The 515,885-nt window shown below is 46.8% G+C and overlaps 1 protein-coding gene across 1 annotated transcript; it reads left to right on the top strand.

Annotated features, from left to right (window-relative positions):
- Nucleotides 1-120,010: 120,010 nt before the first annotated feature.
- Nucleotides 120,011-494,129, top strand: PLXNA4 (plexin A4; the record flags this gene model as incomplete). The annotated part of the gene is made up of 31 exons (XM_082765856.1): nucleotides 120,011-121,189; nucleotides 140,535-140,717; nucleotides 291,662-291,793; nucleotides 353,657-353,757; nucleotides 390,352-390,475; nucleotides 393,790-393,943; nucleotides 396,562-396,661; nucleotides 398,802-398,916; nucleotides 413,698-413,898; nucleotides 421,884-421,980; nucleotides 424,449-424,639; nucleotides 430,138-430,289; nucleotides 430,889-431,006; nucleotides 436,037-436,173; nucleotides 437,855-438,022; nucleotides 443,731-443,824; nucleotides 445,606-445,845; nucleotides 446,667-446,813; nucleotides 451,955-452,189; nucleotides 452,593-452,735; nucleotides 455,709-455,977; nucleotides 458,474-458,540; nucleotides 460,113-460,259; nucleotides 465,369-465,528; nucleotides 471,735-471,838; nucleotides 474,511-474,610; nucleotides 476,249-476,439; nucleotides 480,016-480,185; nucleotides 483,160-483,372; nucleotides 493,399-493,549; nucleotides 494,018-494,129. 31 exons carry the CDS (start codon nucleotides 120,011-120,013, stop codon nucleotides 494,111-494,113), a joined length of 5,679 nt encoding a protein of 1,892 aa, XP_082621982.1. The 3' UTR covers nucleotides 494,114-494,129.
- Between the last annotated feature and the right edge of the window lie 21,756 nt (nucleotides 494,130-515,885).

Here is a 515,885-nt window from a genome sequence, read left to right as displayed (position 1 = left end):
AGTGCCTTGAGATGGAAAGCCCAGCTCAGCTTTCCATCACAGGAGGTGCCAGCAAGAGATGGAGCAGGGCAAGCCTCGCATCCCACATGGCAGGACACAAAGGAGGGAGCCCGAATTCATTTGCCCCGTGAGCCAAATCTCATTTTCAGGACCCAGGGAGCAAAAGGCATTCGTCCCGTGCCAGCTGGTGACGAATCTCCCTTAAAAGAGCCGGGGGCTGGTTTTAGGGCTCAGCACCCCGTGCCACGCTGCAGTTCGGCAGAGCCCTGACGCAACCAGACCTGGGCTCTTGAGACCTGAGAGGATCCAAGGGGGTGCTGAGCCCACAGCACGGTGCTGAGGGCATTCCCCCAGGGAAAATCATGCACAGCAAAGGTGCTGCGATGCAAACCTACAGGAGCCAGCATCCGACCCTCCCTGAGGACGGGGAGAGGTCCTGAGCGTGGGGTGGGGGGGACCCAGACCTCCAGGCGCTGTGCCAGGGCTCCTCCGCAGGAACGGCAGCTCCCCGCGAACAAAGACGCTGGGTAATTAGAGAGGTAATTAGTTGGGTAATTACTAAGGTAATTAGTTTGATTCTCTCTCAAGCCAGTAGCTGCTGGGAAGAGGAGCGCGCGCAGCCCCTGTGCTGCAGGGAGCACCTTGGATGGCCGTGCTGCAGCAAGTCCTGGGGGCAGCCCAGCTCTGTCTGATGTAGGAACTGGATGGTCTGGAGGAAAAATAACCCTAAATGCTTTTGGGATTCCTTTCAATGAAATCCACAAGTCTTTGGGCCACGGTCAGGAGAGGACCCAGGGCAGCAGATGTAAGTGCAGGAGCGATGGGACATTGACTGCAGGGATTTCGCGCACTGCCGAGCTGCTGGAGGCACCTTTGGGGTAACTTTTTGCTGCTCCTGGGAAATGAGGATTGTTCCACCCCTCGTATAAGATCCTACACATCCCATTGCCCGTGGGCTGCCTTACTGGAGGCACTTCTACCGGCTTAGGGTGCAAGTCAGTGGCAGGAGCTGAGTCTTTTCTGCTCAGCTGTCACCTGAAACCTCAATAATTTTTTGAGCACCCTATACAGGAAGATCCCTCCCTCCTTGGCAGGTCCCGAGGGCGGCTGGGGGCAGAGCAGCTGTCCCCATGACCCCCTGCCCACCTCCGACTGCCAGTGCTCATTTGGGAGGTGGGCTCGGTTTTGGGATCAAATTCCCCAAAACGCTGCAAGCTCAGCAGGCTCAACTCCGTGCTAATCTGGTGCTTGCATAAAAATAGCAGAGCTGGAAGGGGACTTGGAAAATGTTAGAGCCCACTGCTCCGCTATTCTGTAAAACCTGATCTCGAGGAGTTGGTCTCACGTTCCCCCAAAACCAGGTCCTTTTCCCTTTGCAGAGCTGTTCGGAGGTTTGTTCGGGTGGTTGCAGCAGAGGGATTTAGCTCTGCAGGGGGATTAGTGGGAGAAATGTGGTGGGGGGTCAAGGAGATGAGCTGCTGAAGACCCGTTAATGGACAGGAACCTTTTTTGCCAGGCTGCCCCTGAAAATTTACTGGATCTCCCCCCCATTTCTCATGTCAAACGGGGAGGATTTTTTTTCCCCTCTCAGTTTTAATATTATTAACACTTGGGCTGTTTTGTAAAGGTCAAAGCCAGCTTGAATGTCTTCTAATGTCTCTTCTTAAAAACAAGCAAACAAGAAATCTATATTCCACCGTAGCCTCCTGTAAATAGCAGGGCCTGATGCTTTGTAAAAGGGGTGAGGAGCCGGGGAGTGGGGTCTGGCTGATAACGAGGGAGGTGGGAAGGGTCTCCAGAGCTTAAGGTTCCCGGAATCAAGCAAACAAATAGAAATCTCTGCATTTGCCTGAAAAATGCAGGATCCACATCCAGCTCTAGGAGCACAGAAAAGGCAAAAGGAGCAGGGTGTGCACAGATTTTGTGGTTTTGCACCTTACACACCGATCCCTTCTGTGCAAAAGGCTGCAGAAGTGCTGGGCACAGGGCACGGGAGCTGTGGCCAGAGCAGATAGGTGGAAATACATCAACTCGGTGGGCAATGTCCTTCATCCTTTAGCACACCGTGGGAGGGAAATCTCCCAGCAGCTGCTCCTTGGTCCCAGTTTGCCATCCCAGAGGAGCAGCGAGGGAGCAATGCAGCAAATGTGTACACATTATTTGTTCTTCCAGGTTTGGGGAGAAAGCAGCAGAAGAGAGGAGGCGGGGGGAGAAGGCAGGGTGTCAACAGCGAGAGAATATTAAATAGCCTCCAGTAAAACGAGAGGTGGTTGAGGACCCACTCCAGGCTCTCCGAATGGGTAATGTGCGGCTGCTGCTAACGTTACGGTAAGCAGAGAGTGTTCTGGGATCTGCCTATCGACCCGGGCACGCTGCCTTCGTGGCACGGAGTCTAGCGAAATCATTCACTCCCTGCACGGCGCCTTTTCCTTCAATGGAGAGTGCGCCCATTAGGGAGCCTGGAGAGCAGCGGCGTTATGAATCACTACCGAGTCTCGCCTTGTAATTTTTTTTTTAATTTTATTTTTTTTTCCTCTTTAAATGGAAGCTTTTTAGTCTGACGTCGTGGCACTTTTGGGGGTTTAGAACGAAGCTGATTGCTGCTGCTGCTGCAGCTTGGTCTGCTGTTACCAAGAAACCAAATATCACAATAAAGCTGCGAGTATCAGCCCGCGGTGACTCAGGGCTCCCCGGAGAGGCAGTGCCTCTTGCTGTGCCGTGTTTCCTCCTACCTGGTGTCAGCTAGTGGTCTTGCATGTCCTCTTCCTCATGCTTTTAGCTAGGTTTGAGGCTCCTCTGGGTCCGATAAGACCCAGTGTACAAGGTGAGGTGGTGGGCATCAAGGCAAGGAGGCCAGAAAATGTTCTCACTCACCTTGCTTCCCAAGGACACCATGGGCTGAACCAACCTGAGCATTATTTTTGGGCCATGCACGAGATGCCAAGAGCTCCACGTCAGGGTCTGTGGTTTCTATTTTGAGTATTACTGGGTGTATTGTTTAGCCTTTCCTTGCCTTTATTTCCCCTGTCCGGCCAAAATAACTACGTTAGGCTGGGAAATGCTCTGTAGACAGGGGGGCAGAGAATGTGTGGGCACACAGTTTTTTATCTGTCCACCAGTAACGGTCTCTGTGTGCATTACTCTCCTTCCTTTATTGAGTTTTGCTTTGGACAAGCAGAACTAAGGGACTGTGTCAAATGTGGCCCATGGACATGAGATGTGTGGTCCCCATCTCCTCCCCAGGACATCGTGCTTTCCAACCTGTGGTGTCCTGGGCAGGAGATGGGGACCACACACCTCTTGCCCACAAGCTTGGCAGGTGTGAAACAGTGCCTGAATAGCCACTTTCTCCCACGTGATTTAAAAATATCAAAATAGGAAAAAAAATCAGTTCTCAAAAAAAAAAAAAAAATCACTGCTTAAAAAAAAATCAGTTCTCAAAAAAAAATCAGTTCTCAAAAAAAAAATCAGTTCACCATCCCTGATACCCTGTGGCACCAGGTGCTACTCATTTTGTTTCCCAGACCTCAGCCTGTACAAGGCTTGCTCAATACTGTGAGGTGTTGAGGGCAGGCAAGCCACCCTCCCAGGAAAGACCCAAAAAATGTCTATGGGAAATTCATGTCTGTCAAGCGGAGCCAACCATTTATTAAATGTTTAATGCAGTGGATATTTTTCATAGTTTTTCTTTTTTTGGAGGGTGATGCCCAGCATCTTAAAATGCCGATCACGACTTCCTGACACGGTGCCCTCGGGGTATCTCCAGCCCCTCCATGCTCTTCCCCCAATGCTCACTCCTTGCCTCTGCCTCCGGTCCCTGAGTGATCCCTTCCCCCAGACAGGAGTTACTCGCCACTGATTTACGGGATTACCCAGACATTCGTTTTGCCCAGGTCTATCTCAGCTCTCTCTGGGGAAGGCTCATTTCCTCCTGCTCGCAGGAGAGGAGGGGGAAGGAGAGGGCTCTGGGCTCCCAGGCAGCCTCAAAGCGGGCTCCTTCATTTTTTAAATTGGGTTTGTGCTTGGAGGTTAATAATTTTGGCTCTGATCCTCCTTAAAAGGGGTGATTAATCCCCTGCACACACAGGAGGCGCACGAACGGAAAATGCCAACATGGTACCGGGCATTTTTCCCCCCAGTAATGAGAGCTATTCATAACCCAGCTTCCTCTAAAGATCCCAGTTACCGTGCAGAAGACAGCATTGTTCATAAAAAACAATTCAAAGGTATTTTGTTCCCCCCGGTTCCTGGTGGGGAAAAAGTCTTCAGAGAAAAGTAATTGTTGGCTTAAAACTTCAGCCTGCATTCAGCAGCAATCCATCACCTCCACGTGTGTTTTGAAGCTCCGGTTACTCAATATTCAGGCTGGGAATACTCGGTAGGAAAGAACAGAGTAGGGGCAGCATGAAATATTGCCAGCAAAATTCTCTGTAACCTGCTTTCATTTCATGCCCTTCTCCTTACTGAAACTCAGTGGAGGGGAAAGCAACAAGTCCAAATCCTTTTTTTTTTTTTTTTATGTTCCTGTCCTAGGAAAAGCAATAGGAATGTGGTGATGTGGGAAGCCTCTGCCTGGCTTCCCAGTGCCTCCCCTGATGCCAAAATATCTCACATCCCTGCAGTGTTTGTGATTTCGCAGCAAGGACCAAAATGGCCTTGATGTTACCACAGGAAACACGGAGGAGCTGTTTTGGAGGGGAAAGAGTTCTTCGTTCCCAGCCTTTGGGGATAATCCCATTTCTGTGCACTGCCTTTGGGGCCATTGCTAAGGGGCAGCACTAAGACGTTTATACAAAACTTATTAGTTAAGTATGTAATTACCAGTGCTGCTGGTCCCAGCTGGCCTGTCCCAGGGCTATCCCAGTCCTGTGTCCTGGTCACCCAGGACCCGTTAGGGTGAAGATTTCTGATGCTCCTGGAGGCATCTGCCAAAGTTTGGTGCAGGGTGTGTGATGCAGAGAGCGCGATGCCTGCTTGGGAAGAGGGCTATGGAAAGGAGGAGGAGAGTTGGTTCCCTAACCTTGACCATTATTTTTGCTCCATAACTTAAAAAATAATAATAATATTAAAAAAATGCTGTAAACCATGATGATTTCCCATCTTGCAACTTACAGTAGGAGCTGGTCAGGATCCTTCTAGGAACTCAAGGGCAACCAACCCCTGCAGCTCTCCTCTTCACCAAAGGGAAAGCATCATGGTTCTTACCCACAAAACATTTCTCTTTCTTTCTTTTTTTTTTTTTTCCTTTTTTTTTTCTTTCTTTACCTCCATTACTCAAATTAGAGGAGACCTGTGACCCATCTGCTCTGGACCTTTTTTCCAGACAGGGCTCATTTTGGCAGTGTTGAGTATCTGGGAGTCCAACACCCACCAGCTTCCAGTCCATGGGAGTTTGTGTCTCTCTCTTCTTGATGGAAGAGGAGGTTTTATCCAGAGGGTGCTCCAGCCCACCTGCTGTGGGCACCCATTTCAGATAGGTACAAACTGCCTGTGACTGTTCTCCCTCTTCCTATTGATTTTGGGGGGAGCCTGAATGATCTCTTACGCAGGTTAGGGGAATCCCACCCCACTACAGTTGCCAAAACCCTTTCAGAAGCAGCAGTAACACAATCCCAGGAGGGCCAGAAGTGACTGCAGCAGTATTCAAGGTAAGAGGTCCTGTGCTGGACCATTCCTGGGCCATTCAATTTGCAGCAGGCTGGCAAAAAAAGTGCTGCACTCCCCCTGCCAAGGCAGGGTTACTCCTCGGACCTCTGCTACTGGCACCTTGGTCCAGGATAAATTAAGGTCTGTGTGATACTTGGCTAATCCTGCACTGTGGTTAGGACTGATCCAAATCCTGCTTAAAGTGGTGGGCACCTGCAGGGTTTCCTCTACCTGACTGTTGCAAGGAGCTGCTGGAGATGCAGGGAAGCAATGCTCAACATGGGAATAGCAGCAAAAGGGATGGAGCAAGGCTGGGAGCTTAGAGTTTAGAGTTTTGTGCTTTCTCTGTCCCCACAGCATCTCTCTGATGGATTTTTTGTTTTTTCAAGTCCATACAAAGCAGCCAATCAGGAGAGCAGAGGTCCATCAGACCTCACCTGGGCCACTTATAACAGGGACCATAGTCCCCAGCCCAGGCAGTGGGAGCAGAGAGATTTCCAGCCCAAGCCCTGAGCACACTCACAGCTCTTAAACAAGCCCAGTCTGTAGTTTCAGCTGACCATCAACGTCCTCGGAAAGTGTAAATAGAAAAGTGACTGACAGCGTCTTTGTCCCCGTGTCTAAGAAATCTCCCACTAAAATAGGCTCGGAAAGGAGCCAACTGAAAGTGAAATGCTAAAGAAGGAAGCACAAAGATTGCTGGTACTTAATATAAATTTACATCATAAAGGCCATTTCAGGCTCCAGTGTCTCAGAGACATGCCTTCATTTGGGACTGACTTCAGTTTCATGTTAATTTGCTGTAGTTAAAGCTACCTAAGTGGATGTGCAATGCCAAGCCTTTCATTTCTCGATGATAATTTCTAAAAGCTATTATTGATCCATTTGGTTTGAAAGCTTGCTGCAGCTCGAGGAAGCCAGGGAGATGTCTGCTCTGCAGCACAGATGAGACATAAGTGGTTTCTAAAACAATTTTGACCTTTCTTAGCCACGGCGGGTGTGAGGATAACAAGGGCAAATCTTCAGATTTCAGACCCATTTTGGGTTGGAGGCTTCACATTGCCTAAAAGTTGAGGAAGGCTGCTTGGTCCTGGAGTTACCGCTGCTGTTCAGTGAGAGAAAGCACATATGTGGGCACACACACGTGCACAGAGCACTCCTTAAACTATGCCTCACTCCTGCTTGCTGCTTTCCATCCCACGGGGAAAAAACATACCAGGTCCTCACTAAGCAGAAAAGGCTTTTTTATTTATTTACCTATTTTTCTGTGTCTGGAGAAAGTTTGAAATCTGTTTCTCTGCTTCCTTACCTATATATATATATATTATATATTTTTTTTCTGGGTCTGGAGAGACATGGAGATAAATGACTTGCTGCCTGAAAGCAAAGGAGAACTCAAAGTCCTTGGAAGAGGGTGATGGGGTGGAGGGGGAATGAGTTGGAGGAAGGTAATGAGTTGGAGAGGGTGATGAGTTGGAGGAAGAAGCAGCATTGACCCCAGGGCTCCCAGCTATCAGTGTTAAGAGGGGGTGTCACATCCATAAAACAAAGTTATCTTGATGTTTTCCTTTCCTGGGCAGTCTCTGTATTTGTGTCTGTGTCTCTGCTGTCTCAGTAGCCAGGTGTGAGCACAATAGCTGGTGGTGATGGTACTTGGGGGTTTCTGGGCAACCTGCCCTCAAAACAAGCAGGTTTGTAATAATCTTTACAAGAAAAAATACCAAATGAGAGGCCTTCTTCTGGGTAAGGTTGTTCTCTGAGCCCTCTGTTAACAGCAGCACAAGGGCTGGGTTCAATGGCTCTTGAAGCAACAACCATGGGTAGATGGAGCAGAGATGGGCAGTGGCTGGGCAGTGACCTCTCTCGTCTCCATCTCACATTTTTGTCTGGGTTGGCCATGTTTTGTGGAAAAAAAAAAAAAAAAAAAAAAGGGAGAAAAAGAGAATTTGGTGGTCTTGTAAGTGTTTTCCAGTCACAGCCTTGTATTGCCACCTCCAGATAACCTCCTCTCACCTCTGCCAGGAGGCTGTGGTGCAGCCTCCACCAGCTCATCACTTGGTGGCCCATTGGGTTGGGGATATTTGGTTGGGGGAAGATGCTGGGGAGGTAAAAGCTATGCGAGCCAAAGGGCTGTATGACTTCAGAGGTGGCCAACAGAAGCCTTGAGGGGTTGATCCCATCTCTGGCTGCCACGTGTGGCAATTCACACCCCTTCGAGCCGAATCTCAGCATCCCATGAGAGCCACCCCCAAAACACAGCTGCTGGGACAGGCACTGAGGTGCCCAAGTACGGCCAGAGTAAGCTGGAACCATTCTTCTCCACTCTTGGTTTCAAATGTAGAAATGACATTGGATCCATATAACTGGAAAAATCCAAATTCATTGGATCCAGACTTCCAGAATAATAACCTCTTTGTTTAGATCCCCAGGGAATGGCATGCATGGGGGTGCAGGACCACTTACACCCACGTAAGGTGTCCAGCTCTGCTTTTCCTGCTGGCTGAGCAGGGGTTGGCATCGCCGGCTCTGCTGCAACCTGAGCCAGGTAATTGATCGATCATCTGTGGCATAAAGCTGGCCCGTAAATCTGAGTTATAGGGTGGATCACAGCGCGGCGTGATTGAGCAGGCTGTCACTTGGGGCATTATAGCGGTTTATGTCTAGTAATATCTTGTAGAATAAAGATAAAATCCGACATAACATCCTGAATTATCATCTGATCGAGAGCCGGAGTCTTGGCTGGATGCAGGCTGGCCTGTGATGATGTCCGCACCGTTACTATTGGCCATAATTAGCTCCCTTGCTGGCAGTCTGAGGAACGAGGCTGAGCATAGAATTTGCTTTAGATACTCGACTGCTCTTCCGCCTCCAGCAGCAGGAGCAAGGCAAGCAGACAGGGACGTTTCCAGCCTTGTGGTGCTGGTAACTACAAGCCCTCTCACCAGGATTAAATAGCAACAACAAAAGTTTTGCTCGGCTCTTTGTGATGGAAAGGAAGGAACAAAGCAGTGCTTCTTACACCCCCACAAATTGTTTATTGGATTAGATTGATGCTTCTGGGAACAACCTGTTTGCATATGAGCTAAATTCTAGTCTTGCTAAACATCTTCATTAATTAACTCCATCTGGCTCGCCTGCGTTTAGATATAAAAGATATATTGCTTTGATCATTTGCTGTTTACATATTTCTTGCAGTTTGGTAAAACACAGCAGCAAACACACAATAAATACTGCGCAGAACAAAACAAACACAAAAAATGAAACATGTTGAGGAGACTGCCAAACACCTACAAAGCACGAATCCTGCTCAAGTCTGGGTTCAGGTTCCCTCGAGGACTCCTGGTTATTATTCTAAACCCATGTGCATATTTTAAGGTGGGTTTTGCCATCTCCAGACATTTCTGAAACACCTCCAAGAGCCGATGGGGTTGCCCCAGGAATCCTTTCCCTGCAGACCCCATCCTGCAAGGACTTTTATTAGTGGGGTGAAGTGCTGGAGGGGAGAATGTGAATGTGGGATCTGAACCCTGCATCCATTCTTCCTGCACCACCTTCCTGGGATACAGAAAAGGGGGATTTGGGCTGCTGCCTCTGATGGACCTTGGGGTTTGGGGTCTTTTTTATGGCCATGTTGGCGGTGGCATGAGCATGGGGTGGGCAGAAGGGACCGACGGCCCTCAGACGGGCACCGTGATGGGAAAATGCACGAGGACAGATGACATGGATTTACATGATGCCGTGTAAAGAAAGACATTTTTATCTGAGTATTTTATCAGTATTTTAGGGGTACTGCTTGCCTTGCTGTCACCCATGCTCTGGCTGACCTGAGCCACCTGTCTCCAGGAGCAGGTACGCCCTGCTGGGTGACTCCAGACTAAATGACCAAAGGGAGGTTTATTATGAATTTTCATCATTTGGAAGCATCCCTACCTGGTGCCCTGCCACCTCCTGCCTCCCAGGATGGCCTCGCAGGCTCTCAGCAGGCTGCTGGGATGGGAGATGGGAGAGGTAGGACACGGCCTCAGCCCCTTCTGCGCACTCCCCTATCACCCCATCTACCCTGCTGGGGGCTGCTGGACAGCTCTCTCACCCCACAGATGTCCCCTGGTCCTCGATCATCCTGCTTCCTTGGCAATTCCTGCACCCCAGTCCTCCCTGGGCACACTTGCTGAATTTTTTTCCATGTGCTGGCTTGGTCCCTGAGCCACTCTCAGCCCTGCAGGTGGACAGAGCCATCTCCTCCACCCACAGCCATGGGCAAAATGCCCACAGGACATCTTGCTTTCCCTCCACCCATCTTCTCCCCAGTGCCCTTCCTCTCATCTGTGTGTGTTGTGCATGTTCTGCAGGAAAACATGGCTCATAGGGGATTTCTGAGTTTGGCAGTGGGCAAAGATTTAATGAATGTACCTCTCAGAGGCAGGTATTTTCTTCCCAGTATTGCTAAGAGACTAAATGGACTGTACAAATGCATCAAGCACTAAAGATGGGAAGGTTTTGGCTTGGTTGGGTGTGCAGAAGGGACAGGCAAGGAGGATTTATTCTAGCTCTTCCCAAGCAGTACTGAGGGTGAGCAAGGCTTTGCCATCAGCTGGGAGCTGTGCAGCCTCCACCCAACCTCTGCTCAGAGCAGTAGGATGGCTCTCAAGGACCATGCACTCAACAGCTGCTAGAGTCCACGGTGCACAGCCTGGGGGTCTGTTTTCAATGCAGAAGGCAGCATTCATCCTTTGACTTCCTCTTCTCCCTTCTCTATTTGTTACAAATGCAGTTGGACATCTTCCACCCTTGGTGCAAGGAGACTTACGGCAAGGTGGCATTTTCAAAGGATGGGTTGCAGAAGAGAGCAGTCCCTGCTCTGGGCCGTCTGGCTGTGTCATTGTCATATGTGGCATGGGACAGAGGCAATTCACCAGCCCCGAGACACGGCATCGTTGTGTCCACATGCCTAAATTTTCTTGTTCTCCAAAATGTGGTGACCAAACTCAGTCCTTGGCCAACCTAGACCTCCAAGGTCTCACCAGTCTGGGAGGCTGCTAGCTGCAGTCTGAGCTGTGACAGATAGCCCGCCAGCAGCTTAAAAGTATGCGTAATTGTGTGCTGGAGTTTGATTCTGTGCCCTGACCTTGTCTCATTTACTATAACAGATGTAGGTTTGTATATCTGCTCCTGTCAGGGCAGCGGCGGGTCGCGGTGGTGAATGACAATAGGGTTTGCATTGACCTAGGGACACATCTGCTCTCAGCCCCTGGGCTCTCCCCAGCGGTGATTCCTCAGGTGTGCTCTTATGGAAAAGGCCAGAATTTATTCTACTTATTCTAGGGCGAGAAGGATTGAAGATTTTAAGATGTGTATTTAAAATCTGGCACTGGGGGTCTCCCGTAATGAAGGTGCAGGTTAGGGACACCCTTGGGGTTATAGACATCAGAGGATCAGAACTCAGGTTTTGGGGTAAGGCTGACAGCACAGGGTGCTCTGGGGAAGTTCTGAGGTGCATTCGGGCCCACCTCCTTCTTAATCAGCTATTATCAAACAGATGTTTGGCCTCTGGTCAGGCTCTAATTTTGCCCAATAAAAGTGAATTATTTGTTATTATCAAATCGTTTCTGGGCTTTGTGAGCTTGGGGAATGATCCGAAGGAACTGTAGGATTAGAAATGATCTGAAGGAACTGTAGGATTAGAAATCACTTTGTCATTTAGATCTGAGTTTGATTCTGAGCTCCTCTCGGTCTCCTCATCTGGAGAGCCTGAGGGATGCTCAGGAGCTTGCTTCGTACCGATTTTAGTGATCTCTGGCCAAGATTCAAAGCAGCTAAACGAGGAGTGTGAAGCTGGCCCAGGTGCTCTGCTCTCCAGCATCACCGAAATCTGAATGCCTACTTCTGCATTATTCCAGGTGAAGATGGTTGAAATCATGCCAAGAACGATTTAAGAGTATCCACCGGGAGCCTGAAACAAGTGCTCTTCCATTTGATTTTTTTTTTTTCCACAGTTAAGTACCTTTTTTTTTTTTTTTTTTTTTTCACAGTTAAGTATTTTTTCCTCCTTAAATCTGTTTATTTATTTATTTTTTAAGAAATTCCTTCCTTGTATTTAGGCTTTTAGAAATGCTTAGAACTCTCTGATAGCCAAGGTCTTAATAAACTTGCTAAACTGGTGCAACAGCTGCTTCTTAGGATGGATGATTTGTGCATTTTCAATTAGAAGGGGATGGATAAGCTTGGATGTACTAGCAGGCTGTAAAACACCCTTGCATTTCAGATGCTGAGGCTGGGGAGAAAACAACTGCCTCCTTCAGTATTGCAGAATTGCCCGGTGTCTGGTAAAAATGAGCAGCTGACCCTGCTGAATCCAGGTAATGCTTAATTTTTACGCTCACCAAAAGAAAAAAAAAAATTTGCTAATCACAGAATCGAATGATTCAATCAAGATTCAATACTACCTGCTCTCCATCCCCATCTGTAAGAGAATATTTGGAGACTGGGGGTGCCTGGATGATCACAGTCCCAAGGACCCATCTCCTTCTCCAGCAAGACCAGTTTGCCAGAACTGAATCTCAGCAAGCGTGCCGGGACAAGACACTACACAGTAGCCAAGAACAGAGCTTGTGCAACCTTTTGCTGTTTTCTCTCTTCTGTAGCTTTGCTTCCATAGTTTTTTAACATTATTTTTATTTTTTCTTATCAAGTGCTCATCTTATTTCTTCACTAGTGTAACATGGACTTTGTCTTCCACCTCAAACCTTAGCCATTGGGGGCTGGTTATCCCCCCCACACACACACTTTCCCTTTAGTAAATTTGAAATAAATCCTTTCATTTAAGGTACATTGAAAGAATTCATGTGTCCCAGATGGAGAGCTGCTCAGTGATGAAGCTGGGGGGTATTTTTGTCTCTTAGGGAAGGGACCTCGTGTCCTGATGCATGTACAGCCCAGCCTGTGTTAATCCAGCTGCTACCATTGATAAAAAGTGCTGCCAGCATTCGGACTCAAACAGACGGGTGTCTGAGTGTGATAGATGTGTTGATTTTTTCTTTCTTTCTGGAGTTCAAATGCTTTGCATTGATTTGTGTCTTCGTTTGTATATTGTATGAGAGGCTCAGACTGGAGGCAGCGCTGCCTGTCATCCATCAAAACCTCCGAGAGCTTTGTCTTCATTTCAACTTGGCTGCTCCTTTGTGGGCTTGTGGCCGGGCTTCTGCCAGACGGTGGTGGGTCTAAATCTGTTGCTGGGAACACTTCACCACAGGCTTGCAAAACAGGGATAAAAAACATGATGTTAAAGGAAACCCTCTGCTTACCTGGGGACCTGGGGCTGCTCGTCTCCCACGGAGGGTGGTGGGTGAGCTCCCTGGGGTGAGCTCCCCTTGGATCAGCCCTTTGCAGCCTGAACACAAGGAGATTCATCTCTTCCCTCTTCAGTTCTCAAGTGTTACTGCAGCTCGCGATCTCTGGTTATCCCCTTCCTCACTATAATAAATGCAGTAAAGGCATGTTGATCATTGATGCTCGTTCTAATGGTACCCCTAATAACTAATAATGAGATGCTGGGGTTGGAATTTGTTGGAGCAAACGAGTCCATCCTTATCTTCTTTGCTGATGCTTGGCCTTCCATGAAGGCAAAGATTTTATTCCATGGGCTAGATTACAGTTTCTTTTCTTTCTCTTCTGGACAGGGAGAACCTGGAGCACATGGCACTCATTGAATGTTGTACCACTTGCTGTCCCAGCAGCTATCTTGGGTTAGGTGGAAATTTCAACCTAAAAAAAATACCCCATTGTTCCAGAAACCAAAGATGTTGTCAAATTCCCCTCCTTTGGAAGAAGGCGCGTGGTGTCCATCACCACATGCTCTGCAGAGCCTGTGGCCAGATTAGGAGATTGGTACCCAACACTGCCTTTGTGTGGGCTCAGGACACGGTCACTTTCTGCACCAGTGCACAGAAATGAGATTCATGTTCAGCCCTGACATGTTTCTCTGTACTGAAAAACCGAGCTGAGAAACAAAGCTGACTGCAGCCAGAGTGGTGTCCGTGTGAGTGTGCTCGGGCATCTTTCCTCCACCCAGCACCAGTCCTCATCAAACACAGTAAGTGCCATCGAAATGCCACCACTCCTCTGTGTACCACGGCCAGCAGACCTCTTGCTGGTGTTATTCATTCTGGATCCAGCGGAGAGCAGTTTGCACAGTGGCACTAATTGCTCCCAGGGTTGGTGGCTGTGGCAGAAGAAGCAGGAGCCCAATTCTCCTTCCCCTGCCGTGATGCACCGAGGCTCTGTGTGATCCGTGCTAATGTAGCTGTGTTGCTCTGGAGACGGAAGACACTTGCTGTAAATCCCTGTGAGATGAAAATGATCTCCAGTGAGAAATACCCCCAGATCCCCTGCGTGGAGGCCCTACAATAAGCCTTCCACAGTGAGGCCAGTATGAAATTTCTTCCTTGGTCTTCCAAGCCCCGGTTTTGGAAGCACCTACCAAGAGATGGTGTGGGTTTATTTAAGATTAACAATGCCAGCTTCAAGGGAAGATTATGTAGGGCACCAGAATGATGGAGGACTTTTTCAGGCTGCAGCTGGTGAGGTTTTGGGGCTGTCTGCCTTGGTTTGTGCTCTGCCTATACCTGGATGGTGTCTGCGGGATGGGGGGCTGTGAGCTGGCAGGGCATTTGTCCATGCTGGCATGGCCACGACCAGCCCGAGCCAAAAAAAAAGGTCAGATTTGTGAGCTGAAGACCAAAGCTCTCAGAGCTGAGTTACTGGAGGGAGAATCAATCCTCCCATTATGATAATTTTGAGCTGCCTCTTTCCCTCCTACTGCCTAAGAAGCTTTATTCCGAGTATTGATTAAGCTTTATTCATTAAGTACCAGTGGTGGGAAAAGCAAAAGTCAGGAAATGGCCCTCACTGCGAGGAAGTTGCAGGCAAAGCACCCATGGGTCTGTCCCAGTTTTGAGGGGCTCTGACCTGTGACTTTTGGGGAGGTACCAGTGAGGAGTGGGAGGTGAAGGGTCTCAGCTTTGCTCAGCTCTGGTACCCACTGCTTCCATTCAGGGTGTGTTTTCTATTTGCTTTGCTTGAATTTCTCTTTTGTTTGTTTGTTTTAAAGTGAATTAATTTGATGGTTGAGGGGTTTTCCAGATTAAAATGTTTTTTCGTTTTTTTTTTTTTTTTTTTTTTCTTAATTTCAAGGGATAGGTCTGAAGCTTTAGACGGGTTTGGAGTTACATAACAGTATTGCATGCTGTTTTTACAGCGGGAGGATAAGCTCTTTAAAGACCTTGCCCCCTTAAAAGACACATCTTGCAGCATCCTCGCTTGCTTTTTCATGTTGCCCATCCCTGGGATAACTCTGGCTTTTAAACCCAGCAGCATGGTGCAGCTATCAGTGTTTGCAACCTCATCCATGATGCGAGCAACGTGTCCTGGGGCTGGTCTGCTGCCAGACAGCCACAGGTACAGGACTTGAGCTTGCACAGCCCCATGTTTGACATTGCTTTGACCAGCCCCGTGTAGCTCAGCAACAGGCAAATCCTCCTTTGCCAACACTTATATGGAGGAGATGAAGCTGGCTTGGTGTCCTGCTATGAAGCTCCAGCAACTGCATGGGCAATGAAATGCCCTGGACATGGCCTCCACCCTGCACATTTCAGGTTTTGCAGGTTGGGCTGAATCCTGCAGAGCAAATTCCAGCCTGTCCAAGTGATAAAATTTTGGATAAGCCGCCGGCTAAGCTGGCAGCCCCACAAAGTGTGCAGGTGGATGCTCTACCCCCAGGGAAGCCCCCAGTTCATTTTTCCAGCATAAGGAGCAATTTGTCCCCAAACCTTAGGGGGGAACAAGGTCTGACCTATTTTTATCTCAGTAACCGAATAGAGGTGAATACTTGATTCCCCAGAGAAAAGCAAAATTTCCAGGCCAAATGTAACGTGTCACGTGGGGGAGGATGTGATTTTCCACCCTGAAGTGTAAAACTTGTGCGTCTCTGACAGCATGAAGCTGACTTGGTGGTCAGAAAAAAAAAAAAAAAATTGTAAAGATATTTAGCTTTGAAATTCAGACCCAGGGCCAAACGGAGCAGACACGGAGCAGCTTAACCTGGGCTCAAATTGTCCTGAGCTTGCCAATGTGACAAATGTCTGGGTGGGTGAGCTCAGCGCGTGGTGCCTGCATGAAGCCTTGGGCAGTGAGCTGATGGCCACAAATGAATACAAAATGAGACTGGATATTTTTGTTAGGTGACAGCCGTGGTGCAGAATAAGAAAGCAGAAAGTTAAAAGCATGCAGCTCATATTCTGCTACAATTTGCAATCAGTAATCATTGCAATGAGTAAATGTTGGGGTAATCAACGCTCCCGTGTTGGGGTCTCATTGTAACCACGGGGACCAGGAGGAAATCATCCATTCAGCCCATGCATCTCAAACCAGATGATATTTTTTTATTCTTTCAAAGCACTGATAGCCATTGCCTTGTCTGGGAGAGTGCTGCAGCTGGAGGTGTCGGTGCTTGGCTCTGTAAAATCACAGAATCCTGGAATGCTGCCCATAACTCACCTTGGTGATGGTGAACCTCCATCAAGCCCTTGGAGAGAACTTGATCGGGTCCATCCTCATCAGTTGGTCCAGGATCCTGATAAGGAGATGCAGGATCAGAGTAGATCTCTTATTTTCAGAGTAAGCTCATCTTCTTGAGGTCTGGAAGGAGATCTGATTACCATAACCCTTGGCTATGCATCTTCCCAGCCCCATTTTAGCCAGTGATGCTCCTCCTGGCCATGAGGACATTTCAGGTGTCTCTTCCCCTGTGTCAGCTGTGAGCGAGTGGGTGCTGCTCGGTGATGGATGGGCGAGCACTGCTGATGCAGTATTTCCCATTATTATGTCAATACGCTGCATTATGAACTGCATTCACACCGCTGTGACAACAGCCATGATTATCTCTCATGGCTCTGCCTGCAGACTGGGCCTTGCTTTTACCTTGGTTGCCTTTGGCTTTGCAGGGACCTGACATGGTGCCAGCTTGGGGGTCCACACTCTGGTGGCCTCCGTCTGCCAACACGGGGCCTCTGTCAACCCTCTCAGAAGATTTTGGTCCACACCACCCCCTTGCTCCCATTTCAAAGAAGGGATCTGCTCAGCAGCCAGCCTGGGATTGTTTTGCTAAGGGACTTTCAATCAAAAATTTCCCTGGGTTTACTTTACCCAGGTAGGAAAGGAAAAGCAGCAAAAACAGCACGGAGGCCAGAGCTCATTTCAACAACTGCCCAGCAGCTCAGCCTCTCCTCTTCCTCTCCCAGGCACCTTTAACTCCACCCAGATGACTGCTGCAACCCCACACCTTCGATGCTTCAGTGCTGCTGGGCATTTAAAAGGTCTGAGTGATGGGCTAACTCAGGGCTGTGCTTGCCCACAGGCTTATGTCTTTGTGAGCTGTTTTATCCTCACAAGGACTCTACTCTGACCTCTAATGCTCTTCCTAATGATAAGGGAGAAAAGGAAGGACAACGAGCTGCAGATGCTTAGTCCACGTTTTGGAGTTATTTTGGATTTCTGGGAAGTAAGACAGTGAATAAAGGGGAATGCAGTTTTCCTTTGTTTTCTGCTATGTCTATTTATTAAACCTTTTCTCAGCCTTTTTTCTTTAAAACAGAACAAACAAGGGAGAGGTACAAGCATGCATCTTGAGTACTGAAGTGCTCTGTGCCAGGAAATGACCAAGATATTTATTATTTGCCTGGGTACTGAAGCTTTCTAAGCACACAGAGATTTCCTGGGCACATATCAAAGCAAAATAACACAAAGGAGTAGTAGGAAGGGCAGAGATGAAGAGGGGAGGCAGGGAGGAGGGTATGGATTCCTTTCATGCCTTTCATCTGGGTCTCACAAGGGTTTTGTGGTCAACCAAAAGCTACCCCACATAGCTTGAACGTGTGCCTTCCTTTAGAAACCAAGTCCCTTAGTCAAGATGATTAATTTTGGAAGTTCTTTCCTATGAGGGTGGTGAGGATGTGGAACAGGCTGCCCAGAGGAGCTGTGGCTGCCCCATCCCTGACAGTGCCCAAGGCCAGGTTGGATGGGGCTGGGGGCAGCCTGGGGTGGTGGGAGGTGTCCCTGCCATTGCAGGGGGTGGGATTAGATGGGCTTTGAGGTCCCTGCCAACCCAAAACCAGGCTGTGATTCTATGATATGGCTTTTGGGAGTGTTTGTTGATACAGCTCCTCTGCCTTGCAACCCACAGCACTCCAGTTGGCCGTCGACTTTAATGTGCCTCTCACCACCATCTGATGGATGCAACATAATCCAAACCACTTCAGACCTCTGCGACTGTGTTTTGCTACCAGAGCAATTTGCTTGGAATAAAAGGGCACAGCCAAAGCATGTGCACAAACACAGCTCTCCAGTGGCTGCTCCTTTAGTAACCATCGCTTGGGGTAGGAGGGCCCACAGCTTTAATTTTGTGTAGGTTGGTGTACTTTAATATTGTTCTTTCTGTTGTTCCATAAGACATGGCCAAAGGTCCAAGGACATTTCTTTAATTGCTTTATTCCACAGTGGGCAAGGTATTTACTATTAATTCTTTATCCCATTTATGCTTCATTACGCTCAGATTAACTCTTTGGTGGGTCATTAGGAAATCACACAGCAAAGCAGACAATCTGGGAAAATGTTAAAGCACTATGAAATGGGAGAGATTCTGACTGTGTTTCCTGGCTAAACACTGGAGTCAGGAGAGGAAGGGTTTGAATGCTCATTTATTGGCAGCACTTCCTAATGTGTATTGCAGTTTGGCAGATGTAAATGCTAGGATTTGTAATCGCTGGATATATAAAAACTGTATCACATTTCATCTGTTTTTCTTCTCACATACATCCATTCCCAGACCGAGGCCTGGGATTCCCATGAATGGAGAAGTCTGGATTTTGGGCTGGCAAAATAAATGGACTGAGATGAGACAGCTTGGAAGATACTGGAGATTAGGCCATCTGGGAACTACCTGTATCCTACACCTAAAAATGAGTATAGGTAGAAAAATACTACTATTACAGTTGTTTCCTGAACCTTATCCAATCTTATAAGCATCTTATGTCTTTTACCCATCCCATGGCTTTAGTTACTGTAATGTTTTTTTTTGCTGCCTTCTCAGGTTTGGAAATGTAAACTCCAGTAGTTCATTTGACAAATTAAGCTTCTCACGGGAGATACCTGGCATTCCTTGTCCACCACCATTTGCATTTCATAATTAATTTAGAAAACTAGATCTGAGTATCTTGGGGCATGCAGCAAACATTTGCAAGATCCTTTTCATTAGACCAAAACCAAAGCCGTTAATCATCTACTTTTTTTTTTTTCTCCTTTTTTTTTTTTTCCTTTTTCTTTTTTTTTTTTTCTTTTTTTCTTTTTATAAATGAAATATTATACTGTGACCATGACCAAGATGAAAGGCAGAGAGCAAGAAGATGGGACCGGAAATAACTAATTGCCCTCTAGTTAAAAGTATTCAAGGGGAATGTGCCCAGCCATGGAAAATTGGCTATTCTTGGGTGAATATAGCTTTGGAGGCTGAACACAAAGATAGGAAAGTTGTTGTTGAAAGTTTCATTGAAACCTTCCTGTGAAAACTCCTTGTTTTGAAATAGTGGCATGAATAACAATGTCACTGGAAAAGCCCTACTGTAATATTTGCAGTGAAGTCCCCAGAGCCTGTGTATTAATCCAGGTAGCATGTTCATTTTTATCAGGTTTATTCTTCCCTAGAGGCTGAGCCAAAGAGCTTCCAATTTACCCAGGTCATTAGTGATTTATATGATAATTGGATCTAAGTTGATTTTAACTATTTGCTTTAAATCTCTGGGGATTTGTATTCTTAGACATTTTAATGCCATTGGAAATTTCACTGATTAAGCAAAGCCGAGTATATGTACTTAATTAGTCCTGAAACCAATTAGTCCTTTGTCGGTCAAATTAATCTTGTATCTGGACCTTTAAATGAGTTCTAATAATCTGGGCATTGACCTTTGTGGGCTGGAGAGTGGAGGCAGAGCACTGCCTATATCCAGCCTGGGGGACAACCCCCCCCCCCCCTCCACTCCCAGGTTGGGCGCATGCTCAGCTTTGTCTTCGCTTGTTCTTTCTGCCACTGAATGCAGTCGTCTGAAATGATATTGTGGGTGATTGCCTCAAAAGGAAGGTAGTTATGGGGCTGGTGGTGAAGCAACTGGCAAGCCCTGGTGTCTCCTGGAGGCAGGAAGGCAATAATCCTGGTAGACACCACCAAAGACTTTTCCAGCTTTAATGTTAGTGCCTCCAAGGCTCTTTCTAGCACTAGGACAGACTGGATTCATGGGCTGTTGCCTGCGGTTGTCTGCCTGAAGCTTAGATGTAGAAAATGTGACTCCCTTTTCACACATAATTGAACTAAATGCTCTTTACCGGTCTGGTACAACAGGGTTTGGATGCATGTCCTTCCCATCCCTGCAGCACCTTAGGGTGGTGATGACTCACAGTGACAGCCCTCCCTTTCTGCTGGAGGTGACTGATGCCTTCAACAGTAGGGCCCAGGAGGATTCTGGCAGGGTGAGCATCACTCATGCACTAATAATGCACTATTGTGAAGTCTCTCTGCCAGCATCGGAGTGTCAGCCTCCAGGTGGGGGAAATGGACATTGGCCTTCTTGTCATCTGAAGACGGCTGCAGGTAATTAGGAGGTGGTTTGCAAATTCTGTTCATTGATAAAATGTTGAAAAAGCACTTTCTATCTTTGTGTAAGTGAAAAACTTTGCAGGGAGTAGTACATTAGTACATCTCTACAGCTAGTGCACTTGGTGCTGGCATCTGGGCTGATATTATTTGTGTGTTGCCTGAAGACCTGCACAGACCTTTTGAGTGGAGATTTCACACCAGAGTATTGCCTGATACTCACTGTCACAAATCCAGCCCAAGATGGGATCATTTTGTGATTCGGGAAACTGGACAGTTCAGGCTCTAGGGAATGGAAATGTTCCCATCCAGCCCTGTTCCAGCATGGGTCAGCTGTACAAGTTTCCCATCACACGCTTATGTCAGCTTTTTGTTTTAAGTAGATTGAATTCCGCACCCTCACCCCTCATTTTAATGGATTATTTAACTTGTCCCTATTCCAGGAGACACAATTAACAGTACTGGAAACACTGACTGTAATGGTAAAGCAATACTTTGGCTTTCTGTAAGAGAGGGCTCCTGCAGGGACTGGAACAAGGGAAGGACTCCAGGTTTTGGGGAGAGCTGAGATTTAGAGAGAGCAAGAGTTTGAGAGGTTGTGGGACTTGGTAGCTCTTTAGAAATGAAGTAAGTCTGCTTCTTAATCCACTGTTAAAAAAAGGGGCAGAGAAGGAAGGGAACCTGGTGGAGAGTGGGAGGTGGACAGGAGATGGACAGAGATGGTGGCAGGAGGGCGTGCAGGAGCAATAAGCTGAGGGACAATAAGATTGATGTCCCCAGGGATGAGGAGGGAGGTGCAGATGTGGAGTCTGAATTTACCCTGTGAGAAGGAAGCTGTGCTGAAGAGTGTTATGCTGCAATGATGAAGAAGGTATAGCAGTAAAACTTCAGAGTTTCCTTCCCATTTCCTTCCAGTCCCGGGGATCTGAGATGCTGGAAAGCCCCAAATTGGATTTTAGGCTCAGTGCAGCAACACAGGCTCCAGCCAAATTGCATCGTCCACCCTTTGATCCTCCTACTGCTATGAGCACTTCCAGTGGATATTCATCACAGCAGGGTATGACCCCACACAACCCAGGAATAGACAGAGTAACTCATTTTGCTAGGGTTGGGGAGGAAGTCTGCGAGGGAGCCAAGAATAGAGCCCTGCTCCCGGTCGCGTGCCTTCTCCCCTCTCCTATTCTTCCTCCCGGCGAGCGGCAAGACAAATAGCCGGACACATCAAATCCACTGAGATCAGGAGCTGAGTCAAAGGTCAGCGCTTGGGCACAAAGATGCTTCTATCTACAAGGCACTAATCTGGGCCGCCGCTGAGCATCAAAGCTGGTTTCGCCATACAGATGAGGCCCAGGGCAGGGGGTCATGGCAGCACAATGATTAGCTGCTTTGGGGAAAAGAAACTTAGTGAGACGGGAGCATGCAGAGCTGTATGGGTGGAAATCAGCCAAGTTAGGTGTTCATTCATGGGGCAGGGTGTCCCACTGGCTAGCTTTCTGAGAAAAGTGACAAACAGTTCAAGTCTCCCTTCTAATTCTGCCTCTTGCCTTGCACCACCTGAGCACTACAGGCATCCTGCTGCCCATCACCCAGGGGAGGCATGCACCTCCACAACCTGAGCTTCCATCCTTGGAGATGTGTACAACATAATTCTCATTATTTTCAGGAGAGGGTTGGCAGGATTTTGCCAGGTTGCAGCCATATGGAGGAATCCTTTGTTTCCTTGTCAGCTCTAGGACTGCAACCTACCCTTGCCCTTCCTCTATGCCCGGAGGCCTTTGTCACTGAGGAGATGCATGGGGTTGTTCTTCTGACCAGAAGAGGTTTTAGAGGGTCCCCAGTCATTAGTATAATCACTTTCGATTTTGATTTATCAGCAGCCCAGTGTAGAGCTGACAGAGGGAGAGGAAGGGAGGGCAGATAGAGGAAGGACACAGGGTTAAATCTACAGCAACACACTGCAATAACTCTGTTGGCCTTGAGGTTTAACTTGGGGTCTTTCTCTGCATCTCTTTAGTTAGTCCATTCACTGATGAAATATTTCTTGCTGGCCTTCATGCAGCTTTTTCATCTCTGTCATATGTTACCTCCACAGAGGGCGTTTTGAGGGTCCGTAGAGGCCAGATTTACAGGCCAGAGCCAAAGGATGGCCTACAGCAGTGTGGCTTTTTGAGGCCCTCTGCACTGTTTGAATCTCTTCAGTCATGGTAGAGAAAACAGAATCACAGGATGGTTGAGATTGGGATTTCTGGAGGCCCTGCTCAAGCAAGACCACATACAGCAGGTTGCCCAGGCCCACATCCAGGGGCTCTTAAAGATCATCAAGGAGGAGACACTACATCTGGACAATACCCCGGAGCTTCAAATCTTGCACTCAGACTTTAGTATTTGTTGCCTGCATAGGCTTAGCTACCTTTAAACTGCTGAAGGCCCTTAAAACGTGTGTGTAAAAATGTACGACACCTTTTATTCTTCCCCTGATAACTATCCTCACTGTGCAGGTTAGGAGAACAAGGAACCCTTCCAGAAACCTTCATTCCTGCAGCCTCAACCTCTTCCCAGACCTAATCTCATATCACAGCCCATCATTGTCTCATCCTGTGTGATGCTTTGAACTCCACATTACAGGACAGAATTTGGCAGGACTGGCCAGAGGCTTCTGTAACCAGACAGTGACCACCTCTTAGGACAAGCCCTCCATGGGCTTGGCACCAGCACAGAGGCACTTGAGCTTGTTTTCAGATGCAGTGATGGAGGAACAGAGCCCGGCTGGCCCAAGAACCAGCTGCACTGTCTATGAAAGCTACAGGTGGAAACGTGTTGGATTTATGCTCGCAGACTGTGCGGGTAGTCGGTCAGTGTGGAAGGAGCCAAATTACGAAATGCTGCCCGTGAATACATTATCCAGCACGCAGCCTCTTGTCCTGTGTCCAGCTGGACAGAAGCTGCCTGCAAAGTGCTCGGCTTTAGCTCACTCCCAAGTCTGGATGTGCTGCCTGCTCCCACGTGTTGGTTGCCATTAGAAGGCCTGTTCTAGGATGTCTGAGAGCTGTCATTTATTATACATAGGAAGCTATAAGATGAAATCTATATTTGCAGCTTCAGTAAACGATAATTCACAGGGGCTTGCCTGGTGGAGCAGGGAGTTAATGTTGTTAAAACACGACTCTTCCTGCAAAAAGCAACCCTTTAATGACTCACATGCAGCTTATATGACTACCACACCACTTGCCTCCTGTCCAAAGATCCGGACTCTGCTAAAGGGATTAACTTCTTAGTGAGCTCTCCCAGCGTGGTGGCCAAGCTCCGACCTCATAATGGACCAGTTAAAAGGTCATCCTTACTTATGGCTGCAGCTTCCTTACACGAGAGCTTCCACACTCCCATCTGGCACTGCAGGGCACCGAAGGCAAATATTGGAATTTTAATGTGTTATTAATGCAGTGATAAATGAATCTTTCTGATGCCTGTCTGCTTTCCGGAAGACACTGAAGAGTTAATAAGAGAGATGCTTGCAAAGCCAGGAAATGAAGGCAGTAATAAAATTTTGTTGTCAATGGCTTTTAACTAACCAAAAGCTCCTTGCAGGAGGATACCCAGGGAGATACCTTGTAACTTGGTCCAGTGCTGAGCAGAGACAGGCTGGATTCCCACTGGGTAGCTCCTGCACCCACCAAGCTGATGCCTCCCTTCAACTTGCCAGCTAGTAAAGGTAATTCATGTGGTATCTGAGCAGCATGAAGCAAAAATGTCATGTCAGGCCTCCTCTGTGGAGGCTGCTACACCCTGGCCCTGACCCAACGGGAAGGTTCACAAAGACTCGCGTGCATGGTATTCCTCAGTCAGTGGTTAGATCTTGATGTCGACTGGCAGGGGAGCCCAAGGCATTTTGCTGTGTTACAGCTCTTTACAACAAGCCACCCAGATGGCTGATTTCAGGGATGCCTGTTGTCCTCCAGGCTGCTTAAAGAAACCCTGCTGAGCACGAGAGATGAAACCTTTCCTATCTCTATGGGACTCTCCCATCCTCTTTTCTTTTCTCATTTGACAAGCCATGGGAAGGTTAATTCCTAGCAGAAATATTGCAATCCTTCTGATGTCCCCTGCCTGTCTGGTCCCTAACCTTGAATGATGCACCCTTGGCGTCCCAAGGGGCCTCCTCTGATTGATTGATCCCTATCTAAGTTGGTGGATGAGGGAGAATATTTACTACACAGCAGAGAGCCCTTCAGAAAGATGTTTTATTAAGGCTGCTCAGAAAACAGGAAATGCAATAAACCACTGAGAGACAAACGAAGAGAGGTAAATATACCATCCCGCCTATCAGGCCTGCCTAACAGCTATAATATACCGGCCTGCATGCTCACATAGGTCACTCTTTGGCCATCACCTGAAGAAAGGAATAGCTTCTGTTTTCCAGCTGATGTATTGACCCAATAAAAGGTATTATTACATTGCCTATCACCGCTGACTACAGGAGAGTGTTTTGAAGAGAGTGATGGCTCCCTTTGGAGAGTCACGGAGCAGGAATAAGTGTGTATGTATGCGAGCATGTCAGCAAGAACGAGAGACATTCCTCCTTCTGGAGAGAGCAGGGCTCTCTGAAGACCTTTGGCTGGTTTGGCTGCAGTGTAACCAGAGCAGCTCCTCTTTCCTGGGGCGGATTTTGGGGCTGAGGTGGTTGGGGAAAGGGGAATGAGGCCCTTTGCCCTTTTTAATTGAGGTGCAATCTGATACCAGCGGAGCAAGTTTAGATCCCAAGAAGGGATGCTCACGGCTCCTGAGAGCTTGGTTCAGCCAGGCAGCTCTGAGCCTGTTTTTATCTACAAATTTACTCTGTAGATGATGTGGGATGAGCCACTGGGACAGAAACATGTTTGTTGCCAGCCACAGGCATGCATGTGTGCACACACACGTGCTCATATGCTCCTGCTCACCTTGCCCAGTGCTCCTTCCATAGCAATGAGGGGTTAGGGAGTTGTGAGTTTCTGAGATTATCCCAGGTTTTGCTGTTTGTTTGATACAGTGATTCCCTATATGAAATTCATGAGCAGCCCAGAGCCCTGTAGTGCTCCTCTCCCTCCCAGCTGATACTCTGAGAGCCAGGCTACAGCCTCAGCTGTGTCTTTTCTTTTCCTCTTGTCCTACAGCTCTTGGCATAGGGACCTGGTGTTCCCTATGGGCTGGAAAGTGACTTCACCTCTTGGCCAGATTATAAAATGATGGATAAGACCTTTTTTCAAGGAGGAGATGGCAGTCTTGTGGATGACACAGAGCAACCACATTGTCCCACCTGCAGGGCACAGGACTCTGGTGCACGGGGCTATGGATGCTTTCCCTCATCATTGCTGTTGCCACCAGTGTAGGGACCCAAAATATGCCAAATATCTCACTGCCACACAGCCTTGCTCCCTGCATTCATTACCTGGAATTATGCATATCAAGGTCCTGGCTGATGTAAGAGCACAGAGGTAGGTCTGCTCTCCACAGCGTAATCCTCCCCACCTCCTCTCCTGCCACCCAGCCTGTGACACACTTCAAGGCATGACCCTCAGGGATTAGCTGGACGTGGCTTTGTTCCCTCTGCTCTGGAGGTGTATGGATTACACCGAGGGGCACAGGGGACGATTAGTCGATTAGTCGCTGATTATTGTATTCACCAAAAATGGTCCTTTTGAAACTTCAAATGGTGCTTCTGAGCTTTGTGATGCAAGGAGGAGTGCAGGGAGACAGAGAGGGATGCTAAGCAATTCAATTCAGAGCTTTTGTGGCCAAACGCACTGGAAATGCTACGGTAATTATAAGCTTGCTGCACATTTCCAGTGCTTTGTGCCTGCAAGGCTAGAAAACAACCCTCCCCCCCCCCCCCCCCTTTATTATGTTTTATTTTTTTTTATAAGGGTTTAGATTCTATATATATTTTATATACATGCAGACACATGCACACTGAAAGGAGCTAATAGCAGCTTTAAATTCCAAATGGATTTTCCCTTCCTGTAAATCACGGAGTAAATTTGCTATAACAGCCTGAAGCAACCCTCCTACCCCCCTTCCCTAGCCCACTGGCTGCAGGGAGATGTGGGCCGAGGTGTGTGGCTCCCACTCATCAGCCAGGGCTCTCCAGTCATCCCCTGTGCCCCAAAACTATTTGCAGCAGAGGTCAGAGCTGGTTCAGCAGCAGCCCCGGGTAATTCCAGTCGAGATGCTGGCCGTAACCTAGAAGTGAAATAGAGAAGGAAAGGAGAAGAGTTGGGAGGGAGGGAGTGCTAATGGAAGAGCTTCCAATGTTTGTATTCTGGATGAAAACTCCTGGTGGTCTTTAGTTACTTCTAAGTCCCCCTGTGGCTGTGTGTAAAAGTGAGTGCCAAGTGTATTACAAATAAATGCATGGCCTGATGCTTGGGGCCTGATGCCTTTCCAGTTCATGTGGTCATGCTGAGTCCTCTTTCCCCCCTAATTTTCCATTTTCATCCATTTTCACTGCACCCTGTCTCTCCAGCTCTGTCCCTTCTCCCACAGGTACTGGGAAGGAGCAGAACAGGAGCCACCCACTGCTGGACTGGGGCATGGACTCAGGTTGCACCAGGAGAGGTTTAAATTGGAAATTAGGAAGAATTTCTGCATGGAGAAGGTGGTCAAGCACCAGAATAGGCTGCTCAGGGAGGTGGTGGAGGCCACATCCCTGGAGGTATTTAAGAGACATGTGGACGCACCACCAGGGGATGTGGTTTAGTGATGGGACTCGGTAGGTCAGGTTGACTGTTGGAGTTGAAGTTATTGAAGGTCTTTTCCAAACTAAATTATTCCATGATTCTGTGGTTTGACCAGAGCTGGGGCACTGGACAAACCAGAGAAGTGCCATCCCATGCATACCATGCAAAAGTCTTATGGTGAAACCAGCCCCTTTGCTTCTCATGTCTTCAGCCTCCAGGAGCCAAGCTCTGCTTCACCAGTCTCCATCTGGGCTTCTCACTGCCTGGAGACCCTCCAGAATTTTTCTCTTAGGATGTGACACAAAATTAACTTCTGGGGAGTTTTTGCATTGGGATTCTTCTCTATTCTATGCATCTCATGTGGAAGTTTCATCTAATGGAAACTGTAGCTAGAAAATCATGCTATTTTCTGAGCATGTTGGGTTATGCAGCTGAAGACCACGGCCACATGATGAGTGCTGGGATATCTAAACTAACTTTCAGGGATCCTTGGAGGTGCAGGGTTGTGTATATTTGCCAGATGGGCTGAGGACAGCCAAGCAGTGTGTGCACCATGGTTTCAACACTATGGGCCGTAGGAAGGGAGTCTCTTTTTGTTCAAGCAGTGACTCTCCACAAGAGCAAAAAGATCTGAGGTCTGTTTCCATGCCCACAGAATCATGAGTATTCATGAGGGCAGCTGGGCTCTTCTGGATAGCTATGAGTTATGAACTAGAAATGAAGGATTCATATCCTCTGCCCAGACCCCTGGAACTAGTTAGGGCTTGAAGGTCTTTCTCTCTGTTTTGCTTTTCTCCTCTCCTCTTTGCATCTGAACTGGTTCACATAGCTTTGTCCTTTGCTCACTGGTCTGAATTTCCTATCCATGCAGAACTCTCTCTGACCCAGGCCAGCTGGCCAGAGCCCACAGCCCCAGCAAAAAGTAGTGGAAGTAGCTGGATGCCAAGATAAAAACTGCTGCTGGGTCACTCCGAGCCAATGCAGCCTGCAGGTGTCAGGAAAATGTGGACAGGGAGAACCAAGACGAGTCTTGCACTCTGCTCAGCTCATCTTTAGCCACCTCTTTCCTCTGCAAAAACCTCGCTCACCTCATTTCCCCCGCAGACAGAGAGGGCAAGGATGATATAAAAGACAGAGCCATGAGCTAGAAAACTATGAGAACAGTCTGAAATTAATTCAACCATTCAAGGGATAGCATTGAGAATCAACCAGGACATCTTTGAAATTGCTGCTGGTGACTTCATGTTTGTTCTGCAGACCAGCAGTGACTGTAAAAGAGATGCAGAATGAGTCAGGGTTTGTCCTGGTGAGGAAACAAGGTGAAAATGGCAGGGAAAAGCTGTGAGGGTGCACTTGGGTGGAAATGAGTCACAAGTTATGCTTGGGAGGATTTTTCAGGTCCCAGCAAAAGGGAAGGTGTGGAGCATTAGGAACTCAGAGCTACCTCTGGACTTCTCTTGCTCAACTAGCTAGAAGAAAAAGCCATGCCCTTGTGTAGACATTGTCCTACGGAAAAGACTGGGAGAAACAGGGAGGACTCAAGAAACTGCAGGTCAATGTTCGATTCAGCTTGTTTTTATTTATCATTTTGAGGATGGGCTGTAGAGTTGGGGGCTAGAATTAAGATGGAAAGCTCATAGATAATATTTTGATGGCTATGTGTAGGAGAAATTGGTTGAAACCAAACCAAAACACAGAGCACTGGAACATCTTAATGTAGAAATGGGATGACCGTGCCACTAGTTTCAGCCTGTCTTGCCAGCACTGGGGTTTATTGGAGGGCCACCCACAAGACCTTCTGGGGTGATGTATAATGAGCAGTGCTGGCCACAGATGAAAGAGTCTGCATGTAGGGGTTGGGTGCTATGGAAACTCCCCAAGCTTTGTTGTCCAAGTCATCCTGTGAAGGCAGCATTTTCAGCTCTGCTCTTGGAAAGCACAAAGCCAACGCGCCATCGTGGTGCTGCTGGAGCAGGATCTTTCCAGCAGCGCCAGGTCCCAACAATGTGTGGTTATTAAAGATCCCATGCCAGTTTCAAAAGGTAACTTCCAGCTTTGATCTTGGCTCACTTCCCTTTTACTGGATTTTATTTTTTTCTTAGAGGAATCCCTGCCATCTCTTCTAAAGTATCATTTGGACGTGGCATTTACTCTCAAACTTCTCCCACATTGTACCATCAAGGAAGCCATTTCAGTAATGACATATCAGTGTCCATAAGTGCTCTAAAGTGTTTTAAAAACCAACCCTAAGTGCTTGGTTTACCTTAACACGCCCCATGCCTCCCCCCAACAGATTAGAGATCCTTGTCTTTCTTCTAGTTCCCCAACAATCAGAATTGTCCTGTACATTTTGCCCAAAATGCCCAGCATGATTAAAAGCCTTTTTTTTTTTTTTTTTGTCTTTTTCTTTCTCTCTTTTTTTTTTTTTTTTTTTTTTTCAGTGGCTTGATGATTTATAGACAATGAGATTTTATCAGTAGAGCACCACATTAAGAAAATGCTTGTTAATTATCTGCTGGTTAATATGATAATTTAGCAAAAAAAAACAACACCTATTAAGAGCTTCTCATTAGGTGAAATGCTTCTCATTTTTAACACACAAAGTGTCCAAGTTAATGAGGTTCACCTTCGATTTGTAGTTTGCTCGGAGATTAAAAGCTCCCTCCATTTATAACTCTTCGCATTGCTCCATTTGTAAAAACCGACACAAGCCAAGCTTGAATACCTGACTGCTGCACTGTCTCTTCAAAAGCGCGATGACAAAAACCCGTCTCCCTTCATGAAAGCCTTCCCAACCCAACGCACCTCTCCGTCAGTCCCCTGCTGTTTCTATTTTTACAGAGCTGGCTCTACTGTGGTGGAAGTTAGACAGAACCAGAAGCAAACCATATGCCCACAGCGTTAGGGACAATTTGAGGACTGCTCTGCCAGCTCTGTGTCACCGAGCCCAACCTCTGATCTCACTGACATCAGTGCAAACCTGACTAAATCCACTGAGTTCATCACTTCCAGAAAATTCAGACTTTGGCTGCATGGATGGGAAAGAATTCCTTCCTTTCATTCTCCATTAAAAAACCAACCAACCAACCAACCCAAACCAAACCAACCATAAAAACAAACCCACAAACAACTATTTTGGTGGGTAAATCTGGAATACGCAACACTTTGGGGAAGCTTTGCTCTAGGCATTGTGGTGGGTTGAGGGTTATTTAGAAGGAAACATCTTGCTTTCTGGAAAAATGACCCCTTCATGAGGTGCCCCCAATGAGCATTGCGTTTGCAAATCTCAAGCCTTGCAGGACATGTTCAGATGTAGTTTTATCCTTTTCTCGCCTTTCTGGGCATTTTGTCCTGGGTAATGGCTTGTGGCTGTGCTGATGTTTTTTTTTTCCTGCAGGACCACAGAGTTTTCACAAAGTGTATTTGAGAGCCTGACCTTTACAGGTGGGGGTAGGAAACAGTTACTGCTCTTCAGGAGTCATTTTGCAATTCAGAAGTACACCTTATCTGTGCTGTCCAACTGGGAAATGCTCTTAAGTCCCAGCAAATACTCTTAAATTTCACCTCTGTTTCTTCCTTTCTCATTTTGGAACAGATAGCAAATTCCTGTGGGGGCAAAAAAAATCTGCATGCTAAAAGCAAGTACTGCCCAGGGCATGCTTGTAAACAAACATTGGAAAGGTTTAGGGAAAATATTCACAATCAGACTCCTCTTCCCCAAATTAAGACTTCCTATTGCTGTATTTTTTTCCCCTCACCACTCCTACCACCCACAATGAATATTCAGGCTGACTTTATACAAACCCAGCAATGAAAAGAAATTCCTTCATCTTTCCCCTTTACATCCTTCCTTTTCATCCTCTAGCTATTCAACCCTTGCCTCTATCTGAACAGATCAGCCAGTTTAATTTCATAGTGGCCTGCGGATTAAAGATTGTATCAAGCCTAAGAAATGACTGTGATAATCAGATTGTGAGGGCCCACGTTTATCTCACTTGGCAAGTTGCAGCTCAGATAAGCTCCACGCGCAAGTGAAGAGCTCTTTTTGTTTTGGTTTGTGTTTTTTTTTCTATCAGTCTTGCAAACTCATCCTGAAATCTGAGATGCAAGTTGGGTCCTCTCCGTCTTACAACACGTCACTAGTAATAAAGGCTCAGCAGCCCAAATGAAGAACTTCTTGACAGCTCTGTAAAAAATACTGTCTTCAAATTATGCCTTTGGGGACCCGTCTCCCACCACGCTGCTGTCAAGAGGCTGGTGAAGGTGTAGCTGCCTGGAAATGAGTCAACAATTTGAGCGGGCCACTGGAAGGAGTAAAATCCAGAGCATGCTGAATGTGATTACTGCCAAGCCGATGAGAAGAAAAAGAAAGAAGAACTTCCTTTTGTCATTGTAGTTAACAAATCTGTCTGTGAACACAGACAGCAGCTGCAGCTTGCAGGAAGAGGGCACTTAACGCGTTGCCCTTTTTTAGGACAGATCGCTTTAAACACTTTAGTCACGCTGCTTTAATCATCTTCTGCAAAGCCTGAGTAATCACAGTTGTCTCACACAACCCTTGTAAGTGAGCCCCTCTAGGCTGCACGGTCATGTAAATAAATAATTACATCCAAAATTCTACATTAAAAGGACATTAGGGCTACAAAGACGAGCTCTCAAAAGTTGGGAAAGGGCAGGATGTTGGTTGCCGGTGCCCACGTGGGTGCACGCATTATGATAAAGACTCTAATTGCACAATGGTAGGGGACAGGAGGCTATCATGTAGGCTGCATCTCATGAGATGCTCCCATGGCCTGCTGGATCACCTTTCTAACATATCTGGCTGGTTACGCTCTCGGTAGTTGTTTCTCTGGCATCACATTATATTGAGCGCACTAATGAATGCACTAATGAAATTTAACATTTGTGTTTTAGGCAGAGAGCGTGCAAAGTTCTTTAAAGGCAGAAGGAAAAGTGGTTTACCATTATCCCACTTGCAAAGTAAAGCAGATTTGGTAATAGTTCATAAAGCTGAGACATTTTTAAAATAGGGCAATGGATGGAGAGATGCCTACCTTACAGATGAGGCATGGACAAGGCAAATTATCGCGCTGTTGCAGCTCAGGAACCTCCTGAGAAGAAACAGCAGAGCCTGTGGCGACATGTGTGTGCCCATGGCTGGTAAACCCTTACAAGGAAACACCTGGATTACTTCTCTGCTAATGCCACAGCTCCAGATGATCTTGAGCAACCTCATCTAAATCCAGCACTGGATCTGGTTTTGTAGTTGCCCATGAGTGGGGAGCTGGACCAGAGACCTCCAGAGATCCCTACCAAGGTCTGTTATTGAGGTTGTGTACTTTCTCCTGTTTACAATATTATATTTTCTCCAAAAACTTGGAGGTTTACCAAATCTTGAATGTCTTCTATTCCTAAGGGAAGCAAAACTCCCAGAAAGACCCCATTTTCTCAAATGAGTGTTCTCTCCTTTGTTGCAGAGATGTGAAGGGTGTGGTTGGCAGCAGGGGGGTGGAAGTGATGAAGTGGGTGAGATACCAAAGGGGAGAAAAGCTGTTACTAAGGTTTAGACAGGGAAATGTAGAGCTAGTTTGAAATTTTGTTATAAAATCTTTTCCTAATAGAAAGGCATGATGAAGGAGGAAGGCTTTTAAGACTAGGATAGAGTTTTAAATGACAGAGGGCTACATTTGGATGTTCATTTGAAGATGGCAAAACCCAGAATTTCAGAGGTGTGGACAGCCTCATGCCTTTGAGTTGTTTGCCATTTTCTAACAATCATACAAGTTTAGTTAATCCCATTCATCTGCTTCTTACCCTGTGAATATTTCACTTATTTCATTTTTGCTAAATCTAGGAACAACTGCAGGAGAGCTTGATGCTGCTTGGTTCAGAGCAGTGACTAAAACTTGGCCTAAGCTCATCCCAAAATTCAACCTAACCACAGCTCTGCTCCTTTTTGCCATCTCATCTGTTGAAGAGCCTAGATTCATTACAAAAGATCATCGTAGTTGTTTTTAATTGAAGCCTTGATTATTCATTTATCCTCTTTCAAAAAAAAAAAAATTAAAAAATTGTTTTGTGGCAGCCCTGACTCCACCAGAAAAGTCCTTTACCTATGCACACAAATGAAGTAATTTTAGAGTAAAACCTTTGTTGACCATTCATTGAGACTGAGCATTCTGCTTTGTAGAAATGTTGAATAGTTAAAACTGTAACTAAAATGAATGGTACCTAAGAGATCTAACAATGAAAGCTCTAAAAAAAGGCTAACCTCTTGGAAAAAAATGGGTCACAGCAAGCTCAAATCAAACAGTACTAATGGATAATTTATTTATTTATTTAATTTTTAAATCTCTGTGTCTCATCTCCCGGCATTTACTGTGAGGATCATACCGGAGCTTCATCTCACAGGAGTGTTTTGAAAATAAATTCATTCACACTAAAAGAACTTCTGGCATGGAGGATCAGCAGAGAAAAGCATTTGTAATTTATAAGAATGTCTTTGGAGCAAGGCTCATATAGTGCGGAGAAAAATTAGGGATGGGGTTGTCCACTGAATGACAGGGAGAAACCTAGTGCCTGATTCAATAAGCATGTTGTATCCTGGGAGGCATGTTCTGTAGGCAAAACTGAGGCAACCACATAATTAAGATTATGATATAATGAGTATATACAGAAAGGGTTGAGTTAAAGTATGTACACTAGCAATTTTGGAATTTCCTATCTTTAATTTTAAAACTCCAACATTCTTTTGTCTTGTCTTCCCCAGCTATCAGAATGACTCTGTCTCTCTTTCTCATGTCAAATCCTTATTCCAAAGCAGGGAAGATGCAGTGCTTCTCCCTCCCCAAACTGTAAGATTCTTTCCTAATGCTTTGTTTGATGCATTTCTGCCTTGGAACAAGTCACACTCATTTCTTATTAAAACCAGAGTTTCCTCCCCTCCTCCCTGTTTCTACCTCCTCTGGCAAATAATAACACAAATAACTAACTAACCCGTCTGCAGCAGACACCCAGCTTGGGAAGCATCAGCTGGGCCAATTAAACTTTGGCAAAGTAATAAAGATCAGAAAAGAGGGTGTGAGCAGACAGCTTTAAGCAGCAGCTGAGAATGATGCTTGGCATCAGGGAAAGCTAGAGCAAATGAGTCTCCCCCTAACTATCTAATGGTCATTAGCTGGACCTGCTGTTGCCCTCACCTGCTTCTCCCGTTGACCTCCAGAGGAGGTCTGACCCTGAGACATTACGTTACTTCACTGTACAACGGCAAAAGACAGTAAATGTTGATTTTTGTCAGTGCATCTAGATCATATTCCTTTGTGTTACTGACTCAGTGCCATTTCAAATACACTTTTACTTGGAGCCTGCTCTTACCCCCATGCATCACTTCACGCTTAGCCACATTAAATTTCATATCCTACCTCTGTGCCCACTCACCTCCTCTATTATGATCAGCCTGCAAAATGGTTATGTCCTTCTGAGTTTTAACCACTGCCTTTATTTCATTGTCTCCAGCAAATTCAATGATCTCTCATGTCTAAATCATTAGTAAAAAGCATTACAGGGTACCAGCCCAAACAAAGATCCTCATATGATCAGATTCTTTGCTAGCTTTGCAGAGCACACCTGCTTCAAAACCACCTTTGTACAAGACCAGATACAAAAAATATATACATAAAAAAAAGGAAAAAAAAATAATACAGTCACGTTTGCATTTAGGTTCTGTCTGTATAAGCAGACAATGCTACATGGAAGCTTCATCTTTTGCTGGCCAAAGGAAGTCTTCTCATCACAGCATGTTGCAGTCATGGAGGGTTGTATGAACTGTAAGCTTTTATCCAGTGATGACGTAAAACTTTGGCTAAAAATGTTGGCAGTGTTGGGCTGGAATCAGGTGTTTATGGGTCCCAAATGAGGGCAGAGGGATTTTTTTAACCCTTATAAATCCAGAGTGAGAGATGGTCTGTATCTCAAAGGGAGACACAGCTGATCCCATTGTATCTAATGAGAAGAAGCCCTCAGTCTGGTGCCTTGCTTTAAATTGACCCAGCTTTGCCCACGTTTCTGTCACTTTCTAAGTGATCTGCAAAGTGTCTGTATTACCAGTGAAGTGGTGGCATAGATTTTGGGGGAAAAGCACTGTTCTCTATAGTGATCCTCAAATAAAAGATGTTCTCCCTTGTGCAACTACCTCTAAAGGGCTGCTGTGCCAGTGCTGGTAATCTGGTGTGGTAGCAACCTGTACGTCTTTGACAAATCAGAGTGAGTTCAGGGAAGAGTGGCAGGAGGGCCAGACTTGCAGTTGGGGACAGGTGGGGACATAACCTAAACAACTAAAGATCTCTAAAGTGTGTAAAAAACAGTGGACAGAAAACTACGTTGTTCAGTAAAATTAATTATACCTAGGAAAGAATAGTACTTGAGGCTAAATATTAAAGATATTTATTCCTAATTGTCAGGGTGCAGGACAGTGTACAAGATAAATGATAGACACTTAGCATTTATATTATTTAAACTTATTACTGAAGAGACAATCCCACCATGCTGTAGGGTTTCTGCCTCTGGCTGGAGACCGTGGTGGTATTCTCAGCTCTGAAAGTAATTTCCACTATGGTCTTGGAGTCAGCTCACCTCCCTCTGTCTCTTCTTCCCTTAACACCTTGTCTCAACTACTTAAATTTTAAGCTCTGCAGAGCAGAGATGATCTACTTAATCTTTGTTGTCTCTAGCATAAGATGGTCTTGATTTTTGGTACCATTGAAGTGAAAACTGTATCTTTAAAGAAGCTATGTGGGGCAAACCCAACATGGGGATACAGCCTGGTTGAGAGGAGAGATGACTTTATGAATACAATATAAAATTTGCACTTGGGAATCCTTCTGTATCTTGTTACTAATGATCAGTGATTTTCCTGTTCGTCTATAGTGAGAGTAACAGCGAAGAAGAAGTGAATGGCCTGGCTGAATTATGAATGAAATGGGTAGAGAGGGGTATGAAATGGGTAGATCGAGGCAGGATTCCCCATGTATCCACCGTGTTCATCCCTCTGCTCACCCACCTCTGGGGAGCTGGAGCAGTTACTGGCCCCCAGCAGCCATCCCTTCTTGTTAATTGTCCCAGTCCTAGCTGTTTTCTGGCCTGAATACCAAATATACAGACCAGGGGTCCTCTTCTGAATGGGCCCCTCTGGGAAGGGTGTTGGAGCAGGGCTGGAAGGAAGGCTGTCCATCATCAGGAGCAAAGCCAGCCTCCAGGCTTGGTTTGACTTCAGGGAAAGGCGTATTTGCAGAGGTATGAAGCTTTACTATTGATCAGCACCTTAAAGGGTCTGAGAAACAAAGGCTTCCTCCCTTTTAAAGTTCACTTGCAGCAAAGGGCATCGCTTGTTCCTTGGGAGGCTGCTTCCCAGGGAGAGGTTGATGTGCCTCCTGTTCCCACTTTGTACAGGCTTTGCAAGACTGAGAACACCACTTTGTAGCGTGGAGGAGGAAGTATTTTAAAAGGAGAAAGATTTCTCTCTACAGCCCCTTTCTCCACCTGATTTGAGAGGGAGGGCCAGGGCTGGTCTGGGAGTGAGAGATCATTTCTGTCTAATCAACCTCACTGAGCATCTGTCACAGAAATCCCCCATAGTGGTGGTGGCTTCCTTTGCAGAAGCTCCTTATGGGCAAGTCACCTGGGCAAATTGCATTTAATTTCTTCATCAATAAACTATTATTTTTGCAATGTTGCTTCCAAATTCTGCATGTGATCTAGAAGTCAGGTTGCAAATACAAATACTATGATGTAAACAGGCCACTTAAATTTTCTCTCTGTTACAATGTGGGCTGTTGAAATCCAAGCTAGCTCTCCTGAACAGGAGACGGTGCTGGAGACCCCCAAATGATGAATGTTGTTGCTCACAACTTTCTCAGACCCCTTTCTGAGCAAGGTAACTTTGGTGCATGGTACCTCCATGGCATTGTCACCGTCCAGTTAACTCTAACCACATCTCTGCTTGCCCTCTGAGCAATGCTGAACCATGTTGGAGTCTGTTTTGGGCTTAGCTGGCAAGCGATGGCTGTCTGTTTGTGGAAGGACTCATCCCCATTCTGCAGCATCTCATTTTATTATTTAAACACCAAACAAGTAGCCAATGTGCTATGAGGCGGATCTTGCCCTGGAAAGCCTTCAGTGCATTTGTTTCTCTGCTTCTCTTGGCAGAGGGAAAATTCCTGACCCTTCCACCCCAAAAGCTCTGCTACTAGAGCTATAGGAAATCTTGTTTACTGACTGCTGTATGGACTGTGATAAAGTTGTATCGTTACACAGTTTGGATTCCATCTCCTAGTGGGGTTTCAGTGCGTATTTTTTTAGAGCTGGTTTGTTACAGTGCTGTGGTCATTTCCTTTTTAGAAACCATTGGTAATTTTTCATAATTCACCATGCCTCAGCTGAGCCTCTCTTCGAGATTTCTGTCTGGTTTAAGAGAGGATTTTTCTCCATAACAACCCCTTCTCCCCTTCTGCCACTGATCCTGGGGTTTCCCTCAATGGATTTAATAAAAATGCTCTTCAGGCTTTTTATCAGCTGAGAAAAATGAGCCTGCCTTGCTGCGGCTCTGCAAACTTTCCAGCTGATTTCGCGACACTGCGACCAATTCTCTCCTAACACCCTGTGATGTTGGGGGCACAGCTTTGAATTCACAGCATGCCGAGAGCAACCAGGGGATGGAGGGAAAATTCCCATGTAGATCCTCATCACCATGCCGAGGACACGCAAATAAATTGGAAGCGTGGCATTGTGATGAGCTGGCTGAAGCAGATGGAGTCCCCACTGGCTTTCTGCTGGACAGAGCTGAAACTGCTCCAAAGTGCACCGCGTGCCCTGCACCAATGACTTCTGATAGATTTTTTCCTTTAGCCCAGATAATAGGTCTATAATTCTGTGCCTGAGCTCTGGCTCAAGGGAACAGCACAGGGCAAGCTCTGGATTTGCAGGCTGTTTCTCTAAATGGACCGTGTTCCAGAATTTGCCCTTGTGATGCACGGGTTGCCTGATAGTCATGTTTTCTGATTTGGTGGGTTTTAGGAGGGGATTTAGTGATGTGGCTGCACTAGCTGAAGTCCAGTCAATGATTTAGTCCCAGAAAGGATACTTAAGAAGCCAGTTCACTATTGGACCTTGTCCATCATCTCAGGGAGATGTGCCCTAAGGGGACAGAGGTGCTCAAGCTGCACGGCTGCTGGCAGCCTTGGCCTTTTTGGTGGGGTGGCTGCCTGGAGATAGGGTGGTTGATGTGCTTCTTACCCCTACCTTGTTCCCTACAAGATTTGAGTTGTCTGTCAGTGTCCTGTAACTCCAAATCAAAACTGGTTGACAACATCCAGCATGTTGTCTCTGCCATGGTGTGCCAGTGATGTGTGGGGTCTCTGCCCCATTTTCCACCAGGAGTCTGCAGGATCTCAGGGAAGGCAGCAATACTAAAAATTCTGGAGGTTGTAGTGTTAGGATCAGCACAAGGGGAAGGACTTGAGGCTAATTCAGGCAATGTTCAACCCTCTAGAAATAATTGGGGCTGTAACAGACTTGTATGCACGTAGGGAAGGAACGTGAGACACCCACCAAACAGCAGGTCACACCAACATGCGGAACGGGAGTGCTGATGGAGCAAGGGCTGCAAGACCTGGTTGAGAGCCAACCCCATTTCCTCCTACCAGGTCTCTGATCCCGTGCAGCTCTGGCTGTGACAGTGACACGCAGTCACGACCACTGAATCCTCCCTGCTAATGACAGCCGCGCGGCAGCGCATCTCACCCCGAGCTGAACCGCGTTAACAATCTGTTCCCAGCGAGCCAAGATGTGCCTGCTTATTTACCAGACTTCAAGCCTCTGGCAAGCTGCCTGCTCAACATGTAGATGGGAGCTGTATTAACTCCATCATTGCCACCAACGGGGTGCACAAGTAGTGCTTGGCAATGCCTTGAGTCCTCCTGTCACGCACCACGGCTACGGTGCATCCTAAGAGCCAGAGGCTGGCTCTGGAGAGTTGAAAGTACTTCATGGCTGTGGGGTGGGGATAGGGAATTTAGTTTGTCTAGAATTTCATGAAATGAATGTTATATTTACACTGAGATTCTCATGAAGGACTTAGGCACCAGTTGTGGTATGCAACAGGTTTCCTCATAGAGCTGGGCAGCTCAGATCATGTTGTGTAGGGTCACTGCATCCTGGTTCCCCATAGTCAAAGGAGAGACATAGGCTTTGTGTCCAGTGTACGTGCAGTAAGGTGGATGCTCCAATAGCCTGCTCTCTGTACTGACAGCAGGAAAGGAGACTGTTACAGCCTTAGAAAGTGGAAAGCCAGAATCACTTCTCTCTTGAACTAAAACACCATGGTATGGCCCTAAATTAAACACACTCACTGCAATAGGCAGCTTAATTATGTTTTGGCATGTCCATCACCTTTTTGCGTGTACTTGTAGCTGAATGGTCTCTACAGGCAGAGGGTTGTGTCCAGATCTACCAAGGTAACAAGTGGCAGGACCTCTGCAGTTCCTGGGCTTAGAGCACCAAAGTCTTTCCATACCTTGTTTGTCTGACCTTCTGAGGTGACTCCATACCTCCAGCCCTCCTCATTTGTGATTTCCTCTCTCCAGGTTAGTTATCCTACAATGCAAAGAAAAAATATTGTTACATCTGAATTTCAGTCAGTATCTCTTTGAATTTTTCTCCTTGAATTTATGATACTTTCTGTGCACACCTAAAATGGAAAACATTGTAGCTCCATCCAAACCGTCTGCTGGAGATAGCCTCTGGATTGAAGAGTCCTCTGGACTGAACTTGAGTGTTCTCACACAAAGGGCATCTTTTATTTTCTTGAAACTTGAGTCTAATATCTGAGCTTGAGGTTTCTGAAAGTACTGAACCAATGCTGAAGGGCAGAGTCCTGGATTTCTGTTCTGTGCTGTTTGGAGGGGGAGATTAACAAGGATTTGAATTGCCTGCTCATGCTTTGCTCCCGGGAAAGTCACTCAGGGAAATGCTCAGTGCTGTCCCTGTTTCATAGCAGCAGTGAGCTGAACTGCTTGCAAACAGCACTTCTCCTGCCCCTCTGAGCTGGGAACTCAGGAGCAGCAGCAGCAGGGTGTTAAACCACTTGCAAATAGCAATTCATCCCTGAGAGCCCAAGCCTGGGACAAACACTGAGTAAAATTGTAATTAATGCAGTTCCACATCACTTGACTCTGTGCTCTGCAACAGCGTGTTAGAAACACTGATTCTTCTCCCCAGTAGGGTGTTGCTTATTTGAAAATATTTCATATGCATTTGTATGTGTGTGCTTATACATATATTTTTCTATAATATCTCTTCTGCTCTTTAAGGATGCAAACCAAAGTTTGAGTATCTTGTGCCCTTGGCCATATGATGATTTTGGTACAAGCTTGTAAGATTTTATATTTTACTTTTAAGGTACACAGGCAATGTCTTTTGCATATGCTTTAGCATTCCCCTGGTATAAAAAGGAATATAGCAATTCTAATGTACAGGTAAAGCCAAAAGTGGGTTTCCTTTGCTCATCCCAGAAAAATCAAAAGGAAGTAGTACACTTGACACTCCCATTCTGTGCAAATCTTTCCCCATTTTTCTGTCTGTTTCTAAGAAGTGTACATGTATTATTATGTAAAACCCACTTGAGACTCACAGCAGACCCTCCCATGGTTTGGCTGATTACTTTCCAGAGGGGAGCAGTATTTTGTATGTGTATATCCACCAGAAGAAGCTGGTTACTGCCCTCCTTCATTACAGGTTCAAACCTGCTGTTCTCTGGCATGAGCTTCTCATTCCTCTGAGTGCGCTTTGTCTTTCATCTTATCTGTGCTTTCAAGAGCTAAGACTGATACTATTTGTAGGCTTATGCAGCTCTGTTCATACAGCAGAGTACCAGCTAACAGAGCATGGATTTTCAGTACAACACACAGGTGAAACCCATGCCTAAGACAATGACTCTCAAAAATGCTCCACTGAATTGTAGCCACTCCACCACAGGGGAAGGAGAAATATATGAAGAATATCCAGGTAAGGCTGTGATACGAGTTTGGACAGCAACAGTCGTAGTGATTGCTTGGATAGGAGTCTGTCCAGCCTCGTACCCATACTTTACCACCCCCTTTAGTGCTGGAAGTGCTGTCCAGATGAAGGATGACCATGGAGCACATGGATGGGGCAGCTCCTGATGTCATCTGGATGTTGGTCTGGACAGACAAACCTGCAGAGTTGAGTGTCAGCAGGACTGAGCACCTCTGGCTTCACCCTGTGGTAGCTGGATTTGTGCCAGCTCCCAGAAACTGGTGGCTTTCAGGGCATTTCAGGGCATCCTATGCTGAGCTGGTACAACCAGCCTTCCTTGTGATGCTGGGGCTTTGCATTTGGCCCATAGAGGGGAGGGCTGGTGGACCTCAGGTTTTTCTGCATCCATCTGTGCCCATTTCCTGAGTGCTGCCTATGGAAAGTCACTGAGGAGAAAAAAAAAAAAAAAAAAAAAAAAAAAAGAAAAAAGAAAGGGGAATGCTTCTTATAATGGAAGCTCTTCTCCCCTCCCCCTGGAAGAGCAACTATTTCCAGTAAGCGAGAAGGAAGACTAGTCCCTGCCACCAGAGAGTGTTTAAAAGTAATTGAATCACTGGATTAGCTAATGCAGCATCCATTAGGAGTCCATACCATTCCCAGAGGACTCTGCAGCCATAAAGGAAAGCAAGGAAGCCCTGAGTATTTCATGAATGCACATAAACCTCCTGCTTCCAGGCTATAAATTGCTTCCCGCGTGACATCACGGAGGTGCTGCTGGCGCTCCTCCATTTCCCTTAGCATGAGGTCTGAGGTTCTCCAGATGGGCCCAAAAGGTAAGAGAAGCCAAAGCAGTTGCTCACTCCTGTTACAGCTGATGTGGGGGTAGGGGAAATGACAGCAGAGCTCCCAACTTGGCTCTTTTCAGGGTTGAGAAGAGCAGTTGGAGCGTGCGGAAGCACTTGGGCATATCTGGGCTGGGGAGGCTGGTGCAGGGAGAAGCAGCCGGCACCAGACTTGGCCCGGGGCACGGTGTGCCTGGCAGATGGCAGGAAGGAGTGGGTGTGCAATGCGATGAAAGATTTAAACACAGAAGGCCAAGTCCTCAGCCAGTGGAAATGCCGCTTGCCGAGGATCCACTGACAGCTATTTCCACTCGGTGGCCGAAGCCTGTGCTAGCCACAGTGTTGTTTCAGCTGGTTTCTGGCACAATACCCGCAGTGGATATTGTATTCTGTGTTTTGTAGCTGGTTCTCTTCTCTAAGGAGCAGCACCGTCCTCCACATGCTACAGGCTTAGCCTGTGCCTTGAATCCTGGTGGAGGCTAAAGGAGGAGTGGGCTCAGACGATGGGGCAGAAATCCGGGCACCATAGGTAGGTCTGAAGCTTCACCTGCTTCCAAATGGATTCTCTGTGTTCAAGGTGTGTAAAATTGCTTTCAGCAGCATTGCCTTCCTGCTGAGGCCATGCTTTCCAGAAAGAGCAACGCAAGGCCAGCTATGTAAGAGGCTTAAACCTCAGCTAAAGAATCCGTGGGACCACTAATCCTAATTCAATTACTCAAACCACTCTATGCTTTCTTCCGCTTTTAAGTGTTCTTATTTAATAAGCGGAATAACTGAAAGTTTGCATCACTGAGTCTTTCACCAAAGGGGGAGATGGTGAACCACTCCTCTGTCTCTCCCTCTCCCATGGTGACCTATTCACATGTGCAGTGATGGTTGGTTGGTGTTGTTGTGGGATGTGGAGGCCCACCGGCAATCTAAATATAGATGCACATAAGGAAACAAATGCTACCCTTGTAAATTTTGCCATCAGCAGCTGTGGTGGGACATACTATTGCTTAGCAGGAGATTAGTTTTGTAGGCTTTGTGTGTCTAAAGGGAGAATCATCTATTGTTTCCCATTTAAGATTTATTGCATCTCTGTTTAGACTGAATAATTTATCCTGAATGAGCCCTGAAACCCGTCGCCAGTTAAAGGGAGAAAAACAGTCCCCAGAAAAGAGCTTCACCCTAATAGGAAAAAATCAGCAGGCGGCAGACAGAGCAGAGGGGGTAGGTGATGGGTGGCGGCTGGTTGCACTGCTGGAGACCTCGATGGTTATGTATCTTTTGTCATTACTTTATAATGATGAACTCCGTCGTTAGGAGCCATTCATTACCGCTTAGCCTGTGTGATCTGATGCTGATTTGATAGGATCCAATTTAGCATTTCACTCTGGGCTCCATTCCATAGCCATTTGGGTTTGGATGTAAAAGGCAGTTTGATGCCGCCTTGATAGTGTTTTAAACTGCCGTAAAAAATGCTGGCGCGGCAGTTCAGTAGTCATCTGACTAGGGGCAACATTGCGGGCTTGCACGTTGAGGCAGCTGCTTTTCTTTGTCCAAAAACACAGGCACAAAGTGATAGGGGCTTGTGTCTGGTTATGGAGCATCCACATGGTGAAGTACTTGCAGGAAACTCTTCTCTCACATTGAGGTGTGTGTGTGGGTATGGCTTCTAGCTTCATCCCAGTTCAAAAAAGAAAAAAAAAAAAAAAAAAGAAAGAAATTTCCTTTTTTATTTTTATTTTTTATTTTTTTTTTGAAAGAACATGAGAGGTTCAAGGCCTGTCTCAATTGTTTCCCATTTCTTGGTGACTCTTGAGATCAAGCTGTTTTTACTGCTGAATCACATTCAGTGTGTGGATTTTTAAAAGAGCAAGACCTGCCCTAAACCCCATCATCAAAATGATTTCATTTCCCATCTCCCCCCACTTTTTTTTTTCCACTCTTGTTATCTGACTTTAATGAGGCTTTTGAACTTTCTTGTTCTTGAATCAAATGCATCAAAACACTCTTGTTCACATTCAAGTGGAAGCAAGGATAGGCATAATTCTAGGTACTCAGAGTTACCAGACATATGGACTCAAGTGTTTGAGGGCAACATTTCTCTAGATCACCCCTTGAACCTCCCCTGGGTTACCTCAGTCCAAAAGCATAATCTAGATTCAACTAGTATTTCTAAACAATGAGCCTCACTCTGTACGACTACATTTTACATATTTTAAAGACACTTAACTTCATTAAGCCAATGGCTTCAGAATTCAAGTGTCCTCCAGATTTTCTAGGATAATGTGAATCAGAGATAGAATAAGATATTTGAACATATGTCTTCACTGAAGCTACCTACCCACCATGTGTGCCATCCCATTGAAGAGGCACAGTTACGATGTAAAGAAGACAAGGCCTTGGGTGGATAAATTGGAGAATGAATCATTTTATAATTGCCTGGTTCTGTATACTTTCTCTTTAGGTATTTGCACATGTCCATTATTGGAAACAGGCAAGTAGGCAGGTGGGAGGATATCCAGCCTGGCCTAATGCAGCCTGGTTTATTTTATATTATTATCTGGGATGATATGAGGAACTGTGGATGAGGAAGGCTCTGCAAAGGGGTGTGAGTTTGCCTTTCCATCTCCTGTCAAACGCAGCCTGCAGGTACCATGAAAGGTGTGATGGGTCTACCAGCAGTATCTAGAGTAGATTGAAAATGAAGCTAGTAGTGTGCTCTCTTCTTTCCTGGTAACCATAGTAAGCATCAGCTCTGTAATGAAAGGCCAAGCAGTTAGAATGAAAACTAATCGTAGCATCATTGTTCTGCAGATTAGAAAAGGAAGTCAGCCTCAGAGCAGCAACTAAAGCAATTGCATTGAATAAAATGGATGGCTCAAGGGACCAAGGGCTAGAAAGGAGAGAGAGAAAGACCTATTAGATCATCTCGTGGCCTGTACAAGATTGTTTCTGTACTCACTGAGGCCAATGCGCTTTCAAATAATTCTAGTGAACATGGTATTTACTCACCCTTTGGGGATAGTAGCCCAGAGTGCCTCCCAAAATATATGTCAGTATAAAGCTTACACTTTCCTTTCCTTAGCTGATTCAAAACACATAATCTTCAGATTTATTCTCAATAGACATAGAAGCTCCTTGGTGTTCAGGACTCAAAATACTTGTTAAAGCGCTTTGCTATCCACTAGTATTCTGTAATCATGTTCTGCAAATTCCTTTGGCTTGACCACAACTAGTATGGGAATACCAAAGGCTTTCACCTTGAGATAACTGTCAATCCAAGCTAGACCAATGGCCAACTGAAGGATATCAATATTTGACAGCTGTGGGATGAGTTATATGACAGGCACTGCTGTCTGGGTCAGACGGTCACTTGTCCAAAGCTGTTTGGATCTCTTTTCAACTGTTTTGGCAGAGAAAAGCAGAAATGACAGAGCAAGAAGAGGATAAATTGCATCACTCAATTGATCCAGTATCTTTTCTGTCATTCAGAGGTGGGATCCCAAGTTAGTAGGCTTCATAAGAGCTGACTCTAAAGAAACTACAAAAGACAGTAGGATTTATTTTTATTTTTTATTTTTAGAGGAACGCCATTATTTTTATGAAGAACTTTTTGTCTCTATCTTTAAACATTTTTGGAAGGAGTTCAGTTAAAATACTAGCTTAGGGAAAGAAAAGATGGGAAATAATAAACATTGGTTCCAATGTACTACTCTGGTGCCTAGAGATTTGCTCAGTTTTTCTACATGTTTTAGTTAGTCTGTATTTTTCTTTATCACCATAGTCTTCCTGTAAAAGTTAGTGGTATATTGTTAGGGATGTATTCCAGTCAGGGAGTCTCACACTGTGGGAAAATGGGCCTAAAGGCAACTGAGCTGTACTCACATCCAAAAATTTCAGGTTTGAGGCACTAAGCTGTTGGTTTTGGCATTGAAGACACTGCTGGAAAAGCAATATATTTTGGAAAAGAATATGATTTATTTGAGAAATAATTTGTAATGGAATATTTGCTTTTATTCCTAGATGCATTGCTGAAAAAGGAACATGATGTATGTAACAATTAAATACTCAACAGCCTCATCAGAACCACAAGACACAAAGGCACTGGCAGGACTCAGAAGATGGTAGCCATAGGTCCCTAGGGCACTTTGAATAAGTTATGGTACAAGATTTCCAAAAATTTTCAGATTTTCATTATCTGTCCCTTGAAAGCTCCTGGATTTTCAGATGATCTCAGTACCCAGCCTGCTGAGCTGTCCTGAAAATGTCTTTGCAAAACCTCTTTGAAAATCTAGCAGGTCTCTACTCAGATAGTGTGATATTGTCTCATGTCAACAGGTTACCTGGAAAAAGTGGCAGCACAAACTTAATCTGAAGTCAAGCACAAGAGGAAGTGGTGGGAAGAACATGGTCCATGCAGTCGAACGTTTTGCAGGTACAAAGGGGATAGAGACATTGGGGTGACTTCAACTTCCAGTTGATAAATTTAAAACCAATGGTTACCTTTGTTTCCATATATTGTCTTCTTTTTTGACTTTATAAATGATTTGGACATGTACAGCACCATGCGCTGGAATCTACATCAAAACTGAAAGCAGTGGGGTGTCTTGCAATGCAAATAATATGTGTTAAGGCACAGACTCCAGTTATGGGGTAACATCCCTGGAGATGGAAAGAATGCTTGTGTCCTCTTGGAGGTAAAATCACAACTATTTTGGTGTTGGGATGGTAACTTTCTGGAGTGTTTCAGAGTTGTAACAGCACTGCTCTAAGCTGGAGAAAAGCAAAGCATTTTGAAGGGCTAAGATGATTATTTGTGGACAAAATTGGCTATCACCAGTGAAGGTTGTTTTACAAGCAAAGGTGTTTGGGACAGAAATCAAACCCTGCAGAGACTGAGAGGGCACTAATGATTATGTGGCACTCTCTCAATCAATTTTATCAAGGGTCAGTTTAACCATTTGAGGAAGAATGTTTCCCTCATTGACAAGATGATCTCCCAGGGAACATCAATGCAGGTATTCGCCAAAGCAGTGCTGCTAGAATTTGGTGAAGAGGGATTTGTCCAGCAAAATGTAGTTTTGTTCCACCCCAGGCATATAATTGGATGGGCAAAGATGGGGGAGAAAAGATTCTTTCTGTTTGTTCGGCAGGGGATTTCTGTTTAATCAGCAGTTGTTTTCAAAACCAAACATTGGCTGCCATGAGCCAAGGTCCAGGAACGTAAATATCTGGGCCCTCTTCCAGGGCATGGCTGAGCTCCAAACTGTTCATGAAGAGGGAGGAGGTGGGAAAGTGTCTCCTGATGCTCTGCAGTTGGCAAGACTGGTGTTTGCATCAGCACGGTGACAATATTCAGCTTGCCTGAACCATCGTGTAGGATTGGGGTTGCTTTATAAAGCTCTTCAGCTATTGCCATGTGATGCAGACTCTATACTGGCCACCCAAAATCTAACCACAGCATCTTACATCCCAAGGAGAGGATGAAATAGAAAGACTCCGGTGAGTTTTGGTTGAGTCCCTACAAAAATCCAGCAGTAGCTTCTGATGACTTTAGATTTTGTGATACAAATCAGGGATCCCACAGGCTGGACATTCTGGGAAATCTGACCTCATACAGATGCTTAATCAGGAGCCTCTTAGAGCTTTTTCACAAAGGGTTCTTGGATTTATTTGCTTGATTTCTATTGCTGACATTATTAAAAAAAAATAAATAAAAATTTCTGGAAGTGCAAATTTTTTTAATTACAAATAATTTGCAGCAAAAAGGAAGTGAGAATTTTCCTTAAAAATTGAAAAACACTCAGTTTCCAATTTTTTTTTTTAATTTTTTTATTTATTTTTTTTTTTCAAGAAAGCCCCAACATCTTCTACAGGAGAGACAGATAAACAAATAAAATTGTTTTGCAGCTAGCTCAGAAGCTTTTTTTTTTTTTTTTTTTTTTTTTAAGAGAAATCTAGCTGTAAGCAAGTGGTCAGGTTCAGAAAAAAAAAAAAGAGTGGAGCCACGATTGACATCTATAGTTGCTGAGCTGCTGACAAGAGTTGCAACCAAAAGACCGTCTTGCCGCTCATAGGTTTTCAGCTTCTGTCATGCTCTACATGCTTTTCTAACAGCAGAAACAGAACAACTCCATGAAGTATTAGAAAGTTTCTGCAACTTTTGTTATCTTTAGGGTTGCACTTCATTGCACTTCAAGTCCTACTGTCTCTTCTCCTATCTGTGCTTATTGTAATAGTCCAGGCATCTGCTTTCTCCCTGCCTTCATCCAAGTTTAGCACAAGTGGCTTGAGCATTTACCGATTCTGGATATCTGGTGTACTGCTTCCTTTGCCAGGTCTTTTCATGCAAAACCCCACAACGTTCCCCAATGTTTTAAGCTCTGTTCTTGGCCTTGTTGCTGTCTCATACAGTACTTTTATGCCTTTCCCTATGCAGATGTTGTTGCTGTTCTCTGCATCTGGTTTGAGGCACCAGCTGAAGTCAAAAGCTGGTTGAAGTGGGAACTGTTGGGCACCTCAGTGGGACACATCACTGCTTGGAAGGCACTGGACATGTAAAGACCAGAAGAGGTTACAGTGGAGAACTAGATTGCCTGAGATGCTACATAAGAGCTGAATAAAGCTGAGAGTGACCTGGGCCTCCAAATTGCACCTTGACCTGTGTATATGCCTATTCGTATTTATCCCTGGAAAAATACATGATACTACTAGCATGGAAGGTCCCACACATCTAAATCTGTACTGTATTTTTGCCTTTGTAAAATCCGTGTTCTAAAAAGCCCATCACAATGAAATTGAAAAACAAACAAACAAAAAAAAAAAGGGCACAAATAGTAGCACATATAGCAGGTAGGACCAACCTAAGCTTCACCATCAGCAGTGAGAATTCCGCCTGATCATCCGGGAGGATTTTTTTTCCTTTCTTCTATCTGATGAAAACTTCAAGGCTTCAACAGCTGTTGCTCTAAGTGTGTGTAGCTCTTTTTTTTTTTTTTTTTTCTTTTCCCAGTCTGTTCTTTTTGTTTTGTAATTTCTCTGAAAGACTTGAAAAATGTCAATTTTCCATCATTTCACAAAGGAGGAGACGATGTGGCGGATTCAGATTCGGATGCCATGGTAGCCATTGTCCCAGGAGACTTGAAAACATGATTCTAAGAGATGTAGGTTGACAAGTACATTTTAAATCTTACTGTATCTTTTCCCTATTAATAAATAAACAAACCGAAATCTCAAGAGTAACACAGATGAGAAAATTGAGTTTAAGAATACAAAGATTTTTTTTCTTCTTTGTAGGACAGAGGCAAAACTACTGGGTAATAAGCACCCCAGCCACTGACATTTCAGGTGACTTGGGTGATTCTCTTTCATTTTCTCCCTTTTTTTCTTCTTAGCTCATGTATTCTTCAAAGACAAGGATGAATCTTTCTGCCTGGCGTGGACCCTTGTTGCAGCCCAGCTTTATGTTGGAAGAAGCTCCAAATTTCCACCTTTCCTTCTCCAGCACCTCACCCTGGTCTCACCTTCCCCATGGGAAGAATTTCTGGCTGCACTGGCCACTGGACAGCAGTGGTGAGGACTGAGAGGTCCTTTGGTGTTAGTCATAAGGACGCAAGGCTGAGAATTTTTTTAATTATTATTATTTTTTCTCCCAGCAAAGTAACTGAAGCATTGAGTGTTTTGGCCTGACTTTTCCAGTCCAGCTGTCTGCAGATTTCAGCATTGCTAAAGGCAATGCAGGGAGTGGGAATTTGTTGGGGAAAAATATAATAATTTTCTCGTAGCTTATCCAAGCTCACTCAGAAAATCAGTAGCAGAAGCAGGCATGCTCATCTTGTCCACTCTTTGGAGCTGAGTTTGTTCAACCAGGCTGATTGCAAATAAGTGAAGAAGAAGCCAAGGAACCAGCACGGATAATGCTCACAAGGAGGCGGCTGGGCAAACAGCCTTGTTGCAAACTATTTGTAGGGCAAACGGAGGTGGGAGAAAGGGCAGGGAAGTTGCACTTGTGTATTCTCTGTTTTCTCCACCCCCGTTTCTGTGCATCTCAGCTAGAAGGAGAGGATAGAAGCCAGAGAAATTTGCTTTGAATTGACTGACGCTTTATTTAAAATAAAATAAAAAATCTGTTCTGTTTTGTTTTTCCTCCAGATGAATATTAGAAGGTGGCATAACTGACAATCCAGCCCACTACAACTTCGCCTCCTGTTTGGAGCTAAAATGGAACAAATTTAAGTCATTTTCTTTTTGTGGGCATAAAAGGGACTGTGGGCCTCTAATCGCTGCCTGGGGGGTTGACTCAGCCACCCATAAACTGCAATATCCACTCATTTATTCCTTTTCTTTCAGTTGCCTCCAAATTGCTTCAAACAAGCTCCATGGCTGCTGGGGAAGGAGAAGCTCTTCCTGCTCCTCATTAGAAATGAGAAGAGCGAGGAGGGGAGAAACAGGAGCTTGGTGCCATCCATCCGCCTTCTTCCTCCCTTTCTTTCCTTTGCTCTGAGGAGTGAGGGTGAGTGAGGACATTTTCAGACAGCATGCAAAGCTGGTGATAACCCACTGTTTGCTGCTCTGGGTCCTGTACAACCAATTAAATACATTGCTGGGCACATCTGAATGTTGCATGGGTTATAAAATTTGTTTTCTGTGCTTTTGGACTGGAAGCAGAGTAGGAGCAGGGTACTGCTGCTATGGGACCAAGCTCTGCAGGTTTGGCTGGAAGGTGGATGCGATACATGGGATGGAGACAGGTTTCTAAGTAAAGGCAGGAAACCACAGCTCAGTTCATGCACTTTCCTAATTCCTGTGTGCACACAAAAAGCAGAGAGGATGAGTTTCTGCCAGAAGTCATTGCAGCAACAATCTGTTTATTTTATTTTTTTCCAGAGGCTACCCTTGCATTTGGGGTTGCAGCTTCTGCCTAGAAAGCCAATGAGGTGCATAGAACCATACGACAGAATCACAGAATCATTTGGGTTGGAAAAGACCTTCAAGATCACCAAGTGTGCCTTTGAGACAAAGCCCAAACACCTTTTTGGGGCTAGCTTTTACATTTCAAGCATTCTGGATAGTAAAATCCACCTAAACTTGTTTATTATGTCTAAGGGCCATGGATAAGCCATGGGTCCAGCGCTCTGCAGTGTGGAAATGGCCAACACACCTAAAGAAACTAGCCCTAAGCTGGTGTGCACAGGTCTTTCCTTATTACTGGCCAGCAAAAATCTGAATTTATCATGCTGTTTTTTCCTCGTCCTGGACATGAGAAGCTGTGTCCTGTTGGTGTCTTCCTGAATCCCTCCCTACATCAGCCAACACAAGGAGAGACATCTCGAGATGTGCTCTGGACTGCAAGCTGCTGCCTCTCTGGATGCAAATTTCCCAGAAAACACGTTCCTCCACTGGATATCTTCAACGATCCTCCCATCCCAGCCATCGCTTTGCAGAGGGCAGGTCACAGAACCAGGGCTTAAAATGTTCCCTTCGTGCCCCTGCCTGATGGCTGGGCTGAGCGTGGCCCCACCAAAGGCAGGAACTGTGGCTGTGTGCAGGGGAGGCTCCACAAAGCAGCCCCCTCATTTTCTCCAGCACTCACAGGGCTCCAGTGAGTGAAGCAGCTCGAGCAGAAAATACTGCATTGCACCAAAGGCACAGAGACACGGAGAGAGAGAGAGAGAGAGAGAGAGAGAAATCCCACAGTCTGACAGGCAAAGGCTGTGACTGTCCCACTCCTGACAGGCTGCTGCGCGGCGGCGGAAGGCAGGAAGCATGCGCGATGCTCAGAAAAGCACTGCTTCAACCCCAAGAGCATTTTACTGCGGTGCTTTTCGTTATGAGCCACCCCGAAAGCTTCTGTCTCGGCTCAGGCACCTTTGGCATCTGTAGACGAAGAAGGAAACGTTTCCAGCTTGCTGCCTGGAAATGAAAACGGCGATGTTGGCTCAGCCGAGGGAAGGGGTCAGCAAAGACAATGACAGCCCATTTTCTGCAAACATTTCTCTGGCGAGCTTTCCTGTTGCTGTCTGCTTGGCTCTGCTGTGGCTGTGAGACCCTTTTGCTCTCTGCAATGAGCTGGGGCAGCCTCCCCTTTTTCCATCCACTACAGCAAGAAGTCTCTTTAGAAATTAGCAGCTAACCCAACGGAGGGGCATGGTGGTAGTGGCAAAGACCTGCTGCTCGCCAGCTGCCTTCCTCTCAGCTCCTTCTTCCTCAGCAACCTCAGGCTGGCTCTGGTTTTATACTCACATCATCCTCATTGAACCTGGGATGGGCTCCTGGCACCGCAACAGCCAAATGCCAGATGAGGAGGAGGAGAACAGGATGCTGCCCACCCTAACAGCCTTAGCCATGAACCCAGCCTCCAGGACTGACCCTAGGAAGCCTGCAAAGCCAGGAGTGCTTCCTAGGTGCAAGCCCAGGGCGGGGAAAACAAAAAAAAAGGAATAAAAAAGCATAATGCTCTTAATAATGCTCTTATAATATCAGTGTTCAATCACTGTTTATTTCCTTTCCATCTCACACCTGGCTTTTCTATGTTGTGACGTGTTGACAGCACGTAGGCAGCTCTACATTTCTCCATGAGAGGCTGCCATGATCCCGTTCCTTCGCAGCTAGCAGAGTGAGGGAAGAAATCCTGTTTCCATTTGCATGTGTGGAAAAACAACAAAGGCCCACAGGTGCCCCTGGAAATGAAGGTCCCATGGAAATTAACCCACTCAGGTCTTCTGTCCAGTGACCAGGCCATTACCTCCCTGCTGGAAGACCATTCTCATACCAAAATGAATCACTGCCATCACTGGAAGACAAATCAAGTCTCATATTCAGACCGGTGATTCAAATTGCAGGTGGTTAAATTTGGGGTTACACTTTTTTTCTCCTATTGATTCTATGGGATACAGTGGCCTGGATAACACTGAACAGCCCTTGAGTGTCAATGAACCCTCATTGTGCTACCAAAGCAACGCACCCAAGGTAGGCTATCTGGTCTTGAACTCATGATTAATTTCCTTGCATAAGAAGGATAAGTAATAAGGTTTTATCTCAAAAGTAGTTTGAATATCCAGGCAGCCTCCAACTAGGAAATGGAGACAAGAAGGAAGGCTGGAACTGGAAACAAACAAGCAAACAGAGAAAAAAAAATCATGAATTTAAGCTGTGAGAGGCAATAACATCTCCTGCAGAGACAGTAAACACAGAGGAGCTGTTTCCAATGAGCACCCAGTAACAGATCCTTGAATCAGTGAAAGCTCAGAGGAAGGGGAGGGGGAGGCAGGCATGCAAACAGGTATCTTATTAACAGAGAAAATAAAGTAAATCTTTCTCTTCTTATCTTCCTCGCTGTCATTTTTCATCTCACAATCAAAATGACACAATATTGGAGGTCTCAGGAAAGAGAAATCAAAGCATCAACAGAAAATGGGGTGGGGGGAGCATTCATAACTTGTTTTGGGGTTGTTTCCCCAGCAAAGCAGTGCTGCACACACATGGGATGACACCAGCTTTGGGGTACTCCACAGGCAGTTGGATGGGTGCTGTGTGCATGGGAAACTTTCAGGTATTTCCAAAGAGCTCAGCACCCCAAGAGGGGTAGGAGTAGAGGGTTAACCCATGAGTATTGATGTCAGTGTCTTAAGGAGAAGTCAAAACCTGCCAGAAAGACCTACCAGCTGCTGGCTGCCTGTTGGCTTTGGAGAAATGGTGGAGGAACCCAGATCAAGGACAGGAGTGCTGCCTGGTGTAACATCTATGGCTCTGATGCAGGGGACCCTTTTTATCTGTGCAAACTCTTTTGAGATATTCTCAGACATTCTTTGGACCTTTCTCCAGCTTTTACTTTGGAAACCAGGGAGTTAATTCTAGCCCACATCATGTAGGGCTCCCAAAAAAACCTCCCAAAATCTCCACTTGAGACACAGCAGACAAATCTTGGAAAGGATCAGGCCCTATAGGAAGAACCAGGTAGAGGATCAACCATGGAGACTGCAGTTTCACTGATAGGGAAATTTGGAGGATTTAATATTTGAGTGGCTAGTAGGAAAAAACTCAGAGAGATCTGACATCCCAAAGGCCAGGTTGTCCTTCCTTCAAGGTACCTGAAAGTGGTCCTGAGAAGAGGAAGCACACAAAAATCTCTAGTTACTTTTGCTAATTTGAGAGCTCTTTTTCCATAAAAGGGCCTAAACCCAAAGAAAGGAGGCATTATATTGTCCTGCTATGCAGGATAATGCATTTCTCAGTGCTCTCCATCCACTTGGGCAGGACTTCACATGACAATCAGTAGTGGACTTCTCTTTCAGCACCATCTGTATTTGTTGTCTTTTTCAATCATCTTATCACCATCTCATGGCTTCTGGTCCATATCTTTTTTTTTCTAGAGTATGATTTTCTGAGCTATCTAAATGGCTTCAGACTCCTTTTTCATGAGACATAACTCCAACTTTACTTCAGCTTCTTTAGGGCTTTATGGTGGGATGATACAGATACTTGTAGTTAATTGCCATCATTAGAGAATGACAAGCATTTCCAGGGTTCAAGTTGAATGATTTGTTTACCATGTGAATTCAAACAAGCTGCACTTACTCATGCTTATTTGTCTCGAGGAAAGACCAGATGGTCAGTTGAGATACGTCTGGTGGGTTGGAAACTCACCCTTAGCATCTATGGGTTGAAGCACAGCAATAACCGAGCGTCTGTGCCAAGGGTGACTTGAAACCATCCCAGATTTTGAGGGGGTGGGTGCTGTTTGGGGAAACTCTCACGTGTTCTTAGGCTCGTGGAAAGGCAGACAATGCTAACAGGTTAATGTGGAGTTGCTCTTGTGCGTGCATGCCGTTAGTCATGAAGGTCTGGCTGGAGACTCAGGGTTCAGACTTCTCTGTTAGCAGAAGGGACGGGTCAGACGTGCAGGTGACATCCTTGTTCTCTCATGCAGACCACGGAGATTTGTGCTTCCAGCGTTGGAAATGCCAGGTTCAGATCCCTCTATCAACCAGCTCAGGGGCAATTAGATTTGAAAAGCGAGCACTAGGTACCAAGAGCTTCCTCCCTTTTTCTGCTGCCTTCCCTTACGGCCCATTAACATCTGCGCCGTGTTATCCATCTTCCACGAACTTCCCTGAGCTGGGACCTTGCTCGCCTGTGTCAGTGCCTGCGGATAAATCAGCCAGAGGTGCCCAACCTTTCCAGCCCGAGGGCTGAGCATACTTTTTCACAAAGGCCACAGGGTCATCATCGATGCTGTAACTAAGCCAAGGCTCAGCCAGCTGAGCTCTGGCCCTTCTCTCCCTGAGGTCTGTGTTCCCAACGGGAGAGATGACATCTGAAGCTGTCCCCTCCCTGCCATGTCACAGCAGGCCACCTGCAGAAGCACAGCCTAGACTCCTTCCCAGTGTAGGATATAAAGATTCAAGCCTCTGCTTTGAAACTTGCACTGCCCTGAGGTTAGATCAATCCCATTAAGTGTGGGAGCTGTGACGCCCTGCTTCCAGGACCACCTCTCCTTCCTCAGCAGCTGAGCTGGGGGAGAGGGCAGGAGAAGTTTGGGCTCAGATTTGAGAAGTAGCACGCCTGCCAGCAGCAGCAGGGCTGTTCTCTGAAGCCGTGCACATCCAGCAACCCTCCGTCAGCATCTGACACACCAGGCACAGCGCAGGTGGACACGGCGCTGTGTGTTCAGTGGGTTGCTCTGTGTGCACCCAGGGTCAGTGGTGGTGAGTTTCTAGATGCCAAGGAGTTTTCTCTGTATCTTCTGGACTGCTCAGCACTTGGCTTGGCTCAGCATCTAAAAGCACGGCTCTGCTGTGCTCGCTGCTGTTTACAACCACTCTGTGTGAGCTCGCCCTGTTTTCCTGCAGGAATTAGTTGCCTTGGTAGTGAGTAAAGAAAACTCGAAATGTTTTAAAGAAAGATGAATGTGAATATGTGATGCAGTTACCATAAACCAGCCTCTAACTTACTCCCACTCAAATACATTCATTGTACAGGCACTGTTTTCAGCTCCTTTTTTTGCGCCTCTCTCCCTACCCCCAGCTCACCACCACCCCTTAAATCCCACGCCTGCACTTTTCCACACAGCCAGAGGACAGATGTGTTTATTTGCACAGTACCAGGCTGTGATTCCTGACTCTGTTGCTGACTTTTTGAAGCACCGGGCAAGTTTTTTTGCCCGACACCCTGTTCATCAAGTCCTGCTCCTGTAAAACAAGCAGGGGATGATGCTGGGAAAATAAATACGGCACTGGCTGGCTGTACATAAAAATAGTGGTGATGCTGGGGAAATTTAAGTGCCAAGCTGTGTGCTTGCTTTGTTAAGGACTTGCAATGAATTGTGCTCATTTCATTCAGATTCTGTGAAGCTTTGTGGGAAATCATCCTGGGGCTATCGTCATCCATCCTGGCCTTTAGAAAGGCATCAAGTGTGTGCTGGTTTATGTCAGCTGAGGAAATACTCCCCTGTTAAAACAGATATCCTCTCTTCCACACGCTACCCAGAGCTAGGACAGCACAGGATATCCCCATCCTACGGGTGGAGACTGCTGTTACCTGGAGTCTTTGCACACAATTAGTTCAAGAGCTCTAATTGCAGTCAGGGCTCCCCTCTCACCATACAGAAGGAACCCAGGTTTCACATTTCTCTCCCAGCACAGTGAAAGATGAAGGGAGAAGGGGCTGAGGGTGCAAAGGATTTGTTATAGAAGCTGAAATGGTCTTGAAAGATGGGCAAGAAAAATGAGAGCCAGGCCTACGGGGGAAGGAGGGAGATGGCTGCTGCCTGCTGTCACCCCAATGCCTCTTGACATGATTTAGGAGGCAACCAAGAAAAAGCCTCAGATGTGGAGGCTTTGTGTGCTTCTGGGTATGAATGTGCTCCCCATGGTTTTGCTTCTGACCATCAGTATAAATAACATTTTCTCCCCATTTCTCCCTCCTGTTCCTTTGATTTTTTCTCAAGCAAAGCTCTCTCGGGATGCTTAGGGGGATGTGGGTGCTTTCTCAGTGGGATGGGGATGGCAGTGATGCTCTCCTGAGGGCTCTTCCTGCCCTCATCAGCAGCACTTCAGGCATTGCCCACAGGTTTTGGAGGGGAATTGCATAGTCAGGGCAGATTTCTTTTTCTTGCTGTCACTATTAATTTTTATAGCCTTTTGGGGACTGCAGGGACTGATCTGGGAGTAAAGGAATAAGAGTGAATAGACGGGTTTTGATATTGTCCCATCACAAGCTTGATTTTTGGAGTGGGAGTGATTCTGAAAAACTGTGAAGTGACCTCAGCTGAAAATAACTCTCACACATCTCCTTCCCCCCTAAAAAAAAAAAAACAAAAAACAAAAAACAAAAAACAAAACACAAAACCAAGGAACAACAAGCCACCAAAACACCTGAACACCCACAATCTCTGAAAAGTCCTCTTTTACCCAGATGTTTCAGTGCCACGGTTTTCATTGTGGTCTCACAAGCAACAATCCTGGACCACACTGTGGAGGTGAGAAGAAGAAGCTGGCAGTGAAATACCCAAATTTTGGTGTGGCTTTTGGAGGAAGAGGTGGCTGGTGCTGCCGAGAAGCTGCGCTCATGGGACTGTCCCCTTCAGGGAGCCAGGCCCATCTGCGGAGCTGCCATCATCTGGGATGCTACCATTAGAGATCATAAATAAAATGGGACACGTGGACCTCTGGGGAAATAAGCCTTGGTTCCAAGCACAATGCAAGAAGACAGACGCTTTCTTTTTATTTATAACAACGCTGCGTGCCCATCTGACCCCTGCTCACATATGCATACGCACGCTGATGCATGTGCGCTGTTTCGGGGCAGATTTTCACCTCAAGCAATGGAAAATAAACATCAAGTTCAAAGCAGCAAGAACCAAGTACATCCTTTTTTCCTTGGGAAACACTGACCTCGAGCCATTTCAGACCTCATAATGTACATGGAGAGTTGTGAATCCACTCCTTTCTCCAAAACTGGAGGTGTAGGTACTATATCCAGGTCTCATTTGTGAGTAAAGGAGGATAACCATAATGACTTGGATATTTCCTCTAAGCAATTCCTTCAGAAAACCCAGGAAATCTGTTTTGCAGTCTACCAAGATCTGCAGGCAGCACAAGAGCAAATTCATCTCCTTTTATGTTTTCTCACAGTGAAATGTAGACTTTCATTCCCAGCACTGCCGAGAGTCATTGCAGTAACATCACTGTCTGTCTGTCTGTCTTAATCATCGCAGTGCCATTATTTCACATCCTCTCTCTGCTCTGCTTTTTTATGCCTTTAACATTTCAGTATTGATATTTCCCTTCCACTTTTAGGTGGGATGATACTATAGCTGATAACTGCCACCTTAGCCAAGCTTACAGTCAATAGCAATAGATCCAGCAGGCTCCAGCTGTCATTCTCTCTGCTGTCTGCTCTATTTCATTTTCCATATTTTGCATCCCCCAAGGAAGATTTCTTTCCTCTTCCTCCCCCACTACAAACCCCAGTCCCAGGCCAGGCAGAATGGGCAGCGTTTCTGTTTTCCATTTCACTGAAGCAGCTACTAGCTCAGCACCAAGATGCTGCCCCATGGTACAAACCATTTTCTAGTGCCAATGTCCCATAATTGCAAGAGCTGAGGTCCAAATTTAGATTCATCTCACCACCAGACTGAGCTTGTGCCCTTGTTCATGCACCACTGACATGAACCATCTCATCCCAAAACAAACATCAATGTTGTACTGATTAACTTCAGGCTGTGAGTGCCTACTTCTGGTCCTTGACCATGAAGGCAGCCAGGGAGGATTTGCTCAGCTAGAAATGCCTCTGTAGCTGATTCCTGATTGTACATGGGATAGATCCCAGGTTGCTTTCGGCTGTGTGTGGATGTGCATTTTTCTGCCAGAAAACTACCCCTGGGTAAGGTATGGACCATGAATAACTGCTTACTGTGGTGTTTACCATAGCTATCAGCCCTAGCTCTTTCCTCTGTCTGTGGAGCCAGTCTCTCCTGTCCCTCATCTTCCTTAGAGGATCTTCATGAATATTCTTCTTGTTGTCCCACAGGGACTGTTGTTAGTGACAGTGGGTACCTGTCTGTAGTCACGGGCTTGTAGTGCCCAGGAGCTTGGGGCTGCATGGATGGACAGAGCCACTGAGCTTGGAGTCTGCCAAAAACCAGGTACAGAATAATTTCAACAAGAGACTTGGAACAATTTATTTGGTCAAAGCACCCACTTCAGGAACCAACAAAATACATTTTCACACTCATCCCTTTGAGGGATAACCTTCACTTATGGGAACCTCTTTAGAGTTTGTCATTCCCCCCCTTTTCCTTAGTTTAATATATTTTCCCCATCACTCTCTTTACTCTGGAAAAGCTCTCCACAATAACCTCACATTTGGTTTTTGACCAGCTGAGCATCCACTTTGTTTTTTTATTCTCTTATTCCTAAAGGAAGATCTGTTCATTCAGATTAGACAGAGAGTGCAGAAGACTGACTGCTTCCATTTAGATATAAAAGTACTGAAACCCGAGGTATCAGGAACATAAAATTGCTGCTGTCACCAAATAAATAAATAATCAAACAAACAAACAAATAAACAGCCCTTCCCTTCTGTTTGGGCTTGGGCTGCTTGTGAGAAAGCAGAAGAAAAATCCCAGACATGTAACTCATCTCATCAGATGTTTTCTATCTACCTGTTGGGTGTCCAGGCTGAGCAAACCTTGGGTCTCTCTCCAAAAAAAAAAGAGATTCATCCCAACCTCAGGTTAACATCTGGGATGAAACATTCACTGAAGACATCCCTCTCTTTCCATTGTCTATCTGGGAAATCAATCTGAGATTTTATTCAAATAAAACTGGGGGTTTCTGAGTTTAAAATCCTTTCCATTTTTTCTTGGGAGCTCCCTGTGAAAGTTGACTCAAAGCTGTGGTTGATTTAGAGTCTCATGATAACTGCCCGTGGCAGGCAATATACAACAGCTTAGATATCAGCATAACCCCTGAGGACCTACCCAGAACCCAAGGAAGGTTCACACAGCCCGAGCAGGTTGAGACACCAAGAGCAGTTAGATTAAAACTCAGTATTCCTTCCAGCACATTCATGCTAGTGGGGAAAAGCATCACACAGGCTGAAGAAGCAGCATGCAGAAAAGCTTGATGAAAGAATTTCTCAGGACTCCTTGCTGAGAGAGGGTTTGTGTTCAGATCAAGGAAAGCCCCTCTAGTAGTTTGATTACTTTTATAATCAGCAAAATAGGTTGAAGGAATTGTATTTTTTAGCCAAGAAAAAAGAAGCCAAGTGGAGATAGAATAATAGCCGTCCAGGAGACAAAAGATACTTGAAAAAGTGATGAGAGCAATTCTTCTGGTCTACGGGGAGAAAAATAAGAAGAAATGAGCTTAATTTTCAGCAAAGTAGATTCAGTTTGGATACGAGGGGAGAACAGAAGTCGTGTTCTCAACAAAATGCTAAAACAGGTTAGAAATAGGTTAGCAAGGGAGGATGTAAGAACTCCTTAATTAGGGTTTTTATTGTTGCTGTTTTGATTTTTTTTTTTTTTTTTTTTGACAGACTTCTGTTGAGCATGATTTAGGTGCTCCTGGTTCAGCTTTCATCCAAGGGATTCAAATATATTTCTCTCATTCTTTGGCTTCATACATTCCTTGCAAAAACAGAGATGATGACCACAAAGAAATTCTGATTCCACCATTAATTTCTCCTCTTAGTAGGAACCGTGGGGTTTTAGCTGGCTGCTCTGTTGGGGTAACAGTAACACACTCCATTTCCCTTCAGGGAAAGTAGGGATTTATCATCCCTACACATCTAGGCTGCAGGATGATAAGGCTGACTTTAGGCTGAAACTCCCCAATTTAGGGCTACACTCCAATTCTATGTCTCTTTACTTGTTACCTCTTATGGGCAAATGTGCGGTTATTCTCTGCACTTCTCCTAACCAGAGCTCTCTGAGGTGCTCTCCAAAGGCACTACCCATTTCTGCTGGGAAAGAGTGACAGATTTAGAAGCAATTTAGTCCACCTTAATGTGCCCTTAAGTGCAAATAGTCTCCAAAGGGTAAAACTGGACTAGTACAGGAAAAGCAGACCTGAGGGCAAAAGGTTCCGGTGTCTGCTCCCAAACTTGTGGTTCTTGCCTCCATAATCATGTGTCTTTTTAATGACTTGGCTACAGATGTTGCCTGCAAGGCAGTCTTGGGAATTCTTCCCATTTTGAAAGGCTGGGTTAGGAAGATAAAGATGTACAATGATCACTACGTGCTAATGCTAACCTATCTTGTTACTGACAATTGTCAGGTTACTTCCCTTCAGACTGGTTGTATCTGATGTTTCTCTACAGTGTATTATAGGCTAATTAATGCTGTTAATGATAATGGTTCTACTGCAAGAAGCCTGGAGTATTATCTCTATCTATCTTCTTGTCACCTTCCTTTTATCAAACCATTAAAGGAAAGCAGGCTATCTAATGGGGCTATCAGCCCCTACCACACTAATTCACTTACATCCATATGGAAATAGAAAGCACTCTACAGATGTAGGATGGATGCTTATGCTAATTGTGGAGACTACGTATTGGTCTTCTGGCTTTCATTTCAGGCCTTCCCCGTGCACTTTGAGCCATGATCCAACTCTTCTCAAAGTTGGAGGGCAATTTGTCATCTGCAGCGCACATCTTCGGCTGCTCAGATTTCAATCTGTCATCTTTAATATCAGTCGGAGACACATATATTGTACATTCTTCTAAACCACAAATCAGCAAAGCTGCTCCTTTTTTTTTTTTTTTCAATCTACCGCGAAGCAATTATAGTGGTTGGAGACCATTCGTATTACTGGCACTGCAAAGAAGAGGGTAAGTGATATTTCATTTGGGGAAACTATATACTCAATTGAGATATTCTTTCCAGGTCAGTCACTACCCCCAGGTGAGAGAGCAGGAAATTCTCGACATCGGCTTCTTGACAAAAGGAGCTGGGGTCTTTTGTGTTTCTGTGGTGGTGGAAAGAGCCACAGACACCTTTCCCAGGGGAGAAAGGATCACAGAAGCAGGAATCCATTGGACAGATAAAAGCAAACTATCCTTATGCTCAAAAGCAGCATAAATAGAAGCTAGGGAGGCCTGAGACACATGCTACAGAAAGAGCCCCTTTCTGATATGTGCCTCTTCTCTGACAAAACAGCTTAATATTGTTCTCAAATGCTGGGTTGAAAGCTGACTTTGTAAAGGCAATGATGTTTAAATAGAAAGATTTTGAAGAAAGTGTAGGGATAATCTTCAGGGATCAGACATTATCGCAAGAAACTTTGGAGAACACAGACACGATCCAGCCATTAATCTCACCATTGCCAATCCTAAGTGCAAAAAGAAAACAGTTTAGGATTTGAAAAGCAGTGACATCTGGGGTCCTTCTACAGCCCTCTGGTTTCACACCCTCGAGGGCTCACTTGTCCTAGCTTTGCTCCATAGTGACAATTACAGGCTGTTTGCTTTTTAAGAGTCCTTTCACTAGTTTAAGACACTACTAAACATCATGAGGCTGTCTGTAAAATCACAAATGCTGGCAGAGCAGCACTAGTGTCTTCCACCAGTTCTCTGCAAACCGAGCCTGTTATTTTTTATTTTTTTTTTCATACTTTTACACCTGGAGAGCTGTGATTCCCGTGGCTTTCCTTCTGGCTGCCACACAAGCAAGAGCCAAGTCTCATCTGTATGCAACATAGAGGACTTGCTTCATGCAACAGCCGTGAAAGACAGATGCACAACCCCAGTTCTCATCAGCTGAGGACAGGGAGTTAGGAGCAGCAAAGTGCTGTGAGATGTGAACCGACACTATAAAATAATAATAATAAAAAACTAATTAAAATTATTCAGTGTGAAGCAGTGCACGGAGGCACCCTCTTTGGATGTGGTTTCACCATATATATGCTGAGGAGATATCTGGGACTTTTACAGCTACTCCACCTCACCTTGTGGAGTAGCTGTAAAAGTCCCAGAGTTTCCCCATGGCTTTGTGCAGGGGTTGCAATGTTACAGCAAATGAAGGAGATGCTTCTCCTTTGGTAGCATAACTCCTTGAGCTTGTCTCTTTTCTGCACCACCTGATTGTGCAGCAAGAAAAATATCTTACGCTTCCACCAGGAGACATCAAATCCATAAGAAATTCATAATGTTTTATACCCCTTATCTAGCTATCAGTTTGTGTACCATGGGAAAAAAAAGAATTTTCCTAAGAAATTTCACAGATCTGATCAAGAAAAATGCCTCTGGAGGTGAATGGACCAAGGAGTGTGCACAAACCCTGTTCCTGCTCTCTCTAAAATACCCAGCACTCATGGTGACCCTGTCTACAGTGTGCCCCTGGCACAAAGCAACCAACAATCTATTATTTTGGGGAAACTCTGAGCAGAATGTGATGGAACCCATCAGATTCCAAAGTAATGTTCCTTCTGAACAACAAAACCCTGCTGTAACTCAGAGGCAGTAGAAAAAAATATGTTAAAATCTATGGATAGCCTGAAAAACTTGATTTGAGAGAAAAGTTTTCAAAGGTTGGCTGTGTTAGGGTATGATTCATAGAATCATTGAATGGTTTGGGTTGGAAGGGACCTTAAAACACACCTAATTCCAACCCCCCTGCCATGGACAGGGGACACCTCCCACCAGACTAGGTTGCCCAAACCTGGATTCAAGCATGGATAATGCTGAACAGGACAGGGCTGAGAGGTGATTCTGTAGAACCAAAGCTGTGGGTCTGATTCAGACTCTGCCTTCTTCATCCACTACCCTGGATGTGCACAGATACAACTGTGCTCGTATCTAGCCCTGTGGATGAAGGGCTGTGACGCTGGTGTCCTACGTACACTGAGGATGTGAGAAATTGTTCTCATTAGTGAGCAGTTGTAAGACTATAGAAATAGAAAATATAAATCTGCACAGAACTTCCTACCCCTGAGGCTGAGAGAGCGCCAGACAAATGGTTCAGCTTCCTTCTAGATCTAGTTTTGGACGGCTGTAAATCATCTTGAGTAACATTTAATCTTCATTTCAGTCAAAACACCCCTGGTCTGGCCACGAGTTTTGATGCAATCTGATTGAAGTGTGCCTATGAAATGATATGAAACATAAACACCAGGGATAGCAAAAATCATCTGAACATGCCTAGTCATCTATTTACATCTGAAAACATCCCTGGAGATAATGCCTGATTTTGTTCCACAAATGAGGAATAATGAGAACTAGAACATTGACCAATGGCTGCCATTTTTGCCAACACCATCCGCGGACTCAACATTTGTCCCCATTTATTTCATAGAAGTGTTTGTGTTTTTTTTTTCAGACCTCACACATTAGATCACTCTATTAACTCTCTGCTTTTTCCTTGCTGGCATTCTTGTTCCAGCTCTGAAATGCAAAAAGTTTTTCAGAGAGGTGAAATAGTTTGGTCCGTAGGTTGCTGTAAACAACAGAGGCCTCTGATTTGGGATCTCCAGCAGACTTTGAGGCCATGCTGGCAGGAAAGGGATTGATGACAGTACTCTACATTTAATTAATACTTATAATAATAATAACAATAGATGAGGTCATGATTATAGCTCCTTGCTGGGTTATTACATATACCCTGATGTGCTCCTAGATAACCCATGCAAACTTCCCTCAATGCCTGTCACATGTTTGTCACCTCATTCTCTCCTCCACTTTCCTGATGATTTGTTTTCCCTGCTGAGTATATCTGAGATACATTTGCATTGCAAACAAAAGTCATTATTACAGCATGTGTGGAAATACCAGAGCTGGCCTTGCACTAGATTTCTTGGTGCAGCATCCCTATCCTGGGCCTGGATGCAAGGAATAGAAGGGGTCCTGTGAGCTAACAGCACTTGTCACTCCTTTTTTTCTATCTATCCAGAGCATTTAGTCCATTAGACCCTACACAATGTGCTGTCTCTGCTTTTAATAGCTGCGATGTTGTAAATTGGTACCAGCTTGCTTTCTGACAAGTTGGGAGGTATCACAGTGCCCAAGCAAGTACACAAAACCCCATGAAATGTAACCTACAACACACATGTAGTCCTTTCTCACAATACCATCCAACAGCAGGGTGATGGACCTTTTGTGTGTCTCTAATAAAGTGGATATGCAGCAAATGGATGAGAACTGCCTAGCACAATGGTGTTGTAACTCAATGTTGTATCTGAATACATCCCCCATAAAAGTCAGAAAAATTAATAATAATTGTCCATTCTTGTCCAGTGTTCTACGAAACAGTAGAAATATGTTTTCTTTATCAAAGATCTTTAGATGAAAATCTTTAGACTTCTCAGACAGATCCTTACAGTTTTCATGGACTGGAGAAGTGGAACAAACACATGATGTACGACCAGAGAAGAGCAGAAGATGTCACAGAAAGATGTCACAGTGGGAGGAGAAGGAAGAAAGGCTCTGAGGAGGGGTGGGATTAGAGAAAGAGCAGAGAGGTAGAAAAGTCCTCTTTAGTAAAGACACAAAACATTGTTTTTTTTTTTTTTTTTTAATATTTTGAAATATATCGTTGCATGAAAAAAATAAAGAATGTTTTTCAGTAGATTTATTTCCTTGCCTTTATGAACACACTGGACCTGATTCTCATTTGTACAAAAGGTCTCGTTACATCTTGCATCCCTAACAAAGCAGTTTTGTTGTGTGTTTACCTTCACTTAGGTACCCCCAAAAAGGCTTTCATACAAGAATCGAGTCAATCTTTCCATTTTCTCCACACTTTTAATTTCCCCTTTCACTCTCAAAACCCTCTCCAAATTAATTTATTGGGAAGAAAAATAAAAGAGAAGAACTGTCTTAATGGAACACTGAATTATGATTCAAACCCACAAGAGCCAGAAAATGTGGAGTTAAAGCTCTCAAAGCCTCATGTTATATTCTCAAGTAATGAAAGCCCCTGTGTCCTAAGAGAATGATTTGGAGAAGGGGTCAAAATTACAGTGGTTCAGGAAGCTTTAAGTCTTCTGCCTTGAATCACAACCTGATCCTTCTGCTAATGCACTTCTTGCTTTCAAATGCACTTTAAGCATTTTGAAGAGAAAACAATCCCAATCTCTAACATTCTAAATAAATTTTATGTGTTAAATACTACTCGGTTTAATACCGCACACTTTGCTAATGTCATTCATGGTCCATTTTTTGAAAAAGTATCCCAGAAAAACACACTCGGTGGGTCTTGTCCATTCACCTGAAACTGATAGAAGCATGAGCATACACAGATATATAAAGAAAGAAAGCAGACAGACTTTAATAGATGGGGCAGGTCATTTTTGAACAGATAGCATCCAGAAGGTTTGAGAAATTTGTTTTTAAAAGGAAAGAGGGATGGGTGCAGAGAGAACAAGTAATGGGAGATGGAAGAATAGACCCATATCTGTGGATATTTCACTCTGTAGGATATTTGGGATGTTTTAGAGATGTGAGGCCCTTCCTCCCCTCACCTGATTTGTATTTCTTCCTTTCTTGTTCTAAATGGAGCAGGGTTCAGATCAGACCTTCTCCAGGCTTTCATCTCTACCATTTTCCAGGGTCTCATCAGTCTTTGGAAATCTCTAGTGATTCCCTGCTGCTGGATGCTGTGAACTGGTGCAGGCACAGAGGGCTCAGGTCAAATGAAAGAACCATCAGAACTCTTTGGTCTCCAGGGCTATACAGTAATTATATGAAGGATATTTGTGCAAGTCACAGTTGGGTTGAACTGCTGGATGAAACCTTGGCTCTGGAGAAGTTGCTGGAGGTTCTGCCTGTGCCTTTGGTGGGACCAGTTCCCTCCCACCCCTGTATGCACATACATGCTCACACATGCACCATCGTTTTCCTAGATCTAGTCCCAAATCCAGAACTAATTCCACATGGTCTGAGACAACGTCATGTCTCTGCTGCCCTCATATGTCTCTCCGTGCTTCAAACAGAGCAAATGCTATTCCTCCACCCTCCCTGGTGTGTTTTGAGAACCACCCCAACACCAAACTGTTGGTCATGATTTCAGAGAGGGCCTGACTTGTGTGGGCACTGAAGGCCACAAATGGCGCATCCCATTGAACAGAGTTTCCAAGGGGCCCCCAAATCCTGGTGTTTCTCCTTAGCACCAGCAAATTATCACCTGCAGTGTTTGCTGTGATGAGCTGCTTGTGGCCCTCATGCTTTAGATGCTGGACTGACACAGGGGATTTTAGACCCTCAGTAAATACGGAGCTTGTCCTCTGTGTTGCATGAGGGGACGTGCAGGACATACTGCATGGTCAGGAGCTGGAGAGAATGAAGGTCTCCTGTTTTCCAAATGAAGGTGGAAGGCAACGTTCACTTTGCTGGAGGCATCATTGACTGTGGTGGGCCCTCTCACTGATGGACCCACAGCACAACCCTCGTGAAGGTGCAGTAACATAGGTTGAAGGGATGCTGGTTGTGGGGAAACCCACACTGCTTCTGCCACAGATCCCAGTCTGCTAGACCTCAGCTTTCTCATCAAAGTAAAGGGGGGTGAAAATATATTTGGGACTGAAGCTACCATTAAACATCCCTACACAAGGGTGAAGATTTTCCTGGTTTTCAATTTAGTGGAAAGGACTCCACAGGCACAAGAATAGAGGTATCTGTTTTGGGGAGGCCTTCTAGGGGCAGCACTGGTGTTACCTGGCCAGGGATAAAGGGATTTGGGGTGGTGTTGGCCAGGGACACCAGAAAGGAACAGTGACAACCTGCAGCTTCCCTAAGGCACAGAAGAAAACAGCATCATACAAACGCAAAGAGCAGAAGGGCATGAGGTAGGATCAGAGTCTTAGTGGATTGTTGCCTCCTAACATCTTGACCCACAAAGCCAGTACTATTTGTTGATGTAGGCTGGTCTACATCTACCCAGAATGAATAAATAAATAAATAACAATCCCTATATGGGCAACACATACATACAGTCTTTGGAGCTGCTGGAATGCTTTTGACCTATCAATGCCTGCGAAATCAGAATTAACCTATCTTTAACCTACCTGGGCTGTTCATTTAAAACCTTTGACCAATCCCATGAGGCATGATAATAGTCGTATTGACCTTCGGCCAAGCGCAGTCTTGCATGCTGCTTCTGCATCTCACCGTGACACTTGTTGGCTGGCCCCATGATGTGAAAATATCCATGTGCCTGCCTCTCTCCCCTGCAAGAAAAGAGCTTGAATTACAGTACTGAGAAGGCAATGATCTTCGTGAATTAATCCACCAACACATCACACAAATTTAGCCGTGTCCATAAAATTGGATTTCCTGATAGCTGGGGGGATTTGCACTGTGCTCAGCCCTGACTCAGGTATTACAGGCATTCAGCTGTGCAAACAGCAGAGATGACGGCACGCAGCTGCCTGCAGAAAAAGCTCAAAGAAGTCATAAGTACTGTGTGCGTTCAGCACTGGTTGCTGATGCCGATCGGGCTTGCAGCAAGGGAAAGGGCTGTGGGGCAAAAACACAGCCAAAAATGCATTGGAGGGAAGTTTGCACCTCCCTGACGTGACTCAAAAAGCATCACTAACAGAGTTAATGTTCCTTTACACTTCTTTATGATATTAAAACAAACAAACAAACAAACAAAAAATAAGAAGATCTTATTCAGGTATTTTTTGTTTTATTTTCTGCTTGATTTTTACCTTAAAATGGTAAAAACATGAAGGAGTAGCAATGTGAAGACAGAGCAGGGTCTCGATTGTGCTCTTGAGGGTTTCTTGCCCATCATCAGAGAGGTGAGTAGGTCTGTAACAAACCTCCTTCCTCCCATCTTGTTCTTGAGCTTACAAGCTGAAAGTGGAGCTAAAAATGAAACAAATGTCAAGTGGAAGATGAATTATAATTCCTGTCCCCTTCTCAGTTATTCACCGTCCATCTCTTTTGACATCCTGGCCTTTCCAGCCACAGATTTGTCATTTGGTTTTCTTTTCTTTTTTTTTTTTTTTCTTTTTCTTTTTCATTTTTTTTTTAACAGTGGAAGTACTTCCTGAGAACAGTGTTTCTATAGCGCTATCCATCTTTCCAGCGCTTTGCAGCCATTAACTAATTGAGCTTCTAAATAATGCCACGAAGTGGGGAAGCTGCCTGTGTTTGTACAGAGGGGCCAGAGGAGGCAGGCAGGGGGGAGGCTGAATTTACCACCCCTAACCCATGGGTGGGATTCAGCCAGCTATGATATTGGTGTCTCTGTGAGAGCTGAGGTCTGAAGTCCTATGGGAGGTCTCAGAAGGTTTTCTCCCCTCCCCCAAAGCAGGTATCTAGGGTTGGTTGGTAAAATACCTCAATTTTACAGAGTTAGGAGAGGTGAATCCAGCTTCAAGGGGTCATATGGGGCTGCAAAGTGAATTACTGCTGGAGGAAAAGGTGGGTGTAGCAAGCTAGGACATTGCAAATATGATTTGATTGTTTCTCTCTTCTTTCCTTGCAAATCTTGCTCAGCTCTTGGCTGAAATGAGGTCCTGTTAATGAGATGTAACTATTTTCAAGAAGAGATGGCTGAGAGTGGGTGCAGTAGATGGCTGTAAAACCACAAAGAATGAAGCTTGTTCGCCACTTCTGATACAGGAGCAAGTAGGCATCAGCTCTGGCAGGGGACAGCATTTTGCAGGGCAGGAACTGAAAACAAACACAAGGACATCCTTCAGACAGCGCATTGTTGTTCTGGCGGCTGGCTTCTCACAGCAGACATTTACACAAGTTCAAAAAGCCAGTGGACAAATTCCTGAAAGGAAAAAAAACAACAAATCTGAAGGCTCCCTAAATATACAAAGGTTCTCTTCCCATGCTTCTGTGCTGGGGCCCTGCTGGTTAGGACATTGACACGTCCTGGAGTTTAAGGCTATGGTGACTGCTGGGCAACATCTCCATCCACAGAACCATAGAGTCATGGAGTGGTTTGGGTTGGAAAGGACCTTTAAACACAATTTAGTTCCAATCCCCTACTGTGAGCAGGGATATCATGCATGGACGTTATCCATTCATGCATCTATCCATGTACCCTTTAACATATTCAGGACTTGTGGTGCTTCCAGGTCACACATGAGGCTGGTGACCAGGTCTCAAACCCACTATGAGAGACTCCAACAGCACCAGGAGACATCTGAGCTTCATGCCTCTGGCACAAGGACACCCCCAATAGATGCTCTGCTGACTAGCAGAGGGGGAAAGGACTGGTTTGCACACTCCTGGTCCTGTGAGGATGGTTAACCTCACCAGCAGGCTGTGGACAAAGGTGTATGAAAGAAGACTGCAGAAAAAAAAAAAAAAAGCAAAAACACTTTCCCAAATGCACTTTCTATGTGACTAAATAAAGCTGCAATGACCTGGCAGCTTTAGCAGCCAACAAAGCTGCTTGCTGTTTAAGTTTAATAGCAGGGGCCAAGCTGGGTACTGAGCCACAGAGAATGGCTTTGGGCTCCGTCCCATCCACGAACCACTGAGTGTGACGATCTGCTGGTGAGCCAAGCTCTGAGACATAAACATGTTGGCTGGGGATAGCTGTTGTGAAAGGAGGGCACAGGAGCCACCTCTGCCATCCATCTGCAGGCCAAGGCCCCCTTAAAATGCCTCATTGATGCAGAGGCAGGAATATACCAGGATTTCTCTCCTTTGCTGTTGCAGGCTGTCCATTAGCAGGCACAAGTCGGCAGCACGCTCTGATCTCCACGGCATGGCTTTACTGGATGCTGTCACACTCTGCCACACTTCAACCAAACACTGCCTTTAATTCCCAGTGCACACTTCTGTGCAGTGTCAGGCGCAGATTTGCCAAATGCACTGAGGCTGCTTCAGCATCTAGCCTGCATTAACAGCTTCTCCTGTGCCCCTGCCTTGCACTCCCCCATCACGATGCTGGCAGCAGGCCTTGAGCTCCAGTTGCTGCTTGTTGCTGTCACGTCCCTGCAAAGCTGCAGAGAGAAGCAGCAGCACAGCCTGGTCCCTGGGCATGTGTGTTTGCTCCGCTGTCTCTCCTCTCCTCTTGTCTTTGCAGCCCCTTGCAAGAGGGCAGCCTGCACTGTGTGACCGGGATGGGAGGAGAGAGAGGATGGGGCAGCCCCAAGCTGATTTTTCTTTCTTTCTTTCTTGCTTTCTTGCTTTCTTGCTTTCTTGCTTTCTTGCTTTCTTGCTTTCTTTCTTTTTATTTTATTTTATTTTTTTAATTGTTGGAAGTATTTCTGAAAAGCCTGTTCCTTGGGTAATTACTCTGCACCCTGTTCATTCCTACTGCAGCTTCCCTTTGCTTTTTCCTGGGTATGTGGGCATCAGAGGGGAGGAGAGGAGCCCAACAACCCTCCAAAGAGATAAAATTGTGCCATTTGTGCTCCATTTCCCAGCAATGCAAACTCCACTGCAGCAGCTCCCCGACGGTTTATTTGTTTTTGAGTTCACCTCGACCCAGCACCCTTCTTTTTGAAGCCACAGCCCAGGACAGGCAGGGGCAGCAAAGGTGCCATGTTGTGACCACTGCTGGGGTTAAGGAAGCTTCCCACCTCCCACATCAGGGCTGGACCCTTGGCTCCATGGCATCTCTGATAGCACGAGAGCCTTCCTTCTCCCCAGGCTGCTCAGGACACAGGAGGAGCTGTCTGCCTACAAAATGCCACCCCTGAGCCGAGCTGAAAACGGGGCTGCAGAATATGCTCTTAGCCATGCCTGCCTCCAACTATTTCAGGCTCCGAAGAAAAAAAAAAACAAAAAAAAACACACAGCTGTGACATGACTAGAGAGCTAGAGCACTACATGAAATAAATAATAATAATAGCAGCGTTACTCCTGTGTGACACGTGCCCTTTGGTATCTGATTAATGCTTACCCAGGACACACAGCTCGGGGAAGCTGCGTGTGAGGTTGTGCAGCGCTCCCCGCGCTCTCGGAGCAGAGAATCCACTCCGGCATCGCTCTCACGGTTACCATGATACTGTTATTGTTGCCTGCCTCTTCCCTCCCTGTCCCCATTGACTTTAGGCAGATTAGAGCAGAGAGATGATGGATGGCTGGATTAGATGCTGCACACCTACTTCAGTTTTATAAAGCAATATTTTTCTGTCCTATTTGGATGCGTCTCTCTCCCATTGTGAGCACGAAATAGAGAATAACAAGGAACTATTGTTGCAGGGCAGACTCTGGTTTACACATACGTGCAGCATGAGTCCATTCATGGTATTTATTAAAAAAAAAAAAAAAAAAAAAAAAGCTGACAAATAGAATCAATTACGGCAAGCTAGCTGCAAGGTGGAATGGAATAACCACGTGTTTTGCCATTCAAGGTTCAGTGAAGGTCCTAGGCAGGAAAAAAGGAAAGATTGCTGTTGGTCTTTAAGGAGAGCTACTTCTTCTCAGAAGCTGAGTCCCACCTAATACAGTTTCACTTTCTGCCTTTAAAATGTTGTTGGATCTTCCTGGAACTGATAAAAGTTGGAACTGCTGGAGAGGGAAGGATGTGAACTAGCCAGAAACCCAGGCCTCCAAATCTGTATTTGCAGGGATAGGATAGCACAGGTGAGCAAGACATGCAATTAAAACTCTTCTCCATGAGGCTTGATCTGTTATCATGGGGCTATACTGGACCACTGAGTTTCAGAGAAAACTCTATTTCAGCATGGAAATCTCCAGGAATGGCTAGTTTTCTCTATGACCCCAATGGCTGGAGAAACCTCTATGGACTCCATGTAGGGTGGCTCTTCTGCCTACGTGGTCTCCTTGTTCTTTGCACACCTTCAGCCTCCACAGACAAGCCCTCCCCCTGCTTCTACAGGCACCACTGGCCATGGACTGTCCTGGGAGCAAAATCAGTGTGAATGCTCAAAGGCACAAAGTGGTGGGATCCTGATGCCATGCTCAGAGTGGGTTTCAAGACTGGATGTTCACCCAAGTGATGATGAAATGTGGTGAGGTGGCTCTGAGGCTCTCTTTCTTCTAGAGGACTTCATTGGACATATGGAAATATTATCAAGTAATGTTGCTAACACTGTCCATAAACTGTATTCACAGCCTCCTCCCACACCACCAAGACAGCTGCCTCGGGGGAAATGCTTCTTCCAGGGCAAGACCTGGGTGATACTTCTCATGCAGAAAGGGGGAAGATCATATATACAGTGTAAGAAATTGCAGGCAATGTTTAAGATGGTGTGAACGACAGAGCAGTAATATCTAGCATCCTTGCAAGTGCTGAGGATGGCATTACCACAAAAAGAGGAGGGTAGTTGGGTGATACATCGGAGTCATTTCATGCTACTTTTCTCATATTCAATGCAGGAGCTTAGCTGCTGTTCAAAGTCCATGTTGGAGCTGGGTCCTAACATCATCCTGGCACACAGAGCCCAAGAGAGACAAACAAAACACAAGGAAAATATCAACTGGCACAGGCATGGGAGAGCTGGAGGGTGAGGAACATCAGGGCTGTCCCCAAACCCTGCCCACATAATGCCAAGAATGAGTATAGACAACACAAGCCCAATTTAGGAAGAATGTACTCAGATATTTTGGATACCCAGGATTTTGCATGGAACCGTCAGCTTTAGAAAACTCTTGGTGCCTAAAGCTGCAGGCAAGCAGCTGTGCCTCTTGGCTCACTGCACCGTGGCGTGCCCACCCTTCTGTCCAGCATGAGTTACGGCACCCATAAACTGCTTATTTTATTGCTGAGGCTAATGAGCTCTGGGCCCTCTAGGTAAAGCCTCTTAATTACATGCCTTCTCAGGATGCTGATTTAGGGGTTGCACTGAGCTTCTCCTCTCACCAGCCGCTGCCTAAGTGCCTTCGCTGATGAAGGCTCAAACCACCCATGTGAGCCATCAGCACCATCATTTTCACCAATCCTTTCCCTCGATCCAAACCCCAAAAAATCACAAACAACCCAAAAGATCCATGTGAACCATCAGAGACATGCTGGGTACCCGATGGAGTGGCTGATCCTTCCAGCCCCATTGCCACAGCAAGCAGAGGAAAGGGGATGAGTATTTCTGACTGTTGTAGCAGCAGGATTTTGGAGGTGAGCACTTCTTTGGAAATCCTTTAGTGGATTCTTTTAAAAAATATAGGGCCAGGTTTTAAAAAGAGAGAGCCGTATTAGAAAGAATTAGCACATCTTAAATAATAATCATTATTAGTAGTATAAAAATACTAATTACTGTAATTACAAAGAGGGCACGACACCGCAGGAGTCATGGATGCGGAGGGTGCTGTATAGATGTGTTACTGGGTTTTCCCTTCCTCCCTGCAGTCTAAAGGCAGCTGCATTGCTTGCACAGCAGGAGGAAAGCACTGCAGATGCACACACATACACACGCACGCCTCTCCTGTGCGTGTGTGTCAAGATCAGAGTGTCAGGTAGAAAATGCTGCCAGAGCCTGGTAGGCAAGAATTGACAAGGGAATCCAGTGTTATCTGGTACTGCTCTCTCCAGAGAGGCTGAAAATCTTTGATAGGTTCACTCCAGGGGAAATAACTTCGGAGGATAAGAGGCATTGATGTGCACCGAGCAAAAGGCAACCCGTGTGCATGCTGGCGCAGCAGTGGGGTTGAGCTGACATGCATTCCTTTCTTTCTCTTTTTTTCCTTTTCTCCCTTTCCCCATTTTTTCCCCCTATAGATATATATTTTCTTTTTAAAACAGCCCTGGGTCTCCTGGTGATGGGGAATGTTAAAAGGAATGGAGTGGAACCAGCGCCTCGATGGCATGCGAGTAGGGGAAAAGAGGAGCAGGAGAGGGAGAAAGGAGGGAAGGAGGGGGAATGTCAATAGGCAATCTGAAAAGCAAACCTGGGGAACTGTGTGTCTAGTGTGTGAGTGTGTATGTGCTGGTGGAGCCTCCAATGGAGTAAGGGAAATATTTTCATAAATTTCCCCATGCTTGGAAAAAATAGGGCTGCTCATTTGGAAAATCCGCAGCAATAGCCTGGCCCTTTTGTAATTCAGCGGCCCATCCTTGCATCCCCAGGAGTCTGATGCTGTTGGTGGCATGGCACAGCCCACACCCTCTTGGGAGGCTTTTCAGCCTCTTTTATGCCACCCAACCTCTCTGCTGCTGCAAAACCCAAGCCCAAGTGCGTGCAGCTCATTGGACTCCTCTCCCACAATGCAGCCCCAAATACATGTCCCCAGTTCTGTATTTAGGGTCTGAAGCAGGTCTTCTCCTGGGTTAGATAACAAAATCGTGTTTGGGGGCTTATGCTGGCTTGGTGGGGAGTGTGCTGCCGATATGCGGTTCTCCTCTGGCTGCTTTTATTCTGCTACACTGTGGGAGCTGTTTAGGAAAGCTGGCAGTTGTTTGTGGGTTATTTTGAGTGGGACTTTTCTCAGCTAACTGCAGCTTGCTGAGAGGTAGGCGGTTATGTCTGAGCTGCTTTATCGCCGCGACTTTGCTTTACGGTCGGGAAAGAGGGATGGTTCCTCCTAGAGCACAATTCATCTCTCCCAGCTGGGCTGAATTGTGCCTGGGAAGTTCTTCTTTCTCTCCATTGACTATAAAAGTCGTCTAGACAACTCACTCAGATTTACGCATCCGAACTGACGACACATAATATTAGACAGATGAAACCCGGCTAGGCATCATTCTCTCCCTTTCGTGCCACAAGGGTTTTTTTTCATCCTGCTCCATCTTTTTCCTCTCCTGTTTGGTAGAAGGCATTGGAGAAAATAATGCCAGTGGGATCCAAATGCCGCATCTCAACTGGGGAAATAACAAAACCTTGGGATGGAGAGGTGGCTCAGTGTGCCATGGTCCTTAAAAGCTGTCATAGACATCCAAAGGAGACCCAGGAAACACCTACAAACCTTTCATTTTCCTGTTCTCTAGCACCCACACAACTTTCAGCCTGAAAATGGACAAACAAATAGAATAGAGAAAGCAAAGGTAACACTTAGATGTTCAAAGTAGTGAACTCAAAGCAATGTGTGGTCATTTCAGCTGCTCCTCACATTGGCCAAGACTCTAATTTCTCTCAGCTGAAGACATTGCGTTCCCCAAGGCCGTATCTTCTTTTTCTCTGTAGACCTGCCCTGAAAGGCAAGATAGCCTTGTTTAAATCCCTTCAAATCAAATTAAGATGGTCTGTGGATGTCCAGGTATGATCACTTCCCACAGCCAAGGTGAGCAGCCTTGTGTGGCTGGGCATGTGTGAGTGCAAAGAGGAGAGAGAACAACCTTCCTTTGTCAACCTTTTCATTTCTTTAGGATGATCAGAAATGAAAGGTAGAAATTTGTTGAGATCAACCCTCACCAAACTGGTTTTGGTTGTTTCCACTTCATGGGGAGCCTAGGAAGGGTGAGTATTGGTGAAATGTACTTCAAACAATATTTGTGTTGTATTTATTTCATCCACGGAGCTTTAAGATGTCATTTCTTCCCAGGGTCAGTCCCGAGAGCATATCTGCAAATCTATCCGGTATGCACCCATAGCATGCCACCCTATGCACCCATAGGTGGGAATCGCCCCTGTCGAAGAGGACTCTGAGATGGTTAACATTGTGAGGCTCAGGAGACCCAGCCCCGGGGCACAAAGGTGCAGTCAGAGCAGAAACCTATGGCCTGGCTGAAATAATGAATAGGTCATGACTGTCAAAAGTCTGTAAGACACCACTGGGATGGGTGGGCATAATAGGAGATGGCATGCAGTAAGCTGTACCGAGGCAAAGCATCCTCCTTGCAGGGACGGGGAAAAGCATATTCCAGAACAAAGTGGTCTGAGATTTTTTAATTAATACTTTATTTTTATTTTTAATGTATATATATATATATATTTGTTATTAAATGTTTGCATAGCATTATTAACATATTAAGTGACATTCTTCAATATGCATTTGTAACCTATTGGCTTTGTTAGACCACCAGCTTTGCACAGGCAGCCAGTACATGCAGAGAGGGGAAAAGAGAATGAGATAAAAGGAGGTGCAGACTTCCCTTGGGTATAGAGAGATGTCTCTCCTCTTAGGGGGATCATGGGGATCTGTCCTGACCATTTTGACCTCCCAAGGGAAGCTGAGAGAGACTCAGCCTGGGAAAAGACCTGATTGCCACGGGGACTTTCTGGTGTAGTACAAAGCAGGTATTTACAATGCAGGGAAAAACCATTTTCAGATCTAAAGGGTTCTGCTTTCTTTTTTTTTTTTTTTTTTTTTTTTTAATTTCTTTCTTGTGTGCTCCTTCCTTCTTCCTTCCTTCCTTCCTTCCTTCCTTCCTTCCTTCCTTCCTTCCTTCCTTCCTTCCTTCCTTCCTTCCTTCCTTCCTTCCTTCCTTCCTTCCTTCCTTCCTTCCTTCCTTCCTTCCTTCTTCTTTCTTTCTTTCTTTCTTTCTTTCTTTCTTTCTTTCTTTCTTTCTTTCTTTCTTTCTTTCTTTCTTTCTTTCTTTCTTTCTTTCTTTCTTTCTTTCTTTCTTTCTTTCACCCCCAGGCACCAATTCCAATACAGACTAAAGGGGCCATATCTTCATCTCTGTCTTACCTGCTTCCAAGTCTAGGCAGCATCCTCGTCCAGAGCCTGGCAAAATCAGTCCCCAGTGATATTCACATGTCAAACTCCAGTTCTGCCAAAGCACTGCTGTTTTTCTCAATCCCCAAAGGCTGAAGAAGGCAAATTGTTATTATTATTCAGTGCATTGCAGTAACTCTTAGGAGTGCCAAGCAGAATTACAATCCCAACCTGCTGGGAAGTGTGCAAACATATCTGCCCTCCACACTCCCTTGCAGTTCACAGTCCAAATGGACAAAACCTGTAATTTGATCTACAGAGGGACTTCATTGGAAGAAGTGTCAGGAATTGCTCTTCCAGTTGACATAATCCAGTGTTTTAAACACAAAGCCGTCTATCTTTTCTGTGCCTCTTCCAGTCTCCTAGAATCTAGCATGATTACTCTGAGTCAGTGTGGTTGATTTATCCCTGTGGAACTCTCATAAAGAAAATGACTGCTCTTCTTAAGGCCAACTGAATGGCCACAGAAAAACTACTAGACATCCCATCAACATTTTTCCTTCTTGTATAAGTACAGAGACATCTTCACTGGGATTATAAAGGGAATTATGACTATTAACAGCTGGGATGAGCATCCAAAAAAGCTGTCTGTTGTTGGAAATTGCCATGGATTTCAGTTCTAATGTAGCCTTGACTTCACCTAGTGATGTTGAGCCCCGAGGACTGTAAGGAAGAATTTAATCATATGGTTTATACAGTGAATTATTTCACTGTCTTTTAAAATGCAGCTGCCTCTGGGCTGGAGCGTGTCAGCTCTGGGTATGCACAAAGCTGCAAGAACAGCTCTACAATGGGAGGTGAAAAACAGTATAGGATTCAAGGGGAAAAACAGAGGCAGGACCAAAATACAGGGCTTAAAATGTTAATTCATCATCCAGCAGCTGGAGCAGGATCCCCTGGCCCTCTGAGTCTGTTCATGAGGTCTCTGCAAGGTAGAAACCTTATCACAAGAACCTGTTAATTTGGCCAATCTGTCAGCAGTATCTCTCAGGGGATGGAGGTATTCTCATGTCAGAGCAGTGGAGCTCCCCAGCAGGAGATAAGGAGTATTTGCTGTGTGGAGGAGCAGTGGTGCCAGCCCTGCATTGCATGCAAGTGTGTCTCGATTTCCTCTGCATGGCTAAATTGCTGGGATGTGAGTCTCCTGCTGTGGGATATCAGGAGCTGAGACCTGTTGGTTACAGGTAATGCAGCTCCTTTCAGCAAAGCACCTACAGCCTCATAATTTGCAGGGAAGTCATCTGAAAGTGAATGAAGCACAACTGGGCCAGCTTGGAAGTCATGTTCCTGTCCCAGGAGATGTCTTCCAGATTTAGAAAAAAAAAATTAGTAAAAAAGAAATCCTGCCTTGCCTTTGGAAAATTATCAAAACCTCAAATATCTTCCTGGATTGACTTCTTAAAACAGTGTGGGTTGAGTTATGTGAAACATTTCCTTCTAGCTATTGCAGAACGAGGCAGGCTGGAGCTGGAGATGCCTTTCCCAATGTCACCCAGCAAAGCTGAAGCTTCTGACTTCTTCCAGTGCCCAGGAATATCAGAGGTACTGGATTCTTGTTGCATGTTCAGGAGGCCACATTTCCTCTTTGTATGAGGAAAATCAGGCAATTTGCTGAAAAGCTTTTAGCCTGATGTCAGTTGCCATGTAGAAGATGCAGGATTTGATGCAGCAAAATAGTCAGGCTGTGGTTATTTACAAGCAAACAAGTCCCGGGGAGGGATTTCTCTGACCTTATAAAGTGTGTGGGTGAACTTGCTGGCTCCTTCTCTTTTGGTGGAATTAGCCCCATGCAGTGCTTTGCAGTCCATTTCTTGTGGTCTGCATTTATACATATTTTATTACATAAACATACATTTAAGGTCCCCTTTGAAATTATTTCCTGCCCATATTTAAAACTCCACATCATACTAGGGCAGCAACTGGATAAAAAAATAATTGAAACCATTAAGATCAGCTTTTCTTTCAAAGGAAAAACCCATCATTGCTGGAATGTGTCTTTTTCGAATTACACCATCCCTGGGATGCCTCCACCACTGGTGTGTTTTAATGCCGTAACAAAATTACAACCCATCGAGGTTTTCCAATGAGATGTAATATTACATTTCTGACCACACAGGGCCACAGAGACCCTGCGACACCTGACTTGCTGGCTTCGGCTCAAAGCAGGGCTTACATCCACAGACTGCTTTTGGACATCAATTATGCTCCTACATTTTCCCTAGAATTGCAATTGGATCTGGGACTCTCTGTCTCTGGTTTTCATCTTAGCCAACAGCAGCAGTTATAACCCCTTGCTGCTCCTGATTTGATATGGAAAAGGTAACTTCAAGTTGTTGCTGGATGGAGTGAGGGCTGCATACTGACACCGAGTAAATTTTGGCTGTTAGGTGATTTCTTCTCTCTTTTTTATTTTTTTTCTATTTTTTCTCCTAATTCTTTAAAAAAAAACCCACACACACACGCAAAACAAACAAACAAACAACCACCACCAACAACAAAAAAAAAAAAAAAAAAAAAAAGAAAACAAAACAATTCTGCAGATCATCTGCCTGATCTCAAGCAAGTCAGCATGAGATTTAACATATTTGTGTCTGCATATCCTATGGGTTTAACTGTTGTGATTAAAGATGGGATATAAATAAGTAAATAAATTGTCCAGGCTGATCTTAGACGTGCATATTCCCAAATACAATTTTGAAATGACTAATTATCTTCTGCTGATGCGCAAGCTCCCTGTGCAGATATGGAGTGCATTTATATGGGGCTAAATATCTCCTTTATAGATGGGTTTAATTTTGGTCCGAGCATGGCTTTTCCTTCCTTTTCTAGTTTCCCCCCTGAAAAATGGTAAAATAACATTGCAAAACTATGGACATAGCTTAGTGCAGGTCTGCAGCTTGATTGTGCCCACACATGCCCTACAGAAATCCCTGCCATGCCATTGCAGGCAATGCTGGGACACCTACTCCAGGCCCATCCCATGGGCAGCACTTTGGAAAGGAGTGCATGTCCCTGTTGACGTGCATTTCTAGGACTCCTGACAGCTCTTTGTCCACTGCAGGAGCCTTGGTGGTGTTTTCCCACTGAAGTCCCAGCCTCCAGCCACGCCAAAAATTGCCGCATTCAGCAGCATGAGAGAACTCTTCCCCACTGCTCGCTCCCGGCGCTGCAGTTTGGTTTAATTACAGATGCTTCTGCTCCTTCTAAGCACGGATCCTAATTAGATGTAAGTGGCAAAGAAAGAAACTGTAAGAGCTGCTGCAAGCCACTGCTCGAGAAATATAGCCTGGAATAAAAGAAATTGGGGTCATCACCTGACTACACTTTTTTAATGCTGGTTGTTGATTAGCTTGTGTTTACATGAGCGGCCACAGCTCCTGCCTCCATGGGAGGTTTTCAGCTCCTCATCAACAGCAGGAGGCAGTGAGTGCTGGGCAGCAGGCATCTCTTGATGTATTTATCAATTCATATGTTTTAATTGTCTGAAGGAACTTTGGGGCTCTTGATAGAGATTAAAAAAATATTGATTATAACACACTCACATGTTATTACAATGATATGGGAGGAAACTGAGGCAAAGCCAGGTGAAGCTATAGTGAGAGCAGAGCTCACATTAAGAAGATGTCTGCTTCAGGTATTGTGTATCGTCCTCAGAATAATGGAGAGACGGTTTTGATGTTCAGCTCAGCCTATTTCCTAGTATGACAATAGGAAAATAATATTGTCTCACCAAGACATGCTCCCCTTCTATAAAACCTGCTTTTTGTGCACATAGGAGCTGTCTCTTCTCTGATCCACTTTCTCAGCACCATGCATGCTAGGACTGATGAACACTTTTCAGGTAGTACCATTCACTGCCAGCTGCATAAGACAAGCAACAGATCTTTTTCTACCTATGGCCCCAAGTACTGCCCCAAAAGTCCTAATAAAGAACCCTCTTTTCCCAGGACAGGGTATACAGCAATGTCTTTACCTCCCACAGTCACATAACTTGGTAGATTTAGAGTTGTGTCCTGGCACCTATGTGCAGAATATGCTCATGAACTTGCTGCCTCCTGAGCATTGAACTAGAGTGAAACATGAGGCCATGCCTAAGCTCCCTTGGTTCAGAAGACCATGGATGTAGAATGTCATGTGAGAAAAATTGCCCTTAGTGACCCAAGTAGGAGTTATTTTCTCTCTTCGCTTGCATGGACTACAAGCAAATGCAGCTCCTTTTCTCGAAGTGCATAATCCGAGGTATGTCATTGCAGGACATGCTTTAATGTCATGCTTTGGTTACCACCCCCAGCATAACCAAAACAAACAAATAAAAACCAAACAAACACATAGAAGCCATCTGTGATGTTATACTGCTTGAAAACAAGGCTGTGGAAATCATTGCCAAGGACAGTGGGGATGCAAGAAATCTGTAGGGGCTTGAGGCCTAGTTAAGACATTGTAGGCTGGATGAGCAGTTGTCTGGATGGTTAAATATCTTGCTGACTGTCTGGGCTCAAAGGGTTGCACCCTGCTTGGAAGCTGGTGAAAAGCAGAGCACCAGGGCCCATGCTGTTTAATGCCTTTATCATCAAGGAGATGACGTGCACCAAGATGGAGGGACTGGAGCTAGGAGATGTGCCTGCACCACACAGTGGGGCCTGGTGCACGAAGGCCTCAGCTGGCTCCACCTGAGCTCTCAGGTCTTCCAGCAGGGTCAGAGGAGCGTAGAAAAGGACCTCTCCAGGCTTCCAGCCCATCCCCTGGTCAAAGCAGGGACAGCTCTGGAGTTAGATCAGGTTGCTGAGGCCCTTGTCTAGTGAAGTGCTGAAAATCTCCAGTGACAGAGATTCAACAGCCTTGGGGCAACTGTCCTGTGCTTTGCCACTCGGTGAAGAATATTTTCTTTACAAATAACAGGAGTTTTCCTTGTTGTAGCTGTCACCATTATCACTTCATTCATTCTAGATCTGTGAGAAGAGTCTGGGGACAGCGACAGGACCCTAGGGAACGGCATGGAGCTGGGACAGGGGAGGGTCAGGCTGGGGATTAGGGAAAGGTTCTGCACCCAGAGGTGGTCGGGCACTGGGACAGGCTGCCCAGAGATGTGATCATGGCACTGAGTTCAAGAAGCATTTGGACAATGCTCTCAGACATAGGGTGGTCCTGGGTAGAGCCAGGATTTGGACTCCATGATCCTTGTAGGTGCCTTCCAACTCGGGGTATTCTGTGGTTCTGTGATCCTATTTCCCCTGTAACCTCCTTTTGGGTAGGGGGAGGCAGAAATCAGAAAAGCCAACACATCTATAATGGTGCTGCTCTGTGGTGTGGATGTATCTCAGGTGACTTGACCAATGTCAGGCAGGACCCCGTGGCAGAACTGAGGGCCGAGGCCTCTTCTCCAAGCCATGGCTAAACAGGCACCATCGCCCAGTGACTTTAACTGAAGTCAACAAGCCTCCGGGGAGGTGGGAGTCCGCCCGACAAGAACAGCTTGCAAGAGGACGGTCTTGATGAGAAACAGAGAATGAGCCAAGCTAACAAAGAATTAATTGCTACTAGCACAAAAAAAAAAAAAAAAAAAAAAAAGTCTGCTGATTCCTGTAGCTGAGATATTATACTGCCACAGGCACAGGATAAGAATCATTGTTGCATACAGACATGGATGCTGTGTGGGTTTCTATCTATGCGATAGTCATAAGTTTAAAAAATTTATTGATTTTATAATTAAGGAACTCTGCAATACATAAAGTTAAAAGCCATGCAAACATACACAGAGACCACATAAAGATAAACAAACATTTAGATTTAACACAGCATAAGTGCAATAATCACCCATAAATGTAGTAATCACCAACTGTTTAATATAGATCAGTAGCAAACAAAAGAATAGATGGAATGGAAATTATTATTTGTACTAGAGGAGCTGGAGAGGCCACAACCAGAATCCCTACTCTGTTCTGCCAGGCAGCACCCACACACGTAATGAGAGGCAGTCCTTGGTGCAAAGAGCTCCCAAACTAAAACCAGACTTGAGAGGAGCAGGAGTGGAGATAGAAACATGCTCCCATCTCAAGGTCACCAGCCTGCCAGGGCAAAGCTAAGCCCTCCTGATCCATCTCCACTGCACAGCGTGTGAATGAGATTAAAATGGCAGATGGTTTTATTTCAGGCATATAATAAAATTGTCAGAAAAAAAAATGGAATTTCTTCCTGGGCTGTTTCGGCAATGGTAAAAGTCCTTTTTCAGCCTGTGACCATGGGAGACCTGAGTTTATGAACCACCCAGCAGCAGGTACACTGGTGTGTGTCTCCATCTCTCCTTCGGTGCTTTTCTGCTCTTTAGAAATCATGAAATGTTCACTGAACAGGAACAGTGAACAAGGTGTCCCAGCAAGAAGCCCACATGGTCATTTTTCTCCTGCTACTTCAGTCACAGGGTAGGATTCATCTCATTTAACCAGTGATGTTTACATTTAAAAGACACATCTCAGCCTCCTTTGCTGCTCAGTAGAAAAAAAAAAAAAAAAAAAAGTGAAAACTTTTTAGCCTTTTGGGCAATATTCAGACATTTTTTGACAGTCGCTGGGTGTTAGCAAGGGGGACATCTGGAGCAGGGTGCTGCCCAAGGTGGGTGCCAGGAATGATCACCTTGTAGGTGAATGACCCCCACACAAATCTTCTCTCTTCCCAAAGCCAGCAGAAATTTGGAGGGAGCTTTCCCTCCTGACAGGGCAGCAACATGCAGGGCTGCAGGAGGGATGAGGAGTGAGACAGACTCAGCCTTGGCCACCACATTTTTTTTGACCCTTCTTGCTGCTGCATGGTGCATTTTCTTTGCAAGACACTGCCTATTGCATCTTTAGCATGATCTTCTGATGAGCCTTTCATGGTTTCTCAAGATCCTTGACAATTAAGTCAGTTAATTTATCACCTTAAATTGCTTCAGAATCTTAAAGCCATAAGAAAAAATAGTATTTTATTTCTCCTGCTGCCCATCCTCCCTGCCTCTGCTCTAGAGAAGGCTGCAATCCTAGGACATGTGGAATATATCGAGCTTCATGTTGTCCAATTACCCCAACCATAGGCAGATTTTTCAGAAATAAAGACAACTCCTGTAACTTTTTAATTAAATGTTAAAAGCCCTTGATTAAAGAGCCATAAATCAGTGAGCAGCCTTTAAATTTCTATAATGTCTTCTGTCCTGGCATGTACCATTTGCAATCACAACCTCATTTGGCTGAAGTGGTAAGAGACATGTACCTCCGAATATTGGCCATCAGCTGCTGGTCCCCTGCTAGGTAAAGGGTAATAGGGAAAGGATGAAGGCAAATCTTAAATCAGGCTAATAAAGATGTACTGGCAGTACATCCCCTGGGTACTAGGGCTTGTGTCCAGAAGGAAACGGTATTTTTAAGGCTGTCCTGGAAAATGCTTACAAATATAACCCTGTTCTGGAAAACCCCCAAAATCTCATGCTTGGTCTATCAGAGCACACAACAATGTTATTTGGGCTGGAGTAATGGATGAAGCAGGGATCACCTCTTTCACTGATCCCCTGCTACAGGTGAATTTAATACAATGCCTCAAATTGCAGCAAGGAATTTAATTATTTGGAAATGATGTGAAGGAAGGGAGGGTCAAACCTACTGGATAATTTATTCATTACTAATATTTCCAGTGGCTGTAATTGAGGTGCTCTTTTAATTGTCCAAGCCAATCCAAAAAACAGCTTTTCTAATAATGGCTTCGAAAGTAAGTGTCATTCAGCTGTATAAACCTCTATCAAAGCTGGCTTTTGACTGGCTGATGGTATCACCCACTGCCTTGACTTTATTTTAGCTTATTAAAATTGATCCTAAATAAACCTGATATGCCCCAAATTATTTCCCTTAAATTAATTTGAATGCAATTTGTTCTCTGCTAGATATGCTGCCATGTTGAATCTTGCAGTGCAAACACAAGTTTGTTGGGTCACTCTAATTAATTTGATTTTGTATCTCAGCCCTCCTACCCGTCACCAGCACTAAATGGAATTATTTAGAAATAACAGAGATAATGCTGGCAAAATAATATGCCATGACAGGACCAAGGTTTGCTTCTTTGGGAGAAAAAAAAATACGCGACACATTGAGGTGGTTTATTTTTGATTAAATGTTTCTGCTTTGTCTTGGCATTTATCTTTCAGAGACAGCTCCAGATCAGACAAAACGCATCACTCCATTAACATTATCTCTCTGTACATTTGAGTGGGGCTCCCAAGATAACAAAGGGTTACAACATGTGTGGCCAGCTTACACTTCCAGCGGCTTTTATTTCTTCGGTGGGGATTTGCACAAAAGGTGTTAGGAGGTGGGGAGGGACGATGCCAAGTCGCTTGGGTGAGAAGTCAAATGGTTTCAAAGAGATGGAGCTGAGCTATTTAATTCAAGGGCCCTAAAGCAGACATTGGTGCCAGGAGCTGTACAAAACAACTGGGGTTTAAAGGGAGAACATGGGGTCATCTTATTCAAAGGCCCTGGCTGAAGTGCTGAGCAACTTCATGAGGCAAAGACAGCTCTTGCATCCGGAGAGTTGCATCTGGATGGAAAGAGGAATGGGAAAGAAGTAACTGCTGATGATTGGAGACTCGGGAGGAGTTTGGGATGAAAAGCCCCCTTAAAAGAGCACATGATGGTTTGGGAGAGTTGTGGAAGATAACCAAAATAATCAGTCATGCCCCTTTTTTTTGCTTCAGATGAATGAGAGAGATCTTCCCAAGAAGCTGTGAGGGAGCAAACCTGAAAGGTGTTTTCTTCCATCTGATGTCCATGGAGCCTCGTTAGCCTGCAGAGCTCATTGTCAGAGAGAGCAGGGAGGTGGAAATCTCAGCATGACTCTGAAAGGAAAGAAACATTGGTGATGGGAAGATCCATAGGAGTGTCATGGAAAGTACGGAGGTGTTCCTTTACAGAGGGAAAACCTCTTGTGTGATGGCCCTCAGTGGCCATGGCTGAAGGCTGAATCTCAGTCTTCACAGACCGTTATCCTGAGCTGCTTGGCAATTTTTGTACACTCAGAGGTGAAAGGAGGGCAAGAAAAATAGTTTTTTAGAAGAAAGGAAGTTATAATTTGCACTCTTGAGATGTTACACCATCAAGTTATGGAACTGCAAAGGTGTCACAGCTCTTTGAAGCTGCCTTCCAGCAAGGTCCATCTTCACTACAGATAAATTCACTGGGCACAGGATGGCAACAAAGATGATTTTGTATAGGTCCTACCAGTAAATAAAGAGGGGAAGGCAGCTGTCCTGTTTTTAACAATAGAACTTAGAATGGATATATGCTTATATATATTTATTGGAAGCTTTAGGGAAGGACTGGTTGAATGAACCCCACTTCAGCATTAAGATGTGAATGTAGGAGCATTTTACAGGGTGCTGTATGAAGGAACTAATGACATCATTGTGCCTGTAAATTCAGGGTACCAGGGTGACCACACGCCGGTGATTTAACAGGTGATATCATTCATGGAGGAAATGGCTTTTGCGTCCCCTTCCTGTTTCTCTTTCTTCAGTTGTCTTGCTCCACTCCCCCCCATTTTCTGTCATTTCTCCTTCTGTTCTTCCTTTCTGATACCATGGTGATGAAGCTGACATATAAGAATAGCTATTCTTCACTGGGGTTCCCACAACATCCCTATATCAGCTTATGCTTCTCCCCCTCCCTGTCTCCCACGTTCACTAAGTGGGTATCTCTACGTGTGCTGCCAACCCCACATGCTAAAAAATATGGGCTAATCTCCCTCCTTCTCCTTCCCTCCCGTTTCCATGCAATTGTATAAAAAGTCATGAGTTGAAACAAAAAAAAATCATAAATGCTGGGCTTGCTTTGCTGTCTCTTGTGTATATGTTTTTTTTTTTTTCTTATTTATTTATTTATTTATTTTTTCTTTTAGCCTGGTGTGCAAAAACACAAACCTTTCGCAACCGCGCTGTCCATCCACGCCTACCTCTGGTTTTGGGGCAGTTTCAGCCACATTTGACAGCCAGCCAGATGATCTTCTTCCGAAAAGTTTTGTGGAAGTAGGTGTCTGGGTAGCTATTCTTTGAGCGAGGAAAATGCCAAAGCTACGTAGGAAAGCAGCTTTATAAATACCCCTAGTTCAGAAGTAGCTTCGATTGACATCAGCAATTAGCAGCGAGGTTCGGGAGGCTGGAAAGTAGGTGTCACACTTCCTTTCCCCGCTCTCTGTCTGAAATGCCCTTCCAGATTTATCACCACCTGCAAGACGTGGGCAGTTCTGGGTCTTCCTGGGGCAATCTTTGTGCATCTGACCCAGCTCCTGTCCCTTCTCCCGTGTTCGTGGTACCCACGGGAGCATCTCCTCCCTGACCCCCTGAGAACCCAGCGACCAACATCACAGAGAAGCAGCATCAGAGCAGCCAGCCCAACCCGGGTTCTCAGATCTGAAATTAAAGCCCTAATCTCTGGATTTGGCCCTTCCCCTCATTAGCCTGTCCTGTTTTCCTTTGGATTTCCTCTGATCTGAGTGCTGCATCTCCCTGGCTGGATCCAGCAGCCCCTCTCACATCGTGTGCCACACATGTTGGCATCCAGCCTTCTGCTCTCTCCTTCCAGGTACTCTCCAGCTCCTCTTACATTGCTCGCTTTCCTCCACCTCTTTTATCCATTTCTTCACCTCATCCCTCCACCTCCAACACCTTCTCACTCCTTATCCCTCCCCGATTCTCTCCAGCCCTCTGGAACAGGCATTGATTGCTCTTCTCTCTTGCATTGTCCTCCAAAATAAAGAAAAAAACCATGATTTTGTCTGACTGCTTCTTGTAGCACTCCACCTGCCTGCTCCCATAGCATTCCTTTCACTCGTCTCCTGCAGCTTGAAGTAGCCCTTCTCATGTGCCCCCCTCATTTAATTCGACAGCCCCAGCCTGTGTTTTATATTCTCCTTATCATTATGGCCTGACTGCTCCCCTGGCTCTCATTTCACCCTGCCTCTGTCCATCTGCCCCTCTTCTGTGGCCATCCCCCTTCTGTTTTCTTTGGACAAATGACAGCCTGGGTGTGACCGGCGGCGATAATGGTCGACAAATATTTGAAGGGAGAGGAAGAAAAATTGTTCCTAAGGGAGTTTTGAGGGGGAGAGCAGGGGGAGGGTGGAGGGATGGCTCCTGAGTCAGTGGGGGGAGGCTGGGACAGGGAGAGGGTGGATGGGATGGGAAAATGGTGCAGATGATGCTGTCACCCTGCATACATCATAAATCCAGTCTGGGTGGATAGGGAACATGGGAATGAGAATTTTTCTTATCCCAGAGTCTGCCTGGAAAGGATGGGCTCTACCTGCACTGGAAATGTAGAGATGGGGAGGGATGAACGCGAGCAGGGGAACTCTGGAATAACTCTGGAAAGCTCCTTGTAGCTCACCTGGTGACCTGGCGCATTAATCCAGATGATATCTTACATATCTCAGATGACATGAGATAGCTGGTGTAGATGTTATTCACAAAAATACCCTACTAAAGAAATCCACCCCCAAAAGCACACCTGCAAGGGCTGGTGGGGAAGCGAAGGGACTGGACAGAAGTCATGCAGCAAACCAGTGGTCTCAAATTTGAGACCCCAGGGGTCTCAAATAAACCAGTGCACAAGCCCCAAGTCACCAAAGACATGCTTGGCCAATGAAAAATAGAAGAAGGGTTGGATGGATCCTCTCAAGGGCTTTTTTCTCCACCTGTCATTGGAAATTGGGTGCAAAGTGGCTTGGACCGAAGGGCAAGGCAGTGGCTGGTGGCCAAATGGCAAACCCCTGCTTTTCCTGGTTAGCCTCTCCGTATCCTTAATGTTTTTTCATAGTGTTTTTGTCTCATTTTGTATCAGCATCACCCTTCCTGAGGCTGGTAAAACTGCTGCAAAGCTGATAGCATGACAACCCCGACAGCCAGAACCCGGACTGGGAACTGCCTTTCGGGGCAGAGCTGATCCCATCCCTTCCTGGGGTGTCAGGAATGCTAATGCACAGCATTAAAACAACTCCCAATTAATTTTTCCACCTTCCAAAACGTGATAAAGACATCCTTTGTCAGCAGCAGGGGCAGTGACAGCCACACGGAGAGCCCAATTCTTTCAGATGTCAGCAGAGCAGGGGAAGCTACTCAAACCTCCAACGCCTGAAAGACTGCAGGGCAGGGAGAGTGGTGAAAAAACACCCGGAGGAAGAAGCTCTGCAGCCAGCAGCCCCCTCCCTGGGCTTTTTTTTGGGAAGATTTCGCCCTGCTGCGGGGATGTGCAGGGCTGCCACGAAGCGCGGCCGCTGCAGGTGGCGCTGCAATGTAGGGATTGTGCTCGGCACGAGCCCCGAACAGAGCAAGCGGCTCCTTGAGCAACTCAAACCCCGGGCTGCTTGAACAAACTTGTGAAATGGTGGGGGGGACACCAAATAAACTTCTTGCATAACCCTCTTCTTCCTTTCTTTTCTTTCCTTTCCTTTTTTTTTTTTTTTTTTCTATTTTTTTCTTTTTCTTTTTCTTTTTCTTTTTCTTTTTCTTTTTCTTTTTCTTTTTCTTTTTCTTTTTCTTTTTCTTTTTCTTTTTTTCTTCTTCTTTTTCTTCTTCTTCTTTTTTTTTTTCCTTTTTATTTTTCCTTTTTCTTCATTCCCCTTCCCCTTTCCTTTTCCCTTTCTCCTTCCCCTTTCTCCTTCCCCTTTCCCTTTCCCTTTCCCTTTCCCTTTCCCTTTCCCTTTCCCTTTCCCTTTCCCTTTCCCTTTCCCTTTCCCTTTCCCTTTCCCTTTCCCTTTCCCTTTCCCTTTCCCTTTCCCTTTCCCTTTCCCTTTCCCTTTCCCTTGCTCTGTCACTGGGGGCAGTTGAGTCTTAAAGCATGTGGCTGTACACCCACAATAAAAATAGATGTTTTCTGTGATCTGAGGCATTGGGTGTTGTTGGAAATGATCCCTCGGGTAACAAGGCATGAAATGAAAGGGGGCTGTCCTATTTGCCACCGTGCTGCTTGCTGGTGGAGGGCCGCAGCGATGCTGGTAGCATCTGGGACATTGTGAGAAATGGGGGACCAAAGGGTGTTTGGGGACAGCAGCTGGGGGAAATGGGTCACTGCAGCTGGGCTGCATGAAAGCAACTTGCTTTTGGCTCTTCCCAGATGATGCTGAGGGCAGTCTTGAAGCTGTCTGGTGCTGAGCCCAGCTGAGTTTTCACCCAATGAGGGTGCCCAGCTCCTGTCCAGAGGCACCCGTGATCTCTGCCATCACTGCAGCTCTGGGTGAAATATCCCATTGATGACAGTGCGGTGAGCCTGAGCCCCCCTTCTCCCTGGGTCCTTTTTCTGCAGCTACTCACAATTTTTGTGGAGGGGACATTTGGGTTTTCCAGCCCTAGCCCTCCTCCAGCCCCTAGTTCACAGAGAGGCCTGTAAATAAAGTCTCATTTGTCACTCCTGCGTGAACCCAGGGATATATCGATTCATGTCATTGTCTTAAGAAGCGGAAAGAGTTTGTATTAATTTCTTCCTCCCCACCAGATAGCGGGAAGTAATCCCGGCGTATCCAGATTATCCCTTTTCAGTGGAACAGCCCGGTTTTAAATGCAAGACCAAATTTTCCCGAGATTTTCATATGTTTTATTAAATGGAGCTGCAAGCCAGACTGGACATTAAATAATACTGTACTGCTCACAACAGCAGTGATCTTTAGAGGTTACTAACCTGCCATTGTATCTTTCAGATTTCCGTCTCGCTCTTCCGTTGTCATTTTGCTGTGTTATTACTCTTCAGGCTTCACATAGCATTCATTTCTCTGAATGAAAACAAATGACTCCTTGCGAGAGGCAGGAGATAAAGAATAATAAATACATTTTATGCACCACCTTAAAAAAAGGGCTCTGAATCCCCATCCATCCATCAGGAAATGTAAACCAGAGCTCAGGCAAAACACACACGCGCATACAGGCACGCGCCAGGGAGATAAAACTTGTTTTAAGGAAAACATGACATTGTTTAAAAATAAATATCTCGGAGGATGCAAATAGACAGCCCCCGGCCCCCGTGTTTTGTGGCATAAATTTGAGATAATTAAAAATACAAAGCTTGGATTAATCCTTGCTTTCTGTGAATGGCAGAAGCCGTGGGGAAGAGGGGGAGCCCTGCTGTGCTTGGTGCTGTACAATGTACCTCCGAGGGGCAAGCCCTGCCTCCGAGCACGGAGCTGCTGGCTACAAGCACTGAGACCCCCTTCACCACCATCGTGCCTAGGGTTTGGAGGAGCAGCAGGAGCACCCCTAGGATTTTCCCCTCCCTATGTTGATGTGAGCATGGCCAACAGCCCTACAAGCAGAGGAAGGCTCCCTGTTTGGGTCCCCCTTTGCTCGCTCTCTTTGCTGCCCATCATCACAGCTTCTGGGCACACCCCAGAGCATCTCTTCCCTTCCCAAAAGCTTTTCTCTGCTTTGCTTTTGGTTGGAGGGGAGCCCAGCTACTACCTCCAGAGCAGGGTGTGCTCCATGGGGCAGTCAGGCCAGCAACCGGCTGGACACAAAACTCCATCGCTACGCACTAACAGCCTGCAAAAAAATAATAAATAAAATAAAAAATAAAAAAAATACTATTATTCCTCCGGCTGCCAGGAATTAAGCGAAGACCCGGCGAGCAGAGCAGCCTGCAGCATCTCTCTAGGATTACTGCTCACCCAAGCTGCGGGATTGATCTTCCTCTGAGCCTCCCCACGCCCGCTCTGAGGGGCTCCCCTCCTCGTTTTGTCCTAGCCGGAGGAGAGCAGCGGGGCACGGGGTGGGGAAGGAGGAGAGATGAGGATGCCAACCAGAGCCGAGATGCCTGGAAGGGTTTTTCTGGGGATGAAGGAGCCAGCAAGACGCCTTTGATTACTCCCTGAGATTATTTTTTCTCTCTCTCTCTCTTTTTTTTTTTTTTTTTTTTTTTTTTTTTTTTGGGCAGAGACATTTCCCAATTAGCCCAATCAGGCTCGGAGATCCTAGGTGTCAGTAGTGAGTAGGGAGCGAGGGAAGGCACCGGGAGGAATCGAGGCAGCAGCCCCGAGTTGCTGCCGTGGGAGAGCGGCGGCGGCGCTCGCAGCCCCCGGGCGCGCTCGGAGGCGGCGGCCCCGCTCCTGTCCCCATCCCCGTCCCCGTCCCCGTCCCCATCCCCTGCAAACTCCGGGACGAGGAAAAGCAGCTTCGGGTCCCCCTCCGGCGACAACCTTCGCCCCCTCCGCTTTCTCCCCTCTCTCAGAGGTGGGTGGGCTTGGGGAAAGGAGGAGCAACTGGCCACTCTCTGCAAAAAAAAAAAAAGAAAAAAAAAAAAAGAGAGAGAAACGTAAAAGGATTTTTATTCCCGATTTTATTTATTTATTAATAATAATAATTATTATTATAATCCCTCCCGGGCGTGCTGAGTTGGTGCTTCCACACCTCTCCCACTATTTTTTTTTTGGGGTGGGGGGGGTGGGAAAAGAGGGGTGTGTGCGCGTTTGCAAAAGAGCCTGGGTGTCAAAGCCCGCTCGGCAGCCACCATTGGCGAGGAGGAAGGGCTGGCTGGGGAGGAAGGGCTGGCGAGACAGCCGCAGTGCGAGCCCTCCCCGGCGGGCAGGAGGCGGCCGCGGAGCCGGGCATGGCCCCGGAGCGCATCCCCCGCTCGGCTCCTGGGTCCCCCCCTCCGTGCTCGATTTAGAGGCTGGGGAGGGGAAGGGGGGGGGAAGGAAGGGAAGGGAAGGAAGGGCCGGGGGAGGGTGGGAGGGGGTGATTTGGGGAAGGAGGAGGGGGTGAGGGGGGGGGGAGTGAGAAGTGGAGCTGCGGGTTTTTTTCTTCTCTCTCCCCCCCCCTTTCTCCATACACCCCCCCCCCCCGTGCTCTGGGCGAGCCAGACGCGGTTTGCCCAGTGCAGGGAGAGGGGCTCTCCGCGTTCCGCCTCCGTGGAGTATTTGGGATTGGAGAGAGAGAGAGAGAGACACACACGCACACGCACACACACACACACACACACAGACCATCTGCAGTGTCAATGCGGCGCCTGCTCTGAAGACTGAAGTGGGGGGAAAGGAGAGGAAAAAAAAATAATTATATATATATATTTAAAATAATAATAATAATAAACCCACCCAAAGCAAGCCAGGAGCTTTCCCAGGTAAGGAACATTCCCCCCCCACCCCCCCCAACTCACCTCGCCCTGCTCGGGAAGCGGGGAGCGGAGGGAGGATGCCCCGGAGGATGCCCCGGGAGGGCCGGCGGGGCTGCAGCGGTACCTGCCCTGCACACCTGGGCAAGGATCCCAGGAGGAGTCCCCCCCCCCCGGTGCTTTTTCCACCCCCCCGGGTCGTGGGGAGGGGGTCGGGGCTGTCGGGCAGGGACCCGCAGAGCCGGGAGGGCTCGGGCACGGCCCCTCCGCTGCTCCCTGCTCGGGAGGATGCTCGGAGGGGGTTGGCAGCGGGGAGCCCCCGTGTCCCCCACCCTCCACATCCCCATCGATGGAGGGGGGTGGTAGAAGCGTTGTCCGCGTGCCCCCCCCTCCCCAAAACCCAGATATTTTGGTCCCCGGTGGCTTTTTCCCCAGGCACAAAGCTCAACTTTTCTCCCCTGAGGAAGCGGCTTCAGCGCTGCAACCTGTCCCTAATCACCCCCCCCCCCGGACACCCCGACCCTCCCGGGGGGGTTATTCCCCTCCCTCGGTGCCCCAGTGCCTCCCCCGGGCTGGAGGCATTCGCAAACTTTTCCTGCTCCCGATGAGGTTGCAGCTGGACGGGGCTGGAGGCAGAGCCCTTTTCCCAGGGAGGATGGGACCCCCCCTCAAAAAAAAAGACTGACCGATGGACGGGGGGGGGACGGACAGAAGGGCCACCCCCGTCGGGGAACACCGTGTAGGGAAGGGGGAGACCCCCGTGGTTCCTCTTCCCGCAAGGTGCCGGGGAGTTGGGCTGCCGAAATCCCGGCTGCGGAGTCAGCGCTGTAAAAACCTCCCTCCCTCCTTCCCTCCGTGTGTGTGTGTGTGTGTGTGCTGCAACCGAAACCTGCCTATTGATGCTCCGCGTTTATCAGACATATGCCCCTAAATTATGCAGACAGGGAGAAGTGATCTAAACACCGAGCCGCACATGGTTTCGGTGGAAATATAATACTCCGGCAGCAGATGAGTTCCTCCCAGATAAACAAACCCACTTGCTCAGCCCCAGCAGGGCTGAGCGCTGTTTGGGTTTGGAGTGGCTGCATGTGGCTGCTGCATCCCCAGCCCAGAGGAAACCTGCCTGCTGGAGCCCCATCTGCTCCCCGCTCTGGGAAAGGGAAGGCAGCCCTCGCCTTGCTGGATTCGGGTGTAGGACCCTCACGACTCGCTTTGGGAAGAAGGGACCAGGTGGGAAGCGTGTGGCCGCGCTCCTCTCCCTTCAACTTCCACCCCGCGTCTGGCTCCGCTTCGCCCTGCAGCCTCGCCGCCGGGCAGCCAGCGGCAGCCGTGCCACGGAGCTGGCTGCAAACGCACCTGGGTCTTTCGTGGCTTCCCTCCGGCACCTGGGATGTGAGGTTTTGGGGAGGAAAACGGTGCTCGGGTCAGGGGGGGAGAGCGATGCCGGGAGGGAGGTTTGCACCGGGACCCCCAGGATGCTCTTACTGCAGGGGAACAATGATGGTGTCGGGGGATTTTTTTGCAGCCGATGCGACTGCTTGCAGCCTGCTGGGGACTTATCTGGAGCGTGCACCAGCCCTGCACAAATATTTTGGAAGGCATAAGGCGTGCTAACTTATTTTCTTTATCTGTCCTCCGTTTCACCTGGGTCTTGTTTATGGAAGCTGCTTAAATCCGCGAGCGGGTGGGACCGGTGGAGCGTGGGGTCTCTGTGATTTTAATTACAGCGTGTGCCTCCCAGTGTGAGATTAGGTGCTTCCTCCCCCTGGCTAAGCCACTGTCTTAAGGTCTCAGGGACGCGAGCCGCGTTTCGTTTGTGCTTTGATTGCCTCGGGAAGCATTTGTGTGTTTGTTTGTGTGCGGGACCCTTCGCCGGAGCTGGGCTTCAAGCGGTGCAACAGATGTGTGCCTGCTTTCCGTGCGCAGCCAGGTTGAAATACGCAACCCCAACCCCTCCACGAACGCCTGGGATTTTCTTCCCTCCTCTGCCCAGACCCATCCTCTCGGGGGGTGTCTCCTTTCCTAAAGGACCAGTCCGAGGCTTTTCCTTTCCATCCCATCTTAAATGCGCGGCGCTCGGTGATATCCGTAAGATGCAAAATAAATGACAGCCACCCGCTCTGAGCATTGTTTATGTCCAAGACGGGTGTTTTAAAATACAGGCTGACGATCAATCACGCTGCTGTTGGGGAGCTTTTGCTCGCTTGAAGCTTTTTGCTTCAGCCTTGCAGGCGCTGAAGACTGTTGTTAAGTCTGTTCAGCCTGCCTGGCTAGCGGAGGGATGAGTGCTATCGCAAATCCTAGGAGAAAAGCTGAACTTCTCCACCGGGAGAGGAAATATTCGAGCTTTCCCTCATGCTTTCACCTGCCAGCACTCGCGGTGAGCCTGGTGCTAGGCAGCCCTGTAGATGTGGCCAAGGGAAGGGCTCCGCTCAGCACCAGCGCTGCTGAGACCTGCCGGGGGGGAGCCAGGAGCCGGCTCCGGCAGCCAGATCCCGGGAGGGGGCAGCGAGGAGGGGAGGAGGGATTCCGGAGCCCCTTTTGTGCTGCGTTTTTCTCCTTTTGCTCAATCGCTTTGTCTACCGATCTCCTCGAGGCTGAAGGGTTGAGATGAAACCAACCTCCTTCCCCGAGCGCCGGGCTTTGATTTGCGCGCTCGATGCGCCCCAGGATGAAAAGCCCTGCAAGGTCTTCGGATGCTCGGGTGTGCCGAGGGTTAACGCTGCATAGGAATTAATTTCTTGTTTGGAAGGGAACTCTGAAAAGCTTCCTAAAAAGCTGAGGATGACGCTGGCACAGTAGGCTTGTACTCTACGTGCTAGTGCATTGGGATCCTGCCTGGGGAGGGTGTTGGAGGTAGGGTTTTTAAGTTTTGGAGCTGGTGGTGCCAAAGTTTGTGGCTTGGCATTGCGTGCTGGCATTTTCAAGCACAGTGGCACGCTGTGATCATCTGTCCTGGGAGTCACTTGCCTCTTCTTGATTTATTAGCCACAATCCTCCTACGATGCTGATAGCAACAGAGACCCAGCATCACCCCTGCGCTGCAGCAGTGGTGGGTCTCCAAAGTTTTGTGTCCTGCCCCCCCCAGCAAGGAATATATTTTTTTGTGGTATGACCATTTCCCTTCAAAAAGCCCTCAGATGGCTTGGGGCTCAAAAAACAAAGCCCTTTCTGCTCCCACCAGTGTGACGAGAGGCTTCAGAGGGCTCTTTCTGACTCCTTCCTTCTTGCTTGCATTAATAGTCCCCAGCCCCTGCAGGCGCCCAAGGCCATGAGACTTCCCATCTGGGCAGCATGCTGACTTATTGCAGGATGCTAGTGGTGGGCGTGCTTCCCTGCATGGCTGCCACTGGGCTGAAAAGCACTTTATATCCCTGGGGTTGGAGTTCTCAAGAAGACTGAATTAAAAAACCCTCACTCAAAGCATAAATAAATGCACAGGGTTCCCCAAGTGCTTTTCATTCAGGTTGTGAAGTACTTAAAGAGTGAGAAAGTATCCTCATTCCTCTGCAAAAGATTGGGAAACTGAGGCACAGAGTGGAAAAAGGCTCTTTCTGACCCCATTTACTGGTGGGACCCTTCCCTCAGCAACAACGGATGTAAAATGAACCCCAAGGTGTTTTTGGAAATGGGAGCCGTGAGCAGTCCCCCGCCAGAAGTAGTGCTAGATCAGGACAGAGCACTTTTAGGATTGCAGCTTTTGCAGGTAAAATGACAGATGGGTGCTGGAAAATGAGAAACGCTCACCTTGGGTGAGCACGTGGGCCAGGGGACAGTTGTGCTCCCATGAAGCTTGGTTCCTGTATATTTAAAATTGGGTATAAAAAGATTTTAATGACCCTTGGCAATGGAGCAGTCATTGCAAAAATGGGTAGTATTGTGATGCGGACAGTCTGGGTAGTGATTTTCTCCAACTGGTATTACATTCTGTGATTTATTTATTTATTTTAACTCTGTTTTTCTTTGTTTTTCGTTGGCCAAATTCTTCATCGCCAATTCTGCCAAATTTTATTCTACCTTGCTTGGGCACATCTTGCAAGGTGCTAAACAGGCAGCCAGGTGAGAGGCTCCAGGTCTGTGACTTGCATCCCCTTGCAGTGGGAATCACTGCAGGTGGCATCTATCCTGCAGCCCTTTCCTTTGGAAAAAGACAAACAGACCAACAAAAAAATACTCTTTGAGTACCTCAGAGGTGCTCTGAGGACTTGGAAAGTTTATTCTTTGCTTTGAAAACCCAATGGTCATCCCATTCTAGATACCACTAATGCAAACAGCTCAGCGCTCCAGCAGCATGAAGCTTGCTGGAGACTCAATCTTTGTTGAAGTAGGATGGTGACCACTGCTTCCACCTCAATGCTGATGCCAAGAGAAGACCCCCAGGGCTGGAGGAGAGCCTGAAGGCTTGAGCAGGAGCAGTGACTGGGCTGAAACCCCCATCCCTGCTATGCTGCTTATCAACAGGTAGTTTGGACCTTACTTTGGGGGGATTTCGCCAGGAATAGAGAGGTTGCCCGCAAACTCTGGGACATGCTTTTGCTCCAGACCTTGCTGCCAAGGAATTGTTTAAGGCTGTAAAACAGAAATCCTGACCCATGAGGCAGGAGGTTGAAGTTCACGAGCTTCTTCTGAGTAGGAATAGAGGAAAGCTGCAGTGAGTGGGGCTGGAGTGACCCAGGAGGGAGCCCTGGCTCCAAGTTCCCCTCCAGCTGCCTCATCCGTACACGAGCAGTCTGCCGGGGCTTTCCAAGCCATCAGCCATAAATTTACGGGAGCTGACTGGCACTTGAATCTCCCTTGTCCTTCTGACAGGGCGAATGTGTGGCTCTAATGCAGATAATATGGGGCAGGTTCCCATCGCGGGCATTTGCATGATATACACTCGCACGCTTCCCCCTCCTCACAGCTTGTGAGGGGCAGGGGAATAAATCTTAGTGCCTGGTGAACCCTTGCAGTGATGCTGCACCCAACGCATGTAAATGGTTGCAAAATGAGCTGCCCTGACCCAGCTGTTGTTTCTCCTTGAGCATTAAACACTACACGGGGGAGGAAGGCGGAGGGTGGTGGAGTTCTTCCATCTCAATATTGTTTTCCTTTGAAATCCTGGCATGATGCTGGACTCGGGGACTGCATGTAACCATTGCGATTTATTTACTCGTTGCATCTGAAGCAAGGAATGAGCACTTGCCACCAGCAGCCCCTCGATGCTCATCCGATGCTCAGCGCTAAACTGTTTGGTGCCTGAGCATAGAGTTATAGGAATCGGAGTGGCGAATCAGCAGTAAATCAAAGCCTGGATGGCTCCGTACCCGGCTGCGGTGAGATTTAAATTAAAAATATCTCAAAGAGCTCATACGTCAAGCGCTGGAGTTGTGTCAGTCTGGACTTGAGCAGCCAGAGCTGTGCCCCTGTGAAACAAGAACCAGGATGAGCCCTCGTATTGATCCCCAGCTTAACAGGGAAATTGCCACTTCATTTCTTCTTCTCTTCTGTCTTTGCTTTTCCTTCCTTTCCTCTTCACCCCCCTCTGCCCCCCAAAAGGAAGATCATTGTGCTAGGAAGTTGGGAAAAGGCTGGCAGATTTGCTGCACACACGTGTGGCCCTGCTTGACTTTATTGTGAAAAAGGATTTTATTTTATTTTATTTATTTATTTATTGTGACTGGGGATTTGTCCGTAAGGTAGTGCTGGAAAGAAAACTCATTTAGAGACTAAGGAGGTGTGTCCGGTTACAATTGCCTATTGATGGACCAGCAAGCACTCAATGTGCGCCACGGCTTTGTTTTATTTTAAGGAAACTTATCCTGGGCTGTCAGGGGGAGACTTTGATTTACCGGAGGGCTGCCCCACAGCCTTCAGCAGGTCCCTTGGCTTCTTCAAGTCTCGTTTTTCCCCATCTATCTATTTTTGGGCTGTGGCACCCTGGTTTTGTAGAAGTGACTGTCACCCTCTCACAGCGTTTTGCCCTAATGACCTTTACAAACGACTCACTTTTGGTTAACAAGATGATAAAACTGGTGAGGCTCTGGCTGGGAGCTCACTCTCTGACCTGAGGACTAGCCCGGTGGACAGAGCTAGTAGTCACCGATGGCCACTGGCCCATCCCTGGGGTCTTGTCCCCTTCTTCTGGCAGGGAAAAGGCTTCTGGAGGTGGCTATGGGCAGAGCTGTTCTAGGCTGGGGGGAAAGCAGAGAGAGGAGGTGAGCTGGGAACATAACATGCTGGTTGTGGAGCTAATCAAAGGCTTTTCCATGTAATTTTGGTACTTTAGTTAAAAAAAAAAAAAAAAAGAAGGCAAATTAGAATGGGCATGATTTACTAGCATGACTTACTAGCTTAAAAATGTGACTCGCTGGAGAGTGTTGTGAAGCCTGCTTGATTTGTTAGGATTTTGATACAAGTCTCCAAATTCTTGCTCAAAGCAGAGCAACAGGTGGAGCTTTGTGAGCGTTACCCTGAGCCTTGCGTGTGCTGGGGAGCACATGGGGGTATTTGCATGGCTGATTTCTCCCCTGCAGGTGCATGACTGCCCCAGGGCATCTTTTTTGGCCCCACTCTTCCCACAGTGGTGTCCTCTTGGCCAAAGGGGTGTTTGTGAGCACTCAGGGACAGCCTGGAGGAGCGGTTATGGGTTTACACCCCAGCTCTTCCCCCGACGGAGCCACCCCAGAAGGGCACTTGCCTCCTCACCCTGAAGAAGGCAGGATCAGCCCCTAAGTCCTCCTCCTGCGCCGAGCTGCTATGGTGATGAGTTGCTATAGAAACGCGTAGTTAGCATTATTATTTATTAGCCAAAGGTGCTTCTTTTCATCTCCTAAATGCGGGGTCGGTGCCAGGATGAGCCCGGTGCTGGGTGCAGGGTGCTGCCCGCACGGGTTGGGGGTTATCCTTCCCCACGAGCCGGGCTTCAGCGAGCGTGCTGAGCGAGCCCAGCGGGCTGAGCTGGTTAAACAAATCCCCCAGTATGCTCCGTCACAGGTCCCTTCCTTCGTCAGATCCTTCCTTTGGAGGGGGATTTGAGCGAAGCGTTTCATTATAATGAGCTTAGTTATTTCCCAACTAGTAATCGCGTGTCACCATTTGGTGCGACGGGTTTGCATTAAGTCCGGTAATAATATGTCTATTCATCCATCACAAATACCATATTCACAGGACCTTGTAGCGATTGCCTGGTAAATACCTTCTCTTATCTCTTTGCATGCGCTGCTCCTTGCTGTTTTGCTGAAGTCCTGCCCTCTCTGCAAACCCATCCCTCTGTGCTGGCAGGCAGGGAAACTCCTCCGATGCTCCCATCCCGGGCTCCTGCTCTTCCCGAGCCCCCCTGCAGCCAGGCACCCTGCCAGGCTGTGTGGGGAGATGCTGCTGCTCCCGTGCTGGCTGCAACCCATGGGTGACGCCGTGCTAGGGGTATCCCTCTGGCTTCCCTAACTATCACTTTCCAGATGCTGTGGGTGGGACGAATCCTGCTTTGGGGCTGTCCTTTGCTCCCCAGGAGTGAGTGGAGCAGTAGGAAGAGGTATCTCCTGTACGGCTTAGGTGCTGAGCACCCACGTGTTCTGTTTTTCAGGATGGGTCATCCACAGAGCATCCTTATACGACACTTTGGGGTCGGTTTGGGGAGTTTGGGGAGTGCCCAGCTGGGCAACAGAGGAGGGATGCAGGGCTGGGTGCCTGGGTTCACGGCTTCACCATGAAGCTGGCAGCACTGCAGAGGTGGCTTTGTGAGGAAACCTCCCCCTGTCCCGCTGTCCTTCATGGCCTAACAGCCCTGGGAGTGCTGAATTTTCTGCAGGGGGGTGGCTCAGTGGGGCTGGGAGGTGAATGGGGGGGAGGATGGAGGGGTGCCCAGAGGCATGGAGAGCAGCAGGGATGCTTTTTCCCTCCAGCCAGGGTGGGTGCAGTGTAGCCTGGAGATGGAGGGCAAAATGCATGGGCAACCTGTGCCTCCTTGCCCCCCAAAACCCTAAAAACCATTCCTCTCCCCCAAAAACAAAACAAAACAAAACAAGAAAACCAAAAATAAACATTAATAAGAAGAAACAGCACAGGTTTTCCAGACTTCGGGCTGCTCTGGGCTCTCTGTGCACCTGCAGCAGATGCTCCCCAGAGGGATGAGCCCTGTGGGGTGGGAGGGATGCAGGAATGGCTGGACCAGTGCAGGATCCTGCACATGATGTGTGGGGCAATCTCTGCTGTCGCTTGCAGGCTGTGGCCCTTGAAGTTCCCTGAATTCCCCCCCTGCTTTCCATCTCCCCAGCCTGAGACTAGGGAACATCCTTCCCAGCCTTTGAGGGAACAAAAGGAGGCTCTTTTAAAGCACCCCCCTGGAGCAGGAATAAAACACCTTCCTTTACAGGGCCCGTTTCATCTCTTGAAGTCATTCCCCTCGAGCTTTGTGTTTCCCTTCTTGGAAACCGAGCTCCCTGCGGAGAAGAGAGAAAAACACCTGGGGTGCAAGAGCAGGGGCGCAAAAGCAGGGATGGGTAGCTCGGAGGTGGAAGGAAGGGTGGGAATGGGGGGCTGAATGCTCAGCCTTCCCCCTGCCTGAATCCCCTGAGACCCCATGAGATTCCTGCAGCTCTTAGGTGTAATGCCAGTGGCTGGATGCATCCCCAGGCAGGATGCAAGGTGTGGAAGGTTTGTTTTTGTTTGAGCTTCATCCCCTCATGTGCAGGGGAGGAGCAGAGCACATTTCCTCTGCTCCTGGGTGTCCTGCATGTGCCACCCCCTCTTATTCCCAGTGCAATTAAGCGTAGCACTACTTGGGACCTACCCTAAAGGAAGGAGGCTGGAGATAATGAAAACTTGCTGTGTTTTGGTAGGGTCACCCATGTGAAGGTGGAGCTAAGGGGATCGTATTCTGCTTCTGCCATCACTTTTCTCCATCCTGAGCTGCCTGGAAATTTGGTTGTGGCACTGATGTGCTTGGAGAGAGGTCGTTCAAGGGATACCAAGGACCTGGCACTGGTGTGGGATGCCACCTTGGATCCCACCAGCTCTGAGAGCATCAGATCTTGGGTTTCACCCCAAACACCAGCTGTGAGCCATCATTTCGACTGCTGGACTCAGAACATCTTTGCAGTCTTTGTCTTTCCTTCCTTGGCCAAACTTCTCACCATGGCAAGAAGCACGGGGCATCCCTGGAGCTGCACCTCTCTGCCCAGCTGGGAGAAGGGAGGAACGGGAGGGGAACTGCACATGGAAAGAGTTGGACAGTAAAAGCAGCACCTGTCAGAGCCATTCAGAAAGGATTTTTGTTCCTTCCCTTATAATGGTGTTGCTGCCCTTGCCTGCCTTAGCCATTCAAACAGCTCAAAGGGATGCCTCGGAATGAAAGTAGCAACTTTTAGGACAAATTTCTTACTGTGTAATGTCTCAAAGAAAGCAGGAAAAGGAAATGGCAAGCGGGCATAATTAGGTAAGTATTACCCATTAGGAAGGGGAAGGAGCTATCAAGTCGATTTCCATTTCCTTCTTATTTTACTTGCCTGATTTTTCCGCCTCTCCAGGAGGCGGTGTGTGAAGTAGGTGTCTCCTTAGCACGGAGAAGTAAATAATCAGAACACGGTGCACTGCAAAACTCTTCCCAAAGCCTTCCAAATCTGGACTAAGCTGAGGATTTTTTAGCATCTTCACAAGCCCAGCTGAACTCTCCAGCATCTGTGAGACCTGGTAGAAATTATTTCCTATGTTTGTGCTGGGAAACCAAGGTACAGGTGGGCAGCAGGGCTTGCACATTCTCGGTCTGACCGCCTGTCTGTTCATATTTCTCACTTTTTTTTTCCCCTATTTTGCATGGAAATAGAGATAACTCCTTACCTCCCAGTTGCTTCCAAACATTTGGGGTGTTTGCAGTGTTGAACCCCCAGAGATGCACTGATGCACCGTAGGGTTGAGTTCCCCAAGCCACCACCTGGCCCACCCTCGTGCATCCCCATGTCCTTCCACCCATGGGACCCCCTCTTTTTTTTTTTTTTTTCTCCCCCAAACCTCAGGTTTCTCTCCCATCTGTGCCCTCTACCCCTCAGGATAACACATCCCAGCATGGGCTGCAATTACGAACCCATCAGTGGGTGAAAGCAACACATTTTGGCAAGAACGTGGGATGGCTTCACCCCACAGGAGAAGCACTCGCCTCCTCCCTCGCCCGCCCCCTGCTCCAGAGGCTGTAAGTGGTGTGATTAAAGGCTGTCAGAAACTGCTGTCGTTGGCACAGTCCGTGCTGACACCAGGCAGCCCTCAGACTTTGACTCAGCCGAGGCTCACACACATGCACGTGCGCTGTGCGTTAAGTATGAGCCAGAGAAAAGGCAGTTTTTTGCATGCACCACCCTTTTTCCTGATGATTGGGTCTGTTTTTGCATTATTTTTAGAGAAGAAGTCTTGACTGTGTATAAGATTTGGGTTTTTCATGGCATCGCACTGCCAGCACCTGTCCAAATCTCTCATTCATTTGCACTCGAAGCTGAAAGTCCTTTTTCCTTTAGGTAAGACTACATACATACATATATAAGTATGTGTATAAAACATATGCTTTTTTACACACACTTGGAAAATAAATATGTTTAGAAAATGCTGTTCTGGTCACCCAGTGCTTTTCTCAGGTCACTGCCAATTTCGCCCACTGTTAGGAAAGGTCTTGAAGGTCCAGGATGAGGTTTCTGGAGCAGGAGTTTGGCTGCACAGCCAGAGCGAGAGGGGGGTTAGGACAAGTCCAGTTCTTACTCCTTCACCATCCCTTGATTTCTGTGCAATCCATCAGGTGCTGGAGGGAGAAGGATATTTTTTTTTTTCTAGTTTGTAGAGAGGAGAGAGAAGAAAGGAAAAAGTTTGAGGTTTTTGCTCCACCAGAGGACTGGGATTAAATGGTGCAACCCTGGAAAAGCCTTTGTGTCTGGGAACATGGCTCCCAGTGAGCTGGGTTACTGCAATGTTTTTCAGAAGGTGCTGGCCTGGTGCGGGCACTGCTGATGGCAAAGGGGTTGCTCAGGGGATGCTCACCTGCTCTGCCTTCCCTCCTTTTAGGTATGGGTGTGTGTGGAGGAAAATTTCATGAGTATCTGCAAAAGTTACAGCATGATGCAGAGAGATGTAATAGTGAGTTGGAAGAGAAAAACACGGTCCTGTCCATGCATAAGTTTCATTTGGTGGTTGCCCTCTCTCACCTTTCCATCGTTCCTTCTCCTTCCCTGGTAATGCAGAAGCAGCTTTATTTTATAATAAGCAAAAAGGTCTCCAGGTGTGGGTTTGTGCCTTTCTGCGTCTCCCTGTAATGGGCAACTTACTTTGCCACCCATAATTTGCCTCTTCCAAGGTCTCCTTGTAGGCAGAAGGCTATTACAGCAACTGCCTAGTCCCAAACACAAGACAAAACCTCAGGTCAGGGTTAAGAGGGAGTGGATTTTAAGCTGCAATATGTTGTTGCTGCAGCAGGGTGCTCAGCAGAAGGGACCCAAACCTGCCCGCAGTGATGCTGCTATGTGGTGGGGAACGTGGATGGAGGGGTGGGAGATGAATGTCTCGGCCTTCCTACACAGAGGAAAGAATCAAATGTCTGCCCTATATCAAATATCATGCTCGATTCCTGTGGGACTGAGTTATTGGTGAGGAGGAAGCTGACCTTCTCCTGTATATATGAACTGAATCTCTCGTTTGCTTTGTTTTTGATTTTTCCCCCCCCTCCTGTTGCAGAAGGAGTGCAATACTTCATTTCGCAGGAAATAATATTTTCTTCATTTTCTCCCATGGTGGGGTTACTTTTTTGTTGTTTTTTTTTGATTTTTGTTTTCTAAATCTTGGTTCAGACGATCAAGCTTTCCTCCCTTCAGCTTTCCTTGCTTTATAGCTCGGTTGGCACGCCGGGCCCTTGCTGCCCACATCTGTGCGAGTCCATCAGTTTTGCTGGAGCCTGGGGGTATTCCCGTCTTACGGCTGCTGAGGGTGAACAAATTCTCCTGAAACTGGACAAACACATTAATATTTTAATAATCACACCCCAGCAAGCTTGAGAATTAACAGTCAGTGTTTCCCTCATTGCTGCACACATCTATCCTTCCTCCTGGCTGCCTTATCCACAGCCTTCCCCGACACAAACTTCTCTGCAGATCCTTTTCTGCAAGAGCTGGTCAGGAACATCTTCAGAGCAGCGAGTCCTTCAGAGCCCCAGGTCCTTTTCCTTCCTCTTCTGCCCATGGAGAGCAGATTTTTTGGAAGCTCAAGAGCTCTGTTTCCCACACATAGGTCCCTTGGAGATATTTGAAGGTACTTTGCTGAAGTTCGCAGGTGACTTTTGAAAACCTTGGCCATTGCGTTCATGCGTGTATATATATATATATATATTAATCTGTTCTCTCTTCCCTCCTGTTTTCTTTCTCTGTCAGGAATCCAGCTGTGCAACATGTGGCACTTGTAGAACTTGGAAGGCAGGAAGATCAAGCAAACACAGAGCTTTCAGCAGAAGAGATAAATTTCCAGGCTAAATTCAAGCCACGTAGACCCAGTCTGTTTTAGTTTTAAAGCCCCGCTGGTAGTGATGTGTGGGAGCTGTAGATATAAAGCCAAGGAGAGAAGAAGAGTTTATTTGTATTATTTCTGGCACCTCTGTAGAAAAACCTCTGTTCTGAGGTCGTGGTGCTTGGCACAATGTTAGTCTGCATGGGTCCTACCAGTGAAACTGGCTGTTGAGTGCTACCTTCGTGCATGATTTGAAGGCAGAGAAAAGAGGGAATTTTCTTCCCGAAACGAGTATTGTAGCTGCAGGAGGAATGTGTCGGATTTGTGGGGGTGGATGGCATGCAGATGGCCACAGAGCAGAAATATTTTGTTATTCATAACCCATTGAATTGTGAGAGCATTTTTTGCACCTGTGGACACCGCTACATTTTTTTATCCCAGCCCTCCGGCATCGGGCAGGACCGCAGCTTCAAGGTGTGGGCTCCCTGTACAGGCAGCTGATGGGGATTTCCTACCTGCAGAGCACACAACAGGGTGTGATGGGCCCATAATATTGAGCCATGGCCATGGATTTGGAGCCTGGTTTGCTCCAGGCATCTCCTGCATTGCCTGTGTGTGTTTGCTAACATTGACCTTGCAAGGGTCCATCTGGCAAAGGGGTGTTAGGTGGGCTTGCTGCTTTTTGGAGGAGTCCCTGTCCATCCTAAGTGTTTCACTTTTGTTTTAGTAAATTAAAAAAAAAAAAAAAAATAGCAAATAAACCCACAGGTGGCACCCAGATGTGCTCCCCAGGCCCATCCTAATAAGCTCAGCAGCACCCATTGCGAACCAAAGCTGCATTCAGCCTAACCCCACCGCCAGCAATGCAAACTGAATTTCCCTCCCTCCCTAATGCGAGCAAAAGATTTACAGGCTATAACTTTTGAAACTGGGGTGAATTTGAGTCCAGCTTCCCGTTGGAGAGCTTGCCTCATGTCATTAAAATCCATCTGCAGCCACCCGAGCCTCCCCGCCGGCCCCAGGCTGTGTGTCCCAGCCCTGCGGGAGCCGGGGCTGCAGCCCAGATGATGCTCCTGAATCGGAGAGGTTTTGTCCACATCCCAAAAAAGGCAGGGGTTCCTGGGCACGGGCTTTCATGCTTTTGACAGTATTTAGGATTTGTGCATTGCTCAAAGCGCAGCTGTTGGCCCTTATGCTGGATCTCCCTCTGTCCTAGAGCGGGAGGAGCAGAGGGAACTCAGTGCAGGCTTGCATTGCGATGCCCTGCGGGGAGCAGAAGGGCATGTGGATAGCAGTCCTCAGTGGCTCTTGATCTTTCAACACCTGTGCATCTGCTCTGCGATGTTTCTCCATGTCTTGCATCCTATTACCAAGACCTCCATTGCTAACGCCCAGGATTTCACCAGCAGAGATGACCTTCCCACACCCCCACCTCCCCAATGCCTCCGACACAGGTGCCTTTAGACCGTGCGTGAGCAGACAAGGCTAAAGCAGATGGTGTTTGGATCTGGATTAAATTAGAGTTTGGGGTGACATTTTGCTCACAGCTGACTGAACAAACAAGCAACTTTCTTTTGGGTAGTAAGATCCAGATCTGAAACTGCTGGTTATTGCAACCCCCTAAACTATCTTTCGCAGAATGAAAGAGCTCGTAGGACTGTTTGTGGTGCTGGGTTTTCTCTGTAACACCCATCTTCATACAGCTTATGCTTTGAGGTGATGCATCTGCAATTGGGAGGCTGTGCAAACAGCTGAAACAATTGAATCACCCTCCTCGTGGCTGCTCTGGGGTGACTTGTTGATCTGCTGATAGCATCGTGCTAAGTGAAGGATCCTGCAAAGTGCAGAGCATCTGCACCTTCCATCTGTGTCCAAGAGCCTGGCCCAGGGAAGATATTTATGGGAGGGGAAAGAGAGAATTTGCTTTTTGCAGCTGTGTTTTGCAGCAGCAGCAAGCTGCCTACCGAGTGCCATTGCTGGTGGCTGCCTGGCAGTGTCTCCTCCCGGTGTTTGTCCCTGCGGGGACGCACCTGTATAGATTGCAGAGAGCTTTAGCAGCAGAGGGGATTGATCAGACACCTCCTCCCTGCCTCCCACCAGCTCCGCAGGCCGGGTGCCAGCAGCCTGTATCATTTCAGGACGCCCTGGACGCGTCTGTGCAGACACATGGCTGAGTACAGTGACCACCGGACTATTTAAAGCAACTTCAACAATGACACTTGAGCGTGTAATGCACCCATTCTGCTGAGGCTGGCAAAGTGCTTGCAGAGTGGATGGGCTTAAGACTGATGGGAATTTACCACTCCGGAGCCATTAGGGCATGCGCGTGCTCCTAAAAACTGCACCGGAGGAGAAAATAATTGAGAAAATCAGCTATAAAGGAGGTTCCCCTGGTGCTGCACACATGGCTCTGCGGAATAACTGTTGTGTCTTTGTGGCAGTGAGCTGGGGGTTGAACACACGGGCTGTGGGCCTGGCTCATCCGTGCTGACTCTGTGTCACCTTGGCCAAGCCGTCTGCTCCCTGGACCTCTGTCTCCTTGGGGTGTTTCTGGATGTAAATTTTTGGAGATAGGGTCTGGATATTTGTAGGATTATTTGGTTATTTTTGCAAGCAGCGATGTGTTATTTTACCGAGCGGGGATGAAATGATCCTTCAGGACAAGGTGTGATGTGCTAGGGTGATGTACGACAGGATGGCAAAATAGCAGCAAGGTCACGGCATCAGGATCTGCACCACCTGCTCCTTCCAAGGTTCGGGTGGTTTTAACATATTCAGATATAGTCTGTAAGTGAGAGCTGCTGCTCCTGATTCTGCGAAGTCTCATGATTTGGTAACACCTTCTAGGCTTGGCGTTAAATATTGGTGTTGAGAAGGAGTTGGAAGGGGATAGGATTGTCCTTTGCTCATGCAGCCTCTTCTAAACACATGTAGAAGGGCTCAGGAATATTCTGTGCATTTTGGAATATTGCTTGTTTCTAAAGTTCAGCAATTACCTGCTCTTTTTCACCCCCTCTTTCTCCTCCTTGCAGTTAACACCTCTTGTTTGAATACATGTTTTCCAAGCTCACGAGCAAGCCAAAAATGGAGTTTTCTCCCCCGAACTTTAATCTTGTATAACTGATTTGACCTCAGATGTGTCAGTAGCTGGAGGAAGCCCATCTCAGGGGAATCGGGAGAGTCAGGAGCTGTGGGATCAATGCACTATTCATGCAGAGGGAATGTTTTAGTTCTTATAGAACTTGCAAATCTGCAATCTGCCCACGTGTCCCAGTCTCTTCTCATATCCCTTTTACTAAATTGTCTCTACCCAGTTTTTTTTTTTTTTTTTTTCTCCCTCCTCCACTTCCAGCCTTCCCTTCCTTGTGTCAGAGCCTCCTCCTCTTGTGCTTGCCAGTTGGGTTAATTAAGCTGAGCTGCAGCATAACTCCATCAGGGAGCACAGAAGAGTTTTCCTTTGCTGCAGTGCTTAGCACCACAGCAGCCTCCAGCTGACACAGGGAATAAGTGTAGGGAAAACCTGCTTAGTCCCTTCATCCCCGATGTTGGGCATGTTTTACTCATCCTGTGGTGATAGCCCAAGTGCCATCTGATCCATCCTGGGAGCAGTGGCAAGGGCAAATCCTCTACCTGTGACTTACCGATTATTAGGTGCTGTAACCTGGTCAAATTCAGACACTTTCAGGCATATCCAGAAGATCCCCTTGACAGCAGGAGAGGACTCTCCCAATTATCATTACCTGCTCCAAAGCAAGGAATCTTTCCCGTAAGACAGTGGAAGGCATATAACCAAGGCCAAACACACACAAAAATATTGTTAACTTGCAAAAACTTTTCTCCTAATTTAGTTCTCAGAATTGCCCAAGCAATTGTGAATGCAACTTCCTCCAGAGATGTTAGCCCGAGGCAGACACCGAGCTGGGGAAATTGTCCACTGAGCGGTTAATGTCTGTCAAGGTAATGAGGACCTTAAATCCGAGTCCTGCTATAGAACATGGCAGGCAACCTGAGCTATAGGTGTTGCTGTTAATGCCTGGTGTAATTATGTATGCATACCTGCCCTGAACTGGGTGTAGAGAAATCGCCTAATTCTGTGCAAAAATAAATGCCTGCATGCTGTACAGGACACATTTGTGTATCCCCTTGCAAACGCAGCCTGGGTTTATGTATACGACATCAGGTCTCTTCTAATCTTCCTGTTAACAAACAGAGCAATGTGATTATCTTTTTTTTGGCCTGTATTAACACAATCCTGTCTCTTGCCTAGATCAGATCCTGGCCATAGGTGCCCTGTCTAGCTCAGTGATATCTCGAGGCATAATTAGGAGCTAGTTATCCTGCAGCAACAGCTGGGCAGGGCTCTAAGAATAACTTCCCATTGGCCTATGTATGTCTTGGCAGCAGCTAGCTTGTCCTCTGCCTTGCAGCGAAAAAAGTCACTGGAAGAGAAAATTATGGACAAGTTTGAAATAGTTTGCTCGTGTTATTATTGTTGTTGTAGTTATTTATTTGGAAGAGGAGGAGTTGTGCTATTGATTCTCTGCTGAAAGTGCTGCTTGTGGTCTTCTTTTGTCTTCTTCCCAGCCTGTAAAATGAGGTTTTATGGGACTGTGGTGGTACTGACTTCAGGGATGGATGTCTAACTGCTGTTTTTTCTTTTTTTTTCTTCCCTTGCTCCCCCCCCCCCCCCCCAAATGATCACAAAGCTGCTGCTTATCAGGGCTGTGTCCATACCGCCTCATTACAGCTATCAGCAGAACAAGTAGTCAATCCCCCTTGCTGCTGCTGGGCTTGAAATTGTGTCTCAGCTGGAGGTCTCTGCTAGAGCAAGCATTGGGCTCTCCATCAGAGCCTTGCCACTTTGTTTGCCTTCTGGATCGGGTGACATCTCAAAAAGCTCCAAGTCAAGTGGGGATGGAAGGTTTTAGCCAAAGCACTCTGAGGGGAAGTCCTCTGAAAGGACATCTCTCGTTTGGGCTCATCTCAGATATTTTTTTTCTCAGGGGGAATCTTTGAACACAGAAGCTGCACTGAGCAGTGCTTTGTTTAGAACTTAACAAGAAGTTCTCTTATGGCAGTACAGTTGCAATTTATAAACAATTTTAATGTAGTTTTTATTACTTTTGCTAAGGAGGACCAAGTAAAGCATGCAGTAGATTAATATTGTTCAGAAAGTATCTATTTCCCACTGTAGTTTTCCATTTGTAAAGATGAAGTTATGTTTTGTAGCAATCTCAGAAGACACCTGGAATTTGGAGATGGTGAACTTTGGGGCAGAAATATGGAATTGGCAGACTTCTGAGATCTCTTAACAACATCTTTTCAAGCCCACAGGGCCAGAAAAAAAATAGGATACTTTAAAGTGGAATGAAGTAAAGACTTTACACGCACAAGTTTCCCAGAGGAGCTGCGGCTGCCCCATCCCTGGCAGTGCCCAAGGCCAGGCTGGATGGGGCTGGGGGGAGCCTGGGCTGGTGGGAGGTGTCCCTGCCATGGCAGGGGCTGGGATGAGATCACATTTAAGGTTTCTTCCAACCCAAACCATTCTTTGATTCATGAGGTTATGAACTAATGAGTTTGGGACCTAATTGCCCTAGGTGTTACAGAAGCATGGAAGAAGACTGTCCTTCATGTGACCTGCTCAGGGGTTGAAGGACGGAACAGATGGTGGAAGAGCTGTCACGTTAAAGGCAGAGTGATAAAATCCATGGCATGTGTCTGCCCAGGAGGTTCATGGGGGCACCAAGACTTACTCAGAAGCATTTCTGAATTTGGTCAGAATTAGTATGAAACAAGAAATCTGATATTTTTTTCCATGATCCCCAGTACGGACGTCACCATAAAAATATCGCTAATGGCTTCAGTAGACTAAAGTTTTTATTTAGGATCGGAAGGGAAAATGCCAGTCAGCACTGCTTCTTCCCGCTAGTGATAATGTGTGTGTTGGACTCAGGAGCTGGCTGAGATGTGAGATGGTCCAGCCATCCCTGCTTTATGGGACTGTACTCACTAATCCCTGTCCTTAGCCTTTCACGTGGGAAGATGAGGCTGAAGGATTTGCTGCCTCAGATCTTTCTTTCCACTGACCCTCTCCACGGCCAGGGGCTGGTGCTCCAAAACAGTTTGGATACCTGCCACAGAATGAAAGGAGGAAATTTTATGCTGAATAAAGCATTACGGGAGTTTCTGTTCTTGCCTGTGCTGCAAACCCTGTGTCACTGAAGAGAAATCACCGTCCCTCTCTCTGTTCCTTCCCAGCAATACAGGACCGTTAATGGCATTTTCTTTCTGTTCCTGCTCCTGCTGTGTGTTCAGCCTATTTCTCAGCGTAAGGTTTTTTGCAGGATTGATGGTCCTTACTCCAGAGGATCCTGGATCTCGGCGAGTACCCTTGCTCTGCATTAATCATTTTAAGCTGGGCAATTTTGCAGTCATTATATGAGTGAGCATCTCTGAGCCATCAAGCACAGGTAACTGGTTATTGAGGCTCATCCTGTTTGCAGAAAGTCTGATCCTACCCAGCAAATACACTGGATCTTTGTCCCGCTTAATTTCCAAGCTTTATTCCCCATCATGGTATCATTTTTGATTTTTCCCATCCTACTGCTTTTACCCTATGCTTAGGCTGCTCTGCTCCAGCTGCCTTTTGAATATGTAGTAAAATCGCAGGCTTTGAAGATTGGGGATTCTCTCCTGGCTTCTTTGCAAGTGGTTTCTGCAGCTCCAAATATAGATCTCGGTGCTCCAGCAAGCAGTAGATCAAGGTTTAAAGGTTTTGTTTTTCCTGCAAGCCCCATGTTTTATCCTTGCTGGTGCCTCATGTAGATCTAGAGAGTGAAATAGCCAGGGATCACAAAGTCACTGTGAATTTGGAGTTGTTCTCTGTGCCAGGCTTTCAGGAGACAGCTGAAGTATGGTCTCTGTCTTATGAGATTTGGCTCTTCATGGATTTATACAGTGCTAATTACAAGACTTCAGCCTGAGAGAGAGGAATTGTGTCTCACAGATCTTCCTAAGATTGCAAAGCAGGGGGAAACATCCACCCACTGGCATTCAATGCAACAGAAACTGTGTTCTGCAGCCTCTGCCAAAAACAAAATAGCTGCCTGCTGGCTCAGGGGAGAACCTGAGGTCTGAGCCCCTTGTGCAAGGTTTTAGGGGTCACTTCTGGACTAGGTCCAGAAAATTTTAAGGCTTCATTTGAGCACCTTTCAGAGCCCCCGAGGCCTTAAAGGGAATTTGCGAGTGTAGGTGCAGCCTGCGAGGAAGACAATGTCATTTTCTTCATGGCTGTCCTACAATGATGTACTTGATACACCAGCCGGGAAAACCTGCTGGGATGAAACCCAGTTCATTTGCTTTTCCATATGCATCATGCCTTTAGGGGCAGGGGCTGTGGTTATTACTCTTTGTGTCTAAAGTCACAATTCGATTGGGGTCTTCTGAGCTGCAAGTGCCATTTAATTTCTTGGCCATTGCCATCCCCGTGAGAGCTGCACCTCAGTGAAATGCAGTAGAAAAACATTTTGTAGTGGGGCAAGCAAAACTCCAGGAGTGTACGGTGGCTTTCTCAGGGGAGAAGAATGAGAATTTGAGGCAGAAATTAACCTGTCACTCTGCATTTTGGCATTCTCCACTTTTCTTGGTGCTTTGGACCTATCTGTTGTAATAAAGATGCTCCTCAGACTGGGATCAACAAAGTAAGGCACTGTTGTGACATGGTGTGCTTTTCCTACAATTCTTTGATGGTTTGGGGTGTTGCCCAGTGCTGTGATAAGTAATATTTTTAATAGATGTCCTCAGAATAATTTTGGGAGACTGGGAAATAGTAACCTGTATTGTGGCAGGGGAAACACACCCATGGAGACTCACAGGCAAGCCTGCTCCAGAAAACAGAGTTTAACCCCGGTCTCTGGATTTGTAGGTCATTTCCATGACCTCAAAACTCCATTCTTGTTTCTGTGGCACTGACTATTTGTGTTCTTTCACTCGAGTCTCTGTGTAAGTAAATTCCTGGAGGAACCAAGAAATCATTACAAGCCTCTCCCGTCTCCCTTCCAAGCACAAAGGAGCGCAGCTCTGACCTGATTTTGCTGGTAGGAAACCAAGTCTGAAACGCAGGGAGAAACAGCATCCACATGCAGTTTTCTCAGACGGTGAATCAGGAAGAAAGGAATAAAAGTCCCACTCATGGCAAATGTTAATCCTCTCACTTAATACGCTCCTGGCAGATGCACAGGTAACAAGGTGATGGGCACCCTCCGAGTGCCTGAATGGAATAATCTGTGTGATGAATGAATGCCACGTTGTGTCGCCGGGGCTTAAGTGCCTTGCAAACAACCCGTTGCTGAAATTAATCTCTCTATTTGGGACAAGCTGCAGCTTGTGCTGGGATCTGTTCATTGTGGTGAGCTCCAAAGAAAAGATGCTCTGGTGCTGGGTGCCCTCAAAGAGAGACTTGCTTCTGCTTTGCAAAAAGGCATCAGACAGGTTGTAAGTTCAGGGAGAAAGGATTTAGCTGAAGTTAGAAGCCGGCCTTTGTCAGGGGAGTTGTCGACAATGTGTCTGTATGGGTTTTCTTGCCATGCCGGCTCCCAAAGAAAAGCGCCTATCCATGGTAATCAGGGTTTATTAAAGGAAGCCAGGAAAAAAAAAATCTTTAGCTGAGATTAAAGGGATTGTGTAGCTGCACTTGGTGCTGAATTGCTGTGTGCTGGCTCCATGGCTGGACGTCTGCCTTGTCAGCATCTGTGCGTGGCCTCCCGTGTCCCAGCAAATGAATAGCTGTGCCTGAGCAGAGCAAAAGCAAACAGAGGAGTGTGCTGCCTGATTAATGCTGGGCTTCATTAACCGCTGAGCCTGTGCTCTTGGCATTGCTCTGGGTGCTGTTGGCTTCCTCCTAACTAGGTGCTCCCTGGTGAAGAACCCATTGGGGTCCATCTGAGCCTGCTCCACCATGTACTGGGACCGTGGGGTGGTGCTGGACCTGCTCTGCAGGAGGGGGTGGTGGATTTGTTCCCCTCCTGGAGCTGTTTTTGGGCCTGTTTTTGTCCTCTTCTAGGTTTAAATGTGTGTTTTGCTCTGAGTCCCTGGCTGGAGCTGGACCCAGAGTAGTTTTTTTTCCATGGCTCTTTGCAGCCAGGCTCTCATGTGTGGCTGTTCTCAGGAAATGTTGCTGCTGACCTTGTGGTGTCCCTGCTGCAGAAGGCACTGATGGCAGGGGACTTGGTGATTTGGATCTGTCTGCCACCTCTGGTGGCAGGAGGCTTGTGTGTGTGTGGACCAAACGGTGAGATGCTGCTGTCTCCCATCAGCACCCAGGGACACGTTCCCCTTTGGAGCTGTAATTGCAGTGGGGTGAATTTGTGGTGGTCTCTAATAGAGGGACGTGAGCGTGGCTTTTATGAGATTGACATCAAAACCGAATGTCCCACATCTCTTTCCCTTCTCTCTATATTCTTCTACCCAAGTCCTTCTCTCTCTCACTGCACAGACCAGTCCTTTGTGTTCTCTTTACTCCTGCTTTATTCCTACTTCCTCAGACATAGCACATAGTCCTTTTTGACTTAGGTTTTGAGGATATATTCAGCACCCTCTACCTTTCCCGTCTAATAACAACCACCAGTTGATTTAAAAGAAGCTAGGAAAGTTTCTTCCCCTTAGGGTTTTTTGCAACCATTTTTTTTTCTTGTCCAGGGCCCATAGGGTTGCATGTCATAGAGTCTTGGGATCGTTTGCTAGAGGGGTCAGAGCAAGACCAACCTGTGTTCTTTTACTCACTAGTCTCCAACTTTTGCTGGAAATGGTCAACAACAGCAATCAAGTAACAGTGCTCTAGGGTGGCACCATAACTTGCTGTCCTTGAGGAAAAAACAAGTTTTTAAACCAAATTGTGCAAAAACAAGGAGTGTTACGGGCAATGTGTCATTTGCAAGCCATAGAGTGGAGACCCTAGTTCTACATGCAGGAGGGTGGTGTGAGACCTTTGGGAGAGCTGACTCAAAAACCATCCGCTGATATACCTGGTGCTGAGCATGGATGGAGCCTTGTCTGAACCAGATGGATTTGGGAGGAGGCTTCCTCTGTGCCGCCTTCATGTCCAATCTAGGTTCACACCTGGTGTAGCTCCTCTTCTGAATAAAAGAATAATATCTTCCTTCAGGACTGCTGAATGTCATGAAGGTTGTGTAGCATCACTTCCTTAGCATGGTTAAAGAAGGAGGCAATTTCTCTGCCCTTTCATGCGCTGGAGAGATGAAGATATTCACCTGGGAGACCCAATCTCAAAGGAAAACTTGTAGGGCATTGTTATGGCCCATTGCATCCCCTCAGCACAGCTGCTGCATGTGAAGAGTCCAGCAGAGCAGAGGGGCAGCCGTTCCTGATAGATGGAGAAAAAGGAGGGCTGTTTTCTACCAAAACATCATTTGCTACACATCCCTGGGGCTGTAGAAGCTGTGTGACCTTTCCAGGGACCTTGAATGTGTTGCTGAAGAGGCTGCTGTGGCAGGAGCCACGTAGCTCTGCTCAGAAGGACAGTCTGGTCTCACACAGGAGCCCTGCACTGGGTCGTGGCATCTCTGTCAGCCACGTTTTGTGGGGGGGGAGGAGAGGGAATGTGGTCAGTGTGGGGTGGTGGTTTGGGTTTATTTTGGGAATGCCGAGATCAGAGCCTAAGCCAAACCTCACTGCCCGCTCAGTTTGGCCTTTTGTTTATTTTTCTTATAACTTAATTAGACTGCTGACGACTGAGCAGCTTAAAAGACTGGGTATGTCTACGGCACTGCATTATTTGTCTTCCCAGCTGCTATGATTTCCCACTATCCAAATGTGAGCAATAAAAAGACGCATGCATAAAACCCCCTTCTTCTTGGTGCATCCTCTAAGGACTAGTGCAAACCCTGCTCTATTCTGCAGGCTAAACAACCAATCCTCCTTGCCTCTGCCCTCTGCTGTTATTTAATAATTAAGCCAAATTATAAATGATAGCCCTGAGAGGCCCAAGTACCGACTGGGACTCCAGGATGCAGGAATAAAAAAGTGAGCAGACGGGTGAGAAGGGAAACGCCAGAAGTGTTCAAAGAGAAAAACCTTCCTCCTAAGGTCTCTCAAACTGCTGGTGGAAGATATCAAGACAGCTCCGGGCTCCCTCCTTCCTTCTGAAAGGCTGCTTCTGGGCTTGCTTGGTGGCTGTCAGTGCTGGTAAAATGTCTAGGCTTTTCCCACTGCAGGTGAATAACTTTTTCCCTGGAGATTTGCTATTTTCGAAGTGTCCTTGTCTGCTGCAAAAGGGATTCCTCACCTAACCTTCCTGGGGTCACTATAGTTTCCAGACCAAATTTGCTGTCATTACCTGGAGGAAGGTTTCCCTCACCTCCCTCTCCCCCTGTAAGTGACAGGCACATCTCAAAGTTGGTCACAATTCTCACTTGGTTGGGCCTCGAAGATTTCACATCTCGAGCGCATCTCCTCTTAAGTTGAGTTGACTGTTTATTTTAAAGGGGATATTTCCTCCTGTTGATATAACTCAGTTTTTGGGCTCTGTAACAATCTTTGGGCAGACAGCTCCTGTTGCAGAAGAGGGGTTTTTGGTTGCCTCTTCAGTCTCGGGGTCACGGCAGTTCCCATTTCCCTGTCCTGCAGCTGTGCTGACTCTGCAGGGCTAAGAGGAGCAAAATACGGTAAAATAGAGGGGTAAAATAGCTATCTTTTTTGTACTTCAAAACAATAATTTCTTTCTAGACCTGCCTAGTGCCTGATCAAACCAGTGTCTCTTAGAAATATGGATCATAAGTCATAAGCGAAGGGAGCTGGTGTTCAGGGTCGCCACGTGATGTTTCTGAACACAGGACTCAAACAGGGACAGCTTCCCTCTTCTGCCGCTCTCTCAAGGATGGCCTCTTTTGAAAGAGGAATGCTTGTGTAGGAGAGCTCAACCCATCACTGTTCTATCTATCATAATAAAGGTTATTAAAAACCTACGTGACTGGCCTGCGTATTCCTGTAGAGCAAATCCTCTCCAGCTCGCAAGACAGTCTTGCGAACTCTGCAGTATAAGCTTGATTTTATTAAATATTTGCTTGACCAGAAAGGCAAAGCAGAGCAGGATAAACATGCCTAAAGTAAATGTGAAATGACCTTTGGCTGTCATCTATCCAATGCCTGCGGCTGCTGTGGTAGGGAGGGCAGTGGGAGGTGAAGGCGATCATACAGCTGCTTTGAAATTCTGCCTCCTGTGAGAACTTTGAAATATTTGGGGTGGCATGAAAGTGGTGGATGCTCTGGAAGCCCAGACTTACCCTTTCCACTATCAGATCTAATCAGTCTGCAGGTCAAAAGAAGATAGGATTTATTCTCTTTGTTATTCCTTGAAGTAAAATTTTCAGTTCCGCTGGCGCTGGCAGAGTTGCACAGATTTGAAAGAGCTGTGAATGCCAGACCGGTGTCACTACCACCCCTTCCTCCCTGCTGGGATTTGCAAACAGTGATTTTCCCTTGTCTCCTCCTTGCACAGGGCTTGCTGTCATCACCTTTGCTCAGCAAGTTACACCCCTGTTTTCAGCAAAAGCTCTCTGTGAGAAATGGGAGGACACTGGCCTGCAGAAGTGCACCCAAATCACAAAGATCTCTGAGGCTGGGGGTTGACTTGTTTTCTTTTTAAAAGCAAGAAGAATTCTGTGCAATTCTGATATGGATGTTAAAGAGGGAGGGAGGGAGGGAAGACCCATGTGCTCTAGCCTGGCCACCTGTAACAAGGGTTGTGCAGTCAGCACTTAGCAAAGAGCTTGGCTGGCAGGACCCAAGGTGGCAGGACTCCATCCTCCAGGTGCTCTGTGGGGCCATACAAGGCCAAATTTTCTCTTGGTACAGAAGCAACCATGAAAAGGAGGAGGAGGAACAGGGAGCATGTGGATGTCTTGAATGGGATGATGTATTTCCAAGGCACAAGGATGGGGTGTTGGTGATACACTCACCAAATTAGAGCAGCTGTTCGAAGTCCATGTAGCTTTCACCACCCCAGTTAAAACCTGGGTGATTTTAAGAGACTGAGTGGAGCAAGAAAGCTCCTTTAGACTTTATTATTGCTAATAATGAAGCCTTTAGACTTTATTATTGCTAATAATTAGGCAGCCCCTTTATTCTCTCTCCTCCAAATTGCCCAGCAGAACTCTCTTTTAGACAATGCTGTCTTGGCTGTGCAGTGGGTGAAGAGCAGTCTTGTGGTGATGGCCCAAGGGAGGGAGGGGACCTGGTACTCAGTTTGCTTTGTGCTTGGCTGTGTGCCCTTCGTAGATGTGGCTCTGAAGGCTGGCAAACTGCAGCTCCTACATCTGTACTCCAAGCTGGGCTGGCATGTGGCAGCTTTGATCTGGTAGCCACAGAGAGCCTGTTCAAACAGGCCTGTTCTGAACCAGCGTCTCCCTGAAAGGATGCTAATGTCAGACCAGAGCTGGTTTCTTCCTGGCAAACTTGAAGAGCTGCAAAAGAGCTCAGCATCCATCTGGACTTGTCCCTGTAGGCAGGTCCCTGACCTTCTCCAGAATTCAGTCCCTCATCCAGAAGACCGGGAGAATAATCCTTCTCCCGTCCTGTCTTAGCAAATACACAACTGGGTCAAAGTTGGCAGTGCAAACAGTAATGTTGCTTGATGATTCTACCATTAGCCTTCTGCACTGCTCTGGCTTCCAGTGAATTCCTGTGCTGCACCATGGGGCACACGTGTGTGTAGCAGAGGTTAAGAGGGCACTGATTTGTTATTCTGCTATGTGATTTCTGCTCTTTCTACCAGCATCTTTTCTGTCAGGAGGGCTCCCTTTGTGCTGGCTGTAAGTAGAGAGCTCAGAGACGAGAAAAGGAGGATTAGCAATTAAATATGCTCTGATGATGGCATGGTTGTGAAGGAGGGAGGAGGAAGGAATACTCCATAGTAACGTACTTTTGTTTTCTTTTCTCTTTGCTTGTAGGACAAAATCTGCCAGGGAATTGGTGTTTTGAAGACACTTACAGCTTTCAGTCTTTGTTCCCTTGGGAATACAAATCTTTCTAAACATGTCACCAGCCATGTGGAAGTGGACTTGCCTGATTTCTCACCTCCTGTTATCTGCCACGGTGTCGCCTCTTGGTAGGCAGCAGCCACCCCTCCCAAAGAGGCCCTTCATCACTTTCACCGGAGACCAAGCAGAGGGGAACTTCAACCACTTGGTTGTTGATGAAAGAACTGGGCACATTTACCTGGGAGCTGTCAACAGGATCTACAAACTCTCCAGTGACCTGAAGGTCCTGGTGACCCACCAGACTGGTCCCGATGAAGATAATCCCAAGTGTTATCCTCCCAGGATAGTCCAAACCTGCAATGAACCCTTGACACCCACTAACAACATCAACAAAATGCTCCTCATAGACTACAAGGAGAATCGATTGATAGCCTGTGGGAGCCTTTACCAGGGCATTTGTAAGCTTTTGAGGCTGGATGACCTCTTCAAGCTGGGCGAGCCCTTCCACAAGAAGGAGCATTACCTCTCCGGTGTCAACGAGAGCGGCTCTGTTTTTGGAGTCATCGTTTCTTATAGCAACATGGATGACAAGTTGTTCATTGCCACTGCTGTGGATGGCAAGCCTGAGTATTTCCCCACTATTTCCAGCAGAAAGCTAACCAAGAACTCTGAGGCAGATGGGATGTTTGCATACGTTTTCCACGATGAGTTTGTGGCCTCCATGATTAAAATCCCCTCAGACACCTTTACCATCATACCTGACTTTGATATCTACTACATCTATGGCTTCAGCAGCGGAAACTTTGTCTATTTCCTAACTCTGCAGCCTGAGATGATCTCACCACCTGGCTCCACCACAAAGGAGCAGGTCTATACCTCTAAGCTGGTCCGTTTGTGCAAGGAGGACACAGCTTTTAACTCCTATGTCGAGGTGCCCATTGGTTGTGAGAAGAATGGGGTTGAGTACCGGTTGCTCCAGGCGGCCTACTTGTCCAAGGCTGGAGCCATTTTGGCGAGGTCTTTGGGTGTAGGCCCTGAGGATGATATCCTCTTCACAGTCTTCTCCAAGGGGCAGAAAAGGAAGATGAAGTCCTTGGATGAGTCCGCTCTTTGCATCTTTGTCCTGAAAAAGATCAACGATCGCATCAAGGACAGGCTGCAGTCCTGCTACAGGGGAGAGGGGACGTTAGATCTGGCCTGGCTCAAAGTCAAGGATATTCCCTGTAGCAGTGCGGTAAGTCAAGCCTCTACCCACCCGAGTTTAACCTCCTCATGTGCTCACAGAGCTTAAAGTGTGGCTCAGTGGCTAGAGCGAGGAACTGAAGCTGCCTTGTCCCAGTCCTGGCTCTGCCTCTGGCTCACCAGACCACCTACTTTAACCACTCCATGCCTCAGTTTGCCATGGAAGAGCTGGGGAATGTATCACTTTCTGACCTTCCCAGCAATCTTATGTTTTTTGACAGATTATGCTAAGGGACCTTAAAATCTTTAAAAGGAATTGGTCTGTTGTTGTTATTTCACTGTGCAATTCATCAGGGGTGAAATCACGTTTCCTTCTGCAGTTTTGGCTCAAGCCTAAACCGAAACAGTACTTAGATAAAGTCAGCTGCTTGTGCTGGTTTCTGTGTCTGATGGTGGAATTTTATCTCTCTGGGCTAGAGTTGGAGCAGGATTTGTTCCCGGAGCTTTGTGAAGCCAGGGCTTCATTTCTTCTGTGTCTGAGGAGCGCTGGTCATTAACCATCAAAGTCCCTCGTCTTCCTGTTTCTAGCCAGCTCTGCAGTGTCTGTGCACTGAAAAATTAAGGCCTGGCTACAGATCAAGGATTAAATGCTGCAAGATTGAAGTGCAGGTCTGGGGAAGAGGTTGGTCTACCTGACCTACAAATGGTCTTAAGAAATTGTCTTGGTTTATTCCACCAGTTCAGTGAAGTGTCATTGCGGAAATCTGCCTCAGCCCCGGCAGTATGCGGCTGGCTTTGATACCATGCGCAGAAATCAGCATTATAGCCAGCACTGCACCCCGGCTGCTGCACTAACCGCCTCTCTGGGCTTTGATTTCCTTCCTTAATTAGCTCTTTCAAGTAAGAGGCAAGTTTAAGACTGAGCAAAGGGAATATGGAGAAACACCAGGGCGCTTTCCTGCCCAAATCATCTCATGGCAGAGTCAGGGCTTGGGATACAGGATCACTCATGCTGTCCTTTGTACTCAAGCATTCTTTGCTGGGGGATCCCTGCTGTTGCTCCTTTATAGGACAAGGACACGCTAAGAGGAAGGCAGATGGAAATTTCATTGCAGGGAGATCGATTCTGCCTTACCCTGTCCTAATTCCTCTCTGTACCAGCACCCTCAGCGTCATTGCACAACACTGCAGTGCTCTCACACTCCTACACTGAAGGTGCAGAGGGACAAACCCTTTCATTTTAGTGGGATTTCTTCTGTCTAGGCCTGTGCCAGTAGTGAAACTCCCTGTGCAGCATTGCACAGGGAGAAAGTCTTGTGCCCGGATCCGGCTTTGATTATTATTTATTTATTTATTTTTGTTTAGCCTCAAGGCTGCTGCACATTCAAAAAACTGCCTTTAGATTTAGGCTGGGAGCTTCCCACTGGAGTCACTTTCCTGGGCTCTTAAGCCTCTCCTTGTATTTGCAAATCTGCTCTGCTCATGCTCCATGCTAATGCTTGCAACACAGGACCTGTCAAATCGAGAATTTTGAAACCCATCAATCACATGGCTTCTGTGGCTTTAGAAAGAGGAAAAAGGGCCAACAGCTTTCCTCTGTCCCTTGGGGTGAATCCTGGATAAATCAGGCTGAATTTGGAGGGACAGTGCTGCAGAGACTGGGGAGAGGACAAGGAATCAGGGACTGAGTGACACAGTAGGGAAAACTGTAAGAGCATCTTTGTGACTGTGAATCAGAGATACTAATTCCTCACAGCTGGAAAAGGAGCCTGGAGATCCTTGGAGAAAAAAACAGGGGTCTGAAAAGGTAACTAAATGGGCTGTGCTATCCTTAAATGAGTCTACTTAGAGCTGCTGGCAAGCCCTGCTTGAGATCAGCTGTGCTGCCCGAGGGACAAGGTATTAGTGACTTGGCTGCTGTAAGGATTGCAGAGTCCAGCCGCTAAGCTTGGAAAATATTTGGTGGTTGGAGAAGTATTTTGGAGCCTGGGCATATGTCCGTGAGGACCTCGTCTCCTTTGCTGATGTCCTGCTTGCTAGCCAGCCACCAGTACTGCTGCTCTGCCTTTTAGAACATGGATTTGCAGCAGCTATAAAACCAATTACAAAGCTACCAGTGTGATTTTTCCTTTTTTTTTTTCCTTTTTTTTTTCTTTTTTTTTTTTTTTTTTTTTTTTTTTTTCTGTAGATATCAAATGTGTTTCTGCTGGTGCAGGCTCAACCTGCCTGTGAACCTGAAGTTCAGTTCTGCTGCCCTGCTTCCAGCAGCCAAAATCCTGCATGCGAATAGTTACAGCTGGTACACTGGGCAGGGAGCAGAAGGGTGGAAAGAAACTGTGGGATACCCCCACTGAGCATCGCAGAGAAATACTCTTAGAGGACATATTCCAGCCCTTCTCTGAGATACCAACTCTAAGACTGTGGATTATGGAGCTGGGCTCATCACTGTCCTCACATCTTGATGCACGGTCAGGCCTGACCTGTGAAAAACCAGAGGTGAATAGACAATCCTTGATGCTTGTTCCTCTCCTATCCTTCTGCCACAGCTGTCCTCCTCTTAATCTTCAGCATAGATCAGGAAAAATAGATGGATTTTTATGTCTGGGCAGTTGATTTGCAAATTGGTGATGTTCACCAAAGTGATGAATAGTTTCAGGTAATACCTCTGGTTTTCCTCTCTGCCCGTACCTTGCAAATGCAGGATAACAGCTTATATTTAAACAGCACATTTGACCCCAAATGCTTAGAAAGTCATATAACCAGAGAAAAATGAAGCTGGGAAAAAAAAAAAAGAGTCTTATGAGGTCATCTGATTTGCCCTTCTGCCTTACTTATAACATTTCTGACAGATGTTTGTCTCACCTGTTCTTAACCTCCAGCGATGGAGGCTCCCCTCTCTCCCTACATGATCTGTCTTTGCTGCTAGGGAGCTTTCCCTCACATCTAATCTAAATCTCCTTTCCTGATACTGAAGCCATTACTACTTATATAGCCCCTGAGAGCACTTTTGTTCCCTTTGACTATCTCCCAAAAGCGTTGTGTGCCACCAAAAGCAACCACTTTTGCGGTGCAGTGTGGTGCATCGGTCTGTGGAGCAGAGGGAGTGAGGCTGTACAGATTCTCAAGGTGTTGGTAGAAGGTAGAGCTGGTCTAGAGGGAAAAAATGCTTATAAAGGCAGAAAACAATCTTTATGTTGGGTAAAGAAGATTGGGGTTCGAATGCACATCATAAACTTTGTAACTAACCATTGATGGAAATGCTGAATTTGTTTAGAAACATAAAAAAAGGTAGTTTGGGAGGAAGATGGAGGTGTGAAGGGACCATTTCTGGGGGAAGGGATGAACTGAAGGGACCAACTGCTGGCTTAGGAGCTGGTTGCAACCCAGGGCTGTAACCTGGGGAGATCCCAGCGTCCTCGCCAGCCTGATCTGCCTCCCAGCATCACCCGCCGCTCTGCAGCCTAACAGACTGCAGTCCCTGAAATGAAAAGGTGTCACCTCCACCGCTGCAGCTCTTACCGGATACACAGTGCAAATATCTGCCCAAGATAATCAAATTGTCTGTCCCCAACTATCGCCTGGTTTCTGCCTTTCGCCGGTATTTTCTTTTCCTTTTGGCAGGAAATGGAGTTTGACTGCTTAAATTACTGTGTTCAATCTCTTCCTGTTTTTCATGGCAGCGTTGTCAGGTGGGAGAGAGCAGAAATGTTTTTTTGAAGCTGACCAGCTAACAAAAGGCGTTGTACAAAGAGCTGGGCAATATTTTTCCACCACTTTGCTAACAGAGGGCAGGCAAGGTGGGGCATTTGGGACTCAAGTCATTGTCTGACAAGTAACTCAGCCATGAAGGCTTCCCCTTCTGATGCTTCAAGCCACATTTAAATTAGCAACTCTCCAAAATATCCTTGTGGTTACCACTGCCTGGATCCCTGAGAGGTCTGCATCTCCTCCGTATGTCTGTTCCTCACGTGGACTCTGCTCTCCTACTCCTTCCTGCTTCCCTCTTTCCCCCTGCCCATTCTAGATGTTGAGACTGATCCATGCTCTGTACCACCAGGTCAGGAAGAGCCATTTCTAGCTTGAGTGCATATGGTATAAAGCACAATTTGACTCCTGGAGAGGCTGCTGTTGATGATGGAGTGGCCATAATTTTCCTACAGAAAATGTGTGTCATTATTTTCCTCTCCAGCAACACACAGGTCTGACAGAGCACTTCTGAGACACCAAGCTGGGGAGAACATTACCCCTGTTTTACAGGAGGGGCAGCTAAGGCACAGGAAAACGTGACTTGCAGCTCATTTACAGCTCAGGGACTCCCGGATCCAAGTGTTGTGCCCGATGTTCCCAACTGTTGCAGGGAGAGGGAATAACAGCCTTGCTACTGCATTCCTCTCTATCATGGGGAACAGCAAAATAGAGTCATTTAAAAAGGACATGGGATGGAGTTGCTGGAAAAAAAGTCTCTTTCAAAGGAAAAAAGAATCACTTTATCAACCAAAAGGCAGGGGTTATCATCTCTTTCTATCATTCCCCCTACAATTTCCCTTAGAAGGAAAAGGTTGGGGAAAAAAAAGGAGTGCTAACGCTTGCTTAGCCCTAAGGGAGAGGAGCATGTGGAAGGTGGTCCACGCGGTGCTGCTGCCTTGACATTTTGCACACACAGCGTGTGCTTGTTTCTCCTGGTGGGGCTGGCCATGGCATGAGCCTGCCGCTTTCCCTGGGGAATGACTCAGAGTCACAGGAACGAGCTATCGGTTTCATGAGACCTCAGAGCGCCGCTGCTTGCCAGCAGGGCTATCCAAAGTGAACCTCTGCGAGGTCAATGCCACTCATGCTTGTACAATAGGGACTTTTGTTCATCTCGACTGGATATACCACGCATAAAAGCTTTGCAGGCGCTCCTTTAGCCCAAATCACACAGGCTTATGTTCCTGATCCAAAGGGCTCATAGTCAGTTGAGGACCACTTTTTGGCCAACTTTTAATGTTGTTTTCCTCTTCTTCCTCTGTAAAGAAGAGCAGGAATCCTAAAAAAAAGTGACAGGGAGCAGCCTGTGCAGAAGCAGTAGCCTCAGAAATAGGGAAATGCCTCTCTGGGAATGCTCACTGGAGACGCTGAGACGGAGCAAACAGGCTGTGCCTGCCAGCTCTCTATTTGTATAATTGGTCACATCAGTTTGTGTTGGATGGCAGCGTGTGTGTGCAGCGTGTGCTGGAGGGACTTGCTGGGCCAAGCACTTCGAGAAGAGATGACCAGCGTCCTCTGCCAGCTTGGGAAGCCCAAATGGATGGAGGGTTTTATTGGGGATATCACTTGGACAAGGGGTAGGGTGCTGGCTTAGGATTTCTGCAGCTGAGCTCTGTGATTTGCACATCTCCCCCCTAAACCCTCCTCCCTCCCCTTTCTCCATCCCTTCACGGCCTGACTGTTGTCTCTCCGACAAAGCTGGCCGTGCTCTGGGGTGAAAGACACTTTAATAGAGAGAAATGTCATATTATCTTGCTACGTGAGGCAGCTCAGGCGAAAGCAGAGCGGGGAGCTCACTCCAGTGATGTGGCTGGTATTTCTCGTGATTGTTGTCAGTGGTGGAAGTGACCAGAGACATCTGAGGCCGTGCTCCTCAGGCTAATGGAGAGCAACCGAGTTCAAATCTCCACTGCTCTGAGCAAGGTCCTGGCCCCTCTGTAACCGGAATTAGGAAAGGCTCCCCACCTCTTCCACTGCAATGTGACCAGGCAGGCTCATTAATTAGTGCTAATTCATTGACGAGCAAGCCCAGCGTTCGTGGTCTGCCAGGGACACGATGGCTGAGACATAACGGAGTTGCAGGACTGAAACCCTCCTGGTTTTCCAATCGGTGTACGTAGCTGCAGCTGGGTAGCTCGGGGTGAGCACTGGGACTTTTCCAGTATCTACATCCCAGTTCAGCCTGGGTGTAGCTGCTGGTAACATCCTGACCTCTGGATATCCTTAAAAGCCCACGACTAGCATTTAGGTGGATGAACTAACCTGATGAAAACTCATTTTCAGGTGCTCCTTAGGCACCGCATGGGTTCATCTGCATTTTTTCCTTGGCTGCAGTCCTTCCTCCCAAGTGCCACCTCTCTGCTTTCTGCCAGTGGGGATAAGGACATGTCCCTGCCTCTGCAGAGTGCTCTGCACTCCAGGCAGGAGAAATGGCTTCAGTGGCCCTAGGGGAGAGAAAAACAAAAACTCTTAAGCACCTACATAAACTGAAGCTTGCACTTAAGGGCTGTAAGCCAGGCCCTAATTGCACAGAGAGGATGATTGCCTTTAAGGCATTAAGTGTGCTCCTCAGTATTAAACACCTGTCCTTGAAAGGATACCTCCAGATCAGAAATAACACTGCCTGTCATTAATTGTCTTATCACACCCCCTCCCTGCAAGCTCTCCTTCCAAAATGCTCATTGTTTGTGCTGCAATAAAAAAAAATCAAGCTCTGAAAAAAGCTTCCGTGAAGCCATCTATTTCCTTCCCAAACATAGGAGGAAATCCTCTGCCTTTAAGTGGCCGGGTGCCAAACCCGTGCGCGCTGCGCTGTTCCCTCCTGGCTACTTGCGTCTGCTTGACCCTGCTCACACAAAATGTTCATTGAAGACGGAGCAGGGCCCAAGGCTGCTGACTCGCTGTTGTGTCTGAGATATTTCAGGCTCGGCTCCCTCCCCCAGCCATCAGTCCCATCTCCGGACCACGCCAGCTCTGCCTCTGTGGCTCAGCATCATCTCTCAGCATCTCTCAGCATCCTCCGCTGGCCTCCAGGTAGATGCTTCTGCAGGAGAGCGAGGTGCCAGCTTCCACATCGCCGCCTGGGCCGTCTGCTTTGTGCTCCTCGATGGCCTTTATTTCTGGGAACCCATCTTTGCCGCTTCCCCTGCCAGCGACCCGGGCTGTTTTCTTCTGCGGTCGAGCCCTGCGGTCACACGTGGCTCAGCCTCGCGTTCTCAGAGGGCTCCATATGATCTCCTCGCATTTGCTTCCGTGCCGACTGATCAGCTATTTCACAAACCTGACCTCATATTGCCTCACCAGGAGATTGCCTCCCAGGCCAAGGGGAATGCTTACGCAACATTTGGGAAAAAAAAAAAAAAAAAAAAAAGGAAAAAAAGCATCAAGCAAAACTCAGAAAAATCCTGCGAAGAGCCAGAAGCAAAGTGACTGCGTCTCCCTGCATGAGCCTGATGCTATTTAAAGCACCTCCGGACTGGGGGCAGCTGGGGTTTGTACAATAACCATTCTGTTGAGGAGGGGGTCACGGGTATGCTGGATTCAGCGTTGCTTTCCAGCCCAAATCCTGCACAGACCCCTTCTCACTGACCTGATGTGAGTAGAGTTGTTGGGGTGAAAAACAGTGCAGGGTCTGTCTTCGTACTTGGGGAATCAGTGAAGAGTTTTAGCCTCTGGGAACAGTCCGATGCACACGTCTGCATTTATTTTATATTCCAGCACACACATGGCACAGGGCATTATTTTTGCCCCAGAAATATCTGTGTTTACCTGAATTGCACAGAAGCACGCGTCCACATTACATCAGGCAGCATTAATAGAGATGCTGGGAGTAGCCACTAAAAAAAATGGGGACAAGATATGATGATGGGGACAGGAAAGAGTGTTGTCCATACAGAGACGTGTCCAGGTCTCCTCTGACCATATTTGTGCCTGAGATGCTTCCAGCGTGGCATCTGTGTGGCCATGCTACAGTGGCATAGGCAGACTCTGGGTGATGTTAAAACAACTTTGGGACCAAACACAGTGTTTGTAGGGCCAACAGACCTGGCTGGATAGATATGCCAAAATTCAGGATGGAGCTGGGTGTCATGCTCGCATCTACCTATGAACCATCCGTCTCTTCAGCTCTAGTCCTTTGCACAGATAAATGTTAGGAAGCGGAGCAGTGCGGCCTCACTGTGCTTGCTGAAGTGCAAACCCTTATCGCATCTTTATTCTGGAGGTAGCAAACGCTCTCACATTGATCCCACCTGAGCGTGCACAGTGATGTTTGTGTGTGTGTGACACGTTGCATCGTTACCTGCATCCAGCGGAGACACGGGGTGCCAGAGCTTTCAACGAGGTTTCAACTTGGAGACCTCTGGGACTGAGACCATGGGGACGTGGAGCTGAATAACAAAAGCTTCTGTTCTAGCTCTGCTGCTGTGATGTGTACGTGCTTTATAAAATAGCCATGAAATCCATAAGACCTAAACCCTGCCCTGTGCCACCAGCACCCAGTTGCTTAAATTTAGGAACAAGACACTGTTTCATCCCTAGAGTTTTCTGCTTTATGGTGCAGATTCTGTGGAGATAATACTTAGAGTAGTTACAGAAGTACTTGAAGCACAGGATACCCAGAGATTTAAGTGGTAATGCCGCGGACAGACAGAGAGACCTCTGTTTCCTCCATGCAGTATTGGAGCTGGCATAGCTGATAGAGCATGTGGGTGACATTAGATCAGTAGGAACAACATCGTATTTTCCCTGTTTCAATGTCATTACCCCGTCATTGTCACCGGTCCAAAATATAATGGGATTTGTTCAGCTGATTTATCCTGTAAACAAGCAATATTAGCCAGGCGCGCATTCAGCCACAGACAGGGAGTGGGAGAGGCCGAGCAAGGCAGCGTGCAGAAGGGAATAATAAAAAACGCGCTGCTCCTAATGAGGGAATGACCCAGCACTCATCAGTGGGTCAGGGCTATTGGTTGGGACCCCGTGCCAAGAAACACAGGGCTGTAATTGTCATGGTGTCCCTGCTTCTGAGGGCCGTCCGCCGCACAGGCCTGCTTTCAGCTGCAAAAAAAAAGAAAAAGAGTTGGGAGTTAATGGCTTGAGTGAATTTATACGTGGCTGACACGAGTGCTCTGAATTCCTCAGCTCCCCAGATCTGCACAGATAGAGGCAGCAAGTGGGAGATTTTTCTTGTCCGGTGCCTGCGTGATGTATTTTGTTGTTTCAAATGAGAACCAGGCTTATTTACATCCATTTTCCACCAGATTATAGGACCAGAGACAAGGCGGTTCTCCCTGATACAGACGCGCAGCCTTCGACTCTCCATTATTTGGTGAGCACGCCGGGGTCTCTCGTACCCAACCCAGCAATTTCCCCATGCTGAAGAGCAACAACAGATACATGTTGTTCGTTACAACACTTAGCTTACCTTTGCAGGACCACAGTGAGGCTTAATTAATGCTTTTAGGCGGCTCTGGGAGAAGGTGTCGCCTGCATGCAAAGCAGCGTTGTTGTTTAATTTATCCAGCGCTGTTGGTGCGCGTGGCACTTTGCAGCCCAAATGATAATTTCGCCTGTGTAACAAAATAATAATTATAGTAATTGTGATTCAGCGGAGAATGTCTGGTGGTGCCAGCATAGGGGAGGCAGCTGGACTCTATCCGGCAAGGTGCTGGTGTGCGTCACTGGAATAGGAATGAGGGTGTCTGGCAGCTGCCAGAAATGCTCCGTCTCAGCCCAGGTTTAACCATTCTGTTACCAGCAAGTAGCAGGAGATAATGGGCCGGGGGTGAAGACGAACATGAGAGTTTAACGTGGGGAAGGTCTCCTTGTTGGGCATCTCTTTTTGGTGGACACAGCTGAGGGAAACGCAAGTTATGGCAAGGATGCTCGGGATTACGGAGGCAGAGCTGGCAGGACACAGAGCTCAGTTCTCTTTCACCTCTTTCACCGCTGCTGTTGATGGAATTTGTTACACAGATCACCTTTGGCTTACCATGGAAATCCAGTGTCCTTTAGGGGCAATTTTTCCCTCTCTGTAGGCTTCTTTCTGCCTACACAGAACAACCCTTTTCACCCAGGATTTTCCCTCTGTGACATTTGCTCCCCGGCAGCACCAGGGGAAGTCAGTGCTGCTGTGTTTCAGGTGCATAACACAGCTTTGCAGCTGGAATATGTTCTTACAGGAGAGCTCTAGCAGCTTATTTGATCAATACTTCACTTCTGAAAAATCCCCAAATGTTTGTTTACCCAATAGACCATGGCAGTTTCAAAGGCAGAGTCTCCACACTCAATAATCTCTTTTTTGGGGGCGCGTGAAATTTTTTAAGTGAATTTCTTCGAGCTCACGGAAAGCACCGAGCTGAGAGCTACAGAGATCATATTCCTCTGTTTATCCTTCAGTGCCTCATCCACACAATCCTCCAGCCTCTCAGCCAGCAGAGGAAAGTTTATGGGACTGCAGAGGAGCTCAGCTTCCTTTTACAGCCACATTTGCTGCTCTTTAGGTCCCATCCCTTCTTCCTGTTTGCAGACAGTTTCCCGCTTGGGAGGGAAGGAACCTCAGGGACCACACACCTCAGCGATCTGGTTTTCACCCCAGCTGCATGGCTTGGCGTGTTAATACTGAGGTTTGGAATTGTAATGCCAGATTTTTATTTTATTTTTTTTTTGGAGGAGGTGGAAATGATTTGCGAAAGAGAGATTTGGCTGACACAGCGATGATGAATGGGATGTGGGGTGTGAAGGCTTCCATGAATGGGAGCGTTTGGGATATCTCAGTTTGACAGCCTGCGTTGCTGCTGGAGGTACTGCCCCTCTTCCCTGCCTACATCACTTGCTTGGGTTCTAACCAAGGCTCTGAATTATCCCTTAACTTACAATATCAAAACAGAGAGAGTGTAAATATCCCACAGAAATATATTCCCACGTATCTGAGTTGGTTCCACACCTCATCTTGTTTATCTTGACACAGAGTGACTATTTTTCATGGCAGACACTTGGAATTGAAGTTGATGAAGGACCTGAAGGATATAGCGGAGGTCACATCAGTACACCATCTGCCAGTAACACGGATTCATTAACCTGGTGGTGTTTTCAGGCTGGATTTTTAATTGCACCTTCGCTCGTAATGCTAGGAGTGTCTTCTCTGCAAGTGGCCAAGAAGCAAATATGTCATTTTGCTGAGGACAGTATTGGCCTGGGGGACCGAAAATGAAATATACGTGATGTAACAAAAGCACATAGTCAGTCTTAGTTTTCTCCTTTGGAGGACATGAACTGTTTCCTTCTGATAGCCTGCTGCTGCTTCCAGAGCAGAAATCCTGCTGCTGACCAGACCCATGCCTGTGGTAAGGCAATGTTCACAGCAAAAGTGAGAATATGAGTTGAGGAACATGCCACGGGCTGAAAAGCATCTGCACCTGCTGCTCACTGGTCCTGTGGCTGCGACACAGCTGTGGTCTGCGTCTCCAGGGTCTGCATCAAGAAAGAAGAAAAGCCAACTTACTGCCAGCGTTGCTTAAATTTTGCAGTATTGGGGTCTAGAGTATATTTAGGGGTTCACTGATCAATGGATATTGTACACATCTTTTGGCACAGTAATCATGCAGAAATTTAGAACTAGGAGATGCTAAATTAATAGCCACTGTTGCTTCTTAGCAATAATCACTGAGCTCTGCTGAGCAAAAGGCCTGAAGACTACAGAAACCTGTTGGTCCCCATAAGAGAGGCAGCCTCCTCTTCAGGAAATTGCAAATTTTACGATGTGGAGGTAGATGGCAGAGGCTGTTGGGAAGCCTTATGCTAACAGTCCAGCAGGAACATAAATGCAGACATAACAAGTCTGTACCACATTAAGATTCTGCAGCACTCTGGAAACTTGACACCAGCCCTTGAACTGATGCTTAAACTACAGACCCCAAAACCAAACGCTGGTACAAGTTCTAGTTAATTTGAGCAACTTTTCCCCGGTCTTGTGTTCCTGAATGATATCTGAGTGAAAACCTCTTAGCATAGTGGGTACAATTTCCCTGTAATTGGTAAAGTTACTGTAACTGCACTGTCATTTGTATATGGTGACATGTAATTGCGTGGTAACCACTGCTGTGGTTGCACAAGTGAAAAGCAGCGTGCAATTATAATGTATTTCCAAATGCTGGCTCTTTATCCAGCTTCCATTATATCACTAAGCACCCTAGGGAAATGGCACTGGATATTTCTGTATGTCGTTAGACTGCGGGCTAACTGCTGAAGAGTGGGTTTGTTGGTGAGCTGTGCTGTCTTTGGTCGGTGGCCCAGGGTTCCCATCTTTTTGCCCACAAAATTTCCCCGGGCCTTGAATTGCAGATGACAAAGGTCTATAGCTGTTGGTGGTCACTGGGCAAGCCCACATTTTTTTTTCCTCTCCCAGTGTCAGGAATGCATGTGATGGGAGGGCAGTAACAGGCATCAAATTATGTGAATGATGTGGCACGAGGTGAGTGTCAGAGGAGCTGTCTCCATCCTGCACCAGGACCTCATGGCTAGACACTGGTAGCCACTGCCTGTAATTTGGTGGTCCTGCCACAGTTCACAGCACAGAACGTGGGGAGAAGGCTGGATGAGCCAAGTCCACGTGTCCCAGTGGGGTCAGAAGGGAGAGCTAGAGGTCAGAAGCAGAGATCCTGCTAAGAATACAGGAGGTCAGAGGCAGATCCAATGCAGCTTAAGGGTACTGAAAATTCCTGGTGACAGATTTCCCTAGGACATCCATCTCTCTAGAGTTTTAAATATATTGTGGAGCAGGACACATGTCCATCCTCATCAGGAAGCTCAGTCCTTGCTGTTGAGAGGATCATGCACACAGGTGATGAAGAGACCCTGGGACCTTGCAAAGATTCAACTGCATATTGCTGTTAATTTCTTACTGCTCTTGGCTCCCTGGCTCTGCTGGCAACACACGCAGCCGTAATGTATGCATTCCCTCCATCATCTGGAGTAGCCAAGCCTGAGATAACAAGAGTGAGAAGCCAAGTACCTGCCACTGTATGAAGACAAGGCTATTAGGCATTAGCTGTAAATCAAAGGCGAGAGACTTGGCCGTTGGGACAGCCTTTATCCCCGGTGAGTCTGGGGAATTGCTTTGGAGCCTGCTGAGATATCTGGAAAAAGGCCCTCGTGCTTTGATAGGGAAGGAAGATTTTACCCGAGTGAAAGCAAGGAGGAATGAGGGATGGCTAATCCTTTACCGAAGCCTTTCCCAAAATATGGATTAGGCTGTATTTGATTACCAGGGGCTCTTTCGGAGGCAAATTCCTAAAGCAGATGTTTAAGGGACACCTGCAGATCAGTAGGAGCACTATTTGCACTGTTCCCCGAATACCTTGCACTTCAGCCTGTAGTGCAATGCCCAGCGCTTCTGCTGGGCAATCAGATGAGATCAATGAGGGAGGTGTTGTAATCAGCTCTAACCCTTCTGCTGAGTTTGGGGGTTTTGGGGAGTCGGTGAATCTCTAGAGACCTAAGCCAGCACGAGCCTTGTAAAACCATCCTCTTCAGGAGGGTTTGGATGCGTTCATTATTTATTTGATAGGCTTAATCCTGGAGAAGGCAGATGCCTGCCAGGATCCTCCTGTAAATCAGGGCCATTCTTTGCACATCCTTCCTATTTCACTGGCGAACGTGACACTTGGCCACGGTGTCACTGCTGCAGATGAAACCTCTGCTTGCCGATGCAGGGAGCAGTGGCAGGAGCAGACAGCAGCCTCTCACCAGCTGGCTCCCCACTGCGCATCAGCGTGAGATGGAGAGGCAGCTGGTGGGACTCGGGAGGGCATTTATGCCCTGGGAGCTGCCAATCACTCTCACATGAAGATATTTTGGATATGTAAAGCACCTAATAAACCTGTGTTTAGCAGCTTCCCTGGGGCAGAGGGGCAGTGAGTAATATTCCCTCACTGGCAGGTGGAACGTGATGCAGGATGCTGGTTTGACTCCATTCCAGCATCTCAACCACAAGGCCCCCCCCTTCCTTTCTGAGTTACCTACAGACCACACTGTGAATTTCTGGGTTAGATTTAACTGCTCAAGATGCAAGAATTGCTGATTGCTTTCCTGCCTCTTTAGATCTTCCCTTTGCCCCTCCCTGATATCCCAGCTGGCGTGCCAGCAGTGTTGTGAGCAGAGTGAATTCATGTCCTCACCTCCGCTTTCATTCTGGAAAGTCGTTAACGTGAAATTGCCAAGCAGAGAAGCTCCAGAGAGTTTAACGTGGCTACTTTATATTGCTGTTAGGAGTGTCTGGAATTGAAAATAAACCTGCGCTTGCAACTCCTGACCCTTTCATCATAAATCCAAATTTCCTTACGTGTTTCTCTTTGCTGAAGAAGATGACTGTATTTCTGCCTTTACAAAGATGTTGTGCGTGCAGCTGAGAGCCCCAGCTGCACAGAAGTTAGCTGATGTTTATTTGTAGGGTTTAACTCACTGGTATTTTTTTTATTTTATTGTTGTAGATGATCCCCTGAGGAAATAATCCCAATGTGTTAAATGAAAATTGTTTTCATGCAATGTGTGACTTGCTGGCCTTACTCTTCCTCCAAGCTCCTTCTTGGGGGACTGTGTCTACTTTCAAACTGTAACTGTGCAATTGCTTCTCCAGCATCTGTGCAAGGGCACATGACTGTACAGCTTGGCCTGATCTGCCCTTAAACATCCCTTCACATCTCAGAGGTTAAGGTGCGCTGTGATGGTCCTAGCTCTCATCTGAACCTCATCTTTTTAATGCACTGATTTCACTCTTCAAACTTGTTTTGGTGTTTGGATGTGTCCTTCTGTAAATGATCTCAGGGGAGTGAGATGAAATCAGTGGGCTTAAAGTTAGTTCTGTGCCTGTAGGTGGGAAAAGCTTGATTTCAGCCCTGTTAAGGTTAGGTCTGACTTCAGCTGGAGCTGGGCCCAATCTGTTGGAGGAGGAACTAACCTGTGGCAATTGGATTAATTAAGCCTCAACAGGCTGGGGATGTTCTGTAGATCAACTACAGGTTATTGTGTTTGATGCTGGGATTTCTGGGTCTGTATCCTCTTAGGGTTTTGCAGGCTGATAAGAGCTTATTCTGGCTGTGTAAGCTCTGATATGCATCCACAGCAGTCATGCTCTAGCTAACACATCCCTGCTGTTGATGGAGTGCACTGCAGAGGACTCAATGCTGTATTCTTTCAGCCACACAAGCTCAGACATGTCTGGATGCCTGGAGAACAAGCAGAAGTAGCTTGCATCTCCCTGAAAAATAATGCAGGAAACTCCTGTCTGAGATACAATGTCCTGGGTCATGCAGGAAGGTAGAGCAGATGATTGCAGGGCCCGTTTTGGTCTCTAAATTACTTTGGGCTGTGCTGTTGGGGGGTAGCATACAATCATAGAATGCTTTGGATTGGAAGGGACTTAAAGGTCTTCTAATGTCTCTGCATTCCTCCGAAGCTATCTGTCCTTGCTTCTACCCTCTGTAGGCATCCTCTCTCTGTTTTAATTTGTCCAGGAGCTCCTTGTTCATCCATGCAGGCCTCCTGGTGTTTTTGTCTGACTTCCTCTTTGTTGGGAAGTATGATCCTTGAATATTAACTAGCTTTTTGGGCCCCTCTTCCCTCCAGGGCTTTGTCCCTTAGTACTCTTCCAAGCAGATCCCTGAAGAGGGTAAAGTCTGCTCTCCCAAATCCCAGGGTAGTGAGCTTACTGTGCCCTTAAGATCCTAAACTGCACCATGTCATGGTCACTGCATCCAAGGCTGCCCTTGAGGTTCATATTCTCCACCAGTCCCTCCTTGTTGGTGAGAATGAGATCCAACGTAGCATCTCTACTCGTTAGCTCCTCTATAACTTGGAGAAGAAAGTTACCAGCGCATTTCAGGAACCTCCTGGATTGCCTGTGCCCTGCTGTGCTGTCCCTCCAACAGATATCAGGGTGGTTCAAGTCTCACAGAAAGACCAGGGCTTGCAAACTTGAGGCTGTTTCTATCTGTCTATAAAAGGCCTCGTCTGCTTGGTCTTCCTGACCAGGTGGCCTGTAGCAGACCACCACTACAATGTCCCCTTTCCCTACCCTCCCTTTAATCCTGACCCATCAGTTCTCTGCCAATTCCTCATCCATCCCCAGGCAGAGCTCCTTGTGCTCCAGCTGCTCATTGACATAGAGGGCAATGTCCCCTTCTTGTTCCCCCTGCCTGTCTTTCCTAAAGAGCTTGTGTCCAGCCATCCTAACACTGCAGTCATGGAAGCAATCCCACCATGACTACAATGCCAATGAAGTCATAGCCCTGCAGGCTATGACATCTCTAACTCCTCTTGTTTATTACTCCTGCTACCTGCATTTGGATAGAGACATTTGAGTGGGGACCCTGATGAAGCTGACTTCCCAGCTGGTGTGGCTGGAATTCCTTCGTGCTGCTCTTCAGGTGCTCTCCTGCTGACCCATGACCCTTTTCCAGACTCTGGGCATCTGTTGCTGACACTGGCAGCAAACTGGGAGGAGTGGGATGGATTGGGATTTTCCACAACTGTAGTTTAAAGCCCTCTTCACCAGCCTGGTAAGCCTATGTCCAAAGATGTTTTAACCCTTCTCTGACAGGTGAACCCTATCAGCTCTCAGCAGACCAGGGTTCTTAAAGCAAGACCCATGGTCTAAGCAGGTGAACCCCTGGCTGTGGCACTAGTCCTGTAACCATCTGCTGGTTTGCCAGATTCAGCTGGCTCTTTCCCTTTGACTGAGAGAACTGATTTAAAAAACTACCTGTGCTTCTGAGTCCTTTCCTGCTGCTCCCAGGGCTCTGTAATCCCTCCTGGTGCTCCTCAGACTGCTTTTGGCTGCATCACTGGTGCCCATGGGAAACAGCAGCAGCAGATAACAGCCTTTAGGCTGTACGAGGCTTGGTGGTCTATTAGTGATAACCTTGATATGAGCCCCTAGTGAGCAGCAGACTTCCCTCAAGAGCAGCTCAGGTCAGCAGATGAGCACCTCTATACCTCTCACAGGAGAGTCTCCTGCTGCTATCACCCACAGCCTTTTCTTAGTAGGACTGGTTGTTCTGTGGGGAGCAGTTTTACTCAGCCCCAACCCCCTGCAACGGGTCTTTTCGGTCAGCAGAGGGGTGAAGTGCTTCTGTAAGGCCACCTCAGGCTGTAAGGGCACACCAGACCCCTGGGGGCAGGCCCTTCCTCCTGCTGCTCCCCATTGCTTTCAGCTTCCCCTCTGTGGTGTCATTGCCCAGCCCCCTTCCCTCCCCCCTGCGCACTCTTTTAGTGGTGCTGGGGGAATTTTGGGCTGTTTGGGCACAGGCTGCTGACTGCTAGGATCCATATAACTCCTCCTCAGCCTCCCTGATGCTATGTGTCCTCCTCACGGCTTCCTACAGCTCGCCCACCAGCAGCAGGAGGTCCTCCACCTTTGGCAAGCAGGCAGGCCTGCCACCAGCCCCTGCCCCAGGGGAAAGGTTGCTGCTGAGGGAGCAGGGACTCCATTAGTACAACTAATGAGAGCTGCTGGTCTCTTGAGTGTCCTAGGGGCTCTGCCATGCTAGGGGGACCCCTAAGCCTGTGCCCGCTCTGCTCTCTGTTTTCACTGCTTGCTGGTGTCATCTGTGGTTTGAGGTGGATGTGCTGCACCCTAGGTAAGTTGTCCGCTGGTCCTATTAAGTTTTTCACTCTTGGTAGAGAAGAACGCTGTTTTGTGTTTCTTATTTTCTTCCAGCACCATGGCAAAGCAGGGTTTTCCCTTGCCCCCTTTTCTGCCGTTTGTAGAAGGTGTGGGGATCTTTCGCTTTCAGTCTGAAATGATTTTTCCCTCAGCTTGTCAAGTGTTTCTGGGCAAACTGACTTCAAATCCTGAATTTTTCTCAAATCCTGCTTCAGTGGGATAATTCAGTGGGAAGGGACCCCAGGGGGTCACCCAGTCCAGCTTCCTGCTCAAAGCATGGTGCATCCTAGGCTTGGGGGACTTCTGGAGTCCTTTTGCAGTCACTTGCTCTACCATGAGGTGATCCAGTGCATTCCAGGGTTGAAAGGATGGTTTGATCTTCGGCATACCTCCTTTCCTTGATTGTGGGGATGGTTTATGCGACTGCTGTAGGCCACTTTTTAAGATTTCATGTGGTTGAAGCTAGGTGAGGTGGATCCCGTGCCAGGCGATGTGTCAGGTAGCAATCTGGGGAACAGAAGGCTGGTGACACTGCATCAGACCAACATGCTGCTCCTCCACCTCGGTGTCCCACACCTCGCCAAAAAATCTGGGTAGTGTTGCTGCTTCTGACATCCTTGGTACTTCCCGAGTAATCAAGCTGTGGTTTTTATTTTTTTTTTCTCCTTTTCTTCCCGAGCTACATAATAAAACTGGGCATGTTCTCATTATCCACAGAAACGCTTGACACCAGCAAGCAATGCTGTCATGGGGGTCTGCAGCATGGTGATCAGCGCCATGGTGCTAGACCTCAGATGAATTTGGCCTTTGGATCTGGGATGCAGATTTATCTTAAATTTTGTGCTAGCATTGTAGACTAGCAATATCCTGTCTGCAGCTCATAAACGCTCTTGATCTGATCTGTAATTGCACTTTGAGATGGTGTTTTAGCTCTGAAAGGGCAGTCCTCAAACACTAATGACTTTTGCAGGCCAGAGCTCAGGCTAGCTCTTCCTTACTAATGGCTGTTTGAATTCCGTGTAGATTTTATTTGTTTATAAATATGTTTAGGACACATTATTTTTCCATTCAGCAAAAACATCTGTAATTATTTCCCGTAATTGCTGGGTGAGGACAAAATGAATCAACACTCAGGCTTTTGCTGCCTGTGTGAACTCAATCAAGGAGCAGCACATATTCTAGCCATGCTTCCCAGAAGATGTGATCTCAGATAAAGAAAATGGTCACAGCTCTTCTTTATCAATATAAGAAGATCAAGTAACTTTCTCGTAGACTGAATTATTGCTTTTCTAGGCCTTAGTCCAGCAAAAAAAAAAAATTAATCAGGTGCTTAGCTTCAGATGTGTAAGTGGTCACACTGAAGTCAGTGAAGTCTAATTGCTTTGGCAATTGCATGCTGTAATATTTGGAACTTCATCTGTATTTGCGTTACTCTGTGGGACCTTCACACTGCCAACCTGTATTAATCTCACCTATTTTCCAGATCGTGCTGTGAGGTAGGATAGAAGAGTTGTCCACATTGTTCTGCTGTTGCTCTTCGGTAACTCCCTCAAGTTGAAGGCAACACCATCTTATTTGCTAATGTAGATTTAGCTCAGTGGTTTGTATTCTGGATCCCTGGGGAATGATGTGCAAACATTACTTTTGACAGACCTAGAAATGTTTAAAACTTTCAATGGACTTTGAGTGCTAGCTAAAAGAGACTGGTAAAGTAGTAGGAAAAATGCTTAAAATAATATATCCTGCTGGGCTGTCATTCAAGAGAAACAAGTTTCCAGTGCGCCTTCTGTCTGTAACTCATCATGAGACTCTGGACAATTTATTTCCACCTTTGTAATCCTCCAGTCCTGCCTTTGTCATCAATTTGTCAGTCTGCATAAATTATAGGCATGTTGCATAACGGTGGCCGCGGTTGGATGGATACTTTGCAGATAGCTAAAGAATTAGTGGCTTCACTTTTTCATGCTGTCTTCCTTGTTGTTTACAGCTGTTAACGATTGATGACAATTTCTGTGGCCTGGATATGAATGCCCCGTTGGGAGTATCATCAATGGTGCGTGGGCTCCCCATTTTCACTGAGGACGGAGACAGAATGACATCCGTGATTGCCTACGTTTACAAGAACCACTCCCTGGCTTTTGTGGGAACCAAGAGTGGGAAGCTCAAGAAGGTAAGACCTAATGTGGTCCTTTAACTCTTATTTTCACGTTCTTACGGAGATTGGCAGTGTGGTGGTGTTGTGTGTGAATGCAATCCTTATTGTAAGGTGCATCACCTACACTGAGATAGCAAATGTTGTTTTGGTTGGCAAACAGTCGCATTTGACCCCCAAAGAGTAAAGCTGACTTGAGAAAGGCAGACTCACAAATTGGTTTTATCTGCAAAAGAATGTCTGAAGTCAAACCGCGGGCAGACTTGATGCAGTTTAAATCCAACAGATTTTTTTGTGTGTTCAGACCATCTCTAATTAAGTAGTTGATCACATGGTGCATGCCGGAGAAAACAGGATTGTGCCTGAAGTTTGTTAAGAAATGGGATTCATGCTCTGGAGATCTTTCTTCAGAGCAATGTGACTGGACCATGACTTTACCACAAGCCCAGCATGGGATTAGTGGTTGCTGGGTGCTTGTGCTGTAGGAAGTGTTTTCAGCAAAAGGAAGCTATCTGAATGATAATGAGCTTTATGCTGGTGGAGTAACCATGGCTGATGCCACAGAAATAAATTCATCCTTTATTGTGTTTGAGCTTATGTTCCTCACTCTGCATTCTCACTAAAAATACGCCTGTTGCATGGCTGTCGTGTAACAGCTGCTGTTGTTCATCATGTAAGGCAGTTGTAGAGGCCTTAAGAGGTAGAAACTGGGATTTTTTTTACCTGGTGCTTTTGGTAGATGCTTTTCTATAAGCAGCAGAAGGTGGTAGAACTGATCTTCTTGTGTTAATGATGGGCACCACATGCTTTTCAACACCTCCGTGCCAATCTGGCAATGTTTGAATGCTTGGGCTGGGCATGTTCCAAAATATTGTGTGTGTGAGGAGATTGTGGCTTTGTGAGAATAATGGAGATGGGTGATACACTGGGAGGGGAGGTTGGACTGAGCCTTGGACGTTCTGTTGGGTGTTGACACCTCTTTGAATTCCTTTTTACAAATAATAACCTCAAACTGGGGAGATGATGGTGCTATTAAAACGTTGCCCATATGGGTTGTATATATGATGGACAGAGTGGAAAGGAGGACGGGAGTCATTTGTTCACAGATACAAAACCAGAGATCTTAGATCTTCTTTATGTTCCTCCACTTGCTGCTTCACTTAAAAATGGTATCAAAGTTTTAAATTCAGATGGCATGGCCCCTGTGCTGTGTGAGGTTTGTAAGGGGAACAGGATCATGCCCACTGACAAACATCTCCAGTCCTGTTCAACAGAGGAAAGGCTGCTGATGCTTTTACAAAGAATAAGGTGTGTATTTTTTCTTTTTTAATGGTCTGTTCAAGCATGTGGAAAAGGAGCCAAATTGTTTTTTAAACCATTGTAATAAAAGTAATCTCCTCCCCTGACTAATTAGGTTTTGCTTCCTTGTCATCTGTGATATCATAATAAGCTGTTCAGTCCTCCAGCCAGTCTCTTGGGGAAAGAAATAGGACAGCTGAGATCTGAATAGTAAATATCCGAAAGACCTAATGGTTAAGAATGACGCTGCTTCTCTGCACTTGCAAGCATTTGTTTTTTCTTTTGGCTCCAGGAGAAGCAAACTCAGACGTAGCTCTGTCTTTGCCTTTGCAGGTCACATTGCAGAATCCAACATCTCATCTTTTTTTTAAAAGGGGAAAATGGGAGTGAGAAAGCTTTTTGTTTTTTACCGAGCGTGGTGAGGAGTGGGGACAGCCTTATAGGGTAAAGAATGAGAAGAGGCGAGCTGAACTAACTGATGTAACTTGAGAAAGCTGCGTTTTATTCTCTTTTTCCTAACATGATGAATGTTCTGTCTGCGGTAGTTAGTGCGGTGGGCGTGTGTGTCAGAGCAGGGCTGGAGCCATGGGCTGAGATCTTCATGGGCTGAGTAATTCTCCATCAGGGAGGTGGCATGCAAAGCTGTCAGTGCAAAATAAAGCTCCCCCAAACTCAAAGGGTTGTTTTGGACCAGTTGAGCCTGGAAACATTCACTTCCCACAGGTTCAGCCTGGGCCTTGCTATGACATCTGCAATCACTGACTCCTCCTGGGCTCCTGAAGGTATCTGAGCTCAGGACCTCAGCCTGCTTTCCCCTCCAAGGGCCACACGAGGCCAATTTGGCACTCAGTTTTTTTTTCACTTGATATTCCTTGGTCCCTGCCAAGGCTTCATGGCCTTTCGAAGCTTTGTTTTCCATCTTGGCTCATCAAACAGGTGCTTTTGAATAGGAAGCAAGGGAAATACTGCGTCGGTAATTGCAACTCCTGCACGATCCATTACGTTGAAATGAAGTTTGATTTATGTTTTTTTTTTTTAAAAAATGCATATGGGTAAATTGAAATAAGCTATATGAGATGAGATGAAGCGCTGCATACCAGTGGATGAAGCCCAGGGGCTGTCATTTTCCTGCTGCCTGCTGGGTCCTGCCATGCACAGCACGTACTGCAGCTTCTCCTGGTACTTGGAGAAGCCATGGTGAAGAGTTTCTGGCTAGCACAAAGAGATGGGCTATTAGATTATCCACAGTACAGCAGGATCTGCTCAGCTGTTGTGTGAAAACTCACCGCAAGTAATTAGAGGACAGTTTTGCAGAAACTTCCCTTATTTTTTCCTCCAGTTTCAGTCTTTTTTCCCTGTTCCTATTTTTAAATGAAAGATCCAGACCGCGTATCGGATTTTGATGCATGCAACCCGTGGAAGCGCTGCGAAATACTCGCAGTCATAAAGCACTGTCTGGTAGTTGATACACAAATGTCACGTGTCAGAGGAATTTATCCAGTGGCACACAAACCCGAAGTAAAATATTGTGCTTTACAGGAACATATCATTAAAATGAAAACTAGCAGCATATCAGGAATCTGTCCGTGTAACCAAGACAACAAAGAGAGAAAGAAAAGGAAAAACTGAGATAGAGATAGGGTAGGAAAAGAAGGGAGTGAAAGAGAATGACAAGGCTGGCCCCAGCTATTTCACTGCCCTGGGCAAAATACATTTTGCAACCCTCTCTCATTCACACAGCTACATGTGCAGACCAACAGGAAAGCTCTGAATAATGTGCTGTAGAAATATGCCCTACAAGTCTGCCAGCTTGTCCACAGCACAGCGTGGCCCTGCAGAACGGTGATATAAATAGGATAAAAATGCAGAGCTATGAAAAAGGAGAAAAAATTGTCCCTGTCTGTATCTTGTGGTGGAAACCGCAGCCTGATTAAAGGGCTGCTGGGTGCTGGTGTCCTCTTGGGGGTGGAGAAGGTGGTCCAGGGATAAGTGGGTTGAGAAATGGACACGTTCAGTTCTTTGCTCTCCCAGAAGCTTCTGGTCTTCTTCTGTTTCCCCCCTGCCAAGGGAAGGAAGTGCTTTGTTTGCTCTAAGGAGTGTCAGGGGAAATTAATGCACTAAATGTTGCAAGGGGCTCAGGTACGAAGCGTTAGGATCGTATCAAACAGCTCCAACAGACAAATCAGAGGAGATGCAAAACACAGCTCCTGACCACTTGTGGGCATTGAAGATGCTGCGGTACTTTTTAATGAGAAATATTTCATCTTGCATGCTTTGGTCAGATCCCATATCTAATTACCCGCTGTCCCACAGTGTCCCCTGTGCCTCCGTGCTGTGCTGGTGAGCATTGCCACCGCTTTAGGATGCTCCAGGGTGCTTGGTGGGCTTTGAAGGCAGAGTGAGCTCCTGCATATGGCGGGAGGTGCTCGATCCTCACTCCTTTGAATTTTTAGTGGTTGCTTTCAGGAGATCTGAAGGTTTGTTTTGTCTCTGCAAACCGCAGCCCAGCCACCTGTCAGGAGCAGGAGCTATTCCTGGGTGCGTGCTTCTTACAAGCACGGTGCTGGGAAACATCTGGTTTTCTTCCCCTTAGCACTCTCCTTCATTACACGCTTCGTTCTTCGCTCTGGTGGCAGGAGAAAGCTGGAGGAGGACCCACGGAGGTGCTCGGTATGATTTTGTATTGTTTCAGCTCTTTTGTTCCTAGCTTGTCTGGCCAAATGATGTTCCTCGTAGCTGCCATTGCCAAGAGAACGCAGCAGTATTCAGTATTCCTCGTACGTTTTCCCTAGATGTGTAACTTACAGGTCATCGCTTTTGTGCAGATAGTTTCCACTCTGGAAAAAAAAAATACAACTTACCTGCAATTATTCTCTGTACATGTGCAGGTGTAAAGGGCAGTTTAACATTTACAAATGTCAGCTGGGGAACAGCTCTAGGAATTGCACCTTTATTCAAAACAAAGCTATTTGTCCATTTTGAAATGCGTACTTGAAGCCAGAGTAGTAATCCTTTACATTTGTTTGAATCTTCCCTGTAAGAAATACTTTATATTCCATCTAAATGTTTCATTCAGAGCCTTCTCAATGCTAAATTGCTTGCAGAGAAAGAAATTGGGCTTAAAAAGCAATAATTTCACTCCATGGCCAATATTCCATTTTTCATAAAATCCCATCAGTCTGAGGGCATTTTAGATGTGGACTGCCATTTTGGGTAAAGGCTTTCATTCACATTAGACGGTTCTTCCCACCCGTTATCACCGCTATTTAGTAGAAAAATTTCAGTATCAGCCAATTTTGTGAACCGCCCTGTGGATTATCCTGAACTTTTGAGATTCTGCTTTCTTTGGATCCAATGCAAAACATGCAAGGGGAGAATTTTAGATATGAGAGTTCAGATTGCCAGTTCTCATTTTGGGCCCATCTCTCAGTTGTGTTGGGGAAGGTTGGCTTTCTCAGATAAATAATTGGGATGGAAGCCTTGTATGGCTAAGACTTTGCTGTTTTTTTTGGCCGCGTAGCTGTGGCTACCTGGTCCCATCACCTGTCCAACAGTTCTTCATGTTGTGTGCTGTTTACAACCTCTTTGCCTTGAAAGCTACAGGAGAAGTCAGCCAGTTGCTGGTCGAAGACGCACCTTGGTCTGTGGCAGTGTTGGTAAGGAAGCCCTGAAGGTCACCCAAGCCTGCAGCTTTATCATCACCACCGATCTCTGTGATGGTTCCCTCTTGCTGCAGTCATTGCCCAGCACAAGATGGGATCCCATTCAGCACAGGGTACGTCCTGGTGGGTTAAATCCTGGTGGGACTGGCAGGGAGTCAGATCCTTCCACAAAGCTGGGCTGCCAGTGAGTGCCACGGGTGTGCAGCAGAGGAATAAAATTGAGTTTTTCATGCAAAACAATTTGAGGAAGGCAAAATGGGGCAATAGATGGGCAGAGACCCTGCAGGTGAAAGAGCTCTGGCCAGGTTGGTGATATCACAGTGTACCCACATGGAGAAGGGAGGAATATCTCCTCTTTCTCCTCTGATACATTGCTTTCTACCCAACGAGCTGGAGCTAATGAGACTGAGCCTTGGTTTGTCACACACAGTTTTGTGGGCTCCTGATAACTGCAGGGAAAGACAGAGATTCTCGCTGTTTCTCCAGGCGAGGGAGTTTCTGAATATGCACAAGACGAGAAACCCTGCCCTGTTTAGATGTTCCCTGGAGGATATTTTGCTGCTGACAGCTCTGTGCGAATGTCAGCAGGGAAACTCTGCTTCCTTCTCCTTCCCTCTGCTGCTTTGTAGGAGTCAGATTTTATTTTTTTTTTTTTTCCCAACTGTTTGGCAAGTGGACTTGACTGCTCTGAAAACATGCTGTAGAGGCTCCGGCTCCTGCTGAGAAGCTGGTTTCTGCAAGAGGGGCTCGTTCACCCTGGCCTCTCCTCACAGCTTCCAAAACCAGCAGGAGTCCGAGCGCTTCACTCGGTTGTGATGGAGCGGTGCAACTTCCCATCTGTATTTGACGTCTGTGAAGGCTGCAGTTGTCGGTGTCCTACATTGATGTACAGTCGCTTTTTTGGAGAAGTCGTAGCCAGCTTGAGTGCCTGACGAGTAGAAAGCTGGGAGCCATGGTGTGATCTATCCTTGGTGTGCGTGTTGGGTGGTGATGGGAATCTCCATGGACATGGGTCAGTGAAAAGCATTCATATTGGGCTCATTATGATGGAGTCTAGCATGACATCAAAGTGCTGGGGGTTTGGGTGCTGAAGGGCAGAGCTGGTAGATTCAGAAGAAGCAATTATCTCCCCTTTACTCAAATTCTAGACCGTATCTCAATACTACAGCCAGTTTTGGGTTCCTCAGTACAATATTTGTCAAAAGGAACTAATTCAGGGGAGGGTGATGAGGATAGCCCAGAGCTGGAGAACCCGCCTTGGGGGAAGATGATAAGAGAATGGAGCTTCTTCAAGCAGGGGAAGAGAAACTGTGGGGGGACCTCCCAGCTGCCTTCCCATGGTTACAGGAAGGTTATTGAGAAGACAGAAAGGTTCTTCGCAGTGGTGGGAGGATGTGAGACTACAGGTATAAATTGCTATGAGAGGACTTCCAACTGGATAAAAGGCCTTTTCCACAGGAGAACAAGCAAGCACTGGAGCAGGTTGTCCAGGTGGGTGGTGCACTTTCCATCCTTGGAAGATTTCAGGGCCTGAATGGACAAAACCACCTGGTCTGATATCTCAGCTGACCCTGCTTTGGACGGGAGGTTGATACAGAAACCTCCTGAGATCCCTTCCAGCCTGGATCACCCTGTGCTCCATCATCTGCTGCAAAATTCCAGGCTCTAAACCACATCAGAGTACCTGTATCCAGGCTCTGCTGCTGAGCTGGTGTAGCTGACACTGGTTTTAAAACCCCCACTAATTGTTTGGTCATGGCAAGGGGGTGTTTGCCCTCATTTCCATTGTGTTGGCACTTCCAGCTAAAAGTTGTCAGTGTAGGATGCTGCAGTGAGCTTGTTTCTCCTTGCAGTGTTTAACTGCAGTAGGAAACCTCCCTAAAATGCTCTAAACCCTTGCTGGGAACCTTCCTAGCTGTTCCCAACACGAGTTTAGTACGTTTTTTTTTTTTGACAGTGAGAAAAGAGAGGCTTGATTCTCTGCTTCTTGACTATTCAGTGATCTCTGTGCTTTTTTTTTTTTTTTTTGAGGTTTTAGTTTAACAGTGCCTCGCATTCAGAGATGGCACCCTGTGACCATCGTTTAAGATTTCAGATGACCAGCTAACCCCTCCAGATGAAATCTGTGCTTCAAAATCCAGAGGTGCTGCCGTGCACTCTGCATGCTGGGGCTGCACCATGCGTTTTCATTCCTACCCCAGGAGAAACAGGGGGCCCCAGCAGACCCACTGCAGCAGGGAAGCTGTACCGTCAGCTCCTCAAGGCCTTCCTTGAGGAAGCTGCAGCTCAAATTTGACAGCTTTCTACCCCCAAAGTGGCTGAGCTGGGTTCCCCCTGCAGCGTGAGGATGTGCACGGTGCAGGCAGGGGAATGTTTGCGACGACAGCAGGCACAAAGGGACAGATAACAAGTGCAGGTCCTGCGGTAGGTTACCTTGCCGAAATCCACGGGCCCAGGGGATAGTTTGCAGTGACACTGCTTGTCACCTGCCTCGTCACAGCAGATGATTCTCTGCGTGGTGATGCTGGCTCTGTGCGAGATGTGTTTTCAGGCTGCGACACCTGAGGCGGCTGTGTTGTTGATGGAAACCATACAGAGGTGAGATACGAGGGGAAAAAACACATCTCTACGCCCCTGGTCTGTGTTCTTCTGTTTGCCTTCATCCCTCTGTTCCCTGAGAAGTGCTCTGGAAGGGACATTAGGTGATCAGCTTTGGTCTTCACCTGCCACTTGTGCTCTCCAGGGCGACAAAGAGAGGCTGTTAACTCCCCTACTCCACAACAAATGCCCGGACGGATGCCCAGCCAAAATGGCTCTTGTCATTCCTTCCTCCACTCTCTGTCCCCTTCCCTTTTGACGGGGATAATGACTTTTCAGGGAGCCCTTGAAGTGCCTTTTGCATCTGCCTTTGATTTGAATGCCTCCTGCCTGCTGACCCTTCTTACAGGAAGTCAGCTTAAGTGCGATTCTCCTAATTAGTTTTGCTTTAATTTAATCTTTTGAACTAATTTTATCAAAAAGAGGAAACCTTCTACCCACTCCCTCATTTCATGGGCTTGCTTTAATGCATGGTCTCTGGGTTTATTTCTCTATTTCCCGTGTCTCTAGATAGGACATCATTTGCATATTTGATTAAGCTCCATATGTTATCAGGGAGCCAGTTGAAAGAACAGCAAGTCCCTGATAAGGCACCGCGCATCCATCTCTTCCTTTCACTATCCTCCTCGCCATCCTGCAGCTTCAGCCGTGCCCAGCATCACCTCTGCAGTCTGTCGGCTTCATCTTCTTCCTTCGGTTGATCCCAGGCTCGGCTGTGAGTAGGTATTGATGTAGACATCAACATTTGACAGCCCCTGTCTTTGGGAAGGAAGCAGAATGGGTGCAGAGGATGGGAGCTGAGTCCTGGTGAAGATGCTAACCATGACCACAAGGTCCAGTTTCAGTTCCCCGTGCTCTCCAAAGCGATCTGCCTGCTTCCCCTCCTCAGGATCCTGTTGTTTCTATGGGGCATGAAGCAGCTTGTTCCCACTCCTCACTTGTTATCTCGTCCAAGCCTCTGTTGAGAGTCTCAGCTGGACTTTGCTGCGCTGTGCTTCATCTCCCACGTGCTACAAGTGGCTGCTGTGCAGAGACAGCAGGGTGGGCACACAGGGACTGGGACCACAATAGTCATGGGAGAAGATCCAGGATTTTTCCCTGAAATTTCAAATGTATTTAAAACTGTGTCTCCATGTATGTATATATATACATATATATGTGTGTGTATGTGTATATATATATATATATTTGTGCATGAAGAAGAGGAGTTTTTTTGGGCTTTGTTCTCTGGCTACTGCTTTGCAAAAACAAGTTGGCTCACATAGTTTTCCCAGCCCACTTCTAGGAACATTTTTTTTTAAATAAGTTGTGGATGCCCTTGAGTAAACTTAAGGAAGTGCTTAGTTTAACTATAGCTCTCCTCCCTGCTGCTGCTGCTCAAACTGGGGGAGGATCTGCTCAGCCTGTCACCCATAACTGGGCATTTCTGGGGGCGGCCAGGGAGCAAATTCCTGCCTTGGTGGTCCATGGGGCAGAGGCTGGCTCACGTTGTACTCCTTGAGGCTGATCCCAGCAGGGCAGATTTGTCTTGGGAGGGTCACCAAACGACCACGCAGTGTGGACAGATGGGGATGCAGTGTTCAGGCTAGATCCACAGCTCTGCATATCTACCTGCTGTGTCAAAACAATTCATAGAATTGTTGAATGGTTTGGGTTGGAAGGGACCTCAAAGCCCATCTCATCACAACCCCCTGCCATGGGCACAACACCTCCCACCAGCCCAGGCTGCCCCCAGCCCCATCCAGCCTGGCCTTGGGCACCCCCAGGGATGGGGCAGCCACAGCTTCTCTGTAATTATCCCCTTTTGGTCTCCAAAATCCAGAAAATACTTGGATAAGCTTCTGGGAAAGACAAGGTTGGGTTAGTAACAGCAAACAAAAGTAGTGTAATTAGCTGAATTAGTGGAGCTGAAGAAAGGACCACAGCTTGCATAAGGGGCCAGTTGGCTATTGAATAAGACCCCTTCACTCAGCTGAAACTTGAAGAGTAGGAACAAGAGGTTTGATTTATGATACAGCTCCTAATTAAAAAGCAAAAAGGAGTGTGTCTCCTTTCATCTGGGTGAGTCTTTTGGCTTCAGCTAATTCAAAGAGCCTCTTCCCTGCATACACCCGGGCCCACCAGAGCATGGCTGCCCATCAGCACCACTGTGGTCGTTGTCCTCTTCTGTTCAGGAGCTTCATGTGTGTCCACCACTTGTGAATACTGCTGCCTAAGTCACGTTTTGCTCTACCTCGATTTGTGTGGACCATTAACATCCCTTTTGCAAAGGAACGCTGTCAAATACACTCAAGGAAAGAAGTCCCTACGATATTGTTTGAGTCTTGTGGTGTTTGTGAAGTCAATGAGAAGGAAAGTGGAGATAAAATCTCCCTGATCATTTCTAACTTGATCTCTTCCCTTTCGTGCAAGGAAGCATTTTTATTTAGCTCCTTTGGCTTGCTGCACTGCATCATCTCTCTGTCATTTCGTCTTGGTGGCAGCCTGGTTGGAAAACAATCAAACTGATCATTTCTTGTTGGACCCATGTGCCTGGGGGGAGCATGAGAGGGTTGTGCTGCTTTTAGTAGACCCCAACCCATCTGGTGTCTGTGGGAGTGAAGATATGTGTGTTCCCGTGTGGGATTCAGGGATCTGTTCCTGCTCGGTCTGGCACTTGTCTTTTTCTTTTTTTTTCCCCCCCAAACCCTGTCGGTAGCCTTTCACCTCTCCTAAATGAAACCATACGGAAGAGCTGCAGGCCCTCTAGCCCTTTCTGAAATTAAAAAAAAAAGCTCTTTGCTGGGTGTGGGGCAGAGGTATGCGTTGAAGGCTAAACCAGGACTTTTAATCAATGCTGTGGCTCTAGCAAAGTCCCCCTGGGATGCTATGCCCAGGGTGAAAAGAAAACATCTTGCTAGCTGTGACAGCAGCAGTTAACGCCACAGATCTGACTATATCCTGGTAGTGTTAACTCTAGGTTAATGTCAGTAATGACTTTTTCATGAACTTGCCTCTGTCATCGCTTGGCTTTCTGTGTGCTGGCCAGTGTTACACCAGCTTTGACCCCAAGCAGGATCATTCATCTCTTAAATTAAAAGGGGTTGAGTTGGATAAGGTTTTCAACGTGAGACTTCAAGAGGAAATAGATATCCATACCGGACTGGAGACGGTGGGACTGTGTCAGTGGAGAATCCTTTCCTGGTACACATCCCATGGAAGATCACTGCTGGTAGGAGTTGTTCTTATATATCAACGGGGCTGTGTTGAGTACGCAGCGTTGCCTCCAAGCTGGGATCAGCCTCGACGTGGTGACCGTGGAAGAATGTTGGAAATGAGCTGCAGGCTCTGATGGGAGGTGGGTTGGGACCCTGGAGGTGCCAAGAGAAGCAAAGTCGAGAGAGAAGTTGGGAGCCACTTATCCGTGGGTTTCAGCTTGGGTTTCAGTCCATCGTGCCAGAGATATTCTGCTGATGATTCACAGGGCTGGGACACTTTGGGTAACAAAGCAGGAACTCCTAAGGGACCTCGGTGAGGTTTGGAAGCTTCCCTGGTGCTTTTTTTTCTAGCTGATGTGGTATGCTGGCAGAGGACACTAGGATACTGTTGTATCCGTGGCATCCTGGCAATGCAGACCTCTATTTCTCCTGCCAGTCGTGCTGGTGGCTCACCCTGCTGGGATGCTTGTGGCCTTGGTATCAGCTTTCCCTTTGACTTAACTTTTTCTGGCAATAAATCTCAGTGATGTCAGACAAAAGGTTATCACCGGGACTGGCAGAGACCTTGTTATGTGAATTCATCAAAAACTTTCCAATGAAATCTAATTAAACAGAGTAAGCAGCTCTATGCAAATCTCCCCGTGTTTCCCTCGCTTGTCCTATGGCTGTTGAAGACTGGGTTTTTGGGGGCGTTATTGCTTGTGATATCTGCTGGGGTGGATGTGGTTTCGCACGCTGCGGGCTCTTTGATCTTTTCCCCACTGCTTACCAGTTTCTGTTGGCTTCTCTTGGATTTCGCACGCAATCGATTTATCTCCTTGGGGTCTAAGGGAACATATTGATGATGGAGCTAACCTGAGCGATAAGGAGATGTCATGCATGCTAATGCATTTTCTCTGCCCATTAGACAGCATCTCTGTGCTGGTAAGTGATAGGGCGCTGGCATCGCATTGGGTTTGACTATTTGTCTGGCTCTTACAATGGAGATAACTCATTTTGCTGTTTTCTGGCAGGACTGAGAAAATTGCAAATAGTAATAATTAAAAAAGCTTGCGCTCAATCAACACTTCTTCAATTTCCCTCCTCATTTTCAGCCAAACAAACAAACCTGCAAAAATGAAGGTTTTAAGGACTACAAAATGAGAGTTTATGGTTATTTGACCCTTCCACCTCCCCCTGTTTCCTTTTTTTTTTTTTTCTTTTGTTTAATTAGCTCTCTGCTTAGATATTCTTACAGTGAGATGGAAAAGTCAAAATCTTTTGATGCTTTCAAGCCCTTTCTCCCCATTGTGACAATGTAAATTAATTCCCCAAATCCCACGTAAATTCTGAATTTTTAGTTAACTTGCTATTCCTGGAGAAAAAGAAAATGCTTCCAAATTTGTATCTGTTTTTCCTTTGCATGTCTGTCTTAGCACGTGATATGTGGAGAGGTTCAAGATCTTATAAGGCTGCTGCATTTAAGCTCTTAGTTATACTTCTTCTGCAGGGTTAGCATTTCTGTCTGCTCAGAAGCTGGAGACTTGAACTCACCTGGGAGCCCCGGTAGTGAAATAAATTATCATAATATAGTGGGAAAAGAAAAGATTTTAGGCTGGTGAATGGTGCAGGGCTACCCTGGTGTATTACATCTGTTCATTTAGAGCTGTAATACTGCTTCAGCTTTGAGCTGCGTGACTGAGAAATCTTTATTTCAAGGGAAGGGGGCTGCTCGGGCTGAGGGAATGCAGGAAAACGTAACATCGAAATGCCAAAAGCCCCAACAGCATCCTGACACTAATTGTTAGTAATTATAATAGCAAGCTAAAGCTGAGCGTTGATTGTTAATTCATGGGTTTTGAACCTGTCTTCGTTTTTTTTTTTTTAGGGGAGTCTGACTTGTGTATGTTTGGATTTTGGTGACTGGCAGTGCTGCAGTGGTAACTGGGGGGGGCAAGAGATGAAAAGACCCCTTGCAATTATTATTCTGATGCTCTGCCTTTAACAAAGTGTTGGCATAAAGCTTCTACATGCAGATTCAGGACCATTCACCAAGGTGTTGTGTGCCCTACACGGCTAACAAGTATTCAGTCTCAGCTTGAACCAGGGGGGTGTGTTAGGGGCATCTCAGCTCAACCCCTCCTGCAAAACTCTGAGCAGCCCCATGTTATGGTGAAGCAACAGCCAACAAGACCTGAAAAACCACAAACTCATCACATTGCCACCTATGGGTGCTCAAGATACCAGCGTAGGTATTATTATTATTATTATTATTTATATTTCCCTCCTTGGGTTTTCACCTTGATCACGCTCTGCAGCCCCTGCCTGTCTCCCGCGCTGTGATGCAGCCCAGGCTGCTGCCGTGCTGCTCCCTTCCCTGTTAAGGAAATCTCCGGCGCTTTCCTCGTAGAGCTCGCATTGACATTGTAATGGAAGTGCTGCCCTTCCCCGCGCTGCGCAAGGCTCGGAAAGATGATATCATTGGCACTAAATATACACCAGCCAGCAGGCCCCCTTGTCCGTGCCAGAGATGCTCTGGCAGGCTCCGACGTGACTTCTTTTCTATGTTTTGTCAATTCCGTCGGTGGCAGGTGATTTCATTAACCGCTCGTTAATTGCTGGAGAGGAGCTCAGCCCTTTATTTGTTTGTTTTCTCTCTCCTGATGGCGTGCTCTCCCGTGCTGGCGGCCTCCTTGGGGTTCCCTCCTCCAAGATGCGCAGATTGGCATTGTCGCCTTGTTTCCAAGCCTACTGCTGCATTTTTATTTAATTATTTTTTTAAATCTATCTGTTAATTTTCAGATGGGTGGGATGGGGCTGCAAAGTTTGGAATTGGAGTTGAATTCCCAGGAAGTTCAGTTTCAGGATCTCAGCTCAGTCCTGTCACTTGCGCCAAGTTTTAAGGTGCCTTGGTACGATTTGGGTGCTCTTCAGTGTGCCAAGAGTTCCCTGGGTGGGCAGTCTTGGACTCATCTGTCCGATCTCCATGTTTCTCCCATAGTTATTAAAAATAAGGAATAAATGGAGAGAGGCTGTCTGGGAAAGGACTGAGTTCCTCAGACCCAATCTGGAATGGGGGTGTGGTGTCATCAAGGCTTGCCCTATAACAGTTCACCAGGACAGTCAGTGCATGTTCCTGGACCTTCTCCATCTCTTCTGCCTCTTATAAACAGTGTATGGCCTCGTTTCCTCTATTGCCCTGTAATCTGGCCCCTTTTTCTCAACAGCTACCGTATCTACCTCTCCTTTGACTTTGTCCTTTAGGATATTTCTTTTTTTTTCCCTCCTCCATCCAATTTGTTCCTTTCCCATAAGCAGCTTCCTTCAAGTCGAATGTCTTCTCCAGCTGAATGTCTGGCTCTGCTAGAGACTGTTACGGACCCATTTTCATGGCAGTAGGCTACTTATCTCACAAAACCTTGGCAATTCCTCCTGTGGATGGAGATATCTGCTCACCTTGCAGTCAAGGAGAGAAATCAAATCTCATAGGACACATCTCATCTCCTCCTGCCGGAGACTGAAATTGCCCTAACAGATGTCAGACGAGCCGAGTCCTAAAAACATCTCTTCCTCTCCATTAACAACGAGGGGAGCCGAGGGCAACTTGTTCAGATGTAAACACCTCTTATCTTTCTCTTCCACGTCTGTAAGTGACAGCAGTGGTGTTCCCCTGCTTTAGCAGGGGGCTCGTGAACAATTAGTGGTTGCGAGGTGCTCCAACGTTATGATAATAGAAGAGCTCGGAGCAGGGTTATCTCGTGCATGATTTTCCTGCTGGAATTTCATTAGCGTCCTCAGATGGGGCCATTTTTCCAGGTCCTTTGCACTGTCCTGTATTTTCTTCCCTCTAATGCAGGTGACTTATTCCAATCCCTTCTATAAAGCCCAGATGTTCTTATCTGGCTGGGCCATGAACCTGAAGGTTGCAAAGAGCAAACAGAAGATGAGCTGCAACATATCGCATGTGGCTTTGGAGGCAAGAGGGGCTGCCAACAAACCTGGCACGTGTGTATGTTCCTAAAGGACTGACTCCCTTTCATGTTTTTACAAATGCTCCCTATGCTGCTAAAAGCTTAGGAAGAAACCAACCCACCCCTCCAAAAACCTTGAGGTTCATTGCAAAGGGAAAGGGAGCCTGCAGGATTTACGGCATCTGCAGCGACTGGGGGCACTGCCAGCAAATTCAGAGTTACGAGTGGGTAAGCAGCCTGGTCTCTCGTTGGGATCACACATCTGACAGCCGCAGCCATCCCAGGGGTGGCTCTGATGTTTTTATCCTGGAGCTTTCTGCCACGCCGTATGGGCAGGGCACTCCATCACATCACCACACAGCAGCTCGAGGTGCCAGGGCATGCTTTGGCATTACATTTTTGAATGCTCAACATGCTTCCAGGTGATTTGGAGAATCAGGTTAGTAACACGGGACAGATTAAAGCAGGGAGGAAGTATTTAAGCATGCAAAGATGCAATCAAGATACTTTCAAAAGTGCTTAGGTGTGCGATTCCAGTTGCAGCAGGTCCTTATATCCAGGAACTTGCAATCAGAAGGGCACACGAGTAACAGGAGCAGGCAGATGCCAAAAGGGGAAAGCGTGGAAAGGAGCAGGTTCCTTAGAAGGGTCTGAGCGAAGCAGAGCAGGTGGTTGATTCGAAAGGCCAGCTTGGATCGGGGGCGACAGGGAGAACACGAGGGCACGAAGGGTAGTCCGAAAAAACGTGGTATGACATAATGGCAGAGCAGGAACCCTTGATCTATTCCTGGCTCTGTTGCTGATTGCAGCATGACCTCAGGCAAAACGCTTTCCTCTCTGCATGCCTCCCACGCTCTTCTCTGCATAGCCCGGGAGTTCTGCAGGGAATGGACTGTCACTTGCAATGAGCACGTCCTGCGCCGAGCCTGCTGGCACTTTGATCTCAGCTCAAGGCCTCGTGGGCAACTGTGATACCAGTTCCAAACTGGGTGGTGTTGGGGCTCAGGTGCTTGCAGGTGCAAAATTTCCACTTGCAAACCCCCGCCGCTGGTGCGAGCTCCTTCCACGATGCACGTGCTCGTGCGAGGTTTATCAGCTGAGCTCTTTCCAGCACACAATTTTCTCGTAGACCCGCGTGCATCTCTGATTTCCCTGCCGTGTGGTTCGCAGGAATTCGGCGTTGTGGCCTCCCTGCCCCCTCCCAACAGGTTGACCATAAATTAGGGGCTGCTGTGGGTATTGGATTTCGTTCCAGCTGCTGGAGCTGTGGCACATCTGTGGTCCTCCTGTGGTTAATGGCTCCACAAAAATGAAGCAATAAAGGTTATGATGGCTGTGTTTTAACCTCCTGGCCCTCGTTCTGTTCGTTGGGAGTGTTTCTCGGGAACAGTTAAAAACCCACCGCCTGCATTTTAAACATCTCCCAGCGATGTGCCATCTCTGAGCAGCTTTTATTGAGTGCTTTCACTTTTGAAATTTAGCAAAGCTGAAGCATCTCTTTTCCCTCTTCTTAAATGTTTTTTTTTTTTTTCTTTAAAGAGAGACAATTCATCTTCTGTATAATAAACACCCATCTCTAAAACATGCTCCAACATTAAATTTATACATCTAACGTTAAATATGATCTGACATTTACGCACAACAGTGAAGATGGTGCAAAGCAAAAAGAGAAAGGGAAAATATCCCCTTTGCTTGAACTCTTTCAGTGGAAGTCTATAACGCACTTCTAAGGGACAGAGGCATGCACGGAGGAGGGGTTTGTTTGCAAAGAACAACTTGCAGCTGTGGTCACCAATGAGTCCTTTGAGAGAGAGTGCTTCCACCCTCTCACAAACCTCCTGTCCACTGTGAAAAGCCGAGACCACAAAAAGTGAATGGTGTCTTTGGACCCTGAGCTTTGGCTGCATGCAAAATGCTGACATTTTAGCAAACGTGCAATGTGCATCCTTAGAAAATCAAGCTCGTTTCAGGTGTCTTCTCCCTGTCCTCCTGTCTTGCTCAACACCGATTCCTTAAGTGTTCACTGGCTTTAAAAGGGCAGCGAAATCTTGGTTCTCCAGCCAAGGTTGTGGTCATCTCTGCTGCGTGTTGTGGACGCTATGCAATGGGTCATTTGGAGATTCTCCAGCTGTAGGCTTTGTCTGCCCAGCAGAACAAATCCAGAACGTGTTTATCCTCCCAGCTCTGCTTACAGGTATGGCAGTGGTACTGCCCCTGAGCTGCAGAGAGAGCAAAGCTCTTCAGGAAGTGGATTTACCTGGAAAGAGGTATCGAAGTTTAAGAAAGTGGTTTAGATCACCTCTGAACCAGGTTTTCTATAGACAGAGGAGGTTAAAGCACTGCTTCTGTCACTTCCTGGAGACAGCTGCCCATCTGTTTCCTATATAAGTAACTCAGATGCTTAAGGAGAGAGTGATGAAATGCCCTGGAAGCGCAGACACATGGCAGGGGTATCTGACTCCACGTGAGACACCACAGCAGAAAGTCCAAATGTGCCCTGCAGTCAAGTGACCTGCACAAGCTGCAAGAGCTGTGGGGCAGGAGAGGGGTGAGAAGCTCAAAGTTTGTAGGATGACAACGGGATTATTCCCTTAATGAGTTGTCCTGCTGCACTTGATAAAGGAGGTATTTTCCCTGACCCTTCTTCCACCCTGAATTGTTCTTTATTACTGCTCATGCACAGCTCCAGTCGTCTTCAAAATCTGCTGATAGCGCTTGACACGCCGAATTTTTGCAGCAGCAAGGCATGCTAGCCTCCCACTCGGAGAGGATAAACAACACCTCATTTATTTATTTAACTCCCTCGCTATTAATTGCAAAGGATGACCCTTCACTTGTATATTATGGAGCGTGTTGGCTTCCTCTCTCCAAGTCTTCTAAGAGATGTGCTGCTTAAGCGTGCTCGACATGAAGCCTGAGAGGGGCCCTGGGACAGTTTTTTGAGGAACATGGGGTCTGGTGTTAGAGCTAATGAGCTTGTTAGGAGACATATATTGGTATCCCTAGTGGCTCTGTCCTCTGCCACCGTGTCCAGCCTGTCTGCAATTAAGAACAAGGTCTGTGACACCGTGCTTTATACTGATCTACAACGAGACCAAAATGTCCGATTTTCACGGAATGTAGCAGAAACTCACGGTCTGTAGAACAGGAACAATTTTTTCTTCTTTATGACTTGAATTCTTTAGAAGTCCCCAAGGACTTACTTTCTAAAACTGTTTATTATCATCGTTATTATTATTTTAACAGAGCTGCCTCTTATTTTTCTAGGTATTTAGCAATCAGAATAATTGTAGCCCAGGTAGTTGAAGCTGTAATCTTTACAAGGGAATGCTAGGTATTTGGTATTGATGTATTTACAGGGTAAGAGGTAAAAGAAGAGTATCCAGATGGTGCTGATTGATGGGAACATGCAGATCTGGGACCATGGTTGTCTAAGCCAACTCTTGCACTGTATCTATAAGAGGTCAGCGCAAATCCAAGATGCAAAGTAACTCTGCAAATAATTCCCTTTGCTCAAAATCAGGCAAATCAGAAAATTCAGGTATGGAACTGACCTCAAGGACTCTTCTGATCCCCCCTGTCCTAAAGAAAAGCCCCTGTAGCTATGCCATTGAGCTGGGATGTTCGGGTTAACTTGGCCATCGTAGTGTCTCGAGGGAGAGCTCTGGACTCTGGTGGTCTCTGTCTGACTTGTATCTTTCTGACTGCTGGGTTTGCAGGTTTAGACTTTATTTTAATGAAGGTCCAAAGCAGGATTGACCTATCCGGTAACTGGAAATGTGTTCTTCTTGGGGTTGTCCAGCCAATGTCACACAATTCATCTCAGTGACTGTATTCAGTTCAGTCCCCTTGACTCCCTGCAATCCATTAGTGTCACCTTTCTTCCCTACCATTAATATCACCCAGGCTGCTCTTCCTTTTTGCACTGGAAATTGTAAATGGATAGATATGTTAATTGGTATCATTACAACAAACGGTCCCAGTCACACCGCAATTCAAGCGAACATTTCAGGTTGCCGTTTAAATGATGAGATTTTTTTTTTTTTTAATGCCACTGACAGCTACTTGTGTTTAATTCATTTTGATTTCGTTAGGAGGGGGAAGTTATCAGGATTGCATCATTAAAAATGCATGCTTGGGTTACTCATGCATGCTTCATATAGCCCTGCGTATGATCCATCATAATTCAACATTAGCCAATGGGGATAGCAAGTGGAAAGGGTCCGCTGAACATACATATAATTCAATTACATCCGTGACGTCACCTTGATTGGATTCTTAATGACACCTCCAAGCCGTGCTGTGGACAGGGCTGCGAAAAATGAGGCTTTCCACTGAGGCTGCCTGCGTTTGGGAGCACAAGGTTTGTGCCCCTGCTCCGGATTTGCAGAAATTTGGGTCCAGCATGAACTGGGAGGCTGCTTCAGAGCTGCTTGGCAGCTGTGAAGCCAGCTCAGATGTTCCTGCGTGAACCATCGGCCCTGGCTTTGATAGCAACTGTGCTGCTTGGGCTGTAGTAAAGACATGAGACATTTTCTCTGACGTTGCTGGTGTTATTAAAGTACCAGAATAGCAGCTCCTGTGACAGAGGAACAAGGTGTTATGCTGGAATAAATGTAACCGGAATTATTATACTTATTCTGGAATAAGGTGTAACTGCTCGGAGTGGAGCACTGGTTGGTGTTAAGCCTCTTCTAGGTGATGGGTGATTTGGAGCAGCGTGCGGCAATATTCCCTGCCGCTGGGAAGGGCAGCAGGAGATGCGACTGGAGGTATGGCTATCTGTTCCTCTGCAGCAGAACCTTGCTAGGAATGTATTTGGTCTTATTTTCCACGTATGGTGTTGATTATTCAAACCGACTGAAGTGCCTCTTGCTTTCTTGGGGCCCGCAGAGTCAGGCTGGGGGACTTTCTGCTCCCTCCCCATGCTCTGTCTCCCACCAGCGAGTTTGACCCCGTTGCTGTGACCAGGGTCAGCATCCAAAAGCTGCAGTTCAGGTGTGTCAGCATCAATAATCCCACCTTCCTCCCCCCTCCCCTTCAATATAATCTTTAGTGAAATGAATCTCGCCTGCCTGCAATATATATAATGAGAAAAACGCCATTCCTGGGGCCCAGACGGTGCAGGGCAGAGGTCAGGTAACACAGCAGTGTCCATTATTTTGACAGCAGAGGTGGGCTTCCTCCCAGTGGAGGTTCCCAATGCTCCGAGCACCACGGGATAAGTCCCTGACATCTGTCCATGCTGCTGTTCCCTCTCTGGATCCTCGAGGTCATGCAGAAATGAGAAGTGAGCTGGAAACGAGCAGAGGGAGCACACAACCAGGTTGGCATTTGACTTGTTGGTGGGTCAGAAGACCAGTGTTGGTCAATGGAGCTGGCCAGGAAGGGTACACGTTGGAGAGAGAAGAGTGCACAGCACTCAGCAGGTTGTCAGCAGCATCTTCTTGAGAGCCAGCCTCGTCCCCATGGGCATGATGAAGCCTTTGTTGGGCTGCAAGCCTTGCACAGCACCTTGCACGTTTGGCTGCTGTCGCAGTTTGGGTGTCCTGGCTCTGCTGCTTCTTTGGATTAGTCAAGTGGATCCGAGGTTGCTGATGCCGAGTTTTCCTTGACACTCCTTTAAAAAAAGAAGAAATAAGCAGACCCGGCACCCCTCGCTGCCTCTCGCTTGAATGTGTTTGGTAATAACTTGCTCTCCATGAGTGCGTCCCGTGCACTGAAGTTTCTCAGCACTTTTTCAGCCCTTGTGAATTACGAGGCAGCAGTGGATTACCTCCAGTTTATTGGCAGTGGATCGCAAGCCCTGAGAACCTGAAAGGCCTCTTTGGAATCAGGACCAGGAGAAGAAATCATTCCCGCTTGTGACTTCTAGACCTCTGCTCTAAGCACACGAGCATTCAAACTACCCATCCGATTGATTTTCAATTACTGCTCAAATGGAAGTGGTTGTAGCTTTGTGTCAACCCCCGGGAGACTTCGCCCTGTCATCTCCAGCAAGGAGAGGGGGGAGAAATTCTCTCTCGCCCGCGCCGACGTGGCTTGTGGTTGCATGGCTGAAATTCGGCCCTGAGCAGGAACGGGAGAGCGGTCTGGCTTTCGCCACAGCTTGCTAAAAACACCCGAATCCCTCTTTTTGGAGATGGCAATTCTTAGATCTGCTGCCGGGGACAATACGAGGGTGAGCAGCGCGAAGAAAGCCTAGCTATAAATACAGAGCTATTGTGGCGGGGTGGGGAGTTATTGTTGGCGTGAGCACGGGGTATTTTTAAATCGTGTGAGGAGGCTTGTTTTAAGTGACAGCTGTGCTGAACCTGCTGGCGTGTCAGGGGTAGAGCCGGATTAGCTGGGAGAAGACAGATGAGGAGTTGGAAGCTGTAAAATTCACGTTATTCCTTCCCTGATTTTCAGGTTGGTGGGTGTTTGCCAGCCGCTCTCTGGGGCAGGTGATCCTGTGTGGTTGTCCGTGCACACATGGGACCTTTCATGGTACCATTCACATACGAGGAGCTTTCAAGAATGCTTTCCTTGCTGGATCTCTCAGCTCTTTGCCGAAACAGCACCTCCATTTTCCTGGCTGGAGGTGCAAAGGAGTTAAAACGTTGAGGTCGTGGCACTTTCCCTGCAGAAAAGGAATTCAAAGTTTTTATTTCCCAGCAGCCTGGCTGAGAGCTAGAAACGGTTTTGTGAGGTTTGGACTCATCACGGGCTTGGTTTGCCCCGAACCATGCCTCGGTTCACATATTCATCCCCTGCTTCCAAACTCTGTGCTCACCCCATCAGCTTTCTGCAGCCTTGGTGTTATTTATAACGGCCTGGCAGCGGGGCAGCTGGGGCCAGTGTTGGGTTACCATCAGCTGCTCCCTTCCCAGTTCCTCTTTTCTGCCTCGGAGGGTGCAGCAGGGCTGGATTTCAGGCTGGGGTGGGGTGGTGACCCTGAACCTTTGCTGCCCTGCCCAAAGGACGTGGCTCTTGTCCCCATCCTCCCCTCGGAGCAGGAAGTAGCCAGGCCCTCAAATGCTCTCTATAGGATGCTCTTTGTAAGGGGGTGATACCCTCCAGGGGAGTTTTGTACCGTGTTGCCTTCTTGAAGATCTAGCAGACCTTTCAGGCATGCTGCAAATGAAGGCCAAGCATTCCTGGAAGTCAGGAGGAGAAGATCCCAGCTGAGGCAGGGTCCTCGTGGTGAAGGTAAGTGGGCTGCTGTGCACAGGCAGCTTTATCTCCTGTCTTCTCCCCGCGGGGGAGCGAGCAGTCCTACCTGCTTCTGTTCCATCCCTTATCAGCAACATCTGGCATCATCGCAGTTGTTCTATCTCCTCCTCGCAGCGCTGACATGAGAGGACATCTCCCAGGCTTGTTGACAAGGAGGAAAAGCAGCAGATGAGCAAAGCATCAGCACGTGAATCCCCTCGACTCTTTCCTTGCCAGACTGAATGCCAGCTCGGTAGTGTCCCAGCACAGGGAGAGCAGCAAAGGTGACCGCAGTGCTCCCCTTTGCACCCTCTGTGCTGACCCGTGCTTCCCTGACACCAAGCAGCAACCCTTTATCTGAGCGTCTGCTCAGCTGGAAGATGCAAACTCCGATCGTGCGCACGAGCTGGCAGGAACCGGAGGCCAGCAGCCAGATTAATATTCCATTCGAGCACGTAAAAGCTAGATATCTATTCTTTTCTCTTCTAATATGCAAAAACCAGCTCATGCTTTTTGCAAAGGAGGCTGCTACAAGCACTTTTTTTTTTTTTTTTTTTTTTTTTTTTTCCCTTTGTAGCCTGAGTGCACATAGGAGGGATGTGCAGGGGTACCGGAGGCAGAAGGGCTGCAGCTTGGCTGCCCGATCCCTTTCTGGGCTTGTTGAGCACCTCTTAGAACCAGCTCCCCGCAGTGGCTCTGCTTCAATCCCTTCTGCTCGTAGCTGGCTCTGCATCCTAGCAGGAGGCCCTTGGCTTCCCAGAAGAGGCAGCTACGAGCTGGCCCGAGTTCCTACCCTTCCCTCCCTGCCCCTCGCAGCTCCTGGAGCTGGATCTCCCTCTGCAAGAGCAGCGTCACCGCTGTGAACTCCCCTCCCTCCCTCCACCACGCTGGTGAAGTGCCCTTTGTAACACTCCAGGCTTTTGTTTTTTGCATGAGCCGAGTTGGGGTGAACTTGGCCAGGCTGCCAGAACATCATGAATAAGTTAGGAGGAAAGCTGTACGCCTTCCAGTGCTCGGAGCACACACACAGGCAGAGAAAGCAGGTTTAGTGCTCAAAAAGCAATCTGAGTGCTCGTGTGGTGGTGTTTTGGACCCTTTTTATTTGCCATATTGGGTGAAATTTGGACCTTTCACATGAGTGCTGACCAGAGGAGTGTCCTGGTGTTTCTAAAGCCACAGCTGGTGGCAGATGAGGGGCTTGAAAATCACTCCAGCATCCCCTAAAAGCATTTTGGTGCACCAAGTGATGGGCCAGCACCTATAGGATCTCTCGCCTCAGTCACAGGTTGTTCACGATGCAGTTTTGTGTCCCTTGAATGCTTCTGCCACCACTGCCACCACTCCTCCTGGACTCTCTGATTCTCCTGCTATTAGAAAGGCATCTTTGCAAGCCAGAGGGGATGGTGCAGCCATCTCACCTCGCTGCCCGAGCAGCCCAGCCTGCGTGGCCCTGGAGCTATTTCAGCGCCTTAAGAGAAGCGATTTTCCTGGGCTAGTGAAAGATCTGCAAGGTCAAGGTGAAATCTTGCTCTGTGCTCTCCCTAAAATCACCACCGCAAGAGAAATGCTCGAACAAGGAGTCACCTTTCTCCTCCTGGGAACATCTCTGCCCTCCTTTAATCCTGTGTGCTGGTGCTTTTTGATTCCTGAGCACCGAGCCTTTTCGATCTCCGTGCTGATGGACGGCCACGTTCCTCCCTGCTCTCAGCTCCTGGCGTGTTGGTGGGATCTTGTTCACTCCCTTTGCGGTTTATTGCCTCGCCTGCCTCTTTCTGCAGAGATCCTTGACACCAGGATTTCACTCGTGCCGCCCTGGAGGGTCACTGCCAGCCACCTCTCTGCAGTTATTTCTGCCCAGTTGGTGCTTTGCAACGAAAACCAAAACTCGGTGGGACATCAACACCCCAGCTGAGCAAAGGACATCCCTGAGGCTGATCCAGAAATGTGCCTCCTCCAGCACCTTGTGTCCTCCCTGGGACACGCAGGGGACATCCTAGAAGTTGTGCCAAAGGGACTGAGCAGCGTGGGGAGAGCAGGTGAGGGCAGGCAGGCACGAGGACCACATTGCATCCATGCGTGCAGAGCTGCTGCATCCCTGAGCCCCCAAAGCTGCATTTTCCAAGGTGTTTGGGGGCTTTTTAATCAGAGAGGGCCACCAAATGATAACCCCAAAGCCCAGAGACTGGCTGCAATGGAATTGTCTCCAGTGACGTGTGGCAGCAGCATTCAAACCCTGCCTCTCCTCTGGCCGCTTTGGAAAGAGCAGCGCAAGCAGGCAGGAAGCACGTCCAGCCTACAAATGCCTCCGCCAAAAATATTTGATGGAGACATATGCTCACCTCACACACATGCACAAAGCAGACAAATTTGATGAAGGGATTTGTTAGCAAAACGTGCTCCTGCTGCTGCCTTCTCCGATTTTGTTCTGTGGATGATTTTTTTTTTTCATTTTCCCTTTTTTTTCTCTCTTTTTTTTTTTTTTTTCCTTTTCCCCCAAGTGCGTTTCTGCTGGCTGCTTTACATCTCGCGCCGCGTTCTGGAGGAGCTGACTCAGCAGTTCAGCACCCAGCCCCTGCTCGGAGGAATTTGCACTGGTTTTGTTTATTATTTTGAGCACAGCCAGTTCTTCTCTGCTATTAATTGGCAGGCAGGAAATGTTCCTTGGCCTTTTTCTGACGGCTGGTCCGTTTCTGGGACCCTGCTGTCGAGGAGGAGAAGCTCATAGGGAACTTGTGCTTGAGTGATTAGCAAACAGAATATTATTGCAGAGCAAATGCATCTCTTGATAGTCGAGGTGTCAAATAGTTTGAGTAATGAGCGTGCTTTAAATATAGTTTATAACTTTCTCCTCGTGCATGTACCGCCTACTGTAGCTGCGCTGTGGAATACACATGCGGTGGGGCTGGGTGCATCAATGATGGAGCCGTGTAATTACACCTACGGAGGAAGAGATTTGTCTGTGTTTATTTCTATACGTTTGTGTATTTAAAGAAAGGGTTATTGCGCAGATGGAACCTCGTTCGGGTCACGTTTTCATAACAATCCGAGTTTAATTACGCCATGGCAATTTTGGCTTTATTTTCCTCTCGGTTTATTTCTGCTGCCTCTAAGAGCTGCCAAGCAGAAGGTTCGTGGCACAGGCAAGCACACCATAAACTGGGGGGGAGTGAAGAAACCTGTTTGTGGTGGTCCTAAGGGTACAAAGAGCAGAAAAATAGTCTTGTCAATGCTGTTAGGATCATAGGAATTAGTGTAATTTGGGTAATGAAAGATCCAGCCATGGAGTTTGTAACAAAGAGGCTTTGGTGAGGGGTTACGTCCCTGGTAAGTTCAGGACCCTTTTTTTAAGGCATGAGCCCCCCGTTATTCCTGGACGCCACCTCCTCCGGCTCTGCCAGCGCCTTTAGCTTTGATTTGTAAGATCCTATCATCCCTTCCCCTCCTCGTTATTGCTGTGTTTTGCTGTGATGCGCCCACGGAGATTTCCCCGAGCTTATTGCCTGGGTCTGGGATGCAGCAGAGGGAAAATCAATCCGCGCTTACCCCGCTCCTCGTGCCATAAAAAAGCCAGCTCTGATTGCTTGTGGAGACAGGAGACGGGCCTTGGATGGACTTCATATCACCGAAGTCTTACCCTAAACTTCAGAGCGAGACCATTGCTTCCCTTTTATTTATTTAGACTCTTGTTTGAAGAAAGCTTGATGGGCCTCAGAGGGCTGGAGCGGAGCGGCTGCGGAGGAGGAGTGAGAGCAAAGCACTGGCGATCTGCTCGGCGGAGGGAAATTCAGGAAATTTCAGGAAAAGGCCTCAAAAACGCCTCCAGGGATGGAGCCTGTGCGTGGGGAGAGGGATGAGCTGGTGGAGGAGGTGAGGGCAGTGCCCAGGATTAGCTGCAGAGGGGAGGTAATCCCAAACCAGCAGGTGGGCTTGCCTGAACCTGGGGGATGGAGAACCCTTCTCAAGCGAGCGGTTAAGCTGCTGAGGTGCCAATATTTTCCCAGCAGGGCTGTTTGTTTTGGACGGGTGTCTGGGCTGCGTGTGTTTGTTTTAACTCCACGGATAACATCCTGGGCCTGCAGAAGCCGGAGCTGGAGCGAACAGCACCAGGGCCACCTGCCCACACTGGTGGAGAGGTGCTCAGCAGATTGTGGTGCTGAAGCAATGCATCTTTTTTTGGGAAAAGTGTTGGTGGGCGGAAGGGAATTGAAATTTCTTTCTCACCTGCTTCCATCGAGCTTTCTGCACCGCTGCTCACATCTCAGTTATCTCCACTGCGTTTTTGTTTTTTTTTCTCTTTTTTTTCTCCCCTTCGAACTCCTCCCCACCAACTGTGCCAGCTCCCGAGGAAATAAAGCGTGGCCTGACACATTCCTGGCTCCTCCTGCATGGCTGGGCTTCTCTCACCTACCTGCTGGGCAGAGCAGGCCTGGGAACAGCTTTCCTTGCTGCTTTTGCTTTCCGTGCTCGTGCAGCGTGACCCCACGCCGAGCCCCCCGAGGTGGCAGGTTGGGGCAAGCCAAAGGAGCTCCTTGTCCTTTAGGTAGGGTGATGGGGCAGGAGGAGGGGAACAGCACCCTTGAGGTGGTGTTTTAGGGGATGCTGCCTGAATTTGCTGCTTGGATGATGTTTCCAGCAGCCGGGCACTCGAGGGTGGGTGTTTCTGCAGGTCTGATGCAGGACGGAGCTGGGGAAACTCAGCTCGTGCTGCCCCATCACCAAGCTCTTGGCCATGCTTCATCTTTCTTTGTCTCATCACCCTTTGGACAATGGCAGCATCTTCCTGACTGTCTCACTTATGGCTAATCTCATTTCATCTTCATAAAACCATGCCTTAACACGCAGTTTTAAGAGACTTTTAGCATCCAGAGAGCCTCCCAGACCCGTCCTGGATGCCTTTGTGATACCAAGCAGAGGAGAAGCGATGCAGCAGGAGCTCCTGATGATCCCGCTGGGGAAGCCCTTGGGTGCCAGCCCTCCCTCTCTTCACATCCCATTGTTTGAAAGCCGCCTGCAAGCGGCGAGCGAGCCGCCGTGGCTGGCAGCGCTGTGCAAACGCCCCGTGCTCGCACCGCTGTTTTACATTGATAATTCGTCCCGAGATCAGCGCTTAGAATTAATTCAATTAAAGGGGCCTCATCGTTCATTTATGAGGAGGGGAAGGCTTATGAGGAGCTGTAGGAGGGGAATGTGTCTGTGTGCACCGTGCTAGGGAAGGGATTCATTTCTAGCTGAGTCGTGGTGGGGAGTTGGGCATCCCCTGGGGTGCTGAGGATGGTAGATTTGGGTGCTGGTTTATCGACAGCCTAAACACTGAGCCGTGCTTTCACCTCTGGGTGTGGTGTTTCTGGATCAAACCCAAGCCATACTATTAGGGCAGGGCTGTGCAGGGTCCTTCATGGGTGTGCACAGACGCATCCATCCCCGAAATCACCAGCTGAGCCGCTCTCCTCACTCGTGTATACACTTGGGTGACAGCCCTAATATTTCTCTGCCTTTCCAGCTAGCTGTGTGATCCAAGAGATGCTGCTCTATGGCTTACAGGACCGTATTTTGCTCCTCCTGAATTTTAGTGCTCTGTCAGTGTCCCAGCTGGCTTCGTGAAGGTATCGTGAGTTGCTCTGTTCAGCTGGAATGGACCAGCGGGGGACACACACACATCAGGTGAAGGAAGGGATCTGGTCACACTCTCCAGTCAAAGCCCTACATCACAGCAACCATCAAAGGAAGACCTCTCTGCTCTTTCTTTTTCTACCTTGAGTCTGTACAATCCTAGCTGTTCCCACCATCAAAGAGCTTTTCCACCTGGGGGCTGGGGCTCGTACTGCTCGATAGCTCTTGAGCTTTCCAAACACATAGCGAGGATTTTCGGCTCACGATCCTTCTCCTGGGGTGAGCTGGCTAGGTCTGGAACTGCTTTATTTTTAATGTTTGGGTCAGGTTAAATCGCCCGGGCCTTGGGAAACTCGCCTGGCTGTGCTAGGGTGAGCCTTGAACCCCGGTGCCCTCGAGATCGGGGTAAACGTGCTTGGGAAATCAAAGTCCACCGAATGTCAACAGATGGCTCAGATTACCTCGTGGGAAAAGCTGCTCGGGAAAAGGATTTCTGGATGATTCTGCCATAAATGCTTTTCACCCTCCTTTTGCAATAGGTTTACCTTTCACCTGCCAACGGTGTGAAACACCTTGCTGAGCCCAGGTCAGGGCGGCAGCTGCCGGCACCCCAAATTTCCTAAAACTGCCTCGCCGGGGAGCTGTTCCTGGTCTCGGTCCTTTTCCTTCCTTATGTCTGGGTAGAAACATATTTTGACAGGCCAGTGATGCAGAAAATAACTTGCTGCTCTCCAACTGTTGCATCCCTTGACCCCAATTAGAATGTGGTGCATGCAGAAGTGTCAGCCTCTGGCTTGCTCTCCGCTCCCCATCCCCCTGACCAAAATTCCCATTACAAAGATGACACCTGAGTACTTCACCGGGAAGGGGGGGGGGGGTGGAAATCAGCAGCGACCAGAGAACCAGGGTGGATCTGCAGCCGGGCTCTTCTGGTGTTTTTCTGGCCTTCCTTTCAGGAGAAGGTGCAGGAGAATTCCAGCCTGTGGGAGTATTTCCCCTTGACCCATCTTATAGGGTTGGCTTACCCATCTTATAGGGTTGGCTTTATGCCTTGCAACACGAAGCTGTACGTCCCTTGCAGATCTCCAGTTTGGTCTTGGAACATTTATTTTCAAGAATTAATAAGCAGAAGGTGTGCAGAATGAGTGAGGGAGCCCATGGGCTGTGAGGGAAGCAGCATGTGGGATGCTCTGATGGGATTCGGGTCCACCCAAGGCTGCATTTCTCCATTCCCCCACAGCTCCCCACATTCCCCCCCCAGCCCCCAAATCACAGCTCCCTGTGCTTGCACCGGGTTATCTGTGTGAGCACAGGGCTCCAGACTGTGACTCACTCGGTCTTCTCCCACACAGCTGCTGTAATTCAAGTGGAAAGCTCAGAAGATGGTAAAACCTCCGGGCACGGTAAAGATGCCAGGCCTTTAAGTGCATGCGGATGAACCCAGGGCTCATTTTGAACTTTGCAAAGCAGGGTAGGCTTGCTGTGATCTTATTGCCTCTGCCTGTTGCAGAGTGTCATTCTCCTTGGAAGCGACTGTGCAGTGGTGCTGTTCTCCGCGTTCATTTTTCAGACCCTAATATCGAGGGGGCTATTGCACAGAGATAAGTGAGAAAGACATAAAGCCCCCTCCTCAATATAACCCCGCATCCAGCAATTAATTAGCACGAGGAAGGGTGTCGAAGGCATTCAGCAGGGTGCTTCTCTCTTCCTTTGTTGCCCTGGGACTCCGTCACTTGATTAATTTTCTTGGGATTAACTCAGGACAAGTGCAGGGAGAGGGAGCTGGGCATACAGAGTGCAACCCTTCATAAATGTGCCTCCCCTTTTTGGGGGGTGGTCCTCCTCATTGAAGGGCTTGAAGCTGGAATGTCCTCTTGCCTTCAGATGACACAACTCCCTCAAAGGTCATTGCATCCAGCACTTTTCTTGGTCCTGGTGAAGCCGAATTTCCAAAGTTGGCCATCCCGACTTTCTGTGCAGGGTAGGGCACCAGGACGGTCCAAGAAGGTTCAGCCACATCCCCAACCTTTATTTTTTTTTTTCCTTTTGACTCTTCCCCAGAGTTGCTGACCTGAAACAGAGAGAGGAAAGCTGTTCTTGCAAACGGAGCTGTCAACAAAACAGTGCCTCTGCTCGCTGTTCTGAAGGGCTTGGATCAGGGTGAAAAATTGGAGCAATGTTTATTTTAGAGAAGATAAGCTTTAAGCTGAATATATATATTTGGCTGATAGTAATAGGGGATTTTTTCCCCCTTAAATAAGAAAATAACCGCCCAGTCTTCAGCTTCGTTTTAACATGAAAAATGTTGGTTGCTTGACAATTGTTTGAAAAAAAAAAAAAAAGATTTCTGGATGAGAAACTAAAGAATGACTCAAAAGTTGATTAAGAAGGAGGGGAGATACAAAGTCAAAGTTTTCTAGCTGGAAAGAGTGATTTATTATCCAGCTATCTTTGCAAATGACAAAATAACTAATTAGATACAATTCATCATCAGAACTTGAAGCTGCCACTGGAATAAGTTAGAAGATTTTTATGAACAATTCCTAGTCTCAAGTCCTGATCTAAATGTAGCATAGCGTGTATGGAGAGTTAGTCAAATGCACCGAGACGCTGGGAAGGGCTTAATAAGATTCTGAAATTCTGCCCCCCACAGAGTTTTTTTTCTAATGAAGGATTTGAAAAGGGCATTTTAGAACGATGTTTAATACGGCAGCAGTCCTTTCCCATAAAACATCGGCTATAATAATTATTTTTATGCAGATCCCGAGGCACAGAGAGATTAAATGACTTTCTCAAGGTCAGACGGCAAGTCAGAGGCAGAACTGGTGAATGAATGAGAGTCCTGATTCGGGGGCTGTGGCTTCCACAAGTGCTCCTCACATCTTTCATCACTGAAGCTAGAAGCTCCAAGTCTTCATGGTCCTGATGTCCCAGCATTTATTGTTTCTTCGTGAGGGATGCAGCCCTGGGAGAAGGTCTGGTTGATCCTTGAGATGAGCATGAAGCTAGTGATGAGTACGTTGTCCTTGCTGGGTCAACTCCCCGGGGACAGTTGTGATGAACACTTTCTAATCGGCTATGTTGCCACTTGGTACGCTGGGAGAAAGTTGTGGGAAGAGGTCAGGTGGAGGCTTTCCTGCATGGTTTTCCACTGATAAAGACTTAGGGTTAATTTTAAATGCCCACGGGATGATACACGTTGGCTCCCCGGGGTGACAAGGGACGACTTGGAAATTAGTTAGCCTCGTAGCATTGCAGCATTTCCACCAGTAAAAACCTGTGTAATGGTGAACTTTGCATTTCTCCTGCTTCTGGCCAGTCCTAGGGAGGGGATTTGCATTCTAGTGATTTTGCAAATATTTCTGACCAGCCTCGTTTGGCCTCACCATGTCCCAGGGGACTGACAAAGTGAAGCAGTTGCACGCTTGTTAGGTGAAGTCGGGTAAGTCAGCTGCATTCCTCTCTGGGCTTTGTTTGTGCCTCCTGATATCCCTCCTTGAATTATGAGCTACGGAAAAGAATTATTGCTAAGGGGTTGTAGCTTGTTTAGTCTCCTGGTCAGTGCAGGTTTGCTTCCAAATATGTTTTGTTCCATTTTAAGTGGCTCAAACCCAGGGCCTCCCGACAATTCCCCTGGGCCTCTCTCCTGCAGGCTGATAGATCTCGCTGTCAGGAAGTTATTCCTCATACTCAGGCTACTTCTTATCAGTCTGTCACTTTTTCAACTCATTGGGCTAATAGTTTTCCCATTACAAGAGCTGTCTCTCCATGTCCTTTCGCCCCCGTCTCCCCAAGGAAACCTCTTTCTTCTTGCAGTAAAAGACGGTCAGGCTGTGTGACTTCACAGGTCTTTCTCTCCCCTCCTACTGTAACTTCTTGGAGTCTGAGGGATTCTAGATCTGACCTGTGATGAACCCTGGCAGAGGGTAGAAAAGAATTGATTTGATAGAATAAGCAATGAAGACATCGGTGTTCATAAATCCCATGGGTTTGGACATTCTCATAAATTTCTGAATCGTATCTGAGGAGGGGTGAGACGGGGTCTTTTCTGTCCTGGATGCACACGGCTTCTGGAGGCAGAGGGAACAGCTGGGTTGTTCTGGTGCTGGGAAATCATTTCTCAGATTTGTTTTCTCAGGATGAGAAGCAACAGAAAAGAGATAGAAAAACAAAGAATAGCACAAAACGAGGAAGATCATTTCTGACGCTCATCTGAAGGAGCAAGAAAAGGCTCCCCAGTTGAAGGAGAAAGTCCAAGGCAGGGCCACCACTGAAATCTGAACACACTGTCTGCTCAGGGCTTGTAAAAGCAGCTGTCCTCCCGTCTCGGCTGCAGATGTGCACAGATGATGTGTGGAATTCTGCCCCACGTGCATCGACATTTGGCATCGTCATCGCTGTCCCGCATTCCCAGTCTCCTCTCTGGAGAGCACCTCCCCAGCCAAGCAGCTGGGCTGGAGAGGAGGACATGGGGCTCGCTGCTGATTAAGCAATAATGAAATTAATAGCCTCTTAGCGTTCTTATATTAACAACAGCGTCAGCGTGTCAGTGTGTATTTACAATACAACTTACACAAATGCCATTTTGGTGCAGGGAGCACTTCATATTTGCAATTCTCTGCCACTGCAATAAAATCAATCAGCTGCTCTGAACAGAAACACATCCAGGAGATAGCAGTGTCCATGGCACCGGGCCAGGCTTTCCGAGATCCATACGGGGGGCAGATGGGCAGAGAGGGGCTCGCATTCCTGCACTGAGATGCTCTTAGGTCTCTGCACAAGACCACCGTGAATCCAGCTGAATTAAGTCTCAGCACCCAGGCAGCAGTGGAAGGGTTTTTGGAAAGGGATGAAAACTACCCAGTCATCTCCTTTGCAACTTGGAGCAAGCACCAAATCAGTGTGCTTTCCAGGGCTTGGCACAATTTGGTTTAAAATATCTGAAATCACATCACTTTGCCTTGAAAAGTCTTCTTCTTGCACTGAAAGATGATTCTTTGTGCTTGGTGCCTAACATCCTAAATCCTGGGCATCCGAAGGCCCTTTTCCCACAAGTAACAATGGTAGTGAGTGCAGCTAGCCCTGATTTGAAGTCTTGGACTAGTAGCTGGATTTGATCTTGGCATCCCTAATTGGGCATTTGCAAGGAGAATCAATCTTGGACATTATGGCCCAAGTTCATAGGAGTGTGAAGGCATCTAACTACTTGAGATGCCCAAATCCCATTAATTTAAGGCAGCTTTAATGCTCTGAAATGATCTGAGAACCTTGCAGCAGGACGCAGCTCCCACTGAAGGCGGTGCAAAAAATCCTGTGAATTTCCCTGAGAGCCGTACAGATCCTGAATGGGCTTTTTATCCTGTGTTTTTCTATAATGAGAAGGTAACTGGACTCTTGAAAGTGCCATAGTGATCCAGTGTGGGGAAGTTATTTACTGCTGCTCACCCTGTTTTCGTCCACAAGATGCTAAACCTGGCTGTGCAGGCCGTGTATGTCAGGATCCGTGAGTATTTCTCAATGTGTGTAAGGCCCATTAATGTGGGTCTCTGTGTCAGTGAAGAATATGACAGCATTTGGAAGCATTTTGTAGTGGTTTCAGATGTAGCAGCAGCCACGGCAAAATCGCATTTGTCTATTAAAAAGACAAAAACACACAGGGAAATGAAAGAATCCCCGCACTTGAAGGATTAAATAGTGCATTGACTGCCTACAGCATCAAGGGCCCTTTGAAGGTCTGGATGCGATAGAAATACATGTGCTCATCTGACACACAGCAGGCATTGAAGTCAATAGAATTACATGAGGGATGGATTTGAATTTGGCCCCTTGCTCCCGACTTTTGCTGTCACGTTATGGTTTCAAGGCAAAGCATTCGGAAGCATGTATGGAGCAGGGAAACGTAAGCCTTGTGTAAACTAATACAGGTGTCAGAGCTCCTGGAAGCTCTCGAGTCCTAGCAGAAGAACTGATGAGCGGGAGTGGTTGCAGGGAGAAGTCTTAAAGGGTTCAAATCAACCAGAAGTGTCAGTCAAGGAGCCCGACAATGCTGGGAAATCAATGCTGAATTCTCAGAGAAGAGCGTGCAGGGAAAATGCTACCATTTGTTTGCAATTCTAATACAATGAATCAACAGATCGCTTGCAAAATGCTCCTGATGAAAATGCGCATAATAGATGTGGAGAACCAAGAGGGAGAGAGACGAGGTATCTGTGGCAGTGAGGAGACGGGGATCTGGATTTAGGCTTTGCTGTAGAAATGTGAAAATGCTCTGGTGTAGCCAGGATGGGTCTGACATCCATGGAGCCCTGGGATAGCCTGGAAGTGAAATACATGTAAATTTATTTATATATTTTTGCCAGGGAAGTAGAGGTTTTAATAAAGAAGCAGTTGTTATTATGGATGGGTCAACTGTCCTGTGAAAATAACAAGCATGGGGGCATAGTATTCAGACTGAATTAATTAAAAATGTTCTGAAAAACTGAGGAAGGTCTCCAAATACACAGCCCCAGCATCATTCCTCTCTATTCTTTTTCTGATGAGAAATCCAGCTTTTTACACTGTTCTTTTCTATTTATTTTTAGATTGTTTTTATTTTTAATTTTTTGAGGATGGAGAAGGAATCCTTTCCATGGAAAGAGGACAGGACTCAATTGTTCATTGTGTTTACCAATGCAAGAACTACTGAGTTTCTCCAGGAACTAGCAGGTGTCAGGTTCAAATCAGCAATTTGTCCTGGGGAAAAAATGGGGAAAAAAGCCATGTCTCCATTCATAAAAAAAAAAAAAAAGCTAGTTGACTGATAAAACTTTCTGCTGTGGGATATTTTCTGGATTCAGAAAAAAACAGACAAACCAGACAAATTTGTAGCAAAGAAATCAATGGGGGACCATCAACTGCGAAGTTTCTACATTAGGCATGGGACATCCATGAACCTAAAACTCTTGGAAGGAGTGTTCTGATTGTTTCTTAAAATCCAGGGTGCTGCTCTCCCTCCTCAGTAAAGGATGTTTAAGTAGACAGCTTGCAACTTCTGCTTGGATGCAATGGGACTCCCCATGCAGAATGACCCTGTATGTTGCCTCGGTCAGGTTCAGGATGTATCAGAGCATGCTCTGAGCAATGAGAAAGGGGATGCTACATTCCTGCAAAGTTAATAAATTTAAAAAAAAAAAAAAAAAGTTATTTTTTAAATAATGTTTAGATTGGTGCCAACATCGATGGAAGTCACTGGGTTATTGGCCCCTCAGAAAGCTTTGGTCAAGAACCGGACAAGGCTGAATCTCATTTTTCCAGTCCCAAAAGGTGGATGGGGGCAGCTTGTCTCGGGCTACGGGCTGGAAAAGAGACAGACTTTGACCTCTGGAAAAGAGGGCAGAATAGCAGGTTTTATTTATTTCCACTAATACTGAGGAGAAGCAAAATCTAGGGCGTCTTCCAAGTCAGAACAAAGAAATTAAGGCACCAGAGGAGAACAGGTGATGTAGAATGACCCATTGGGAATCTGAATAACATTTATGAGCTGGGGGACCCCAAGGATTATCTGTGATTTGTGTTCTTGCTGTGGAAGAGCAACAAGCTGGTTCTGAGCACCAACCACTGTTGGTGAGCTGCTTCTTCTGGTGTCCCATTGATCTAGGCCATGATAGCCATTGCTCATAAATTGCTGCAATATTATATACACCTTCATGAAAGATTCAAAGAAATTAATCCTGTGAATCGAGAGTCACTTAGATCCACATTTTCTTTCAAAGCAAGTTCATGGATGTCTGGATTTCTCCAAACACTTCCATGCCTGGCACAGAAAAGAGAAAGAATAGCAGTACCCACTGCACTAAGCAGCTTTTTAACCAAGGCTCCCCACAGATTTTCCAGGCAAAGCCCAACATGCAAGGAAGAATTTGGTGTTTAGGAGGTATGTGGGCATTGGGAATCTCTGCAATTGAACACTCTGCTCCCCTTGCCATTGAAGGAGAGCAGAAAATTGGGCTCCTGACTGCTCTTTTCTCCCTTGGAAAGGTGCCTAGATGAGCAGAGTTAATTTGTGTCAGGGTAGGTTTCTGATATTTATATATATATACACATAATTATATATATATTTTTTGTTATTGACTTTCGTTTTTCTTTCTTTCTTTTTTTTTTTTTTTTTTTTTTTGTTTTTCTTCCAAAAAAAGTGCCTTTTCCCCCCTTTCTTTCTCTCTTTATTTGTATCTTTCCCCTTCTGCCTCCTTTTCCCATGGCTTTCAGCCTCTTCCATTTTCTCTTTTCCCTGTTGCTTCCCTAAACACACAAAGAAAAGCGTATATCTAGTCGAGATGTATTCGGTTCTAGAGGACAACAGGGACAGACTCAATGATAAAGAATATATATAGAAAAAAATCATGGAGAAAAAAAACTCAGGAAAACAAACTCTTGCACATCAGGGGAATTCCAATCTCCCCTTTAGCTAGACGTTTCAGCTACACGAGCTGTCCTGGGGAATTGCCTCTGCTTCCAATCACTGGAACCAAAGAGCTTGTGGAACAAGCTGTGATTTCAGGCAAAAGTAAGCTGCACTTGCCATAAAACAGAGTTTTTCTCATCTGCGCTGGAAGCTGTGTTATTCCAGGTGCTCGGTGATCCTCATCATTCATTTCCCTGTTTTCCAGCAGTGTGTGTTAGAAAGAAAGTTTTGAAAGAATATTAAGTTTTGGTCATCAGGCTGGAAATCAGTCTTAGATGATTAATTTTCATGTTGAAATTTTGATGTGGTCTACAGGGAAGGTGTTGTTCCCTCTTTTTAAATGCTTCGTAAGGCTTTGGGGTGGATATGATATCATGGGTTGTTATTTTAGTGGTGTGGGGACGAGCTGCTTCCTTCTTCAAAATGCAATCCCAGCTCTGGCAAAGCATCTTCTAAGGCCCACTGTCTTCATTCTGGCTTTTATTCCTTTCAATCTTATTTTTTTTACCTCTTTTTTTCAGGAGAGTACTTTGTGGTCTCTTAGCATCCCTGGGGGCAGGAAGGTTGCTGCTGCCTCCTGGGGAAATGGAGATGGGAACTGCCCTCTGGCAGCGATGGGCTGCTCCCTCAGGGTCTTCCCTTCTTTTCTCCATGCTTCCTTGCATCCTTCCTGGGATCAGAAAGGAGACCTGCTATCACAGAGAGTGAGAAGACAGCGGGGTGAAGCGAGTAGCTAAGGGAAAACTGCCTGGAAGGAAAATGGGACGGCAGGAATTTGCTGATAGCAGTGCATTGGCTCTGTCGCTCACGTTTCGGAGAGCACCAGCACAATAGATGGGCCGAAACTGGGTTCATTGCTGACTCTTTTGAAGATAAAAAAGCCCTTGACTATTTCGTGATTTTATACGAAGGGTAAATGCTACACTAGGCTATTTGACAGCAAGACCTGGGCATTGTTATCACCTCTTGTCCTCCTTCTACTTCAAATTTCCATTTTTATTTAAAGCTATTTTCTCTCCTCCCAGTAGATGAAAAACCTGGAGTTATCTCCAAGGTTATCACCGACTGTCTCTTTTCAAGGTCTGTAACACAAGTAATTGGGGAAAGTCAAGTATCAGGGAGTGTGAGAGGGAAGCTCAGCAAATGGCCTTGGATCCAAGCAGGAGGAGAGTAACGAAGCCTCTGAAAGCCATGGGATGGAGCTCTGCATGTAAAGGTTTAGGTTTTTGTCCCTCTTTTCTTGCCCCTTCAGAAAAAAAAAAAAAGCAAGACCATATCAGCCATAGGAGGTGGAGACAGGCTGTGGGTAGTACTCAAGATGTGAGGAGGCCACAAAGAGGAGGAAGAGCTGGAGATGCCTTCCATCCTATTGGCACTCAGTGGAAATTCATTCCTGATCTCCCTGCTTGAATCTCGGCTCACAGGAGTAAAGGCTGGCCCATCACAAGCCCACTGCGAGCCGCCAGCTCCCTCCCATCTAGGTTACAAGGCAGGTGAATGATCTCTTTCAAGCAGTCCCTTTTATTCAGAAGGATTGAAGCTGCCTTTTGAAACATCAGATGCGAGGCCGGAATTACGGGTGGCGTGCACAGGAGAAATCAGCCTTTCTGTCGCAGCTGAATGGCTCAGAAGGGAAGAGGAACGGCTCCTGAGAGCAGTGCAACTTTTGTGGAGGTTTGATAAAAACCGTCCCTGCTCCTTGTTGGTTTTCGTTCTCTTTCAACTATTTAACTATTTATTTCAACTATTCAACTATTTTAGCTGCATCGGTAATAAAGGGAAAGGATTTCCACGGGCTGTTGCTAGCTCGGGTTGTGCTGGGATGGTGTTGTGCCCTGCATGCCATTTCCCCCTCTCTTGCCTTTAAGCTGTAGTTTTTTTTTGTTGGCTTTATTTTTTTTAAGGCTTTTTTTTTTTTTTTTCTTCTCCAGAGATAAATGCGATGACTTTTTCATGAGCACGGAAAAGCCAATAACTCAGGAGTACTTCCAAGGCACAGCTCTTATTTGAAAGTCCTTTGCACAAACAAGGGACAGTTCATAACTGTCCGTGGGGGAGATACTTGATTGATTCCACGCAGAAGCATTGAAGGCAGTTCTCAAGTTTGCGTTCTGTTGTTTTATTTTTTTCTTTTTAAAGCAAAAATATATAAGGGAGAATTGCTTACTGCATTCTTCCAGAGCTGTTATCATATTAAACTCGTCTTCCACAGGGGTAAGCATTTTCTGATTCAGTTGCTGATGTTTTCTCTTTAAGTGAAATTATTATCTTCTGCCATTGTATAAACTATATCAGACTCTATCAGGCAGTTTTAGGCTGGTTTGTCCAAAAAAAAAAAAAAAAAGCTAAAAAAGCTGGAGTTTCTCAGGGGGCAATTTTCTTTCTTTCCAGTGTTGGTAATGGTGTGTTATAATGCAGTTTCCTTAGGGGTCAAGTTTATGTGGTTTCCTGGGCCCATATATATGATATCCCACTACTAGGACAGCTTTTCTGTGGTGATACTCATGCTTATTTACTTATTTATTCTGTGTTAAAACGAAAGTGGCTCTTGCTTAATGGTAAAAAAATCATACTGAGATCCCACTGCTGTTTGGTAGTGGAGGATTTATTCCTGTTGGGTGTCGAAAAGATCACCAGTCACTAACAACATGATGGTTATTTGTGTGTCGCAACATGCATTTTCAGAAATCCTTCCATTTTTGCTCTTTTCACTTATTTTGCATTTGCATGGGATTGGAAACAACCCCGAGTAGAGAGTTTATACAAGAGAACACCAACCAATGCCATCTACTTCTGTAGGGCCTTTGCATGGTCCCTCTAGAGTGGATTCATGGACTTGGAGAAAATTCCTCTGCCCATTTGAAAATGTGGGGTTTTAGAAGGAAAAAAGGTTGGTCCTAAAACCAATCTGCCACTTCTTCAGGGATCCAAGTCTCGTCCTTGTCAACATGGGTCTGGCTAGGAGGGCGTCTTGTTGGTAGCCTGCTTTTTTGTCTTATTTTTATGTTTCCCAATGGTGGCAATGTGTGTATCTGTGAAAAGCCCCTTGGTTCTGCCCCAGCACTGACCGGTGGGATGTGAGCAGAGGTTCTGATATCAGGGTACAGCATTCAGCCCTTGGGCACAGACCTGAAGCAAAGCCAATAAATCAAATAACCTAGGGTGGTGAGGAGCTTCCAGTTTGCAGGAACTGTATCTTTTAAAACATCACTTATGCCTCTGTTTTTCCTCCTGTATTTTTCATCCTTTTATTGGTAGTCTCTCACCCTCTAAACATTAAATGGAATGATACCTGGAGTCAAAGACAAGTGAATAGCCTTGTCCTGTTGGAGATAACATTTTACTGAGCCCTGTTATGCCACTGAATGGATTTGGGAATGAATTGCGGGGCTATAGGACACATAATATTTCCTCTACTTTGACTGACCACCTGAGCCTTCATTTCTTAGCAGCCCAAAAAAGCTGAGCAGGAGCTGCAGCCTTTGCCTTGGGGCCAGCAGATTTCCAGGAAGGAGCTGGGGATGTCATCTATGTGACAAGCTGAGAGGACTTCAAGGCCTTATTTAGGTACCTGCTACCAAATTGCTCTGAAACCTGGGTGAAATCACTTGATCTGGTGTTTCGGTTCATCTTTTTAGAGAATAAAACATCTCATTATGTTAATTTGCACATTGAAAATGAAGGACAGTTGAGTTGTCCAGGATGGAAATGAAAACTTCCACTAAAGTCATGGATTTCTAACACTGGCTACCAAAACTTTGGGAATTTTAATTAATTAATTTATTTATTTTTTCATGAACATCCTGGTCTAACCTCGCAGGTGCAATTTAAAGGGCAAACCCCTTGTCTGTATGCATGTGTCCTTTGCAACACTAGAGTGGGAATGCATGAAACTTAATCCCCAGCTGGTAAACAGCATGGCCTAGAGGGCAATGCATTGGGTGCTGGGTGGATGGGGGCCTAGGGGGTGGGCAGAGCTATTCTGTTGCTTGCATTGTGCCTGACATTGTCTAAAAGAATTGCAGCACTTCCATTTGTGTGTGTGTTTTCTCCCCGTTCCCAGAAATGCCTGCTTAGGTGGAGGTTTTCTCAGGCAGGGAGTGCATCCAGCAGCGTGCAGTGCCTGGCACAATGGGCCCCCACTCTTGGTTATGACCTCTAAACGTTGCCATCATAATAATAATAGTCTGTGGCTTTTGGCACATCACCTATTAATCACAGCAGCTGTCAGGCAAAGCATTAAACGGGAACAGCTCCCCGCGAGAAAAAACAAATACAACAACACCCCGTGGCTCGTGGAGCATGAATTTACACTCTGGAGGGTGCCAGGGAAGGAAGGAAGGGCTAAGCCGTGACATTTTGCTCAAATTTGTTAACCTTGGCTTGTGTTCAGCTGCACAGCGCTCAGCCCAGGCGGCGGTGGGAAGGGGGTCTCCGGAGAGAGCAGCTTTGTGAAATATTTACGGCGAGCTGAAGCCGAAGGGAAGGTGCACGAAGGCATCAGGGGCAGGGTTTGCCAGCAGGGGAGCGGCATTCAGAAGGCTGGGATGGTTAATATGCTGCTATATTATTATTATTTTTAATGCCTGCGGTGGATTTTTCCTCCCAAAACACACCTGAGTGCTTTTGGAAGCCACACAGACCCCGAGCATCCAGGGGCAGGGAACTTTGTGGATGTGACTCTGTCGTCTTGAACCCAGCACCCACCGGGTGCTGATTTTTCCATTTCTCCACCAGGGACCTCACTGCAAGCCCATGGGATTTGTTCTACGGTGCTCAGACGTGGCTGCCACTTCTTTATGGGGTTCACTGTCCAGAGGCAGGGTGGGTGGATGAGTGCCAAATCCACTCTCAGGCACCGAGGCTCGCTCCCTGTTCACGCCTGCAAAATTTCCTGGTGCTCAACCGGCCCCATTAAAACATCTGCAGAAGGGAAACCCAAACAAAGCGAGGTTACTGTCAATTCGTGTTTATTTGAATTATTGGAGGAGCCCTAGTCACGGATCAAGGCTAAACCTGTACAAATAATTGATTTTAGGTTCGCTGGCTGAAAGCAAAAACACATTGAAAAAATCTTTGGGTTGCTGTAAAGCATTTTCTGCCAGTTTTCTGTTGAAATAAAAGCGTTAAAAAAGCATCAAAAGAGTATGCTGCTTCCAAACCGGGTTTGGAACCCACAGTGGTGGGTTTGAAACTTAATATTTTTTTTTCATCGTTTGATATTTTTAATTGCTGCGGCATTAAGAATAAATTTTAAAAATATCAACATCTATTTTGAAATTCTGCACAAAAACTTCTCAAACGCTTCCAAACCACGGAGAGGATTATCGCTGCGCTGATCGGTAACAACTGCAGAGAAAGAACAATTCCTGCCCAATTTTAACCCAGACGGCAACGTGGCAGATACCGTGCAAGCAGCAATTGTGAGTATTTTTAGAGGTTTGTGGCACTTTCTGCTTGAGGACTTGTTTTTTTTGCAGAGCAGTTTCAGATCTGAGGCTGTGGGCGCTGGGCACTTTTGATGGCTGGGGCTGCACTGTCCAAATTTGCACTGCAAAACCCCGGGGGAATGGAGCTGAGCTTGAACTGGAAGCTGCCGCAAGCCCTCTAAACTAAACCTGCTGTGCTGGAGTTGAAGCAGAACTGAATTTAAACATTTACTTTTCGGATTCCTTGGATGTAACAGCGTTAACCAGCAACGTGAAAGCTGCCTTAAGGGATCGTCTCGCAGTTTGGCACCTTGCAGGCTCCAGGTAGCAAAGAACAAAGTGCACTTGAACTTTTGGTTTTCAGGGCAGCTTTGCAAGCCACCAAGGGCCAAGCTTGCTGCCACAGCAGGTCGAGGAGGATGGAAAACAGCTTGGATTAAGGTTTTTTTTTGGAAGCAGAGGCTGATTTTATAGATATGGGCGGCCAGAGCGCTGCACTGCATCCTCTGTGGTACGTGTAGTTATCACAGCAGCTTGGCCCCAGCTCTCAGCACCTACAGAGCCCCACAGCCACAATAATTGCCATTTCCCAAAGCTGTCCCATCCCTCTGGGGACACATGTCCCTGTCTGTCCCAGCATGGATACACGGGGAGGAAGCACAGACCCGGGCAGACTTTTATTGGCAAACGCCGCCGCTGATGGAAACAGACTTGAGCTACTGTAAGAACGCGAAGTTGCCATGGAAACAGCCTCTTGATGTGTCCAGGTTTCGAAACCCTCCCTCCCTCCTCTCCCCCTCCTTGAGGCTTCTTTTCTTGCTCTTGTTTTGTCGGAGATTTGCTCTCATGGGGCAGCGCGTTGCAGAAGGACCCCCCGGGACCGGGAAGGCGTTGAGATGAGCTGCTCGGCTCGGGGATGGCTGCTCAGGTGGGACCTCTCCCTGGTGGCCCAGTGATGGGACAGAGCCTGAACGGATCCACCCAGGGGTGGCCACGGTTTTGACAGGGTGCTATATAGCAAAGGGAGCAGGGGAGGATGTCCCAGGGAAATCCTCCTCCTGGAGGCAATCGACTGGGATGCTTTCAGCACCTGGAGGGCCCTTCTCCTCCGTGGGAGCCTGTGGGCTCGTACAGGGCAAGGTTCCCTCCCCGGGGTGCCCGTCTGATCTAAAAACTCTGCCTCCATCACCTCACTGCCTTTGGGAAGAGCGGTGATGGTGGGAGGCCATCTGCTGAACAAGGGGAAATGGAGCGAGCGCCAGCAGGAGTGCTTGGAGAGCCGTAAGGGACCCCCTCCTCTCTCCACCCAGGCTCCCTGCCGTGGGAGAGGGGCTTTCGTTTTGCTCAAGTGCATGGAAAAAAGGAAAATAGTTAAAAAAAACCCTCCTGCGTGTTAGTCTGTTCCTGTGCAGCTGTGCTCAAGAGCCGCTGATGACTGGTGCGAAGCTTGGAGGAGCTTTTTCCACACGGTCACTCAGCTCACGTCTTCTACATTGGCTTTTTGGATTTTTACTCCCCTCCTGGTTTGTTTTGAGGTTTCTTTTCAGCCATAGAGCCACATTCAGAAACAGACTCCTCCCTGCCAGAGTGTTTCATCCACTTTTGCTTTCCTACCCTCCCTGGGAAGCCCCCTGGCTCTTTCCCAGAGCTAGCCCAAACATTTCAAGTCCTGCATGGAACAACCCTCCCTGCAGCGATGTTCCCATGGCTGGAGTGAGCCAAGGGGATGCTAAATACAGTCAGTCCACCTAGTTTCATTCTAAAGATCTTGCAGTCACCATCTCCAAACCCATGGGACAGCCAGGGCTTTGTGTCAGGACAGAAATGGAAGGAAGCACACTGGCTGGTTTTATTTCAAAGCCAAGTGTCTGGGCTGAGTTGTTGCCTAGGTCCCCTCTGAAATCCAAGCTAACTCTGCAAAATGTCTGAAAAATGTAGGGAAACTCATAACTCGACTCACCTAGCATCGTCTCATGTCCCAGCCCAGACCTCCTCAGCAGCTCTGATCCTGGTTTTATATTTATTTTTCTAACATTTGGGCTCCACATCCTCAAGAAACAGTCCCACCTACTGCAGATACCCAAGCTGGTTGCCCAGCCACCGGGCTTCCCAGGCTTTTGCAGGCAACGCAGAGCCCTTGTTGCATCCAGAGCAGCTTTGTGTCTGTCTCCGATCTGAATTGTTCCCCAAAGGTTGCTTTCTTCATCTTTTTGTGTTGGGCTAGTTTCCTACGTTACCTTAATTTATGTGATGGGAATTCAGGGCTGAACACTCGCTGTGATGACTCTCGGAGTACATTTGGAAACGTCTGATCCCTTTTGTACAGGGATCTCTGAATGCTTCACCTGCCCAACAAGACCTGGGAGCAGGAGGCCATCAGCCAGGCTGGAGGAGGACTCTCCAAGAAGCTGCTCTTCTTCCAAGATGGTAGGAACATCTGTGCACCCATGCAGTGTTTGTTATTTCACAGGCCAGATTGTTAAATTTCGAGCCCTCCTGCAAAGCTTGGACAGCTTCTTGCTTTCATTGCATCTTAAAAGGGAAGGGAGACGCCCTAAAGTCCTCCTACGGGAACATCTCAATCAGAGGTGTCATGAAAGGGGGTTAATTTCCAAAGCTTTTAATTGTACCTACATCGGGAAGGACGTGGTGGTGGTGGATTTGCTGAGCTCAGGAGGTTCAAGAACGAAGGGGAGTTGACAGTTAACATCTGTGACACACTGAGTCAGGATGAGAGCATCCGTAGTCAGAGCAAATATCAAAGGCATTTCCCAGATCTCGTGCTTCTGGGAGATTTTTAATTACTCCGCTGTTTGTTAAAGAGTCGCTTACAGCCAAAGAAGTGGCTCCTTAAATCTGAAGATGCTTTTCTGCTCCCAGAAATAGCAGCTGAGTGGCAAATCAACCCTGGCAGTGAGCGCAGAGCCTCTGTGAAGCCGGATCAAATATCAGGGCACGTCGCTGTCCCTGCCTCCAGCCACACCGCGGTGATGAGCGCGGAACTGCTTTGAAATCCTCCCAAAAAAAAGCATTCAGGACGGTGCCCTCCTGGGTAAAGGTCTCCTTCCCTGGTGTTATATTCCCCGGTAGCTCTAATGCACAAGGGGGCAGGTGGCGAACCCATGGTGCAGGGAAAGGTGGGGGAATCGGAGAGGTGGAATTAGGCAGGTGTTAAAGGGCGGACACTCGGCTCCGGGTTTCCTCACTTCTAAGCCACCTGGAGAAACGTGTGCTCTGCTGGCACGGCAGGGTAATTTGGGAAAAGCAGCCCTGAAATAATAGGTGGTCTGGGCCACACGGGTGAAACACCCAAGGGGTGTTAGCTACAGATGCATCCAACCTGAACGCCAGCTCCTTGCACCAAGGAGGCCTGGTGGTGAGACCAATTTTTGGCAGGGGGGCGCACGCACCGTGGGCACGGATTTGTTCCAGCAGGCAGAGATCCTCTCAGCCTCTCCTCTTGCTTGCTGTTTCCCGATATCTTCCTGCTGGCACACCAGAGCCTCGCTCAGCTGGGGACGGTTGCATAAGCCTCACTGGGGACCTCCCGAGCAGATTAATTCCTTGAGCATCTTCCTTCTTGCCGCCGGTGAAGTCTGCAGCTCAGATGTGATCCGCGGAGACAGCCGGGCAGGGCTGGGTCTGGAGCAGCCCCCAGACACATCAGGAGGGGCAGAAAGAAAGATATCCCCCCCTCCCCAGCCCGGGACAGCGATCGTTTTGGGGTAAAACCCTTTCTTGTGGACCTTTCTCCAGCTATCTCCCGATGATGATGGTAAGACCGAGAAGTTAAGGCAAAGACAGAGCACGATTAAGTCCCCCTCCCTCCCTCGGGCAGAGCTCAGCCTGCGCAAATGCTTTGGATTCGGTGGCCTGTAATTATGTAATTCTTCCTCGTTATCTTTTCTAATTGTTCTCAGCGCTGTTTCCTAAAACTGATTGGAAACAATGGCAGACGGGGATGAAGTGGGAGGCAGACGTGAGCGTGGCAGGCTGCCAGCGTAGTACGACGCTTTCCAGAAAGAGAGGGAGGCAGAGAGAGAGAAGGGAAGGAAAGAAAAATGTTTAAAAATAAATAAATAAATAAATAAATCACGGTGGAGACTCGGATGCCAGGACCTGAAGCGAGGGGACATCTGAACCGCCGCCAGGCTGGGAGGTGCTGGCGTGGGGATGCTTCATTCAGGCTCATGCATATGTGATCTGTGTTACATTAAAGAAATAAAAAGCCTTCCCCCTCCGCCCCCAGCACACCTCTCCTCCCCAGGAGCTTTGCTGTTTTCCTCCTCGCCAGTACTCAGATGACGCAGGTCGAACCCTCGCGGGGGGTTTTGCCCATCGCCGAGAGACTCCAAGATCCTCTCCCCTCGGGACTGAGATGTTTGCTTCTCTTGGAGGGGGAGAAATGTGAAAATAAAGGGAGAAGTTTGGCATTTAGGGCTGAGGGGCAGGAGGAGGGACGGGGTTGTGGGCAGGCATTGCGGTGAGATTTCCTCTTATGTTGGCATCAAATCTCTGCTGCTCTTCACCCCCAGCTCGCTCCCCATGTGGCTGAGGGATTTTTTCTTGTTGCAATCAGGTGCACTGCAGAGGTGGCTGGGGATCCAGAAGGGACCAGACCTCATAACCCCCTGCTCTTCTTTCTCTCAGTCCCATGTTGTGGGCGTGGGCGTGTAGGATTGCTGATATTATTATTTTTTTTTGGCTAGAAGGCAAAAACAAGCCCTGATCTTCTAGACATAAAAACTGAGCACCAGTTTCTCATGGCAGGAAGAGGGAACAGGTGCCTGTAGGGAGATGTGGCATCATCCCATAGAGGCCCCCAAACAGCCCCATACATTGGAGACGGGTGGTTTATGAGATGGGAGGCACACCTCCAAAAAGCATCCCCTGCCTGTGGCATCAATCAAAACAGAGAGGGGAGAGCAGAGCGAGGGGGAAAGATGAAAAATGGCTTGGAAGAAGGTGGCTGGATTAGAGGGAGGTGAAATGGAAGATGTGGGGAGAGCAGAGGGGTGCATTTGGGCTCGTGTCACCCTTCCAAAGCTGTTTCGTGGGTGGGTTTCCCAATGTGCAGCCTCTGTGGCACCAGATCCACAAAAAGACCAAGGGCTGGAGGCTGCAAGCGGGGTGGTTTGTCTTAGGTTTGCACAGAAATTTGAGGGATTTTTGTGCTGTGACATCCTCCAGCCACCTCTCGGCAGAAGTAGCTGGGAAGTGGCCAGAAGGAAGGGCTGGAAAGGTGTGAAAATTTGGAGAGGAGAGACAGAAAGGGGGCACCTACCTCCAGCCCTGCTTCCTGGGAGGAATCAACCAGCACAGACCTGCAGGTAAATGGGGACTGAGGGCTTGGAGGGCTGGCAGAGTGTGTACCCTGTGCTTCCTCGTGCCAGGACACTAGTGCTTGCTGTTCTTGTTCAGCTGCACAAATACATCACCTTCATCCTTTGGCTTGTAGGGTTTTTGCCCCAAAAGTTCCTGCCAGGATACAGCATAGGGAAAAAGCGGTTCCTTGTGTCAGCTTACTGTTTCCTAACAGGCATTTATTTTAAATTAATTAATCATTTTTTTTTTTTTAAATTAATTTTAATTTTTATTTATTTATTTATTTTTTCTAGTGAAATTCTCCTTTTCCATGTGTCAGAAAGAACAAAAGACCCCTCTGTCGTTTTCTGATACACCTTTATCATCCCTTCACGTTCAGCTCTCTGAAATGTGCAGTCTCGGAGTCCTCGCTAATCCCTCTTCATGAGCAAATTTTTGCCATGACCTTGATCATTCCCATCACATTTCCCCGGACTCTCTTTAGGCAGAGCTTGGCCTTTTGGGGGTGGCCACAATTCTGCTCCCCGTGGCACGTCTGTGGGACTTCAGATGCTGTCAGGAGCTCCTGGCACTCCAGCAGGGAAGCCCACTGATCCTATACAGCAGAAGACCCCCTCAAAAAGGACATCAGTGATGTTCCACTGATGCTGGGGCAGGTGTTCCCCTGCACCACATCCCAAAAAGCCAGGACCCTCCAACATCCCGTGGCGCTGGGATATGGAGGCTGGTGTCAAAATGAGGACATTGGAGGAGTCCTCACCTGCCACCAGCTGGATGCTGGGGAGGAAATCTTCCTTCCCAGCTGCAAACCTCATGCAGAGACAAATTCTTCTTCCCTCTATTTCCAGGAATCACGATTTTATTTTATTTTATTTTTTCTAATTTTTTCCCCTTTGGTGAGGTGCGTATTTGCTTTACTTTCATTACATGTTTGCATTACGTTCTTCTCTGTGCCGCAGAACACGAGCCAAGGACTAGCTGCCGGGAAATACAATCAGAGCAACTCTTATTATTTCAGCATGTTTCACACAGTTGTTTTTCTTCTGTTATTAGTCTTTTTTTTTTCTTTTTTTTTCTTCCTTTCTCCTCCTTTCTTTCTCAGACTAGAACAAATACAGTACGACTGGCAGGAAATTGGCAGGCTTCAACGATCCAGAGGCAGTGATTTTTCTTCTAAGTAGCTTAATAGAGTCTATATTTTTTTATTGTTTTCTCAGCCTGCAGGTTGATCGAGTATTTAAAAAAATAAAAGAGAGAGCGAGAACTCAACACGCTGTCTCCCTTCCTCCTCTCAGCAGCCTGTTTTAGGAAGTCCAGGGGTTTACAAGAGCTCTTCTGGGTCATCCACATTTCGGGAGCGTGCTGAATGGTCACGGGTGTTAATGGAAGAGGTTGAATTACACCCCAGGCTTCGATTTGAATGAACAGATTAAAATAGAAACCACCTCACCTGCATCAGCAGCCCTGGGTAGGCACCCTGACTTCCCTCTCCATCCCTCCCTGTGATTTTTTTTGGCTGGGATCTTCCATTTCTTTTACAGTTAAAGCTCCTCCAAAGCCTTTGGAAGTCTTGTATGGGGTCAGCTCTGGCAAGAGAGGCAGGTGATGGCAATCCCTTCCCCATCTTTGCTCTGCTCTTCCCGGAGATACCCTAGCTCTTCATTTTCTCATTTTTTCTGTCTGTGAAGGAGTTCATTGTTGCTCTGTACCCCTGGTGTCCGCATCTCCTCGGCCTTCCCGAGCTGAGCCTTTGAATGGGAAATCCCCAGGACTGCATGGGTGTTGCAGAGAGAAGGTGTTAATGAGCTGGTGCTTTTTCTTCTCAGCTCCAGCACGGCAAATGGAGGCTACGGAGGACATGGAGGGAAGCAGCCTCACTTGTGAAAAAGATCAGCGTGTCACCTTCTGCTCGGAAAAAGATTCAGAGTAATTTTCTTCCAGAGCTAGGGAAAAACAGCTCCTTGCTTCTAGCCGGGCTCCTAAGCAGGACCTCGCTTTTGTTCTGTTCACCTGGATCCCCCAGCTGCCTGGGGATTTGCAACTCATTTTACACAGTACAAATCCTAATTTTTTTTTTTTTTTTTTTTTCAGGAGCAATATTTTTATTTGTTTGCTTGGTTTAATGCCTTTGTCTTTGGGGAGGCTAAGCAAATAAGCTGTTTTTTTTTTTTTATTATTATTATTATTATTTTATTATTTTATTTTATTTTTTTTTCCCCTGAAGGGTAAGCTTTGCTGGCTCAGTTTGTCCTGGTGGAAGACTCTCACAACCTGCCAAATGCTGTTTACCTTTCCTCTGTGGTTCCAGCCTGGTTGCTAATGGTCCTGTAACCTCTTAGGGTGCTCCCAACTCCATCCTGCAAAGCCATATGGGGATTCCTTCTCCAGGAGTGCTCTGCTTTTCCTGTGTCTCTCCTTATTGTGTCATTGAAACTGCTGGCGAACAGGTTGCCCCAGGGGAGGTTCAGATGGGATATTAGGAAGAATTTCTTCATGGCCAGGATGCAGACAAGTACTGGAATGACCTAGGAAAGTGGTGGAGTCCCCGTCCCTGGAGGTATTTAAGGGACGTGTGTGCATGTGGCATTAAGCGGCATGGTCTGACATCATGTGAACCTGGAGGTGCACATCTCCTTGGTTCCTGACGATCCAAAATCCAGGGCAGTGAACGGGGCTCTCTGCAAACACTGGCCTGAACATCTTGATGCTCAGCTGCTCTCTTAGGGCACAGTGAGGTCTGGGCTTATATCAACAGCACAGTCCCAAAAGGGGAAAACCTATTCACAACTAGTTTCAATCTGTCCATGGCTTAGTGCTGCCTTCCATGGCAGGGATGCAAGGTACCCAAATTCTCAATCTTCCCAGTATAAAATTGACTCCTAAATAAAACCACACAGCTGTGTACCTCCTTTCTGGGATAAACGCAGCTTGGTTGGGCTGAACTGCTAGCCACATCTCCAGCAGACACTACTGCTGCTGGTGCAGGTCCTGCCAAGGAGGTCACCAACCCATCATGATGCCTATTCTTGTAGGACAGACAGTAAACCCTGACACAAAGTCCCACAGTAAACCCTGACACTAAGGCCGGTAACCTTTGTAAACTCCTTTACTTTGCCATTAAAAGCACCTGGGGATGCCTGCTCACCTCTGATGGCTTAGGAAACATTTGCAAGGCAGAAGCAATGCCGTGAGAACCCTGGGTTAATTTGTCAGGTTCATTTGGAGAGTTTGGAAGTGGCCAACTTGTTGGCCTTGAAGATTTTTCACCACTGCCAGAAGAATCCGGAGGGAGAGATTTCCTTCTTCTTACTCAAACCATGAGATAATTAGCAGATTTTAATGACTGCTTGAGAAAGCTATCTAATTAGCTAGTAGAAACACCTCTCGTTCCCCTCTCCCTTTCCTGGTCCCTAAATGAAAGCCACGAAATAGCCAGTCTGGCTGGGCGCGTCTTGGAGATATTTTTCTTTTCAGGCTAATTGTGAGTGTCTGGCACTTGCTGGGGGGAAAAATCTGACTAGGACTGCGCGAGGACGAAAAATGATCTTTTCTCTTTCCTCAAAAGTGTTAAAAAACAGCCACAGTCTGTTGCACGGCTTGCTTGTGAGACCCTGGTGGCCCTTCTGCTGGTTGCCAGAGGGAACTGCCTGGGATGAAATCCCGAGGTGCCCGCTGAGCCTGGTGCCTGCTGCGTGGCTGCTGGTATCACCTTGGGGTTGCACCTGAGATCCAGGAGCGTTTGCTGTCCTGACCAGTGTTTTTTGGAGCTGTGTCCACACTTGGTTTGGTGACCCCTTGTCAACCAAGCTTGACTTACCATTGGGATCTGCCTTTGGTGTATCCTCTTGTTGTTGTTGTTGTTGTTATTATTATTATTATTATTATTATTATTATTATTATTATTATTATTATTATTATTATTATTATTATTATTATTATTATTATTATTATTATTATTGATGTGTGTTCTCATGGCACCACTGCCAAGTCTTTCTGCTCACCCCAGAAGAGGTGGAAGGGACAAAATAATCCTGGAGAGGACTGAGGCAGCTTTTGCTGTGCAAGGTGAGATCCTCTCCTGCCAGTTGCCATTCCCTTAAAGAGCTCGGGTGGACACTTGTTGCTTCTCCCGACAAGTCCCATCCATCTCACAAGAGACCTGGTGAAGTTTGCACCATCTACCTGGCTGGTTTTCTTTCCCATCCCATCATCTGCAGCTCTCTGATCCCACAGCCTGTTGTTATGGAAATAACACAATTACAGTCATCGTGAACAAAGAGGAAACGCAGTCTGCCAGAGGGGAGAAAAGGAAGACGATTTTCTGAGGTTTGCTGAAGTATTTGGTGAGAAGGTAGAAAGAAGGGAGTGAGACAGAAAAGGAAGAACCACAAAGAAGCACTATGTTGGTTTCCCCTTTTTCTGAAAGAATTCATAGCCATTTATGCTCTTCTGTGGACAACAAGCAAACCTAGCTCAGTGTATTCACTAGTGCTTTCTGCTCAGCTAATTAACACTCCCTAATCAAGCCAGCGGAGGTGGACAGCTTTTCAAAACAAAATAAGTCCCCAGCCAACAGCTGTGGCTCTGGTGCTTTTTTTTTACGTTGGCTCCTGACATATTTCTTCTCTTCATTAGCGCTCCTTGGATCTTCGGGGGACGGCTGATAGCTCCTGCCATCGTCCTTCCTCTTCCACACCGCTGCTTTCAGATCTGTTCTCAGGGAGATCTGTTCCCCAGGCTGGCTCATGCCACGCCGTTTCCAGCCATCCTCTTGCAAATCTCTGAAGTTTCTTCTCTTTCAGGCTAGGAGACCATGCACGGCCGTGTGATGGAGCAATGCCTGAGCTTCTGGAATGGAGGAGGATCAATGTGGGAGACCCTCTGGGGACCAAATCCCTCTTTATCTTCATGCAGCACTGGGACTCCACGTGCTGGTCTCACCTGGGCTGGTTGGCCTGATGGGATCCATGGGATCCACGGGATCCCAGAGCACAAGGAGCCTGCAGTCAGTGCTGCTGCTGCAGGACACACAAGGGTCTGAGGAGCCACAACCCGTGTTTGTACAGGCAAGGCACTGCTGTAGCATAACAGGGACAGCCAGAAAATACAGAGGCAAGCGGGTTGTTGCAGGTCACTGTGCTCCATGTAAGATTTGCATCCTTGCTTTTAGCTAGGTTTCTTGTCTTTCCTCTGTAGGGACAAGTGTAAAGAACATGCGAGACACGAGACTTGGATCTCTTGACCCTGCCGATGCCACCACGTCAGGCGTTTGGTGTGATAGCGCCTCTCTCCAGACAGTGTAAAAAGAAACATGTGAAACAATGAAGGACGAGGCAGACAGGAGGAGACGGGGTTTGAGTGTTGCTTGCTGAGCCTGTAGGATTTTGAATCTTTCAAATCTTTCCTTTCTGAGCCTTTACACAGGGAAGAAGAAATATTCATTTTCACTCCGTGGTCAGGGGCAGGAAGCGTTGCTGGCTCTGGAAGCATCTGACTTGGAGATAGCACCTATTTCTCTGAAGATGAAAATGTTCTTTTTCTTTAAGCTATTCGCTGTCAAACGAGGACCCAAATGCTTCTGGTCACTTGGGCCTTGAGTAGTGACCCATTCCTTAGGCCAGTCTGCAGATGCCTGCGTGCCGTTTGATCTGACAGCACTCGCTCGTCTGTCCTCCTCCTGCTCGGAAGATGCTTCAGGGAGAGAAAGGCACAGCGAAACTGAGTGCTCTGGAAGAGTTGTCTCAGTTCTCAGAGCAGTCACATCGCGTTCATCAAAGCCAGCCAGGAGGAACTGGAGACACTCGCCAGAAGAGCTTGCACTAAATTAGGTAAAACTGCAGGAATTTTGTACACAAGCCCTGGCTGTTCCGGACCATGGGAAGGAAAGGCAACAAGTCTGGGTTGTTCCCTGGAGGAAACCAGTGCTGAGCAAAGCCTCCTGAAGTGGCTTTGCTGAGATCTGCTTTCATGTGGCCACACCAAGCAGAAATCCACTGGTCTGTCTTGGAAAGGCAGATGTCCTTCGGGACAACGTGAGGACTACGGGCCTCAATGTGAGTTAGCTGAATGAGGAGCTGACATGATTTATAGACACAAAACTATTAGAGAAAGAGGGGACAAGAGTCGTGTCCCATGTCAACTGATTTTTTATTGTGCTGAGGCTGCCTTGCTCAATTCTGGGAGGCAGGACGGAGATTGACTGGGATGATGACCAGACGTTCATCATATTTATATCTTTTTTTATATCTATTTTAGAGCAGTAGGCAGCGTAAGGAAGCCTTAATGTGAATTGAAGTCTCAATTTTCCATGTCTGGTCTCATAGCTAACCAAAGTCAGGTGGGTTTGATATCTGTCTGGCTATCTTCCTAAAAAACCTTCTGAGGTAGTAAGAGGTTCAATTTTCTGGGCAGCATACATTGCCCTGTGGGCAGGGTACATGATATCTACTCGCAGCGATTTCTCCTTGACTCCAATCCATTTGCTTGAGATATTGCAGAGCTGCCTGGTGATTTGATCTGTAAGCACTTTGAGCAGGGAAGGATAAGCCAGGGTCCAAGCTAAACGGCAGCAGCTTTCTGCTTGTTCTGCTCCCTGCTTCCCCTCTTTCCAGCTAGAAAATAATATGCCTTATGTGGAAAGTTTGTCGTGCATTCACCGTGTGCCATCCCTAAGAAAACCAAGTTGCACTAGTGATAAGGGGATCTTTTAAGGTAAAAGAGCCCTGTAAGAAAATGTTTTTACTGTATAGCATTTCATTGTAATTACTTTCATTTTTCCAATTAGGTCCCACACCAAGACTTTAATCTAATTTTGGTTATCCAGAGGATTTAAACATCTTCAGATCCCATTTTGGCTTGCATGAATGATGTTCCTATCTCCCTTCACTCTTATTCCCCAGCAAGATTCTGGCAGACAACAGCTTCTTCATTGCACCCCCTTTCTGGGAAGATGTGATGCAGGGCTACAGCCCAAACACAACTGTATGGTTGCCTTTTTCTGCAAAAAAAAGGAAAAGTTCCACGTGTTTTTTTGTTGTTTGAAATACTGGGGTTTTGCTGATGTGCCACATTATTCGGAATACCACTTCTAATCCCTATAGATTGCTAAAAGGAGGCTCTTAAGCAGTGTCTATTGCTCCCTTAAGGGGCTCCTGCCAAGCTCAGTAGAGTCTTAAGTATGCAGAAGTGGGCCAGAAAAGAGTCAGGAAGAACCCCAGCCAGTTGCTGGTTTCTTTATTAACAATTAAAGCTTGAGGCAGCATCAAAGAGGGATGTGGTTGTTTCTGTCTGAGTCAGAAAGTGACTTCCAGCTTCTGATGGATCCTGCCAGGCTCTGCCAAGGACGGGGCTGCCGTGGCTTACCTAGAAAAACTGCTGCATTTGGCATGTGTCTGAGTTGTGCAAGCATCTGAGACATGCTCAGAGTCCAGAAGTGAACAGGAAAGTGAGGGGAGAAGGTATTTAAAAGGTTCTGCTCATGGGCCCATGGTTGACTTGACCTTTGGGGTTCACCTTCTTTACTAGCAGCCCTTTTGCCCCAAGTGTTTGGGTTCCATTTATTGGAAAATAATCTTAACTCATTGATATTACTAAAGAAATCCCCGGGGTGTCCATCAGTGACAAATGCTGCAAAACATTGAATGCAATAACGATAATTAAGTGTCTAATTTATTATTTAGTGTTGCTCACTTCCAGTGGAGATGCCTAATTTGTGAATATGTGAAACAAACCAAAGACAAAAGTGGAGGGTGCAGTAACGACCCTATAAATGACTAACGTGAACTTAGCAGTGGTGATTCTGTATCCAGAGAGATGGAAGGACAGGAGCCTGTGGGGTTTACAAGACAAGGTCAAATATCTTTTATTGGATCAGAATAAAATTGGAATTGAAAAGAAATGGGCACCCATTTTTGTGCAGAAATCTCTTCCTGAGATCTGAAAAGAAACAGCAAAATCCCGGTTAAATACTAGTTAAGACACAATTATTGTTCTTCATTTAATCTAATTAAGCCTCCAATTTAGTGAGAAAAGCAATTAGCATCTGAAAAGCCGAGAAGGGTGATAGAAACTGGAGGAGGCAGGTCCATAGCCATAGTGGGAGAGAGAGAAAATGTTTTTAGTACCAGTAAGAAGGGAGATGCCATCTGTAGGGCTGTAGATAGCCATAAAACCAATAGCTCTGTTGAGTTCATGGTCTTTGGTTTCACAGGGACTAGGGACTTTAGCTCCCCAAGTTAGTTTTGAAGATTCTGTATTTCATAAATGAATGGTAAGGGTCAGAAATGAAAATAAAATTCAGGAAAGATTATTTTCTGTGCAAAGTGCTCCTCCCACCAGCTCAGTCTGTGATGTGTTTTAGTTCAATTTATGGCAGAGTTGTGGTTTTGTGCTAGCTGTGTAGCTTCCACGAGGGCATTTGGTGCTTTGGATGAAATGTGCTGTGTTGGAACGATCATGCCCAGGATCCAGGGGTTTGCATGGATATCTTTTAAAGCAGTTACAGCAGATCTTGAGCTTCTTCCCAGAGAAACAAGACAAAACGGAGAGCGCCAAGATTTGGTTTCATTTCTCATTTCTTGGTCTGCAGAAGGTTTGATGGAAGAAGTGAACACTTTGGCTAGACGACTGCTGGGAAGCTAGGGACAGGGGTTACGGGAACACTGCTTTCAAAGCACCGTCTTCTTCAGCAGAGCTTGTCATTATCTAATATACTCCCCATAAATTCCAGTATGAGATAACATTTGGTAGCAAGAAGTGCGTAGACGCTAGGAGATTTCTTTTGGTACTGTAGCGTGGTTGTACCTAGCTGGTGGGGAGCTTGTTCAAGGAAAAATTAATTGCGGTCTCAGAATCTCATAAAAAGAATACGCAATGAAAAATTGAAATAAAATAAATATTAGATGATGGGTTAAGATAGTAGGGAAGCATCTGAAGTCTCCAATTGGAACCTGTATTAGTTGCAACTGCTGAGATATGTGGAGTTATTGTAGAAATGAGCAAACCAATGGGGTGGTACGGAGGGATGTGTTGGCTGAGAGCAGCAAAGAGCCACTGTGCAAGCTGCAGGGATGTGAGCAAGGCTCGCAGTAAGAGGATACCAGCCCGGCAAGAGCTGGGCTGGGATTATACCAAGTGCTGTCCGCATACAAATGTAGTTCAAAAACGTGTCACCAAAGTAATTGGAAAACATCAATAGCCATTGATAAAAACACGCAACTGGACACGCCTGGAGGAACTTCTGTCCGCAGGAAGCGGTGAGTGAAGATCCATAAAGAACTGAAATAAATTGATAATCTCATGTAACTTAAATGAGATTCACAGGAAAGATGCTGATTTTTGCATGAAAAGATGACCTTGTCCTGAAACCGGATAAATCTCTGAAGTCTTTCTGCCCACTGGAATTGCTTTACTGGAGTTGTGCAAGGGATTTATTTGGTCCTCGGTCAAGCAGTTTTGCTGCAAGCAGTGTAGTTAGCTGAAGTTAGGGATCCTAGAGCATTAATTTTGCTGCAATCCTTAAGCTAGGACTAGGTTAGCATTTGGAGAGAAGTCTTAAAACCCCAGTGAGCAAGAAACTGGAGTTGTGCAAGAACTGGGTGGGTGGCATTTGCTGCTCAGAGCGAGGTGGTCTGGACTGCACTACTGTTTTGGCATGACTTTAAGCAACAGTGGTTAAAATATTAGTCCTGACCTCTTTATGGTTGCCTTAGATCAATAGTTCCCCACTGCCCAAGCCAAGACTGAGGTTATGAAACTCAGCATCCTGGCCAAAACCAGCTTTGTCTTTCAATACGTCTTCAGTGGGATTAACTGTTCCGCAGGCATTTTCAAAGTTCTTGAAGCTACAGACCCTAATCTTTTCTCCTTTAGGAATGTCATGCACAGGGCTTTCCTTATACTAGCTATGTATGAATTTCCTTTTCTTTCTCATCTTTCCTGCCAGCATAAAAGCAGCATGTGAGGCACAGCCTGATAACCACTGAGTCACGGTATTCTCAAGTGCTTGAGCTGTTGCATATAGAGGAGCATTAAGTGGAGTGCACAGAGACGAGGCAAAGAGTTTTAAGACCAGTTGTGGGAAACTTCGGGAGAATTTGGATTTCTCCTCATGTGAGAGGTGAGATTAAGAATACCTTTGGGAGGTTTAGGCTGGCATCTTCGCTACGTGACCATTTTTCTCTGTCTCTGCACTTCAATATCCATCTCTGTGAAGGGAGGAGTGAGGACAAAGCTGTGCAGAGGGAAAGGATGAGGGGAAGGAGTGAAGGCAAAAATAACACGTGCGTGGTTGAATATATTCTCTGTATTCAGTATTTCCCAGTCCGTTGTGGTGGAGAAGCCTCCCCTAACAGTCACACAGACATCGATGGACCTTGCTGTGGCTGGGCAGTAGGTGGCAGGTGGATTTCTGGCTGCTTCGAGCAGGTAGTTGCAATGGCTGCACACCAATGCAAAAATCTGTGTGTATAAAATTCACCATGATATGGTAGATGATCTCGGAGTCAGTGGACTATTTTGGGATGAGACTGGAAGAAAGACTTTGGTTTTTCATCTTATAAGGATCCCTCATGTCCACAGGCTGTGACCTGGAATCAAAATTGTGATCAAAACACTGAAATCATTGGCTCAAGTTTGGGTTTTGCTAATCTGAGGAGAGATGCAGGACCAGCTCTGCTTCTCGGGTGCTGCTGGAGGTTTCTTGGACAGGCTGGAGGTTGGAAAGGCAGAAAAGATTGAGGAATATCATATAAACAGTGCAGCTTCAGAGAAAAAAGCTTAGTGTTAGCTCAGGACAATGCATGTGGGGGTGTTACGGGTGAGGGTACGGCTGTTACACAATAGCATATGAAAAAAGGAATTGCCATATGAAAGTAGTTTATGGATGGGCAGAAGGGTGGAGATAGGACACTAAACTTAGGACAAAGGAAACAAGAGGACTTACATACGGGAATATATTCCATGAGTCTCTTATATCTCAGGACTTGGACTTGTTGACCCTTGGGGGCCTTTTCCATCTCAGGGTATTCTGTGATTCCAAGATCCTGTGGATATGGGGCTGCAGGAGCCTGCACATTTAGGTCAGGAGATCTGGTAGGACTGGGTTCTCTTGTCTGAAGGTATGTAAAAGAATATTTTAGCCATCTCTGATACTCTGCTGCTGATTTCTGCCTGTCTGAAATCCCTTTCTGATCACTGAGCAGCATTTTAAACTCAAGTTCCCGCTCTCAAGCTTCTGCCCATCAGTTTTTGGATAGATTTATTCAGCCTCTGTCCCACCACCTCCTTACAGCTTTGATGCCTGCATGTTGGTGGTGGCTGCTGGTTCCTCCCAGGCACTGATCTTTCCTGATAGCCCGTTTCCATTATCCATCGTAGGAATGGGTCAGCTGGGAGAAAAAGGAGGAACCACAGCATGTGGCTGGTATCTCAGGTCAGACCTGTGCTCACCAGCTCCTTGTGAGCAATCTAACACAGCAGCTGCATGGAGACCAGCCTAAGGCCAACCAAGATTGAGGAACATCCTCCCTCTGGCTTCCCATTCCTTGTATCAAGGCCCTTATAGGGACTGCAGGAGTCAGCACGTGAGACGAGACCTGTGTTTTCACTCAGATCTCATGCAGGTTGGACTCCTGAAAGAGCCAAGTGTGGTTTGCACGTGGTGTTTCCTGATATCTTTTAGTACTTCTGCTTATTACACAGCCGAGTCTCCCCAGATGTTTCCATTTTCCTTCAGCAGTATTTGACAAGAAGCTGTTAGCTGCTAGGAAGGACTTCTCTCTCCAAAACACCTCTGTTCTCAAAAAGATGCTTTTGGGCGATTCTACACAGAGGATCCTTCCTTTGTGGTAGACAACTTCAGTCACTGCACCTTCTTGATAGGCGGCATTTCCAAACCTGGAGGAAAATCCCAGACAACATGAGCAAGGATAGCTAGTCATGGGCCTGAGGAGGCAAATCGGGACTCTGTTCCTCCCAGTTTAAAGAAATGAGGATGCAATTGCAAATTCCCTGTTCAGCTCAGTTTGGGTTGTGGGTGATGCTCCTACAGAGAATGAGATATGCTTGTGAAGAGGGAATTGGATCCCTGTGGTTTTCAAAAGCAGTGCCTTTGGGATGAAAAGGCAGCACAGACGTGAAAATCTTTGATAATACTGGTCTGGTTGTTGCCAAAGACAACCTGTCTGTCCCTGACCACTGCTCTGTGAGCTAGGCTCAGCAACATAATGAGATGAGACTTTACCATGACCTGAAGCTTGAGACAAACCCAGTTCATTTTGAGCCTGCCAAAGCTTTTACATCTCCGCTTCAGCTCCCTGATGGCAGATTCCTGCTGGTGCCATACGGAGGAGTCTTGCAGAATTAAACAGCAAACTGTTTCCCTAGGACCTTTTATTTTAACCGTCTTCTGGCCTGAGGAGTTTCATGCCGACGATAGAGGTCTCAGGGGATGCTAAAGATAAATAAATATAGCAACTCCATGCAGAGGGGCTTGTCCTTAGCTGTGCCATCTCAGTGCCACCTGGACCCATGCTTATAACCTCCTGTTCTGTCTCTGCTGAAGCCCATAGGATATTTCTGGACTCGTTTTTCTCATTGCTGATTCAAAATCTGTTTTTTTCCCCTGAAGTTCCAGTTTGTCAAGTTGGCTTTTTTCTTTTTTTTTTTTTTATTCCTTTTTTTTTTTTTTTTTTTTTCCCCTCTCTCTGCTCTGAGAAGCAATTCCAGAGAGCTAGAAGGATGAGGTGGGTAAAGCTGGTGGCTTGGGGCTTGATAAATATTTTTCCTCCGCAAGACAGAGTGTTCGCAGAAGGTCCGTGATTGATTTCACTGGTCACTTAATTGAAGCAAAATGAAAAGCGAATTTCCAATAACCTAAACCATTATTCACCCGAGATCACAAATCTGTACCCGGGGAGACTTCAGCAAAAGTCTCTCCTCATGCACATTGGCAGTACAGGGGACGAGAGGAACCCCCTTTTTTGCATTCGTCCTGCGTCACAGCACGTAAGCACTGGTAGGGATTTTCATTCAGCTTTGCCATGAATGGTGGCATGCTGCACACATGCGGATGTCACAGTGACAGAAGATCAAATAAATGGATGGATGGCTGGAGGTGAAAGTGGAGCTGGAGTCTACTCACTTTTCGCTCTGTTCCTTGACATCCTGGGGGAAGTTTTGCCTTGAACGTGGTGAGTGTCACCCCAACTTCACCAGGGCTGGGTTTTAACCGTTGGCTTTCCAGCTTTTGTGAAAAGATGTGAAAAAAAAAAAGAAAAAGAAAAGCACGCTGCTCAATTGGGACGTTCCTCCTCCTGGGACCATAGGCGTCAACCTTTAAAGGGTGATGTGACACCGCACATCACAATACCCTGAGCATCACAATGTGAGGACGGGTGTTATGTGCAGGGAGGGGCTGGATTGCTTTTCATTTCCCTCCGTGGCCGTGTCAGAGCCAGGACAGAGCAGCCCGCATCCCGGCCAGACACCGAGTGCCAACTGTGCCTGGCCGGGGGCCAGCCCTGCTCTGCCTGAATTATGCCATCGGAGGAGCTGGTGTTGGGAAAGGGCGACGAGGGCTTGCCAGGAATGTGACAGGAGGCTCCTGCAGCCAGGTAAAGCGTCACTGAGGGATTATTTCAGGGGTGTTTTCTCTGCGGGGGAATTTTGGATGGCCAAGGGTGGGCTGTCTGTCTTCTTGCTGCTGTGGTTTTCATGTTAAAAACCCATCGTGCTCCTTTCAGAAGTCCTGCTGCGTTGCGTGAGTGCAGGGTGGTAGCTTGTTAGGAACACAAGAGGAGTTTGGGGACTGAAGTTTAATATATAACTCCTATAAAAGATAATCAATTTTGCCTCCACATCTGCAAACCAGCCCCAACACATGGCTGGAACCAGCACTGGGGGAGAGTGTAGTGACCATCTCGGAGGAGCAGAGCACCTTCAGCACTGAAATTAAGTTGCTCAAGCTAAAGATGTGACCCCACCAGCCCTAAAAAAAAAGGGGTACTCTTCTTGATGCAGAGCCAAGCACAAGTAAATGATTCAGCCTTAAGGCCAATTTGGAGACCTCTGAGGCAAAAGGGAAACCATTGCATTGAATCAGGATCCCACAGTTAAAAAAAGCAACCTGATTGCAATGTATTACTGGTGGCCCTTTTTATGGCAGCAAATTAAGGGCAAAAAGAAATCAAATCAATTATAGAACCCAAGTCATTTGGTCTCAGAAACAAGGTTAGTCTTTGACATGGCACCGGATTTTTGAGGCTGGCTTTTGTCATGCTTCTTTTGGCAACAGTCCCCTGTTCTCCCTTCCCTATTTATTTCCCTGTAGTGTTTCAGGACACACTGCCAGGAAATCCCACCCGAGGTGAGCAGAATTCCTGGCCCAGACCTGCAAATCCATCACAAGAAGTTTGGGGTGCCTGAGAAGCTGGGGGTGAGCCCCCAGCAGTGAGGAGTCAGCTGTAACCAGAGGCTGCGTGGCAGCAGCAATGAGCAATTCTGGCTAAATCCAATTAACTTCACTCTTCAGTCCTCACAGTCATTCACTCCCCTCTATTATTAATGCTAAAAACTCATAAAAGCTGGAGGAATTTTTTTTTTTTTTTTTGGGGGGGGAGGAGAGGAACGGTGAAGGTTTCATTAGAATTAATGAAACTATTTCTGCTCTGGGCTCGTTCTGGCTTCACGAATTCATCCCAGCAATTTCTGAGACAGGTGATGAGTCTCAGTATTTGGCCAGCCATGGCACTGGGGCGTCTGCTCATGAAAAAGGAAAGATTTCTCACCTTGCTTCAAAGGTGCTCTTTTAAAGGGCTTAGAAGCTCAAGGGAGAAGCGTGTGGGTGCATGCACACGCAGAGCATCTCTGCCTGGTGCCATCAGGGGATGAAGGTTGCGCCATGCTCTTGGTGTGTATATTTATCTGAATATTTGCTTTATGGCATCTCTAATGTTTATTTGGTGAATCTCAGGTGGTTGTTTGAGCAGATCTAGGCTTGGATGGGATATATCCTTGCTGATATGTGCTGTAGCTTAGTCTATTAGTGTCTTCGGTGCCTTGTGTACTTGGTGGGTGTACCTTTGGTTGAAGAGGAACCCAAGCCCCAAGGCCACAGACAGCTCCAGCAGCATTATTTAAGAACCTATTCATTCACCTGGCTCTGCTTGGCTTTCTCCAGCAAGCCCAGAGCCTGCTGAGGAGGGAAGGGGGTGAGTGATGGAAAACTTAGTTATATTTTCCTGTGGCTTTCCCTTGGCACCGCTACCGTCGACCTTGGCTGAACCTGCTGCACTCATAAAAATGAGAACCATTTCTCATCGCAAGCCCGGGCCCTGGGGCCTGTCATTTCTCTTTCAAGAGCAATGCTTAAATTCCTCCCAGCCTCCATGTGCTGCCAGGGGCTAGGGAGCAGGTCCTGTGAGAGCCATCTGGGCACCCGGGACCTTCAAGATGATGCAAGGAGCTGCTGTGTGGAGAGCTGCTTCTCTTGGCAAGGCCCAACGTCGTCACCTTGTCCTTGCCTCCATAGTTGGCTCCATTATCTGCCCAACCTACTGGATATTTCTACCTTGCCCCATCCAGTTCTAGGTTATAGATAAAGGAATAAAAAGGATACAATACATCCCAATAAGTGGGTTTAACCCCTACCCAAACAGCCCTGTGCTGCTCCTGGCGTGTCTTGGCTCACGATGACAAGCCTTTCAAGGAGGCAGAGATCTCCAAGCCCGACTGGGTTCCCTGGGGTCCCATCACAGCACTCCAAGACTTGTAGGGGATGGAAGTATAAGTCAAGGCTGGGCTATTTCTTCGTTGCAAGGTTATTTTGTCTAACCTGACTCCTCCAACTGAGGGTAATGGAGTTTTCTCTCTTTCCTCCCCCCAGAGAGCATTTCACAGTGTATTAGATGATATTCTCAGTACAGTTGTCTGTAGATACCGCTCACGTTTCTTCCAGACATCCTGCATGCTAATCAGTCAATACCCATCGTTAGAGTCATTTTGTTTCCCACCTTTGCTGCTTGTTTCAGCTGGGCTCGGTAGCCGGGCCCCGTTGAACTCCACACACTCATTTTCCAGCCTGCAGAAAGCTGGATGAGCCTTTCCGTTGCTCGGGTCATCCTGGGAGAAAGATGGTATGTTAGAGGGCAACCAATTTGTTTGCTTAAAATTCTGCGAGCAGCAGCCTTTTGGTTCCCTGGTTGCACGTGCCCGTGTATAATAACTCTTCGGGGGAGCAGGGGTGGAGAGATCGGGAAGTGTCTTTAGAGCAAGCGTGCACTCTGCATGGTGGATGGAGGCATTTGCTGTGCTGCATGTACACACTGCAGCCGAGGGCACGGAAAATTGCTCCCGCAAGATCCAGAGGTCCGAGCTGTTTGGCAGTGAGTGCTGTGGAGGGCAGAAAGTTGGCCTGCTCCCGGTGCTGCAGGTGGAAGGAAACCTTCAAGGACATTGCATCTCAAGAATATTTGGTTGGCTCGTATCGGCATCGATGTTTGCCGCACCATTTGGTGGCACACTTAGCTCTCTCAATACTCTGGTTGGGACTCAGACACCTGGAGCATCCTTCCCCTTCAGTTAAAAGGCTGAGGTTGGCCTTTCCCTGTGATTGGCATTACCACACACGATGCCACAGGATCATTTTCCCAGAAAGGCTTGTTTTTAGCCCAGCAGTTGCCACTGTCTGTAATGTGCACAACGAGAGCTCCAGCTTAATACCCGAAAGGATGCAGCCACACACCCTTTCAGCGGCACAAACAACACAGTGTAAAACGAAATCAATCCATCTGCTAAACCTCAACATGTCATCAGATAATTATCAGCACCATATAATCTCCTCCAAGGAAGATCTTATTCTATTAGAGAGAAATTGGCCTACACGTTAGCTGCGAGAATGACAATGTGCTCTTTATATGAGATTTCTCGTCTTGGCGTTAAGGCATCCAGTGATGTCTGATAAGCAGTTTCTTGGCTAGAAAACTCCAACTTTTATTTGTCCAGAATACAATTATAATCATTTTCAGCAATGATAGTTTTGCGGATTTTCACCTGGGTTTTAAATGCTTGCACTGTCCTTTAAGTCTGTGATTTTGTAGCTTAGTGCTGTGGTTTAGTGGAGGACTGGTTATTGTTAGGTCAGAGGTTGGACTTGGTGATCTTGGAGGTCTCTTCCAACCTAAATGATTCTGTGATTTATTTAGGGTTCAGACCTTTCTATTGTACATAACTATCAAAGCTCATTGACCAGCCCTGGGGATAAGTGTCTGGACTAAGGCTGCAATACCTGCAGAAGAACTGATTTGAAAATCCCACCTAGTTTGGGTAGCTAAGGGAACCGTAACATGTTCTCAGTACACATCAACCCAGAGGTTGCAGATGGCTTGGCAGGGAGAGCAGCATGGCCTAATAAATGGACGTTGTCTTGGGGCAACACGGGTTTTGGCTCTCCTCCTGCTCTGCTCCTGCTTTGCTTGGTGATGTTGGGTAGGATAGGGTGGGATAGGATAGGGTGGGATAGGATAGGATAGGATAGGATAGGATAGGATAGGATAGGATAGGATAGGATAGGATAGGATAGGATAGGATAGGATAGGATAGTTCTATTGGAAGGGACCTACAAAGATCATTAAGTCCAACTGCAGCTGATTGCCGTTACTGGACCAGTGGCTGCTCTTTGCATGAAGAGGCATTAGGAAATTATCTCTGTGTCGATTTGCAGGTCTGCCAAGAAGGAAAGGGCTCCAAGGGTTTCAGTTCATGTGAGTTTTCTGAAAGCAGGTGGCTGAGTGCAGGAGAGAAAGCCAAATCAGCGCCGCAACTTAGGGCAAAGCTCAGTGTGAGCGAAACCACGTTATGGGACACTAGAGACACCTCACGATGTGGGGCTGGCAGGGAAATGTGTGCCGAGTGATTGGCACGAGGAGGCAGGATTTATAAAGCTAAGCTGCACACCCAGGTATTTTTTAATATATGTGTGGCCAGCTGTTCATATTTAGGAAGGCAGGGGCTGAGAAATTTGCCTTGCACGTGTGACAGGAGGAGATGAGATCTGCAAAGGCCATGAATTACTGCGAGAGTTCACGAGTCCTTTGTCAGAGGCTCAGGAGAACATGTTTTATTGTTTTTTAATATATATATATTTTTAGTGAACATCCTGAGTTTAGGGACCACCACTTTGCCCCATTCTATGGACAGCCCCAAAAGGGAGCTTCCCCTGCTCTCCTCCCAAAACAAGGGGCCCTTCTGGGTGTCTGAAATATTACTTACAGTGTGTGACACGGGGCTGGGGACACAGGCAGGGAGGAAGCAGGGCTTTCTTTATTCAAGGCAGGCAGAACAGGAGAACCGAATTGATTCGAGAAGGTCGCCAGCGCGGCGGATCAGGCTCCGGCAGGCTCTGCACTGCAGCTAATCCCTTTCTGCTGCAGCTCACCTTGCTGCTCCTTCCCCCTGCCTTTCTGTGTGGCAGCCGATCCCCCCTTACTCCCCCTCAACTCTTTCCTCTCTGCAAACTTCACATCTTTTTTTTTTTTTTTCAAGTTTGCCTAATTTCCTTCTGCAACGGCAGATGAATCTGCAGCCAGCAGGAAGGAGCACATCATTTTCTGCTCCTTTTCCCCAAATACAAGCAGCATCTGAGGACAGGGGGATGTGAGCCCACCACCATGCATTTCTTGGGTTTCCAACGGGATGCAGTTGCCAGAAAGGAGAGCATCTACCCCATGGCAATTTCAAAACTCCTTTTAGCCTTTGGCACATGCTGCTGCTGTGTTTGCAGGCAGATACATAATTTTCCAGTGGATTATTTTTCAAAACAAGACAACATGTCCCCTCGTCAGAACTTTTTGCTAGGGCTTACTGATTTTGATGCAGGGCTTTTGTGCTAAAGAAGAGAAAGGTGCAGACTGCTGTTTTCAGTCAGGATCGTGTAGTTTGTCATTTTTTTAATGAATTTTTGCCTTGCAAGAAGTGTTTTTTTTTTCTGCCATGCTCAATTAAAAGAAAATCAAAGTGACGCCTTCTTGCTGACACTAAACAAGCCTCCCACTCTCACTTGCAGAAAATTTCCAAACGTGACATTTTATCCAGTTGAGCGAGCAAGCAGAAGCCCAAAGTTGTGGGATTTGCTGTGAATCAAAAGCTGGAATCTGACATAAATCTGATCTCCAGCTGCAGAGCACAACGTCTCCTCTCTTCCCCCTTAGTTTGAGGGACTTTTTACATTTGGGGCAGCAGAAGAGTCCCCATTTTCCCTGTGCTGCATGGCTTCATTTGCATGTGTCATTAAATATTTCCAAAAAGATGATCCTCCATCCATCCCAGCTGTGTTTTCCATTAAACAAAAAGCAAACAAACAAAAAAACATGCACACGCAAAAACTAACAAAATAAAAACTCTCCCCAAAATCCAGCAAAGAAAGTGATTCAAAGTATGATCGAGATGCTTTGACTTTTCTTCTCCTTCCTCTCTTTTTCTCGGAGCCCTTCAGCATCGTGGTCCTTCAGGAGCAGAGCAGCTCTGTGCACCAGCACAGCCGAAGCGAGGTGGAAGCTGTTGTCCTCAGGCATGGCTTTCACGTGGTCCTGGTGATCCTGGCACCACTGAGCTGCCTCCTGAGCTCGAGGAGAGCCTCGTGACTGCTCTACAAACCCCAGTACAGGCAGGATTTGGGCAGGGTTTCAGACTTAAACTTTCCTACGATGCAGACAGGTGGGAGCTGGGATTTCCAATCTGGTCTGTCCTTGACAGAAGGATCCTGAGTTCTCAGGCAGCAGCAAATCCTGTCCTGCTGGAGCCAATTTTCCTTGAAATCGCAACCCTTGCTGGCAATATTTTCTTCTTTTGGATTTCCCAGCTTCTCTTCTTCTTTTAGGCTGCAGCAAAACTGAAGGCCAGGCTTGAAGGCATACAACAGGGAGGGATTTAGGTGTCTAATGCATGAATGCCTATTTTGGGGTCCAATCCAAAGCCTCTCCTGGTGTTGTTGGAAGTCTTCCTATTCTCCTTCAGTGGGTTTCTGCTTGCATGTCTCATCAGGGCTCTGCTAATCATTCTACATTATTAACTGCTCGATAACATTGCTCTACATCCTTGTGTGTGTGTATTTGTTAGTCCAGTGGTGCAGGCAGCCAACAGCCGGAGTTGTGTTGGAGGGGTGCTGAAGTCCATCGACCTCCAGAAGTGAGGTTGATGATGGTTTGCTGAGGGCTCCTACCCTTGCTGGAGCATGGAAAAGTCCTGGCCACCAGCCTGGCTTGGCTTTCCAGATGCAGAAAGTCAACCAGGCACAAGCTCTGACCCATGGTGGTCTCCACAGTTTAATTCCCAGCTGATTTCCTGATGTGTTTTGGGGGTAGATCGGGCTAGAGCTTGTCCCCAGTTCAGTGTAGCCCCCCATGCTGGTGGGCATGTGGATAGGAACTGGTACTGGGGTTAGGTAATAAGCTCTGACCTGATTTATTTACTTACCTATTGAAGTAATGACCCAGTCCTCATGAAAACATGGTGACGGCAGGGTCCAGACCTGTCAGCAACTGCTATTTAAAATCCGCTGAGATGAGGTATAAAAAAAAAAACACAACACGAAGCAACAGAATTTGGCCATTCTCATGCAATTTTTTCCATAATCAGTCTCTCCCTCTCATTCATGAATTGTCATCTCCCTGCATCGTTTTCAAAGACTTCACTCAGACTTGGCTGCAGTTTTGTTGCGTGAACATTTGAAATGAAGCTTGCTCTACTTAGCTTTCAATTAGGCATCTGCAGTTACTTAAAAAGAGCAGTAAAAGAAACCTCAGAAGCCCCAGGAGGCCTGGTAGGTCATTGGACTGTCCAGAAAATAGGAGGTGTTTTCTATTTTTTCCTTTTATCCCAAGATGTAAGAGGGTTCTTTTGTTTGGTTTGTTTTGCTTGCCTTGCTGTCAAAGTTAGATATACGGGGGAAATCAAGCTTTTTGCAATCGGTTCATTCAAAGTCCCCGTTCCCCATCCTAATAATGTTTGATGGGAAATTTTCAATTAGCCCCGATCGTTATCAACATTTTGCAAATTAGGGAATCTCAGGCACAGAAGCGTAATCATTTGTTTATGGGCCCTCTGCATGTCAGAAGGCAGATTATGGCTGTCCCCTGGGCAATTCCTGATGGGGCCGGCCAGTTGCTTTGGGATCTGTTGGTCTACTGGAGCTGCTGAGCTCCACGCTGACTTACTCTGCACATGAACTGGATGGTTCGTGTTCAAGATCAGTTTTAATTTTGTGTGTTTCTAAAGTGATAACCTACAAATAAATCCAGAAATACGAAGTGCTCGCAGCTCTGGGTGTTGAAGGTGTAGAGGTTTGTCTGGTTTGGTCTCAGATATGGGTGAGGTGGCAAGTATAGGGTGTTTGGCTTCAGCTTCCCAATGAGACCTTCCTGCTATGGGCTGGGACTTGAGCCTGGTTTGGTCTGGTAAATTAAACTTAGGAAAAAGAAGAACCTGGTCAAGTTGGGCACAGATCTCTGGCCATGTTGCTGTGAGTGATCCTCTCTGGTCCAGGAGACACCGGGGATGTCCTCACAGCTGACAAACCCGGCTCCTGCCCCCAAATCAGCCCTTGCTGCATTTCCATCCATAAAGGTGTGGTGTTTGAGATTTGGGGTGGAAGGACATCGCCCTGTAGCTGCTAATATGTTTTGGGAGGGGATGCTGCCATTTCTATGGATAAAATGGTATTTCCGACCTCAGGGCTGCTGCTCTTCCCTAACTCCTCTTTTTGGGGTATCCCTTTGCTACAGGTGCCTCTCTTGGCCCTGCAGTCCCGTAAGCTTGGCTGATAAGGAAGACATCACAGCCCTTTTTCTCCTTCCATTTCACTTCTCCTGATAGCTGTGTGTGCTGCTGTGATGGGACTCATCCCATTCTCACATCCATGACCGGCTGACCCTAGCAAATACCCCTGCACGTTTGTGTTTTCTTTACATAATAGCTCTGTATAAATAAATGCTGATTGCTTTGCACGTGCTGGTCGCTGCTGATCTCCCAGTCTGCCAGAGGGAACTCCTCCAGCCAAGGATTTAAGCCCCTCACCCTCTCAGACCCCCTCTCATTTATCCATCTCGCTGTCATTCCCTTGCCCACCGCTCTCCTAGCCCTTCCCAGTGTCTGGTGTGGGCCAGTGACTTTCCAAGGCAGAGGAAAAAATCCCCAAACCCTGTGTCTCTTTTATGGCTCATGAAGACCTCTGGAGCAGCTTTGATTTAAACCAGAACATTTGGCAGGCGATCAGTCAATAAAATATCCTAATCACTGGTAGAGATTTAAATTAAACATGTAATGAGATCTTTTTTCTTCTTTCTTTCTTCTTTTATTTTTTATTTTTTTTGTACAGTTGTGGAAGGGATTTTTTGACTGAATGAGGTGGGAAAATAAAGTACGGATGATTGAGGTGTGGTTCCAGGGCTAAATTCAGCATTGGTTAGTGCCTGCTCACTTTTTATTAATTGTGATAGCCCAGCTCCCCCTCATAGGTGCGGAGTTGGCTCAGACTCCCCGGGGAACCTCATCTGTTCGTGTTTGCAAGGAGAGCCGTGGCAGGGTTGTTTGGACAGATCCCGAGATGCGCTAATTAGGAGTTAAAGATCCACTTTCCAGCACGAGAGGGGAATGCGTGACGTGGGGAGCACCTCCTAATGCTTTGCCTGCTTAAAACAACACGCCGCATGGCAGCCCGTGGTGCTTCTTTGATCCGCGCCACCAAAATAATGCCGGGGACAAACACAAACGGGGGATAATAACTAATTTAACTGGAATTATTGGAGAGTGACACTGCAGAAGATTAGGATTTCCAGAGCAGACTGTAATTGCTGGGAGATTGGGGTCTGATGCCTGCTTATCTATTCTATTCATCTCTCCCCGCATCTGTCCTTCTACTCGATCAGCTGCCCATTAACCATCATTTAGCTACCGTTCCCGTCTTCTCTGCCTTCAGTGCCTCACCCTTTCTATTTGCTTGTTAGCTGGAGCAGATGTAAGAAAATTGCATTCTGCACAGAAGGTAAATGGCAGCTCTAATGGGCCAGATTTTGGATGTGCCGACGTTAACTTTGCAGAAGCAAGAGGAGCTCTTCTGGGTTCGGAGTGGGCAGCAAACGGGCTCTCGTCACTGATACGCCACCAGCTGCCTGTTTAAGCTTTCTCTGCAGGACGTAGTTTGATCTGTGAGGTCCCAGGGCAAGGTTTTCAGACATCAGGATCCTACTTGGGAGTGCATCCACTTCTGGAGAAGGACCTTCACTCCTACAGCCTCCTCTTGCCAGCCTGATCTGGTCTTCAAGGCCCTTTGTAGGGGAATGCCTAGAGATTGACACCAAGGACAGGAGCAACTGAGGTTGATGCCCATCTTCCATCTGATCACCCACCCATTTATCGTGTTCTTGCAGCTACTGCATGCCTCTATGCCTTGTGAGGGTGTGTTACCCTCTCCTGCACCCTCATCCCCCTTCTCCTTCACTCCTCTCCCTACAGTTTTCTATCCCTACACCTCCAGGTGATCTCCCACTCCTTTACTTGGTCTACGGTCTTGGTCTGTTACAATCTCTGCCCATTTTTGCTCAGCTACTGGGGATATTTATTGTGTCTCATGTTGCAATAGGACATTAATTAGACTTTTATAATAAGATCCCGTTGGAATCGCCCATTTCTTGGTGCTTTCACAATAGTTACATGCTATTTCTGTGATATTTACATCCTATTTCTGTGAAAACCAAAGGAATTGAGCAAGTTTTCACTTTGGTCTTGAAGCTTGACCATCGAGCTCACAAAACACAGGGTAGGCCGAATGAGCTGGGCAGTGCATCTTCCTGCCTCTCGTAAAAAATACTCCCTCAAGTCGGTCTAGGGGGAACGTACGTACTGTATGGGAGGAATAATGAAATGAAATTAAGGAGATGTATTGATGTGCCTGTGTAAACTGAAGAACACACCGTCCCCGGGGACCTCTGGGAATCTTGCGCTTGAGTATTCTTTAAGCTTCCATGGATTTTTGTCTGTGTGTTGAAAGTATTGTTAACCCCCGAGGAAATTTAGTGTCCAGGATCAATGAACATAACACGCAGATGCCTAATAATAGAAAATGGGATTGACGTGTTGCTCGGGTAAAATCACCTCGGCAGTTAATTCTGCTGCCACAACAAGCACATCAATAAGGTTCCCTGCTGATTCATGGAAAGATTTGGGCATGCCGAATGGCATCTGGGAAGACAGCAGGGATGGGTTTGCTTCAGCAGCGCAGTCCCAAGAGCTGGGAAAAGGTAGAAATTTAATTGCAGGAAGGAATGTGTAAACTTCAGAATAGGTTTGGCCACTGAATTGGGGATAGCACATGGCAGTGCATTGGATCCACCAGGTACTTCTCCTCGGGGCTGCTCTCCATCCATTCCCCACCCAGCCTGGATTTGGGTTTGGGATTGCCCCAACCCAGACACAGGACCTTGCACTTGGCCGTGTTGAACCTCACGAAGCTCACACAGGCCCAGGTCTGCCCAGGTCCCACTGAATGGTCCATCCATCAGATCCATATCTCTCTAATTCAGGGACAAGGATGTTGTGTGGGATAACATTTGTCTGTTCAGGTGATGATCTATCCCCTACAGGTACACACTGCAGCACCACAGATGTCCCCTGCCCCCCTGCCAGGTCCCAGATGGTCGGTCTGAGCTGGGATTTGCCTCTTGGATGTGTCTGGCACACCGAGGCATGGAGCAGGAGAGAAACTGGATTGCACCAGGCTGATGTCACCCATCTCTGGGTCCTGTCCTCGTGAGATCCCTCTTCTCCATGCCATATGGGTGGGCAGTGGGATTGTGTTTGGAGAGAAAACATTTAGCTTAATGTCATTGGTCCTACTTATTTCTGTGAGCCCTGCATCCCTGAGACCCTTGGTCCTTCCAGTTGCCTTTCCTGACCTCCATCCAGTGGGGCAGCATGGTCTGTGGGGACACCGTGGGATCTTGTGCAGGCAATTCCATGGCCCAGGTGCATGTATAAAGTCAGGATGTTACCTCCCTGCTGTCTGCAGGAAAGCTTCTCTGAATGCAAAAAATTTGCAGCGATTTCACTTGCTCTGGGTCGCGCTGTGCATTTATTTAGTCATAGAGAAAAGCCAGGCACGCCAATCTAGAGTCACAGGATCATGGAGCAGCTCCGGTTGAAATGGACCTCAAAAGATGCTCTGGTCCAACCTGGAAGAGTTGGTAACTCAAAGCTGGAGATGGGAAAACTGCTCAAAATTTTCATCTGCTGCTCCCCTGTCCAGGGAACCGCAGGGAGACTTCGTGTTGCTCCATATCCCGTGCACCAACACCTCGGTGTTTGTCTTGTGGTTGGCCTTGTTCTGAAGTTGATCCTCTTTTTTTTTTTCTCTCCTGTAAGCTTTGATCTCATGATGCACTCCCTGTTAGTTGCTAGGCTGCAGAGAGCCCCTCGTATGGGCACACAATGTGCTGATGGTGCCGGGCTACGTCTGAGAAATTTGGGGCTGGATCCAAATTTCAGAGGCTCGCAGATTTCGGGGCTGCCTGGATCCGACTCTTCAGTTCTTCCCCTTCATGGGAGGCGAGTCTCTAAGCTCTCTTCCTAGACACGGGGATTTTGGGGTTGTGGAGCAGACCCCTCTCTGTGCCTCTAAATAACAATAAGGGGATTAGCCTGCTTGAGGGGGTGGAGGGAGGAACGGGCTCTGCAGGAGATTCTCTGGGACCCATATGTTGGGTAGATGGTTAATTTTTGCGGTCGGGCGAAGCCCAGCAATCTGCCTTGTGCCGAGGCTTGCTAGGATTTTGTCTCGCTGGCTGCCCGAGATCCTGGCCAACCCTCGGTTCATTAAGGATCAGGAAAGAAATTGCTGATAGTTCCTACGGCACCAAGGAAGGGGAGGAGACGGGGGGGTGTCTGTGCGAGTCTATTACATCTGGGCTCCTTTCCAGCATGAATAAAAATGTTCTGTATGTCCAGAGTTATCAACATATTTTTTTTTATTATTCCTGTCAATTAATCTACTCTGAACGAGACGCTGCTGTTCCCGGAATAATAGCCCCGAATGCGAGGTCTTATTTCTCATCTGCTTCTGGAACCAGGCTCTGATATTGCTGGTCTGGGCATCGTGCTGCTGGTTTCCTCGGAGCTGAACGAAGCCCTCTCGGACCAAAGCACCGACAGCATCACTGAAATAAGTCCTGTGCGAGCAGGGAGTGCTGCTATGGGGCTGTGAGAGAGCATAAGAGCCCCTGTGGCTTCAGCTGCCGGCTGTCCTCCTGGTGCCACCAGCTCCTGTCTCTTGGCACCTCTCTCCTTTCTCCCCAAACTGTTTATTTTTCGTAGATGAAAGGCAGAGAAACAAACCCAACGAAGGCTTTGTTGTTCGTGGCTTATTGAACAAGTAGTTTCAGCTCCGGGTCTGATCTCCTGGCATTTCTTTTCTTTTCCTTTGCGTGCCGAGCGTGTCTCGGAAACCTGTTGGCTGCGGAACGTGGGTGGCATTGATGGATGGGCTCAGGGCTTGGCTCGGAGGGATGCTGTGCCCAGAGCGTGCTCCTACTTTGAGCCAAAATGGGTGTGAGCTGATCTGGCTGCTCAGGAGAGGTGGATAATTTGGGACTGTAAGCAAAACAAAAGAAAAAAGGCTACAAAAAACCCTTGCACGGTCCCACATCCTGCTCAGGGCTGGACTTGCCCTTCTGGCCTTCATCTTCCTGAGGTCTCTTCATCATCTGTCTGCCTGGACGCTTGCTCATTTAGGCTCTGCTCCTATCTGTCTACCATGTTTCCCATCCCCAGGGCTTGTGACCTTGTTTTGGGGGGGATTTTTCCAAGGGCCATAGCAATTCCTGACTGCTCCCTTGCAGGATTACACACAGACATCCCAGTCCTGCTCACACCCATTCACCCAGAGGCTCCGTGCCATCGTCCAGATCATTTCACACGCGTTTTTCCTCCTCCATTTGCTCTCCTCCTGCCCTCCCTCCTCGAGCTCTGCTCTCCCGATGCAGTTCACTGCTCCGTACGGAGGGTTCAGCGCACGTGACCGCCCCATTAGCTGCTCCGACTAAAGCCTCAGGCAAATAGTCATCGAGGATTTATTTTTATTAAAAAAAAAAAAGAAGAAAAAAAAGTCGGATTAAGTATTCCGATGAACAAGAATAACATTAGCAGCTGTGCCTGCTCAACCGACACGATCCCATCCCTCATATCATAAGCTGATTGCCCGTGTGGGGCGGTGAGTTGTTCCAGCAGCCTCCCATGCTTTGCACCTCGTTTTTGGAGATCTGGTGGCTTTTTGTGTGGTTTTTGGAGAGGGGTGCAGCACCTGGAGAGACTCCGAGGGTGCCAAAATCCCTTCTTGAGATGCTTTGATCGTCAGGTTTGACATGCTGCAGGGTTGTGGTTGCAAGAGAGCATCTTGCAAAGATCCCACGTGTGTCCAGTTTCTTCTTGTTGCATCTTTAAAGCTCCTCTATCCCTTCTGCTTGAGGGCCTTGGAGGAGGCAATGGAGTGAGTGGGAACCTCAGCTCAGGGGAAAAAGAGATGACCTGAGCCTTGAGCTTGTTCAACATGAAGCTCATCAATGAGCCACGCAAAATTAGGAGTAGAGTGCTCACCTTGTGTTTCTGGGAGTCAAAGGAGAACGAGGAAAAGACCAGAGAGCCCATGTAAACCTGTAAAGGGTAAAGGAATCCCAAGGGGGTGGATGGGCAGGGGGGCAGCACCATCTTTTTTTTGCTTTTGCATCCAATTTGCTTGGATCTCTCTCGTTGCAAGGCGCTTGGCTTGAAGCAGCGCCAACCTGGGGAACAAATCCCCTCCCCTGCCTCCAAATCACCCGAAATTCAGGCTGGTCCTCGTGCAGGTTGCTTTGCCCTGGTGAGCAGTCCCTGGGCCCACGCTCTTGCTGCTGGCTGCCAGCCGGCATTTGTGCTCCAGCGTCGGTGTTAATGATATCCACAGTCACCTTAAATCCCGCTGATGCTAAACCCTGAGCTGGCACCGGGCTGGCGACCAGCTTCTGCTTGGCGAGGCCCTGCCAAAAGCTGTGGGATGCCCTTTGAAGATGTGGAAGCCAGCACCATAAAATCCTGCAGCCTTATTAGCGGTATTACCGTTTGTTCTCCGCACACATCTGAGACTCTTCTTCATCCTCCCTCCTTGCCCTGCTCCCTCCTCGCTCCCGTGCTTGAAGGCAGCTGCAATCAGAGGCCCCGTTCAGCATCCCCAGCCTGCAGGTGAGCGTGCCAGGGGATTTTCCCCTGTTCCCTTCCAAGATGAGTCTCTCCAGGAGGGCGATACGTGCACTGCAAGCCGCTGTGCCACCAAGCACCACAGCCAAGAGAAGAATCACAGCATGGGCATACAGGCTGGCAAAGGGGAGCAGCCCCCCGGGATGCCCCATTGCTAGAGACGGAGGAGAAATCCCAGTTTTCCAGCCCATATAGAAAGTGATTCATACTCCGCAGGTCCTGCCCTGCACAGTGGGAAGGCGAGAGAGCCAACAAGAGCAGATGCTTTTGGGAACGGGCAAGGAGCAAAGGCTGGACCTGGTGCCTAGAGCCCAGCTTCAAGAAAGCAGAAGATGAGGAACTCATGCAAGAAGCTGTGCTATGGGCACATCCCTTGCCCGTGCAAGTCTCTAACCCCTTGAAGTGACCCTAACCTGTGCCATCTGCACCCAAGCTGCACCAGGGCAATACCTGTGCCGTATTCTGGTGCCGGAGAAAATAGGAAAGGAAAAAAACGGGCAGGAAAAGGCGCAAAAGTCCTGCCTCTGACACAGGAGATTAAATAATTAGCAAATGTGGCAAGAGAGACGATGAAAAACAAGTGCAATGATTCATGTTTTATGTCTCCTACTGTACAGAACACTTTCAAGTGTCAGACAGCACGACAGTCACTCTTTAAAGCCAATTAAAGTTTTATAATAAATAGAAGAGCTTTTTTTTTTTTTTTTTTTAAATCTCTCTCTCCATGTGGTGGTGATGCAGGTCTCTGTAGTTAGCCTGGCATGGCGGTTGCTAGAAACCCACAAACAATTGGGTCCAGAGGTCTGCTTTGTGAAAAAAAACCTCTTATGCCAATTATTTACCTGCTGTAAATTCAGCTCTGCTGGGGTAAGCAGTCAAAATCAGATAGTGCCCTTTCATTTTTCTTTGCTTTCAAGGAGGTTATAGCCAGGAACCTGGAGAAGTAAGATGAAGCAGGGTTATTTTGGGGGTCAGGGGAGTGCAGGCTGGGGGACACAGGAGGGAATGAGCTGGGATCTCCTCTCTTTGTGCACCATATCCCCTGGGGCATTGGTGGTTACTGACCTCTTGGACTGGCCATACTGGAAGCTGCTGTGAATTGGGAGCAGCTCTGGGGGAAGCTGTGCTGAGGGGACGATGGGGACTATGGTTGTTGAATCCCTTTTTCCTTCTTCTCTAAAATTATCTGTAAGTAGTTTGGGCATGAGATACAGAGCTGTGTGCACAGGTCTCATTTCACTGAACTCCTCTTTGGTGCCTGCGCTGTTTTGCCTCATATAAATGGTGCTTTTGGGGAAAGAAAAGGGATTTTTCCCCACTCCAGACTGAAAATCACGTTCACAGCTCTGAGCTCAAGATATCTACCTTTCCCCAAGCAATTCCTTTTCCCAAAGAAGAAGCTGAGGATGTGACTGAGCTCTTCCAGCCACCGTGGCCTCTTCCTCCTCCTCTTTTTCCATTTACTCTCCCGTCAACGGGGCTGGCATTTGCACATCTTTATCTCCCTCGTGCAAAAACACGCACCTCCACCCAACTGAAATTTTAATCCAGTTAGCGTTAAAAGGAAATGAAAGGACACTGAAATTGGAGGACCCCCTTTCTGCAACCCCCTCATTGGAAATATCTCCATGAACCTCGTCAGCCTGCAGCCTGTGATTCCCCGAGTGGCTTTCACATCTCAGAGCACCTCGGATGCAAGAAAACATCCCGGCTTCTTTGTCAGGTACCTCCTTGGTTTATTCGGAGGAGATAAAATTATTCCATGGCTTCCCAGCCTTGCTGCCAGAGGGGAGTTGGAGGAGCAGCATTCCCGCTATTAGGCAAAGATCTTTTTAATTGGATGGGGTGAATATTCACTCTCTAATAGCAAGGGGGCTCTAATCCTTCCTTATGGGGCTGCAGCCCCCTCCGAATGATTTTTAATGACCCATGGTCTAGATCATTAATAGCACAAGTGCTGACACGGGTAGGAAATGCAACAATCAAAGGGAGACCCTGAGAGGTCCGGGAGCAACAACAGTTTTCATCTCCCCTTTGTTGTGGAAAACGTCGTGCAAAAATGAATCGGCAGCAAGGTTTTGGCCTCCTGCGGTGAGCGAGGGGAGGGTTAACTCTGGCAAATTGCAGAAGCTCAATTAGTTCAATTAGGAGCTTGAAAACTAAAGCAGCTCTTCCTGAAGCCCGTCTAGGACCGTAGGCTGTGCCTGCAGGCTCAGAAGCATCCCACACCACCCAGTTCCCTGGGGCTGGCAGCTTTTGAGGCCAGACTACATTAAAAAGGGATGGTTGGATTCCCACCGCCTTTACTCCAACCTGGGCTAGAGGCACTCCGTAAAAATCAATTGAGTTACTCCTGCATGTTCTTGGAAGAATAATTCGCTCCAATGATTCCCAACTGGGAGACGTTTCATAAACGGATCAGAAGGAAAATGGTAAAATCCCTTTTTTCTTACTTTTTTTTTCCAGCATTCTTTTCAGTGCCTTCCCCGCAAGCGGCACGCACCAGTCCCATCCATCCATCCCCAACTGTAATTTTTTTTTTCCTTGATGCCAGCACCTGCCTTTTGACAATCTCAGAAGGAGACGGGGATGTTAACAAAACAAATCGGCTGCTGTCTGGAGAACCACGTTGTTGGCATGTCACAGAATATGTACATTGAGCATTGCTGTGTTCCCCTTGCTCTAAAACCACCCTAAGGTGTTGGCAATGCCCTCTCCTCCCTCCTCCTGTGGCTTATTGCGTTTTGTAGCCTTTAGCCAGGTGCTGCAGGTCTTGGGAAGAGCTTTGTGGTGCCCACGTGCCATGGTTTTGAGCAGTAGGTGCTCTGTTAAGGCATATTGCAGGGTGTCTGTGATGTCAGGGAGCTGGGCATGACCAATGGGATCTTTTTTCATAGTTTTAGGATTAAAATGGAAGGTTTTGTTCATGGTGGCATGGGGTGGGGGTGCTCGGCTCTGCCAAGTGCATGCGTGCAGCATCCCTGTGCCCATCGCTCTCTGATTTTGTGTGTGCTTCAACCAACACGACCCACAACACAAAAAACCTGCCCCCGACCTGCCAGCCACTTATCACATCATCACAGGTCATTGGGTGTGCAAAAATGCAGGGGCTGATGTAAAATACACATATTTTTCACCAAGTAAGCTTTCGGCTTCATCAGGTTCTCTGCGCAGCGCTGCGGGCACGGATTTGCATTGACACGAGGGAAATGTGACATGGGGACAAACGACCAAGGCTGGCACAGGGCACAGAAGAGGTCCCTGGTCCATCATGCATGCAGCGAGGGTGACAGGCAGGAGGGAGAAGCTGCTCTCCTTGCAACAGGGTGAGAGCCCAGCAGTGCTCTGACAGCTGCGGATGGGAAGGAGAAGTGACTCAGCTCTCCGGGACGAGCGAAAAGTGTTTGCCTAAGCTAGAATTTCACGAGAAAATTGGGGTTAATAACCTCCAAGTTGTGGCGACGCTGGGAATATTAGCTTCATTTTTTTTTTTCCTCTGTCCCTTCTAATTTAGCTGGGTACCACTCACCCAGGTGCCCCAGCTGCAGTCACTCCATGATGCTGTTCAGGACCGGGCTCGGAGCTGTCATCTTCCAGCAAGCCCTGCAATGCCACTTTGGGAAAAAAAACAAAACAAAACAAAACACATTTGCTCCCAAGCTTTCTTTCTGTCTCTAAGCTCCAACCAAAACCTGATTAGCTTCCCGGTCCCCCCACACTGCAGACAGTGTTTGTGCAGCTTTTATTACCTGAGCTGCTGTGGGAAAGGAAATTCAGCACCGCTGGTGAACCACGCGTCTCTCCGGAACATCTCCAGCATCCTCCCGTCTCTCCTTCTGCTCACATCCAGGCCGACTGGGCAGGAAGAGAGGCAGACTCCTCTTGCAAGCCACAGAAGGACGCCTTTCTCTCCCATCCCTATCTGTCCTTTTCAGATTTCTTGTGGCTGGCACGGCCGTGGTGCGTGTTGACGCAGCCCCTTTTGTCGGTGGCTGGGGTAGGTGCCATCTGGAGCCATCATCACAGCGTGATGGATGGTGTCAGAGGTGATGCGACGCCGACTCCTGCTTATCTTTCTGTGCCCGGTTACCCCAACCTCGACACATTCAGCCCTTTGTAGAGGCTTCTCAGCATCTGCTCTTGGTTACTGTGGTGTGCACGGAGCGCGCAGGCTGGCAGAGGTGAAGCTGAGCTCGTTGGAGGAGGTTTGCGAGGTCTGAGCGTGCTGCTGGGTTGATCTGTAATTACACCAGCCTCTCTAGTCTTCAAGGAGCAACTCGTATTAATGCGTTCATTCCCCTGGAAAAGAGGGGCTGGGAATTCCTTTTGCTGTGTCAAACCAGGGATTCCTCAGGGCGGAATGTGGTCCCAGCTCAGGGATAGCTCTGTGCTCACGTCTCCTTTCTGCACCACATAAACCAAGCCATGCTGGTTGGGTTACTTATTTTCAGGCTGTGTTTGCCTTTCTACACACTGTATGTATATTATATTCTCAAAAACCTTACACACAGGCACACTCAACACCTTTTTGTGGACCACAGAACAACGTGCAGGACCTTCTCTGTGCAGAGCAGAAACCCTCAGCAGGCTGTTGAGCTGCAGTCTCTGAAGATCAACTCTTTCTCAGGGAAAAAAAAAGTCTTAAAACACCTGCATATAACTTATACAGGGACATATGAAGGCTTGCACAGACCTGGAGGCAGTCCTGCATTTATCTGGGGCTCCCGGGTTCTGGCAGGCTGCTTCACCACGAAAGGCTCTGACTGTGTCTGCGTTGCAGGTGCCATACACTTCACTGTCTGCAAGCACAGACGTCCCACCAAGGGCTGTGGTGTGGCCAAGAAACCCAGATGTCCGCAGTGTATGCACGTGGTGGCTGCCCACGGCAGGCACAGTCAGTTTTATCTCTGTGCCTGCACAGGCTGCATGGCTCTCATGGCCCCGTTGAGGGATTCTGAGGGGTTGTACAAATCAACCTAGGCGTGTGTAGGCACCTCAGGGTCAAAATGGGGATCTAGAAGTAGTCCTGGGGTCATGCAGTGAACACGAAAACCCACAAACTCACCAGCAAGGTGTATGGGGGACCTCCAGCTGGGGAGGGGTCTCCTGGTAAGGGTGTCTCTTACAGACGGTGCCTTCCTGGCAGTAAGATGAAAGGATAGAATGGGCCATGCCCTCTGAAGGCCTCTAGCAGAAAATCTCATCTTTGGGAATATTTATTGTAACTTTTTACAATACATCAAGACTCATAAAAGAGCCGACCACACGAACAGGAGCAGCTTTATGGGCCAGTGGAGACTACTTCTTATTTGCTTGATCTCCTGCAAGCCAGACTCTCTTTTCTGCCTTTGATCACGCTTTCATCCTTTCACCTTCCTTGCCAGGCCATGGTTAATCATGACCCATCGGTGACAGCGTTTGTAAAAGTTTGTCCCAGCGCTTGATTCAGCACCGAGCATCGCAGATACTGGCAGCAACCTTCAGACGTGTGGATGAAAGCAGATCTCTGTGGGGCACGCTGGACGAGGGTTAAGTTGTCCTGAAGGGAGGGCATTAACAGACCATCGGGGTCATGTCCTGTCTCCAGAGCCTGGCCTGAAACATCTCCTTTGAGATGACAGCGCTGGCGCTGCAAAAATGAGACTGAGGAAGCCCTGAGAGCCAGCCCCAGCCATTTCCACAACCTGAACTCCACAGCCCTATCTCCATGCACTATCTTTCCCCCTCTGCTTCCTCCCAGCCCTTCTCTTTAATCTACTCTATTTTTCTTTTAATTTCTTATTTTTCTCTGCCCTGTTTACCGTGTCTCATATTGCACTATCCCTCCTCTTCCCTTCACCCCCCTTTGCACTCTAGCCCTGCAGCCACGTGGCCATCCCTCCTCTGATGTCGATCCCTCTTTGTCTTCATTCATTCTCATCTCCTCTCCCTCCCACATCCTTCTCCCAATCTGTCCAGGGCTCTGTTCCTGTTGCAGACACTATCTCAGCTCTGGAACAGCACATGACACTCCTGGCAGTCATTTTGAGCTTGGCTGCTGTCCCCAAGTTGTCTAAGGTTCTTGGGAGAGTGATGAGAAGCTGCTGTGTGCCTTCAAAGTCACAGCTAATTGCATTAGCTCCAGATCACGTAATTCCCAGAGATGACAGCTGCCAAATTTAGGAGCACGAGTGAGGTCTTACAGAAGACGATGGGGATGGTGTGCTGGATTCAGCATAAAGGAAATCCTGGGTGCCATCAGAGGCATTGCTGGTTGACTTTCCCTCTTATTCTGAGGCTCTGTCTCTTATTTTCAGCCCATTCTCAAGCCCAGCATCCCCCTTAAAAATGTACGTATTTGGGATTCTCAGTCTAAACTCTAAGGGCTTGTGGGGTGCCTGGTGGTGTACCTGTGCATGAGTATGGCCCCTTGAGCATCAGGAAAGCAGGACAGCAAGCAAGCTGGACGCCTTGTATTGCTTCACACCAGTATCAGGACCATTTTTCAGCACAGAGTGGAGACGTGTCTCACTGCTCTTGTTCTTCTCCCTCTTTCTCTGGTGGTCTTTGACAACAAACATGCACTTCAAACTATTTCCAAACCCCAACCCTTTTCATCGGAGGCATTCTTGCGTTAAATACCTACTCTTAAAGACTGCTTTGCTCCACTCTGTCCCAGTGATATATTCCTGGATTTGCAGAAAATGGGAGAAAGATGATGAAATTCACCCACCTCCATCAAAACTCTGGGGTTGTTTGGACTAATTCTGTACCCCTCTCCCTGTTCCCTTGATACTGAAGCCCTGGCTGAAGCTTTTCTTCTGTCCTTATTCTTGCACATCACTTGTTGTGCTCATCCCCACTGGTGGAGGATATTAACAATCCATGGACTTGAGAGCATGGCCTTCTCTGGGGAGGTCACAGAGCAAGGTTCGCACAAGGTGGTGTCCTTTTCCTTCAAGATCAGTGAGGATTTTTCTGTCTGGAGCATTCCTCTAGCATGAGAGCAAAACAGGCATCGGAGATGCAACAGGAGCTCTGAACTCGGTTCTTGCAGCACTGCAGTATAGCCTGTGATCAGCCAGGCCCTGTAGCTCCAGGGCAAAAATGTCACAGCTGGAGTGATCGGGAGTAAGGCAGGATTTTATCTCATCAGCCCTCACACAGCCCTGTTTCAGTTTCTCTCCACCCCAGATACGAGTTCGCACCCAAGTATCACGAAATCCCGTGGTTTAATTTGGGCACGGAGGAGACGTGAATATTAAGCGATGGAAATTAAATATAGCTCTTGGCCATCTGATTGCAGGGCTTTTCTTCTTCTCTGGGCTTATGTTCTTCCCTCTGGAGGAGCCCAGCAGCCATCTCTTAGCTACTTTAGCTGTGGTCCCATGGGAGGACCCAGGAGAACTGGTAAGCCTGGTAAATCAGTCGAGGTCACTGGAGGGATGTTTGGTGTGAACGCACTTGAAGTGATGTGCTGTGCAGGTCTTCACACCTCATTTCCATTCAGTTGCCCTGTTTGGAGACTCCTGCAAAAAAAATAAAATGTTTGCAGGCCACAGCACTCCTCCAGAGGATGTTTTTAGATAGCACGGTTCATGTTCATGTTCACCACAAGGCTCTGAAAGGTCAGTTAATCTCGTCAGAGGAGGGAAGTATAAGATAGGGGCCGTGTGTTCAGGCAGAAGAGCTCAGAGTTCATTAATTATTGCTGCGTGTAGAGCAGTTGCATCTGCTGGATGGTTGCGTCTGCAACCCGGGGAGATTATGGCTGAGATACCCGAAGCCACCTAACAGATTTAAGAGAAACAAAACAAAAAACCCCCACAAGCAACCCCCTCCTGCTAGTTTGAAGGAAAATGATGTTAAATCCCCTAATCGGCTCTGAGACGAACCTCTGAGCAACATGCTCAAGGTCACGCAGGGAGGCTGTCTCAAGGGGATGCTAACCTAGATCTGTGGGGCCCCGAGCGTGCAGCATCCTCTGTTCACCTGGCTTAGGGCTCAGGTAATCCCCCCGAGTGGGATGGGTGGGACCCAGACCAGCCATCTGCATGGGCAGCCCCTCCAGGGAGATAATAATCCACTCGTGGCCCAGCTGAGGAGAGAAAAAAATAAGCAATAATAATAATAAAAAGACCCCAAATGGCTAAATCTAAGGAAGATGCACACGAGAAATTGTCTTAGCTCTCTGGGTAAAATAATGGGAAAAAAAAGGGCTGGGCTGAGCTCTTGGTCGCCATGAATGCCGCTATCATGACTCCCCCGTCTTCAAGCCAGACGGCTCAAGCCCGTGCTAATCTCCCTTCCACGCATAAACCTTCCCAAATCCCTTGGTTTGCAATCCCCGGGTGGTGAGTGATCACCCTTGTTAGGGAAGGAAGGCACAAGGAGCAGATTTTGCAGGGCTCTTAGTGGTGTTTCCATGTTTTTGCTGCTGAAAACTCGCACCCAGGGCTCTCCGATCGATGCCCGTAGGCACAACTGCTGCTGCAAGGTATAAATTGCTGCTTTTGGTTATGCAGAGAGGACCAGGGATATAAATACCCTGCTTGATGCAGTTGTGGAAACCGAGCTGTGGCTATGCGTTCGCAGCCAGGGATGCTCGGAGGGAAGCATGATGAAGGTGACTCCCAGTTCTCCCCTACAAACTGATGCAGCTTCCTTCCAGCACGAAGCAGGCTGAGGGATGCCGGCGGTCCTCCGAGGTGATCCGAGGGCATTTCATGCCAGGGGGGTTTCAATCCATGCCTACTATATTGTCACACGGAGAGGGAGCTCTCAGCAGCTGTATCATGTGCCGGGAGGCGAGGCTGGTGTGCTAGATGCTGCCACAGCCTCTTGCTTCATGGGGAAGGTCAGCCAGTGTGGTTTATTCTGCATTAATTCACCAGGGATACAAGAGAGCCTGCTTACTGCATCCCTTTTTCTCGAGGGTATTCACGAACATTTGAAAAATACCATGAGACCCTCGGGTAGGGATCAAATCCCCCCAAGCTGGCACTGCCAGCTGAGTTATAAACAGGAACACAGAAAACTTGAGTTTTTAAGGGAGAGGATTTTAATGCAGCTTCTGAGCTGCGAGGAAACTGTGAAAGGAGAAGCAAGGTAACGGGATCGGTTTAGAAACAACCCCATGAAACAGAGGCGGTGTGGTGGGGAGGGAAGGCTCAGTTTGCTTTTTTTTTCCAGGTCGGCTCTGATTTAACTTGGCATCCTCTGAGCTTGGGCAGCCCCGGTAAAGACATCGCTGTCATAGCCAGGCTGCGACTTGTTGGTGTCTCGTGTCTCCCAGTGCCATCTGGACCACGTTTAGCTGAGCACCTCCAGGGGTTTGAGCGGGCTGGAGATTGGTCGGGCAAAGCTTCAGAGAAACCTCATCTTGGGCTTTGATGAGCTGTGCTGGGAAAGGAAATCCCACAGCTTGCAAAACCCCAATACCTTTACGAGGGCCGCAGTCATGTGGCCAAGCTGACAGAGCCAACCTGTGTGCCTCGAATCTGCCCAGCCAACCTCTCCGAGCATCTCGTGTTGGTACAGAATGTTTAAAAAGGGATAGACCTGATAAATCTGAATGCTGTCAGGTGGGAGGTGTGGTGCCCGTGCCCAGGAACGGATCGGCATTGTGGCTTCTGCTGTGAGCTGAACCAAAGCTTGGGTTCGGCCTTGTGGGAGCTTTGGAGAAGTCATGGGCAACCTGCACAGCCTCACCTAAATGCAAAAAATAAACTCTAACTCATAGTGCATCCAGGATGGACAGACCTAATATTTAACTCTTTAATTCTTTAGCCTCAGCCTTAGCTTTGCAGAGAGCGCAGCTGCTGACTCCTGAATTTCTCTCTCCGCCCTCAGTCCTGCTTCTGTATCTTGGCTTCTTTTTCAGCCTGGCACCCGCCGCCTGCCTGAGTCCAGCCAAAGCCACAGAGATTTCACTGGGCACGGTGGCTGTTTCAAGGCCCAAAGCAAACAAACAAACCCAAAAATCTCTTCTGCTTCGCTGCTGTTGCTCACGTATGAGCGAGGAGCCAGGCTGGAAGGAACTCCATCCTTTTCTCGGTCCTATACACTCCCTTAGTGACAGGGATTTCACTCTTCCCTCGCTTTGACTGTTTTATAAATTTCCCTTTCCTCTCTCTCTGTGAGCATCACTGACTGTTGGTGTCCTTATGATCTGGTTTGGGCACCAAATTTTCCTTCAGTTCTCATGTGCAGCCCCTGTAGGACCTGCTGTGGCTGCAGCTCTGCCTTTGGCTTTCAGGCAGCCCTGGCTGCTGGCCAAAAACTCTCACCAAGTCCAGTGTCGCTGGGACAAACTGCCAGAAATGATCCTGCGATATGTCTGGCCTTAAGTGAATTCAGTGCTCTCAATGGATTCATTTCAGAGCTAAAGGAAGAGAGGGAGAACCACAATCATCTCTCCCCCACATATGCCCTGAGCCTGCACACGCCTTTTGTATGGCAGGAAGTTTCTCCGTGACTAAACTCCTTCTCCACTGCCTATTGAACTAAAAAAAAAATTTAAAAAAAAAAAAAAAAAGGAATAAATGTTCAGGGCATCACTGCCCAGATAAGAAATAAATCAAAGTGGAGAAATGGAGAGAGAGCCTGCACCTACACTGCTACTTCCAGCTGGAATTGGCACCATAAAGCTCCGTAAAGCTTGCTTATTTGTGTGTCTGGACACCCTGTAGAAGTGACTTAGTGATTAATTTGGGGTATCCAGACCCAATCTGCATTTCCATGAGGAGATTTGGAAAATGGAGAGAAGCTGAGGGAGGCTTGATGGGCCGAAGGGCTCCCACGGGAGAGGGGCCAGGTGGACCGATGAGCTCAGCTGCTTGCCCAGGGGGAAAACACCCTGCTCTTCTTCACCAAGCTCTGAATTCCTCCTCCATGGTCCAAATTCCTCTCTTTAGAAGAGACAAAAGTCCTGCAAAGAGCTGTGAAAAGAGCACCGGGTCTGGAGGCAAATAAAGGCCGCTTGGGTTTTATCAGCTCTGCAGAGGGAGGAGGACAAAGCTGGAGCTGGTGGTGTAATCCCATGGGTACCAAGAGAACATGGTCCTTGGCATCAGGGCAGGACACCTTGTGCCCTTGGACCGGGCAGGAGGATGCTCTCATTCCTCCCCAGCCCATCCGGGGAATGCCTGTGCATCACAAAAAGAGGAGGAAAGACTTGCTCCAATTCCTGCAGTTTTCAGCTGTCTGCTGTGAAAAACTCCTTGTGGGCTTTGTCTACGGCCCTTTGAAGTCGGTGGGAAACTCGTGTTACTTCGGGAGGCTCCAGGCAATGCGTGGAGTGATTTTCTTGCAGCAACATTGGGTGAGTTTTGTTTCCACCCCAGCAAGCATCCCCTCCTGCTGCAAAGGCCAGCATCTACCCATCCCTCCCTCCTTCCCCCACGGTGCCTTCTGCTCTTATTGACCATGTGAGTCCTATTAAAGTCTCCAATTTCCCCCCCGTGGTGCCCGCAGGGCGGTTCCAAACCCACAATTTTCGGCCTTGTGGTCGTTAGGAAATTTGTTGGCCGGCCCCACGGAGGGAAATGGTGAGAAAGAAATTCAGCCCTCGCACCCAAACCTTCTCGGTGAAGGGTTTGGTGCCTGGATCAGGATGGCAGCTCCCAGAGGATGAGGAATAGAAAGTCTCAGGGAGCTGAATGGGGGTTGTGCTTCTTCGCAGTGTGAGTTATCCTTGATTTATCACATTCTGGATTAAAAAAAGCAATTAAACTCTCAGACAAACGATGAGCGAGTAAGGCAGCATCTCCTGCCTTTTGTATCCCATCCCATCAAGCTGGTACTTTCCACAAGCCCTTGCTTCACTTCGTGCTGAACAGTGGGGTGGGATGGACTCCAGCTGGTTGCCTTCAGATGTGTCCCCTGCTCCATCCCCATCCTCTCCCCCATCCCCTGTAACACTGAGCCTCACAACCCCTCTTCCCTCCTTGCTCTAAAAAAAAAAAACACAAAACCATGAAAGCAGCCAAAGGAGATAAAAAAGAAATCCGAACTGGAGAAACGTGAGCTGAAGTTTCCCATGCCGAGCAGCAAGCAGCCTCCTTTCTGCCAGTGGAATCAGAAAAGCACTTTTTTTTTTTTTTTTTTTTGTACGAGAGTGCATATCAGCACTTAGGAAAGGGAAATAAATTATGAGGAGTGGAGCTGGAGGCAGAAATCATCTCCTGGCAAAGGGGAATGAAGCCTGCAGCTCCATTTAGTTAATATGTTTTCACGAAGCGGGTGTGCTTGAGCGTTTTAGATGAGCTCCTAAGCTGGCTGACAGTGTTTGCAGGGAGTTTCAGGAGGTGGGACCACGGAGGGTAAGTCAGTCGGGAGAGCAGGTGTTATTTCTAAAACAAAGATTATGGTTTACGGAGTTGCAATTACAGAGTCTTTCCAGCACTGTTATTGCTGCCGCTTTTGGCTGCTGCATTCAGGCAATGTTTGGGTTTCATTTCGGAGGAGAAATTGATGATGCAGTTATTATCCCTTTGATGAAATCCCACTCTCACACAAAGGATGCATAAAGTTCTGTTCCCTGAATGCGTTTAGCGATCAGACAACAGGAGAAAACTTGCTTGTGCTTCCTTTTTTTCTCGTTAGCACTTTGCCTAAAATCTTCCTCTCTCCTTTTCCAGCGGGTCCCAGACCGATTTCGGTACGTTTGCCTCTGGCAAAAGATCCCAGAAGAAAAGATCCCTCAGATCCCCAGTCCCTGAGCCCAAGTGCCCTGCAATCCAGCCCCCGGTGCTGTGCCAGGGGGTTATTATTCCTGATTGAATGTAATTCCTAATTACTCCTTCCTGCAAGGACTTTGTTTGGGGCATTGCCCTCTATTGCTCCTTTGCTCCCCTGCCCGTGTCCTGAGCAAAGAGCAGTTCCCCGGCTTGCCAAATTTAATGAGCTTTCAGTCAACCTTCAGGATGATATTTTTTATGGAGCTTTCCAGGAAGGGAACTCATAACCGATGTTCACCAGAGCAGATGTTATTTAGAGAGCGTCATTACATGCAGAGTCTCTAAATTATCTGTTACTTGGAGATTTTAGGACAGATGTTTTTTTTATGGGCCAGATCCTGCTGTGCTCGCATGGAGTAGCTCCCAGACTTACAGTCTGGGGAGGGGAGGACAGCAGGGTCTGGCTTTGGTGGTTCTAGACCACAACTTTTGGGGGAAAACAGACACAATTCTTGAGTTTTCAGCCCACATCTGAGCGCTTGCATCCCACTGAGGCTTGGTGATGCACAACCCAAGGGGACAAGGAGTAGAAGGACAAATTGGTGGGCAATATCCCGGGCACTGCTGCCTGCTGGAGGCTTCAAGGAAGGAGCATTAAGTGGATCCCCATCGAGTTTGCTTGCTTCTAGGTTTCTGGAATTAGAGCTTAAAGCATGCTGTGAATACTCAGGCAAGGAGAGCTCTCGCCTGTCCGCGCCGGCACCACGGGAGCTCCGTTGCTGGCAGTCAAATCCCCACAGCTCCCAGGAGTTTTGCCAGCTGCAGTCTTGCTGTTATTTAATAGAGACCTGGAGGTGCCTGAGAAATCCTAAGCAAAGCCCGGTTCCTAATGGCTGATGGTATCAGGACCACGGTTCCAGCTCGACGGCACCAAACCTCCCGGCTGATAATGGAGCTTCCCGGTGCGTTCGGGTGGAAAAGTAGAAACCAGATGGAAATAAAGATGCTACCTGCCTCTGCCAGGCTTGGTGAGCTGGTTCGCTGCATTATGCACAGGGGCACGCAGCCTATCTTCGACTCATCTGGCCTCTGTGGCTGGAGTTACTCCATCGGAGCATGTCTGGCCAGAGATTAAATAGCTGGATACCGGGCTAATGCATTATGCTGGCTTCTAACTCCTACCTGCCAGCTGCTTTCTGAGTCTTATGCAGATCAAAGGCAAAGAAAAGAAAGAAAAGTTCATTTTTTCATGTGTTCTTAGCCCCTAGGTGATGAAGTTGGGCCACATCATGTAATCAGCCACACTATTTGACCTCAGTGGGATCAAGTGTGCAAGAGAAAGCTAAGGCTGCCCACAAATATGAATACAGAGTCAGGCTCTGGGTCCTTCCTCTAGGTTTTGATAAGGACCAGCCAAACGTTATCAGTCTTTATATATATATGTATATATAATTTTTTCTTTTGTTATTATAGTTGCTTTTAGCAGCAAACCAACTTTTTGTTAATTGTTTGCTTTCAAAAGAATCTCTTTCAAAAGAGATTGCTCTTATTTCTATCAAAAACAAAAAAGGAAAGAATTAAGAAGGAAAGAAGAATATGGGAAAGGAAAGATACCAGCATGTTTAACCTTGCTGTTGCCGATATCCGTTCTTGCTCTGTGGTTTTCAGCAAATCCTTTTTCCTCCGTCTGCTTTCCCTAACCCCTTTTAAAAATACCACTGCCCTGGAGAGGTCTTACGATGCCTGGCTTATCTCGTAGAATATTCTCACGTGTTGTGACGTTTGCATAGGACACGATTATTCCACGCTTCTGCAGTCCGTGGAGAGGAGTGGGAATTTCTGGATAGCAAAGCATCTCAAAAGCTTTGGGACCAACACTGCCACTTCTGAAACCCACTTGCCAATAGGCCAACCTCCAGTTAGAACCAAAACCAAACCAGCCTCGCACTTTCCTGCTGGTGCCCCAAGGCCAGGGGACCATTTCCACTGACCCATCTGTTGCACAGCTCCACTTCCATCTCCCCTCTGGGCTCCGTGGTCCCAAGCCGAGCTCTTTTCCCAAATTCCACAGCCTCTGAGACACGCACAGCCTTTGTGCATCAAATCAAGGCAGCCCCTGACCTTGTCAGGGTTTTAGTGATGGGGTTATTGGTTGCGACGTTTTTTTCTCTGCCTGCCTGAGCTCTGCGCTCTGCCCTTTTGCCAGCCCAGTAAGACGTATATCCCCCGTGCCCCGGTGACCTGGCCTCAGCACCTTTGCTGCAAAAAGCTTCCCAAGTATTGATCAGGAACATGATGAGGGCTCTTTCCTGGAAGCCCGTCCATGCGTACAACACATCCATGCGCACACATTGACATGCAAGATTTCCATCCCCGGACTTAACCTAGGCATTTACGATTCCTCTCGCGCTCCTTGTGCTTTCTTCTTAAAGAAGGCAAATAAAAGTGTGAATAATCAATTTCCTAACTGGAATTAAAAATGGCTCCAGTTAAAATAAGGCAAAGCGTGAACCGGCATGTAAAGTAGGATAGAGAGGTTATCTGAGCGCCGATTAGTATCCTGCTCATGTCGGAGAACAATTAACGTGTGCATGAGAACGATTAAGCAGAAGGTAAATTACATTAAATGCCCCCGTTCAGCAAAGCAGGGCTGCTTGTGGACAGGTTGGTGTAGTGGCTTTTATGGCTCGGTGGAAATAAGACAACTTGTGCCGGGAAGGATGTGGTTGCTGAGGACAGGGTGATAGGGATCCGGTCTTATCTTGGGCTCTTACCAGAGATCGAGCTGCTCATTCTGAATAAAAGAAGAATTGGGAAGGGATTTATGTGCTTTTTAAAGAAGTCTTCCTGCTTCACATCAGCTCATGAGCTCAGCTGCTAGACCAGGAGCTGGGAATGGGGTTTTGTGGCTTGTGTGACTCACTGAAGCATATTTCCTGGGGTGAATCTTTCCCTTTGGAAAGGAAAGCCTTTCCTGGGTGTAGCAATGAGGAGAATGCCTCCTTGTTGGCTTGGTGTGCTGTTTGAAATCTTCCCGTGGAGACTGTTAGGCTAATGGGAAGTGTAATAACACCTATGGGCAACCAGCTTGGGGATGGAGACACTGAATGTCCCCAGACCTGGTGCACAGCTGCTGCCACGGGCTGCAAAGTGGCCAATTTGTGGCAGCACAAGTCCAACAATAAAGCAGAAAACGTTGCAACAGGAGGGGTTTGGCTGTTTCTCCACATGGAAGATTTCCAGGATCTCTCCAGTGAGCCAGCGTAATGGATTTTGAAGGTGATCTCAAATATAAGAGGGACTTTGCTCATTAAAGTCTCCGTAGCCGGCACAGCAAATCACAGCAGACACCTTCCAGGAGTTTTGACAACAGACATCAACCATCAACAAGGATAAAATAAGGACGAGTCAAAGGCTAGTATTGATTCTGGGAGCCTTCGAATTAAATCCTTGTTGGCCCACTCAGCACGGGGAGCTCAGGCCAGCAGCAGAACCCCTGCACTGCATGGCTGTGAGGCTTAGTGATATATATCTATTAAAAAAAAGAAAGAAAGAAAAAAAAGAAATACAAGGGGAAAAAAAGGTTTATTCCTGCTGTAATCAATAAGCAGAGAAAAAGGAATAGAAACAAAGGGATAGGGGGAGAATTGTGTGCAGGGAGGAGAGCTCGCCTCTGATATTTGTCATGAAAAAGGGTTATAAAAGAAGCGTAATGAACAGATCACTTTAAAAAAGAAGCATTAAGAAGCAATCATAAGCGAGACCTTAATTCTTAAGTGTAAAAGTTCTCCTAATGAGGACTTTGTATGCAGTGAAAATATTATCTCAGCGCTGTCAGATAATTTTAAGGTAAAAACCTATCAAGTTTGGCATGTTTTAAAGAAAAGTCTCAATTTTGTAAAGTCTCCCCCCAGTATGTTTTTTTCTCATTTGGAATTAAAATGTTGCTCTTCAGGCCTGGAAGACTCTCTCAGTAGGACAGCTCAAAACTATCAGGGTAAGACCCTGCAGCCAGCTGAAATCCCACAGCCCGGCCTTACTGTCCCTGCAGAGCGAAGTACAGCAGATGACTGCATGCCAGCACTGCAAATAGGTTAAATCCAGATGCACAACTTGCAATTTCACACCCTGACTGTTTGCAAGTTTCTTGTCATTTTTGGCTCATTAGGGTGCACTTAGGGATGTCCCCTGTCCAGGTGCTGTCCTCTGCCACAGGTCTAACACGAGCTGCACGCCCCTCTGGAAGCAAGGTGTGTCTTTTCCCTCTTTCCAGCAATTAGCAAATCTCCTTTTCTTTGCTGCTTTTGAGGTTCACATTCAAATGCTGTCAATATTCTGTCGGGGGGGGGATTGCTGTCTGACCAGGCTCACGTGGGCAGGCTTTTATAATAATTTTATAGGGGGTCAAATGGCAACCAGGAAGGCTGTGGACCATCAAACTCGTGTAGTGACCTCTGTAATGAAGGTCTTCCATTTCCCTCCCGAGAATCCCAGGGGAAGAGGAGGAAAAAAAAGCAAAAAGAAAAAAATACAAACCAAAAAAAGAGTTCTTTCAAAATTCATGAGAGGAAAGCGAGGTTTTGTTGACATTCACGTCTGATGGAGAGCAAGCACACAGGCAGGATGAGTTCCTCCGTAAGCAAACACTGCTCTGGGCTCTATTCCACCCATCTTGCCCCAATCAAGTGATGTAATTAGCTCCCGGAGACTTCAAAGCACGGGGTACAAGAGCAGGGGGACGCGAGGTGAGGTGGCGGTGGAAGACGAGTGTCTCGGGGTAGCACTTGGTGGGTGGGAGAGGAGGGGGGGAAATGAAAGATCTGAACAGTCGGGGTGGAAAGGAGCTCATTTCATCCTTCCCTATTCCCTTACGAAGAAAGAAAGGGCAGGGGATGTTAAGTAGAGTCCATTGAATTAGATTAAGGGAGATTAACCGCTATGCTGCCGCTAGCCTGGGAGATCAGTTGACCAGTTTTTGCTAATTTTCCCTCTTGGGGTTCCGAGTTATCTGAGATTGATCGAAACCCTCGGAGCATTGTATGTGGGAGGGAACCGGCCCAGGCGCTGCAATTGTGAGCCCCGATGAGCTGCGTCTTGCTTAACGCCCCTTCGGTCACAAAGCCCGATTGCACTTGACACGGCCTGAAAGGTGCCCATTCAAAGACGCTTTCTTCCTCCCCGAAGTATTTATTTTGAAACCAGAGCCAAGTCTGAATGAGTTGTTTCAGCAGGTTGATCGGTGATGCTGTGGGCTTGGGGTACCCCATTGTGCCTATTGATCTAGGAAATGGAAAAAGGGATTTTAAGGTCGTCTTTGTCTGATAAGACTTGATTTCTTTTTTTTTCCTTTCTTTCTTTCTTTTTTTTTTTTTCTCTCTATATTTTTTTAAATCAAGGAAATAGAAAAGAGCCTATCTTTAATCATTTCACTTAGTTGTTGACACATGAAAGTTCTTCCAGAGTAAAGCAGAGTGTGAATTTAAAGGGAGAGAAATTTTCCAGAAGACAAGTCCTTGGGGAGGCGACGCTTCCACTGTTTTAATGTAAGAAGATGAGCCCATGGTTAACGCTTTGGGCTGCAATTTAGGAGATCAAGGTGCAATTCCCAGCTCTGGTGTAAAATATCCATGGCTTTTGATATATCCCCAAAGGTCTTATCAGTCGCCGACTGGGACCATTTACTCAAGCTTAATGTTGGTGTGGACTAGCTCAAACCAGAGGGTTCAGCAATAAATATTGCAGCTCTGCAAGGAGCAGGATGAGTGCCTTTGGGATTTTGCTCTTGAGACCCCTGTCCTCTATCTGTGACATGAGACAGTCCTTCCCTCTGCAAGTCTTTGCCCACTTTTTATCTTCAAAACTGGAAAAGGTGCATGGCAGCAATGGTTGCTGATGAAGGCTGCTTTATAAAGGCTCTGCTTGAGGAAATTACTGAAGAGGAGTGTTTAAGGAGACCTCTTCTGAGACCTTTGCTCAAAACCCCGATGTCTTTCCCTGCCTCAGCTTCTCCGCCTTCACGCTCCGGATGGGGTCTCGCTGGCTTTATAGGGTTGGCTGAAGTTCCCTCAGGTTTATCAGGTGCTTTGCAAGGAGAACAGATGGGACACACAGCGGGTTGCTCAGGATTTCTTGCCTTCCTTTGCAGCCTAAAACGGACGTGCTTGGGTATGTCATTTGTGCCCGTGTTCAACATCTGATCCCAACCATTGTACACGACCATCCCCGTCGCAATCTGGGCTCTGGGTGGTCTCCCTGTCCATCTGTCCCAGCCCGTAAGCAGGGAAGGCTCTGCTGGGACACTGATGGGGATGACCAGTCAATACCGATCCAGGAAGCCCTGCCAGTTAATCCTGGTCATCTCTGCCTGTGAGATCCTATATTTGGAAGCCTACAGCCACAGACAGAAATTGTTAAATCGATGCTCAGCAGGGCACCGCAGATCCATTATGTCTTGTTTAACTGCCCCACGTTCTCCGTCGTGCAGCAACAACCTGACTATGCCTTCTGGAAATGCACAGAGAAATAGCAGAGGGCAAGAAATATTGCAAATAAAATAAGGAGTTGGCTGGACTAAGCTTTGCAAGCAGAATAAATCATTTGCTTTGGTGCTATCTGGAAAAAAACTCTTAATGAGTAGCTGTTAGGAACATGCAATTTAGTGGTGTATCTTTTTTAATTAAAAAAAAGAAAAGGAAAAACAAACAAACAAACAAAAAACAGAAAGTCCCAATGCTCTTGAGTGAAGCTATTGCAAAGAATGTTTCTCCATACCTAAATACACCACATTTCAGGAATATTTCTCTCTTAAGTATCCAGTGAGTGATGCTGTGTGGCAGAGGATCACCCTTGGAACTCTAAGTGAAGTCCATTTGTGGAATCGTATGTGACAACAAAAATGAATTCATCAGGACCAGCGATCCTAATGAACGTGATATCCCTATCCTAATGAAAACCTTAAGGAGTTCTGCGGGGAATAGGGCTGGGGTGGTTTTCAATAACTGATAACCTTGTAAAATAAAACCAAAATAAAACAAAATGAAAACACAAACAACAACAAAAAAACACCAAAACAAATATTAACCATTTGCAAAAAGAAACATTTTTTTCTTCTTCGAATTTCTTTGTTACTTCCAACAAAAACAAGCGAGGGTTGATTTTATTCTTCCCCTTGCCCCCAACCCTTTCATAGCTGCATGCATGTCTCTTTGATTTGGGCTGGCTGGATCATTAATTGAATGTAGTGAGGTCTTTTCAGATCTTGTAAAAAGGAAAAAAAATTAAAATAAGCGTTTTCTAGTGCTGTTTGTATTCCCCATCCAAGGTTCAACAATCCACCCCGTCTGTTCCAGAGGGCCCGGACCACCTGAGTCTAAGTTTAGATCATATCCCTCTACATTAAACTCCACACATAATACGTTGGCCACATGGGAAAATTTAAGGAAAATGAGATTTTATTAAAACCAGGAGACCGCCTGACTGCAGAGGGATATAATAACAGTGTTATGAGGTTCTTATCTCACATGAAAGTTTCACATTTCCCTGGTTTCCCTTCTTTTATGCTACTGTGGCTTCCCCTTCCCCCAGTTCCATATGAATGTGTACTTATTTAATGCAAATGTTAAAAAAGCAAAGCAATTAATAAGTTTGCATCCAAAATCTTTTTTTTTTTTTCTTTCTTTCTTTTTTTTTTTTTTTTAACAAAGGCCTTGTAGACTTTTTACATTAACACAGGCAAAAATTCCCACTGGACTTGATGGGCCATATGATCCACTTTCCAAGAGGGAAGAAGATGCAACGTAGGAGAGCAAAAGGGAATCATGCAATGAGAAGGATGGCTAATCTTGCATGTTACATCTGGATTCCTTTTGCTTTTGCATTTTCTTGTCTTTGAAGGTACTTCTCAGCATGACTTATGCAGTTTTTGGTGAAGTCATTGGGCATTTGGGTTCCAGGGTCAACCAGGCGTGCCGTGCCCTTTGGCTGGTCTGCTCTGAAAGCACAACAGGTACCTTGCTGATAATCATGGAATTCTGTTGGAGCTCTTTTCATGGTGAGACCTTCAGATTTCCACTTTTTTCATGGTGAGACCTTTAGATTTCCACTCTTTCATAGCTTCATCCAGGCAGACTGTCGTGTTCACAGCTGAGCATCCCATGGTCTAATCGCCTGCACACACCTTGAGATGACATTTCTTGCAGGACAATATCAGGAGGTTATGGGATCACTTGGACAGTCTTGGCTCTTCTCAAAAAGCTGCTCTCATTAGAATGTAAAGGCTTTTCTTTGCCCTGTGGAAATGTAGCTGATAAAGTGGTGGACCATACCAGGATCGTGACACATCCAGCTTGGCACTGACCCTGTAGAAAATTGCAGGCCTTCATAATTCATCTTCCCAACAGTGTGATACAAACCTTAGTGGTGAACTTCCTTCCTGAAGCCTTAGGGGGGGTATTTATTTATTTGTTTTCCCCCACTCTTGTCTCCTTACCTTGCATAACTACAGAAATCACCGAAACTCACTGAACACCGTGTGGTTGAACATGGTTGAAGTCTTCAGAGACCTTCCACCCCCAGAGACCACCCCTCCAGCACTCCTCCAAGGCACTCCCCTCCATGCGTCACTGCTGCCTTAATTATACTCCTGAGAGCCTTATGTTAGCAAGGACTGATGCAAAGAAGGTAGAGGTAGGAAAACCCTTTACATTCCCAGAGAACAGTCCAGACAGGTGAAGTCTGCAAGAGGATTTGCTCTCTCTTTCCTCTAGCGAGGAATTTTTTGTATCATTAGTGGGTTACCATTGCCAGGGCTTTGCCATGGGCAGATCAGATATCAGATCTGGTATTCTGCAGAAATTATAGGAAACCTAAATGCCTTTGATGAGCTTTATGTTCAAAGCCGTGCATTCAGGGCAGGGAACGTGAGTTGGCTGTACGGTTTGCACAGTTACTCCTTTTTATCAGCCCGAGTCACTTATCGCTTAAACAGCTCCTTTTATCCCTTTCTGGGGTACTCCATTACTGGCATTTTTGCATGGCCCATTGAGATAACGTCTCAGGGACCGAAATACAACCGTTACGGCTCCCCAAGCCTCACCTTGAAGTTGGGGAGACTTTTCCTGGGCAGCCCATCTGGGGAGTCACGGGTTGCCTTCTCGGGGGAATATCTGTTTACAGAGCAAGCAAGGTATTTAATTATGTTGCTTGCACCCTGGTGGTTTGCTGGGAATTGTAATCAAAGAGGAGGCTTAGTGGAAAGCTTAATACAGCCTGTGCAACTGATTTTTGCCCGAGGGGAAGATGAGAGTTGAAAGGAGCAGCAGTGGTCAGAAAAACAAACATACAACTGAAACTAATGAGACAGTTGCCTCTTCCTGTGCTAAGCTCCTGCAGAGACCTCACTGCTCCCTCACATGGTCCAGAAGACCTCATTTGCTCCTTAGGTCATTTCCTTTTCCTTTTCTGATGAACTTCCTGGAAGAGCAGAGGAGAAAAGGTGGGGACAATATATTGCCATGATGGGGAGAGAAATGCATCAAAATGTAGGCAGGAGGTTTTTGCGAGCAATGTGTAGAGTGGCGAGGTGAGGAGCTGGGATTTTTGGGCTGTGATACTGCTGTTAAGTTATTTGGGCAACTCTGCCTATCACTTCTCGTGCCTTTTGCCCAGTGGAAGACAAAAACTGGGATGTGTACTTTATATTCCCACTAACAGTGGTGAGCTATGAGGCAGAAAAGAAGTAAAACCATATGATTTGGGGGAATCTGTGCTACTCCTGATCCTGAATCAGTCTTTCTGAGCATTATCCCGTGGCTCTCTTGTCCCTAAAAACCAAATAAACATGGATGCAATAAACATAACTTGGTGTTAGAGACAGATGCTGTTTTTATTGGTGTGTTTACTTGCATCCCTTTTACTGAGGAGCTTGGCTGGGTCTTCTTCAAAATGCGACCCCCCTGAGAATAGTTTGGAAGAAACTGGGGATGTTCTGAGATGCCCAAATAAAACAGCAGACCATCCCTGCACACATCCATCCGCAAGAGCTCTGAGGAGGAAGGGAGTCATCTCTCTATGCCTGCTGCAGGTGGGATGAGAAATCAGCAGCTCAGATTGCAGCAAAAATGCAGTTCAAGCAGGGGGAAAAACACCTGGGGTGGAGGCAGCATATGGATGATGAGCCATAGAAAGGTCGCGGCGGGTGAGGAGCTTCTCTTTGCTTAGGATTTGGCTTGGTGTGTCCCGAGGAATGGCAGTTTGGCTGGGTTTGGCCACCAGCACGCTGAACAGCTGTGAATGTCAGAGGGCTTTTTTGCAAAGCAGGGCTCCCCAATGTGGCTCCTCTTTGTTCCACGTGCTCGTTTCGGAGCACAAGCATGTAACAACCAAAATGCTAATGAATTCCTCCCACTGGCCTCCCTCCCTCCGCATACGCACACACAAACAATTCACAACCCACACGCAGACGTATTGCCCAGGCATTATTCGAACCCGGGAACATCTAGGAGGGAGAAATCACTGCTTAAGAATCCAACTTTTAAGCTCTCCAGTCCTTCCAGTTCCCAGCCTGAATAGTAGATGGGTGCTGATCACGCTTAGTATTTGCCACGTGCAAGCTGTGGGCCTGCTGCAAGCAGTTTGGGGTGTGCTTTGGGTAAGAAAGTCCAAATGACTCATAATCAGAGAAAAAAATGCAAGGGCACCCAACACCCCCTTGCTGTTTCAGACCTGGAGCATGCAAAAGCAAACACAGCTGAAGCTTGTGGCTTTTTTGGTGGCTATGAATAGATCATAACGGGCCAACTCCTTGGGTGCAAAAGTAGGTCCTCCCCCTGAATTTAAACATTGTCATTCAAATTTTCATTTGAATTGTCATTCAAAGTTTAGGTGATGTGAACACACTTGTGTGCCATGTGTCTAGAGTCAGTAATACGGCATGGCTTGAACAGGCAAGATAGCAAGCACGTATCTTGGAAGTGGGAGCTCTGGAAGTGGCAGAGAAGAGAAATGAGAGCAGCCATGGGAGGGCAGAGGTAGGGTGAAGGATGACAACCACTGTGTGCCTCATCAGTCACACTTGTCCCAGCACGACAGGGCAGGGAGACGTATCCAAATGGCAGATGAGTTTCAAGGAGTTAAAGTGTTGTCCAATGTTGTTGGATGTGTTGGTTTTGAGAAGCTGATCTCACGTGGGGACCATTACTGGGTGCTATATGGAGAGAAAAGCAGATTTTGAAAGCAGAAGTCTTTTTTTTTTCTTTCTTTCTTTTTTTTTTTTTTTTTCTGTGCATGTGTGTGCAGAGAGGATCAGGGATAAACACTTCCAAAATTCCCAGCTTTATGTGGCACGCACATTGCTCTCTGAAAGTCTAACAAAGGTGTGGCTGCTGTGGTCCCTACTTTGGGGGCAGAGAAAGGTGCTGTGACCCATCCAATATGCATGGCACCAGAGCTGTGGATGCAGGTGGACTCATGCACCCCTCCTGCTCCCATACCCATCAGGCAGTCCCTGATCGAAGCTTTACATCCAGCATAAATTGCTCTGCTCTCCCACAGCAGATGCTGGTCTATGGCCAGGAAATGCAATTCCAGGGTTGCAGAGTATCCCTGCACCCTCTGTAAGCAGCTAAAGTTTGCAGCGGTCCCCGCAACAGCCTGGCTGCAACGTGCTGGGGGAAGGGAGGAAAGGCTGCCCAGTAATTTCACGTTGTTGGAAATATTGCTTTTGCAAGCCAGCATTTGGTTTTCATTTGGTGGTTGTGCTCAGTTCATTTCTGCTTGCGCTTCACTTCTGATCCAATTGAGTTATCGATGCAGGCGAGGAGAAGGAAGCAAACAAGATTGGTGTCAATTTTTCTTTTTTTTCTTTTTTTTTTTTTTTCCACCTCCCTCTTGTTTCTTTACTTTCAGAGATCAAAAGAAGACAAAATAAAACTTTATATATAATGGAACACAAGCAAGTGAAAAAAGTGGCAGCACACAAAATTGTTTTCAGTCCTCTTTTAAGGTTTCTCTTGGTATCTTTGATTTAGGTACCACAGCTTTAATCAGAGTGTTGGAGACGACACAAAAATTATTCATTTAACCAAGTTGCCGTCTCACTCTTTCCTTCTCTTTTACTCTCTCTCTCTCTCTCTCTCTCTTTTTATTAATGTGGGTTTAAAAAAGATTCTCAAAATACAGGGCTAGCTCAATTTTGTTTTCCCAACTAATAACCCAGAGCAGGATCAGCTATTTTGCAGCTGACAGATCTGTCTCTAAACTAGATTGTCTTTCCTGCTGAATTCATCCATCATGAGTAGCAAAAAGTATAATAAAATAAAAAATGAATGAATGAAAATATTTTTTTCTGTGGGATCATCACTCCCTGCAGCAGTGGTAAGAGCTCACCCATGTCATGACAGTCCTGTGGCATAACAAGCAATGAGGTCTACCCTGAGCCTCCTCTTCTCCAGACCAAACACCCCCAGTTCCCTCAGCCGATCCTCACAGGACTTGTGTCCCAGGCCCTTCCTCAGCTTCGTAGCCCTTCTCTGGACTCACTCGAGCACCTCGATGTCCTTCTTGTAGTGAGGGGCCCAAAGCTGAACCCAGCACTGGAGGTGCGGCCTCACCAGAGCAGAGCACAGGGGGACGATCACCTTCCTGGTCCTGCTGGCCACACGATTCATTCCTAGTACAAACCAGGATGCTGTTGGCCTTCTTGGCCACTGCTGGCTCATGTTCAGCTGTCTGTCTGTGGAGCAGTGCTGGCTGGGGCTGGAGATGCTCCTGGAAAGCAGCATGTGCCGAATAATCCTTGTCCTGAATATTCTCTGATCTCCCAGCAGATAGTGGTGTAGGGACTTCCTGAGGTGAAGGTTATATCCTGAATAGTGTCTAATACCCTTTAATGGCCCCCACCCCCCTTCAAGTCTTCTGGTTATTTTTTTTTTCACTTCATTCACATTTTTTAGGCCTGCCTGACATCCTGCCCCGACCTGTTTTCCAATTTAATTACACACTGCCTAAAAAAATATGTCCTTTTTTTTTGTTTGTTTGTTTGTTCCAAATCCCCTGCACTGCTTAATTGCAGGCTCCTGCATTCTGGGAAGGGTGCAGCCTTTCTCTCTCTTCCCTTTCTGATGTGTGATTATATGGATACCTCATCAGCTGTCTCTTCTCCAGGCTAAAAGGTACTGGTCCGTTTAAGCATCTCCTGGTGGGAAGCCGTTTCATACTTCTGCTTATCTTCTGCTGCCTCTCTGCATAAATACAACGCATGCACCTGGTTGTGCTAGACCTTCATCATGCTGAGTGTAACGCATCGATTATGCGTGCTAACAACCTGGAGCTATCTCACGCGTGTTTTCTCCTGTAAGGGACAGGCATTATTCAGATGAGGATGGGTAGAAGGCAAAAAAAAAAAAAAGAGGAGAATTTTGAAGAATCGTATCAAATATCCAGGCAGTGGGGTCTGTCAGAAAGGATAATGTGTTTCCTCGCGGGGTGATAGGAGGCTGGTGGCAGTGTTTAACTCATCAGATCTCTGCAGTGCTCGCTGTGCAAGATGATGCCAAGCAGGCAGAGAGGTGGATTGATTTCTTCTTCTCTCTTAGGACCTGCTCTTTTCCTTGGTTCATTTCTTAGGTAACTTTTTTTTTGTCCTGTAATCACTCTCTTTTGGCATCCTAAAAGCCAGTCTGGACAGAACAATAGAACATTTTTGGGAAATCAATGAGAAACTGTGTAAAGGAAAGGTATTTTGGAAACCCTTATAATTTGGTAGAAGGCATGCAACATGAGGGGAAACCAGGACATGATATCTTTAACTGCAGGCCCCCAAAGGGAATATATTTGTTAAACATTGTAATTACCCTTCAGTGCTGAACTCTATAGCAATTGAATCCACGGTGATGCACATTATCATTTCTGAAATGATGCTTTCATTTAGATAAGGCATGCAATTATACATCTTGATTAGGTCACTGTTCCCAGGAGCTTTGGGTTATTTATGATGAGTTGCCCCTTCTTGTAAATTATGTGGTGAGGCGGTGGATAGAGACATTCGCTCCCTCTCCTCCCCTACCCCTTCCTCCTCCTTCGCAGGCCCTCTTGCTCCTCTCCTTCTTCCCTCCCTCTACACCTTTGTGCAGGCAAGATCAAAAATCCAATAATCAGAGGGAGAAAAATGTCAGATATATTGTGGGGGCATTGCCGTGAGAAGCCAGACCTGAGAGATCTGCTTATCCCTTGGCTTCCTGACAGGCCCCACTGCCTTTCACAGTGGTGTCCTTAACGCTGGGATTCCCATCCCCTTATTTTAGGCTTCTGAAAACTGTTATCTTTGGCACAGCAGCAACCCTCTGCTTGGTCTGTGATCAATGGGAGTAGAAAGGGACTTCCTGAGGGCGATGTACAACATCTCGTCTTGAACCGTGACCTGAAGACATGGTTTCCAGCTAGGCCTCTAAGTTGTTGGTCCCCCAGTGCTCTGCTAAATAGTCTGGCAGCACATCTCATGTAGGACTCCCCTTCCCTCTTCACCCCTTCTGGGGGACAGCTTCTTTTAACTACTGTTGAAATATTCCCAGTTTCCATAAGACAAGGGGAAGTAAAGACTACTCTTGTTGCTCAGCAGGGCCCTGTGTGAAGCATCAGTGCTGGTAAGGAGCAGGTGTGAAAGCTCCTGGTGAAGGGAGGTGGTGAGGAGAGGACCAAAGACACAGGAGGAAGATGATGCTCTGAGAAAGTCTGAGGAGTGCCTCCATGCTGGAAACTGAAGACTTTTGCTTTTATATGTGTAGACTTAAGCTGCAGCAGGCCCACTAAATCCTAATTTAGGAAGAGAGAATTGAGGCAACGCAGTCAGGGTGCAGCAAATCTGCTTCTATTACATCATTTCGTAAAATAAGGATCCTATCCCAGAGATTTTAATTCAGATCATTATCAGTATCCAAATGGAGGAAGTCCAGAGTGTATTGGCCCAGTAGGCACAGGAATGAGAAGTGTGACATATTCACCAAACCCCAAAAATACCTAGCAGTACCTGTGCGGTCCTGAGAGGCAGGATGCTGCCAAGGATAATCCTACATTAGGGAGGAATGGGGCTGTGTTGGTGATAGGATTTTAAACAGTGCTCGGTTGTCTTAACTGTTTCCATCTGCCACCTTCATTACATGCCTTGGGGCCAAAGTGGAAGTCTTATAAAAAGCCCATCCCAGATGACCTGAAGGGTCTTTCCTCTCTGTCTTCTGCATCCGCAGTTCCTAAAAGGACACGGCCCATCATAAGCAGATTAATGTGACCTTGGCCTTCCTCTCTTGCAGATGTCTAATCCTTCCTCTTCCTCTGTGACTCACAGCATCTCAGAATCACCTGTCTGGGGCATCACAAAGGTGTTTTTCACTTGGTGCCATTGGACAACCCGCTGTAACATCTCCACGTGGAAGCAAAACTGGGGATAGGAGAGATGATGATACATCAAATGGGACAGCGTCTCCCGTCTGCAAATATTTATTTGCAATAATTATCCCTTTTTGAGATTAAAAGAGCTGCCTGTATGTAAAAAGTAAACCGCCTTATCTCTCTTTTTAAATAATATGTTTTGAAAGTTTGACCGAGCATGAAAGTTCATCCTTCAACATTGCTACTTGTAATCCAATAAGCAATATTTACTGTGTTCTAATTGGTATCATTAAGCTTAGGTGACATTATTAATATTACTAATTAAACTGCTATAAACCTAGTTTACAGTTACATAAACACATCATCTCCTGAATTGCCTGCCTACACGTTTTGGCATCGGGGGCTGGATAAAAGCAGATTCATATGCAAATGCTAGGAACGTTCTTTAATCAGAGGATCAGAGGAATCAGACACGGAGAAGGCTCATTAGGTCCAGGGCCTTCTCCAGAGGCTGGGGCAAGATTGTCTCCCAGCAAAGATTCCCAGGAGCTTTGGTCTAACTCTGAGTGCCTCAAGCAATGGGACTTCTCCTATATCGACGGAGGGACCTGCCTGCAGTCTAACAGAAATGTTTCTCAATATTCAGCCTCTGTTTTCTTTTGTGCTGAGGCAGAAGACAGCTGCTGCGAAATCGTCTTGAGAAAGGTCATATCCAAGGGCACAGGAGGAGAGAAATGCATTTGTAAGGCATCTCCCAAAGCTGTCTGTTAGTGCAGTGGGACTAGAAAATCGTCTCCCCCTTCTTGCTTCTGCTTTTTGGCAGGACTGGACGGGTCCTGGCACAGCTGGCAATAACTAGGAGCAGCCCAGCGCTGGGGGAAGTTTATTACAGCTAAGCATCCAAAAGTTCAAATGTTTGACCTAGTTTCTTTCCAGCTGGAAAATCCATCTCCTGTCTAGAATTTCCCTGACTTCGGCTACTTCAGAAATATCATGAGGACAGCATTTTCCCTGATCCGTTGGTATTTGGGTCCCATCTGGAGCCAGAAAGTGCAGAATCACGCGGAGCCTTTCAAATAGGAAAGCCCCGAGGAGCCAGCTCCTGCTTGCTTCCAGTCTTGTGCTCGCTCGTGTTATTTCTATTGCCTGTTTCTCACTGGGTCCAAGGAGTGTGGGGCTGTGTGGGGCTGAGGCTGAAGGCTGAACAGCCTTTTCTTGAGGATGGGTTTCAGAAAAGGCTCCTGTGAGAGCCTGGGTATGGCAGAAATGGCTTTAGAGCATTTTGGGCCCTTTTGGTGGCCCATATGTGACTCATCTGCAGAGCTCCACGCGTCACCAAAAACTCCTAAACCTCCCAAACAGACTTTTTTCAGTCAGAACTGAAACAAAAAGGAATTACAACCACTGAGAAATAAACCCCCAAAGCAAGTGCATGATTTCCATGATATCTCTGTTACAAAGATCGCTTTGTTGTTCACAGGCGAGGTAAGCGAATATGGGAGATGTGCTTAGGTAGATCTTTAGGTCTCAGTTCCCTTTGCTGCCAGCAAAGCCAGCTTCACTCCTGATATTGGGCAGCTCGTTGGAGTTCCCAGCCTTGTTTTTCCTTCCCTGGCTGTGCTCCCTCAGGGGCCGCACAATGAAGCCATATGAGCTCCTAGAGCAGATATGCTTAAAGCTTTGCTTGAATATTGAGATCTCAGTATAATCACAGCTATCTGTCCAGCTCAAGCTGCTCTCCTGTGGCTTTTACTGGCTGCCAAGGCATGCCTGCGTGGCAGGTAGAGCCCCAGCACTTCGGATTGGGTTGCACGAGTGTCAGGGAGCTGGGATTTTAGGGATACACCATGCCCACCGCAGTCACTTAACAAGGGACGTGGTGTGTCACCACCCTGAACCCATTAACCCTATTTGGCTGGTCTGAGTTTCATAGAGACAGCTTGAAGTAATCTCAAAACTATCACAAAAAGAATAAAGTTGTGTGAATTATTTTTTTTTCATCTGGTGAAAAATATCACCATCTTGGGCAGCTAAATGCTTGTGCTAATGGGATGCAGCTGCAGAGCTGTGCCATATCAGATCTCACCGCACACACCCCAATAAAAGCCCACTCCCCCCCGTCGACATGCACCCCCACGTGGAAAGTGCCATACCAACGTTTTCTGCTAAAATTGACTTGTCAAAAACGTTCGCCCCCACCTGGGAGCATCCTTTGAAGTTTCTGCTAACGGTGGCAGCAAACTTTTTGCTTTTCTTAACTTTCCTCTAAGGATGGCCATGTGGCTCTGGTGTCCGTGGGACCTGCTGGGTTCAGAAGGGAAGGGTTCAGAGAGTGCCCCACAATTAAGAAGTTTTGGATTGGGAGAGAAAAGTCTTTGAACTCCATCTAGGGCTTCTGTGTGTGTAAAATTAGGATAGACCTCCAAGCAGTTTCATGGGAAAACCATGAAACTAAGACAACTTCGTGAATTCTTATGCTTTTTCTTAAGCAACTTTTTGCATAGTGGAAGATTTGTCTGTGCTCTGGGGCTTCAGAAGAGCTCAGATATCCCTTCATGGAGCCTTATTACTGGGAGCCAGCTGTGGAGCATTAGGTGCCCAGTAAGGGACATCTCTTAGGGTACAGGATGAACGATTGCTCAATCCCTGCCTTTATTAAACCTGAGGTGTGGCGCATCCCATTCAATATTTGCGTGGGTTTTGTTATTTCCCTCTTGAGCTTCTGTGTATCACAAAAATGAACACACACACAAATAAATAAATAACAAAAAAATTACCAGTTTCTGTAGGAGCTCTGCTTCTCCAGTGGAGAGTGACTTGGGGATCAGTGGGTGTAAAACCCGCTACATTTCCCAATATTCCCAAGACTTGCACTGTCTGTGCAAGTCTTGGGGCTGCTGTCAGCTTCTCTGGGAAAGGAGGCACGCCATGGAGAAAGTGGAGAGAGCCCCTGAACTCCGAGATCCCGAGAGCCTCCCGTGTCTAATCAGGGGATGCATGAAAAAAAAACAACAAACAGCTCCTAGGGTGCCTCCTGAGTCCCGTCTCCAGCACGGGAGGAGCAGCGGGGTTATGTTTTCATTATCGCCTGCGGCTCTGATGCTCTCGGCTCTTCGGAGGTTAAGTCAAGGTCTTGGCTTTGAGGTTTTTGTTGTCGTAACCTTTTGCGGACAAACGCTGCGCACAAGGTGCAGTAGGCAGCTCGTGGCCAAGAAAATGCCAATTTTGCCCGAGCTGCAGGCGAAGCAGAGCTCTGGCCACGGCAGCGGGGTTTTGGCTACCGAGAGGCAGTGGGTGGGTGTTACGTTTTGGCAGCCAGCTTGCTTATCAGATTGATATAGGAGGCTCTAAGCAATTGCATCTGGATTTGAATGGGTTACCCAGCCTGCCTGGCTGCTTGGGATTCACGCCAAGGGAAAGCAGAGGAGTGTGAGGAGAATACCCAATTTCCCCCTGCGAGGACTGATTTTAGTTTAATGCAGCCTCCTCGCCCTTAAATCCAATTAAAGGCCTATATTATGTCAGTGGAAATTTATGCCAATCCTAATATAGTCTAATAAGCCTTAAAATAGCACTTTGCTAGTGAAAAGCCCTGTGGTTTAATTTGATTCTGAGCCTAATAACAGGCTTAATATGAGGGAATTGGCCCCTTTTTATTTTCTAACGGGGCTCCACATGCTCGCTCTCCTTTCCAGTAAAGGGAAGGTTTGCTCCAAAGCGTGGACAGCAGGCAGCACACCTCAGCAGGTTCCCTCTTTTCCAGCTGCTTCATTTCTTGGCCGTGGAAAGTTTCTCTAAAGACATCCCGGGCTGGGATCTGTAACGCAAAGCAGGGAACTGCAGCCTGCAAAGCATCTGTTTTTTCTTCCAGGTTTTCCATGCCTGACCTTCCTTAGTCCCTGTGGACAACGGCATCACCTTGACTGTAGCTCAGTGCAGGATAAGACCGTCTCCTAAGGTTGCAGATGCAAGCCACCTTTTCCCCTTTTTCTCTTCTGCTGCCAGTTTCAGAGAGACGACCTTTCCTATCCATCCACACAGCTAAAACTTAATTTTCCCAGCCTTATCCTCAGCTACTACACCATCCCCTTCATGGGCCCAAGAGTTTCAGCCTCTCCTTGCTCCTGCATGGCTGCCTCGTGGCTGATGCCTCTCTGTCCATGGAGATAAGATCTTTATCTTATCCCCATCCTCTTTTAGGTTTCCCATCACTGCCCCTCCCTGGGCTCTGCCTCTATTCCAGTGTTGCAATGTCAGGAAGCAGCTCTCGGTACCCTCTTCTATTGCTCATTTGGAAGATCTTCAGGCCTTCCAAAAAAAATTTAGGCTGTTTCCAAAAATGTCTCAACTGCTTCATTGTTCTCTGGACTTCCACTGCTGGGACAACTATGTAAATCCCCAAGTCCTTTGGGCTTGCTAGACCACAGTCTCCCGTGCCTCTGCATTAACACTTCCTTTCCTTGCAGAGTTGTTGGCATGTAAAGACCCAAGTGCTTAGGATTTGGCCAGCCTGGAGATGCTTTGGGGGACTCATTTTGGAGTCACCGTCCCTGGGAGTGTTCAAGGAAAGGTTGGACGTGGTGCTTAGGGACATGGTTTAGTGGGTGACATTGGTGGTAGGGGATGGGTGGACCTGATGATCTTGAAGGGCTTTTCCAACATATATGATTCTAGGATTATGATTTGGGCAGAGATCTGCTCACCTTCGTGACATGAGCTGTGCAGGCAACACATGGCCATGTAGGAAGGGAGCTCTTCCATCTGTGCCCATGAGCAAGGCTCTTCGGGACCATCAGGGAAGGAGCATCCCCTCTGAACCTATAGATGAGCACGGGCTCAGCTTGCAGCCACAGGTACATTTTTTTTCCCCGAGATGCTAAACGCTCGGGCATGCTTCTTGCTGCTAAACTATTTGCTCAACCCATCTGCTACGAGGCAGCATCCTGATCTGCAGGGGGACGTCAGCTTCAGCTGCGTGCGGGGCTCTCCTTTTCTCACTATCCTGAGCTGCTGCACTGCTTTATCGCACACTGCTAAACAGCTGCTGCTCGGCAGTCCAGAGATGGCTGAATTTTGGTGCTGGGAGGAGTGATTTTGATATAGCACTTACTAAAACTCGCTGAGATGAAAGCCTCAGCCGAAACAGAAAAGGCCCTTTGTACTCGCGAGATGTTACCGTTGTTTTTTTCATTAGGAACAATGGTAAGCAGAGGTCCTCAAAGCTGCCTTCAGGAAAAAGAAAAGGAAAAAAAAAAAAAAGACTGATTCTGACCCTTAAATCAGACAGGGCACATTTTTTTGGAGCACCTAATGGGTTTAGGTGCCTAAGCCCTTCTGAGCCCCGCAGTCTGGCACCCCAGCTGGCACGGCTCCGCTCTCATGCCCAAGCTGAAGCCAAGAAACCCTCCCCACCAGCTCCGACTCATTCTTGAGTTACTCTTTTGGCATCGATCGAACCGAAATTTGGCCCAGAGCCCCGAAGAGCAATGCCACGGCTCCGTGTCCCAGGCGGCACCTCGTGTCTCTGGGACTTTTCATTGGGATGCTCTTTTGTAAACCAGGATGGGGGGACACGGCGACTTCACGCTGCCTCTTCTTTATCCCCTTCGCCCCCCCCAGCCCAGCCCGGTCTCCCCGTCTACCTAGGGGCAGGCTGATCGGTTTTCAGGGAGCTTTGTTAACGCCGTAATCTTCACGTGTGCTCAGCCTCACAAAGCTGCCACTTTCTCGCCCCGGCCGCGCTCGCAGCCCTTTAATGTCCCGTGTCCAATTGATTGCCGCGCTCGCTCCGGCTGCCGGCTTTGAGCTGTTTCTCCGGCGAGGGCCAGATTGCTCTGGCAAGCTCATCCATCCTTCGGGGACGGGGGGCAGGAGGCGAAGGGGTGGGGGATGGAGGCCTGAAATTGGGCATTTGGGATGGGGGGGGAGGGGGAGATGGCAGGCAAAGGGGGAGGGAAAGGGTGGGGAAGTACAAAAAATGTGGGGAGGTGAAGGGAATGCACTCATCACCCCAAAGTGCTCTTCCCTATTGATGATAATCTCAAGCTAGGTCTTGGGAAGCACACAGCCTTCATTTGCACTGCCTGTTGAATACTCATCTGTCCCTCTGAATCTCTTCCGACACCCCAAACTTTTGCATCCTGGGCAGAAAGGTCCAAGGAAAACCAAAGTCATTCTGCCAAATACTGCGCTCCCCTCCTCTACCCCCAAGTTTGCAGCTTCAGTTCTCACATTGCTTGTTCCCAAAGCTCAAGACAGACAGATTTTCCAAATTTTCTTGGGCCTAAAATGCCTATATCCAGAGACAAGAGGAGATGGGGAAGTGGAATCTCTCAGATCCAGGGTTGCATATATGTCATACTCATTTATAATCCCGCAGTGCTTTCCTTGCACTACCCTGTTCCAGATCTGGGCTTTAAGCTGCTCTTTCTTGAGGAAATATGATATGCACCAGGGCCTGATTTGGGTCTTTCCCTTCAATTTTACCTTGCTTTTCCCTGGTTCTAGTGCAGGGTTTCTCCTCCATCCCTCATTTCCCTGTCTGACCCCAGGCAGGTGGATGCAGCCCAGCAGCAAAAGGGCTGACCTTTGCTGTGAAACCCAGTAGGATGAGTGCTGTGATCCCACTGCCAAACAGAACATTGCCTGGTGTACCTGAATATTTAGCTGATACAAGTCTGGAAAAACAAACAAACAAACAAACAAGCAAACAAGCAAACAAACGAAAAAACACATCCCAAACCATTAAAATCAATGCGTTAATTTATAGCAGCAAAAAGTCGTAGTTTTCCTATTAGGGCAGGCTAATCTCATGAGGAAACATCTCATTCTCCACCCGTGAATAGCAATTCTTTCCAGAAATGGGTGTTTGAGATGAATCCAGCCTGGCTGGTTGGACTCTTGAGTTGTCTTGGCAGCACCTGAGATCCGAAATTGGGACCCCAGGCTCAGCACGTGCTTGCTTGGCAGATGATGCAGAAGGCAGCCCTTCCTCGTACAGAAACAATGTTTGCCTTGGTGGGACGTGCCTGTGCCATTTATTATAGTTATTTATTAATTAGTGACAAGAAAGGAGCCGTCAGCCAAAATGGAGAGGGAAGGGAAGCACGGTGTCAGAGGGATGGGAGTTCCCAGCAGCGTGCAGTGGCACTGGGGTGGGCAGCGAGCTGCTCCTGGTGGTGAGGAGCAATGAACCACTGAATTGCTTCATTCAGGGGAAAATTCAGGGGGTCACAGTGCCCCAGGGTCTCCTTAGAGCCCCTCCATCACTCCTGTGCATAGCATCCTCTCTGCTGTGTCCTTTGGGGATGGGGACATCAACGTCCCCCCCAAATGCCTCTGTTCCTACAGCACTTGTTGCATGCCGCTGCTCTCATTGCAAGCTGCTCCTTCCCTGGGAAGGTTTTGAAATGGAAAACTTTCTTCCTCTGTTGCTTGCTGTGCTGCAACCCTTCTTTGAATGGAGAAAACTTGTCAGGAAGCCTGCCCAGATATGGACCGTGCCTGGTGGACACCTGAAGGGTTACGCATAGGGCTCTGGAAATGACCTTTAAAACCAAATAACGCGTCCTCATCCCCTCCTCTTGGACATTTTAGAGGAGACACAGGCTGGCAAGGCACGGTCAGGGTTGAGGCTGAGACTTGGCATGGATCTGATCACCTGAAACAGTCTGAAAAACAGGACCGAGATAAAGCAGCCCTGAGTGCCAGTGGCTACCTGAGGTCATCTGCAGTGAATCCCCCCAGGGCCTGAAATCATGAATCAGGCCCCAAAAATCAAGAAATTTTGAAATAGTTTGAATTTAATTATTATTATTATTTTTTAATTGTCTGATTGTTTCTGTGCGTGTGTGCCTGATTTCCAGCCTCTCTCCCATGTCTTGGTTTCTCCTTGTGCTCTGAACTCTCCAAGCCAGCGTTTCCTATGTTTGTAGCATACATAAAATTGGTGGCAGTTTCAAGACCAGTTTCAAGACCCCTTTTCAAAGCAAGTGAGGTCATACTTTAAGGCTTTCTCTCTCTTTTCATCCTCTAGCACCGGTACAATTCGTTGTTGACCCCTCCAGATTAAAGACTGAGGGGTGTGGATCAGTCTCTTTGTTTTACCGGTGGTGCAACACACCGGCTAATCCTGGTTGTACCTCTCAGGATGGGAAAAGGAGATAGAAAAGCCAACCTCCTTTCCCTACACTTGTTGCGTAGCCCAATTATCCGAAGTGGTGACAAGTAGAAAAATGAATTAGCCATAGCTTTGTAATGTCAGCTTTATTTATCTTGTATAAACTTTGCCCAGCTCAGCTGTGGATCAGCAGAGGAGTGCTTTTATTCTTCCCTCCTCTCTTTGATGCTGGTTATTTTTCACTTTTTTTTTTTTTTTTTTTCTTTTTGGTCTTTCCTTCTCTTGATGCAGGTCCTTTGCTTTGCCACACCACCCTTACAAAATCTTTTTTCTTCTGTGCTAAGCCAGGAGGGTTTTCCAGATCAGATGAGGGACTGGTGAGGTTATTCCTTGTAGGATGGGAGGAAAAGGGTCTCCCACTTTCCATCATCCCCATCCTTCCCCTCTACCCCTGTGATAAGGAACCCCTTGGGTTAATTTCCTCTGATGTGTCACGCAAAAAGCAGGTGCTGGAAGCAGCCCCTGATATTTTTTCCCTCCCCAACTTTTCCCATGGATATCTTGATGAGCCTACACCCCGTTTTCACCTTCTGCAGAGGGGCCTTTCGGAAGAGGAATGGCATTTGCTGGCGGGGGACAGGAGGGCAGGGGACGTTACGCTGGGCTACAGCGGTGCCTGGCAGCAAGCCCACAAACACTTCAGATCTGAAGCACCACGTTGCGGAGCAAAGAAGCAAAAAACATGTCCTTGAAAAGCAAGAACGATGCTGCACCTGCTCAAAAACTGCCATAATCGGTGCATGGAGACACTTCAAAGCCACCAGGGAGACAGGTACTGGACTAGGATACTCCCCACCGGGTGTAAAATTGGCTAAATCCTGAACCAGGGTGGCTGATATGGGAAGCGATCTGGAAGGATAGTATCCATCCATCCCAATGGTGGATGATGGGAGAAGAAATAAATCATCTCGCAGTGTGTTTGCTCCTGCATGAGTCTTGCTGGCTTCTTTTTTTTTCCCTGGTGGATTTTGAGACCAAATTCATGGAGTGAATGTTGCCTTGCAATGGAGCCTACAGAGATACGAGGCCCTACAAATGCATTAATAAATGCATTTCATTATTGTATTATCTGGCTTTTGGTTCCAGAGTGGATAGTTTGATTCGGTGGTTCAGCTGGGGTAGTTTTCTCATTGTAATTACAGATATTTCGTCTTTCCAGCCCAGCCTAAAGCAGCAAGACAGGAGCTCTCCGGTCGATGTGGGGAGCTGTACAAGCGCGGCGTGCAGACTGTCAACAGGCAGTAAATCTGTTTCAGGCTCTTTTGTTGTCGCAAACAATTGCTGAATAACTTCTCTGAATTACTTCCAGTCGATATCTCTTTCGTGAAAAGCTCACAGAAAGCTTATTATGTTCCAAATTCGGGAGATACGGATTCTCACATGCTAAACATCCATTAGCAACGGGATAAAGGCAACTCTTGGGATCAAATTTCTATAGGGTAACTTGTTGCAGACACGCAGGTGAAGTTTGTTTTGTGTGAACTATCTCCGATGTTTCCTTAAAATATCTGAAAATAACCTTGTTAATTAGATCTGGCGGTTGATACCAGTCATGAGATGGGCATGACCGAAGACAAAGCCAAAACACAACCAACATTGTTAAAGGATTGGAAGGAAAAATTCCTAGTTTGTAGGGGATTTTTAGCTGCACACTTCCAGGGTTAATTTTGGAGAGACCCGCTCTTTGAATGGTGAAGGGAATAATGCTGTCTTTGTCCTGACACGCTCTCAGCGTGCTCTTTGCCATGGGACAGCGGAGTGAGATTTCAGTGATTTTTTTTTGCTGTAGAGGTGATGCTGCTGTTAATGTTCTGGGTAAATGCTGCAGCAGTGCTTTCACAGGCAGCTAGCAGAGACTGCTGCCAGGTAGTTGGTGATCCTGGGATGTTGGGGAGATGACGTGGATGATCCCTCTCTAAGCCTACTTATAACATGACCCTTACGAAAGCGGTGCTGAACTTGCAGAGGAATTACTCACCACTTACTCCGTGGTTACAAACTCCAGAAGGTAATTTGGGTCTCAATTGCTCCACGAAGGTGCCTGCCTTTTCTGTTGACGGGGAGCCCAAGAGGACTTAATTCCCAACTCAGCACCATGTTAAGTGTCTAAAACTCAGTGGGGTGAAACGAAGCCAATGATAACCCTTTTTTTTTTTTTCTCCCAACATGAAAGCGTGACTTCATTTTTCTATGCTACGATCACTTCTTGTTAAAAGAATGGTAAAATCTTGGAATGGGGAAAGAAAAAGTGGATTGTATAAAGTGTAGAAAAGAGTAGAAATTGGGGAAAAAAGTAAAAATTCCTAAGTCAAGTAGTCTTTCCATCCTAAGTCAAGTAGTCTTTCCGTGTGTCCTATAAGAAGACTGTCTTTGAGGCAAGTCTGTGTTGGTTTTGCTATTAGCTATGATGGATTCAAAGCAGAGCCCAAGAATCTCCAATTTTCCTGTTTTGAGGTGTTTTCAGCCATGAACTAGGCAATTTGCCTGGCCACTGCAACATCCTGGGCCAAAATCCAGCATCCCAACTACTACCGATGTGCTGGTGCCTGTGATATGAATTTCAAAGCTTTAGTCCCAGCTATTATTTCCTTTTTGAGTACCCAGCCCTTGAGCTATCTTCAGGTGTATTCACATCTGAAGGTGTGATTATCGCTGTGAAAAGCCGAGTTTGGCTACAGAGGAGGATGGCAGCAGAGCATCTGCCTGGTTTGGTGCCCGGTGGATGTGTGCTGGGGCTCTGTAGCTGACTGACCCATTGCGTTGACCAACTCCAGCCAGGTGAAGGTTGCATCTTTGATGTATTTGACATGCACCTACACCACATCTGGCCATGCCCTCGTGTGCTATCCATGTGGTTTCATGGGCAGGGAAAGAAATGAGCTGCGATTGGGGCCACCTTGTCGGTGGGGATTTACCCAGGGTCTCTGCAGCCAGCAGCTCAAGCAATGCAACCACCAAAGCATCCCAAATTTCTGGGCCACCCAACGGATGCATTTTTGTCCCTCTCGCTTCCTACATCTCCCCAGCCTGCTGCCCTTTCATCCTCGGAGCTGGCAGGAGTGGGTGTGCAGGCTGCTGTTTCGGGTCCGGGGTGGAATAAAAGTGCTCTCTGAATGCAGGATGCTCCCTGGCGCTCGCAGCCTCGGCTCCCCGCTGTTTCGAGCCTGACAGTACCATACCTCGCAGGCAAAGGATCAGAAAACATTGTCACCCTTGTCAGCGAGCTGTCACCGGGGTCCTGGGTGCAGCTGGGCATGTGGGCAGGCCGCTGTTTATTTACTGGCTGCTGAGGGTTCATTATCCGCAGACCCCATTCAGATGGTGGTTTGCAGGGTCCCGGGGGAAGGCGGTTCAGCACGGCAGATGAGACGATGCCCAGGGCAGGAGGTGGATGGCAGCATCCCTGCCTGTGCATCGCAGGGAGAGCGAAGGGACAGGGACCAGGAAGATGAAGGAGCCGAGAGCATCCGTGGTGTTGGGGCTGCGTGAGCCGATTGCTCTGGTTTTTGCAGCAAATGCACCGGTGAGGGTTGAGGTTCCTTGCCCAAAGTACCCGAATTTATCACTGTCAGCTTATGGTCCAGGCAGGCTCTTTTGAGAGAGGGAGGCTGTTCCGTCCTTGCTTTTAAATTACTTCTACCTGTTTTACTTCTGCAGTCCCTGCAAACACTCTCCCGGTCCTTACCTATTGCCATCCTCCAGAGAAGGACCAAGCATTTGGGACTTGCTCTAGTTCAGGAGAAAGACAGCTCACGTCTTCCCTTCTCTGGGCACACAGGAGCGTGGTTAACACGTAGTAGTAGTAGCACATATCAGTGAGTAAGTAGCTTTGCTTACACCCTTCCTTCCATTGCTCATTCAGACATCCTGCAAACACCTGTGAGATTTTCCAGTGCTAAATACCCTTTCAGTGCTATTTTTTTTTTTTTTCACCCCAGAATTATGTGCATTTCCTCATTGGATTGGGTGATTTTCTAGAGCTTGTAGTTTACAGCAACCCTGGATATCCTCATTTATGTTCCTGGTTCTCCCCTCCCTCAACACCTCTATAAACGGGGCATGAACCTGGCGTGCAGGAGTGACTTGTTGGTGAATCCACTGAACTTTCCTATCCATAAAGCACTATCTATAGTTCTTTAACAGGAGAAAACAGCCTGGTAGCATTGTTTAAAATTATAATGTACTTCTCTGAAGTATAATGCATAGCACACAAAGATAATGTACCCGTTTGAATCCTGGCATACTGGTACGTACTGGTTGACTTCAAGCTTTGTGCGTGTGTTGGCTGCAAGTCAACTGGAGGAGCTTGGGAGGGAAGCTGCTAAAAAAGTCATTTCTATATTAAGTTTTGTGTGTAAACAGGTGCAAAATGTTTGCCTTTCCAGAAATAAACTTGGAGAAAGAGCGATTTTGAGTGTGTTATATATTAGGGCAGCACGGTGCAAAGGAAATGTCTAGAGCCTCAAGGAGTTAAATGAACACTTTGGAGCTTAAAAACCTCCTGAAGCTTCATGGGAAAACGGGAAAATATTCTATTTAGAGACCGTACTGCTCACACATCAGATGTTTTCTCCAGTTCTCTCTCTCTGTAATTTAAGGAAAAAAAAAAATATCATCGGGGGCAATTTGCATGAAAGGGATCTTTGTATCTGAAGTGCCCATCTGCTGCGCAGCTCACCTCCCCCCTGACGACATAGCCATCTGCTTTTGACATCACAATCATCTTTGCTACGCAGGGCTCCGGGCGAAGGAGCCACTGACACTTTATTAACACCTTGCCTCGATGCTGTCCTGTTGTTTGGAAAGGATTTCCTGGAAGCACACTCCAGGCTGGGATGGGCTGGCCTGGGACAGCAGCACAGTGAGTTTTGGGGGGCAGAGGTGGCACTACATGGCACTACAAGAGCTGTAAGTGGCTTTGAAGAAGGACTGCAATTTTTGATTGCCTTTGTACAGCACCTCGCGTGATGGAGGAGACCCACTGCAGTCTAGGAATCAAATAATAATAATTACACGGCTGATGATACCACTTACAATACAGTGGTTGATTACCTCCTCTTGCATCTGCCTGGGACGTTTCTAATTACATGGTAGCGTCCTGGTGTCATTCATTCTCCAAACTATGATTTCCCCTTCATCTCTCATCCCACCACAAGCAGAAATCCAACAAAACTCAGGGAGGAGGCTGCCCACTCAAGACCTTGCTCCTCGCATCTGATTTACCTGGGCAGAGCTTCGTTACTACATGATTAAGCACAATGGATCCAAGAAGAATTTTTTCCAGCAGCCCAGATGGCGATGGCTCAGTGAAAATAGTGCCACCTTCCAAAATGCCAGCTCTCCTCCCGCTGTGTCAGCCGGTGGGGAGCAGCACGAGCTGTCACAACTGCTGCACGCATGGATTTGCTGTCATGGATTGAGAGATGCCTTCAGGTTAGGGCTACCACGCACCTCGGTTTCTGGGCGTGTATTTTCCTTTTCCTACCTTGAAATGCCATCTGGGTGGCGTTGGAATTTTTATTCTTTATTTTTTTCCATGTGCCACTTCCTTAGTTCTGTTGTTGTTGTTGTTTGTTTGATTTTCATATATATTTTCTGTGCATTTCTCTGCTTTGGGAGTGAGTGGATCCACTACAGAGCATCTTTGCAGTCTGGCTGCTGTCTGCCCAGAAACTCTGGAATTAAACTTGTGAATTATTCTTCTTGAAATCAAGCTCATCTTCAAAGTTCACTGAAATAAACCAAGCAGCTGTAATATTACTGGATAATATCAGCATAATAGTGACATTGGTTTTGAGGATTATAATAATAGAGGGAAAAAAATCTGTTTGTTCAGACAGAGCAAACTGTTGTGTTTTACCTGACCCGTTTCCCTTCGGAAATCTTTCATTTCAGACAAAACGGCGTGGGTTAACCCTGCCCAAAATTCAGAACGAGAGACATTTTGCTTGGCTTGCGACCAGATCGTTGGAGCCTGGGAACAAACCTGGCATTCACGGCCATCCCTGTGCACAGACACGCTCCTCACTGCTCTCGACGGAGGCAGGGAAGTGAAATCCCGGAGTTAAGTGCCTCTGAGCAAGTTCCCAGCCTTTCCAGCCTCTCCTTCTTTGCATGGGAAATGCCGACGCACGGCCCCAAATTCCTCTCGAATTAAGACCTATTCTTCCCCACTGCCCCGGAGCAGGGGGAATTGAAATGGAAGAATTGTTTCCCAAAGTTTTCCTTGCCAGTCAGCAGCAGGTTCATTCATCTTGTCGCAGAGCTGCTGCAGCACCAGGTGCACAGATTATTAAAATATTGCCTTCCATCCCATCAATCCACTTACTGGAGGTAGTTTCTCCGTTGAGTTTGAGGGCAGGTTCTGCCTCTGACTGTGTCCTGTGTCTCCGCCAGTGCAGGCACCGCTCTGAGTGCCTGGAAACTCTTAAATCCTCTGTGAGCATCTGTCAAATTGTTTTCCCATCTGGGATCCCTCGTCTCGTGAGTCAGGGAGCCTGCATTGGGTTCAGGGGGAGATGAAAGCAAGCAGCACCTTGCGGGATCGAGCGCCTGTGGTTATGATCGGGGCAGGAGGCTCAGGGCTCCTTCGAAGGGTATGGTGTGTAATCTTCCTCTCGGTCTGGGAAAAGCAGGAAAAAAACCTCTTTCTTCCAAAATCTGGCTTGGAGAGCATCCCGACGGGAAAACAAATCAATGCAGTGAACTGGAGCGGCCGGTGTGCCCGTACTGGTGGGAACTGGTGGGGAGCTGGGGGCTGGTGCTAGGACAGTGGGGGCAGAAAGTGCTGGGGGTCTGCTCACCAAGGGGGGCATGGATGGGAGAGGCTGGGGCACGTGGGGAAGCAGCCAGCCTCGTGTCCCCCCTCCTCCTCGGGTGATGTTGGGCTTTTCTTCTTATCTGAAGAGTTGTTTTTTCACTGCCTCGTGAAATAGGTGAATGATGGAGTTATTCAGGGCTATTGAAAGCCGGGCACAAAAGCTTCTAGAGGCTACAGCCAAGAAACACAGCCTCGGCTGTGGGACACTACCCCGTGGGCTGGGGGTTGGGGACATTCCCGGCTTTATGCTGGGATTTTTCTCTACCCATCCTCGTTAGTGACCAGGCCCCTTGCAAGCATCATTTCTGTAGCTGGTCATATTCAGCTGACTCTGTTTTAAAGCTCCCTCGAACAACTGAAGGCTTTAACGGAGCCGTAGTGCCTTGATCTACTGCAGGGCTCGCAATGTTTAACACAGGAACTGTTTCCCTGATCCCTTTCTTCTCCTTGGGAAGTCCAAAGAAGTGAAGCTTCCCAGATTGCGGATGACACGAAACATCATCCACTTGTTTTCCCCTTTTCTAGCAATTTAACACATTTTGCTTTCGCAGCGGTTCAAAAGTTCGCCCAGCAACAGTTGGCTCTCCGAGCTTGTTGCACAGGCCCCTCGGTGAACTGAAAAAAGGAAAACCAACACCACTACATTGCTGCAGGACATAGGAGTAACAAGGCACTTCAAATGTGCATCGTGCCCTTAATATTATTAAAATTTTGCAGGCGTGCTAACAAGAACCTCCAGCATATGCGTACTCCTTACTCCTTTACCATATGCCAACATGTGCGAGCAGTCGGAAGGAAAACCTGACCTTTACGCTGGCCACTTCCTGGATTCCTTTTAATTTGACCCAGCCGCTGGGATCAAAGCTGCAGTACATTCAAACGGGGCTAAACATGCAAAAAAAAATCCCCTTCGTCCTTCAACACGCTCCGTGATGCAGTTGGAAGAGCGCGATGGAGAGCGGCTTGGAGAAGGGCCTCCGGGAGCAGATGTTGCCCACATCAGGCTGACAGCCCCGTGCTTGTGATCAGTGCCACTCTCAGATCTGAAAGCCAAGTGGTGTGTGCTGCTCGCTTAAACACTTGCAGACGTTTTTAAGCAATGGCCTGAAACCAGAAGCAGGTGGAAGGTGCTGCAACAGCAAAGCCGCTGAGCGGAGACCGCAGCGGGGACAGGCGCGGGCTGGTGGCTCGTGTAGGTAAGCCACAACTCAGCCAGAGACTGGAGAGAAAGGAGGGCTCCCCTCCCGAGACACCGTCATTGGATCACGTCTGCAATTACGGGAGGTTTAACTCATTGCAAAACCTTAGCTCTTTAGTGGCTGTGTCAGTCAGGAAAGATGGAGAGCTGAATTTTCACTTTAAGAGCTCTGAGGATGCTTCGGGGAAGCCACGTAGATATTGCACCTGGTTCTGAGCTGTGCCAGGGGTGTCAGGACAACACCCAGCATGCTGGTGCTCCTAAGGACAGATATAATGCTCCTTAAGCAAAATATTTGTGATGGGTCTGAGTTCATGAACGTTGCCAAGAGCAGGGTCCGACCCAGGTACCAGCATGCCCACGCACTTCTCCATGGCCAGCTGCACCCAGCCGTCTCTTATCATCTACCATCCTGGTGCTGGTGGACTTTTATCCCTTGCGTCCCCTCTGCAGCTCCTGAGGAGGTCTCCGGAGCATCCCACCAGGTTGCTGACACGGTGGCCGAGCTGCTTGCTCGACACGAAGCTCCAGCAGCATCTCGCCAGCAGCCCGCAGGAGCGTTTTGCGCATAATGAAGGGAGGTGGCAGACTGTCAGAGTTTCATCCCTGCGTTACCGACACCTCAGCCAGCTTCCAGAGAGGGGCTGCGGCATCTTCTGGGCTGTTGGCCATACAAGAGAGCTGGAAAGTTGGAGTAGGTTTCTTGGCATTGCCTCTGGCTGTCGGGTCTTCTCCATCCCTCCTGCTGGAGCCAGGATGGGGGGGGTGTGCTGCTGCAGGCAGTTTGCAGATTATCTCTGTAGCTGGACACTACGGATGGTGTCTGAGTGACCGTGTTGTTTAATTCCCAGCATATTTGCAGGTTTGGATTCATCCTGAGCCAATTGGCAGTGCCTTAGCATTAAGCCCAGACGTGTTTCAAGGGTTGACGTCCACCAACACCTATCCTCAGTAGGCAGAGCTGAGGCAGTCACCCTGGTTGGGTAGCTAGTGAGTCAGTAAGCACAAAACCAAGCTGTGCCATGTCCTTTGGCAGCAGGAGAAGTGTCCATAGCCGATCTGGCTCCACCAGGCATCTGCCTTCAGACAAGAAAACCAACAATTCCCCACCCCAAATTGATTTATGAAGCAGGAGGACTGGCAACACAGCCTCTGGTCCTCTGAGGCACGAGCACAGCCCCAGCCTGTATTTCTTCCATCACAGAGGCCCCCCGATAAATGCCGTGGCCCCCTTAATTATGATAAATCCCGTGCAGCATCAAACTTCAAAGACTTCTCCAGTCTGGGGCAACACAGGGCTGGGGCCACATGGCAAGGAGAGTCTGGGGCTCGGGTGACAGATGGGGACACAGATGCCCAGGCAGGGGACAGATGTGCCCCTTGGCAAGGGGCAGGGCATCAGATCCTGGCTGTTGCCTTCCTCTCCTCGCTTGGGTTTCATCTCTCAGGGATCCAGCTCACCAGCACCTGATGTGCAGCACGGTGGGATGCTGGCGTGGATACATCTTCAGGCCCAAAGATCTAGACCTTGAAATGGCAGGGGAAAAAAAGGATTCAGGTGGTGTAAAATAAATGCTAGGGATTTCTTATTAAAGGGAGATGAGCCCTCTGCAGAGAGCTGTGCATGCACGCACTTCTGTGCCCCCCCCACACACTGTTCCCTCCTGGGGTGCACTGTGACCTGCAGATACCACTGCGGAGGTGTTAAACTGCCTCTGCGCTAGGTGCTAAAAGGTGTTTCATCATGTTAACTGCACGAAATGAAAGAAAACATCCAAACAGAAAGCACTTATTTCTCTTGTCTGGCCAAGGTCTGCTCACTCTGAGCACCTGGGCCATCTCCCTTGCTGCAGTCGGTGTTTTTAGGGCTTGTGCTGGAAAATGTTGGAAAGTTTTAAAGGTGTTCAGCATAAATTTATATGGAATATACGGTTGTAACATTCATAATTCCCCGGTATAGCTGCATTTTCGTGGGTTTAATCCTCATTTCAGTCATTATTCTATTATTTGGGAACTTACCAATGGTTTATAGTAGGTCAGTTGATCTGGTATCTCTTGACCTCTATATCTATCACCACCTTTGCTCACCCCATCTGATCCCTGTGTCCACTCCTGCAGTGAAAAATACTTTTTTTTACTGTATTTTTTTTTTCTTTTAAGGGTGACTAAGCACTGGATCAGGATGGCCAAAGTGTTTGTGGAGTAGGCAAGCTTTGAGATATGAAAGCCTGGCTGCCCCATGGCCTGAGCCACCTGCCCTAGTTGACCCAGATGGGAGCAGGGACCTGGACTAGATGATATCCAGAGGTGAGGATGGCTTGAAAAGAAACCGAGTGTGAAAGCCTCTTTTGCACTGATGCACACCCACAACGAGGAGATTGCAGTTAGGATGTGCTACTGCAGCATCAAGGGAAGGTGAAGGGAAAGGCAGAGGCTCGTAGAGAAGCAGCTGACTTGATGCTGTCCCACCAAGGTGATCTACTGCGCAGCTAATTGGAGATGATTGCAACCATTGCAGAAGGGGAAGCGCTGCGGGTGCAAAGCCTGGGAATTTGCATGTGAAACCGAGCACTTTTGGATGTGTCACAGGCTGTTTCTGTGCAAATATCCACCTGTGGACAGATTGAAGTAGACACATCTGTGTTTTACATACGTGGGTGGTGCCGCCTTGGGTTTCACTGTGCAAGACAAGTGTTATGCTGGTGTGCTTTTGTGGCTAGAAGTGCCTGGAAAGAGAGAAAAGTTGAGATTTTTATATACCCACATGACTATTATTTGAACAGGATGTAATTATCCATGCTAGTTTTTGTAGGGAGTGCATGAAAACACATCTGTATGGGTGCGTGTATGCAGGGAGTGTGTGCTACGTCCACCTTTGCGTGCTAGAGGTTAGAGAAGGCAGGAGGCTAAATGCAGCTGTGTGTGTGTGTACTGCATGCCGCGGCCACTCTGAACGTGTGAGAGAGCCCGAGCACGAGGTGTGATTCTGCACCTTGGGTTTGCAGAGGAATGCATTCAATTTTTGTGCTTTTTCATGCAGGGGTGTGTATGTGGGTGTGTGTCCAGCACTGAGTCTCTTGGTCCAGGCTGGGAATAAGCTCAGCTCTCCCTGGGTGGTACCTCGTGTGTTTTCCTTGTTTTGTCACCGACCTGAAAACCCCATCGAGGAGCAGTGGGGAACTCTAAAGCCGCGTGTCCCACAGTCACAATCCTGCAGTTAATCTTGCAGCACGAGCGGAGAACAAGAGGCAGGTTTTGTGGTTGGGTGCTCAGTGCTTATCCCCCAGATGTGGGCAAGCAGGCTGCCGCAGACACGAGCTCAAATGCACAGCTTTAAAATCCGAATCCTAGAATCATTTAGATTGGAAAAAAACCCTTTATATCATCAAGTCCAACCATCAGTCTTCTGTAGATCAAGTCCTGGCCATCCTGGAGCTCCTCACCAGCATCCTCCAGGCTTCCCATGGGGAAATCCTTGGAGCGCTCCAGGGCAGAGCTGCTCCCTCTTTGCAAGTGTGAGCAGGTCCAGCAGCAGCTCCTGCTGCTAAACCCCAACCTGCAAATGCCCAGGGAGGCAAATAACTATAATTCAGACCAAAACAAAGCCCTTAGCATTCTCTTTTGTACAGCTAATGAAGCGAATTAAGCTGTCCGCAAAGAAACAGGGGATGAGCGGGTAGGAAGGCCTGGAGAGCTGGAGGTGATTTCACCAGAACATGGTTTTCCTCCTCCTTCCATTAACCAGGGCCTTTGATCCTTAAACAGGCTTTGTGGAAAGGGGTTAGAGTAAGGGGATCCCCACTGCAGAGCTCCTGCAGGGTCCTGCAGGACGTAATACAGCTGCAACAGGTTGGAGAGGAATCTCTTCCACGTGGTATCACAAACAATCCTCCCTTCATCATTCCCCCAGCGCCTCCCCAGTGTCCCAAAATGCTGCACCCCTTGGAGAGGGTTTAGGTCTTAAACTTAGGGTGTATTCAGGAAAAGTGGAGACTGACACCTTTGTGAGCAAATCCCTGAGCACATCCCAGCCCCTCTGTCCACCCACATCCTTGAAAAATGTGTTGCACCCTTGGAAAGAGGTTTTATGAATTTCTGTCGAGTGTGGTGGCCACACCACCCTTTGGCAGCCTGCAGGCTTGCTCTGATAGCTGTGACCACTTGGCCTCTTCTCGGGGAACAGGAGATGTGCCTTCTTTACCACAATGTGATCTCTCCTCCCCTCCCACAAAACAGAAACCCCCGAACCACCAGCCGAGCAGCCCACAAATAAATCAGCCTCCTGTCGTGGCTGCGGCTGCTGGCGATGACTTGCAGGCAGGCAGAGGATGCTCAGAGATTCCCTGCTCCAGAGGCTCTTCCCTTCCCCCAGAAAAAGTCCTCAAAAGCTCCCCTAGCAGTTGTGGGAAGAGGAGGAGGAAGAGGAGGAAGAGGAGGAAATGATTTCCCAGGCAAGAAGTGCAGGTGGATGGCAGGTAGCAGAGGTGCCTGGTGCACAAGAGCAGACACAAATGCCTATGAATTAACCAAAGTGGTGAAGCTGCTGCTGCCACACACTGCAAATAACTTGTTCCAGGGCCCAGCTTGCCTGAACTTGAGGATTTCTGTCCCTGCCAGGCAGGGCTGCGAGGCTGAGCCGTGGCACAATGCGGCTGTGGCCTCACCTCATTGTGGATTCCAGGGGAGTGCGGGATCGGGAGGGGGAGCAGGTGCACGCTTGGGAGGAGGTGGGGACCAGCTATTATCAGCCCGGAGCATTAATTGCCAAATTAACATCACACTGTGCAGCGCGAGTAAATAAAAGTCGGCAGTTTGGGTTTCTCCTGCGCTCCCGTTCCGCGGGCTGTGTGCCTGCGCTGATTTCTTTTCCTCCCTCACACTGCAGGAGGGAGTGGTGGTGGCTAAACAGCACGGGTGGTTTTTCCCTCGGTCGCTCGGGAGGACACTGGTTGTCTTCTACAGCCACCCCAGGGTTTGCTCTGTGCAGTATAGGATGTTACACTCGGAGCTGGAAAGTTTGATGCTTTGCATTTGTGCCCAAGTCTGCTGTGCAGGGAGTGAAAGAGTAGAGAGAAAGAGCAGAGATGACCCAGCTGGAGTTTCTGCAAATATTCTTGTATCAACACAGCTCATTGTCCTGGCCACACAGTGGCTGGGGTTGGTTCTCCACCCTTTGGGCTTTTTCGTGCAGGTTTTCTGCTGCAAAAAGTTCCTGGAAGATGTTAAAAATGTGCTCTGCTTCGTACTAAGAGACAGCTGCATTTCAGGAGTGAAGTGATGCTTCAAACCAAACCCCCCCTTTTCTCCAGACGCCTTCGTCTGTGAAGTGCTGCAGGTCCTCGGGGATGATGATCAGGTATTTATAGTTGAGGAGATGGATGGCTTAGCCCTAACCGTACGAACAGTGCCGCAGCGATGGCAGTCTCCAACACAGGCAGCTCGAGGTCACGTTTGATTACAGAAAGACTGGATTTCAGCCGGAGCAGCTGGGAGAGACGTCCCTCCCTCCCTGAGAGATGACGAGTGCAGAAATATCCTTCCTGACTCGGGTTCTTCTGCAAGGGGTGGAGGGTGCCAGCAGCTCCGTTATCCTTGGCAGGGGGAAGCCACTTGTTAGCGGTGGCTGGCAGGGCTCGGGGGCCGCGGCAAGCACTTTGTGTCCCCACCATTCATCTTCCCTTCCACTGATTGCTCTCCCGTGCTATTAATTTGTGGTCGGATAAACTCCTGCTGTTGCTGCACGGGGAGGTGATGCAGAACGAAGCTGCTCGTTAGCACATGGAGGAGTGCTGGGCATCCTCTTGGTGCATTTTGGAAGGGACCCTACTGGGCAAGGGTCCCTCCAGGTGGCCCCAAAGCTCTGGGATCCCCCATGGCCAGGAGTGTTGGGGTTAGTTATGGGGTCTGACACTTCGTCCGCAGGATGGAAATGCCGTGGGTCAGGTCTCTGACCCTAAATGAACATGGTGGTGTCTCCTCCGCTTTGACCTTTCCTACAGCCTGCCAACAGGCACAGTGCCTGTATAACCTGAAGAAGGTGGGGAAGACCTGCGTGTGTGTCCTTGACATTGTGGGGAGAGGATGGGACCAAACCAGAAAAAGGAGGGTGGGAAGTGGGAAGAGGGACCTAGAACTGAACAACCCAAAACCCCTGGTGATAGAAGAGCAAGACCCATGACCATCATGCCACATCTGGTCTCCTAGTTTGTCTTATGAAGTTACATTGCTGGTGTTGGAAGTGACAACCTCTTTCCTTTCCCCCACTTCTCTGCCTTACAAGGGTCAATGAACATGTGCTTGAATTTCTTATTGGCCCTATAGATAAAAAAAAGGGAGTGCAACTACCCCAGGCTCATTCCTTATGTTCTGCTAACAGCATCTCCATCGGTCTGTGAAGGCTGTAGCTCTTTTTCTACACCATCAGCAAATCTGCCTGTCCTTCACACAGATCTGAGTGCCTGCCAGGAGCCCAACCAGAGCCTTTGAGGTCTGGGAGAAACAAACACGAACTGCTCGCCATGAGACCAGATGTGGTGTGGCGCTCATGTGTTGCATGTCAATGAAATGTCGCTGTCACCTGTAATAAAGGTTGATGTTGTGGAGCAGGCGGTTTTAATCAGGGTGAATCATCAATGAATGGGGACTCTACCATCTGTACAGCCATCCAGCTCTTAAAATCACCTCCAGCAGTACTTCTTGACCCACAAAGATGTGTAGTTACTACCATCATTGCAATTTTTCCCAAATATTATTCCCAACCTATCGTTCAGTTTGGTGTTGTATCACCACGTAGGGGCACCACACGTGGAAATGTACATACCATGTGTCCTGATGGGATTCTGATTGCTTCCCATTTTATGTATTAAACCAGGCACATTGGTGCATAAACTTGGAAGCCACTGCATTTACAAGCTGAAAGTCTCCAAGGTGACCACTTGACGGTGGGCATCTGCATCCCACTGGGAGAGGAAGGATGGATTCAGAGGTACTGGGAGGTGCTAGCTTGGAGAAGTTGATGGATAAAAAAAAAAGAAAAAAGGGAAAGAAAAAAAAAAAAAAGAGTGGTGCCAGAGACACCATCCCATGTTAACGGGTAACCAACGGGGCAGCAAAGTCCCAAGGAAATCTCAGGTAGGAGCCATCAGATGAACCCCAGGGTCTGGTCACAATTTGGGATACATTTTGATGTTTCTGGCCCATGTCTCTGGCTGCTGGTGTCCAGTCAAGCTGCTGGCACTGAATCCCTCATCTGAAGTGCTGACTCTTGAGCTCAGGGCTCGAGCCCTTAGCACAGGGCTGTCTCGTATTGATGCTGCCAAGATGCTCTGACTTGCCTTGATAACCAGCTGGAGACTTCAGGCTCTGCTCTGCTGATAATTATGCGCAAGGCACAGAATCAAAACAAATCCTGAAGCGTGCAGGGATGTGCTCTGCTGTCCCTATCCGTGTCCTTGAGACATTTCAGTGCCTTCCAGAAAAAAAAGAAGCAAGTGGCAATAGCCAGCTGCAGTTCCCTTCTCTCCTAGGTGCCATTTCTGATGATATTTAGGCTGCTGCCTGGCTTGGAAGAGAACAGGGCATTGTGCTGGGGTGAAATTGGGCCAGACTGGCACTGGAGCCTTGGGACAGACCCTTGTGGGGTCGGTGCTGTCCTTTTTCTGGGAGGTGCATGCATGAGGCTGTTATACAGCCACTATTCAATGGTTGAACCATGCCAAGAAAGGAAAAACATCTTCTCCAGTAATTCCTGGGCTCCCTAACTCCTGAACGCCTTTGGGAAATGCACTTACAGAAAAGTAGCAGAAATCCTGGGGCAGGTTTATCCACCAGCAAGATACCTGGCAGTGGTTAAACAGGGGACTGGATGTTTTGGAAAAATAACAGTTCTAGAAATATCACTAAAAAGAGTAAGGCCTCTCCCCGTTAGCCGGGAAGCTCCAAAATAGTCTGTTAGATTTATTTTTTTTTTTAAAAAAAGCATTATTTGTTATAAGAAACCTGGGAACAGACTGACAATGTGTGATGTTAGGCAGCATTGGCAAGAGTTGGGACACAACGTGTTTCTTCCTACCATATGGCAGACAGTCAGACTGCAACACGGGGAGTTTCTGATGGGACGTGACGAGCCAGGGTAAAGCCTTCTGCACCTGGGGGTGTTGCACCAGGGGTTCACCGAGCACATCTTTTTTTTTCTAAGATATCTCACACCCATTTTTAATTATGCCTCTGACCTCATGTTAGATCATTGTGTAGCTTCTTGTTTGTGTGTTCAAGAGTTTGGTTCAGGGCAAGGCTTAGTAGGAAAATTACCCCAAAGCTTGGTCTGCTGAGCCTGATGACTGGTGTCTTCTCTCTGGGGTGACCCTGGTGTTCCTTCTGGTCCATCTCTTGCTCCTTCCCTGTCATCACCCTGAAGAAGACCTTGGAAAGAGACAAGAACATCAGCCCAAACATTTTCCAGACCTTCCCGACATCAGGCAGTGGCAAAAGAGCGAGCAAAGCTCTCTGCAGAACACCCTGCGGGGAAAGGATTTGGCTTTCCATCGTGTTCCCATGAGCCGAGCCAGCGGAAGGAGCTGGTGGTCGCTGGGAGCCACGAGCTGAAAGTGACTGAAATAACGAGCAGCACCATGTCGTGCTCGAGCACAGCAGCCTGAATTTTTCCCATTGCTGTGGCCAGGGCTGTGTCCCGCTGGCACGGGGTGGCTCTGCCTTCCTCCCCTACTGATAAAACCAATAACTTTCAGTAATTACTGTCTTGTCACTGGCTGGGGTTCCTTGGAAGCTGAAGGCATCCCACACCAGCTGGGTCATTGGGATGCTCGATGGAGATCTGTGCCAGATGGGACAACACCGTGTCCTAGCAGCGGTCTGCACCAAAGAGAGATCCAACTGAGCTCTTGAAGACACATTTTTTGGGGATTTGGAGGCCGTTTGGAGCAGGGACCATCTGGGATCAAGTGGGATCCAGTTGCTGTTCTCCATCCCCTGTACTGGGGTAGTGGGGAGGGGAGCGGTGCCTCCCTGCTCCCAGGATCTCCAGCAGCTCGCTGTTCCGTGCTGATGTCAGGGAGGCAGCTTTGCCAGGGAAATCACAAAGACAGCCACAAGTGGGACTTAAAATAGCTCTCCAGGCAAGGCGGGGGGAGCGGGGGAGTGCTGGAGGGAGGGGAGAGCTCCGCCTGCCACATTGATAACTTTCCAGCAGAGGCTGAGCTCTCTCCTGGCGATGCTCTGCCTCTTTCCAGCTGAAAATCCCGGGGGGAGAAGAGGGATCCGGTGCCCCTTGGATGCTGCAGACCTTCCTGGTTTGCAGGAGATTTTCCAGCCGGCCAAGAGAGGGGGAAAAACTCAAAACAGCGTTTTTGGAGGAAAACAACGGCTGGCCCAGCCAAGTCCCCCTCCCTCCCAAAGCATCCCGTGGGGTCACTCGTGATGGCACCGGCACCAGCTCCATGGGCTGGCCGTGTTCCTGCAGACACCAAGGCTGGAGGCTCTGGGAGTGTGTGAGATGGCTCTTTGAGCAGGAAAATTGCCTGCTGGAGGTTTCATACGTGTACCACTGTCTGCATGCTTTTTTTGGGGGGGGAACAACCAGCAGTTAAATGGCCTTGCACCTCTCTGGCTCCGACTGCCTCCAGACCGGCAACCCCAGCAGCAATATTCCGTCCCCTTAAATATTTTTAGCTTTAATTTTATTTTGCCAAGTGGCAACCCGTGCCTTGTAGATGTCCCGATCCTTGTCTTGGACTCATAAATAAATAAATATTCAGGGTCTGCTGTAGGAGCCTTTGGGCTGAGGCATGTCACGTAGCAAGGATCCTGACTTCACTGTGCATGGGGCTCCCTGGAGCCACCTCCCCAAGGAACCCAGCTCCAATCCTGCACTCTGCGTCCTTAAAATCGAATGCTTTGTCTAGATGAACCTTTTGACAGATCAGGGCTGAGGGCAGGCTTTGCAAAAAACCTTATGGCATGGAGAAGTGAGAAAGCACCCCCCATTATCTGCCCTGAGATAGGACATCAGCCCCTCTGCGTGACTCTGTTCCAGCTACTTCTCCTTCCCCACCCAGTCCCCAAGACGCCCCCGGTCTGTGCCATCTGCGTCGTGTCTCCTGCGCTCCCGGTGGTGCCAGACATGTCCCAGCTCTGCTAACCTGTTCCAGCCTTGCTGCTGGATGCTCCCCTCTGGCAGAGCAGTTAAACACAGGGCTGAACATTGTGCACTGCCGTGGGACATGTGTGCACGCTTAGCTCAGCCGCGCTGTTCCAGTCCTCTGCCTGTTTGGGGCCCTGATTTAGCGATTCCACGTGCATCTTATTACCCCACAACCCCAAGCTCGTGCTGTGCTGCGGCCAACTTTCTGCTCTGGATTAAATTTAGCAGGGGTTAAATAAGATCGCTGCACTTCTCCAGCCCACGATTCGGCCTGGGGTTTGGACACACGGCACGGCAAAGCTCGTAGGCTCCCTTGTCTGCCTGTTTGGCCTCCCTGACCTCTAGTCTCTTTACTGACTCTCCTGCCTGAGTTAATATCACTTATAATCCCCCTCAGGTTCCCCGTAAAGTAGTGCAATCTGGGGAAAGAGTTGGGAAAGAGCTTTTACAATGTGTGCCCGTACACGTTGCACGCTCGCATCTCGCCCCAGGAGGGTGGCAGGTATTCCTGCTGACTCCTCTTGGCTCCTGTCCCACCTCGGGGCAGCCAGAGTCTCCCGACAATTTATCATGAATTAAGCATCCCCGCCCCTGTGCTCTCCTTCACCCTCCACTTGCCTTTCAGAGGAATACACCGGCCTTGTGCCTCTGGGCTGCAATTTAACTGCAGCTCATGCTGCAGCCGCAGAGAGATGCTCAGCACTGTGAAATACAGCATTGCTTTTTTTTTTTTTTTTTTTTTTTTTTTTCTCCAAATGGCCCTGGGCAGAGCAGCCACGGTGAAGCTCTGTACAAGGTGTGTTTCCTCCGGCCTTGTGTTTCAGAGGTGGATGGGGGTGACCTCTCGACATCTGGCCGTTTCTTGGGGGATACTGGTCTCAGCCTTCAGCAGCTGTTTTGCTGCGGATGCTGATCCAGCCTGCAGCATGCCTGCGTTTCTCCAGGACACGAGTTCTGGGGTAACACATCATGTTTTTGTCTTTCTGAGTGCCCAAAGAGGATGAGCTCAGGCAGTCTGCTTCTTTCTGACACAGAATCCTAGAATCATAAAGGTTGGAAAAGCCCTCCAAGATCATCAGGTCCAACCATCCCCTACCACCAATGTCACCCACTAAACCATGTCCCTAAGCACCAGCTCCAACCTCTCCTTGAACACCCCCAGGGACGGTGACTCCAAAATGAGTCCCCAAAGCATCTCCAGGCTGCCCATATCCTAAGGATTTGGATCTTTACATGCCAACAACTCTGCAAGGAAAGGAAGTGTTAATGCAGAGGCACAGGAGACTGTGGTCTAGCAAGCCCAAAGGACTTGGGGATTTACATAGTTATCCCAGCAGTGGAAGTCCAGAGAACAATTTGTGAGACAATAAAGTGTTTGAGACATTTTTGGAAACATCATCTGTGTCTGTATTACTTAAAACAGTTATTATTCATCTTTCCTTCCACGCCCCCCCAGCTTACCTGGGAGGGAGATTTACTCTGTGGTTTATCACCCATAACTCTCCTTGGTTGGCTCCGGTTTGCATCTGAACTACAAACAAGCACTTCATAATAACCGCAGAGATTAAACTCTGACAGACTCTCCGACCATTAACCTGAAGGAAACGCAACAATAAATTCAACGTATTAATGAAGCTGTGCTACAGGCTCTGAATTTGTTAGGTAAATTGTACAGTTATTAACAGTGAGCCCGACTCACTGCCATCCATCTGTCGGAGGTGCCGGGTGGGGATGGATCGTTCTCCATCCCACAGCCTGCACCAGGCTGTGGTCAGTGTGGAGAGCGAAACAGAGAATGTTATTCCAGTGCAGTCTGCAGGAATCACCTTTTTTCTCCCCAAATTTCATCTGTGTAGCTCCTTCTGGTTTTCTACTAGGAGAGGAGCATCCGTGTGTCATGGTGGGTCCACTGTATGTCACGGTTCTTGTCTGGTTAACCAGGTAGTTATTCTTAGACCAAATACCTGAAGGGTGATTTCATCCAGGTAGATTTCATCCAGGTAGATTCATCCTGTCCCCACTGAATATTCTGTAAGGTATTGTCAGGCGATCTCTGTAAAAGGAGCAGGTGGTGGTGGGGCAGACATCTCAAAAAGGGAGCTTTGGATGGTGGTACCATTTTCATGGCTTGTGTTATCTTGGTCCTTACCAGAAAAAAGGGGCAATTGCAGGCTGCTGGTGCTGAAAGGTTTCTCTTCCTTCTTTCTTCTCCACACCTGAAGCCGATTATCTCCATTTCTCCCCATCTTCTCTAAACAGCCCCAGTTCCTTCTGCCTTGCCATACAATCTGGGGTCCCTCATGAGCCTTGTCCTCCCCAGCTGGCCTCCTGAAGTGCCCCGCTTGTGGCCTCAGCCATCCCAAAAGGCAACTGGGCTGTGCCAGGTGCTCACACATTCAGGTACCTCTTGTCCCTGCACATGATGTACGCCAAACCTCCAACCTCTGTCCTGCAGGATTACTGGGTCTGTGCTTCCTTTGTCTGCCTCCATGCCCTCCATTATTCCAGCCTGAGAATATTTGTCCTGCCTGAATTCAATCCTTTTGTATTTTTTTTTCCTGAGCTATTTATTTAATTCATCCTGATCATTTTATTTTTCCAAGCCTATGCCTTCATTCTAGGCATTCGGCTACATATCAACCGGTGCCAGCCCAAGCACAGCAGCACGTGCCTTTCCCCAGCTCCCAGTAAGCTGATGCACCCTAAAAAACCCTTGGGTTGCCCTGCATCAGCTCTGGACCTATCTATTTGTAAATGAGGCATTGAATTCCCAGAAGTAACAAGCAGGTGATGTCTCTTGGAGGTACACCCGCACCTCCTTGCAAGGAGGACTCCCTCTTTCATCACCATCCTCTTATATCATCCTAGTGCATCCAGGACTTGGGCAGAATGAATCTCCCAGGAATTGCAGGGCCACGGACACACAAAACAGGATGGTTTGGATGCAGGAAGGTGGATCTGGGCCCTGCATAGCCATTGGGAGTTTCCCTCGGCCAGGTGCCAAACGCCCTTGGAAGTGTCAATCGCGTAATGTGGCATTGATTTTTCTTTTAAGGGCTCTGTTGCTCCCCTCCCAGGTGCCAGGCAGTCTTGCCTGGGAATTTTTCCATGCAAGAAGGATTTCCAGAAGGATTTTTCCCATGTTTTTGAGTGTTTGAACATCGGTTGATTTGGGTTTCAGTATTTTTTTGTATCTATGGTTTTGCTGGGCTTAACAGCCAGCGTTTATACCCCTGTCCTCTCTGAGATATAATTAAACTGCTCCCCTTACACCTCCTAGCAGGGATTCTCCTTTTACTCAAGTGGTAGATGTCTCTGCATTTAAGTCATGATTTTTTTTTATTATTTTCATTTTTTTCCGGGGAGAGTCTGACAGCTGGGAAGTGCTAGGTGGCTTCAGCTTTATAATTACCTCTGTCTGTCTTATACGTTCATGCACACACACACGTGCAGCTGAAGGGGAAGCAGTGAATGCAAGCAACAGCTGGATCCCGGTCTGTGACAAGACAGGAGGAATTGTTTTTTTTTTTTTAAGCATCTTTTTATGTACATCCCCACGCTGCTCTTCCCAGCTCGAGCATCACAAGAATGAATAATCTCTGAAATGCTCGGCCTATTTGGAAAAAAAAAAGTGGAAGTTTGCTGAAGATTGTTTCTGCCTGTGCAGAAGTAATGCCTAGGGATCGTGTGTCCCGGAATAATTGCCCAGGGGCTGGGCTGTTTGGGATGCATGTGAGGAGGGTGCCTTCAAGTTAATCCTCATGGCAGGCAAAGCAGAGCAGCACTGGAAGCAGCTGGAGTAGGAATTGAAGCAGGAATGTGCTCCTTGCAGCTAACTTTTGCATGCCACTTTTTCTTACTCCTCCGTATCCCTTGCACTCCGTGATTATTTCCCAATTTGATCCAGGCTAACCCCAAAACGCCCAAGTGGTTTTCTATGACAAAGACCCTGCAGTTTTCCATCTTCAGGCACGTGTCCTGCTTAGGGATGTCTGCCAGCCAAAGTGACTGATCCCTGTGGCTGTCTGGGTAGGGAAAAAAGGGGTGAGATGCTGTGAACGAGGCCTTTCCCCATCAACCTGTGGTCCCCAGGACGAGCTGCGGTGGGGCGAGGTTTGGAGAGGCCTCAGCTCGCCGCCTGTTTCCTTTTCCTTTTAATGTGTTTGCTCTCTAATGTGTGTTGACACAGTAAATACACATGTTTGTACAAACATCCCAGCAGAGGGCTGCTTTGAAAGCCCCTCGCAGGGGATGGGAAATGTGCACGGCAGATGTTGGGAAGCGACCAGCAGCCCCAGTACGCGCCGCTTCTTCTGGTAGGGCTGGAAAATGTCCCCATCAGGAGGAATTTGATGGGACAGCCCGAGACAGGGGATGCTTTTATGAATGGGGCAGCAAGGAGCTTGGCCATAAGTAGGTTCTTCTGTGGCTGCTTTGTGTGTTTTTGCACCTAAAGCTGTGCTTAAGGTTGCCCTCAACATCTTAATGCCAAGCATAAAGTGCAGAAGTCAGGGTCATGGAGGCCTGAAAATGGGTTAAGGTGTGTTAAAAGGCTGACCCCATCATGATTCAAAACTCAGTGAGCTGCAGATGAACCCGTACAGTTTCACTATTTAAATTCCAACACTATGAAGCCAGTTAAATCCTTTGTTGTGTATGAATAAGATGCCTCAGTACTGGCTAAAACCTGCCCATGGTTTAAGCTTAAGTCAAGCAAGGTGGAAATGTTTTTAGAGAGCACTGAGTATGTGACACAGACTTCTCTGGTTAAACGCATACCCTCAGGATCAGATACTCTAACTATTCCCAGCTGATTAACACTCTTTTTACTCTCGATATACCGTGAGCTGGCCTCCTTGCTCGACTGCAGCAGTGTGATATAACTGGGAAACCATGAGTTCATGGGAAATTTCGACTAGGATAAGGTTTGTGTGTGTGCAAAAGGGGTTGTAGTTGCAAAACCATTGTGCTTTTCCTTTGTTTCCTATTGCCAGTACTGCAGAAATCGCAACCCATGGTAGTCTTTATACCTGCAAGATGCCCAGTGGGTTGTTTTCTGCTCACCCCAAAGAACCAACAGCTCTAGGTCTGCAGCTCTTCCATCTCTGCATGGGTTGGTTCAGAAGTGTGTGGTAGCATAGGATCCCAAGAAAGACAGAGATCAAGGTCTCTCCAATGCAGCTCTTTTAGTACGACACGTTCAGCAAACAAACTCTGCCCTCAAAATGAAGCATTCCTGTAATAAACCATCTACACACCTTTTCCCCTGCGGGCAGCAAGTAAAGGGTGAAGGGCCCATCTGTGGGAGATGCCAGACAGTCACTCAGGCTGAAATTTGTCTCGCCTGGTGTCAGTCATCAGCGCTGAACCGAAATGAGTCGCCGTTTGTAGATAATGGAGAGAGACTGGCATCTCCTGAAAGCAATTCACTCCATCTGCCTGAGACACCTATTTAGGATGGCACCAGCAGCCCTGCGGTGAAACCTGTCTCTTCCCATTGACCGGAGGGGAAGCCTGCCCGACTCATTAGGTGAGATGTCTAATTCTCGGGAAGACCATGTTGAACAAGATGAATTCCTCGCCGAGTGCATGCCTGGAAGGTGCACTGGTGACAGGAAGGCATCTCTGGAGCCAGGCAGAGAGGAGCTGCTCAGTCCTCATCTATTTGCTTGCAGGTTGGCTTAGGTTGCCTCTCCCCAGCCATTGTATCCCTAAATATCTTTTTTTGGGTCCAGAAGTGGCACCTTGTGTCATGGTTTGGAGAATAGATGAGGCTATTAGAGAGAAACATCGGGGCTGCACAGCTTCTGCATCACTCCATCCTCAGCTCCTTCCCCATGCTGCTCGGACTTTTCAAAGAAAAGAGATTTCACTCTTCTCCTTTTACAGATGGGACTATTGAGGCACAAAATGGGATGAGGCACAAAATGGGATGTAGCCAAAGGCACTCATGGGACTTGCAAAGGCACCCATGGGACTTGCATAGGGCTTCTCCTCCTGGTGAAGAAAGGCTGAGAGAGCCAGGGGTGTTCATCCTGGAGAAGAGAAGTCTCTGGGGAGACATTTTGGCAGCCTTCAATACTTACAAGGGGCTTAAAGGAAAGATGAGGAGAGACTTTTCACACAGGCAGATGGTGGTAGGGCAAGGGGGAAGGGGGTTTTAAAGTAAAAAAGGGCTTTGAGGTCCCTTCCAGCCCAAACCAGTCTGGGATTTTGGGATTCTGTGATTATGGCTGGTTGGGTACATGGACTCGGGGCTTTTTACTGCTGTTCCCCTCCCTGGGTGAAGCTGGAAAGCCACAGGGAAGTTTTTAATTCATGGGTGGAACAGAGCAAAGGTCTCTTTTTCTGGTCAGAAACACCCAACGAATGCCCTAATGAGGCCATAAAGGTGGTGGTTTGGGGCCTGAATTGTCTGCCCATGATCCCACTGAAGTCCCCTTGCCAATATTTCCTAGAAGTTGACTTCAGCCCTTCAGAAGCACAGGAATTTGGAAATTTAGTCCTACTCTGTCACTCCTGTCACCACTGGGAGCTTTTCCTCTCCCAGACACCCCACTGCCCCTCCAAGTCCCACGGTGCCAGGACATGCCACCAGCTCACGGATCATTTCGGATCATTTTGGGGAAGAATTGACGCTAAAAACCCAATACCCTGTTGCAATGTGTTGGGGTTTGGGGCAAAAACTGGGCTCGTGGGATAGGACAGGGTGAAATCCATCCCATAGTGTTGTCCCAGCAGGGCTGGTGCTGTGCTGGGACATTTTGGGGAGCTGGGATTCCTATGGGGACCATTCCTTCTAGCTGCTGACACCCTGTGGCTGTCGGGAAGAAATGCAGAGACTTTCATCCAAGGGTTGGGCGAACTTGGGTTTGAAAAACGTGCTTCCAGGAAAAAAAAAAAAAAAAAAAGAAAAAAGCGACTGTTCTCAGGGGTAAAAAAAATAAATAAATAAATAAAAGGAGAAACAGATTCCCCAGACACTTCCCAGCTGTGTTTTTAGTGCTACCACAGGGACAAAGGTGGCAGCTGGCTGGCTGGCAGCCTGCTTGTGGCTGTCTCCACTCTGCTCCCAGGGCCATAGGGTGAGGGCGAGCAGCTTTGAAGGGCTCCGAGGCTGGGGGACGGGAAGGGGAAGGCGATGTAGGGCAGAGATGTAGGCCACAGCCACCAAAATAACTCCTTTAAGTCTCTCTTCCCCCCCCTCGATGTCCCTCCTCTCGTCGTTTGTCTGCCACCCGTGCCAAGCTGCTTCGGCACGGAATAATATTTTCCCCTCTGTATTTTCTTCCCCGACTGCCAAGAGATCTGTGTACAAACACAAGTTTCTCCCTTTTCTGAGCGCTCGTCTATTCCTCCTCCAAGAGAGCCTGACAAAAGTGGAGCAAAAATAATAATAATAAAAAAAGAAGGAGAGGCACGTTCATCCCTGCTCCGCTCCGACACGTACAAAGGGCTGGGAGGGAGCTGTTGGCCCAGGACAAAATTGGCAGGGTAATAAGTTTTCTCGTCGGCCTTTGAAGATGAGAGAAGAAGCAGTCGATTGTCATAGGGAGAGCGAGCGCGTCCCTTTAAACCACAAAGCCTTCAAAGATAGCCCGGAGTCCCAAAAATAAAGGCTTCACACTGCCTTCCTCTGTCAGTCCTGGACAGAAATAGTAGCCTAGTGGGAACCATTAGGGCCGTGATGAGAGGAGCCAGTCTGCTCCGATGAATGCGGAGAGCCCGAAGGGTGCTCCCGGGGCAGCTGCTCGGGCTCTGGTCTCCATCACCCGGACCGACAGTGCTCGTGGAGGCGAGCCCCGTGATGGGAAATTTGGCTTTTGCCTCCTGGTATGGAAATGAGGCACCTGCACCGAGGCAGGATTGCTCCCCGTGGCCCATTTTGTCTCCCAGCCTTTGTCTTGATGTGTTCTGAATGTCCCAAGGAGAGCCAGGGGGGGCTCAGGCTGAGTTCAGGGCTATCAATGATGCCGGTGTCCCCCGAGGCCCCGACGTGGGGTTTTATGGCACATCCATCTCCGCGTGACGGAGCTGTGCCTTCTGCATCCTTTGTGGAGGTGTCCCCCCCTCTTTGGGACAGCTGGTGGCCCGCTTTCGTCGGCGTAAAATTCATTCAGAGTGCTAAAATACGATGCACGGTGCAGGACCCAGACAATAATAATAAAAAAAAAAAAGAGCACGATTTAACCACCAGTTCGTGAGGGATGCCAGCTTGGGTGGGATGTCCTGCCCGATGGCATTGGGGCTGCTGTAGAGACAGGGGGTGACTTTGGGGACCGTGGGTGGCAGCGGGACAGCCACTGCAGCTGCGCCATCTGCTGCACACGCCGAGAAGCTTCGGCCAGAAAGGAGCATTTTGGGCTGGAAGTGACTAAAAATAATTGGCAGCCCGTCCCCAGTTTCTTCGCTCCCCTTCTTTCCAACTGGGTGTGCAGGCTCGTCCCGTGGACCAAGAAAACCTTACATGTAGCTTGGTAAGGACTGGTTAGGCAGATGTTGAAATGCCCTTTTTTTTTTTTTTTTTTTTTTTTTCCTTTTTTTTTCAATTTCTGTCCTATGAGAGAGATCTGGAGAGAGAAAAAAACAAGTGAGCTTCATGCACTCATGAATCTGGTGTCCCAAGGATCATCTGTGATATGGTCATCCTGATTGTGACCATTGTGATAAGAGCATTGGGACACTGTGAAGTACCCTCAAGGGAAAGTGAAGATCTCCAAACCTGAGTTTGCCCCATTTTGTTTCAGTTTTGTAAAATTAATCCAAGCTCACCTCAACAAACCCTTGGAAATACGGAAGGTTTTCCCCCAAAAGGAGACCAGGCTTCGGGAAAGGCTGAGCAAATGGCAATTCCGGTCAGGGATCTGTTTCCAAGCAAATCCTCATTTTTTTCTGGTGTTTCAAGCTGTTGTTTGGACGAAGATCATTGCGTGCCTTGAAATGCACGGGGTTTTGCATATTAAAACCTCCCCAACTTAGAATTTCACTAAGTAACCCCTTGAACTTCGGGGATATGAAAATAGAGCACTAACATGCCCTGGCAGGACTTCAAGGGAAAGCAGTTGCTCCTTCTTTGGAGGTTTGAGGTCCTGTTTCTTTTCTTGCAGTCTCCAGTCTGCATTAGCTCCTCCGGAGTCCCCGCTGCTACTTCTGGGGTAAATCTGGGGTAACCTCATTGAATTACTCTGGCACAAAGCTGGAATTGATCATGGAAGTAACTGGTTGCTCTTTGGAGTGATTTTGCTGAATCCGAGCCATCGTTTTAATGAAGAATTATGATTTTTCGACAACTGTGCTTTTACATCCCTTATATTACCGAGCCACTATCTGTGCCAGGGAGATGCTCTAGAGGAAGGTGTAAGGGTCTGGTGAGCCCCGTGCAGGAGCTGGGGACAGGAGAGGGAAGGATGCAGCCCCTTGGAGGCTTTTCCAGCCTTGGCTGGGACCGTGCTCGAGACAACCCGAGCAAGGACAAAGCCAGCAGAGCCATGTGAACTGCGGGGAAGAGCAGCAGGGATGAAAGCAGCAGTAATTATACATCTCAATACCCTCCCTCCCAGGCAGCGCCGTGCAGGTATATCTGATCCCCGGCTCTTTTGTGTGGTGACGGGCACTCGCTGCATTGATGCTGAACTCCTGACCTTGCCTTGCCTTGTGCCGCAACCTCCTGTCAGAACGGCTTCGGGTAGAGTTTCATTGCCCGGGTTATCTCGAGGTCCCAGAGGAAAGTGATCCCTCCTCTCCCAGGAGTTGCACCCTCCTGCTGACTCTCCCAGGCCCATGGGACGTAGGCGAGAGCTATGGGGACATGAGAGGATCATGTCCCAGCTCTTCTTCCATCCCCTTCCCATCACTGAAAGAGCAGATGAGATTTCTGCACGCTCCTGCCTTGCTTGACATGTTCAAGGTAGTGAGGAAGGATCCAGCTTGGGCTCTCTGGGGTCCTGAGACACAGCAGTGTGGTCAGTGCTTTTGGGAATCCATCCTTTGTTTTTTCCCAAATTATTCTATTGAAACATCCAACTGTAGTAATGATATCTGGGGCACAGTTTCTACTCTGCAAGGAAACCACCACCCAGGGGCATGTGCACTATGTCACCCAGAGGTTTTGGGGCAGGATATGTACATGGCAAGCTCCAGATCTCCAGGACTTTATAGGGCAATTGCATATAGGATGGTCTTTGTAGGGCTCAGACATCTTAATCTCTTACATCAGAAGAAAAGTAACTAGCTGTCTCGCCTCAGACAAGACTGATACGTAAAAAAAGTAAACAAAGGGCCTGGGAGATGACATTATTTTGGGCCAGGACAAATTCTTGTGGTCCATCACATCACCTAACCAGCTCAGAGGTGAGCACGGAGCTGTGGGGCACCAAGGGAGCTGCAGATGTATGGGCTGGTAGAGGCCTGGAGCACGTCTTACTGCCTCTGCTCAGGCTTCCCTGCTGGGCTGTGGTCCTTGTGCATCACTTGGCTGTGAGCATCCCTAGAGATCGGTCCCTTGGGGCCCCCTTTCTGCTCACGTTTCTTAGGATTTCTTCATTACATTTCCTATTTCATCTGCAGTTCCTCTGGGTGAGAGGTTTTTGGACCAGCTCAATGCCACGGGTTATGTTAGACTCACGAAAACCCTTCTGACTCCTTCCATTGGGCAGCCCGACCTGCTCAAGAGCTCGCTGTAGCATCTGAGTCCCAAATCAGCAATCAGGCCCCAACCTGAATGGCTCAGGCAGCCTTCCTCCTCCCCCAGGGATCCCCTGATTCCATCCAAGTGGAATAAAATGTCAGCACTTGCCTGCTAAATCCCTCCGACTCTCTTAATTCTCTCTTGATTGTGCCTTATGCCTTGCCCTTGGTGCCGTACAGCTCCTTTAGGACAGCTCCCAGCAGACCTCCTAATCCTTTTAAGTGCACACAGAGGGCTCCGTTTCCTCCACGGGGTGGGCAGCCTTGCCCCCGTAGCCCTGTGCTGATGCTCTGCAGAGGATGAGGTGTGCCTAGCTGGAAGGAAGGCGCTCCCTGCCTTTCTCAGAGGCTGCATTTCCTTGCAAGTTTCCATTTACCCTTGTTAAAAACAGGCCAACTTGGACGTTATTTCAAAATTTGTCTCTTACTTTTAGATAATTCAATCCAGGGCTTTGAATACGCATTTGTCTCACTCTGATTGATGAGCAAGGGATCCCCGTGATTAAGGGTCTGGCGATACACGCTGCTATTGCAGGTAATAATTACTTGACTTACACAATACTTCTCATTTGAAGATTTCCAATAGCGATCGATTTTTTGCCTCTCTCCAGCCCTGTCTAGAGGAGTCTGTGGGAATGGGCTGAGAGTTGTGGTTGTGTGATCGCTCCCTCCCCTCTGTAACCCTCTGAGCTGAGGGCCGTGCAGTGACGCACGCTGCTTTGGTGGCATCTTTTGGTGTCTCCTCTGGTATCTCAACAGCTTCCATTTGCCATTTCCTTTAATCGTGGAAGCTGTCCCTTAAAAATCATCCAATCCGTAGGTGGCTCGATGAAAAATGTGGAGAGCAAAGCAGTGGCTGGGAACACCTTGCAGACTGAAGGTGAGTCCAGCCAAGCGATGTGCTGCTTTGGTAGGACCAAGAATTTTGTAGTGGTTTTGGAAGATGAAATGAGTAGCAAATGGCTTTGGGTCACTAACGAGAGGCTGGCTGATGGGACATGAGAGGAGGCCTTGGGAAGCAGAGACATGTCGCATGGTCAGATGTCAAAGATGAGAGAAGAGGAACTGGTGGTGGGTCGGCACATGAGAGCAGCCTTCAGTGGAGGGTTGGTGCTCCAGGACAGGGCTGGATCATTCCTCTGGCAGGTTCCTGAAAAGGGAGAAAGGGCAAACATGGAGCTTTGTCCCCAGATGGTGCTTCCCTCTTATCTGAGGCAGTACTGGAAGATAAGCTTTCACTCTTTCTCTCTCTTTCCCCCCCTTTTTGTTTTTCTCCTGTGGATAAACATAGATTATGAAGGTTAGAAAGGCTTCAAGGGCTGTGTTTTTTATCTGATATTAAGTTCTTAATAGGTCACCTTGGCATTGAGAAGCCCAGGAGCTGAAACAGGCAGCAACTGAATCACGATAACCTTTGCAGAGCACAACCTGGTCGTGGGTCTGGGGCCCAGAGATATGTGGGGCCTCATTATCTTGACCGTAGCCCCAGGGATGTCAACCAACAAAAAAGGACTGGACAGAGAGGCTGGGCTGGCTGATTTCCTTGGGGAGATCCTCTTTCAGGGTCCCTTTTCCCCTTGCTTCAGAGATAACAACCCCTGACAGGGATTGTTCCCAAATTGCTGCTCTGTCCGTCCACCCTGATCCCCCTTTGTCCCAAAGGAGAGAGCAAAGAGCTCCAGCCTCTGGGTTTCTCAGCTTTTAGTTATTCACTCCCAGCCTATCAGCCCATTTCTCTGCCTTTTCTGCTGCAATTTAGCACCAGTGCCTGACGCAAACATCACCGCAAGACCAGAAAGCCTGACTCGAGCAGAGAGATAATCTCCGGGATAAGATTTTTGATCTGCATGGTTTGGTGAAAGTGGTGAAAGTGCCCAAATCCTCAGCAAAACAGGAGCTTCGGTCTGCCTCTGATGTGCCCTAAAGGGAAATTGCAAATCTTCACATCACCCCAGGACCCCTTGCTGCTGACCAAGACCCCCTAAAGCACACCCTAAATCCATGCCGATGGATTTAGGATGGGCAGGGTACCATTGGGTGCCTCCGTGCCCCCACCTCCTTGAATATTTCCCCCCTGTGGCACAGTGCTGTGATGAATTTTGCCATTCTGTGCCTGCTTTTGGTGTTCTCCTGCCAACGTACCCATGCAAGTGCTTGGGTCCCTGTGTTTGTGCATTCCTCCCATTGCCAAAGGGCAGCTGGCTGCCTCTCAAGGCAGATGGAGTCATGAGGATCCGTGGGTGTCTCAGAGCTCGCCCCGTCTGGCCGCAGTCAAAGAGCCCTTTGTGGAGCTGCTCTGCAGCCCCCCGCGGGGCTCCCAGCCCTCTGGGTCACCGCGTTCCTGGCACGGCAGGATGAGCTCATCTCTGGTCTCTCAGCCCCATGAACAGACCCTTATAAAGGACTTGTATCAGCCAGCCCCTGCCGCTGTCCGTCTGTCCTCAGAGCATCCCGTACAACTCTCTGCCACAACCTCCGAGCGGTGCCGTGGAGGGATTTGTGCCCTAGACCAACACTGTGTTGGTATCTTTGGCCATTCGGACACAGGCTGTGCTTTTGGGTATTTCTGACCCCAAAGCCTGTAAGGTTTTGAGCCTTTCTGGTCATGCTACTTATCTGAATTGTGTTGATCTATACTTTGAGCCCTGCTTAAGAGCTGACCAGAGGTGAGCATGTATTTGGGGTGTGCACCATCGGAGCCACCACCCAAGGAATGTTCTTATACATCAAAATTCAATTTTCTCACTTTTTTTTTTTTTTTTTCATCGTTACTCCCTTAATATCAACCAAAATCCACTCTGACTGAAATCCTTTATTTACGCTTTCTGCAAGAGGAAGCAGGACTAGTGGTAGCAACAGGGTAAATGTTAAAAAGCTAGCTGTCCCCTCCCAAAAACGTTGCCCATAATGAAATTCCACCAATTTGGGAGAGACTGAAGTAGCTGGGGACCTGTGCCCTTCCTGCCCTGGCCGGTGGCTTTATGTACATCCCAACTCCTTCATGCTGGAGAATTAAAACTCTGTGGCATCCTAGAAAAACCCCACACCTGATAAGTCCAGGGGATTTTATTTCAGATCATACAATGAGGTGGTGTGAATAGGAGGAGATGACCTTATTGCTGTAAAGTAGCCACAGATGTGCCGCAGATGGACAAGTGCAAGATCCCAAAGCCTAACAGCAATGACCATGAGCAGCGTGGCACTGGGATGGCCTTTGGGGTGATCCACTGGGATCCTAACCCATGGATGAAGAGACTGCTCTGTTCCCAGTGTGGCTGACCCCGTGGTGCTCAGGAAGCAGACCCAGAGGATGTTTGGGCTCCTTGCAGATTGAGGAATGGGCAAAATTGTCCCATGCTCCTGCCCTCCCTTGTCTCTGGTCAGTGGTATCAGGTCCTTTCCCTGATGTAGTTTTATTTTTCCGAAGTACCCGCTCAGCTGGGCAACACGTTTAAGAGCCTGAAGACAAAACTTTGGGTACAAAATCTGGTGGCTACAGTGTTCAAACGTCCTATTAGTTTGGCCAAACACATGCCTGATGCAGGCATCAAATCTCAGAGCTGTCACTGTGGTCAGGATGCCATTTCCTAGGACATAGCTACGGGTCGATGCTTTCAGCATCCTGCTTCATTTCCCACTGAAAAGGGGCAAAGCATGCTTTTTCAGTCTCAAATGGATTTTAATTTAGGAGTAAATAAGTACAAGTGTTCCTGGGGTGCCTGGCAGTGTGATACATAGATCCAAGATACCTGGGACCAAGGTGGCCACTGTCACCAGAGCTCAGGCAAGGGCCAGGAGCTGTGATGCTCCGTGCAAAGGAAGGGGAAGGAAGAACAGATCTGGGGCTTTGGCTCTTGAATCAAGCAGCACAGCCCAGTCCTCAGCACGGGGACAGGAGAGCAGAGGCCTCAGCCCCATGCCATAGGTAAGAGCCAGCAGCCCGCCCTTAGATCTGGCAGGGCTCGCTGCTGCACACCAATCACTTGGCAGACCATTACCTTGAAAAATGAGCTCTGCCGAGCCTGCCCGGTGTTGTTACAAACTAATGATTTGCATTGATTAGCACGTGGCTTGTGAGTGTCTAATTTATCAATCAGGGAGCGCCAGGGGAGCGTATGTAAACCATGCTCTCAGAAATGATGTCATCTGTCAATGAATGGGCTGGTGGACGTGAGAGCTGCACACACCTGATGTGCTCCCTGCCAAGAGAGGGAAAAGACCCGGTCACATCCTTGAATTTTTCCCCCCCGTGTCCATCTCTGAAGCTTGAAGTGCAGCTATTTCAGTTTGGGGCAAGCCCTGCAGCTTCAAGCTCTAAGTATTATTTTTATGGCACTGGGAGCAGATACCATCAAGCTGCTATGGTAGGTGCTGTCCAAGCCCAGAATGCAAGGCTGGCTTTTTTTTTTTTTTACGTCCATTTTAGCTCATAAATCCATTGCAGGCAGAAGTATCTCTTGCTCTATGTGTTGGTGGGTAGATGAAGTGGAATGGCACGGTAGTCACTTGCGGTGGGCAACGAAAGAAAGGACTCTACCTGCTGTGAGTTTGTCTCCTGGCTTGCAGGACCAAAGCAGACGGTTCATTTCAGTGTATCTGAGATCACTGCAGGCTTGATCCCTTGTAACCCAGTGCCCCTGAAGCATCTAGGAGTCATGTCACATACTCATGTGGAGGGAGGATTACGGTACAATACCTGCGGATGGTATGGGACAGAGATTTAGAGGTGAAAACTGGGGAAAAGTTGCAAGTTTAGGCTGCCTTGGAAGCCAAATGCCGGGGTTGGTCTCCTCCCCAGGTTGGCTTGCATGACCGTGGCTGCCGTCACCACACATCTGGGCCTGGGCAGCGCTGAAAGAGTGAGGGTTGAGGCTGAACACCTGGTTTGCCAGGGTCCTGCTCTCCGTATGGCTGAAGGTGCTCTGAGATGTGTGCTCAGAGGGGCTGGCACCGTTCACACAAGCAGCACCTCGAAACATCTGTGCGGGAGAAGTGAGAGGGCTGCTGGCTGTCAGGCACAAGGAGGAGATGCCTCACCCTCTGCTTTTTTTTTTTTTTTTTTCAATTAGTGTTTCTAAAAGCCTCTTGGATCGGTAGATGGACAGGGATATTGAAATACCGTGTGTTATTAGAAATTGATCTCCTGCTAATAGGCTTTAGGCAAATTAGGACAGATGATTCGACTGGAAAACACATGCCAAAACGGAGGGGAAGGGGAGGAACGGGGCGCATCACCAGCCCCTTCCCCGTCTTCGCCCAGATCAATGCAGCTACTTCATGGAACCCAAATCAATGGAAGAGCAGAAATAGATTATCATCATAACAGCCTGACATTAGATCATGCTCTGTCTGCTGTGCTTTTGCCCCCCTCGCCGTGCCAGGAACGGCAGCCAGCAGTCCCAGCGTCCGCTGGGGGACATTAGGTTCATAAAACGGGGAGGAACTGATATTGGAAAAGCAATAAAGTATTAGAGGCCCCCGTGCAGTCGTAAGGCTGTGGCTGGGCACTGCTCAGAGCAGCCTGGATTGATGTGCGGGGCCGCTTGGATCTCCTAGAAATGAGGTTTGCTGAGCCTTAATCCAATACTGAGAAATAATGATGGTGATTTCAGTGAGAAGCCCTGGGAGAAGGAGAGGCAGGGCGGACAAAGAAGGGAGGCCTCGGGGAACGGCCAGGACGGAGGCAGTGCTGCCAGGTCTGGTTTTCCCTGTCCAAAAAATATTTCTCTTCCTTTCAGAGCCGGTGCCACCGCCTTTGCTCCCTTGCACCCAGGTGGAGGCAGAGGGATCTGATTCTGTGATCCCTCAGGCTTTGCCTTTGCAAGCCACCTTTACAATCTTCCTTGCAGCTGCCTAATCACCTCCCTTGGGAAACGGGGTGATTTTTGTGTCCAAAGTAAACCTGCAGTGTGATTTGGGAGCTGCTGCAGTGCCGGCTGCGAGCACTGGGGCTGGCAATGATGAATTCCCTTTTTCATCAGCCCGGGGTTTGCTGATTCTGCACGATTTAATTATTTGCAGTGACAACCAGCCAACCAGTGTCTACGGCTGTCTTCTTGGCCAGCCATCATCCACCTGTAATCCTGCTCCTGATCACGTCTCAGGGGACCTGGATGGGTTTAAAATGCCTTATCCAGAGGAGTTAATGTGTGCGTGTGGGCATGGGTGTCATTTTGGCTCTACAGGGCCAGGAACGATGCTCTGGGCAGGAGGTGATGGCTCTAGATGAGTAGGAAGCAGCTGAACTCAACCGGCACGGTGGAAACAATGCCGATTTTTGCTGTCAGTGACAAGTCCGGGCTAATGGGACAGGAAAATAGAGCTGATGTGATAGTAGGAGTGCTGTGAGCTTTTCCATGGAGTAAGCTTTTGAAAATAATTTTGAAGACAACTATTTGTCCATGCTTAATTTGCTGGGATTTACACAGCAGAGCAGATAGCACAAAGTGTACAGACTGGGTTTCTCTTGGATAAAACAAAATGGGGCAATGTTCATGTGCTCCAAACAGTGATTCAGTTGATGATATCAGGCCGTGGCTGAAACACAAGCCGTGTGGTTGCTGGCTTTTAGCAGAAATGGTGTTCTACAGATGAACCTGTGCTGTTTGCATACAGAGACATGCAATTTGGGAGAGCCTTCCCAACTTTGCCAAAGCCAAAAAGAGGCCATCGCCATCCAGCCTAGCAAAATATGAGCATGCTAAGAGAGCTCCATGGTCATGATGGTCTGGGAGGCAGGTGTTTCTGTTGTTTTGTTGAGCTTAAAGAGCTTTGTTTTTTTGGCCACGACCATGGTTTGTCATCCAACACTGGGGCTAAGTGCTTGCAGGCACCGGTTCCTTCTTAATCCTCCAACCCCAACGTTTTTCGTTGTCCCTTTTAAGATCATGCCCATGCTTTGAAAGAATTCATCGTGCCCCTTAATTCAATAGCCATATGATCCCAACCTTGAAAACCTGTGTCTGTCATTAAGGTCTGATTGAGACATCTGCCACCAGCTTGCCCAGGAGACTGCGTTCAAGCATCGCCCTCCTGTGGATCCCGCAGCAGCTGGAGGGACCCAGATAACACTGAAAGGCACCGGTAAAATGACGGGAGGTATCTTTTACCTTCTTTCATCCTCCAGACCCATGGGCTCCTTGCCAGGATGCCTGTAGGGCCAGCCATGGCCAGGGTGAGAGCTCGGGGAAGGCCAGAGCCTGTGCCTTTAAAGATTAATAGTGTTGTTTGCTCATTAAGGAGATCGTTTTGAAGCTGGCGCTAGCCAGAACATTCGAGTGCAAGCATCTGTTTGCTACTGGGAGAGGATATTTATTGTCTGATACTTCAATGGATGTAAATAAACAGCCAGGCCTAAATAATGTTCAGACAAACAAACAAACAGCTGCCAGAATGGGTGCCCTGGTGGCTGACCTTCGGGAAGCATCATGCTGATGTTTTAATAGCAGCCGGCTTTGCAGAACGAAGCCCAGTGAGTGCAGCCTTCCAGGAAGCAGGATTAACGTGCAGCCTGAACCAACGAGTCCCCGTCAGCTCTGCACACGTGTGTGGGCTGTGGGGTAGTTTGGGGTTAGCAGGGTATGGGGTAAGAGGTGGTGGGTGATGGTCCTGGGGGTGTACGAGGTGGTGGTGGGGTTGGGTGAGGGCTTGGGGTGCTCATGGTTCATGGTTCACGGCAAGATTCAAGGAGAAATATCCCCTGAGCTCTAATCCCACAGCCTGATAAGGACATCTTTAGGGTAAGAATACCCATCCCTTAGTCAGAAGAAAACTCTACCACCTAGGACTTGTAGCTGATGCCAAGGAAGGAGAGCAGGAACAGAGCAAAACGCTGCTACGTGCCTTGAGCTCCCCACAATCATCAGGCTGGGAAGATTTCCTAGCAGAGATCGTATCTGCGTCCCTGACATCACCGCCGATCACTTGCAGGCTTTGATGAGAATCTTCTCATTTCCCCTTTATAGGCTCTTTGGCTCTTCTTTGACTTTTTTTTTTTTTTCCTTCCCAAACCCAACTGCTCTGCTGCTAATGGATGCCTGCGAGCGGGGAATTAAACACTCCAACTTCTGCTGAGTTTTTTTTGATGTTCGTCCCTGAGAAGAATGTGCAGGGAAGATGGGGACCCTCCGGGCTTTACGCCTGGGGTCGAACACACGAGGGGCAGAGTTTAAAAGGGGATAGGGGATGGCTTGAGTTAGCAGCCAGACGCCTGGCTGCGAGCCGCGATAATCACCTCCTTGCTGGCACGGGGCTCCCACGGCCTGTGTGGCGTGGGTGAATGCCTGCCAGACTTTCTGGCCGCCTTCTGAATTTTCTTTTTCCTTTATTTCGTAGCTTTAGCTTAGAGGAAGAGATCTCCGTGCTGTTGTCGGGAGGCACAAGTGCACGTGTGTGCAAACGCACACGTACAGAGGAATGAGCCCCCACTCCTCTGCAAAATAATGATTTTGCCACCAATTAGGTCAGCAATAGCTGTTAAATCCCTTCCGAGTGTCACTGTTTTCCCAGCGTGAAACCTCTCTGAGTCTTTTACCTGCCCCAAGCCCGTAGCACAGATCCCTGGGGGCTGTGCCTGGCGTTTGTTAGCTCGGCGGTTTCTCCAGCCTGCTTCTTCTGTCTCTGAGCTCCTTCTCCTCTAATGGGGCCTGGCAAAGGCTGAGGACGAGGACTGAGCCTGGAGTGATAATTGGCTGCTTACATATCCAGTGGCCTACAGACCTGACCCTGATGATGCTGAGAAATCAAGGTCAAAGCAAAGACCTGACAAAGACGTCAGGTTTGTTTAGCACGACGATGAGATCAAGGGGCTTCTGGTGGGCACAGGCACCCACAGGGGATGGGGAAAGGAGGAAAAGCTGAGGCAGAGCCCAAACATTGCTCCCTGCCAGCGAGAACTTGGTGCATTCCCTATGGGAAATCGGAAAGGGTCCTGCTGTAGGGGCATCTGGGCTGCCCTGGGCAGAGCCCTATCATACAGGCACCCACATCTTTTGACCTTCAGTCCTTTCCGTGTGTCCCTCCCGTCTTCTGGCTGTCCTAAAGGGAACGACTCACCCTAATCCCATTGACATCTTGTCCCTTAACCTCCTGGGTAAGACACACCAGTGACTGCTTTCCAGTAGAGACTCAGAGGAGCTCAAGGCCCCCAGGAGGAACACGAGTGAGCCCTTTCCTCCAGGCAACCAGAGCCGGTGGGAGGCTTGGTGCTGGCCTTAAGTCCCCAACCTCTATCTGCATTAAGGCTGTGGAGTGTGTTGCTGTCATCACCAGACCCATCCAGACGACAAACCAACCTCAAATCCTCCCCTCTGCATTGTCCAGCCCAATGGTCAATTCCCGGCCCCTCGTAGGCTGGGCAGTCTCATGGGATCTGAGCATCCCTGAGCACCCTCCACACCCTTTGCTGTCACAGAGAACCCCCTAAATCCTCTCAGCCTCATGTCCCCCATCTTTCCAGAGTTATGGAAGATTATTTTCCAGGTCCTCATGTCCCCCGTCGTTCCAGAATAAGGTTTCTTTCTTGTCATATGGTGTTGTCATATGGTTGGGTAGATAGGGAAAGGACAAAGATAAAAATCTGTATATCAGTGCTGCCCTTTTTAGGCTTTCCAGACCCTCTGTCATTCCCTCTCTTCATTTCCCTTTGCCTTTCTTACACAGAAGATGATTCAGGCTCAGTTTCTTGGCTGAAAGGTTGAGACAGAAGGAACGAGCTCGTGGACTGTGTGCCAGGGAACAGTGGGAATGGGTCTTGATACCATCGCTTCTCCAGGGCTTGTTATTTCCTTTTGGGTGTTTTTTTCCTTTTCTTTTTTTTTTTTTTTTTTTCCCCTTTTTTTTTTTTTTTTCCCCTCAATTATCAAACTACACAACTACAAATCAGGGAAGCCAGGGACCTGCTTTACTCAGGAAGGGATGGAGGTCGTGATGTGGAGCACAAAGCAGATCACCTAAAACTCTGTTTTTTCTAGAGAAGGGCACTGCAATGTTTGGGTTGCTGTGGAACTGAAGATTTTCTGAAGATAGCAAGGGAGAGAAGTAATGTGGATGCAACTCTGAAACACATGCTCATGGGTTTTCCTGAATATCCAGAGGGACCCAACAGTCCTATGGATAGCTAGATTATCCTGAATTGTGATCGTACTAACGGAAAGGATTAGAAACCTTCTCCAGCTGGTTTTCAGCCCAATCTTTAGGACTTGGCTAAAGACCAGCAAAGACAGAAACCTACAGTTTTGTGCACTTTCTTCCATAGCACTGGTTTCCTATCAGGGGTAGACCAGGGCTGTGTATCAGGTCCGTTCTCATCATCCCAGTTATTGATGCTCCTCCGTGACACCTTGTTATGAGATGTGGCTGGAATCGTACGGTCCCGTACTTGTGCAGGACAGATTTCAATATCAGATACAGATCATCAAGAAGAGAAATAGCCTGTGTTGTGTTGTGCGTTCTGCAGTAATATATTGCCCCATGGGATATTAGCAATAAGAACCATAATAGCATCTGACTAGTATTTGAGTGAGTCAGTCCGGTAGGCTCTTGTGTGTTTTTTTATTTCTCTTTTGCACATCATCATCGCAAATTCTGCCCTTTGTGCCACCTTTTTCATCTGGGTAGATTTGTCCAGTCAACAACAGTAATACACTGATAGTGCCAGAGAAAAATGAGCAGGCTCTGGATTGTTCTTCTTCAGTTCTCTTGTGTCGATGGGACCAAAAAAAAAAAGCAGTTAAACTGCTTTATCCGTAAAGTGAGGAGGCAGGGGAAAAGTTTATTTTGTGATGACAGTGGTTGTTGTCTGAAAAATGTAACGAGAATGCTTTTCTCCAAGGATTGTCCTACAGTCTAAATGGAAGGAGGAAAAACACTCATGTTCTCTGCCTGCTTTTGTTTTTGCCCTGCAGATCCGTGTGGATGGCACCACTAAGAACACGCTGGAGTACGAGATCGTGCAGGTGGTGGACACCGGCCCCGTATTACGGGATATGGCCTTCTCAGTGGATCACGAACACCTCTATATCATGTCCGAGAAGCAGGTAAGAAACCCTGTCAGACCACACTGTTGGGAAGTTTTTTGGCTTGGCCATGCAACGGATGGCAGAATTTGGCCTGAAATTCTCAGAGTGAAAACAGCTCCTACAAAAGAGCCTTGTGCTGTGTTAAATATCTAATGATTGTGCTTAGAAACCATTGCATTTATACACTGATGGAGATTATTGAGGGGCTGGGACACAGACCATGGGGGGAGAAAACACCCCCAAGTGTTGCCTTATGCGGTCCATGTCCTGCTGGCTATGTGACAAGGAGCTGCTGTCGCATCTGCTGCGTGCCACGTTGCTCTCCACCCCCATTCAAACTGTGGCTGCATCTGCCACCGACATGGATAGGGTGGGTAAATGCAACGCTGAATCATTTGGCTCCAAACGGAGTATTTGGAGAAGCTGGAGCTTCTCTGAGACGCGGTGATCTGGAGTGTGGGACACTGCCTGCTGGGGTGCAGGCCAATTTTATTGTGACATTCCTGCTGTGTTATTAGTGTTTGTATTATTGAAAATATTAGCAGCCAGAGATTGGGGAAGAGCCAGTCTGGGTGTTCAACATGGAATTGTGGCTGGTTTCAGCACAGTGCTTGACCTTAAGGAAGTTTGCTCTTTGAGTTGGGAGAACTAGTTTTGCATCAAGAAATTAATTGTTTTGCAATTAGCCTTGTGGACATGCAGGGACTTATTGTAACTGGTTAATTTGTGCGTGCTTGTGAGGATCTTTAGGATGCCTAGGTAAAAAACAGAGCCAAGAGGGAATGTGGTAGGGTGATGTGGGTGCCCTACTGCATGGCTTCAGCGCCCAGTCCAAGTGTGGTGTGTTCACGCAGGGGTTAGAGTTCAGTGATTCATTGAGTAAATATTACCCTCCTGACCTTGCACCATGTAAATGGCACCAGACAGAAGAAAAAAAAACAAACAAGCAAACAAAAAACCAACTTGAAACACTTCCTATTGCCTTCATGAACTGCCTGAAGGGTCTGTGTTTGGGAGGCCACTTTCCAGCAGTGTTCCAGCAGGCCACTCCACTCTTCCACTATTATGTTTGTCCACCCACTAATTTCTGCCTCATAAGAAGCAGGAGTGAATGATTGTCCCCTCTTCACCTGTCTTGATTTTACAGACCTTCCTCACATCCTCTTCAGGTGGCTGGAGTTGTCTGGAATTGATAATTTCCAAGTTATATGTGATGGTCGTTTCTTCTGATTGAAATGTTTTATTTTAAATATTTTGTCTCTGTGAGGGCTCCTGTGTTTCCATCCCTCACATGCCTCAAATACTACGTGGGGAGCAGAGCAACTCTGTCCATTCATCTTCATAAGCAAGGCTGTAAAATGATAATAACCCAGGAGAAAGGTGAGGAGTGGTGGTGACAGAGCTGGGATTTCTCATCTGCTCCATGCTGGGAAGGATGAGATGTCTTCTGCAGTGCCACAGTGAAAACAGTCCCAGTCTTACCACTGTTCACTCACTTCCTACCCCCCCTTTCCTTAAAGAAATGAAATTTGGGACGAGAAAAGTAACTTTTTTCCTCCAGAAACTTCCAAGAATGTATTTTTGCTGGTATTTTAACTACATGCATTTCCCTGACCACTATAACGTGAGCAGACTCATTTTGATGATTGGGACCCCACAGAGGTTGTTCGTGGAACCCCATGGAGAATTCAGTCCTGATTCCCCTGTCATTTATTAGACCACCTCCACCCACCCATCTTTGAAACCCAAAGGTTAGTGAAAAGGGCATGGAGAAGGTGCAGGGGTTGAAGACATGATGGAGAGTGGCATGGAAGAGGCTGGCCTTGGGGAGGATGTGTTGGCTTTGCTGTACAAGCCATGTAGTCTGGTCCTTTTCATAAATGGACGATGCCCTGAGTTACCAAAACTTTTCAATGCCCACAGAAATCCCTAAATATTGCAAGGTCTGTGGAGGTGAGGGACAGGAGGGTGAAAGCTTGACCTGACCCTTCCAAAGGCAGGCATAGACCAAAGTTTCTCCAACCTCGGTCTTCAGGGCTCAACCTTGCCTGTGCCCTAGAGATACCAGCAGTTCTGTTGGATGTTCAACTACTCCATCAAAAATAGTTTTCCTGGGCTCGGCTTCATCACTCGTCAATCCTCAGTGGGAATGGGAACCCCAATGACAAACCAATTTCTTCATCTTGTCCCAGATGGTTTTCGTCCACCACAGCCCTGTGGTCCACCCTTGCAGGCTCCCTGAATGTCGACCACTACCTGAGACATGCCCTGCTCTCAGGAGCAGGATGCAGCAGCTTGTCACCAGCAGAAGGGCTCTGCTATATATAATAAATACATACTTTACAGGGAGAGTGATCAAATGAAGCAGAGGAGAAGGTTTGCCACCAAACCTACAAGCAGGATGGGGTTTCCGACTGACCGGGAGGTCTTGTGTGGTAACAGCAGGGAAGGAGCTGCTCCGGGGTTTTAATTCTCTGGTTATCTCTCTGAATTTCACTTGTCCCTCCATCGACGTGTTCCCTGGGGGCTTGGGGATATGGGTATGTTGGAGGCTTGGGCTGTTTCTTTCTTTTTCTTTCTTCCTGGTGTGCAGACAGCAGAGAGCCCGGTGCCTCACATGCTGATGTGAGGGGATGAGGAGCAGATGGGGAATGCTGGAGGAGCAGGGGAAGGAAATCCTCAGTGTCTCTGCATCTCCTCTGCTCCCCATCACACACACACATTTCCTCAGGTCCCTCTTCCTCCTCTCACCTCTCTCTGACCCTCTTTCTCCTACCAAGATAGACGCCTGAACCTACAAGCTCCCTGGAGCTCTCTGCAGGGTTTGAAATCCCTTTTTCAGCCCTCTTCTGCTCTCTCTGCCTCTCTCCAAGCCCCATCCCTCTTTCAGCACCTGTCCTCTCATTTTCAGGCTTTTCTGTTACTCCTCCACTCCTGGCACCCCTTTTCCTTTGCTCTCTTCTCTTCCAGCTGCCCCCACACTGCAGGATGACCAGCTCTCCTTGCCTCCTAAATGCTGCAGTGATGATATTTACACACAACCTCTGCATGTCAGGAGGGGCAGGATGTTATTTTATATTGTGGTACTGGACTAGTTTTTGGAAAATTACCCCTAAGTACCTCCATTTCAGCATGTCAAGCTCCTGGGTCTCTCCCAGCTCTGGGTTTCGCAGAGCTGATGCAGCACCTGGAAGCAACTCCAAGATATGAGAAACTTTGCTCTTCCCTTTGATATCGGGGGATCAAAGGGAAGAGCTAGAGAAAACGAACTTAAAGGCTGAAAAAACAGAAGGCAAACAGCAAGAGGCCCCAACTTTATTTTATTAAAATTCCAAGGCTTTGAGCTGTCTCCTCCTTTTGGTTTAACTAATGGTTAGAGAAGACTCTGCAAATGGTTTATGAGTAACCCTGTCTTTTACTCAATGAAGGAGATTTGCTGTCCCTGTCTGTGCAGGCAGTTTGGTTTTGTGCAGGTGAGTGGAAAGTTGTGCTTCTTCCCTGTAAACTGGCAGAAAGGCATCCAGGACCTGAGAATAACCCATATCTGTACTATCATGCCCTAAAAAACGACAATATATCAAAGGTGAGACTGGGAGGGCCATGCGTAGCAGAATCAGATAGGTATTGCGGGGGTCTCTTTTAAACGCTGCCAATGAAATATCAAATAAATATGTACTTTAACTAAAGCATGGCAGAAAAAGCATTTGGTAAAAATTAAGTAACGGTATCACAAATCATGTTGACAGGCTCTTTTTGGCCTTTCTCTGTCTGTTTCTCATTAAAACGGGGGAAGCTTTTACCTATTTGTCTCCTGAGATTTATTCTTCTTCCCTTTGCCTCTGAGTCACTATCTGCAACAGAATTATTGTGTGCAAATTAGCTGCAAAGGAAGAGGTGGTGACTGCTTGGTTTACTTCTGATTTCGTGACCACTGATTAAAATCTTGTCTGCTGCTTGTGTTATCATATCAATTAGTTAAAGCAATCATTAATAACTTTACCTAATTATAGCTTAATTTCTTCAAATGTGGTCTTTGCACAAGATTTCAATTAGCATTAACTCCTCGGCTTGGAGAGGCTGTTTCCAAGGGATTGTCAGCCCAAGCCTGTCCTCACAAACACTGGCTCAAGATCACAAGTTTTAAAAATAACTCAAGAGTTTTTCCTTTTAATTTGCATTTGTTTGTTTGCGAGCCATAAGGTTGCATGCAGACCATGTTTTTCATCATTGGTCCAAGACACCGGAAAAGACAGGAATTACCGTGTTTGAAAACGGCATGCTGAGATTGCCTAATAAATCTGACTTTTTGACCCGGGGATTAAAAAGAGACACCCATAAGCTGTCATAAACATCGGCATTGCTGTTGCAGATGTCTGTCATTAACTCTGTTGCCTTGAAGGTTTTGGGGGCAGTGTCTGTCATCTTGCAGAAGGGGCTGCTGTGCATGGAAGGTGACCGCTCTGTGCACGTTCACTCTTTGGAGATGCTTAAATCTTCTGCAGGACTTTACTCTTCAACTTCTGAAAGCTAGGAGGGAAGGATATTGGCAGTATGGTCCCTGTGTTGGAGTAATTGGCTGCTCCTGGACCAGGCTGACGTGCTAGGTAAGATCAGGGTCATCAGAGCTTCTAAGAGGCCCAAATAAAATGCAGAAATAAACTATTTATGAAGATGCGTCATGTTTAGCTCTCTCTACATCCTCAAAAGAATGAGGCTCTGAACTGACCGTTTCATTGCCCTGATACCCTGCTTTGGGGCATTCCTGGACAAAACATGTAGGGAAGAGAAGTTCCTAGAGTTCAGTCAATCTCTAACAAGCCGTGAGTGTAATCCCAGCTGGCGACGGAGGCAACTTTTGTTCTCTGACTCTTCTTGCCTGCCCTTAAAATACCACTCATCACCCTCAGCAATATCGGAGGCTGAACTCTGCTCTCCCTGCATTAGCTTTCACCTAATTAAGGGCCTGTTAAATAAGGTCAGATGCCCTCTGAGAAATGACTGCATGGTTGGAAAAACCCGCATGGATGCTCAGCTGAGGATGGAAAAGACACTGTGTGAGAGCCCGTATATGCCAGCCAAGAACGATAAAAGCTATTTGGCCCACTGGCAAAACTGCAGCACATTGTGCTGCCGACTCTCTCGGAATAATTCTTTATCAGCAGAATGCATATTATGGCAAAAAGTCAGAGTTTAGCTTGATTTTAACTCATTTGGGTATCCTAGGAGCAAGCAGCTGTAAGAGTAGGGACGTGCTACACCTCCTGCTGGGTTTGTTGTGTGCTCCAGGAGGGATGTATGTAACAGAAAAATGGGGTGATTGGGTGAGGAGCCAGTTCAAGGTCTTGGAAATGCCCCAGATGAGCCATCTATGGCAGAGTAAGATATTCCACCAGGGTCTCTCCATCCCATGAAATGCACGGGCATCTGAGATTGCGTTTCCCACCATCCCTCAGTCTTGGGACCTATGTTTGGTCTTGGTGGTGGCATTATTTGTGCCTAAACTCCACACTTACTTTCTCTTATATGTTTCTTCCATTTGGGGGCAGAATTATGGCTTTCACTTTGCCATCTGTGGAGCTGAATTTGGCTTGAGCTTCAGCAATGTCTAATGTCAGCGTTCATCTCTCAGCATGCCAGAAGCTTCCCCATGCCAAGCTGCTCCCTCCGTGGGCTGCTCAAGGAGGCAGCACAGGAGCTGGAGGATGCATAGAGGCATTTGGAGGTGCTGCGTTCGTATAAAGGATGGGGTGGTTAAGTTTTGGGACTTTGGAGGTGCTGTGTTCCTGGTGTGGTTAAGCTTTGGGACTCCTTGCCTCAAGGTATCCCTGTGGTGAGCACAATTGTAGGGTTTTTTTGGGGGTTGTGGTGTGAGGAATGAGATGGGTTGGTTGGACTGAGCAGCAGCCAGGCCTTCCTCCTCCTCCTCTCCCCTGTTTATTAGTGGGAACATTCATCCTTCATCCTTCTAATTCAGTGGCTCTCATCTGGGGCTCTGCTTTCAAAAAGCACTAGCTCTCCTCCTTTGTACAAAAAGCAAAAAAAAAAAAAAATCATAAAAAAATTGAATGAGTAAGACTGGAGGAAAGGTAGAGCAATGCCCATAAATACAAAAAGCATCTGTAGAGTCATTCCCTAGGTGAGAAGTGGCAGGGATTATTGATCCTCATGGGTAGGCGATGGGTGGGAAGTAGGGCAGATGCCTCCCCTGGGGCCCGGGGTCATCTGGGCACTATTGATTGCAGTGTTGTTCCTCTGTGGTGTGGCCTCAGTGAGCCAAACTCAGTCTGCTGAACAGAGAAATAGTCTTATTTTCAAAAAATAAAATAAAAAAAAATCCACTCCCATCACTCTGAGCCCTGGCAGACTGCTAGGCTGTGGTTTCAGCTGGGAATAGGTTAGAGTATTAAGGGCAGCTCAAGGAATTTAGCTGGAAATCTGAAAATCTCCATCCCCTCCTCCCCCAGCCCCTGACCCTGTAACAGACCCAGAAGAAGGGGAGAAGAAAAGAGGAAACCGAAGAAGCTGGTGATTATATGTGAAGCCTGGCAGCTCTGTAATCCTGGACTCCATTAAACATCTGTCTCCTCCAATCTCAGTGACAGCCAGGTCTCCTCCTCTCCGCTGCCACACTCAGACCTTACATTTGCAGGTCACTTGAAAGCACCAGTGGTTAATCAGCCCCTGCTTTGGTATTCCAGTCCAGCCCAGCCTGGCCACCAGTGCTCCCAGGGAGGGAGGATCCGGGCAGGACAGAGACCCTGCCTCAGGAAATCCTCACTACAGGCACTTTCATGCCTCTTGGGCTTAACCTTTTAATTTTATTTTTTAAGCTTTTTTTCTAGTATTATTTTCTAGTATTTATTTTGTGTGTGATACCCCCGATCTCCTAAGCCTGCTCCTTGTTAATGGGGATTAATAACCATTTTGTTGTCAGACCCAGAGAGAACTTTTAAAAGTGCCCCAGATTTTTTCGCTGCCTTTTGCCTGCTTTGCCTTGGGCCTTTCTTGCTTTATTTCCCCGCTAAATCCCTCTCATCACTTTATACTGCATGATATAGCCATTATCATCATAGATGAGTGGAGTAGGACCAGGAAAATGAAGCCATTCCACAACCTGCCCTTGAAAGGCGAGCTGGCTTTTATGCTCATTTCTGTCATAAAAAGAACTTTGATGTCATGCTGTATTTTCCAGTTGTGTTTGGATACAAGTGTACTCAACTGCCCTGAAAATGATTTTCGTGTAGTATCTCCTAACAGGATGATGATGTAATGGGAGTCTCTGAAATCTATTTTTTGGTGTATTATTATTATTACTACTATTATTATTATTATTACTATTATTATTATTATTACTATTCTTATTTGACAACCCAGGAAGACACCCAGCACTGTAACGAGGTTGTGTCCATATGACAAACAGGGCAATCCTGGGGTTTTTGTGTGGTTAAGCAGTTTTGAGGGGGCAGTAAATCAATGCAAAGGGTTGTGTGGATCGATCAGTAGGTGGCTGCCTGCCCATTCAGTGGGTGTTGTTTGTAGACGGGACAATTTCTCTGCCAAGTTATCCACACGACATTGAGTCAGGTTAATGTTGGGGCTCTTTGAGATAATGGTCTTTTAAACTCTTAGCCCTGCTGTATCATCTCAATCCCAGCACTGCTCATGGCTTTCTGTCTACCTGGAAATCCTCTCCTTTAATTCATCTGATGAAAGGATTCTTCTTTTCCTATAGTCCTGAACTCCTATGTGCAATACTACTCTTGTACCCCTTCTCCAAGAGCCTGAATCCACGGGTGACTATGGTGTACCCATGAGCTTGTAAACCAAGTTGGGTTTCTTGAGGATGAAAGACAATGTTCATACACACTCCCTGCTCTCATGGCATCATTTGGGAAGCTTTCTGTGGAAGGAACCTTCCAGGCACTTTTGAAGTTCACTTGTTGGTAGTTTCTGCCCCAGAAAGCACAGTTTCCTTCAATCATCACAGCAGGGACATGTTTTGATGGAGTATTAACTCCAGGTTGATTCACACTACTCCTGTTTTTCTGCCTGAATTCACAGAGTACTGGCACAAAGGAGGCAGGCAGACATTTGTACCAGTCTTATCTCCATCAGGACAAGGTATCCTTATCTCCCAATACCTGTACTAATAAATGCAATAAATCAGGGTACACGCCAAAACCAAATGTCACAGTGTGACCTGTGCTGGTAGAGCTCAGCTCTTTTTCTCCCCAAAGGGGTTAGCCCCATCCAGACTGGATAGGAAAGGAACCCAAACCATTCCTGGGCAGTTTTTGGGGGACAGAGTTTTGGACAGCCAAATCCATGCAAGAAACCATGAAGAACTTGACAGTGTCTCTGACCTCTCTGGCTGTAGGAGGTGTTTTGCTTCTGGCCATCCCGAAGCCTTTAAACCTGTTGTATTTTACATAGAGCTTGAAGTGCCAACAATTAGAGGGGTCCTCTTTTGGCTTCTTCATGAAATAAACTCATCTGCCAGCCATTGAATGGAAATGATGTACGTAACTCCCTGATTGCTATTTTTGCATTCCCTGTAATTGTTTCTGAAAACAATTATATGTTTCTGACATTTAGGCAGGGCTCTTCAGGCAGCTGCTACTGCAAACACTGAGCACTTTGAGCCTCCCCGTGTACTGTGGTTGGGCTGAACTGCTCATGCTCTGCTACAGTCGACTCCGAGCAAAATGCTGGTAAGGGACAGGACGTCTTTCACCCACAGGATGCAGCATGGAAATGAGCCAGGAGAGATTTGGAAAGCCTTCGGTCTCCAGAACAGATGGGGAGATGGGTTTCTTTTCCTTCTGGAGGAAGCTCTGCCTTTCATAAACAGCCCTTTTGGGCTCTCCCTGGCTTAAAACCATCTCCCAACCACCGTGTCCATCACCAACCAAAGAAGGGGTGAAAAAGGAGGTAACAGAGCTCACGGCACAGCTTTGAGTAACTCATGGGATGTGGCCTGCTGGTCCTCACTTGGGACCACCTTTGCTTTCATTGTGGCTTCACTTGACACCCTTGAAACCCCAGGGGATTTGGCAACTGGATCAGAATCAGAAACTAGTGTGGTGGAAGACTCTTTTGCTCTCTGTAGATGCCTGAGCTGCTTGAGCCGTCAGGCATTGGGACGGGTTGCCCAGGGAGGTGGTGGAGTCCGCATCCCTGTGGGTGTTCAATGAAAGGTTGGACGTGGTGCTTAGGGACATGGGTTAGTGGGTGACATTGGTGGTAGGAGGGTGGTTGGACCAGATGATCTTGGAGGCCTCTTCCAACCCTAATGATTCTCTGATTCTATAACTCTAAAGGAAACCCATCTCCTGGCACCCCAACAGACCAACAAAGGGTTGTGGGTTCATGCATCTGTGCTATAATCCACTTCCAGGTGGCCATTTTCTTCACCATTTCCCTTTTTTTCCCCCTCTGTAAGAGCATTATCAACCCCCAAGACTTTTACCTCAGGCCATTAACTGGCAGGTTGGTCATTACGAACCACTTGGCAGTGACTGATGATGGGGGAGCTCTTTTGCTACGGCAAATGTGGAACTGATTGTCTGGGTGACCCCGTTTGACCTCAGGAATTCTTCATTTAACCTGGCTTTAGACATAATAAACTCCAGTAATTAGCAGAGAAATTCACCGGTGACATGTCTAATTGATTGGAAATGCCAGTCCCCCGTGAGACGTGAAGCTGCACCGAGCTGGGGGGAGCCACCTGACATGCGGGGGGTCATTGGGATGCTGTCAGGAGGCAGGAAAATGCCGGGAAGGAATGCAAAGCATGCTGTAGGTTTGCTTTTCTTTCCAGCTGAGCGTGCTGTGGGTTTGCTTTTCTTTCCAGCTAATGGACTTGGTGAACATGCTATCCATCACTAATTACTTACCCCTTTACTCAGCACTTTCCCAAGGTTGAGCTCACACCTTTGGGAAAACACACCCAATGTCTGCACAGTCCATCTTAATCATGGGCTGGCGAAGAGAAAAACACCTTCTGCAATCCCCGGCCCCAAAATCCAGTTGTTTGTGCCCTACTGAGGAGGCAGGTATGGGCCCTATTTGGGGGAACGTGATCTTTTTCAGTATGGATTTGTGATATCCCTTCCCAGCCTTGCATTTGTGCTTCTAAACTGATGACAGCTGGAAAATAAAATATAATAATAATAATAATAATAATAATAATAATAATAATAATAATAATAATAATAATAATAATAATATGATGATGATGATGATGATGATGATGATGATGTTTTGTTCTGTTTGTTTGTTTGTTTGTCCTTGTGTACTAAGAAGTCTAGAAGAGGCTGGGAATATCAGCAGTGATGTTTTCTCAACCAGCCAGTGGTGGTGCCCAAAAAGTACAGGTGTAGACATTGTGTCGTTGACTAGAAAGATTTTATTTTTTTGTTTTTTATTTTTTTAGTGTGTCAATGGGGGGACCCTGGCTTTGCAACCTGATGGTGGCTCCTGCTGCTGTTCAGCACCCAGGATTTCACTCAACTTTGCACTCGAGCTTTTTCAGGGTTGGTGTCCTTGGGGTGCATCACCCCCTTCCCAGCAAAGGGAGGCTTAGAAACCCATCCAGGGCTTCGGGGACACTTTCCTACCCCGGATCAATAAATTAAGAAGGCAGAAGAAATACAGTGACAACACCATATGCACTGAAGCATCCTGTGGAGATCGTGGAGTCTCAAAACAAACATTAGATGTGCAAACAGTGCATCAGCATCCCTCTGCAAGGGTAGCTAGCTGCAGATCCATTTATCGCCTTCTATCATTTGTTTTCATTAATTTTCATAGTTAAACAGATAAAAGTGCTCAGGGCAAATATTGCAGGCTCTCCCCGCTCCCACACAAGTCTTCCTTTTCTCTCTCCTAGCCTTTCTTTTTAGGCTGACAATCAATCGACCTACTACTAATTGTGGCACAAAGTTTATATAACCAACTAATCGCACTGACTCCTTGCCCCTGTCTTCCCCGGGGATGTGCTCAGGCAGATTTAGGTTGTTGTACCTCCTACCTGGAGGAACAGCAGAGAGCTGGTCCTGGTACAAAATGACCTTTTGAATTCCAAAATATCCTTATTTGATGTATGCAGATGACTTAGTTTATGTCTATGTTTGCTTCTTCACCCAACTATTTAAGGGAAGGAAGGACAAATCATACCTGATAAATAATTGTAGTTTTGAATAGTATTTTTCTTATATAAAGGCACTATTTTCAGGTTTTAGCATAACCATTTTCCCTTGGATCCTAGAAAAATAGCCAGCTGCTCTACTGTGCTGATGAAAATTTCTTTCCCAGCTCGGTGAGGTCCCTGGAAATACCCGATGTATTTCAATGGGATTTTTTTTTCCTTGTATTTGTTCCTTTCTGTCCCTGCCTCTCAAAAATATTACTTTTTGTTGTTGTTGTTGTTTCTCCACTGGAAAGCAGCCTTGAATTTACTACCAAATTTGTGGGGAAAAATATTTGTTCTGGCTCTGTGATTTGCTCTTAGGCTGGGGTGCTGCTCTTTCTCCTGTTGGCTGTGACAGTGGTCAAGTGAAACTCAGACCTGATGTAGAATTTTGTTGTCTCCTTAGCGTTTTCTTAGATTTCTTAAGAGGCCACAGGCTTTTCCTGACTTCCCTTTTTTTTTTTTTTTTGGTGCAGACCATGCATGAGCTCTGTGATTACAGCTTCTGGCTGTAGCCTCTCCTAGGGATGTGCAGTGCAGGAGACTTACAGGACATACAGAAAAACTGGACCTACTGGTGGATCCAGCACATTTGTGGATCCACTGTACTGTCCATGCCAGATCACAGGGCAAGAGAAAAGCTGTGTCACATAGATATTACCCACCACTGAGTTACATCCCTCCCTCTCCAACTTCAAAGAGGAAACACCATTGTACTAGTATAAGAAAGTCACCACCTGCACGTGCCAGATTTCTGCAAACCTCAAAGCATGGAAGGCAGAAAATAGGGAATCAGATTTATATATATATATATATATATATATATATATATATATATATATATATAATTTTTTTTTTCCTAGCTGTAATAGTTGGCAAATCATAAGCACATAAGCCTAACAGTTGTGTGATGAACTCTCATGAACATGTCTATTCCTACTTGTATTGGACTTCAAAGGGTGGGTGTTACAGAACACGAACTTTGTTCTGTGACCCCTCTGTGTGGTGGGTGTCTTCTGAAGTTGCTGACAACTTTGGATGCTCCAGTATAAACTTAGATATATATCTCATATATATATGTATGTATATGTATATATATATATGAAAATCACCTTCTGTGCCTGGGAAGCTTGTCTGGGGTGGAAGGCAGCATGTGTTTGGCAAAGCACAGCACCATTACACTAATGCATCTGCAAATGCACCGGGCTGGGCAGGGGCTGTTTGGCTAATGGACAGCCTGGGCTAATAGAATTAGCCTTGTGTTCACAGCCTGAGTGGGGAGGAGGGGAGCTGTCCCTTTCAGTCTTCCTCATCCCCTGACATCTTATTCCCCCACAACGGCCCAGGAAGGGAAGCAGGAAAGGGGGAGCCTTAATATAGAGGAAAAAATGTGCTGGTGTTTTCTGTCCCCATGAACAAGAAGGGGAAAACGAGGAGCTGGGTGGCGATGCCTTCATCTGGGTGAGACGTGTGAGCACAGGCTGCAGGAGGACTGCCCTGCTGTCATGCTTCACAAACCACCCTTCCCTCAAACGGGACAAGGTCAGAAACGTGTTTGTCACTTGAGCTCCAGACAGCAAACGATGCTGATTTAATTAACCCAGCGAGCCCTGCTGGCCTCGTCTCCGAGGGCTCGGGACATCACAGAGTGTGGGTGAACAAAGGGAGGGGGAAGAGAGAGGGGGGAAGAGGGCAAAGACGTGTGGCCATTGAACCATCAGGAGCCATCTCAAAGCACTTCGCTTCTCGCAGCCAAAAAGCTCTTTATAATTAGTCTTGATGTGATTTACATTTACTTTAAGGCATCTGCATAATGGGCTGTAATGCACAGGAAATGTAGTCATGAGCTCCTGAAAGCTTATAGGGACTGGCAATTCCCATGGAGCAGGAAATATCCCTTTCACTGCAACTGGATGTGAGCCTGGCCATACAGGGAATGTTCATGGGGTAATGTGCCAGAAAACCTCCTACCAATCTCTTTGATCTTTCAGCTGTATTTATGAAGCACCCATCAGCGTGGTCTCTAGGTTTGCCTTTCCCTTTCCTCCTTTGCAATGGGTGAATTGGGATCTTGGGCTTGTTTCTTAGACAGAAAGGAGACAATTCTTCCCCACAAACAGAATATTTTCATCCCTAGCAGAGCAAAAGGCAGATGGATGCTGCTTTGCTGTCAATAACCAGGGGTTGCTGAAAGCTGGTCTGCCTCTGCCCAGGGGTGGCAGATCTGCTGCCCGAAAGCTCAGCCCGACTTGCAGAAAGTCACCTTGGCCAAGGCCCTGTGAAATTTTAATGCTCCCCACCAAATATTGACTCTCCGAGGGCGTCTGAGTAAGCCTTTCTCGGAGAAGTCGATATTTGTCTGATGTTTCACCGGATAATGTTGCTTTTCTCTGGATTTCCATTGGGCTCTGCTGGCTTCTACCAAATTCATCGCACAGTATCTGGAGCAAGATAAAAACCTGTGATTAGAAGGAAGTTTTCCCTTCGGAGGACTGTTGAATATTGTCTACTTTTCCCTGCCTTATTGAATTTTTATTTCTGGGTGCACCCCGCTCAGCTCAGCATTGCACGTGAGCCCCCATACCCAGGGCTGGGTGCAATCACTTCCAGCCCCGAGCAATCCTGTTCCAGCTGGGTCTCCATGACTCTGCCGAGGAACTTGGGTGCTCAGTACCACCAGTGGCAAATGAAATGCAGCAGAAAAATCACAATAAATACAAAACCACCAGAATTTTGCAGGACGAGTGTTGTTCCTCTTCCCACTGGAGATTATGGCAGAACAACCTTGATGCTGCACCAGGAGCTGACTCGAGCAGCTCTGGTCTGTCCTGCTAGGTAAAGAAGCTCCAGGTTAGATTTTAGGTAGGGCTATGTCCATCTATTGCTCGTAGAAGACACACTGGTACTTGCCTTGCTGTCCTCAAGCTAATCAGTTAAATCCTGCAGCAAAGACTCCTCTCCACCCCTGTGGTATGATAATTCTGCCATCCTGGGCAATTTGGCATCTGTCCTGTACAGGTCTGAGTTGTAGAAGAATCCCAGTGGGGTGAAAGTAAATATATTACCTTTCAGGTAGCAAAAACAATGCTGCAGGTTAGCTTCTGCAAATTTACCATCCATGTGGGACTCAGTCTAAGTTGACTGTGCCTCCTAAAGAAAAATAATCCTGCAAACAGTGTAGCACTGAACAATTAAAGCACTTGTTCCTGGCTGCAGTTGAAATTCATTATATTTCTGTTAACAAGACAAGCAGGGCAGATATCAAAGTAAATAACAGAAAGAGCTAATTTGTATTTCTGTTTGTGCTTGGAGGAGTAAGAAACTAAATCCAGGTGTACTAAAAGAGAAAGAAGCCTTTAATTTCAGTGGCAGCTTGGGCGTCTGATAGCTGTGGGAGTCTGGACTTAAAAATAAATGCAAAAGAATTGTTTTCGGTAGTAAACAGCACAGGACTTGTGGATGCATCTACACTGCTGCTTTAAATGTACTCAGTTCAGGAACGAATCTCTGCAACACATCTCCCAGTTATCTCTACTTGCCAGCTTTTATCCTCATTTCAGAATAACTCAGCCTGCGTGACCCCAGCTCCTCTCGAACAGATCAAACCAGCAGATCGGATCCAAGACTATAGCCAGTGCTAATACGTGGCCAGTCCAGGGGCCTTTTAGACTGGGTACAGCTTGTAGTAACCCTTCTGAAACGTGCACACTGGGTCTGGAGGTCCTTTATATCTATAGATCTGCCCCTGCTGTGCCTCCTTGTGCATGTACACGTGGCCTCCTGCTCTCGGTGTAATGGTGAGAAGCGATGCTATGGGCTGTCTGAGACATGCCCTGTGGGCACAGCTTGTTGATCCCTCCTGGATCCTCACCCACCTCGTCCAACCTGGATGCTTGGACTGCTGGGTGATGCCTTCAAAGATCGGTGGTATAAAGCCAGCCATACCTTGGACTGTGAATTTTGGGGTGTTCACCTCAGCAGTGGATACCTACCACCCATGCAGGGCAGAATAGGACAGCCTGGGCTGTCAGCCCGGCTGCTCAATATTTATCTGGCCTGGAAAGATGCTCGTAAGAGCGGTGTCATATTTAAAAGGTGTCTCCACTTAACTGGAGGTCAGAGTCCACACTCTGCTTGAGTGGTGGCACCGTTTCATAAAAAAGCTTTTTCATTAATTAAAGTCCCTTAACCTTGCATCGTGCTCAGGGTTTGGTAGAGAAGCATCATTTTTTTTCTTTTTTTTTTTTCTTCTTTTTTTCTGATCAATATATATTACCATATTTGCTAGAAAGAAGCTTCCACCCCCTCACTTAATTAGCAGATGAAAATAATTGTGTGCATTTGAAAGCGTTTTGTGCTTCTAATACCCATTAACTAGATCAGAGTTGCAATTTCCCTGTTCTTAGGGACTTTTGTCCATATGAGTTACCCAAAGGGACATAAAGCATTGTTTGGTCTCATTCAAATGACATTTCAGTAAATGCCAGGGGAAAACAATGATTCTGTTCTGCCTTTCTTTTTCTTTTAAAGTTGACAGGGATGAACTAAAGAGAAATGCCCTAGCCCATGGATCTGGAGTTTGAGGGCAGAGATTTCTACACAGTCTTCGTGTGATTTTTCACAAGTCACTGGGGGCCACGTTACGGCTCTTTGCAGCAGGGTCTGGCATTTATTTTTATGTAGCACCCTGGGCCACTCTTTCTGATGAGCTTTCCAGGCAGGAACAGGGTTATTAATTCATCCACGATATTAATGGGAGTGGGCAGGAGGGGAACTGTTTTGTCTCAAAACCCTTCCCCCCCATCCAACTTTCAACACTTTGGGGGGCCTGTAGGGGTTGTGGGCACTCAGCATCTGGGGGGACAACCTCGCAGGGGGACTCAAACACCAGCAAAACTTTCTCCTTTCCTTCTCCTGGGCCGGAGTTAATATCCTTTTTTTCAATCCCTTTGCGCTGACAAACTAAAAATTAATTGCTAGTGTATGTGAGAGGTGAATGAGCAGGTGCCCAGAAAAGCATGACACAATTATTGATCGATTTTGCTTTAATTAAGTGCACCATAGAGCTGGGATTGGTTTGGCTCCGTGCTTGATGCCAGGAACATCACTGAGAGGACGTGAAAGGATGGCTGCTGCCAAGGGACGATGGAAGTTACGCAAGGAATATAGAAAGCTGCTTTAATGCTGGGTTCCTTTGAGGAAGCTGGGGCAATAGCCAATAACCAGAAAACCGGTGGGGCAAAGCTGCAAACACACCGGGGGTGTCCCTCAAGCACTTAGCTCTGAGAAGGGAGACCTTTTGTCAACGGGGGGTGAGCACGACGGACCAGCAGCTGTGAATCGCCTGCCAAAAGGGCAGCAGGCAGTTTTTTTCAGCCTCTGCCTGATGTTGTCACCATCCAAACCACCCAAAAGGGAGCAATTTTGGGGAGGTCCACACTTCTGAGTCCCGCTCCCTGCTGCTCTACCCATTTGCTAAGACAAGTTGGGTAAGATGGTTAACCCTGGCATGCCTCAGCTTCTGTGGTGAGCTGAAATAAGCTCTCACAATAACAAACAGTGTTAAACATTCTTCTGCAAACCACATCACGGTGGTTCCTGTCCTCACTCAGCAGAGCATGGGTCACCAGGACCAACCTCCCCAAAATCATCTCTCTGCTATATATATACAATAAGGGACGTGTCCACATCAAAACACCCCTGCAAGCCAAGAAGCTTAGAAGCCCAGAAGTGTATATCTAAAACACAGCGACTGCTTTTGTGCTGAATTTCAGCAGAAGAATATCTGGTATTAGGAAGGGTTTGCAAAAATGGAGTTGCAGAGAACCTCTTCTGATCCTTACCCATAGGATGATCTGCTGTACCCTGGAGCTGTACTTCTATGTATGAAGCTCTTCTTATATTTAGGATGAAGATAAACTTAATACAGAAATCAAGTTCAAGCACTAAAGGTTTAGAAACAGTGAAGGGTGGACTTCAAGTTTGATTATTAATTGAAGAAAAACGAAGTGCAGGTTGTTTTCTTACATGCATGAACATGACCGAAACCTCAAAGGTGATGTCCAAGTTTTGCAGTAGAAAGTTTCATCATAGCCTATGAAAGGAATAATGAAGAACCACAGGAGAACAGCAAAAGATGCAAAACAGCATCAGTCCATTGGAGCTTTTGGCATATCCAGCACGGTGTTGCTACCAATATCAGCATGACACTACTGGAAACCTTTGAGCAGCATTAGGGTTTGGGTTTATACAGGAAACTGCACCAAGAAGTTAAAAGTATCTAGGAGTCTTCATTGAAGCTAAGCATATAGAGACCTTACAGGACAGTTGCAATCACATTGCTGCATTTTCTGTGACAGTGGCCCAAGTCTAGCACAGCATCCAAGTGCCTCAAGGTACAGAAGTGCTCATCTGGCAGAGATCAGCTCCAGATTAGTTAAGCTGAAAGTGAATATCCGCCTGCATCGTCTAAAGCAAACTATACCAAACTATACTATCTTTTTATACATGTCTGCAAAGGTACTGGATTTCTGCACTGCTCCTTTATTTTTTATGGCATTCTGCTTATTTCTGTGGTGCGCGTAAACTTGCAGTCTGTTCATAAAAAAATAAGATCACAGCATGGCCTCCTTCATATCTGCATATATATATACAGACACACAGCGTTTCTCCCAGCATGCTGAATGAATAAATTCTGGAGTAATTTTTCATTGTTCCCTTTATAAGCTTCAAGGAAAAAACCCTCAAAAGCTAATAAATAATTTATTCCAATGAAATTGCTGCATACTATGCTGCATGCTGGACCTATGCTAGCTCAGGCAGTACATGGGATCCTGGATATCTCTTGTATATGGTATTATTTCTGCTTTTCTTTTGGGGAATCCACAAAATCTCCATGTGTGTACATGTACATGAGCATGTATAGGTGAAGGTGAGAGACAGGATAAAACAGTTTCTTTCAATCTGTGCGTGTTTTCTACATGTATGTGCAAATAGATCTTGCCCTCTGATTTAGATATGCAGGTTCCCTTTATTCCTTTATATATTCCCTATATTTCTATGTATAGGGAATATATCTATATATTTATATAGATATATATACACATCTATATATTTCTATTCCCTATATATTCTCTATATTCTTTTATATATTTATTATAATAAATATATATTTATTATTCAAGGCAAATGTGGGGTTCATTTTACTTCTTTAGAATAAGACACATCACTTGTAGTCCATAAAGTTCCTGGGGAGCTTTTATTTTTATCCCGAAAAAGCATTTAAAATAAGTCAGATGAACTTACCCTCTTTATGTATACAGATGCAGACAGTGTAAACATGTGGTTTTTATGTGGTTGACCATAATAATAAGGTTTTCTGTGTCTGCATAATTCACAGATTATAGTCTTGTTACTGTGCACATATAGGTGAATGCATGTACATGTGTAGGTCCAACCACAGGACACATAACTGTATTGACGTTATGTTACACAGTGTGATGAGGCACTAGGAAAAAGCAGAAGGAAAGGGAAAAAAAAAAAAAAAAAGATGAATCTGTGTCTCTCTTGAGGGTGTATCTTATTAGAAGTACCAAAATAATGATGTTCGGGGCTGTCTTCCCAGCCTGTTGTAAATGTTGAGGATCTAAGGTTAGCTGTGTGCTGACATCTTGCTCTGTGTTGCACAGTTTAAGCTGTAAGGCTCTGATCCACATGGACGTAGATAAAGGTGGTTCTCTGCTCTCTTTGTAAAGCCTTACCCAAGGCTGTTGCAATATCAAAGAATCTAGAATGGCTTGGGTTGGAAGGGACCTTAAAGATCATCTAACTCCAACCCCTCTGCCTTGGGCAGGGACACCACCACTAGATCAGCTTGGCCAAGTCCCCATCCAGCCTGGCCTTGAACCTCTCCAGGGATGGGGCACCCACAACCTCTCAGAGCAACCCTTGCCAGTGCCTCAGCACCCTTACAGTGAAAAATTTCCTCCTAAGGTCTAATCTAAATCTATCCTCTTTTAGTTTAAGACCATTCCCCAACATTCTCCAAATATTCCCCAATATTCCCCATTATTGGTATTTGCACCCTGGTGAAGTTTCTGCCTTGTGCTGGGTCTTGGATTGTGGAAATGGTCCCATGTCCTCCGTGGGATGACTCTCAGGGGCACGATTTACACACAGGAGCAGGAGATGTGGTGCAAATATAAATGCATGCACAACCAGGGTGCTGCTCTAGGCCTTAAGAAACAGGGCTTTGCTCCCGACTCCCAAGGTAATTAATTGCTATTTCTGCTCTTTGTTATGGTGATTTGAAGAGATCAATGAATTTCATCTCCAATGCCTTGGAGCTCCTTTCTCCCTGCACTTTCTGCCACTCTTGTCCACTCAGATTGGACCAAAATGTCTTTTGCTACTCGTCTGCAGCAGGGCTCAGCACAGTGGGGCTCTTCTCTCAGCAAGGGACTCTTGCAATATAAATAAAATAGCACAGATAAATGATTGCTTTGCCACTGGGCTTGTTCAATGGCTGAAACTTAAATGAAACAACCCACAAATTCATGCAGAGGCGCATGTAAAACAGCAAGTTGGGAAGAGCAAAGCCAGAGCTCTTCCCTCGCTAATTCCAGCAGCTGGTTTGCATTGGTAAAGACAGACTAAAACCCGAGGAAGGAGCCTGGGATGTGACATCCCTGCACGATTAGGTCTTAGGGAGATGAGACTATAGCTAGGGGAAAGGAAAAAGCAGGGAATAAGCAGGGCTCTGAGTCACTGTTGCTCTAGATTATTGCTGCCGGTTGCTCAGGCACGCTCCGTATGATTACCATTTCCAAGTGAGCCTGGATCTGTATTTCCCTTAATGTGCCATGGCTGCTTCTCCTGACCTCTTTCACGCCGCCTATTACCTCAGCTCCGCTTCCCCTCCTTTCTGATCGAATTACTAAAGCACACAGTGGAGTCTCTTGGCTCAACAAAATTTAATGACGGTGACAACAGAGGAGGATAATAAAGATAAATCAGCTGCTCCCAGGAAGGGAAGATGAAGTAACAGCAGAGTGAGTTAGAAGGCTACACCATGGAGTGACCCTAGCAAGTGCATCGTCCCAGTCATCCCTTTCATCTCAATGTCTGTGTTTCTTCTTCTTTTCAGGGGATTTGACAGGGAAGAGTAGAGAGGAGCAGGGACCGAGACACTAGAGACCCGGGCCATGTTTCTGCCTCAGGCACACACTCGCTGGGGATCGTGGGCACATCTCTCCAGCTCTTCTACTTCTCCTCCCCCACACTGTAGGCTGGGAACAGAGCAGAAGTCTTTCACCGGGCAGGCTGTAAAGGACTTCAGCTGTGGAGTTTTGATCTCAGCTGCAGCCCTGTGCACTAATGTGAGCCACATAGTTAGTAGAGGGAAATGGAAGCTTCACTGTTTTTAAAGGAGCACCAGTGAGAGCATCTTCTTTCTTGATGTCCATAAATCCCTGGGCTCCTCAAATCATGCTAATCCATCTTTTTTCAATTAGCCATTCTTGTGGAGGCCAATGGAGGCAGGCTTAAGTCTGTGTTTAACTAGGGAACTGTGCATGGCAGGAGATCTGTGAGAGGATGAGGGTTACAACTTGCCTTCCTCAACAGCCAAGGGTGGATGAGGGATCCAGAGCATCAGTGAACTGCACTCAGAGTGTGGGAGGCACAAGAGGGATCTGTCCTTCCAGACGTGGCAGGGGAGAAGAGGTAGTAATCAAACTGGATCTGAGCTTTACACCTCACCCAAAGGTCCTCAAACGGACAAACCAGCTCCTGGGTCTGCAATACCCATGCCTACTTCTTCCACCTCCCTCCTGGAGACAAGCAGAGACACGGCCTCAAATGACTGTGCCTATTGCAATTGCTTTTCTGACATTTGCCATGTTTCCAGTTGTAGAGCATTTGCTGTTTAATGATAATGCCTAGAAAAAAAAACAAACACACACCCTTCTAATTGCAATCACATTCCTCGCCTCTCCCCTCCCACCAGGTTGTTAAATTGTTAAATGTTTGCTGCATTGATCTCAACAGCTGAGCACGAAACAGTGAGCTGTAGTTGAGACCTCCCGCGAGCTCGATAAACTTAATGGACATCCTCGAGAACTTTAACTGGGAAGATTTAGCTCCCGAGGAAGAAGGAAGCAAACACCCGGAGCAGCTTTGTCTGCCTGTTGTACCTCATTTTGCCAGAAACAGCTGCTCACGCTGGGATTAGCTCAGAGGCTTGTACCGAGCAGAGGCTGACTCACAAGAACAAAATCAGGAGATCATTACATCTCCGTGCAGGCTCCAAGTGCTTCGGGCTGCACGGGGAGAGAGGAAAATTAAGTGGAGTCAGAGCCCAATTTGCAGAAATGCTGTGAAACTTTTGTGTGTGACAGATGAGTGGGAGAAGGGAGAGCCTCGGCTCCACAGGATGAGTGCTGCAGGTCTCGGGACGGAGCTCCAGGCTGCAGGATGGAGGAGATAGATGGTGGCTGAGAGCACAAAGGTAGCTTGTCATAACATCTGTCTCGCTGTTGTGCCTTCCCTTAAGAGAGACAGTTTGATTAGGGTTCATACAAGACAGACAAATGAGAATTGATTATTTTACAAAGACCCTAATTGCTCAGAAATTCGACATTCCTCCAGCGTAGCGTTGCTGCTCTGGATAGCTATCTCCATGTCCTATCCAGGGAGGTGGCAGAGTCTTCACCCTCATGTTCATTTCCCTTCTAAAGGTAACCCCTGGGTTAGTTTAGAGGCATTACCTTGGCTGGAAAATTGTGTGGAAGGGGTTAGGAAGCTGTTTTGGGCTAGTTGTAAGAGATGGTGAAACTTGTGAATGGAGAGCCCATGCAGAATGAAGACAGCATCTGATGAGTGCTCTCCATCCTTGGCTGATCATTGCTGCAAATAAGGCAATGATCCAACAGGACAATTTAATACGGTATGGATTTTCCGAGGACATTTTAACAAAAGAGCAGTTACTGATTTAGCAACCAAACGTGGCTTCGTAAAGATGTATTTTCTAATGGTGAGGAAAGCTCTGGAGGGAAGGAGAGAGGAGAAGGTTGCTTGGACGGTCGTTCACCGTGAAGTTGTGTTTGTAACTCAGAGTCTCCTCTCTACTCATCCTGGTCAGAGGAAAGCTGGTGGATGGAAGGAGCTCTGCAGCTGCTCCTGGAAGGGCAGAGCAGCCCACAGGGCATCACCAGACAGGCTCTCACCCCCAGTTTAATGCTGACGTGAACTCAGGGTCACCTTTCTCTGTGTTTCTGTCTTTCAGGCTAGGACTTCCTCCCCCCTTCAGCCCTGTAACATAATAAACACTGACCCGAAATGATCAGTAAGCCCATTCCTCCATGGGTAAGTCATCACTGCCTGGAACAGAGCAGTCTGCACTTCCATCATCTGCTGATGGCTGCTGCAAAGTCTTTTGTTTTCTTTTATTTTTTTTCTTTGCACTGCTCACAAAATAACTAGCGTCATGAGTCATGGATCAATACCCAAACTACAAAGCACCAAGGACCATAAGAAATCCCCACTAAGGTCCAGACCTAGACTTGCTGCATCGGGGTGTAGATCCACTCAGCCTGTCTGAAGATGGTATTAATAAGCCATCCAAAAATACCTGGTGCCTTTTGCTGGAGTGTGACTGCAACAGATTGGAGACAGCTTGAAATGCAGACACCTGCAAGGTGCCTTGCTCACAGCACTGATGTGTGGGACAGCCGAGTGATGGACATGGAGCTCAGCTGAAATGGCAGGAGTGGGTTCAGCAGTGCACAATGACATTGCATGTTGGTGTGCTGTAATTAATGCTGATAAAGTGCACTATATCCTTCAAAATTGGCTGATGACCTGTGTTTAACCACTCAGCCTCACCAGCTGTGGTTTACAGGAATGGTACATACATGCTGGCACTGTCTCTTTGTTCTCCAGTGGGGAGAGGGATGAAAGTTCGTGTTTCCCCTTTGTTAGGTCACAAAGTGTTATTTTGGGCACCTTCCAGAACCAATTCATTACTTGTCATCTTGCAGAGTGAGGGTAACATAAGGCTCTGCCACGTGCTGTATTGATCCCTCGACTTGATTAGTTGGTGTATCGAATACCCTTGCTTTTCTAATCTAATTAATGCAAGATAAATATTCTGTGCTGGGGCCCGGAGTCACGTTCTAAGGGTAATCAGGGAGTAGGACTGATTAAAACCAGAAGGCTTCTGGGATAATTTATGGACTACTTGACACTGTTGGCAGGTTAGGCTACTTTGGAGGGCTCCGTGTGGTCTCGGCCTTGAAATTGCCTCTTTGGAGGGCTCCACATCCAGATCCTTCCTCATCCCTCAGTTTGATGGCTCTGGGTTTGAGGGGGTCTGGACTTCTAGGTGAGACACCGACTTGGGGCTCAGGATAGCTGCTTTCACTTCCCACCAGTAGTGGGGAAGACAGTGCCAGAAAGGCAGAAAAGACATTTATTTTATGACCTTGAGAAAACCACCAAATCTCCTTTAGATTAGCTCTCATCCATAAAATGAGCATGAAACCACTTGGCCTTATTTATTTGGTTGCGTTTTCTCTTGGGCTGGCACAGTTTGATGAAGCTATACAGCGCCAGGCACATGAGGACTTTGCTCTTGTTAAGGAACGGGTATGCAAATACAACTAGATAACTGAGATGTAGCTAAACTCCACTTTGCCACTGTTTCAGCTCAGATCTTGGTGTTTCCAGACAAATGAATGCTCTGGATCAGGAGATATAACTGGACTACGGAAGGTGATAATGCTTCGTTGATCGCATGCATGAATTAATTTACTTGGTCCCACTCTGAGCTAAGTAATGCTCATGATTATGCTTGTGATGAAGATGGAAAAGAGGCAGGAAAGTTGTCTTGGCCCCCCTAAGGGGAATGTGTGCTGCAGACATCTCCTGAAGATGAGCTCAGCCCCAGGTACCTCCTAACATAGAGGGTTTGGAACTGGGTGGTCTCCAAGGTCCCTTCCAACCCAAACCATTCTGGGTTTCTGTGTTTCTGTGAACATCTGGGTGTGCAGTCACCTCCTGCAGCTCCCCTCCAGAAAGCAGACATGTCATGGAGGACAAGTGAGGAGTTTTAGGGTGGAAATCCAACACATTCAGTGGAGGTACCAGTCTTGAATGCTTCTGGGATCCACCAAAGAGTAGGACAAGAGTCCTGTCACCTGTGAGATGAGAAAGGTGCAGCGGGTGATGAGATTTGGTCCAAGCTCTGCCTCCCTTGATTGCAGTCTCACGGTGCTTGGGATTGAGTGAACATTTTTTTTCAGGAAATGGGGAGCAGGGGCATAGGGTCACTGATGGCAATGGCAGGGCCATTTATTCCAATTTCTTTCTTTTGCATATGAGTTTTCCCAGGTGAGAGCACAATGTACACAGCCAGGGGAAGGCAAGGGCAAGTTCAGCAGCCAGATGTAATTGCATTTTCCTCCACAATTGCCCCCGGGGCTGAGCCAAGGCCCTTCTGCGCCTGTCTCTCCCCTCACAATGCATCATAGCGAATTGGTGTAAAATCCAGTTAAAAGGCCACTCGCGGGTCTCAGCTGCTGCAACACAAATTGTGGATGAATTTTTTTCCCCTCCCATATACGCCTGACGGGTTTTGTCATCCAGCCCCATATGGCTGGGTCGCGTTTCTTCTCTCGGCTTGGTTGTTGGTCTCTCATCACAGCCCTGCTCCCTGCGTGTAAGCCCTTGCCGAGCAAGGCCATGGAGCAGGCTCGGTGTTTTACAGCAGTGTCATTACAGAAGGATCTCTCTTCCTACACGTGTAGCCCGGGATTGATGGAGCGTTGGAGTGGGTAATCACAAATCCAGCTGCTCCGAGGTAGCTGAGAACGGAGATGGTGCAGGACGGGAGGGGAAAGGGGAGTGGGGCCTGGGGGAGCTCTGCGGGGTACATTTATCACTCTCTTGGCAGAGAGGTGTGATTTATATGGACAGAGCATAAATCCCGTTGGAGTTGTTGGAGGCTCCATATGGGCAGCTGAGCGCTCGGGCCTGCTGTGGTGCTGGAAGCTGGGCCTGCAATGGTGCTACTGCTACTGCCTAACATCCCACCATCCTTCCCGTTGTTGTTTTTTATTTTTTTCTCAGTGCTTTCACTGCTAGGTACTGTTCATCTCCCCACCTCAGAGCCAGCCCCTCTCTTGTACAGTGGATCTGGCTCTTTTGGGGTGGCAGCATGGGACTGGGAAGGACATTTCCCCTTGCTCTGCTTCCTTGAGACATTTCTACTGGAGCTACAGCATCTACAAGAAAACCTCTGCTTCTCCTCATGTTGCAGAGGCTGAGCTATGAACCTGGAGTAGGTTCTGCTCTAGTGACTACCAAAAAAATACACAGTCCTTACTCTGAAGAAGATGAGGCCCTGGCCCAGGCTGCCCCATCCCTGGGGGTGCCCAAGGCCAGGCTGGATGGGTCTGGGGGCAGCCTGGGCTGGTGGGAGGTGTCCATGCCATGGCAGAGGTTGGGATTAGATGGGTTTTGAGGTCCCTTTCACATAGGTGGGGTGGCCCTGTCTGAACCTAGCAATTGTCCCTGTGCTTGTGTCACAAACACATCCACCCACATGGGTCTCCACCCTGCCCTAACTCATGTACCCCCGCAGTCACTTGTCATCGGTCTCTTCCCTCCCAGTGTCTCACTGTCCTCATGGTCATGATCTGTGGGCACAGCGTTTGCTTTCAGGGGTGTTTGGACTCTTCAGGATTAAGGTATGGCTGTTGTAAAGCATAGTACTGCCTGCCCAGATGTAGGTTTACTGGGAATAGGGGTGTTGTCACACGGGTTCATTCTGAATTACATGCTGTACCTCCAATAATATAGCCTGCTTGTCCTCCCTATATTAATTTTACTCCTAGCATCTGATGGAAAGGTTTGTCTACTTTTCCATAATCCTGAAAAAAAAAGCCAAACCACTTTTCCTTTCAGTCTTCTATTTTGGAAGCTGGAATAGTACATTTTCCATTATTTTTCCCCATCACTGCACAATCACTGTTCTCTGGATTTAGGCCATTCCTTGTGCACCCCAGTTTCCACTTCCAATTTCCAACTGCAGAATAGCTATTTGGCGAGAGTCTGCAGACACGTACGTGAAGGGGCCCTAAGAACTTGGAATGAGCCTTGGAAATTAAATAATAAATGAAGACACTCCTCCCCTCCCCACACACACTACGTGTTGCTTCAGCAAACGTCGAATAAATCACAGAGCTGTGCGGTAATAAATCTTTCATGAGATTAGGGCCATCTGAACTTCAGCGATTGTGTGGGGAATGTATAAATTTCACATGCAGATATAGTGTAAAAAAAATCTTTAGATTAGTTATTAACTTTGGAAACACTTGATGAGTTTTGATTCATTAAGTGTTTCACAGTCTTGTTAATTTAATAAGTACCGATGAGGCTGTAATGTAAGACAACAATCAGTAATTTGGAGGGGGGAAATAATAAAGTAGTCATTACACAGCAGAATGTTTAATCAAAGAATGTGGAAACTTACAGTTTCACATTAATTTGAAAAGGTTGGAGATTTAAAATTAATATTAGCTCTGACACAGGGAGGCTTTCTCTACAAGCAGATAGGGCTTACATAATTGCTCAGAACAGAATTAAAATGCCTGTAATTTTAATGGCTTTACCTTCTTTAACTGGATCCCCAGGCTCCATAAGTAGAATAGAAATAGAGTTAAAGCAGTTGTGGTCCTTCAGATCCCTGAGTAAAACTCACCTGTGGAGAAGAGGCTACCTGTAGCATCAGGGTGACAAATCACAACACAATTAGGCTCCTGTTGGGGAGAGCACTTAAGCACCTGCTTAAATGTAAGCAGGTACTGGAGTACTGCACTGAACGGGAATATACGTAGGGAGGAGGTTAAGTACTTTACTGAATTTTGGACTTCCAAACACATTGACAATTCACAGCCTCAGCAGGGCTAAATGGGATGTTCAGGGGAAACTTGGGTATTAATTCTGAGTGCTCCTCATCCTTGTCCCATTTCTGGTTGCACCAAGGCTTACTTTTTTAGAGTTACCTTGTGGCTTCTGCAACATCTTTTCTATTCATTGGTTGTCTCCTGCCTTGTGGCTGGTCTATACCTTATTTTGGGTTAAACCTGTCAGTTTTAAGCCAGAGAAACTAAGAAAGAAAACAAAGTTTTTGCAGAACTCTTCCTGTTGATCACCCAGTAATTCTTGGATTCATTCCCAAATGTCAGTAAGACACATCTGAAGTGACCTTATATATGGGTGTTGTGATGGTTGATGTTGGGCAATGTTCTTTGCTTGGGAGAAGATTAAAAAAAATCTCATTCTGGAAGAGATGTGGAGACTAACCTCAGGTGTTGGAAACCCGCCTGCAGATCTGCTTGCAAATGGCGTGTTTGCTCAGCGTATAGCAAATATGCCCCAATACCCAACAGAAATTGTTAAATATTTGGCGTTGTTCCATAACCGGGTGTAAGAAAGGCCATATGCAGATAGAGATGTCAAATAGATGAGAAGAGCGAATCCACCAGTCTTCAGTTTTGTTCTTCACCGATTTCAGTCCTCTAACTTGGTAGTGTTAAGTCCGATAATTTAGTAGTGTTAAGATGGTATCTCAGGAGCCATCATGACACCTTCATTGGGCAAGTACATGTATGTGTTGACAGGAATCGCGGTGACATTTCTGAAGCTGTAGGGATGTGAGGAAGTCATGTTTTGCTTTGACAACACAGGGTTAGCATATCTCAGCTGAAGTTCTTGGATACTTCTAGAATCTGAGCTTAGCAATGTATAGAGAAAACACCAGTCATTCATTAGGCCATCATGCATTATTCTCTGAGCTTGGAGCTGTGTAAGAAATATGGGCAGTGATCAGCAAATCTCAGGCTTTGGTATTCTTCTGATGTCCTATGCTTGAATGGAGAGAGCTGTTAGGAAACTGAGACTTAGCAAGTGAGATTCAACCCACCTATGTCTACCATGGGTAAATCTCCATCTGACTTGTCAGTTGAGATCCAACTGATAGAGTCATTCTTATGCTGTGATCCATCTCATGAAGTGTCTATACCAGAAAAGCCAGTTGTGATCCAGCTTGGAGACCACCATTAGCAAGCTCAAAAAGTGGCCTAATTAGGTGAATTTCAGGCCTTCATGGGCATTCTCTTTGCTGCCACGCATGTCCTTTGTGACTCCTGAATAAGGAAAGGAGCTAGCTCTGATAAAGCCACAGCCGAAACCCTGCCAAGTTTCCAATGCTCTTTCATTGTGCTTCCAGCATGCAAACCATCAGCTTGAGTTTTTGTGTGAAAACACACTTTGCCCTCTGTAGAAACTACCATTTTTCACTCTCCTTGGGAAGCAGCGAAGAAAACTTCATTGTATTCTAGAAATAGAAAAATCCTGGTTGAAACTAAATTGGTCTGCTTGAAAAAGCCTGTTAAGTTGGTTTGGAAGAATACAGGGTATATATGTATTTACTTTTGTGGAACAAAAACAACCAAGAGAACAATTAATGGGAACTCATTCTTCATTGTGCTAGATTCAGATGTTTGATCCTTGTGCAGCCTTTAGTCACATTTCTGTTCTCTCATCCACTGGACATGTACATGGATGACTGTGACCAGCAAAATGCATGCTGTGGCCTCTTGAAGTGGACACTTTTTATATATGCATTGGAATAGTGTGAGCCATTTATTCCTTGGTCTGTCAGCAGGTTCAGAGCCATTTTCATGCATCTTGGATGCACACTTCATCTTCCAGGCTATTGGGTAAAGAGCCACTGTCTGTCCCATTTTTAAACCTTATCTGCTCATTTTTTCCTTCTTCAGAGATTTTTTTAAGAGAGATTTTTCCCTTCTTAAAAGAAATAATTTTTATTTATTTATTTATTTATTTTACAGATCACTTAAACCATTTTCATTCTTTGTTTTGGTAAGGGGAGGAGAAAAATTTAGATATTTTTGTTGTTGTCTCAGTTTGATCCCAATCAATGGCTGTATTTATTGAGGACTGGCAGACATAGCAAAGGAAGAATTGCTTGCTGTTAGCTTTTCTCCTAACTTCTACTCCTGAACAGTTGTCACCTTTTCCCATCTTCTACCATTATATCCTGTGCCCACCGCACACTTTTGCTGTGTATTTTTCATCCAGTTCTCCTTGGTTGCACCCTTGGATCGACAAGCCAGACTTTTTTAAAAGCTTCACATTCTTTCGACTGAAGTTCTCACTACAACTTTTTAATGGTTACATTTATTATGTACTTTCATTGCACCAGGAGCTGAATAATGATAAGGAAGCAAAGGTGCCTAATATTTATAAGGCTATTGCAAGCTGCCGTGTATCCTCATGTGGCTATTTGCACAGCAAAGAGGCTTACTTGGGGGTGAATATTCTATTAAGTAGTTTCCAAATATATCTGCGTGGATGGATGGATCATTTGTGAATTGTACTAATTTTCCTGCAAAGAAGAAAAGCAGATTTTCCAACAAGAACTGGAGGTCTGATTTTTACAATGCTTTTTCACCAAAGGAGGAACAGGGGTGGAAGGAGAGAGCTGGAAGCGTGTGGCTGTATGAAAGACCTGCAGGGAAGTCTTGCATCTTGTCTGGAGGAAGGATGCTCTGACCTCTGGGTGCTGAGAGAGTTGTGTGGCACATGATGTACCAGGCAGAGCCAAGAGCTACAAACAGCCAGGAGCTTCCAAACCCAGCATCTCCCTACCACCTTCCCAGGAGTGGATGCCTGGGCCCTTTTCATCCCAGCCTCACGCAGCTTGTGTGCAGGAGCAGGGATGTATTTAAATCATCCACAACATGCCAGCTCCGCTCTTTGATCCCCAGGGAAGCAACCACGAGCTGGTGGGGCCATGGCCCAGGGTTTTTTTCGAGCACTGTGCTCAGCCTTGCCATGCAGTAACTGGATGCTGCAATGACTCGGAGCGTAGCAGCCACGCTCCTGATCAGGATAGCTGTTCCTGAGAATATTTGCAAAGCAGACGCTGGCCCGGAATTAACTCCATCTGTTTCAGAAGCAGGGAGTGTGCCGTGTGTGTTGTATAATGCCAGGGATTTCACGCCGAGCTGAGCAGTCCCAGCTCACTTTCCAACAAACTCTGCCTTCCCTAAGCCATTGCAGGACAGCTGTCCCAGCGAGAGCAGTCTGGTTTGTGCTGGACACACAGAACTGGCCAGGCTGGCAGGGCTTTCGTGATCAGACCCTGCAGGAATTTCTCAAATCCTTCAACAGCCCCAAGCCACATTCCTCACACCAACTGTGATAACTTTGAGGGGGCAGTATGCAATCCCAGCTGCAGTTCTTTGGCACTGCCAGACCTTGTCTCCATAGCCAGCAGAGAAAAGTAGGGACTGCCTTCAAACCACCTATTATACATGTTTCAAAGACATTTTTCATGATTGTTTCTCTCTGTTAGCTGCACAAGGAGCCAAAGTCTGGCATTTGGGGCAATGGGATAGCTGAATGGGTCATCACTGTCACCAGCTTGGATGTTACATGTCCAGCTGTGGCTCAGGCATCACAGCTCCTCCACCAGCTCCCAAAGTGGTACAGAGATCCAAAAAAACATAAAACGGACTTACATCATAGACCACAAGATGCCATAAGATGATCTTATTTTAGTGAGTGAAGCACCATCCATGACATACCTGGTGATATTGATGACTTAGTTTTCCTGGCTGCGCTGTCACCATTTACTAAACAAGGTTCTTGTAACAATCCTCAATTCTAAGTCATTTTTTTTTCCATTTTCATCCCTCTCCTGAGAATCTCTCTGCATCCCAGAGATGCACAGTGACAGAACCTGCAGAAGAGACCCCTGCTATTCCCTAATAGGTTTTAAATATTCTAGACATCATCCACTAACAAGCTTTGGCATTTCCCTGTGGGTTACCGCAGCCCTTCCTGATAAGGCTTGCAAGTGATGATACTGCACAGGCACTAGAGTGCTCTGCAGTGCTGTGGGTCATCTTGCAGAGCACTGCTGCTCTGTGGACCCCAGATTCAGAGCTGCAGCTCTATACTGTCCCAAAGGTCATCATCCACAAACACTATAAGCAAGTAGCAGGTGAATCAGGGTGTGTGCATGTGAACTACTTCAGGATTTTTGCTTGTCTTTGTACCAGTGTGTCCCCTAAAGTCACAGCCTTTGGCTAAAATCACCACCACAATGATCTGCAGAATGGGTTTGGTAGGCTTCTGGAACACAAAAGGCTGCAGTGGTGGTAGTTGGTGGCATTAGCAGAAGAAAAGAGACCTTAACAGAAGAAAAAAGACATGTCAGATATATCCTGGCCAGATCTTGTCAGAATTAGGGAGACGCAGTGAAATGACTCTTCTGACACAACCCAGCGATGTGCTAAAATGCCATGCAGCATGTAGTTACAGTTAATAATTAAACAAAGCAGAAAAAGTAGTCTGTGTACCACAGGCAAATGTGTGGGAAATTCTCTGTATCTTCAAGTGTCAGCTAATTTATTTAGGGAAAACGATCTAAATAGAAGCATTACCCTCTAGTAGATCTAATAATCAGCTAATATGTCTGGGAAAGACAGACGTGCTTTCAGAAATGGAAACCTCAGGGTATTCAAGTCTAACCCAAACTGTGCCTGATTTTTTTCAATTTAGAGTTTATCTAATACAAGACTGTGGTTTGCTCTATTCTGTTAATATCTTATGCACAAAGAAACTGAGATATAGAGGAGTGTGATGGAGCTGGGTGATGGGTATCATTCAGGTAGGAATTGGACCTACATAGCCTGAGTTCCCATGGGGGTCCAGGATACCACAGCCTGGGCTAGGAAAACACACATTTCTATCATACCGCATTGATCCCTCGGTCACTTTATGAACTGAATTTACTCAGGAGGTGAGAGATGAGATGGAAGTAAGTGGGGGGATTACCTACCCTTCCTTCCCAGGGTAGGTAACCCCCTCTGCTCTGATCACGTTCACATCTGGATCTTTTATTGAAAGGGGGCCCATAGCTTTATTTTTTGATGTTATTTTTCTTGTTCATATTCATAACTTCCTCTTTTACCCGTTTCTCCTCTCCTTCTCCTGACACATTGCTCATAGTGTTTTTTGGAAGGAGAGAGGCAGCGAGTGAAGGCTCAGTGAGCTTCATGCATGCAGAGGTTTCCAGACTGCTGCTTTTGTCCATATCCTGGAGATTAGATGCAAGATGGATCTTCTTTTGTCTGACCTGTTTGGGAAACTTAATGTGCAGCCACATAAATTATGCTCCCTCCAGGCAGGGCAATGTTGCTCTGTGTCTCTGCTGGTGACACAGGCATATTTACAGGGTTCTTCTTTCCAGACAGCATTTCGAGGGGACTCTCTCCTATCAAGTACTCCTGCGTCCTCCCAGGCTGGAGAATTCATGAGATCCTAAGTGCTTTGCACACACATGCATGACACTAGTGAATATTACTGTTATTCATAGTGACATCGTGAATATTCCTTTTATTATTTACACATAGTGAATATTACCATTTACAAAATCCATGTGATATGGAAAGCACGCCTCAATCTAGATTGCAAATAGAGGTTGAGTGCATGACACAGGGCACATGCTCATAAAATACACGGTGCATAAGGTCTGCAAAGCATGCAGCATGCAGAGTTTTGTATAACACAGCAAGCATAGCGTGTTGATAGAGCTGTGCCTCGCCAGGACAGCGTGCACCTCGTTTCCACATCTCGTGCTCCTCGTGTGATGATGGTGTGCATAACGGCCTGCAGCTGCACGCCGACATCCTGCCTCCGAGCACAAAGCGACTGAAGGGAAACGCGGCTCATCATGAATGTGACACTTGTTTGTATACACAAAAACGTACCATGTGCCTCATTACGTGCCGGGAGAGACACATCGCACGTGTACATCAAACGCACATAATGCGTGTCTCACGCACTCGTACAGCGTGTACGGTTAGAAAGCTATATCCATAGCACATATTTTTACAGCAGGCGCACGAACAGATGCCCGGTACATATGGATATATATCACAAGCACAACACACATACAGAATGGGCACATGATGCTGGGCATAAGGAAGGCTCTGGCTCTTTTCCCCTCTCTGCAGAGGAAGAGCCTTCCTGGCGTGAGCTTGGTTCTCTTTTATTAGTTTTCTGGGAAAGGCCATGCGTTACAGATGTCAGCTTATGTTGCATGGCACGTTCCTTGCCTTTACTTAAATAACTGCCCCTAAAAAAATCATTTGTCTTGGAGGTGTTTTTACGCAGAACCGGAGATTGTAAGCCTGGAGGGGAACATATAAAAATAAATCACAGGGCAAATGGTGAGTCATGCATTAAAATATGCTGGAAGTTGGGTTTTCATTTTAATAGTCTGGGACAACATGCACATGCCAGTGCTTCCAGTATGGCCGGAGATGCCCGACTTGTCCAAAGAATCATGCTACTTTGTTTGTCTCTTCTTATGCCCAATCCTTTCCTTTAAGCCCAAGAGCGCTGTCTGCCTCTGTTAGTTCCCAGTGTCCATTTGAAATTTGTCTAACCAAATAATGTGTATAATGGGTGGCTAATTTGGTCTGCCAGCTCTTTCTTTCCATTGATTGCGTTGGAAACCAGTGTCAGGCAGCCCTGGCTAAGCACTGCTGTGAGTCTTCCATCACAAAAAGTACAATAAGAGATGTTCAAGTCCATCTTGGGTGCCACACCAAAACCTAGACAACCCCAGACACTTATATTAGTTCATTCCAGGGTGCATTTTTATACTGATTCATTTAGATCTGCCCAGCATTTTTTGTGGATGTTGTTATATCTGTTTAATCATGGCTTGTACATCTGTATAGTTGTTATTGAATGATCCAGAGAACTAGTTTAGCTCATAAAAAGAGTTTAAAACAAAAGCCAACAAACAATGTTCTGGCTTAATTGTGCTGGTTTAATTCAAATTGATGCAACTCTTGAATGTGGACAAATCCAAAGTATTGAAACTTAGCTTCTTCTGCAGACACAATAGGTGGGCCCATCTGTATTGTTACATGAGCATTATGACACTAAACTCAAACAAAGGACTTATATCAGTAAAATTTTGTTCCATTTTGTGTAAACACCAGTGGTGGAAGTCACATTTTTACCATCTTGTTCAAGAGGACCAACCATGGAAAATTGAAATTTGAATTTTTAACACCTGCAGGAACAAAGTTTTCCTTTATTTTTGATGGTTTATTATATTTTTTACTGAGCAGAATGAATAAATAGAAAATTGCAGACTAGAAAATAGAAAAAAAACTGCAGAAAATTTTGTCCCAGGATGAGGGTTGGGAGCACTTTTGCAATCAGCAGTTGCAAAAGCAGTCCTTCATGCTTTATATCTTGTCACCAACACCTCGAGTGTATCAGCATTTTGGAGTTTGCTGGAACACGTGCCTCGGGGAATGAACGCAAGGATACGGCTGAAATGGGGACCTATATATAACTCCACCGAAGGAAAGCGCAGGCTGTAACTTGTCAGGTATTTTCTCTAATGAAGGTTGATCTCGGGGAAGTCAGCACCGGGGAGATCTGCACGCCAGATGCTCCAGCACACAGTCCAGGGCTGGGAGATTTAACTCTGTAGTTGACCCCGTGGCAGCTCCACGTTCCCCGTTGGGGCACAAGCACGTTGGATGAAGTTCTTTGCAGCTTCTCCTTGCTGGGGACCTGCAGTTGTCCCAGCCCAGGACTTTGCTGCTCTTGGCTAATGACTTGCTGATGTAGGTCTTGCCACTTCTCCACGTCAAAGCTCCACTCCAGCCTTGTGGCCAGCGGAGGTTCAGGTCAAATCAATTGTGCTGGAAATTGGCTCCCAAGGGCAGGATCAGATTTGTTTCTCCTAGAGGTCATTAAGGAATAGCCTTTTGTGGAGGAAGGTCTGTTTAATAATAAGTGAGCTCTGGAAATTAGCGATGGGTTGAAGACAGTTACAAACTCTTTCTCTCATGGGATAAGGAAGTTCCCATTTTTACTTAGCACAAGGAAAAAATAAAATACAAAGAACCATACTGTCAGTAATAACAGACATGGTCTGATTTCCCAATGTGCCAAGTGACCTTGGTGGAAATAGAGAAAATCGAGTCAATAGTTAGGTCAATCCTTGCAAGAATGCGAGAATTGCATCCTTGGACCTCACCTCCATGTTGACCTACTGGTCCTTGGGCTTTGCTATTACTGTCTTGAACTGTTTACCCCCATCTGATGCTCATCTTTCCTCTTCTTTCTGCTCTGCCTTCAGTGTCCCTTCTTCCCTTCTTTATAGTGCCACTGTTCTGCTCTGGTACCTAAAGATTACCTGTACATCCCAAATACAGCTCAGCATTGGTAACACAGACTGCTTAGTCCTCATGAGTCCTGGGATGGTATCAACTACACAGGGATCCAGGAGAAGCTGTTTTCAAGACATCTCATCTAAGTACCATGTTGTAAGGGCCTATTCTTTGTCTCTTCCTTGTCTCTCCAGCTGGTATAGCTTTGAGCAATGCCTTTCCTTTGTGCATTCATTTCTCTAAGTTAAGCTTTTTTCTTGCTGGCAGATTAGTTCCGTCTGATTTTTTTGTGGCTTTATTTTATTTTATTTTATTTAGTTATTTATTTTCCAAGCAGATCAGACATTTTCTGGCTGAATCCTGGAGCACTTGTTGATTGGTGTTTAATATGATTGCCCTTATAACTTAGGCACTTTCCCATTACAGTGCAAGCAAACCAGAAAAAAAAAATAAATCAATGATGAGTATCTGATAGGCAGCTAACAGAGAATTAATCAGGTAACAGATTGACTAACGCTTACAACTCTTGGAGTTCTTGCTGAGTTTGCCCCTGTCTGTGTTGAGACAGACCAACTCATGTCACCAGTGAGATCCTTACCTGGCAATAAACTGTCTGATACAGCAGCATTAGGATTGAGAATTGTAAGGAGCCTCCATTTCAGTGACCTCAGGAGCTGTTCCTTGGTGCACCCCTCTTTGTCTTCCAGACTTTGTTGTTTAACCAGCAAATTTGAAACAGGTGAATGGTGGGTTAAGGTCTAAGCATCAAAATGAATGCTTCCATATCAATTAATTAAAAGAAGAGTGAGGATTTTCATTGGCAAGCATTTCTCCTGCACTTAACTGAATTTGAACTCAAATCCCTGCCAGCTTGTTTGTGCAAACCTGTAGGAATATCTGGGCAGCACTTGTCCTTTTTGGAAAATTATATTTCTTCGTATTTGCTATGCTTTTGCAGAAATCCTCCAAAGTTTTGGGGGGAATATTGGCAAAGTCCAGATGAGCATGCTAAATAGGTAAGGCTATACCAGGCAGCTGGGGTCCAGGAGTTTCACTCATTGTCCTCTGCCTCTGACCCCACTGTCTGCACCTAGTACATGGAAATTATGATTATTTAACATCCAGAGACTGGGAGAGTGCTCAGGAGGATGTTCATGTTCAAAACATGCAGGCTCCTGTGTTATGTTGCCTGCCTACGGTCTTCATTCTCCATCTGCTGCACTGCCTCCCATTATGCAAATGAAGGAAGCTTGCTTAAGGTTTATTTCTTAATTTAATAAATTTAATTTAATAAATCTGAACGTAATACATTTCCACTGAATGAAAGGGTAGCTTATCACATAAAATAGCATCAGCTGTCAGACAGCCCCGCTTGTTCTCTAGCATCTCAGACTGCTCGAGGGTTTGTTTTTAAGAAGGCAGGCATTGCTTTGCCAAATCAGATCTGTAGCCCAGCTATGCCTGTGTCTTCCTCCTGATCATGGCCAGAAACAAGAATTAACTGACCTGTCACTAAAATGGAGTCAGGATAAGGACCAGATGGCTGTAGTGCTGTGCAAGTGAGAGGAAGTTACGTGCAGTATTGCACTCTATGTAGTTTTCTGGTTGGGACAGCAGTGTCACATCTTGTTGATCTCCCCTGTCTGTCCCCAAACATCAGATTTCCTTTTGCAGAATTAATTTCCTGGTGTATCCCACCAAATTCTGAATGTGCAATATACCAGAGGAAGGTATTTGAAAGGGCCTTCTTTTCGGACATGAGTTGAGATAACTTGGCTTGGTGATTCCTATTTCCTGAGGATGTTCACAATATCTGATGAGATATCAATACTGCAAGGTGCGAGTACGCTAATCACCTTGTTTGATCTTCTGCAAAACAGGCAGAAATTAAACCAGGGACTTCCCTGAATCAACTCTTCTTTGAAAAGGATGTGAGACACTTCAATTTTTCTAAAGACAGGGGACATGTTTAGCTGTTCTTGGCTAGAAAAGACCAATCTGGGCAATGAAGTTCAATACAGTTCTTGCACTGACGGCATCTCTTAGTGTATAATTTAAACTCAGAATACAAAGACATCCTGCAGAGGATAGTCAGCACCTAGGGGGAGACCATGACATCTTGTTTAAAGGAGATTTAAGATTTCTGCAGAGTGGACTTCAGTGATACCACTGTACATCCTGGATGTTCAGCTGTGGGTAGTAAAACATAGTCCCCATAGTTATTAGAAAAAGGACTGAAAATGGTAAAACATACCAAGCATAGAAAAAGTTTCTCTAGGAAATAAGGAGGATATATCCTTCAAGTGAAGCAGGAAATCAAAATGTACACTAAATTACTGAAGCTTTGGTAAAAGCCAAGAGGAGAGAAACAATTAATTGGGCTCTCATTATTTGGACTCTGTTCCTGCAACGATGACTATTCTGAACTGCCTGCAGCACTGGTGATGAGAACCTCATTCACAAAGATGGAAGAGCTGAGTCAAACATTTTGTTCCATTTTCTTTTCTTTTCTTTTCTTTTCTTTTCTTTTCTTTTCTTTTCTTTTCTTTTCTTTTCTTTTCTTTTCTTTTCTTTTCTTTTCTTTTCTTTTCTTTTCTTTTCTTTTCTTTTCTTTTCTTTTCTTTTCTTTTCTTTTTTCTTTTCTTCTCTTCTCTTCTCTTCTCTTCTCTTCTCTTCTCTTCTCTTCTCTTCTCTTCTCTTCTCTTCTCTTCTCTTCTCTTCTCTTCTCTTCTCTTCTCTTCTCTTCTCTTCTCTTCTCTTCTCTTCTCTTCTCTTCTCTTCTCTTCTCTTCTCTTCTCTTCTCCTTCTCCTTCTCCTTCTCCGTCTCCTTCTCCGTCTCCTTCTCCTTTTTCCCTTCTCTTTTCTCTTTTCTCTTTTCTCTTTTCTCTTTTCTCTTTTCTCTTTTCTCTTTTTTCCTTTCTCCTTTCTCTTTTCTCTTTTCTCTTTTCTCTTTTCTCTTTTCTCTTTTCTCTTTTCTCTTTTCTCTTTTCTCTTTCCATCACTGTCATTAAAAAACAACCAACCCTGCCCTCCTAATGAATCATGGGGTCAAATGCTCAGCCAGCTAAAAATTGCATGCAATGAAGTACATGTGTGTGCTGAGAAGGATGTCACTTGGTGATGAGTTACATGTGCAAGAAAACAGCACATATATACCAAAGGATACTGTGCCCACAGTTGGAATGAGACACCAACAAAAGCATATATTTTTTGGTCACAAACACAATTACACTTTTTTACCTCATTCAAACTTTTCCATGAGTGTATTCTTCTTTCTATTAATATCAATATTGTATTTGTACATGAAAATTATCCACCATTGTTTGAGGAAGACAATAAGACTAGTTTTATGTGAATTTTTAGTCTTTCTCTGTGTCTTTCCAGTGAGAAAGAAGTACTCTGTGTGAATATTTTTTTTTCCTGTCTACCAAAAGAAACAAAGTATTTTCTTTGGAAAAAAAAAACAAACACTTTTTTTTTTTTTTTTTTTTTCCGTGTGTGTGTTTAAATAAAAACCTCCCCTCTCTGTGGAAAAACTTATTTTCCACTAAAAAATATGCAAAAAGTTTCACCATTTGTCCCTGGCACTTACAGATGGGTGTTATTGGTTCATCCTGCTGGAGCAAAAGGCTTGTCTCTGAGAGCCAAGAGTAAATGTCAACTGCTTTTGCCAGAGGATGTGGTTACGGTAAGACGCATGAAACATGGAGCTTTCTTACACCCCAAGGACTTACCTTAAGTCCATACACTGAAAATATTCAGGATTGGACCTGGTGCTTAGGGACATGGTTTAGTAGGTGACATTGGTAGTAGGGTGATGGTTAGACCAGATGATCTTGGAGGGCTTTTCCAACCTTAATGATTCTGTAATTCTATGACAGCACCTTTGTACACAACCATGACCTTGTGCCTACCAGAAAGGAAAGTCCTCTGTGAAATTGATTTTTTAAATTTTGCACCATTTAGCACCAAGTGTGGACACAAGACATATTTCTACCTAACCCCTCTCATGCTGGATGCACTGTGTTGCCAACACAGGTGCAAACCCACCGTACCCATATATGTGGTTCTTCATGTTTTATTGGTGGAATGATAGAGGTAACTTCTTTGCCCATGTCTGAAAGATAATTTTATTTCCCCCATCCTGCTCATTGGAGGTGAGAGATGGGCTTTCAAAGTATCCCAAGGAACCGACTTGTCATCACACCTGTCTACCCAGGTGGGTTCCTGCTCTTCCTTTCCACAAACACAGACCAAAAGACCTTCCTGCTGCTCTAAAAATATGTGTATATATATATATATCTTCTGCCTGCTGCCAAGTATTAGGGATATTAGAGAGACAAAAGAGAAAATTGCTCTCACTTCTGAGTGTGTGGGAGGAGTGTTTGAGAGCTCAACTTTCTTGTCCAAGGTCGTTTCAACAATCTATCAAGATATTTACCTATTTCCTGCAGATGCTTACAATAAAATTTTCAAGGCAAGCCTGGGAAGGATATGCCCAGCTTATATCAGCATCTTGGAAGGGCACTGAGCGCCCAAATCCCCTCTGCTCCTCTGGAAACTAGACCATGGCAGTAGTCTCCTTGGTCTGGCTCTGCAGGCTGGATGATCTCCAGGAGGGTCTTATCAACACAGGATGGGGTCTCCCCTATCCTCCTGGGTCCTGAGTCACTCAGGGAGTGTATGCAGAGATTTTGTCTCCAAATAGAGGTATGGGTGGTCAAGCACCTTGAATGGAGAACTAAATTGGCTTGCTGAGGACACAGTAAAATTGATGCAAGTTCTGGAAACTGCATTTAGCAGGGGATCAGGTGCATGTTGTATATGCAGAATAAATAAGGGAAGACAGCATGAGTAGATGGACTGTGAGTGGAAAGTTATCACCTCTGATAACTCCTGAGGATTTAGCACTAGAAGAAACTGCCAGAGCTCCAGCAAGGAGCTGTTATCACCTCCAGCAGGAAGGGCTGTCTCGTCCCCTGCTGACCCCGTGTCTCTGGCAGTGTCTCCTTGTATTCATCTGGGTGCTCAGAGTGTGTCAGGGAGGGGAAAAAAAAAAAAGTATCTTTGCAAGAAATATCTCCGTTGACTGCCAAGGAAGCTCTTTCTCTTCACTGGCAATGGACAGCTCTTTGTTTCCTCTGAGTCTGATTTTGGCTGGCTCCCTCAGGTTTGGGATGCAGCCACTGGGTCCAGGATAGAGGAAGTCTCTGGGCTGTATCCTTTTCCCAAAATCACCAGTTTCCATGTCTCTCTTTTGAGGACTGCTCCGTGTATTTCTACTGGATTTTCCCCCTGGTGGGTAGTCAGAGGACTGTTACCACTAACATGCAAAGGCTGCAAGTTCCAAGTCATTTACAGCCTACCTGACATATGGTTAACCGGAGAGGGATGAGAGCAAGGGAGCATAACTTCGACGTGCAAGACTGTGAGTCTGTTCCTAGGTGCTTTTGGATATCGCTCTGAAGACAAGCTTCTAGGTGTCTCTCATACCCAGCCTTGTAAAACTTGGTCTGGATTTGTGAGGGAAGACACAGAAAGTCCCTACCTCTGATCACCATGAGCTCTTGGCAGACATGCATGGAACAAGAGACAAAACATGGTCTTTTATTTGAATTAGGCTTTCTCCAGGAGGGGAAAATCTTCAGAAGTACTTAGGGTTTGGCTCAGCAATGATGTAGATTCTCAAAATGCTCAGCTCCAAGTCTCGTGTAGTACCCAGTAGATCAGTACCCAAGGGATTCCTCTGGGGCTCAAGTGAACACTGTAATTCTTGTTCCTGTCTCAAATTGTGTGACCGTGTTTGTTTCTTCACTTGTTTTGTGGGTTGGATTTAAGATTGTTTAAGGTTTTTTCTTCCTCCTGATGTCAGTGGTAGATAGATCCGTGTCCCTTTGTGGATGTGGACAAGCGTGTGCCTAAATATTGGGCTTGACGTGATCCTGATTACCTCTCTAAGTTCCCAAAGGTCAGCATTTTTCAGGGCTTGGATTCATTCTGAAAAAAGTCCTATCCATCAGGATGATGTGGTAAAGCCAAATGTCTTCGGGATCTGGTACCAGTGCTCAGTGGTGGCAGTCTGTACCCTTGCTGATATGTCTTGTGTCTCAGCTATAAATGGGGATATTAGCATATCTCTGCCCCACTGGGTGTTGGGAGTGAGTTACAGAAGAACTTACTCAAGCCAGCAGCAATTTTGATGGTCTAAAATCTATTAAAATCAAATTTATTGGGGTGAGAGCTGGCTACAGATGAGGGGCGCCTTGTATCTGCCTTTGAGAGCCTGGAGATGCCTTCTCTACTCACCAAATCTCGAACTGGATTTGGACCTGCTCGAGCCTCCTCTTTCATGCCACCACCATCTGGTTACAGCCGCTTCCCCTTCCTAACTTTGGACCTGCCTGGGGCCCATGTGGGAGTTTATAGGAAGCCCTTTGGCCCAAGGACAGAAAGAAAAAAAATGGGCATCATGCTGCTACTGTGACGCTTCCCAGGCCCAAAACAATGATCACACATCCATGAGTGCATCTAGCCATTATGGTGATGAATAATCATATATTTAGGTAGGCTTGGTGCAATAGGAAGAGTGATGCCCTGGGCTGCCTCCTTTCAGTCCAGTTGCGAAGGATTAATTAGCTTACCAGGATGAAATTTGATCAGTCATTTACCCTGATGAAGGGGACACCGTGAAAGATTTTCCAGCCGCCCTCCTCCCCGGCATCTTAAAATATAAAAAATGAGATCTCTTGTCAAGAGGTCACTGGGAAATCAAGTTTCAAACAACACTATTTGTTTAAAACTGACTCTAGTTCCATTCATCTCCGTTTCATGCCATCAATAATACAAAAGATAATGACGTTGATGAATATTGCCCATTGAATGCGGGGAGGGGCCCAAAGGGACAATGAGTCATTATCTCTCCCTGCCTCCACCTCCAGGTGGAACCTGCTGTCTGTGTCTCCGAGAGGTCCCCAGTGATTCATTGATACGGCAATCTGATTTTGGTAATTAAAATTGATTTTCAGCTTAAGCTTTGTAAATACACTGATCCATAACAAACTTGGGTCAGGTTCGGAGGGGTGGGAGGAGGGAATAGTCGAGCAGGGATGTCAGGATGGGATGGAAGGATGGTGGTGGATGGCAAGCTGGAGAGGGACATGTGGAGCATCCAGCAAAACCCTTGAGCAGTGCCTGTGAATGTGCTGATCCCCAACCCAACCAAGAAAACCAAGAACCCAACCAAGAAAAGCAGCTGGAGCTGGGAGAAGATGTTACTTGCTATCGGGAAGTGATGCAGAAAAGGAACAGAAGGAAGAACTGGCTTTTGGGGAATGCTCTGGGGTCTGTGATATGAATCTGGCCACTCAGGTCTCCTCCTTAGTCTGCTCTTGATGTAAATCCATGGAATTTAATCTGCTGGCTGAAGACACGGGCTGAAAGGAAAGCATCTGCCCACATCTGACAACACCCCATGTGTCCACTCTTCCGTGCACCCACCCCCTAAAAAAACTCATTCCCCTGTGACAGCAGAAATTAGGTGTTGTGGTGCCAATCCTGGCTGTGCTCACCCTACACATGTGTATAAAGTCCTCTGCTTCAAAAATGATCCAGGGCAGCATGAGCCAGAAGGCAAAGCCCAGCACTGTTGGATCTGGGTGCCGTACGGCCCTGATTTGGGTAGGATCACTCTTTTTTTCCTGCTTGTGCCTTGGTTTCCTAGCTTATTTAGTGGAAGCAATGTTTGGTTTTCCTTCTGCAAGCAGCCTGGAGGATGGCAGATGACAGCCTGCGCGGTCAAACTGCCTTTGGATTCCCCCTTGTCCGGAAGAGGAACAATCTCCCTGGGCTCTTCTCATCCTCGGGGCTGATAAGCTGAGCTCTTCTGAAATTCAAGCAGAAGAGACGTCCAAGCGTGATCCCCTCCATCTCCTTCTTCCCCAGGCCAAGCACTGAAATAGCTCACTTCTGAGGCTGAGAACGTACATGGCAAGCCAGCCCACGCACTGGCTGTTTTCTGCTTCTGAGCCACTTTTCTAAGCCAGCCCGCATTTATAGCACAACTTTTCTTCCATTAGCTGATAATCTCACTGTACATCCTCACCAATTGCTTTTGGGAAATCTAAGTGCATAACATCTATTACATTTCCCTTGCCTACCTTGGCAGTAATGCTGCAGCTTCAAAGAACTCCAACAAGTTAGTTAAGCAAAAGACCTCCTACTTGTAAATCCATGCTGGCTGTCTCCTCTAATCCAATTATGCTTTACAAGGTGCTCCCTCACTAAATCCTGAAAAATTGTTTCTGATATTTTTACCCACGATTTATGTTAAGCTACTCGGTGTATAATTGCTTGTCTAATCACACGCTCCTATTTTTGAGTAACGGCGTTAGGTTTGACATTTTTTTTGCAGAGCTCCCGTGTCACCTGAGACCTGCTAAAATATTATTACATGAGACTTCACTCAGTTGTGTGCTTGTTGCTTCCAAAGCTGGTGGAGTTCGTTTAGCTGCAGTGAGTCTGCATGGATGCTGTGGGTGGATTTTATTGCCATTAATGCCCACTTGTCAGCTGAATCCTCCTTCTGGTTGAAGAGGGAGTAATGCAGAAGGAGTAGCACTTGTAGTACTGCTTGTAGTATGAGTGCAAGCACAGGGAGAGGTGGGACTTAAGGTCTGGGGAGCCTTGAACAAAAGATTGGGGGCTTTGGGCTTGTGGTTGGTAGGGAGATATAAGGAACAAAGACAAAAGTGGATATTTCACATCCCAGACCAGGGTCTTGAGACCAAAGTCTGGGATTTTTTCAAGTTCATCAGATGCAAGATGTGATACACGTGGGCTAGGAAGATGAGTGCACATTTCGAGGATTCTGGCAGGTAAGAGGCAATATCAGAGGTGGGAGCAGGGTAGGCGGAGGTTTATTTGCTTGCCCTTTTTCTGTTTTCAAAGACAGCAGCAATTTCAGATGCAAATGACTCTGTCTCTGACGGTGGGATCAGTTGAGAATATTTTCACACAGTACTGGCAGGGAGTTCTGTTGAGATGTCACATTGTCACATAACCAAGATTTAGTGAATAATCCGTGATGTACAATCTAGCAACACGATGATTTTGAGCCAGATGAAGAAAAGTGGCATCCTCTCGCTTGCAGCCAGGCAACAAAAGGGATGGAATTTAAGCAGGGAGCAACATATGCTTTTGAACCTTAAATAGACTGGTCTTTCAAAACGAAGAGGAAGAGTGGTGATTCCTCATGCTGGAAGCCTTCCTAGACAAATATCACATTTGCAATCTTTAGCCTTTCCTTAAAGTTTAACTGAAAAGATGAAAAGGAAGAAAAGAGCAGAACAGCTTCTCTATCTCTGTAGCAAATACCTCCTCTGTAGGCCTAGGCTTTAAACCCCTACAAAATGTTAAACAACACCTACCCCAAATCAGTCTTCATGCTTGAGTAACAAGTGCAGGGGAGCTGGAGCCATCATTGTAGGGTTGTTTTTGTGTTTTGTTTTGTGTTTTTTGCAGTGGGTTTCCTAGCTACACGCAGTGTAAAATGTGAGTTATGGCCTCCTGAAAATGAGGTTTGTAATGGAAAGCAAGTGACCCTTAACACAGAAACACGTCTGTGGTGCTACAGGGGAAAATACAAGCACTGGTAACATGCCTGCCTTAACTGGGTCCCCAGGCACACGTCTTCCAAAGATAAATTTCTTAATGCCACTGCTACCCCCTGCCACAAAGCAGAAGAGGTTTCCATCGAGACAGGCCCATCTCTGGTAGAGGTGTCTTGTCCTGCCTTTATTTTCCCATCAAGGTGATAACAAAATAGCCTGGCGAATTAACACTTTTCTCTAAAACTTCTTCTAGTCTATCTTTAATGCTGATCTTGTTGTATTTGCTCTCCTTGTCTCCCAGACCTCATTATATCATCCTTCAGATTCACATCTCCAGCAGGGGATGCTGACGTTGGTCTGTTCCCTTCTTCAGTGGCGTGGAGACAGGCAGTGCAGCTTCCCTTGACCTTGGCCAAGACCTTCCTTCCCTTGACCAAGACATCTCCAGCCCAGAAACTTTTTTTTTCTAACAAGATTGAGTCATGAACACACAGCAAAGAACTTCAAAACAGAGAAAACAGTGATACACTCTCCATTTCCCATAATCAGAGGCTCAGGAGGCAAGGATGGACTCCTTGCCCTTCATATAAGCTATCCACTGCTGCAGTCTTCATTTCCTTGTCTGTTTATTCTCTTGATCAACTTTCTATATGGAAATTGTTTTATTCTCTTCTTGATGTTGCCTATAAATGTGGAAACTCCCAGGGGAGCTAGGGAGTGGTGCACACAGACTTTTCCTTTAGCCTCTCCAGGTTGTCAGTGGATAAAACCAGAGCTATTAGGCTGCACAGTGAGTTTGATAAACCCACCTCTTTTATGTGACCTGATCTCCTATCCCTCCCAGCATCTTCCCACGGATGAGCTATTAAACCCTGCCCCTGAAACAGCCAGGCATTTTTAATGGACAGGAGTAGGTCACTTGTCCCAGTGGCAACAGTACCTTATTAGCTCGGTGTTTTCTGTTGCACTCTGTCCCTGGAAGAAGAAATTATCCTCAGTTCACAGCAATGCCAGCGTGGACCTTCAGAAATGGGACTGCTTTGCAGTGTGACTGTGGTTAGCATTTCCCTGTGCTCAAGATCCCACAGACTAGGTGAGCTCGTGGTTGCTTGCAGCACAAGCCTGGCCATGAAGACTCGAGTTTCCTCGCTGGACAAAGAAGCAGGGATTGCAGTGGGCTGGGGAAAGCAAAATAGAAAAGGTAAAAATGAAAAACAGTTCATTAAGGGTGGAAATGCACTCTGTTATTCCTTTCCCAGTCCATTGTCTGTAGGTTTTGTCCTTAGCTTATCAACAGCTGGCAGCTAGAGGAACTAAAGGATGCTTGGGGAATTTAGCTTTATTTATCAGGCTGGGGATTGCTCTAACTACCAGTAGATGTTGTTTTAATTTCCCTCCCTTTGCTGGATAGTTCGAAGAACATCTCTCAATCTCACCTTTCCTTCTGCTTGCCTTATGAATTCATGAAGGGAGAGAATTAATCATGCTCACTCCCCATTTTTGCCACTGAGAAGGTGAAGCTATCTTGGCTTCTGTAACAGAGGCAATGCTTTCCCAAACGGGTGCAGAATAGCTGTTGCTGCACATAGATCTCTAACGCTTCTCCTAAACTTCTGTTTATTAATGGTTGTGAAAAATATATGTTTATCCAAGGGATGATCTGTTGTATAAGGCTCTTCTGTCTCAGACCCTTCATCCTTCAATGCTTCGGGTCTGAGTTCCTGCTCACATCCTACTGCTGCACGTCTCCTGGTTAAACCACCAAACCACCACCACAGGTATTTTAAGCACTACATCTGATCCTTTAATTCCTTTCTGAAGAAAGGTTTCTTTGAAATAACTATATATATACATTTATTTATTTATATATTTTTTCCTCCATCACCAGCTCAGCATTTCTAAGTTCAGAAGTACAATCTGCAAATTACTGGAAGTTTTCGACTCCCTCTTTGGTGCACGGAGCCTAATAACAGCTCCTTGTGCAGTGTCAGCTCTCTATGAGTTGAATTCAGTGAACCAGCCTCTTCTGATACAATTTTCTCCCGTTGGTCCTTCCTCATCCAGCCCCGACCACGACCAGTTCTGCATCTCAGTCCTTGCAGTGGGCATTGGCAGGGACTCTGCAGGCTCTGGGCAGGAGATGGGTTCCCCAGGGTAATGAATAAGGTGGTTATTTATTTTCCCCCTCAAGCTTTTGTTCTAAGCATAACATCCATTAGCATATTCAAGAAAAGGTAGAAAAAATAATTTCAGAACCTAAAGTTTTATCCTGACTTTAAATTAAAACAAAACAGAACAAAAACATATTAACCCAAAAGTTTGGAAGAAATCTTAACTAAGAGGTCTTGACTGTAGTTCTTCAGATTATAAACAGGTCTCTAGGTATTAAAGGATATGGAAATACCTAACACAATTATATACCTGACTTTTGTAGGGTGATTGAGCCTTTTCTGAAACATCTGGCTCACTCAACAACAGAAATAGCAGACAGAGAGGGATATATATAGTAGGTTTTATCAAGACTGTCAATTCCTAATTAATTATTTTATACAAATTGAACATCTAAGTCATTCTTTAATCTCGGTTATTTTGCCAAAGTGCTTTCTTAGTTAGCCTTTATTCCTAAAAAGCACCCCTGGGCATTTGCTGCCTAACTGCATGGTGGTGGGGTAGCTGGTGGCCTTTAGCTCTGCTTTTTGCTGTGTCTACCTCATCATTCAACGCATAAACCTTCTGATAAATGGCGATGTCAACAAAAAGGTTAATATTTTTTAAAAGCTAGATAGATCTCTATTATCTGCCATTTTGTGGCAGTCAGGCAGTCATATTAGGAGGAGTTTGCCAGTTTCTAGGTTGACTAATTGGTCTCCATGCTATCTTTTTCAAGAAGAGCCATGCATCAAATTCTGCTTGACAAATTGTTCAAATACTAAAAAGAATCACAAACAAACTCCAGGAAACAGAGTAGGTAATGCTGAAGTATGGCTTAATTCTCTGTTAACAATGGAATTTTATTGAGATCTGACCAGTAAATTATACCTATTCATAGGAAAATTAATTCTTCAGATTCTTTTATGACAAGATTAAGATTTCTGTAGAAAACAGACAGAGTTTGGGGGGAGGATGTTGAGTCAATTTAATTTTGATTCAAAATGAAAAGTTTTTGATGAATTTTAATGGGATACTCTGATTTCAAATTCAGGAAATTATCAGAAGTCAAATAGTAAGAATCATCAGTGATAGTGTCAATGGCACTACAGCCAATTTAAATACAGAAAGCCTTTCTCTAATTGCATGTATGAGAGTGTTTAGGATTCTTGTTAGATGAGAAATTAGTAAAAATGGCATTGCAAAATATGCAATAACACAAAGAAATGCAATAGAAAGAATAAAAAAAGAAAGGAAAGGAAGCAACGTAAAAAATGTCCTGGGGATCATGAATCCTTTGGCTTTTATTATCTTTCAGGTCTTTCAGTGTAGTAGCTGGGAGAACAGGTGAGACCCCCTCCTGTGCTGTTCTTTTCATTAACGCACACCGCATGGGCAGTGCCAGATGTGACTCAGTTTTGGTTGTACAAACTTAATCCGTGGCAGGTGACCAGCAATGAAATTCTGCGAGATCCGTCCTCTCTTCAACACCGTGTTGCTGTATTCCTTTTTGCACTCCCCTTGGTTTATAAATATCACTGATAGGAATTCAATTAGTTAATCTCGGCTTGGCAAATCCCACTTGCACCACTAATTAATGTCCTCCTCTTTCCCAGCATTGCCAGTAGCACAAATGCTCTAGATCTGCAATGCACCACAAAATAGCAGAAAATCCAGACTCGTGCACAATCACTCGATGGTGTCGGAATGGCCATTTTGCTCAGAATTATCTTAAAAACCCGTGTTGTCAAGAGTTTGCAAAAGCTCGAATGTAAAAGCTCAAGAAAAAATAACTTACGTAGGAAAGGGGACCCTGACACAGCAAACTAATTGCTGGAACATTCATGCATCAGCAGAAAACAAACCACATTTACGGTGATTATAAACTTCATCTCCACTGTCTGTGGGGCTAATCTGGAAGTGGCAATTCCTCCTTGTCTGGCAGATATGGCAATTACAGTAGCAGTCCCATTATAGGCCTGGCCATTGGGTCAGGCAAATTATCTTCCAAAATCTAAATCCTGATGGAGAAAATGTAGTTTAAAGCTGAGCGAGATGAAACCCATCTGCAATAGTAATAATAATAATAATAATTAAAAAAAGTTTACATTTCACATCAGGTCTGTGTGCCTAGCTAAGCTCTTTTCAGCACAGGCTGACAATTATCGTTGAAACTATTTGGCAACTACTTATAAATTCATAGAACTGAGAGCCAAAAGAGACCAGTGTGACTGTCTAATGTCATCTGCATAACTCAGGTCACAGAATCCCTCGGGGAGATGTCTGCTCTGAGCCCCAGCTCAGCAGTGCTGCCTATCTTTTAGGAAAACAAACCGGCTGAGCTAAATGTTCCCAGGGATTCAGCACACGCCTCTCTAACCATCACCATTAGCGCCAGGCGATCCCCTAGTCCCAGAGCTTCACAGCAGCCTCGTGAGACGCAGGTAGGCTCTAACCTTCATTATGCAAGTGGAAAAAATTCATCACACCTCCTGTACAGTTACACGAGGCTTCTTTAATAAATGATGGAGGAAAATGGTCCTGGGTGATGTCCCTGTCCCTTCCAAAGGCACTCTGGCTGGGTGTAGTGGATCCTGGAGATTGTTATGGGTCCCTGGGCAGGGAAGGACCTGAGCTGTGCTCCTGCCTGGCTGGGCTTCCCTCCTTCACAAACTGTTTCTGCCTCCAGAGGTATAAATGAGGTCTCCAAACAGGGAGAGGTGTTTGGAGATGCTGATTCAGGAGCAATGGCTGAGGTAAGAAATAAAAAGAGCGCAAAACATCGCTTTTCCTTCACCCCTCTCAGGACAGGTACCTATAAAATCTGTCCTGTGGACAAAGAAAAGGAACAAGGACATGAGCTCTTGAATTGTTCTAAAACCCGAGCCAAAAAGGTGGCTATTACTGACCAAGTTAGAGCAGGAGACATAAAGCTCCCCTCAGATAAAATCCTAGGGAACTGGAAGAAAAATCTCCTCCTCACCTATAATTTTGGTGAGATTTGAAGCTGATCCTCAGCCGTCATCCGGTTTTATTACAAGTCCCTAATTTCCTGCTCTCCATAAATGCTGAGAAAACCACTCTCCTGATCGTGCAGGTGAAGGTTTTTCTTGATGCCTGCCGTTTTGGGGCAGGGATGGCTGTTTTTGAAAGAAGCAGGCTGTAATCCATGAGAAGCAGAGGTGATGCTGCTCCTCCAGGAAGTTCATTGCTGCTGCCATGGGCAGGCAGGTAAGAGATGGACAGACAGCTATCACAGCTGGGCAAAAGGCTGAGAAAAGCTGTAGTTCGAGTTTTACGGTTCGATGGTGTTAAATGGAATCTGGGAAATAAAAAAAATATGTATTTTTATTTTTCCCCACAGCCCCTTTCTGTACAAAATAAACCTGCCTGTGCTTGCACATGCTGTCAGCTGGGATTTTGTGTGTCCTTATGCAACAGGTGGTTAACTCTTTTGTAAACTATTTAAGGTATTTAGAGATATTTAGAAAGAGTAGGTGGGTTGATTTAATAAAGCTAGTGTCACTTCTCATGCCCATGAAGGTCTGTGTCAGGCCTTGGGGCAGTGACTTCAGTGCTGTGCCTGATTTTCTTCTCATCCCTGGTTCTTTTTGCTTCCTGTCCCCTTCCTGAATAACTCTGAGGTCCCCAGGTGAATAGTGCTGTCCTTGTGCACGTTTCCATGACCTGAAGAAAAGGAAGAGTAGAGGGGTGCAATGGGGACGCCACAGCGCTTGCTGCCAGGGTGGGGAAGCCAGATGCCCCGAGCTCTCTGGGTTCTTGCGCACACCACCAGCATTGCAAGAGACACTTGTGCAGAGCCCATCTGCTCCTCCTGAAACCTTTTAACCAGGTCTCAGCTGCATCCCAGAGTAAAAATAAATAAAATGTGGCTTCAGAGGCTGCCTGGCTGGAGGTGCTGGGGCTACCCTGGGAGCAGCGGGGACGTCGCTGTCCCAGCTGCACGGCATGGTTTGTGTTTCAGAGCAGCAACCCGCAGGGCTGACCCTGCTCCTTGCTCCTGTTTCTTTCCCCTTGTATTGTGTGCTGGTCTGGGCCTCCTTTCTTCTTTATGGATAGGGACAAAAGGGTTGTTTTGAGGTTTATTTTCTTTTTTTCCTTTCCGTGGAGTGGCGCGCACGGTGAAATGCACCCGAGCAAATTCCCTGGTTCAAATCAGATTGCGTGCTTTTGTAAGGGATGTCTGTGAGGGGGGCAGGTGTAACAGGAGACCTGGAGCCCGCAGGGCTTTGATCTTGGGTGCAGAGGGCTCCTTTAAGATGCTTCAGTGCGTTAATTCCGCTCCTTTTCAAGATGCCAGCTCGGAAACCACCTGGATGGAGCTGGCAGAGGCTTTGCAGGTCCCTTGGGGCTCCCTGCTTTATGCCCGGGCCAGCTGGCAGCCTTCACCCCGCAGTCATCCAACTCCATCACCCCACAGACCCCGTCCTTGCCCCCCCTGGGCAGTGCCTTTTGTGAGGTCAGAGCCTGGCAGCTGGGAGCTGCAAGGAGATCTCACTGCTTCCTATGGTACCAAAGCAATACCCGGGGGTGTTGAAGGCCTTAAATCAGATTTTAGTTAATTATTGACAGGGGCGAAAGTTATGTCTCTCTACAGATCTTCATGGCAGCTGTTTTACCCCCAAAATGTGGGTCCTGTGTATGTCTTTCCACACGAAGGAAGGTGCAGTGGGACTCTCAGCTTCTGCTTTGGTGGGAGAAAAATCATGAAAAAATTACAGGAGCGTCAAGGAAGGAGAAACTGTTTGGACAAATGAAGCACCTCACATGTTGCTGCAAAAGCTCAGGGATTCATGCAAAGGCCTGAACTGAGATTCATCACCAGGAGGCAGGAGAAAAGATGAACCATGCACGCTTTGGGATGATATCAGAGCCAGTTGTATTAGTGCTGCTGTAATACTGCAGTGCCTGTAGTCACAGCACAGCCACAATTTTGGGGTCATCTCAGCCTCAGAAACTACGTTTCCTAACAGCCCTTTTAGTTTGAGTGCCCTGTCTGATCCCTTCTAACTTTGGGGTCTTCTCTGAGGGACTTTAGGCATGTGTTCAACAATATATAGGCACTGCAAAATGCATAGCTCCTCTTCGCCCTACATCAAATATCCTGGGGATGATATTCATGATGTAGGTGCATCAGTGAGATCCTTGCTTTAGTGACTTACGGTGGTTAGAAGAGAGAGTATTAAGCATTAAAGTCCCTGGATAAGTTTGAAGCTTCTCATGCTTACTCCTGAACTGTGCCAGATGGCCACTGGGTAGTGTATTTTTAGGAAAAAAAAAAAGAGATTTTTCGTTCTTTGAGGAGTTAGAGGATTCATTCTTTAAGGAAATAATGAAATTGCATTGTGTGGATGCCCTGTCTTTGCCTTTCCACATGGTGACTGAGACATCGCCACAGCCTGTTCCCATTAAAAAAAAAAAAAAAAAAAAAAAAGCTAAAAATAGGAAAAAGACATCTCTAAAATGGTTTAATACTTGGCAGCTCTCAAAGAGCCTGAGGGTTTTCCCAGTAGTATTCTCCTGGGATCAATATCGAGCCCAAAGCTTTTGAAAATGTTCGTGAAAGAGAATGAAGTTGGTGCTAAATCCCATGTATAAAATATTCAGTGGTGCAACAATTAGCTCAGCATTAATGATGGTGAGGACAGAGCAGTTCAGGGACTTTGGCTCCTTCAAACAAAACAAATGGAAACTTCTCTGTCTCGTAAGAAGGAATGGAGCTCAGGCTGGAAAATGGGATGTGTGTCCTAGAAAGCAATGACTGAGCGGGGCAATTCCCTGGAAATTTGCAGAGTTTTTCCTAGCCCATAGCAGAAACAGGTTGGCACCATCCTTGGAGGAGTGGTCAGCTCTGGGGTCTCCTTTTGTAAAAAAACCCCAAGAGATAGCAAAGGGAGTACCAAAGAAATTATTTTTTAATTTAATTTTTAAGATTGAAGCTGAGTCTTCATTTATAAGAAGGAAGATTGAGGAATGAGTAAATTAATGTATCGAAGTACCTTCACCTGGTGAAAGCAGCAGGGTAAAAGGACTCATCAAGCTAGAGAAGAGAAACGGAATAAGACTCGGAATATGACTCGGCGATTGGAAGCCAAAGTCTGCTGAATTCACGTGAAAAGCAAGGCATGCACAATCTGTTTATGGCGTGAGTGATTAACCACTGGAACAAACTGCCCGTGAAATGGAGGATTCTCCATTTCTTGGTATCCTCACGTCATAATGGGAGGTCTTTCTAGGCAACATGTTTTAGCTGAAACCATATTATTTGGTTCAGTACAAGGGTAGGTGGGTGAAATTTACTGGCCTGTGGTGTACAGGAGGTGAGAACCGATGATCTAATGGTCCCTTCTGACCTTAAATGCTATGCATTTATACGATCCCTGAACCAAATGTCCTTGAACCTTCATTTTATGGCAGGATGAATGCCTGAGAAAGCTGGGAAAACACATGTAATGCTTGCAGCACTAGGTTATGCAGTTAACCCAGTGAAATATGGGGCTGGGATGGGGCAACACGCATTGCACTCAGTAGGAATTTTACATCTCAAGCCCTCCTTGAGCTAAAATCCTGCAGAGAAGGAGCTAGGCTTTTATAGGAACTTCTTTTTGCTTATTCCGCACTGAAACAAACAGCAGAGCCATATGAAGGCAAGTAGATATGGCCTAAAATAGTTGGCCCCGTCTCTGCCAGGCGGTTGCCTTTTTGGCAGCGCTAATTGCCACCCAAACCCTAAAAGTACACCGAGCTCCCGCAGGCGTCGGCTGAGCAGTGAGCTCTGCCTGGTTTCCTCTCACTTAATAAACTGAGACATGCGTTTAAGGACTCGGGAACAGCCTGTTTCACATTTCTCCCTGGATCTTGGATAACTCTTGGCTGCAGCCCTCATTAAAGCTATCGGTGCTGAGCACTCCACGGAGGCAGAGGTATTGTAATAACTCCGGGAAGTCCCAAATCTGTCCCTCAAGCTAGGCTAGTGTGTGCTTGCTGCAGCTCAGGGTGAACTGCAAGCATGGGTTATCGTGGCTCAGATCTTAAGTTTTGGGTTTGCAGATTAACCGGCGTGGCCTCATAGCTCTTCAGCTGGTGTTATCACCTCTGTTGGTGCTCCCTGTGGCAGGCTGAGCTGTGTCAGCTGAGATTTGATGGCACGGTGTGAAGCATTGCTTAAAAATGGGCAGGGGGCAGCGATGGGAGGATAGTGGTTGAAGGGGGGTATGTGTGAGGGTGTCTGGAAATAAAACAAGTGCCCCCTTCCACGGCCAGAAGCGCCTCTGAGTAGTGGCATGAGCCTCAGCACCGCTCTGTGCTCACACATCTAAAATCTATAGATGCATGCACCTTTAGGAGTTACCCGAGGTTCACTGAGCCAGTGACAAAGCAGTCTTAATCAAGGTTTAAATGTTTTGTTTTCCTTTGCCTTTGGTCGAGTGCCTCAAGCTGAGAGGTGGCACCCTGCTAAAGGCAGTAGCTTAATTGCTTTTGATGATGTGGTTAAGGGAGAGAGATGGAGAAAGCTGTAAGGAGGTGACCTAGACCACTGGGTGGCCCTCTTTTATGTTCTAAATTTGGGTTAAAAGAGTAAATAAATGGTTAAAAGAGAAACTCATTATGGATGATCAGAGGTATGGAATGGTTTCCACATCAGAAGTGGAAGGAGCAGGAACTCTTCAGCCTGGGGAGTTAGGAGTAGGGGTGAATGGTAGAATTTGGTGAAATTATGAATGGCTGAAGGGGATGGGTAGGAAGTGACTGTTCACCGCCTCTTGACATAGAAGTATTGCAGGGCATGAATTTAAATTGGTAAAAATCAGGTCCTGAACAAACTAAAGGATGGGACTCCTTCAAGCAGTGGGTTCTGGACCTGCCAGAGCAAGCTGTGGATACAAAAGTGAATGTGATTTCAAGGTAAACTGAAAAATTAAAGATCCGTTTGGGTTACAGGATAGAGACACATGATGTTCATAAGTTCCCCCGAAGGAAACTAGCCAAAAGCTGTGCAATTGCCAGGAACATACCGAATATGCTCACCCTATTCTGATTTTTTCCTTAGCACCATAAGGCCATGGTTGAGCCCATGGAACTGGGGTATGTGGACTGTTGATGCCAACATGTACAGCTGTTTTTAGGTGCTATTATTGGAGATTTTAAGTCAGACCACAAGTGAAGAAAGGGAAATTTTTCAAAGTGTCTGTCTGCCATGCTCTCTGTAGCTGACAGTGCTTGTAGGGGTAATTTAACCCTAGAGTCGTTGGATATCCCCAGTAGAAAGGGACCCACAGGGATCATCAAATCCAACTGGTCCAGCACAAGAGAATTAAAGTCAATCCCATAGATCAACACCGTCAATCCTTCATGAACCACGTCCCACTGAGGGAGAGGATAAGATGTTGGAAGAAGGTGACTCTGGAAAGATGTTGGAAGAAGGTGACCTGGAAAGTAGTCAGGACCATTAGAAATAACTATAACTATTTCCCTGTGTGTTGTAACTGCTCACACCTCTACCAGGAGCTTTCGAATGATGGTGGACTTTGTGAAAGTCCATTGCAGTGACATAAATCCCATTCTGGGTCCCAATTATATCTATATATAGTCTTTATAGAGCCTGGGTAACAGTCTAGCCTTTGCTCAGCAGGCTTGTTTCGGTAACCACACAGGCACTGGCTCTCATTAAGCCCAAGCTGGCTCTGTATTAATTACGACATGAGGCTCTATTTTGAAGACTTTTAGCCAAACCTCATTTGTTTTACAGTTTACAGACAGAAACACTCGACTGTGGGATAAAGGAAACAAAACAGGGGGGATCTGAGGCTACCTGGACCTGGCTTGCAGGGTGAGAAGGAAGGTGCTGGCTTCATCATGCTTGGGTGAAATCTCCTGACACTGCTTCGACACCTCCGAGCTGTTATTCTTACAAGGGGCAAGGATTCCTATAAAATTTCCTGCCTTGTGGGGAGAGTATATCAGCATGCTGATGGAGCGGGTGGTTGCTATCCCAGCTGGGGAAATATTTGGTATTATTGGGAAGGAAGAACGAGAGTGAAGATAGAGAAATGCTGTGTGAGATATAATATTGAAACATGGACTTGTGTTCTTGAATTTCCATGTTTCTGGCCATATTGTACCAGGATGGCGTGTCCCTAGCTTCTTCTCAAGCACTGATGCTTTTGGAAGGAGTGTCATTGAGGCATGGGGGACTGCCTTGCACAAGGGTCACTACAGGGTGTGGGCTGAGCACCTCCCTTCTAATAATTAAAGAAAATGTATTTTGCACTTCGACTGGTTATTCTGGTGCTGTAACTGGGAAGAGGGGAGACCTCAACATGTTTGCAGCGTTAAGAAGATCAAAGAAACTGCAGAAATTTAAGTATGCTATTGATGGGGGATTCACCTCACCCAGCGTTCACCCTATATGTTGTAAATGTCTCCATCTGAGCTGGCTGTCAGGGTCCTGCTAAGGGAAGCTTAGGGAAGAAAATTTCACTGCAATCACCAATTTTCCCCAAATCTTTCGGTGTCTCCTCTTGTTGCTTTATCTCCATCTGTGTGAGTGGCCTGTGGACGTGGTTGGGGTCTTGCTCTGGGAACACAGATGGGAATTCTCTCACCAAAGACGTGCAGGAGAACCCGAGGGAGAGAAGGGAGAGGAGGAGGAGCAGCACAAACACAGATGTAGGTAGGAAGCCCTTTGTGACCAAGCATATTTGGACAGGTAATTTACCCTGTCACGCAGGGGGACATTGACCCCCAGTTTAATTATTGTGTCATTTGTCCTTGACAGCTACTGCTGCTTCCAATTAACTCTCCTTAATTAAAGCCTCCAGTTTTCCAAGTGTGTAAGCATGGATTTACTGGGAAGAGTGCTGCAATGAAGACGAAGAGCTTGGGGGTGTCTGATGAGAAATGACATTGCCTGTCCCAGCGGGGCTGGCAAGTTATTTACTCATCACGCCGGAGTGGCAGGCTGGAATCAAACTCAGATCCTCGCCTCTATCCCCACAGGAGCATCTCCTCTCCCACTGCTTGTGCAGACATCCACATGCACAATATCCTATTTCTTACCAGTCTAAGCCCTGCTTCAGCTCCTTGAGCTTTTCTTTTCTCCATGTCCCTGCTTTTTGCTGAGTTTGCAGGTCTGTTGGTTGAGGCACAGGAGTTGGAACAACCCAGAGGAACTCAAGGTCCCTTTGTCCATAATTCAGGCCAAATTAAAATTGGCATCTTGGCACGCCCCACAGGTGACCAAATATCCTCAATAAATCTGTTAAGGATGCAGAATCTGGACCCACCAGTGGTCTCTTAGGTGTTTTTGTTTTTGTTTTTTTTTTTGTCTTGCTCTATTTAATAAACTGTGTTATCATGAATAATCTGTTCAAGGCTTTGAAATCAAATAAGCTCCTCTCTTAATCTTGCAGCAGTTTCTCAGGGCTGAGTCTTGAAAGATAGCAGCATTCACCAAACCCACATAGCTTGACAGTCACTGCTCAGTGTTTTGGAAATGTATCTTTTGACTGTTGGGAAGGAAATTGGCTACTTAAGATGCCTTTTTGTACATTTAAATTAACTTAGTCCATCAGACTGAATAACTCCCGCTGCTGTATTAACATCCAATTATAACAGCAGAGATTGAGCAATGATTCACGTTTTGACCAGAATGTTGGCAGTTTAAGGAGGAAAAAAAAAAAAGTAATGTATATTGAAATTAAAAAAAAAGTCAAAAATGGGAGCCAGAAAATTATGACTGAGCACATAGCAGGAGCTTTTGTGAATATATAATGGCAGAAGTGGGAGCCAAATTTCTAACAGGATTAACTGTTACTGTCTATCAGATCCAAAACCTCAATCACGTTGTTTTAGATGACTTTCTGAAACTCATTCATGCTGGGAATAGAGGGTGAAAGTAAGGCTGGGAGCTGCAAAAGCTGCTGTTTGGAATTTGAGCCGGATCAGAGGTGAGGATGGCCCTGGTGTTGTGTGAAAAGCCTCCGAGCCATATCTAGCAGGTGAGCTGTACGCTGTACGGCAGTTTGCAGGTTTGCCAGATTTTTTGGGGATGTCCTTGGGAGCCAGAAACGCGCGCACGATTTCTTTGGGGACTTGTGAATGAATGTGTTGACGAAGTGAAATATCCCTTCAGACCCTGCTGCAGCGAAGGCAGCTGGACGTGCTCGCTGCTTTCCTGCTGCCCTTGAGAAGGACATCAGCTTCATTTACCACTTGTCTGACCCTTCCTCTGGGATCGCATCTCACTGCAGATAGCTGCAAGGAGGGGACAGTTTAGATGCTCCCCAGCGTGCTATGGACAAAGCCTTGGAAGCACAGCAGCTCCTAGATGTCCACCAGCTGTGTGAACAGGGATCGTCAGGAGCTTTATCTTAATTTCTTCATGTTCCAAAGAGCCCAAAGTCTAAATAGTTTGTACTTAATAACTTAGTATTCGATAATTAGCTAACACCCACTCTTCCTGCATGAGCTTGCTCAGATGCCTTAGACCCACATCTGCAACGCATTTAGGTAACACCTACTTCAGCTGCATGAGACCTCACTTTCAGCTGTGGCTCTCGTGGATAAAACAGGGATATGTGCCACATCTCTGTGGGCTGTAAGCCCTTGGAGCAACAGCAGCCTCTTCTTACATCCGTATTTTGCTCTAGCAATGTGAGGCCAAATGATCAGTTAAGCTGTGACCACTGTAGGAATGCAAATGGCTCTAACCTGGCTCATCGTGCCCCAAAATGAAGGGCGTTTTGCTTTCGTTAATCCTCCGTCTGCTGAGAGCTGGTTATATTTGCTGCAAAATGTTGAATCAAATTTCTACCCTGATGAAAGATCGGAGGTAGGGAGCCCCCCTGAGGGTAAGAAATCACCTTGAGAAGTTTGTTGGGCTTTCTAAGGGTGGGAAATGAGTGGAGGGAGTAATCACCGTCTGGTTTACAATGGAGATTTCAGCCTTCAGTGCTGTCTGGTCCCTTCATCATTATGAATAATGGCAAAGAACTGCAATGGGGAGGTAGCACGGACTTTTCTTTTTCAGATATTTTAGGGGCAGCATAAAAAGCTGACTGCTCTCGGGAGGCATGGTCAGTTCTCAAAACTTTCAGCTTGGAAAGCTGAGCTGAATTAATTACAGCTTATGTTCCAAAGGAAAATAAGACCTCTGATGTGCCTTATTTGCTTGATGTTCTTTTTCCTTTCAGCTGACGACCCTTAGGTGGCTTTCCTTTCAGTTGCAGCTCCTTTTGTTTTTTTGTAGTTTCTTCCTTTATTAATTAGAAGGTCTGACACTTCCAGCCCAAGACATTTATCAGCGTGGTACAATTTTAATTAATCTCACAATAAAGCTACTTGAGGTGAACTTAGAAAAGGTCTCATATAGCAGGAATAACACGCAGAAATGTGGATGGTGACACAGGGCACTTACTACACTGGCTTGACAAGATTTGGGATGTGGCTGGGTGTAAGCTCACACTGCATCGCTGTGCTCTCTGGTACATAAACAGAAGCAAGATGTGTTCCTGCACAACCTACTAACTATATCCTATCGAAAAAGAATACACTAAATACACTGAAAAGAAAACATTCCTGCAAAGATGGAGATCTGGGCTCCCAGTAGGTTCCTCCTGCCTCCAAGAGGAACTTAGATATCCTTTGATGACTAATTAAATAATAACAATAATAAAACCTACAGAGACAGATTTTAACTTTTCTCTTTTTTTGTAGCAATTTGCAAAGAAATTGCAAATTTCAGTCCTCCAGGACTTCTTTATTGTTCACATGTCATAGTCGCAAGTGGGTTTTGACTCAGAATATTCAAACCTGACATCATTACATTCTAGAACAGTGCCTGTTCTGAACTTATTAACCAAAGCTCATTTTTCTAAGGCAGATGTAAACTAGCTCAGAAGCTCAGGTTCAGAAATATTATTTACAGCTAATACGGATAAACCCAGCAGTACCATATGTTAGAGTGGGGGTAGTTTGGATAGGAACTCTGTAGTCATTACCAACTGTGTTCACAATTTTCTAATTAAAAGGTGGAGATTACACAATTGATTGTATCTGGATTAAGGAAGGGCAGATTTACAGCCTTCTAAAATGGAATTATCTGCTTCCTCTTCAAGTACTCTGATGTTCGCAGGGCAGATATGTTCAACTGGATGTGATCAAGGAAAAATAATTCACAAGACATTTTTCCTGGGTGGAAATAAGGGAAAAAAATAGGAAAAGACCTACATAAAAATAATATGATCTCCCCCCCCTTGTTACGTTCTTGTCAAAGCTGTAAGCATTTTTGAAAGCTGGACTGCAATATAAGACAGACTTTGGGGTTCAATATAAGTCTAATTGGGCGAAATCCTGGTGCACACAAAAGTTTATATTTGATGAAGTGCTGATTCCTTCTTGACATGAAGTCTTGACCTAAAGGGAGATGGAACAATTGCATTCACGGCCAAGTCATCTTGCCTTTGAAACTTCTTGATACTTGGAGGAGTTGGAATGAGTCGATACCTGTTCTGATTTTCCCATTTTCATTGCTGTGGTCTGTTTTGATTATGTTCTTATGCTCATGGCTGTAGATTCAATTTGAGAAGGGTGTTTTGGTAGGTTTTACTTGACATTCTCCCTTTGTCCTTAAAAGCTTTCAGCATCCACAGTTGATTTCTTTGGGTGACTTGACATAGGCAGTGGTGCGGTGGTAAATAAAACCCATCGTATTTCTGTCTCAAGTTTGCTACAGCTATTGCCACCTGCTAGAAGTAAAAATACAGATTTTCAGCATTTGCACATAGACTATCTACTACCACGTGGGGTGTCTGTGTAGTGGTTAGGAAGCCAATTTCTGATACAAACAGACAAGGTCTTCATAAATAGATGGAATTTTGCTCGCGATTCCTTTTTCTTCCTTTCCCTTACCCCCCTCGTATATATAGAGAGAGCCTGTTCTTGTTTTGTTTGCAGATACAATCAGAATGAATTTTAATCTTCACTTTACAGTTCGAATTCTCTTGAATGAGTAAAAAAAATTGTCACCCGGATCCAGGTGTATTCCCTTGTCATCTGTCACGAGTAACTGTTCTGCAGTTTATAGTTGGCAGTTCTCAGCGGTGTTTCATCAGGATAATACCACACTATATCATCTGAAGGAATAAACTCTCCCCGCTGACACGAGCCAGGATGAAGGCACTGGCAATTGACTGTGTATTATGGGAGCTCTCTGAGGCTTATTCAATGGAAAAGAGGCTATCAGGTCACTGGGCCCAAATTGTGTGTTTGGCTTCAGAAGAAGTAAGGGGCTTAGGAAACCAAATAGGAATCAAAAAGCTCTGGTCCATTAGAGGGGAGGTCAGGCTCTTCTGTCTTTGAAATCTCCAACTGAAATGCTTTAATTAAGAAGAAAGAAAGAAAAAAAAAATAAAGAACAAGGCAAAATGCATTATTTTGGCAGTGGGTGGGTGTTTCAGGTCTGCGTCTGACTCTGCAAAGTCAGGGTGACAGCAAGCTCATTCCCTGACACCAGGACAAGAGGACAAGGAGGGTTGGCACCTCTGCCAAGCCATTCTGGTCATTGCAGATCCCCACAAAAAGCCTGACAGGTTTTTGTCCCTTCTCCTTGCAGCTCACCCGGGTGCCCGTGGAGTCGTGCAGCCAGTATGAGACCTGCAGCGAGTGCCTGGGCTCGGGAGACCCCCACTGTGGATGGTGTGTGCTTCACAACACGTAAGTACCTGCTGTGATAACGCCTGGCAGAGTCCAAAAATGTCTCTTAGGTGAGCCTAGGAGTCATGCAGGCAGCTCCAGCAAGGTTTCTAGGGCTTGCTGGGGTGACTTTGTTTAACCAAGAGGCGTTTTTTTGGCTGAAAATGAAAGAGGAGGGTGATAGAAGAGACTGGTCTCCTTAACCACCAGATCCATATTCTGCTGGCTGCAGGAGGAATACCTGTTGCCCTGATGTGCTTTGAAAAAAAAAAAACCTCCAGCAGCTCCCTCTGGGTGCCAAAGACCTTCTCATTTCCAATGATTATGGAAGTTTGACCCTAGATAACAGCCAGATTCAGAGACTTGTCTCAACACCTTCAATTTTCCACTGCAAGCCTGAACCTCTCCTCTCTCACATTTGTCATGATCCCTATTGGTCTTGGAGGGGAATCAGGTCCCTGTAAGCACCCAAGGATCCAATCCAAGTTAGATTTCAGGGGGATGTTCTAGCCTGCAACCTCACTGTGGGACAAAGCTGACCCTGAAATTGAGCATTTGTCTTCTGTGGGTCATCTCAGCTGGGCTGGCACTGCTTGTTTGGCTTACCCAGCTGTGATTTCGAGCAGTTGTCTGTATCCACATCCCTGGGCTTCTGTTGAACAGACCAAGAAAGGACCTGGTTTCACCATTTCCCTGCTGTACAGCACTCCCTTGCAAGGAGCACCACATCCAAGTGTCCCCAGGACTGGGAGATTTGCTCGTTGGCTTTGTTTTCTGCAGGCTTTTTTTTAATGATGCTGTTGATCTCCAAGTCCCTTCTCGGCAGCCTTCCCTGCCAGTGATCTCCTGCTGCAGGGAGCCCTCTGCCAGAGCCGTGGAGAGGGAGGTGTCAGCTTGGCTGAGCTCCTGGACATGAGTGGCAGGGCGGCCTCGTTTACCAAGAACCTCTCAGCAGAGACAGTGGCTGGAAAGGGCGTTGGATCTGTCTCACCACACGGCTCCAGCCCAGCGTGGCTCTGCAGGGTGCTGTCACTTCAAGTCTCGGCGCCCTTGGCAGTGACGGGTGGTTATTCTGCTGGACCCTGCTACTTCAGCGCAGTACTCTGCGCTGGTGCGGCCTCACCTCGAGTACTGTGTGCAGTTCTGGGCACCACAGTATAAAAAGGACATGAAACTGTTGGAAAGTGTCCAGAGGAGGGCTACGAAGATGGTGAAAGGCCTTGAGGGGAAGACGTACGAGGAACGGCTGAGGTCACTGGGCCTGTTCAGCCTGGAGAAGAGGAGGCTGAGGGGAGACCTCATCGCAGTCTACAACTTCCTCGTAAGGGGTTGTCAAGAGGCAGGAGACCTTTTCTCCATTAACACTAGTGACAGGACCCGCGGGAACGGGGTTAAGCTGAGGCAGGGGAAATTTAGGCTGGACGTCAGGAGGGGGTTCTTCACAGAGAGGGTGGTTGCACACTGGAACAGGCTCCCCAGGGAAGTGGTCACTGCACCGAGCCTGTCTGAATTTAAGAAGAGATTGGACTGTGAACTTAGGCACATGGTCTGAACTTTTGGGTAGACCTGTGCGGTGTCAAGAGTTGGACTTGATGATCCTTAAGGGTCCCTTCCAACTCAGGATATTCTATGATTCTATGATTCTATGATTCAGTTGTGTCTTCTCCTCCCCGAACCCTTCCTGCTGCATTGCAAAGTCTACCTGTGGAGACAGAGATCCAGTTGGATACCCTCTTTGCTACCCCTCCTTTCTGGAACAGGAACCCGTACCATATCCCAACCTTCTGCAGAAGCTCTTTAGCCTGTATAGCCCTCAACCAAAGCCATGTCAGTCTGCTTAATTTAAGATCAAACCTAGATGTCCTGAATCAAAACTTGACTCTGGCTTTGGAATAATTCAAAAGATCCTTGGCAAACCAGTCCTGAATTGTGGTCTTCTAAGTACGAACCCATGCAGCTTTCACCCATATAGCCCTGCTCGCCTGAGGATGTGTTTATTTGAAATACAGCTCTGTAACATGTTTCTGTCTCATCTTAGCTTGCATCCATCCTGTAGAGCACTGCGTGTTTTGCTGTCAATAGAGGGGAAGCACAGCGTGGATGCAGGCATGAATTTGGGCATTGATTGCACTGGAGTAATGCTAGATATTTCATCTCCTGCTGGCCAGGGTCACTGGCAACAAGCAATCAATACACCCAGCAATAAATCCCCTAAAGGAGAGGAAAGGGGCAGAGACAACTGCAGATTGCCCAGCAGCTCAGCCTAAAAGAGTGACAGAAATGTGGCTGGTGACAAGTGAGGGTGGCAACCCGAGACCATTAGACCAAGAGACCCACATGCAAATTTGGTCCTTCAAGCTGAAATTTGACAGCAGGGTCCCCACATCCTCCTCCCTCTGGTCACTTAACCTTTGTTTCCTGATCTGTAAAATAGAGTGTGGCACGGGTTTTTGGTGCAGCCTCATGTGTTCCTCTCTGGGCCTCAGTTTCTTCATCCTTCCAGCCCTGGAAGCAGAGGAGGATGCAATTCAGCAGTGATTGGCCATGCAGGATATTCAGGGTAATAGTACCATAATACCAAGGCCATTATTAACTTTTTTTGTACATCAGAACCCCAGCCATTTCCTCAAATGTGATGCATTGTCAGCAACTGTACAAGGATTTCTGGGGAAATCTGCCATAAATATTTCCCCTTGGAAGGTGATGACCCTTTTCTTTTCCCTCCCAGGAAGAATTTCAGGGCATGGCTGAATCCAGCCACGCTGATGTAGGAGCTGGTTTTTGGCAGGGTTGGAGGAGGCAGATGGGCTGTCCAAGTCCTGGGGTAAAGCAGGACTGGAAACCAGACCTGTAGTCAAAGCCATCCCTTTCCCACACCCTTCTCTCCCAGTACAAACCACCACTGGAGCACTGGGAAATGAGCGAAAGCTGTAGGATGGGTGCAGCTTCTCTTTTTTCTCTCTCATATGGGCCACGCTTACTTTGGGGTTCACACTTCGGGGGCTGCTCCCCAGACCCTGATTTCCAAGCACATGGGGGGGCCTGGGGACGCCTGGGGACAGCTCCTCACCCAGCATCTCACGGCGGAGCGGGGCTGTCTGCGCGCAGGGCGGCGTGCCAGGGCTGGGGAATCGATTTCCACGGCTCCTCTGTCCTAACCTTACACCGAGAAACTCGAGTCTGCTGAGAGAGAAAGAGGCAGACAGACCCACAGACGGCTTCAGGAGAAAAGAGGGGGGAGGACATTGATTGCCTTCTGCCCCGAGACGAGGAGAGCCAATATAGAGCAGGTCACCGGAGCTCTTCGTTGCCGTATCTCCAGTCCCCATCTTGTCCCTCCCTCCCCTTCCCTACTGTAGCTCAGCTCCCCTCCTGGGCTCAGTTCGGGGTTCTTTAGGCGGCAATGAATCATTTAGGTGGTGCAAATTGAAATCGTGGCGCTCGGATCTGCAGGGGAGGGCGAGGGGCCGGGGTGGGAGCTGGGGGGAGCGGTGGGGGAACGAGGCTGAAAAGCGAGTCGCTGGCACCGAGGCACATGGTGCCTGCTCGCAAGGTCACAGCAATGTCACCAGCCCAAACGGGGGGCTGCAGAGAGAGACAAGAGCAAAGCAAAGTCTTCTCTAAGCCTGGAATAAATCACAGCTTCCTCGTGTCGTGCTGGGTGCAGCTGTGCCCGAAGATGCCATCCAATATCTGATCCAATATCTGCCCCCTGTGAGTTTCTTGTGTCTCCATCCCTATTTAAACCTCTGCCCTCCTTTGACTCTTTCCCCTATAGCATGGAGAAGGACAGAGAGTGGGGAAGCTCTTTGCCCCCAGGATGAGAAAAATCTCCTCCTGGAAACTTCATTATCCCTGCCTGACCCACCACCAGCTCCAGAGAAGATGTGCAAGCTCCAGTCCACATGCACGTGGTGACCACACACCTTTTCAGCCCTGCATGATTCCTCCGGGTTGTCTTTAAAACCCCAGCTGCCCCCCAAAAAATGGATATTTGGGACAGAAGAGCAGCAGCATCCCCAGAGGGAGAAGTAACATATATAAAACTTTCATGAAAGTAACATATATAAAACTTTTATAAAAAGTTTTAACTGTTTGTTAACTGTCCCTCCTTCTGTTCTGGGATCTGCCCCTGCTGCTATGGGGGCTCCTTGGCCAGCAGATCATTAGCTGCAAACTGAGAGAAAAATGGTCCCAATTTCAGGGAGGGTTTATGATGTTGTGCAAAAAAATTTTGTTTTATCTTGAAGAGGAATAATTATTTTTTTAATAAGAAATGTTCTAGAAAGCCATTTTAGAAGGGGCTGATACAGCTTAGTATTTGGAGAATGATTCGTTAAGACCTCAGCCATTCTTATTTTGGAATTTTATTCCAGGTTTTAGTAAAATGGTTAAAAATTCAGAATAAAGAGAACCCAAGAACTCCACTGAGGGACCTGAGCTGGCTCCATCGGTTTTACCCCCCAGCTTCAGGGTGTTTTTCAGGAGACCCCCTGCTCCTAAACTATGGGAATAGGATGCAGGAACCTCCTGTAGCTGTCGTCACCCCATGAAAGAAGGGATGACAGAGGGCCCTAATACACGGGCTGTGCCAGCCACTTTCCTGGATCCCGTTGGTGAGCTCTGGGTTGGCTGAGGGATGACCAAAACCCATTAAGCTGAGCTGACCACAATTTAACAGGATAACTGCAGCAAAGGGGACGGAATTCATGAGACACCAGAGAAGCCAGATGAGGGTTTTTTGGATTCCCCAAAAAAAGGAGAACCACATTTAGAAGGGCTTTATGCTGTCACCTGGCAACCCTGGTGTCCGGCCACTTGCCCTCCACATCCCCTGTTGTCCTACGTCGTAGCTGCAGGATGCTTCTGTACCCAGAAATTATAATTACAATGGGTATGGAAGAAAATGGCACTTAAACAAGTTGTTTTCTAGGGAATGAGAGATCGGCACAGAGGAGGAGGGAGGTTTGTAATCCCTCCTCAGACTCGCTGCCAGACTCGGGGGGGAAAAAAAAAAGAAAAAATAAGTGTTACAAAGTGCAGCTCCCACTGTCTTGTCTCAGCGGGTAACCCGATGCAATGCTGCTTGCAGAGGCTCATTGATCGTCCCTGGCTTTAACTTTCTTGGTCAAAGTCTTCTGAATCACTAGAGAGTCTCAGGTAACCCAAGCTGCCTACAGATGCTGCAATAAGACCTTTTCTTGAAGGGTCTTTTTCTTGCTTGACTTTCTGCCGTCTGAAAGACTGTGCCTGTCTTTCAGGCTGAGGTTGTTTTTTTGTTTTTTCTTTTTCCCCTTCACCTCCTCTTTTTTTCCTTCCCAGCCTTTCCCTCCACTTCTGCAGGGGAGGGAGGATGTCTCAAATGCTGCCTGAGGAAGCTGGGAAGGGCAGCACGGATAGGACCCAACAAGGCAGAAGGGTGGAATATCTCACCCAGTGCCAACAAATGCTAACAAATAATGAGGAAAATATGATTTTCTGATTCCTGCAGAAGCTAGTGACCCTATAGACCTTCAGCTTCCACTGTAAGGAACCAGGGCCTCAGCCATGCTCTTCGTGCTGTTTTGTGCCAAGGTGCAAGCTAGAGTCCTTTCAGAAAGGACAATTTTTAAGCATTTTGCATTTGTCTAGCACAATCAGTAAATCCTGGCAATTATGGCTGAGACCTTTGCTTATAATAAAAGCTTTCCATGTCCTTTCCCATCTCAGCATCATCTTGTCCTAGGCCAACCCTAAGTGTCTTCAGAGACATGGGAGACAAAGGTACACACCAATTGTCCCAGTCTTCCTGAAAATTTGCTCAGTCACGTGAAGAACAAATGGATTTCAACTCAAATCCTGCATTGCCTTGGCAACTTGTAGCCAGCTGGGCTGATCCTCCCCATCTGAGGGATGCTTAGAGCTGTTGCAGTCGCTGTGTGCACTACCCCTGTGTGTCCGAGATACCTGGGGGACATTTCTCACTGGGATGGGAGAGAACCTGGCACCTCTTGTTAACACATGATGGGGAGAAATAATTGCAGGAAATGTGAAATATTTCATTTTGTTTCAGTCTCCAATCAGTCCATTGGAAGTGTCAGCAGAGGTGCAAGGAGTCCAAGTATCCATCAGTGGTGGCAAAGGCAGGAGGGACCCAGCTGTCAGGGTGCCTGGTCTCCAAACGGGGCTTGGTTTGGCCCTTCCCCGCTCACAGCCAGAGCTCAGACAGCAGCACCCACGGCCTGTGAGCCTCTCCACCTGACAGCAGGGGAAAGTGGAGTCATCTTCCCCCAATTGGCCTTGTCACCGAGTGATTCCCACTCCTTCCCAGCTAGTTATCGAAACCGGAGACGGCATTTCAGCCCCTGCGCCGAGGGGAGCGCACGGCAGGGGGGCTCCGGGGAGGGACAGCGACCCATTAAGCTTTCTGCATCGAGCCCGGGTAATCTTTAATCTGTCTGCTGTGCTATAGCTAAAAGTACCCATCTTTTCACACCTGGGCATTGCCTGTCCTTTATTGCGGAAGAAATAGCCCCGAATGTGACAGCTCTGCAATGGCCCTTTGAAATGAGATCAGGGCTCTTAGTCCGGAGAGCAAGACGAAATCCTGGGGATGGGGAGCAAGCCTATTGATGGTGATAAGTCCCCCAGGGGAACAGCAGCTCCTGGGAATCCCATTTCACCACAGATGGGTGATGAACAAACCAAACCATCCCTGTACCTTTGTGCAGATCAACCAGACCCGGCGACCTAACCCATCTCTGTGCTTGCAATCCCTGTATCCAGCAGGGCAGGTGTCCTTCCATCCCTGAGGTGCCATCATGTGCCTTTTGGGAGCACTTTGGATGCTCTGGTCTACAAAGCAGAGCCGTGCCCTTCACAGGTTGATTATCTCAGTGGCCGTGCATGCCTCAGGCAACTCAAGGCCAGCACTGGGCAGTGCGGACTGCAAGACGCAGGCGTGTGGTAAATGTGTTTTGATAACAACCTTCCTCCTTGATTAGCTTATTTTGCTAGAGGGCAGCAGGGAGGGGTGGGAAGATAATTAGTTTGTGCACCCGGGTTCCAGCAGAAGCTTTCTGCCCTGTGAGTTAGGTGCCCTACTTGGGATTTGGCTGCACCACAGAAATATTAGTGCTTGGGTTCGGCACTGCAGAAAATTCAACCTTTGCACAGAGAGATCTCTCAGGTTTCTTCTTCTCTGGTATGAAATGCAGCCACACGGTCTGCCAGGGGCTAGGAGGGACGTCTCACGTGCCAGGACAAGCAATGAGAAAGAGATAAGGAATAAGCAACGTAAGGACTTAAGCCGGGTGCCTAAACACAGGTGTATGGAGAACACACAAGCAGACTTTAAAATATAGCTGGTTGTATTTACACGAGCAACTTGATTCAGTCACTCATCCATGCTGTCTGCTGCAACTGGAATAACCCAGGGTGCCTGAGATATTCACCTATGGCTGGCAAATACCCTGCTGGAGATCCACCCATTTCCTCTGGTGGATACGATGGAGACCAACTGGAGTCTTGAGGACATCTCAAGGGACATTAGACCCTTGTGAGTGGGCAGCAAAACAGAGCCAAATCCCAGCTCAGTGTCATCTCCTCGTGTATTCTGAACACGGCCAGGAGACGTGGGTCTGGGTTTTGCCACCTGAACCAGTCCTCCCATGAATTTTAAATTCCTCCAGGGTCCTAATTTGCAATACAGCAGGGCTAGGGCTTCCCACTAGGTTGTGCCATGCTCTGGCGTGGACTTGGTGAGTGATGTGGTGTATGTCTGGCTTGAGAAACTCAGTCTGTTCATAGGGAATTGCTTTTTCTTGCTGTCCGATGCTCCCTGGTGCCTCTGCAGCCCGTGATCTGCCAATGAGGGAAAATGGCACAGCCAAATGAGTTGTCCCCAGGGTGGGCCATGTCTGCCTTCCACCGCTTCTTCTGTGACATTTCATCAGCCTTGACCTGTGACAGGTCTCAGAAGGAAACAGGGTGGAGGGAGGCAGGCGTCGGGAAGTTCTCCTTGCTGAAGAAAAGGACAGAAAACTTTTAAAATATCTCTTTATCTGGACTTACGTTCTCCATGAGTCTGCGCACAAACACTCCTGCTCAAAAATGCTCTCCATCATCTGTTGCACACTCCCACATTCAGAGACCTGCCACCAAATTTCCTCTTTCTCTCCTACTGGCATACATGTCCCCAGCCCCTAATTTTCCCCGTTTCTCCTACACCCCTCTGCACTCATTCTGGCAAGCAGAAATGAGATTTTACCACACCGTGGTCCTAGAAATGGAAGCCAGTTGTGTGAGGCTGAAGGTGAGAATCTCATCTTGCCTTTGGTGTTTTGTTTAGGTGGGAAGATTTTCCACATCATTTTGATGTGAATGATGTGTTCATTCACATCAAAATGTCTTGCATGTGGACCTTGCCACTCCTCCTCGTAGCTGTGGGTGACACCGTGCTGCAGATCTCTGCGGGGCTCAGCAGCACAGGTCAGCCACCGAGAAGAGCAGGGGAGAAAAACACATTGACATGGCTGTGGTTGTGTGACAGATCTGGAAATGGAACAACATTTCTTGCCTTTCGTTCCAATGCCTGGGAGATTGGACCAAATTAATTTCTTCCAGAGGAAATGGAAACAAAACCCTGACACAGGCTCAACCCTGATGCAGAGCTGGACAATGTGACTGGGTGCAGGGAGCCAGGAGATTCAAAGCAAACATATTTTCCTCCCATCCATCTTCATTTCACACTGAGGAATCATAGAATAACAGAATCACAGAATGGTTTGGGTTGGAAGAGACCTTAAAAATCATCTAATTCCAACCTCCCACCAGACCACATTGCCCAAAGCCCCATCCAGCCTGGCCTTGAACCTCCCAGGGATGGGATATCCACAGCTTCTGTGGGCAGGAACAGACACACGGGCTGTGAATTTCCTCTGCAACTGGCCGTGGGCTTCTCTACATGCAGAAGGAACATGGGGCATCTCCTCTGGGTAGGTCCTGTAATGCAGCTTGCACCAACCCCTAGTAATGAAGAAGAGGGCAGGTTTCTGCTTTTTTTTCCCCACTGATTGCTTTCCTGATTAGGGAATTGTATCAGATACCTCGCATGATTTTGAACCAGTTGCTTAGGAGGGGGTTTCTTTCTCCTCCTGCTAGGTTTCTTGCATTTTATGAGCTCATTCTCTGTAACCCACAGGCGTTTATGGGAGTGGGGTGAGCAGCCTTCTGGAAGTGCTGGTTTCTCTCACTGGCTGTTAGGAAAACCTAAATAACCACATAAAAAAGCCTCGTTTTTAACGACTCATCCTTAATTTCCATGTGCCTGGGCATCTCATCTGTAAGAGAGGAATAGGAGCTGTTTTTGCCCTTGCAGGAGGCTTTAAAGCACCTTGGCTATGAATGCAGTTTGCAGAAGTCCTGCAGGGAGCTGGACTTGGTGACGGCAGACTCCCAGCTGGGGCTGGCTATCAAGCACGACCGTATTAATTTTATCTCACAAGTGGACGAGTAAATTTGTGGTTTGTTTAATTAAAGCAGAAAGGAGCAGCAGCAGACGTGCCCAGGTGCTTCAACCATCGAACCTGCCCAAATCACCCCGTGCCCTTGCCTGGCTGTTAGAGCAGAGGTGTCACAAGAAGGGTTAAGGCAGGACAGAGAAGGATGGAGTAAAACCCTGCTTCTCCATCCCATATCTCGTTCCCGATGCCCTCTGCCCCTCTCACCCCAGGCAGAAGAGGAGATCTACATTTTAATTGAGACGCACGAAGAAAATAATCGCAATCTAGCTCACCCATGCCTGGGAGGCTTCTCCCTTGTTAGCTCAGCGCAGATGCTGAGCGCAGGTCTGGAGGCTGGAGGGTGTTTGTTATGTGGCTGATTCTCTCCTTATTTCAGCCCTGCTCCATTCCAGGGTCCGGGGAGGAGGGCAGAGAGCAGGAGGTGGCAGGAAAAAGTAGAGCAGAAAATGACAGGACCTCATTTAGATCTTTTCCCCCTGCTTGCAAGTAGCAGTGTCCTGCAAATCCCAGCCATGCCATGCACCAAGCATAGGCACTGCAGGGCTTGGCACTGGCCCTTGAGGGTGGGATCCCCTGGGAACGGGGTCTTTGAGGGCAGCTGACCCCAGGAATGGAAAAGAAGCCGAGATGCTTCAGATGTCTGCAGTGCAACCTGGCCTGGAGGGGGGGGGGGGAGAAGGGAAGGGAGTCTTTAGTTTCTTGCTTGTATTAATGTTGTCCCACTCCGGTTGCTCAGGCTGAGGAAAACAACAGGAAAACCAGGCTCCTTTTGCATTGTTGCAGGTCAGGAAGGAGGTTTAAGTAGTCTGTACTTGTGTCCTGTCCTGATATCAGTTGCTTAGGCATAGTTAGGGCATGCTGTTCTGGATCCTGCCCTCTCCATGTTGGTGGCATTTCACTCACTGGTGGTTTCATAATCAGATGAGACACTAGCCAAACCTCACCTTAGACTCTCAGAAGAGACCAAGACCTTCCCCAGGAAGAGTCATGAGCTCTGTTTGCAGACTTTCTCAGCTTCAGCAGCCAGGCAGGAGCCCCCCTGAGCTGCCTTTTCCCTTGGCACCCTGTGAGCTGGGAGCAGGCTGCCAGACATGTCCTGCCTCCAGCGTAGGGATGCTTCAACCAGCCAGCCCTGCAAAGGGAGCACTGGCTTGTTTTTGGGGGGCAAAGGGGCAGGATTTCAGTTCAGATAGCACTTTCCTATTTTATCTGCTCTTGGTCTCTCTGCGTACTTGGCCTGATAAGGCGCTATCAGAGCAGAGCATCTCTGCTGGAGCCACCACTAAGACGTGGCTGGGCTAGAGGTGGCTTTTCCCAACTCCTTGCAGGCTGCCTTGGCCCATTGCCACCCAGAGCCTCTGAGGAGGCACCCAGTTCATAATAGTGGGGAGAAGGGCGTTGGGAGGGCTGCTAGGGGTTTTAGCTCTGTGCTCTTCTCAGGGAGGAGAGAAACTGCAAACGTGGAGCAGAGTGCACCAGCCTGATCCCCTCCTCACTTTCAGCCAGCCTCCATCCTGAAAAAAAGCCTGCAAATAGTTTTGAGAGTATGAGCAACCCAGAAAGTAGAAGGATTTTTCCATCTTAACCCATAACATTTCTTTTCAGGTGTCCATCTGAATTCTGCAGCCTCTCTGGGTAGGGGCTTTGTATACCTGGGTATGAACGTGATTTTCTGCACAGCAGGGACAATTCATACTGATATTTTTTTAGGGCAACAACAAGTCTCTGCTCTCTGTTCCCCTCTGTGCTTTTAAGGACCGAAAACTGACCCTCCCAGCTTTCACTGATGGAGAATCTGCAGGGGTTGGTGAAAAAGGAAGGAGAGCAGACCCATGGCATAAGTTCATCTGGTCAATTGACAAAATATCATTCAGCCGCCTCTTGAGCTGCTCAGGAACACATCAGCCCAGCTACTGAGTGCTGTACTTAATCTCCTATTGATTGGGGTGAGTTGGAAAGGACAGCCTCCCCCACTGCCCCCATTCCCAAATTAAAAACTAAGAGCAGAAGTAAATGCTTTGGCTTTTCATCCTGCCTGAGTGTATAGGGCATTTACCCCTGAAGAAAAAAAAAAAAAAAAAAAAAAAAAAAAAGGTAAAATATGCAGAGAGAAAACACATAGAGAATGAAATATAGCAAAATCAATCAATGCTTACAGTATCTATTAAGCACATTACTCTCTGGACCTTTATGGGAGTACACTTCTGCTGATATGATCATGACATCATTAACATGATATAAAGAATCAGAAAATCAATAGCTTGCTGATGCCCAAAATTAAGGCCATGTAGTACCGTATCTTTAAATACGTGAAATAACAACTTATCTCTGTCATGTCCAAGCTATTTGTAGATGAAACATGTCTCAGAAAGCGGATGGTAATTTGCTGGCCTGCCTGTCACTCCTGCAGCTACCCCCTTGGGTTACTTGGCGTGAAGGTTAGATCACTTTTCTCAACACTTTGGACACAAACAGAGCAGAAAATCTGATCAAGATTACATTGGCATAACGCTGGAGGGACTCCAGACAGGGGGTTGCTGCTCTGGTAGCTGGACAGACATCCCCGTGGAATGGGGATGTGGGCCAGGTATCTTCTCCCATTGCTTTGATTTACATTTTACAGTATTAATGGCATGGAGTTTCTTTGGATTAAGGCACCAGGCTGGGACACAGCAGCTCCACTGTGTTGTGCACTGAGGAAGAAAAGAAATAGAGGCAGGGCAGACTCTCAGCAGGGCTAGCAGAGCTCCTTGCACAAGGAGAGGCTGAAATGATTCTCCCTGAGTGTAGAAAACAAAGGTGGGCAGAGGTTGGGATGCTGCTTGGGAATAAGTGCCTGTGAAAGAGAAAAGGGGGTGAAGGTGTGGGTTGCATTGACCCAGCAGTGAATGGGGATAAACTGGGCATTTAGTGTGTAAGTCAGAAGGAGGTTTCTGGCTGAGAGGAGAATGAATATCTGAAGTAATCTTCCACTAGGATTAAAAGTGCTAAAAATATAGCTGGCTTTATGATAAAGCTCGATAGCATTTCTGTATAAGCTGGTGTGGAGAGGTTTCCTGCAGAAGCACCGTGTGAATCAAGGTGGTCCCTTCCACCCCTGGATTTCACTACCTCTGGATTTCAGATTTTCCAGCTAACATCACCATATAATGCTCCTTTGGTTTGCCATGTCTCTTTAGGAAGCATCCACGAACAGAGTGGGGCTTTGGGTCATCAAACATCAGCTTGTGCCCCATGGGCAGAGGTTGTGTAGGTACAATTGGTGTTGGCAGAGCATGATCCTCAAGAAGATGTTTTGGTTTTATTTTTCAGATCAAAATGGTCAGACTGAAAGGACTTGAGGTGACAGGGAAGTTCCCTGATGAAACATACAGCAATCAGATAGAGCAATCCCTCTTTCAGGCTAGAAGCAGGGATGCTCCCTTGTGGCAGATTTAAGATAAAGAGATGCTTTGTAACATGTGGGCATCAGATGGAGGAGGGATGGAGCAACATATAAATAAGATCTCCCGCAAGGTGATGCCCATGTGGCCTCTCATGCCAAGGGTATGTTTTCAGGAACATAGACCACTGGTGAAAAGGAGAAACAAGCTGAATGGTAGCAGATTTAATTAGCAGGTAAACATGCAGATGTGCTTTTGAGGCCAATAAGACCAGAAATGTGCTGGCAAGGTAGAGACATGACAGCTTTCATGGGGCATCCAGCCAGAGTCAATGGGAGAAGTCCTGGGGTCCTGCTCCATTGAATATATATTTGCAGTAACAAGTGGAACAACTCTTAGGAATGTTATTAGGCACTGGAACACAACTACAAAATTAGTTGAATATAGTTTGGCTTGGGGCAACTATTGCTCCTTCCAACAATTCCTGGATATATTTTGGAATTCAATGGGTCAGGGAGGACTTCCACTAGGTGTTTTGGAAGTTAATAGAGTTTAATAGCAGGAATGTGATCAGACCGTGTAATTTGGCCCCGGGATCAGAGAATGCTTCCTGGTATTGTTTAATATTCTATGAGATGAAGCCATGGCTCCCCATGGCAATGAGACAGTAAGGGGGAAATCCTGGAGGAAAGGCCCAAGCTATTAGATAACAGCCTAAAAAACAGGGCTTCTATAGGAATATTTTCTCAAATGCAAAACTAGGCACAGACACAAAGTCCCAACACATGGTTAAGAAAATGAAGTAGGAAAAAATTATGAGGAATAAGGAAACCTTTGGAAGAGCAGGATCTGACACGGGAAGGAACCTGGTTGTTGCCAGTTAAATAAAAATTAGGTTGGAAAGAGGTTTTGAGAAGTTGAAGCTCATTGTCTAAAGGTGAAGTCATAAAATGCCCTTATCCTTGGCAAGTGGTTGGATTGGGACTTAGCAAAATTCAAGCAGAAAACAACAAAAAGCAGCCCTAATAAATACCTCTTCTAATCAGAGCACGTGGAAATAGTCAGTCAGACAAAATAAAAATATGCTTGCTTCTGTGCATATGCTAGCAGTCTGCTTTAAATGAAAATATTAATAGGATACATATCCCAAAACGGTGATAGAAGGAAACTCATCTGTGCATAAATGATATGGGAACAATAGGGGAGGTCAAAATGCTGAAGAAAGGGCTTTTATGTTAAAGAATATGTAAAATCAAAGGAAGAAAATAGGGTCAATCTGTGCACAAGTGACAAGGGATCCCTCGGGACGGGAACAGCGTTAGGACTCTTTTATTGACCACTTGAAGGTGGCAAAAGTGATTGTGACACGCTGAGAAAAACCCCAAAGGTTGAGAGGGCAGAAAATGCAGTAATGAGGGATTTCAAGTGGCCTCACTTGCCCTAAGCAAATGTCACAATGCTTGGAGCTCAAACCCTTTTGGTAGTAAACCCTCCAAAAGAGAAACAAGTCAGGAGTTACACCTGTCTTCAGGGAACGGTGATCAATGCGGCACTCAATAAGAGTGACCACAATGCCTTCAGGTTCATTGTCCCATAGAAATAAAACCCATAAATAAGCAAATAAAAATGACAATGAAGTTCGGCTTCAAAATGGACAACATAAAAATGAGGAAGCTCGTTAAAAGGAGCAGCCACAAGGGTAAAGTACCTCGTGGTGTCCTGAGGACTGCATAAAGACATCATATAAGAGGCTGACTGTGAAATTATATGATGTATGAAAAAAAGGACTGAAAGATTGTAAAAGAAAATGGAAAAAAAGCCCATTTAAACATCAAGATGAGGAGACATTATTCAAAACTGTAAGTTTTATTCAAAGGAAAAATATATATTGCTAACTATCACATGAATTGCAAAATAATCATAAAGCAACCTCTTTGGGAAACACATTTCTAACCTTGTAAAACTGAATGACTAAAATTTAACAAGGTTCCCTTAGAAGTTTACTTCTTTAACGGGCTCGAGGTGGCTGAAATGTCTGCCACTATATGTGCAGTAAAAAATGTTTTTAGAGCGTAGAAGTCATATTCACAGAAAGATCCTCAAGAAACTCTGGTATGGAATTGCCACATTATTAAATCTCGTTTACATCTCATTGCTTACGCTGGCCTTGATATTGGAGGAATGGAAGGTAGGAAATGTGTTGTTGTTGTTTTTAAGTTGGACTCACGAGGGGTCCAAGAATGAGAATCTATCAATCTGACCTTTTACCTGTCAATTTTGTTGAACCATGATTAAAATTAGAGTGGGAAAAATAAAGCAAAACATTTGACTTGCTGGAGGAGGGGGGTGAGTGTCACAAGCTTATTATTGCTCTTTTAATAAATCAGAGTTCATGTGACATGGCTAATATGGTTAACACAGAGGAGTGAATGCTTTTCCCATAGCAAGGAATTCGAACTATGCTGTCATGGGACGCAAAGAGGAGTCTTCTGGTAGATTAGTAACCGGTTCAAAGATGGGAAATAAAAATGGGAAATAAGGATCAGAAATAAGGGTTCATGATGGGGGGAGAGAATGCAGAGGGGGTCCCACAGGAATCTCTTCTGGCTGGGTTTGGTGCTCATAAATGAGCAAAAAATGGGTGAAGAGTGAAGCAGAAAAGTTAACTGGTGACACAGGGCTTTTCACCCTTGTCAAAAGGAAGTCTGCAACGTGTTGTAGAAGGAATACACAAGAATGCTTGGAGAACAAAGCAGAGAACATCATTACAGGACATCTGTGGTGCTCTCCCATGCTGCGCACACCGGCCACTTTTGATCGTGTCGTGTTAAAATGGATAAAAATGGCAGTGGGAAGTGTGGGAAGCAAAAATGCGGGTTTCTAATGATCTTTAGACAAGGGGAGATTGTGTGACTTGGCAATTTTCATCTTAAAAAAAGAGAGATGACTGAGAGGACTATAATACATCCAGACAATCATGAGCGTAATGAAGAAAGTGAATAGGGGATGATTACTCACCATTTCTCATAACACGAGATCGAGGGAACTTTATATGAGATTATCAGGCGGAATATTAAAACAAACAGAAGAAAGGACATTTTCATACACTGTATCACTCAGCTGTGGCACATTATGAGGCAACGTTACAGGGGCCAGAAAATACAACTGTCTGGAAAGCAATTAGACAAATTAATGAAAGAAAGATCTGTTGAGGGCTGTTCATTGTGATTACATCACTAAAGGCTCTATGTCAGGCAGTCCCCATCTCCTTGCTGGCTAGAAGCTGGGAGTTTTGAGCAGGAGGAGTTTCACTCTGTAATCTCTGTATTTTTATTTTTCCACCTAAATATCTGTACAGGGTCAGAGTGAGTGGCTAAATGGATATTTGGGCCGAGTTTTTATGGTTTTTACTGATTTTTTTTCCTATGTTTCCTATGTTTTCAAAGGCTTCTCATCCTGAGTTTGCACAGCTCTTAAATAAAGAGTCCAAAGACCTGTGGCTTTATCATCCTGACCCTCGGTAATCACAGCACTGTTGGTGTAGGGTGAGCATGATGAGCATCTCTGCCATCATCCCATCCAGAATGCTCCTGGAAGCCCTGTGCAGAGATGCAGTCACTGACCTGGTCCCCACCCTGCCCAGCACACGGCGTGCCTTGGGGTTGGCTTTGGTTCTTGTGTAGAGTTGGAATGAGACAATATTTAGCAATTGGCCTCGTTCTTCCATCCATCCACCCGTGGTCCTGCTCAGAAGCTCCAGCTCCCTCTCGCCGGCCGCAGCTTTTGTCGGCCAGCCGGCCAGCACCGGGCTGAAGTTGTTTCATTAGCTCAGGAACTGCAGGAAGGGGGAGCCAAGATCTTCACTGAAGCCTTTCAGCAGCAACAGCGGGGAGTCCAAATACCCATTAAAATGTGTGCTCTGCTCATCTCAAGTCAGATTTCTTTTTCCTTTCTTTTACTTTTTTGCCTCCCTCTGTCTCATCCTTTGTTTTTTTTTTTTTGCCTTTGATTACAGCTGATGAAGTTTATATCAGTGTTGTCATGGTAAGCATGTTATAAAGTGGTCTTTTCCCTGGGGACCAGGCATCAGGACTCCTAGTTTTGTTTAAAATTGCCAGTGAGGCATGATGCAACTTTTGGGCAACTGTTTTTCTCCTGCAAATCCCAGGTTGTCTACACTGAACAACAGTGACTCAAAAGTTACACTCCCTCTAAGCATACTGGGGGGACGTGTGCTAGATTTATTGATTTCTTCTCGATGGGTGATGCTTGAAGGACAGATTTTGAATGGCAGCTTTATCCGCTCATCTAAACGATGCCAGTGCGAGGTGTGTCAGTGTCACGGCCACAAGCTGGTCTGAAATCCAACCTGCCAGTCACCGTGACAAGGTCGTGAGAGATAGGAGGGATGAGAAATCCCCGAGCTACAGGCGGTCTTCGGGGAATTGCCGAATGGATCCTTCTGGATCTGAGACTTAGTTCCTCCTAGATTTGAGAAATATCTGAATTTTGCTGTTGCTGCATCTCGACTTGTCATGTGAGAGCCTTGTCCATCGTGACCTCTGGGATGGATAGAGTGCCTGGGTTGTTGGGCATCCATCCTGGACAGCCTGGGAATGGGGGAATAGTTATTTTGCAAAGAGGAGTCTGCTGTGGCAAGGGGGTGTCTGGCTTGCTGCTGCTGGCTCCTCTTTCACAGCTGCCTCCAGACATTGACTTCTTGGCACTGAGGATCCGCTTTCTTTGCATGTGATAATTGGTAGTGATTTGAGTGTGAGAATAAGGAAAGAAATCTATAAAATCAGCACAAATGGAGATTGAGCTGTGTCTGAAGGGATGGAGGAAACTGGAAGGAAAATAAAGAAACAATCAGCAGAATAGAAATAGGCACTGACTGCCTACATCACCCAGCACCCTACGGACCCTGTGTTTTCTGGAGGCAATTATTCCTGTAGTTCACTGGCAAGTTGTCATTTTCAATCATTCGCTATATTAATACTTATTTTGTCTTGTGGACAGGTGTCATTGTCTGTGAGCTGGCAAACTTTTATCTTGTGCACAGATCCAACCAGCCCCTGAGAGGTCAAGCCATTATCTCCCAAAGGCAGATACCTTCAAACTAAAACCCCTAAAGAGTTCTTGGACACTGCTGGAAATAGCCAAGTCTTCAAAAGATGTACAGGAGTATTTGTGTTTGTCTCTACTTTTGTAGCTTTTCCTCTCTTTGTGCTCTCTAATCACATTCTTGGAAGTGAGATTTGTGTGTTTTTCTCTTCCTTCTTTGGCAGAAGTTCACCCTTGCTGGTGAAACATCTGCAGTAATGTGTTTTGTGGGTTTTGACTTGATCCCGAGGCCTTCTGAATCAGTGTTATCAGTGTTAAAGATGGATAAAAGAATTTCTTCTGTTATAAAACTGCAGTGGCAAGTGTTTGCTCGTAACAATTTTCTGCCAAAAGATCAAACCCAGAAATATTTTGCTCAGAAGTCAACAATCAGCAGTAGTGTAAGTGGCAGCAGATTTTCATCCTACATTAGAAGAAAATCTCCCTAGCTGTGCTTCTCAAGGTGTACCGTTATTATTGCTCCAAAAGAGTAAAGTTTTTCAATATCTTTGAAAACCTCTGTCTCTCCCCTGCCTCCACATGAGTCTATAGGCATGTCAGTCTGCACTAGCTCTCTTCTTCACCTGATTTACTGATTTCTACTCTGAATTTTGCAGAACATGATGTGTTGTGCATAGGAGAGGATCTCAGGCTCCCTGTATCTGGCTGATATTCTGAGTTCATCCATTTTCTCCTTTGCAATGGGCAGAAATTGCTAATTCTTTCCTTTAAACATCAGCGTATCCATGAAAAGGAAGGAATGGTTCAAGGCTATTACAGAAACATGAGAGAAACATTTGTATTTCAGGCCTGCAGACCAGCCAGTAGGAGACTGTCAGGTGGGAATAGAGATTTGATCCCTCACAAAGCCAATGAATCTTTAGAGCAACACCAACAAATCACTACATGGGTGCTGTGCACACTTTAATTAGATATCGAATCATTGACTAAAAACAAGACCTCCACATACATCTGGAGTCAGCATTCCCCACCCGGTGTGCCCAAGCCGGCTGCTTCAGTGAAGGCAGAAGGTCTGTACCTGCCCATGACCTTCCTCTAATTATTTGGAATCCATATTATGGACATAGCTGCAAAAGGCAGCCAATGCCAGGTGTTTAATTAATAAGCTGAACCAGGTTTTCCGATTGGTGCTCTGGGCTCTTTGCCATTCCTCCATCTCTTTGACATCTGATAAAATTACCCAACACTTTGTTCATCAGAGGTATTTTGTCTGCATGCCATTGATAGCACTTTGGAAAGCTTTGTTGTTTTGTTTTTTTTTTCCTGCTAGGAAAGACAAAAAGGAGTGATTTGTTGGGAAAGCTGATGGAGTCAGGGAAAAGGAGTAATTAGGGAGTTAGTGTTGGGGGAAGGTGGTTTCTAAAGGGGTTCACAAGCAGCTGCTGTAGCTCAAGGTCTAGTTTGCAGTACTGGTAAAGTGTAGTTCTGGTAAACTCAAAATACAAGAAGTCTTATCAAGACTTCACCTGTACAAGATGTCCTAGTGCTACCAAGGCTTTAACCTGTGCTGGAACCCCTTCTACTATGGGATGAGCACAAATAACCCCCCTTCTGCCAGCTTTTTGGCCATGAGTCCAAATAAAGTCCTGCTTAGTAGTAGGTTGTGCCTGCAAAACATGTCATCCTCACAACCACAGTGCCTAAATTACTGCAGGTAAATCAATTAGCAGGTCGTGAGAGGACATTGAGCAGTGTGGAGGTAAACTGGCACTAACCTGTCACCTGAAACTGCCATCAGGGAAATCCCTGACACGGGGATTCGTGTGCTTGTGGAGTGCTCTGCCTAATAGGAGAGGCTGAAACACATCGATAAGGCATGTAGGTTAAGAGTAGGGGAAAAAAATCCTGTAGAAGATGCTTGAAAACCATACACAGAGCAAAGGGAGTGATTTTGGAGATTTGTCCCAATTCCAGATTCGGGGGCTGAATAAGTCAGAGGTGTCCATGGTGGTAGAACTGGCCTGTACAGCCAAAACTTTTGGTTTTGGCTAATTGTGTCATTAATTTGGTGGTTTCAGGAGTATATCTGGGGAAATAACCTCTTGCTGGCTGTTTGCTCCTCTTCCAGCTCACATCCTCCTCCTCACAAACCCTTATTTTCTGCTGCATCAAGGCAGGGGGCAGGGACAAACGTTGTTTGTAGCAGGGGCAAAAATAGCTTTCCTTCCCCCTTGGAATCAGTGGTAGTTGGTTAATCTCTAAATTTCATGGAGACCTTTGTATTTCTTTGACAGATTCCTTTTTTGATCACTGTGCTGACTACAAACATGTCAAAAAAAAAGAGCAACCACAAAGCTGGCAGCCTTTCTGCTTGACTTGAGAGGGGAGAAAAGTTCCTGGTCCCAGCTAAAAGGCAGGCAGGGAGTTATCCAGATTGTCTGTCCATCTCCCCATCTATCTATCTATCTATCCATCCATCACATTACCATCATTCACGGGTAATAGTCCTAGTTGTAGAAAACACAAATCTCCTCATTTCTTTCCATCGAATTAGAAATTTATACAGAAGAATTACCGGTGAGCTTGCTGCTGTACAGGTGCTGTAATAGATTTTTTATTGCACTTTCCATACAGAGCCTGCAAAAGCCCAGCCATCCCAACGCTGCACTGACTTCATCAATTCTTGTGACTGCTAATGCTGACACTGTGCTGTTTGGCAGCCTCCATTAAGAATGGTTTGCCCCATGATATTAACAGGCAGTGAAGCTTTGTGCTGATGGATAAAGCGCGGTGTAAAACCTGATTGGAATCAATCAGAGTAATTGTCTGGATGTGTGGTGGTTAATAGGAAACGTCCTGCATATTATTGGCTGGTTTATACAGCGAAGGGATTAGCTTTCTGCTGCCTTTCGTGGCTCACATCCTCTCCTGAGCCTCTGGGGGAGGTGATGGATCTGCTGGGAGGCTCAGGACACTGTGCTGGCGTTGCATCCTGTGTCAGACTAGGAGACACAGATTGGAGAAGATCCCTGGGTTTTATATTTGTCCTGGTGACTATTCTTCCTTTATGGTCACTGCTAATAGCTGGACGAAGGGCAGCAGCCAGCCTGCTTCATGACTGATGCTAAGCCTAGGCCAGGGCTTTGGGAAGAAGCGTGCAGCAGGGAGCAGGAGGAGGAGAAAACTGTCTCTGAGCCCTGATGTGCTGCAGACTCACAAACACAAGCTTGGATCCTCTCAGGCCAGCCTTCCTGACAATGTTGGGAAGAAACTCTGCAGAGAGATGTTGGGAGCCCATCAGCCCTCAGCACCCAGGTTTCAGCCCATCTCCCTTGCAGAGGCAGCCTGGGTGGATGGGACGAGCAAACCCATGCTGAGCTTGCTTTGATTCGTCCAGGGACCAGAATAACCCCCCCGAAACATGCTGCACAAATAGGAGGACGCTGCAATATGCCTCCTACCCCCCCAGGAGGACCTCAGCAGTGTCTGCACAGTGAGACACGCTCTGATCAGGCAGTCCACGAGTGAGCCAAAGCCTTTATGGCTGCAGAAAGCAAGTGGATCATCGTGCTTGGAAAATTTCCACCTGAAGTAGGAGCAACCTCTCTTTCCAGCATCCTTTTCTTATGGGAAGGGTTTAAAACACACACAGATCTCAGCTTCCTCCTGTGATCAGCTGGTCTTCCTGGGCATACTTGCTGAGGGCTCTCAGCTTTCTCCCCTAACACACAGATTCATCTACTGTTTTTTTTTTTTTCTATTTTTTACTTTATTTTTATTTTCTTTTGCTGTGTTTTGGTGCATTTATTGTTAGCAAGTATAAGAAATCTCTGCCACACCATCCTAAAACACAGGCAAGCCTCACTTGCGTTTCAGGTGCAGGAGACTCACTCTTGCCCAAGGTCATGAGCATCGCTTTTAATTTAAATTCAGAGCTAGACACCTCTGCATCCCTGGAAAGAGAGCTTTCTTGCAGACTGAGCTGCTGATGCTGTGCAGTCAGGAGGAGAGGGAGAGCAGGCTTTGGCTGGGAGAGGCCAGCTCCCCTTGGTGGTCAGAGCCCTGGGTACCATTTGAAGTGCAGCGGGCAGGGATCCTAATGAAAGAGCTTTTCAAGCCCTCGTTTCTCTCCTTGGTGAGTAGAATACTATTAACCTTTAAGGCAAAATTATATTTCGGGCCTCTGGGAAGCAGTAACATTTTACCGAGCTGCACTGGGGAACTGGGTAAACAATGTTAACTCTCTCCAGCCCCATTTCAGTGCCGTTTTGGGGCGGTTTTGTGTGCATACCCTGCTGAACTGCTGAGCAGAGCTCTGTGCTCTGGAGCCCCTTGTTGCTGGAGATCAGTCATCCCTTGCTGAAATTCAGCATTTATGTCCCAATTTCTGTGTGTTCAGTAACTGGTTTTCAGTTGAATCCATGAACCCCAAATCTCTGTGTGGTTATTTTGCCATTTCCCAGGTCCATGCAGCTGTTGGACAATAGCTCTGGCTTTTGGCATCTGAGGATGTGGTTTGTTGAGAGTCAGGCCATAGGACACCATGGTCCTGTAGTGTGATTTTTCACACAACTGTGGAAAAAAAATGCCATATGTAGCACTGCTATTAAACGAGGTCCTGGAGGTGAGCCCTGCTGACTCCACCTTGAACATCCAGATGCTTGTTGCACCCAACAAACTGTTGCAGCTTTGATAGTCTGGAGGCCTTGGCCAAGTCCTGTCCTACACTTGGTTGGTGTTTGAGGTCACAATATTCCCAAGACCAACCTAAAGATGTGCACATTTGTGTGTCAAGCTGAAACAGGCTGCTGCTATCTCTGAACTCTACCAAGCATCCATGTGTGCAATGCTCAAGAGCTTCTAAAGCAGTAGAGTGCTGGAATTACTTCCTCGGGGAAAAATAAATATATAAATAAATAAGGCTAAAAAGTGAGATCCTTTCTTCCATTCCTTTAAAAAAAATAAAAATAAAATCAATCCTTTCCTCTTTTCTCTTTCCCAGTGCTTTACTCCATCTCTAGCCCCACTTCCAGCCTGCCCAAGGCCAAGCACTGAGGGTCAGGCAGCCAGGGGTAGCAAGGGGGGCTGTGAACCGCTGAAGCCTTGGCAAGGAGAAAGCAGGAGCCACAATCCGAGGATGAAGTCAACACCTTGGGTGGAAAATTAAATCAGCGATGCAGTGTGAGCCAGAAAAGCAAGCAATGCAACAGCAGCAAAGCTGGCTTCCAAATTGAAATGTGTTTGCTGGGGATTGTCCATCGGCTTGGGGAGTTATTATTTCCATTTCTCTAGATATGAATTAATTTCTAGAGAACTTAATCATCCCCTCCCTTCTCCCCTCCACAGCCCCCTCTTCCCCTCTCCTTCTAATTTTCCACTTGACTGGGGATTCTCTGACAGTGAAAATTCAGGCTGGCTTAGAGGAGGTCCATGCAAGCTGCTCCATTAGACTGGATAATCTCATTGGAACCAGTGGCTTGAATAATAACACCTTCACCCCGTGTGCTGCACAGGATTCATGCCACGCTTCACGACTACAGGGATGGCTCCGTGGGGCAGGGATGAGTGAGGATGAGGATGCTGCAGCCTGTCCCACCAGCTGATGTCTCCACTTCTGCCTTCCCTCAGAGAGTTGTGCAGGATCTTTTAAGTCCTGGGGCTTGGTATGCTTTAGCCTGTTGCCAAATCTGCCCTTTACCTTCATATTGTAGGCAGAAATCATTGACCTATTCCACCATCTCCCTACATGCAAAGAATAAGCCTGGTTCTAGATCCAACCAGGCTTCCTCAAAGAGTCCTATTATTGATTTACAACCCACCTGAGAGCACAAACACACAGCTCTGTTTCTGCTTCCTGCTCTTTCCCTCAGTGCCCAGTGCCAGAGCATCCTCTATCTTCCATCTACAACCAAAAGCCTGAGTCCTGCAACCAACCTGAAAGATGGGTTGTTTGAACCCAGCAGCATCCTGTTTGGTTCTTTTGGGGTTGATCCTGAAGGACACCAAGTCCAGCAAGCCTTTTGCTCCTTGCGGTCATGCCTGAACTCCTGTCCATCACAAATTATTGTGCTGGGAGATGTGTCCTGATGGATGGGTCATGCAAGAGAACCAAATCCACAAACCAGCGCTTGAATTCCTACTTTTTTCCACATCCTCAACCCTTTCCAAAACTGGATCCATGCTACCACGTCTCCACATCCCATGTTGGAGAACTTGTGGGTGCTGTCACAGCCAGTGATACCTTCCCCAGGTGATTCCCCACACATCTGCCATCACATCCTAGCCACCCTGTGCACCCAAAAGCCCCAGAATTTTCCTCCAGACGCTATGTGATTTCAAAGGGCAGGAAACTAGGAAAATATGTGTGGGAGATGAACACCTGGAATGTATAATAAACGGCTCTATTGCCATGCATCTGACAGCCCGGCCTGCTGGAGGTCATTCACACCGCCACAGCAATTTTTCAGCATTTAACCCATCCCTTCATCCATGCACAGCAGAGGGAAAATTCATCCACAACATGCCAACAGCCTTTTCCTTGCAGCTGGAGCTTTAGCTGGTCATTCTTAGAGCAGCCTGAAGTCCTGGTCCTCATAATTCTTTGGGGTTAGCTCTGGGTCGACACTTGGTTGATATGGGCTTTAGCAGGAAAAGGAGGCTTAGGTGGAAGGGAACCGAACCTGATCTCTGACTTTTTGCCTGGGCAGTGAGACTGAGATGAGAAACATTCCCACTTTTTATTTCTCTGCTCCCCCAGTTCTCTTTCCTAGTGCACAGCATGAAGGAGCTGAGCTGTGATAGTCAGGATAAGGTATACCTTGAGTAGAGATTTCAGTGTTATTTGGGTCTGCGTTGGGCTGAAATGCTATTTTAGGTACATGGGAAGCTCTGCCTTTGACCAAAACCCTGGGTATCTGTAATGTGAGGATCTGAAAACAATCATATAAATATATTTTCCGTTTAATTTGTGGCTTGTGCAATGGTTAATTTAGCTTTATATCCACTGCGTGTTTCTTCATTGCTCCAAAAAGATGGATGCTCTAGAGATGGGAAGGGGGCTTGAGACACAGTCTGGGTGCTGCTCTGCACAGGTGTCTGAATCCTTCAGACTGCAAATCCCATACCAGGGACTTCCCATCATGCTGAGAAAACCAAGCCCAGGCTACAAGGTTCTTGGTCTGTTTTTTTTTTTCCTTAGTGAAGTCAAACTTTCCATGCAGAGGTCCTGACCCTGCCAACCCAAGCCATGGTGCAGCCAGAGACCTCCTTTTGGAGCCGTGTATGGGAACAAGGACTTGGTGTAATTCTGTCCGTGCTGCCCCGTGGTTTCTCAAGCTGTGGGTTGTACTGCTGCAGAGCACAAGGAAAAAAAAATGTGCCCAGAGGAAGGAACTGTCTCTGCCAGCAGCAAGTAGCGGAGCTCCAGCTCACGTCACTGTCTGCTGGCTCTGCTGCCGGGGGACGTGGCAGATGGATGGATGCTCATGGGCAGGAGGAGGAGGGAAGGAGCTGAGGAGTGACGTGAAGGAGGAGGTGGTGATGAAGGTCATAAAGGAGCAGTGGGGACACAGAGCCTGGTTTGAGAAGCTCTGTGTGGTCCCTCGTCCCCTGCAGCCTTCAGCATAGGGCTTTTTGGGTTGCAGGGTTTCTAGAGGTGAGGGTTGTTTTTTTTTTGGTAATCAGTGCTCAAGTCCAGCCAGTCCGTCCTGTGGAAATATTTCCTTCCTTCTCGCTACATTTTCCCAAGTCAGGACAGCAGATGCTAGCAGTGAAAGAGCAATTAAATGACATGCTGGCTGAGCCTGGCAGCGATTCAGTGCTGCGTAAGTGGGGGACCCCTTACGGTGCGCTTCCCACGGCTCCCCAAACCTCCCTGCAAACCTCCTTGAGCACAGATGCTGCACTCCTTTGCACTTTTCCTGCCCTATTTATCCTTAAAGTGGTGAGGCTGAAGAAGCACCAGCTCGTTCTACCCTTCTCTCAGGACTCCTGGGTAGGGAAGCGGTCTTGGCAGGGGTTCACAGGGAAGCGTCAGGCCCACCAATTTGGATTAGCTCTGATCTCTGTGTGAATTGGGCAAAACACTCCACATTTTACCATTCTGGAGGCTTGGGCACCTCCCGTCATCTTCACCAGCAGATGCTTGGCTCTTAAGCCACAGTGACAGGGAAAAGATGGAACACGTTTCTCTGGAGCTACCTGGGAGATGAGAGATGCTCCCACCAAGAATTCAGGGAAGAGCTTCCCAGGAATCCGAATCAGGCCATGAACAAAGAGCCTCAGCCCCTTTGAAAAAAAGTATTTTGCATCAGCCCTCGCCGAGGAGAGCTTGTAGGAGCGAGGGAGAGCGTAGGTGTTATCTACCCAGGTTCTCGGGAAGACACTCACAAATATTATTAACATGAATAGGAAGCACCATGATAGGATGCTCTCTGGGAAAAGTAATTTTGTTCATTAATTACTTGCCTTATCTAGCAACCTTGTTCCCTTTCTTGCTTTTTTCTTCTTTTTTTTTTTTAATTTTCTTTAAAACGACTGTAAGTGAATTCAGGGCTGGGAAAGTTATTTCACGGCCTCCTCAGAGACAGGAGGAGAGCTGGTATTACTCAGGTAGCCTTCAGCCGAATCTTCGGGGGTTTTTCCATCTTCATTTGAAGCCCACTCTTTTATCGGCAGATGGCAAAAGGTGGTTGCTGGCAGATCCCTGCTATTTCTTTCGTGTGGACCACCTCAGTGCTCTGCATCAGCTCACAGGCGTGCCTTTGGCTTCAGCCCAGGCTGCCGCTTGTGATTTCGTCCTCTGAGCTTCACCTCCTGCCTTTAGCTTCCAGGCTCGTGTTCTGCCTGGTTAGTTCGGAAACAAAGGAGTCAGAGGGCTGTGGTGTAAGGGATGGCAGAGCAGGGACCCTACAGCTTCTGAGAGGTCCTTTCCTGGCATCTTTGACCCTTGCAAGGTGTTGGAAAGGGTCAGTGGATGAAGGCAGGTAGTACGCGTGCTCCCAGATGTCAAACATGAATGTTGTTTTTATTATTTTTTTATTTTATTTTATTTTATTTTGGACTGTTTCTACAGCAGGGAATAGTTTTCTTCCAGAGACCTGTGCACATTTCCAGCACAATTGCTGCTAGGCACTGCTTCAAGGTGGTTTGCAGTGTCGGGTGGGGATTGGGAAATGCCAGCCTTCCTCAGGGCAGTAGCAGGGGTTTCACTGGAAGCTAAAGACACCCAAAGACAATGAAACTCACCTAAAGTTGCCCAAACTGAAATGCCACCATCGCCTGCAGCCTGGGACTGGCACCCGCCTGGAGTCCTGCCCCAACCCAAAGCTGTTCAGCTCCATCCTTAACTGAAGCTGCAGAGCTTTGGGTATTTAATTCTATATTATTATTATTTTTGAGGTGTTTCTGAACGTGATGGCTGCCACATGGCTGGGAGGGGATGGACAAGGTTTTTCTGCAATGCTAAGCAGCACCAGCTGAGGGTTCTGTGTCCACATCACCTTCCGCAGTCCCCCTCCCTCCTTTCCACGCTCTTCCTCCCCCGGTGCCAGCCAACAATTTCCAATTATTCATCGGACAAAAGCTCCAAGTTTCCAGGGATTTGCATGTGAAATGCTCCCGTTCATCTCAGGCTTGAATGAGCCATCAAAATGCTCGTCGGGGATCTCTCCTGCGGGCACACACACACACACACACACACGTACACACAAATCATCCATGGCTGCACCCAAGCCCGTGTGGTCCTTGGGCCACCTCTGAAACAGCGACCTTTGTTCCCAGAATGGGACCAGGGGGCAGGTTGTGCATCCCTGGACCCCCCCAGGCAAGATTAGTGGGGCCAAGAAGGTCTTCATCTCTGAAAATTTGGGGAGGGGGGGGATAAGGCGAGGAGAAGGAGCATGAAATCCCCCAAAGCACAAGGGGGAGGGATGCTGTTTATTGAGTGCGTGGCTTTGTAGGGTGGGAGGTGGAGGAGCAAATCCCTTGCACCCACGCCCCCCCAGGGCACCCAGGGTGGGCTTATTGAATTGCTTGGATAGAGGGAGGAGCCCACCTGGGGACAGAGATAACGGGAGGGCGGCGGGATTGCCGTTCTGCAGCGTAAGCCGGGTGAGTTATCAGGGCAGAAATTCAGCTTCTATTACCATGCATTAGAATAGATTAGCAGGCAGAGCAATTAGCAGCCTCGCTCCGTTTGGCCAAGTGACAGGGCCGGTGGTGGCGGGGCAGGAGGCACGCGGCAAGGAGCTGGCTTTTGGCAGGGTGGCCCAACGCCGCCCCAGGATGGAGGGGACTCGTGCTCCTTCACCTCGGGGTTTGTCCCTGCTGGGCTCTGAGCCAGGCACCGAAAGGGGCAGGGATGGAAGCGAGCCGTGGTTGTCGGTCAGAACGTTTTTGTGGCTCGTGGTTTCCAAAAAAATTGTCCAGGGGAAACACAGAGCCTTTAAAAATGGATTTCGGTTTCCTGGTGGTGGTCACCTTTTGAGGTTGTCTTTTGTAGGTCTCTTTACAACAGTCCACAGCCTTCTGAGGCTTCAAAAACCAGCAGTAAAACAACACCACCACTTCCCCAGGCCACCCCTTTTCCTTTTTATAACCCAGACCCATCTCTGATGTCCAGAAAGCATCTTGGAGAGGAGAGCCTCTTGGTGGTTAGAGCCAGAGCCTAAAACAAGGCTCCAATTCCTTCCTCAGTCTTCTAAATCATGAATTCCCCTTGTTACTCCTTTCCTTCTGTAGGGAATCAGAGCTGTAGCCCCCTTTCCACCTTGCCATGCTTTCCAATCAAGCCATGCCCAAGCCGTGCTGAGCTCAGCAGGACCCTGGATGCAGATGAAGTCGCTGGAAAAGCTTCCCAACTTCTCCCTGCCAGGGCAGGGTTCCCAGGAATGATCCTTGCCACAGTTTCAGTTCTGTTTTCTCCTTTTCCTGTAGCATCTCCTGCCTTGTAGTCCTGAATGGAGTATCCCGGGCAGTTGATAAAATTTAACTCCTTTGTGCCAAGGAGAGCTACTTTTCAGTTTTCTCCTAGCAGGGCTGGAGGGTAACCTGGAGGCCAGGAAGAATAGACAGGGAAGGACGACTGTTCACCACATAACCACGAAAAGTTTAAGGTCAATTATGCCTGCGTCTCGACATTTATGGCATCCCTATTCTTAGGACCCCGAGGGAACCTGGAAATGTCAAAACATTGCTAAAACTGACCTTAAACTTTACACGTTGGTGGGACTGAATCTCCTTCCTTTTCGCAACTCCGGCCACAAAATTGCTTTGGCTGCAGCAGAGGGAAAGGCAAATTTCAGCTGCTCCCTCCTTCCCCAGCCTTGCTCCCCCCTTGTGATGAAGTGATCTCAGGAGACACTAAGCTGTGCACGTTGGTCAGACTCTTACTAAAACACACTTCTTATTATGTCCCTTGTTCTTTCTAATTGCTCTAAATCCTGTCTCATCCTCCTTTCCAGTTGGAAAACCCCAAAACTTTTCCCTTAATAAAACTGAAGCTGTCACATTGCATCCCATCCTGAAAGAGGGACCAGACTAATCAGTTTGATTCTGACCTCTACATCCAGCCTGCGTGCATCTCCACCCCAGGACATGCATTTCTGTGTCCTGCTGTCCTGTTCCCAGCCTCCTGTCCCCAACCCTGATTGCAAATGCCATTAGGAGGCTTTGCACTTGGCTTCCACCGAGCTCCCTCTGCTGACCACCTTGCAAAAGGCTTCACAGACCTAGCTGGTTGGTCTCTCTGTGGACATCCCCTCTGCTTTCGAGCAAGGACTTCAGCACGGCAGGGTCTTGGATCTGGTAGGACATCAAGGCGAGCACCCCATGCTGGTCTGGGGGTCGTGATCTGCCAGAAACTGCCTGGTTTTGTGCAGAGAGAGGAAAACTGAGGTGATATGGTGATGCTGAAAGGCTCCTTGCTGCTTCCCAGGCTCTGCAGGATTTTTGACACACTGAACCAAAAGTGCTGGTGTGCAAGGCTGCAGGTTTTGGGAAACAGTGAGGCTGGGCTGGGAAATCTCAGATTGCCCTTGGAGAAGAAATTTCTTTAAACTAAAAGAGGTTTAGATTAGATATAAGGAGGAAATCCTTCCCTCTGAGGGCGGTGAGGCACTGGAACAGGCTGCCCAGAGGAGCTGTGGCTGCCCCATCCCTGGGGGTGCCCAAGGCCAGGCTGAATGGGGCTGGGGGCAGCCTGGGCTGGTGGAAGATATCTGGAATTAAATGATTTTTAAGGTCCTTTCCAACCCAAACCATTTTCTGATTCTATGATAAGAAGTGTTGGAAGAAATGGAAAAATCCCCTCCTCGTGCTTCATCTTGCTCTGGGGCAGCTGGGACCATCTGGGCTTCTCAGGGACGGAGAGAAGTCTTCAATTTGGGGTTATGTCCCACCACTTGGGATAGTTGATGGTTCGGGTTGTAAAGGGTTGGGGTGCTGTGGCTCTGACCATGGGGGTGTTCACACGTCCACACTGGTCCTGCACATCCCTGTACTCATGGAGAGTGTGGGGTGTGCAAAGTGGCTGCTGGTCCCTTTGTCCCCACCTTCCTGCCCTCTCCCCGTGTCCCCATCCTTCCCCTCGCCCAGGCCCGTGTTCTTTTTCCTCGTATCCTATTCTCTGTAGGGTTGAGCCCGATGTGGTTAGGAAACATATGGCAACCCTGGTGATGAAATTCAAGGAGACAGACAGCTTGAGAAGAGGAGAAGGCAGGTCCAAAATAAAGAGTGAATTTAAGGACATGAGCTGAAAACCATGGGCAAATGGGTCCAAGCTGAAAACATGAAACTGGAAAAGGGTGAGGAGAGGGACAGGGGCAACATCTCTATGTTACGTGCTCCACACCATAACAAAAAGCAATGGTCAGGCTGGGGAATTGAAGAGGGGATGCAAATGGGGATGCCAACATGGTCCTGTGTCCCAACAGACCATCCCGTCCTGGACCAAGGGTCTGTCCTTGCTGGGCGCTGGTGCCTGGGTCAGTTCAGCAGTGCTGGGGGAAGGTGTGAGCAAAGGGTGCCTGTGATTATTCTGTCAAAAGGCGAGCCAGTCTGTCCCCTGCAGGAAATGTCACCGTTTGGAAGCTGAAAGGAAAGCTGAAATGTCAAAACCTTTTGCAAAACGGCGATGCCCACCAATTACCCGTTGGGAGGCGGTGGCAGGGTGTCATTTCGGGTTGCTGAGCAGACCCAAGTCATTGAACCTGGTGCTGCCTCACCCTCGGCATCAAGGAAGGAGCTTTGTGTCCCTCTTCCTCCCTGGGAGCCCACCTCCCCAGTCGCTTTATGAGTTTTGCAATGCAAGAGCAATCAAAACAGAGCCGCTGTGCACTGAGTTGTGAAGCCTCTAAAAAGAGAATTAATTCGTTTGGATTTCATTGGTGGGATTTGTTTTTTTTTTTAATGGTAAGTCTTTTTTTTTTTTTTTCTGAATAACAAAAAATATCTGTAGTATGCTAACAGCAATCTGTAAAAAAACAGCAAAACCAAAATAACTGTTCTGAGTAGCAATTTCTGATCAGATCCAATCATCACTCTTTTGTCTAGAAAATTGTTTTAATTGACAAAATTGCATATCAGGCCTTTTCTATTGCCAGAAAACTGACAACATTTTTCTTTGTCTCATATTAGAAAAGTTGGGCGTTTAATCTGCTTGTGAAAAACTTAGAAAAGAAAAGAAAAACAGAATCAAAACTGTCTCCTGTTTCAGCAGCTATGGGTATAAACACGACAGGCTCCATCAGGACTAGGTGCTGTTTTTCTGACTGCACTGTTTCCACACTCAAAAAAAGGAGAGAACAACAAAAAAGCCTTCTGGAAGCTTCCTCCTTGGCTTTCTCCTCCCAGGACTATCAGTCTCTGTCTATTTTGTCCACGCAGGGTGTCAATTAGGCTGGGCTCCAGCAGTGCCCACCAGCTCTGGCTGATGGTGTGAATTAGCAGAACAAGCTCCCAGGACACAACACGGCACCGCCACGGAGCAGCTGAGCTCTGGGCATTCCTCAAGCCCAAAAAGAGACTCGACGTGTGGTTTTATACGGGTTTTGTATGGCACAGAAAAAAATTACCACTAGAAAGGCTGGGTGTAAGGGCCATTGTGTATTTTGAATGAGTTTAGTTTGGCATCCCAAGTGACGCTGAGAGGTATGGGCATGAGGAAAAAGGGCACAACTCAGGGGGCTGAGGGGTTTGGCCCTAATGAATGGCTGGATGGAGGTGTGGAGACCTTGTAGTGTCGGTGTAACACGTGTCTCCCTCGTGGTGTAAGAGATGGGAGGTTGCAGAGCTGCACAGGGGATCTGCATCAGGTCCCAAGAGCATCTGCAGCTCTGCCAGCCTGCAGGAGCCCTGCTGGGGAGGGGACATGAACAACATCCCTCTCATTTCCCTCTGCTAAACAAATGGCAGTCACCCAAAGCAAAGTTAGGCATTTCAGTCAGTAGTCAGGTGGAGAGATGGGCAAAAAGCACCAGGAACAGAGGAACACTTCTCTTGGAGACACTTGTCTCGCCCCACTGCTCTTAGCTCTACAATCAGCATCTTTTCCCAAGTTTGTTCCCCATTCCTGGACCCTACATGGTCAGAAGAGCCATTTTTACCATCATCTTCAGCTTCCTGAGCTAATCTCCATCACAGCCACTTTATCACCGTTAGCTGAGGTCCCGTGAGGTCTGGGTGGCAGATGTTGTGCATGGGGAAAATAAAGGGCTTGCAGATGGATGAGTACCCCGCTCAGGTCTTCTTATGTCTTGTCTAGCCAGGTACATGAAGCACCTAACATTATTAACATTATTAACCCATCATTGACATTATTAACCCTACTAACACTGGGCACTTAAGACAAACCCTGGAGGTGGTGGATTGAATCTGGGCTTGGTCAAACCAAGCCCTAGCAAAGCAGAAGAGCTTTTGGCATCTCACTGAAGATGTGGAATTTTTCTCCTTATGTTTTTGCACCAAATGCTTGCAGAATGTGACCCTGGAGGTTGTTTTAGGTCCCAGATTACAGAGCCGGGCTTGGGTGCAATACTGGATCCTACGTGGCATCCTCAAGAGACCTGGGATTTACTCTGCTCTCTGACACGTGTATATGCTTCTCTTTCCCATCTCTGAATGGGAATGTCTCAACCTCAGAGAGGTGTTGTGAAGATTAATTAGCTCCAGGCAAAGCCCTTTGAGATCCTCAGATGAGAGATGCTACAGAAGTGCAAAGTATTAATTTAACATTATTAAAATAATTGGTTAGTGGATGGTGAACAGAGGGCTGGTGTGAGCGGTATTTATTCTTTAATGGGAGATGAGGGGGAAATAACATTCCTCATGGTTCAGTGGTAGGAATGGTGTCTTAGTGTTTGTACTAATGGGTTAAACAGCGGCAGGACACCTCCAATTGTTAAAGATGCAGCTGATAATGAAATAGCAGGTGTTATTAAGATATACAGAGAGGTGTCATGTCTATAACATAATCTTATGCAAATAAGTCCGGGAGAGAAATATGCTCTTTTAGGTGTCTTAAGTGTAATGCGATGCCACCGGGTGGGAGTTACACACTAGCTAATTACAGCATGAATAGCACCAAATTGGGTTATATGGCAGAGGAAAGTGATCTCGGCATATTGACAGGCCCAGCATGTTGGAGTTACTGATACTTTATTAAAGGGAAACAATTATTGGCTGTGCAAGGTACTCTTCTGCATAAGCAGCAACAAAGAAGGCAGGAAATAGAGCAGAGGAGCGTGCAGCTCATTTTTGGGGCTGCAACGTCCCCTCTAGGCAACTGCCTTCAGCAGCTGGGCGCTTTGCCTTGTTGGTTTTGGCTTTTCAGCTGATACCATTCGAGGACTTTGGGAAAGTGATGCTAGAGAGCAATCCTTCCTCTGCTCATCCTGTGGAATGATGTAATATTTCTGGTAGTGCAGAAGAACACAGGTGGAAGAAGATTTCTTTATGGCGGGTCTATGTCTTTTTCTGCTCCCCTGAAAATCCACCAAGCTTTGCCTCTGAAGAACCACAGTTGCAGATGCTGAGCAGACACCAGTGAGAGAATAGCATGTGAACACTTGGGATGCTCCACGTGCTCCAGCTCAGGATAAAAAGGTGGTTCAGGAAAGGGAGAGAGGTGAAACCATGGGCATAAGGCTCTGGAGAAGAGCCTCCACCACTCCTCCCCGCATGGTCAAAGCTGTAGGACACACTGGCAGGAGGCTTTATCCCTTTAGTATTGATCTCTGCAGCAGCTGGGATCGGTTACCTGGGATCAGTTATACAGCTGGCTCAAGGAGAGGGTTCGTGATGCTGATTTAAGGGCTTGAACCCCTCCAGTAACCCAGAGCCAGGCTTGGTTTGGTTCTGTTCGGCAGAGCTCCCCCAGTTGTCACATCCGGGCATCAGCCACAACCAGGTGACTTTTTTTCTTTTCTCCTTTGTTTTAAATTGAGAAATCACATTGGAAAAGTCAGACAGCCAAAGTCAAATGTTACGAAGTGGCAGAGCTGAGGTCATACACGGAAAAAAAGAAATAATAATGTGTGATCCTGTAATTAAAGTCTGGCTCGCAGGGTGTCAGTGCAGGGAGCAGATTTAAGAATGCAGGAACTGCTCTCAGCCTGCCAGTACCTAATTCCTGAGAGCCTGACACTGCAACCTTAACTTCAAACTAAAACCAGGCTTAGTTTGGAGCAGTTTTTCATCATTTCATCATTTGTATGGTAATACACCTTTCAACAGACATCGGGGCTGTAGGACGCATCAGTCTAATAGAGAGTGAGTCTTTGGTCTGAAGGGCTACATGTTTTAAATGCCTGTGACCAGGAAACAGCAAGGTAAGGTGGTGGTTATCATATTGCAGCTCCGTGGTAGTGCTGGGAATGCAAACCAGGTTCCTTGAAGCTTGGCCTTTACCTACGTGTTGCCCTCCCGTGTGCTGGATGTGTCTGCAACCTATTGAGCTATTACGCTCGAACAGAGCCTGCCCATTTAATTTTAGGAAGCCCAGATGTTTCTGCCACGCTGCATGGGGAGAAAATAAATGGGAAGGGGCTGGACTGTGGAATTTGGGCACTTGCATTTTGACACCGAGCCCAAAAGAGTTTTCTTCCAAGCTATCCTCAGGGGAGGAGTTCCCACGCCCCACGGAGCTTTGATGGGATTGCTGTGTCTGTTTGTTTAATGGAAGTGCTTCCCAAAATCTCAGGTCAGCATTTTGCTGGGCCTTTCGTTCCGTGCTAGGGGACTCAAGAGTTCTGAGAGCAGTTAATCGCCAACCTGCCTGGCCCTCTGGAGACTGCACGTTTAAAATTCCTGATCCAGCATGCGGCAGCACTAAAGGGGACTTAATGGTATGAAGGCTCCCAGGGAGCAGAGCGGGAGCTGCAGCGCTGCTCTCCCTCTCCTGCAAAGCAAACCCAGAGCCTGCTGAGAACAGCAGAGATCTCCCTTTACAATTCCTGCCGCTGGAAACACCAAACTTTTCTGCACCAGAAAGATGGAGCAATTTGAGTTTTAAATTGGGGTGTTCATTTTATCTAGTGTCAGCCCCTAGAGAGAAGCCAAACCCTAAATTTTCAGTCCAGACCGCAAGCTTTGTAACACTCAGGTTCAGCCATGTATTGGGTTTGTTTTTGCGTGTCTTGCCTTGTATTTGTCTGCAAATCCCTGTGTGTGTGTATGCAGCAAGGACGTCGAGGGGTGATCTTGCAGCTAACCCTCCAGCAGCCCCTGTGTGTTCTCACAACTCAGGCTCCAAAGTCTGGGAGTGGGTGAATAATTTAACATCCGCACTTAGTCTTTATAGCTGATTTTAATGGGGGGTAATAGCATTGCTAATAACAAAATCCATTGAAGACACCCCGTGCAAGTCCATAACATTAGCTTAATGGCAAAAGGTAATTGGCATGCAGTTGGAGCTGTCCTTTTGTGTTAACCCTGTGGGTTTCTAGGCGGACGTCCTCTTTGAAGCTGTGGACTCAGCACCACGTGTTAAGTGAAATACAAATGTGTTTGTGCCAAGGGAATACAAACCTGGATTGAGCCAGGATGCATTGCTACCGATTCACATTTTTGCTTTGTGTTTACACCTGGCGGAGAAGACAAGAGATGGTGAGAGTGCTGAAAGCACCGATGGCCATGAGTGAGCAGTGGAAGGGTTGGGGGCTTGTGCTGCCCAGGTGCCACACACCCACCCCTTTCTCTAAACTGTCACTCTTTGGGAATACAGGGACTTTTTAAAATTCAGCCCTGGGCACTTCTAATCAGGCACTTTCAAACAAGATGCTAAAGAAAACTATGCCTGTAAGGATTACTCTAGTTACTGGGTAATGGGTTGGAGGCTGCTCCTTCCCAGCATGGAGGTACCAGGAACCCAGAAGCATCACAGATTTGTGGTCTCCTCAGCAGGGCTAATGAGCATGGACTCTGCACAGCCACTCTATAAGAATATCCATCCCTTAGATGCCCCACTTCCACTGGAAAATGCAGTTTTCAGGGCTGTGGGTTTCCCCAGGTGAAGAGAGCTCAAGGATGATTGTGAAGGCTTTCCCACCTGTGCGGTCCCAAAGGGTACAATGCTGACATCCTATCAGAAATAGTCACTCATCCTATGTCCTCACTGTTTAATCCTGGCTGCATTTTAACCCTATCCATTTCTGTTCCCATTTGCTCAGGTGCACGAGGAAGGAGCGGTGCGAGCGCTCCAGTGAGCCTCGGAGATTCGCCTCGGAGATGAAGCAGTGCGTCCGCCTTACCGTGCATCCCAACAACATCTCTGTCTCCCAGTACAACGTGTTGGTGAGGAACCTTAATTCTTGTCCCCCTCGCATTTAACCTGCCCATGCTGTCTGATAGACCCAGATATGTGCAACCTGCATTCGACAGGAGTGGGAAGGACTGGCAGCTCCGTGCAAGACGTTCTCCAGAGTCCATTGACTTCCTTAGTCCATTGATCTTCCCTGGCACAAAAAAACAAAAAGACTCACCATGGGAGGGCATTTGGGTTTTGTTTGCTGTGAGGGCAGGTCTGAAGGGACTCCATGCCCTGCAAGTGTTGTGCACACACAGTGAGGTTGTTTACTTCCATGGAAAAGGGATTTGCGAATGGCTGGGAATGGAGCTTAGGCAAGTTAGAAATGACCTGCCAGAAAGAGGACAAGGGAGGGGTAGCATGGATTATTTTGATAAGCTTCTTTCTGGGCTGGAAGTGTCTCCACCACCACCTCCACCCTGCTGCAGCACTGAGTATGCAGAGCAGAGAGGCAGGTTGCGATGCAGAGGAATTGGTCTGCCAAGGTTTATGCTTGCTTATGTGACTTTCATCCTCACAATATTTAGCCTTTATGGCCTAGAACTACTCAAGTCAGCAGCCAGCACAGCACACAGTGAGTGCTGGCAGAGCAGCGGATGATACTGATCTTTGTCCAGACCTGTGGCAAGAAATTTCCATGGATGATCTATCCAGCTCCTGGTTTCTCTCCTGACACACAGCAACACCTTGCATGGTGAAGACACAGCATGCCCTAAGAAGGAGGCAGAGACCCATTTCATCCAGGCGGCTAGGGCTCTGCCCTTTTGACCGTAGTAGTTTGGGCTGGAATCAAAATTATAACTCACACCCAAAGAACTCCATCTGTGATAAGTTGGTGGCTAGACCCACACCCCGAATGGTCTCCATGGTGTTGCTCAAGGTGTATCTGCCAGACATCTTCCAGGTGATAGCTTTTGGAGTGCTGGGGTCTCTTCAGTGGTAATTAAATCAGCCTTTCAAAGCCTGCATGTCCAATCATTGCTGCTTTGTTTCAGCCTCTTAACTTTGCTATGACTTTACTTTCCTAGGCTTCAAACAAAACTGATCTGAGACATCTTAAGTCCTTTGTTCTTCTGGGAGTTCAAGGTTTCTTTTTCTTATTCTCTCAGTAGTCTTTGAATTCTTTTATGTTGGAATAAATCCTGGGGGACCAGCTGGCTCAGGGCGATTGAAACTGATAACAGAATAAAAGACCTTTACCTCTGGGTTGCTCTGGCATGGCAAGTCAATCCAGAGCTGCTGGGATCAGAAGTTGCCATCATCTGACTGTTGCCCAGTCATCTGCATGAACATTGCCACGGGAGTCTCATCCCAGTCCCTGATGGACTGGCGTCCCAGCTCATCCACAGTCACCACAGACAGTCTCCTAGCAATCTAAGGGGGAAGTACCAATGAATGAATGGTTGGCGGTGTCCTTATTGAGTCTCACTTGGGTTCTAGCAAAGGATCGGTGATGTTGAGTTCTTGCACACAGGAGCAGAGAAGGTATACTTGTGGCCAGCCAATCTTCTAGCTTCTGTTTCAAACAGAAGTTTGTTGTAGGAGTTGGACTCGATGATCCTTATGGGTCTCTTCCAACTCGGGATATTCTGTAATTCTATGGACAGAGACTTGCAAAGTTGTGTCTGAGGCTGTGTCAGTCCAGTCTGTAACTGGGATCTCTGAGAAGAGAGATTGCTGTGGACTCCGTTCTTCCCTCAGTGCAGCAGCTCCAGAGCAGGCTTGTAGGATGTAGGACTTCTTGTTTGTTCAGAGTGAACCCTGGCTGATGAGGTTTGTGGCCAAGCACTACTGCTTTGTCCATTGGCATCATCTTCTGCATGGCACATCTTCATTCTGCATCTTCTGTGCTCAAAGAATTATATTCCTCAGGCAGAAGTTTCCTCTTCTCCATTGCTAACAGTGAGAACAGATTCAGTTTGAGTGATGACTCTGTCAGATACCCATACCTTTTTCCTACTCCCCAAAGACAAAATTTCCTTCCCCGTTGCCATTCCCACCGCCTGAATATAAAGATGCTCTCACACAGTCTTTATGTCATCCAGAACAAAGTCCTGTCTGCTTGGCCTTTCTACCTGATGGTGCCTAGTGAACAGGCCCCAGGCCTTAGTGAAGAAAACACAGCGTGGAGAGGCAGCAAACAAGAGTTATGCTATTATCCTCTCCTGCCTTATCACCTGGATTGACCTCCTCTGTTCTTTGTGTTGGTAGAAAAAAACACTTCAGCACGCATTCCTGTCTCCTTTCAGTGGCTGCCACCACAGATGGGGCCTCATCCTCTTCACAGAGGAGGCAAGAGTGTTTGTGCCTGCCTCAAGTGTTTCCTTTAGCAATCGGTCACAACAGCTCTAAATTTGTGCTAACTACTAGGTCAATTAGCAGGTGCTAGAAGTACCCTGGCATGCTTCTCTGCCTCTGGATGTGGCCTGACTGTGATTGGGGTGGGTTGGGCAGGACTCTTGGTGGTGGACAGAAGTGGTGCTGGACTTCAGTTTGTGTGGGAAGTTGGAGGATTGAGAGGGTCTTTCTCCAAAGCACGACTACATTTGACAACAGCCATGTGGTTCTTTTCTTTCGTGACCATAGGCAAAGCCAGTGGGTGCTGTGACCTCCAACAACGTGGGCAATCCCTCCCTTACAGCTTTGTTTGTGTACCGTACCCCGTTACAGCATGTCCCCAAGGCCAACCTCTTCCTCGGTGGGATGGGCAGGAGAAGTTGGTTGTGCCTCTAGGGACAGAGGCCGTGTGTGGTGGACTGAAGCCTGTAACTAGACTCTCCTTACGCAGGAACATGGTGACAAGAGCGCTCCCCCATCTGCTGATGCTAAGAGAGCAGGCCGTAGAGAGTTAGACTGGAGCGCTACAGTTTCTCTGTAGTCTGCAGAGTGCCTCTTGTGAGTAGTGGTCACCTTCCTCAGAAACCGCGTGCCGTGGGGCCACCAAAGCCCCGGTCTTCACAGCCAAAAGCTCCCTGTCTAACCTTACACTTGCATGACAGATAGCGAGCACTCCCTCCCCTCCACCAGCACTGGGAACGCAGTGCAGTTGTCCCCGCATAGCCACACATCACTTGTGTCAGCATCAGCATCTCATCCCTCTCCCCCTCCGCACACACATCCCTCTCCCGAATCGCTGCTTTCTGTTGAAGGAGGATGCTCTCTCTAGCAAGAGGCTCTTTGTCCGACCTCTCCAGTGTAATTCTCTCCTGCTGGCTCAGCTCTGTTAGTCAGCTCAGTATTTTCTCCTTTTTTTTTTTTTTTTTTCCTGTCTCTTCTCCCCTCCCTCCTTCTTTGCTTGCAGCTGGTCTTGGAGACCTACAACGTCCCTGAGCTGTCCGCAGGAGTCAACTGCACCTTCGAGGACCTTTCGGAGATGGATGGCTTGGTGGTGGGCAGTCAGATCCAATGCATCTCACCAGCTGCCAAAGAGGTGCCCCAGATCATCACTGAGAATGGTGGGTACCCCACATCCCCCCTACCTGTCCCATTGCTCCCTCCCTTCCTCACCTTTCACCCTTCTTCTTTCCTTTTGATTTTTCTCCAAGCAGAATTTGGCTTTTGGGAGCCTGAGGACAGGGCAGGCACAACACAGGGCTAGGTGGGATGCTGTGCTGCTGCTTGCTGTGGCAGATACCCCTAGCACGAGTGAGCTGGATGTGCGTGTATTTATGTGTGCACATGTGTAAGCGTTGAGCTCCAATACCAGTACCTGCATTAATGTGCTTATATGTGTGATAGTGTGTGTCTTCAGACTGCCACCGAGTGGCAGTTGCATATATCTAGCAAAGACAAGAGACACGCAGGATCTCCACTCATTTATTGCCCGGGCAGGTGTTACACAGCCCAGGGAATGACTGTAAATGCTCTCAGCTCACCCCATCCCACGCAGCAACCACAAAGTCATGCAGACATGAATGATCCTTTCCATAATTTTATCCCTCTCCTCCCAACTTTTCTTCTGTATGCTCAGTTCCTTGTCTCTGCTCCTGGCTTTTATTCCCTTCATCTGTCCTAGGTTTGTTACTGTCTCTCTCCCAAAACAGTCTAATACCTTGTCTCCAGGGACAGACCTCTTACCCCCAGCTTCGTGCCCTTTTTGGCTTCCCTTTTCCAATCACTTTTCTGGTACTTCCAAAAGCACACGTGGCTTTTACAGAGATTTGCTATAAAAACCACAACTCTGTTGATCATCTCAGAGAGGATACTCTTGTTTCATTCCTTAGCTGCTTGTGAAATTTTACTGGAAAGTCTTTGAGGATCCTCTCAAGCCACAGAAATGAAGTTACACAAGCTGTCACCACCATCCCCTCTCTGCTCTCCCCAAGCTGCATGTGCTCTCCGCTGAGAACCCAAAACAAGCCCCCAAAGAGCCTTTCCCATTTTCAGGTCCCACTGAATCATCACTCGTGTTTGCCTACCGAGATAACTGCCAGGAACTATTTCCTTGGTATGGACATCTGTCAGGCTATAAATGATGAGCAAATAAACACAGCGATGGAAGCTTAGAGCAGGACAAGAGGGAGAGATTTATACGAAGCATGGTTTTCAGAAATGCTGGGCACCTGCGGCTTGTATCAGCTTCAGCAGCTGGTGCTCTGCACCTCTGCAAAGACCAAGTCCTCCACACACAGTGCCAGAAACTGGATTTGAACCAGAGGATGTGTGGCTCTGCAGCACATCTGATCCCCGGAGCCATCCAATCCTCACATCCTGTTTTAAAATATATGCAAGACGCTGGCAGAGTTGTTAAATACAAAGTGGTTAACGGAGCTGTCGAAGCCACCGGTGGCAGATGGGCAGCAGAGTCGAGCACTGGCAGCAAAATGTGTTTAGTGAAGTGCGTGGTGTGTGTGATGTGTGTGTGTGTGTGTGTGTGCATGGCTACGTGTGTGCCCAGAGGTGGGCGAGCGTGCTTGCGGGCGCACGCACAAGTTGTCATGTTTGCTTTGGCCTGATTGATTAATGAATCTTTCAGGTGAGAAAGAAAATAATAGAGGTGAAAGGGCTGGCCAAGTCAAAGTCTTGAATTAAACATGGGGTCCTTTCCCAACCAAATTACTGCAATTGCTCCACCCGGTTGTTTCCTGCAGCTGACGGGCTTTGAATGGGGCTTTGGTGTTGGAAGGGGTAGCAATTTGCTTGGCATGGGAGAAGTGGGAAAGGGGAGATGGTATGTAGGGGCTGAGGGCCAAGTTTTGCTGCAGATGGGTCTGCTATGGAGATGGACTGGCCCTTATGGAAGCGTAGTGGATGTCTCTCATGTTGAGTTGGGGTTTTTTGTAGCCAAAAGCTGGAGCGTGTGGGCTTTGTGGTGAGTAGAGTGAATGAGCCCAGAGGAAATGTTCACATAAGAACCTCTCTGTCCATCAGCATTTCTTATGGTGCAGCCAGGGAACCCCTACCCTATCACTGTTACAGTGTCTGTCCTCCTTGCTCACTCCTTCGTTATGCTTTCTCAAGGTATAACTGCCCTTTGGGGACAGGATCTGGAGGTGGCCTTCTTAAGGCATGGTTGTCCTGGATATTGGGTCAGAAATGCTAAGTAATGGTGAAAAGAAAGTATATTTTTCTGAATCCCCTCAGGAAAGCAGGTGTCTTTATCCTTCAGGCAGTGCATGCACATGCCGCCAATGCTTGGGGTCAAATATTCTACAGCCCCTTCCTCCTGGGGACTTCAGATGAACCTGCAAAAGTGAAGAGCTGTGTGGACACTAATCCATTTTAATGGCCTCTTTATTCCAGCCATCTCCACCCTCTCTTTCAGCTTAACTTTCTTACTTGCCAGAGTGACTTATCATAGTTTTGTAATTAGTGAGATGTGGCCTAGACCTATTGGTATAATCTAGCCCAGACTCTGCTCCCAGGTAGGATAATTTCCAGTGGTGAAGACCTGATCCATCACTCCAGCACCATGACTTGGGGAGATGAACTTGTTGAATAACTGGGCTTTAGAAGGATTTTATTGTACTTCCTACATCTACTGAGGATAGACTAGCCAAAGTAGTGGGTGTTATGGCCATTGGGGCTCAGCTAACAAAGCAGTCACACACTGATGTGTCTGTTTTTTTCTCAGGAGACCATCACATCGTTCAGCTCCAGCTCAAGTCCAAGGAAACGGGTATGACCTTTGCCAGCACCAGCTTCGTCTTCTACAACTGCAGCGTCCACAACTCGTACGTTGGTTTCCTTTGATACCTGCTTTCTGTCCCACTCCTGGGTCTGCCACAGGACCCCACTGCTGGCTGGGGAACGTGTCCCTTGGGAAGTTGGTCAAGTGGGGAGGAGGCCAGCAGTCAGGGTCACTCAGGTGAAGGTCAGCATGGTGAAATCCCTTCTGGGAAGACCAGAAGTAGTACAGTGAACATTTATTCTGCTTCTGAGCCTGCTATGGAGGAAGGCATTGCCTTGAGTAGGGTACCTCCTCATGTGTCCCTCAGGTAGAGGAGCATCAGTGGGATTTTGCCAGTCAAGTGAGTCTAAAACTAACCATGACCTCAGCAAATTGCCCTTTCATCTTCCTAGTAAATGGTTGTTTGTGGATGGCTGGATCCTGCCCAGCTACATGTACCTCCAGCCCTCCTCCATGCTGTCAGTCCCACCAGCTGGAGCCTGTCCCAAGGTGTTTAGCATGGGATTGGGTCCTCAAATCTTAGAAGATGGGAGTTGTTGGTTCCTGTGTGATGTGAAGCGAGCAGGGAACACCCAGCTGTTTTCCTCAAGCCCATCTTTTCCATCCTGCAAGCTCCTTTCTTGCCCTGCACCCCATTTTTCTGGGGTATAGCTGGCACACAGGGCTGTATAGGAGCTGCCCCACTAGCACAGGTCTGCCAAAGCAGAAGGATGTTCTTCCAGCAGGTTGATCCACCCCTGAGCAAGGCTGAGCAGCTCTGTCACCACCACTGAGCCATCAGAAGTGCCAAAAGCAGATAATTACCACAGCTCAGCAATTCACAAGGAAAGGCAAATCCTATTTCCATGTTCCTGCTGCTTTGACAAACAGCGTCAGAAAGCAAGTGTTGGGGGTGGGGGGGAGAGAGCAGGAGAGATGGTGGTGTTAAATATTTATGGCATGTTTTGGTTTCCTACTTGACAAACTATAATACACTATCCATTTTTAATTTGATGTATCAGAGCAAGCACTTGTTACCAATTTGAAGAACAGCTCGCTGCACCAGAGCTGAAAGTGGATTGGAGATGAACGAGATTTCATGCAAAGACAGGGGAGAGGGGGTGTGTGTCTGCCTGCTGGGTTGAGCCAAGATGTACTGGAGGCAGGTTTTTTACTTCTGCCCATTAAAAACCCAGCAGCACATACAGGCCAGGGAATTTCCCCCCCAGGTCCCTTCCGGGTGCTTCAGAGACTGTAGCAACATGAAGGTTTCTGACAGTGTGAGCAGCCAGGAGTTGCTCCCATCCAGTGCTTGTTTTGTGTAAAGAGCTTGTTACGGCTCAGTTTGGTTCCTGGTGAGCAGACATCATATCAGATAAAAAAAAAAAGTGTGATGTAGGTAGAAGTCAGTGCTGTAAAACAGCCACAAAAAGTGTCTGTAGCTCTTACTCTACAGGGTCTATGGGTATGGGAGAAAAAAGCCTTCCCAGGTGGTGGGAATGGCTCTTTCCTACAAGCTGAATAGGTGACTTCTTACACGTGCCCTCTGCTTCCCAGTCAAGTGCTGTGATAGTCTTTGTATCTCTTCTGAGATGAGGAAAAGAGTACAGTCAGCATATCTGCAGCGTATCTGCATCCCTCCATGCCCTCCATGGGCATCACGCTGCCCTCCAGCCCCTACCTTGGGCACCTTCTCATGATGTATTTGCAGCTCCCAGGGCACTGCTGCTGTTCAGCAGCAAGAACATTGGAGTTTCCCATCTGACCTCGACCCCTTTTCTGTTCTTGAATTTCTTGAGCATGCTTTGAGCATGTTACACTCAGAATCTTGCTATGATCAAAAGGGGAACACACCTTGTGCATGAAGCCAAGAACTTGTTAATCTAACTAAAAGTAGTAACAGGGTAACCAAAACACAACAAAAATATTGGTAGTCTAGTTAGACTGGTATTAAAGCAGTCTCAGTTATCTAATTAATGTAAGACACATGGGTCACAGCAACAACCAGCTCAGGCCATGGCAAGCCAAGTGCCTTCCTGAGACCTTACAGGATCAGACCAGTTCAAAGCCCATGGTCTTCTGTTCCTATTGTTACAGCAATCTTTGCTGGGCTATTTTTCCCTTCAGGAAATACTTTCGTGGTCTGTCCTGTTGGCTGAAGGGGCTGGGTTGGCCAAGTGACCACTCTTTATCTCCCTCTCCAGGTGTCTGTCCTGCGTGGAGAGCCCTTACCGGTGCCACTGGTGCAAGTACCGCCACGTCTGCACTCACGATCCCAGCTCCTGCTCCTTCCAGGAGGGACGAGTCAAGCTGCCTGAGGTAGGTAGGAGTGTGTGCTGCGTGTGGAGGCTTCTCAAGGCTGATGTGGGTCAGAACAACAGTCCATGAAGCCTTCTCCAGCCCTGGTCCCACCTCGGAGCTACAAGCAGTCAATGGCAAGTTCCTGGCACCGAGGGACTGGGAAGGATGGGAAATGCTGGGTGTACATCTCCACCTGGAGAGAAGGAGGGGAGGTTGCCTCTAAGCAAATACTCCAAGCTGCTGAGATCTTGGGGGGATTTAGGGCTACATCCACAGCGGCAGTGGATTTCGGTAGTGCTTTGAGCCTGTCAGTGGCTTTGTGGGTTTGGAGCCTAATGACCAGTATATCAAACCGCTTCCAGCTGGGGCTGGGGAATGCCTCATTGCCAGTCACTGAGCTAGAGCTGAACTGGACCTTGGGGCTTAATACAGAGCTGGCTGCTGTGCTGCAAACACTGTCTGGCTGGTATTGTAACTAACGAGCACTTGCAGACAAGTGGAGCTCCGGAGAATACAAATAGGAAGCCACTTAATTACTTCCTGGTCAGGAACGGTCTGAAAGCATCCCGGCCTGTCTGCTAAATGACCTGAGATGGCTCGTTGTTTGCCTGGCCCAAGGGACCAGTACCCATTAAGAGATCTGATATCTGCTGAACCACTGGGCACGGAGGCGGCGGCTGAAACCTCCGCCGACGTGTGCTGCATTTGGAGGCTGAAATCCACGCTGCTCCCAGAGCTGCCTGCTGGGTCTGGTGTCTTTAAAACGTCCCCCTGCCTGAACCCCAGGCCTTGTCTGAAGCAGCTTTGTGGCACCAAACAACACGTGTGGAGTGGTTTCACACCCCTACGGCATCCCCCGTTCCCTCTCCATCCTCCCCTGACATATGTGCTGGTTGAGATGTCCCGGATCAGACATCCTGAACTGCAGAGGCACTGGGACAACCATAAAAATTCATGAGCAGGGAGGTTCCCAGCTCTTTGTCTAGCAGGATTCAGCATCTGCTGTTATTCTGCTGCAAAACTTGCTGAGAACTTGGAGAGAGGACGTTTGACACCCCATGCTGGGGGCGAAGTGGTGCAGGAAGGCAGCCCAGGGTCCAGCCCTTCTGGTAAGCCTGTCCCAACAACACAACACCTATGGCTATGCATGAAGCCTTGGCAGAATTTGGTCAGTCCTGCTGGCACACCTGCCACATCTGGCAGTGCAGGATCACCTTCCCAGTTCCCATCTCTTCTCTCCCCCAGCCCCTGCACAGTGGAAGATTTACAAATCTCAGTGCATCTCTTCCTCCCTCGGGTCCCATCATATCCCTGGTATTTCTGACACTTGCTTACATCAGAAAGGAGATCTGAGATGCTCTGCATCATCCCAGCTCCTTTGGGAAGAGACTGGGGATCACACAGCACCTGATCCTCACTCTATCTCCATCAAGGTTTTGATCTGCAGCACTGGGGAGGAGGCAGTGGGCCCTGTCCTCTCCAGATCGCCCCATTTGAGCACTCCTTTTCCATCACTGCTTTATGATCTCTCATTGGGATTCCTAAAGGCACCACCTTCTTTCTATTGAGAAACTGTCTTCTCACTGACTTACCTCCATTTAAATCTCCACTGTTTTCTGGTTTCGCCTTTATTTGTTTCATTTTCTGTCCTGTATCAGGCCTATTGAGAGTTGGACTTGATGATCCTTAAGGGTCCCTTCCAACTCAGGATATTCTATGATTCTATGATTCTATTCATTGAGTGAGATCCCTGAACAATAGAAACCATTTGGTATCTTGAAGCCAAACCTGGCTCCTCATCGCCTTTTCAGACCTCCACCCAGTTCCCGATGATGCAACTCAACTAATCAGGTCAACAAGTCCAAGGTCCACTTCCAGCCTTCCCAATTCTGTCTTCAGTAGTGCCCCAAACCTACCAACATCTTGACTGGGCCTATTTTTACTGGCCTTTCATCTCCATCTGCAGTTCTGCTTTCCTCCACAAGTACTTCGACTCCCTGAGGATGCACAAAGGGCGTGTTGGGTACCATCTGGGGATGGCTGTCTCCTAAATTTTGTACGTCTCCAGGAGGTTCTGGTGGGAAACTGTCCTCCCAGCGTGGGATGGTCGCACCATCCCATTTGCAGTCCTTCCATCAGTCTGCTGAGCAGATTAGCATGGCCGGCTTCCAGGATCGTATGGTCTGCTTGCACCACGAGACTCGCTGCCAAGCAAACAAATATTAGTGCTACTTTGCCGTATGGACCGGTGCCAGCAACTCCCTCCCTTTGTAATCATCACTGCTGGCATGCGAAACCTGCTCCCCCTCCTCCACACCGTGGTCTTCACTCTCTCTTTGCTGGTACACCCACCTCCAGGTGTTTCTTTTCTCCTTTTGCCTGTACAGCATCTTGCCCCCATATGGGTTGAGGCTTCCCATTCTCCAGATGGCCAGGGCTGCAAAGGGAGTGGTGGGGCTGATATCCATCACCCCTGGGCCATCCTGGGGCACTTTAAAGGGAGGTTTGCACCCTTGTGTACTTCTGGCTCTGTTATTTCCTTGGCATATCTCACAGGTTTCTGGATTCCCATGGGATCAGCTTGCCCTTCTTACAGGTGTCCTGCAAGTCTTAAAAAAAAATATTTAAAAAAATGTGTTTTTCTGATTTTTATTTTTGCTTGAAGTATGGGTTGCTGGTGAATGCGGAACACAGGATGAATTTGAGACTGACCCTGATGGAGAACAGAAAGGCCTTGGCCATCAACCATGCTGTTCAGAAGGGAAAATGCTGTTTTTCCCTGTACAGCACGTGATCTAGTGCCCAGGGTGGCTTTTGAATCACACGGTGGACAGCAGTGATCTGTCCATCTGGGCTGGGGCAGGCCAGTTGTCCTAGCATCACCCAGCAAAACCAACCCAGAGATGAGGATAAGGCAGAAGAGGCACATCCCTCGCTGTGAGCAAGGAGCCAGGACTTGATATTTGTCATTTGTCAGGTGCTTGGTGAATCAGCTCGGCCCATAATGGGGCTGAACCAACTAGTCTGGGAGCCTTGGGAAAGCCCGTGTTTGCTCCTGGTTAAGAACTCCAGCATGGCCATAAAGCAAGAGTATTTATGATTATGGTGCTGAACTCAATCAAATAGGGTTGACGATGTCTCTGGATGATTTGCAGCAGAAATACTTCACCTTGACGTATAATTTCCCTTTACAGCAGGTTTTTGAAAGCCAAGTGCACTCACTTGAAGTATACCAAGTGACTTCTTGCTTTATAAAGGGGATCTGATATTATTGCTATTGAGGGCGGAAAGGGGGAGAAGGATGAAAGGAAGATATTTTAATAATTAAGTGGATTTTTGTTTTTATTGTTTGTTTGCTTGTGGTTTTGTCTTTTTTTTTTTTTTTTTTTTTCCTGAACAGAGCAGGTGGCAAAAAAAAATGGAGAGAATTACAGTTCAGAGGGGAGCAGGCTTTGTCTATACGTGTTTCTTGGGCATCCTTTTTTTTCTGATTTTGACATTTGTTGCTGACTATTGCAAAAGTCATGGTGCAGGTTTAACGTTACCCTGCAAAGCCTTGCATTATAGCCTAATACCCTGTGAAATCAACGTTCCTTGACACAACCACCGGGTAAGAGCTCACTCATTTTCTTCTGTAAATGCACAAAACAGCCAATAGTGGAGGGAAACTGAGGCACAGAGGAATATATCAATTGATGTCCCAAAGGTCCCATTATGAAGAGATCTCATCTCTCCTGATGCCTAATCTCTCCTGATATATTCACCCATCTCTCCTGCTGTCTGTTACCCAACACACCTGATCCAGGGACATAGTTCTCATAGTTTTATGCATGTTGGGCTGGTGGGTAAGCTGGGGTAGCCTACTTGAGCTGATGGGATAAAGGATTAAGGCTTCTTTTGTGCTGTCTTCTGTAAGATGAACACTATCTTGTTCTGGGCCTTGCAAGGAATTTATCTTTGTGGAGGGGGAAAGAGAGGGGAAAAAAAGGCAAAAGCGAAAAGCAGGCCCAGATAACAAATCTGTTATCTGCTGGGTTTAAAAGATACATAATCATTTAATTACCTTGAAGGAGGTTTTCATCTTTCCCTGCTCAGCCGATTTGTGCGCGTGTGTTTTTCTTCCTCCCCCAAACAAGCTTTTTATTAAAAGGATTTTCATCTGCCGCCAAAAAAAGAGACGAGAAGAAAAGATCTCGCACCAAAGTGTTTTATGTCGAGTTGTACGTGCTAATGACAGTAAAACCCACATAAAAGCAACGATTGCTTCAAATATTAATTTGTCAAAAGCGATGGAAAGCTGTGTGAGCTGCATGCTGGCAAGCAGCTGCTGAGGAGTAGAGCGCTGCTTTGCCTGGTGCTTGCTGAATGGAGAGCAGGGTCTGCAATGAAATGCACTGATTTATCCATGGTGTGCTGCTTGTTTTTCCTGGGGGTGATTATGGGGAGAAGCACGGGGTGAAACAGAAGGCAGGGAGGGATAAGGGCAGTTCAGCTTGCCACCAGTAGTGCCCACATCTCCTTATCACGGGCTTTGTAGGAAACTCAGCACCCTTGGCCACCCTGCTGGTGCACCTCAGCTTGGCTCAGGGAAGGCTTTAGGCAGGCAGCTTGCTCCAGACGAGCAAGCATGTCTCCAGGAACCCCAAATGTCCTGCTTCATGCTCTTTATAGGGAAGGCATGATGCCCAGCTCCCACCAAGTGCACCCCTGCAGAAACACCCGTGTGGCTTCACCAGGGAAGTGCAGAGGACCCCCAGGGACACCTGATGAGCTTGGTGACCTCCTCACTCCCTTGCGTGGACAAACCTTCTGATGATACTTCTTCAGTCGTTGCTGTGGCAACTGCTCAGTTTCCCTCCTGCTCCTGTTTCCAGCCCCCGTTAACCCGGCCAGAGAAGCAGCTGCTGGAAGCATCAGTGCAGGGAGGAGAAAAAAAAAATCAAATTAATGTCTCTCTTATTTCTCAGGGATGCTAATGACAGCGTCAGCAAGGCCAATACCAGAGGAGCGAATCCTTCCCCGCTTGTTGATCATCCTCTCACTCATCCTGGCACCTGTCTATCATTAAGGGGAGGATGTGAGGTGTAGTTTCTATGGAAACTGCAGAAAACCTGCTGCACCCAAGTGCTGTGAGCAGGCAGGGGACCAGCAGGGGAGGCGTGGGGACCAGGAGCAGCTCCGGGCAGGCAGCAGAGAGCATGCAGACCCTAAAAGATAGTGTCTGCACCCCATGCGGATAGGATGGGGCATAGTGGTGCAGGCATTTCGTGGCACATCCATTTTAACAGCAGGGGGGGTGGCATTTATCAGCTGCTTAATTCTTTAGGAGGGTTTACAAGTGTGTGTCCTGTCCTGTTGGCATCATGTCCACAGGATGGTGGGGGGATCCAGGAGGGGGTTATAGCTGATGGTTTGGATCGAGCTGTAGCTCAGGGCTCCTGGTGGTTTGGCATTCCAGGCTGTGGAATTTCAGCCCTTGGCCATCATTTAAGCCCTTTCCCAGAAATGGAGATGTGTCCTGTTGTGGATACTTCCACTCCAGAGGTGGTCATTTACACAATAATAAGAAGAAATTAAATACAGCATCTGCAGAGCAGACAGAAAGTGCTCCCCTTGTTCATGTAGGCATGTTAGAGCATGGAAATATAAGAGAAAGCTGCTCAGAGACACTATCAGGCATCATATGGGGCCATGGGTTTTATTTCAGCAGGCAAAAATTTTATTCCCACCTCCACATTGGCTTGGACACATTCAAGTTTCTGTGCCTCTTTGTCTCTCACAGCCTCTTGTGCTTTGGGTAAGCACTTTCTGATCATATGTGCTTGTGCAGTGCTTAGTACCTGGAGCTGGGTCTGTTCACAAGAAATTTCTGAGCCTTTGCAAACTAATTAAGCAATTTGCTTTTGTGGTAAGCCAGCATTTGCCCTGACTTAAACTTAGGTGAAGAAGATGGAAGGTCTGTGTGTGACAAGGCATGTTTTGTTATTTTAGGGTACCTTTTGTCATCTCTTGAGGTTTTCTGCCCCACGGTGTTCCAGCTGGCAGGGGAAAAGGCTAGTAACTTGTTCAGTTGCAATTACTTTTAGGTTTTCTGGTTATTATGGAGATGGATCTGCAGGAAATCTGTCCTGGGGCAGGACAGCTCCATCATGTCCATGCTGAGACCAGGAATCAGACCACAACAGGAACTGATAGCTGATGGAAAAAGGCCTCGTTATGAGCAATTCATCTTCCCTTAATACACACATTTTTTCCTTGGGTCATAGGCTTTAGCTTCTTCAGGGAGATTACTTTGAATGGAGATGTAAGAATCATCTGAGACTCAATACCGTGTCCCTGCTAAATGCTGTACGTACCAGCTGGGCTGTTCATCTTTGTAATGTAAGATTATTTATCCCACAGGACAGAGTGATCTCAGAATGCAACAGGGTAATATTCATCTGTCCCCGCCAACACAGCACCCTTGAAATAACATCAGGAAGAGCTTATGCTGTTTTGATAGCCTGACTCAGTCCAATGCCATTGCGATGCCTCAAGTGGCTACAGGGCTTTCTGGCTATCTGAACATCAGTTAGGACTGCTAGGATCTGTGCAACACCTTGAAATTTGAGGGAAAAGTTATTGTCAAAGAGGAAAGACAATTCCCTGTTCGGTCTTAGCGTGGAGTGGTGGTCTGACCCTCAAGCAGGAAGTTTTTTGCTTTTCTCCATTGTAGCATCAATTGCGTTCACTGCTTTGGAACTTGGGAGCTTTTGGGATCTGGCCAAGGAGAAACATTCTCAGGATGTTGAAGCCACAGATAAGCAGCAGTGCTGGACTGTGTCTCCTGTCCTGCTTGGGGCATCTCCAGGAGGCTGAGCCCAGTTCCTCCTTCCCTTGCCGCGTCTTTGCGCACGAGTCCATTTGCTTTGGCTTGGGTGTTATCTCATGCTGTCACAGACCTCAGTGAGGAGGAGGGTGATAAGAGCCATGATATCATTGTCCTGACCTTCCCAGCATGCAGCCCGGGGTGTTATGATTCCCTGGACTTGTGTCCTGGTTTCTGAAGGAAGCAGGATAGTGTCAACGTGGTCTGCGTGTGCACGTCCAACCCATCTGTTCCTTGTCCTTCTGTTGACTTCTGAACTCAATGGCCATTTCCAGCCTTGAGTGGAGCTCCCAAAGGTACTAAGTTCCTAAAAACTTTGAGACTTTCACTCCTCTCTTATGAAGAAAACACTACAGCTTGGCCTCAAAGCTGTAGTCTCCCCATTCCTTCTGAGGAAGCCTTGGTTGGAGAATATTCCTTTGGGATGCAAAACCCATTTGTGGGCACAAATATATTGAAAACTTATCTTTGTTGGAGAAGTACATGCCATTGTTATTGGTACCCATTAGATAAGCAGTAAGAAGTATGATTGCAGTGCTGAAACTTTGCAGACTTGTTGGGATTACTGTGCAGGGTATGGATATGCAATGCTTTATTATGCATGAAAGGTCTCAAGAACGTCAGATTTAAGTCCTTGCAGAAGGACAGAAGAAGTCAGGCTAGGCAGAAGGATGCAGAGTCATGGAATATTAATTAAAGAAGAAATTCATTAATGCATCAGAAGCTGGTTGTACTCAGCTGTTCTCTGCCCCATGCTTCCCATGGCTTTGCACAATACAGTTTTACTGTGTGTGAAATCTTGAGAGGACTGGCTTACCTAACCAGGGTTTTATTTAACGAATTCAGGTCTTTGTCCCACAAAGTTATCTTGTCTCCCTTACACACATCACCTTCTTCAATGTACACACACATATTTCTTACAATTTCAGAAACAGACAATTTTCACTAAGGAAATACCAGAAAAGAGACTGCTTCCACATCTCTCCTTTGAGCAAATGTACCCAATGACACCACAATCATCTTATTTTTTTTCACTCGTCCACTCCCTCCATCCACTGACCAGAAGGCTCCTGCTCTCCGGATCATTACTTTTCCTTCTGAGCATGTGTCAAAGTGGCAAAGGGCTGAAGAAAAGCTAATGTTGTGTCTCAATTTAAAAAGGATAAATGCAGAGCTTGGCTAATTATGGCAGCCTGACCTTGATCACAGCGGAATAATGGAACAGCTGAGAAGGGCTCTATTAATAAAGAATTAAAGGAGGGTAAAATCATTAACATTGATCAGCAGAGATGTGTGGACTGGTTTCTGAGGCAGACTTGTCCTAGGTCGGGATCCAGCTCTTGGCAGCCCTGGGTCACTTCCCAGCACTGCCTGCATGGCCTGGGGGTGCCACTTTGCTCCCCACCAAGGGACTGAGCCATGAGCCACACGAGGAGGTCAAACATCTTCATTTATCTTCTTTTTTTTCAAGCTCCCACCCTTTGCTGACCAGCATCAGTCATCGCCCACTGACCTTCACACTGCTGAAACCAAGGACCTAGGAGGCTGTGGCACCTGGGCTAATGACCTGCTGGTGATCTGATCATGTCCTGTGCTCCAGCAGTGATGGCTGTACACTAATCTGTGCGAGCCACCATCAAGCTACATAGTACTAGAGAGGGCAGAGCTTAAACAGGACCACATCTCCTCCACCTTTTCCCAGAATCTCTTGCAATATCTGTCAAAAGAAAGCTTTTTTTTGATCCTGAGTGCATGGAAGGCTCTAAACTAGAAAGTAACCACCAGAAGTGACAGCGATGCAAGGACTCAATTACTCCTTTGTTGTCTCTGCAGATGTTTACACTTCCCATAAATCCTGTTGCTTTCTCCTCATCAGCTGCCTTTAAAGTTCTGAGCATTTTCTCCGCGTATTATTACTTTTGCTGTGCCAATAAGTAAGTACGCCATCAATCAGGCTAACAGCATTGTAAACTTAGGAAGTGAAGATAAAATATATGGTGCATTAAAAAATTCTTTGACCGGGTGAGCTTTTTGTAGCCGGTTTGATTGCTGCTGGTGCTGATGTAAATTTGGGGGAAGTATATCCAGAAATTTATGAAGCTTGGAAGCCTGCCTGCGAAGCATTGACCTGAATCCACTTTATAACCTAATAATGTTCCCCAGCACTGTTTGTGTAAATTTTAAATATAATTTTACGATGCTAAGAATTAGTGGTGTAATAATGTAAACACAGCGCGGACTGTAACTCACCCCTTCGCCTCCCGCGCCGGGGAACGCCGGGCTCGTGGCTGCTTTGTTCTCCAAATTATCCCAGGCCTGGGAGGTTGTGTCAGAGTTTAAAAGTGATTCACGAAGGACCCAGTTTGTCACCCATGGAGCCCGAAGCTCCCCGTGGCAGAGATGGAGATGCTAAACAAGGGGGTGATGCTGCTCGGGTGCTGTCTCAGCCCCGAACCAGGGTGCGAGAGAGAAGTTCAGGCAACATGTTCCAGGCAGTCCCTGCTGCCTCTCATTTTACTGTTTTCCTGCTTTTTTATCCAGGGGAAATCTGATTCCTCTAAAGTCAATGATTTTTTTTTTTAAAAAAAAAAAAAAGTCTTTTTTTGTTTGCTTGCTTTCATTATTTACTCCTTCTTTCCCTTACTTTTCTTTCTCTTTCCCTGTGGTTATGTTGTTGTTGGCGGTGGTTTTTGTTTTCTTTCTTAAAGTGATTTGTAATCTTATCCAAAAAACAGGACATCCAGAGTCTGTGGTCTAGATATCTTTGTGAAGAACCAATCCCTGTCTCAAATCTTACCTTCTTGGCTTGGTTACAGTACAGAGTGGGAGGGTGAGAAAGCCACAGTTCACTGCAGCTTAGCAGAGCAGATGGACAAAAAAACATTAAAAAGTATTTTATTTACATAATATATGAGTAAATAACAATCTGAGTATCATTACTTGTGGGATCCAGAAGGGCTTGAGTGTGGAAGAAACAGTCCCCACTTAGATGTACTTTGTGCTCATGTTCCTTCTGGGCAAGATGGCTTAGACAAGCGCAGAGAAGGCCATTGAACAAAGGATATGTAAAGGAATTTTTTAAAAACAAAATAACTACAACAAAAAAAGAAGAAGTTGTGGCTGCCCCATCCCTGGCAGTGCCCAAGGCCAGGCTGGATGTGGCTGGGGGCAGCCTGGGCTGGTGGGAGGTGTCCGTGCCCATGGCAGGGGTTGGGATGAGATGGGATTTGAGGTCCCTTCCAACCCAAACCAGTCTGAGATTCTGTGATTTTCTGACAGCAGGAAGAAAGGGGAGCTAGGTGCATTGAGACTAACAGTGAAGGAATTGGTGTCTGTGTCTGGTTCTGAATGAAGAGAATACTCTCCTGGGAAAAGAAGGATGAAAAACGCCTGCCAGGAGTTGGTTGCCTTGCCAAACACACCTACAAAGCAGGCAGAAATAGATCAGCTCCAGTTTTCTTCCCCATAAGGTGGAGATCCTGTCAATGCTGCCAGGGATCCCAAGGGAGCAGCACGAAGGGAAAGTATGAAAGCTTCCCTCATGTGAATGTTCTGGGTGACAAGGGGTGCACAGGGAAGGATAAATGAACTGGGACCCCAGTATTAGACTGCTAGTAGGTGGGAGGGTCATTGTGTTTAAAACTCAGAGCTGATTTACCTATTTCCATGTAGGATGCCTGCCATTCAAAGTAAATCTAACCCATTTTCCTTTGGAAAATGGAAAAAGCTTTGGTGAGACCTGGGCTCGTGGTCCTGGCCATAAATAATGTCAGAGTGTGGAACTGCACAGAATAAGGTTAGGAGAAACCCCGTGCAATATCACCACACCATGAAAGACTCCTACACGCTTTGTACCTGGGAGAGGAAGATAACTCAGGGTTTCTGGTCAGTCTCCAGCTTGGCCTGGAAAACAGCAGGACAAAATCCCCAAGAAATCATAACTCTGTATGTGTGGAGCACCATAAAGGGAGCAAAGCAATTAGCTCAGGGCTAAGACCACATAGCCTCGGAGAGGTTTCATCCCCCCTTTTAGCAGACTCCTCAGGATGGCACTCGCTGGGGACTCGGGGCAGTGATGAGAGCCATAACACATATATGAGAGAAGAGGAGAGAAGGGGGCTCTCGTGTTACTGAGACTTCATTATTTCTGCAGGCTGCAGCAAAACACATTTGCAGGCACTCTACGAGGAGTTATAAATAAGGAAAATTAAACTACCATCGACCCAATGAGCACAGCCCATTTCATGTGGTGTTTTTGCTACAAAAGCTCTCTGACTTGAAAGCTGGCAAAATTTGGTGATTTGAGGTGTGCATTGCTGCTGATACGAGTAATTGGCAAGGGTGGAGGATATTATTTTAAAGGGGCTGACTCATTTGGAAGCATTTAAGGGATATAATGAAAATACGTACACAAAATGGATCGACCAGAGTCTGCTTTCAAATAAGTTGCTCTGGTACAGATAAAACTGGATTTTAGCTCCTCTGGAATCTGAACCAGCTCCCCTTAAAGTCAAGGGTAAGGTTTGATTTATTATATCCCAAAGACAAAAGGGATGGGATTGTGCTCTTCCTTGGTCCAGTTGTTGTCAGTGTGTGTTTTGGCTTCCCCTACAACGTGCCAAAAGTGCTCTTCTAGCCTGGATGATGCACATCACAGAGGAAGGGTAAAGAGAAAATACCCAGAATTTTTAAGGACCCTCCTGCTTGGGTCCTGGTGCGGATTCTGCTCTGAGCAGGTTTTGTACTCTCAAATAACCTCAAAAACATAATCCTGAGCAAGCACCGAAAGCTGGATAGGGCTTGACATAGGCTACAAAATGAGTGCTGTGGTTGAATTTGAACCCAGAGCCTAGCCCAAGCTCTTCAGTTTTCCGTGGCACATCACGCAAGGAAATTGCCTTCCCCCACCTTCCCGCCCCCCCGTTTCAATTAGAAAGAACATTAGGTCAATCAGATAAAGCCACATTGGGAGGATTTCCTCTTTATGGCGCTTGCCTCTTCAATTATCTATAATGAACTTCCTCGCAGCCCTGCAAAGCTTTTTATATGCAAACGAATCCTGTTTTGGGGCTGCCACAATCGCGGCTTGTTAATGAACTTGAAACAAGTGTTATCGAAAAGGTTACAGCACCAGTGGTGCTGGGGGGGGGGGGGACGGGATAAAGCTGGGCAAGACCAGCCTGCAGGTACCGTCGTTGGCTATCTTCAACCCCCATCCTCCAGCCCCCTTCGGAGGCTTTGCTGTTTGACAGACATCAAGCGAAATGCCCACTCTTGGGAAAAGGCTGCTCGGCGGCAGATAGGGCTTTTCCACCCCTCTGTCCCGACGATGTGCTGCCAACGCATCTCTTCCTCAACCGGGGGAAGAAAATAATAAAGATGATGGTGCCAAGGTCTGTTCTTGTGCCAGAAGAGAGAGAGGGAGCTGATTTCGAGGCCCCAGGACATGTGAGGTAGGGAAGCCTGTGCAGGGGAAGAATCTGGGGTGTGGTGAAGCTATGCAGTCCCAAAAGGTATTTATGTGTGGCATCCTCTGGAGGGATAACAACTGGACTCTCTCATTCATTTTAATATAGCCTAGACCACTGGGGCAATATTTACCCTCCTTCCTTGGGGTTTTATAGGGCTAAATCACACGGGGTTAGATTATTTCTCACTTCTCCATGCTGAGTAGCTACTCAGCCCTGCGGCTAACCCTAACACCAGTGTGCCTTGGTAGGGCAAAAGCACTGAACAGAAAGAGGGAAAGACTTTTTGCACCATCAAGCCTTGCCTTCCTGCTAAGACAAACATTTCTGTACCAGTTCAGCTATTGCATTTCAGCATTACTATTTCCCTGGGGATAATTCATCTTGGGATAGGACAACAGCAAGAGGAGGGAGTGTTGGGACAAGGTGTCTTCAAGGACACCTAGGGGTCCAGCACCCTCAATCCTCTTTCCCCACTGGCTCTGTCTTCAGGATAATGGAGCATAAGGCAGCTTCCACCACTCATACACTCGACTTCTTGGGGCCTCCTCAGGTGTGTCTGGTTGCTGAAGTGCTTGTACAGCACCAGGACCCCAGGAAAAACAGCATAGCAGTGGTAGAGCTCATCACTGCAATGCAGTACTGTGTGGGCATGCTATCTCTGATCCACGTACAGGTTAACGTGATATTCCATTTAGCCTCAGATCATGATAGCATGTATTAAAGAAGATCTTGTGTCAGGTTAACATCATCAGATAACCAGACCCATCCAGCTCCAGTGACTGCATGCTTGGGTATCTTGGTTCTGGTGTTAACCTGGGCCATGCTAATTGAACTCCATCAGCACTTAGCAATTTCTTACACCTTCAGCATCACCCTGTAAGCACAGATGAGAAATCAGGTTGCCACAGAGGGCTCTTTCATCTGGCATCCCCCCTGGCACAGACAGACAGACACCGAGGAAGGCTTCAGGACTTCACTGCAGCTGCATGTTGGGTGGATGCTGGATTTTCCTCCTGCCTCTGGCCATGGGCTGGCTGACACCCACAGTGTCATGACTGATGGCTCTTGTAATTCTGTCCCTGGCTGGTGTAACTGCAGATGTTACACGTTGAATCCATTTCTTTATCTTCCTAAGCTATTTGCTTCGGTGAGATGTTTCCACCATCTGCTCTAACAAGCTCCCAGGCTCTCATAAGCCATCAATTCCACTTGCCTTATTCTCCAGCCCTGGATCTGTTGTTTTCCTTCTCTTGTCCCTCACCCACAACTTCAGGTAAAGCTTTCACCTCTTCAGGTTATTTCCCTGTCTCTGTTTGTACCAGTTGGACCTGGCCAGGGATTCCCTTCAAGGAACTGCTGTAACATTGGGCAGAACAGGCTGAAATGGTGTTGCTCTCTGCTCTGGATAAGGTGGCTGTGCCATCATGATCCAGTAGTGTTTTCTAGAGGGAAAGCAGTGTGCCAAACAGTGCAGAGAAGAAAAACAGTGGACAGGTCTTCTCTTGACATTCTTGACATCCAGGAATTGGAAATACTTTAAAAAAGGGACAGTCGGGCTCCTACAGGTGACCAAGATGGCATGGTTGGTACACATGGCATGCTTATGTTTGTAGCCTGGTGTAGTGGCTGTGTATTTTATATCAAGCTGCCTTGGATTAGCAAGGCAAACACTGTACTATTTTCCTAAATTGTTTATAACTTCCTAGCATACACAGATTTCACAGCTTGCAGTTGTCTGATTGCACCATGAAGAAGCAGTGCTCTGCTGCTCTAACTAAAGCTGTACAAATTTACCTGACTTTGATCAGAGCTTTCTGCATTGCCCATTTAGGTGCCCACACCCAAATTGTGCACCACACCTGGCTGGATTACCAACATACTCTCAGCATTTTTCAAAACTGGTTGCAAACCCTTCCTGGAGATCTTCACACAGTATGCAGAAGTTGTTTCTTGAGATCTGAATCCATCTCCAATAAATATTCTGCCCCTCTCTAAGCCAAACCAAACTCTCTTTTTAGCAGCCCATGCTCTGTGGCTTACAGTATGTCTTGCTGCAGCCGTGCCTTTTGCACAACGGTGCATTGATTGCTGGGGAGGCAAGGAATTATGCTCGGATTTGGCTTTATTCACTTCTTGGGTCATGGCATCATGACCAGACTCAGACCCTGGGGGTCAATGGAGCAGGTAGGAAGAGGCACCAGAGGACCTCTTTGAGTCCTGAAGGTCAAGGGACTGCATGCAGTGCAAAAAAAGGAGGTGGGAAAGGATGGCTTGTAAAAGCAATCCTTACTCACCTATTTATCTGAGCCTCCTCAGCAATGCCCCGTGAATCCCCTTGTACCAAGCAGAGTCTCAGGGAGACATAAAGGCTTTGCAGAGCATCAAGTGAGAAGTTTGAGGAGCATCAGAGGATGGGGAAACTCATGAGCTGACTTGTTGTGTTGCCTCCTCTCTCCCCAGGACTGTCCCCAGCTGCTGCAGGCGGAGAAGATCCTGGTGCCAGTGGAGGTGATCAAGCCCATCACCCTGAAGGCCAAGAACCTGCCCCAGCCACAATCTGGCCAGCGAGGCTACGAATGCATCCTGAACATCCAGGGCAACGAGCAGCGGGTGCCTGCCTTGAGGTTCAACAGCTCCAGCGTGCAGTGCCAGAACACATCGGTGAGCAAACCTCACTGCCCTCAGCACCCCTGGGAGAGCTGCAGGGACCAGGGAGGACCACGAGTGCCTACAGCACTGTCCTGATGGGATCTAGTGCTGTGCTGCAGCCCTTTTTACTTTATTGTATACCTGATTTCAGCTATAGTCAGGGTTGGTAGCTTGCAAACTGCCCCTTTTGCTCTTTAGGTCTGGGTTGTGTTACCAAAAAGCCTTGGGTCCCAGCATTTGGCCATGCTGGAGCACCTTAGCCATGACCCACAGACATTATTTTCCAGTTAAAATGTCCGTATCCTCACAGTGCCACATCCTTGTTTGCATCTAAAAGGGTTTCCAAAGGGACTAATGTTCCTGTCAGCACTGAGAATTAAATTTATTATGTGGGGGAATTAGCGAAGGGACACAAACAGCATATAAACAGTCTGACAAATGCCAGCAATGGGTCCGAGGAAGGCTGAGATGCTAAAAGCTTGAGACAAGCCTTCCCCAGGCTCTGTTTCGTCGCTCTGCCCTCCTCACACCTCTGTTTCCCCACCTGCAGGACCGGTGACACCAATCTCAGGGAGCCCCTGTGAGGCTTTGGGGCAGGAGCCGTGCAGATAGGTGGTGGTGGTCACCTAGCACAGCTCCTCTGGAGGTTTCTCCATGAAATTTGTGTCTCCCAGACATGCATTTGAGTCATTCGCATTGCTGTTATGAGATGATTTATTAGTCAAAGAGCTAATTACAGGCTTTAGCCACTTCACTGCAGCTCTGCCACTCCATGCCGGGCAGGGCTTGTTAAAACCCATCACAACATATTCTGCTGCATTAAGCAGCGTGTTGGAGATTACAGGCAGTTCACACGTTTCATGATCTGTCGGAAAAAAAGACAAAAAAACACACACACACAAAACTTTCCCAATGGCACTGTCATATTTATTCTTTTCCTTCCCTCCCTCCCTCCTGATTTTCATTACTGGTTAGTGGCCTGTGAGCATCCAGATTCGAGATTTCACAGAAAAAAAGGGGTTGAGAAATTAAGAAAGCATTACACTATCTTAAAAACGAATTTCTTTTGCAAAGTGAAAGCCTGGGGCTGGAGGAATGTTTTATGCACCTGAGCAGAGTCTACATGTCTATCCAAAGCATCTTAGCAGGGAGGAGCGCAGCCGCCTTTCAGAGTCACAAATTATCTGGCAGAAACAAGCACCAGCATGGGGCATCTCAGGGTAATTTTAAGCACAGTTGGGCTGAATGGGGGACTGACTGCCTCAGCAGCCTTGGAGAGTCTCTCTTAGCCCCCTGGTTTGTGTTACTCAATAATTGAGCCTGATTTTAAGGGGTAATGGTGACTGTTCTCATGTTACCTGCATGCTTCAAGAAGAGGTTGTACCTACGACCAACGAAGTGGGCTTCAATGAATCCCCAGGTGTATTTGCTCATGGGATGCCTGAGTGCTGTGACAACACTTGATCTTAACATTTAATTTGATGTCATGACATTGCAGGCTACTCCTGAGCTGCTCACGGTGGCAGGGCACTCCATAACCTTGCAGGGTCTGTATCACGCCTGCCCCACATTTGGTGGTGGCTCAGGTGGGCTTCTGGCATCTCCATGAGGAGAGGATTATTTTGGAATAAACTCTACTCCTTCCTCTTCTGCATCCTACCTCTTCCTTTTCTTCTCCTTTCTTCTTTTCTATTTTTTTTTCCTCTCTTTTCTTCTCTTTTCTTCTCTCTTCTTTTAAAGGCAGTTTGGCTCTCTGATTTGAGGCTATTTTTTTTCCCCTATGAGAAATGTTATTTCATTGTTGCTCTGAATTTACCAGACGCTAAGAGAAAGAGATGTGCAAGGGAGAGCCAGACAAAAGAAAGAAACATTCACGCAGATACGAAAAAAAAAAAAAAAAAAAAGGAACAGAGATGCCCAGGCTCTGAGCAGGTGGCAGAGGACACAGACAATGGGAAAGGAGTGCTGTAGGTATGTCTCCATCATGATTATTTCCTTTCCTGCCAAAATTAGCATTCCGTCTGGAGCCACCGCGATACAATGAGCCCCTGCTCCGAGGGTCACCTGGCTTTAGGAACAGCTGTATGAGCTTGTTTGCAAATTGAATCAGCCCCCTTCAGCCGAGCTTTTTTATTCAGCAGAGTAGCTGGATGAGGCACTGAGCGTAGCACCTGCATTGCAGGCTTGGAGAAGGTCCAAAGAAGGGTGGGAGGATGTGTTGTGATGGTGTGTCCCTGAAGGGATGCTATCCTGCCAGCAGATCTTTCTGTTGGCGATGCATGCTAGACTAAGCAATCATTCTTGGCTTGTTTTCCAACGTAAGCCTCCAGTTCTGTCCCCTCCCATCCTACAGGAGGCACCGAGGAGCTCAAATCCAGCTCCTGCAGAACACCTTCTGCAAAATGCACGAGTTTTCCTGCTTTTACCCAGGATAGGAGCAGGAAAAAAGAAGCTTTAACTCTTGCTCCTGGCTGCCTGGTCCCTCAGGATCTACACCAGGGGAAGCTGAGATGAGAACCAGGTCCATCCATCTTAGGCAGGCACTTTGCTAAGTGGCTCCAAGTTCAATTAAGAGATGTTTTAAGGACACCCAGGTGGGGCCAGCCTATCTGATGGCCTGTCAGTAATGTCATATTCAGCACTGATGGTGCCTAGGTGCTTGGTCCAGTCAATAGCCAGCTCCGTCTCTCTCCCTGTCTTTCCAGGAGATATTTCATTTGATAACAGCAATAAGTCACTGCAGGCAGCACGCTTCGGGACAATTATTGTTCTTGTCAAGTGGTTTGAGCCTCTCAGCTCTGGGCTTTGTCCTCTATCACACCACCCAAGGCACACAATTATCACTCAGAGAGACCCTGCCTGCCATTCCTTATTGCACTTATGATAGCTCTGCCGACAGTCTGGACACGGAGTGATGGGAGGAAATGAAAAGGAGGAGAGCTAAGGAGGCATATAAATAAGTAAGTAAAAACGTCAGCAGAAATGGCTGGAACAGATCTATTAGGGCAGGGAGCAATCTCCCCAGTGGGAAGCACTGGGAGACCCAGCACTTGCAGTCAGCCCAACAGGGTCAGCAAACTTCAGCAAAAAAAGAAGAGGAAAATGGGTGAGCGATGCCCTGCCTCACCATGCCACGATCACTGCCATCACCAGCTTCAAAGACCTAAGCACACATTTTGCTTTATGTCAGCCTGACCCAGTGCCTGGTCTTGGCACGTGCAGGCAGCACGCGCTGATTTCCAGCAGTGAAATCCCTGCTGAGAATTTGCCCCGAAGCCCTTCGCGGGTCCGTGTGCTGCGAGACCTGGGGTGGAACAGCTCAAAGCACTGGGTAAGAGGGGAATAGGAAAAGCAAACACGTTGTATTTGTCACGTTATTGCACTTGAGCAAGAGATCTCAGAAGCACTTGACTCTGTGGCGCGGCTCGCAGGGAGGGAGGGAGAAAACAAAAACAAAAACAGGGCTGGGAAAAAAAAAAGAGCAACTATTCCCAAACATGATGGGAAAACACACTTACAGGAGGCCAAAGGCAGATGAGCCCAGGGCTGAGTCATGCATACGCCTCTCAATTATTGCTAAATTATTAAATTAATTTATCTACATTATTAAATTATTTTATCTATGTTCAAATATCGCAGAGGGACCCCAGTCGTGATGTGGGCTCTTTTTTTGTGGGTGATAACACAGACCCAGAGGTTCAGTCCCAGCTCTAGTAAGCAAAGAGTTCAAGGTGATGGCTTTGAGCAAGAAGGTTTCTGCCTCCTGTTTATGGCCGGAAAATTGATGCAAAGAGGGATTAAATGCTTTGCACAGGGTCACGCAAGGAGCTGGTGGCAGAGCCAGATACAGGAATCAGTCCCCAGGCCCAAGCTCTAATCACAGAAGCAGTCTTTGTGCTGTCAAGGAAAACTAACACTAAAATAAAACCAAAAAGCTGTTTGTCTACAAATGTTTCCCTGCTATTGGACATGTTGGAGGTACATCACGTAACCACGCTCAGTTTATAGTCCTAAGCGTGCCCAAGACAAACCTCCAAAGGTCTTTGTGCTGCACAGCATCTCAGGAGGATGTACCGAGAGGTCATATCCCTCTGCTTCTGCACAAACCACAAGGCTCAGAGGTCTGCAAAGCTGAGTTCCTCTAATTCAGGGTGCTTGTAGTCACTAACAGGATGCCCAGAGGAGCCAGAAACGTGCAGATTACTGAAAAATAAACCATCTTGCTGCTCAGTCAGCTAATGTTTGCGTTGCTCTTACAAAACTGAGAGCTGTGATTTTTCTGCAGCCACGATCTCAGCCTGAGGACAGGGAACTTGGTGGTGAAAACCTCCAGGAGACAAACAGACACCCTGTTTACGGTGGCTTGTGCACAATATGTTAAACCGCTAACAGCGCGGCGAAAGGGCCGAGCGGTGCCACGGGCTCAGCCCCTGTTGTAAGGCTATCTGATACTAGCAAAGAGTTTAAGAGACAAAGAGCCTGGTGCTCGAGAGTTCAAAACACAATGTGCTGTTCCTGTGAATTACAGCAGCTCCTTCTAGCAGCTTTTTGGCATTTCCTGATGGGAGCCAGCCTGCCTTTCTGGGAGGGCAGCCTCTCTTTCTGAGTTAGGGCCTCTAAATTGCCTGTAATTTTCTACTTTGATTTGATATGCATGGTGGGAATCCAGATTTCGCAGACTTCGGGGTCAGATTTGTGTCTTTTGTGCAATTTTTGCCTGTGCTGGAGAAAGTTGTGCACGGCGACACGTACATACAAGCCTTAGTGGTATGAACGCTCGTAGCAGGAGTGCCCAGGAAGCTCTGCTGTGCGTCCTGCAGATCGATGCCTCGGCCCTTTTCTCTCCTCTGAAACATATTTCCATCTTATTGTTACAGCCGAGCAAATCCTTTTCAAAGACTCCTCTCGAGTTCAGCGGGCTTTGAACAGAGACCACAATGAGTTAGCAGCTCCTGTGGTCTGAGCAGGACGGAGCATCTACTCCCTGTTACTTTGCAAATTGCTCTGTTTTGCTGCCGTAGAGCCCACGAGCTGTCTGAGCAGACCAGGCAAGGCAGAGAGAGCGTCCTCCTTCCAGCCCTCAGCTGGTTTCATCCCTGGAGCTCTTCCACGGGGATCTTGTTGCTTATTCCCTCGCATCCGTTTCCAGTTCTGGATCAATTCTACCGAGCTAACAGCCCTAACGCGTGTTTGCCCCCAGTGCCACAGGCAGATAAGATATAAAATCCCATCTGGGCTCCTGCTGTTGGCACTGGGATTCTCAGTGGGATGAAAGGCTCGGGGGGACTCCAGCTGCCTGTCCCTTGGCAGCCCTGCCTAGGCTCTGCTAACAGATAAATCCCAGTACACACAGATGAGGATCTTTCGAGGCAGAAATTAATGCTTTCTCATGCACCTACGGATTCAACTTGCGACTTAAGGTTGACCAGCCATTCTGCACACATGCTCCTTCCCATTTCCAATCAACGTTTGCCAAGTGCCATGCAAAGCAGGTGTTAGCAAAGCTCCTGACTGGCAGAAGATTAATTATTCTTTACTTTTCAGTCGCTCTCCTTCCCACTCCAGCCTCCCCATCCTTGCTCCTCGCTCCGAAAAGCTGTGAAAAGTCGGCCTTGTGAGTCCAAGCGGCTCCGCATCATCTTGCATCTTGCTGGCAGTGACACCGAGGAGTGTCATAAAAATGCTAATACTGGATGAGGCTGGCGGGCACAGCCCTATCACGCAGGACTCGGATAACCCGCAGCAGCTCTTTACTTCCATGGTAACCACAAAGCTCATGCCCATAAATACCCTACAACTAGATCATAATCACAGGGGCCTGTGGATTACCGGCTAATTGTGTTTAGTTTGTCCAAACAGAAATTACCGTGCGACTAGCACTCACTCCGCTGTAATGGACAGAAATCACCATATATGATTTGCTCTGCAATTATATGGCAATTAGTGGATACAGGAAAACCTGCCTCTGAAGGTTCAGAGCTTTGACATCTCTGTGGAAAACCATGCTGAGACCTTAGTGACGGGGATTTTTTTGTGGTCCCTAGGACATATCCAGGAAAACCGGGCAGCTTATTGAACTGTATTTAGTCTCATAGTGGGGAACACACTTCTTTATTTAGGAGAGGGAGTTTGTCCTGCTGTAGATCCCAGTTCTGTGGGATATTCCTGATCTCAAGATAGTAAATTCTTACAAGTACTGGGGTCGGTAGTAGTGTCTCTTCCCTTTGTGCCTTGTTCCCATTCTGTCCTTTAAGCAACCATCGCTGTGATGCATCCTCTCCATCGTAGGAGGCATTTTGCCTTTGGGTGAAGTGCTGGGTGGAAGCTGCTGGTGGAGGCAAGCAGTGGGGTCTGACGGGCAACCAAGTGAACTCTGTGTGAACTGACTTAGGATAAACCGAAATCTGGCTGAAAAAAAACACACCAAGTACCACGTGTCTGAGAGTTCACCAAGTGGGGGGCTGGAAACAGCCCCCAGAGACCAGCTTCCATTTCCTTCATTAAGGCCAGAACCGTGTACCTTGACTGTGCCTGACAAGTATTTGTTTAAGTCTGTCTAACTCTCTCAAAAGATTTCTAAGCTTTTTTTAATTCATATTTGCTGGAAACTGGATACCCTCTACACCAGCTGAAGCTTTTCTGGTTCTGAACAGGGAAAAATAATTGCCTCCTGGGGCTTATGTGTGTAAGAAACTCTGTCTAGTGCATCCCCAAATGAGATTTGCTTGTTTTTTTGGCAGCAATATGGCACTGTTGATTCACAATCTGCTTGCGATCTCCAGCAGTCCCCAGACCATTTTCTGCAGCACTGGCCAGTCACTCCAATTTCATATTTGTTTGCATCGATTTCTCCTACCGAAGACTACTCGCTGCTTGCCTGTGCTGAATTTCACTTTGTTGACTTTGGCCCCGTTCTACAAATTGTCAAGTTTGTTTTGAATTCCTAACCCTGCCTTTGGATGTTCTTCCACTTTCTCCCTGAACAGAGTCATTCACCAAAACTGTTAGCACGGTCTGCAGTCTGTCAACCAAGTCAGCATTGGAAATACTGAATAATGCCAGACCCAGAGCAAATCTCCGTTTGAAACACCCTCCCAGCCCAACAATGAATTATTTGATTTGGGACCATTTTTGGCAGCCCGTTCATATACCTTATGGTTGATTCTTTTAGATCATATTTCCCTAGCTTGTTTATGGGAATCTCCTGCAGGACAGTAGCAAATACTCTACTGAAATCTAGATAAATCACATCTGCTGCCTCCCCTTTATCCACAAAGCCATTAAGCCTGTCAAAAAAGGAAATTAGATGGGGCTGACACAATTTGTTCTTGACAAATCTATGCTGGCTGATTTTTATCACCTTATCATCTTGCAGGTGCTTATAAATTGATTGTTTAATAATTTGATGTACTTTCTTTCTGGGAAGTCAAGTTAGCCTGACAGGTCTATAATTACACAGAACCTCCATTTTCCCCCTTTTTAAGGCATTTCTAAGTTACTCTCATTCCTTGCTTTCTAAGACCTCACTCAGCACCCAAGAGCTCTTCAAACTAACACTCGTGTAGATAACCTTAGCTACAAACCCAGCACCTACAGAGTACACAGCAGAGGTATATTTTGATGGCACATCCACAGTGCCTTAGAGGTGCACCCAAGAGTTGGCAAAATATTCCGCAGAGCTGCGATAGAAGGTACTTTGCCAACCCTATAATGTGCAGATATGCTGAAATCACAGAATATTCACCTAATAGATAGATAAGACTTATGGGCTGTTGAGATGGACACGGCTTGCTCCATTGAGAACCACAACTTTGAGAGCTTCCCGTGGCCTTCTTGGAGGTAACAACAGGTAGGGAGATAGGTGACAGCTCCATTTCTCTTGTTCACAGCTTGTGGTATCAATTCTTGCCCACCCCAGGACCCTTCCCAACCTTTGGGCATGAAGTGAGGCTGCCTTTGTTGTCTTTTATTTTTACCTTTTGCTCTCCCACTTCTAGTATTCGTACGAAGGGATGGAGATTAACAGCCTGCCAGTGGAGCTGACGGTTGTGTGGAACGGGAATTTCAACATCGACAACCCAGCACAGAACAAAGGTAAAAAGAATTATTTCAACTTGTCCTTGGAAGCAGTAACCTTAGCAACGGGCCTCATCGCTCCCTACGCTTAACAAAGCTGCCACCATCTCCTCGTGCTGTCTGGTGCAGACTTGTTCTCTGCACCCTGCAAATTACCAATTTTTATTATTTTTTTTTTGTGCTTTTCCCCTGGAGAAGTACAACTCTCCCTCCCACTCACATGGCTTTCCCCTTCATCACCTTCTCTTTCCGCTTCTCCCCACTTTTTTTGTATCTTGTGTCTTTGCCCCTCCTTCTCGTGCTTTCTCCCCCTCTTTTATTTCCCCTGCAATGATGCCCTTTGAGTTAACACGCCAGGAGATCAGGCACTCTCTGCTCAGAGGTGATGTGGTAATGAACAGGGCAAGGGCGAGAGGGAGGAGAAAGGCTGCAGCCTCGCCAGGGGGAAAAGGCTGAACAAAGCAAAACCGCAATGGCAAAGGACCCAGACCCACCTCCTGCCCAGAGCCCAGCTCTATTTAATTACCATGGATGGCACGGGGTTGATGTGTCTCTCACAGAGGGTCATTGCCTCTCCAACCCAGAGACAGGTATTTTAGCTGGAGATGGAGGGTCCAGCCATATCCTCTTCTTCTTGTCCTTCACCCTCAGCCACCTGGAGCTGTTTGCATCAGGCTCCCTCTCCGCTCAGCCTCTTACAGCTCAGACCTTCAGTCTTTCCTCCTCACACCACCACCCCTCAGAAGTTTCTCCCTCCCTCACTTCACCTTCCCTTTTTCTTGGACACTCCCCACTATTTGTCCCACTCCCTATCAGGAGTTTCCCTGCTCTTCTCACACCATCTCGCATCCATCCTTGAGCTGAGCTGACTCCTCTCCCTGCTGCATGACCCTTTTCCATCAAAGGGATAGTCTGGATTATACCATCATGTTTTGGGGCAGCAAGGCAACAGCCACATGCATGTGGAAGCCCCACATGGGCATAGAGCTTTATTGACTAGCACAAAAGTTGTGGTTAAAAGCAGAATTTTTGACAGCGCTACAAAGGAGCAAACTTTCTTCTATGGAAAATCAAGAGGGAGAGGCAGAGGCAGGATTAGATCCAATGTCTTTGTCAGTGAAGTTGCAAGATGATCATTCACCACTTTTATAGCCAGCATCACATAAGCTGGGCTGGTGGGCTGAAAGGCTGAACTCACCCAAAAATTGTGAGCAGATCAGCTCAAAAAAATTGAGGGAAAGTAACAGGAAAATAAGAAAGCACCAGCATCCCAGGAGGCCTGCAGCACACGGTGATTGACAGATGTTTTGAAAACTTTTCTTGCAACCAGCCTGGAGAAATAAAAAGTTTTTTTTTTTTCCTTGCCTTCACCAATACCTGCTGACGTTTGGGAGAGCAGGGTGCAGGTATGGAGAGCTGAAGCTTTTCAGCACACATATCCAAAGCCTTCGAGCTTTTGAACTGTGCATAATAATAACCACAGACTTTAGTCACTTACTGACATGGCAAAACAGAAGTACAAAGGGAAAATCCCCCATTTTACAACGAAACCTACCAACACCCACACAAATACACAGATAAGCTGGCCTGAAAGCCTCAATTCTGCCACCTTCAGCCTCGGGGAGGAGACTTTTGCTATCAGCCCCCTGTGCAACTCAGGCCTCAGTTTACACATCTGTAAAATAAGGATAAATAGCAGGATCTTATGTCATAGAACTGTAAAAATGTTAAGCTTTATTTGGAAAAAAAAAAAAAAAAAAAAAAAAGCTTTGACTGCCTCTAATCACTTATTAGCAGCCCGAGACGGAGCTAAGCACTAATCTTTACTGTCTGTATTAAAGGAGGATCAACTTAGTACTTCAAAGTGTAAAACAGCCTGAATTTTTGGAGCAGAAGAAAGGGGAAAAGCTGATTGAGAATTCCTGGATTCAGCCTCATACCAGACCATTGTGATTTTTATTATTCCCTCTTCGGATTAATGTTAAGGGAGAAACCTGAGTGACTGTACCTTGCCAGTGAGTGGTGGGTAAGGTGTTCCAGGAAAATTCCCTGGTGTGAAGTTTAGGTTATGGGTAGAGCAGGTTTAGGAAAGCATTTGAAGATGGAAAGCTGAGGCTGAGACTGGTGGTAGGGTCACATATTCTAAGAAAAAGGATGGGTCCAAGGCCACATCACTGCCCAAGCCCTTTTCTTCCCAACCTCCTGCTTGCAACCCATCGCCTTACTGAGGGCAGTACCCCTTCTGCTTTCACCTCCCAAAAACATCTTGCATGGGGGATGAACTCTGACAAGCACAGTTTATTTCACTGAGGATGTAAGCATTTTATCCCCCATTATTTACCCCCTTGGAGAAGTCCCACCCTGCCTGTGAGACGAGCATCCCAAAATGCCTTCCCCCCTCTCACCTCACTACACCCCCCGACATCCCACCACTCACCCATCTTGTCTGCATCTCTGAGGTCCTCTCCCTTTTCCTATCCCCACAGTTCACCTGTACAAGTGTGGGGCCATGCGTGACAGCTGTGGCTTGTGCCTGAAAGCCGACCCGGACTTCGAGTGTGGCTGGTGTGAGGGGCAGAACCAGTGCACGCTGAAGCAGCACTGCCCGGCCCAGGAGAGCCAGTGGCTGGAGTTGTCCAGCACCAAGGGCAAATGCACCAACCCCAAGATCACAGATGTAAGTCACGGATCTACAAGAAGCCTGTGTGTCCCATCTCATACCCTTGCCTCGGTTTATTTTCCTGATTTGGCTTTGGGGAAGGTCAGTGCTGGGTAACCCAAAGCCTGCAAGCTGCCCATGCAGGGCTGGCAGATAGCACATGAGGCCTTTGGGAGGCCTGGGCCTTCTGGAGGTGAGACAAGACACTTGGGGGCATCTCAAATCAACTACTTCGGAGTTATCGAATGAAGGCAGAAAAAGCCTCTCTGGCCAGACTGGTCGAGAGGAGAAGCTGAGCTATCCCAGAGTGTTTGGAGCTTTGCTGACAGGAGGCTGAGGAAGACGGCAGGGTGTAGTTCATGCCTCCTGGCAGCAGGATGCAGACAGCATCACTGTCCAGGAGAAAAAAAAAAAAAAAAAAAAAGACTCCACTAACTCCAGCAGAGTAACTCTTTTCTGTTTGCTTGGCTGACTTTGCAAGGTGAAAGACAGCCTTGTTGATCAATCAAAGCCCTGTGCAATTGTCAACCTTCCCTTCCGAAGGCTCAAGGAGAAGGCAGGCTCTGGCCAGGTCTAAGGGAAATTTGGAAATCACCTATTAAGTGATAAAGGGAGAGTGAGGTCAAGACTGGGTGGACCTTGCAAGGTAACAAGGTCCCTGAGAAGGTTTCCTGTTGATTGTGCTGACTGGGCCAAAGGAAGAGTTAGGGGCAAGGTGCAAAGGGGAGATAAGAGAATAAAAAGGTGATAGAAAGAGGAAACAAAGGAAGGTAGAGACAGCAAGGGGGGGAAACTGGGGCTTCAGCCTAAAGTGATTTTATCTGCTCTTAGGATGCCTCTGCCATCATGATGGACAGCATTTGCAAGGTCACAGGCATGCAGATTGACATACCTGAGCAATGATAATGGGAAGTACACCCTTACCAACTGCCCCCTGCCATAAGCATTTCCCAGTCACCGTGCTTTAATTAACACGAGTAAACTTTCAGAGTGGATAAGGCTTTATTTGCAACTGAGGACAGCAAGGAAGAAAATGAGACAGAGAAGAGATCTGGCCTCCATGGTGCTTCTGCTTTAATATAAAATAATAAATGGGTTATTTTCCTAGAAACTAAGAAAAGTTTTTTCAATTTTATTTAATTAAGAATCAAAAGATCTGGGTGTTATGGCCCTAAATAGTGTCCATGGATGGAGGTTTTGTGTGATCAAAGTCTGGGTAGGATCTGTTTTTCCTAGAAGCCATTGAAAGGAGCGCCTCTTATTTTGTTTCTGTCCATCTTTCTGCAGTCTGTCACTCTTCAAAGTACCCAGTGAGTTGGATTGCCAAAGTGCCGTACTAATTATGGTGTTTCCAAGGTGGAGATCCCCACCACACCTGCATTTGTCTGCAGCTGGTCTTTCTGAACCCACCAAAAGCTGTGAAGCCAAGCCCAGAGACAGCCAGAATGAACAGCTACTTTGAAAGTTCACTTTTGAGGCTTTGCGAATTATAGGGAGCTGAGGGGAAACCTTTTCTGAATCTTTTCCAATTCTCAAACCTTGGGAAAGGTTCAGAATTGTTATAGAGATTCACAGATTTTAGTACTGGGGAGGTGTCAGATGGCCAACCAAAGCTGAAGTCCAAACCACAAGGGCTTGACCTTGCAGTAACGTGCTGCTCTGAAGGTCCATCCATATTTCTCCACCATGCTTTGAACCCAAACCCTGTACCTACGGTCTCTTTACAAACTGAAAACCACTCATTCTCCGTGTTACAGCTCCAGAAGGGACACACTTCTAATTCTGCTGGCATTTCCTCCAGCAGCTCCCAAAGCTCGCACAGATCATTGCAATATTCACTCATGAAATATTCCAACTGTCTGGTGAGATCGTAAGTAGCTCTTGGAAAGTCTTTTTTTCTGAGCCATTAGCATGGAAGTAATCTCGAGTGACTGGATATATATTGCAGCTAATGGCACGTCTGGAGCGGTTGGTAAGAGCAAGTGTAGTCTGGCCAGGAGCCAGGGAAATATCCGTGGAGGCGAGGGAGGAGAAATAACACGTGTCCTCACACTTGCACAGGCACACACACACACGCATGCACCCCAGCACACAGCTTCCCACAACCTGCACTTATTTCCTGGCTCCTGCATTTATATTGCCACTCAGTGAAATTAAAGGACTTAGGGGCTCTCTCAGCCATGAAAACCTTCCGTCGGAGTGACAAGCAGTGGCATTAGGCTGATGCTAGCAGAGGGCGTAAATTGTGATGCGGCGTCATAGCTCTGGGTCTCGGAGAGAAAGCTGAGGCTCCCTGGCAGCTTTCGTATCCCTGGCTGCATTCCCCTCTGCAAAACTGACAGGTCTCATTCCAGATTTTTGCACCTGTGATAGGAACAGGCTCTTTCTCCCTCGCTGTGAAAACAGTGCAGTAGCACCTTCTTCTTGTTGTAGGCATCTGTGGGAGTGAAGTGAGCTGGGGTACACTCCTGGGAGAATCCCAAGTCCACCCGTTTTTAAGGAAATATGTGGGCTTTGCAGCATCAGAAATTATTAAAAAAAAATTGCATTGTTTAATTGGGGATTTTCAGGGGTGTTGTGCTGATTTTGATCTAGGAAGTTTCCTGTTGACACTTTTTGATTCATCACATTTTTTAAAAATTCCCATGGAAGGAGGATCATAATGTTTCCGCTGAGTTTCTGTGACTTTTGTCTCAAACCCACCCCTCGTTCTACAAAATAAAGGACTTCTTCTAGCAAGATGTTCCTTTTTACACTACACATCCTTTTATTCTTTGTAATGACATTAGTTATACCATCAAAAAAATCCTCTCTTGACATGCTGTGGGGTACATTCCACATACTAGCAAGTGCTTTCAAGGATAGGTGAGCCCTTATTAGCCACAGACCTACCTTACTAGACACCTACCTTACTGGAACAAGTAAAAACTACTTGATAGCAAGTTTAATAACCACACAAAGGTATCAAAACATTTCATGGGGAACTGAGTTATTTTCTAAAAAAAAAGAGTCTAATACATAGGGAAATAAAATAAAACCTTGAAATTGTGATTTAACTTTCTCTTTTCACTTTTAGTACATCTTAGGATGGTTTTGTATGATATGATGCGGTCTGCACCATTATCTAGGTATTATCTAGCCTTTCATCATCATTCATATAAAGTGTTTTGTTTTATCAGAAGGGGATTAACTGATGTCTGCGAAATAAATATTTCAAATATAAAACTTTGCTTGAATAGATACCTATTAAAGATTCAAAATAAAAATATTTTGGAATTGCCATTTTTGAGAAATAGCTCAAGTTTTCATTGCTGAGTCCCCAGCTGAGACAATCGGTATTAGTTTATCCTCGAATAGAAATTCCATTTTTATTCTTTTTTTTTTTTTTTAAAGATATGTTCCTCATTTTCTGGATGATAACCACAAATGCCTCTCTTTTTCTGTTTCTTTTTATCCATCTTCTGCTTGTCTATCATCATCACAGGCCACACAAAGGTGAAACCTTCAGCCAACCCAAATAAATCTCATCTATCTGTTTTATGAATGTTGTGATATTTTCTTTTCAGGCTTAAGCAGTATCCCTCAGCATCTCTAGTTTGGATGAAAAGCAAAGATTTTGATGAATTTCGCTTTATGCTAATGCTTCCTTTCATGGTTTCCTACCCAGACCATTGCAGAGGACTTGTAGTGCAGAAGTTGTGTCAACACCAGACAAACCTAGAGGATCCAGCCCTTGTCATCATCTATGCTATTAAATTGTTGACATCTGTAGGCTCTCTGTACAGTCAAAGCAAAGACATAGTCGTATGGGAGGTGGTTTTTGGTACCTAATATTAAATACCCTAGAATAAAGTATCCTCTAGAGGTTCCAGGGCCTGTCTCCATTTATTAAAGATGGACTTGGCAGGACACAGGAACAGGCTGCCTGCAGAAGCTGTGGCTGCCCCATCCCTGGAAGGTTCAAGGCCAGGTTGGATGGGGCTTTGGGTGACTTGATTTAGTGGGAGGAGGATTGGAATTAGATGGGCTTTAAGGTCCCTTCCAACCCAAGCCATTCAATGCTTCTGTGATTCTACAGCCTAAAAATTAGCCTCTCGGTCAAAATTAGGCTAACTGTGGTGCCAGACTCGGGGCTGGGAAGTGGTCATGGGCAGTCCTGCTCATGCCAATGCCTCGGCTTTGCCTGCCAGTCACACTGCTAGGCAAAGGTCTAGCTGCCAGACCTGGATTCCCAGTTGGCAGGGCCATTGGCCAACGGGTACTGACCTCAGAAAGGGAATTCCCCCGTCCTCACTGCAGGGAGAGCCTTGCCAGTGCTGGCAGATGGCAGCCACAACATCCCGAATGGGCGGCAGGAAATACCCTTTGAAAGCAGCATTAGAAGATCCTTTCAGCTCGCCAGTCATATGGCAAAACATTTGGGCACCGTAAATAATTGGAAAGGCAGAAATGAAATAATTAAGGGCCGGCCCCATGATTTCCGTGCTGTTTTAATGTTGAGGAGACATCGACAAGGCTAATTTTCACCCGCCTCTGAACCAGGGTGATAGATGCAATGCAGAGTGTTCTCCCACTTACACCCCCCCTCTGCATGGGCTGGAAATATTGCGTGGAGGTAGCTTAGTGAGATGCAGTGATCCTACCCCTCTTAAAGTCTGGTGAAGGTCCAGACCGGTGAGCAAATGTCATGCACCAACCGTCACGACTGCTAAGACATCCGTCCATTTAATTCTGAGGCTAAGGAACCAAGAGCAAAGAGTCTTCCACCCCACAAACACCATGTTACCATCACTGCCCTTCCACTGGACCCAGCTCTTCCATGAGGGCAGCTGGGTTTTTTTTTGGAGATGTGTTGGCACATAGCAGCTGTTGCTACTGTCCCTGTCACTGTCTGCCTGCTCTGTACATAACCTGGCACTCTGTTTCCATTGTGTCTGAGCTGTTTTGTTGTTGTTGTTGTTTTCAGATGGACATTTTCAGCTGAGTTCGTCAGCAATGTTCAATATCTTCCTCCAGACCAAATCAAAAACTCCTTGTGCTTTGGGTTTTTTGTACTTTTTGTACAGTGTCTGGCTAAAGCCACTTACATCATTTCCAGATAAATTCACTATGTCCTTTTCTTGTTCTTTCTTACTTTTTTTTTGTACCATGGCCCACTCCTGCCTTTTTGCAATTTATGTGTATAAAGTGCAGAACTCAGCTGCAACACTAGAAACTCTTGGTCCTATCTCAAAGACATTTATTTCTCTTGCTGTTTTGCAAGTAGTCTAAAGAGAAGAAATGAGATATGAGGCAGGAGGCTGGACCATGTGTGAAACAGTGCATTTACAAGGGAGCTGGACCCAGTGATATATCTGGAGTAGGTTGGTTACTTCAGTTGATCAATATTCATAACTATGAATGTCTTTAGTGGTCACAAAGAAGCCTCATACTTCCTCTTCTTTCACCCAGCAGGATGCTGATATCTTTACGTAGGTAGACTGATTATTCTCCCATTTCTCGACTTGTTTCTCCAGATCAATCCGGTGACAGGCCCTCGTGAAGGAGGGACCAAAGTGACCATCCGTGGGGAGAATCTGGGGCTGGAGTTCAGAGACATCGCATCTCACGTCAAGGTGGCTGGAGTGGAGTGCAAACCGTTGGTGGAAGGGTACATCCCAGCAGAGCAGTAAGTTGGGTGTGTGGCAGACACTGGGCCACAGCACACCTACTACCAGTTATTACTACGTGTAGGGTCTTTGAGGAATTCATTCTCCTTTTTCCTGAAATCCCAAGAAGATATCATTCCTCTCTAACAGCTCAGGAGCTAATAACCCATTTATTACCATATTTAGATTGCATATTTTGGGTGATATCTTTGGGTGGTTATCTATTTTTCAAATAACAGCCACCACAAGGGTGTTCAATCCCAATTTGTGGGGCAGCAGCCCCAAAAAGCAGCTTTCTCCGTGCAGAAATGATCAAGTCCTACAGCTGCAAAGCTGTCCACCAGACACAGACATGACCTCTGCCCAGAATTTGTCTGGTGAATGAAGTGAAGGTATGGTGGTTTACACCAGCTAAGTATCTGCTCAGTGCCAACAGACAAAAAGCATCATTCTTTCAAGACTAACGTAGTGCACAGTTTGGATCCTGGACTAGAAAGCAGCAGATGGATTAAGTCTACAGCCCATTCCCCAAGAACGTGGACTGTTTCCTCTGCTTTCTTCCCACCCAGACTGCAAAACCATCTCTAAAACCTTGCCTCTGCTTCTGTTTTCTGCACAGGATAGTATGTGAGATGGGGGAGGCCAAGCCGAGCCAGCATGCTGGATTTGTGGAGATCTGTGTGGCCGAATGCAAACCCGAGTTCATGGCCAGGTCTTCACAGCTCTACTACTTCATGGTAAGATCCTGCAGGAAGATATCCTGGGCCCTGAAGGTCCTCACACCTGGTTCGTTTCTCTGTGTCCGTCTGTTCTCCTTGACTAAATTCAGCCTCTGAGCCCTTCACTGACATCCTGAGCACTCCAAGTTGTTCCTTTCATTTCCTTTTGAAAATTTTTCATGAGCAAAAATAGCTTGCTTAATTAATGTTTTAACAGTCTAATAATAGTCCAGATTATTAGTCCAGTTACAGTTAGATACAGCCACGGTCCAAATTAGTACAAAAAATCCTCATTAATAGTTAAAAGTGCTATATAGAAAAGAAAATTAAATAAAAAAGGGGGGGAAGAAAAAAAGGAAAAAAAAAAAAAACCTTCCTGGTATCTCTCTTTTCCTTGGTGGGATGTTAGCCCTGCCAGCATCCTGAAGGTGTACAGTTCAAGGGGCCCTTGTGTAAGGTGGTCTTCTATGTGTCCAGGAGAAGCAGTGCTAGAAGCACTAGATCAGGAGGGACAAGGTGAGGCTGCGAGTGAGCTGTAAGGTATTACTGGGGCCATCTCCAGCCCCAAATATTAAAAATTTCCAAATTTTCCAAAACAGAAAGATTCCTATCGTGAGTGGCCACCTTTAGCAGGTCATCTGGAGTCTGCTCTGCTTTTAAACAGCACTCAAATTGTAACCACACTTCTCTTTTTAGAGATGCTGGTGGGTTTCATAGATTGGTGTGATACATTCTCTGTCTAGGACATCAGCTTGCAAAGCAGTCAGAGGGGATCTGGGCCTGATCCTGCACTACTACAGATGTGCAAGTTCAAAATGAAATGTTGCTTTGCCATGGTGAAAGCCTCATGGAGAGTAATAGAGCCCAGTGAATGTTGTGCATTTGACTTGTTTTGCTCCATTCTCTCCTTTTCTGTCCATCTTTCTTGCCCAAGAGACCTGCTTATTCCTTTTAAGACCCCTTGCTGGGGACAGGCAAGCATTGACTGGCCTTGCTCTGTGCAGATTGTGAAGGTCTGAGATGAGAGGGTCTCTTTGTTTCCATCAGATTCTCTCAACTCCTGCAAGGGAATGGGCCTTTTCTAAAATAATTCACATGCCCAAGTATCTTTTTATGGTAAAGGGAACTAGTAATGAATGCAAATCTCTCAGATTTCCCCCTTGAGCTACAGAGATCTCTGTATTTTCCAATGTCACTCAGGTGCTACAGTGGTTGGGGCACAGAGATGCCTCAAGAGGTGGCCCCCACCATGCCGACAGAAGGGCTCTTTCCAAGACATTACACTTCAGCACGTCACCTTTGCTACTCTTGGAATTACTATCTGACTTTGATCATCCGTGTCCATCTGTGACAGCTTTTCCCTTTGCTTGCTGGCTTTCCGGCTGCCAGCTCTCCCAGCCGTGCATGAGCATGAAGCCAACAGGGTTTTCTCTGCTGCATACCTTGATACCTTTGTGCTAGACAGAATAAAACACCGGTGCTCCCCAGCCTGCCCATCATACGTCCTCTCCCGTGTCCACTGCTTTCGTAGCAGGAGCTGTGTTCATTGGCGTGGCTTAGCTCCCTCCCATATTCTGCCAGGAGAGTAGAGATGTTGTTGCACACACTGCACACCTTGGCATCTGGCAGTGGTGGGTGGCAGCTTTACGGGGAGGAAGATGTTTGAGAGCTACGGCAGGGCATCTCACGGGAGTTAAATGCCACTTCCTGACGCATAGCAAATCCTCTGGAAATTACTTTTGCAAAAGGTATGAAGCCAAGCAAGGTCAAACCTGGCCGATAGTTTCAGCCTCCCCCTCTCCTGCGAGAAATTCAAAGCTGATGCTTTGAATTCAACAGAATCCTTAATTTCGGTGCTTTAAAAAAGAGGCAGTTTAATTTAGAGATGCTAGAACAGTTCTTCCCAACGTTTCTAACCAGAACTTTTGAATTCAAAATGCTGTTAGTTTGTTTTTAACTGGTCTGTGATCAAAAATGCAAATTGCATTAGAGAGTTCAATAAGCCAAAAGGGAAACAAACCTTTTGGTTGCAGGCTGAAATTAAATTTATGATGATCTAAATGAAAATCGTTTCTTTTTTTTTTCTTTCTCTTTTTATGTTACTTAATTTGTTGCTATGATTTTATTGCTATTGTCTTTCAATCCAAGAAATTTTACCTTTTCTTTTTTTCTTCTTCCTTTTTCTTTTTTTTTTTTTTTTTTCCCAAATCAGATTCTGAATTGAGTTTATATTCTGTCTCTGGCTCAGTGCAGGTGCTGTGGGGTGATCTGGTTGTTTTTCTTCTGGACCTGCTCCTATAATCCTTGTTCCAGGAGAGCATTTTGAGCATATCTCCCTATTACTTTGGGTTGAGAGGGGGCTCCATGCTGCCCCTCCTGCTGCTGCCATTGACCTAATAGAAAGGACAACGGGGTGCACAAGCTGCCTGTGGGCCATGTCTTGCTCTGCCCTTGTCCTCAGGAGGAATTACCTGGGAACCAAGGTCTTGATGTGCACCATGAGGTCAATTTAGACACAGCTCTGAGGGCAGCTTCTCTGCCGACAGCTTATGCCAAGGAGGTAGAAGAGGCAAGTAAAAGGTTGAGGAGCAGAGGAAAGTGGTCAAATCCCTAGAAAGATATAGGAGATTTTCTGAATTCCTCTTTCCCTCACTGTCACTGCCCACTTCAGCCTGTTGCAGATCCACTAGACCCCCGTGCATTTTCCATCACCTTTCACCAGCCAGGAGATGGTGAACAGTCTGGAGGCTGAGTTTTACTGCAAACACGCTGTGCAATATTTATGAACGCCACTGTAAATAATTAATGGTTTATCACAACTTGGAAAGCTCAGCCACAAAGCCTTTTGTAAGATCGGCATGAGATACATCGGTGCTTTGCCAAGGAGCATCACTGATGTAATTTGGGTCTGCAAGAACCCTGAATTGAGCATGGCCGTTTTATCAGCTATTGAGGAGAAGGGCAGATGTGCCCATCAAGGACTGGGACAAGGGATTTGGGTCTTTGACTCAAATGTCCTGCTGTGGTTAGTAAAGTAGCTACTATTGCTGGGCAGTTGTGTGCCACCAAGCTGGCAATTCTCAACCCATTTTTTATGGATGGGAAGTCATCTCCCAGCAGCAAGCTCATGGGCAGTCACAACTTGTATTTGAATAACGGCTATCAATGAGGAAGAGGAGTTGCCATCACAGCACGAGGCAGTACCCTAAAGATAAAGAAACACAACATACCGAAGACCCAGCTCTTTTTGCACCTTGTATCCCAATAACACCTGCTGGAGAATATTCTTAGACAAGTGTAAAAAATAGGGCACTTCTTGTTTCTTTCTTCTTGTACGTCCTCCCAACCTTCAGAAACTGATAAGTGAGCAACTTCTCGAGGCAAAACAGTTTTAAATTCACCATGTCAGAAACAGGCAAGTGTGAACACAAGAAAAGTCCAGCTCTGTCAATATTTTTTTTTTCTACTGGTCAGTATCTCTGATTTTGGAGTTCAGCTCTGTCTCCAAGCAGTAACTTCATTTTGAACAAAAGCAAAGTGGAAACTTCGCCGCTGTTTTTCAAAATGATTAGCCATAAGGGCACAAGAACGGAGGGAGTTTCGTGTGTGTGAAAGGGGGAGCTCTGATGTGTCAGGCAGTTTTATGAACGGAGATTAATGGTCTCCAAAGCTCAATAAGGTGACTGCATGATGTACCTGCTCATTCGGAGATGTTGAGGAGAGCTTCAAGCATTTGTGTCATCATTCTTAGAGAGGAAAAAAAAAAAAAAAAAAAAAAAAAACACCTTCATTTAAATGCATATAGTGGCTTTTCACTTGGGACTGAGTGGAAAGTTTTTCTATTAAAATGCAAATGAAAGAATAAACTGTAACTCCAAATTTCTCCCTGAAAATGGATGTCTCCTCTCTGCATTGTGGTAACAGGGTGATCTGTGCCTTCAGAGTACAAGCATTTTATCTTGCTTTTGGGAAGAATAGAGAGTAGGAAGGCAAGAAAAAGGTTTGAGATTTGGGGCCTCTAAAGGAATTATGCCCTCTTTTTGATATATTAATGCAATACTGTGTTATGTTTGGAAAAGAGGCTGAGACAATCAGCAGAAACAGAAAAAAAAATGTTCATATGGGCAGTGCTCTTCTTTCTTGTGGCTGTAGTATTTCAGAGCACACCTTAACATGAGTGACGCTGTGCAGTATTAGTGCAGGACACAAATGCAGTACAAGACTGTTTCAGAGTCAAAGTCTGAAAAGAGAGATAAAGAGAAAGACCTGGGGTCGCGTGGTGTGCCCATGGGAGAGACAGAACACAAGCTCCCAGCTTTGGGACTACAGGACGGTCAGCTCTCTTCCTTCCCAGGGAAAAGGCTGTGAGCACAGGGAAATTTTTAGGCATCCTCCTAAGCTGTACAGCAGGTCCTCTACCCATGATAGATCAATAACCTTTAGAGTAATCTTAAAATCATAGAATCATTTAGGTTTGAAAAGACCTAAGATCGTCAAGTCCAACAGTTAACTTAGCACTACCAAGCCTACCACTGAACCATGTCCCTAAGCACCTGCTGGCTTTTATCACTTGTGAGCTCTGCAGTTTTCTCCAGAGGCAAAGGGCCACCATTAAGATCAAACAAGGCAGTGTGAGATCCAGCTTATCTTGCAAAAGTGGTGTTGCACAATAGCAAAAAATCTCCTGAGCTCTATCAAATGGGCAGCGGAGATGGGAGGTCGTGGCTGCAGCTGATTCAGGCATGGAACTGACTTTGGAAGCACACAGTATTTCCTAGTGGGTATAAGGGCAGGCCTTATTTTGCAAAGTGAAACCAGACTGGGGTTAAGTCTGAGTTCATCTCACCAAAGTCAGCATTCAAGCAGTTTCTATTAAAGGACTGGAGTCATTCAATTCTCCTCTTTTAGCAGGAAAATATGGGCATCTTCTGAAGTTCACCTAACGTGGCTAACCCCCTGGGTGCGCCTACCTTTCTCCAGCACTAAAAAGAGAGAGGGAAGGTATCTTTGTTATTCTGTGTTTTCAGCATCACCCTTTGCTTTTACAGACTCTGACACTCTCTGATCTCAAGCCGAAGCGGGGACCCGTGTCGGGTGGCACCCAGGTGACAATTACGGGCAACAACCTCAACGCAGGCAGCAATGTCATCGTGACCTTTGGGAGACAGCCCTGCCTCTTCTACAGGTACAGAGGAGTCCTTCCTACCTTGTATACCTCAACCTGAAAGATGTGAGCAATCGCAGACAGGAGACTTCTCCTGCAGCCCAAACACCCTTTCCTTCGAGTGACTTTTTTGCTTATAACCATGTCTATTCTGCCATGGAAAAGAGCATTCTGCTCTGTGCTCCATCAGCACAACTGCACTGTGCATGTTTTTGTTTTTTGGGGGAGAACAGTATTTATTTCATTATTTTGATTGGTATTTGATGGGCTTTTTCCATGGCCCCTTGTCAAATTTCACTGCAATTCTCCATGGTCCCATGTTTTGCTACTTGCTCTGAGGGTACATAATTTAAAAGATTCATTTTCATGTCCCTACTTTAGAAGAGGCAAAAAAAAAGAAAATCTGACAACACCAATTTTAAGTATTAAAACACCTCCCTGTTAGCCTAGAATAGTCCCATGGTGCTAAGAAATGGATGACTTGCAGCGTTTCAGCTCGGGGTTGGCTTCTGTTCAATTGCAGTTCAGAGAGGCTTAATGTCAGTGTTACCTGCTGAATGTTCCCTGATCCCTGTGAGAATGAACCTAAATCCAGTTCCCAGGGGCTCCTGCAGCTCCAAACTACCCAGTGCAATGCACTTTGCTGCCAGTATTGGTGGAAGCTCAAGACAAAGTTGGCACAATTTCTCCCTGCTTCTCCTTGGCAGAAGAAGGGTCCATTCAGAGGGGACCTGGGACCTGGGACCAAGGTCTTGGGGCAAAGTGCTTCCCTCTCCAGGATGCTGGAATCCTCTTCAGCTGCCTGTCAGGACTGTGGCGTGATTTAACATCTATAATTCAGGAGGGTGAAGTCACAGCTTGTGATTTAAAAGGCCAAGCGGGAACCACAGCTGCTTGGAGTTGCTTACTAAAGAGACTGGGGAGTTTTAGAAGGCATTGACAATGCTTGGACTTTTGATGAAATTTGAAGAGCACCTGGAGGCTGAATGCCATGCTGCAAGGGAAGGATGAACCCTTCTTCATCTTTCTAGGGATATAAGATGAATCTGTGTCACAAATCACAGTGCTGGGAAGGCTGGGGGTGTTTGGGGACTGAATTTTTGGCTCTTTATGGAAGGCAATGCCACTGCAAAATTCAGACCTGGAGCTGGTTTTGAGCCAGTCCCCAAAGGAAGACTTTTATGCGGAATCCATTTTAAGTAAAACCATAAAATTCTTCCCACTACATTAGCACTTCCCATGCAGAAGTCTCAGGCATGTTGCAAACTGCAGTTAAACAAGCCTTACAGTCCTAATGCAAAGTCAACTTTATTATCCCAGACTGGATAGCTGAGGTGCAAACACCCCCTTTTACGAGCTGCTGCTGCATGTGCCTGCAGGCAGGAAGGAAACATCCATCATGTATTTAATCGCACAGAAACATTTCTGGAGAGAGGTCTGGTTTGGACTTCCCTCGGGATTCGGTTTATATTCTGAGACCTGAGTAAAGGTGGCTCTTGTAGTTTTGTTTAAACCAGTGAAAAGGCAATGTCACTTCCTCAGCTGAACGTGTCACACTGTTCCCAGCATATTCCTGAAGCAGCAAGCTTCTCCACTTCACAGGGAATAGGCTAAGGTCAGAGGACTTAAGCTGGGCTGTTATTGGCACTATTGATTTGCTGCTGGCAGAGCCTGGTTTACATTTATTCGCTTCTGCTCACAGGAGATCCACCAAACATATTGTCTGTAACACCACTGCCTCGGACGAAGGCTTTGAGAAGGTGAAGGTGTCTGTGAGGGTGGACAAGGCCAAGATACATCAGGAGCTGCAGTACGAGTATGTGGAGGATCCAACCATCCTGAGGATTGAGCCTGAGTGGAGCATCTTCAGGTGAGCATCCCAGGAACGCACCCTACCAGCTTCCCTCATTTTCTCCTGCAGCACTGGTATGTTTGTGATGGTCTTTGATATAGGAAAGTGCTTTCCAAGATTCCACTTCCAGATCCCAAGAACCATGAGAGCTGGTGGACTTGCCTCTTAGGAAGGCAATAAATGCCAGCAAAGCTCTCTGTATTCACTGTAGCACTTTGGATTTCCATAGCTGTGTGCAATCCTGGGAGAAAATTTCCAAAGAGCCTTGTGAGGGATGGGCAGGAGCCATGTTCTTTCTCAAAATAAGCTTGGTGCGGTCCAAAGCAAAATGAACCTTCATTAGCAGACTACAGCTTCCTTGCTGGCTTAATGCAGCAAAATCTCACCAGAAGCTTGCCCTGGGGACTTCATGTTTTAATTACAAAGGCAGGTACAGCAGGTCTCCAGCCTGATGTTGAAGCTCTTTACTGCAGCTTGGTGTTCATCTCCAGTACCCAGATACTCCCTCAGAGGTATCACAGTCCCCTGGAGCTGTTGTGTTCCTAAAGGCTGCAATTCTTTTTTCCTGGTCATGGCTATGTTTTGGGTCCCTTTGGGCTGGGTCCAATTTTTTTTTTTTTTATCGTGACAGGACCAGTCAAATATCCATTAGCCTCTTAGACCCAGACATAAACATCATGACTGTGCTAAGAGAAGGGAATAGTCCTTGGGTTTGAAAGCAATTCCCACCTTCTCACAGCTTTAGTGTACCTGGTGGCTTAGGAATAAATATTGCTTGTTTGACTATCATGCCTGAAAACCCCAAGGCCATCTCCTGAGATGAAATACAAAGGGAGCCCAGATCCCTGCCCCATCAAAGGGTCTTCCTCCTTTCTAGGCATCCCTTTTGCTCTTCAGCTCATTGATGCTGCTTTAGTGAATTCAGAAGTTTTGTGATGTGTCTGAGAACAGCATTTGCTCTGGTTGTGGAAGGCATCAAAGTGTTACCCAAATGCTCTCTGAATCCTGCAGAAATGGTCTCAGAAAGAGGAAATAGACATTAAATGCACTGGTATTTCCTTGAAAAGATACAAAATAAGAAATCTTAGTGTCCCTTCATTCATCCACTTCAGCTCTCTGCTCCCCTGTCAAACTGGACTGATTGGAGTATCTGGGGATTAGGAGCAGGACTCGTAAATCCCCTCAGTTCAGCTCCCCTCCAGAAGATGTTTTCACAAATCAATTAGTGCCTTTAATTACCATGAGGGAATTTACCGATTTAGCCGGATTGAATCTTTACACGTTGGGCTCGGAGCTTTAGTGTCTGGATTTTCCATTTGGAGGTTTTATTTTCAGTCAGAGTTCAGGTTATCAGTGAAATGAGAAATCGCTTTACTCCCTTCCTTATTAAAGTGAGTTTAGTGCTGCTTAAAAGGTGTAAGATTGACAGCCCAGGAGAGTGAATTCCCCTTTTATCCCCAGGAAAGTTACAGAACGGGGCCCTTCCTTCTCCTGGCTTCAGGCCTGGCTGGGAGGTGAGAGGAGAAGCTCTCCAGAGCCTCTTTGCTCCCTGGTTTCTCTTCTGAAGCTCCCAGCAAGAGACAAAGAAACAACCAAGGAGAGGCTGGAGGTGGAATGGCCAAGCTTTGCCTGGCCCTGAAGGGCATCCCTTTGCTTTCTGCCACAGATCTCCCATCCTCCTCCCAGCATAAAGCAAACTAAGAGGAAGAGGTGCTTGTTTCATAGGTGCCAGCTTGTTTGCAGGGTGTGTAGCTGCTAGGGTGAATGACTGGGACTCTGTCTCATCATTCAGGTACAGCCTCTGGCTTTTATTCTCTTTGGTATCTCTAAAATAGAAAGCATCCACTTGATCACTAGCAGGAGACTAATTTTAACCAGATCTACCCACTGCACCTCTGCCTTTGCGCCCTTTCTTTTGCACTTTCGAATTATTTTGAATTATAACCTTGGAGGGGGGTGCAGAGAAAGAAGATGCAGTATCCAGGATTCCCTCTGTGGTTCAGGGTGTCTGAGACCATTTTTTGGACTGTCATTGTTTAAGCTGTGGAGCTCCATACTGAGGTTGTAATGGAGACAAAGCAAGGCATCCACAGAGAGCTGGATAAAAGTGCAGCCAGCTCAGCTACTGGGAATCAAACAAGAAATAAGTTAGACGAGAGACATGTGGATCTGGAGATAGACCGAGGAGGCTCTTCCTTGCTATATTTGTTATGCAGTATGATTCATTACAGCAAATCTCTGATTCATCACTCCTGGCTGTGGGGCTAAGCTGTTTTGAGGGATAGATGATTGCTACTAAACCAGCTTTGCAAAATTAGTGAATGAATGTACCCAGACTGGCTTAAAACCTTCTCAAGTGCCATTTTCCAAGACAATAAAGAAAAGATTACTGCTAATTTACTCACATAGCCAAAAAAAATGAGTCACGCTGGGCTGGCAGGTACCTGGAATTTTATAAGGCTCCATTAATACATTTGATCTGGGTTTGATTTGAATTACGTCCAGCAATTATCCAAGTCTGCAGAGAGAAAATTACGCTTAGAGCTTTTGGGACCAAAAAAAAAAAAAAAAAGAGTTAAATTAAGAAAGCTCTTAGTCTTAGCGCCTCTGACATTTTGCTGAGGAGTGTCTGTCACTACTCTGATCTGGGTGAGAAGTGTCTACAGTTGGGCATTTACCCACAGCCGCAGAAGGCAATGGCTACCAGTTTTCACATGAAGGCAAACAGCAGCTGAATTTGCTGGATTTGCAAGCCGGAGTGAGTTTTCAGGTGATGTCTTCAGTGAACAGAATTGCTTTGGCTTTTTTTATTATTATTATTACTTATTTTTTTTCAGAGAGAAGGCCCCTCTCTGATCCTCTGCTGTAGCTTTGCTTTATAAGTGTGGTTGGAGCCTGCAAGCTCAATTTCCAAAACAAATACAGAATTTTTAACACGTGGTTTAAAAACTGTGTGCACAGACTTGGTTGATTAAATAAAAGGATTTATTTATATATACACACACTCATATATAGATATGTATATATGCACACACATTTGATATGTCTGGAACACATAAAACTGTTGAGTAAATATACAAAATCCCTTCTAGTCTGAATCAGCAGAGATTCGTAAAAATAATAAATACTAATTAAAATAATAAAGGCCAACAGCCAAAAGTCCAGAAGAAGCAGGACAATGGAGAAACAAAATTTTGCTTTATGCCCTTCTCCTCTGGTTCTTGACAAGCCAGGTCTCCCTGGATGATGTCAGGAACACTTAGCGTGAAGTTGCATTTTCGGGAGGGTGTATTTTTCTCTGTAAGGAAGGGATGGGAAGCTCTCTTGTGAATAAGCACTTGAGGTACTCTGCAGAACTCAAAGCATGGTCCCAAAGCATGGTCCATAAATCAGTCTGTACAGCCTTTTCTTGCAAGACCATAAGTAACCTCTCAGAGAAGTATCACAGGAGCACCTGCAGGAAGACACAGTTGTGACAACGCTCATGGGTAGAGCTCATGGCTTCACCACAAGCTATTGAGAAAGATTTGGGGTTTGTGGTCAGAGCTATGATGACACCTTTGCTATGCTTGGGTTTAGAAAAAAAAAAGTGTCTCCTTGTTTTGAAAAGATTTTATTTTATTTTTTATACCTTTTATTGCAAAGAAGCCGCTGTCCTCACACCACCTTTCCTGCACCTATTCTTAAGATGATTTCAAATTTACAGAATTCTTGGTCAAAGTCATGTTTAAACTAGTAAATACTTAATTCAGGGCTATCCTTGGACCTGAAGCCAGCTAGCTTGCATAGCCCCCGTCCATACCATCAAATAATCTTTCTGCTTGAAATGCAGTATAGCTTCATCCTTTCTGATTATTGGGAGTGCTCCCTGGCCCTTGCCATGCCTTAAACATGAGCAGGCATTGCCTGGGAGGGTAGTAAGGCAGTTTAAATCAAGCCAGGGTACTGCTAACAGCTTAAAACCATGAATGGCCACCATGGTGGTGTCCTGGCTGGTGTCCTGGCCCTGTTTGGGCTATCAGGGTAGAAGCAGCTAGAAGGGCTGAAGCACAGTCCCAGCTAGCTGCAGCCAGCTCTCTGACACCTGATAGCCACACTGTTGAGCAGAGGTGTATATCTGCCTTAATTCCTACCTACCTCATCTGTTTAATAATAAAACATAAATGGGGAACATGCAAAACAAAAGTTAAAACTGGGAGAGATTTGTTGACCAGCCTAGGTTTCTGCCTTACAGTTTATTTATTCCCTGGTGTTTTCTCCGGTCTCATTTGTAATGCACTTGTTTCACATTTCATGCATGTAGAGGTTTACCTAGAGGCAGGAAAGGGATGCTGGGCTTTCTTTTCCCAGTCCCTCATAAATCCAGCTGATTTCTGCATGGCTTTCCCTCCCATTCTCAGCAAAGGGCTCCAGGAAATAATTTGAAGCCTGGACGGTTTCCAAGGGGAGTTACAGATGCAGGTGCTGAAACAGATGAGAATGCTCCTCATCCCTGGGAAACCTTCAGCTCCGTAGCAGAGACTGGGCATTGATGATGTTTCCTCACCCTCCCTTGGCTGTCTGAGCCCTGAGAGCTGAGGTTTTTGCTTTCTCAGATAACTCTTCCCCATCCAGCCCTTGCACCACGTTCCCCCTGCAGCGGGCACCCATGGGCTGCAAGGGGAGAGCTGACCCTTGCAGAGAAGCGCTGCTTTGCTTTGGGATGGCCAAACCTGCCTGTGGTGAACCCTTCCCCTCCATGCAGAGTTCAAAGCCAACCCACACATTTATTCCTACTGAGGCCTGTGAATGCCCCTTTGCACTTTCCTTCCTCCCTCTCCTACACGCAAGAGGCAAGGGAATGGAAAGAGGGTTGAAAGCTGTTTCCTTCTGGTGCGTCTGACTGCAGGGAATGAAAAAGGCTCTGTCTCCATTTCCCCTTCTTACGCTGGGCTGAGGGAGATGTTATAAAAGCAATAACATCAACTAAATGTAGGGTCATGGCTTGTATGAATCAACTTTCTCAGGAAATCACATTTTGGCTGAGCAAAAGGACAGAGAGATTAGAAATCTCTACTCTGTCAAATGTTGGTGCTACACATTTTGCAGAGCATATCTGCTTGGTTCACTAAATGAAGCCAAGCAAATGCCTTATTCAGACCAAGAGTGAAGACTTTGGCTCCGTTTCTTCTAGACTTGGTGGGACTGGGTTCCCTGGCAGCACTGAAGTAGGTGTCTCCATGAAGTGGCATTTCCTTACTCAGAATGATGATTTCTGTAGCAAGTTTAATATGAAAGACACAGATACAGACCCCAAACAAGGCAGAACTGAATCCTCAAGGGTTGTTTGCACTGGACGGTTTTTATAAGTTTTTTTTTAAGCTCCCTTATTTACACGGTGTAGAAGATACCATCCATGGACCATTCTGAAAAGCCTCTTCTAGATTTCCTCCTCATTGCCAAAGTTGTGATTGCTGAGTCCTGACAATGAGGAGCACACAGATGCTGATTGATGTGTCAGTTTTGGCAAGCATGCAGTTTTACTTCTTTCTCCATCTATAAATTAATGAAAAAATCCTACTTGGTTTGCTTCACTTTGCTTAGTGTTCTTTCCTAGAGGTCTGTGAGATGTGGTCAAGCACTTTGCAATAAATATTTAGGAAAACAGACATCCCACTGCTGGTTTAATATCAGGACTGGCATGTATTAGATGGGTTTATGCTTTTCTTTCATTCCATCTCCTCTAGTGGCAACACCCCAATTGCTGTGTGGGGAACTCACCTAGACCTGATCCAGAACCCCCAGATCCGGGCAAAGCATGGTGGAAAGGAGCACGTCAACGTGAGTATTGCTGCTGGGCTGGGGACTGCATGAGAAATGTCCAGGGTGGTGGCAGAGGCTGCTGAACAGTTGTGGAAGCTGAAATCTGCTGTTGCATCCAGAAAAAAGGGCATGGCTTCCTTTAAGATTATCCCTTCCTCTCTGCAAAGGAGCACTGGACCAAGGAGGGAACAGAGAGAGGAGTCCTTCAGCTCCTGGTCTCTGCTGAGCCTGATTCTTCTCTTGCCTCGAGGATACCTGTCCTCTCTCTTGTCCTACGTACATCTGATGCTATTTATTATCCATGCCTATTCATACACAGACCCAAATTCAGGGTGTGCTGGGAGCAGAAGGGACTGTGTATAGATGTACTCTTTAGTACTACTCTGTCCTTTCCCTGACCCATTTGGCACCCTGCAGAAGTGTATCTGGGGTTAATCAGCTACATTTACAGCCCAACTCAACTCTCGGTGACCAGTTGCCTCATGAACAATGCTGAAACTGTGGGAGATCCAAAAAGAAAATACAGGAATAGAGGGTAAATTAATGCAGAAAGCCTGCAGTCTGCAAATGGAGAGATTTAAATTTTGGTCTTACCCCAACTCCGCTGTGAACTCTGCTGTGTCGCCCTTCATAAAGCCAAATCCAAAGCAATCTTGTCACCTCTCACATCCCATCAGATTCAGGAAATGCCTTTTGATGTTGGTTTCTGGTCTGATGTAAATCTTGGTGGGCAATCTTCCAGGCCCTTGTGAACTATGGGAAAACCCCGGTCCAGTTTATTATGTATGTATGTAGGTATGCTTTGGTAATGTGTCGTATTTCTGGGCACAGCACGGCCAAACACTTCTCAAGCTTGCTGCAGAATTAGAAGCCTGCAAGGCTTCATCACATTCTTCCTGCAGACTCCAGCTCTTACATGACACGACAGAGTCGAACAATTAAGCCATTGTGCACTTGATGAAGCCTATTCATCATCTTACACGTGCTCGTGACGAACTGCCCACCAGTTTGGCACTGGAAGTGCTCTGGTGCCTTTTGGTGCTCAAAGCCTGGTGGTGTCTGGTGAGACCAGGATACACTGTGCTAGGAACCATGTCATAGAAAGGTGAAAGCTCAGATCCTGAAAATGAATCAGACGTAATTTCTAGGGGCTTAAAATGGGAGTCAGGTATAATAGCCTTTTGCAATCTATTACCCTTTATCAGATATTCAAAAAAGTAGGTTTTAGTAGTCAGGTTTGGAACTGAATTTCAGTGTGTCCTGAAAGTTACCCCACTGTCTTCTCCACTCCATCTTGCTGGGCATCATTTCTTGTAGCTGGCTGTGCAAACAGGAATATCCTGGACACAAATGAGCATGCATTGCACATGTATTTGTGGAATGATCTTCAGAGGGTGAGAGTTAACTGCAGGACGGTTGTGGAGCTTTGATGAACTTCCACCTTCCAATAAATAGATAAATAAATAATAATAAAATGTAACTACTTATTTCAAAAGGAAAGAAAAACTGGCAATCCCAGAGGCTGAACTCCCTCAGAGCAGAGGTACAGGGTGCTCAGTTGCAATACAAACTGTTCTAACACCAGTCCCAGCAAATCTTTCCTAATCCCTCCCTTGATTGCTTGATGGGTTTGGGGTGTGCTTTGAAGCAGCAAAGCATCAGTTGGCCTCTTGATAACCATGGAGGTCTGCTCCTCAGTGTCCTCTGCTAGGCTGGCATTTCCTTGGGAGGTATCAGCCCTCCAGCAGAGCTGGAGGCATTGTCCATAAACTCTCCTTGTGTTGGGTTTCTCTCCCCAGAACTGTGAGGTGCAGAACAGCACGGAGATGACCTGCCAGGCTCCAGCACTGGCTGTTGACCCCAATCACCAGTCTGAGCTAGCTGAGCGCCCAGAGGAGTTCGGCTTCATTCTCGACAACGTGCAGTCCCTGCTGATCCTCAACAAAACCAACTTCACCTACTACCCAAACCCGGTCTTTGAGGTTTTCAATCCCTCAGGGATCCTGGAACTGAAGCCAGGAAGTCCGATCATACTGAAGGTGAGGTGGGGACCAAAGATGGGATGAGGATGGTCAAAAACATGCTGCCTGTGGTCTTTCTGTGTCTGCTAGCACCCCACTAATCACAGTGGCATCCCCAGAGATTTTCTTCACTCTTTACACCCATCTTATCGCATCATATCAGAGTCACCATCAGCAAACACTGCACCAATCACTGCTCAGCATCTTCCAATACCCAAAACTACAAAATATAAATTCCTGCTGCAGCTAAATGTGTGCCACCTAAATTTGCAACCACTGTTGTTTGCCAGGGAAGAAAATTTTCAACCATTGTGGCAGGGCAGGCAGTTAAATACCCAAACCTATTTCTTTCTTGGGTTTTAGAGACCTTCTTTTCACTCCTGGGCAAATCCCACAGCAGTCCTCTGTCAGTTTTGTAATCTGGGCAGCTACACAAAGAAGGAATTTTATGCTTGAACATTTCCATATCAGCACTGGAATGTGGCACATACACAAAGAAGTATTTGTGCACACAGAATACCTGCTTGCACGTTTGGAAATATGTTTCAATATTGCCTGAATGTTTTCTGAGGTCCTGTTTGTTCAAGGCTTGTATGCAATGTTTTAGTTCCAGAGACAGAAACAGAACAAGCTGTTTTGACTGATGACAGTCTATCCATCCCTATTGTCTTCTGTAGGATTTTTTAAGTGGCTTTTTCTTGCTAAGTTAGTGAACGGTGAAGCTTGAATGTCGACTGCAATGTTAACACTTGTGTAACAGGAACAAAACAAAACTGGGAGGAAAACTCTTTTCTGATGTGTGGTTTTTTTTTGGGGGGGTGATACTCTTTTCTATCCAGGGCAAGAACCTGATCCCACCAGTGGCAGGAGGGAATGCCAAGCTGAACTACACTGTCCTGGTTGGTGAGAAGCCCTGTGTGGTGACCGTATCAGATGTGCAGCTGCTGTGTGAATCCCCAAACCTCATTGGACGGCACAAGGTGATGGTAAGTGATGCCTGAAAGTCAGCTTTTCTTCCCTGGGTGAGTTGTGAGGGCACAAAAATGCTGAAGAGCTGGCAAAGGTCTCCCAGGAGTCTGCATCATCATTTGCCTTATGCACAGCCTACAAATATCAAAGTCTCTTCTTGATACAATATCCCCATCAATCCTAGAAAAGTGACTTGGAAATCTTTATAGACAGTAAAGGACCTTTTGTAATCAACACTTTAGGAAAGTTTTCTTCTCTTCTTTCTTCATACAGCCTGTAAGAATCCCAGATACTCATGTGAGTTCCTACATATAACATATTCCCTACATGATGTACTTTGTTAACTTCATCACAGTCCTCAGCAATTACCAGCATGTTGGTGGCTAAAATTTTTCGTAATGTAGGAGAAAAAACCATGCAGGATATGGACTGCAGTGTGACTTTGAGATTTTGACATCTATACAACTTAGTGTAATCTTGCATATCCTTCCTAGAACCTATGAAAAATGAGCCTGGTGATTACATCAGAGGGAGCTTCCTCCTCTATCCACTGATTTATTCACTCCTTTGCTTGCCTCTCAGCAATTTGCATGCCTCAGTGCTGTTGCTCGATAAACAGCACATCAGCAAACTCATCTGAGTTGTACGGAGCTGTGGGTGGAAAACACAACAAAGACTAATAACTGACAACAGACATGTGGATGATCAATGTTTTTCATTGCCTGGGATCAACTTTTTTTTTTTTTCCACCTCTCTTCTGCCCTCCCAAATCTGTCATGTATTTATTTAATTTGGTGCAGTGAGATTTGTAGAATTTGATGGAGATGCACCGTATGGCTCTTAAAAAGAATAAATAAAATGAAAGAATTTTCTGCAGTCTTTTAGAAAATAGAGAGTTTATGGTGACCATCCTTGGTCCCAGTTGTGACTGCTGCTGGGAGACCTCACACTGGCTATTTAACTTCTCTGTGCTGAAGTTTATCATCTGGAAAATAGAGGTAATAATCCTTTTCAGCCATGCAAATATGCTGTGGCTCTCAATTCATTGTAAAGCACATTAAGACACTCCAAGAGGAGCAATAATGAAGTGAGAGATTTTCTCTGTGTGAATACCAAGGCTTTTGAACATGACAATATATGTTCCCTGTCATTTTCATGAATATAATTAAACATATGGTTAGTCAGAGATGGACAAAAACAGCCCTAGAGAGAGAGAGCTCAAAGTCAGGTGAGCAATAATCAACCCCTGGGGAATCAGGGAGGATGAACATCTGGCTGGGCCTTACTAATTGGGAAGTGTCCCCTGTTCCTGCAGCTTGGGACAGCTTAAGTGAAGAAAATAATCCCTTTCTGAGGATACTGATCAAACAAGAGATTCTGCTGGAAATGTGGGAAGATGATCCTCTTGAAGCCTTTTACTGAGCATCACTGTTAGGGGCGAGTTACAGATTTCTCTGTCAAAAGCCAACACTGAGACAAACCTTTGACAGTGTCTGGGCTGGGAACCAAATGGGAAGGTCACCTCTGATGAGGCCAGTGCTCAAGGATGGACTTTGCATCTGGAAGTTACCTGGGGGACAGCTGGGCTGGGAAATGCCCCTCCAGCATGGCACAGCAGCTCTGTTGCCCATGTTTCACATAAGAGTCACTCTGAGGGTGAGGACAATTGACAGGTAGCTCTCTCAGGTCCTTCTCCTACTTCTGCCTGCGAATTCCTGTGCAACCTTGAGAAAACTGCTCCACAAACCCTTTGCTGCAAATGGAAGTGGCCTGGATCTGAGAGGAGACATGGGGCTGAATTAACCTGTGTAATGCTGTGATTATTTCAAAGGGAAGGAACGGTGACAGTGCCACGTGTTGATGTCAGCGTGGTTTTGCTCTAGTTCAGCTATCTTTTATAGAATAAATGAGTTAAATACTTGAAAAAAAATATAAAAGAACAACAAGCCCAGAGCAATGGTTTATAAGGATAGTATAACACGCAGAGGCAAGCTCTTTTCCAAGTAAGAGAAACAGAGATAAGGAAGATTCATGTGTAACCATGGTAGAGAAGGTCTGCAATGAAGAGACAGAGTAAACTTGAAGGGATGCTGGTATTCTGTGCATTCACTTACATATGGAAAGTCACCCTGGTGTCTTTGTATGGAGAGATGGTCAAATTTAGCAATTGAAATTCTGGGCACAATTCATATTATCCTAAGGCAAACATTTATGTTTTGCCAGGGCAAACTTGCAGTAGGAAAGACACTACCCACAGTCAAGTTTTACAGAAGAGGACCTAAGAAAATCTCTCTTGAACCATTACAAGTTGTCCCTAAAACTTTGCTGGTGAAAATTGGGCTCTGCCGTAGTGCCGTTTGGAGCAAATGCCAGATTAATAGGCCTAAAAAATGCCAAACTGTTGTTTGGTGATACGGAATTCATGTCTGGGAGGTGTTACTAGCTTCCTTGGTAAACATTCAGGGCCCAAGAAAAAAAGTAGGGCCATATCTGTATATTTTATTATTTTCATTGAAGCGTTCACAAATAGCACTGAAAACTGGCAGGCTTTCTTCTCCAAGAGACAGATTCCATTAGATCCTGGCAGTTTGATTTGTGGACTGTGAGGCTTTTCCAGTGTTGAAAACATCTTTAGAGAGGAACTTTGCTAGACGCCTCCCTCTAGGAGTCCAAATTCTCTTATAGCTAATGGAGAGAAATGGGAACTTCTGCTGAATAAAGCGTCTCATCCTAATGTCAAAGCAGGTGTCAAAAGCAGCTGGCATGAATCACACGCTGAAAGTGCCTTTTCTCTGCCTTGACTCTAAAAGCACGCTGTAATGTCCAACTCAGATGTGAATGTCAAAAGTTTGGTGAGAGGAAACCCACCCACGGAGCCAGGCTGTTCGGTGGGCTTTGAGGACAGACCTACATTGGGGACCAGGATGGGGTTTTTTGACTCGAGTCTGAAACTCCATGAATGGACTCATTTCACTGCCAGGCCTGGACGAAAAGGGCCACTGTAGGAAGCAGAAAATGAAATATAATGACTCAGTTTATTGATCCACCGTGACAGGAAGGAAATTGTGCAAACTGGTGAGCCAATTTTGCTGTCATCTTGGAAGGATTTGGGACACTGGTCTAGGTCAAACAGCAATAGTTTTGAGTGAGTAGATTAGCTTTTGACTTTGGAAGCTTGTGTTCTCAGCTGAGCTTGCCACATGCCAACACCAAAACTCTACATTTGCAGGCTTTCTGAAGTTGAGTTGAGCCTTATATCTTGGAATAGACAGGAAAAGTATGGACTAATGGTTCTTCGACTTACTAGGTTGTTCCTTGGCCACTGAAGATGCTCTACAAATCATCAATATCATGCTACAATAGGGTCATCAAACTCCATTGCCTTGTCAGATGAGCTTACATTTGGTTTAGTTGCTCATTGTGGACACCGTTATCTTTCTAGAGCCTGTCTTCAAATGTTTAGGAGTATTCAGGTCATAAGAGGACCTTGTGGATGGAAATGATATATTTCCAGAAATTCACCTCTGTTCTGTGCAAGATATAAGGGTTCTGGCTAGGTGGTTTTGACCAGGACCTACTGTGGAACAGCCTACAGCTGGTGATGGAGCAAAACAGCCACCTTCTCAGTGGTTGTAACGTGGCTCCATAAATCATTTCTAGATGATGGAGACATTCATGTCCCCATCAAGGGCTGGGGTGGTGAGGAGTGAGAGCAGCTTTGCATTAATTCACAACTCTGTACTTCATAATCTTTTCTGCTGGCTGCAGCCTCCTGCAACCTAGGGAAGAAACCTGAGTAGGTGCCTGAGCTGAGGCATGGAAAATTTGGGATTAACATGTATGCATGCAGGCTGGAAACAGACTGATTAACTGAGAGCCAGTGGGACCTGGGACAAGGCTGGACACTAGGCTGAGATGAAGGCTGTTTGCACTGACTGCTAGGGGTGCTGAGAAGGAGGCAATAGAGCTCCTAGTAAAGGAGATAGGTAAAGGTTCAGTTGTCAGGGGTCCCACTTGCAGTTGGAGGGGGAAGCACATAGCCCTGGCTCTTGCCTGGCAGACAGATTTTTCACTTTGTGCAGGACCAGCTTTTTTTTCTTCAGTACAAAGCTCAGCTGGAATTAAATGATGGGGCTCACCATTTCCCAATTCTTCAAGCACTTTGCATGACGTCTTCCTAGGTTTATGCTGATCCATAACTAGTGTCCCCCTACCACAGCCCAGTCCTAGAAGCCATCCTTTTATATCTCAGACTAGTCAGCAGTGCTTTTCCCCCTGCCACACCAAAATGTCCTGTTTTACAGATAGCCTTGAACAGCTTTGTAGTAGCCTTGAGCAAATGGCATCCTGTGGGATTGCTGTTGGGATTGGTGTTCATGTTGGATAAATGGGCTCCTAACAGACTTTCTTCAGCAGAGTTTTTAGTTGGGGATGCAACAGCACCACTTGCAGGGTTTCTTTCTGGCCTATAAAGCAAAGTTTAACAAAGAAACGTGTCCCAGAGGCCTGAGAACCTCTGAGAGTGCAGGGAGAACAGAAAGGGCTGTAAAGGGGATGGGCCAGGCTCTGTGGGCTTTTTTCTTTTTCTTTTTTCTTTTCCCTATTTGAGTGGTTTCCAGATATTTTTTCTCAACTTGAATAGTCAAAAGCAAATTGTGACTCTGTAATTCTGGCATTCCCAGTGTTCTGGCTTCTCCTGTGCCAGATGTCTGGGTCAAATATCTCCTGTCCCATAATTAAGTTAGGACCCATCAGTCCATAACAAAGAGTGATATGTCCGGTATGCATTCTGAGGCTAACTGACATCAAGGCAGTGCAACAGAGCGTAGCTGTTCAGGACATAGGATGGAAAACCCTAAATGAACCCTACGTTGATATATAGCCAGGGCATTGGGCATGGTAAGGTTTGTCTTACCAGAAGTCCTTTGCTGACCTGGCCTATGGTGAGACTACCAACAGAGCTTTTCCTACATGACACTTCATGTGGTTTTAACCGTTCTATATCCAAGTACTTCATGCTCTCTTTAATTTGAGAGGTTCATGTGCTGTCATGGGAGCTTGACTTGCATAGCAGCTGTAGTTGGGGTGATGGTGGAGTTCCTCTGTGTTCTTGCTTGTATGGGATTTTCAACACAACTTTCTCTTGCCTTCCCTCTAGGCTCGTGTAGGAGGGATGGAGTTCTCCCCGGGGATGGTCTACATCTCTCCAGACAGCCCCCTCAGCTTGCCAGCTATCGTCAGCATTGCGGTGGCTGGCGGCCTGCTCATCATCTTCATCGTGGCTGTGCTGATAGCCTACAAGCGCAAGTCCCGAGAAAGTGACTTGACCCTCAAGCGTCTGCAGATGCAGATGGACAACCTGGAGTCCAGGGTGGCACTGGAGTGCAAAGAAGGTATGATGGGGGAAGAAGGTGTGATGTGGGAGAAGACTCCCACAGTGTCAGGAGACAGGGCTCCAGCCACAAAGCTTTGAGCCAAAATATCACCAAGAAATGGGAGTTGTGGGGTTGGCTTGGGCCTGGATTTAATCTGACTCTGCCCATTTTCCCTGAATCCTTTATTCCTCCACCTTGTCTTGCCTGCACCAGCTAACTCAGTGTCCTGAAGGAGCCTTGGTCCTGAGGAAAGGTTATGTGGTGGGAAGGGTGAGCCTGTCTTGTCCACCTTCTTCCTCTCCATCTGTTGCTTCTGCATTTATACCCTAGTTTCATACACGTGGGTCTGAAGGCCTTTTCCATTATGATGAGGGAGAGCTGGACTGTCATTGATGCATGCCTTGTTCCTTTTTTGTGTCAGCCTTTGCGGAGCTGCAGACGGATATTCATGAGCTGACAAGCGACCTGGATGGAGCTGGGATCCCTTTCCTTGATTACCGAACCTACACCATGAGGGTGCTTTTCCCTGGCATTGAAGATCACCCAGTCCTGAGAGACCTGGAGGTATGAAATCAACATCACCAGCTGCCAGTTACTCTCATGCCCTGAATGCAAAAGATGTGCCAGTGGTGGGGACATTATGCCTTTCAGTGCTGTGTCTTCCCAGGGACAAAATACCACCTCATTAAAAGTCTAAATTGAAAAGGGAGGATGATTTTTTCCTATCTTAGATGTTAAATTCTGTTTGATCACTCATTTACTTAGAAGAGTCCCATACATCTATGTACATTAGGTCTGCTGCTTTAAGATCCTCCATGGTCTCCATCCTATTGGGGTTTATTCTTCTCACTGTGCAGGGTCCAGAAAAACAGTCCTAAAGCAAAGCAGCATATCTGCCTATATCACAAATAACCTGCATTCTCTGAGGGAGATTCAACTTTGCTCTGTGGTTTGCAGTGAGGTCAGAAGCCTCCAGGACCAATCTGCCCATAACCTGCCCACAGTTGCTCCTTTCATCCCAGCTGTCCATACAGCAGTGGTGGGAGGATGGTGAGACACTGCCCAGCTCTGGGCAGGATCTGCTCAAGGGATACCTGGCCCAGAGAAGTGGGTAATACACCACGGCCAAGGCCGGGGAGGTCTTTGGCTGAGCTTTCTGCAAAGTCTTTGGCAAGCTCTGTGCTTCAGAGAGGCTCTGGCATGTGCTGGTGAGATTGCTGGAGGCCAAGACTGGGGTGTGTTGGCAGGGAGGAGGAATAGAAGCTGGCGCAGGCAATACCATGCTTGGCTGTCTGTGTAATCAGAGGTTCCTGCTCCTGCCCTTCAGGAGAGCCAAACTTCATCAAACTATGTGGTGAGAACCATTAAAAAAATGATCTGGAAGCAATGAGGACTGTTGGGAATGGGTGGGAGGCTGCATTACACATTGGTTATTGTAGAGATTTGCCTTTGGGATGCAGGTAGAGTACCCTTGAGCTGTTTTCCCTATGGAAAAGCAGCCCAGCAAATGCAACAAGTGAGCACAAAAGATGAGGGGTGGTGAATTTCTTCCCTGTGTACATACACACATACAAATACTTTCATCATACCCACGGCCAGTTTCAACTTGTATATTCATCAGCCTCATCCAGCTGACCATAGAATGGCCTCTGAACCCTACAGAGTTTTTAGTATAGATGCTCCCATATGAATATACATGCAGAGAGACAGAGAGCCAACGTTTCAATCTGTCACCTTTGATCTCCCCTTCCCTTGATTTCATTTTTTAAATTATTTTGTTGTATTTTTTCCCCTTAATCCTGTTTAAAGCTACTGTAGCTCTTTAGATGTCAACATCTTTGGCTACCAACAAACAGGGGAAGACAGTTTCCATTCTGCTCCTTTCTCTGTAGCACCTAGAAGGAGTTTATATTTATTGGGAAAAGGCCCCAACAGAGATCCTGCAGTGAGCAGGTCTTACTTATTTCCAGCTCATTTGCTAATTAACTGCTTCCAGATGCACTACAAAATACTTTTCTTGTTATTTTTTTTTATTTCTCCGTAATAACCCGGGGATAGACAATATTAAATGTTCAAGCAAGTGAATTAAAAATAATTATTAGCAGGATGGGTGGTAGTGGTTGGTTGGTTGGTTGTCTCAAGCTATTTAGTAAGTAATTCATTTGCTGTATGCAAAAAGAGTTAAGATCTCTTTAATTTCCAGAATAAAAAAGTAATGATTCTTTAAGGGGACTTGCATTACTCGGTTGTTTAAGCATGCTAACTTGTTTTGGATTAAAGTGCCAAAACTGGGTGGTTAATGAGTACTTGCCTTAGTGGCATGTGTTTCTCTGAGTTGTGACTCTCCAGCTTCCAGGGAAACTTTATGAAGGGCTGAAAGAGCTTCAGTGACATGGAGGAATGAGTTTGGAGTTCTCTATTTAGGACCACACTGGTGCAGCAGATAAAGGGATGTAGTATATACCCACAGAGTATGGCTTCATTTTGATCCAGAGGCAGAAGAGCAGGAAAGAGTAGTGCCCACTGCAGACTGTAGGATCTAGGGTCCAGTGCTGAGGTCCTAAATTATTCTGTATAAAAAGATATGAGAAATAAATAAAAAGAAATGAGAAATAAATTGGAGACTTATTAACATCCCTGCCTCTGAACCACCTCACCTACCAAGCCCTGGGGTCCCACCACAGTAGGATTTCCAAAATAGGTCCCAGCTCTTTTGCCTTCTCACACCTTCCTCTAGCGAGTTTTTCAAACCAACACCCATGTTCTCCATGTTCACCACCTCAACTTCATCTCCTCAAAACATGACTCTTGGACCTCTTTCTCCCCTCACGTTCTTATTACTTCCCCCAGCTCCATGAAGCAGAACCCCAAACCCGTGTCCTGTAGTCCCCATATTACATCTTCCCCGTACCCAAGCAGCTACTGAAGAGCAGCTGATGTGTGGGTACTTGCTGGGATGTGGTGGTAAGGAGACCTAGACAGGTCAGACCAACAGGAGACCCACATAACCTTTCCAGCATTGACTTAGACTGTTTTTCTCTGTAAGCAGGCATCTTGCAGAGATAAAAAGAGGTGTTAGGGGAGGACAGAGTGAGATTTCAGTCTGACTGCAATAAAAATGCAATATGCTGTGGTACAGCATGCAGGCATTAGCAATCTCCACTAAATGGTCAGGGATGCAGGGATGGAAAATAATCATCTGGCTGTGGTTAGGAGGTCCTTCTGGCTCCCTAATCTTCAGATGATGTATGGACTTGCTTCCTTTTCACAGGACTATCCTGTAAAGCAGAAGGAAGTGCTTACCTGCCTTTTAGAGAATATATATATATATATATTTCTTTTAAATTGTCTTTGCCATTTGAGGCAGTTTTTCCTCTTTCCTGCCTTAGATCTGCCTTCTGCTTTATGTTGAAGTGTGTAGTTGGAGGAGATGGAGGGCTGAGGGCAGAGAAGTATCAACGGGTGCACAATCCATTTGGGCATGGCCTGACAGTGGGCAGTGAGGGAAAGGTATAAACTCCTGGTCTTCTCATACAGGTCCCTGGCTACAGGCAGGAACGGGTGGAGAAAGGCCTCAAGCTTTTTGCACAGCTCATCAACAACAAGGTTTTCCTGCTGTCCTTCATCCGCACGCTGGAGTCCCAGCGCAGCTTTTCCATGCGGGACCGTGGCAACGTGGCTTCACTGATCATGACAGTGCTGCAGAGCAAGCTGGAGTACGCTACTGATGTCCTCAAACAGCTCTTGGCTGACCTCATAGACAAAAATCTGGAGAGCAAGAACCACCCCAAGCTGCTGCTCCGGAGGTAAAGATACCTGGGGCTAGACCGAGCTGGGAAGGGCAACCTGTGCTCTACTATCTAACATGAGCATGATAGTCCATTTTGGAGGAAAAGGACAAATTTGATTGATTTTGCTTTTTGCAGCAGGGTATGAAATCAGGATGGTGTACAGCCACAGCTCACATGGCCCTGTAGGGTTGCCATGAAGCTGTGTGCGGGCAGGTGTGAATAAGGCAGGTAGGGCTGAATGAAAGTTGAACTGCTTTCCCTTACTGGTTTGCTGCTCTCTGGCTTCATTCAAGACTTCCCAGCAGAGGGTTCTTTCCCTTTTTCAATAAGTGTGTCTGTAGATCTCTCTCCATTTCATCTGCAACCAAAAACCAGGCGATAATTAAAGTTTCACTGCTCCCCTATCAATAGATTTTAATGTGGATTTTCTGGAAAGCTTCATAAGGGCAGCAAGATCCCATGTTTCATAATCCTTGTTTTGAATTTGTGTTCTACTTATATTACAAAGAACAGACCATATAATATACTTGATCTTTAAGGTGAGTAAATTGTCTGTTGCTTTATCTTGCCTGAGATTTGGACTGCCCTGCCATGCTTCTTGTGTCTGAGTTGCCTCCAGACACATGTGGAGTCTTCTTCAGCTGCATCGTGGGATCTCCTGACCCTTCCTGGGCATTGGCTTTGGGAGATGGTTAAAACCAGAAGGCAGAGCTAAGCAGGACAACAGAAATGGTTTCATAAATGGCACAAGTCTGGGTTTGTGCTTCCAGGCCAGATCCAAGGTCTAAAGGCCAGGGTTGTGTGGGACACCTTGAGTTACAAATCTACTGCTCTGCAATTAATGTACTTTCCCTGATTAGGGAAATTCAGCCCTTTCTCCTTTTAGGATGACGTTCGTCCTCTCCTTTCCATGGTCTGAATGAACCCTTCTGATTCAAGCCAGCACCTGAAGTAAAACCAGAGGGAGTCTACGGGGTACAAATGGCCTTTGCCACTGCTCAAAGCTGTGTTTGAGGGGCCCTGAGCTGATGACGATGGATGGCTCAGGCAGAAGAGAGGTCTGTGGTGCCTGCTGGAGAGATTTTCTGCTGGCACACAGCCCACCATGAAAAAAACAGAAAAGAAAAAAAAAAAAAAAAAAAAAAGCAGTAGGCACTTCCTGGCATTCAGGGCAGCAAAGCCAGGGGCAGAGACCAGACTTTACTGCCAGTTAACTCCCTGAGTCCTACAGCCTGGCTGCAAACTGCCCCCAAGCTGTCCTCAGGCTTCCTCTCTGTGCTTCTCCTCTGATGCTGGATGGCAGTGCCTTCTTCCAGTCGTGCCTTCACTTGATCTTCTCCTTTCTTTTTTCCTTTCTGCATCTCTTTGTCTTTCCTGGTTGTTCATTTGTGTTTTCTCCTGTCTTCTTCCTTTTTTTCCCCCTTCTTCCAGCTCTTTTCTAACTGTACTCCTATTTGTTGGAAATGCAACGTGGCCTTTAGAAGGAGAGACAGTGAACATTGAAGACACCTCCACTGTGTCAAGCTTTGAAAGCACAAGGAGAAGTCAGAGATGATATCCACTGACCCCAAAAGATCAAAGTTGCCTGGGCAACAATAATTTAACATCCTGTGCGAGGATGATAAAGTGTGGAGAGTGCTGGAGTTGAGGTTCATGCCATGATCAATGGGGAACAGTGGCTAGGTGACCGTGACTGAGGGGAATGCAGGGCAAACAGGCTGGTTTGGACAGAGACAGAGCAATGATTGCTGTAGGCAGAGGAAATGAGACCAACTTTATGCTGAAAGGACTAGGTAACCTAAAAAGCAAGCTGCAGCCCTAAGCAAGAATCCTTGGGTGGCCTTGGTGAAAGCTGGAACCAGCAAATCCCACTTTCACTCATTCAAGCAAGGACTCTTGTTTGTTTTTTTTTTCTTGAACAAAATCGTTGTGTGTACTGGAGCCAACACAAGCTTATTCTTTGTTCCTGGTTTCCAAACCAAATTAGCAAGTCCAAGTTAGTGATTCTGTAGGAAAAGTTCACCCTGAAGATTCAGGATGGATTTTTTCCTTGGTTGAGGCTAGAGTTAAAGGGCTACAGGAATAGTTCTGTGAATGTGCCACATTGACACATTGGGGAGTATAATCACTCCCAAATACCAGGGAGATTATCATTACCTGATAAAAGCTCCTCGTATGTGATAGATTTATCCTCCCTGAGCATCTCTGAGAAGGCTTCCTAACTTGTCATTTCTCTCATTGATGGACAAACTGCAGAACAGACATGCAGGGATTTCCCTGGTCACAGGAGAATTAGTAGGGCAGTAAGGACATGCCTGAAGGTTTCCTAAATCCAAAGCTAAAACAGAGACTCTGGGATGTGCTTATTCCTGATGGTGTCATGCCTGACGTTCCATGGGGCTAGAGACCTGGGCAGTAAGATGCAAGATGCCAATCTTTCAACCAGCCCTTTGATGTGGCTAACATGACTAACTCATTTCTGATTTGTTTTTTGTCTTGGTCTGATTTTAGGACAGAGTCCGTGGCTGAGAAAATGCTCACCAACTGGTTCACCTTCCTCCTGTACAAGTTCCTTAAGGTAAGAGAAGCAGCAGGCCTGGCTGAACAGCTGCTTTAATGCATTGCTTCTTGGCAGGGTTCAGCTGGGGTAGCATTGACTTTGCAGGATGCTCATCAGCAAATGAGTGAAATCAGCTGCGACACCCTCTGAGCCCTCCTACTACTTCTGGAAGGTCTCTTTTGGGTGATAGGTAATAAAAAGGAGGCTTTCAGCCTTTGAGACCTCTTTGTTGGGGGGTGTAGGGATAGGACAGGGAGAAAGGCTTTAAGCTACAAAAGAGAAGGTTTAGATTACATATTAGGAAGAAACTCTTGGATTTTTGCCTAAGAAATTCTTGGAGTGAAGGTAGTGAGGCCCTGTTGTAGGCTTCCCAGAGGAGCTGTGGCTGCCACATTCCTCGGGGTGCCCGAGGCCAGGCTGGATGGGGCTGGGGGCAGCCTGAATTGGGGGGAGGTATCCCTGCCATGGTAAGGGTTGGAACGAGATGGGCTTTGAGGTCTCTTTTAACCCAAACCGTTCTGGGATTCTATGATAATTGCTATTGTACCATACTAAGATCAAGCCTTTTGGAGGGAGGTAACTTTTTACCTTGCCTTAACTCTCAGCACTGTTGCTAGATCTCCCTATTACACCGTTTGGACAGGATAGCCACCATCTGCTTGGAAATTCAAAGCTTTACAAACCAGTCCCATTCCCCTGAGCTGTCCCAAACCCCAGGAACAACCAGGCTGAATGCATGGGGAAGTTTTGAAGGTCCCTGGAAGGTAATTTCAGTGCCTTTAGTATCAGATTCACACTTGCAGCTGAGAGGAAAGGATACAAGGAGGTGATTTTTGAAAGCTTTTATAATAGTCTTCCCCCCCACTCAGCTACTTGTCTTCTTGCCTTAGCCTGAGCAGTGGCCTGATAAGGGCAAGAGACAGGCACACACTAGCAATATGTTGCTGGCAGATAAGCTAATTAAGAGGGAGACAGGTGTATGAACTGAGAAAGGGGCCACTTGGCTTCAGATTATTAACTTGTTGTTGCTGGGATTTACACCAGAGGAAAATGACCTCGCTCGGTGAGTTGGGGCACAGCACAAGAGGGGAGGGCAAAGTGGGAAGGAGGGGAGAGAGGACAGAGGCATGAAAGAGAAGAAAGAACAAGGAGGGGTGCATGGACACGAGTGTGCAGAGGGAGAGCAGCAATAGGAGAGGACAGGAAAGGAGTGGGAAGGGTGGATTGGGAGTGAATGAAGGGAATGGGACATGAGGAAAGCTGGTGCTTTGTGGGCTCCTTGTTGCTGTCCCAGGCTGGTCCCTACACACCCAACATCACCGGTGCAACCACACAGCTCCAGGGGTGCATCTCCCCTGTGTCAGGAGCTGCTGCTGCCCAAGCATCCCTGTTTGCCTCCAACATGAGACTGCTCAGGGAGAGTGTGACAGACACCCAGGATGGGGCACCAGTGGTCCTAACCCCTGCCAAGCCCTGCCTCCAGGTCCTCCAGGACCCATCCCATTCCCTGTTCTGGTGCAAAGCTCTGGACCAGAGGTTTTCACCTCTGTCCCTCCTGGTTGACCTGGTCGTTAACTCTCATCCCTGCAGGAGTGTGCTGGTGAACCTCTGTTCTCCCTCTTCTGTGCCATCAAGCAGCAGATGGAAAAGGGTCCCATCGACTCAATCACTGGGGAGGCCCGGTACTCGCTGAGTGAGGACAAGCTTATCCGACAGCAGATTGATTACAAGACACTGGTGAGTGCTCTGAGCATGCTCTCCTATGAACTTGTCCCACCTTCTTCTAGAAAAAGAGCATTTTGAGGAAAGAAGTCAGTGAAAGGCATGTTGACCTCCAGGACAATTTCTTCTTGCAACCCAGCAGGATAACCCTGCTGAGTACCCACTAGTTGCATCCCCTGTTACAGCAAAGTTTGTGGCTGAAGTATCTGTTTGCAAAGCATGTTTGCAAAGATGACAGCTTCCAATTTACCTCCATGGTGCCCTATCCCATGCTCAGACCATCTCCAGTTCCCCAAGGGCATTGTCTGTTGGGTGAAGAGGTCTGCACTCATTGCAGGTTAGGCTGACAATCCTTTACCATTTTTTTGGGTTAGGTGAGGTCCAGGAGCACTGGAAGACAAGTGTGAGCCTTGGGTCATGTGAATGCCTGTGAAAGTGTAGGCAATGGGTATGAACAATTTGTTCTGGTAGACAAACCATTTCCTACATTTACCCCTTTTCCTTGAAGTGATGCCCATCCCTCTGAGTCCTAAGGTCAAAGGTAGTGGTCTTCCTCCAGCAGAAGCATGGGGTTGTCTCTGCAGTTGTCACCATCCTGAGATCTTCAGCAGGAGGACTGTGATGTCCACAGTGGGGTTTCTTCCTCCTCATGCTTGAGACCACCTGGAGGTATTTTCATCCCCCTTCTCTCCATCCTCTCCCTGGGGCCCCAGCACCAGTGGCAGAGCTGCCCAATGCCCAGACTGGGCACACAATTACAATTTCTTTGACCTTCCTTGGGTCTTAGCTCAGATGGGCTGACTCCACAGATGTCTTTTTCTTCACTGACTACGATCTAGAGCCTAGCTTCAGTTGAATCCCAGTCTAATGAGCGGGTAGACTTCACTCTTAAATGAGACTGCAATTTAATTTGCATTCTAAAAATGGGACTTTCCTATTAAATCACCAGGGTAGTGCTTCTTTTCTATTAGATGTGGTTGTCTGGCAATTTGGAGGCCTGATCTTACATGGAGAGAGTGAGCAAAAGGGAGAAAAATGCAGGCACAGAGTGATCACTTTCACCGAAGGAAATCCCTCCGATCCTTTTAGGCTTGATATAAAGCAGCCAGCAAAGGGTAGTAATTATACATCAGCCTGAACAAAGCTCTCCTCCATTCACTTTGTGTTGTTTGATGTTAATCAGCTCTCCCTCTTACATCTCAAGAGCAGACAAATATATCCTGATAGGAATCTTAGCAGATTTACAGAGATCAGCTTTGGTGAAGGAGATTAAGAAGAAACAGAATATGAATAAGATTGTTCTTCCTTTCTGTTTCTCCTTATTTCTCTTATAATTTGATCTTCCCCTACCTTTTTTAAGCAAGCATTATTCTGTCATCTTTTGTCAAAAATATATAGTAATGAAATAAAGCAAGAACTGATTCAGTGTTTGTAATATAAGAATCCCCTGAATGTCTCCTGTTCTCTCCCAAGCATCTGGTCACCACTATGAATTTGTAGTGCATGTAGCTAAAATTCATTGGGTTGTTCATGTTTCATGAGTGCTAGATGGTTGCTGAATTGAGTTAAATCACAAGTCTAGCAATGTGGCACATTGAAACAGTCTGTTTATTGTCGTTATTCCAGGAAGGCAAGGCCAGGGCTTCGTTGGAAGGGGGTTATTCTATAGTTTTCATTAATCATGACCAAATATTTTAAGGCACGATTTCAAATATGGTTTGAATGAAAAGCAAATCCAAAGAAACTGACTTATCCAGGGAGACAAAAGGAGACAGAGCAATTTCAGACATCTGGAATTACTGATTTTACAATATGCACCTCATTCACTAAGTTTAGATTGTTTTGATCTGATTTCTTTCCAGACCAGATAGTTCCAATTTGCTGTGTGCCAGGTCCTAGAGTTCTCCAAAGAAGCAGTCCTCAGTGGGCTAAGGTCTTTGATATTTGCATAGCAATTTCTGTACATACAAGGGATTTTTCAGTCCAGGGGAAGCTAAGGTAGTTACAGATGTGATTTGTTAGAATAAATGTGCAGCAGCTAAACAGTAGGTCTTCTCCCAAGCTGTATACCTCAGAGAAGCTCCCTCTGGTGCTAATGTCTTCTCTAACAGTCAGCGACCATCATCTCTGGTCTGCAGTGTTATTAAAAGCCCAGCTAGATTATTGCACCTATGAAAGACGAGAAGATTTCATCCCTGCTGGCTACCATCTGCCTTTGCCAGAATCTGCAATTTTTTAGCCATTCACCAAACCAGAGCCCAGCTGTAAAAACCTCGCTCCCTCCTGCCACTGCTCCGCTCTCACCGGGAGATGAAAGACTATCCATCTCCTGCATCAGCTTCATTTCTCTTGACACAAATAACGCAGAGGAGCAAAGGCCTTGATGTGTGTCGGAAGCTGTCAAGAGGATTGGATAATTAGTGCTCGGGGGTGGCAGGAGGGAGCTGCCCAATGCATCTTGAGCAATGGCATGCTCGGCATGGTCCCTGCACACCTCGGTGGCTCCAGCGCTGAGAGTCTAATCGGATCATCTCCTCTGACAACATACTCCAGGGTAGATAAATATGTTTTGAGCTCTATTTTGTTAAGGCCTTTCAAGGAGTTAAGCTACGAACGAGATATCAGAGGGGTTTCTTGTGCTTGGCTTCATTGTGGGGGGTCCTTCTCCTCCTTGCTTTCTGCCAAGACTTGTTGTGTGCTAGCCCCATGGGACCTTTCTTACCCTAATGTAGAAAGGAAAGGAAGATTCTTTGGGACAGAAACTGTATTGATACCCTGGTCCCTGGGCAAACCACCCAAATACTGCAAAGAGCTCAGGACCAGGGTCCTGAATCCTTTAATCCTAAACCACGCGTTTGTAATTTAAATGCCAGTAATCCACAGCGGAGACCAGGGCTTAGTTGTGCTAAGTATTGCATGTTTATATACACTTAGAGACATTTCGTGGCTGGAAGGGCTGACAGACAAAAAATTAAAGAGCCCAAGGATGTAGAAGAAGGTTGATAAACATAAACCGAGTGAGATGACATGGCCCAAGGTCATGAAAAGTCAGAGGGAGAGCAGGGCTCACAGATTACTAGCGCGCTTGCTCACAGCCCCATATCTTTTCGTGTTGACCCCATGACTATCACCATTGTTTTGCTACACTGACACAACTCTCAATGCATAAGTTGCATTCATGCAGGCAACTGACCTGAACCCAAGGTGTTTGCGTTGGTGCTGAATCACTCCACAGAGTTTATTCTGACTGGCATCAGCTCAATCTACTTTAGGTGAGCTCAGATCAATGGCAGAGACTTGCAGAGTAACCTGGTCACCAGAGCCATATGTGACCCCCTTGGCACTCTCAAAAGAGCTTGTCTAGGCTCTCATCACCATTTCATTTCCCTACAGATGTGTAGTGGGTGGGGGGCCGCTAATAACCTCAACACCGAATGCATTTCAGCAGTGCTTTTTATGTATAGCTCTGTGATCCTTTGAGATGAAAGATGCCACAGAACTGTAAATCTCTGCCATTGTCATTATTATCTGAATTGGTGCTTCTTCAATACTCCTGGAAGTGACATATAAATAATAGCATTATGATGTAATCAATATCTCATATTTATATCTACCCTTTCATCCAGAAAGATCACAGAGCTCTTTGTAAGCAGTATCTTCACAAGTCCCTCTTAGTTGAGCATAACAGCACCAAAGGGAGCCTAGTGAGCCAATACATAATTATACTGATATGATTTCACCCTTTTCAAGCCACCTTCAGATCCCACAGTAGGTTAGGAACCTATTGCATACTACGGACAGGAATTTATGGTCAAGGTAGAATTTATCTAGGTCACCAAAACTAACATGCCTGCACTTGTAAAAGTTGCACAAGAAAATTTAATGACCCTATGTAGCCAGAAGCTCCACTGAACACTCCAAGTGCAAAGGTGTGTTAAGTTTATAAAAGTTTATAGACTTCACACTCCTGTAACTTGAAGAGAGCAGAACACTTGACATAGACAGAGCCAAGTGTTACCGGGCAAATTGCTGTTAGACACTCTGTTTGTTTAAAGCATCCCTCCCCACCTCCTCACCTCATATGCTTTGCATTTATTCTTGGATACAGTCTTTAGAGAAAATGATATTCTTCTGAGAAATCAAAGGCCTCTCTAGTTGGGTCAATTTTCTTGTTCTATATGTGAAGCTATAAGACTTTTTGTTGTTTTTCTTTTGTATATCTATTTTATTAAATCCCTGCATTTCAAATTAATAACATTCTAATGAGAAGGGTCTTGGGTTGTCCTATGACTGCTCAGAAGAAGGCCCAACTTAGAGCTGAGAGATTGAAGATTACTTTTACCTAAATTGTCAAAGGCAGGTGACAATGCAAGGAGACTACTATACAAGTAGGTCACCTTGCTGGATCTCTAGGGAGCAGGGAATGGCTCAGAGGCCAAGGAAAGCTCTGGAGAAACCCTTTGGATTCCAGGTCGGTTTCAACCAGAGTCTGGGCTGGTAGCATTTTTAATGGTTTTTTTTTTTTTTTGTTTTGTTTTTTTTTTTTTTTTTTTTTCCTGAAAACAGTGTGTTAATGACAAATGTCTGGTACCACTTGGGTGAGTGCCATTTTTACTGATCACACCAGAACCTGAACTGGTACTCTTGGGCTTTCTGTTATTAAGAATAGCAAAAATGCCAAGGAGATGAGGCTCAAATCTAAGGGACTGCTCCCACAAGTACAATGGGTTCACCTCAGAGAGACAAATGGCGTGAGATATATGTTCAGAAAACCCCTCAAATTATCCCCAGATCACTGGCTGTAGCATCTGGGAACTCACAGCTCTTAGCTGGCAGGCAGGTCCTGACTTACCCTTAATCCACTGGACACAGATAAGTGATAAGAAATGACCCCAGGGCAAGGGATTGAGGGCAGCCGAAAACTGGATGCATGAAAAACCCCTCAGTGAAATCCCTGCTGTGTCAGAAAAGGGAATATTCTTGGTACACATTTTTCCCCTTAATCCATCCTAGATCCTTCTGGTTTGTAGGATGCAGGGACCTGCCAGAAGGTTGCTGTGGAAGCTTGAGCACAGGGTACCTGCGTTGCTGTGAAATTTATGGTGTCTCATGCCTCTTTCTCAGGTCCTGAGCTGCGTGAACCCTGACAACGTGAACAGCCCCGAGATCCCGGTGAAGATCCTGAACTGTGACACCATCACCCAGGTCAAGGAGAAGATCCTCGATGCCATCTTCAAGAACGTGCCCTGCTCCCACCGGCCCAAAGCTGCTGATATGGACCTGGGTACGTGAGTGCACAACGGGCCCTGAATGCCCCAGGGCTGGGGGAAGAGGTGAAAGAGGAGAGGGGAGAAGGGAGAGAAGAGACAGTCAAACTCAACCCAGACTATTTGCTGTGCCAAGTGCCACCTCTCCAGACTCACAGTACCCCTGGTACTTGGGCAGGGCATCAGCAACAGTGAGAGGGCAGAAGAAACTGATTAAATTGATGCGCACACTCCTGGCTTATGAAAGCTCTACTGCTCTGACCTTGAGGACTTGAAATGATCAGTAGCCACCCTGATTTTCTGCCCAGAATTTGGCTTGATCAAGGGTATGGAAAAGGCACATCCTGCCCAAATCCCCTGGAAGAAGAGCACTGAAAACACAGGGTGGTGTTGTCAGAAGTGTTCAGGCAGCTCAGATTTATTCCTAGCTCTTCTCTGAGCAGTGAGGGCTTGGATTATGCATGTCTTCTTGCTGAGACAGTCACAGCCCAAGCAGTATTAATTTCTCATCATGTGGGCACAGGAAAGAGGATGAAGCATCCTCCGTTCAGTGGGCTGCATCCATCTCACCCTTGACTGCTTCCCTCTCCTGCCAGCACCCCTCCACCAACAGCAGGGCTGGGAGCTGCTGCTGACATTTCTTTTTTTTTGCAGAGGACAAGGAGATCAGCAGTCATGTTTTAAAGAAAGATCAGTCCCTCTGTTTATGAATTCATGCTTTTTTTTTTTGCTCCTTCATGAGATGCTCTGCTTGGGGGACGAAAAGAGCTGCAGTAGCTTCACTTGGATTTTAAGCTCTGGGGCACACAGGAGCTGTACAGCCTAGCACAGGGATGCCTTTGGGGCCAAAATCAGTTTCTGCCCCAAATCTGGTGCAAGGACACTGGGGGAAGTGAAATATCTGAAGCTGAGTCCGGGTTAGATCTGATACCACACCTGGAGGCTGCTATGAGAGGATGTAGAGCAATCTGCTCAGGACAACGATGAGGAGTCTGGCACGGGGCTGTATTGTGTGAGACCATCAGCCAGAATTTGCCCTCAGTGACCTTCAGTGGAAAGGACTTCAGTGGAAAATGATGGAGTCTATAAAAGTCAGCAGAGTAGAGGAGGAACCTAAAGGAGGAGGAATGGACCGATGCCAAGAAACAATTCACAGCAATAACAGAGGCAGAAATGAGAGGTCAGGGATTAAAGTTAAGTGTGTTTGTGTGTGCATTTGTGTAGGGGAGGAGGGATTCCTGACAGAAATTGCAGCAAGATTCCTGCTCATGAAAGGCAGTTAGAATAACAAAACGAGCTGCCAAAACCAGCAGTAATAAAGAACAGATCATATACATCATCAAAAAAAAGGACCCGAGTTGATTTTGGAGCTGCTGTGAGTCAGCAGGGGAACGCTGAGTGCAAGGGTGAGCATCAGGCCAGGTAGGGCAGGGAACCAGAACACAAAAAATGTGGGGAATGGGGTTTACAGCCAAAACCATTGACCCAGCTGGTGCTGGATGGTGACCACAGAGCCCATGAGGATTGAGTCTCGCGCTGGTTGTGGGTGGAGAGTGGTTTGTTCCACTGCTGGGATAAATATGTACTTGAAGGCAGGAGTTTTCCCTGCATAGAATTTCTAGGTTGGAAGAGACCTCAAGATCATCGAGTCCAAAAATTTGCATATTGCAAATACAAGGAAGACTTTGGAATCCAGTTTTATTGCAGCTCTGGCAGCTGAGAGGTGCAGAACAGTGTGCACACAGGGTCTTAAGTGGAGTCTGACAATTTTGCATCCAGTGCTTGGCAGATGTAAGTTATTTTGACCTTCCGAGGACCAGTAAGTTCCAGAAAGTGTTTATGAGCATTTACATCCCTACCAGAAGGGCTGGACACAGACTTGTCCATACAGACGGGAGACTGCTTGATGAGCAGCTGTTTAGCCTCTAGCACTGATGATGCAGTTGGTAAAATACATATATAAAAATAACTAGGGGAAAAAAAAAAGAAACTAATATCTTCTCATCTAGGAGAAGAGTCTTGCCAGCAATGATATTTGCAGGCTCCTTTAGCACAGCAGTTAATAAGGTGGGAGGAGCAGGGCTGGCATGAGTGAAGCAGGGACAAGAGGACACGTACATCCAGCCACAGCTCCTGCCCAGCCTCTTCGCAGGAAAAAGCTATTTGCTGGCACCTGGCATCCTTTGGGGACAGTGAAGGCAACAAAGGGGGGAAGCAGAAAGCAGCGGTGACAAAAGACAGCAGCACAGAGCTCTCAGGATCAACCTGCCCCAGGCTGAATGCTCAGAATTGTCAAAGGTGGCTGGATCAGCCCCGCCAGCCCATGCTAAACAGTGGGTCGGAGCAGATGATTATCATCTGCCTTTGAAATCAATGGTTTCCTACACACCAGCACAGTTTTCTATTACCGTTGCAATTTTCCAGGCTTTCTGTCCGTACCAAGGCCAGATTGCTCACATGAAGAAAGCAAACAAGCTAATGAGTTATTTGGAGTTGTTAAATGCAGGGTAGCTGCAGGCAGAGTGACTTGTACGTGTGGCAAATGTCATAATGTTTTGCAGTTACCCAGACAACTCATGGAGGGGGTTGTCAGCTGAAAGCACTCATTTTGGACACCCCGAGGTTACATTTTAGTCCAAAACCCAAACTGCAGCCCTTGGAGTACAGGCTTCTTTCTACCACGGCTATTTCTGTTATTATTATCCTTTAAAGCCCTCTCCACAAAGAAAAGAGCCCATCTTTGGGAAAGCGTTAGGGTGTGAGGATCACAAAACAGAAATTTGGCTCCACGCTGAGGCATTCACTCTTCCTGGAGCCTTTTGGAAGGGGCTGCTGAGGTGGTGGGGGATGCTGGTTGAGTGCCTTGCACTTGGTGATGCTGGCTCAGGCCAGGACAAGCTTTCAGTGCCTCACCAGCAGTGCAGTACTGATGTGTTGAGTTTAATCTCAAGGAGCCATTTAAACAGAGTCTAACTCTAGGATATATAAGGTAAAGCAGAGTACTTGCATATACAGAATGAAATATTTCCCATGTCTGGTATAAACTTTTTCTTTCCAACTGTGATTGTCTTTTCTCCATGCTAGAAGCAGAGCTGAGTTTCTCCTCTTTTCCTCAAGGTCATCACTTACTGGGCACTTCCCCACTTCTGTTTCCCACCCAGCTGGTTTTATTCCAACCCATAACAAGGAAACAAAATGTTTTATTCTCATATTTCTAATCCCAATCTTTTGTGGAAATTATAGGAAGTGATGAAATACTCCTAGGAATGGAGGACTAAAAGCAGCCCATGACAGACAAATCCTTCCTGAGCACAAGTGATCGTGAAGTAGGCTTCAATCATGGACAAGCTAGATGCATTTGTTCCACTTGCCACTGCTAGGCACAGCCACAAACCTTTTCATAGTCCTTCAAATAAGACTTCAGGTCTTTAGGAAAAGTGTGGGAAGCATTGTGCAGTTAATACAGATGACCAAAATGAATTGCATGCATTAAGACCCACAAGTGCCTGTAAAGAGCAGGGTAACTGATGATGACCAGCTCAGAAGAAGACATCTGGAATAAGCCGAGAGGTCTTCTAGCTCTGGGTGTTTCAGTTGCCCCTGAAAAATCTCTGCTGCTCTTTTCTTCCTTGTTCACTGGGCATCTTCAGGGTGACCTGGATCAGAGAGAAGGCACAAGGGAGGTGGAGCATTTTCTGTAGGAGGTGCAGGAGGACATCTCCCCCTCTCCCACATCCCCACAGAATCATTCCCTAGCCAGGCATTGCTACAGCTCAGACAAACCCCTCTTCGTCAGTTTTCCCTGGAATTTCCTTTTTTTTTCCCAGTCAAGTTGAAGAAAAAGGTTGTTCCTTAAGAAAAAAAGAAGAAAAAAAAAAAAGAAAAAAAAAAGGAGAAAAAAAAAGAAAAAAAAAGGAAAAAAAAAAAAAAGGAAAAAAAAAAAAGAAGAGAAGAAGAAGGGGAAAAAAAAAAGAAGTAATTCCTGCGTGCAATAAAAAGATACACTATCTGCTGAATGAAATATAAAGGCTTCACAGCAGCTGTCTCCTGAGTTTGCATTTACCGCTGCTCCTGATTGGGAGGCTTGATAAAGATAATGGGATTTTTTACCTCCCTCCCCCTCTCTGGAAGGTGGAAGTGTAACAAATTGGATTGGAGTGTGTCTCTCCTTTGTGCCGGCTCGCAGAGGAGTGAGCAGATCTGATGAGAGAGGGGACGGGGCGCTGCCAGCGAGGACAAAGCTAACACTTTTCACTCAGTGCTGTGAATAGGGATGTCATGGTCACCTTTCCCTCCTTCGTGCCCTCCCTACCCATTTATCTTCTCCCAGCCATCACATTTCCTTGCAGATCCTTGTGTGGCCACCTAAGGTGGCACCTGTAGGGACGAGGAGTTGTGAGATTGGGGAGAGCTGTGAGGTTAGGGTGAGCTGGGGGTCCACACCTGGGGTCCAAACGCTATGTGGGTTTGTGTCCCTCCCCAAAGATGAGTCAGAAAAGGCGACTACAGAAATACGTAGGGACCTGATGGAGAGAAGTCAAAGAGGCACCATGGGGACCATGAGGAAGGCACACAGGGGACACACTGTGACAGCAGAAGTGGCTTTGGCACCCTGCAGAGCTCTTTATAAAAGCACCATTTCCCATCCCAGCTCAAACTTCTTCATTTTTTACTCTTCCAAACAACATCTGGGACCAGTTAGTTTCTGGGGATCCTGTCCAGGGGGCAATGGACAGAGAGTATCGCCCTCAGACATCACAAGGATAATATCGGCGAGGTCCTAAGGAGCTGGAGTAAATGAAGGCCAGTTTAGGATCAGTGCTTAGCCAATGTAACCTTTGCTTACTCTTGGAGTATCTCCTGCCAAAGTAACACCCAGCAATAAACAGAGCAGCTGACCTCTCCCTGCTAATTTAAATGAATAATAAAGGCAAGGGCGTCTTTCCCAATGCATTTTAATTATGTGATAAGAAAACTGCTGAAACCAGAAGAAATTTGCAATGGTCCTTGCATTTTTATATTAGGAGAAATAAGCAGGGGTGGCAGGTGATGTCTCCATATCCAAGAGTTCATTTTAATTAACTCCAGCAGTTGAATAGACTTTCTGCTTGGGCTCTTGCTCAACTGTGTGTGGCTGGGTCACTGTGACTGAGACGTGACCACCAAAAAGGAAGCTTTGGATGGTTCAGATGGGTTGTGGTGAACCAAAACAACAATGGCTGGTGTCACAAAATTATGTTACGTTTCTCCCCTTTTGGTCCCAATTCCAAAGCTAAGGGCCTCCTGCTCTCCATCACTTCTGGACTTGAGTGGCAAGAAGTATTTTGTGAGCCCTGATGGAGGCAAACTGGTCCCAGTAAAGGGTCTGGTGCTGCACCGACCAAGACTCTGCTCTGCCCCAGGGGAGCCCTGTCTCTGGCTAGGTCTTGGAGTTATATCTCAAATATCCAAAAAGTCAATGTCCATGCTGTTAAATGAAAGAGGGCTGGTGAGTAATTTCTGTCCCTGAGGCAAGTGACATTCATTTGCTCGTGTCACTTGGTGGTGGCTAACATATGCAAGGGCAGGTGGGCATTGGAAGTAGCCACGCTGGAGAAAAAACTGAGCCAGGGAGTGAGCTACAAGTTAAGCACTGGGGATAATCAGGGAGCCAAAGCACCAGGACTTGCTTTGTTTGGCTCTGCCATTGGAACAACAGCTCCCTGGTCACTGATTTATTTATCTGTATGATCTTCAGCACTGTGTGCTGCTGTGCAGTGGCCTCGGACCCCTCATCTCTGTAGGCAACTGCTCTGTGTCCTGATCTCTGCATGGTTCGGTGTCACTCTTTAAAGAGGTGGCTGTTTCATGTGCAAAAGTGGCTTTGTGATAGCAGTATTTTTTTTTATCAAGGGTAAAGAAACCGGTCTGAATAACCGAGGACTTGACTCTGAACTTTGCCACAAGGCTATGATTTTTGTGTACTCCCTGAACCATCTATCTGAACCTTTCATAATTCTTTTGTCCCTTCTCTCCCTCCTTTGTGGGCTCTGGACATTTATGCGTTTATATGTTGTGTATGGTTGGAGGCATCAGTCATAGCACAATGGCAATGACTGATACGGTGCTACATGGATGCAACCTGCACGTGTGACACCATGAGTTGTAAGCACAGGGCTTAGAAGGCTCTGAGATGCTCTGAAGGGCAGAATTTAATCATTCCATGTCCCTGTTCTCCTTGCAGAGTGGCGGCAAGCAAGCGGGGCAAGGATGATCCTGCAGGACGAAGACATCACAACCAAGATAGAGAACGACTGGAAGAGACTCAACACGCTGGCACACTATCAGGTAACTGCGGGAGAGGATGGGTAACAGGTAGATCGGTCAGGAAAGTGAAAAGGAGAAGGGTAAAATGTTGTTCTCCAAGATGCAGAGGTAGACAGTGGTTGAGTGGGCAATAAATGAGCAGAGCTCCTGTAAATGAGCACGTCCATCCTGTAGGAACCATTGTGAACCTCACTGGAGATGAAGATAAGGGAAGAAATATGAAGATAAGGGAAGAAATAAGATTGTCTCTCCCCAAGGAGGGACAGCCCTGGTGAGCAAAGGATGAAGAGAAGCGTTAGTCATGAGGACAGCATGAGTTAACATTTCTTACGTTGACAGACAGCAAACAAGCTCTTCCCTCCTCCTTTTTTTCCACTGCATCAAAGGCCTTGTAATGCCAGCAGAGTTCAGAAAGATGGACAAGACAAAATGGAAGAGAAGGAGGCTTGTTGTCTGGAAGAAGGAGGAGGAAAGCAGCATGACTAGAGACAGAAGTGCGATGGAGGTGACAGTAGTATAGGAACTGTTGGTTTTAATCTCTGTGTGATTTGCCTTGGGACAAGGCTTCTCTTCATCTGTGCATTACACTGAGATCCATAACAGAGGGCTAAAGAAGTCCAAAAATATCTCACACAAGTGGTAGATTTAATGAAAAAAAATGGAGTTTAGGTCAAAAGCTCCCCCAGTTCTTTCCTCCTTTGACCAAAAAAAAAAAAAATCATTAAGTTTAATCCGATGTTGACAATTCTATCATTTCCTCAATCACACCTCAGCAATGTGTGTTTTAAAACAAGGTTTATTTTTATATATATTTTTTTTCATTTAAGAACTGACCTGAGGAAGCAGCAGGCAATAATTTGAAAAGGAAACAAAACTTTTCACTTTAGGTTGACTGAGAATTGCTGGCTGACTCCCCAAGACTTTTCAAGGGGGACAGGGCAGGGTTTCTATTTTATTCCACCAACAAACCAAGGATAATTTTCTTTCCTTTCTGTGCTTTTTTCAGTTGTTTGCTCCAGGCAATGAGCTCCCAGGTCTATGGATGAGCGGGGGCAGAACAAGTCCTCAACCACTGGGGTGCTGAGCTCTGCATTGTTTGACTTGGCTGTCCTGAGGGCAGACAGATCATTCTGGGACAGACACTGATGTTCTTGCTGCCTCAGTTTCCCCATCTGGAATGTGGGGCTAAAACTACAAAAAGCCTGTAATTGCCTTCCATGATTGCTGAGGGGCTATTTAATTAGCCTCCGCAGTGCTTTGAAGATCAAAAACTCCATGCAAGTGCTAATTATTATTATTACACAGACAAGAGTTAAAAGTTGTTAGCAGTATTTTTTTTTCACCCATCTCCTTTTTTATGATGTCTTATTTATCACAGATATTCCTGATATGGCTCCTCTGTGCCAATGGCTTGTTAACATTTCTGATATGGGACCCATGTGAATCACCTATCCGTAGAAATGGAAGGTCTGGCTCATTTCAGAAAGCTGTTTTCTGTTGAAATGCTATCCCATGACATCCTAGAGCACACCCCCCCCTAGCCCTGCTGCTTTCCCCAAGCTGAGACCCTCTGAAACAGCAAAAAGAAAGAAGTCGTGGTGGTCAGATCTGCCCAGCAGTGCATTTGTCATGTGCACGGAGAGATTGGCAGGGTCAGTCAAAGTGGAAAATGTAGATATTTCCCTCTGACCCAAGTACCTAGATGCTACCTGCAATCAAGTTAGGAAGAATAGAAAAGTTCACATTAGTTTTCCCAATTTTATATCATAAAAATCCAAATTCCTAAGATCCTAAATAAGATGTAATCTCTTCTGGTCCCTGACACCACTGCTAGTTTGACTTAAATATATACATAACATAGAAACCTCCCTTCACCTCTCCCTTCATTATCAAATATGTTTCTCTGGAAATCTCAGCAGCACCTCAGTAAGGCTGATACTTGTGCTTATGTCAGGCCATATAAGAATGGCTGATTTGGACAAATTTCCTTCCCTTGGAAGCTGAAATAGTAGAGGAATGACTTGTGAGATTTGGGGACCTAGATAGCTGATCCTTAAATTCTGATAGCTCTTGGTATAAAACACTTACCCAACTCATAGTCCTAACCTAGATTCTCCAGTTTCCCTGTACTCATGGGACCTGGGATCTCTAATTCCTGTTTCGCTATCATAGTCCAGACCTTTTATCAGCTTAGCTCCCAGGTAAGTGGATGGTTGTCCACTGTGAAAAATGACCTTGTAGTATCTCTAACCTTTCCTGAAGTAATACTGTGGTCACAAGCTACCTTAATCACTTCAGTTATGGATGAAGACAAGGTGTTTTATTCTACTCATGCTCCCGTCCTGCATGAAAGCCTCCTCACGAAGAGCCTATGGTCAGTTTTAGAGGTCAATGCAAAACTCACGTTGTCATCCCTGGGCTTTCACTCAGGATCCGAGTGGGTCATTCTGCTTTGCCATCAATTGTCCCAGTGCCCAAGTCCAAGCTTCTAGTGATGCAACAACAGATTTTTTCCCCTTTTTGTTAATAAACCCACTGAAGAAAACATTTAAAGCTTTGGTACAAAATTTCTGTCTTGCTTGCAGTGACACTGGCTTACGGTTCAGTCTCTGCTGCTTGAATTCCAGCTGTCCTTGGCACGCTCCTCAGCCAGTTCGCAGAAGCTTGTTGACAGAGCCCATTTTTCTCTGTAGGTACCAGATGGATCTGTGGTAGCTTTGGTCTCCAAGCAAGTCACTGCCTACAATGCAGTCAACAACTCCACAGTGTCAAGGACCTCAGCCAGCAAGTACGGTAAGAACCGGTGTGCTGATAAGGTTCAAGAGAGCACTGAAGGAGAGATCCCAAACACCAAGATGGTTACAAGACAAGCACCAGAAACATAGGCAGATGGCAAGTTGATAGGATTGCTTGATGGATGGCAGGAGGAGAGGAGTTAGCCATTTAAAACTTTGGCATCTGGTCCAAGATGTCAATCTAAGTTACTGGATTGCCCTTGGAAGTCCCTCTCCTTCCCTAATAGTGAAAGAAGGAGCCTAAATAATTAACATTTTAGATCAATGTGGAAAAGCTCAGTCATTCTAGTGGGCAAAGCTCTTGGAGAATGGTCTGTTGTGCCAGAGGAGAGGCCTCTGGAGCAAAAAGCAACCTACAGAGGGCATTGCTTGTCTACTGTTATAGCTTAGTGTGGGTATTGTGTATCCCACACAGCTATGTTATTATCCCAAGGGAATTTGCACCTGGAACAAGAAAAATGTCTTACTGATACCTTTTATCAGTGTATCTCAAAGCAGTGCACTGTTTTTCCTACTTCAGTCATATCATGAGACAGTTGTAAGCAAACCCAGGACACTATGATGGTGTGGGACAGCAAAGAAAAATGTCTCTAACATGCAACCAGAGTGCTGCAAAACCACCCTTTATCCTGGATGCACCTATCATAGCAGTTCATTATTGTTTTTCATTATGTATGAAAGCATCTCTGATCCTTCGTAGTCACTTTAGATTGAAGGAAAGTATGGCTACTCGATGTCCAAGGAGCCCCCTTTCTCTTTCTCCAAGGGCATAAAGCAATCCACCAGATCTTATTAATATTCATCCTCTTTGCCATGTTGTTGCAATTACTGAAAGACACAGTGACCTTTGAAAAGGAAGACTTAAGGGGGGTTAATTTCTGTTGGATTTCCTTAATTCTTTTGCCGTTTGATTTTTCAGGAGGAGGGTGTGAGGAGGAATGCAGGGGGAGGAGAAGATGTAGTGGGTCAGAAGTGATTGTTAATTGCAATTAAGAAAACAGCATCCAGAGAGAAAAAAAGGATATTCCATCTAATAATTAATATGTAGAGATTGGTAATGCATTAATGAGGCTGATACAGATCTTGCTACAGAAAGGTGCAACACTCTTCCGTTAATTATGGTTGGAAAAGACTCAATCTGGAGCCTTGTGGAAGGTCAGGGGGAGGAGAATACCTCATGCCATCACTCAGAGGCAAAGGGAAACAGAGTCTAGTTCCTGTCAAAACAAGATTTTGGAGCAGATACTGAAGAAGATAGTGGGGTAGGAGTTTTTGGGTTGCTTTGATGCCATAGGAGGGATAGGAGGCAGTTCCTCCTGAGCTTGGGGATGGAGAGATAGGCAAAAGGTCACATCAGTTACATCAGTATTACTGTATAAAATATCCCATGACCTGTTCTCTGGCCATAGGGCCAAGAAGCTCAGTCTGGTATGGCTAACACCCTACAGGTAAAACAAATTGAACCTGCCCATACTGGCTACCACGAGTAGATGGTACTGTCCCCGAACCAGTCCTGGGCAGTGCCTGACACTAACAGTGCTACTCCCTGATGAAGAACTTCTATTAGAGGATGCATCATTAGCATGTTTCCTTGGTGAAACCCATTAACCTGAGACACATGCACCTATTTTTGCAGAAAATATGATCCGTTACACGGGCAGCCCGGACAGCCTCCGTTCCCGCACACCCATGATCACCCCTGACCTTGAGAGTGGAGTCAAGATGTGGCACTTGGTGAAGAACCACGAGCATGGTGACCAAAAAGAGGGTGATCGGGGCAGCAAGATGGTTTCTGAGATCTACCTGACAAGGCTACTTGCCACCAAGGTATATGGTTGGGATGGGGAAAAGGGTGAGGAATGGGCTTCTAGAGGCTACAGTGGGACTTCTTGCAGACAAGATATAAGAGTCTGCTCAGAGGATGCTAAAGGGGAAATAAACAGAAGGAAAGTAGAGCAAGAGGAATGCAAAGAATTTAGAGAACAAAGTCAGGAAAGGGACATGAGAAGGCCAAATGGTGAAAAGAGAGATGTGATAACTTCAAGGGTACTGCTTCTGGTGTGTCTCGACTGAGGAGGATCAAGAGGTGGGGATGTCACGAGCAAAGGGAGTGATCAGTGAAAAATAGACAATAAACACATGAATAAACAGTGACAGTAACAAAACAGAAGCTAAGGGCTCACAGAGATCTAGGATTTGGAAAGCAATGAGGAGTGGCCATGGCCATGAGTCTGGTGGAGAGCGTGAACACAGGGGTAAGTATGTGCTGGTGTTGATGATGATGGCTTGTAGTTTGGATCAAAACTGAGCAAATTAAGAATCAGGGCATGGATGTGGCCACATCCTATCTGTTCAATCCACACTCCTCTAAATGCTAAAAACCAGCCTCCTATGTGTGTGCCTGCAAAAATTCTCCAAGGACGCAGCATGTTAGTGCTCGGCATAACTAAGGATGCTGCACTGTTACGAGGGCACTTGTACAAGTGGAGATCATTGAAGGGGATAGACTTATAACTTACTGCAGTGAACATTGGGTCTGTGACAGCTACAGAAAGTGGTTTTATTGCCACTGTCTGCACAGCAACATCTCACTGTCAGTCAGAACCATTCTGTCCCTTCCCTAGGAGAGGAATGGCTGGCTCTCATTGCAGTTGGCTTGCTCCCAGGCTTTTCAACTTCTTTCATCTCTTATCAAGACTATTCTCCACCTATCTCTTCTCTAAAGGCTCTACAAAAATGTGGGCAAAAGCAGTCGTGTGATTTTACAACTATTTGCTCTTCCACCCTGTGGATCCATCATTGGTGGTGCTCTCCTTGGAAAAGCCCGCATTAATGAGGAGGCTGCAATGTTCTTCTTTTGTGCCCCAGCAGGGACCAGGGCAGGTGGGGAGGCAGGCACTATAATCAAACAGGGTCCCTTTACAATCCTGCCATCCTCCTGCAGTGCAGAGCATCCCTGTGCCTGAATCTCTGACACATGAGTTATCTGGATGCATCTCAGAAGTCGAAACTGCAGCTGTGGCTCAGGTGTGGCTCATCACAGCGTAATCTCACCCCATTCTGAGCAGGGTTAAACCAAGCAGCAATCAAACAGCCTGATCTTCCTCCTTTCTCTGAAGTTTTGACTATTACCATTTCCTGTCAACAGGCACAAACACAATTGCATTTATTCATTCAAATCTGAGTTTGCCCATCAGACAGCTCTCCGTTACATGCTTAAGTCCTACCATAAGTTTTAGCCGCTCATTTGTTTCAGCCTATGGTCTCTGACTCTCCCTGCAGCCTCACTCCGTCTCTCTGCGTTGCAATGAGATTCAGACATAAAATGGCTTTGCCTTTAGCCTTGGAACACTGTCAGCTCCGTGGCATTAAGATGCTTTTATGGATCACACAATGTAAAAAGAAAATGATGCTCCCCAGGGCCAGGGCCCCAGCTGGTGTAAATGAGCAACCATTGGACCAGTGCTGATCTACCCTGTCTGGGGATATGTCCCTTACCCCACCACTGAATTGCTTTTGCTTTCTGTTTCGGATCACAAACAACACTTTTTTTTTTTTTTTTTTTGTCTGAAGACAGCAGGAAAGCAGCTGCAAAACTTGCATGGCAAGAGAGAGAGCAAAAAGGCTGGGGGTTTATTGTTTCCCCTCTTGGGCTGAGCAATATTCTTTCCTCATCATGACCATTTTAGGGGGGGAGGAAAGAGGAGAGAGACCAATTGCTAGTAATACAATCCCAGGGAATACTTAGTTAAACTGACAATGATTTTTATTCTGTTAAATCCCTGACCTCCGAGACCTAGAGTCTCTTGCCTAAAAGCCTCAGAGGTTTTCTTTGTATTTGTGTGGGTGAGCATGTAGAGAACTAATTCCCTCCAGAAACTGAACCTGAGGGCAAGTTCTTCCATGTCAGACCAACAGGATTTCTCCTCAGGGGCCCTTTCTGAGTCAGACATACTGCAGGGATTATTCACCCTGTAGGAGTTCACACAAGCAAAAGGCACCTCTGTTTGTTTCCCAAAGAATAAATCAAGTGGTGAATCAGCAAGAGACACCAGCTTTCTAATTAAGTATTTGTTAGCGCTATGTAAACGTGTGTTGCTCTGGTGGAACCTGGTGCTTCATTTCTACTAAGGAGGAATTTCTTGGATCTGCAGAGAAAGGGAAGGCTTTTATTTTTCAGCTGAGGAAAATTTGTGTATCAGGAAACGTTTATTGGAGGTTTGATTGATTTTTTGTTATTTTAGCAGCCATGTGGTTTGTTCACATATAAGTGCCTGTGCAGCTCTGGTGGCAGAGTAGAGCTTTACACGGGCTACCACAGCTCTTCAACAGCCCGCTTGTCCAGGTCTGGTCACCCTTTGCTATTCCAGCTCTTCACAGTCCTCAACTGTCCTCATCATCTGGCTAGGGTGGTTCTTCTGGATCTGGAATTCTTCTCCAAGAGAAGCCTAAGGACACTGCTGCAATCACTGCAGGGGGCATTGGGTCTGCAGAGCAGTACTTGACCGGTTTGAGCATTGCTCCTAGGGCTTGTCTTGGTCCCATGAAGATGGATAGTAAAAAGCAAGGAGGCCTATTGGAATTAGGATGAAATTCTTGTTATTATGCTACTTACACATACAGGACAGCCATCTTCTCCAGTCACTGTTGTCCTATTTGTCTCAATGACACTTTCTGTTCTCCTCTACATTCATCTGACTTCTATTCTCAGCTTAAGAACAGACCCTGGACAAAAACCTGTGTAGAAAATGGCTATTTTTTGGCTCATGTATGCACCAAAGCAGTTGAGTATAGGATTCAGAGGAGAAAAATTTCAGTGGGAACAGATGATCACCTTCCCATCACCATATACCTGAGATGGGGCGAGGTATCCTACCACATCTCAGCCTCCCTCCCTGAGTGCTAGTAACAGAGAGGACACATCTTGACCTACCCCATTCAGCTGGTAAACATAAGTAATATATATTATGAAGATGCAGATGTCTGCTTAAAGACGGTCTGAGTTGAAATTTCAACTCATGTCACATTTAAAAGCTGTTAAATGTCACACAGAATCACAGAATCACAGAATTTCTAGGTTGGAAGAGACCTCAAGATCATCAAGTCCAACCTCTGACCTAACACTAACAGTCCCCACTAAACCATATCCCTAAGCTCTACATCTAAACGTCTTTTAAAGACTTCCAGGGATGGTGACTCCACCGCTTCCCTGGGCAGCCCGTTCCAATGTCTAAGAACCCTTTTGGTAAAGAAGTTCTTCCTAACATCCAACCTAATGTCTCCTGCTTTTCAATATATTTTTCGAGCTTGTTTTACAGATATACTGTATTTTCAGTGGTATACCATAATTCATCATCCTCTTGCTACGTAGCATCTCACATTCTCCTCTCCTTCTCCCAACAGGGCACTCTCCAGAAATTTGTAGACGACCTCTTTGAGACCATCTTCAGCACTGCTCACCGTGGCAGTGCGCTTCCCCTGGCCATCAAATATATGTTCGACTTCCTGGATGAGCAGGCTGACAAGCACAACATCCACGACCCCCACGTGCGGCATACCTGGAAAAGCAACTGGTGAGTGGGACAGCCTGGTACCAAATCTTGGACTGGAAGGGGAAGAGAGGGGTATGTGATTTGGTATCTAGATTTGGGATCCAAGAAAGCCAACAGCATCCTGGCTTGTATCAGGAATAGTGTAGCCAGCAGGACCAGCGAGGTGATCGTCCCCCTGTGCTCAGCTCTGGTGAGGCCGTACCTCGAGTGCTGTGTTCAACTGTGGGCCCCTCACTACCAGAAGGACATCGAGGCCCTGAAGTGTGTCCAGAGAAGGGCTACGAAGCTGGTGAAGGACCTGGAGGTCCTGGAGCTCCTCACCTACGAAGCTGGTGAGGAGCAGCTGAGGGCACTGGGGTTGTTTGGTCTGGAGAAGAGGAGGCTCAGGGCAGACCTCATTGCTCTCTGCAACTGCCTGAAAGGAAGCTGTGGGGAGCTGGGGAGCAGCCTCTTCTCACAGTGATAGGACAAGAGGGAATGGCCTCATGTTGCACCAGGTGAGGTTCAGGCTGGAAATAAGGAGACATTTCTTCTCAGAAAGCAATCAGGCACTGGGACGGGTTGCCCAGGGAGGTGGTGGAGTCACTGTCCCTGGGGGTGTTCAAGGAAAGGTTGGATGTGGTGCTTAGGGACATGGCTTAGTGGGTGACATTGGTGGTAGGGGGATGGCTGAACCAGATGATCTTGGAGGGCTTTTCCAACCCTAATGATTCTAGGATTCTAGGTGCTGGGGAAACTGAGGAAGCTGGCATGGGGTTCATCATGCCAGGTTCAATCATCCCAGGCCGATGGAGAAGTCAGATGTACCCTGAATCTAAAGGGTGCTATCAAGGATGGAGTGCTTTGGCTGTAGATCCCAGTATTGCATGGAGATAGTATATTTCTGAGGGACCTCATGAGGATATAGGAGGAAAAATTGTCAAGTATTTAATTGCTTTAGCGTGAAGGCCCACAGGGATCTCTAGGGATTCATGGGAGAGGATTCAGCATTGCTGTCTTCATCTGCACAGGGAGTTTGAACTCCCACTGTAGTCAGTGGGGGCCTGGAGCTCCTTTTGGTTGCCCGGAGAGGCATCTGGAGCCATTTGCAGTGTTTTAAGGTGTACCACAGGGAATGTGCACACCCACAGGAGATTTGTGCCCTCCTGGGCTGGCAGCTGGGGGCCAGAAGAGATACCTCAGAGAATCTTAAAAGGTATTAAGTACTTGAAGGGCCTGAAGTTGGATGTGAATCCCCTTCTGAGTGAGTGACAAAGGCTGACATCAACCCCCTGCTCTAGCTGCCAGGCAGCGGTCCCTCTTTGTACACGTAATGGGACAGCAGGGAAAAGCCAGCACTGGTGAAGAGAAAAGATCTTTGCAGCACCTCTCTGCTGAGTCTCCCTGTTGGAAAGAGACCCCTGGGGAATCGCTCCCTCCCCTTTCCCTGTGCAAACACAGGGACTATAAAAGGAACAGCAGAGGAGAGCCATGGGGCTCCCAGCTCATGCATTTTTTCCTTTTACCAGCCATGCTGATGGCAGATCGTCACAGTGCAGTGACATAAAAAAAGAAACCCCATGCACCAAAGAGGCTTTCAACTAATGAAACATTAGCATATTATTAACATTATCTGCGGCACTAATCTAAGGCTGATTGCAGCCACTCAGACTAAATGAGCAGGAGGTTTACTTAAGGGGGGAGGGACGAAGGCAGAGTCTGTATGTGTTGCAGGGGGGGGATCAGGGGCAGCATGAAGAAATCTTTTCAATCAGATTAAATTAACTCCAAGTCACATCATGGGCTTCATTATTCCCAGCTAGGGATATCGTCCCCCGAGCCCCTCCCCACAGCATACATACATGCAGCCTGTGCTCGTGCTCGCTGTGGCTGTACTTATCATCCAGACGACTACAGAAGAAGTTCTTCACTCATCCAGCTCTTCCTCCAGCAGATGAACCTCCACTCCCAACCTAAAAAGCTTCCCTGCCACTCCTCCCATCAGGTCTCATTGCCAGCATCTCCCACTCCTGAACTTCTGCCCCTTCCCAAAAGGATGTTTTTTGGCTGATAAGAATATCCATGTGAGTCTTTCCTTACTTTTGGTCTGTGATTTCGGTGGCTGAGGATAACACAATTTGTTTAGGAATAACTTTGCCCTGACACACACAAAAAAAAGCTTGAGGCAGAGTCTGGATGTAGATACTTCAGGACAACTCACACAAATGAACAGCTCTTATAAGGGGTGGGGCGGAAGGAAGGTTTTTGAATTGCACTTGGAATAGCATTTCCACAGACAAATTTTCATTTCAAAGGTTGCAACACTTGTTCCCCATTCCTATTTTTTCTCCTTGAGGCAACAGGGTTTTCTCTGCCACGTGGAGTCTGCTTCATGCAGAAGGTGCTAGGATCATACAGGGGCTTGGGCTTGAGCTGTGCAGCATGACAATACATGACATACACAGAACAAAATGCCTGCCATTAACATTCCCAGGCTCCTTCCTCAGATTCCCTGACAGTCTGACAATTGTACCTACCTTTTCTTGCCCTGGATTTACTACGAGGCCAAAAGCCAAGTCTACCAATGCCTAGTGTACATTGTACCATTGTCTAGGCACACAAAGTTGTGTGAATGCAATTTCTAGCTGTTAGCTAACAGTAGCTTACATTTGCACCCTAGCATAGAGAAGTTAGGAGATATTTTCATCATCTCAGTTATACTTTCATTAATTTAATCTCATTAATTTATATGCAACTCCAGTAAGATGACATTGACACTAGAAGTGACAAAATCAGGTCTGCAAGGACAACAAAACTCATTCCTGAGGTGACCACCACCATCTCAAGAGCCCTCAGGGGAGGAATTTATCAGAAATAAATGACAAAATTGAGGCTTATTCCAGAATCCCTGTCTCCATGCCTGGATCTTTGATTCCTATCCACCAGTCAGCACTGTAACACTGCAAGACAAAGCTTTTGAACCATTACTGACTCACCTCTTCCACCCCTCTTGCAGCTTGCCATTACGGTTCTGGGTGAACATGATCAAGAACCCCCAGTTTGTCTTCGACATCCACAAGAACAGCATCACAGACGCCTGCCTCTCTGTAGTGGCTCAGACATTCATGGACTCCTGTTCAACCTCAGAACACCGTCTGGGCAAAGACTCCCCTTCCAACAAGCTTCTCTATGCCAAGGATATCCCCAGCTACAAGAACTGGGTGGAAAGGTGAGTTTTAGCTCTAGAAACATGAATGGCATAAGCAAGTGGTAAAATGAGGCCCTACTTCATGGATGGAGGTAAGTGGTATCCTTAGTATTGTTTCTGGTAGCTGCTTCTGGGCTTTTTCTCTTTGATTATTGCTCAAGTAGAAAGCTCTCTGATAGACATTTATTCCCACGTGCCTTACAACAGAGGTAGAAATTTAATTAGAGGTGTGAACTGAAGGTGTTTGCCATCATTTGATGCCATCATCTCTTGAGGAGAAAGTGTTGAAAAAGAGAGAGGTGAAGGAAGGGGAGGTGACTGTGCCTGAGCTCTGTGAGCTATGTGGGCTTCTCAGTCGTCCCACACAGACCAGAAGAAGTGGTTCAGTTCTCCCAGCATTGTTGTGAGTCCCCACGCTGCCTGCCTCCCAGGCATCACACAATTATTGTCCCTTACTTTGAGTTCAGTAGCTTTCCATGGCAGCTCTTCTGTGCTTTGGATGAGATGCCATAGGGTTGACAGGCTGGTGACTGAAGCTCTGCAGGTACTTTCTGAAAGGTCAGAGGTCTTCTAAACATTTTATCCACATCTGCAAGAACCTGTAGAAACTACTGCACAGAGGGGCAGGGTCTGACAGGCCTACTTTACGGGAAATACAACCAAGGCAAGTATTCCTACAATACACAGGGGCTTCAGTTTCCCTAAGATTTTTTACAGGATAAACTATAGCACGTTTTGTACTCCACTCAACAGGATGCTGTCTGCTGGAACAAGCCTTGTAGAAGTTGATCTGTGCTTTGTTTTCCAACATGCCACATTTGCCTGGTATTATGGACAGGTTTGGGAACAGCACAGCTGGAGAGTGATTGCTGCTCTGTAAATACAATAATGGGTTTATCTTACAGATCATTTCTGCACAATGGCATCCAGTTTTCAGCAATGATTTGTCTGGATGACTTCATATGCACTGTCTAAAATTGATACCACATCATGCGGGTGATATAAGACCTCTGCTGCTGCAGGCATACTGTGCTGTAAACCAGACTATTTCCTTTGGTGGAGAAGGTTTTCTCTCATTCTGTGAAAGCAGAGCACGGCTGATCAAAGAGCTCTGTACCCTAGTCAGCATGAGGTGAAATTTTTACAATAATGCTCCCATTGGTCTCTGATTTGTCCGGACAATTATTTTTAGATGTGGTTAAACACGTCTGCAAATGTCGTTTCTAGGCAACCTGTAAGGCTCTTACAAGCTACCTTGCTTAATTATGACCTACTTCTGGTACCATGTCCAAGTTTCTTAGTATGTATTGAGGTTGATTGCTGGATTGACCTGGATAGGGGGAAAGAAATGTTTGAAATTTGTTTAGAAACCATAAATTTGCACTAACAGTGACCCAATGGCATCATACTCCAGAGATTCTTTAGCAACCTGTGAAGTGTGTGTAGTTGGTGGGTAGTTTCCTACATATGACCCTGTTGAATTTTATACCTTTGGAGATGGTACATTTGAGTGATGAACTGAGGTACATGGGTGAAGAACAGGGTATTTCCTCATGCAAAGCCTTTTTTTTTTTTTTTTTCTCCTGGATAAACAGAAAGTGGCAGGGTTTTCTGTTTGTTTGTTTTGTGTGTGTGTGTTTGTTTGTTTTAAATGTATTTTTCCAGTATCGATTTCACTTTAAAACTTTTTGGAGCTCAACCTGTTTGCCCAGTGATCTTCAGCAATACGTATTGCATTTCTCTGGAAGTTTTCCTGAACAACAAACAAGGTACATAACACCTCCTGCTGCTAGTAAAGAACACTGGATTTCTGGGCCCAGCATGTGCTGAGTTATTATCTGCACTGATGTCTGAAAGCTTGAACTGAAGCCCAAGGGGAGATGGTGGGGTTTGGAATATGGTTAGAACTGCCCTATTAATACTTTTGTGTGTCAACGCCACTGACTCAAGGCACCTGGGTGCTGTTGCAGATCAAAGAAAAACTTATTAAAGATGAACAGAATATAATTTCAATTCTGCTCTGAGTTAATGAGTTCCTTTTCTCCATTCTGCAACTGTACTTTGAGGGAGTTATTCCAACTCCAATGGCTTCCAGTACTGGTTTGAGTTATTTCTGTAGTCAACGTCAGCTGGAGACAGCATCATTCAAGACCACTAGACTTCTTCAAAGACTAAATCATAAGATAAAAAGATTTTCTGTTGGAGAGTTTAAGAAGTGGTTGAGTAAATCAGAAGAACTTGAAATCAAATGATCTCCTTTGATGAAGAAGAATCTGTAAGAGGGCAATTAGTCAGTGGTGGTTTGTAACCCTACTTGAAGGCACTCCAGAGTAAGAGCCAACTCCTCTCTTTTAACATGCCTGTTGAGATGGTACCTGAGCTGGGCTGCTCCAAGCAATCTTTTTGCAACTATTGGTTTCTCAGTGTGGAGTGTGCCTTCAGGACTCACAAAACTCAGTGTTGGGGATTATCTTGACATAAGAAGTAGCAGAGAAAGTAGCAGGCATGGGTGACAGTACCTATCTCCAATTCAAGAAAAAATAGCTTTCCAACTCCAAGTTGGGAAGGGCATAGATGCAGTTTCTGGCCTCACCAATGGTCTTTCTTTACACAGTAGTTAATAGGAGTTTGATTTTTTTTTTTTTTTTAATTTAAATTTAATCTTTTGGTCTTTTTTAAATGCTGCTGGGAGCAGAGCTGGACTCTGCCTGCTGAAGCAAACCCACTGAGACACCCTGACTTTTGCAAAAAACAAGTTCAGCATTCAAATACACAGTCAGGGCTCTTTCACTGTGAAAACACATGACTAAAAAGTACCAGCACGTAGCCACAACTTGGGAGTCCTGCGGCAGAAGATGAGGCCTAGCAGAGGCAGAAGAATTAACCCAGGAATGGGAACAGGCTATTTGGCTTTTGTTGAAGCCACGAAGAGTCAGTCTGTGGTCCTAAAACAAGGTGGCAGCTTTTCAAATATCATAATTTGGTCTATTGAAAGAAGAGGAAAAGAATGGGAATGATAGACCAGATTCTCATTTGACTTCTGTTAGTGAAACTCCATAGGCCTTGCTGAATTTACATTAGAGCTGCTTCAGATCTGCATCTTTTCAAGTTTACTTCAAATGTCCCCTTTGAGCCTAGAAATCTGGAGAACTTGGGAGCATTTGATGCAATCCCCAAGCAATACAAAGGGGAGCCGGTTCTAATTGGGGCTGTCTCATTAGCATTCAACACCACACTGAAAAGATGACAAAGGGCTGTGGCTGACCTTTCATTTCTCTCCATGCTGCCAGGCTTATGATAACACTTGTTTGAACTTCATTAACACCGTTTAATTGCCTGCATCACAATCAATACCAAGCTTCTCTACCGAAGCCTGGCATGGAGGCAGGAATGTGGGAGACTGAAAAGGGGCAGAGGACAAAAAGCAGAAGCCAAAGAGAGTTTCCATTGCACAGGTGTGGCCAAAATACCTGCAGTGCTGCAAGGAGAGGAGCTAGTGCTTTTTTCTCATCCCTGTGGGTACTCGGACATGCTTTGGCTGCTTAATGTGCCTTAAAAATAGCCCCTTTAAGTAAAGCTAGAAGTCAGAGGAGACATTGCAAATATTATTAAGACTTTGAGAATCTTCCAGTCAAGAATGTTCAAAATAGGCTTGATAGGTTTGACAGGTTTCAGACTAAAGGACATTTAAAGTGACTTCATCCATCTGCAGTTTATTGTTAACCTGAGCACAAACACTACCTGCCCTCGCTACTGGCACCCAGAGCCTGGGTTTGTGATCTCTTCTCCTTCCTTTCCTTTAAGCAACCATGGTTTGCATGGTGTTAACCACTTGACATCAAGGTCTTCAGCTTGTTAGAAAATTGTGAAAGTGTGTCTGGATGACACAAAATGTATAGTCTGTCTCCATTTGACATCTAAAACCTACATCTCTTGTCAGCCTGTGGTATCAGGACTCTGCAGTCAATAGATGGTGTCCTCCAATAGTGTTTGTGCTGTCTGTTGGCCATTTTACAGCTATTTTTAAAGACAAAATGTACTGGTTTAGTACAAAAAAGGTTATAAATTGTGCACATTCCAAGTTAGTGAGGTTTTTAGCAGGTACATTGGGGTGACCTTTTAACTCCAAGGGCTTTAAAAGAGAGCATCAAATGGCAGGTGGAAATCCTGGCTGTACTTTCAAAAACACAGTCTTCATCTCCTTTCCCTGACAGAAAGAGGGCTGAAGATACAGCATGCCAAGGGTCAAGGGGAGAGGGTGTTGTCAGTAGAGATAATAAAACACGGTGCTGGAAGAGGCCTCGAGAGGTCAATGTGCCCGGCTCCTGCCTCAGGGCTGGATCAGCTCTGTCTCAAGCCTTCCTGACAGATGTTTTCTTAAAGTCCTCCCACAACTGAGTCTCTGCTTTCCTTGGGCAATCCACTGCTGTGCTCCCCTCTCCTTCCCATCAGGATATGTTCCCTGATGGTCAGCCAGAAATCTTCCTGGCTTTAGTTAAAACCCATAGACTTCATTGCATCCTCAGAGGCATGGGGTACAGCTCGTTCCCTGCCTCTCTGCAGCAGCTTTTGTTGTGCCTGAAGGCTGTTCACCTGTCTTCCCCTACTTTTTGTCTCGAAAATACCCCTGATATTTTCTTACTGCAGTAACACGCTGCTCTCACACAGTGCAGTTTTCAGCAGCAAAGATGAAAACGCGTCTGTGCTCAGGGGATACAACCTCAGACCCTTGCAGCCTCGGCACTGAGATGATGGACAGTTTCTTCTCACAGAAAAACTACCTGTGCACCGATTCATTCTTCAGCCATTGACTCAGTGCAGCCCACCCATCCTCTGCCGGTTATTCTGAGACAAAAAAAAACCTGCAGGAAAAGCCATGCGCATGCAAAAGAAAATCCTTTTGCCTAGCTGTCATGCTGTTCATGCCAAAGTCCAATTAGTGTCCAGCAGCTTGGCCTTGAACCTTTCTGTGAAATGGGATCGATCTGGAGTAACGCGGTCCTGTGGCTCCTGCAGCTGAATCAGCACAAACACGGAAGGTGCAGCTCAGCCGCCTCCCAGCAAGCTAAAACTGCCTTGCCCTGCCAACAGAGGAACCGACAACGTGTCCTTGCACTGCTTCACTTCATCCCATGAAAGGGCTGGCCGCTAGGATGCTCCCAAGCTTCCCTTCAGCCCTTCCCTGCTGTAGCAGTCCCCTGGATCCCTTTCATACGTTTCTTCCTCCTTCAGTGGTCCGGATACAGCCGGCTATTGCATAACACTAATTATGTTATTGCTGTAATTGCGTCTGCCGTCTGCAGCACATGGATTCGTTACAAGCTTTTCATATGCTAAAAAGATTATTAATGAGCGCAGTCCCAACCCAGGACGGCACAACAACAGCCATGACAAAAAGATCTTTTGGAAGGCAATTAGCTCCATGCTAAGCCGCCTAAACCATGGCCCGTGCTGGAAAATTTCAGACTGGAGAGGAAGCATTGGCAGCACAGCTTTTCTCTGTGCTTTTGATGAGTTAATGAGTTGCTGAGTGGCAGCAGGCACAGTTATTCTTGTGAAACAGCCCCACTAAGGAGCCTTGCGTGGCTGGTAATGAAGACGAACATTTGCCCTGCCCCTTGACTAAACAGAGGGCAAGATGTATTCCCAGGTCACTGCTGTATTGCTTCCTTAGGAAAACAAAACAAGACAAAACAAAACAGGAACTTCCCAGGGAAAGCTGAGGATGTGTAAGGAACAAGAACTGAGGCTAAAAGGGATCATTACTATGCACCAGTGTGGCCACAGTACTTGCCCATCTGTTGGTGGCAGGGGATGGCCTCAGGTTCTCCTGCTCAAGCCAAGAGGAGGTGAGCTGCTGAGCTACTGATACCTATAAAATAACATCCTATGATCTAGTAATCCTCCCACCATCCATTTGAGTTGCTGATGTGCTTCAGAGAAGGTTGATACAAATTCCCCCAGATTTCTCAAGGGTTTCATCGTTTCTGATGTCTGATGAACAAATTTCCCTGGCACATCAGAGGATAAGCAGCCTGTGATTCCCCTGTGATTCAGGAGAAGCTCTGGTATGTAAGGAAGGGTCTTTAGGTATGTGTCTGTGGTGGTTTCACAGTGGAGCTCCACCACGCCAGTCTTTCAATCCTCCTCCACAAAAGAACAGGGGGAGAAAATATGATGAAAAAAGGTTCATAGGTTGAGAAAAGGACATGGAAATCACTCACCAGTTAGCATCATGGACAAAACAGACTCAGCATAGGGAGATTAATGTAATTTATTGCCTACCACTAGCAGACTAAACAGTGAGAAACTAAAAGCAAACTAAAAACACCTTCCTCCATCCACCCTCTTCCACCTCCTCCCCACAAGGAGTGCAGGGGAATGGGGGCTGTGGTCAGTCCCTGATGCTTTGTCCCTGCTGCTCTTTCTCAGCCCCTCTCTGCCCCTGCTCCATGTGGGGTCCCTCCCGAACTGATCCTTCAGGGGCTTCAAGAACTGCTCCCACACAGCTCCGTACCATGGGGTCCATCCCCCAGGAGCAAACTGCTCCAGGATGGGTCCTGGCTCTGAACTGCCATGGGGCAGCTGCAGGACTCTGCTCACAGAGGCCACCCCTGCAGCCTCCCCACATAATCCTTGCCACATAAACCCCATACAGTACCTAAGCCTCTCCTGGAAACATCTGGGTGAGGGTCCACCAAAGCTATCCAAAACGGGAGTACAGAAGGAGAAAATCTGCAGCACCAGGGCAGCAAGTGGTGCACCTTGACCAAGTAGTCATCATCTGCTTTGGTCTCAAGCCCTGTATCAGTGAGTGTAGTGACAGGACAAAAGGGTAACAGTTTTAAACTAAAAAAAAGGGTAGATTTAGATTAGATATAAGGAAGAAATCCTTCACTCTGAGGACAGTGAGCCCCTGGCCCAGGCTGCCCAGAGGAGCTGTGGCTGCCCCATCCCTGGCAGTGCCCAAGGCCAGGCTGGATGGGGCTGGGGGCAGCCTGGGCTGGTGGGAGGTGTCCCTGCCCATGGTAGCGGGGTTGGACCTGGATGTTCTTTAAATTCCCTTCTCAATCTGGTGGCCATCAGCTTAGTTGTGCTCACAGGAGCAGTGTGGTTAAAGAGCATCTTCCGTCACATTTCAGCTTTAGTGTAAGTGAGTGCTGTCAGCCACAAGGGCGAAGGCACAAGCAAGCACGCAGGCAGCCTTGCAGATGCTGGCAGTGAAAATTCAAGGACCTCTGGGGTTTGGTGACAGCTTCACGGTGGTTTTGAAGGCGTTAGAGGTATGTAAATGGCAGAGAGGCCCTAAGTACCTCTGAGGATCCAGGCTCAAATAGAAGGTAAATAAAGACTCAGCAGGGATGTTGTCATCTCCCTGCCAGGATGCTTTAATATACACATTTATAATTTCTTGAGATAGCAGAATGATGGCTTCATTAGGAGCACTTCTGTATAAATAAGTCATTTGCCCATCGCAGAGTTCTGGTGGAAGATTATATGTCTTCTTCCTGTATTAGCAGCCAGGTTTGATTACTGGTACATGCTTTTTTTGTTTGTTTGTTTTCCTTCATTTATTTATTTATTTTTCCCAAACACACTTCCACAGTATCTTGATTTAGAGTCTTAATGGGAACTGACTGCTCAGGTGTGTGATGTGGCAGACTCGGGTACACTTTGGTATATATAGCAGCGGATGATGGCCTGTGAACCCAGCACGCCGAAATCACAGCTTGAGAGTTTGTCATGGCTGGAGAGATCAGGAGGCCCTGAAACTCAGGTCATGGCATCCTGATCTTCCCTCCAGGGGAGCGCTGTGCATTGCTCTTTGTTGTTCAGATGGAAATTTCATGCTGCTCGGAGCATCCTTCTGCAGAGCTGGAAGGAGGACTGGGGAGCTTTCAGACCCTTGTGACTCACAGACCCAGGAGAGCACTGCTGCCAAGTGAAAGGGAGACAGGAGAAATTTGGAGAAGCAGACAATGAAGAAGCAACACTTTTAAAAAGGCCCCATCCCCTCACCCACGCTCCCATCACCATTTGATGGAGCATTTCAGCTGGTTGTCAGAGCCAGGGTGACAAACAGAGCACGGTGCTGCTGCTTTCCTCCACCAGCCTTATTTATTTTTGTTGTGATGTAATCCCCTTCACTTTTCATTTCACCCAGCAGGAGGGTGCCTATGCAATATTCATAAGGAGCTGGGCTCTTCTCCATGGGCTCTTCTCAGGCACCATAAATCAATGCATTTCTCTGCATTGCAGGCTCTTTTTTTTTCCCCCACAAGTCTATGAAATGTGCTATTGCACATGGATGTAAATTCCTTTGGGTGCCAAGGCACACCTTATTTTTTTGTCTGTAGTACTCCTTGGTCCCCAACAATGTGCTTTGGCCTTGAGAAACCTGATAGCATTCTCATGGGTGCTACCACTCCCTGACACTTTATCTTGTCAGAAATGCATGCAGAATATATCTGATTTTGTCCAGCTAGTGATGCAGAGAGCAGTTTGACTTTTCTGGGACTGGCAAAGGCTGAGGAAGATCTATTCATCCTGCTCACCACCTCCTCCTGGAGGTGGTTCTGTAGGACAGGTTCTCATGGGGTTTCCAGATGGCTCTTTCCCTCCTAGACAACTGTTCGGGTTTTCTTGGGTGTTTGGGGTTTAGGCAGTTTATCAAGCAAAATCAAGCTCAGACCACCCATCACTGGGCAATATTAGAGCATGGGACTGAATTAGGCTGGGATTTGAGGCTTTTCCTGAGTCTAGAAGACAAGAGACCAACCCATAGCAATGAGGATGGGACTGTGGGGCACAAAACCAGCCTGAAGTGACGCTGGAGCCTTCCGATGTGAAGGAGTTTCCTCCCAGCCCTCTTGCACTGTGTTGTTTTTCACAGGAGACTTCCACAGCTGCCTATCCTGCTCAGTTGTAGAGAGTATTTTCCCACTCGTATGTCTGAAGGATCCTTATCATACAGCACTTCAGCATCCAATTTCTCTGCAGTGGAAGACAGCCTCCATCTCAGCAGGTGTCTCAGTGCTGTTTACAGGACACCTGTCAGCTCTTTTGGCTCCCCGTCCCCTCTGCCTCCTAATTATAAAATTGTGGATTGCTGCAGCTATGGGCTTTTTTTCTTTTTCCTTTTTTTTTTTTTTTTTTTTTTTCCTTCTGCACAAAATGTCAAATTGCAGAAATTAAAAATGTAAATGATGGCGTCTAATTAACCAGTTGACAGCGGAGCACAGCTGCGAGTGACAGTGACTGATTACCTTCTGCAAACCTTGTCCTCCAAGACCTGCCTTACCCAGGGGACAAAGGACATCGAAAATAGCAACTTCCTTAAAGAGACATTGCTCTGCTGATGGAATCAGCGTGGGCAGTGGTCCTGGGGTCTCCATGTCCTCTGGATAAATCCCCAGTCCTCCTGAACTCAAGGGAAGCAGATTTTTCCCCAGCCAAAGTGGGCATGAGGATATTGAATCTTAGTGATGCAAACTATGATGAGGGGCTAGCTTAAAATTAGAGGCAAAAAGGATTTGTCAAGCAGCACAGGAGTTGCTGGGATAGACTGGATTAACTGGAGGAGGTGGATGATCTCAAAATGCATGCAGATGTAAATGTGTGGGGGGCACAAGCAAGCCTGAAAGGGTTTTGGTGTATGGGAGCAAAATCCAGAGCACTCAGAGGGCAGCAAGATCAGTGGGACTTCTCCATGGGACTGGAAGCAGTGCCCTTGAATGCCTGAGAAAGGAATCTGGCACCAAAAGGTACTGCCTATTTCACTGATAGCACAGAAAAAGTTTACTGGATGCTCTTTGGGTTTTCACTCTCAGATAGGGTTGACTGCCTGCAACATGCATCTGTTATTCGGGAATAATGGTTCAGTCTAATTTGTATTTTGGCTATGTTGTCTCCTTTGTTGTAAACGAAGAGCATGACAGGGTATATCATTGAGCCTGAGAGTGCTAAGCATGTCTTTTGTCCTTATGGGCTTAGTTTTTGACTTCCTCCTCTCTCCCCTTAAGAAATACCTGTAATTCTCTCTTCCAGGTACTATTCAGACATTGCCAAAATGCCAGCAATCAGTGACCAGGACATGAATGCATATTTGGCTGAGCAGTCTCGCATGCATATGAACGAGTTCAACACTATGAGTGCGCTCTCAGAGATATACTCCTACGTTGGCAAGTACAGCGAGGAGGTAAGAGCCTTGGAAGGGTGAGGAGAAATTGTGTAGGTTGTGTAGAAGTTGTGTAGGCATATGTGCCCGGTGCCATTTATAATAGCAACACCCTAAAGCATCCAAGAATGGTCCAGCAAACATGACAGAGGAGTTAAAGGTGACCAACATGGGTGTTGAAGACCAGGTGAGATGCCTTAGGACATCTGAAATATGGCAAGGAAATAAATAAATCTACCAAGTAACTGATGTTCTAGATGATAAACCACTTGATCTGTTGCAACGTAGGGGTTTGCATTTACTCACATCAAGCCCAAACTGCCTGTGTCTTTCCCTGCTGGCTGACTGACCTGTTATTTAAGCTAAGTCTGGGGCCCACCCGAAGGGAAAACTGACCCCTATCTGCTGCTGTAGGATGCTGGACTTGATCTTTTTGGAAAATAAATTTAAAAATAGAGCCCCATCACTTCTTTCTCTCTCTTTTTCCAGATCCTCGGAGCCCTTGATCAAGACGACCAGGCTGGGAAACAGAAACTTGCCTACAAACTTGAACAAGTCATAACCCTCATGAGCATAGACAGCTGAGAACTGTCCTGCCAGGGACACCCTGGGAGGGATAAACCAAGTCGTGCCTCACTCAAGATCATCATCTTTACCAAGTGCAAGTTTAGATTGGCTGTAAGCAGAGTCACCTGAACAGCGCTCCTCTCTCTCTTTCTCTCTTTCTCTCTCTCATTTCTTTCTCTTTCGAAATCTGTGGACAAAGCGACAAATCCCCAGGGGTTAAAAGAAAAAGACTGCAGAGGAATCTTGGCTCTGGGGACATCGAGACATTCAGGTGGAGCTCTTGTTTTCACAGCTTCCCCTCTGCCTTTGCCCTAGAGAGAAAAAAAAAAAATATTCCACAAAACGAAATAAAACAAAACAAAGCAAAACAAAACCCTCCCCCAACATCGCATCATTACTCTACAGATGGGAAACTGGGAGGTCACCTCTGTCATGCTGCTTTAACTGCCCTCCTAAGGATATAACCTCTGGAGTGGACATGGAAAAGAACTCAGTATTACGAAAAGTCTCCCCGAGGGAAGGCAGCCTGCCTGCCGGGATCCTGGAGGGCAGGAGAAAATCAAGACCCTCTCCTTCAGAGCCATTGCAACTCTATCTCTTGATAGGAACCCCACTGGGAGAGGAACCCCAAAGCTCCCCGCAAAATGCCACAGCTCCGTCCACGGTGGGACCATTGTGGCTCTCATCTGCCTGGGCAAAGTGGTGTTGCTGCTCTCTCGGGGCAGGAGAAGGGTCAAGAAGGGAGGAGGAGACCGACGCTCCCCCGCCCATGTGTTTCATATGGTTATTCTTATTTTTCAAAGAGACCTGTGTTCCCCTCCGTCTTTCCCATTGTGTCCTGTTGGTCGTAGCACTGCGGCAAAAAAAAAAAAAAAAAAAAAATGCTCTCTCTGCTCAGTGGCATCCCGTTGGTGGTGTTTCTGTTCCTTCTGGCAATGGACAGCACAGCATCTCCCTTGTCCCCACCTCAGCTTGGAAAGCAAGAGCCACAAGTCTCAGTTTGTTCCAGACAAGGAGCTTGGCCTCAAAAACCAGCCAGAGGGTGTTTTTTATTTTTATTTTTTTAATTATTTTTTTTAAGATGTTTGTTCTTTCCATTTTGTTTCCTCAACTGAAACAAAGCTGTTGTTTTCTTGTGGTGGAATATCAGAAGGATACTAAAGGGCTTGCCGTGAAGCACGGTGGTGCATAGGACTGATGGTAGAAGCTTCCTTCAACGCCACTCCTAAGAGGAAATGTTGTCACACACCTTGGAAGGAAATCTTGGAGGAAACCCAAATGAAACACTTCAAAATATTCTTCTATCTAGATGCTCCCAGTCAAACTGCATGTATTCTGGAGAACCCTGACCGATTGTAAGCTCATTTGCCTTTTGGTGCCAACTCCTGGCCTTTGCTCTGATCCTTTCCTGGAGCCAGCAAAGCCTTGCTGAAGGCACAGTTGCCAACTGGGAAGGATTTTCTCTCTTTTTGCACTTCCCATCCCTCCAGAGATCACTGTCACCACAGGACAAGGGTGGGCCATCACCCTTTACTCTCCTCTGCTCACCTCCTCCAGAACTACGCCTCTACCTGTTTCAAATAGGAATGAGCTCCTGCATCTCCTGGGCACTTGGCTGGTTATTTTTTTGTACAACTGCCAGCCTGTTTAACACTGTGGTTCAGCACAGTGGGAGAATCAGCCCTGCAGAGCCTCAGGGGAACTGGAGAACCTTGTGTCTGGTACGCCACGGAGGTCTGCATTCATCTCTCCAGGAATAAATGGTGCTCACTAGCAAGTGGAGGAGTGGCCTCATGCCACGGAGAATTAACCCTCATCCGTCTTACACCATCCTCCGAGCCACAGCCTGGATTTTCTTTGCACCCGGAGGGCGGAAGGGGTAAAGACAGGGTGTGTAAATTGATTATGGAACGAGTGTGTTTGGTTTTATTCATGCCTCTTGCTAGCAAACCCGAACCTCTTTTGAGCAACGGCACATGAGGGTGTGTAAAGGGGTCTGTGGTGCAAACAGCAGTCAGTTAGCAAGCGGGTTTCGTTCAGCCGAACAGATACACACACAAGCAAGTCTTTCTAAAACCATTTAAAGAACAGCGGTCCAAAATTCGGTGCGTGTGCGGGGAGAACATCACAAGAGTCACGTTGAAACAGCAAAACGTAGGGACACGTCTTGGTTTTAAAACCCCAGACATTTCTCTCTTGATTCTAATTATTATTATTTTGTGCGTGTGCGTGTGTGTATATGTGTGCGCGTGCGTGTTGTTTCCTTTTTGATTTTGCTTGCTTTCTGTTTGATCGCTGAGCTGATGGACTCATCATGCACCTTATGGACATCTCAGCATTTTTAAGAGGCCTGCGCAATGGGGATGATTTGGTTTGGTTGGCTCTGCCGTGGTTTTGTTGACCCATTTTGTAATGTTGGCGCATGTTCCAGATCCATTGATTATGGCTGTGAAAGTGGGGTGGAAGTCCCACCAGAGCCAGCGGTAAGGAAATTACAACAACAACACAAACACAATATTTTTTATAAGTACATAAAAAGAAAAAAAAAATTTAAAAAAGGAAGAAACCAAAGGTTTTGACAAACAAAGTGCCACAAGAGATAAATATGGACCCTATTGTCATGCCTTGTACTCGCAGCTGGATGGTAGGAGTCTGAGGACAAATAGCTGGCTTGGAGGGAAGTGGTTATGAGTGATGGGCTATACTGCCTGGACATGCGCACACGAAAGGAAGAAGAAGCTGTTAAAAAAAAGAAAAAAAAAAAGTATCAAAGTGAACTGGTGTAATCCTGCACTGTTACTGAAGTCAAAGGAACACCACAGGGGAAATCTGGGACTCACCCTGTTTCTTTTTGATGTTTTCAGGGCTGTGTTTTTGTTTTATTATTATTGTTGTTTTCCATTGTCACTGTTTTATTTCTTCTTGCTGGTACGGAGTTTTTCAGCTGTAAAATATATATATATATATTTCAAGGAAAACTTGAACACCTCAGAGACACTGAGAATGAAACACTTAGGGGAAATGGGAAGTGCCACGAGATTGGTGTCTTAACCCTTCCCAAGTCCCCATTTCTCTCCCCCATCCCCAGGATTTGAAAGAAAATGTATATTTTGATTCTCTTTCATCTCCTCTTCCTTTTTCTTTTCCTTCTTCATTATTATTTTTTAATTTGGTGCTTGAGCTGGTTTTGGTTTTCACTTGGAAAAATGTGCCAGAATTGTGATGTCAATGTGTGGGCTTCCTCCCCTGTCCCATTTGGTGTCCTTCCCCTTTCCATCCACTGTCCCAGCATCCCCCCCAGTCTATGAGAGGTCTTGGCATCTTTCTTCTCAGCCTCACCTGTTGAGCTAACTATTTTTATAAGTGCATGTACAATTAAAATATAACTAAAAACAATGACACAAACAGAAGAATGAGCCCTACTACGACGTGAATGAGTTTTTTTCCTTTTCTTTTGCCTTGTTTCCCCCAACTCCTCACTGTTCCACAGTTGACCAAAAGTGCTCTGTGAGTGGCATTTCACTGTTTTTCAAATTACACTGAGAGAACAGGAGCCAAAGTCCCTTGAAGTCAACAGACAGGTTCCTAATATTCAGAACATACCATATGATAGGCTGATCTTCATGTGTTTTGTTTGTTTTGTTTTGTTTTTTCTTGAACACTACAATCAACACAATGAATGCTGATGCTTGCAGCACCATCAGAAATAAGAAATAAGGAAATGGAATGTGTGAAGACTCCTTGTGGTTCTGCTGAAAGAGCTGAGATTATTTCTCCACTGTAGAGCTTTCTCTGGGATTGGAGGCTGGATTTGAGGAGCAAAGGTGAGCAGCCGTGCTGCAACATGCTCTTTATGAGTGTATTCACCTATCAATGTCACACTGAGCTGAGGCATAACCCATCATGCCAGAACCCATCGTGTCACATATTTTTGCAGACTGAACCTCCTGGTAAATGGAATTTTGGGAAAAGTTGTGTATCGTCTGGAAGAAGGTGTTAGAGATTGATACCACTTGAACAGAGAGCACAGGAAAACTAGGGAAGAGGAGAAATGTAGACTCACAAGGGCATCTTCCTTTCCTAACACACACCAGTCCTATTTTCCCACTCTTCACTCTGTCCCAAATATATTTGAAGGTTTGGTCATCATGGCATACGCCAGCCTTGTTCCATTGGGTCACACGGCTTCAGCCGATTTTCTCCAGTGGTAGTTTGATCGCTTCACCACTGCAGTTGTCTTCATGCCACTTCAGCACTGGAGAACATAACTAATTCTTATAACTTAAAGAGGATTTGCAAACAGAACTGGAGATAGTATCTGTTTTAATTGGGATATGATTACCGAAGTTTCCAGATCTTGTACATTAGTCCACAGGGAATTGTCTGCATTAGAGGGAAAAGGACAAGTAAATCACATTATTGTTATTATTACTTTTAATAACTCTGTCGAAAGCTGATAAAAAGAAAGTTAGGAATTTGGGTGCTACTCTCACTGCTGAGTCACCGAACACAAAGATCATACATCTGCTAAATTCTGGGACACCTATGATGTAACAACCCAAGAAAAAAAAATAGCAGCTAATATCAAGAGCAAAATTGTTTAAAGTAAGCCAAAACGCAAAATTCAGATCTGTATTTCCACAAGATGTGAAGAGCTTTGAAAGGAGATACCATTTACCATTGCGTGGAAGACTCTTCCAAAGGAAGTCTGGAAACCTGAAAGGACTGAGTTCCAGGGCTCCTCTTAGTGCGGCATCCAGTTGGCTCCACAAAGGACCCTCGAGTCCAAGGACCATCTCATACCAAAAAGACAAGCCTGGGCTACTGGAGATGACCAGAACTCCTCCCTCACATCACAGCATCGATAAAAGAAGTCATGCTTCACCCTCCCCATCAGCCTGTAGAAGCTCATGAAGCAGATGTATCTGATAGCCTGCAGACATTTTTCACTGCTGTAAAAGGAATGATGGAAAGGTGGAAAACAGGTCCTGTTTCCCAAATTCCTGGGGTAGGATCTAGTGTGCAAGAGTGCTCCTCCATAGCAATCTGTTGGTTTCCAGGTGAGCAGTGGCCACTGCTGATAGGGGAAGATGCCATGACCAGATAAGCACTTAACTATAACCCCATCGGTCCCCAAAAGGTGGTTTTAGTCCTTTCTTTTCCTTGGTTCAGCACGTAGCTGAAAGACCTGGTCAGAGGTCCCTCATGCTCATAAAAATGTGCGTGTTGTCCCCACCAGGTTTGTTTTCTTTTTCAGTGGCTCACCAGGAATTGCAGCCAGGAGCCCCATTTTATGTATATCCCACCCTTGAATGAGCAAATCAGTACAAAAATCCAGCTCTTGAATCAGTGACGCTGTCTAAACTCTGCCCAGCCCCTGGTTACCTCCTCTCCTGGGATGAATAGGGAGCCCAGGAATGGAGTTCTTCCTGCAAGCTAGGGAGCTTTGATTATTTACACAGTAAATCGTTTTTCTGTGTTGGCAGAGGCCTCGCTATGACAGCTGCTGGATAAAGATGTATTGGCATAACCTCAGCGATGCCAGGACAATTTGCTGTGTGTACATGATGAGTAGTAAAAGAACAGTCCTCCAGGGCAGATGGAGGTTTTGGACTGTCCTAGCTCTTGCCATCCATGTTTGGTGTGCTGTGGGGCAGGCAAATGATAAATCCAGTCAACCTCAACATCACGGTGTGAACTTCAGCCTCCTGGTCATTCACCACTCGAATTTTCTTGCTTTGTCCCCTTTTCAGAGTACAATTGGGTCCAGAGAGATCTGCAGTTTCTCCCTCACCTCTGCCACTGTGCAGAGTCCCTTCCCCTCTGTGTTGTCCTGTGGGGGATAATTGATGTGCTGGTCGAGAAAAGAAAAAGAGAAGAAAACAGATTTACACTTGGAAAGAATAAAACCACCAAAAAAAAAGAAAAATAGCGAGGATGTAAAGCTGCTTAGTCTAATCAACCTGTCACGTGTGTGATTTCTGTTGTCGTCGTCATTGTTTGTCCATTGGCTACTCTTTTTTTTTGCTTGTTTGTTAATCTTCTGTTCTAAAAATGGAGAGTTTACCTCAAACATTTCTTTCTGCTTGGAAACAGATCACCTCAAAGACACTAAGAGCAGTGTGCAGGGAAGCTCAGTGAAGTGAACCTGATTATGGAAAATGGGGGAAGAGGACGTTTAGGCTCTTCCAGCATCCCCTTCTCTTGCTGCTGTGGGCTGAATCTGAGGGCAGTATTTCTGAGCAGGAGAGGCTGCTGTTCACTTCCAGATCGACTGGAACGTAAGAACCAGCCGGGGAAATCAAGGCACATCCGAGCTTGAAGTCCTTTCTGAAGTATCTGAAAGAAACTTGGTGTTACTTTTAAAAATTTCTTCCCTGCTCTTTCCCCATTCCCTGGAGAAAAAAAAAAAAAAAAAAAAAAAAAACACTTTCCAGCCCAGAGTGGGGTAAGGAAGCAGAGAGGTTAGGTGCTAGCTAAATGTTCCCAGCATCTTCCCCACGAAATCAAGAGACAACTGGATTATTTAATGCCACAAAGACAGGCCCTTCCTAGTGTCTGACCCTGTGTCTTGGACATACACATGAGCCCAGAAGTCTTATTCTGTTTTGCTAAAACTTCCACCTTAAGTACAAAATCATTGTAAAGACATATCCTTTCACTACAGTGTTACTAACAGCCTCAAAGAGATGTCAAGACAGCATTAGAAAGGAGGTTGGGATCCTTTTTGTTTTTTTTAGGTTGTTGTTGTTGTTGGTTTGATTTTTTCTTTTGAATTGATCCTAGTTAAAGAAATAAATAAAATCTATACTATTTAAATTGGAATCCCGTTGTTACTTGGTAAAGGCAAAGCTTCTGTACCTTTGTTATAATTAATTGTATACCTGTGTATGTAAATATAAGGCATTCCTATTTTGCAGTCCAGAACAAGAAAAAAAAAGGAAAAAAAATATTTGTAATATAGAATAAAGTTTATTAAAAAAAAATAAAGAAATAAAAATGCCCTGGGCTCTGATTGCTGCTTCCTGTGGCTGAACGGAGCCAGAGAAAAGGAATTCAATCAAAGGGGAATTACTGGAGAGCAGGCAAGTGCCTAAAGCCAGTCCACATCCATGCCATCGGAGCCCAAGATCAGGCTCTCCCACCATCCACGATGCATTTCTGGAGCTTCATTAGCATTCCAAGGACTCGGCTCCTGTTGGTGTTTTGGCCTTGGCTGAAGTGTGCCACCACTCCTTCTTCTTTCCCTTTTTCTTTCTTTCCCTCCCTCTTCCTTCCTTCCTTTGAACCTCCCTTATTTCCTCACTCCCTCTGTCCCTCCACCTCTCCTTCTCTTGCTCACACGAGAAGTCATCATTGGATTGATTTTTTTTGTTTGTTTTCAAGGAAAAGCTTGAAACTTTTTGTTTTTTCAAAGGTTATTTCTTTCCATCTGCCTTTGGGGTGCCTTCAGAGTTCATTCTGAAGGCAGATGACAAGCTGCTGAAGTCAGGGATGCCAGAAAAGGAACCAAATCCTGTGGCCTTAAAAAGAAAGTCCTTGATGAGAACCAGCCTCTGATGCCTTTGCCACTACAGCAGAGTAGGAGGCATCACACCAGGTTTAAAACCTGCAAGAGATGTGGGCAGCCTTAGGTGGGCTTGCAAACACCCCAGCCCATGTGCTTCTTTTCTCCAGGATGTCATGCCAGGTCTGAGGCTGCTGCTGGGGTAAGCTCTGCTTCCAGCACTCGTGGTTGGCCATGGAAATAGAGAGAAATCATGTTTCTTCAGGTGTTCTCTGGGTATTCTGGCTATTGGCAGAAGACACATCCCTCTCCAAGGACCAGATGCCCTCACGGGCAGACCTGTAGACCTCTCACCACCAGGCATGGTCTCAGAGGATCTGTTCAGAGCTAAAAAGGCTCCCCAGGCAGTGAGGATTGCAGCCTCCCTCCTTCCCCTGCCTCCTACCCCGCTGTCCTCCCAGGAGGCAGGGAACAATGAGGAGCAGCTGATGGACACTGATTTCTAGACAGCTCAGCTTAAACCAAGAAGTGAAAATCCATTTTCCTTTTCCCACAGCTACTCGCCAACCACTGTGGTCCCCTTATCTCATGGTTATTGTCTTATGATGCCAGCTTTTGAATGGATTTTGCAAAGGGTAAATCTGTAATGAAGGAGGTTTGAGTACCCGGGACTGAGGATGGGCTTGGCCAAGCATGGGTTGGGTTTGTGCTGCATTGACACAGGTCTGCAGAATTTAACGTATCAGCATCATCTTGTACCCCAAGGGACTGAAAATGACCTGAGACACCTCCACTGAAGGCAAACCAGAGATAAAAGATTCATAGGTGTTTTTCACCTGCTCTTTTCACCCTGCTCTTGAAGGAAAGGAGATGTACGCAAAGCCCTTCAGAGGTGCAAGGGGGGCATGATAGTGGGGATGCCCAAAACTGCCACCTTTCTTAATTTAACACATGTATGACAGTAGCATCGCAAGAGCTGCCTGTGTGTGTGGCATCAGCATCCTCACCAGCATCCTCTGCCTCTGCCTGCCCTTATCCATGACATTTCCCACTGCTACCCTTCTCCTGGACCCGTAACACTGCCCCGTGTTTCACTCAGCAGAGAGGAAAACAGTGTTATGGTTGCATACCTTCCATGCTCCAGACTGCTAAGCCTGTGTCACCCACTGAGGAATGAGGCAGCTGGCAGGTTTTAGGGGATTTGCAGGCCATGGTGCCATTATAATGCTGGGGGAAAGCAAACACCTTTTTGCTGAACTTGGGTCTACATGTCTCATCTCAATGGAAAGCATAGAAAGGAAGCAATAAAACAGGCTTCCTATAAAGGCAGATGAAACTCTGATAGCTTTTGCAGTAGACTTCAGTGTGATGCCACTTAGGAAAAGTCTGGGTACCTGCAGATGAGCAATACATAGCAATACATAGGAAAATGAATTAACCACTTCTGGCCATGGAAATAAGGCATCTCTGCCAGCTGCTCCTTGGGATGCAGCAAAGGAAGAGTCCTTGTAACCCAAAGGGACTCACATCATCCTGCTAGCACGTCCCAGCAGCTGGTCAGTCGGTCAGGGAAGCAGGGTGAACTGCAGGAATTGATGATAGAAACTGTCACATGCAAAGTCTTTCAGATTTCAGCTGTTCTGAATTGCTAGCACACAAAAATAAAATGACATTTCAAAAGAAAAGAGTTATAAAGGATTACTTTTTTTTCAGGGTCTTTTTTAAATATAAAATATGTCACAAAGGCACAAGGGCTGCACTGAACATTTGCACAAGAGCAGTGTGAGGCTGAGCGTCTGCCAGGCGTTGTACAAACACAGCAAATCCCTGTAGAAATAGCAGCTTCCATGCCAGCGAGACAAGACAGGAAAAGGAAGAGGTGTGGAGGAAACTGAGGCATGAGGAGGTGAAATGAGTTGCCCACAGTCACGCTAGCAGCTCAGGGGCAGAGCTAGGGGCTCTGCAGTCTGTTTTTGCTAGGCAGGAGTCGGTCCAGCCACCAATTTTTGCAGTTGGATGTCTCAGTGCATTGCATGCTTGCAAGAATCCAACCCAGATCTCAGGGCATGTGTGGTACCTGCTGGGGCACAGCTTCTTCTTGTCTTCAGTGCCAAGACCAGGAAACTGCACAGCACTGACTATTCCCACAAAAACACCCTTCCAAGCACCAAAAGGGGCTGTGATTACTTAGCACAGCCAAACAAGCAGATTCCAGGCTTGTGGTAACTCCCTGTTGTAAGCTGCAAGCTCAAAATGTTTGCTTTCAGAGGGATTACACGTGTGAGCTTGCTACTGCTTGGTGGAGAATTCACCTACTGATTCCCTGAAAAGATCTGAAATGTCCCTGGTCAGCTCCCAAATATCTAAGCTAGATATCCAAGGCCAAACAGGTTATGTGCAAAGCAGATATGGCAAATCATGCCATATTTCTCTTCACTAAGATCATTAATGTTTCTCCGTCCATGCTGGATTCTCCCACCCACAAGCTACAAAAAATATTTCACATTGTCTATGAAAAGTGATGTTCATTTCCTGCATCTTACTCCATCCTTCCTTCAAGCTCCTCCACTGAGCAAATGGTCACCACTTCCCTCAGCTCTGCAATGTCCCCAGTGTAAATGACATCCCCCAGGTGCCCCCAAAAACCTGGCAGGGGAAAGGGCAGGGGAAAGCTGGGAGCTCGCCTGCAGCTCAGATTCCCAAAGCAATCCCAGATGTCAGCTGAGAAGGACCCCTTCCAGCAGCCTGGAGAGAATTCAATTTGCCTTTATTATTTCCCGACTCCCTCACCCGCTTTCTGACACTTCGCAGGTTCAGCTGCCTGCATCGCATTAAGCTCTTCCCCCCACCAGTCCCCTTGTTGGAGGGTTTTTTGGTCCAGCAGTGTACAACTCCAGCATCAGCTCACTTATGCCCACTGCGTATCACTCGCACAAAGGAACTGAAAAACTCTGCAGGACTGCTCCTCACCCATGTTCAGCCTCAGGTTCATCATTTTTCCTAAGGCTCTGAGAGGGATGGGGACCATAAATCTGAGCTTCTTGTCCTGGAGAGACCTGCTGTCCTCAGGATCAAGCTGTGCCAGCACACAGCATGGCAAAAAAAAAAAAAGAAAAAAGAAGCGTTTCTGGGATCAATGAGGTTCTATTCAGAGCCATCCTCAAGCAGGCTATATCTGCTGTCTGCAAAATCACCTCTCCTCATGCCTGGGAGTCATATGAGTGACTGTAGGTGTCTTCCCATAAAGTCACCAGCAAAAAAAAAAAAAAAAACCACCCTGCACGTCCTTCAGGATGCAATTTGCCTCATTGTAACTGGTTGGCCAAAACAGATTGGCGAATGACAAAGGAAAATGCTTGTTTCCTGTTGCTGTCCCTAGGGAGGATGGAGAGGAACGAGCCCAGCTGTGGATGGCCACATTGTGCCGTTCTGAAGCCAGGTGGGATGAATCCCACCAGGGGGTCTGCTTTGACCTCTCTTGCTGTAATTGTTTTAGGAAAGGCAATGTAAAATGCTGCTCTTGTAAATGCAGCAGAGCCCTGATCTCATCTGCGTTGTGCTTTGTGTTCCCACAGCCCAGCCAGCATTTGGGAGGAAAGCAGGAATCAGTTTGGTCTTTTGCCTTCAGCTAAGACGTTCAAAGAAAAAAAAAATTGAAAGGAGAATAACTGTTTTATTTTTATTATTATTATTTGCTGCTTTATATTTCCTGCCTTCTCATAAATTCTAATGGGAGGTGTACTCGCTGACCTTACAACTCCCAAATCCAAACATTATGCCAAGATATCTCCACAGGCCAGCTTTCTTTCAGTGCGCCATATGGGATGCAGCCCTTGTTCCTACAACACAGGCAAGCAGATCACCAGTTAGTCACAATTCATGACACACAAACATTTTATGGGCAGGAACACGACAAGCAGATAACACCACCAGGCATTATGTTTTTCCTGGCTACATCTGTGCTAGTAAATAAAAGAAGGCCAAGGTAGAGTATCAAGCACTGTGCTGAAATTGTCTGCAATGCTGAGCTGTCAGCGTGCTCCCCAGCACAATTTTGGGCAGTGCCAGGCAATGCCCAGACACATTTTGGGAACAGCATGCATCATGGATACACCAGAGCACGCACTTCTGCCCTGTGTGCTTTTAGACATGGTTGCTTCACTTGGACAAATACACAGAGGAAGATCACAGAAAGACACGTCGGAAAAGGGGTCTTCTGAGTCAGGAGATGTTTGTAATCAAATCTTGGAAAAAGAACTGCTGAAAAGGTTCAGCCTGTTACGACTGTGACGCATACCTGCTCTGGGCTTGTGTGCTGGCATAGAATGAGCCCTAAGAAATGTTTGTTCTTGGCTGTGAAGCTGGATTTGAATTTAGAAATGTGGCCTTTTGAGAGCTGGAATGATGGCAGAGAGGAATTCATCAGCCAGAGAAAGTGATGTCCTCCCACGGCATCCCACCTTTGTCTTTCAGACCCTCCTGGCTGGTGCCTGGTTGATCCTACAGGTGCTGCAGTTCGTGTTTGAGGCACAGTCAGGATCTGAGCTTCTAAGTCTTGGTATGGGGCAGGTCTGCAGGCATGGACATGAGTTTGATCTCATGTCTTGAGTTAGATCTCATTTCCCTGACTTAAACCTCACCCACCAGTTGCTGTACATGGCAGACCTGCAGGTAGCAAACAGCCTTTGATATTTCTGAGAGTCAAATGGAAAACTTCTAGCATTCAGGACACCAAAGTTGCCTTGATGGCCGTGCCATGGCTCTTGTCCTGTGTTTTCTTTTTGATGGATGAGTATAAAAGAAACAAGCCTGCAAACAGTGATCCAATTATGTTAACGGTACCTAAGTCTGCTCTCTGCTTTCACAGTACCCAAGCCAAATCAAAATGCATTCGCCAGGGAAACTATCTCATAAAACTGTCCTGCTTTGGATTAGCAAAGGCAATCTGATTAAATCCCCAGCAGGGGCAAGACACAACACCGAACTCGATCTCAACTACCACATCAGAGACCTCCAGTGAATTAGATCCAGAAAAGGCAGCTGTGAGTTATGGGGCTGGAATTCCATCAAGGGCTTCTGGGGAGGTCATAAACCACTGAACGACTCTGGCAACCTCCCCCCTCTTCCCGTCCACCATCCACATATAGAATTATAGCCCCATAACTCAACTGGGGTCTGTTTGTCTGCAAGGGGACAAATGCAAGGAGCCATCTGCGAGGGTGTTAGGCTGTAAATCCATCCTTTTTTTCTGCCGTTCCCCCATCCCCTACTGCACAGGATGATGCTTCCAGACTGTATCTAGGTCACTTCAGTTGCCTTTTGTCTTCTCCCATCCAGCCTATCTTCTTCCTTTCATCTCCTCCCTCTTTCCTGTCCTGCTTGATAGAGACATAAAAGCAGTCACTGTCCCATGGACCAATCCACCAGGCAACTACTCATATCCTGTCCCCTTCCCTTCATTTTGAAGAGTGAGAGCAAGACTCAGTCTGCTTGTAAGTTCTGTTTATCTACAAAACATTGACTAGCACAAGCTATATTGCAAACATCTAACCCACATTAATTATTTTTTTGAATGAAAGGGCTATCCTGGTTCAAGTTTGACCAAACGAGGTAGTTTCCCTTAATTACGTTCTTTGATGATTTAGGTGATAAGGGGGCACCCCACCCCTTTCATTTTTTTGCCATCATTTACAGGCAGACATTCAGCCTACAAAGCAAAAAGCCAGTCCAGAACATTTCAGCATTTCAAGTTAAACAAGACTAAGATATTGCAATCTGGGTCTGCTCATGGACCGTTTTGGGCAGCCTGAACTTCAGAGGTGGTCCATGCTTCACAAAGCTTGCCTTCAGTGGTTGATAAACAACCTCACCATGAGTTCAGAAAAGAAGAAACTTACTCTGAGTCAAAGTCTGGATCACCCAAAAATAAAGTGATTTGCTCAAGTGAGACATGGAGATGAGACTAGAACCTGCTGGTCCACAGGTTGGGTGATGTGCTAGGTCATACCACCTCGTTTAAGGGACCAGCTGGCCCGTGCACATAGATAAGAATAAACACTACTTGAACACTTTACATTATAAAAGCATCCCCTTTTCTCTTTCCATCAAAACTTACTGCATTTAGGAATGTCATGTGATAGTTATCCTAATCAAGAAACACACCCTGAAAGTGTTGGGCATCCACATATGAAAAATGACAGGGCACTGTTTCCCAGGGGCTCACAGTTCTCTGTGCCTTATCTGCCATTTTCATTACCCTTCATATATGTTATGATATAAAGGATCACAAAATCCATTTAAGTCAGGAGGGAGTTGCACTATTGTCAAACCATAGAGAAATCAGCAACATTCATGTCATGTTCATTTAGGCCAAGATGGCTCACATTTTTATGTGAATTTAAAGCTTAAAGACCAAAGGGTTCATGCTCCTCTGACTTAGGCAGTGACTCCAAAATCATTGGAAAGCCTTTTTCAGACAAGTGGTTCCAATTTTGAGGGTATCTTTTGCTAGCTACTAACACAGACTTAGCACACTTTGATGGTTGTTTCACCAGGTCAAAATATTCCAGTGCATAAATGTACAAGGTCATATGTGGGCTTTAAGTCAGGGATGTAGTTCTGAACTTCAGAGAGTTTTCATGGGAACATGGGTTACTGATCCGACCATGTGCGAATGACACGTCTCCTGGGCTTCACAAGAGAGGAGATTTTCAGCAATAAGTGAAAAGAGAGCTTCTGACTGTTTATTTTTAAATATCATCCTACAGATTTTTCTCCCAATTTGGCCAACTAGGAAGGCAAGGTTTTTCATCTGAACTTCTACTTTCTTAACCAAATTGAATCCTTGAGGGGTTTGTTGATGGTATTGTTATCTTGTGTTTGGTTTGGTTTGGATTTTGTTTTCTATCTGGTTCTGAAAACTGTATTGTGTGAGTAACTCAAAAGTCTCCATGGTCTTCACTCAAGGCTTCTTCATTTTTCCTCTAAGCACTGAAGTCTATTTGGTCTACTGTGCAGTGCTGTAAGCATGTTCCAAAATCACATGCTAAAATCTAGGCAGGAAAAAGAGAGACACAGAGAGAGAAACAGATTAGGCCAGCAAATGGTATAGTAAAACATGCAATGTTATGAGGCAAAACATCTGGAAAAAATAGATTAAAAATAATCATTTTTAAAAGCCAACCCATGATAAAACAGCAAGTGTCTTGGTGAATCCCAGCAGAAAAATACTTTAAAAACTGTATTGTTTCCTGTGATCAGCATTATGGTGTTTCACATGTATGTATAAATGTTTTAATTATTATGATTGTCCCATGTAATGTTTGATAATTCTACTCCTTTGGGAAGTTGATTGTAAGAGAAAAGCACAAAATACTGTTCCAGATTTCTAGCCTGGGGAATTGCCTCAGAGGCTTGTCTTGGTTTATTTATTTATTTATTTATTTATTTGCCTTGTTTCTTGTCCCCTTTGGAAATCTTTCCTTTTTTCTTCCTTAGGACAGAATTTCAATTAGAAGGATAACGCCATCAGGAGGCATTGAATATCCTTGGAGATAAATCTAGCTGGGAGTTGCCAATGGAATATCTGAAATAGCCTGACAGTAGAGGCCCTGTAAATCTTAGATTACTCTTAAAATAATAATAATAATAATAATAATAATAATAATAATAATAATAATAATAATAATAATAATAATAATAATAATAATAATAATAATAATAATGTTTGCCTTTCAGAGAGGGAATGAAAGGGGCAGAAAGGAGGTTGATTATTGAATTGCTATGTTCAGCTGCAAAAGAGGATGATAAAAGAAAAGAGACTGTATTAAGGACACCAAAACTGCTGGATCTGACTGAGAAAATGTGTAGATAAACTTGAGGTATAGTTTTCATCAGATGTCTGAAACAATTTCTTTTTGAACCTTCATTCCTAAGAGGGTTGAAGGAGGCCACTGGAAGTTACAGGTGCCCATGTGGAGTAGAGGGCACTGAGCTGTGCTCTGGAGCAGCCAAGCTCTGAGCACAGAGAATTGTTCTTTTCGTCTTTTCTGGTTTTTAAAAATCAGGAGTTTTAGGGTAAGGCAGCATCCTCCCCTCTTCCTGCATCTGTCCTTGCTGATGATTCACTTGTGAAGGGTGTTAGATGTAAAATACACCCAGGCTGACTGGACATATAAAGTTAGATACAGGAGGACAGTTTTAAAAATGTGCATGGGATTTGAAATTCCTCCCGATGCCTCTGAACCTTTTGATATATTGGACAGTTCTTTATTTTAGTTTTACTTTATAGAAAATCCCTTTCACTGAAAAGCCGTGCTTTGTGTTGTGGGTTAATCAGAAGTGTGCTGCATCTCTGATACTACTGTTGATATTATGAGTATAGGAGGCTGGGGAAAAGACCATTTCCCTGAAATCCCTGAAAGTGTAAGGAGTTCAAGATGTATACTGGGTTTACAAGGTTTTTGTAGCAGGGGGGCTGCAGGGGTGGCATCTGTGAGCAGAACCCAGCAGCTGCCCCATGGCAGATCAGAGCCAGCTCCAGCAGGCTCCAAGGGGACCTGGTGCTGCCCAGAGTCGAGCCAGTGAGTGATATTGGTTGGGCCTCTGTGAGAGTAAATTTAAGACAGAGAAAAAACCCTGCTTTGCAACAGCATCTGTGAGAGTGAGGAGCGAGCACCAGCCTTGCAGCCCCCCAGGTGGGTGCAGCAGGAGGGCAGGAGGTGCTCCAGGCAGGCAGCAGCAGTTCCCCTGCGGCCTGTGGAGAGGCCCCTGGTGGAGCAGGCTGTCCCCCTGCACCCATGGGTCCCACATGGAGCAGATCTCCACGCTGCAGCCCCCGGTGGAGAAGGTGGATGTGGCCTGGAGGAGGCTGCGGCCCATGGAGAGCCCCCGCAGGAGCAGGCCCTGGGACGGAGCTGCAGCCATGGAGAGGAGCCCACACAGGAGCAGGGGTCTGGGGGGAGCTGCAGCCCCTGGGGACCCCGTGCTGGAGCAGTTTGCTCCTGGGGGATGGACCCCATGGGACAGAGCCATGGGGGAGCAGTTATTGAAGGCCCTGAAGGATCAGTTTGGGAAGGACCCCACATGGAGCAGGGACAGAGAGGGACCATGAAGGAGCGGAGGAGAAGAAGCATCAGGGGCTGACTGCAGCCCCAGTCCCCATTCCCCTGTGCCTCCTGGGGGGGAGGATGTAGAAGAAAGTGGAGGGAGGAAGGTGTTTTTAGTTTGCTTTTAGTTCCTCACTGTTTAGTCTGCTAGTGATAGGCAATAAATTACATTAATCTCCCTATGCCAAGTTTGTTTTGCCTGTGGTGATTATTTTTGAGTGATCTTTCTCTCTTTATCTCAACCCTTGAGCCCTTGTCATTGTATTTTCTCACCTTTTTTTCATTGAGGAGGGGGAATGAGAGATTGGTTGGGGTGGAGTTCAGCTGCCTAACAGGGTAAAATCACCATATGTTGTATTAGTGGTCTTGAGCATGGATATTTCCTAGGGAAGGGTGTCAGGAATATTAAAATAAAAATGTTTGGGGAATTGATGCAATGAGGCAATTTCTTACCACCCATATTTCCCATCCCATTTCTCATTAGCTCTGGATGAACAACATTGCATTTAGCCTCAACCCACATGAATAGGGAGCGTCTGGCTCAAGTGCTGGTGTCACCCCTCAACAAGGAGGACTGAAAATCTACAAATCTTCTAAGTAAAGGTCCCATCAGTGTTGCCTTGCAGTGCTGTATCTGTTCCTAAACCTTTTTTATTATGGAAAGAGTCAAATGAGCATGCAATCATTGGCCAAGATGGCTGCTGTGATCTTCATCTCAGGCCGTGGCTGTCCTGCTGTGAGTGCTTTGATCCCTTCAGAGGAGAGAGCAGGAGTCAACGTCTTGTGATCAGAAGGATCTGGCAGTACACAACTCTGCCTTCACCTTCAAACTGCTGACCTTCCTCATTCACCTGGCAAGTTTTACGGGCTTAGATCACCAGAAATGGTGCCTAATAAACATCCTGGCATGAGACACTGCAGGCCTCTGACTGCTGTTTGAACTCAGGGCTGGAGAAGCTATTGAAAGCTTTCAGAGATAAGACACACATGGTCCAAATTCCACCGGCTCCTTTATCTGCTCACATCTGGTTATCTTCAATGCAATCTGCTGCGGCACAATTGCTGGCTAATTGCGTAGTGGCCTCAGCCGTGTTGGGGTTAGGGACATGCTGTGAAGGCCCCTGCTAATCTATTCCAGAAGTTCAAAGGAGCCACAAACACCCTTTGGCGAATTTTTCAGATTAACTTGGGCCAGCCTAAGTAAAAGATGCCATCACCTGGCCAAAATATCTGGCAGAAGGAAGCAAATATTCCAGGAGAGAGGGCTGATACCATTCACGATACCACTGCTGAAGGTTTTCTCCAAGGGCACTACTGCAGACTTTCACTCCAAAGAAGAAAAGTAGATCACAAAATCACAGAATTGTTGAGGTTGGAAAGGACCTTAAGAGATCATCTAGTCTAACCCCCCTGTTCAAGCAGGGTCTCCTAGAGCATATTACACAAGATACGAGGAGGTAGAAGTTGAGGTCTGGACTGCACCTTTTCAGGACTCTGTGCATACTTGATTCACCACCAGGGTTTGTCCTTACAGCATTTGCCATCTAAGTCTAGATAGAAGTGGCAAAGAAAATACATTTATGCTTGCTTTCAAATTGTGGTCTGATAGTGAGACACCTTACATGGCCAGTTTATTCTAGATTTTGACTTCAAAATCTTGTTTTCTGAATTATCACTGTTGCAACTGAATGGGCATTCTCACACCAAAGACATTATTCCTGTTATTCAAAATACTCTTTTTCTTTTTTCTTGTTTAGTGAATGCCCTTGAGAGAGGGTGTGTATTCACTCGTATGTTTGTATATTGCCAGTATCTCCATGGCTAAATATCTTCAAGAAGAATAAACTGCAACAGAAAAGGATCCACAGCTTTGGCCACCTGGCCAGTGTCTTTCAGTATTCATAAACAGAAGAGAGAAAAAAAAAAAAAAAAAAGAAAAAAAAAAAGTCTGTCCAGTTGGGAGGCAGAAACAACAATCATAATTAAAAAATGCAGAACAGGCCGTCATCACTTTTCCAAGCCATTCAGAGACTAAAAAGCGTGTTTGCAGAAGTGTTGGAAAGCGTGTGACTAACAAATAGTTGGTTAGGAATACGACATAACTCACAGAAAGAATGACAAATGCTCAGCCTGTGGGATAAATTAAACTTCCAAAATATTCTGCATAATCACAGAATTCAAGCTTGCATGAGGCTGGCAGCAGTTTTTGAAGGATGAACTTTTTTTCCTGAGTTTTCTCTCCAATTCGACTTCTGGGCTCTTCTCAGAACAGCAGGTATTTCCTGGTGATGGGGTAGGAATCCCAATTCATCTTCATATCAGAAGAGTGGGGACAAACTGTACCTAAAAATAGTGGCATCAAAGGAGAGGAAACCACTGTCTTCTATCACACAGAGAACGCACAAATCTGGAGAGATGCTGTCAGCAGGAGAAAGATTGAAGACGAGGAAGATCTGGAGTTACCCATAGACCTGCTGAGTGGGTTATTGGGGTCTGTGGGTTGGCTTGAGCCCAGCATTAACCCTTATGGTGCTGCAAGGAGAGGCCAGCACAATTATCTTTGTTCAACTTCCTGTCTATGAGAAACAAGTCTCATTGTGCCCTTTATACGAGACACGAGAGGAGGTGAAAAATGCCAAAACGCCTTCTAAAATTGGAGCTTCAATAAGTGTTAATGGGACAATATTTCCTCTTCCAGCCACAGCATGATCCCAGCAAAGAAGTCCTGCTGACTGCATTTATCCATCTGTACTAGTATTTCCTGGAGATCACTCCAGAAATCTCTTATGGAAATCACTGTGGGTTGTCTGCAGTATGAGCCTTGCAGAACCAAAATACCTCAGCTCTGCTCCTTTCCCTGCTGCCATGAGCTCAGCAATGCATGGAAACACCTCAGACTCAGTTCGTTTCAAGCCCAAGTAACCTTGATGGATTATATTGCTCCAAGACATCAGCAGATCTTTCAGGTGTATAAAAAAGGAGCTGAAACAGGACCTTAAACCTCGCACACTGTACCTATATTGACTTCATCTTGGAGCCCAGATGTGCCAGCCAACATCATAAAGAAAAAGCACTACACATGGCCTCTGGACTAGCAAGAATGCCTACCCTATAATGCAGCAGGTATTTAGGGCCACAATAATTACTGGATGGACACATGGTGCCTGCCATGGCCACTGCTATTGATGCAGCTTTACCAGATGAAAATTCCTCAGTCAACCCTAGGAAAAAAAAAAAAATAAAAAAAGAAAAAAGAAAAAAGAAAAAAAGAAAGATCAGAGGTGACCTGATGATGGAGGACAATCTAATTCCCAGGCACCAAAATTCAGGAAAATGCCTGGAGGTTTTGTCTTGAGGAAGGAAAGAGAAGGTTTGCATCTGTTTCACTTGCCCAAGGGTGAGATTATGCAAGTCTCAGAAGAAGCAAATCAAGATCAAAAGAAAGAAAATTAGAAAAAGGGAGAAGAACAGAAAAATGGGAATAGCTTATGCTAAGGTATTGCTCCAGGGCTTACTTCTTCCTGTGCTGAAACTTTCAAAGCCCACAACATGCTGACAGATTTCTTTTTTCTCCTCTTCCCTGTCTTCTAAACTGATCCATTCACTTTTTCCTGGCCCCCTTAGAGGAGGTGCTGGAAGATGACTTGTAATACCCCTCAAGGCGTCTGGGGAAGGGATGTTCCCTCGGCAGCCTGGTCCCAGCCTGACCCAACATCTTGCAGTCAGCTAGGGTAGATGACTTGCCTGCTCCTTGTTCCGAAGAAGTATCTGTACCAAAACAGTTTGAGATATATGGTCAGCAAGGGGGAAAGAGAAAAGTCCTTCTTCTTCTGCACATCCTATTGCCCCTGCTGTTTTTATCTTTTTTGGGGGGGTTGGAGGAACCTTCACACCTCATTTTGCAGCCTCCATCTGCAGCTAATTACAATGAGCACCCTAAGTGGCCTGAGATCACGGGCAGGAGAAGTTTTCCCATGTTGGTAGTCTTCTCCCAAAGAAGTCAGCTGTATGCCTGTCTGTTTTGCACTGATTCATGCACTGTCTTCAAACTTCCTTCTCTGCTTCAGACTTCCTCTCCTGTTTCCTTGTTCTTTCTCCCAGCTGAGGCCCCATCTCCTTGGCTCTCTGGCCTCCTTATCCCGTTATAAAGTGAAATGCAGCATGCCCTCCCTCTTGTGATACAGCCTGAGAACAGAGAATCATTTAGCACATGCCAAATGCTGGATAAGGTCTTGGTGCACTGTGGCAATCCTGAAGCTATCTGCTTTTCTCCCATGTTATTGTAGAATTATCACTTTTTCCAAATCCCTTGTCAATGAACAAGGAGGTCTCAGATTTCTCAGAAGCCCTGATCACCTCATGCCTAACACAAGAAACGACGATATCCAGTTCATCAGCAAGGCTGAGCTTTCAGCTGCATTCCCCAAAACAACAGTGACATTCTCAATGCCATCAGCCCCACAAAGGGCTGGTAAATGTGGCACGAGGTACAGGTGAAGCAGACACCTGTGACTCTTTGCAGTCACACCTGGAGGCCAGTCAGATAATCCAGGGGGTTAAAAATGTTTTAGGCATTGAATTCCAAGCATTCTTCCTCCCCTCTTTCTCTGCCTTTAGAATAACAAAAATAAGGTAGATATAGCTCATAATACTCAGCCCTATATACGCTGAGAAATGGGTGAAAACAGCGCCTTTTGGAAACTAAAATATATGGGACCTGGGATGCTATAGAGCACAAAATTTCATGGTAAAAAGTTCTTCAAACTTTTCCAGGTCCTCCCCTTTTCTTTGTAGACAGCTCCGCTCTCTGTCCAGGGAATGTGCACTGCAGCAGGGCTCTTGTTTTTTTGTACTGCATCATTTCATATACTGGAAGCCCTGCATGTACTAAGGGAGCTGTCCTAGCTCAGTGCTCACAGTCCAGAAAATTTGCCAGAAATAGGAGACAGCTGAGGAAAACCCCATGGGGACGAAGGAGAAGACAGCAGTAATACTGAAGAGGGTATGTTTGGCTTCTTGGTTCAGCCTCAAAAAGTAAAGACTGTTTTGCCTCACAATCAGGAAAAAAAATAAAAAATAAAGCTGGTTATTTCCCAGATGGGAAAAGGGGAGGAAGCAATCTGGACCAAGACAGAAATTTTTCAGTGTTTGTTGGGAAATTGCCTAGTAAGTTTGC

This window comes from Aythya marila (genome assembly GCF_965140915.1).
Source record: "Aythya marila genome assembly, chromosome: 1".
Lineage (NCBI taxonomy): Eukaryota > Metazoa > Chordata > Aves > Anseriformes > Anatidae > Aythya > Aythya marila.
Note: the sequence above shows the minus strand (reverse complement) of the source record. Positions and strands in the feature narration are given on the sequence as shown.